At 34.1% G+C, this 576716-nt stretch overlaps 1 long non-coding RNA gene and 2 pseudogenes across 1 annotated transcript; 1 reads left to right on the top strand and 2 right to left on the bottom strand.

The window, feature by feature from the left end:
* Window positions 1-41994: 41994 nt before the first annotated feature.
* On the bottom strand, window positions 41995-42710 carry LOC149537661 (uncharacterized). Its single transcript, XR_016356391.1, has 2 exons — window positions 42574-42710; window positions 41995-42437 (listed from the first exon to the last, which is right to left on the bottom strand). It is a non-coding gene; the product is annotated as an uncharacterized LOC149537661 (long non-coding RNA).
* Window positions 42711-153757: 111047 nt separating this feature from the next.
* Window positions 153758-174228, bottom strand: LOC149537660 (serine carboxypeptidase-like 42; annotated as a pseudogene).
* A 37111-nt stretch (window positions 174229-211339) lies between these two features.
* LOC149537659 (protein PLASTID TRANSCRIPTIONALLY ACTIVE 16, chloroplastic-like) lies at window positions 211340-212383 on the top strand (annotated as a pseudogene).
* Window positions 212384-576716: the final 364333 nt, after the last annotated feature.

Raw genomic sequence — 576716 nt, 5'->3', positions numbered from 1 at the left:
CTAACTAGAACTCAGTTAACACTATTTTTTGGCACTTCATTACTATTAACACAACTTAGTGTCTTTGGAATTATATCAAAAAAACTTGATTCCTTTTCATTTCCTTTTCAAATTGTTTCCAATTAACCATGCAATTTTTTTATTGCAATACAACTAAGCTCATCTAGACTTTCAATCAAAGGTAATACCCAAAGAGTATATTGATTCAATCTTCCATCATGTATAGCATATCTATCATATTTCCAAGGTCTACCCAATAGAATATGACAAAAATCAATAGGCATAATATCACACAAAACTTCATCAAAGTAATGTCCAATCTTGAACTTCACAAGGCATTGCTCACTTACCAATATCTTATTCTCATCTTTGATCCATGAAACATGATAGGGTTTATGATGTTTTCATCTCTACAATTGCAACTTTGTAAACAAATCTTCTAATGCCAAATTTTTAGAACTTCCACTATCAATTATCACTTTGTAGCATTTTCTAGTCATCTTACATCTTGTCTTGAAAAGACTTATCCTTAAAATTTGGTTCTGCATCACTTGTCTTATTGCATAAGGTTCTTCTCACCATTAGATTTTCCCTAACCTCAAGTCCACTTGGTGAACCCTTATCGTCTCCTTGAATCACAACATTTTCGTTACCTTTCCCACTATTAGAGGATCTACATTCAAAAGATCCATGTCCCTCTTTACCACATCTGAAACAATTACCATGAAATCTACCTCTAGAATAAGAATTACCTCTTCCTTGGTAAGAATTAGAAACTCCTTGCTAATAATTACCACTTTTCCATTCAGTCTTGCCTTTGTTATCATTTTTCAGCTTAGATTTTCCTTTATCCTATACAAAATTGTCAGATCTTTGACCTTCACCATAAGATCTACCTCTACCTCTCTGGAATCTACCACCTCTACCTCTTTGTTTGGGGTGAATAACTAAGGCCAAAGGAACACCCAACTATCCAACCTACCTTGTACTAGTTAACACAATGGAAACACCACACATAAAACAATAGCCAAAGGATGAAGAAGATAAAACACTTATTGATTCATCAAATAATAAGCATACCTGCCTAGCTATAAGTCCTTTTGGGTTATGGCCAGATACAAAATATATTCAAGATTAAGGATCCAACATAAAATTCATAGCTCTAGATACCTATGCAATAAAATTTCCAAACTTTTTCATTCTACTCTAGAATCCTTCCAAAAATTGCCCTAACTCTAAGCTTAAACACTCTATATATACTTGCCAAAATGGCTTACAGATCATTCTAGAACATTACATAAGGGGAAGGCCAACCCAAAAATGGTCTAGATACATCCAAAGAAAAGACCTTAACATAAATGTTGCAATCAAAATAAATCTTGCAAGTCAGCTCATAGAAATAATGTCCCAATGTTGACACTCTATATAAATAGGAAATCTTAGCACATGAAGGGTCACGCAGCATACACTAGGTAACTCGACATATGCAGAGTCTATCAACATACACTAGGTAACTTAGTACATGAAGGAACACTCAATCAAGAATAGATTGCTATAGTAACTCAACATCCACTAGATCTACAGTAACTCGACATCCATTAGAGCTATAGTAACTTGGCATCCACATGTATAATGAACAAAAATGAACAAGATAACAAGATAACCTAGGATGCTCCTACATCATACATCATCCTATCTATGATTCCCAAGAAAGTCATGTTATTTGTACCCTTTCTTATCATGAATTTCCCCATTACGGTGCCATTTATTCATATGTTCATGATGGAATTATACCTAAAAACTTTTTGAATGTAGAAACCTTATTCAAAATGCATCTCACCATTCTCTTATCTCTAGAGATTTGTATAGGAGGGGTCTAGAGGAACACTTCTTAGATGCTTAGAAAAGGAAGAATCTGATCAAGCATTAGTTGACATCCATGAGGCCATTTGTGTGGGACATTCCAATGGTCATTCCATGGCTCGAAGGTTTCTTATGGTAGGTTACTATTGGCCGATGATGTAGATTGATGTAGTAGCTTTTGTAAACTCATGTGAAAAGTGTCAAAAGCATGGTAACTCAATACATGCTCTTAGTAGGTACTCATTCCTCATATCTCTCATTGGCCATTTTAGTGTTGGACATTTGATCTTGTTGAGCAGATCCATTCCAACTCATCATGTGGACACAAGTTTATTATCACTGTTATTAATTACTTCACTAAATGGGTAGAAGTTGTCCTAGTTTCTATTGCCTTTGGCAAGACAGTTTCTCTATTTATTCTGAATCATATTATCTATAGATATGAACTTCCTCCCAAGATTATCACTGACAAAAGATGCTAGTTTAAAAATAAGGACCTTAAACAACTTTGTAAGAAATTCAATATAAAACAACATTGGTCCTCTATTTACTTCTGACAAGGAAATGGTCAAGTAGAAGCATCAAATAAAACCATTGTCAAAATATTACATAGAAAACTTCATTAGAATGGTAGAGATTGGCACTTATAGATAAATCTAGCTTTGTGGTCCTATAGAATGAATATTCCTACTCCTACTAGGGCTACTCCTTTTGCCCTTACATATGGTGTTGAAGTAGTGTTACCTTTAGAGGTTAAGATTCCTTCACTCAGAGTTTCCCTCAAAGTTCTAGTTATAAATAAAGACTATTACACCATGAGACTTCAAGAGTTAGAACTTCTAGATGAGAAACACCAAGCATCATTTGACCATATGAGGACCTTTCAAAAGTGCATGCCAAATACATTAAAAAAAAAAGTTTTCCTTAGAGAATTCCATGTTGATATATCATTGAAAAGATCACTTGAGTAAGAAAATGTTGAAAGAAGACTTGGTGTTTTCAATCATTTTTTTGTCATTGATGTCAAACTAGCCCCATGCTAGTAAGACAATTGCTTGTATATTTTAAGTACTATCACTTAGTTGATTGATGAGGAGGATTTGATCACCAAGATGTAACAAAAGTACCTATAGGAAAGGTTGAGTTATGATTATGTATTGAAGTGCAATAATCAGTTAAGATAGTGATAACATAATTTATTGCTAATCTACTTGTGGTGATAGAATGATTGGCTACACTTAGAAATTTTAGAAGATAAAGGTTGGACAAAGTTCATTTTCTAAGCAAAGTTAGTGCAAGCCAAGAAAAAAGTCAATTGAAGTTGAGTGAAAGAAATTTCTAGTGGATGCGGAGCAAGGTAGTAGGTGTTAAGAAAAGTAGTAGATGCCAAGTGATTTTTAGTTGATGCCAAACACCAGTAAAATCCAATTGATGTTGAGTGATTTTACAATAGATGCCAAGTAGCACAATATGTGCCAAGCATCAGTAAATTCATAATGTCAAGATTCTATATTATGAAAAAGATCGAAGATTTTCCAAATAAAAGTCAACAAATTTGTTTTCTTGGAACTTGTAAATTAGGAGGAAGATAAGATTAATGAGCTAGAGGCACAAAATCTTATGTAAACTATTTGAGATTAATTCAAATGGATTTTAGGAGAATTTTCTAGAGAAGACAATATATGGGGTAGATACATTGTATCCTACCTAATCCATCAAAATCCCTAATTTTTGAGATGGATGAGGAGTGGGAAAAAGATTTCTAATTCCCTATATGAAGGGATGTCTAGTCATGAAGCAAGGTTGGAGATTAGAGAGTTTTTGGATGAGAAAATATGACAAGGTGAAAAAATAGGGTTTGCTTCATCAAGTGACCCAAGAGGAGAAGTCTACAATGGTGAACTAAGCAAGAATGCTTAATGAGGATGAATGCTTGAAGGGTTGACAAGCTATCATAAATACAAAGATAGGAAGCTAAGCATAGATGAGGACTAAATAGTGATCTATAATCTATAAGTAAGGTTGTAAGTTGTATTAGATCAAAAATCTACTATTACTTTCTAACAATTGTATTAGATTAGGGTAAATCCTTTGGAGAAAGGTTGACTTAATAGTCATTAGAAAATACTTTAACAGGGTGGCATTCCAAGTGAATGGCCTAAAGTCCTCTAACAAGGCTCACTTTTAATAGAGTGATTGAAATCCCTTAACTGGGTCACATTTAACAGTGTGTGTGGTAATATTTAACAGGGTTGGCCTTTAATAGGGCATCACTTCAGAAGAGTGAAAAAGGATTAGCATGTTACTAGTGGTATTTCCCAAACTGGGTTTCCAGATTAAATTATTGTGTCAAGTGTATTGATGGATATGTTGTGTCTTATGCTTTACATTTTTGCATGTTAGTTTAAATAGTAACATATTGATTTTGGTTAACACACAATGAATGCATGCATAGTTAAGAATGTTATATGGGTTCACTAAATTGTGAAAAGTTTTATTTTGTACATATGGACCTTGAATAACTGATTCACCCCCCCTCTCAGTTATTCGAAAAGAATTCCAACATTCCAAGTGGGAGATCTTGTCTTACATGAAAATCCTAAGAATCAATGGAATAGAGATGAAAAGGGTAAATTTGAACCTAATTGGCTTGGACCTACATTACTACATCAAATTTTGGTTCCAGTGCCTATTTACTATCTACAATAGAGGGACAACAACTCCCTAATCCTATAAATATCTTGTATCTAAAGAAGTTTTATCCATGATGCACATTCTGTCTGGAGGCATCTTTGTACATATTTAGTGATCATAAAAAAATGCAAAAAATGGCATCTTTAAAAAATTCAAAAAAATGATATACTATCAAAATTTTAAAAATTGGAAAATGTCCTAAAAAAATGATCATCTTAGTAATAAGTGCTTTGGGGTATCTCCAAAAAATTTATATATTACAAAAAATAAAAAATAAAATAATAATCCAAGAGATAAAAACTTGGAAGTGGGTGCTACTCGAGGCCTTTGTACCACTATTTCATAGCACATTTCCTTGACACTTGGGCTCTCTCTCTATCATTCTGTGTCCTTGTTGCCTTGGTTTTAAATTAGTCTTTATTTAGGGGGCATAACTATGTTAGCTTTGGTCTCTTGGCTATGTTAGTCTTTAGGACACCTAAAAAATGGTGTTTTTCAACACCACCCCTGCTGTATATTTCAATACAACCCCTGACATCAAATGTTTTTCAGCACTTATTAGTTTGGTCTTACCTAATTTCATCATGTGCTCTTACTTGCTTGAAAGCATTTGATCCTTATCCTCAAAACTTAATATTAGTTAACACACTTAAATTTTTTAACATGACACTTAATGCTTGACCAATGTCATGATCTTTTCTTTCTGTGCTAATTATTATTAATTTTTGTTGAGTGTCCTTATCTGATAAGTCTCTCCAAGATGCATAACCAAAGGACTTGGGGCATGGGGCATGTTTTTTTTTTTTTTTCTACTTGTGGATGTGGTCTTGAAACTCTAGAGTGTCTCTTGTTGTCCCCTTGAAACACTTAGGAGATTTGAGGCATCATCCTTGACTATTTTTGCACAGTTATTCATATGGTCGTCCTGGTATCTATGCCTTGATGTGAGCATGGTTTTGCTACATTAAAATGGGTAAGCTAAAATTGAAGTCATCTTGACCTTTATGTCTGTAGTTCTTATGTTAGAATCTTTCCACATTCCAATATGATATAAATCACATTCATATCTTCATAGTTGCACTAGTGAGTAGTGATGATTATGTGATTTTTTGATATCTATTAATAATGACCCAATGATGAAAATAAGTTCTTTAGCATTCTCTAATGAATGATGAACACAAAATCCTATGTTAAAGTTTCTCTATTGCAAGTACACCTTTTTATTTCCATGTAGATTTCATTATTAGATTTCATGTTAGTTTGCATTTTTAGGCTACATTATGAGTTTGAGAGGGTTTTCTCTTCATCTTTTTTGAAGACTTTTAACCAACTATGGTCATTTTTTGATCTTCATCTCCTTATCTTCTTTTGTGATCTTAATCAAAATTTCTATCTTTAAAAGTTGATTGATTTTGGGGTATTCTATTTTATACAGAAAAATTTTGTTTCTTCTTTTTATTTCTTTCCATATCTTCCAAATTTATATGTTCCATTCACTTTTACCCCAATTCTTTTTTTCTAATTCAACTTTGGAGAAAATTATTTCATGCTTAATGATCTACCTTGGTTCTATGATTCTTATATCTTTCATCTTACATCAAAAACTTTATCTTTTGTTCGATTCAATCAAATTTATCAATCTTTTGTTTCTCAGCAGTATTTATCAACTTCAATCCTCGATTCAATTTAATCAATTTATCCTCGACTTTTTAAAGTCAAAATTTATTTGTATTCTTCGTCCTAATGTGTTCTCAAATTTACCACACATCAATGTTTCTTTGTGATCTCAAATCAATCTCACACTTCATTTTCTTTCTTTGACTACATGTGTTTTCAAATTGATCACACATTAGTCAAAGACTGGTTGCCTAGACTATGGGCCCCCATTATTCAATTTATCAAAATTCCTAAATCAAGATTTACAATATTTCATTAAATAAATTCAAATCAAGTTCTTTCATCAAATTGTAAATAATTTACTTATTTTAGTATTTCCTAAGGTTTGATCATTTTATCCTAAGTCTTATTTAATTAAAAGAAATTTCTCCCTCTTAAATAAAATTCCACTTGGAAAAGGGAATAAAATGAATAAAAATTAAATAAATTCTTCTTTTCCTCTACAATTAAATGCAGATATTTTTAAGTGGGATTCCATTTAATTTTCCTCCTCTTTTCTCATTGGTGGAGTTTTGTCTCACACAGATTATTCTTTCTCCACCCTTGATTAAATCTTATTGACTTTTAATCTTAATCATCGATTCTTCTTTATAATAGAGAGCCCTCTCCTCATCTTTAACATCCACATTTATGCTATTGTTATGTTGTAGGTTTGGAGAGTAATTTTTGGAGGAGTTTAACTATTAAAGCTTTTTGTAGAGAACTTCTATCTTCTTGTCTTCTTCTCTCATGCATCCATGGCTTCCATCATTATGATTCATCCTTGCATTTTCATATTAGCTTAGATCCATATTTGTTTTCATAGATTAATATTGCATTGTTATTTCCTTTCATATATTAGATTTCATTTCTTGCATTGATCTACATTGTCATCATTTAGACTAGTTTTTATCTTTATTTGCATTCATATTTTGATCTTTAAATGTCTCATTTTATGGTGTCCTTGCATGGGCACAAACTAGGTCAAATAGAGGGCTTCTATTACAATTCCTTTCACTCCATGAATAGAGAGTTATGAGTCATCATTTGAGACCTCATTCTTGAGCAATCTTGGAGACAATGATTCATATAAGTGTGTTCACATTTTAGGCATACAAGTATCTTTATTTTTGAGGTTTCCTGCCAACATGTGTACATCATGCGTTTCTATTAATGAAAATGATTACATATCACTATTAGCCAATTGTTAATAGAAAATACAAATCTTCACTTGACACACTTGTATTCCAAAAAAGAATTTGATTTCACCAAACATAGACATTTCAAATTCTTTCTTTATTTCATCAGCAAATGATTTGCATAAAGCTTCTCTTCCTCAAAATATAATATCATTAACAAATATTTTAGATAACAATACTTCATTATTCTTACCTTTCTTCAAATATAGGTTACTATTATCATTTTTCCTTTCAAAACCAATCTTCACAAAATAGTTGTGTAATCTTTCATAACATGCTCTTGGGGCTTTCTTCAATCCATATACGGATTTGTTCAATTTACATACCATGTTCTTCTTGTTTGGATCTATAAATCCTTTAGGTTATTCAATGTATACTTCTTCCTCTAGTATACCATTTAAAAATACAAATTTGACATCCATTTGATATACGTTGACATTTTTGTAGGCTAATTACGGAAGTAGAGCTCCAACTCCTTCAAGTCTTGAAATTGGAGCAAATATTTCTCCATAATCAACTCCTTGAGCATAACTGTTGCATACTAGTCATACCTTGTTTCTTGTTATGTCTCCATTCTCATTGAGCTTGTTCCTAAATATGCACTTTATTCCAATGACATTTTTGTCTTTTTATTCTTGGCACTAAGATCCAAGAATTGTTCTTCTCAATATGGATCATTTCTTTGTTCATTGCCTAAATCTAATCTTCATTTTCTAAAGAATCCTTTTTTGACTTGTAATAAAACTCACAAAGTAAGAATATATCAGCTTTGAGTCTTCTTCTTGTCAAAACACTTGATTCAACATCACCAATGATTTATTTAGGTTTATGATGTCTTCTCACATATTTTTCTAACATGGGTAGTTTTATTCTCTGAACTCCTATAGGTTCATCTTGAAAATTAATCTTAAGTTTATTTCTTCTTTCTTGCTCTAGTTCTAGTTTAGGTTATTCATGCTCAACATTTTCTACCTAATGGATGACATTGATTTTTACAGACTCGCCATTTTCAGTCTATTCCTTGGCACCCACTCTCTATTTCTTGGCAATTTGCATTTGTATTCCATCATTTTCTATCTAATGGGAATTTGCAACTTGGCTCATTTGTTCACTTTGAGTGCTAGGAGCATCATCATCCACCTAAATGAATGTATAGTAGTCTTTAAGTTTTTCATTACATGAACTATCACTCTTTTCTACAAACTCATTAACTCTCACTTTTTCACTTTCCACAACTTTGTTAGTGTTAGAATTCAAATGCTTATAAGCTTTTTAAACTGCCTCACAATAGGTGTTCCATAGTCATGCGCTAGGCCTGGCTTAAGAATAATCTATTCAAGCTAAGGAATACTTTTCCCCTACCATGAGGTGCATTTAGATTGTCAACCCAAGGACGTATACTTGAAATGGTTGGCATAGTATGTGCACTAGGTACCTTGATGAGTCATTATGCTTGTGCTGTAGGAAAGTAAAAATGCAAAGGAAGGAAACTACACTACTGCTAGGGAAAGGAAACTACTGAATCTATAAATGTTGAAAACACAATGACAAGATAACAGAGATTCCATCTTGACTCATCCACTAGACTGTTCTCGCAGATGTTGCACGAACGTTCATGAAGTACGATGCTATAAGAAGGAATTAACTAGCTATGTCTTACTTAAAATACTGCTAATGCTAGTAAAATGAATCTATTCTATCCTAATCTAATCCACCTTCCAAGTGGGCCCCCTTGGTTGGCTTCTCTAATCTACCAATGCAAGATAGAAGCTAAAGAGAACTAATTCATTTCATTAATCAGTCATTACATTATTCAAAATTGTAAAACACAACTACAACAAACTATGAATTAGTGTTCTCTCTTACTTAATAAAACTTATTAAAAAGCAAAAACTAAAAACTTCACACATAGGAGTCAATCTCGACATATATAGGGAATCTACTTTTTATTACATAATACAACTAAGCAACTTAAAATGGTGTGCATGTAAGTGAGAAAATCTACCTTCACAAGTAAAATACCTGATGACATGTATTTCTAGCTTAGGATATGGAGGCAGCAAAGACAATCTCTTGCACCCCTGCTTTGTAACATCCAATGGAGGGTCATGTGGGGTAGTGAACTGGGCCCTTGCTGACCTAGCATCATGCGAGCTTGGATAATGCTTTCCAACAGAAGGTAACCCTATTACTTCTGCAATTCATTCTTCTATTGCAATTACTATCAAACCCCATACAAAAGATTCACCTTCATCAAATGTCTTGGTGAATTCTACAATTTCTTCTTCATCATATGCTATTAAATTCAAACAATAACCTAAGCACCCGCATGCATTGAATCTTCTTACTACTTCTATGTCAGAGAGCAACAAAATGTGCTCAACTAGCTCTTTGCTCTGTAAACCTCCTCCCATTTCTTGATACTTCTTTTGCTACTCCGTTTCTCTCTCCCTTTCTGAATGCAAACTTCAAAACTCTGCATTATTTCTTAGACGCTTCACCACTTCTTTTTGGGAACACTAATTGCCATAACCAATTGTTATGTGCCATAATTAAACTTTAGGTAAAAGTAAATCATGAATTTGCGTGGGAATCATCCATAAATATGGTTCAAATGCCAAAATTTTAAAAATAGGTCACATCATGGCTTAGCACAAAAAATTTGACACGAACAAGGAAAAAAAATTCATTCAGAAAGTGGGAATACAACACTTGACATGGCATACTTATGGCAAAAAGTTCTCATTAATGAAGAGTAATGCCAAGATTTTAGAAAATTATCATAGTTAATTAGGCATGTCATTGGATAGTATGACACTCCCCTGCCCCCTACTAATTTTACGACAAGTGTCCTCACTTGTCAGACTAGTATGGGTGAGGTACTGGAATATGCCGTAATTATAGAGACTATGTAGTATTATATATAATTAACAACATATGCAAACTTATAAATGAATGTTAGTTTGAAAATGTTTATACCTGCCAAGTGGATTATCACATGCTCTAAAAAAAAGGTGGCAGAAATAATGTAAATGGCAGCATCCATCAGCATGTGCAAATTTGATTGAAAACACAAAAACTTAATTATGTAGAAAGTAAATGGATGGAAGATTAAGAAATGGAGTGGGGTGGGTGGATGGAAGATTAAGATATGAATGGAAAGAAATATCATGAAAAGAAAATGGACTTTATGTGAACATAAAGTTATTATTATGGACATGTAAATTGGAATTAATTTGAAGAGGAGCAGGTGGAAGGTTTTCACCTTCTGCTGCAGGAAGAGATATTTGAGTTGTTATTGGATCCGGTTGTTCAAACTTTTGCATAATTCAACTTTTGTTTGAGGCTGTTTGTAAAGTTTAAGTCGATGACTATTGATCAGCATTTTGAAAGGCACATCATCAATTTTGGTTAGTTGAACTGTTCCATTGTCAAAGACATGGATGATTTGATATGGTCCTAACCATCGCGTCTGTAGCTTTCTCGGCATATCCTTAAAGCAAGAATCATACAATAATGCCCAGTCACTAGCTTTGAACTATTTTTTGAGGATATGAGAATCATGCCAGTGTTTTCTCTATTTTTGTACTAGTTTAGTGTGTTTTAAAGCGGTCTTGCACATTTCATCCAAAGAATTAAGATGCAGGAGGCATTCTCTTTGTGCTACAGAAAGATCAATATCTAAGGTCAAGTTTGTTCTTAAAGTCTTGTGTTCAAATTCAATTGGAAGCATTGCCACTTTTCCATACAAAAGCTCAAATGGTATGAATTTGGTAGTGGTTTTCCAAGTTGTTCTATAAGCCGAAACAACTTCTTGTAATCGGCTGGTCCAATCCCAACGATGCAAATGGACTGTTTTAGTTAGAATATTTTCCAGCTCACGATTGGTAACTTTTGCTTTTCCATTGGCTTGTGGATGATAAGGACTGGATCTGTGATGCCTAATGCTATATTATTTCATCAACTCTGAAATTAGGTTGGAAGTAAACTGTGTGCCTTGATCAGTAACCAATTCTTTAGGAACTCCATAGTGTGTAAAAATCTCTTCATACAGGAATTCGACAACTTTTTCATCACGGGCATGCTTCATAGCCTTAACCTCAACCCATTTGGTTAGGTAGTTAGTACAAACCAAAATATAAGACTTCCCATTGGATGGAGGATCAATAGGACTGATGAAGTCCATTCCCCATTTGTCAAATGGTGTTAACATTACTTGAGGATTCAGAGGCATTTCATCTGTTTTGGTTGGGTGACCCATTCTTTTGCATTTGTCACACTTCCTTGTATAATTGATTGCATCTTTATGAAGGGTAGGCCAATAGTAACCAGTGGCTAAGATTTTGAAAGCTGTTCTTTTGGCTGCAAAATGTCCTCCACAGGGCTCATTATGACATGCATGCAAAATCTCATATATCTCATCTTCTCGTACACATCTGGGCATAACTTGATCAGGTCCATTATAAAACAAAAAATTGTCTATCCATGAGAAATGGAAGCTTTTCTATATGAGTAGCTTTCTCTCTTTATAAGAAAAATGCACTGGTTTCTTATTAGCTGTAATGTAGTTAGCAATATCTACATACCATGGAACTTTAATAGCAATGTGAAACAAATGTTCATCTGGAAATGCATCATCTACCAGAATAGTGTCAGTATCATGATGATTGATTCTTGACAAATAATCAGCTATGACATTTTTTTTTCTAGGCTTATCCACTATGGTTATGTCAAATTCTTGTAGCAATAGTAACCATCTTGCTAACCTACCAGCTATACCAGGTTTGTTCATAAGATATTTGATTACTGCATGATCAGTATGAACATAGATAGGATAACCTGTGATGTAATGCCAAAATTTATTTAGAGCATAGACTACTACTAACAATTCTTTTTCAGTCACTATGTAATTTAGTTTTGGGCCATGAAGACTATTACTGATATAATAAGGGCATTCTCAAGATTTGAGTGTTTCTGTGCTAAAACTGCACATATGGCATAATCAAAAGCATCTATATATATGTGAAAATGTAGGTTCTAATTAGGGCCTTGTAAAATTGGGGCTGTGGTCAAAAGTTTCTTAAGCTACAAGAAAGCTTTATCATACTCAGGTGTCCAATCAAATTCAGCTTCTTTGGTGAGCAACTTGTACAAGGGACTGGCTATTTTACTAAAGTCTTTTATAAAATGCCTATAATATCCAACATGTCCGAGAAAAGATCTGATATCTTTTAATTTACTGGCTATGGGTAATGTTTGAATTACCTCAATTTTAGCTGGGTCTACTTGTATACCTACAGTAGATATGAAATGACCGAGTACCACACCCTCTTGCATGAGCATGAAACACTTTTCACTATTTAGTGCCAAATTATGTTCTTGACATCTTACCAAAACTTTTTCAAGATTTATCATTGCTTCTTCAAAAGTAACTCCAAATGTTGTAAAGTCATCCATATAGATTTCCATACAATCATGTGATATATCAGCAAAAATACTAATTACAGCCCATTGAAATGTTGCAGGAGCATTACAAAGGCCAAATGGTAATACAGAGTATGCAAAAGTACCCCATGGACAGGTAAATGTAGTTTTGTCTTGGTCTTCAGGAGCAATACTAATTTGATTATAGCCACTGTATCCCTCCAAAAAGGAGAAGTACTTCTTTCTAGCTAGTGTATCTAAAACTTGATCTATGAAGGGTAAAAGAAAATGATCCTTTTTAGTAGTCTTATTCAACTCCTATAATCTACAAAAATTCTCTATTTTCCTCCTTTCTTAGGTACTATAACTAGCAGTGATACCCATTTACTATCAGATATAGGATAGATAAAGCCAGTATCAAGCAATTTCTGCAATTCTATTTTGACTGTTTCTTTGAGGCTTGGATTTATCCTCCTCTGAGGTTGATGAAGTGGTAGACAACCTTTATTAATATATATCCTATGGGTATACAGTGTAGGGCTTAATCCTTTCATATCACCATAATCCCAAGCAAAAGTCTTCTCATTCTTCTGAAGCAATTCTTTTAATTGTTCCATCTATACAGATGTCAATTTGGGTTTAACATGCAGTTTATGGCCTTTACTCAGTTCAACAGGAATAGTGGATTCTACTATAGCAATTTCAGAGATTGGGCTTCCTTCTAATTCATAGGGAAGTAGTGAACAAAGATTTTTAGGTTCCTTAAGTAAAGTGCAACTTGTATCACACTCCTCATATGTAATCAATTCTAATACAGAGCTTTCAGACACATCTTTTCCTACCACACAAGTGTTGATAAGGATGTTCTGGATTACTGAATCTTCTTCTTGCAACTTTAGAAAAGATTTCCTATGTAACATCATAAGTTGTACTATGGAATTTATCTCTTCTTCATCTCCTAAATCTAACCAAAAATATGTACTCAAATCTGGTAATGGTTGTGCAGGAGGATATAGATCAAATTTCTTGGTTGCTTGGCCATTTGATATGGTCATATTCCCTGATCTGTAATTTATGTTTGCATCAGCTGTGGCCAACCATGGTCTACCTAGAATGACAAGATAGCCAGATAGGTTTACTTTAGGGGACAAAATCATGAAGTCTATAGGATATTCTAGGGAATCTAAGGTCACAAAAATATTTTCTATCATTTCATCAGGAATGATAGTGGAACTATCTGCAAGCTAGAGAATAGTTGATGTGGGCCTAAATCCTTCTATTTGTAACTTCTTCATGGTTTCTTTAGTCATCACATTTATAGTAGCTCCCAAATCTATTAAGGCATTTTTAACAAATTGACCATTTATGCTGACACTTACTACTAGACTCCCTGGGTAAAAATATTTTGGTGAAATCACTCTTCCTAACATGATATCAGCTAAGTGTCCAACAACATGAACTGCAGTAGGATCTTTCTTCTTCCTTCTAGGTTTATTTAAACAAGCTTCCCTTATAGCTTTTTCATAAGCAGGGATGTCCTTAATAGCTTGAAACAAAGGTATTTAGACATGGATATTCTTCAACTGATTAACAATGTCAAAGGGTTGTTCCTTGCTTTGTTCAGGTTCCTTTTGTATTAGTTGGTCTAAAAAAGGAGGATCTACTACTGGTTGAACTGGTATTGGTATGGTAACATTAGTTGGGTCAATAGGTTCATCAACCAAAGGTTTTGATGCTATAGGAGAGTCTGATACTTTAGTTATAAGAGGTGGCTTTGGTGCTGGTAAGGTTGTTCTAGATCTCAAATGTATATCTGTGACATCTAGGGCATAAGCAGGGTACTGCTGGGTATCAACACTATACATGGGCTCTTGTGGTTGGCTATTTGGATTTGGTTGAGTCTGTGTAGGTAGCTGTGTTTACTTTTGAGGTCCACTATTTGTAGGTAGTGGCATTAAAGAAGGTTGTTGAGCTGGAGGGGGTAATTGTGGAGCACCAGTATTTTGGTTAGGCCATTTTTGAGATCCCTTCCATTGGTTTGGAGATTGCCAATTCCATTGGTTTGGAGATTGTCAATTCCCTTGGGGTGTTTTCCATTTTTTATTCTGCTGGTTAGGCCAAGGTTGTTGGAAATTTTGAGATCATTGAGACTGTTGTGGGTTATTTTTCCCAACATTATTCCAATTGAGTTGGTTTTGTGGAGGACCTTGGGTATTGCAATTTTTCCATTGATTACCATATGAATTAGAATTTTTCAAGGGGTCTTGAGGCATACCTTCATGTTGAGCCCATGGTTGGCATTGAGAAACAAAGAATACTTGCTCATCATCCCCATCTATCTTTACATATTCAGTTGGAAGATGCTGGTTCTCCATGCTTGCAACCAATTTACAGTGGTAATCCTTTTGCTTTCGGCAATGAGGATAGTACTTAGCTAGTTGTAACTTAGCCTTTGCTTGCTTCTTCTTTGCAATCATTATATCCAACTATGTAGCAACATCATTAATGATGTCTTGTTTGAAATTTGACAACAAATTGGATATTTCAAGTTTTGAAATGCCTTGACTAATTCCTTTTGTAATTGTAGAACGGGGTCCTTGACCTTTCTTCATGGTTGACCTTGAGGAGTTCTAACATATCTTTTTGAGTTCATCCCATTGAGCTTAATATAGATCTCTACCGGCCATTAGGTTCAATGCTTCCAAACAGTCTTCATTCACTCCTCTTAGAAAGACTAGTTTTTGGGAATCTTCAGACAATGTGTGCTCAGGATTCTTTTGTAGTGTATATAAAAATTGAGAAACATAGTCTTCTAATGTCTCTTCCTCCTTCTATGATATCCTAAAGATATCATCTCCTCTTGTTCCAGATGCTTTTCAATATTCTTTATATTTTTCCAAAAACAAGGCTTGCATTTCATCCCAATTCATAGCTGCATTGGCTCCTAAGCCCATGAACCATCGTAAAGCTGATTCTTTCAATGTGGCTGGAAATAATTTAAGCTTATGGGAATCAGTGTTGTAGTCAAAACTATGACAAAAGATGTCAAACTCAAACAAGAAGGTATCAAGGTCTTCAATTGCAAGGCAATAGAACTTTGAAAGAGTAGTGGGAGGTATATTCTTGAGATTGGCATTGGTTATGAGACTTAGAAGTGGAAATGGAAAAGTGGGTTGTGCCATGACTGGTGGAGCTAGATTATGAGGTTGGTACTAAAAAGGAATGTTAAGCACTAGATGATTAACAACTAGTGGATTTGAGGTAGTGTTATCAAGAAGACTGGTCAATATTTCAGTGAAAGGTTGGAGACTAGATATATCTAGGGATTCAGCTCTTGATGATGATACTGTGGGAAAAATAGGACTTGCATCTTCAAAGGGCAACTCAACTTCTTCTTCAACTTCTTCATTCAAATTAATAGATCCTTGTGGAAGAAATCTGCCATATTCATCTCGTCGTCTTCCTCTTTGATGCATGCAACTAAAATTTTCACAGTGGTAAAAAGAACTTAATCTAAAAACTATGACTCAAAAATGCTCCTAGCTTGACACCATCCCTAGTAATGGCGCCAAAAATGAACCGCCTCATAATAGGTGTTCCATAGTCATGCGCTAGGCTTGGCTTAGGAATAATCTATTCAAGCTAAGGACTACTCTTCCCCTATCATGAGGTACATTTAGATTGTCAACCCAAGGACGTATACCTAAAATGGTCAACACAGTATGTACACTAGGTACCTTGATGAGTGATTATGCTTGTGCTACAGGAAAGTAAAAATGCAAAAGAAGGAAACTACACTACTATTGTGGAAAGGAAACCACTGAATCTATGAATGTTGAAAACACAATGACAAGATAACAGAGATTCCATCTTGACTCATCCATTAGACTATTCTTGCAGATGCTGCAAGAATGTTCATGAAGTGTGATGCTACAGGAAGGAATCAACTAGCTATGTCTTACTTAAAATACTGCTAATGCTAGTAAAATGAATCTATTCTATTCTAATCTAATCCACCTTCCAAGTGGGCCCCCTTGGTTGGCTTCTCTAATCCACCAATGCAGGATAGAGGCTAAAGAGAACTAATTCATTTCATTAATTAGTCATTACATGATTCAAAATTGTAAAACACAACTACAACAAACTGTGAATCAATGTTCTCTCTTACTCGATAAAACTTATTAAAAACTAAAAACTAAAAATTTCACACATAGGAGTCAATCCTGACATATATAGGGAATCTACTCTTTATTACATAACAGAAAAGTAACTATCCTAAGTTAAGTCCATAGGAGAGAATATAGGAGAACAACTGAAAGTGAAAAGGAAGGATAACGGAATTGAGGAGGGAGCAATAAAGTCTCAGCATCCACTTGTTACAATGTAAATGAAGAGAAGGTAATGGCTCGTAAAAGCTCCTCCTTATTCCTTGCCATGTTTCCTGGAGTGGTTATAACTTCCTTTTCATGGTTGTTCCTTGATGCTCGTTTCTCCTTGAATGCTATTGGCAAAAAACTTCTAGATTCTTCCACTCATCCTTTAATCCTTATCATCAGGTTAGTTATGATATAAGACATATTTTCAAATTAACATCCATCAAACTAAATTCAAGCATAAGAATGCACATTTGGATATTTATATGAAATACTACATATTAAATATAATTTAGGCAAAAGATGACATAGTTTTTCTACCCCATAAATCATCAAAGGTTTATCAAACATAGGCTTATAAGTGTTAAAACAAGGATAAACAAAGTATCACAAAGTATCTTAATAAAGGCATTTTTTAGACTCATCACTTTTATTTTAGTAGAATAACCTAGGAATATGCCTTCATCAATTTATGCATCAAGCTTTCCATTCCTATTGTCTTTTAGTATATAACATCTACTACCAAATATTTTGAAATATTTAACATGAGGAGCATAAGCATACCATTGTTCAAATGGTGTAGTATTTGTACCTTTCTTGACTTGTACTCAATTCAGGGTATAAACAATAGTACTAACTGCTTCTCTCCAATATTTTTGGGATATATTCTTCTCCATCATCAATGTTCTTGAAAAATCCATTAGTGATCTATTTCTCTTTTCATCTATTCCATTTTGAGGAGGGGTCCTTGGTGCTGATATTTGACTTTTGATTCATTTATCATTATAGAATGTATTGAACTCATGTCAGATGATTCACGACCTCTGTTAGATCTCAAACACTTTAGACTCTTCCCTATTTCTTTTTAAACTCTAGATAAATACCACTTAAATAACTAAGAAACATCAAATTTATCTTTATGAAACATCACAATCATCATTCTAGATTAACCATCCATAAATAGAATGAAAAAAATGATCTCCATTATAACTTTGAACATTAATGGGTCCACACATATTAGTATGAACCAATTCAAAAATATCATTACGAGTATTTGTTTTTCTCTTAAAACTAGACTTTGTCATCTTTCCCAATTGACATTGTTTACACATAGAATTTTTAAGATTCTTTAGTTTAGGAAAACCTCTTACTTTCTTCATCTTATTGATGCTCACCAAATTGTCAAAGTTCACATGACATAATATTTTGTGTTATAACCAAACATTTTCTTGTTGTACAAAAAAATATGTTTTGTTTGATAGGTCTATATAGAATAAGTTACATCTTGTCTTCTCATCAATTCCTATTAGCTTACCATCGCCACCATGTATCTTGGCTTTTCTATTGTGAAATTAAACTATGTAACTTAACTTTTTTAGCTATGAAACACTCAACATATTGTAATTAAATCTTTCAACCCAGTGAATATTGTCACATGTTATCTTGTTAGTCAGTTGAATAGTACCTTTACCTTTTATAAAAAATACGATATCATTACCAAATTTAACACATCCACCATTGTATGGGCCAATATCTTCAAATTTATCTTTATAACTATTCATATGATTGGAATATGCACTATCAATTATCCATCTATCACTTTTTTTCACATAAGAAATTAATGTAGTTTTCTCATCTTCATTAGAATATTCTTTCATAGAAACAAAGGCAACATTATCATCATTACTCTCATATTCATTATCAGCCATTTTTTTCACAAAATAACAATATATCTTATCATTTTCATCCTTTTTTCCTTTGTACTCTTTTTCATCTCTTCTTCATTTGTACTTTCTTTCCTTTATTTCATCCTTATCATCACTTTTAGGACATCTAGTAGCAATATGACCAACTTTGTTGCATTAAAAATAAAGTATATGTAATTTACCTTTGTATTTAAATCTTCCTCTTCCAAACCTTTTTGCAATGCAAGATTCAAGTTCATCAATCTCATCATAAGAAATATCACTTTCACTCTTCAAATATTTTCCTATCTTCTTGCTATTATTTAGTTTTGGCTTGAAAGCATATTTAATATTAGCAATTGTATAGTTATCAAAGTTAGACATCTAAAAATCAATAAGTCTACCAATTATAGCATCTAAGATAAAAAAAAACTTACCTGGTGTGTTGGATAGAATTCATTAATTGTGTGTTGTCTTTGATGTTACACAAATGTCATATCAGGTGCAGTTAGTATATGCTGAGCTCAGTCAGGCAATGAAGATAGTTCTCAGTGTCTACCAAGCATTCCTATGTTTGCCTAGTTTAGAAGGAAATGTCTATCAAGTCCACTCAGGCATCAAAGAAAAAGTTACAGAAAGTGAGCTTTAACCAATCTCACTCAGGTAACAAAGGAAAGCTAGTGGAACTCGTGCTAACTGAGCTCACTTAGTTGTGAAAGGGTTTTCATAAGTTTGCAATGTTAATGTAGCTTCTATTGGTTAAAAAAGGAAATTATTTTAGAGTTAGTTTCTATCGAGCATTATTGGCTAATAAAGGATTTTATTATTTTGTTGTATTAAGATTAATTAATTTATCTATTGATTCCAATTGACTAAGGTGATGAATATTGATTATTCTAAGTTGTATTTGAGCTGACATGACAAAGTGGAAGATATAAGTATAAGGTCAAGTTGTGATTTCAAAGTGGAAGTGAATGTGTGAATTGTGATGATGTGATTGAATATCTATTGATGAGAAGAGGAAGAGAATTTGAAGGATACAAAAAATATCCTTGCGGTGCAGCAAAGCCATATTCGATTGGAAAGGATCAAGTAAAAACTATAACATAGATCTAAAACCATCAATTTAGTTGCATTTGAATCAAGTCATCTCATTGTTAATCTCTAACCATTATAGTAGTGATCTTAATCTCTTGGAAGAGTTGGCAAGTTCATTGAATTATTCTCAAGACTAATCCTCTAACAAGGTAGCAAATCCATTGAATTGTTCTCAAGACCTCTAATCAGGCCACTCCTAATAGGGTGATTAAATCCTTTAATAGGGTCACACCTAACAATGTGTTTTGTAACCTTTTACTAGGTTGGCTCCTAACAGGGCTCAGTTCAGAAGAGTGAAAATTAGTAACAAGTTGATATTGGTATTTTTTCCCAAATTGAGTTTCCATGTTAAATCCTAGTGTCAAATGTGTTCATGTTATTTTCTTTTATTTATTTGCAACTAAGTTAAAGTAATGGTGATCACAAATAACATCTAATAATCTATATGTTAATCTTTTACTAAACTAATCCAGCTATTACCAAGTTACAACATTTTGTGTGCTTATTGAGCTTCAATAGTATTCAGTTATATGTTTGTATTTTGTACAGACATCTAAGGGAACTGGGTTTTATTTTTGTAGTAATTGATTCACCCCTCCCCTCTTGGTTACTCCTATTATATTTCAAATAATTAGTATTGAATCTTTTAGTGCTTGAAGAAAATGTTTCAAGGACCAAAGCTAAAGATCAGGATGTCTTACAAACAAGAGATTCCCAAGCTAAACAGAGATAATTTTGCAGCATAACAAGGACTTATGAGATTAAATATGGCTACCATCAGTGATTCAAGTTGCAAGTATCTTGATGCTGAATATAAGACTCCCACTGGAACATTATCAGTTGAAGACATTGTTGAAAAAAAGAAACATAATATCATGATGATTGACATTGCATTTTCTCTCAGTTATGCTAAATTTGATGAGGTAAAAGATTCAAAAACTACTTTTTCAATGTGGAACCAAATAAAAGATATCTATGGAGGAGATGAAAATGTGAGAAGAGCGAAAGTAGAAAGCCTTAGAGGATAATTTGATCAAATGAGAATGAGAGAAGATGAAAACATTGAAAAATATGTGGAAATGATCTAGGCCGGTGTAAGTGCAATCAAAGCATCTGGAGGAGACATCAAGGAGGAAACTATTGTAAGAAAAATTCTTAGAACTCTTCTTCCTATTTATGCAATTAGAGTATCTACTATTCAAGAAATGAGATGTGATCAAACAAATAAAATAGGGTTGGATGCTCTAGTTGGAAGATTGACAGCTTTTGAGTTAGACAATTATGATAACTATGTTCCTACTTTAGAGAATATTGAATCAAAATTTAAAGCTAAACTCTCACTCAATAAAAAGGGTAAAATGTCAAAATCCAGTCAATTAGGAAGTGAAGAAGATGGATCATCAAAAAAAAATTTAGACAGTGATCTTAAAGTTGTTGAAGCCCTACTTGCAAAGAAGTATTCCAAAGGAAAAGGAAAGTACAAATGTAAAATTCCTCTAATCTTCTTTTTCTTATGAGGAAATTGGTAACATTGCTACTAGGTGTCCAAAAAATGAAATCAAGGATGAAAAGAAAAGTAATAAGCATTAAAGCAAGAAGGACTCCAAGAACTACAAGAGCTTCAAGGATAAAGGTAGGAAATCTTATTCTATGGCTAAAGATTCCAATAACAGTGAAGATGAAATGGTTTATATTGCTATGAAAAATGAATTTAATGATGAAGGAGATAAGATGGAACTTATCTCTGATGTTAGCAAAAATGATATATGGATTATTGACAATGGCTACTCACATTATATGACTGGTGAAAAAACAAAATTTGAGCATATGAAATATTATGATGGAGGCAGTGTAAGATTTGGAAACAATGAACCTTGTAACATAAAAGGAAAAGGATGTATCTTGTTGACTAAAGAACTTGTATGTGACAATGCTTATTGGGTTGAAGGACTAAATCATAATCTACTAAGTGTGGCATAGTCGAATAACATTAGATTCAAGGTAGAATTCATGAATGGACAAGCCAAACTACTAGATGGGAAAGGCAATTTGGTTGGTTCTAGCAAACAAACAAAAGGTAATCTATTTTATCTTGATCTCAATGATTTTCCATGTTTTATTGCTCAAGTAGAGGAAATTTGATTATGGCACAAAAGATTATGTCATGTGAATTTTGATAATCTGGTTAAAATAAGAAAACATAAAAGAGTAAGAGGTATTCCTAGTTTGAAGAAGTTTGACATGGGTCTATGTAAGAATTGCTAAATTAGTAAGATGGGAAAGACAAGCTTTAAGAGCAAAGACTACCAGTCAGAAGAAGTCTTCGAAATTGTTCATATAGATTTATGTGGACCAATTGGAATAAAAAGTTATAGTGGAGAAAATTTTTTCATTCTCTTTGTTCATGACTACTCTAGAATGATGACAGAAAAATTAGAAGCCTTTTATAAATTCAAGTGGTATCTAGTAAGTGTAGAAAAAGAAACTGGGAAGAAATTGAAATGCCTAAGATCAAACAGAGGTGGTGAATTCATCTCCCATGAATTCAATAATTTTGGCATTCAAAGAGTAATAAAAAGACAAGTATCAACCCTTGGTACACCATAGCAGAAAAAAGAAATAGATCTATCATGAATTGTGCAAGAACCCTGATGATTAAAAGAATATTTATCTCAGATACTGGAAGGAAGCTATCAACATTGCATCATACCTTGAACAAAGTTCAATTGAAGAAATATTCAAACAAGACACCTTATCATCTATTGTATGCCTATAAACCTAATGTAAGTTACTTGAAAGTATTTGGCAACACATGTTATATATTGAAAGAATCTCAAAAAAGAAATTTTGATGTAAAAGGTGATGAAGGAATATTTCTAGTATACTCCTGTAGGAGTAAAGCATACAGATATTTGAATTTTTCTACTCACAAAATTATAAAAAGTGGACATGTCAGAATTGATGAATTTGCAGAAAAGAGTGAAGAAGAAAGCAGTGAGGAACCTAAATACTATAGAAGATTTGTTTACTATAAACATGATACTCTACCAAATCTATCTGAGAGGAAAGAAGCTTCATCTCTTGTGTCCCAAGAATTTCAAATAGTTATTGAGTTGTAGGTAGTACAACCTAAGCTACAAGGACTCGAGTCACAGTTAGAGGCTATCAAGCCTAATGGACCTGAGTCATACATGTAGACACCTAAATTTGATTACACTACTTTGGTAATCTAATTTAGCCATCTCTAAAGGCATCATTAATTAAATTCTTATTTAATTAATCCTTTGTCATCCCCTAGTTGATTAATTTAATTAATCATCTATAGTCCTAATTGATAAATCAAATAATCTATTATTTATCAATTAAATCCTTTTCTCCTATCTAATTCCAAAAATCCCCATTTATTAAATAAATCTATTTGATAAATGAAATCCTCAAATCTAAAAAAAACCTAACCTATCTCTAATCCTCCATTTAGCCTAATCCACCCCATCCACCCATACTAACCAAGCTTAGCCACTAACTCACCCACCCTCATTAATGCCATCCACTTGCACATCTCTAACATCCCTAATCTAATCCTAAACCCAAGCCTAATCCACCCCCTAATGTTGTCACATTCCTTAAACAAGTTTAAGACTTTCCTAATCCAAACTAAAGTCTCCCCTCAAAAAAATCCAACCACTAAGTCATGAGTGCTCTTACAAAACATAAAGACTCTTACAAGCCCACTCATGACTCTTACACCCATCTTCCACACTCTTCCCTCTTCCACACTCATTCCTCTTACATCCCTCTTACATACTCAACCCCACTCATTATGCCCTTAACCAACCCTTAACCCTACCCTCTCACACTCATCCTCCTTGTGACAAGTGTCACCTTCCCATTGGTGCTAAACAAGCACAATCCATGTGCTCCCCTTTGAGTGCATCTTAGCCCTCCTTAAGCCTTCATCCATCCTTGCATCTAAGCCCTCCATCCCTCTACCCCTTAGCCTATAAATTGAATCCCATCCCAAGCCATTTCATCAACAATCTTTGAGCTAAAGTTACCATGCTATTTTGAGAACCAAAGCCATCAACCATACCCTTATAATGCCAAATTGAGAGCTCACAAAGCTACCAATTTTCCATTACCCATCTCCATTGAAGCAACTTTTGAGCATCTTGAGCATACATCCACAGCAAAAGGACACATCTACAGAATCAAGAAAGCATGGAGGGTTTTCTCTCGTGAGGTTTGCACTTCTTATTTTCTTTCTTAGTCTAAGCATATATGTGAATTTAGTTTTTGGTTTGTGAATGTTTACTTTATTTGTTAATGTTCTTTGCATACTGATTCTGATTCTACAATACATAGGACCCAAGCTTGAAACTAAAATTCAAGAAGAAGATGGTGGAACTCATTCAATGACCAAGGAGCATATAATAGCAAGATATGTCAGAAGACATCATGCACCTAATCATATCATTGGAGACAAATTAGATGGAACAATGACAAGAAAAAAAATAAAAGGTACATGTTTGCTTGCTGAATTTGAACCTAGAAGTGTTAAGGATGCTCTAGAAAATGAAAGTTGGATTGAGGAAATGAATGAAGAAATAGAATAGATGGAAAAGAAAAAAATATGGACTCTTGTTCCTAGACCTAAGGATAAAAATGTAATTAGTAAAAAATGGGTATTTAGAAATAAGTTGAATGAAGATGGAAAAGTATCAATAAACAAAGCAAGATTAGTATGCAAAAGTTGTTCTCAAGAAAAAGGTATTGACTATGGTGAGAATTTTTCTCCTATAGCAAGATTAAAAGGTGTTATAAATTTACTAGCATATGCAACACATAGAGGATTTAAAGTATATCAAATGGATGTCAAGTCTACATTCTTGAATGGAATTCTTGATGATAAAGTCTATGTTAAACAATTAAAAGGTTTTGTAGATCCTAGCAAAGGACATGGTTTGCAAAATACACAAAGTATTATATGGTCTTAAGCAAGCTCCTAAAGGTTTGTATGAAAGACTACATAATTACTTGGTATAGATTGGTTTTCAAAGGACTAATGATAATAGTAGTTTGTATATCAATGAAGGATTTGACAAGAAGATTGTGTTGGCAGATATATTTGTTGATGATACTTTATTCATAGAAAATGATTACTTATGAAAAGCATTCTTAGAAGAAAAGAGTAAAGAATTTGAGATGTCCATGTTTGGTGAAATAAAATTCTTTGTTGGATTGCAAATACAACATAACAAGAATGGTATCTACATCACTCAATCTAAGTATATCAAGAAGATACTGAAGAAATTTGGAATGGAAGATTCAAGACTAGTTGGAACACCTATGTCTGTTAGACATAATCTTTCCAAGAATGATGATTCCAAAGAAGTAGATAAGACCAATTACAAATCAATGATTGGAAAATTTTAGTATGTAGTAAATACAAGGCCTAATATTGCTCTAGTATTTGGAATAGTGGCAAGATTCTTAGCAAATCCTAAGGAAAATGGCATGATGGCATTTAAGAGAATCATTAGATATCTAAAAGGTACTAAAGACTATGGTTTATGGTACAAACATGGAGTAAATTTGGACTTGAAAGTATTTACTGATATTGATTGGGCAGGAAGTCTTGATGATAGAAAAAAACACTGATGGTGGAGCATTCTTTCTTGGTAAAAGACTAGTATCTTGGACAATCAAGAAGAAAAAATGTACATCTCAGTCCATAGCAAAGGTAGAATATGTAGCTGCAACAGTCAATTATTCTAACATTGTTTGGTTCAAACAATTCTTATAAGGAATGAACGTAGAGATTAAAGATCTAGTTGTCATATATTGTGATAACACCAGCACAATCAATATATCAAAGAATCCATTAATGCACTCCAAAAAGAAGTATACTACTATAAATTATCACTTCTTAAGAGAATTAGTGCAAGATAAAGAAGTCAAACTATAATATGTGAAAACAAAGGACTAGATTGTAGATATATTCATCAAGCAATTACCTAAGGATTCATTTATGTGTCTAAGAGGTAAGATAGGGGTCATTCCCATATCTAAAATTCACTAAATGAATTTTAGTGAATGCATGAACCAGAACCTATTGAAGATCAATCAGTTGGTGGAAAATTGGCAAGGGCACATTATAGACAAATTATTACTTAAGGTACATTGGTACTTATTAGGGAATTTTTTTTGGCATGTGTTGTCAAATAGGGAGAAGTTTACTTTCATATCTCTGAGAAACTTTTGGAATTAGAATAAACTTCGAAATCAAAGAGGAAGAAGTCTTCCAATGAAGAAGTATGCTGAAATAGGGAGAATTTTCTAAATGAACTTGCTAGAAGTTATTGAAGATAGATTCAAGTGAAAGGAAGAGCTCATACTGATAGAGGGAGTTCTCAAGTCTAAAATCCAAAATTTTATTGTGCTATGACATGTTTTGTTGCCATTAATGCCAAAGAGGGAGATTGTTGGATATAATTGATTAATTGTTTGTTGTCTTTGATGTTACACAAATGTCATATGATTTGTAGTCAGTATATGTCAAGCTCACTTGGGTAGTGAAGATAGTTCTCAGTGTCTACTAAGCATCGTTGTGCTTTCCTAGTTTAGAAGGCAATGTCTACCAAGTTCACTTGGGTGTCAAAGGAAAAGTTGTAGAAAGTGAGTGTTAACCAAGCTCACTCAGGTAACAAAGGAAAGATGGATGGAATTAGTGCTAACTGAGCTTACTCAGTTGCCAAAGGATTTTTGTAAGTTTGCAATATTAACCAAGCATCTATTGCTTAATGAAGAAAACCATTTTAGAGTTAGTTTCTATCAAGTAGGATTAGCTAACGAAGGATTTTCTTTTTTTTTTTGTATTAAGCTTAATTGATTTATCTATTGATTCTAGCTAACTAAGGTGATGAATATTGATTATTCTACATTGTATTTGAGCTAACTTGACAAAGTAGAAGATATAAATATAAGGTCAAGCTGTGATTTCAAAGAGTGTGTGAAAAAGAGGAAGTGAATGTGTGAATTGTGATGATGTGATTAAAGATCTATGGATGAGTAGAGGAAGAAAATTTGAAGGATAAGAAGAATATCCTTGTGGTGTATAGAAAAGCCATATTCAATCAGAAATTATCAAGTACAAGCCAAAACAGAGATCTAAAATCAGCAATTTAGTTGCATTCAAATCATGTCATCTCATTGTTACTCTCTAACCATTGTAGCAATGATTTAAATCTCCTAATGGAATTGGCTTAATAGCTATTTGCAAATTCTCTAACAAGGTGGCAATTCCATTGAATTATTTTCAAGACCTCTAACTAGGCCACTCCTAATAGGGTGATTATATCCTTTAACATGGTCACACCTAATAGTGTGTTTTTTTACCTTTAATAGGGTTGGCTCCTAACAAGGCTCACTTTAGAAGAGTGAAAATCAATAACTAATTGCTATTTTTGGTTTTTCCCAAATTGCATTTCCATGTTAAATCCTAGTATGAAATGTGTTCATGATATTTTCTTTTATGTGTTTTTAACTAATTTAAAGTAATGGCAATCATAGATAACATCTAATGATCTATGTTTTAATCTTTTATTGAGCTAATCTAGCTATTACCGAGTTATATCATTCTATGTGCTTGCTGAGCTTCAGTAGTATTCAGTTATCTATTTGTATTTTGTACCAACATCTAAGGGATTTGGGATTTATTTTTGTAATAACTAATTCATGCCTCCCCTCTTAGTTACTCCTCTTATATTTCCAACATGGTGTGCATCTCAGTTCTTAAATTGCAGAGACTCTAATGACATAGAGAGTGAGTAGAGTCCTCAATACCTCACTTATCATTGTTTCATCTTTAATTTCTCCATTTGCACCTTGAATAGCATTAACAACCTCTTTAAATGTTGTACAATATTGTATTATGTACTAACATTCTATCATTCTCATGTCATCAAATTTACCTCTTAGGGTTTTTGATTTTGCTCTTAAAACATTGTCATCAACTCCATATATGGTCTTCAATCTATCCCACATCTTCTTTGCACTGTCATAGTCTTTTAGGTCATTAAACCTGACATAGCTTAGGGATGAGGCAATCTCCAACATTTTTTGGTTGTCTTCTATCTTCTATTTTAGTTGTCTAGTAGATATAGGAGTAGTTCTTACCTTCACATATTCATTATCCAAAAAATTGATAGAATCATCATTGATATTGAATATGTGCAAATTCATCAAGGTCAATGATAATGAATCTGACTAATGTTGATGAAATTTTCTTTGTTGATACAAAATGTTAGAAATGTTTAGGATAACTTAGAGGGGGGTGAATCAGTTACTCAAGGTCAATATGTACCACTTGAACAATCAACACTTCATTATTTTATTGATCATATTATTTCTTAGTCTATAATGTAAAACTATCATAAACATAACTTGCATTGCATAATGAAAATATTATCAAATGTAAAGACATAAACCATTCGTCACAATTTTGGAATTAGGATTTTACATGGAAACCCAATTTGGGAAAGCCACTAGCAACATATCACTCTTTTTCACTCTTTCAACGTGGGCTCTATAATGAATATAGTGTAACTCATGGGAAACAAAAATATAATGATCATGTAACTCAATATTGAGTATGGAGTATTGCTCCAGAATCAAATAAACCAACATTGAAGGAAGCCAAAGATTCTCCACAAGGAAATGTAATTTTCTGGAATGTCACTTCTACATCTTGAGATCAGATTTTCAATATAATGAATATAGTGTAACTCATGGGAAACAAAAATATATATTTTTTGGGGGAACAATTTTAATATTCTTATGGTAAATAGATTGAAACTAGGAAGAATTATGAGAATGAAATGAAGAAAAACTATGTATTGGAAAAAAAGAATTCTACTTTAGAAAATGAGGTCAAAACATTAAAAACTATTGCTAGAGCTATTACAAAGGTAAATGATAAAGAAACCCAAATAGAAACTAATGTGGAAGACATGGGTTTAGTGACAAATCAAAAAAAGGGATGTGGATGTGGATGTGGAAGAAGAGGAAAAATATAAGAAAATAGAAATAATGACAATGGAGAATATGCTTTCTTATAAGATAGATGTCTTGAAAAAAATATTTTAGAACATCCATAATAGTTGCATCTCACTACATGGTGTTGAATACCAATGTTTAGAAGCTTTGTCTCTACTCTCTCATTTACCAAGTGGGTTTCTTATATGTCATTCTTTCATAAGTTTATTTTGATGTTGACATAGAAAAAAGAGCTTCTAAATCAAGTTATCATCCCAACTAGGAAGTTGATAAATAGGATTAATGATTTAAATGGGTTCTTTTTGGGAAAAATGAAAATGATAAAAAAAAAGATGAATACCATTGCTAAAGGTACACAATTTTTTACCATGAATTGTTCATGATCAAGGTAACCTAAAAAAATGGTTGGAATGGTCTAGCTCTTTTGATGGTATTGTAAAGTGTAAAATTTTGTTTCCTACTATAACAATGAGACTAACATGAAAACAATCTATGATATGATTGATATCATCTAAAAAATTGAAACCAACATGAGAAAAATAGTTGTAGAGGTTAGAGCTATAGCAAAATCAAAATTGAATAAATGTTTGAGTGAGATTAATACTATTGGAGAAGCCACTTGGCTGGATGGAAACACTAATAATATTATTTAGGAAGTTGTGGCTAATATCAAGGCATTTTCATCCAGAGATAGTGTTTGAACAGGCTGGAAGAAGTTGCACTAACAAACAAGGGAAGGACAACCACTTTCATGAGATACCTTATCTATGTGGTTCACTTGTTGTGGGTAGTCTCACCTTGCAAATAGTGAAGTTGATCATAAACACAAACAATGATAGTTATTCATATTTTGGCTATCTCCATCTTCTTCTCCTGTTAGTATTTTGTCACTCACGAGACAATATTGTTACAAGTGGTATTTTGACATGTGTAAACACTTCTACCTTGAAGCTTTCTGCAATCCTTCTATTATAAAAGGATTTTCAAGGCTTGGAAAAAGGGTATGAATTCTAATCTTGTAATACATCTCATTTTGGAGTATAGTCCTAGGGTTTGGTGCTAACCAAGAATGTATTTATTTTTATTTTATTTTTCTTTTCTATAGAAGTTTGAGATAATCGAAGGTCTGGTTTAGTCTCATTCCTTGGTCTAAATATTCATATTATTAATATGTATTACTTTTGAAGAAGTTAACACAAGAGAGCATTTTAGACTATCTTTCTCTCATAATTTTTTCTCCTATTTCATGCTTTTGTGATTTTGAGCATAAATGAATAACTTTCATTTTATTCAAAACCAAATTTAATGAATTGTATATTATTTTAGAATTGCTTTTAATTCAAAGAATTAAGTAATTGCTTCTATGGAATGATATGATCATTTATGGTATGAAATAGGTTTGATAAGTATAGGATTTGAAGATACACAACTGATACATTTAATTGCAAGTCAATTAAAATGATCTAAAAGATAATTGATATGACTCTATTTTGACAATGGATTAAGGCACTTGTCTCTGCGTTGAAGAAATTGGGAAATATTAATCTTGTCTTAGAATGAACACATTTTATAAATCAAAATCATTAAATAATTTCTATCATGATCAAATGTAAAGTTGGTCATTACTTGTTGCAAGTATTTGTCAAGCTCATTATTATCTCTAATTGAATTGTCACTTATTTCACAATCTCAAGAAGTTTTCAAGACCAAATCTTTTGAAAAGGGTTTGTATTAAAGAGTGTCATCCTCAAAATGTTGTCAAATCCTTAGCTTAACATGCCTTGGTTTAGCAAAATGTTAAGTGTAGGAAAAATTATTGCTTTATTAAGTTATTCCAAGATTAAAAGGGTATTCCAATCATGGGAAGTAGCTAAATCCTAAGTAATATGATATTTGTTATTTCCCTAGTTTTAAATACAAGTTTGTTAAATCAAAAACCAACATGCTCCTCTCTTTTATACTATGATGTCCTTCTTACATGGAAGTGCATATCTTTTGTATGTGTGATGATCGCTAAGTAGATATAACATGACATCGTCCCTTACTCATTTTCATTTCTCTTTATATTCTTATTATTTTATGACACATTATTCATTTTTCAATTTGATGCTTTGTCTCATAGAACACATGGGTAACTTTCTTAACAAAATATTTTCATAATTTTAAAGAACATGTTTGTCATGCATGATCATCCATAGTATCATTCTTTCCTTTCTTTCCTTGATGACACTTTTCTTTTTTGATGTGATATCACTTCTAGCATATATGTTTATTTTAGGAGATCTATTTCTCATTACAACTTATGTTTCTTGGAGTTGTGTATATATTATAAGCTAGATATCATTCAAGGTATATTATGTTTTATCCTTCATTTACATGCTTTGTGGTGAAATATTTCATATACATTCTTTCTCTCTTTTTCCTAAGCATATATTTTCCTCAATATAATGACATTTATTTATGATGTGACATTTTTTATTTCTAAAAATAAACTCACAATAAAGGTATACTTGATCATCACCTCTTCTTTATTTGTAAAAATATGCTCATAATAAACATATTTCCTTACTTTGTGAATCAAAGCTTTTCATCCTTCATTAGGAATCCCTATTTTAACAAGGAACATGGGGCTAAATCAATGCATTCTTTTTCTACTTCCCCTCTTATATTGAATATGTTATATGTGTTCCTATAATCTTCTTTAAGGTATATGTACTATAAAAAGGATACATTTCTCTCAAGGGTCTCTTCTCATAATGTCATATTGAATTTCACAATTACTTAATTTATTACCTTATAAGAGAACTATTTTAGCTAAGGTTGTGTCATATGGTGGTGTCTTAAGGAAATCTCATTGTTGATAGAAGTAGGTATCCTTGATTCTCTTCTTTATAATATCTACTATGTAGACATCATAATGAGGACATATATACAACCTCTTTTTTACAACAATTATGCATTTTTATTTTTATTTTTATTGTACCCAACTCTTCACGGGTATAAGTGATCCTTATCCATCCCTAGGATGTATATTTACATGTACTTATCTCTAAATATAACATAATCTTATCCACCCATAAATATCATAAATGTTAGAAAACCCTATGGTGATTGATTGATTGATCCATGTAATGTGCACACAAAATTTATCATGGATAAAGAACTCTAGTCCATTCAAGACAAACACACATACCTATGCATAGAAATTTTCTAGGAGTCACAAGGTCTCTTATGAAATTGAATAGCATGGCTCAAAAACCTACTAGACCATTCAATTATATCTTTCATGTGGTATCTTACTTTATGAGGTAATCACATCTCTCTCTACTCTCCTTTTCTTTCATGGTAGTAGATTAGATCATGGAACTTGTATCATCATTGGCGGTGCTCTTATTTTTCCTATGTGAGAGATTTCTAGATGGTGTCTATTTTAATAGTTTATTTGGATTTTCTTTTAGTACTGATCCTGATGTAGGTAGCTCCCCTTAGTACTATAAACTCATAATAGAAACATAAAAATAATAAAAATGAAAGAATAAAATATGGACTTCTTATTTTCACTGCAAATGTGGAATTACAGAATTCATAATTACAATATCCCAACCCACATGGGGGCCTTACGTATAATAATTTGTAAGACAAGTAGTGAATTATCACCTAGAGCTATTCTAGACAATGTTTGGGCCTTTCTTAAATAGGTAGTTGTATGCCACTCAGGAAGGTTCTAGATGCTTCAACTTAATACTTAGGGTCAAAAGACCCTAAAAATACACATAGATTTGGTGAAATACATCTTTGATTAATTATTTTAGAAATTTTGGTAGACCAACTTTCGAAGGCCATTACTCACAAACCATTGCTCTGATTAGCTATTATAACCACATTTCAAAAATGGAAGCTCCTAACCTACAAGATTGAAACCATGCTAGCACCCTTTCATTTAGTTTTTGGACCTCATCTGGGCACTCTAAGGCCTCCAATGGTGAGTTTGAATATTTTTGTGCAAATTTTTCAACAAAAAATTCACAATAACTTTTCTGATATTAATGCTTGAGCAATGAGATTTTTATGGTAGGCTTACAACTCTAAAATGAACCTTCCTATAGAAAATGAGAACATTCCAAGTTTGTATGACAAACTTACCAAAAATAGTAAGTTCCCATGAATAGTAACCACCCTGTCTACTAGTCCTTATTAAGATAGAAAATACTGAAAATGAAATATTTTTGGGTGATGCAAGATTTCCCTTACACCCTGGATGCTCCTGCATTAGATCCATTTTGTGCCTTTCTCTTGGATTTTTAAAATTTTCTTTTTTGTGGCCTTATGTAGGGATGTCTAGTTAGGATCCTAGTTTTGGGGCTTATTTCCTTAGACTTGGTGATTTTATATCTATTTCAATCTCTCTCTCTCTCTCTCTGTTTATTGTAAGTGTGACTTGCCTCATACTCTCACTAAAGTGGATGCTAAACATAACATGTTAAAAATCATAAATTATTTTATAAGACAATTTTATCCCTCCGCAGTGCAATTTGATATATTAGAACCACATATTGAATTTGATTAATAAAATCAAGCTATTTTTCCCACTACTACTCTTTCTCAAAAGTCTAAGTTGGAATTTATTTATCTGCATGGCTTCCTATTTATTCCTCTAATCATAAAAATCATAATTTAAATGCATTTACAACTATTTTTTTTTGCATAACACATCACATATCCATTGACCCCATAATATTTCTTGGATCAAAGGCTTCTACCTAGAAGTTTTTACCTCCAAGTAGGGGATAAGTTTGACCCTTACCTCCAGAGTAAATGACAAGGTCACTTCATACCTAGGAGATTATTTTTTCCTATTGCTTGGGCCCATTACAAAATATTATCCTCTTTCTACCTTGTGCAGTAAGCCCTTTCCACTTTGATGCCCAAAATTGATATATAAAAGAAGCCATTCTCACTAAATTTGAATATATAATATTTTGATAAGATCCCTCTCTTAAGAGATCAAGAAAGTGCATTCAAGGAGTCTTTAAGAAAAACAAGTAATAAAGGTATATATTTCCATCTTTCACATGTCATTCATTGTTCATTTCCTCTCCTAGATCATTGTTTTTCTTCTTTGGTCATTATGGAATAGGAAAGTAAGGAGGACATATAATTTCATGCATTCAAGTTCTTAAAATCTATCATTCAAGTTAATTATAAGTGTCTAATCACACGAGGAGAATATCTATAGTATTTTGAGATTAGAGTTATAGATCAAGGGTTACAGTTTCTGTCAAACTTTTGAATCTATACAATTTTGAGTAGAATAGGTTGAGTTTGACCTTGATATTAAACAAGGTCAAACTATACCCATCATCTCAACCTAGACCCTCCAAATTAACCTTGACCTAATCCTCCATATTTTAGGATTTTCTAGATTCTAACCTCTTGATTTCAAATCTTGCCTGGTATAATTTTCTTCTATACTTTTACAATATAGTTATAGATCTCAAATGGCATCCTCGATCATCCCTCAAGGTAAGTATATTGGATACCTTTTCCTTTCATAACACTTACTTTCATTACATTACAATTCCTTCTCTCATGGAAAGTTGGAGTGAAACCCAAGATACTTTCATATTGAGAAGATCATGCATTAAAATACCTTCTTTGTGCTAAATGGATCTTCTTTGTGATGGAATTTTGATATTCCTCATATATTTTTGTAATGTCACTTTTTACACATAATAATTGATAAATGACTAATGAACAAAGATGGAAAGGCACATTCTTCTATCTAGTTTTAAAAGTAGCTTAATCTTTTGATAACTCAATCTTTAATAAGAATGCATAGATCATTGTCATTACCTTTAACCATTTGATATGCTCTAAAATCTATCATTTTCATGTTGAATTTCTCTCATTTCCTCTATAGTAGACCTTTCTTTCCAATGGTTAGCATGAGTTAAAATTCCACTATTACGTTAGGAATAAGTATTATCTTTAGTATTTTATTAGAAACAAGACCTGTTGGACCTATGACATCATCAGTCTTGACAAATTTAGTCTTCAATACTTCATTAATGTTACATATTCTAGTAACCCTTTTATAACCTCCTTTTTTATCAAAAGACAATATTCAAGCCATAGAAAAATATCATAAAAGTGAATAATTATCATTCTTACCTAGTTTTCATCTCCATGTATAAATTTAGAAATTTATTGAGAACATGTAAACTTTTATATAGCAAAACATAAAATTTTGGCTTTAGATTACCATTTCCTATTGATAATTCTTTTCCCAAATATAACTAAGCATGTAATGATTAGATTCATTTATATTTTAGTTGGGATGTATCCATACATCCTTATCTTGGAGAACTCCATGAGAAATTCAAGATAGACAACTAAATATCTCATTTTCAACTAAAATGTTGTGGAACAATCTAAATACTAGTCTTGGCCCATTAGATTCATCTACAAAATTAGGAATAAATTTTCTAGCTTTTATAAAAAAAATTTGAGATATAACTTGCAAAATACCTTTGAAATGTGTAGAAAAGTTTGAAACATTTTTGAAAAACACTAGATGTTCTTTCCTAGACCTTATCTCTTCAAATTTATTTTTACAATGTGAGTGAAATGACTTGTAAAGTGTCGTATTTAAAGCATAGCCTCATAATTGGGGCCATTAATTGCATTAATTGTGCAATATGTCCATTGTTCCCTCATTTACTAAAAGGAATATTCTATCTTTTTGGAGATGGATAAAAAATAGTTTCTCTACAAATAAAGAAAAATCATATAAATTCTAATATATTAAAATTATTTATTTATTAATCATGTGCTAGTCATTTATTAGAATTTGATAAATATATAACATATTATTTTGTTTTATTTTTAATTGATAAAAAGATGAGGCCTAGATAAACTATTATAATTTTTAAAATTAATTATTATTGTGTTAAGCTTGAGTAAACTTGAACCCAAGACCTCCCACATGTGAGGCTCACAAGTCACCATTTGTTCTAGACTCCTTCCTAAATATATGACATATACAATTAATAAATAAATAAACATTGTTAATAATTTAGTATTTTTATATTTACTATTATACTACTAAATATATTAAATTTAAATATTAGGTATGTCAAATTATTTACTACTCAAGTTATTAAATATAAGAGAAATCATGCAAAGAGGAGATGAGTTTGATTTCACTTTTAGATTTTAACCTTAAGGTTCTAGAATATCCATAAATATTTTGCTAAACTCATATTTAAATGGTCATGCAATAGTTTGAATTTTAAGATAAAAATGAAAATCTAACAGTCACCAAAAAAGAAATATTCTTTAAAAACTCAAAATAAAAATAAAATGACATTTCAACATTATAAATATTTTTTAATATTCTTAAATGTACACTATTTTCAAGGGAATGAATGATTTAAAATGGAGTGAAAACATAACTCTCCACTTATAAAGGCTAGACTAATAGGTTAATAAGCTATCATAGAAATGATCAAAATTAAGCCATAAAGAACTTTAGATATGAAAATTGCCAAGAATGTAAATGTGAATGATAGCCAAGAACATTAGTGCAAGTATCCAAATTAAGTGCATAATACTAATACATCAATAAGCTACCCTACAAAGGGTCAACAATGATTTTATTTTCAATAATTGGTTTCTTTCTGAAAGAGGAGAAGTATATCTTAAATTTTAGCCAATTTTACTTGTGTCTCAAAATTCCCATCAATAGATTAAGTGATTTTATTTCCAATAATTGGTTTCTTTCTAAAAGAGGAGAAGTATATCTTAAATTTTAGCCAAGTTTACTAGTGTCTCAAATCACCAGTGGAGAGCCCAAAACAAAAATAAGTAGCATAATAGGAATTATTTGAATTCCCCTTTGCATCTTTAAAAAAGGAAAGAAATTACATTGTTTTAACAAAACCAAATATGCTATGAATTCCTTCAATCCCCCATACCCCACTTCAAGGGTAGCTAGTGAAAAATCTCCACAAAAAAATATAGAACATTAATCATCTTTTCAATATAATGGCTATACTTGAGATGATGGGCTATAAGAAGTAGCTTGCAATCATAATAGAATTCCCTTCTAGACTAATCTTTAGAGGGATTCAATGTCCCATAATTTTGCATTGCTCATAATTGGAGCCAACAAAATTCTCCTAGAGAAATCTTTAGTCTAGCCACAAAAATCATCCCAAAGGGTTTCACATATGATGGTAGGGAAATTCATCCCTAAATTTCTCTAATAAAAATTGATTATATAATATTCAACAATTAGATCTCAAATGATAAATGAAAATGTTTTAATGACTGGAGATTAGTTTCTTTCTTAGTAAGAAACTTTGTCTCTAGCTTCAATAACAAATTTTGATATCTGTAGGATTGTTTCCTCATCCCTATATGGATAGAGATTCCAAACTTTTAGTGGAATTAATCCATGATAGTATTTTGTGTCAAATCAATAATTTGTTGGCAGGCTTTAGGGGTATCGAGGAAAAATATGCAACCTCTAGCAATATGAATATCCAAGTGGAGCTTTCAAAATATAGAATTCTCAAACCCATTAATATCATAATTGGTAACTAAATTTATGCTCTTTATCCTTCTCTCCACAATAGAGGAATTCAGTCAAAAATTATATTTTTCAAACCTAATACATGATAAAAATCCTTCTATGAGGAGCTTGATGATATTCATGCACTTGTTCAAAATGATATCTGAATTTAGTTTTTAAAAGATAGCAATTTTTGCCTAACTAGAAATGGTTCAGATTTGTAACTAGAGGAAAGGGAAATTCCCAACTCAAACACTTCTACTTGCCCTATGTTTAATGGTAATTCAGTTAATCCTTGCATTAATTTTGATGGGCACACACCTCCCACTGCTTTGAACTTGCTTCAATCTAATATAAATATAGAAAAGACTATGCATGAATGGGAAAAGGAATAAATAAAACATCAAATAAGGATTGATGATATTAAGGAAGTGAATATAATAGAAGAAGAAGGAAATAAGGTATGTTAGATTCCTCATGATGTGAGGAAGATATTAATTGTTGAATAGAGGAGATGCTAGGTGGACAATCTCCACCAAAATTTTAGAACAATTTATCTATTTCTACCAAGGAACATAATTAAAACAAAAATAATTATTAAATTGTAGTTAATATTGTTAAAGAGATAGTAAATCCTCATTCAATCACAACCCTTAGAATAGGTCATAATTTGATCTCAGACACATTCAAGATGTATTTAAGATTATTTTCAATAATAACACTATAATCTCAAGTAACCATGTTAAGGTAGATAAGATAATCTCAACTCTAAACTCAACTTTGGACTAGTCTCAAAATCCACTTTGGATAATGTAATATCAAATGAAGAATATTTATGGAGATGCTAAAGTAGTGATAAAGGAAAAAAGATGGTTAATGTGAAGAATTTGAGAAATTGATGATTCAAAATTAGAATAATATTAGGACTACCCTTGAAATATGCATATCAAATATTAATAAATTTTATATCCAAACTCTTGATTATAAAGTATCAACACTTCAAGAAAGATCCTACAACACAACAATAACTTGTGAGCCTCTAAGGTGTGAGGTCTTGGGTTTGAATATACTCTAGCATAATACATAAGAATAATTAATAGGTCTTGGGTTGAATCTACTCTAACATAATACATAATAATAATTAATTACAAGAAATAATAATAATTAATCCAGGCTTCGGCCCATTACTGCTAAAAAAAAAGTCTCAACACTTCTACATTATTATATTCTTTGAACATATAAATACACTCACATAGAAGTTATTTACATCAGTTCTTGATAGTATATAATGTACTTATAATTGAGATAGAAAAGCATGATTTAGAATTCAGATTTATAATCATAAATATATGCATTTATAGTATTAACTAGTCTATTTTATATAATATTTTGACAAACTCTTATTCAACCACAATAATTAAATCTCATTTTAATCAACAAATATACACACATTTATATATTTATATCCATTTGTACTTTTTAATTATTTTGACACATACAAGAATATAAATTGTGATGTTTATATATTTTAAAATTAAGAAAATTATATATTGATTAATATACATTATTATTATTATAATATATGAAATTATAAGAACTTGATCTCCTATAAGAGTATTTATATTATAGTTAATGAAGTATTTTTATAAAATTATAAATATAAATGAAAACTGCTTTCCTACATACAAATATGACTAGGAACAAGTAACTTTTATTGAATGATTATTATTGAGATGAATGAAGGAAGTTATTTTAATAATTTTGATTAAATTTAATAATATATTGAAAATAAATTCAAAGTAGTTTGTGTAGTCAAAATTTAAATATATAAATTAAAATTAACTAGTAAGCTATGATATGCATGCATGAACCCATTCAAAAAGTAATTAAATTTAAAATTTTGCAAAATTATTTAGCTATCAATCTTATTTCTTAAAAATAGAGGCCATCGTTTCAATTACAACTTATAAGTGGAAGTCTTGGGAGACTCTTAAAGTCAATGGCTTAAACATCACACACTAAGCTTCATTCCAACACTAAAGAGTTAAATAGTCAAAGTTGACTTATTTTTTCGAAGTTGAATTTTCTCCTTAGTGTGTGATGTTTAAGGGTGGCCCTCATAAAGATCCCAAAAAATGTTTTGTATCATAGATTATAAAATCAAAAACTAAGACTATAATATGTTCATCTATTTTCTCTATATATGTGAAGTAATATATAATATATAGAAAAAAAAAAATTTTGAATATAAAATTAATTTTGTGAAATAAAGACTATAATGATATGATCATGTTATTGTACTTATCCTAGGCAATGTACTATTGCATTCAGTTTGTTTGATTTCTAATTAGTTTTTGCCAATCACAAGTAACTATTTTCATATAATTGAAACATTTCAAAAGTTTAATAATTTTTACTAATTTTATATATTTTAGAAAATATATGATTGGGTGATATGATTTTGTGTTGTAGGAACCCTTTTTTTGGAGGGTTCTCATATTGCTTTTTTGTCGGCCAATTTTTCATTACAAACAAATATGATTAAATAGCATAACCTTACTACAATATTAATGCTTGTTATAATACTTTGACAAAAAGTAATAATATATATGACTAAATAATCAATTTAAAACAAAGTTTAGATAGTTCATTCAAAAACTAATATGAAAATATAATTTTCATAGCTTCACAAGAACTATGTTTGTTGATTTCATTACTATAATTTGAATAAAAATCACACTTACGATAAAATATATATTTTAAAATTATAATAAATAATTAATTAATCTTTTTCATAATAATTTAATTAAAAATAATCATTTATCAAACTAAATAATCAACTTTAAATAATTTTTAACTATTCCCTTATAAAACTAATATAAAAACATATGTTTCATTGCTATAAAATGTAACAATGTTAATCTACTTAAATAATTAGAAAATCTAACAATGTTAGTTACTAATATTTTGTACCATTATGCTATTGCATTTAGTTGTTTCAATCAGTGTAGTAATTATATTATTTGACACGTTTTCATAGTTATTTATAAAAACATTATATTAGAAAATGTATATAAATCAAATACTATTCGTTGAATAAGTTGTGTTATAGGAGCCCTTTCTTGGAGGCTCTCCATATTACAAAATTTTTGGTCAAATTTTAGCTAGCCATTATACATGAATTGTTAATAGTAATATAATACTTTAATCAATTCTAAATTCTTTCAAAAACTAATTTTAATTAGTTTTTACAATTTTGTATGTTAATTGAAAAGTTATTCTATTCACTATATATTTACTAAATGATGTGAATTGGATATAAATGATTATTAAGTTAATATTTCATTAATTTTAATTATATTTTTACTATACAAAACTTACACTAAATTAATTAAGCTACCCACCTTTATAATAGTATTTTATAAATAATATAAAATAAATAGCTATTATATGGTGATAAATAAATTGATCCTTAATTAAATATAAACATTTTTTTAAATGTAAAATATTAAAATGTTATTGAGAAAATTTTAAAATTTGTATTAAAGTTGAGATGTAGTCTAGTGAACAATGTTAATATTTTCCCTTGTTTATTTGTAAAGATGAACAATATAATACACTATTAAAAATCAAAATACAATTATAATTACTTCTACTAACTATTTGTCTATTTTTTCATTTTTAATTGTAACATAACAATTATTTGATATATTTTTATTCAACATATTAATAATTATTAAATTTTTATAAATTCTATATTGACCTATCATATTAATAAGACTATATTAGTTGAAACAATTGTATTTCTACTAAGAACACGTACTGACTACTAAGTGACACTTGTTTCTTTATCTATCCAAATTAATAGACAATTTACCAAGGACTAAGTAATAACTTGATAAGGAACACCATCACTAAATGTCTATGCCATTTTGAATGAGAAACTCTTTCTCTCCCAAAACTCTCGATTGAAGTACTATATAAAACAATAATACTCGTGATTCCCAGTCCAAAATGATTAAATATGTGGAAACAAGCATGAAACTTCTACGCGATACTGAGCCAACATAATCTCTTCCACTTTATAAAAAAATTCTACAAGAGTACTACAGAAGACGGTGAAACTTATGATTTCCTCACGGTACCAGATTAGATGCTCTCAATCTAATAAATCATATAAAAAATAAGAAAGAAGAAAAGTCTAAAAGAAAGTATTAAACAAAACAAAATGTTTGGGCAGTTTTCTTCTCTTCAATCATATCAATGATCTTATTGTTTTATCTTTCCTTTTTTCTTATTTTATCTTAATGTTTATATTATAATAGATCATGAAGTTTGATCCGAACAAAAGAAAATAAACAAAAGAAAAGTGATTGTACGAGTTAAATAGAAATTATACTAACATGAATTTCTAATAACAAGACTTCACAATACTCACCCATCCAACAATGATAAACCAAAAATTTATGCAGACTGTTCCCGTGTTGATCTTGAGCCTGAAGAGAATGGCTTAAACATCGCATGCTAAGGCTAAGACTACATTCTTAGACTAATAAAAGTTTAAAAATAGTCAAAATTAAGGCTAAGACTACATTCTTAGACTAATAAAAGTATTTTAAAATAGTCAAAATTAACTTATTTTTCCAAGCTCCCATCTTGATCTTGAGCAGTGAGGGGCATTTCTTGAGCCAAAAAAGTGGGTTTGTCACCCCCTGCAATAATCACCATAACTTTTCCTGCTTCTTCAACATCGCACAACACAATCTCCTTTCCCCTACTGCTACAATCTCCATTCTCATTGGGAGGGGTGTTTAGCCTTTGTTTCCAAAAAGAGCAAGCAAGTATAAGCAGACCCAAAACTACAAGAAAAATCATGATAACCATTCCCCCACCAACAAAGCGACCAAAGTTGGGCCTTTCTTTCCATCCCAAAACAAGAGTTGAATTCAAACCTGCTGACCCATTCGAGCTCATCAAATTCCTTCCATACCAGTTTTGGCCCTTACAGAATCCATTGCAAATCGGCATTCACCAAAGCAGTCCAAAAAAAAAGAGAGAGAGAGAGAAGGGAAAAAAGATGTTTTTTTTTTTTTGCTTGGAGGGCAAGGAAAACATGAGTGGAGTCTATTTAAGGGGGTGTTTCTTCATTGTAAAACAGAATTATGCGCTGGGATCGCGTGATCGATTCCCCGCGCCTCCGCTTTTGTATGCCCACAAGTAGTAGACTGGCGATGAACTAAATTTTTAGTAACAGCTGTTTCATTATAGTGAGATTTTTGGGAGGCTTTCTTAGACGTGCCACAACCTCAGCGTTGAAGTAACGACTTGTAGTGAGTTTTTGCGGCTGAAGACTGCTGCTGAGCCCCGGATTGAATGGACGAATTGTTTCAAAGACAATGATATGAGTTGTAAACGCTGTCTAACACTACGTAACTTAATCGTGGAAGGACCTAGAAGACCTAAATATTCGTGTTTAAAATAAGCATGTACATATGAGAGAGAATGAAGAGTAAAACTAGCTTATTTAATTGAAATAAATATTGTTGAAAAGTCAATTGGTCTTTTGTCTATTCTTGAAGTTAAATGGTTTCAAATGAATTTAGGAAGAATCAAATCTTACTAAATACAAGATTCTACACGCTAAGAAATAAAGTCCTAATAATTTTAGGTCTCAATTTTCAATTTAATAAAAGTCAAAGAATACATCTAACTTAAATTAGAAACATCAATTTTCAAATTAGAATAAATCTACAATAAATAATATTAAATTTTGAGATAATTTCTTTTTTAAAATTACAATAGCAACATATAACTTTAGATCTTAAATTTTTTATAATTAACATGTGTGTGTGTGTGTTTAAAGAAAAGAAGCTATTTGTTTCTATTGTAAATTTTTTTTAAAAAATTATTTCAAAATTTAGTATTATTTGTTGTGAATTTTTTGAATTTGAAAATTGTTATTTCTAATTTAAATTAGATATTTGTATTATTACTCTTTTAAAGGTGGACTTTTATTACTAGATGTTACATTAATTAAATATAAAAACAATAAATAAAAATACATAATTTCTATATCTTTTTTTAATCTATAATCACTAGCTAAACTTTGAATTAGTACGTTTACATTTGGGGGAACCCATCCCTATGATGCAATCGTCTCAAGGCATTAACACCTTCTACTTTTGACACTTGTAGAAATCTACTAACTACTTCAAGCCACTCAAAATTTATGTCATCCAACTTCTTGTCCATGAATTATCAACAAATGCCTTGGTCCTTTGAATCACCTTATCCCTCTATTGCAACTCTTTATTCCTCTAGTAGGCTTATCCCTCCTAATCATTATATCTCCGTGGGGTTTTACTTAGTGAACCTAAATCAAATCATATGTAGTCGTGACATACTAAACAATACCCTTATTTTCAAAAAATAATATTGCCCCAAACTCCTCTTATTTTAACCCTCCTCCAATACTCCCAACACCCATTTTATTATATGGGAGTATACACCAAGATGGTGTGCCAAAATGTGAACATGAAACAAAAGAGTCAAAACTACACATAAGTTGATCATGTTATCTGTACTTGTCATCAAATTTCAAAATGGGGATTGGCTTATTTTAAATTACACTAATTTTTTTGAACTTAAATATAATGTGATCATGTTTGAAACATGATCATGTTATGCTTAACAAAATGTGATCAGCTTAGGAAGAACTAGAAGTATTGCATCTAGTTCTCCATAACCCCATCGCATTATGCAAAAGTAGGGGGGGAGAGAGAGAGAGAGAGAACATTTCTCTATGGATAATTCCACATCACTTGTCACTTCTCTATCTGAAAAAGGAAATATGAGTACATGTGCACTGAATACCTTCTATCACTACTTGATCTACTACTACATGGGGAGTATTCATCATAATCTAACATAGGATCACATTTATATCTTACTTCTTTTCTTTTCTTCTTTCCCCTTCCTGTCTCTTTAGGTCCTTATTTGTAAATTTTATCATGGGTCCAAGAAGCTCTTAGCACTCTTTCCCATTACCCAAATGGACTTTGTCTCTTAATCCCTAGTAATTTGTTAATAGTTTCATTCTTAATAAAATTCACAACCACACTCTCCATAGCTAGTTTTCTTTTTTGATCGCTACAACATTTTCTCCTCAATTAAACATTTTGTAATTGATCAATATGAAATCATAATTTTATCTTGGCCAATCCTTTTAGCTCATGACTGAACATGTAGATCCACAAAAGGGTTAAAATCTAGATTTGATTGAAGAATATTATTCAATCTATCAAGTGTAATGCCCCACCCAGAGATCCATGGAACAAGGATAAATATAAGCCAAGATATTTTTTTACTAAACAAGTATGTAGGATGCACACAATATACAACATATGATGATCACAAAGATCACAACAGAAGACTAAACAACCATCCAAATGCTAATGGATCTCCAAACACCACTACTGACCAAAACTACTAACCATGGAAGGGTGCAATCTATTTCAAATCTGAATATATATTGAATCCAAAATACAATTTCAAGGTATTCAAGAACACCCTAAGGGGTATCCAAAAAACCTTAGAAAAACTTACGGTCAAACCAAAAAGTGCCCACTATCTGCCTAGACAGGTTTTTTTCAAAACCTAGGCAATACTTTAAATCAACACAGTGCGATACTTTCTAGTATCATACAACCTTACTAATGAAGGAGTGTGATACTTTCAGGGTTTGGGTGACACTTCTCAAGAGGGCATGTGATACTTCACAAGTATTGTATGACCTTTCTCCAAAGGGCGTGCAATACAATAGAGTGTTGCATGATAAAGTTTCCAAGGGTGTGTAATACATTTCCATCATTAGTTTGTGGTGATTGATTAGGAAAGTACTGTACATACTTCATAAATTCTTTGGGGCCTATTTTATTAAGATTTTGGGCTGACATGTAATGATCAATTATAACCCTAAAGTGGTAAAATACTTGTTTAAAAGGGCTTAGGGTTACGGATTGTTTTATAAGGTGATGCAAAAATTGGTTCTTGCAGTGGTATTGAGCTATAAGGGATTATAGATTATAATCAGATTGTTATCACTGGATTGTAATAATATTGGACTTACTATTTAGTGGATGTAGCCCAGCGATTGGGTGAACCATGTTAAATCTTGGTGTCACATGTGCTTTTCTGTGGGATCTATTATTTTCTGATATTGGTTATATTTGCATGTAATTGTTATTTCTATTGGTGGTTTATTCCTAACACCTGTATCATATGATTCTTCTTCTTTATGTGTGTGATACTTTAAAGTATCGCCCATTGTTGATGCATGGTCACCAAGGAAAAGCATGCAATAACTCTAATGATAAAACAAGGGATAAAATAGGGAAACAAAACCTCCACACGGTGAGTACTAGATCCATAGTCGAGGCATAGACACTTGAAACAATAACTACTAGATAGAACTAGATCTAATCATCTAACATAAAAGTGAAGGAAAACAACTAAAAGCAACATTGCAATGTACTGAAACAACATCATAGTGAACTAAAAAACCAAACTAAGTGCATGTAACGCCCCGCCAAGGGATCCAAAAGAATTAACCTAAAGTTTCACTAAGTTTGCTAAATTTTTTTTTTTTTTTTTAAGTAAGAATCTATAACATACACATCAAACACATAGTAGCGGAAGCAATAACATGTAATCATCGACAAACATACATTGCAAGTTACATTTCTTAAAGATCCCAAGACGTTGAGTCACGTTTAAATTTAATTAAGTTCTAAGTCTAACAACTAATACATACATAAGAAAGAATAATCAGAAACTCCAATGTCCATAATATACATTTGTTTCGAATGCTCCTTGGCAAATTAATTCGGAATGCTCCATCATCCACTGTACATGTCACAGGGTATGAAAGGTTTAAAAGAATATAAATATATGTAAAGATCAAGATACAACATCCTCAAATCCATGATACAAGGTACAATAAAAATATATGAAACTATTCACCATGCATGATACATCCATACATCCATAATGATAAAACATCTATCATAAAATCTAACCATCTATCATAATAATCCAAGAACATAGTGAAGGTAAATGCCCATCACGAAATCTCTAGCCACGGTGACCACGGAATGGATCTCAATGGTAAGAGTAAAAGAACTACCACCCGACCGCGTGGAACCTAAATGGTCCACTCCCACCGCACTGAGGAGATAGTCTCAAGTCCCAAACAAGGTATCAAAACACAAAACACAAGTACTCTCTAAGTCTGGGAAATCCTAAAAGTATGCTAACTCAAGGTTTCCTAAAAAGATCGACATCTAAATCTCAGAGGTACCACAAGACACGTATGAAACCTAATATGCAAGTGGGAAAGTGTCATCGCAAAAGTCACGTAGAAGTTACCTGAGCAATCCCTTAAGAATCTCGGGTCCCTACTGATCCCTGCGGCCACTAGTATCCTCTCGTACTGACGAGGCATACTATGGAGTGCAAGGTTGTAACCAAGAATTCTCTCTACCCCATCCTAGTCTGTACTAGCACTCAAGGCATGGGAGAGAACATACAATTATCTTATTAGGTTCATTTTCCCTTCTTTAGTGTAAATGTTTTCACTTATTAAAACAACTTACAATGGGTTACTCCAGGCAGCCTCTTAGGGCCCCGATCCCCATTGCAAGCCACTTCCCGACTCTACACATAGATAACCTACCCTAGGCTCATGAAATCACAAATCAAAGAATCAAAATAAAATCACCTCAGTCCTATACAAGCGACTAAAAACATCATAAAAGATAAGTCACAATAATCACATCAGTTCTCATGAGCAACTGACAAGCATCAAATAATAATCATATGATCACAACAGTTCTCTATCAGCAACTGAAGGCATCAATGATAAATCACAAAATCCAATGGTTCTCCAATGAGCAACCAGAAAGTATCCCAATAGTAAATTTCAATACTGATCGAAGACTCCAAAATGGTCAAGTCAAAACATGACATCATCAAGAACATAACCACCACTTCAGTCCTCTCAAGCGACCGAAAAGAAATCCAAGTATAACTGATCGAGACTCAAAAATGGTTATCAAATATAACTGATCGAGACTCAAAAATGGTTATCAAATATAACTGATCGAGACTCAAAAATGGTTAAGTTAGATATCTTAAATACATACCTCTTAGCTTCACACAAGGAAACTGGAAAGCAATAACAAACAGTAAATACAATCATGTCATAGAGCACTTCATCACATTACCATGGTCGGGTTAAGAAAGATCGAGACCAAATCATCATGACATCACATTCACCACCCCGAGCCTCTGGTAACAACCTAAACTGGTCAACGCTAAACCAACCCCATAACACTCAACCATAAACAATATATAGAAAACATCATAGTCTCACAATTGGTTTTGATTTGAAATATACAGTTGAGTTAAACAATAAGGTTTCAGTTTTCAGTGTTTATTTTCAAATAAAAAGTTTTATAGTTCAATTTGATTGATAATATACTATTGAGGTTTCCATTTCCAGTTGAACTTATGTTTTAAACAGATAGAACCCATAGTTCACCTTTACAAAGTAACCCGTTCCTAACTCCAAATGAAACACCTAATTACCCTTAATTGATCTTAAGTCAAAGTCCTAAAACGATCTAAGGTAATAATTAAATTATTAATAATCCTTGTTGATTATAATAATCTGAGCTTCCATTAAAATCGATGTTATAATATTAAACTTGCTTACACAAATATTCGATTTAATTAATCTTAATTAAGTCAAACTATAACTAAGATTAATTAATGATACATAAAGAATCATATTATATTTATTAATAATTTATTTATTTATAAAATTATTAATAAATAATAATAAAATTTCAATATAATTTAAAATTTAATAATTTTAAATTATCTAATAACAATATTAAATAAAGTAATTCTATTTAAAACATTTTTTTTTTTTTAAACGATTTATAAAAATTTAAATCGTAATATTTTTTTAAAAATAAAACAATGGCATTTTTAAAGGCCCGCCGGCCTGCCGTCCACCTGTGGTCGTAGGTGTTACTACTGCCGCAGGCAGCAGTACCACCTGCTGCGACAGCGTGGGAAAGAGTGTGGAGCGTGGGAAGTGGTGGCCCCGCCCCACCCCAAATATATTATTATTATTATTTATTTTTTATTTATTTTTATTTATTTTTTTTAATTTAAAACAAATCTCCATTTTTTATTTTAATAAAAGTATTAAATAATTAATTTTATTTTAAATAAGATTTATTTAATTTTATTAAAACAATAAATATATATATATAAAATAAATAATGTTTATTTTAAATTTAGTTTGATTTAATTTTCATTAAGACAATACCCTCCAAGGAAAATATATATATATATATATATATATATTAAAACTTAGAACTTTCAGTTTTACATTCAAAATCCTTACCTAAATAAATCTTAATTTCTAAATCAAGAAAACAAGGGTTCTAATAATTCATCCACTCTCCATGGATACAGAAATTATTGATGAACAATTAATAAATTCACAATATTGAAAGCTTAAAACTTTCATCACAGAGAATTCAGATTTACAAATCTCAGACACGAAGAAGACAGGAAAGGATAATTGCGTATTTAATCGATAATCAACAACACAAGACCCTACCTGATCCTGATGCTATTATGAAATCCCCAGGAACTGCAAGAGAATTCGCTCCTCTCAATAACCTTCTTCCCAAAATCTTTCTTTGGTATTTGCCTTCTGAAAATCGCTTCCAAAAGATGTCTCTCCAAAATTTCCCGTCCAACTTCGTATATCCCAAAAGTGAACCCCCAAAGTTGTGATAAGCAATTTCTCCTCAATTCGGGGCACTAATTGTGCATTTACCCAAGAAGACTCTTTGCACAACGCAGTTAACTCCAAATTAACCTTTATTATCTTTTCTTATTCTTTTGTATTCAACTTTCATGCACATTAAATTGAATTATTAAATAACTTTATTTAATATTCCACTTGACTTCTATTTTTAATCTTTATTACTTTTAATCTCATGCGTACTTTATGAAATTAAAGTAACATTATTATTTTCACTTATTATTATCTTTTAATAAATTTCTTTTATTTAAATCTTATGCATAAGTCATGCGAACTAGAATCTTTTATTAAATAATTATATTTTCACTTTTTAAATTATTTTAGAAACTAAATTGATAAAAATATTTATTAACTCAAATAATAATAATATTTAGCATTTATTTAAAAATGAACTCTAAATATATTATTATTAAATTAACTAAATATTATCACGTTCTAAATTTAGACTTAAAGCTTTTATCGCCAAATTTAATTCTTTTTATTTAATTAATTTCTCAATTAATTAAATATAATTAAATATTAAAATATCATAATAATTTTCTATTAAATTAAATCATTAATTAATCCTTTTAATTAATTTCTTTTATATTTAAACTCATGCTTAGATCATGGGATCTAGAAACCTTTAATAATTTAATATCTTTTCCACTTTTAATTTATTTAAGAAACTTTAATTGATAAAATATTTATTAATTCAATTAATAATAATATTTAGCATTTATTTAAAAATGAACTCTAAATATATATTATTATTATTAAATTAAATAAATATTATCACATTCTAAAATTATACTTAAAACTTTTATTTCCAAATTTAATTCTTTTTATTTAATTAATTTCTCAATTAATTAAATATAATTAAATATTAAAATATCATAATAATTTTCTATTAAATTAAATCATTAATTAATCCTTTTAATTAAACTTAATTAATAGAAAATACATGAAGGACTCATAAAGCAACATATGAAAACCCATCATAGAAGAACACATACTAAATCAAACAAAAAGGGTTATAATCACGAAATAAAATCATTTGATGCATTCGAAGGGTACTTAACTCAGATACTTGTCCTAATTATCAATTAGGACAATTGGCTAAAGGGTTTAGGATTTGGACTTAAGAGTTTATCTCCCCTCTCTTACCATTGAGATAATGCGATAGGGTATGCTCATCCTGGCAATTCAGGGAAGTCGATACCCAGTACCTGCAACCTGCATAAAATTCACGCATGTACAGACACAATATTCTAAGCTAAACAGACAATGGTAGGAAGTGGTGCATCGTGTAGATCCCGACTAGCAGGTGACTACGACTCCCTTCCTTAACCACATCAGAAACACCATACATAAAGAAAACAAACACGCACACCATACACATGCAGTATGGGGTAAGTATCCATAAGAAAGCACGTGTGATAATAAACCATATAACTAATCATCATTGATAATTGAAAATATTGAATAATCATCATACATGCATGAAATATAGAGTACCAAGTCATCTCATCATATAATAAATTGAGTGTAAAACAACATCTAATAATCTGAAAGTAATGCTACTAAACATCAAGTATAAAACTGGCCTAAAAGAGTTTGGCAATGAAGACTAAAATGCGACTTAGGGGCAGGCACTACAGTGCATGGTTCTATTAGCACTCAAAATTGTAGCCCTAATTTTGAGCACCGTTGAAAAAATCATGCCCTAAAGTGCCTTTTATGCATATGTGGTTAGTTGTCAGTTTGAGACCTAGATGGTGTTTAAGTGGCTTAACACCTTTCATTTGACATGTGCATGTGATCCACAATGTTATTCAGCCATCCTGAATCATTCCTTAAAGTTCTATTTTGAGCTAGTGTCAAAATTTGCAATTCTGCCTAAGTCTCAAATAGCGACTAGAGGCCCAGTTTGCATTTGAATATCTTTTACCCATGAATGTGTCATGACTAGCCACTTTGGGAGTGTTTAGTGTCCATAAAAAAGAATCTATTTTTTAGTTTTTAATTCATTTCAAATTCTTTTGACTAGGTTTTGAACCCCTCAAAGTTGGTCATTTACTGTTTTGTGCATTTGTTTAGTTGTTCACAATTCTAGGAAACCCTGTTCGACCAATCATATCTTTGACCCAGTTGACCCAAATGAAGAAATTCTTTTTGTATTGTGTTCCAGGGGTCAAACACTGCATATGTTCCAATTTTGAGATCATGATGAATCTATTTGATCAGTTTGTTAACATGATCAAAAACCTAGTTTATATTCTTTTATGGCTAAGGTATCCTGATTGATCCGTACCCCTGTTTGACACATTATAACTTTGATCTTGTGATTGGTAAGCCTAAATTAATTATACCATCGTGTTGTGTCCTAGAAATTCTTGAAGTATGCTAGTTCCCAAGTCATGACAAATCCATTTGCATACTTTCATAGGTTTGTACATTTGCCAAAAATTGCTTTTTGACACATTTCCCAGTTAAAATTTCCAAGTGCTTGTTTTCAGAAATTCGTCAAATGTGTCCTATGATTTTTCATGAGCCCAAACCATAGAATTATATTCTCTTCATGGCAAAGAACTTATATCCTAGTTTGCAAAACCCCAAGTGATCAATAACCCAATTTTAGAATGCTGAACCCTAGTCCAGTTTATGTTTTTTAACATTGTTTGTTTGCAAGGTAATTGAAGTATGGATGTTCGGCAATTAAAATCTTTTTACTAGAAAATCTTCATGGGCTAAGAATTTGTAGTATGATAGAATGTGTAGGATTGAACACTCATGCCGATTTTTATGGTCTGGTTATTTGACTAGATTAGGTTTTAAGGCCAGCTGTCAGAGATGTCCAGTGGGGTCAAGAGACAAATATGAGGATGCCAGTTGTTTGTAAGGAAATTCTTTTTTAGCCGGACCCGCTTTGGGGTTTGACTAATTTCTTCAAGCATGAGTGATTGGAAATATTAAATAACATTATCATAATTCAAATTATGATAATGCATGATCAAAGTTCTCAAATTTGATTGCATTTGCAAAGCACATCAAAGGGGATTAAATACATGGCTCTATAGCATAGTACAATTTTGAAGAAGTTAAAGGGGTAACTGCAATACTCAAATTAACCTCCTCATCATACCAACATAGTTCTACTCAAGTTGATTCAAATTTATATTAATTTGTGCTATGTAACGTGGGTAATACAAAGAGAAAGAAAGAAGGCAGCTCATGCCAAATAGAAAGCCACAGGGAAGATGGCCAGTCAAAGGTAGACCTGGCATAACATTATCAAAGCTGTAACTTATGAGAAGGCTACCACCAGCATTATCTAAAGAGGAGAAAGAGTAATCAATGTTGCAGACAAGTTATCTCTATTGCTTCCTGTTGGAAATTAGAACTGAGAAAATCAAAGATTACCATTCTCAATTTGCCTCTATCAAAGTAATTCTTTTTGGGCCATATCTACTTGCTGGAATGACTCATGGGGATTCAAACCTCAGTTTAAAGAACATAAATTTACTTTTTAGAATCAATTTCTGTAGTTACCAACTCATTTTCTTCTCAATTGTTTTCCTTTTGTATAAGGGGAAAGATCTCACATTCTTCTGTACTAGGCGACTCTGCACTGGTCTTTTTTGAAAGTAATAATGCAATTTTAATGTGGGAAAAAAAAAATGTAGCTAGTGCCACTTTTAGAATTATAGAGCTTCTTTCAAAGTCAAAAAAGACAAAGCACCAGCAACAAGGAAATCCCACGGGTTGGAAACAACATCAGAAGGAACAATTCACATTTTAGCAAAGACAGTTACAGACCATCAGAAGAAGGAGAGCTACACATTGAAAGGTAGAACCTATAGGGAGTAAAGAGCAATTTTTAAATATTAAAGAACATTTGCATTAATAGGTAGGTAATAGAGGAAATTTTCCATGCTAAATCAAGTGGAAGCTGTTGAAAACAAAGGCACTGTGCATGGGCAATCTGAATAACATGTCGGAGAAGAATGCAACATACAAGGAAACCATAGGTTTCATGATTTTATTAAAAAAGGGAAAACATAAACAAGAGCAGCCAACTGTAATTTAAAACTTAGACAGGAAACATTTTGAAAAGAAGCAACCTCACGTTTAAACCCCAGGAAACAAAGGCAACCCATGCGTTGAGTAAGAAGCCTCAATTATGGTAGCAGAGACTTAAGAAAGAGGGAAATCTAGAGCATAGGTAGGGAGCCGTAGCTTCTTAAGCAAGAAGCACCCATGCTAGACTTAAATCAAGTCGCATCATTACCAGAGGTGCCGCACTATGAATAGAGGGAAGCACCAAACTTAAGGTAAAGATAGTCAACACATACAAAAGAAAAAGCCTCAAGCTTGAGAAAAGCCACTAAATCCCACATTGCCCATGCAGAGATATTTTAAAGTGTTTAAATGAAACAATACACACATTAAAGGTGTCTAAAAGGAATGAGTGCTTTTGAAGGCGAGCCTTGCATAGTGGGGCCCCGTGCGTTAGTGAAAGCCAGCTGGTGGGTTGCATCATTAAAATTTTAAACAAAGATTCATTCTCGATGACATGGGGCCAAAAAATTAGAATGCTCTAGATTTCGCCACGTGGCGAGATTGACAATACCTGCATGCCTGCAAAGACAAAATGCTCAAAGGTTAAGGATTGCGGGGTTGCGAAAATGTAACACATGGCAAGGTGGGCTCAGGCATATTGATGTGGCAAGGATGTGCAAGTTTAGGCGGATGCACAGGATCGCGCCACGTGGTGAGATCCAATGGTTGGTGGTTCCCCGCAAAATGAAGTTGTGCGATCATTAAATAATGCGAGGAAGCAGATTTTTGACACATGGCATTGGGTCCCAAGAGTGATGAGGTGGATAGTGAGGCATCAGCCGGGCAATCATAGGCCACCACGTGGCAACAAGTTGGTCAAAATTTGTTGACTCAGATTGAAGAAGAGGGCTAATTTAAAAAGTTTGAAAAAATAAATCTTTTAATGTTATCTCTCAAAAATTCACGTCAATTTTTTAAAAAGTAAAATGGGGTTTTAATTCTAATGTTAAGACATTAGATTATTTTAATTTTTTTTTCGATTTTTAAAATTCAAAAATGAGTTGCAGACCTGAGCATTTCTAGCGAAGGAGTCTTTTTCAAACCAACTTTCGAGGGGTTTTCGAAAAGCAAAATAGGCAATGTTATATACCACCGAAATCGGGACAAGACGAGCTATCCATTTCTGGAATCAGATTTTGCACAGGTAGCAATGTGTTTGAGCTATACCAGGTTTTCTCCATGTTCCCAGATTGTAACCAATTTCAAATATCAAACTTCAAAATTGTTTTGTAGCATGGAAATGACCTGGATATGCATAAAAGATAGTAAAATGTAGTTAGGGTCGAATGGAACTAATTTCAAATCAGTTAAAGTTTGATTCCTTCAGCATTTCATGAAGATGTCAGATATTTTGGTGATTCAAAGAATTGCATCATTAAATAGAGATATTTTCCAATTAGTTACAATGTAATGATGAAACAGAAAATTAGATTAGATGGGTGAAAGAATGAAAGAGGTTTTCAGTTGCATAAGATGGGATTCCAAATGGACACTTATCGTCGTCAATTTCAATCCGAGAATTCATCTCCTTGCTATATTATTCTTTCTTTGTTCCAGTTTTAGGTTCCAGTTTTTTGTAACTGAGAGACCATTCATGGTTCCAATCTTGAGTTCTCTCAGATCTGTGATACCATTCTTCAGCATATTTCTTTCATGTGAATAGCAAGAAATAAGAATATAGATAGTCTCATCTGTTAGGTAGCTTTGCATTTAAATTCCATGCATCTTATTGTAATTTGTTTCAAGGAAATGAATGATAAGGCAGCAACAAGTCAATCTTCAATCTGACATCTTGGCTCCCATTCATGTTGTTTGTGATTTTTTGTGTTTTGTAAACAAAGAATATGAAACTCAGTTGCAACCTATTGGTTGTATATGCTGATTTATTTTTCTTATGACTCAAAGAGTTATGTAAATGCTTGATTCTTCATCATAGGATTGTAGATTTCATGAAGGGATAAGTCAAGTATGAGGTTCAGAAGGATGAAAATGTCTAATTCACAAAGTGGATAGATAGATCAGGAAGTCCTGATGTATGGCATATGTAAGTGATTTTCAGGGATGTGTGTTAGGTCTTTGTGTGAATTTCCCAATAGATAAGGCACTGATCATTTATAGGATCACCTATTATACTGCTGCATATTTGAGGTTTTGCTAAGATCAACATCAATAATCAATTGCTTTTCCCCTTTCATGTTGAAGAGCTATAATAGAATGCCCTCACTCAACTTATGAGATTCCTATATTTGCATTTAGCTACTATAGATTGATGATTATTTCATGAGTTATCAGGAGATTTAAGGGTTTTTATCTTCTTCATATTAGATTCAGTGTATGCTTTGATAACTGGTACCATATAAAGGATCTATAGGTCTACCTGCCTAGGTGTTGCAGAGCCTAAAGTAGAAGAAGGGTCATGCCTTATAGTTTGCCCTGTGTCTGAAATGATATGCTAATAATGGGAGTTAGCTACCCCTAGATGTGTCATGTTCTCATGGGGATAATTGAAAACTGGTAATGTTTTCAAACACCAACAGGTTCCTCCCATCCATAAGAGCATCATGAAACCTTAAGGGTCCTAGCCATCCCCTATGTGTAACATCCCAAACTACCTATTGGCTCCTGATTTAATAGATTTAAAAATAACCAAGAAACTAGACCAATACATTCAAGGCTAGCAAATTCCTATGATGGATGCCCTTGACTATAAATCTTGGGCCAACTATAAGGCATAACTCCTTCACTTCAGACTCTGCAACACCTGGGCAGGTTAACCTTCACATTCTAATATATGGTACTAGTGCAAATAAACATACAATCTAAACCTATTAATAGTAGATGAAACCCTTATATCTTCTAATACTTATGCAATAAAATAGGAATGAAATTGCTACAAATCATAACCTATGAACCCATAAGCTAAATGATGGTTAATTTCTTTCAACCCACTACAAAACATGAAAAATTGAAGTGATTTGATTAAAATTATTTGTGCAAATGACCTTCATCTCAACTTGCATTTGATTTAGTGATCAATGCCTTATCCATTGCAACACAGAGTCAATACTGACATGATAACCTAACTTGATTTCCTTACAATTAAGTTTTTTAACTGAAATCTCCAAACTCCATTCTTACTCGCATCCCCTCCATGCACCGAGAAACCCTATCAAATCATTGAAGCATTTACTTAATCCTTGAATTAAATGAAACAATAGATCTAACACACAACTCATCCAAGTTTTCTTAAATTAAATGAACCTTATTCATTCAATCACAAAGCTAACAACATATGAAGAATTAGGAGACAAAATAAGAGAACATAGATAATTCATTGTAAATCCCCTTTTGTATTTATCCTTGGAAAGACTGAATATATTATCTACTAACACTAAATGAATATCATGATATATTACATGATCTATCATCCATTTTGATTATCTCAAAGAAACATTACATGAAATGAACCTAGAAACTTATACAAGAATGGATGTGTGGCCTTCATAGCTAGAGCTCTACTGAATAGATAGGAAGTAAAACCAACCAACAACCTAGTCTCATAGTAAAAATTGGAACCCTTAGAATGGATGAGAAAAAGAAAGATATAGAAGAAGAATAGAAACCTAAATCTAATCTAGAAATGAAATGTGTCCACTTGAATCTCCATTCCTTGTTGTTGTAAAACATCTCTTATCTTTCTACCCATGAAATCTTATTTGATTGTCATCATTATTTTATAACAAACTTGAAATATCTCTCCCTCAATTATGAAAACCCTTCTATTACTAAAATATCTGAAAAGCATCATGAAATGCAGATAATGCTTTGATGCAACTAACTGGGAGGTGAAATAACTTTCCTACAACTACATTTTTATTACCTTTTACATTTGTACTTAGCTCATCATGTCACTGGAAATTAGATCTAAATTGCCCCAATTGAATTAAAATAACAATTTGGCACCTAAGACAAACCCTCGTATAACTCAAACCAATGACCTCCTATGCAAAAAATGATTATAGAAATACATAGTTCGTCCCTTGTTGATTCCAATGATATATTAGCTATATATTTCAGGTAAAAATAACGCCTCTAAGACTGATTTGAAATTTTAGGCCCTGGGCCATGAACTTAGTTCAAAATGAAAATTTTAAAATACTATATAGTATAAACTATATAATATTATTCAATTTATAATCCTTTCAACATCTGAATGTTAGATATCTCTGAAGTTTTAATTTTTATTCATTTTCCCCTTATCTCTCCAATCTACTAGCACCACTTATTGGATTCCCATTTGTCATCACCATCCAATGCAAGCCCCACATCTTCCTCTCAACATTTGAAATTTCATCACCTAATGCTACAACGAGGCATAACGTCTTACATTTCCAATTTTTGTTCAATGACCATATGCTAATCATAAAATCAGAGGACCTTAACTTAGCATAGTATTAGAGCTCCCAATTTTATCTCTTGCGATATCTTGACATCCTCCATCTTGGCGTAACATGGAAAATTCTTGAAATTCCTTTTTCGATCTTATGACCTCATCGTAATATTGAAGCTCTTTAAACTACAATTCTTGACCACATGAGAAGGGCCACATCATAATATCTTAAGTCCTTTTATACTCCTTGATCTCTCAATTGGCATAGAATCACAAGCCTTTCCTCTTTCTTCTTTGATCATACAATGGACTCCAAGTTGATGCCATGTGTCATGCCCTGATTGTTGACTTTTTCCTCATCATTGTGTGATGTCATTGCACCGCATCACTGCCACATCATTGGTTGCTATGTTTCCTGATGAGTTAGGATCATGCCACATCATCATGACATAACGACCATGTGACATGTGGCATCTTGATCCTCATCAATGTCCAATCATCATGACATGTCACTATCCTATCATTATGCCACCTTAGCATACCATATCATGCCACATCAACTAGTTGCCACCTCATCTTGCCACATCACCACCACATCAAATGGTTGCCATGTCACATGGTTATCATTTGAGAATCTTTGTTTTAGCAACATAGTGATCATCATCTAATGTGCCACATGTCATCATCCTATACCTCGTTGAAATCTTACTCAATCCATGTACTACCACTTGTCACTCAAAATATAGTTAAGGTCACTGGGACCCACTGAGAAAACCTTGCATTTCCTTTTAAAAGGTGCACATATTCAAGACACTTCAAAAGTGTGTCTCTTGTATTTAAAAATGTAGAATCCAACTAGCATCAGCAGCGTGGGATTACATTTTTTCATTATCTTCCCTTTTCTTGTGCTAGCTTGGTAGGCACAATCTCCTTCTCTTACTGGCCAAAATCCTTGATGTTTATATGTTTCTAGTCCTTCATATTACCTAGATCTAAATCAAGACTAACTTCATTGGGAGCTAGAGTAGGATTCAAGGGTTCATCTTCTTCATTATCTAGACCATCAGAAGCTTCCTCCTCACCAATTCCTTGGAAACCCTTCAATAGGAAACTTTTGATTTCACCCATTATAAACTCTATATTTTTTCATCACTATTGGTTTTCTTAGAAGCTTTGCCATTACCCATAACCTTATCAATTGCTACATATCAAGCAGGTCCATTACCACATTAAGTAAACTTTGTGCATCTTCACAAAGTAGTAATACGCCCACCATGGATCTTCCAAAGATCAATGGCTTAATGATATGATGCCCAGAAATATCCCTACTATCTAGCTCAACCAATGAGATTGTTAGAAATTCTAGTGTGCAGTAACAATTTTGCAAAACTTCTAAAATGGTTCTAACAAGCTCTGACAGATTCTAACATTCCCAAATCTTTGTGGTTCATTTAAAACTCAACATCACCAAGTACTATGTGGCACAAAGCTGGTTGCCCACATTTGCTAAAAGTCATGCAAATTCTAAATGCAGCCATGCAAACCATCGTAGTTAAGAGATTTTGCCAAATGCTTAGGAAAATAACCATTGTTAGGGAACTACCTTGAGTTAAGGGTTTTAATTCATGAAAAGTAATTCTTTTAAAAAGAATAAAAAATGAGAAAATGAAAAGTTTGGATAAAGGTTTTTCCACATAGTATTTAAAAAACTTTCCATGAATTTGAGAACTAGGGCATGAAAACAAGGGTTTATAAAATTTGAAAGATTTCATCTAAGGTTTTAACAAATTTCACAAATCTTAAACATTGAACTAGGGTTTTCCAATGTAAGGTGTAACAAAATATAAAGAGTGAAAAACTAGGCTAATAGTGGCTCTATCTATGGATGCATGCCCCTTGTAGACATGGCAAGGATTTAGATCTCTAGAAGAAGAAGAAGCAAACCACACACTTGACAACAAAAACTTCTATCAAACAACTTTATTTAAAGAAAGAAATCTACTCCTACTATATACAAATGATGGCCCTAAGCCACCAGAAAATTGTCAAGGCTCCTTACATCTATCATATACCTAATTCTCATTGAACATCTTCTCAAGGTAAACTAAAACTCCCATTCTCCTTTGTTTCACCCAACACATTAGCACTTTCAATCACTTTGTTAGGCAAAACAAAACTATCATCATCACTTTCATAGTGCATATAAAAACTAGATATACTTTCTTCATCTTGCTCACAATGAAAATATGAATAAGTGTGATCATAACTACTAATATCAAACTAAAACTAATTATCACTAACTAACTCATGGACACCTTCAATTGGAAATACAAAAATTTGGTATTCTACTTCATTCAATGAGTTACGTGAATCAATTTGTAACTCACCTTGTGCATCTAGATATGCAGAGAATGAAAAATCTAATTTCTCCTCATTTGTTATATCAGTACTCCATATATCAAACTAAACATACACTACAATTTTATCATAATCTAGAACAAATGATTCGATACCAAATCACAAGAATCATCATGAAATTGCATTTTCATAATATGCTGATCTGTATCAATGTTTTCCTCAAATAACTCATTAGAATGAACCACTTCATTACTATTACTTTCCTCATCATATGAACAATCAAAATTTATCTCAGCCTCATGAAAATAAGAAGAAAATGAATTAGAAACATACCTTATCTCTAAATCTTCCTTCTCAACCTAAAATTCATCATGTGTACTGATGTATGAACTACCATCACATACACCTACAAAACTTGACACAGTGTATTCTAAAACTATATCTTCTTCAACATCAAATTTATGGGAAATGACTTCACCACATGTAAAGGCAAAACATGGTAAAGCGCAAACATACTTGGATACACTTACATACCTTTCAAAATCATGAGCCAACAAGTCTAAAATCTCATCAACATTAACAAGATTTCATCACTAGCTTCTTCTCCTTGGTTGTGATTATTGTCTAGGTAGCTTGACACACTTACAATAGTAGACTCATTAGTAATACATTCTAAAAAACTAGAACTCTGATCATCACATACATATTGTATATATCATCACCAAACCATTACCTAAGGATACATTTCTGTATCTAAGAGGTAAGCTAGGGGTCACTGCCCTATCTAAAATTCACTAAATGAATTTTAGTGAATGCATCAACCAGAACCTATTGAAGATCAATTAATTAGTGCAAAATTGGTAAGGGCACATTACAAAAAAATTAGTACATAAGGTACATTGGTACTAACTGAGTTATTTTCTTTGGCATGTGTTGTCAAATAGGGAGAAGTTTACTGTCATGTATCTGAGAAATTTTTGGAATCAAAATAAAATTAGAAATCAAAGAGGAAGAAGTCTTCCAATGAAGAAGCATGTTGAAAGAGGGAGAATTTTCTGAATGAATTTGGTAGAAGTTATTGAAGACAAAATCAAGTGAAAGGAAGAGCTCATAATAACAAAGGGATTTCTCAAGTCTAAAATCCAAAATTTTATTGTGCTATGACATGTTGTGTTCCCATCAATGACAAAGAGGGAGATTTTTGGATACAATTGATTAATTATCTATTATCTTTGATGTTACACAAATGTCATATCATTTGTAGTCTATATATACCAAGCTCACTTGGGTAGTGAAGATAGTTCTCAATGTCTATTGAGCATTCCTGTGTTTTCCTAGTTTAGAAGGCATTGTCTACCAAGTTCACTGGTGTGTCAAAGGAAAAGTTGTAGAAAGTGAGTGTTAATCAAGCTCCCTTAGGTAAAAAAGAAAAGTTGGATGGAGCAAGTGCTAACCAAGCTCACTTAGTTGCCAAAGGATTTATGTAAGTTTGCAGTGTTAACCGAGCTTCTATTGGTTAATGAAGGAAATCATTTTAGAGTTAGTTTCTATCGAGTAGGGTTAGCTAACAAAGAATTATTATTATTTTTTTTTTTGTATTAAGCTTAATTGATTTATCCATTGATTCCAAATGACTAAGGTGATGAATATTGATTATTCTAAGTTGCATTTGAGCCAACTTGACAAAGTGGAAGATATAAGTATAAGGTCAAGTTGTGTTTTCAAAGTGTGTGTGAAAAAGTGGAAGTGAATGTGTGAATTGTGATGATGTGATTGAAGATCTATGGATGAGCAGAGGAAGCGAATTTGAAGGATAAGAAGAATATCCTTGTGATGCAACAAAGCCATACTTGATTAGAAAGGATCAAGTACAAGATAGAATAGAGATCTAAAATTAGTAATTTAGTTGCATTCAAATCATGTCATCTCATTGTTACTCTCTAACCATTGTAGTAGTGATCTAAATCTCATAACAGAGTTGGCTTAATAGCTATTTGCGAATCCTCTAACAAGGTGGCGATTCCATTGAATTGTTTTGAAGACCTCTAACCAGGCCACTTGTAACAGGGTGTTTAAATCCTTTAACATGGTCACACCTAATAGTGTGTTTTGTAACCTTTAATAGGGTTGGCTCCTAATAGGGTTCACTTAAGAAATGTGAAAATTAGTAGCTAGTTGCTATTGGTGGTTTTTTCAAATTAGGTTTCCACGTTAAATCTTAGTGTCAAATGTGTTCATGATATTTTCTTTTATGTGTTTTCAACTAAGTTAAAGTAATGGTAATCACAAATAACATCTAATGTTCTATGTGTTAATCTGTTTGTATTTTTTAGATTATGGTGACTGATCAAGAAAGTACTGTACATACTTCAAAATTTTTGGGCAGTAGCCGACATGGTAGCCGACATATTATGGCCGACATATGGCTGACATGTTATAACCCTAAAGTGGTTTAATACTTGTATAAAGGGCTTAGGGTTGGGTATTTTTCATAATGTTGTGATACGAAATTAGTTCTTGCAGCGGTATTGAGTTGTAAGGGATTATAGATTGTAATCAGGTTGTAATCACTAGATTGTAATAAGATCAGACTTTCTGTTTGGTGGACGTAGCCCAGGGATTGGGTGAACCACGTTAAATCTTTGTGCCTTGTGTTCATTTTTGTGTGTTCTATTATTTTTTGTTATTGGTTATATTTGCATATAGTTTTTATTTCTATCTGTGGTTTATCCTAACAAGTGGTATCAGAGCAAGGTTGTCTTTTAGTTATCCTCTGCAGGAAAGTCTCACGGTTAAGTGGGAGTCTCACAATTGAGTGGGAGCGATGGTAGATGAGGGTAAGTTGAGGGTTGACAGGTTTAATGGGTAGAACTTCAAGTTATGGAAGATGCAAATGGAAGACTATTTATATCAGAAGGATTTATGGAAGCCATTGTAAGGAAAATCCAAGAATCAGGGAACTATGTCAGAGGCTGAATGGGATCTTTTGGATAGAAAGGCACTCGAAAGAATTTTGTTATGCTTGGAACCATCAGTGGCATTTAATATTACAAAAGCAAAGACAACAAAAGATTTGATGAAAACCCTAGCTACACTGTATGAAAAACCCTCCACTTCAAATAAGGTATTTCTCATGAAGCGTTTATTTAATATGAAAATGGCAGAAGGTGGATCTGTTGCAGATCATTTAAATGATTTTAATACTATTACTAGTCAATTATCTTCTGTGGGTATCAATTTTCATGAAGAAATTAGGGCTCTCTTGATTTTGTGTTCTTTTCCTGAAAGCTGGAATGGCTTGGTAATGGAAGTGAATAATTCTATTCCTGGATCTAGTACCCTAAAATATGATGATGTGATCGATGTTATTTTAAGTGAGGAAACTCATAGAAAATCCTCAGGTGGATCTACATCAGGAAGTGCTTTAAATGCACAAAGCAAGGGTAGAACGAATGAAAGAGGAAGTAACTCTGGAAATAGTGGGAAATCAAGAGGAAAGTCAAAGGGGAGGAGGTCTCAATCAAGAGGACCAAATGATTGCTGGTACTGTGGGAAACTAGGGCACAAAAAGAAAGATTGCTGGAATCGAAAGAAAAATGAAGGAGATAAATCAGATGGAGACAAGGAGGCAAATGTGGTAAGTAACAAATCCGAAGAGGATGCTTTGCTTCTGTCTTTAGAGAGTGTTGATGATTCATGGGTTTTAGATTCTGGTGCTTCATTTCATGCTACACCTCATAGAGGTTATTTCATTGATTATGTCCAAGGGGATTTTGGGCTTGTTTATTTGGGGGATAATGAACCCTGTCAGATTGTTTGAAAGGGAAAAATTAACATTAAGTTGCAGAATGGGAATCATTGGCTACTACATGAGGTAAGACATGTTCCAAAACTAAGTAGAAATTTAATTTCAGCAGGGCAACTCAGTGATGAGGGTTGTGTAGTTACTTTTAATGATAAAAATTGGAAGGTTTCAAAAGGTTCCCTTGTAGTAGCAAAAGGTGTGAAAGTAGGCACCTTATATCTTTGTACAGGTCATATTGTTCCTTCTAGTTTGATTGTTTAAGAGAAAAATGAATATTCAGGAACAATTACTGCAGTTGAGCAGGGAGAACAAATAGTTGTTGTAGATTCTGATATAGCGTTGTGGCACAATAGACTTGGGCACATGAGTGAGAAAGGTATGAAAGTACTTCATTCAAGGAAAGTTTTACCAGGTCTAAAATGTGTGAATATGGATTTCTGTGAAAGTTGTGTGTATGGAAAACAAAAGAGAGTGAGTTTTGTAAAGACAGGGAAGGAAAACAAAAAGGAGAAATTAGAGCTTGTGCATATAGATGTATGGGGACCAGCCCAGGTATCTTCCCTTGGTGGCTCTTATTATTATGTTACATTTATTGATGATGCAACTAGAAAAGTATGGGTTTATTTCCTTAGACAAAAATCTGATGTATTTCAAACATTTAAGAAATGGAAATGCTTGGTTGAAAATGAGACTGGTAAGAAATTAAAATGTCTCAGATCTAATAATAGTGGTGAGTATTGCAATCATGAATTTGAAGATTATTGTTCCACTAATGGTATTCGTAGACAAAAAACTATTCCAAGGACTCCACAGGAAAATGGAGTGGCTGAATGCATGAACAGGACTATAATGGAGCGCGCAAGGAGCATGAGGTTGCATCCTAGGTTTCCCTTACACATGTGGGAAGAGGTTGTCAATACTGTAGTATATTTGATTAATAGAGGTCCCTCTACTCCTTTGGGCTATGGTATTCCAGAGGAAGCATGGACTGGTAAGAAGGTGAGTTATTCTTTTCTCAAGACCTTCGGTTGTGAAGCTTTTGCTCATATAGACTCTGAAAATAGAACCAAGATAGAAGCTAAATCAAAGAAATGTGTCTTTGTTGGATATGGCATTAATGAATTTGGTTATAGGATTTGGGATTTTGAAAATCTTAAAATTATTAGAAGTCAGGATGTCATATTCAATGAGAAAGTGTTGTACAAAGATCTGTTGCAACAACATGAGAAGAAAGAAGATGATTATGTAGTGTTGGATGACACTCCAAAAGCTGATGTTCCAGCCATTCCTCATGATGTGCAACAACTGCAAAAACAAATACCACACACACCACTGAATGTTAGATGGTCAACAAGGAAAATTAGACCTCCACAAAGGTTTTGTCCCTCTTTGTATTCTATTTTACTTACTGATGCTGGTGAACCTAAAAGTTATGATGAAGCTATGCAGGTGGATACTAAGATTCAGTGGGAGTCTGCAATGAAAGATGAAATGGACTCTTTGCTGAAAAATAAGACATGGGATTTGTGCAAGTTGCCTGCAGGTAAAAAGGCTTTACAGAATAAATGGATTTACAGGTTGAAAGAAGAGGAAGGAGGTAAGAAAAGATTTAAGGCCAGGTTAGTTGTAAAAGGATTTGCACAGAAAAAGGGAATTGATTTTGATGAGATATTTTCTCCTATTGTTAAAATGACTTCTATTCGTACTGTTTTAAGTCTTGTGGCTATTAAATATTTGCATTTAGAGTAGATGGATGTTAAAACATCATTTCTTCATGGTGATTTGGATGAAGAAATATATATGGCTCAGCCACAGGGTTTTGAGGTCAAAGGTAAGGAGAACTTAGTGTGAAAATTGAAGAAAAGTTTATATGGCTTGAAGCAAGCACCTCGGCAATGGTATCTGAAATTTGACAATTTTATGCATGAGCATGGATATAATAGGTGTCATTCAGATTACTTTGTTTATTTTAAGAGGTTGGATGATGATAGCTACATTATTTTATGTTTATATGTTGATGATATCCTTGTAGTTGTGTCTAACATGGATCATATTAAGGGGCTGAAATGCCAATTAGCACATGCATTTGCTATGAAGGATTTGGGGGTAGCAAATCAAATCCTTGGTATGAAGGTTTGCAGAGATAGGAAGAACAAAACATTGACGCTATCTCAAGTTGATTATGTTGAGAAGGTGTTGCAATGTTTCTCTATGGAGAATGCTAAAGCTGTCAGCACACCTTTACTTGGTCATTTGAAATTGACTAAGGAGATGTATCCCAAGACATAGGAAGAGGAGGATAAGATGTCTAAGGTACCCTATGCTTCAGCTTTAGGAAGTTTGATGTATGCTATGGTATGCACTAGGCCAGATATTGCACATGCAATGGGAGTCGTTAGCAGGTATATGAGTCATCCAGGATTTGAGCATTGGAATGTTGTCAAGTGGATTCTCAGATATTTGAGAGGAACATCCAATAAGTGTTTACACTTTGGGGGCTCTACTACTGATTTACAGGGCTATGTTGACTCAGATTTGGCTGGGGATATTGATACCAGGCAAAGTACTACAGGTTATGTCTTTACTGTTGGTGGGGCAACCATGAGCTGGGTTTCTAGGTTACAGAAGATTAATGCTCTCTCCACTACAGAGGCAGAGTATGTTTCTGCTACAGAGGCAGGCAAAGAGATGATATGGCTTCAGTTCTTCTTGGAAGAATTGGGACATCCTCAGAAGGATAATTATTTGTTCACAGATAGTCATAGTGCCATTCATCTTGCTAAGAATTCAGCTCTGCATTCTAAGACCAAACACATACAGTTGCGGTACCATTTCATTCGGTCAATTTTGGAGGATGGATAGTTAAAGCCGGAGAAGAAACATACCAATGACAATCCAGTAGATATGTTGATAAAGGTTGTAACAAGGGAGAAGCTGAACTCCTCTTCAGCTTCAGTTGGTCTTTTAGACTGAACATGAATAAAAGAACAGTAGAGTCCAAGATGGTTTGATCCAATGGGAGCCCCATGTGGTAGTGGTATTGCTACAGGATCAGTCTCCAAGTGGGAGATTGTTGTTTAGTGTGGAGCCTGATGAGTCACCAAGTGGGAGATTGTTAGATTGTGGTGACTAATCAGGAAAGTACTATACATACTTCAGAATTTTTGGGTAGTAGCTGACATATTATGGCCAACATATGGCTGACATGTTATAACCTTAAAGAGGTTTAATACTTGTATAAAAGGGCTTAGGGTTGGGTATTTTTCATAATGTTGTGATACGAAATTGGTTCTTGCGGCGGTATTGAGCTGTAAGGGATTACAGATTGTAATCAGGTTGTAATCAATGGATTGTAATAAGATCAAACTTCCTGTTTGGTGGACATACCCCAAGGATTGGGTGAACCACGTTAAATCTTGGTGCCTTGTGTTCATTTCTGTGTGTTCTATCATTTTCTGTTATTGGCTATATTTGCATATAGTTTTTATTTCTGTTCGTGGTTTATCCTAACAGTATTTTGTACTGATATCTAAGAAATCTGGGATTTATTTTTGTAGTAATTGATTCAACTCTCCCCTCTCAGTTACTCCTCTTATATTTCCAACATGGTGTGCATCTCAGTTCTTGGATTGCAAAGACTCTAATTACATAGATAGTGAGTAGAGTCCTCAATGCCACGCTTATCATTGTTCCATCTTTGATTTCTCCATTTGCACCTCAAATAGCATTAACAAAATCTTTAACTCTTGTGTAGTATTGTATTATGTGCTGATATTCTATCATTCTCATGTCATTAAATTTACTTCTCAAGATTTTTTATTTTTCTTTTAGAACATTCTCATCAACTCCATATACGATCTTCAATCTATCACACATCTTCTTTGCACTATCATAGTCTTTTAAGTCACCAAACTTGACATAGCTTAGGGATGAGGCAATCTCCAAAATCTCTATGTTATGTTCTAGCTTCTATTTTAGTTGTCTAGTAGCTACAGGAGTAGTTCTTACCTTCACATATTCATTATCTAGAAAATTGACAACATCAATATTGATACTGGATATATACAGCTTCATCAAGGTCAATGATAATGAATTTGAGAGTAATGTTGATGAAATTTTCTTTGTTGCTATGAAATGTTAGAAATGTTTGGGATAACTTAGAGGGGGGGTGAATCAATTACTCAAGATGAATATGTACCACTTGAACAATAAATGCTTCATTATTTTACTAATCCTATTGTTTCTTAGTCTATAATGTAAAACTATCATAAACTTAACTTGCATTGCATAATGAAAACATTATAAAATGTAAACACATAAAGCATTCATCACAATTTTGGCATTAGGATTTTATGTGGAAGCTCAATTTGGGAAAAGCCACTAGCAACATGTCACTCTTTTTCACTCTTTCAAAGTGATCTTTATTAGGATCCAACCTTGTTAATGTTTACAAACCACACTATTAAGTGTGACCTAGTTATAGTATTTAAACACCTTAATAGGAGTGGTATTGTAAGAGGACTTTGATCATTCCATTTAGAATATCACCTAGTTGAAGGATTTACATAGATTGAACTAAGTCTTCAAATAACCATTAGGTCAACCATTGCTAAAACGATTTCAATATAAACTATTTACAATGACTAGAAAGAAGATACTAGGTTTCAATCTATGTGATTACAACTCACTTTTGTAGGTTTAGATCTCTATTCAATCACTATGTTGGTTACTGATAAGCTTTCTACTAACATCCTTGATCTTGATCTTCTTGAACACCATTCAAGCAATCACTCCACTCTTCTCATCAACACTTAAGCCTTCTTCTATAATGTACTTATAAATAACAACATCATATCTGTAAGCTTTCTCTTTCAGCTTCGCATTCACTCACACTCATGTATTTTTGATGAACCCTACTCTGTATGCCTCTCTTGAAATACAAGCTTCACATTCATACATGTGCACACTCACTCTTGCATGATTTCTTGGCACCCATTTGCACTAATTTTTCAAATCTATAACTCTTTAAATAGGCAACTTGTGCTTTACCATTTTCCACATCTAGCATATATCTTAGGGTTTACGATAAGATTCAACTCGATTCACTATATTTGTCCATCTTCTTGATCTTCTTATAGAAACTTCTCTAGAATTTGATTGTTAGCTCTTTACCTAATTGTTAGCTTGATTTTAGTGATACAATGCATCAATCTTGTCTTTAGTGTAGTTTACATCTCTTAGGAAATAAACTGAGTCAACTTGATCTACTAATTTCCTTGAAGTCATTCTTATACTGTCACTCAATAATATCTAAATTTTGGTTCTCAATCATCACTAAAGTACTTGGTTATTGTAAATATTCATGGCCCAACATTAACTATCTAGCTTGGTCGATGCTAATTCTCAGTCAGCACCATATTTTCTCAACACTAAATGTAGAACACTTTTAAGAAAAGAAGCTATTTGTTTCTATTGTAAATTTTAAAAAGAAAATTATCTCAAAATTTAGTATTATTTGTTGTGGATTTTTTGAATTTGAAAATTGTTATTTCTAATTTAAAATAGATGTTTTTATTATTAATCTTTTAAAGGTGGGTTTCTATTATTAGATGCTACATTAATTAAATATAAATACAATAAATAAAAATAGATAATCTTTATACACTTTTATAATCTATAATCACTGGCTGAGCTTTGAACTTGTAGGTTTACATTTGGGGCAAGCCATCCCTGTGATGCGATCGTCTTAAGGCATTAACACCTTCTAATTTTGAAACTTGTAGAAATCTACTAATTGCTTCAAGCCACTCAAAATTTATGTCATTCAACTTCTTGTCCATGAATGATCAACAAACGCCTTGGTCCTTTGAATCACCTTATCCCTCTATTGCAACTCCTTATCTTTCTAATAGGCTTATCCCTCTTAATCATTATATCTCCATGGGGGTTTTACTTAGTGAATCTAAATCACATCATATGTAGTCGTGACACACTAAACAATACCCTTATTCTCAAAAAAAATATTGCCCCAAACTCATTTTTTTGTTACCCTCCTCCAATACCCCCAACACCCATTTTCTTATATGGGAATATGCACCAAGATGGTGTGCCAAAATGTGGAGAACATAAAAAAGGAGAGTCAAAACTACACATAACCTGATCATGTTATGTGTACTTGTCATCTAATTTCAAAATGAGTCTTGGCTCATTAACAAGCTAAGTAAATAACATTAATTTTTTTAACTTAAATGTAATGTAATAACATTTGAAACATGATCACATTATACCTAACAAAATGTGATTAGATTAGGAAGGTTGCATGTAGTTCTCCATAACACCATAAAATTATGTAGAGAGAGAGAGAGAGAGAGAGAGAGAGAGAGAGCATTTCTCTATGGATAATTCCACATCACTTGTCACTTCTCTATTTGAAAAAAGAGATGTGAGTACATGTGCATTGAATACCTTCTCTATAAGTACATGGGGAGTATTCATCATAATCTAACATAGGATCACATTCATATCTTACTTCTTTTATTTTCTTCTTTCCCCTTGCTATCTCTTTAGGTCCTTATTTGTAACTTTTTTCATGGATCCAAGAAGCTCTCAGCACTCTTTCCCATTACCCAAATGGGCTTTGTCTCTTAATCCTTAGTAATTTATTAATAGTTTTATTCTTAATAGAATTCACAACCACATTCTCCATAGCTAGTTTTCTTTCTTTATGGCTACAACATTTTCTCCTCAATTAAACATTTTGAAATCAATCAATATGAAATCATAGTTTTTTCTTGGCCAATCCCTTAAGCTCATAATTGACCATGTAGATCCACCAAAGGGTTAATATCTATATTTGATCGAAGAATATTATCAAATCTATCAAGCATAATGCCCTACTCAGAGATCCTTAAAAACAAGTATGGATGCACACGACATACGATGATCAAAAAGATTATAATTGATGACTAAACAACCATCTTAAAGCCAAAAAATCTCTAAATGCCACTATTGAACAAAACTATAACCACAGAAGGGCACAATCTATTTGGAATCCAAAAACATATCAAATTTGAAATACAATTTCAAGGTATTCAAGAATACTGTAAGGGGTATCAAAAATACCTCAAAATAACTTATGATCAAACCAAAAAGTACCCGCTATCCACCGATATAGGTTTTTTTGAAACCTAGGCAATACTTTAAATAAACACAGTTTTGATACTTTCCAATATCATATGAGCTCTCTAATGAAGGAGTGCGATTTTTTAAGGGTTTGGATGATACTTCTCAAGAGGTTGTGTGATACTTCACAAGTATCATACGACCTTTCTCTAAAGTGCATGTGATACAACAAAGTATCACACGATAAAGTTTCCAAGCATGTGCAATACTTTCCCATATCATATAATTCTTCTTCTTTGGGTGTGTGATACTTTAAAGTATCACCCAATTTTGATGTATGGTCACCCAAGAAAAGCATGAAATAACTCTTAGGACAAAACAAGGGATAAAATGGGGAAACAAAACCTCCACACTAGTGAGTAATATATCCACAATCAAGGCATAGACACTTGAAACAATAAATACTAGATGGAACTGCATCTAATCATCTAACATAAAAGTGAAGGAAAATAACTAAAAGCAACATTGCATGTATAGAAACAACATCATAGTGAATTGAACCACCAAACTAAGTGCATGGTTCCTCTTGTCCATACTAGAATCATGAAACTTCAAAGGTCCTAGCCATCCCCCACATGTAATATCCCAAACTACCAACCAAATTGTTGGAGCTATCTTATGAGGACATCACTGCTAGAACATGCTATAACATAAGAATGAGGAAATCTAAGATGATAGAAGTAAAGGATAAGATGATCCCATAAATGAACTCATCATCTAGAACAAGTATGATAATATCATTATATAGGAATGTTTCAATTAAATTAACATCATCTAACATGATATCCAAGCATTCCAATGAAAGCATAAAACAAAAGGTAACATACTTTGGAACCCAGAGTACCAAGTCTAACAACAAGAAATGGTCATACTAGAATAAAGAACCATCTCTATATACAGATCCCTAGTAGTGGTGAAGGTAGCTACAACTCCCAATAACATGGAACCCATAGGTCCACTCATGTTGTGCTATGGACTATGTATCATTGACCATTCCACTTATTACCATGCTCATAAGGCCAACTTTAATAGTCTTATCTTGTTTAATTCTCTACAATTTTTCTATAGTTATCACTTAATTAGAAACTTCCTAGTGTTAACCTAAGCTAGCACACCATGGATGGACCTCCACCGACCTTACCCTACATACCAATACTCATCACATGATGAGCTTCTATAGGAATGCATATTCCCAACCCAACCCCAAATAAACATAGGTCCAATGAAATACAAATAGAAGATTGGGCCTCACAAGTCACCTAAAAAATGCATGTGCACATGCTCTTGTGTGGTGCACCATCATCACAAAGATCAAATACAAGGGCTAGATAAGAACACAAGAAGAAAAAATACTCAATTGAATAAAAATTTAGGAGGAAAGATGTGGTAAATATCCCAATGTAACATACCAAGTGCAACCATGATTTGATTGACATCCTATGGATGATCCAAGTCCACTATCAAAAAATGCCAAGAAAACCTATGAAATCTATGTAGCACATAAATATAGGAGAAAACCCCAAAAACTAAAAACAACAAAAATGGAACCCATTTGGTCTTTTAGCACAAAAGCCACAAAAGTCTAATAAAATTTGGGTTCATACACTATATGTAAAAATGACCAGCATAACGGCTCAAAATCCCAAACCCCCATCTCAAAAATAGGGAAAATTTTCATAGTAGAATAACTGGGTGGAACCAACAAATAGAAATGGGGGGGAGCACTAGTACTCAACCTCTAGACAAATACCTACAAAAAATAAATACAAAATTTGAGTTGTAACAAGAAAATGGGAAATTTGTACCTCATAGCCAAAAGGGCTAAAATGAAAAATAACTAGGTAAAATAAATAACCTATAGATATAGCCAAAAATGATAGCAAAGCAATGTCTCCCTGAGCTAGATCCAACAAGTCCTTCCTCGCAAAGATCCCATAACCATAGTGCTCACAATGAGCAGAGAACCAATTCTTCAAAAAAGGATTTTAGAAAAGTTCTCAAATCCCCAAATTGCCAAAGTGAGAAGTGACGAATTAAATTCCTCTTTCAATACTTATTCACTTTTTGAGTGAATAATCAATTAAGGAAAATAGCCAGTTAGACTAGCTAGACTTCGAATTGATCCAAATGAAAACATGTTATTCCTAGAAATAGGAATTCATCTATGGAAAAGCTACCATAAATTAGATTCAATACAATTTAATTTGTGAAAACCCAAAATTATAGAAATTTCCTTAATGATTTTCACGATAATGGGAACCATTAAATGCATAGACACACTCACTAGTCTAGTCACATAATGCAAATGAGTTTAGATTTAATAATCATGGAAAGGTTTAAGTTAAACAATTAAAATAAGGATATTTCGACCATACAAGATGACATTGGTAAAATATGAATAGTTGAATCACTATATCCAAGTGCCACTTCCAGGGAAATAAATTCTACACACTAAAAAAATATGATCAAGTGAAATTGCATATAATATAATAGCCAAAGAAATAAATGCATTAGATACATAATTTAACCTTTTACTCAATTATACTAAAATAATCCATTTACATCACTCACATTCCCATAAAGCATAGTAGAACATGAATGAAGTAAATCACCATAGCATAAATCCAAATATAACCAAAATACTAGATAACTAGATATCATCATAGACTTACTATCATCTCAAAATAACATCAACATGCAAATATGATAGACTAAACAACATAGCAATATAACATCTATAGTACTAAAATCAAAGTATAACATCTGACCATTACATCATCTAAAAGTACAAATAATAATAGTACAAGTAACTCTCAAATCAAAATATGACAAGGTTTAGACTGCAGATGTGAGAGACACTACATCCTCCTTCACTAGCATAGGCTTACTTTTGGAAGCTAGTAGAAATATAGGGGCACAATCCCCTAAATCATGTAGCATCTTCCCAAGTTGTAGAAGTCTCATCGCTTGGATCCCATTGGACCCTTACTTGCTCAATGTCCCAACCTCTCAAAATAAATCTCGTATGTTGTAGGATATGTATGGGCTCCAAAATATGTTGCATGTCCACTACCTGCAAATTATCCCAATCAAGAACATGGGTCACATTATGAATATTCTATCTCAATACAGAAACATGAAAAACATCATAGATGCACAATAGGCTAGGTGGAAAAATTAGTCGATACGAAACAAGACCAATCCTCTCAAGGATCTCAAATGGTCCAACAAAACATGGCACCAACTTAGAGCATTTCCCATAATGGATGGGGCTCTTCATCAGTCGCACTCACAAAAACACCTATCACAAACAAAAAAGTGATGATCTAACCTATGGGCATTTGCACACTTCTTCTACCCATCCTAAGTAGTAACCAAATGCTCTCTAATATGAACAACCTACTACTCCATATCATAAAGCATCTCTAGACCTAAAATTACTCAATCCTCCAAATAATCCCAACTCAAAGGGGTACAACACATTCTATCATACAAGGCCTAAAAAGGTGACATGCCAAGAGAACTATGATACCCATTGTTTTATGCAAACTCAACAAGGTATAAATAATCCTCCCACTTCACCTACCAGTCCATCACATAAATGCAAAGCATATCCTCTAGGACCTAATTCACTCTCTTAGTCTAACCATCAATCTCTGGGTGATACACCAAACTAAAATTAAGTTGCATGCCCAAAGCATGCTGGACAGATGTCCACAGTGCAAAAGAAAACACTAGATATCTATCCAAAATAATCCAATGAAGGATCCCATGCAAAAAAAAAAATCCTCCAAGAAAACATGTGCTACAAAAGAAACTATATAGGATGCTCTCATGGGTGAAAATGTGCTACCTTGGACAACTTGTCCACCATCGCCATGATATAATCATGCCTCTATAATGACATAGGAAACCTTGTGATAAAATCAATAGATATTGTATCCCATTTCCACTCAAGAATGGTATGTAGCTGCAAAAGACCCATTAGATGTTGATGCTCTACCTTCACTCTCTAGCAGTCAAGACATCAATCAACAAAAATAGCAACATCGTGCCTCATCCCTACCCAAAAGTATAGTTTTTTAAAATCAACATGCATCTTCTTAACATTAGGATGTGTGGAGTACAGTGCATGATGCACTTATCACAAAACCAAGGTACAAAGATCACTGGACACAAGTACATAGATACACCCCAAGTGTCACAGTAGTCCATCAGACTCAACAAAGTATCTAGAAAATATCCCTTCAAGGGTACATCTAGACTCAATCTCCACCCTAATCTCATGATACTAAGTGTCACTAGGCAATGCCTCCAAGATATGGCCCCACAAATCCACTTCCAATGACAACACTGCTACCTCATGTCACATCCTACTCAACACATATGTGATGAAATTCTCCTTCCCTTTAATGTAATGAACATCAAAGTCATATTCATACAGGAACTCTACCTAGAAATATTGTTAGGCATTTAGGTTCAACTGAGTAACAAGATATTGCAAGCTCCTATGATTGCTATACAACTTAAACCTATGTCCAAAAAGGAAATGCCTCCAATAGACAAGGGCATGCACTATAGCTACAAGTTCCAAATCATTATTTGGGTGGTTCAACTCATGGTTTTTTAGTTTTCTAGACTCATATACAATCACTTGACCATCCTACATCAACTTCGCACCCATACCTTCCAACAAAGCATCTATGCAAACCATGAAATCACCTACAAGATTAGGCACTGCAAGGACTAGTGAACTAGTCAAACACTCCTTAAGAGCATTAAATGTTGCCTCACACTAATCTAACCAAATAAAATTCTTCCCTTTCCACTAAAGAGAAGTGATGGGTTGAGCCACTCATGAGAAATCCTTCATGAAGTGACACTAGTAAACTACTAATCCCATGAAACTACGAACCTCTTAGACATTAGTCAGTACTGGCCAATCCATGATAGCATGAATTTTCTCTGGATCCACTACAATACCATTTCTTATGATGATGTGTCCCAAATACATCACCTCTAGCTAAAAGAACCCACATTTACTCAAACTTTCATACAATTGATGGTCTCTCAAACAGTATAATACTTGACATAAATGGACCTCATGCTCATCAAAAGTCTTCAAAGATTAATATGTCATCCAAGAATACAATGACACACTAATCAAGGGAATTGAAAAATACTCCATTCATCAAACTCAAAAACATGATGGCACATTGGTAAACTCAAAGGGTACAACTGTGAACTCATAATGCCCATACCATGTATGAAAAGTTGTTCAATGAATGTTAACCTTTGAGATACAATGCTGATGGTATCCCAACCTTAGAGATAAATCTTTGAAAATAATCATTCTCCCTTCATTTGATTGAATAACTAATCAATCCTCAACAAAGGATATCAATTCTTCATCATCACCTTAATCAACTGTTGATAATCAATGCACAAACACAAAGATCCATCCTTATTCTTTACGAAGGTGACTGGTGCACCCACACGGGGATACACTAGAATGAATATGGCCCCTAGCTAATAATTCACCCAACTACAATCAAAGCTCACTCAACACATAAGTAGTCATGTGGTATGGAGCTCATGAAATTGAATCCATTCTTGGTACAAGATCAATCTGAAAATCAATGTCATACTATGGTGGCATACTAGGAATCTCATTAGGAAACACATCTGCATACTCACAAAGGAGTGGGTGATCATCAAGTATCACCATATGACTCTCAACTTCATCAAGATCACTAACAAAAATAAGAAACAACTAACAAACCTTCCACACACTTCGCTTTAGTTGTGTAAGAATTTGACTTATGCTAAAATTCACCCAAGACCAAGGAACTCAAACATAAGCACAATAGTAGACCAAAGAGAGAGTATGATCAGAATGATGATAGATTCATTCAATATGGCATATATGCCACATCAAGAGTACACTAGGAGTGCCTATATGTAAAGGCCTTAGGAGAGCTTCTAGAATGCATCGAAGTTAGCATCATAATAAGTCATACAACTAGGCACATGTCCACTAGATATGGGTTATCCTCCATTAAGTATGAATGTAAGTGTGATGATGTGAGGATAAGCCTACAATGGTGTATCATGAAAATTAGTGGTATACACAATATGTGCTAAATTAGGAGTGTAGATAACTGTGTTGTCTACATGACAACTCAGTGAATGATGCATAATCTAGTGTTGTAGACACCATGTGCATAATTATAGTTGCATACTTCTATGAGAGTATAAAAACTCCTAGGTGTCTCACCTAAATAAATAATAAACTAATGCAAAATAATTAAATAACAAATTAACCTAAGTAAACGTAAGTAAGTGTAAATAGTGAATACTTATTTACACCAACACCCCCCCTTAAGTGCAATTTTTGGGAATGCCCTTAAGCTTATGAAAACTAGGATATAATACATGATGGGTCCTAGCTACTAGGCCATGTTACGTACCCATGTACATAATGATATGCAATCTCTCATAAAGAAAAGAAAGAGGGAAAACCTCATGGGAAAAACTCTCCCCCAAAAAGAGAGATGAAATGATGTATGGATGGATGGAGTAATCAAGACCCACCCATTATGAAATACATCCATTATATACATAAGAGAATTATGAGAAGAGGAAGAGAGACAAGATAGGCTAACCCCCCCCCCCACAAAACAAGAATGTCTACCAGTGATTGCTCTAATGAAGAAGCTGATCTAAGACTACAAAATGGTGCTCCTCCCCTTAGGAATAAATAATGTGAAATGTACAAATGAGATGCTTCCATTGTGTGTGGAAAGAATCCCATGGATAACTAAGTGATGCCTCTGAAACCTACTCAACTAGCTAAAGAACCTATCTAAAAGAACTATTTGTCTCTACAACTGATGCAGAACCCTTCTTCAACTATTGATCATAAGTATCCAAAATCACTTGAACCTGTGATGATTGATCATGTAGAGAATGAACAAGAGGGTCAAATGGAGTCCTTGTGACAACTAAAGAAGGTGTTGTTGCATCCAGAAGAAGAGGTAGATCATCAATATTGTCCCCCAAATCTGTCACTAAAGCTAGACCTGGAAGACTAGATGTACCCTACTATGGTGGACCTATCACTATGGCTATGTATGCATGTGGACTGAACTGATGTAGTGCCCTCTCACTACAACTGTCAATAGAACCCAACGTGTTTGAATTATTTGAAGAACTATCACTAGTGTCACTATCAATTTCCACCTGATATGATGTGTAGAGAGGATTAGAGGACAAGCTAGGTGAAGTTTCCTCAAAGTGTACATCCTTCTACAGAAAAATTTGATGTGTCTCAAGATCTAATAGTCTATATGCCTTCAAACTATCTTCATAACCAATGAAAGTACAAGGCCAAGATTATGCCTTGCATCCCCTAGAATATGTGTTTGCCCATATAGGACAACCAAAGACTCCGATGTGTGTCACAATAGGTTTTCTGTCGCACCATGCCTTGAAAGGAGTCTTTCCATATGAAGTTGGATGAGGAGACCAATTAAGAATGTGAGTGGCACTACTAATTATTTAAACTTCTAATGATGGATCTAGAGACTTGGCTTGTATCATGCAACTTTCCATAGACTTAGGAGTTTGGATCCTTAATGCTGCAACATCTGTCTTATGCGGACTAAATTCTAGTGGAGTCTAAAGATCAATGCCCCCATGTCTACAAAAGTTTGTAAGTCTTTTGTTCACATACATGCTTCCATTGTCCATTCTCAAAACTTTGATGGCTTTCCTAGATTTCCATTCTACATGAGTCTTGAAGGCTAGAAAATATTCCATCACCTTATTCTTATTATTAAGAAAGTAGACCCAAGTGTATCGTAAAAACCCATCAAAAAAATTTAGTATGAAGTGACCCTGGCTAAATGCAAAAAGACTTTCTAATACCATGTGAACCTTCTGTAGAACACCTGTTGCTCTTGAAGACTTCCCTTTCTATAACTTTCCCTTTGGATACATATCCACTAAATCTATTGAACATTCATAATGGGAAAATTTGATTTGAGGTAGACCTTTGACCATTCTATTTGTGTAAAGTTTCTAAAGGTAGCAGAAGTCAAGATGACCATACTTCTCATGCCATAATTGTATTGTTGAATTTGATTGTGATAACAAGGCCTTTGAAGGAGACTTGGGAAAAAAATAGGAGAAAGAGTACAACCTCTTGTTATGATTCACTTTTCCCACTGCAACCAATGAGTCATCTTTAAGACTGTGCACCTGTATTGAGTCTAGAAGGAATTCAACTCTATGTCAATCTCTGAGGTGAGTGATTAGGTAGATTGATAAGAGATTAGAACTTAGGTTTGGAACATAGAGAACATCTTGAAATTCTTCATTTTCCATTTCCACATTCCCTTTTCCATCAACTTTGATTTTTGTATCATCTCCCATGAAGATGCTAGTACCTTTGACTCCTTCATTGAAGAAAAATCGTCATTTGAAGAACCCATATGATATGAGCCACCTGAGTCAAATATCCATTCCTTTCAAGAGTTTGAATTTTCCATGAGTTCTTACCCTTTTCCCTTTGAATCTGAAGAAGACCCTTTCTTGTTGTAAGCATTAGGCAATGGAACATTATGTTTCTTCATGATGTTGGTCAACTCATCAATCTTTTAAGATAACACTCATGTTCTTCATGACCCAATTTCTTACAATAGGCACATTTTTTCTTCTCTTTATTATTGTTTTCCCCCTTCTTGTTGGAATTTGAGGGCTTGCCTTGTTGATTGGATTGTGGTGTTGTCTTTTCTGCATCCTCTAAATTTTTCTTCCACTTCTTCTTCTTACCCTTTCCTTGATTTGAAGATTGTTCAACTGAATTTTGAGAACCCTCATTATTAGCCACCAATGTTTTAGACTTAGGTGATTTGAGAATCCCCATTGATTTCAACTTCTTTTCTTTAGTATCCAATAGATCAACATATTCATCAAAAGTGACTTTCTTATAGGCAAACCCTAATGTAGTCTTTGAGGTGTTAAAAGAAGAGACAGATGTGGAATACTTTGATGGTAGCTTGTTATGTATAAGATAGATCAATCTATCAACTTTGATAGAACTCCCACAATCAGTAAGCTTTGTCCTTAGTTCATTAACCTTGATGATGAAATCCTATATTGAATCAAATGACTTAGGATCTAAGGAGACAAGCTCATCTTCAATTTTGAAAACATCCTCTTTAGACACTTTACCATATAGGTTTTCAAGGGTATTTCAAGCTTCCTTGGATGTAGAACACTTCTTAATTTGATACATGATCTTGTCATCAACCCCCAAACATATATCACCTAGGGATTTCCTATCCATTGCTACCCAAGCTAATACTTTATCACCTGCTGATTTAGGAAGAGTACCACCTACATATTGTGAAACTCCATTATGCATTAAGTGATACCACATTTTGATAGATCATGTAGCATGTTTATGAGGAGTTAATTTTGGAAAATTAAAGTTTTCCATAATGTAGAAAAATGAAAGAAAACTACATAAAAGAGAGAACACAACACAAAGAACACCCCCCCTTTCACTAAATCAAGAAACCCCCCCAAAATAGATGCTTTGGGCACTTTATCAGTAGTGCGATTACAATGGCCACTTGCAATTTTTGACCTTTGTGGACTTCTAATTTTTCTTGTTACAACCTCTTAATGAAATACAAATCTAGAACTTTACAATGTGCTACAATTCTAAAGCAATACAAAGAAAAGAAAGACCCTATTTCTAAAAGTGACACTTTTGTACACACAACCCTACAATTTGATTATAGATCTAGAAAGTAGACAAAAAATAATGCACTTTCAACAAAAATAGAACTTATTTCCAGCTCCAAATGTGCCTTTACGGAGTGTTTGAAGTTACAAAATGTAGAACTATGCAGGTATAGTTGGCAAAAATTGCCAATTTTAACAAATTCGTGTACTAAAATTAGAAAAGAGTTGCACCAAATTTTTTTAAAGGAAATTCTACCCAATTTTATAAAAAAATTGCACCTAATTTGGAGTCCAAATGAGTGAGATATGGCCTCCCAAAGTTGGACTACAAAATCACAAACCAATTTGGAGAGGGGTTCCATCAGCAAAAGAAGAGGTTAAATTTGATAGTTATACAGCTACCACAATAGTTCTAATTTGGCCTAGTATGATAGTTAGATGATCATCAAATTTAGGCTCATAAAAAGATGATGTCAGTGTACTCCATGCCTACGATGATGTCAGTTGTACAGATTATGATGTAAGCAGTATGACTTGTATTTAAAAATCTAGCATGGCAGGGTATGATTGCTAACTTGGCATCTATGTGGAGTGCTGATGTAGATTTATGCTAAGGTGGTGATTACACAGGTGTTGACTAGGTTTTCTTATGTGGCTAGTTTGACAATGTGTCGTTGAGTCACTTGTTTGACTATGTATCCATATGGTGGGGTGCTATCCACTAGGTGGGATACGTCATGGCTACCATGAAACATAGACTATACCCTATGAATAAAACATGTGGTAGGGTCCTTTTGTCTACTTGGCAGGGTTTTTCTATTTGTAGGGTGTACCACTATCTGCAACATGGAATCAATAGCAATGCTGGATTAAACAAAGCTATGATACAATGTAGTCAGATGGTGGACAGAGTTTTATTACTAATCGTTGGGAGGGAAAAATGTTTGTTGTTTCCACCAAATGCTCACCGAACTATTGGTAATAGTCCCACATGCAATGTGGGTAGATCTTTGCTGGTTTATAAAAGAAACAAGCCACGAAGGTTAAAAAAATGTGAGCTCAACCAGAGGTTGAGTTTAGGTTTGATGCTTTCCATATTTTGAGGCAATTTTCAGAATATCTGTTACGATGCCACAATTCATAGAGGTGTACAACCCTGTACAAGTTTGCTATGGCCAAATTTAATAAGGCCAAAAATTGAATAAAGAGCCCATCAATTAAAATGAAATAATTCCCTACAAAATAATAAATAATCCTCCAAAATTGTAGAGCCAAGATCTGATAACCTAGTTCTATAAAAAGATTTCTCTACCTAAATGCTTGACTAGGCAAAAAATTTGAATTTTTTTTCCAAAAACATAGAGAATCTGCAGAGATGAAATGAAAAATCATATCTAAATAACCAATTAAATAGATCTGAAAATGATCATACTCAAACTGCAAATTGAAGCCTTCAGGTTTCGGTTTGCAAAAAAAATTTGCCTCACAAGAAACTTTCACCTAGCATAGGCAAATTTATGGTCGATCTTCACCAAATTGATGCTCTGGATGCAATGGCAAGGTCAGATCTAGCCCTAGATGCTCCCAATTTCTACAGATTCTTCAAATTCAGGTCAAGGTGTTGAAGCATGAACGGTCTCGAATGGCTATGTGTAGAGAATCTCCCTTAGCTCTGAAACAATGTAAGATTTTGGCTTAGGCCAAAATTCACCCAAGACCAAAGAGGGAGTATGATCAAAATGATGATAAATTCATTCAATATGCCATATATGTCACGTCAAAAGTACACTATGAGTGCTTGTATATAAAGGCCTCAAGAGAGCTTCTAGAATGCATAGAAGTCAGCATCATGATAAGTCATACAACTAGGCACATGTCCACTAGATATAGGTTATCCTTCTTTATGTACGGATGTAAGTGTGATACTGTAAGGATAAGCCTACAATGGTGTATCATGCAAATCAATGGTGTAGACAACATGTGCTAAATTAGAAGTGTAGATAATTGTGTTGTCTATATGACAACTCAGTGAATGATGCAAACTCTAGTGTTGTAGACACCATGTGGATAATAAGAGTTTCATACTTCTATGAGAGTACACAAAATGCTAAGTGTCTCACCTAAATAAATAATAAAATAATACATTGACCTAAGTAAACTTAAGTAATTGTAAATAATGAGTACTTATTTACACCAACAAGTTGATTAGTTGATATCATCTAAAGTGAGACTAGTCTTTGAAACTTACACATTCCATCTACTCACTTTTTTCATCAACACACTGTACCATCTTAGAGTGGCAATCAATATTTTCCTAATGGGTAGCTAACTAGTCCATCCCCAATACAATTTCATATGACCTTAGAGGTAGGATATGAAGATCCTTTATGGTGGTGAAGGTACTCAAATTTGAAACACAATCACAGACCAAGGAGTCTACAACTACTTTAGATCCTATACCTAAATCAACTTGCCTCCTATCGACCTGACGTATTACCACTAGCCCACATTGCTAAATAAGAGATAGTGAAATAAAAGAATCTAAAGCACCATAGTCAAACAAAACTAAAGCTAAAATGTCATGTAACATACCTATAGCCTTGACTATCATACCTTGATGCTTAGCTTGATGGTTGTCAACCATTACAAAAACTTGAGGACTCGTACCAACATATTCCAATATAGGCTTTCATCTAGCCTCACTCTTACCAGGTCCTATAGATTTTTTGATAGAGCAGTCAAAATATTTATGGCTAGGCTAACCGCAAGAATAGTTTCCTCTAAACCTGAAACCTATTCAAGACCACTTGAAGTAGCACTAGAATAAGGTGCACTACCCCCACTAGGGTTTTGTTGACTTCTCTAAAGAGCATAGTCCTTCTAAGATTTCTGCCCATGGCTCTGGTCTCATCCCTTCCCACCTATGGTAATTACACTCTTCTCCTCCTTCTAAAAGTAATGCTGGTGGTGTCACCTACTACATTTATTGCCACCTTGAGAAGGTGTTGAATAGGATTGGCCCTTTCCAAAAGATTGAGTGAACTAGGAATCCTACCCTAAAATTTATGTTCCTTGGTTTTGAGAACCTGATTGGCCACTAAACCCCCTACTCACATTTTTCTCTATGATCCTCACCTTCTCAATGTCAAGTGAAAGTGTACTCAGTTGGTGAGTAGCAACATCCCCAATGATAGAGTCTTTAAGGCCCCTAACAAAATTTTGAGATCATGCCTATAGCTCGAGTACTATCTCAACTCAAGAAAATTCTTTTCATATTAATCTACTATCATAAAGCCTTTCTTAAGCTAATGAAATTCATCATGCAAGCCTCATGGTACTATGGTGATAATAATTTTACCCTAAACCTTTCTTCGAAGATCTCCCAAGTGAGATCTACTACATTAATATGATGTCTATCACTCTCTAAATCCCATCAAATAGAACCATGTTCACTTAGCTACATGATATCACAATAGGCCTTCATGTTTTTTCCATAATGTAGTAAGAAGAAACAATGCCCCATATCAAGAAACTAGGTCTCAGCCTTGAGTCCTATCCCCTAGCCATCAAACATTAGTAGTTTGGACCTCTATATTTTTTGCATCATTTCAACCTAAGTGAAATCATCATTGTCATTATGAACATGACCTCTCCATTAGTGCCCTCTACTACTATGTGGTATTTAAGAATGTTCACATTCATGCTCCTCCTCTCTATGCTCTGATTGATGGGAATCTACATGATGTGATCCCTCTTCTTGATTATGATCCTATCCGTATACCTTTACACAAGGGCCCATCTGAGGAAAAATCTCTTATAGCACTAGCACTAATTCCTAAATTCCATTCTAATTATTGTTACCTTTTTCTCTCCCCCCTTCTTGTTTTCCCTCTTCCTGGTATTCTTCTCCGCAGTTATTGCTACAGGCAACACTCTAACTAACAAGTCTACATGCAAGAGGCATCACTATGGAAGAAACAAGACAAGGTTATATGTCATAATAATATAGTCAGAAGAATGAACCAAATGAGATATCAAAATAGAAAATATAAATACAAATACAAATAGAAAAAAAAAACATAGTGGAAGCATAACACAAACATCCCAATGTTGCAACATGGGCTCTAATACTAGATGTAATGGCCCACATGGAAATCCTTGGAATAATGACAAATATAAGCCAAGATAATTTTTTTAAAACAATTATGGATGCAAAGGACATACAACATACAATGATCACAAATATCACAATGGAAAACTAAACAACTAACCAAATGCCAATTGATCTACAAATGTCACTACTGACCAAAACTACTATCCATGGAAGGGTACAATCTATTTCAAATCCAAAAACATACCAAATTCAAAATAAAATTCCAATGTATTCAAGAAAACCATAAGAGGCATCCAAAACACCTAAGAAAAACTTTTGGTCAAACTGAAAAGTGCCCATTATCTTCCTAGATAGGGTTTTTTGAAACCCAGGTGATACTTTTAAATCATCATAGTGCAATACTTTCTAGTATCATATGACCTTTCTAATGAAAGAGTGTAATACTTTCAAGGTTCTAGAAACACTTCTCAAGAGGGCTTGTGATACTTCACAAGTATTGTACTACCTTTATCTAAAGGATGTGTGGTACAATAGAGTGTCGGACAATAGAATTTCCAAGGGCATGCAATACTTTTCCATATCATGCAATTCTTCTACTTTGGGAGTGCAATACTTTAAAGTATTACCCAATTTTGATATATAGTGTCCTAGGAAGATGGGGAAATAACTCTAAGGAAGAAACCAGGGATAAAATAGGGAAACAAAACCTCGACTATAGGGAGTATAGGATTCATAGTGGAGGTGTAGATACTCAAAACAATAACTACTAGATGAAACTGCATCTAACCATCTAACATAACAATGAACAAAAATAACTAAAAGAAACATTGCAATGTAATGAAACAACATCATAGTGACCTAAATAACCAAACTATGTATGTGGTTTCTCCCATCCATAATAGCATCATGAAACCCCAAAGGTCCTAGCCATCCACTGTGCATAACAGCCCAAACTACTAACCAGATCGTCTGAGCTATCTTATGAGGACATCACTACTCAAATATGCTACAACATAAAAATAATGAAATCTAACATGCTAGAAGTAAAGCATAAGATGATCCCACAAATCAACTCATCATCTAACATATGCTAACATCATAATATACGAACACATCAATTAAACTATCATTTAACATGATATCCATGCATCCCAATAAAAGCATAAAAAACAAGGTAACATACAATGGAACCTAAAGTGCCAAGTGTAACAACAAGAAATAGTCATATTGGAATAGAGAACCATCTCTGCACACTAGTCCCCAATAGCGATGAATGTAGCTATGCCTCCCAACCATGTGGTACCAGTAGGTCCACTCTTGTTGTGTTGATGGATATAATAATCCAACCACAAAAACACCCAAGAAAACATCCATGGCTTTCACTCATTCTAGAAAATAGTGATGACTAAAACCAAGAACATGCAATAATACAAATACAACAGGTCCTAATTAGTCACTCTATGGGTAACTATGTATGGACTCTTGGTGGAGAGTTGGTAATATGCTAACAAACTATTCCTCTCAATATTCCCTTGGGAGGCTAAAATGCTTTGTCCATGACTTAACTACATGGACTATGTATCGCTAACCATTCCCCTTAGCACCACCCTTGGGAGGCCGACTTTAGCAACCTTATCTTGTTTAATTCTTTAACAATTTTTCTTTAGTTATCACTTAATTGAAAACTTCCTAACATTGAACTTGGCTAGGATACCATAGATGCATTAGAAGACCCTCCACAGACCTCACCCTATATACCCATACTCATCACATGATGAGTTCCTATAGTCATGTGTATTCCCAACCCAACCCCAAATGAGCATAGCTCCACTAAAATAAAAATGCAAGATCAACCCTCGCAAGTCACCCAACAAATGCATGTGCATGTTCTTGTGTATGGCACACCATCATCATGAAGATCAAACAAAAGGGCTCAATGAGAACACAAATAGAAAACACACTGAACTAAATAACAACTTAGGAGGATAGATGTGGGAAGCATCCCAATGCAACATACAAAGTGCAACCATGATCTGACTGATATCCTAGGGATGATCCAAGTCCATGATAAAATACATGCCAAGAAATCCTAAGAAAACTAGGTGGCATGCAAATCAAGGTAGAAACCCCAAAACTCAAAAACAACAAAAATAAATTCCATTTGGTCTTTGTGTGCAAAAGGCACAAAAATCCAATCCAATTTGGGTTCAAACACCGTATATGAAAATGGCTAGCATAAGGGCTCAAAATCTCAAACCCCCATCTTAAAAATAGGGAAAACATTCATACTTGACCAACTAGGTAGAGTCAACAAAATTAAATAGAGGGGAACACTAGTTCTTAGCCTCAAGACAAACAAGTACAAAAAATAGATTCAAAATCTAAGCTGAAATAAGAAAACAAGAAAGCCCTACCTAGTAGCCAGAAGGGTTAAAATGAAAAACAACTAGGTGAAATAAATAACTCATAGATATAGCTGAAAATGATAGCAAAGAAGTTCTATGACCCTTATTGCCCCTTTCAACACATTACAACCATCAAGTGTGTCATAAGGGGTCTCACAACCCCTTATGCAATAGCTGATGGATCTAATATTGTATATACACTAGATCCAGATTTGAACCATTTTATGGATCTAAAGGATCAATGACATGTCTAAATGACTAGCCGAGAGAAATTTCTAACTATATATTAAATAATTACAAAATATTTTAGTGAGGAGAAAATTTTGTATTGATTAAGAAGAAAATTTGCTATGGAGAATTTAGTTATGAATTAAACTATTAAAGAACTACTTGGTATAAAGAGATAAAGCCCACCTGGTTAATGGGAAAGAGTGGGAAGAGCATATTGGACCCATTATAAAAGGTATAGATAAGGAGCTAAAGAGCTAGGAAGGGGAAAGGAGAAAAGGAAAAAAGTAAGATATGCATGTGATTCTATGTTAGATGATGATGATGAATACTCACCATTTACTAGTAGCTCAAGCAGTGACATAATGTCTTCAGTCCACATTTACTTAGAGAAAATTTTATGCAAGTACTTATATTTGTCAATAGAGGAGATACACTATTGGATCTAAAATAACATTATATCTAGAGAGAGATAAATGATAGGGGTAAGGAAGGAGAGAGAGAAAATGGGGGGGGGGGGTAAGAGTACAAGGGTAGTGAGAAAGAGAGCATTAAGACAAAAAAGTCTAATAACAACTAATGGTGTGGAAAACTTGTCATGGATGATGGAACCTTCATGATTTTCATGGAAAAATTGTGATGAAGATGATACCTCCAACTACTAAACTATCATATAAATCTTCTGATGAAGATGTCACCTACAACTACTAGACTATCATATAAAATTCGTGATGAAGATGGAATCTACAAATACTATAACTCCTTGGATAACTTGTGATGAAGATGGCACCTGTAACTACTAAAATACATGGAAAACTTTTGATGAAGATGACACTTGAAACTACTACACTAACATGAAAAACTTGTGATGGAGATGGAACCTAAAACTACTAGACTTTCATGGAAAACTTTTGATGAACATGACACCGAAAACTACTAAACTATTGTGGAAAATGTGTGATTAACATGGCACCTTCAACTACTAGAATTTCAAGTAAAATATTTGATGAAGATGGAACCTACAACTACTAGACCTTCATGGAAAAATATTAATAAATATGTCACCTACAAGTATGATATTTTCACAAAATACTTCTGATGAAAATGGCACCTTCAAATACTAGACGCTCATGGAAAACTTTTGATGAAGATGGCACCAATAACTAATGGAAAATTTTACAAAACTTGTGATGAAGATGGCATTTACAACTACTATAATGTGATGGAAAATTTGTGATGAAGATAACACCATCAACCTCTAGAATATCATGGAAGACTTATAGTGAAGATGACACCTACAACTAATAGACTATCATGGAAAACTTGCGATAAAGATGGCACCTACAATAACTAGACTGTAATGGAAACTTGGGATGAATATGGTACTTGTAACTATTAGAATTTTATGGAAAACTTGTGATGAAGATGACACTTGCAACTACTATATATATATATATATAGATATATATAGATACACACACACACACACACACACACACAGAGAGAGAGAGAGAGAGAGAGAGAGAGAGAGAGAGAGAGAGAGAGAGAGAGATTAGGGCACCTCTATAATTATATCCATACATTTGAAAAAGTACTTATCAACATATATCATTATTTCAAGATCTACACTAAATTGGCTATCAATGTTGACCATCAATTTTTCTTTGATCTTAGTAAGATTTCGAATAGTATGTCTTCTTGTTTGAGAAGAACATTTCTATAGTTTTTCTTATTTTTCATAGTAATGCACCCTTGACTTAATTTTAATCCCTTCTTGCTCCTATTTATGACATCCACACAAATATCCATCACCAAATTTTCCTAGATGATAAAAATCAAAGAGAAATTTGACTAAAATGAATTGATGTATCTTATAGATTTTACAAAAGGTCTCTATCATTTCTTTAGAATATGATTTATCTTCTAGCTCAACCACAAGAATCTCTTTCCTATATCCTGACCTTAAATTGTATTATTGCATTACAATTAGGTCCTCCTTGTAATGGTCATGATTTGGATGAACATCAATTTGAATGATTCCAAGATCCACAACCTAAGTTCCTGAACATAAACTTTCCTTGTTAGATTTGGCATTTGAATCTTTGTATAAAACCCACTATGCATCCTCCCTCCACCACACTTCTTTTTTGGTGGGATTTGGGTAGTCTTTAGTAATACAAATGTTTTCCTAATAGTATTTTTTTTTATTACTCTCACAATATTTTAAACCAAATGACAAAGTGATTGAAAAATGTGATGGTTCTAATGTGTCCCATGCATTTGTGATTCAAAGTTTGAAACTCTAGATTTAGACATTTTTTATAGTGATCTAGGTGATCCAATCATTTATTTGGTGAAAGTAATTTATTTTTGGGGAGTTTTTTTCTCTAACTAGCCTTAGTAGGCCTCTTAACAATTTACTTTATTTGTTTTCCTAATTGAATTAGCAAAATATCATTTCAAGAAACTGAAATCATGGCCAATATAATTTCAATTACAATGGAATCTAATATGATTGATGAAATTGCAGTATAAGAAGGAATTTTACCTATGAGAGGTGATATTCATTTGAAGGACCAAAGTTTTATGTCCTTTTATACTTGTACATATACACAACATACTAAGGAAAATTCATTCCAAATTAGCAAGAAAGTGAGAATGCTGACATTGTAACATTAGAAATGTTGGAGTCAAATGTGCAATTTTTTTATGAAATGAACTCCATAGATATAAATTATGATAATGATAAGAAACTAAATGATGAGGTCAATGTTGAGAAATGTGATGAAATGCTCTTTAAATAGTTGGGGAGGGAAGATAACAAATCCAATCCCTCAGTTGACTTGGAAGAGAACCTCTGGACCTAAACTTTTGATTTTTCTTAGCATATTTCTAAAGTTCAAACCCCATTGACTTCCTAGCTGAAAAAGAAAACTCAAAAAGCTAGAGGTAAGAAGTCAAAGTATTGTATAGCTAGAGAGGAGATTGAGGTTGGTTTGCAATCCACATTGGAGGAAAAAAATTATCCACTTAAAAGATTGACAAGGGGGACCAAGTGTCCTTCTTGTCTGAAATGAAGATCCTTACATGGATTTTTAGAGGCTTGAATGCCTCTAACAAGAAAATTGGAATCAAGTGCCAACTTGATTCTTCACACATAGACATTTTTCTTCTACATGAAACAAGGTTATCATCTTAGAACTACCAAACAACACTAGGCAAATGGCCACAATGGAAGTGAATTTACATTCAAGGGTTGCATGCATCTAGTGGCCTTGTAGTATTATGGAATGCAAAACTAATTAAGGTTAAGTTCATACACAAGGAGTCTAATTGGCGATTTTTTAATGTGTAACATTTTGGTCACTCCCTTAATCTTCTCAATGTATATGGCCCTTCTCAAACTCATGATAAATTGAGGCTTTGGACAACATGAATTATTGCTATTCAATAGTATGTAGATATAAATACAATTGTATCTAGTGATTTTAATTCAATATCTTCCCCTAGTGAGAAGATGGGAGGAATTTTCCCTCTAAAAATAATGTAGGACTTTAATGACATCATGAATGACAATAATCTATTTGACATCATTTCCCATAATGAGCTATTCACATGGACTAATAAAAGGGTTGGTTCCTTCAAATAAATGAGTGATTGGATGGGATTTTTCTCTCATAGTTTTGGAAGGTGCAAAAATATAATTTTCTATCTTAAATAATGCATTACATAGGCTTTGATCATTTTCCAATTTAATTGAATATAGCCAATATATCTTAGTTATTAGGTTTTATGCATAAGACATCTTTCAAGTTTGAATCCATGTGGTTCATGCATAATGATTTTAACTTTCTTCTCAAATTTTTCTAATATCACCACCTGCCTAACTAGGCACAAAAATATTTCAGCTTTACAAGAAGTTAATAGACACATCACTGAGAATGGTTTGGATTCAACTATTTATGATAGACAAAATAAATTACAAGATGAGTGGGAAGAATTATGTAGGCAAGAAGAAGAATAATGGATAGAAAATTCTCATGAGTTGTGGTTACAAAAAGGGGACAAAAATACTAAAATTTTCCATATGTAAACAAAGAAAAAGAGAGTGGTAAACACAATTTTCTCTATTAAGGATTCTACTTCAGGTAATTTGATTTCAGATGTAAAGGGCATCTATGTTGAGTGTGTTAGTTTTTTTTACTGACCTCCTGGCTCCCCCCTTCCCCTTCTAATCCTCCTCTTGTTGAATCATAATGTAGGATTTCTATTCAATACAATCCTAGCTCTCATATATCCAAAGGATAATTATTTTCTCATTGCCTCTATTAAAATTTGATTGAAAACATCATTGATAAAAAAGATTTTTATAAGGGAGATTGTTATGTGTTTTAATCATTTTTTTGTCACTGATGTCAAACTTTCTATTTTTTGGTAAGACAATTGCTTATATGTTTCAAGTACTATCACTTAGTTGATTGGTGAGGAGGATTTGATAAAGAAGATGTAACAAAAGCATCGAGAGGAAAGGTTGAGTTATGATTATGTAATGAAGTATGAGGATTAGTTAAGATAGTGATTTCATGATGTATTGATGATCTACTTAAGGTTACAAAATGGCTAGCTACACACAGAAATTTTTGAAGAACAAGTTAAACAAAGTTTATCTATGAAGCTTGACTGAGTGGATAGTAGGTGTTGAGCAAAGTTAGTGCAAGCCAAGAAAAAAATTAGTTGGAGTTGAGTGAAAGAAAATTTTGGTGGATGTCGAGTGAAGTTTAGTTGATGTCAAGCATTAGTAAACTTTAGTTGATACTGAGTGATTTCATAGTTGATGCCAAGCAACACAGTATGTGTTGATCATTAGAAGATTGATAATGTCAAGCCACTGTATTATGACAAAAATAGTAGATTCATCAAATATAAGCCAACCAGTTTGTTTTCTTGAAACTTGTGAACCAGGAGGAAGATAAGATTGATGAGCTCATGGCACAAAATTTTATGTAAACCATTTTGGAGGTGAATTCAAATGGATTCTAAGAGAAGTTTCCAGAGAAGATAGGATATGGGGTAGATTCATTTTATCCTACCTAATCCATCCAAAACCCTAATTTAGATGATGGATAATGAGTAGGAAAATATTCTAATTTCTTTTATATAGGAAAATCTAGTCATGAAAAAAAGAGAGGTAGAGAGATTAGTGTCATGTGCAAGAACATAAGGAGGAGAAGGAATTAAGGGTTTGTCTTCATCAAGTGACCCAAGAGAAGTGTTTGCAATGGAATACTAAGAAGGAAGGCTTAAGGAGATGGATTCTTGAAGGGTAAACAACCTATCAAAGCTGTAAAGTATGAAAACCAAGAAGAATTGAGGACTAAATACAGATCTGTAAGTTGCAAGTGAATTTGTAAGTTGTATCAGATCAAAGTACTATTGTTACTCTCTAACAATTGTACTAGTCTAGGGTAAATCCTTTAGATTAAGGTTGACTTAATAGTAATTCAAAAATCCTTTAACAGGGTAGCATTCCAAGTGAATGGCCTTATGTCCTCTAACAAGGCTCACTTTTAATAGGGTGATTGAAACCCCTTAACTAGGTCACATTTAATAGTGTGTAATATAACCTTTAATAGGGTTAGCTTTTCACAAGGCATCACTTCAGAAGAGTGAAAAGGAGTAGCGTGTTACTAGTGGTTTTTTCTAAATTGGGTTTCCACATTAAATAATTGTGTCAAATGTGTTGATGAATGTGTTGTGTTTCATGCTTTACATTTCTAGAATTTGATTAGATGGTAACCTATAAGTTTCAAGTATTCATATATTCATTTGGATGCATGTATGAATATGAATGTTATATGGGTTCACTAAGTTAAGAAAAGTTTTATTTGTACATCTAGGCCTTGAATAACTAATTCACCCCTGTCTCAGTTATTCAGAAAGATTTCCAAAAATTAGTATCAGAGTCATCTACTTAAGAGGACTAGTTTTAAGGTACTAGAAGCACAAAGATCAAGATGTTTAAAAGATAAGTACCCAAGCTCAACAGAGATAACTTTCCTATATGGAAAATTTTGATGAAGCTACATCTTGGAGGACATGGAGATCATGCACAATCTTCCATTATAGTGGAGGCCTAACTGCTAAAAACATGAAGAAAATGAAAGAACACAATCAAAAAATGTTGAAGATTGCCTTTAGCCTAAGCTGTGTTGAATTTGATGATATCAAAGAATGTGACACTGCAAAGAAGATGTGGGATGCCCTAACCACCATCTATGGAGGAAACAAAAATGTTCAAAGAGCCAAGTCTAAAAGTCTCAGAGGTAAGTTTGATGACATGATAATGGAAGAAGGTGAGAATATTGCTCAATATGTTGCTAGGATAAAAGAAGTTGTTAGTGCAATAAAAGGTGCTATTGATCAAATAGATGATGATATTGTGCCAAGTAAAGTCTTGAGGACACCACTACTTATTTATGCTATTATATTTTCTACAATCCAAGAGTTGAGATGTGTACCAATAAATAATCTAATCCTTGAAGGTCTTGTAGGTAGACTCATTGCTTTTGAGCTATCTAATTTTGATAATTACAAACAACAGAGTCTTGAATCAACTTTTAAAGCTAAATTGTTAGTGAAGGATTCTGAGGAGCTAAAGGAGAAGAAGAAGAAGAAAAGAAAGATAAAATTTGCATCTAGTGACATTAATAGAGATGAGGAAGACATTGAACAATTGGAAACACTACTAGAAAGAAGATTTCACAAAGGAAAAGGCACTTGTTACCCATCATTTGTTTCAACTGCAATGAAGTTGGTCATATTGCTAAAAGATGTACATAGAAGAAAAATATAGAGAAGGAAAAAAACACAAAAATAGAAGAGAAGATGATGGTAGAGATTACAATGAAAAACTCGAGAAGTCATGTTACATTTCTTATGAACATGATGATGAAGTGGTATATGTTGCAATGAAGGATGAATCTAATGAGGATGAGGCAACTGCACTTGTGACTTATGTGAACAAGAATGATAAATGGATCATGGATGGTGGATGCTCACATCACATGACTAGAGACAAAAGTAAGTTGATTACCTTAACTTTTTATGAAGGAAATAGTATAAGGTTTGGTAATGATGCACCATGCTTGATAAAAGGAAAAGGGCCTATCAAACTCATAGACAATATTTCATGTGACAATGCTTGCTATGTTGATGGACTAAATTATAACTTGTTAAGGGTGTCACAATTGAATAATTTGGGATGAAAAGTTGAATTTGAAAATAAAACTACCAAGATATATAACACATATTGGAAGCTGATTGAAAAAGGTGATCAAACTAGAAGTAATCTATTCTATCTAGATAGAGAGGATGCTAGTTATCTTGTTGCAAAATTTGATGATGTATGGCTTTGGTGGGTTTGTCTAAATTGAAGAAACCAGATAATATAGTATGCAAACAATGTTAGCTGGGAAAAATGTCAAAGTCAAGATTTAAAAGTAAAGCTTATACCTCTAAGGAATTACTAAAAATTGTTCATACTAACTTGTGTGGACCTATTGAAGTGCAAAGCTACATAGGAGATAAGTACATAATGCTATTAGTTGACGATTACTCAAGGATGATGAAAATCATGTTTTTTTAAAAAAAAATTGATACTTTTCAAATGTTTAAGTGGTACTTGGCAAGAGTTTAAAAATAAATAGGTAAAAGTCTAAAATGCTTGAGATTAAATAGAGGAGGAGAGTTCACTTCAAATGAGTTTTAGATGTTTTGTAATGATAGAGGAATCAAAAGACAAACATCTACACCTAGGACCCCTCTACAAAATGGAATTGTTGAAAGAAGAAATAGGTCTATAATGGACAATGCCAGAATACATATGATGGACAAGAATGTTGCTCTGAAATACTAGATAAAAGTTGTAAGTACTACTATATATACCTTGAACCATGTGAAACTCAAGAAAGGTACTCATTTAACACCTTTTGAACTATGGTATGGATATCCACCTAATGTGAAATACTTTAAGGTATTTGGAAGCAAATGTTATATTCATAAAGATGTTAGGAATGGAATGTTTGATGCAAAAAGTGAAGAAAGTATATTTCTTGGATACTCCATAAGAAGAAAAGCCTATAAGTGTTTAAATACTAACACTAACAAAATTATGGAAAGTGCAAATGTGAATATTGATGAATTTACAGAAGTACATGAGGCTAAACTTATATAAAAACCAAAAGAATACAAATTATTTGTATACTTCTATAAAGGAATGCCTATTGAAGAATATGCTCAAATCAAGTTACAAACCAATAGCAAGGCCCAGTAACAGTCAAGTCACAACCTATGAATGTCGATTTTCATTTAGTAATCGAGCTACATTCAAATGTTGAGTTTCAAAATGAAGAAAATGAACATTCTAATTTTGAGGTTAGTACACATGCAAGAGATCCTAAAATACTTGATAGAGATTTATTAAATGACACTAAAATTGAGAGACAAAGTGTAGTTATTAGAACTAAGCCAAGACTATCCAAATATGTCAAAAGACATCATCATGCAAATTAAATCATTGGAAACAAAGATGCAAGACCAATGAAAAGAAATAGATTGAGAAGTGAATCATGTTTGTTAAGCATGAATGAACCTAAGATAGTAAAAGATGCATTAGAAGATGATTATTGGTACAAGGATATCAAAGAAGAAATTTAGTAGGTAGAGAAGAACAAAACATGGAGTCTAGTTCCTAGACTAGAAGACAAGAATGTGATTGGCACCAAGTGGGTATTTAGAAACAAGCTAGATGAGAATGGTGAAGTAACAAGAAACAAAGCAAGATTAGTTTGCAAAGGATATGCACAAGAAGAAGGAATTGGCTATGGTGAGACATTTTCTCCTATTGCGAGAATGGAAGCACTAAAAATTAAACTTGCTTATGCTACATACAAAGGTTTCAATGTTTATCAAAGGGATGATAAATTTAAATTTCTGAGTGGCATACTAGAAGAGGAAGTCTACATATAACAACCAAAAAGATTTGTTGATGAATATAATAAGAACATGAAATGTAGACTACACAAAGTCCTATATGGATTGAAGCAAACACCAAGAGCATGGTATGAGAGACTTCATACTCATCTTGTGAAGATTAGATTTGGAAGGAATGATGATAACAACAATCTATACATGAAGAAAGAAAAAGACAAAGGTATACTGTTATCTGAAATATTTTTTAATGATATCATATTTGGAAGACAAGATGCTTTTTGTAAGGACTTTGCAAATTAGATGAAGCAAGAATTTGAAATGTCAATGTTTGGAGAGATCAAATTCTTTGTGGGATAATAAGTATATCAAATAAAGTATGGTATATATATCACTTAGTCAAAGTACATCAAAGAGATATTGAAAACATTTGAATTAGAGGATTCCAAACTAGTAAGCACACCTATGGCGATACAACTCAAGCTATCAAAGAATGATGATTCAGTTGAGGTTAATCAAATGTTATATAGATCCATGATTGGAAAATTACAATAGATAGTACATAACAAACCTGATATTGCATTATCTATAGGGATAGTTACAAGATTCTCTACAAATCCTAAAGAGAATCACTTGATGGCTATTAAGAGAATAATGAGACATTTAAATGGAGCCAAAGAGTATGGTTTATACTATAAGAAGAATGAAAAGTTTGAAATAAGAGCCTATAGTAATGTTCATCAGGATAGAAACATTGATGATAGAAAGAGAACTAGTGGAGGAGCATTCTTATTAGGAAAAAGACTAGTTACATGGACTAGTAAAAAGTAGAGTTGTACTTTCCAATCTAGTGCTAAAGCAGAATATGTTGTTGTTGCTATCAACTGCACAAACATTGTATGGATCAAATACTTACTTAAGGGAATGAAGGAAGAAATCAACAAATCAGTGATACTTTATTGTGATAATACAAGTGCTATCAATATATCAAATAATCCAGTAATGCATACAAAGACAAAGCACATTGCAATCAAGTATCATTATGTAAAAGAGTTTGGTCAAGATAAAGAGGTGAAGATGGAATATGTTAACAAAAAGGAGAAAATTGTTGATATCTTCACAAAATCATTACCTAAGGATGCTTATAAGTATCTAAGAGGTAAACTAGGGGTGATACCCCTATTAAAGGCTATGTAAGAGACAAAAGGAGTGCCCTACATCAAACAAGTTGATGTTCATATAATACAACTCGATGAACTGAATCTTACTTTAGGAATTTCCTAAAGTAATCATAGAGCTAAAAGCTTCAAATTAGTCACAAGCAGGGTGATAGATGAAGAAATTGAAGAACCTACAAAATCTTATATCTGCATTTATTAAAGATGTCAAGTGTTTGGTATATGTTATTGGCATTGTTGTCAAAGAGGAAGAAGTAGTAGAAACTAAACAAAAGATCACAGAGCGAGAAAGAAATCAAAGAAATGATCAAAACAAAGAGGGAGACATTGATCAAAGAGTTAGAAGGATCACTATCAAAGGGAGATATTCTAATGATCAATTCAATATGAAAGAGAGGCATTAGAAGGAGCTCAGAGGGAGTTATATTTTGTAACTTAATCAGAAGATAGAAGTTGTTGATACAAAGGGAAATTTAAAAACAAGTTTTCTTTTTGGTATTGTCTTACTATTTTAACCTAGTTAGTTTGCTTGAACAAGATGTTCAACATTTCATTGACTTGTTTGATCAGTTTGGTTTGATGCCAATGCTAAAGAGGGAGATTGTTGAAATCTGATTGAAAAGATACTTGATTAGAAAGATTTTTATAAGGGAGATTGTTATGTATTTCAATCATTTTTTTCCACTGATGTCAAACTTGCTATTTTCTAGTAAGATAATTTCTTATATGTTTCAAATAATATCACTTGGTTGATTGGTGAGGAGGATTTGATTAATAAGATGTAACAAAAGAACCTAGAGTTAAGGTTGAGTTATGATTATGTATTAAAGTACAAGGATAAGTTAAGATAGTGATGACATGATGTATTGATGATCTAATTAAGGTTAGAAAATGACTAGCAACACTTAGAAAGTTTAGAACAACAAGTTAAACAAAGTTTATCTTCCAAACTTGACTGAGTGGATAATAGGTGCCAAGAAAAGTTAGTGTAAGTTGAATGAAAATTTAGTTGGAGCCAAGTGAAAGAAAGCTAGAGTGGATGCCAAGAAAGATAGTAGATGTTGAGTGAAGCTTAGTTGATGCCAAGCAACATAGGCTGAGCTTCAAAAGATTGATAATGTTGAACTACTGCATTATGATAAAAATCGTAGATTCACCAAATATAAGCCGATAAGTTTATTTTTTTGAAACTTTTGAACTAGGAGGAAGATAAGATTGATGAGTTGGTGGCACAAAATCTTACATAAATTGTTTTGGATGTGAATTCAAATGGATTCTAAGAGAAGTTTCTACAAAAGAAAAGATATTGGGTAAATAAATTGTATCCTACCTAATGCATCCAAAATCCTAATTTACATGATGGATACTAAGTAGGAAAATATTCTAATTTCCTTTATATATAGGAATGTCTAGTCATGAAGAAAGAGAGTTAGAGAGATTGGTGTCATGTGCAAGAACCTAAGGAGGAGAAGGAATTAATGGTTTTGCTTCATCAAGTAACCCAAAAAAAGTGTTTGCAATGGTGTACTAAGAAAGAAGGCTTAAGGAGATGAATGTTTGAAGGGTGAACAAGCTGTCAGAGCTACAAAGTATGAAAGCCAAGAAAAATTAAGGAATGAACAAACATCTATAATCTACAATTGAAGTTGTAAGTTCTATCAGATCAAAGTTCTATTGTTACTCTCTAACAATTGTATCAATCTAGGGTAAATCCTTTGGATTAAGGTTGACTTAATAGTCATTAGAAAATGATTTAACAAGGTGGAATTCCAAGTGAATGGCCTAAAGTCCTCTAACTAGGCTTACTTTTAACAAGGTGGTGAAATTCCTTAACTGAGTCACATTTAACAATGTATATTGTAACCTTTAATATGATTTTCCTTTTGCAGGGCATCACTTTAGAAGAGTGAAAAGGAGTAGCATGTTACTAGTGGTTTTTCCAAAATTGGGATTCCACATTAAATAATTGTATCAAATGTGTTGATGAATGTGTTGTGTTTCATGTTTTACATTTCTAAAATTTGATTAGATACTAACCTACAAGTTTCAAGTATTCATATATTCATTTGGATGCATGTATCAATATGAAAATTATATGAGTTCAATAAGTTAAGAAAAGTTTTATTTGTACATCTGGACCTTGAATAACTGATTCACCCCCCTCTCAATTAATCTTAAAGATTTCCAACAGCCCCCTTCTCTCTCTTGGAAATTCATAATATTGTTTTTTCTATGGAAGTTGATAAGGCACTAGGCCTTGATGGATTTATGACCCTTTTCTTCCAAAATTGTTGATATTTTATTTGTTTTGAACTCTTAAATTCCATTGAATAATGTAGAAAAAATGCATCCACACTTAAAGAATTTAACACAAAAAACATTCCTCTCATCCCCAAGGTGAAGGATCCCTAGTCTTTTGGAGATTTATGTCCAATATCTTTATGTAATATAGTTTATAAGATCATCATTAAAACTATTTACCCAAGACTCCAACATTTAATCCCCAAACTTATCTCTCCAAATCAAGGAGGTTTTTTTCTAGGCTTAAAAACTATAGAAGGAGCTTTAATTGCACATGAAACTCTTCACTCTATTAACACTCACCATCTTTCAACCTTTGTTGTTAAACTAGATATGTTGAAAGTGTATAGTAAAATGAATTTTTCTTTTCTCCCTAAAATGTTTCATATATTTGGTTTTTCTTCAAAATGGTGTAAATGGATTAAAACTTGTATTTTTAGGGCTCATTTATCAATATATGATTTGATTAGGATCTAGGCAATTATATACTAGTGAAAATTACATCAAAGTGTATAGATACTCAATGTCTAATGTTTAACTAAAAATACATTAAATGTTAAGAATGACATGAACCAAATGAAAGGTAAATATAGATAAACAAAGTACTCTAAAAGCCAATGTGCTAGTATAGTGCGTTAAAACATCGAGCTCTATGCCAATTTACTTAGCCACTTCAATTTAGTTCAATGTAGAATAAAGAACTTAAATGATAGTTAAGTAAAACTAATAGCCCATATAAGCACACAAAGAAGAGAGAGAGAGAGAGAGAGAGAGAGAGAGAGAGAGAGAGAGAGAGAGAGAGAGAGAGAGAGAGAGAGAGAGAGAGAGAGAAGCAATTTGATTTCGAAGTTTATCTGGCTAAGTGGACTATGTCTCTAGGTCTAACTCAACTAAGTGAATGATGTATAATTTATGCTCTAAAAGTTGATTTAAAACATAGTATAGTCCATCCATAAACTCATTACACATATCCTAACTCAAACTATCTTGTAACAAGCTCCCAAAGTGCAAGACTAGTCACTAAAGAGCAAGGAAGACCTTGTCTAAAAAAAGGGTTAACTATAGACATAGAACATCAGAATTATGGAATGGCTTCTCAAAAAAATCTGCTCTTTGGAATGGCTCTTAGAAAATCTCCTCTTCTAGGATGTCCTCATAATAAAAACTTCCCCCTTTTTATACAAAAATTTAGCCAAAAATAGGCTATAACAAAAGAATATAAAAATACCACTTATAAATAATCATCTCTTGGAATAAACCCCCTTACCCTTTTAAGAGATTTGATTATCTCCAAATATGGTGTTTTAATTAATACCCATATAACAAAACTCTTTAAAATGGTGGTAGTATGTTTAAACAATAAATACAACTCATGCTATATATATGCTTAAGCACTAATATAGCACATAGGTAGTTAGGCCTTTTGGTAGGCCATCGCTCGGAGGTTCCAACCTCACTGGCATCTCCTTTTAACTCCAATTTTTGGCAGGTAATATTGAAATAGCAATAGTGTTGAGTGAGTATTGTAATCATCAGCAAAGTTTTATAGGCCAACAGTTGGCGGTTTGACCCTCGCTGACCCTGTCACCTATCAATGACAATTTTTCCCATGTGGACACTATGAATGCCATGTTACTTGCCACATGGGCTTCTGCCACATCATGCCATGTCTACCTTACAAACATGTTAGATGATGATGTAGGTGTCAGGTGTGTATATGTTGCACCAATTTTTTTCCACACAGAGCCACGTGTCAACTATTTTCTAGCTGGTCGATATCATGCTGACATCATCATATGCCACATCATTGGTCAACCTTTTCTTTGCAAACTTTGACTATCCATAACTCCTTCATATGAACTCCATTTTTGATGAAATGAATTATGTTGGAATCATGGTGACAATACCTTTGACTTGATGCCATTTTCAATCGATTTGGAGATGGTCAAAATTTCACACCTATTTTTTGTCAACCCCTGATATGCTTGTTTGACCATGGCTTTCACTAGGCATAACTTTTGAGGCTAGGCTCCAATTTTGACAAAATAAATATCATCAAAATGTGCTCAACAAAGCCTTCAGTTTGACACCAACTTTGAAATATTCTAGAGAGTTTCAAATTTCTACCTTTTTATGCCCTCTAGTCCAAGGTTTGACCCAACTTTTCTGGCCATAAATTGAGCATACAAACTCCTTTTTCACCTATTCAAGTTGTGTTGGGTCTAGAATTTTGAGGACTTTGATCTAATGTTGATTGTTGGAGCTTTAGGGATACTTCAAATTTTGATGAAAATATCCCCCAGATAAAGCCTCCCTAATGAAAAGGCTTTTGGTTTACCAAAAGCATATACAATAGAACTTTTATCTCCTTCATTATAGATCTTAGTTCTATTACCATTTTTGAAGCTTCACCACAATGCTTACATTTGACTTATACTTGAGTCACACTAGGACTTTTAAAGAAAGGGATGTAGTTCAAATGGAACTTGAAAAAATCATAAGGCAAGAAGAAAAATTGAGCTTGATAAACCTATCACTTAGTGCTTCTTATGATGGTAGTTCATGTCTGCATTCTAGCCTAGTCACTTTTGATGCTCCTTCTTTCTTGCAAACTACATGAGTGATGGTAACAAAGCCTTAGCTTGAAACATTCCTTCACCTTTGTACTTTGGAATGGCTAACTAAAAGGCATCACCCAAAAGGCTCCAAATATTTGCATACACATCAAGGTCATGATAAAGACTCATAGGAATATCAGTCATCAACTGACCATTTTTAACCAAGTCATAAAATGAAGAACTTTAAGGCATTAGTTGTTGTTCTCTGTAACTCTAAATCACATTAGATATAATAGGTGCTTCTTTTGGAGAGCCTTGCACCAAACAAAGTCTACAATAAGAAGCTCAAAGTATTATCCTTTCTAGATTATAAGAGACATGGCTTTAAATAAAAGTAAAAACATCTCATCCCTAGGATTATAAAACTTTATTACATAAAAATTATTTAGAGTAATATACTCATAAAGACACTAGCTTCCTATCAAAAATTACCCTACTAAAGAAGTAATACCCACAAAGCTGATATCACTAGTTAACTGAAAATTGTTCCCAAATCATACAGAGTTGTTCAAAGGAACTTTCTTCCTTGGGTTTCTCACTACTCTATTGCACTTCCACTGGGATTGCCTCAGGAGTGGTGGAAACTACTGGCATTTCTTGTGCCTTATTCTCTTGCATGGTGGTGTCAGGTACCATCTTGACTCTTGCCTTATCTACTTTGGCTTGACTAGCTTTTGCAATGAACTTAGGAGAGTGTCAAATTTTTGGGTGCAACTTCCAACACTAGTCTATCTAGTGACCACTTATTTGATAAAGGTTGTAGAAGTTTTGGATCCTTTCATGCATCTTGACCTTCTTCTTTAAAGAAGACTTAGGCTCAACATTATCCAAGGAATTTTCCTTCAACAATGCCTCAAATTTTTTATCTTCTCCATATCTGAATCCTTTCTTTCAAGGATTTTTCTTTGCTTCAAGAGGATGGATCATCCCTTGCTCATGGATGCCTAGGCCGTTGTCGCTATACCCCATTTTGGACATTAGTTTCTAACAAATGCCCTTAGTATGATTTTTAAAACTCCCAATAGAGTGGTGATCAGGTTCTTTCTTCTTTTCTAATGTAGAAGACTCCTCTATCCAATCGTTGTGGTTGATAGGTGCTCGAAACTATCTTACGTACTCCATTTGTTTGCAAAAAGCACAATGGCTTGAATTCTCCTTTGAGCCATAATTAGTCCATTTTCCATGGCCACAAGGAAATCCTTTCTTTGCTAAGGACTTAATGGCTAAATAAGCATCCATACTTCTTGGAGGGATGAGTAGAGAGTACAAAGAAGTTCCTTCTAATCATGGGCTCAATGCCCACATACCAACACTTTCTAAAAAAAGAGGACTTCTTTCAATATGTTCCATTTGAAACATCTCATGCAGGCTTTGCTTCTCCCTATTAGCCTCTTCTAGAAGCCTTCAAAAATTTGCATTCTCTAGTCAAAGATGGTGATTAGCTTCTTCCAATTTCTAGACTCTCTCATCTTCTTCTTGATGGTCTTGAATGAGTAGTTCTACTTTCTCTACAATAAAGTGAACAATTTCCATCATAGATGGAGTTAATTCCATCTTAGATTATTTTCCCTTTTTTTATGTCATTGTGAAAAGTACACATGCAATCACTTCATATACAACATGCAAAACTAGCTTTGATACCAAATTTTATCCAATTATGTTCTAGGAAATTATATACCAGTGAAAATTGCATCAAAGTGTACAGATACTCAATTTCTAATGTTTAACTAAAAATACATTAAAAATTAAGAATGACATGAACTAGATGAAAGGTAAATATAGACAAATGGAGTATTCTAAAAGCTAATGTGCTAGTGCAATGCGTTAAAACTTTGAGCTCTATGTGAATTTACTTAAGAACTTCGATTTAGTTCAATGTAGAATAAAGAACCTAAATAATAGTTAAGTAAGACTAATAGCCCATATAAGCACATGAAGGAGAGAGAGAGAGAGAGAGAGAGAGAGAGAGAGAGAGAGAGAGAGAGAGAGAGAGAGAGAACCAATTTGATTTCAGAGTTCATCCAACTAGGTGGACTACATCTCCAAGTCTAACTCAACTGAGTGAATGATGTATAATTGATGCTCTGAAAGTTTATTTACAACATGCTATAGTCCATCTAAAAATTCATTATACATACCCTGAATCAAACCATCTTGTAACAAGCTCCCAAGGTGCAAGACTAGTTACTAAAGAGCAATGAAGACTTTGCCTAAAAAGAGGGTTTACCACAAACATAGAACATCAGCATTATAGAATGGCTTCTCAAAAAATCCTCCTTTTTGGAATGGCTCTCAGAAAATCTCCTGTTCCAAGATGTCTTCATAAGAAAAAATTCCCCCTTTTTATAAAAAAATTTAGCCTAAAATAGGCTATAACAAAAGAATATAAAAATAAGGCTTATAATTAATCCCTTCTCAGAATAACCCCCCTTACCCTTTTAAGACATTTGATTATCTCCAAATATGGGGTTATAATTAACACCCACATAAAAAAACTCTTAAAAAAGGTGGCTATTTGTTTGAATAATAAATACAACCCATGCTATATATATATATATATATATATATATATATGCTTAACCACTAATATAGTGCATCGGTGGTTAGGCCTTTTGGTAGGCTACAGATCAGAGGTTCCAACCTCACTGGTGGCTCCTTTTAACTCCAATTTTTGGTAGGTAATATTGAAATACCAATGTTGTTGAGTGAGTATTGAAGTCAAGTGTAGGCTAAATGGTCACTGGCAGAGTTTTACAGGCTAGCGGTCAGGGGTTCGACCCTCACTAACTGCATTGCCTATCAAAGAATTTTTTTTCCATGTGGACACTATGGATACCATGTTACTGACCACGTGGGCTTTTGCCACATCAAGCCATGTTTGCCTTACAAACACGTTAGTTGATGATGTAGGTACCACGTGGGTACACATGGCACCAATATTTTTCCACATAGTGCCACATGTCAACTTTTGACTGGCTAGCCAATATCATACTAATGTCATCATATGCCTTGTCATTGGCCAACCTTTTCCCTGCAAACTTTGACCATCCATAACTCCTGCATATAAACTTCATTTTCAATGAAACAAATGGCATTGAAATTATGGTGACAAGACCTTTGACTTGATGCCATTTTCAACCAATTTGGAGATGGTCAAAATTTCACACCTATTTTTGGTCAACCCCTAATATGCCTATTTGACCATGGCTTTGATCGAGCATAACTTTTGTGTTTGGGCTCAAATTTTGACAAAACAAACATTGTCAAAAAGTTCTCGATGAAGCCTTTAGTTTGATGCCAACTTTGACCGATTTTAGAGAGTTTCAAATATTTGTCTTTTTATTGCCTCTGGTGTAAGGTTTAACCTAACTTTGACTAGCAATAACTTGAGCATACAGACTCCTTTTTCACCTATTCAAGTTGTGTTGGGTCTAGAATTTGAGGACTTTAATCTGATGCTAATTGCTAGAGTTTTTGGGATACTTCAAATTTTGATGAAAATATCCCCTGGATCAAGTAGTTAATGGCATATGTCAACAAGATTCTTTGCTTCCACCCAAGGGGTATGAAAAGGATATCCTCTCTCCCCTTTTCTTTTCATCATCATAGAAAAAGATTTGAGAAGAAGAAGAATTATTAATTTTAATCATGAGAATGACACCTGGCATGGTGTTCACATTGTAGGTACATATATATTGATCACTCATTCCCTATTTACTAATTACATGCTTCTATTTGGAAGAAAAAAAATTCAAGAAGCCAAACAAATAAAGAAATTGTAGGACCTTTATTATGATATTTTTGGGAAAATGATTAATGCCAGCAAATCAAGAACTTTTATCTTCAGACTAATAAGGTGATTTGAGCTAGAAAAATTGGCATTTTTGGGATTCTCTCATGAAGAATTACCTTCCAAATACCTTAGTGCACCTTTCTTCATGGGTGTTAATAAAGCTAGCTATTGGCAATTTGTTATTGACATAATTAAAAGTAGAATATCTTCTTGGAAAGTTTGATGACTCTCTTTTTCAGGCACAGTTCTCCTCATTAGAGAAGTTTTATTTGGAATTTCTAATTATTATATGTCAATTCTTCAATATCTTAAATCTAAAACTCTTAAAATAGAGAAATTGGTCAAAGATTTTCTATGGAAAGGCTATATGAATGGAGAAAAAAAAATATTGTTGGTTTCCCTTAAAGAAATGACATCTATACAAGAACTTGGTGGTGCAAGTCTTCATGTTTTATCTTCTAGGAACATACCTTTTATGGTCAAGTTGGTTAGGAGAATGTATAATCCTATCAAAATAAATGGTGTAGGCTTTTTCAAGAGAAATATTTGGTCTCTAATGATTCCTCTAAAATCTTGACAATCCTTGATCATCCAAAGGGATCAGCCATATGGGATTTTATGATGTTGTCTAGTGATGTCATAATGAGATATATATCTTGGGAAGTCAATAATGGAGGAAATATTAAATTCTAGTTTGATTCTTGGAATGGGTTTCCTCCTTTATGCCACAATGCAAATTTAGCTGATGTTCAAATTTTCATTGATTATTGTGGACATAATTTAATTGATTATATTAATGCTATTCAAATTCATTTGGGAAAAGCTATATGGATGGAAATTTCTAATTCCCTATCTCTCCCCATCAAATAAGTTGTTTAATCAAACTTATTGAAGAGAACTATATTTATTTCCAATAAAAAAAGATGAATTGTTTTGGGCTTCGGATAAAAATGGACAATATTTATGTAGAAGTAGATGCAAATATATTCAACATATAGATTCTCATAAACCACATCAAAGAGATTTCTCCTTTTTCTGGAATGATTTGGTTATACAGAAGGATGTATGTTTTACTTGGATTTCTCTAAGAAAAAGGATTTTGACTATGGATAGACTAGAAAAACTTAACATTGTTGATTCTTTTCAATGTGTCCTTTGTAATGAGGAGAAATAAATAACAGACCACTTGTTCCTTAGTTTTACTTTCACCCAATCATTTTGGCTTCATGTTATGTACAAACTAAATCTTTCAATGCCCTTGCCCAATACATTATGGTATACTTTCCAATCTTTTCCCACCTTTTACTCTAATTCAATGTTCGTGGGTATATGGAAATGTATTCCATCTTCTACTGTTTAGGATAATTGGTGGGAGAGAAAAAAGAGAATCTCTCATGACATTTTATCATCACAACAAAAAGTTCTAGAAGGATTAGAAAAATCCATAGTAAAGATTGTTAATGCAAAAGTTCAAAATTTTAAATGGAATCATGTTTTCTCTTCCTATGACAAAATAATTATTAATGAATAGAAAGAACTTGAATTTCCTACTTTGTCTACTCCTATATGTAATTCCAATCTCTCTTCTATTAGGGAAAATATTAAATTTATTCCTCCTCATTCTGATTAGGTCAAAGTAAACTTTGATGGTACCTCAAAGGGAAACCCAGAAAATTCTGGTATTGGTGTTTGCATTAGAGGTCATTATGCATCTTTTCTAGCTCTTAAATCCTCTTGAGTATTCCTCCAAGAACCAACAATATGGTAGAAGTGTTAGCATTACTTTATGGTTTGATTTTATCCCAATGATTGGGGCTTGATAAATTGCACATTATTTAGGTCATTCAATAGTTATCATTAATTCAAGCATAAATAAAAAATCTTATTCTTGGAAAATTGTCTATATTTAGAATTAGGTTTGGAAATTACTAGACTCATTTGAGGAATTTTATATCTCTCATATGTATAGGGAGGGTAACATGCTTGTAGATGCTCTAGCTAATATGGGGGTTGTTGACATCAATCTTGACTCTTCTATTAACCCCATCCCATGGTTTAATTACCCAGAGCTAAAGCAATTAATTGAGTCAGAGTGTGGAGTGTAGTTCATAGTGTTCAAGCTAAGCTTGGATTTACTAGATTCACTTGAGGTTTGTCACATATTTCATATATTTCTATATGAAATTAAATCCAATACTTCCTACCATGAATGATGCTTTAGATAATGCCCCAGCTAGTTGTGTTGATGCACCAACATTGGAAGATGTTGTCAAATTTAGGTGTTCTCTAAGGCAGTGACATTTTTCATATGGAGGATCCAATATTCTAGATATCTTCTAGATAACCTCTTGTGAAATAGATAGATAAATGAGTGCAACATGGTTATATTGGGTGGATTTTTTGGGCTCTTTTTTGGACAATAGTTATTTTTACAAAGGAAAATATTTTTTTGTAGGTCATAGATTGCTCCTTATGTCCTAAGCTTCCTCTTAGTGCTCATTTGATTAGCTATTTTCTCTTTTGTATATTGTATTTGGGAAAGAAAGGAGGGTATTGTTTTGTAGGTCAAAGATTTCTCCTTATGTCCTAAGCTTCCTCTTAGTGCTCATTTGATTAGCTATTTTCTCTTTCGTATATTGTATTTGGGAAAGAAGAGAGGGTTTTCTTACTAGTTCTTTCCCTCTTGAGATCTCAAACTTGTTAGTTAAATATTAATATATTAGTAGCTCACCACTTTCACCAAAAGAAAAAAATAATTAACTTTACTTTTACATAGACATAACATTATTGTAATATGTATAACATAGCTTTAATAAATAGAACGTGGCTTGTGTTATGTCTAGTATGACATTCTACTCATACAAAGAATAATATGGTCATAGTTTATTAATTAAAAATCACGATCATGTTTAGAGTTGGCAATACGCTTGTTAAACTACCCAAAGGTTTGGGTTGATGTTTTCCCTCTATTTTTATTGTTTTAGACATTTTTCATCTTCTAAGATCAACTCTCATCTTTGACTTATTTAGAAGTGCAAATGGTGAAGTGAATATCTCTGAAATTAGCCCCACAATATCATAATTTTTCTTACCTTTCTATCCATATAATATTTTTAATTTTTGGATGAAATTAGCATTGTGAAGTTAATTTTTCTATATTGATACCTTAAAAATCCTCTAAGTATATGTCTACCATTTCTTAATAACTTTTGATCTACTTAACCAAATGGAAAATTAATTATATATTATTTTTGAACACTTTCAAAAAATAAAATGTTGATTTTAGATTGATTTGATGCAAGCTATGCCCAGTGCATGAAGAGGTGCCAAAATTTCAAGATGGGGTTACTTTGAAAAATCATAGAAAAAACTACTCATCAAACAATTATGGAAAAACACACAACCTCTAGATCAAACTCTTACCTATTATCCTATGAAAGGGTTTTTAAAAATACTGAATATAACTATATAATTTGTTGAAAACATGAAATAGCTATGTTATGCTCTTAACAAAATATATGAATAGATTTATGTGCATGTAGAGTTTGACCATCTTAATCTTATCCATTTCTTAAAATCCCTAGTAGTTTAGAAACTATATTAAACGTACTACAATATTTGCATTTTAAACATTTTCTTTTTTTAAGTGCATGGCCCCCAAATGAGTCTTCCAAGATCATGGTTACTTGATTTCAAAAAAAGGTGTTCTCTTATATCCCCTTTTTACAAACCATCTTGGTGCACTCACCCATATATAACCCCCACCCCACATTTAGATAATATAATGCCCTCATTTTCATCCCATTTAAACTACCAACTATAAACATAGATAATGCTCTATTGGCCAATTAGTGAAGATCCTATGTGTATCTATTGTGCCTTTGTCTCTAGTCAACTCTTTAAGGGTCTAGATACACAATATCTTAGTTCATGTATATGGATCTAAATCTCAAGGTATAGTCATATATCATAGTGAAATCTAGTATTAGTCAACAAATCGTTTAGGGGACTCGATCTACATCTATAAGTGGCTCTCTTAGTTTGCACACCTACCTTTTACCACTATCAAAAGAGGTATAATATGAAATTGGACTAGTGATAGGTGTCTTGAACTCATGACCTTCTTTCTAAGAGGCTTGTGAAATTTCCATCACAGTATGAGGTCATCACCATACCTTAACATTTTAAAATTGCAAAAAAATGGTCCATAAACCATCACATTCTAGCTGCTGCATTTAAATAGTTACCTTCCCTCAAAATTAAATACAATATTAAAATTATCTAACATTTAATTTATGTGTATTATACTAAGAGAATGAATTGAAGTAAAATCCATATTAATTTTAAAGACATAATTGGGAATATGAAATAGGTGGTCTTCCTAGTAACATCTAACATCTACAAACATTTTGGTGATACTAATTCACCTATTGAAATCTAATGTTTACAATTCATTTGTTGAAATGTAACTTTATCCATTTGTTTTCACTATTAACATCAAATCATATGTATTTTATTATATGTGAGTGAATCTTCACACTTAATTACTTTGCCAACTCACTACTCTCAAAAGTCACTTAAATGAATGTCAAAAATTTTAAGCCAAATTCTTAAAATTAAATTTACTTCAAATGTAGGAAACCTCTCACCCAAAATAATCCTTAATTTTATACACATCATTCTTGCACTCATGTGTCATCTCAAAATTCATTGTTATTAGAAAAGTTCTATATTAAGTGCATACTTTAAATAATATTATATTTTCATTGCCTCAAAAGATTGTTGGATATAATAGTTGGTAGGTGACCCATTCCTTCTCAACTTTCATCTCTATAATAAATGAGATAAATGGAAACATGATGACCCCACACAACTTTGACCCCTCCTTCTCAAAAACCCATTTGAAGTATCTATGGGGTTAATAGTGGCTATCATAGGAATAAGGCTTAATATAGTGATAATTTATAATTAAAATTAGTATGAGTGTTATTGGGTTAAGGGGGCATGGTATTAAAAGGATAGAAAATAAATTTTATTTAGTAGGGAGAGATTGGGGATTATATAATTATTTTATAGTGCCCAGGCTGGTTTCAATTAGGAATTGTGTTAGGACGTGGAGAAATGTGCAATATTTTGATTAAATTGATTTTTTATCTAGGAAAAAGTATGTTGGATTTTAGGAGCAATGCTTGAAGGTCATCAAATATAATGGGATATTGTAAGGGGGAAATTGATAGATTGGAAAAAAATTCATCCTATGTCTTGGATAAATAGTATTAAAGAAAAAAACAAAGTCAAGACCTATTAACATTATTTAAATTTACCATGATTCATCAAGGCTTAATTTTCCACCTTTATCAATTTCACCCCACCTTGTGTTCCCCCAAAGAGGTGGTTGTGGAAAACCCACACCATTGTTAGAACTCCCTCTTGAGCTCAAGTACGGGGATGAAAATGCACACCCATAGGCCATCCCCTAGTAAGGAAACTAAGAAAAAAAAAAATTTTGACATAGCCTTAGGAAAAAAGGGAAACAAGAAGATTCAAATTAAAAAATTAGTGGAGGTTGTTGGAGAGGATTCCGGGGAGGATAATGGGGATAAACCTAGAAGGAGGTCTATTAGGCTTGCCCAATCCTAGGCTAGGTGCAAATAAAAGTCCCTTAGATACCCAATGGAGGAGGTTGAAGAAGATAGCTCTGGCAACAATAGTGATAGAAGGGAGGAGGAAGGTATTTCCAACTCCAAGAAGGATGATGGTAATGAGGAGGGGGAGAAAAGTTTTAACTCTGGGAACAATTCAGTGGATGATACTCAAACCCAGACGTCTGATGGAAAAGTTGGGAAAACTGAGACCACCCATGTGTCTACTAGCTTCTCCCTCAAACCTATTACCTTTTGTGAAGAGAACAATAAGAAGGATAATTCCCCCATAACCATTTCTTCCTTTTTTAAGGAGAGTTCAAAGGTTTCCTCTAACCCACAAGTTTTGTAGGATAAATCATAGGTGCAAAGGGAGACGTAGGGCCTGAAGATAGAACTAAGGGGATGGACGAGTGACACATGCATCTGGAAAGAAGGGTCAAAGATTTGGAGGATGGGTTCTTCACCTTCTCCAAATCTGGCCTTAAAGTTACCCATGTTGTGGAAACAACCCTTCAATTGTTGGCACAAGAAAAGGAGGATGCGAGCTTGTCCATGGAGGACCATAAGTTGCTCTTCAAGTTTCTTGCTGATGACTAGGCCCAGATCCTACTACATGCAAAGGGGAAGGGGAAAAAAGAAAACTAAATTTTTTTATGTTCTTATCAGTTACTAGGATCTTTGGATCCAAAGACTTTTAATACTTTTTTGGCAGCATTGGTTTTGCTCGTTATCAGCTATAATTAAGACTTGGGTTGGCTTGGGTACCTTTTGGACAGTGTGGAAATCTAATAGTTAGTTTGTCTCCTTTTTGGTTTTAGCTTAGTTTCTGGTCTTTGTTCATGGTTGTAGACTTTTTGACCTTTGTTTAGTTAATTTTTTAGCTGCTGGTGTTTCTGGCTAGTAATGTGCTGGTTACTAGCTTTGTGATTGTATTTGGGCTGACACCCTTGCTTTTGGTTACTTTTAATTTACAAAACATTATTAGAAAATATTTTCATATAACATAAAACAATTAAGTTGGGCACTACACATTTGTCACATAGTTTTCATTCCCCATCAAATTTCTATAATTTTATCTTACTATCTTATTCTTACTTTTTTTTTATTTCTTTTTTATTGTTCTATTATTAAATCTCTTTTCCTCCCCCTTATTGAGGTACCATTTTTCTGTTAGGATGAACCATAGACAGAAATTAAAAAACTACATGCAAATATAACCAATAACAAAAAATAATAGATTACACAGAAATGAACACAAGGCACCAAGATTTAATGTGGTTCACCCAATCCCTGGGCTACGTCCACCAAATAGCAAGTCAAATCTTATTACAATCCAGTGACTACAACCTGATTACAATCTGTAATCCCTTACAGCTCAATACCACTGCAAGAAGCAATTTTGCAGCACAACATAATGAAAATACCTAACCCTAAACCCTTTATACAAGTATTAAACTAGTTTAGGGTTATAACATGTTGGCCATAAATTAGCCATAACCCCACTAATTATGAAGTATGTATAGTACTTTCCTAATCAGTCACCACAATCTAAAAAATCTCCCACTGGGGGACTGATCAGATTCCACACTAAACAACAATCTCCCACTTGGAGACCGATCCTATAGCAATACTACTACCACACGGGGCTCCCACTAGATCAAACCAACTTGGACTCTGCTGTTCTTTTATTTATGGTCAGTCTAGAAGACCAACTGAAGCTGAAGAGGAGTTCAACTTCTCCCTTGTTACAACCTTTTTCAACATATCTGCTAGATTTTTATTTATATTTATCTTCTCTAGCTTTAACTGTCAATCCTCCAAAATTGATCGAATGAAATGGTACCACAACTAGATGTGTTTGGTCTTAGAATGCAGACCTGAATTTTTTGCAAGATGAATGGCACTCTGACTATATGTGAACAAATAATTATCCTTCTAAGGATGTCCCAATTCTTCCAAGAAGCACTGAAGCCATATCATCTCCTTGTCTGCCTCTATAGCAGCAACATACTCTACCTCTATAGTGGATAGAGCATTAATCTTCTGTAACCTAGAAACCCAACTTACAGCTGCCCCACCAATAGTAAAGACATAACCTATAGTACTCTATCTGGTATCAATATCCCCTATCAAATCTGAGTCAACATAGCCCTATAAATCAGTAGTAGAGCCCCCAAAGTGTAAACATTTATTGGATGTTCCTCTAAAATATTTGAGAATCCACTTGAACACATTCCAATGCTCAAATCCTAGATGACTCATATACCTGCTAACGACTCCCACTCCATGGGAAATATCTGGCCTAGTGCATACCATAGCATACATCAAGCTTCCTATAGCCAAAGCATAGGGTACCTTGGACATCTTATCCTCCTCTTCCTATGTCTTAGGACACATCTCCTTATTCAATTTCAAATGACTAAGTAAAGGTGTGCTAACAGCTTTAGCATTCTCCATAGAGAAATGTTGCAACACCTTATCAACATAATCAGCTTGAGATAGCATCAATATTTTTTTCTTCCTATCTTTGCAAATCTTCATACCAAGAATTTGTTTTGCTGCCCCCAAATCCTTCATAGAAAATGCATGTGCTAACTGGCATTTCAGCCCCTTAATATGATCCATGTTAGACCCAGCTACAAGCATATCATCAACATATAAACAAAAAATAATGTAGCTATCATCATCCAACCTCTTAAAATAAACACAATAATCTAAATGACACCTACTATAGCCATTCTCATGCATAAACCTATCAAATTTCAGATACCATTGTTGAGGTGCTTGCTTCAAGCCATATAAACTTTTCTTCAATTTTCACACTAAGTTCTCCTTACCTTTGACCTCAAATCCCTATGGTTGAGCCATAGATATTTCTTCATCCAAATCACCATGAAGAAAGGTTGTCTTAGCATCCAACTACTCTAAAATGCAAATCTTCAGTAGCCACAAGACTTAAGATAGTATGGATAGAAGTCATTTTAACAACACGAGAAAATATCTCATCAAAATCAATTCCCTTTTTCTATGCAAATCCTTTTACAACTAACCTGGCCTTAAATCTTTTCTTACCTCCTTCCTCTTCTTTCAACCTATAAACCCAGTTATTCTGTAAAGCCTTTTTACCTGTAGGTAACTTTCATAGATCCCATGTCTTATTCTTCAGAAAAGAGTCCATTTCATCTTTCATTGTAGACTCCCATTGAATCTCAGTATCCACCTGCACAGCTTCATCATAACTTTCAGGTTCACCAGCATTAGTAAGTAAAATAGAATACAAAGAGGGAGAAAATATTTGTGGAGGTCTAATTTGCCTCGTTGATCATCTAAAATTCACTGGTGTGTGTGGTATTTTTTGTTGTGGTTCTTGCACATCATCAGGGATGGCTGGAATATTAGCTTTTGGAGTATCATCCAGCACTACATAATCATCATCTTTCTTCTCATGTTGCTGCAACAGATCTTTGTATAACACTTTCTCATTGAAAATGACATCCCAACTTCTTACAATTTTATGATTTTCAAAAATCCCAAAGCCTATAACCAAATTCATTAATGCCATATCCAACAAAGACACATTTCTTTGATTTAGCTTATAGCTTGGTTCTATTTTTAGAGTCTATATGAGCAAAAGCTTCACAACCGAAGGTCTTGAGAAAAGAATAACTCACCTTCTTACCAGTCCATGCCTCCTCTGGAATACCATAGCCCAAATGAGTGGAGGGACCTCTATTAATCAAATATACTATAGTATTGACACCCTTTGCCCACATGTGTAAGGGCAACCCATCATGCAACCTCATGCTCCTTGTGCACTCCATGATAGTCATGTTCATGCGTTTAGCCACTCCATTTTCCTATGGAGTCCTTGGAAGATTTTTCTTTTTATGAATACCATTAGTGGAGCAATAATCTTCAAATTCATGACTACAATACTCAGCACCATTATTAGATCTGAGACATTTTAATTTCTTACCAGTCTCATTTTCAACCAAGCATTTCCATTTCTTAAAAGTTTGAAATAAATCAGATTTTTGATTAAGGAAATAAACCCATACTTTTCTAGTTGTGTCATCAATAAATGTAACATAATAATGAATGCCACCAAGGGAAGATACCTGAGCTGGTCCCCATACATCTTTATGCACAATCTCTAATTTCTCCTTTTTGTTTTCCTTCCTAGTCTTTACAAAAATCACTCTCGTTTGTTTTCCATACACACAACTTTCATAGAAATCCATATTAACACATTTCAAACCTAGTAAAACTTTCTTTGAATGAAGTACTTTCATACCTTTCTCACTCATGTGTCCAAGTCTACTGTGCCACAACACTGTATTAGAATCTACAACAACTATTTGTTCTCCCTACTCAATTGCAACAATTGTTCCTGAACATTCATTTTTCTCTTAAAAAATCAAAGTAGAAGGAACAATATGACATCTACAAACATATAAGGTGCCTACTTTGACACCTTTTTCTACTACAAGGGAACCTTTTGAAACCTTCCAATTTTTATCATTAAAAGTAACTACACAACCCTCATCACTGAGTTGCCCCACTGAAATTAAATTCCTACTCAGCCTTGGAACATGTCTTACCTCATGTAGTAGCCAATGTTTCCCATTCCGAAACTTAATCTTAATTTTTCCCTTTCCAACAATTTGACAAGGTTCATTATCCCTCAAATAAACAAGCCCAAAATCCCCTTGGACATAATCAATGAAATAAGTTCCTCTATGAGGTGTAGCATGAAACAAAGCACTAGAATCTAAAACCCATGAATCATCAACACTCTCTAAAGATAGAAGCAAAGCATCCTCTTCAGATTTCTTACTTAAAAAATTTGCCTCCTTGTCTCCATTTGATTTATCTCCTTCATTTTTCTTTCAATTCTAGCAATCTTTCTTTTTGTGCCCTAGATTCCCATAGTACCAGCAATCATTTGGTCCTCTCGATTGAGACTTCTTCCCCTTTGACTTTCCTCTTGATTTCCCACGATTTCTAGAGTTACTTCCTCTCTTAATTGTTTTGCCCCTACTTTATGCATTCAAAGCACTTCCTTATGTATATCCACCTGAGGATTTCCTACAAGTTTCCTCACTCAAAATAACACCGATCATCATATTTTAGGGTACTAGATCCAGGAACAGAATTGCCAACCACAATTACCCAGCCATTCTAACTTTCAGGCAAAGAACACAAAATCAAGAGAGCCCTAATTTCTTCATCAAAATTGATACCCATAGAAGATAACTAACTAGTAATTTTATTAAACTCTTTAAATGATCTACAATAGATCCACCTTCTCCCATTTTCATATTAAATAAACGCTTCATGAGAAATACCTTGTTTGAAGCGGAGGGCTTTTCATATAGTGTCGCTAGGGTTTTCATCAACTCTTCTATCATCTTTGCTTTTGTAATATTAAATGCCACTGATGGTGCCAATCATAACCAAATGCTTCCAAGTTCCTTTCTATCCAAAAGATCACATTCATCATCTAACATAGTTCCCTGATTCTTGGCTTTTCCTTCCAATAAATTCCATAAATCCTTCTTTTACATATAGTCTTCCATTTGCATCTTCCATAATTAGAAGTTCTGCCCATTAAACCTATCAACCCTTAGCTTACCCTCATCTTCCATTTCTCTCACTCAACCATGAGACTCCCACTCAACTATGAAACTTTCCTAAAGAGAATAACTGAAAATCAACTAGGCTCTGATACCACTTGTTAGGATAAACCACAGACAGAAATAAAAAACTACATGCAAATATAACCTATAACAGAAAATAATAGATCACACAGAAATGAACACAAGGCACGAATATTTAACGTGGTTCACCCAATCCCTAGGCTATGTCCACCAAACATCAAGTCCAATCTTATTACAATCTAGTGACTACAACCTGATTACAATTTTTAATCCCTTATAGCTCAATACCGCCACAAGAAGCAATTTTGTATCACAACATAATGAAAATACCCAACCCTAAACCCTTTTATACAAGTATTAAACCACTTTAGGGTTATAACATGTCGGCCATAAATTAGCCATAACTTTAGTGGCAAATCTATGAATGGAAAATCTATGAATAGTACCAAAAAATTTTTTTGGGGGTGATGCCCCGAGCTCCACTAATTATGAAGTATGTACAGTACTTTCTTGATCAGTCACCACAATCTAAGATTTTCTTCTCACCCACCTCTCCCACCTCTAATTATGCATATATCCCTTATCCATCTCCCCCCATCTAGGACATTCACATCTATCTCCCCTTTTTGGCTTCTTTCCTATTTGTATGCCCCCTCTTTAGTCCTCTCCCTTTGTCTAATTTTTTTGTCCTTTTTCCCCCTGTTACATCTCACAAAACCTCTCCATAGCTTGTTCTCCCTCCTTGTATAGGGTTTTTTTGGTACCCAATATAGACCCGATGATTAAAATTTTTAGTGAGGAATCTTGAACCTTTTTGAACTAAGGTTCAAAGTAGTTTGAAGTGGTTCAATTTGTTGAAACAGGTTCCTTGGTTTAATGTGGCACATCAGGTGTGTTTAGATCTTTATGTGCAATGTTTTAGAAGTTCATAAGTACATGAACTCAATTCAAATTCAAGGATCATAATTTATAAGTGTAGTTCATGATGCAGTAGTTCAAGTACAAATGTAGGTTTATCATAGTCCAATCATGTATTAAGGTTTTTTTGAAATGCACTGATTCAAAGGTACAATTCCAAGTCTATTTCTAGATTCAAAGGTTTCTATTAAGTAAAGAAAAGTACACATCTAGGCCATGTATATGTGGAAGATATTTGTAAATTGCTCAGCAACATACCTATCTCATAAGGGGGTTGTTCTGATGACTTTATGTTCATAACTAAAAGGAGGAAAGTTAATTTTTGAAGATGGGGACATACCTACTATTAGGTAGAAGATTGCTCATGCATAGGATCATTACCCAATACACCCTATAAAAGTATGAAATCTTAGATAGGAAAATAACTTGAATATCAATCACGATCCTCATCAAAAGAGTACTCAATATGATTTGAAATAATGTGCTAACACACCTCCAAAACACTATTTGGTTTTCCCTATGAATTTACACTCAATAAAATACACAAAAGAGACCACATAACCTATTAATTAACACCCAAGCTTCATTAGTTGTGAGATTAAATGCAAATGAAGTATGATCTAATCGGGTTATGTAAAGATCTTTGCAACCATTCTCTATCAAATGATCTCATCAATGGGTGAATCACTCCTTTGCTTATGTGGGTCACTAATAATTTTTACTTTGCCTCCTAATAAGTTGGTGTATGTTGGCGCTCAAAATTGCGTTCCCATTTTGAGCATCCATTTGTGATTTTGAGAAAGTCAAGCCCTATGAATGCCCATAATTGAATGTGCACTCGGCTGTCCATTTGAGATCCTTAAGATGTTCAATGTCTCTGACACTTTCCATTCAGTTTGCCTAAGCCTTCCATGATGATAATTTTTCATTCTAAGTTATATGACAAAGTCTTATTTTGACAAATCCTAAAATCTACTTTCTACCCCATTTAATATGCAGAGTTCAGTCAAGAACCTTTCCTTATAAAAATCCACCACGTCCTTTGAAATCCTTTAGCCCGTTATCATTATTTTTTTCTCAGGGCATGCCCTTTTAAACCTTAGGAAAACATGAAATAATGTTTTGATTAAATCTATTTTCAGTTTAAGGTAATCAGGGTTTACACATTTTTAAATCCAAAAAGTTTCTTTTCAAACTTACCATGCAAGTCTTGGCGATCATAGATCTTGTTCAGATCGACGGACCACGCATTCCCGCATTTTCAAAATGTGAGGCCATTACAAAATGTGGGGAAGCACAAAGAGGGCACGTAGCACAGTTTGAATATGTGGGTCCAAGATTTTTCAAAAATATTGACTCACCGTTGATCTTGGTTGAGATCACTAGATGCCGCTTGCCTATAGGATGAAGATGAGCATGATTTAAATAAAGTGGGCAAGCGCATAAGTGACATCTGTCCCTTATGAAGACACAAGGAGGTGTTTGTATGAGCATATAAGACAAGTTATGAACATTGTCAATCTACATGAGATTGACGAATGAGGCATACCCGCATTTGCAAGATGAGAGGCAAATAAATATTGCGGGCGTGCCACTTTGCGACGCGTGGCACAGTGGGACCAAAATGTGAGGAAGTAACAATGTCATGGGCACCGAAGTCTTGAATGCCACGGTTAGGCTTGTCAGAACACATGCAGAAAAAGGTATTTTCTCATTGGTCAGGATCATTGTGATGGGCCGCCTATTATTGAAACTCTGAATCACCATCGATCTAAGCCAACATCAAGGGCTAGTGTTTGCCTGCATTATTTTATCTCCGTATGATTTTATAATGCAGGTAAAAGGATTGTGGACCTGTGTCACAATTAACCAAATCATGCCATTTTGAAGTGTTACGTGTTTTGTGATAAAGGAATAGTGCAATAGTTATTCAAAAAAATTTCATCAACCATTGATCTTCTCTAAATCAACGGAAGGCACTGGCCCGCTATATCAACATGCTCACAAGACAAGAAATGCGGGAGTGCGCAAGCCTAACATGTAGGGTGGACTCAGGTTATTGATTCAATTTAGAGCTACGGTTCTTACGTGTTTGCATTTCTTAGAAGCAAGAAGCGCCCACTGAAAGATAAATTGCACACATGGCTAATTATGATTGGGTTATTCTGGTCCAGCTTGCCTAGTGGATTTTGAGGCCGACATGCTCACATTTTCAACTTATAAGATCTTCAAGATTGATGATGCATATTTTACTATTGAAGGTGGTATCATTATGCATATTAATGAGACATGAAAACCTTCGTGTGTGAAAGTAAAGAACAATGTGTAACAAGTGAGATTTTCCCAATATCAACTTGTGTGAGTAGAAATTCGTGAGTCATCTTTGAATGGAAAAATTACTATCGGGATTGAGATAAATTTGGCATGAGTGTCAAGTAGTTGGCTCAAGGATAAAATGCAGAAGTTACAAAGATAAAAGAAAAGGATTCAGGTAAGTTTGTATACCAAAGTCTCTGCATTTTTCAGTCCTGTTGATTTATTCAAAAGATGTTTTTAAAGATTTCACGGAGTCTGAGGGTATGGATAGTGGAAGGATTGTTTGTTAAGAGTAGTTGGTTCTAGGACATTGATACTTTGAAAAATGATTTATTTATTTTTAGAGGATGGTTCAGAAAAGGAAAATGGTTAGCTTCGTATGCCTGTGTATGGTTTTTTGATAGAGGAAAGCTAGTAATCAGGTGTCATAGTCAAGTCACCAAGGTGATAAGAAGAACAAGGAATAGACTTTGTAAGCTAACAACCTTTTCAATAGAAACATCATCTTTTAAAAAAAAAAATCAAAGCATCTTAGTTTGATGCCACGGTAGTAGAGATTTTTGAGACCCTATGCATAGTTTTGGAAGAGGGTGAAGAAGATTTTATCCCTGGGGTATAGTCTTTTTCAATTTTTGTGTGTGTCCCCCCTTTTTGTGTCAGTAGATGGAAAATTTTGGCAAGAATTTGGTTAAGGAAGCAAACATGGTTGGGGATCAGAGCATCCCTATTTTTTTATTTTTAATAACCACATTGTTTTTCGGCTTCTGTACTGCATGCTAAGTAATGATTCTGTTATTTTTGAAACCTGGCATGATCAGTAAAGAGTGGGAAGTAAAGATGATTCTCAGTCAGTAGTCATCTTGACAAAACCCACGGGCCTAGGTTGGTGTGTATTTTTCAGAGTTGATTTTGTCATTGATAAGGGGATCTTAGCAGTTGCGCATACAACAAATAAGTGGTAGAGCTGAATCAGCAAAAAGTGGTAATAGAAAAGAAGCTTATAGGAGAATATTTGATCTACATGATGTTCTATTAATCATTTTTCTTTTTTATTCCATTACAAACTTGTAATATCTTTTGTAAGGGACACTTGTCAGTTCTCTATGCCTGAAGCTTGTTGTATCTCACAGTATTTAAGTGAGATCCCAAGGCTAGAGTAAGGGGGGGTTGGTTGGTTGGTTTTCTATTCTTCCAGTTTTTAGAGCTCTGCTGAGGCTGTGAAAGCCACATACCCAACGTGTCTTGTATACAGCATATGAATTCCGCAGATAGTTCTGATACAATAGTGTGATCTTGTATCTTGTTTAATGCATCCCTAATGTACTTATTTCAAGGAGATAAATACAATGTGCAGAAGGTTTTGAATTTCAATATGACTCTGTCTCCTTTCTTGTTGAGTTTGTAATGGTATATGTTCAAGAAACAAAGATCTTGAACCTATTTGTAATTGTCTGGTTGTATGTTTGAGGTTTGCTTGCCTTTGACTCAAGGATTCATGTAATTGCCTATGGTTTCAGACAAGGTTGCAGATTCAATTAAGAAGGATATGAGAAAGTATGGGGTTATATTGGATATTGTTGTCTAATTCATAAGGTGAACAGACTGAACATGAATGTATTAACGTATGCCATATGTTGATTGATGTTCAAGGATGCATAATTCTGGAGTGTAGGATTGCCCTAATGGATAAGGCACTGGTCATTTGTAGGATCATTAAAGTTTTTGCTGTATATTTATCATGTTGTCTTTCCTCAATATAAATCAATTTTTTTTTTTCCTTCATGTTGAAGTGGACATAAAAGTTTTAACCCTCACTCAGATTATGAATAATATCTGTTTGCACCTAGCTATTGTAGAATATATGTTGTTTCATAAACCACTAGGAGATATTAGGGGTTTCATCTACTTTTCTAGATCATGAAAGTGGTTATTGCACTGGTCGCATAGTAAGATCTAAAGAGGTTCACCTTCCTAGGTTTTGCAGAGCCTAAAGAAGAAGAAGGGTCATGCCTTATAGTTGGCCCTGTGTCTCAAATGATATGTTGATAATGGGAGTTAGCTGCCCCTAGATGTGTCATTTTCTCATGGGGATAATTGGAAATGGGTAATGTTTTCAAACACCAATAGTGTAGATGATAGCAACCAAAGTTGTGCCCATATGAACATTGAGCTCATAGTTTGAAGGCTATGGAAAAGCTTCTGTGTGATAGTACACCCATGGCAAGAATAATTTCAATGTGGCACCATGATCAAGTCTAAAGAAATCAGTTCCCGTCATGGGGAAATGTGGAGAACACAAAAAATGTGTTTGAATTTATGCCTAAATCATTGCATCATACTAACACATAATCTGAATGGTTCCCCAAACAATTTGATAAATTATTAATTTGGTACTAGGGTTCGAGTGCACACTTTCCTTAAAGAAGGCAAAATACCCAAATCATGGAGAGGTAAAAAAAAATTCTTGTATCCCAATCTAGGTGCAATGAGTAGGAGAAGAGAAAAACCATGGTAGTCCATTTAAAGCTCATATCAATAGACTATGGTATGCTTCTTTCTTTCCCTTGAACCATGTTGGGACTTAAAATTGCCTTCTTGATTTGAGTACCATTCCAAGCTTTTGAACCCTTTAAAGAACTTTAAATGCATGTGTACTCAGTAGTCCTTTTGAGGCCTAAGAGGTGTTTAATGCTTCTAAAACCTCACATTTAGTATATCCACTCATCCCATGAAGATAAATTTCCATTTCCAATCATTTTGTGTCCAATTTTGATCAATGTCCAAATCTGCATCTAAATATCCTGCACCTAGTAATATTGCATGACTTTCCACTTTGGGATTGTTTATTACCCATATCAAAAAACATATGTTTCAGATTTAAATTCATTTTGACATGTTTTGACAAGGTTTTGAATCCCTCAAATTCAGTTGTTTATTGTTTTGTCATCTTGATGCTAATTGTTTAGAATCTTTAGAGGCCCTATTTGACTTGTTATAACTCTAACCTAGTTGAAAAAATGATATAATTCCTTTTTCATTGCATTATAGAGGTTAAAGACTTGTTATGTTTCAATTTTGAGCTTATGATGAATCTTTGATCAGTTTTCAAATGCAATTCCATATGTAATTTTTAAAGTTTTACTAATGTCAAAATGTGCAGATTGATTGGTACCCTTATTTGGGATGTCATAACTCTGAATCCCAAATAGGTGAGATCAAATGGATTGTACCATTTTATTCTACTCTAAATTATTTTTAAATATGATAGTTTGTAAGCCTTGAAAAATCTGTCTGAACACTTTCCCAAGTCCATTCCATTTGCAAAAATCATTTTCTACGAGTATTAGTTTTGCAAATTTAAGTAGCCCACTTTGACAATTCACCAAATGCACCTAGTTATTCATTATTAGCCCAAATCATATATGTATACTCTCTTCATTATACTAAACCAATTCTCTAGGTTTCATGATCCCAAGTGTCATTTTTCCCTATTTTCAAAGTTGAATCTGAATGCAATTTATTATTTTCTGATATGTTTTTCTTGTAGGCAGTTCTAAGTAGGAAACTTTGATAGTCAATATCTTTTGACTCAAAACTTCTCATGAGATGAGATTCAATATGGTAAGATAATGTGGAATAGAGACTCAATATATCAAATTTTAGAGCCTGGTCATCTATTTTGTTACATTTTTTAAAGCTGGTCAGAGGATCCCTTGGCAAGAGATTGACAAGTTGTAGAAAGAGATCATTTGAGTTTTAAAATATTATTCAGTGGTCAAATTTGATTCTAATCAAGACCAAATGATGAATGGATCAATTTGATATTTCAGTTATTTGAAAATGATTTTTTTTAATTAGGCCTACTTTAGAGCTCGACTAATTCCATCAAGTAAATGCAATATTAAGGAAAATAAGGGTATCCTAAAGAATCTAAAAGATTGTGATCATTAAAGATTGTAGTATAGTTATTTTTATATTTTGAAATCAAATGGACAACAAGGATTGTGCATGTTGTGAATCACAAAACATTGAGAGCAGTTTTGGGGTAAAGAACAAAGAGGAGGTCTGCTTGACTTGGAGGTCAGATTGTGTGATGATGTACACAAACAATCAAATGAGAAGGGGTACCATAGTTTCAAAATTTTGAGTTATACTTTGAATTAAGTGGGTATGGATGAGCATCACCTATAGCCACAAACACATGTGAGGAGTGACCAATTAGTAGTCAGAATTCTTGCTTGAGTCTATGGATTAAATATCTAGAAGACATTGCCATTGGGAATGCTAGAGTAGTTGACTTAACTCCCCATGAGATTAAACAATCTCTTAGTCATGTATTAAGAATTTTTCAAATTATGAATCACAAGAGGGAGTCACATGCATTAAAGTTACATTGAGAATTAATGTAGTATGATTAAACTACTAATGAGGGGCATTGCCAGAATTTATCCAGAACGACTTAAAGAAAAGTAGGATCAAACATGTTTGTCATGAAATATGCACCATAAATGCACTAAACAATGTGTTGATGGATGTGGGTTCTGAAATAGAATAGAAATCATTAGTTTCCCCAAATCTAAGGAGGGAAGACATAAGGGAAGAGCTCTTCAATTTGAATAATATGTAGTCCATAGTATTTGTTGATCACATTGATGTCATTATTAGGATGAATTTTTTGTGGAGGCACATGACATTGGAATGATGGGACCTAACCAATCTTTCAGATACTCTACTCAACACTTCTGCTATGGCATCCATGGAAGGTTTTATTTGGCTGAAGACTGATGTTCCCAATCTAAAAAAGCATTTGAATTTCTCTAAATGATGGAAATAAAGCTTTGAACCTAGAGATAATCATGCTTGGGTCTGTTTGAAAGACTTCTTTTGAGGTGAAAATTAGATTGAGGAAGAAATGATGATTTTTCCCATCCTTTCTAGCACATTCAAAGATGAATTTGCATTTTCCTTTTGTTGTTCCATTGCCAATATAGCATCACTTAGTGGTTTTTCTTATAAGAAAGCTTCTCAATTTGGAAACTAAATAGTATATGGTGGCGTCAAAAGAGTTGAATTAAAAGCATCCCAAATATCTTCTTCTACACAGATTGAAACTAGTGCTAGAGAAAATATCACATGGAGACCTTGATTTCCAAATTCTAAATGTGTCAAAAAATATGAAGCCTTTTCCTGTGAATTTTAGAGGTGTAATAGAAATCTTTTTAGGTACCTATGGGTGAAATTTAATCATTTCATAAGCCAATCCTTTATCGCACATTAGGTAGGTTGTTTCTCATTTTGATGTTTAAATATAACATCACATATAAGTTAACTTGTCTCAAAGACACTATGATTTTGTAAACCATAAACCAATGCATGGTAGAACCCAACTGGTTGTGTGCTTAGAATTATTTTGAACAAATATGAAGATGTTAGCTAATGACATGGACCCAGTAACCAACTAAAATGTGACACGTGGTGTTAATTGGACAGAATTGGATGAATCTAATAGTGACACATGGTAGAGGCTTCCAAACTTGACACACTTCTTGAGGTGATGACATGGTAGATAGTGACAAATGACATGACATCATTATGTCACGATGAGATGGAACTGTGCAAAGGTGTCATGCGACATAGTGACTAACAATGTGGTGTGATGTAAGGTAGTGACATGGTGATGCTAACCAAATGCTAATTTGGACCAAGGTGCCATGTGTTGTGATGTCACTATATTGCAATGACATGGCAACATGCTGACTAGGATAGTGACATAGCATCTGATGATGTGGCTGCCATGTGGTAGAATAGAGAACCAATGAGATAGTGACACATGGCACCCAAGTGGTAGGAGTCAAATGACTGTGTAGCAGATAGTCCAATCAAAGCATGACACATGTCATAACTTAGTCAAAAATGTTTGACCTAGATGAAAATTAGGAGGGAAAAAGCCAAAGTGCCTAAAATAATAATTTTTTCTTAGTTTCATTTTTTGAATGTATAGAGAAGTTTTAAATAAAATGGTTTTAATGTATAGTTTGAACTTAAGGTAAAAATTTAATATTTTCTCAAATGCATTCATAGAGACATGCCAAGGACTTGAAATTTAAACTGAGATTTTGGGTGATTCTATTAATAAAGTATGGCACTATTATATATTGATGGAATCAAGAGAGAGAAAATTTTCATTTTCGGAGTTTTTTTTCACACAAGAAGCCACTTGTTCATGGTATGCAAGGATTTGTCTCAAGTGTCCTTTTTCAATTTTAATTTAGGTGGAGGGTAGTTTAAATTTTATTTCTACAAAAATGGTGAACTAGATGAGCATAAAATAGTAGACGCTCAAAAATGGTTCGCATCTACAGTTTCATCACTTCCTCGTACTAATTTGTCCCATTTTCTCATTCTACTAACTTCAATCTTTTGGCAAAAATTGATCATACTTTATCATTTGTATCCTCTTTCACATCAATTTCATATCAACTCAAAACCATTTCATATCAACTCAGAATCACCCCATTTCAACTCGAAATCACTTAGAATCACCCCAAATCAACTTAGAATCATTCAAAATCTGTCCTAATCAACTTGGAACATATCAAATATCCCAAATCAATCATCATTTATCTAATCCTAGGTATTGTTGTGGCTTTCAGTGCCTTGGAAACCTACCAACTTATCAATCTTATCAATCTTACCTTAGTACTATTGCGGCTCTCAGTGCTAGGTCAAACTATCATTCATGTCATCCAATATTTGACATTTTTGAGGCTTTCAATGTCATATCATGGCATTATCAACCATTTTAATAATATTGACAGTGTCCTTCAATGTTATTATGATCAAACCTTTTCAATCAATTTCAATCTTGTAGCATTTACAATGTTGGTTAAATGTTACATATCAATCAATTCATGTCATATGTCCTTGGAATGTTATCAACTTCAATCAATCAATCTAACCATGGCTTTGGTCTACTTGTCATCATTGTATTTCACCTCCATCATCATCACATTTTCATCAAAGGATATGGTCGCATTCATTTAATCAATTTGGCCAATCATTTACTAATTTCCTCTATATGATTAAATAACCCATAGTTTAATTCTATTATGCTTACTAATTATTCGTCCTAATTATCATCCTCAATTAATTAATTTTATTAATTACTTGATTCATTATCCACAAAACCATGGAAATTCTTAATTTCCTAGGTTCCATTTTCCATCATTAATTCCATTTTCTACTAATTCTTATTTTGTGGAATAAAAGGATTTTAAATTCAAATATTCCATAAAATATTGCATCATAGTGAAACTTGGATATGACACCTCGTGGATTCCTCTTGGACACTTGGGTAAGATATGTCATAATCAAATATTCTTATTCCTTACTCATGTCCCTATTTGGCTTATTTGTCATAGATTCTTGGCTTTAAGTGGGTTGAGGTGTCTTATGACACATCATAGATTCTCTTCCACATTTAGCCAAGTTTGAATTTCATGCATCATAGAATCTTACAATTGACATATTTTTTCATATGCATCATGGATTCTCAAAGCAATCTCTTGCCACATTGCATATCTAAGGGTGGAAAATCCAATGCTCTCATCCTCCATGCCGATTATAAAATGAGCATTCTTCCTCTCATTTTTGGTCCTTGAAGCCCCTAATTCTTGAGTCCTTGAAGTCCCTAATTCTTGAGTCCTTGAAGTCCTAACTCTTGAGTCCTTAGCTCCTAATTTTTGAGCTCTTGAGTCCCTAGCTTCTTTGCATTTTCACACCATTTTCTCTGAAGCTTAAAATCACACTTCTAGTATTCTCATGACATTATCCATATCATAGGCTTTGCTTCAATATTGTGTGCACTATAGGCAAGTTGGAGCTACAATCATTTGGAGAAGAAAGAAGGACATGGGAGCTACAAATGAAAGAGGGGGTTTTTAACCTTGTGTTTGCTTCTTTTGATTAGTTTGGATTTCATGGTAGACTAGTGGGTGCTAACATATGTTGATTGAGTTTTGTGATTTCTCATAGTATGTTATGCATTTACCCCATTTTCTAGTTGCTACATATTGGTGAACCCGACGTGAACATGCTTATCTAACTCATGTTTTCTTGTTTTGTGCTTGTAGGTACAAGGAAGGAGCTCACTTGGAAGGGTATAATGACTATCTACTCTTCCTTTTCACACCTAGACTAATTAAGGAATCTAGTGACATGCTTGTATGCTCTGGTTTCATTCATTCTATTAGCTTGATGTCCTAGGGTGCACTCTGCTTTGTCGGGGAGCACTTGGGACGGCTAGGAGCAATTTTAGGAGTATAGGAGCCACCAAAACCTCTTTCTGTTGTTTCTAACTTACCAAATACATACAAAATATACCAAGTATGTCATTAACATAGTCTACACTATTTGGGTACACTTGGTAGTATAGGTGTCAAAAAAATTTAGTTTCTAGGTCTTGATTAGGCACCAATTCCCCATAGTTTGCACCTAGGCTCCCAACTATGCCCAAAAACTACCAACTACACCCAACTAGGACCCAACTATTTCATTGACATATTCTACACTATTTGGGTGCACTTGGGGGCATTCTTAGCCATTTTGGGCTTCTAGGGTGCAATCTACTCTGTCATAGAACACCTAGTTCATAGGGAACACACACACAACACAAAATTTGCATCTAAGGTTTCTATCACTATATAGGGCATAGGTTAGATGATTTTTTGTTACTAATGGTCTATTTTCAGCATGCGGTGATCATTGGATGAACACATGATCATGAAAAACTACTAATGCTTGCTTTGCAGTACGTTGTTGAAGACCATTGTGTGTTTGTCAAAACCATGTGTGTGGATTTTCTAGCTTAGATAACACTTCATTTGGTGCTTAAAATGAACTTTTTCTTTTCTACTTGGCATTTGTATAGTGTTTCAATCCCTAGGGGTTACATTGGACGCATCCTCTCCCCTCACCATTCGTGGATCTTGGGTGTAAGAGAAATCTCTGTAACTTCCATAGGAGGCCTTCCTTAGACCAAGATACTCGATATGCTAGGGGATGACCTTAGAGTGATAATGGGCCAAAGCTAGGTAAATGTTCCAACCGGTATATAAAATTTAATTATGATGAAAGCTGTGTCTAGGGTATTATTGCATGATAGCTCTCCTCCAGTACCTGTGTGGTGCATCAAACCCTGATTCTTGGGGCTGGGAGACCTTCTATGAAAGTTTATCATTCACTTGCCAAATAGATGCCCTTACTAAAAACCATGTTTTAGTGGCCAAAATCCTTTCTATCCATTGACTCAATGGATCACCCATGCCCGTGAAGATATCCTATATTCTCGCGATCCTTACTAGAGGCAACAGTCCCTTGGGAAGTCATGCCCCTTGGGAAGCGGATCTTGGTAGCCTTAAGAAGTGAGTGCACTTTAAGGGGGAGAATGTGGTGCCAAGATCCTAGGTTGTTTGCTCTAGATAATTTTGGCTAAACTTCAATTCAAATAAGAATTTTGTGGATGTTGTCCTAAAAAGCCTAGGTTGTGGTGTGTTTGTTCACTCTTAGCAATAGCTATTCTTTTCTTAATGTATCTTACATGTGTGTAAAATACAATCAAGATAATAGAAAAAATTCAAATTTACACCTTGAACCTTCTCCAAACATACACACTACTAAAACATTTCACCCTTTGTCCAAACTTTGCAAACTTTGGTTCAACACGTTCAAACTTTGGAAAACATGGCAACTTGTGCTCCTAAATGTGCTTGGCAAAACATAGATCTCATCCTAGTCTAGCCCTCATACTTTCATTATATAGACTTCATATTGCACCTTTTAGTCCTCGTTTATCATTCATTACACTTCATATTGCATCCATTTGGGTTTAGTTTACCTCCCTTAGTTTTTTGCATTTCCATCTCAAAATTAGCACTTTGCATTCACCACCTTGCATATTTTCATACCTATTCATCATCTTGACCACTTTAAGTGAAATTTTAAGCATTCATACTAGTCTTCACACTATCCCCTACTATTTACCTCTCTGTGATATCTATCGAAAAAACATAGCTCCCAAAATTGGCGTAGTTTCAGCCCAATTTACCAACTGCGCCCTAAAACTACCAACTGCATCCTAAAAATATACACTACATGATGTAAATAATCTATACTATCTCAGTGCACTTGGTGGTCCTCAAACCTAGTTTTGGATTCCAGATAACATTTTGGGGCTTCAATTGTGTCATTAGCTACCTAGTTAGCTCCCCTTGCATTAGCTTGCCCAGATCTGTATTCTGCATCATGTAGTTTTCATTACCTTAAATTAAGACATCATTCCTTAGGTCATAACCTTTTTTCTACATCTCCCAACCCATCTTAACATCAACCCTAGCATCTTAGCTTCCTAGCATATCAGTTTGGCAACCATACCACTCAAAATCAGCAAACCTTCATTCTGACTTACCAACTGTGCCCAGAAACTACCAACTACACCTAAACTAGCCCCAACGACATAAATGACACAATTGGTACTATTGGAGTGTACCTAGCACTATTAAGGCACACTTGGCCACCTACATAACCATTTTTGGGCCCTCAAACTGCACTTTAGAACCCTAAAACTGCATCTAGGACCCTTTATACCTCCCCATTTTTCACTTAACCCAAAACCACATCTTGCACCCAAAATCCCATTTTGTATCATAGGCATTCTCCATATTGCATATCTGCTCAGCATCACCACCATTTTGAGTCCTCAAAACATCATGTTGAACCCTCAAAACCTTTGAATTTAGTCAAAAATCTAGACAAAGTACGAGTCTTAGAGTATCTCCTAGTGTTGACGAATAATGGATCGTGACTAGTCTTTTCATCTTTCCTTATCATTTTCTATGGTGAAATTTTTTCTATTTCTTGATAGATTTTACCTTTTCATCTTTCATCAATTTGATCTTTTCATCTTTTATCACTTTTTGGTCAAGATCCAAAGTCCTTTATCACAAGGTTAAACTCCTAGACAAAATACTTTCTAAAGGTTTTACCTAAGTTCAAAGCCTTGCATATACCTCTATCATTAGCATAATCATATTCCTAAACATCATTTTGACTTACCCTAGTGGTATATCTCCTTCAACTTGCATTGATCAATATCTTAACATCATTTTCATTACCAAACCCTATCAAATTGTCCATCAACCTTATTGCTTTCTTGAGCATTTACCTTCATTTTGCATATCCCAAATGTCATTATCAACTGTAGGAAACCATCCCTTGGATAGTCCACCTTGCATGCATCAACCTTTGACATCCTTGGAAAGTCCAAAACATAACCCTAATTGTCATTTTGCATACCTTAGAGTCATTTTCATCCCCTCTAGTCAAACTTCAAAATGACACCTTGCATTTGCATTTGCATAATATCCCTAACACATTTTCACTTTGTATGTGAGAACCCTAGGTCATTTAGCATATCCTCACATTACATAACATCCCTAAACACTTAAAAATCACAAAAACACAAAATATCTTGCATACCCACATCGTAGTTATCAAGTTTTGACCTCTTTTACCAATTGCAACCCTATTTTACCAATTGCAACCCTGTTTTACCAACTGCACACTTCAAGTGCCCAGTTGGTATTTTTATGATGAACTTGGTAGTTTTAGAACACACTTGGTAATTAGGTGTTTCATTCTAGGTTCTAGAACCCTAATCTGCACTTCCACACCTTGCATTGCATCCCAAGACCTTAGGAAACACTCTAAATCACTCAAAACACTCAAAATTTGCATTGCATCTGCATTCTTAGGCATCATGCCAGCACTTACTAGGACACAATCAACCAAGAGACCTGAGGAACTTTATGAACCTTTGTTTTCTAAGGCCCAAAGAAAACCAAAACCTCATCCAAGATACAAGAAGAGCAAGAAAACCCAACAAACCATTGAAAAAGAACAAATCGAGGCATCCCAACCTTTACTTGCAGACCCCTTAAACATGTATCCACAAGAGCAACATAATAAAGCTATGACACAAAAAACCTTAAACAATGCACCTGCCATGATATTTCCTCCAAACACTTCCCCCACACATGGGATGGTTTAGTGGAGTCCTAACTTTGAACCTATATTCGTCTCGATACCACCTAGAGGTGGAAGTGTACCAACCACACACGAGGATGAAAAATCACATTCCTTCAAATTCAGCCAACCTAACACAAGTACCCTCAAATATAACACATTAAATAAAAAAAAAATTATTTTACACCTAAGTGATGACTCTGACACTGATTATGGCATCACTGATGAAGAAATGGCTAGTTCATGTCAAGACAAAAATTTCAGCAAAAACTTCAAACCTTTGGCAGCCCAAGGAATTGTCTAATTCAACCCAAACTTGAAAGGTCCTAAGTCAAAAAATCAAACCAACTCAACAGTTGAAAACATACAACCCATGATCAATTTGGACTTAGATAAGGGAAAACAACCTTCAAAATTTTCAAAAGCAGTAATGGCACCTATAAGTTCCCATCAAGAACCAACAATGGAAATCCTCCAAAGTACATTTCAACACATCAATTGTAATCCCTTGTTCGATGAGATACCATCAATTCCTAAACACCCCAAAAGGACATTAATACTTGATTTTAGTCACATGATGCAACAACAAGATGCACCTAAAGGGACTTGTACTCTAGGGATGCAAGACATACCTTCTTTGGAGGCAAATCAACAAAGTACACCTTTGCTCCTAACCCTACCAAGAGGTATGACATCAAGTGTTACGGAGCCTCCCATGAGTGCACTATGTGAAACATCATCTACAACAGCCCCTATTAACATACAAAGGAAAAGTCTTTTTGACATTACACCTATTCCCAAAAGGAATGAACCTCATTGTCAAGTCAATATGATGTCCCAAGTAGACACCTCTAACACACAAAGGTGTCAAAGCAACAATACCAACATGATGATCACTTCTCAAGGACATAACCAACTACCCCGACAACATCAACCTATGGTGGTACAAGGACTTAACACTTCCAACCCTCAACCAATTTTACATCCACTTAACGCACATCCCACATATCAACAACAACCTCAACCACAATGACAACAACCTCAAGTGGTGTAAACATCCAACATCCCTAATACGTGGTCCAACATAAACCCAGTTGACCTCCATGTAATGTATCAACAACAATTCCAACAACAATAAACAATGTTTTCTAAACAACAAGAGCAACTCAAGCAATAGATGGAATACCAAAGACACCTTAAGAAACAAATTGCATACCAAAAACACTTATTGCAACAACAACATGTGCCACAAAAAACTCAACAAATACCTCTACAACAACAAGCACATACATGGCCTCACATACAACCAATAGAGGTATCCCAACAACAACCACAACACATGGCACAACAGCTACACATGGTACAATAATCGCAGTCAATCCCACAACAAGTGCCACATCAAATACCAAAACAAGTCCCCCAACAATAGGGACCTTTCTTTCTTCGAGGTGCCAACATACATCCACCACCTAGCGACACTTCACTAGACTCATCAAATACAGAAATGTCAAAACCTAGTAGAAATAGCTCCCACCATAGAAAATGGTCTACACATAGACACAAAAGACTTGAAGGAAAGATTATCACAAAAATCCCAATGAATATTTATTACAACAATTCAAACAAATTTCCAAAAAAGTTGAGGCATTGGGAGTCCAAAAGAAATAGGCTCTATATATAGAAAGGGACTTACATCCTAATCCATTCGATAAATGTCTATAAATGCCTCCATTCCCAAAACACTTGGAGGCTCCAAGGTTCAAGAAATACTGAGGAAAAGTAAATCTCATTTATCACATTTGAGAACTTTTTGCCTCATGTACCAAGCTTAGTGATGAGCCCACTTACCTCATGAGATTGTTCCCTTATTCTCTAGGTGGGCCCGTACTTGAATGCTACTCCAAACTTCCTAGTAATATCAAATATTGGTCAGAACTTGCAAACAAGTTCATCTCCCACTTTTCCTTTAACATTACAAATGAAGTGAAACTTTCTAATTTGTTCTCAACTAAATAGAAGATAGGAGAACCATTCATCACATTCTTACTTCATTGGAGAAGCTTAGTTAGCCAATGCACACTAGACATTCCTGAAGAACAACAACTTAACTTTTGTATTGAAAACTTAGTCCTAGACTTAATGTTTGAACTCAAAATCAAGAATCCAAGCACCATTTCTAAACTAATGAAAAAAGGGCTAGTATTAAAGATGCTCTTATCTATAAGGGAATCCTCAAGATAAGCAAAGAAAACACAAGCACCAACTTGTCTAATGACAAGGCAAAATTTTTCTCCAAAAAAAATAATGTGACTAATGATGGCATCATTGATGCATGAAAAATTAACACATCACAACCTCAATTGACTTTGAAAGGTGCAAATCCTACAAATTCACAAACTCCTAATCAAACATCAGCCCCACAATAGAAAACTAAGACTTCCATGCAAGAAAAACCTTGGAGACATCCTAGAACCAAGGACAGGAAATTCACACCATTTGGGATACCCGCAAAGACTACACTACAATAGTTACTGAGTAACAACATCCTATAGCTACCCCCAATCAAAGATGAACCATTAACTAAAGCCAATTGGTGGGATGACAAAAAATTCTATGATTACCATCGCACCAAAGGACATAAAACCTCATCATGCTTCCAATCAAAACATGCCATACAAGACCTTATTGATGATGATGTAATCACAGTTGATCCATCATTATTAGCATCCAACTCTAACTACACTATCTTCAAAGATCCTTTGGGTAATCATGACAAAGAGAAGCCTTCCAGTTAAAACTCAAACTCACAAGCTAATGTTAATTACACTTGCATGGGATAAAAATACATTGTCAACTATTTCAATGAGTCAGATACCCTCATATCCACATTCACATTGAAGGTTGAAGACCCTTGTTGTGCTATCACTACACACTATATCAAGATCACCCTACCTAGAGCCCCATCTCAACCTACTACTTCTACTAGACCTGCACCCCCTACTAGACCTGCTACTCCTACTTCATCTGATTATAGTCTTGTTGAATATCTTGGAAAGTTCCCTATGAAAATATCCATCTTGGACCTACTACGTGCATCTCCCAACACCAGAAGATCTTGGAGCAAGCCCTTAAAGAGTCAATAGTCCCAGATAACATGGATGTTGACCAATTCCAAGCCATGGTTGGGAACCTATCCGCCTCACAGCATATCACCTTTTCCCCTTAGGATATTCCTAAGGACAAACCTAACCACAATGATCCCCTTCATCTTGAATTCTTGATCCATAATGCCAAAGTTAGACATGTCTTAATAGATGGAGGAGTAGGACTAAACATCTATACTCTTTAGGTTGTCAAATTTTTGGGTTATTCTAAAGATGACATGGATCTCTCTTGAAGAATCACAATAAACGCTTATGATGATGGTGAACACTTCTCCAAGGGCGTCGTCACATTACCTATTAAAGTTGGTCTAGCTACTGAAAATGCATTGTTCCATGTCCTAGATATTGAAATGAACTACAACATGATACCCTTGGCTTCATGCTATGAAAGAAGTCCATTCTACATATCATTAATGTCTGAAGTTTTCCTATGACAACATGGAGGTTACCATCCTTGATGATCCTGATCCTTTCCTATTTTGTGCTAATATAAGAGATTCTACTGCATACCAAATCCTAATAAACAATGAAGCATAGCCCACAGAATCCTCTAAGTATGTGGATGCTAATATACTACTCAGTAAGGCCAAGGAAAAGATGAAGATTGAAGACAATGGGTATGGAGAGTACTTTATGTCTAACGTATCCCACATAAGGGAGTCGCCACTTTCTTCCCTATCTTATGGTGCATCACAACTATTGCAAGACCAACACTCTGATATTAGTACACAAAATATGATTTCTATCAATGAGAATACATCTGTATGTATTGAGAAAGAAAAAGTAGAACCAGAACCCACTTTGACATCTCCTAGCAAGTATGGACTTAGGTTTACTATCATGCAGAAACAAGGCTATAATGGCTATAGTAGTCTTGGATCTCAGAAACAAGGAATCATTGAACCTATCACTACAAAAGGATGACCTCCTAGTTCGGGGCTTGGATTTAAACCACTACGAAAAGGTCCTCCTAGTACCATGGTACCTACATGTAAGATTATGGATCCTTTGAATGATGAAAAGGCATTTGAGGATATCCTAGTGGAAACCAACAATCCTTTAGCTTCTGAGCATAACACCAATGACCCAATTGAATCAGAGACCCATATATCTACCTTCAACCAAAGCCCATTCAATATTGATGATGACATCTCCTCAAGTTATCCTGAACTATTGGACTGGGACCAATGTGGACCACCAATTTTTGATCAATTTGAAAATGAGGACACTCTTACAATAGACTTTGAAATCTATGAAGGCATTATGATTGAAGATCATAAAGAAACACTTTCTCCTAAAGAAAACACATTGGCATATTTTGGGGAGCCAACTCCACCTTCTAGTTACAAAGAAAAAAGATAAAAAGATAGCAAAGCATAGGTCTCTTGGTGAAAACCAAAAGGCACCATTAGAATGTGAAAAATCAAAAGCTAAGCATCTCCTTAGGATACAAAATGAAAAAGATGATGCCATGAATATCAGTGTTCTAGTGATCAACATGCCAAGAAGTCTTTTTTAGCTCTCTTGATTAGCATTCATGTGGAAGGTCATTAGTCTCAACCCTCCCAACCCTCCCTTATATCTAGTTGTTTATTCCCACATCCAGCTACCTAATTTTCCCGACACCCAAGATCAAATGCTTCTCCAAAAAGCCTTTGTATATGTCAACATTAGTGACATCCCACATGACATTTTTGTTGACCCAATTATCCTTAGATGCCTTGATTTAGAAGAGACAGAAACTATATTACATATGGTACATGATGGTATATCTCGAGGCCTTTCTAGTGGTGTGATTTTAGCTATAGACTCAGAATGACTCCTATGTAGTTATGGTCAGTCATGGATCTAGAGCTCATCTGCTAGCAACACAAACATCAGATCTCTTCTCAACATTTAGCAACAACATTTGTAATTCCCATCTAAAAGTCCTAAAAAAAAAAAAAAAAAAATAGTAAAATATCCTGAAAAAGAAAAAAGACAAAAAAAAGTGACAAAAGTCATGAAAAATGGATGCCTTGATTAAAACTTGGCAAACAAGCATCTTGGCACAAAAATTTGAGTCAAGAGAAAATTTTTGGCCAAAAGTGAAAACCTAGCAAACAGGTGCTTTGGGAAAGTACCATGGTGAAAACCTAGCAAATAGACACCATGTGTAATTAGTTGTTGTTCCTCCATCCATCTGGATTCCATCTAGTCTTTTCCCCCTCTATTATTCCTTGATCATATCCTTCATATTGCAAGACATCCCTGGTCCCTTATCATGGGTCACAATCTAGTTAATGTCCTTTGTTATCTTACCAAGCATTACTAGTCTATACACACTCTATCATTGGCCTCTGTACATAGTTTGTGTCTTGTTTGGGGACATATTACCTACACAGTGCATGAGTTTGAATTTGAACTGGGGGCATATCCCTAAGAACTTTTATCCATTGGACCTATTGCATAACAGATTGGAGCTAACACTTGTATATGCTTATACGATCTTGAAAAAATCCTAAAATCCTAAAATGTCCTAAAAAAATCACTAAAAACCATAAAATATCCTAAATAAACCCTAAAAATCATAAAATATCGTAAAAAAATCAATCATACAAAAACATCAAATATCCTCAAAAAACCTAAAAATCACAAAACCCATCAAAATTTGCAATAAACCTTTTACATATTCACTTTGGATAACCATCCCTTTTGCATAAACACTTGTACTTTGCAGACTAAAACTCAAAGCACTACACTTTCAGGACAATCACACTATCTAAGTAATGTGAACTAATAGTCAAACCAAAATATCACTATGAACCTCTCAACTAAATCTAGAAATAAAAGATATCACATCATCAACATGTCAAACACTACCTACACACCTAAAACACTAAAAAGCAAGTAATAATAGACAAGAATACTTGTTGGCTCATGTTTTTTAGTGAGTGATTTTATTTTTATTTATTTTTCTTTGATCATGTTCCTATGCCACTCGATGATATAAATTGATCTATGAGAGGGGTCAGGATGGTTCATGGTTATATTTTTCTATTTTCTATCTGTTACAATGTACCTTTAAGAGTCTAGGGCATGTACATATTCTTTAGGAAGGAAAAGATCATTCTCTATCTACAACATGTTTGTTTACGCAAAAGGCTTGCATTTGCACTCTGGCCCTTTATGCCATGATGTGTTGCATTCCATTTGCCATATCAAAATAAACCTCCATTTGACATATAGTGCACTTTAAAAAAGAAAAATTCTTCTCATCATACTAACTATTATGCATCTCATATCCTTAGTCTTCTATCATTCATCTCATTCTCCATCACCATGATCATGTCTTCTGATTCACCAAATCATCTTCATCTTACATTCATGCATTCTTGCATCATCCTACACTGTCAATAAACTTTCTGTGGTTTTCCACCTTGTTAAACCTTATTGTAACATTTGTCTCATCATATTTGACCAAATCTAACCATTTTTGATGATTTCACTCATGTTAAGATATCTTTCCATCATTTTGGGCATGTACGCAATGTTTAAGGGCATTTCGAGTCCAATTGGGTTGTTTTTTGCCCCCATAGCCTTTTAGGGTTCAATCTGCACTTTTAGAGCATAGTTGAGCTTCCCAAGTGCAGCTAGGATTCACTTGGTACTATCATGATGCACTTTGTCTTACCAAGTGCATCCAGGACACACTTGGGGACCTAGTGTATCCAAAACTACTCTCGGAACCCCTATGTTGCACTCTAGAGGCCATAACTTTTGTGTTTCAACTCTGATTTATGAACTGTCAATTGTGTTGGACTCATATCTTTCTTGTGAACATAATGAGATATCATTTTAATTATTTGGTCACTATATGGAGTGGTAATCCTTGAAACTACTCTTCAGCTCCTGGTTGTCCCCCATCATATTGATTTTGGCCCTCGGAGCCTTCTCAGACACATTTTTCACTTTTTGAGTCCACTTGGGCTTCCTATGTGCATCATGGAAACACTTGGTACTTTCATGGTGCACTTGGTCTTACCAAGTGCGTCCAAGAGGCACTTGGTTGATTTTTGGGCACATTTGGGGACCTAGGATCCCCATAACTGCTCCTGGAGCCCCTATGTTGCACTCTAGAGCCCATAACTTTTGTATTTTAACTTGGATTTGGAATCTATCAATTGTGTTGGATTAATATCTTAATTTTTCACAAAATGAAATGTCATTTTCATCATTTTATGTCTTTATTGAGTGGTAACCCATGCAATTAATCTTGGGCTCTTGATTGACCCCATTTTGCACTCTAGACCTCATAACTTTCACATTTTAGCTCTGATTTACAATCTATCAATTGCTATGGTTTTCTCTTCTTGATGTCAAAAAATTGACTTATCATATCCTTATATTAGTCAATTTCTTGAGGGGGCACCCATATATATCATCCCTACTGGGGCATTTTGTAGCTTTATCATCAACATTCTTTGACACAATGCTCTAAATCACATTGTATCAAAGAGGGGCAAAATGTAGATACTCAAAAATGGTTCACATCTATAGTTTCATCACTTCTTCATACTAATTTGTCCCATTTTCTCATTCTACTAACTTCAATCTTTTGGCCAAAATTGATCATACTTTATCATTTGTATCCTCTTTCACATCAATTTCATATCAACTCAGAATCACCCCAAATCAACTTAGAATCACTCAAAATCAGTCCTAATCAACCTGGAACATATCAAACATCCCAAATCAATCATCATTTATCTAATCCTATGTATTTTTGTGGCTTTCAATGTCTTGGAAACCGATCAACTTATCAATCTTATCAATCTTACCTTAGTACTATCACATCTCTCAGTGCTAGGTCAAACTATCATTCATGTCATCCAATATTTGACATTGTTGAGGCTTGCAATGTCAGATCATGGCATTATCAACCATTTTAATAATATTGAAAGTGTTCGTTGATGTTATTATGATCAAACCTTTTCAATCTATTTCAATCTTGTAGCATTTACAATGTTAGTTAAATGTTACATATCAATCAATTCATGTCATGTGTCCTTGGCATGTTATCAACTTCAATCAATCAATCTTACCATGGCTTTGGTCTACTTGTCATCATCTTATTTGACCTCCATCATCATCACATTTTCATCAAAGGATATGGTTACATCCATTTAATCAATTTGGCCAATCATTTACTAGTTTCCTCTATAGGATTAAATAACCCATAATTTAATTCTATTATGCTTACTAATTATTCTTCCTAATTATCATCCTCAATTAATTAATTTTATTAATTACTTGATTCATTATCCACAAAACCATGGAAATTCTTAATTTCCTAGTTTCCATTTTCCATCAATAATTCCATTTTCTACTAATTCTTATTTTGTGGAATAAAAAGATTTTTAATTCGAATATTCCATAAAATATTGCGTCATAGTGACACTTGGATATGACACCTCGTGGATTCTCCTTTGACACTTGGATAAGATATGTCATAATCAAATATTATTATTCCTTACACATGTCCCTATTTGGCTTATTTGTCATAGATTCTTGGCTTTAAGTGGGTTGAGGTGTCTTGTGATGCATCATAGATTCTCTTCCACATTTAGCCAAGTTTGACTTTCATGTGTCATAGAATCTTACAATTGGCATATTTTTTCATATGTGTCATGGATTCTCAAACGAATCTCTTGCCACATCTCATATCTAAGGGTGAAAAATCCAATGCTCTCATCCTCCATGCCCATTGTAAAATGAGCATTCTTCCTCTCATTTTTGGTCCTTGAAGTCCCTAATTCTTGAGTCCTTGAAGTCCTAACACTTGAGTCCTTTGCTCCTAATTCTTGAGTTCTTGATTCTCTAGCTTCTTTTCATTTTCACACCATTTCCTCACAATCTTAAAATTACACTTCTAATATTCTCATGACATTATCCCTATCGTAGACTTTGCTTCAATATTGTGTGCACTATAGGCATGTTGGAGCTACAATCATTTAGAGAAGAAAGAAGGGCATGGGAGCTACAAATGAAATATGGGGTTTCTAACCTTGTGTTTTCTTCTTTTGTTTAGTTTGGCTTTCATGGTAGACTAGTGGGTGCTAACGTATATTGTTATAGTTTTGTGATTTCTCATAGTATGTTATGCATTTAGCCTATTTTCTAGTTGCTACAAAAATGTAGTAAAAATGCAGTTAGGGTCAAGTTTTTACATCTCCAAGTTAGTCAAATCAAGGTATTATCAACATTTTAGATATTTTGGGAACACAAGGGATTTTATCATTGAGGAAGAGATATTTCAAGTTTGTTATAGATAATGATAAAAATCATATCAAATTTTAGTTTTAGAAAGAGGAGAGATATTTTACAACAAAAAAGAATGAAGATTCAAGTGTACACATGTCACTTCTAGATCAGATCTAAGATTTTGTTCCTTTCCTACATCTTTCTCTTTGTCATTCATTGTAAGGGTTTTTTGGAGTTTTCATTTTGGGACTATTGGTTCTAGTTTTTGAAAAAGCTCTTACTATTGTTATACCATGGGAGTTCCAATCTTGAGTTTTCTTAGATTTATGAGATGAGGGGTTCTAGTTTTGATGTGTTTTCATCACTTTGATAACATTTTTTTAGCATATTTCTCTTGTATGAACAACACTATTTAAGACAATATGGCTAGTTCTAGTCTATTTAGTGATTTCATGAGTTGATTTCATGCATCTAGAATATATATTTTTAAAGAAATGAATACAAGTGAGCAAGAATCTCTTAGTTTCATTCTGATTATCCTCTCTTATCTTTGTAATCTATAATGTTTTGATGTTTAGGGATAAAGAACTTAGACCCATTTGTATCCCCTTAAGGTTATATGTTTGATATATTTTTTTGTTGGAACAAAGGGCTAAGTAAATGCTTGATGTAATTGATAGGGTTGCAGGTTGTATGAGAAGGATACTTCATGAGAATGATGTCATTATGGACACTAATGTTTGATTCACAATGTGATAGGGTAAATCTGATATCTTTATGTATGGATTATGTGACTAGTATCATAGATGTACGTGTATAATTCATGGAATTTCCCAATAGATAAGGAACTAATTAGCTACAAGATCAACTTGTTCTTACTGTTGCATATTTGTGGGTTTTTTGAAATCAATTTTAATCAATAATACATTTCCTTTTTTGTTTAAGAGTTAAAAGGATGCCCTCACTTAACTTATCAATTTCTTAAGCCATGTTATTAGCTCTTTTATGTCTAGGATCCTTGCATAACTAGTAGAAGATTAAGGTTTTTATCTGCTTTGTTAGATTTAAGTGTATGTTTGAGCATTGGTACCATATAAGTTAATATGAAGTCCACCCACCTAGGTTTTGCAAAGCCTAAAGTAGAAGAAGGCTCTAACCTTATAGGTGGCCTAGTGTCTAAAAGGATATGTTATAAATGGGAAGTAGCTACCCCTAGATGTATCTTGTTCTCATCAGGGTAATTTGAAACCATGATGCTACAAAACATCAAAAAAATGGTAACTCTACCAAGAACAATATTGAATCTGAAGGGTAAACAAACCTTCAGAATTTGAAAAATAGAGATTAATTATAGTAGAATAAGTCCATAAAAAAATGTTGTAGTAGTAAGTTTTATTATGTTCATTCCAATTTCTTACTCTGAATCATGTACCCCTATGAAGTTTTATCCATTTGCAATAGTAGCGTTGAGGTTGAGTTTAAATATTTTGTAAAGAGTGTTCATCTTCAATCAATTTAGCCAGATTTGATTTTCAAGGTGTTGTTGTGAAGTCAAAGTCAGAGTTGATCAAAAGTGTTTTCTCTATTCAAAGTGTGTGATGATTTACAAATCCCACAAGTTGGAAGTTCAATTCAAATTTTTCATGTTTTAAATCTTTTTAACGATTTTGAGTGGCAACTCTCTAAAAATATCTTTTTACTAGTGGAAATTGGTTCTATATAAATGTTTTCAAGGGTTTTCAACTTAGTTATGTATATCATAAAGTTATGATAAGATCTTGGGAAGAAAACAAAAGTATAATTTATTGATAAGTTTTTTGTGATTTTCAATGGCAATATGACCAAATAATCACACAAGGTAAGTTATATGGTTGTAATTAATGGCAACATAATTATTTTGCAGATTAGTTATGATTATTTGTGAACAAAAATTGTCTAGGATTTAGACAGTGCTACAACAACATGAAATTTTTTTATGAGAGTGGAATATTCCCTTTCAATTTTCTCTTATGTAGTTAACCAAAGATGCATGATGTCATACTAATGATGCATACTAGTGCACATCTCTATATGATCAACCGAGTTCAAGTTATGATGGAAATAGTGATGTAGTGTTGATATAGTGTAGAACAAAGCATGTCAGTAGAATGTGTTAAAAAAATTGAATAATTATTTTAATTATGAATTCTTTATGAGCAGACTCTAAGAATGATATGTGAGCTGAATAACGAATAATTCAACAATATGTTTGGTATAAGAAAATAGATTCATTTGTGAAGTTAGAGCATAATATGAAAGAATGAATTCCATGCCAAGTAATAATATGTGATGTGAGATATGATACAATTTGATATATGGGAAGTCACCCTTTGTTTGAAGAACTAACTATCAAAAGAAATATGAAGTATAGCAAGTAATGTAGTTATGCATAGTAACTGACATTTTGAAGATTTACAAAGTACAAAAAGTGATCAAATTTTGTATGTATATCTATTTTCTTGAATAATGTATTTGTATAGTTGCATGTTAGGGCAATGGGCTCTTATTGCAAATATTTTTATATGTTCTACCAACTCCTAATAGGATTGAAGGAACTCTTGCCAGGGTTGAAGAAACTCCTAACAAGGTTGAGGCTTCCAACAAGGCCTAGTCTCTGAATGGAGACTCAAGACACTATATATTCTTCATAGTCTCCTAACTGGGTCAATATCCTTAACCATATTCTTTATATAGTGAATCATCTTGTGGGCTTCATCCCCACCAGGGTTTTCCCTTGGGTAGGGTTTCCCTACTTAACAAAATATGGTGTTATGCATTCTCTTCTTGTATGGTTTTTTATTTTGATTACCACTGATTATTCTCTTTCTTATGCATGTGCAAAAGTAATTATTAAAATTTAGTTGTGGGTAAAAAGATTAAAAATATTGATTCACCCCCCCTCTTAGTATGATCTATTTCTAACAAATTGGTATCAGAGCCTACTTATTCAAAAGAGACTTAACCACTTGAATAAGATTCTTATGGATATGGAACACTTGAAGAAGAACCTTGAAGAGGCTCTTGAAAAGATTGATCTCCTTACAAATGAAAGGGATGGCCTTAAAGATAGATGCAAAGATGCAAAATCTTACATTGGTAAAGTAAAGGACAAGATAGATGACCTAAAGAAAAAAAGACCAAGTGAGAAAACCAGTGATGATAATATTGAAGATCTAAAGAAAGAAAATTAGATCTTGAAATATGAGTTAAAAATATTTGAACTCAAGCTAAGTCTTAAGAAAAATGGAGGAGAGAATAACTCTAAAATAAAAGCTAAAAATGTAGATCTAAGATACTAGTTAAGCAAAGTAACATATAAATTGGAATCTATCAAGCTAGAGCATGCAAAAATAGAGGGATACAACACTATTTTGAAAAGTGAGTTAGTACAAATCAAATAGAAACTTGACAAATTATATACCAATAGTGAAAATATTGAAGAACAAATATTTGTACAAAGACCTAGTTATGTGAAGACTGGACTTGGATTCTTCCTTGCACTATCCACCAAGAAATTTATTTAGAGAAAAAAACCTGATACCCTTGAAGTCAAAAAGGATCTAAGCATAAGCAAAATAGATGATACATGTAAAGACAATGAAAATGTTACTCACTTTGAGAAATCTAAAGAATCTAATAAGGATAAGGATAATAGAAGAAAGTAATCTTGTGCTTGGTGTGATTAACATGATCATACTAAAGACAATTGCAAAAGTAAGTCTTTTAAACCTATTTTAAAGTTTTATTTTCATAATTGTCATGGATATGGACATTATGCAGTAGATTGTAAGAAACCTAAAATTGATAGTGATAATGCAAATAGTACAATGTCTAGGAACACTAACCATGTAGGCAATAGAAGAATATTTCACAACAATGAGAGTGGAGAAAGAAGACAAATTATTTGTTACAAATGCAACAATCTTGGATGCATTGCAAGAAATTGCAAAGCACTTGACGACCAATAGAATGAACAAGGAAGAAATGTACCTATATGTTAGTTATTCAATAAATTTGGACACATAGAAAAGTTCTACAAAATGGATAGGAGAAACCTAAATATGAGTCAAAATTATAGAAGGAACAACAAAAGAAATGATGATAGTCTAAAGGAAGAAACAAAAGAGATGATAGCAGAATTTAAGGAAATATTTCTAATAGTAAGAGTAGTTGGAAACTCTCAAACAGTTTAGGAAGAAGCTCATCCTAATATATTTGACAAGATAGTAAAATCACTTATTTTTTGTGACTCCTCCTACTAGAATTAAGCATTCTTAGTGAAATAGAGCATCAATTATTGATAACTAATGTTAGAAAAAATATCATAGGTTGCGATATCAATAGAATGTACTAGACATTGAGAAAAGTCTATAGCTAAGTGCACATTGCTTAATATGATAAGCATAAGGATGTATAAGAAGAATAAACTCTATTATACAGAGACAATATATAGGAACAAGTGGCAAATATACATTTAATGCAAATTATAGATTGAAAAATATTTAAAGGATGTGATTTGATTTTCAAACATTATTTGTTTGTGTGAAATCTAAATCTAAGGTTGAAGCAAGATTTGAAGAGTTATAGAGGTCCATAGACACATGAACTTGCTAAAAACCCTAATACATGAAGTTAAGTTCTAGAATATGTTCTTCATATGGATATAAGAGGTTATATTCATTACAAAATTGAAAGAATAGGTGATACAAAAATTTTCAAGGAATTGGAGAAAATATCTAGAAATAATTTATCACTAAAACCACAAAATGGATACCTAGAATGACTTAACCTAATTAAGCATATGTTCTACACAGACTTCAACAATCATGAATGGAAAAGGATAATTTTGAGTAGAGTACATGATGATCTTCTATGGCTACAAGATTTTGTCATATGTATTGATAATGACCTAATTCATAAGGTCATACTTTTAAACAATGAAGGATGCAATCCAATGAACATTAAGAATGTGTGAAAGATATTTGAGACAAATCTCAAAACATATTTTTATGGTAGAAACATGAAGGTCAATAGCATTTAGGATGATGGAGTAAGACTAATTTTCAAAAATTTGGGATACAAATTCGATCATGGATCTAGGATAGTTTTAGTACCTACAGGATTTCTTCATGAAACTTACATGGTAGTAAAAGGTGAAGATTTTAATCTATGCAATATTATCTAAACATAGTTGTCAGATAATATATCAAGAATCAAGAAGTCTAGGAATGTAGTCTTTAGGTTTTAATCCCTACTGACTCACATACTGTTCTATGCAACTAAGAAGTTTCCTGGTATCATTAATTAGGATGGAAGTGAGTGCGCAATGCAAACAATCACTCATGTATATAGAACAAGACTTGAAATAGTCAGAGTCAATGATATTGATAGTTTAATGAAATCTTTCCAAGCTGAAATAAAGCAAAGGTATAGGATACCTCTAGTGCTAAAGGAAAAGTATAAGGATGAACTATGCTTCATGGTTGAAATAGATTTTACTTGTATGGAGGTTGTAGTTTCTCAAGTTATGTTTATTGAATGTATGGGTTATGAGATGAGTGAGGAATTAATTGAAGGATATGCATAGATAATCCTACACTCAGAAGTTAATTTTGAATGTCCTAGATGGGGAGCATATTAAAAAGATGATAAAAGTTAAGACAAGTCAGATAATAAAGGACTCCAAGAAGGAGATGGAATAGGTGATTGATTCTATTTTGATAGAATTGGGAATGACAAGAAAGGAATTTGATGCATTGAAAGGGAGAGCCATGGTAATGAAGGCCAGTGGTCAATCTGAGCTATTGACCCCTACACCCATTACAATGGCGAGACCTACTAAAGAGGTCATAATTTCCTAGACAAGTGCACAAGCAACTACTATGCCATATGCAGTAGTTGTACAACAACAACCTCCAAAGAATCTAGCAAAGGCTAAGGAAGCACCAAAACCTAGGAAGTCTACAAGGCTTGAAAATACCACAACCCCTCCTAAGAAGAGAGTCAAGAATACTACAAGTGGTCCAAGCAAGAAGAGAAGTACTTTGTAGATTAGATCTTCTGAATCTAGAGAAGAAACTAGTGATAGACCAGTAGAGCCAGTTGATTAGGAAGCAAAGACCTTAGCCAAATGAAAGGCATGGAAACCCAAGGTAGAGAATCTCAACATGTTAATTATTAATGACAATAATTTTTTGCAATTAAAAAAATTCTATGATTTGCACAATAATATGGATAGAAGACAACTAGAGAATGTTGTAGTTAGGAATATGATTCTTAAAGAGAAAAGGTTTGATAGTATAAGAGGTTAGATACCAGAAGATCTGTACAATAGACTTTTAAATAGAAAAAAGTGCAGTGATAGAGGAAGACAAGAAAATAAGAATTAATATGGTGAAAATGTAATTTATTATAAATAATGAGGAAAAGTTAGTAGAAATTATGAAAGGAATAGAACCACTATTAATGAATAAAAACAGATCAATTCTCCCCATGGAAGGAAATTATGAAGAATTAAAGAAACTCAAAAGTCTATAGTCACATACATGTCTACTATGCCGAAGAAGAGTGTGCGGCTAGAAATGACAAGCCCTATGTTAAAAAGAGTGCACAACAAAAGAAGGCAAGCCCTATAAAGTTTGAGGGGTGTGCACATATAGAGGGTGCAAATCCTACTACAGGAAGACCACCTCATAGTTTTGAGCAACCAATTGGAACACCAATTTCTAGTGATTCACCACATATCACCATTAGTAGTGAATCTATGCAATTGGATAACACCAATGTGATAGTTGATAGAACTAAGGACCCATTTAAGGATTTAGGTTCCAATGTTGTTTAAATTATTGTGGATTATAGAAACTCATTTGATGAAAAAGATTAAGATGAAGTAGTAGTGGTCACAACAGTAGTAGCTCAATTAGATGAAGATGATGAAGCACAAAACCTCAAATCTTCTTTGAGTAAATTTTTTGAGAAGAAGAAATAAGTCAAGTCCATTGAAATGACTTTGACTTCAATTTTGGACAAACTAAAAAAGATAGTAAGCAATGTTGATACACCTAGAGATATTCAACAACACACAACAATTTTGTGTAAAACTTTTGATGATCAGTTCACAACACTTACTAATTGTTGGATAATGTTGTCCTTGATGTCACACAAATGTCATATCAGACATTAGTCTCAAGTTCACTGAGCTCACTCGGTCATCGAAGGAAATGTGGAAGACAGTGTTAACCAAGCTAACTCAGTCAACAAAGGAAAGTTGAAAGACAGTGATCACCGAGCTCACTTGGTCAACAAAGGAAATGTGGAAGTCAGTGTTAACCGAGCTTCACTCGGTCTCCAAAGGGTAGTTTTCACTGATCTCACTCAGTCATCAAAGGAATCATGGAGAAGTCAGTGTTAATCAAGCTTCACTCAGTCTCCAAAGCGTAGCTTTCACCAAGCTCACTCGATTATCTTTGGAAACTCAGTACTTATCAAGTTCTCCCGGCAATTGAAGGATTGTCATGAAGTTCGTTGTATAAATTGAGCTCATTCGGTTAACACAGGAATTATTTTCTAAACAAATTTTACCATGCAGGGTCAACTAGTATAGGGATTTGCAAATTAATTACTTCTAGCCGACTATTGTAATTGTTTGTTTAGTTAGTGACTCGAGCCAACTAAGATAGTCTGAAAGGTATATATGGTCATTCATGTTATGAATTAAAGTGTGAGATTATGAAAAAGAAGTTATGAATGCAAATTATAGTATGAATTGAAAAGGTGAATGTTGAGCAAAGTCTAATGAAGGATCAGATATGTTGAAGGAGCTGTAAAGTTGCATTTGATCAGTAAGGATCTAGCCAAGCACAACAAAGATCTGTAATCATCAAAGATAAGTTATACATTATATCAAGTCACTTCATTGTTGCTTTCTAACCATTGTAATAGTGAATTCAAAATCTCTTAACAGAGTTGGTTTAATAGCCATTCAATAAATCGTCTAACAAGGTGACAGTTCAATTGAATTGTTCTAAAGACCTCTAGCAAGGCCACTCCTAACAGGGTGATTAAATCCTTTAATAGGGTCACACCTAATAGTGTGTTTTTGTAACCTTTAATAGGGTTGGCTCCTAACAGGGCTCACTTCATAAGAGTGAAAAATAGTATCTAGTTACATTGGTGGTTTCTCCCATATTGGGTTTCCACGTTAAATCTGGTGTCTCTTGTGTTCTTAATTGCTAAATTGCTTTGTGCATGATAACATATCAGTTCTTAATATTTGTCATTTTCTGCATTATCAAGTTTCAGCATTTTATATTAAACAGATCAAGGGTATATTCAGACATCTTAGGGACTGTGAAAGTTTTTGTAGTAACTAATTCACCCCCTCCCCCTCTCAGTTACTCTATTCTTATTTCCAACAATTGGTATCAGAGCTTTTGGTGCTTGCAAGAAGAGATTTCAAGGATCTAAGCCAAAGATCAAGATGTCTTACAAAAGTGAAATTCCAAAACTCAATAGAGATAACTTCTCTGCATGGCAAGGATTGATGAGACTTCATCTCGCTACTGTTGGTGATACTAGACTAAAATACCTTGAAGAAAAATATGAAGAACCTCTTGGCACATTGTTTTTCAATGACATTTCTGAAAAGAAGACTCACAACAATATGATGATAGACATAGCATCCGTTCTCAGTTATGAAGAATGTGATGACATTAAGGACTGCAAAACTGCCTTTGAGATGTGGAACAAGCTAAAAGAGATCTATGGAGGAGATGATAATGTGAGAAGAGCAAAAGCAGAAAGTCTAAGAGGAAAATTTGATCAAATGAGGATGAGAGAGGATGAAAAAATTTCAAAATATGTTGAAAGATTTAAAGCATGTGTGAGTGCAATCAGAGCATCTGGAGGTGATATCAAAGGAGAAATAGTTATAAGCAAAGTTCGCAGAACCTTGCTTCCCGTTTATGCAATCAGAGTTTTTGCAATTTAGGAAAGAAGATGTGAAGAAAATCATCAGATAAATCTTGAGGCCATAGTTGGAAGACTAACTGCATTTGAACTAGATAACTTTGAAAACTATGTTCCAGCCTCCAAGAACATTGAATTAGCATTTCAAGTCAAGCTCTCACTCAAAGAGAAAAAAGAAAAGAAGGAATCTCATTCAAAAAGTGAAAATGAATCAAGCCAAAGTTCAGATAGTGACCTCAAAGTAATTGAAGCTATATTAGCAAGGAAATATTCTAGAGGTAGAGGAAAATACAAAGGTAAAGTTCCTCTAACCTATTTTTCTTGTGAAGAAATTGGTCATATTGCAGCAAGGTTTCCAAACAAGCAAAACAATGATGAAAAGAAAGATTACAAATGGAATGGAAAGAAAGACTTCAAATCATCCAAGAAGAAAGGCAAGAAATCATGCTTCATGGCTGAAAATTCTAAATATTCTGATAATAGTGAGGATGAAATTATTTATATTTCCGTTAAAGATGATTATGATAGTGATGAGGAAGATAAAATGGCACTTGTTTCTCATATAAGTAAGAATGATACATGGATTATAGACAGTGGTTGCTCACATCATATGACTGGTGATAAAACTAAGTTTGATCAGTTTGAAGACTATGATGGTGGCAGTGTAAGGTTTGGTAATAATGAACCTCGTTTCATAAAAGGAAGAGGAAGAATTTGTCTAACCAAAGAACTTGTATGTAATAATGCCTATTGGGTTGAAGGTCTTAAAGATAATTTGCTAAGTGTGGCACATTTACTCAATACTGGATTCAAGGTGGAATTCATGCATGGAAAGGAAAGACTGTTGAATAAGCAAGGAAAGCTGATAGGATCTAGCATCCAAACTAATGGTAACTTGTTTTATCTAGAACTTGGTGAATGTTCATGTTTTATTGCTCAAATTGAAGAAAGTTGGTTATGGCATAAAAGGTTGTGTCATGTCAATTTTGATAGTCTGGTAAAAATAAGAAAATTCAAGAAAGTGAGAGCCATTCCTAACATTAAGAAACCTGAGGTTGGTCTATGCAAGAATTGTCAGATTGGTAAAATGGGAAAGACTAGTTTTAAAATTAAGAACTATCAGTCTGAAGATATATTAGAAATTGTGCATACTGATCTATGTGGACCCATTGGAATAGAAAGCTATACTAGCGAAAAAAATTTCATTTTTTTTGTTGATGACTACTCAAGAATGATGACTGTCATGTATCTAAGGAATAAATCAGAAGCATTTGAGAAATTCAAATGGTACTTGGCAAGAGTAGAAAAAGAAACAGGAAAAAGAATAAAATGCTTAAGGTCAGATAGAGCTGGTGAATTCATCTCACATGAATTCAACAACTTCTACATTGAAAAAGGTATTAAAAGACAGGTCTCAGCACTAAGAACTCCTGAACAAAATGGAATAGCTGAAAGAAGAAATAGATCCATCATGGATTGTGCAAGAACCCTAATGATAGGAAAGAATATTGCTATCAAATACTGGAAGGAAGCCATCAGCACTATAGTTCATACCTTAAACTGAGTACAGTTGAAGAAGGACTCATTCAAAACTCCCTATGAATTATGGTATGGCTACAAACCCAATGTAAGTTATCTAAAAGTATTTGGAAGAAAATGTTATATTTTGAAAGAATCTAGAAAAGGAAAATTTGATGAAGGAATATTTTTAGGATATTCTTGCAAAAGCAAAGCATATAGATGTTTAAATCTATCCACTCACAAAGTCATAGAAAGTGCACATATGAAAGTTGATGAGTTTGCAGACAAATCTAAAGAAGAAAGCAAAAAGGTACCTAAAGATTATAGAAGATTTGTTTACATTGAACCAGATACTATACCAAGCATACTATTAACTCAAGAATCCTCAACTCCCAAGTCATCAGTAACCGAGTTGCAAAGAGTTCAAACCGAGCCATAGCAACACTCAGACATTACCAAGCTAGTGTTTGTCTAGTCTGAAGCACCCGAGCCAATTCTTACCAAGCCAGAACAGCCTGAACATGAAATTGAAGCACAAGGAGAAAGCAATGAAACTCATTCAAGAGGAAAAGAACCTGTATTAGCTAAATATGTCAAAAGACATCATGCATCAGATCAAATCATTGGAGACAAATCTGAAGGAACCTTGACAAGAAGCAAGCTAAAAAATACTTGTTTACCTACTGATTCTTAACCTAGAACCGTTAAAGATGCATTGGCAAATGATAGTTGGATTGAGGAAATGAACGAGGAAATAGAACAGATAGAGAAGAACAAGACATGGACTCTTGTACCTAGGCCTAAAAATAAGAATGTAATTGGAACCAAGTGGGTATTTAGAAATAAGTTGACTGAAGATGGTAAGGTATCCAGAAACAAATCCAGATTGGTATGCAAAGGATACTCTCAAGAAGAAGGCATAGATTATGGAGAAACCTTTGCTCCTATTGCAAGATTGGAAGGAGTCAGAACCTTACTTGCATATGCTGCTCACAAAGGATTCAAAGTTTATCAAATGGATGTCAAGTCAACATTCCTCAATGGAATACTGGATGAAGAGGTTTACATTGAACAACTTGAAGGTTTTGTTGATCCAGATAAAAAGAACATGGTCTACAAATTACACAAGGCATTGGTCTGAAACAAGCCCCTAGAGCATTGTATGAAAGACTACATAACTATCTTATTCAGATTGGTTTTCAAAGAACTAATGATAATAGTAGCTTGTATATAAAGGAAGGACCAGATAATAAAATTGTCTTGGCAGAAATATTTGTAGATGATACTGTCTTCACAGGGCATGATGATCTTTGCAAAGAATTTTTGGAACAAATGAACAAGGAATTTGAAATGTCTATGTTTGGTGAAATAAAATTCTTTGTTGGTCTTCAAATTCAACAAAATAAGAATGGCATCTACATCACTCAATCAAAATACATCAAGGAGATATTGAAAAAGTTTGGTATGGAGGACTGTAAACCTATTGGAACTCCTATGTGTACTGGATTGAAACTTACCAAAGATGATGAATCCAAAGAGGTAGATCAAACATTGTATATATCTATGATTGGAAAGTTGCAATATGTAGTTCATACTAAGCCAGATATTGCCCTTGCAGTTGGTATTGTTGCAAGATTTTTAGCAAAGCCAAAAGAAACTCACCTGATGGCAATCAAAAGAATAATGAGATATTTAAAAGGAACTGAAGATTATGGCTTATGGTAAAAATTTGGAGGTAATTTGGATTTGAAAGTATTTACTGATGTTGATTGGGCAGGAAACCTTGATGACAGAAAAAGCACAAGTGGAGGAGCATTCTTTCTTGGAAAGAGATTGGTTTCTTGGATAAGAAAAAAGAAAAATTGTACATCCCAATCTACAGCAGAGGCAAAGTATGTTGCTGTAGTAGTAAACTATTCAAATATTGTTTGGTTTAAGTAGTTATTGCAAGGAATGAAGATGGAAATCAAAGAACTAGTTGTCATGTTCTATGACAATACTAGTGCAATCGACATATCTAAGAATCCAGTAATGCATTCCAAGACCAAGCATATTGCAATAAAATATCATTTTGTCAGAGAATTGGTGCAAGACAAGGAGATCAGATTGGAATGTCCATACAAAGGAAAAAATTGCTGACATATTCACAAAGCCTTTACCTAAGGATGCATTTTTGTATCTCAAAGGTAAGTTAGCGGTCATTCCCCTATCTAAAGTCCACTAAAAATGAGTTCTAGTGATGCATCAATGCATACAAGATTGAAGATCTATGTGTTGATGTAGTTTAATAAAAAATCATTGCATATGAATCAGTGCTAAAGGTACATTACAATTCACTTAACTTCTATTGTCTTTGGCATGTGTTGTCAAAGAGGGAGAAATTTACTGCCATATCCTTCTGAAATTGTGAGATTTGAAAAGTTTTCCATGAAGTCCCTTAATAGAGGGAGATTATTGAAAGAGGGAGAAGTTTGTTATCTTGTTGGACTTGTTTTCAAAATTTCATTCTATTATGACATGTTGTGTTGCCATCAATTCCAAAGAGGGAGATTTTTGGATAATGTTGTCCTTGATGTCACACAAATTTCATATCAGTCATTAGTCTCAAGTTCACCGAGCTCACTCAATCATCGAAGGAAATGTGGAAGATAGTGTTAACCAAGCTAACTCGGTCAACAAAGGAAAGGTGAAAGATAGTGATCACCGAGCTCACTTGGTCCATGAAGGAAATGTGGAAGTCAATGTTAACTGAGCTTCACTTGGTCTCCTAAGGGTAGTTTCCACCGAGCTCGCTCGGTCATCAAAGGAATCATGGAGAAGTTAGTGTTAACCAAGCTTCACTCAGTCTCCAAAGTGTAGTTTCCACCAAGGTCACTCAATTATCTCAGGAAAGTTAGTACTTATCGAGTTCTCCCAACGATTGAAGGATTGTCACAAAGTTTTTTGTATTAACCAAGCTCAGTTGGTTAACGCAAGAATTATTTTTTGACCAAAATTTACCGTGCAGGGTTGGCCAGTATAGGGATTTGCAAATTAATTACTTCTAGCCAACTGTTGTAATTGTTTGTTTAGTCAGTGACTCGAGCCAACTAAGATAGTCTGAAAGGTATATATGGTCATTCAAGTTATGAATTAAAGTGTGAGATTGTGAAAAAGAAGTTATGAATGCGAATTATAGTATGAATTGAAAATGCGAATGTTGAGCAAAGTCTGATGAAGGATCAGATGTGTTGAAGGAGTTGTAAAGTTGCATTTGATCAGTAAGGATCTAGCCAAGCACAATAGAGATTTGTAATCAGCAAAGATAAGTTGTACATTATATCAAGTCACTTCATTGTTGCTTTCTAACCATTGTAACAGTGAATTCAAAATCTCTTAATAGAGTTGGTTTAACAGCCATTCAATAAATCCTCTAACAAGGTGACAGTTCAATTGAATTGTTCTAAAGACCTCTAGCAAGGCCACTCCTAATAGGGTGATTAAATCCTCTAACAGGGTCACACCTAATAGTGTGTTTTTGTAACCTTTAATAGGATTGGCTCCTAATAGGGCTCACTTCAGAAGAGTGAAAAACAATATCTAGTTACATTGATGGTTTTTCCCATATTGGGTTTCCACGTTAAATCTGGTGTCTCTTGTGTTCTTAATTGCTAAATTGCTTTTTGCATGATAACATATCAGTTCTTAATATTTGTCATTTTCTGCATTATCAAGTTTCAGCATTTTATATTAATCAGATCAAGGGTATATTCAGACATCTTAGGGACTGTGAAAGTTTTTTTAGTAACTGATTCACCCCCTCCCCCTCTCAGTTACTCTATTCTCATTTCCAACAACTAATGTGGCTAAAATTTGAGCACAAATGGAGCATGATGGTAAACTCCTTAATACCATGTGTACAAATATAAGGAATGGTATAGAAACTTTGAATGTATGCAATAAGGCATTAAGACAAAGTATAGAAGAAGGAAAATAGGCTTATGCTAAGTGCAACTTGGCATACATCCATCTTCAATGTTTTGATGATCAAATTAAAGAAAAGGTAATTGAGCTTCAAACACTCACTGTCAAATTTCTAAAACAAAATCAAAAGTTAGATACTATTGAGTATACAATGGAAACACTTCATAAAAACATTAGGGATTTACAAGTAGAAAAGGAGAAAGTTCTTAACAGATTCACTCTTTTGAGAGATCACTTATCACCACAGGTTACATTGCTAGAAAATTAGTTGGAGGAATGCATGGTAGCAAAGTCCTCATATGACAAATTCATGGCTACAAATGTCAACACAACAAAGTTAGGCGCAGATGCCTTATGTGTGCTAATTAATGTATCTGTTGCACTAAAAGATAGTTGGAAGAAACACCCTATGCAGTTGAGGAATGATTTTAGTGATTGTTTCTCCAAGTTTTGATTTAGCTACTAGTTTTTAAGATTTATTTCTCTTTTCCTTTTACTGGCACCTTTTTTGTTGATGTCAAAGGGGGGGAAAATATGGAAAATTGTAATTGTAAGGGGGAGAAATAGGAAAAAATATAATTTATAGCTATATTTTGAAGTATAGTAGTAAGTTTTGCTTCAAGAAAACTTTGTAATCAAAGTAATATAGGATGTAATCCTCTCAAAAAATGAATAAAATATTTTTTTGTGTTATGGTTACTTATTTTGATTGGTATGACAACATTTTTGGGACTTAGCCAATTTTCCCAAAATGTTGCCATCAAAGGCAAAGGGGGAGATTGTTGGCAATATGACCAATCAATCAGATAAGGTAAGTTATATGCTTGTCATTTATGGCAACATATTTGTTTTGTAGATTAGTTATGATTATTCATGAAGGAAAATTGTCTAAGTATTAGATAGTGTTACAACAACATGACAAGATTTGATGATAGTGGAATATTCTCTTGCATAATTAACCAGAGATACATGATGTCATATTGATAATGCATACTAGTGTGCATGTCTGAATGATGAATTGAGTTCAAGTTATGAAGGAAATAGTGATGCAATGATGATAAAGTGTAGAATAGAGTATGTTAGAAGAATGTGTTAAATGACTTGAATAGTTGTTTTAATTATTAATTCTTGATGAGCCGACTCCAAGAATGATATGTGAGCCAACTACGAAGGAGTTTACCAATATGTTTGGTATAAGTAAAGAGCTTCATTCGCAAAGTTAGAGTATGATATGAATGAATGAATGCCATGCAAAGTAATGATATGTGATGTGAGATATAGTGCAATTTGGTATATGTGAAATTACCCTTTGTGTGAAGAATTGACAATCAAAAGAATTGTGAAGTATAGCAAGTAATCTAATTATGCACAATTTTTTGTCTGTTGGTGAAAAAATTTATCTTTTCACAAAATGATTACAAAAATGACTCAAGAATGCCCAAAATGAAGACAGAATAATCTACCAATATTTGGGTTGCTTTGCCATTGGATTGTGCAAGCGCCCTCTAAATTTTATAGGGGACAACTCCCCAATTAGATATGCAAAGAATGAGATTTACAATGCTTTTAACCTAAAAGTGAAGGATGCAATCGCTATTCTTGGATAGCAAGAAAATAACTAAATAATAGCTAAAAGAAATAGAAAAGATAAAATGAACAACTTGTCTAACATTTGCACAATATAATTATCAAACATCAGAAAGAGACTTTAATAGTTCAATATCAACTCAATACTAAATTGATAGTGAATAACCCAAAGCAAACTCTCTCATTCCAAAAAAAATCTTGTTCAAGTAGAATGCTAGAAAACTAAAACATGACATAGCTATTAAAATGTTAAAGAGAATTTTGAAGTCTGATATCCATCAAGAACTACTAAGCCTATACATTCTAAACCCACCTTACTTGTAGCACGTAGTTTGCCTGCTTAGAAAAAGAAGAACCCCAATAGTCCCTGTAGCATAAATTTTGTAGAAAGGGAAAAGCCTATCCCCGCTAAGAATGAAGAACCACTTCTCTGTTGAATTCTATCCATATATAATCTTCCTCCCATGCTTTATTTAGTTTTAAATTTAGTTCTCATAACCTTTTGGATAATTGATTCTCTAAGAATGTGTGGTTTTCCATCTTCTTTACATCCTCATCCCCTGATGACATAATATCTATATCCTTTATAATAATCAAACATCACAACTTATAACATCATAAATGTTTCCAATTAATCATTGGTGATGGACTCTATATAATTCATTTAACCTCATGTGATGTATGAGGAAATTAATTGATTAATGACTTGACCCCATACTTTTTTGATATTTCATGGTCAACTTTGGGTATTAATGTCAATGTGACGATTAGATTGATCATACTGGAATGATTTTCTTAGCTTTATTTTGAGATCTAACTACATTAACACTGAGTTTTTATTGCTCCTACACTCAAAGTGATTGCACCACTTAAGTCTTTTATAACTCAATGCTCTACATTGATTGGGAAATCTTTCTTAGTCGATGACTCAAATTTCTTAATAAAGCTACCATTTAGGCTATCTTCGTGGAAGTGCTCACACTCTGTCAAACATTTCACATGAGTTGTCCATGCTTCCATTGATTTTTACTACACCCAAGTGCTCAAAATCACAGACCATGCACCATATGGAATAAACACTCTCAAATTTAGTTCATCTACCATTTGGTGAACTAGTGATCAAGAACCCTCTAAACGTACTCTAGAGTCTTGATCACCACTAAAAATCCAAACACAGACACCTTGTTTAGTTATTTTCTTTAGTACTAGAAGAATTTTGATGTTCCCATTAAGCAAGTTTCAATTCAATACACTACTACACATACTCTAGAGATATGGTAATTTAGTTATGTTTGCATGCAATGCAAATAGAACCTCTAGCAAGTTGAAATAAAAGTGTATTTCATAAGTCATACAAACATCAACCCCAAAGTTTATTTTGGTCACCTTTCTTTTCGATTGAAGTACTTGTTCAACAAGGGATGGATAATGTCATGCCCAAACTACATGGGCAAAAACACACAATTTGTTTTTTTTTAAATTATAATTATTAGAATGCTCAAAGTTCGATAAGGTTAAATCACATTTCAAGAAAAGATTCTCTTCATTACATCTTAAGTTACATATCATGTGAAGGCATACATTGTTAAAATTGGATGCTCTCGCTATTAGGTTGATATCGACAAAAGTTATGTTCTTACATTTCTTATAGAACATTATAGTTAAAATTATTTAAATTAAAAAGTGTAGATGACTTTGAGTTAGTTGGGTCGAAATATCTAAGTAAATAGAATCTACTTTTAAACTTTTTTTAATTAGCCAATAACCTTTAAATTAAACTAATTAATACTCAAAAATTAAACTAACTAACCATCTTTAAAATTTAAACTAAAAAAAATATTCAAAAACTAAATTAACATTAATATTAAAAATAACTAAACTTTAACTAATCAAATTAAAAACTTAACCAATTAACATTTAACTATATAACCATTTAATTACTAATACATAAATCAAAATTTCTAAAAAATTTAAACTAATTAAAAGAAAACTTTACATATATAAAAGGGAACACTACCAAACTAACATTATACCTAAAACTTTTACTTTACTAATTTAAAATATTTAAATTATAACTAGACTAACAAAACATAATTATTACTTAGCAATAAAGTTAACTAAAACATAATTAAACTAAAACTAACTAAATTAAGTAACTTATGTTCAACAAGACATGCTACAACTAATTAAAAATAATAATAATATTAACAACATACATAACACTATAACTAACATAATTAATATTAATCTAAATTTAACAACATAATATTTAAACTAACCTCAACTAATACTTATCTAAATAACATCAAACTAACTCTTATTGAACTAAAACTAATTAAAAACTTCTAACATTTGATATAAACTAACTAAAAGCTAACATCAAAGAAAATAACCATAACATCATACCATTCATTACTAATTCTAAAATTAAAATTAACTAATAATTTCAAACTTAATTTTTAAAATATATATATATACTAAAACCAAACTAATTTAACTAAACATGAACTAAAAGTAATACTAACAATAAAAAAAACATAAACTAAACCTATACTAACCACCTACTAACTACCCTTAACCCTACACCTAGCCACTAAGACACATTTCCCACTTGGCCACTTGCCAAGCTGACCTCACATCCCCTTTGGGCACTCCCCAAGGCTAGGCGAGCAGTTCAAGAGGTCTAAGTGCTATCCCCAAGCAAGTAGTTGACAAGGCATTTGTTAGAGAAGGGTGATGTTCAAAGAAATTACATTGTCATCCACTCCCAATCTGCCCACCCTTCTGCCCATGCTAGGGTGAATTACAAGGAATGTTGCGCCAGATCCAAGGTCCCATCAAACAGGTGTTGTCTCCTCCCCTCAAGTGCATGACCCAGTCTTCAAGGCTAGGTGCTAGTTGTTTGTGTGATTTTTCACAATACAGAAAAATTCTGTTATTTGGATGAAAAATCAGTTAAGTCTTTGTTTCTTGCAAACTAGGGTTTTATTTTGTGAAATCTTGAAAATTGTTAGATTGCCCTAGTTATGCCATGTTCTGTAAGTTGTATCTTCCCCTTTAAATTCTCAGGGTTTGGCTTTCAAATTATCCATAAAAAGGCCCTAAGTGCATAAAAAAACCCTTATACCTTGGTTTTATGTTGCCCTAATTTTCAAATTTTAAAAAAAGGGGGGGTTTTTCTTCAAGTATCTTGGTGGGATATTTTATCCTAATGTTTTGTTCACATCAGAATATTTTTCAATCCTTGTGATAAACCTTTCATGTTCCTTTAATTGCGATATTCTTTTTGAAAGGACGCCAAGTTGAAGAGTTTTTTCAAACACCGTTGATCTATCAAAGATCAAGGGCCAGGGCATCCCTGCATTATGAAGATGAATGTTTTCAAGCAAAGTGAGGAACCACATTTGCAATGTCTAGCAAAGTGGGGTCAGGTATTTCTGATTCAGTGTGCTACACTGTAAATGATGGATGACGTGTACTTCCAGATGTGCACTGAAGGATTTTAGTTGCTGAATGAAGTTAAATCTTATCAACGGTAGATCTTTTGAAGATCTACAGTTAGCGCATCCTTACATTATTAAATTTAGGAATTTAAGTAAAGCAAGGAAGCACATTTGTGGTGCGTGTCACAGTCAGACCAGACTATGAAGAATGTAGAAATCACGCCATAGGATTTGACAATTGTGCTTAGTTGGAACTACTCATCCATGTGGGCCAGAAAGGTGTCAAAAATAAATGCAATTGTCAGAACACACGGGTTAACAATAGTCATATCATTGGCCCAAGTGGATAATGCGAGCATGAAATAAAGGGTTGTTTTTTATCGTTGATCTTGTCTTGATCAACGAACGGTGTGTCCTCGTATTTTGCATTTGAGTGAAGTTTAAACAAAGCAGGGATGCACCCTGCAAACACGTGTCTGTGGTGACATCAAAATTTTGCTTAGATGCCCAGCAGGGTGGAGTCAGCATCACCGTTGATCTTTTGAAGATCTATGGTTAGTGCATCCCCACATTATGAAGTTGTAGGTTTTTAAGTAATGCGGGGAAGCACATTTACGACACATGAACTAGATCATGTAAATTACTTGCTTTCTTAGAAGAAGATACAGGATCTGCTGGCGTGGAATGTTGTCAGATAGTATGAGCTCATATGGCAGTTTCTTATTGGTCATCTCAACTAGCTGGTTGTTAATAAAAAGTGGATTATTCTGATTGTTGATCTTGTCTTGATCAACGAATGACACATCCTAGCATTATGAAGTTGTAGGTTTTTAAGTAATGCGGGGAAGCACAATTGTGACACGTAGTATTTTTCTAAAAGTCATAAAGCTTGTTATATTTAAATCAGAACCATCTGATCTAATAAAATCTATGGATGGGATTCAAACTTGAGTGCAAATTGCGGGCAACGGTTACTGAGAGTAAATGTGATTCAGACCTTGTGCATGTGGTTTTAATTTATGAAAAGAGCCCACGATTTCACCATTAATGAACCACTAAAGTGAAGAAAGAACATTAGGACATTCAAGATTTTAGATCTAGGGCACAAAAATTCTTGGTTAATACTCCAGTAAAATTATAGAAGACATCATATAGTGTAGAAGTGTGAATTCTGGTGGGTAAGTGCTCTATGACTTTCTAAGTAAATTTGAAGCATCTTCTATTGTGAATTTCTTAGGGTTCATTCAAAATGCCTCCCCGAAAAGAGTTTACTGGTCAAAAGGATTATTTAAAACATTTTGTGCATGATGATTTTCTTGAACAATTCCCCTTATCAGTGCATGAATTAACTAAGGGAAGGGAACTCATTCTAAAAAATCCTAGAATAGTTGTAGCAGAAGGCTTTTATGACAAAGCTAATTGGATAAGGGATGCCTAGGTTGCCATGGGAGGTCTAGAGTTGATTAAGAAATGGTTTTCAGAGTGAAAATTGGACACTCCTATGAGTAATGTTTGGGAATTTGATATTGGAAAATTAATAGTCCCCACTATTTTCTTTGATAGTGATTTATTGATGGACCTAGAAAAGAAGTATGATCCTATCATGGGATGGGTAAAAAACTAATTCTAGAGTCAATCTTTTTAGGGTTTACCCTGAGGTTTTCAACCTTAACCCTAACCGCGTTGTGCATGAAATCATTGATATGGATGATTTGCAAGCCAGATATGATGCACAACGAATGTACTTGAGAACAGGGCCACTATAGGAGCATGCCGCCAAGGTCAATAATTTGCATATGATTACAACCAGTACCCTAGAGCCATTGTTGAGAAGAAATTTCAACTTGAGAGCTCAAGCACTGTATTTTTCTCTTTGCAAGATCTTTGGGATAGATAAAGGTGATCAAATTCCAGGTTCTATTGTCCTTATAATTGCTCAAACCCTTCAATTTGGAATGAGTACCATTCTAGATTTTGCCACTTTTCTAGCAAAAGAGATTCACAATGGTTTGGTTGGAATAGCAAAGGGAAAAGTAAACAAACCATTATGTTGGTATTCATTGATGATGCATGTATGCTTATATAAAGGATATACTTTCTTCTCTAGGGGTATGGAGTTGGAAACAACAAAGGATGGAGAGAGGAATCTAGTGCAGTTTTGGAGTGTGGATATGACTTCAGAAGCCACAGATGCTAGCTATGTAAGATTTGATAGGTATTTTGCATCAAAGCTTAGACTGCTTTTAAGAGGAGATAGCCCTAGAATCCCACAAGCATTATTAGAATTGGTTAGACCTAAGGACCATGCTAAAGGGCTACTTGTCAGTCATAACTGGGGGGATATAATTACCTACAATGTTTCAAGAGTGATAAGAGTTTATGGTTTTTTGGGAAAACCTCATGTGCTACCGTTTCATGTGCCTTTGAAGATAGGGATTGCTGAGCTCTTATGGCAGATAGGTACTATAGATGAGAGGGAATTGGTTAAGAAGGACACTTTCTTTCCAATGGTTACTATAGTGCATGACTTTGTCTTTGTCAAAAAGGGGTGGAAGCACTTAAATTTTTTTTTGAATAGGTATAACATGGCAGAGTCTCACGCTCGATTCATTGACCCTGAAGGATTCTATGACCTATTAAAAGAAAGGGTGAGAGCTTCCTATATGGTACATCAGGTTTACTATCCAGAAGATATAATCAAAAATATCTTCACATTGTAGGAGCAAGAATTGAGGAAAGAGAAATGGATAGTTTTTAGTAAAACCCTAAAATTCATTAATGCTTTTGACCCCCAATATGACCCATTGAAAGATAAAAAATATTGGGGAGCCAAAATACAGGCATTAATGAATAATTTTGCGATAATAATTCAAACCATGAATGAAAAGAAAGCTATGTTTGTTAAGGCACATCCAGACAAGGCAGTAGAAGTACAAAGAAGAATAAGCAGTAGAAATATGGTAGCTCCTGGCCAATATACATTGCAAAAAAGGGTAGGTTATGTCATGATTCAAAATGTGCAACAAACACCCCCTCATAAGAAATCAAGGTCAAGAAGTCCATCTACAGCTAGCTCTCCAAAAAGACAAAAATTAGAGCAGGGGTTTTCTTCTTCTCAAAAGGAACAATACTCCCCAAGCTAGTCCCTAATCCAAATAGATGATGAGAAATCTCTAAGGGAACATCTTAGACAAATGGGTGGAGAAGGGGATGTGATTGTCACTTCTACAGACCTGGATATTGGAGAGCCACAAGAACCTCCTATAGCTTCCTTGGACCTAACCATTGCTGATTACCAAGGTAAGGAAATTGACCCAATCGTTGCCCAAGCTTCTGAAAGATTTATTAATGTTAAGGTCTAGAGTTTTTGCACAGTTTTTGTGGAGATTATATATGAAATTTTTTGAGAAAGACTGTGAGAAGATCAAGGCTGAGCAACTGGATAAATTCGACTTGGTTATTAAAGAAGAGGTAAAGTCAAAATTTTTGAATGATTTTGCCCAGTTTACTTCTAAAGATGAGAGGCAAATAGTTAGACAATTAGGAGTCCGCCTTCTACCAGAATGGGATATAGCAAATGCTATTATTTTTTATTCAATAAGGAAGCAAAAGGATGTTCAACTAACAACTACTAAAGAAGTACTACAAGATCATAGAGGGGTCAAATTTAGTGATGACCACCAAGCCCTTGTTATATGGTCCATAGATAAGAGGGAAAATACCAGGATGCTTGAGTTTCCCATAGTAGAGCATGCTGGTACATTGACAGTATATAGGGCCAGTGAGGTAAGTAGTAAACAAGTAATGGTAATGGCCTTAGAAGTGCTAAAATTGGGTGGTGTTGTATCTAGCCAAGAAGAAGATAAGTTTACCCAACTTAATGCTAGGTTTGAAGAAGTCTTAAAAGCATATGAGGAAAGAGGTATACAGATATAGTCACTTGAAAACAAGGTGTTTCAAATGGAGAAGATACTTGGGAAAAGAAAGGTGGGAGAATCCAATGCACCTAGAATTGCATACCCTTCATAGTCATTTGTTGGAGCAACCCCTATTATTGAAATACCAAACAACCCTGAAAGTCCCCAATTCTATACTGCAAAAGACTTTGAAGAAGAAAAAACCAATTTACATGAGTTGCAAGTAAACTTAAAAAATCAATATGAAGGAAAATTAAAGTCGGGTGTGATGTATTTAAGGTATAAAATACAATGGTCAACCTTATTTGATCAGTTGACAAGAATTGCAACCCTCATGGATGAGTTGAACAAAGATAAGGATAAATTGATTCCCCCTGCACAGAAGTGGAGGGAGAGGAATAATGATATTACAATTATATGTATATCTGCCGTCCAAATGCCTTATCATCAAGTAGAGAAAATTTTTGATTTGTTAAATAAACAAGAAGATTTTGATGATAAAAGGGATTCTTTACAAAAAATATTAACACTCTGTTTTTCCAAGTATATTGCTAAAAAATTCACTTTATTTCCTTGTGCTTTAGAATCTATTGATACAATAAAGGAAAAAGAAAAGTGGAAAAAGGAGTTGGATGAAATATTTTATGAAAGGATCAGGAACATCATGAGTGAAACCGGCCATTGGTTTTGGGCAAGGACAAACGAAGAGTTGGTAAAGATACAGTTATTTTATAATGACATCAGAAAAGAGCTTGATGATTTAGAAGAAATTTCAAATTCTTTACTGGTTATACAAAGAGAGGCTCTAAATTTTGATTGGCCAGATGATGCTGCTTATAATGAATGGAAAAATTAGTTTATAGAACAAATGTCAGAAGATGATGAGGAGGAAGATGAAAAAGTAAAAGTTACCCTTGTAGTTAGTAATGAGGACATGGAAAATCCCCAGGTTAAAGTAAGTTTGTAGGTAACTGAAGATGATACATCACTTTCAAACCTCATGGCTATTTACTCTGAGGATGAAGAATAATTGAAGAATCAGATCATATTTTCTTGTCTCAACAATTGAGAAGCATAACAGAAAGGGACCCACCAAGGAATGCTTGATGTAATAGCCTTTCTGTTAGTTTCTTTTGTCTTTTATGATAGATGTATGTCAGTATCTTTTAAAAGACACCTGAAACTTTCTTTTAGCCTGAAGCTTGTTGCATCTCACACTATTTAGGTGAGATTCCAAGGCTAAAGAATAGTCCAAATTCTATTTTCTAAGCAATATGCTTTGTCTATTTTTGGTCCAAATTTTGAAATCAAGTTTATGATGTATTTTCCCTATCAATTCTCTAAGAATACATGAATATAGAATGAGCTGTGTTTCTTTCTGAAGGTCATTTTGAATCTATTGTAAAGGATATACCATTTTCAAAGAAAATGAATACAAATTGTGAACTGTCCCCATATCAGTTCTTTCTAAATCTTGTCTCCTTCCAATTACTTGGTTGTCTTGATATTGTATAAGTAAAGGCTTATGAAATTGAATGCATTCTAGTTAGGTTGTATATCTATTTATCAATGTTGTTAATTCAATGGATTAAATAAAATCTTTGATGAATGTGATAAGGTTTCTTTCGTAGTGGAAAGGATTTTGAATGATGGATTCTAATAAGAATAGCTGATAGAATTTTTTGTAAGGCAACAAACTAGATCTAAGAACTTGCTATAGACTCTAAACCCCAACGGATTAGGCACTGATCAAATTGATTCAACTGAAGGAGAAGAACATCATAAATGATTATCAAAATGCAGCATCAAATCAATTTTTATTTTTATTTCTTGTAGATCTTCAAAGCTAGCCAGCATTTGTCTACATGGAATGTTTTAGCTTCAATTAGCCACTATTGTTAAGAACATATACAGATCTATAAAAGAATTCTTGGCCATATCTATTTTATGGGATGTGTTTATCAAGTTAGTAATGAATTACGTATATGTTTGAGGATTTTTGAAATGAGAATCAGAATGAAACTAAGAATAATCCTCACATAGTTGTTCCAGTTTTGAATCATCCCTGGGTATACCCACCCTGGTTTTGCAGAGCCAAAAGAGTAGAAAGCCATCTATGGTTTTGTTGAAGTTGGGTCCAAATACTTTGCATATGCAATTGTTAATAAGAATTGGGTAGTCTTTAGATTGTGTATGTACTGTCATTCTGGTATTAAGCATTTTGTCGCTTAGTAGTTTTAGTGCATTTTAAAACACCAACACTAGCGAAGGAAAAAAGAGAAGGGTGGAAGATTTGTTTAAAGAAGAAGCATCTATCATACATTCATGTGGTTGACTATGATGCCAAATATGACACCTTGCCCCATTCCCATTTGCTAGCACTAAGGTCATGTTAGGTCCCTCCAAAAAAAAACAAGTAGATATAATATAAAATAGGTCAAAAAGGTATTTGCCTATTTTTGGGGAAGAGTTAAGTTTGAAAAAGTTAATTAGGTGATTTGATCATGCAAAGATAATTATGATATTTTGATTTTTTTAAGTTTAATGAAATTTATATATTTATCCATTCAAAAGTTAATTTCTTTATCTTATTCAAAAGGAAATATCTAGGAGAATCCGTAAAGATTCTCTGTTACAAGAGGAAAATATAATTTCTCATACAAAAACTAGAGAGTTTTTGCTCTCTTGGGAATTTTTTTTTTTTTAAAGTCTTGATTTTGAAGTTGATTGATTTACCAAGAGGGGTTGTATTTTTTTTTAATAAATCTAATAGGACTTATTACAAGTTAAATATACCAAGGATTTGAATGATCCATTTTAACTATAGCACAAGAATTGTTTTGCTTCCAAAAATCCTAAAAATTGAACCTACATTCATAACATAATTTTCATTTTCAACTTAAAGAAAACTTGAAATTTTACTTAATTAAACCATCATCATTTCATCCTATTTTTGAAATGCATCCATATAATTGGAAATTATGATTAAATCTCATGATAAACAATATTACTCAATCACCATTTTTATTGGCAAACCTAATTCAAATGCTCAGTCGGGAAAGAACCAGGAAGAAAACCCGATGTCATTGCCATTACAGAAAGGTTTTGAAATAAAAATTACATAGGATTTCAATACCAAATTTTCAACAATCAAATAAATTTCCTTCAAATCCCTTATCAAGGGATCAATATCATTTTTTGCAACACATTGCTAAGATCATGGAGGGAATAGAATCTGATCAGGTGTCAACAAGCAGGACCAAGAGACAATTCAAACATGCATATTCATACAAGGCTTTCACAATAGGATTTACAATGAATCAAAACTAGGGAAAGGTGGATTTTTCCAACAGGAGACGTCAGACACAACACCAAACTAGGTGCCCAATTGGGGCTATAAATCAAGAACTTTTGTTGTTCCATTCTTACATGCCAAAACTCATACGTGGTTTGTGCTGACAGGTAGGGGCTCATAACACCCTACCCTCTCTCCCTCTTCTCGTCCTGAGAAGAGACTCTACACTATTCGAGTCCAACTAAAAGGACCTTTCCCCAAATTGGCCACTTTTTCCCTCTCCAAGGGTGAGTAATGCCAAAACACCCATGCAAGAAAATCTCAAAATTGCAAACATAAACATGAAAGGAAATCATCCAAAATAACATGGTTTTCAAATCTTCCCAACATACCCACAATCATACAAGCATTCAAACATCAACAAGGTAGCATAAGCATGAAACAAACATGAAAATCTAAACAAGGGAGATGAGAATTTCTACCTACACAAAGAAGTAATGGCAAAAGAACAAGTTTGAGTAGAGCTTTTCCTTTCCTTGCTTCAATCTTTCAAGACTCCTTTCTAAATGTAGAGATTGGATAACAACCTAAACTACTCCAAGAAAGTCCTCTAAATAAGCCTCAAACTCAACCACCAAAAAAAAAAAATAACTTCTCCCACTCACCTACAAATCTAGAAGTTCCTAACTCAACCCATACTATGGTTAACCACTAAGTGGAGGTGAGGTGAGACAACTCATGGTAGCCATAGTCAATTTTCGCACAAAAGAAAAAAGAGACTTTTTGAGTGACCTAAAAAGTTAATAAAAGGGGCTTAGGGGTTGGAAAAGACCCCTAATCCATACCCATACCCCTTAGGTATAAAAATTTCATGTTTTAAAGCCTTAGGAATAGGTTTAGAGCCAAACAAAAGCTACGAAATAAATAGGACCATCTAACAACTCTAACAAAGTAGATTAAGCACTAATTCAGAAAGGAATGACTAAACTTGATTAAGAACCAAATTAGCAACTGACATTAACTTAAACCAACTTAGGTCCAAAGGTTACACAAATAATCCTAATCAGCATGCTGGAGGGCATACACAATTCATGAGTGTCAAGTGATACTATAAGAACACCATTTACAAACATTAACATTTACTGATCACAAAAAGATACATACATACATCTCACAATACAATACTTGAATTACAAACAACAAGGTTTCCAAAATTAGCACATAGAGATCAGTTCTATTCCTTCATTAGTTTTCTAGGCTAAAATATCTGCACACTCATTGCACACATCAGTAGTCCCAAAAATCACATGTACATATGTATATATACGTATCAGGAATCACATAAATTAAAACATCCATCTATAACAAAATTAGGGTTCCTCTCATCCTATTCAATTCTTAACCATTTAAAATATCTTAAATCAAAATTTTAATCCTACCTTTTACTTAATTCATCAACATACATATACATAAAACATTAAATGACAGACATCAAATATCTGAAAATACATCACACAACATGAAATAATATGATATATTCGAGTATCTGATAATGTCTCGACATCTCAAGTCGTGAGTATCAAAATAATTAAGTAAAAAATAAGGCTACGAAGGGTCGGGGTGAGGCCTCACAGATAAAAAAAATCAAGTATGACATCATACTGATTGACATAGTCATGAAGTTCCTAATTTCCTATTTACATTATGTCCATCATCACTAATAACGTAATCATCAAAGTTGTAGTGATCCATTATAGTAGTATTGGTCTCCTTAGAAATTAGTCCATGTGACCATAAATATTCCTAACTTGTTGTTGCATCTACATCAAGCTTAAGAAGTGGATTTCCAACAGCAATGCCCTTGATGTTGGATTTAAAACCTTTGGTCATTTTATTATACACTAAAAGATGGTCTACTAATTGTGTTATATAATGACCTACATAGCTTTCTCCTATGAGGGAAAAATTCTCTAGATCTATATTCAAGGAATTTGTTGAACCATTTTAGAAGAAAGATTTTTAAATCCATAGTTATTGAAGCATCTCCAAATGTATGGTCTAAACTTAAGTTTGAATATGACCAACCAAGATCAATAGGAGACTCAACAAAAAGAAGATTTGATACTTTATTCTAGAATAACTTTGGAGTTTTTATCAACCCTTTGCCATCCCCTCTTGGGTAAAAGGGAACAAGCTCTATAAATGCACCACCTCCAATTGAAGAACATCTTGGGCCTCATACACATTTCCTAGGTTTGCACCTCTTGATTTGGTATTTGATGCTTGAAAAGATCTCTATCTCAAAAGTCAAAATAGTCCTTCAAAGTGTGAGGATGGAAATATCATCATTTGAATACCCATAAATTCCACCAACCATTGTTCAAATGATGGTGACATCTCCATAATAGTGTTCACATTTTTATGAAAGCTTCCTTTTATCATCCATGCCTATATCCAATACTTTATGATCTATGACTTAGGTCTCTTGATTTTTCCACTACAACTTGAGCTAGTTAATCAGGGTTTGTGGAGCTCTTGTAAGGTGCCTCTTTATATTTGTGTAAGGACCATATCTAGATGTAAACCTTGACTTGTTTAGCACCCACTCCAATTTAGACATGAATAGCTTCACCTTCCTCAATGTGTATCAAGTGTTGGCAGCATATGCCTTGGCTCTCTTCTCAATTGTTTGCCATGTCATGGGAACATGAGACAAGTGTCACTTAGAAGGGAGTGTGAGAATCCTTCCTCTTGAGGAAGTCTTGGTCGCAGTCCCCTATTCGAGTGTATTTTCTATTATAGTTATTTCCTCTTGGCATCATCAACTTCTGCATTCAAAAATTGGTGAAGAAAGGGACAATTAATGGTTTTTGATATTACCTATCACCAAGAGTTGTACAACACCATGATTTGTGAATATATGACTAGAAGTTGTTTCCTTCTATATCTCAGAGCATTAGCTTGTTGACATATTGTAACTTTTCTTCACTCTCAAACTTGAGCATCTATAATACCATTGTGGCACAACTCCATTTTCATTTTGGAAGAAAGCTTCCATACACAAGCATGAGCATTCATTCACCAAATCCAACTTATTTCACATCTTAGACATTGAAAACCTCATTAGTAATTCTATTAATGGATTCATACTAAGAAAAATTTTCCACACTATCACACTTGGTGGATTGACTCTCATTTCCTACAGAGTTCTAATCCTTATTGTCACTGAAGTTGATGATCTTCACAACAACTATTTTCTCACACTTTCATCTATGGATGTTTGATCGATATATTATATCTTTCTCCCTACTACAATTGTAAATAAATCACTCATAATGTTCTTTAAATTTACTTTAGGAAGGGAGAATTTTGGTGTTGTGGGTTTAGAGCCTCTATTACTATCAAAATTATATCACATGAGGCATGCTTCACAGAAAATGAATGTCCCTTCTATGAAGCTAGTATATGTATATAGGGATCTACTCCTTTCAGCAATGGAGGTTCTCTCTTTGACTTGTTGAATGCATTTACTTGCTAGGGTCCATGTCTCTCTAAACGTATCATTTTTCTCATTCTTTCCAATGCATCATTTGAATCAATGTTAAATGTAAGATTCAAATTAGGCTCATATGGTGTATGACAAAGGGAGCACAAGAGCACATCCATCATCTAAACACATCGATCACATCATCTTGAAATGCTAACTAAACCTTTCAAAACTGTTGAACCATCTAAACTTGTTCAACAAGTACAAAGTTATTCAGAACTATTTCAACCATGTGTAATATGGTCCCAAAGTTATAAAGGAAGCTTTTCAACTTGAGTGTTTGAGCACTTTGGTTCACTATCATGAAATTTTATCTAAAACCTACCTTAGACAACATTTTCAACATGGACTAGAGGTGATTTCAAGAGAGCCAAGGAAAAAATCATTAGGAGGATGAGATTTTCAAGTTTAAAATTGGGGCTAAAACACTTACTAACACTCTCACAAGAAATTTTAATTTTAAGAATGAATCATAGTGGTGATTTCATTTTTTTCTCCTCAATGAGATGGTGGCTATACTTTCTTTTGATCAATGGTGTGAAGAAATGAAGTTTGCACCTATGCTAAATCAACAGATTATTTTTGTAGGCATCAACATTAAAATGTATTTTCCACTTTTATGAGATTTCCTTTTTGTGAATGTAAGTTCTAGAAAAGCAGTGGTATTTTTAGCACTAAATAGTGTTGTGGTCTCCACAATACATGCCCCATTCCTTACTAGGAATGGAGACCCCCTAATTTTTTCAACTCCCATACTCATAGTTCAAGAGTCGGGAGAAGAAAACTCGATTAAATAAGTTAGAATTTTAAAGTCAAAAAACCCAACAAAAAAAAAAAAAAAAATTCTTGCACTTGCGCACATCGAGGCATGCATGCTTTGCAAAGGCAAAGAAGGAAAGGAGGTTATAAAACCCCTATTCCCCTTCTTACTACTTCATTTTTTGGAAGAACTAAGAGCAAAAGGTATGGAAACCCTTCCCCCCTACCTCCACGCAACCCTTGCACGCACTCACGCACATGACCACAAGAGGAAGTGCAAAGCGCATGACCTAAAAGGGCGCGATAGTGGCCGTGCGCACATGTCCAAAATGGCATGTAGTGGTGGCCACGTGTGGCCAAGAGGGTGCATGCAGTGCCACGTCGCACACCCAAAAGGGCATGGCTATGGTGGCCGTGCATGGCCCAAAGGGAATGGGCTAGGCGCTTCCTCTTATGGTTGCACACACGCTCGTGAGGGTTGCATGGAGGTAGGGGGGAAGGGTTTCCATACCTTTCCCTCTTAGCTCTTCCAAAAAATGAAGTAGTAAGAAAGGGAAGGTGGGTTTTATAACCTCCCTTCCTTCTTTACCTTTGCAAAGCGTGCGCGCACAAGATTTCTTTTTTTTGGGCTTTTGACTTTAAAATTCTAACTTATTTAACCAAGTTTTCTTCTTTTGACTATTGAACTATGAGTCTGAGAGTCGAAAAAAGAAAAAAGAAAATCTTATGCGCACATGCATCGAGGCATGTGCACTTTGCAAAGGCAAAGAAGGAAGGGAGGTTATAAAACCCCCCTTCCCCTTCTTACTATATTTTTTGGAAGAGTTAAGAGGGAAAGGTATGGAAACCCTTCCCTCCCTACCTCCACGCAACCCTCACACACTACGAATGCCCTTTTGGGCATGCTATGCACACCTTCTGGGCCACATGCGGCCACCGACGTGCACCCTTCAATGCACGCACAGCCACCACCTCACCCTCTTAAATGCACGCGTGCAACTGCCATCATGCCTTCTTGAGCACGTGCATGTAGTCGTCGTGGTGCACACCCTTTGGGCCACTGTCGTGCCTCAAATCCCCCCCTTCAAAAAAAAAAAAATTAATTTAATTTAATTTTTTTTAGTAAAGTCAAAAAAGAGAAAAAAAGAAAAGAAAAAGAGAAAGAAAAAATAATAATAATAATAATTAAATATGATTTCTAGGAGGACAGTTTTTTTTTAACATTTTATATATTCAATAATTAATCATTCCCTTCCTCTTTTGTGACGCACAAGTAATATAATCAAATGGCGTCAACATCCAAATCAGTAGCAAAACCAATTGTGTACAAGTTCCAAAGCATTATCCTAAAATCACGATTGGATGATGAATACTCTTAGATCAAAGACACAAAACTTGGACACATGGACTTGGGAGTGTTCTTGAGAGTGTGTAACAACCCAAGCAAAAGATCATCTTTGAGATCCGCTTTAATTTGTTCTAGGTTGGTAAATGCAGCATCACATCCTAGGACCGTGTAGTTAGCTGAATTGATTATGACCCTATCTTGGTATTTTGTTCTCGATGAAAGGGTTGTAAAGAGCATCATTGAGGAAGTGGTCTTAGAACTATGACCTAATAATATTGAGAGAGTTTTTCACCTACCTAGAGCCGATCAGTTTATCATGCTTTCATATGAAGCAGCTGAGAGGTGGCATAAGGATCAATGCCAGGAGGCCATCGACATCATATATTCCTAATACTTCATTGAGAAGCCATCTCGGGGGAAGAAACTTAGTAAAGTAGATATGACTTGAGGATAAATGAAGGATGAAATTGGATATTAAATTATTCTCCTTAGCAGAGTTATGGGATTGCCTGCAGTGGGTCATCTTGCTCCTTTCATGGTTAACTTCATTAAGACCATTAGACACACAAAGATGCCAGTAGATTGGGCCACCACACTTAGTGAGAACTTGTGTGACTAGTTGCGGATAGTAAAGGACAAGAAGAAGTTCTATATGACTTCTTATGTGGTATATCTACTTGCAACAAGAGCCACTGACTATCCCAGATTGTACAAGAAGGGCAATATGCAAGATCCTAATGCATGGCCGTATATAGTATATCCTTAGCTAGTTAAGAAGAAGCTCTCACCATAGAGCAAGGAGTATAGAATTGTGAATGATGGCTTCATCTTTTTCATCATTCAATTCATCGAAGGGGATTATGGGAAGAGATTTTCTGATGAGGCCAAGGCACATATCATAGCTCTTGATGCATATTTCATCTAGTTTCGAACATTCACATACATTTGGGTTGGTGGTGCATCTATCCATCCAAAGAAGCTCCCAAGATACCCAAGTAACAAGTTGGTTGTAATGGAAATTTCTTGATAGATTGAGTCAACTTATGAGAGGATCAAGAAACAATGAAGGCCTTGTTGTGATTGGCCTTTTGTAATAGGAGCATACTAGGTGAAGAGAAAGTAGGATATCTTGACTTTCGAGTGGGAATGGGAGAATTATCCTCTTAAGGAATATAACTCTCCCTGGCCATTCTTTGACAATGTTGGTAAAGTGGAAAACTTGGTAGGAAAAGAGTTCTACCATGAGGATGCCATTGAAGATCATTGGATGAATGCCACAAATGACTATGATGTTCGTATCAGGCAGTATTGTAGAATTACTTTCTTTTTAGCGGAGAAGGCTCTCCATTTGACCATCCTAGATGAGATAAGGCTATAAGATTCGTAGGAGCTACTAGATCCCTTATTCAATATAGATATAGTTGGCAAGAGGGCCATCCTAAATGCAAAAATTGGTAGAGAGGAAGGAGATGATATTAATCATTGAGCAAGACATGTCATCAGAATGACAAAGAGTTGGATCAAGAAACCCTTTCCACTTGATCCAATTTTGGATATAGTGATATTCCATGCACATGCTCACCTAGAAAGGGTAAAAGGGAAGAAAGTCACAGTTCCTATCTTTGCACTCTAGTCTCCTATCAGGCTAGAAATAGTCTACCAGCTTGATCATCCAGTGGCATACTACCATCCTTCAGAGAAGAAGAAGGAAAAGAGGAAGAGAACCTCTCCTTAGAGGATTCAGACAGAGCATGTTGAAGAACATGCCTCTTTACAACAATAGGAATCTACTCCCTAGGAGCCCCAAGACTCTGGAATTTCTCATATCCAGGTTGATTTTCCATTGCCTCCTATTTTGTCAAGCCAACAAGATGAAGGAGAGATTCCAAAGACATCCATTCATCTGATGCATGAAGAGCCCACTTCTCCTATGGTTCCAAGGAAGAAAAAGAGGGCCAAGGTTAAAATGAACAAGAGGCAAAGAGTTCATAAAATATTAGTGCCTAATCCCTCTGTTCTTGAAACCATTCCCAAAGAAGAATTAGATGAGGGGGAAACAGAGTCAGATGAAGAGGAGGAGCAATTGCCTCTACAAAGGAGAACTCAACTAGCCAAAGCCATAGAATTGGAAAGAAAGAAGAGTGTCACAAATACCCCACCACCCACCCAAGCTTAAATGATAGAACTCTCTTCTTTGGAAGATGAAGTACAATGATGGGTGAATGAGCAAAGGGAGCTAGGTGATGATGTTCTCTCCATCCCAGATTTGGATTTCATGCCAGTGGCTATAGAATTGGTTGGAGATAAGATTAGAGATACTCCTATAGGTGAACTTCAATTGCAAGGTTGGACACAAATGCCACTCAAGATGTAAGGTCCTCATCCAACTTCCCCATCTTCACCTCAAGTTATGATGGTGGATAAGGTTTCAATGAAACTTCCACCTCTAAGTTTAGAAGGAATTGTCATTACAAGGAGAACTAGAACCAAGGGTTACTGATGAGCCCTCAAAAGAGGCATATCTAGTAGAATGTATAAAACAATCTTGTCAGGAAGTTGAAGATCAACCTACAAGATCTACAGAAATTGAGACTACAGAAGAAGAACCCTCACAATAGGAGACTCTAAGCAAGAGTAATAAAGGGAAGGAGGTAGATAAACACATCCCCTCATCATCTAGAGCCAAGGTTATAGAAAGACATATCCTAAGATGGTTCTAGAAAGAAATAATGAGAAATGCTAAACATTAATTCCTTGCTTCAGAGGATGATATTTGTGACATTGTAGAGATTTTGAATAAGCCTGACTCTCCATTACATGATGGAACACCCTTTGCATTCATTACTACTACTCAAAACTAGGAATTATTTGCACAGGTGGCTCACCCTCTGAAAGGTATAGATGAAGAAGCTATTAGCCTTCAAGACTATGAAGTGAAGGATATCATGTTAGGAAAGCCTACATGAGATACTTCCCGACAGATGATGACTATGGGAGTCAAGGAGGTTCTAAACCATATGGAATAGGATGAGATTGAAATCAGAACACTTCAAAGGAAAGTTGAGATTTTAAAAGGATATTTAGCTGAAGTTATTGCTCCTCTTGATTTTGAATTCCCTAAGGAGACTTTGACTACCATTCTTAAAGAAGGGGAAGGTGTATAGCTCAATCCATTTTTGAGAGCTTGTTAGGATTGGTGAGACAGCCTTGAGGATAGGGGTATCACTATAATCATAGGAAGTCTAAAGTTATTTCATTCTACACAAGAGAATGTTGATAAGATCATGGCAATTTTGAGGTAGGAATTCAGTATTATGGATGAGGTATGGGTATGGAGCAAGGATTTACAAACTCTACAGGACATAAAAGGGAAAAGGTACCACATTCTAATTGATGTATATATTGGAGAAGAGTTAGACATGATAGATGATTGGATAGAAAAGATTGCAAATGGAAATAAAGTAATGGAAACATTACATGATGAGATACATAGGCTCAAGAACCAAGCCCAAGAGTGAATTTTGGAACCAAAATTTTTTTACAGTGATGCACGCTTGGACATTTTTGAAGATGAAGAATGAGAGAATCTTTTACTAGTTGAGATAGTTGTGGAGAATTTCAAAAAGACTTTAGAGGAAGCATCCAGTGATGAATACATCAAACAAGCCTTTAGGACAGAAGAAGCATTGTTAGAGTTAGATACCAAACTTGGAGATTTTGTAGAAACTCAAATTGAGGTGGAAAACTACCGATAGAAGGTCAAAGACAAGTATGAGGCCTTGGATCTTCCCGATGCTACTAAGATTACTGAGATTATAGAGAAATTTAAGGGCAAACATCCAAACATATCTTTAGGATATAGATGAGCAAAACCTAGATGCTAGAATTTCAATTTTAATACTTAGTAAAATTTTGAGATTTTGACTCAGTCAAGGTCTGCAGGTCCTCAATTCAGAGGTGCACCGATAGTTGACTGCTAGTTCCAAAAATAGCACTTTCCATGCATTGGGAGCACATTTTGATGGCAAGTTAACTCTGATACACATCAAGTGAAAGGCCAACTTCTATTTTTGGTGTCTCCATGCACTTCTACTTTGACTGATGTCTTCCTCCTACTTTCTCTCTCATGCTTTCATTATTTTTTGACATTTAAAGGGCTCATGCATCCAATTAATGAATAAAATATGGGTGGAGTCCTTCTAAGCACAAATTAGATTACTAGTTTGTATATATTTAGTTTGTTTTAATATTTTAAAAGAATTTTATTGCATTAAGATATCTCTCACTCTCAACAAAAATTGAGGAGGCAATTTCTTATAAATACCCCATTGTAAAATGTAACAAGGGCCACCGTTATTATGCAATAAAGTTACGCTTTTGGTGCTAGCATTTGGAGTGTAGTTATTCTTGCCTAAATGTATCTTTTTTTTGTGGATTTTATTCATGAGATTGTGATTGAGCCAAAGGTTTATTGCACTAATTTTGGTTGTGCAATCTTTTAGTTCTGGTGTTTGCTACAGATATATGAATTCTGTTGATGTAACGAGCTTGACAAGAGATCACCCGATTGTGCCTACATAGCTTTTTTTCTTGCATGAGTGCATTTTTTGTGGCCTTAAAATTTGATGAAGAGTGAAACATCATTTGATTTGTTAAAGATTCTCACCGACGATTGCATCAGTGGATTCTAGGAAGTGTTGCTCCTGTTTTCATTGGTTTCCTACTGATTTCTTCGAAGGTTTAACTCACAGCGTGTTGTGTTCTATAGCTTATGTTTGTTTAGGAATTTAAATTTCAAGTTATTTGATTTCATGTTATTTTCTTTCAGTTTTTTTATTTTCTTTTCTAACCCCCTGTTAGAGTAGGACCTCATACTAGATGCATTGTTAGAGTTGCATTCTTTGAAAAATAGAAAATACAAAAATATTGTTCTTTTGGTGTGATATTTTGAGACAATGAATAGATTTTACTTCAATTTCAAGATAAAAGGATTTTTAGAACCAACAAAGGCCTCCTTGTGAACACTCACATTTATCTTCTACTGAGCAGATTTCGGTACGTTGCAAGATAAACACTAAAACTTGAAGTGGATCCTTAAAAAGATTTTCTTTTCAAGAGAGGAATTACACTATAGATTCCTTTCGTTGACCTCATGTAAAAGAATGCCCAACAAATAGGAGAGTTGTATGATGAATCTTGACATACTTTATGAAAGATAAATTCAGTACATGTGTTTGCATGTTAGAGTGTGTTAGAGATTTGATTGGTAGAAGAATATTTAGATCTACTACAAGTAATAAATTCTGAATGTAATCCTAGCAAATGAGTTGTAAGTTTGTTAGAAATGGAAAATTTCTTTTCACCTAGTATGCAGTCCATGAATAAAGATTGTAGATCTATTTCTACCAAGAGATACATGCCATTAATTTTTGATGGCATTCATGGTTTCCCAAACACTATGTTGTATGATCTTAGAAAGCATTTATCTATGTTTGATGGGAACCATGAAACTTTAGCTAGTCATCATGTGCAAATGTTTAGTAGTTTGATTTGTGATTTTGAAACTGCTCATAATGATGTGCATATGGTGTTGTTTGTTCAAACTTTAGAATGCAATGCTAGAGATTGGTTTTCCTTTCTATCAGCATGTTCTATTTCATCTTGGAATGAATTACACTCAACCTTCATGAAGCAATTCAGGGAAAGAGTAAGCATCTCTGATTCTTCTAAAAAGTTCTTAAAGATCCAAATTAGGAATGATGAATTAGTTCTCGAATTTAATATCAATTTTTCAAAAGTTTTAAATGAGATTGCTAAAAATTGTAAGCTAGATGATCAAGTGTATTTAGTGGTTTATCTTGATGCATTTGATAAAAAGATGAGTTATCTATTGAGAGATAAAGAGCTCGAGACTTTGTATCAAGCATTTATGATAGAAATAGAGATTTAAAATATTATAAGATATGTATTAGCTAAGAGTTAATTCTCTAGAAAAAAAATTCAGCAAGATGAGGTTCAAAGGAGAAACCAATGCCATGTAGAGTGTTCAAATTCAAATCAACATGTAGCTACTATTACTATTGTAAACAATCTTGCTGAAAATTTAGAACTAAAAACATTTGATGATGCAATCTCTTTGTTGCAAAGAAGAGTTGATTCTTTTCTTGCTAAAAATAGTGCACATTCTTATAGTACTATAGCCATAGATGAAAAAGTTATTTCACTTGATCAATTAGATATGCAATGAGTTTTAGTCATTCCTTCTTATATTAATGGATTGCATTGTGTTCAGAACATAACTAATCATGAGTTTGCAAGGAATTCATCTCAATTTTGTAAGGACGAAAAAGCTTAAAATTATGACTCCAGTGATGAAGGAAAAGTTTATGATCTAATATGTTATGAGGAGGCATCATGTGAAGACAATGATGAGAGTGGTTACTCAAGTCAAGAGGAGGATGGTGCTGGCATATGTTCATCTTCATGTGAGTCTAATCTAAATTGGGAAGAAGAAAGCAATGATGAAAGTGAGTACTCTTATGCAAGTAAAGGTATGAGTTCTTTTTCTAAACTTGAAAGAGAAGTTTGGTTTGAGAATTATACAAATTAGCTTGAAATTGAAAATTTTGAAGAAGATTTGTCTATAAAATATGAGGATAGAGAGATTATCTACAAGGAAAAACTACCTAGTTGTGTAGAAGGATGTCATGAGGATGCATATAGTAGTAATTAGAAATAGGTAAGTGATTCATTATCACTTATTGATTAGTTAAAGGATGATTGGTTTTCTAGATATTTGAATCATCTTAGAGAAGACAATGAAAGTAGCATTGATTTATATTCTACATGCTTCATTGATGGAGTGGATGGTGTGTCTTTGTGTAATGATTATAATTTTCCTTCTTCATATGTTAAAAGTGTTCATGATAGTGATGTTAGAGATGGTTTCAAGGTCTTCACTAATTTTTTATATGGTGAGGAGTTGGATGTTAATCAACACATCACTTGTTATAATGTCTACAAGGGATATTTTCATGTAGTTATTAACCCAATTTTTTAAGAGCACATGGAAGGTTTAGATTTAGTTAATGTTGATCTCAATGATGATACACTATCCTACTACTATAACAGGTCAGATTGTTCTTCTTCAAGGTGTAGCAGCAATTATGATAATGAGGTTGCATCTCATGATGTTGATAACAAGGTTTTTGATGAAGTTGTTATTGAAGATCAACATGCACCTTGCACTAATTTTTATGGTGAATACTCTAACCTAATGGCTAATCCATTTGTTGACTACAAAGAATCATTTAAAGGATTTTAGATTAGTTTCAAACTAACTACACATTCAAATACCATTCGGTGACACATAAGGATACACATTTTTGAGGTATATGTGATCTTTTTCCCAAAGTTGAATATGAAGCTTTTATATTCAAGATTGATAGCATGCATGATTCATTCATTGAAGAGGAGTTTTAGTTTTAGTCTGATATGTTTGAGCATGTTATTTAGTACTTTCATAATGAGCAAGTTGTAGAGAGTGATCATATTTTTTATATGCATAATGGAAGTGCAAATATATATTTTTCTTTTCCAAGTGACTTGATTTAGAGTGCTAATCTGATTAGTGAAACTAATAGAAGAGATATTTCCAACTTACCTCATGAAAATTTAGATGAAAATCAGATTTATGATAGAGTTAAAAGATGTTTTGAAGTTCGGTGGCTTGGGCCATTGTTTGTATAGTTTAGGAGTAGTTATTTTTTCTTCAAATAAAGTTATTCAAGATAATTTTTTTCTATCAAGTGTGTGGTCTAACTATTCTGGAGATCTAAATCCTTTCCATTTTTGCAAGGGACATGAATCCCTAGATAGAACCACTATTGGGACTCAAAATCACCTTCCTGATTTGAGTACCATTACAAGTTTTTGAACATTTCAAAGCACTTTTAATGCATGTTTAATTGATATTCCTTTTGAGGCCTAAGAGGTATTTAATATTTTTAACACCTTTTATTTGGTATATCCACTCATCCCATGAAGATAAAATTCCATTTTGTGTCATTCTATGAAGTCCCATTTTGAGCAATGTCCAAATCTGCATTTTTACTTAAGTGTCAAACATTGACATGAGGCCTAGTTTGCATCTTAATATCTCACACCCAGTAATGTTTCATGGATTTACACTTTTGGATTGTTTATTATCGATATCATAGAACCTATGTTTCATATTTCAAGTCATTTCAACATGTTTTGACTAAGTTTTAAATCCCTCAAAGTTAGTGTTTATTGTTGTCATGCTGATGCTAATTGTTCAAAATTCTAGGAGGTCCTATTTGACTCATTATAACTCTAACCCAGTTAAACAAAATGAGATTATTCCTTTTGCATTATATTCTAGAGCTTAGTGACTTGTTATTTTTTAATTTTGGGCTTATGAAAAATCCATTTGATTAGTTTTTGAATGTGATTCCATATGTGATTTGTAAAGTTTTACTAGTGTCAAAATGTGCAAATTGATTGGTACCCCTATTTGAGATGGCATAACTCTAAATCCTTGATAGTTTGTGTTAAATAGATTGTACCATTTTATTGTACTCTAAAACTTATTTATGTTGTGAATTTTTAAGCCTTGATGAATTCATCTGCACACTTTCTTAGTTTCATTCCATTTGCAAAAATCATTTTTCTACTAGTATACCCAATCCTACAAATTAAGTAGTCCACTTTGACCATTTGCAGAATAATCCCAATTATTTTTCATGATTCTAAATCATATATTTATACTCTCCTTGTAAAAATGAACCAATTCTTCATTTTTCATGCCCCTAAGCATTAGTTTTCCCTATTTTCAAAGCAAAATTCGAATGCAATTTATTGTTTTATGAAATGTTTTTCTTGCAGGAAATTTTGAGTAGGCAACTTTGATAGCCAATATCTTTTGAGTGAGAATACATCATGGGATGAGCTTTGAAAAGTTAAGAGAATTTGGAATAGAGACTTAGCATATTTAGTTTCAAAGCCCAATCATGTGTTTTGGTAGATTTTTAAGCCTGTCAAAGGACCCCTTGGCAATAAATTGACAAGTTGTAGAAAGAGGTGAATTGAGTTTCAAAATCTTATTTAGTGGTTGAATTTACTTATAATTAGGGCCAGATGTTCAATGGATCAATTTGATATGTCAATTGTTTGAAAATGATTTTTTTTAGTTGGACCCACTTTAGGGCTCGACTGATTCCATCAGGTCAATGTAAATTATTGAAAATAAGGGCATCGTAAAGAATCTAAATGATTGTGATCATTAAAGATTTTAGTCTACCTATTTTTATATTTTGATATCAAATGGACAAGAAGGATTACACACATTTTAAATTACAAAAGAGTGAGATCAGTTTTGAGGTAAAGAACAGAGAGGAGGTCTACCTGACTTAGAGGTCAAATTGTGTAATGATGTACACAAGCAATCATATGAGAAGGGGTACCATAGCTTGAAGACATGGAGTTATACTTTGAATTAATTTGGTATGGATGAGCATCACCTAAAGCCACAAATACATGTAAGGAGTGACCAAGCAGTAGTCTAAAGTCTCACTTGAGTCTGTGGATTAAATATGTGGAAGGTGTTGCCATTGAGAATGCCAGATTATATGACTTAACTCCCCATGAGATTGGACAATTCATAAGTCATGAATTAAGTATAGTTCAAATTGTGAATCACAAGAGGGAGTCACATGCATTAGAGTTGCATTGAGAAGTGAGACAATATGATTGAAGTGCTAATGAGAGGTGTTGCCAAATTTTATTTAGAATGACTAAAAGAAAAGTGGGAACAAACATGTTTGTCATGAAATATGCATCATAAACATGTTTAAAAATGTGCTTATAGACATGGTTTTCAAAATAGAATACAAATCATTAGTTTTCCCAAATGCAAGTAGGGAGGGCATAAGGGAAGAGCTATTCAATTTGAATAATATGCAGAACAAATTGTTCATTGATCACATGGACATTGATATCGAGATAAATTTTCTATAGAGGCACATGATATTGAAATGGTGGGGCTCGACAAATATTTCAAATAATTTTCTCAACGCTTCCGCTATGGCATCCATGGAAGGTTTTTTTTGGGTGAAGATTCATGTTCCCAATCCAAAAAAGTGAAGGAATTTGTCTAAATGATGGAAGCAAAGCTTTGAACTCAAAGATAATCACCCTTGGCTCTCTTTAGAAGACTTCTTTTGAGGCATAGATTGGATTGAGGATGCAATGGTAGATTTTTCCCATCCTTCCTGGTCCATTCAAAGATGACTTTGATTTTTCCTTTTGTCACTTCATTGCTAATATAGCATCACTTAGAAATTTTTCTTCTAAGCAAGCTTCCCAATTTGGAAAATAAACAATAAATGGTAGCATCAAAAGAGTTGATAAACAAGTTTACCAAATCTCTTCTTCTATGCAGACTGAAGCTAGCACCAGAGAAGATATTGCACAAAGACATAGATTTCCACATTCTAAATCTATTAAAAAAATGAAGTCTTTTCTTATGAATTTAAAAGGTGTCATAAAATTTTTTTAGCCACCTAGGAGAGAAAGTTTATCGTTTCATAAGCCAATCATTTATCCCACATTAGCTATTGTTTCCTATTATGATGTTTAAATATAACATCACATATAAGTTAACATGTCTCAAAGACATTAGGCTTTTGTAATCCATAAAGCAATGTATGGTGGACGTAGCCATTTGGGTGCTTAGAATTATTTTGAATAAATATGATGATGTTAGCTGATGACATAGACCTAGTAACTAATAGAAATGTGACACATGGAACCAATTGGAGTGAGTTGGATGAATTTTATAGTGACATGTGGCAAAGGCTTCCAGATCTAGCACACTTCCCAAGGTGATCATGAGTCACATAGTGCCACGTGTCACAACATCATTACATCACAATGATGTGGCACTATGCTAAGGTTTGATGCACCATAGTGATTGATGACATGGCATGATGATAAGGAAATTATGTGGCAATGCTGACTGGATGCTAATGTGGACCAAGGTGCCACATGTTGCACTGATGTGGTAACATGATGATAGGATAGTGACATAGTGACCCATGGCATGGAAACCATGTGACATAACATAGGACCAATGAGATAGAGAGATGTGGGACCCAGCTAGTGGATATTAGATGTCTATGTAGAAGACATTTCAATTAGAGCATAACACATGTCACAGCTTGGTCAAACATGTTTGACCTAGATGAAAATTAGGAGGGAAAAAATGAATGTTCTTAAAACAATAATTTTTTATTATTTTCCCTTTTTGAATGTGTAGAGAAGTTTTAAATAAAATGATTTTCACCGATAGATTGAAATTTAGTTTAAAAATATATATATATTCTCAAATTCAATCATAGGGCCATGCCAAGGACTTGAAATTCAAACTAAGATTCTGGGTGTTTCTGGTAAGAAAGTATAGCACTAATACATATCATCAAAATTGGGAGAGAATGAACTTTCCATTTTTGTAGTTTTTTTTTGCATAGGAAGTAACCGGTTCAAATTATTCAAGGATTTGTCTTAGGTGTCCTTTTGCTAGTTTAATTTAGGTGGGGTAGTTCAAATTTGATTTCCATAGAAATGGTGAACTAGATGAACATAAAATGTTGTAAAAATGCAATTAGGGTCGAGCTTTGTCATCTCTAACCTAGTTAAATCAAGGTATTATTTGCATTTTAGATGCATTTTAGATATTTTGGCAACACAAGGGTTTTCATAGTTGAAGAAGAGATGTTTTACAACAACAGAGAATAAAGATTCAAGTGGACACATGTCACTTCTAGATCACATTCAAGATTTCATTCCTTTTGTTGGAAATATGACCAATCAATCAAATAAGGTGAGATATGTGGTTGTCATTTATGGAAACATATGTTTTGTAGTTTAGGCATGATTATTTGTGAAGGAAAATTGTCTAAGTATTCAACAATGTTACAACAGCATGACAAGATTTATTGATAGTAGAATATTCTCTTGGAATATTCTCTTATGCAGTTAACCCTAGATGGATGAAATCATCCTAATCATGCATACCAGTGTGCATGTCTATATGAGCAACCTAGTTCAAGTTATGGAGGAAATATTGATGTAGTTATCTCAGTGCAAAATAGAGCATCTCAAAAAATTGACTTGTATGAGTTACAAAATTGTTTTGATTACATTAAGGATGATATGTGAGTTGACTAAGGAAAAACTTATTGATATGTTTGATATAAGTAAAGAAATTCAATCATAAAGTTAATAAGGAATGTGATATTATGATATGTGATGTGAAGCAATGTTGTGCATGATATGATGCAAATTGATATGTGTGCAATCATTATTTTTATGAAGAACTAACAATACAAAGAATTGTGAAGTACAAAAAGTGATCTAGTATTTAATTTATATCTATTCTCTTGATGAAAATATTGTATAGTTACATATTAGGGTAGTGGGCTCTTCTTGCACACATTTGTATGTGATCCACCAACTCCTAATAGGGTTGAGGATTCTAACAAGGCCTAGTCTCCTAACAAGGACTCGAGACACTATACATTCTTCATAGACTCCTAAAAAGGTCAATATCCTTAACTGGATTCTTTTATATAGTGAATCATCTACTGGGTTTCATCCCCACCAGATTTTTTCCTTGGCTAGGGTTTCCCTAGTTAACAAAATATGATGTAATGAGTTGTTTTTGTGCATGGTTGTTTATACTATTTAGTATCATTGATTTACTTTCTTATGGATGTATTAAAGTAGTTAATAATATCTAGTTGTGGGCAAAAAGATTGAAAATACTAATTCATCTCCACCTCTTGGTATTATTTATTTATAACAATTGGTATCAGAGCTTACTTATTTAGAAGAGGCTTAACAACTTGAATAAGATACCTATGGATATGGAATAATTGAAGAAGAATCTTGAAGAAGCTCTTCAACAAATTGATCTCCTTATTGATGGAAGAGATGGCCTAAAAGATAGATATAAAGATGTAAAAGCTTACATTGGTAAACTAAAGGACAAGATAGATGATTTGAATTTAAAAAGACCTAGTGAGAAAACCAGTGATGATGATATGGAGGATCTAAAAAAAGAAAATGAGATCTTTAAACATGAGTTAAAAATAGTTGAACTCAAGCTAAGTCTTAAGAAAAATGGAGGAAAGAATGACTCTAAAATAAAAGCTGAAAATGCAGATCTAAAATCCTAGTTAAGCAAAGTAACATTTGAATTGGAATCTATCAAGTTAGAGCATGTAGAATTAGAGAGATACAACACTATTATGAAAGGTGAGTTAGTGCAAACCAAACAGTAACTTAAGAAATTATATACCAGTAGTGAAAAGATTGAAGAATAAATATTTGTATAGGGACCTAGTTATGACAAGAATAGAATTGGATTCTTCCTTAGACAACCCACAAAGAAATCTATTGAGAAAAAAGAACCTAATACTCTTTAAGTTAAAAAGGATCTAAACATAAGAAAAATAGATTATACATCTAAAGACAAAGAGAATGTTATTCACTCTGAGAAATCTAAAGAATCTTATCAAGATGAGGAATCTCAGGCTAGGTGTAATGAACTTGAAAATACTGGAGATGATTGCAAAAGTAAGTCTTTGAAACCTATTTCAAATTTTTATTTTCATAATTGTCATGGATATGGACATTATGTAGTAGGTTGTAAGAAACCTAAATTTGATAATGATAATGCAAATAGAAGAATTTTTAGGAACACTAACCATGCAGGCAATAGAAGAAGATCTCACACCAATGAAAGTGGAGAAAGAAGACAAATCATTTGTTACAAATGTAGAATAGATAGAAAAAACCTTACTAGGAATTAGAACTAAAAAAGGAACAAAAAAAGAAATGATGATAGGCTAAAGGAGGAAATGAAGGAGCTAATAGAAGAATTTAAGGAAATATTTGTAATGGCAAGAGAAACTGGAAGTTCTCATATAGTTTAGGAAGAAGCTCATCCTAATGTACATGTTAAGACAATGAAGTCTCTTATTGCATGTGACCCATCTTACCTACATTAAGCATTCTCAATAAAATAGTGCATTAGCTAATAATAACTAATGTTAGAAAGAATATCACAAGTTGTACAATTAACAGTATATACTAGACATTGAGAGGAGTCTTCAGTAAAGTGTACATTGCTTAATATGATAAGGATATATAAGAAGAATAACCTCTCTATTATATAGAGACATTATTTTGGACTAGTAGTAGATACACATTTGATGTGAAGTATAGTTTGCAAAATATTTAAAGGATAAAAATTGATTTTAGAACATCATTTGCTTGTGCAAAACCATAAGTGCAAGATTGAAGGGTGATTTGAAGTGTTGAAAAAGTTTGGAGATATGCAAGATTTTTGAAAACCCTACAACATGAAATTAAGGTATTTTTTGAACTTTGTTGAGCATATTTTCAGAAATGTTAAGACAAGGAGTGTTTAATGTTAGTAATAGACCTAGATATAACTTTAAGAAATACCCATTTGTTTCTCTACTTGATGACCCCATTGGAGCATTTTTGCAAGTACCACAAAATGATCTTCATGTCATAGAGAAAAGAGGTTATAATCACTATAAAATAGAAAGCATATGAGATATTGAGATTCATAAGGAATTGGAGAAAATGGGCAACAATGATTTGTCATTAAAATCAAAATCCGCATACATAGAACAACTTAACCTAGTTAAGCATATCTTCTACATGAACTTCAATAACCATGAATGGACAAGAGTCATTCTGAGTAGAATTCATGATGACCTTCTATGTTTGTGAGATTCAATAATATGCATTGAAAATGACCTAATTCACAAGGTCATAGGTTCAAGTAATGAAGGATGCAATCTTGTGAACATAAATAATGTACACAAGTTAGTTGAAACAAACCTCAACACAAGTTTAGATGGTAGAAATATGAAGATAAACTCTATTCAAGATGATAGAGTGAGACTTGTCAATAAAATTTTGGGATATAAGTTCAACCATGGATCTAGGATAGATTTAGTCCCTCCTAGATCTCTTCACGCAACTTATGTGATGTAAGTAAGGGGTGAAAAGGTTAATCTATGTGATATAATCTAAACTTAGTTTTTGGATAACATATCAAAAATCAACAAATCTAGGAGTACAATCTTTAGGTTTGAATCCCTATTTACTCATATATTCTTTTACCTAGGAAAGAAGTTTCCTAGTATCTCAAATTGAGATGGAAGTGAGTGCGCAATGTAGAATATCACTCATGCATACAAAACTAAACTATAAATGGTCAAAGATAATGATATTCATAGAATAATGAAATCATTCGAACCTAAAATGAAGAAAAGGTATAGGATACCTCCTACACTAGTAGAAAAATATAAGGATGAACTATGTTTTGTGGTAGAAATAAATTACACATGCATGGAGGTAGTAGTTCCTCAAGTAAAGTTCATTGGACCTATGGGTTATGAAATGAGTGATAGATTAATTGAAGGATATGTGCAGATAATTCTGCACTTTGAAGTTTATTTTGAATGCCCTAGATGGGGGACATATATTGGGAAGATGAGAGAAGTGAAAAAAAATCAAATAGTCATGGACTCCAAAAAAAAGGTAGAAAAAGTAATTGATTCTATCTTGAAGGAATTAGAGATGTCAAGAAAGGAATTTGAAGAGGTGAAAGGGGTAGCCTTGAAAATGAAGGCCAGTGGTAAATTTGAACTATTGACCCCTACACCTATTTTAGTGGTTTGACCTACTAAAGGGGTCACAGTTTCATGTAGACAAGTGTGCAAGCACCTACAGTGCCATATGCAATAGTGGTGCAACAAAAACCTTTAAGGAATCCAAAGAAAAGAGAGGAAGCATTAGCACCATGGAAGTGAACAAGGTTTGAGAAAGCCAAATCTAAGAAGAGAGTCAAGAAAACTACAAGTGGACCAAAGTAAGAAGAGAAGAACCTTGCGAATCAGCTCCTCTAAATCTAAAGAAGAAATTGGTGATAGACTAGTAGAACTAGTACATCAAGAAGCAAAGACTTCAACAAGAAGAAAAGCATGGAAACTAAAGGTAGAAAATATTAACATGAAAATTATTAATGACAATAATTTTGTGCAATTAAAAAATGCATTATGACTTGTATTATAATATGGATAGAAGACAGCTAGAGAATTTTGTAGTTAGAAATATGATCATAAAAGATAAAAGGTTTGATAGCATAAGAGGTCAAATACCTAAAGATTTGTACAATAGACTAAGAAATAGGAAAAGTAGAGTAATTGAGGAAGATAAGCACATAAGGATAAATATGGTGAAAAAGTTATATATAATAAATAATGAGGAAGAAATAATAGAAATTTTGAAAGGAATAACACCATTGTTGAGAAATAAGAAGAGATATATTCTTCTTATGGGAGAAAATTATGAAGAAGTGAGTGTGGAAACTCAAAAGGCAATAGTCACATAAATGTCTACTATGCCTAAAGAGTCTAAGGAGAGTGTGCAGCCATAGAACGAAAGCCCTATGCTTAGGGAGACTAAGAAGAGTGCATAGATAGATGAGACAAGTTCTACTATGGTAACAATTAGTCCACCTCATAGTTCTAAGCAACCATGTGATTCATCACACATTACCATTGTGATGTAGGGCAGTCCCCTTAATACTATAAACTCATAACAAAAACAAAGAAACAACAAAAAATGCTAGAAACAAAATATGAACTTCTTATTATCACTGCAAATGCAAAATTATAGAATTCTCAATTGCAATATGATAAACCAAATGGGTACCTTCATTATAGTAATCTACAAGATAGTGCTATGAACTATCACGCAAAGCTATCCTATACAATATTTAGGCCTTTCTTAAATAGACAATTTTATTCTACCTAGGAAGGTTCTAGATGCTCAAACTTAATATCTAGGGTCGACAGACCCTAAAAATACACATAGAGTTGGCAAAATACATCTTTGACAAATTATTTTAGAAATTTTGCCAGCCCAACTTCTAAAATCCATAACTCACAAACCGTTTCTCTGATTGGCTATTATAACTAGTTTTTGGAAACGCTAGCTCCTAATCTACAGACTCCACTACTGGTGTAGTAACTACTATTTCTTGTGTAGTTGGTATAGATAGTTTTACTATGGCTATTGCTAAAGGTGCACTTGTAGTAGTTGATTTAGTGCTAGATTCAAATTTCTTTGTAGAAGTTGCATCTTCTCCTTTTGTTCTCTTTTAATAAGGACTAGTAGACAGGGTGGTTACTATTAATGGGAACTTGCTATTTTAAGTAAGTTTTTCATATGAGCTCAGAATGTTCTCATTTTCTATAGGAAGGTTCATTTTAGAGATATAAGCCTACCATAAAAATATCATTACTCTAGCTTAAGTATTAGAGAAGTTATTACAGATTTTTGGTGGAAAAATTTGCAAAAAAATATTTAGGCTCACTATTGGAAGCCTTACAGAGCCCAGATGAGGTCTAAAAACTCATGCCCTTCTATTGAGTTTTTAGACCTCATTTGGGCACCCTAAGGCCTCTAATGGAGTGTAAAAAAAAAATCTGCAAAATTTTCCACTGAAAGTCTACAATAACTTCTCTGATACTTAAGTTGGAGCAATGAGGCTTTTATCATAGCCTTATATCTCCAAAATGAACCTTGTAGAAAATGAGGACATTCTAACCTGTATGAAAAGGTTGCTAAAAATAGCAAGTTCCCATAAATAGTAACCACCCTATCTATTAGTCCTTATTAAAATAGAAAAGGTTGAAAATAAAATATTTTTTGGGTGATGCAAGATTTTTCTTACACCCAAGATGCTCTTGTATCACATTGGTAGTGAATCTATGCAAGTAGATAACACCAATGTGATAGTGGATAGAAATGAAGAACCATTTAAAGATTTTGGCTATAGAATTGTTGGCAATATTGTTGATTACATTAGCTCATCTAATGAGGAAAAGGATCAGGAGAAAAAGGAAAAGATGCACCTTCTACAAAGAACTTTGAATCTAGCACTAATGTAGCTACTACAAGTGTGCCTTTAACAATAGCCATAGTAAAACCATCTACAACACCTACACAAGTAGCAGTAGTTACTATATCATTAGTACAAACACATGAAGAAGACGAGGCACAAAACCTTATATATTCTTTAAGTGAACTCCTCGAAAAGAAGAAATTAGTCAAGTCTATTGAGAAGACATTAACCTCAATTTTGGAGAGATTGGATAAGATAGTAAGTTCTATTGGTACACCTACAAACATTCAACGAGAGCAGCAATTTTGTGCAAAACCTTTGATAATGAGTTTACAATGCTTACCAATGTTGCTAGAATTCAAGCATAGAATGAGCGTGATGGTAGACTTCTTAATACCATGTGTACACATATAAGAAATGATATAAAAACACTAAATGAATGCATTAAGGCATTAAGGAAAAGTATGGAGGAAGGGAAGTAAATATATGCTAAGTGCAACATGGCATACCTTCACCTTCATAGTTTTGATGAACAAATCAAAGAAAAGGTAACTGAGCTTGAGACGCTCACTAATAACTTTCTGAAATAGAATTAAAAATTAGAAACCTTTGAGCATATAATGCAAGAAATTCATGATAGAATCTGGGATATACAAGGAAAAAAAGGAGAAATCTCTAAAAAGATTTTCTTTTTTGAGGGACCATTTATCCTCATAGATTACATTGTTACAAAATCAGTTTCAGGAATGTTTGGTAGCCAAGACCTCATATGACAAGTTTGTGCCTACAAATTTGAATGTAGGAGGGTTAGCCACATAAGCTCTAAGTGTGCTAATAAGTGTTTTTGATGCACTAAAGGATAGTTGGAAGAAACACCTTGTGTAGTTGAAGACTAACTTTAGTTATTGTTTTTCCAACTTTTGATGCATCTTTCAGATTTTGATAGGATTTTCCTTTTTTTTGACACCTTTGTCATTGATGTCAAAGGGGGAGGTATGAGGAAAATTGTAATTGTATGTTATATAGTTGTACTTTGACATATAGTAGTAAGCTTTGTCTTAAGAAAGCTTTGTAATCAAAGTCATAAGGGATGTAACCTTTTCAAAATATGAATACAATGTTTTTATTGTGATATGGTTATTTACATTGACTGGTATGATAGCATGTTTCAGACTTAGCCAATTTTTCCAAAATGTTGCCATCAATGCCAAAGGGGGAGATTGTTGGAAATATGACCAATCAATCAAATAAGTCAAGATATGTGGTTGTCATTTATGGAAACATAAATTATGTAGTTTAGTCATGATTATTTGTGAAGAAAAATTGTCTAAGTATTGGAAAATGTTACAACAACATGACAAGATTTGTTGATAGTAGAATATTCTCTTATGAATTCAACCCTAGATGCATGACATCATCTTGATGATGCATACCAGTGTGCATGTCCATGTGAGCAACCTAGTTCATGTTATGGAGGAAACACTGATGCAATCTTATAGTGTAGAATAGAGCATGTCAATAAATTGACTTGTATGACTTGCATAATTGTTTTGATTACTAAATCTTGATGAGTCGACTCTAAGGTTGATATGTGAGATAACTAAGGAAGAATTTATTGATATGTTTGATATACATAAAGAACTTCACTTTTGAAGTTAATAAGGAATGTGATATATTTATATATGATGTGAAGCAATGTTGTGTGAGATATGATGCAAATTGGTATGTGCATAGTCACTCTTTGTATGAAGAACTAACAATCAAAAGAATTGTGATGTACAACAATTGATCCAATATTGTATGTATACCTATTTTCTTGAAGAACTTATTTTATAGTTGCATGCTGGGGTAGTGGGCTCTTCTTGAACACATTTTTATGTGATCCACCAACTCCTAATAGGGTTGAACCAACTCCTAATAGGGTTGAACCAACTCCTAATAGGGTCAAGGCTTCTAACAAAGACTAGTCTCCTAACAGGGACTCAAGATACTATACATTATTCATAGAATCCTAATAGGGTCAATATCCTTAAACATATTCTTTTATATAGTGAATCACCTAGTGGGTTTCATCCCCACCAAGATTTTTCCTTGGCCAAGGTTTCCCTAGTTAAAAAAAATGGTGTTATGAGCTCTCTTTGTAGATGGTTGTTTACACTATTCAGCATTATTGGTTTACTTTCTTATGCATGTATTAAAGTAGTTAATAATATCCTATTGTGGGCAAAAAGATTGAAAATGTTGATTCACACCCCAACCCTCTTAGTATTATCTATTTCTTACACCTTTCATATATATTTCTCTTTCTCATTCATTGTAAAGGTTATTGGAAATTTTCATTGTGAGACCATAGGTTCTAGTTTTGGAAAAAATTCTCACTATTGTGATATAATGTGGGTTCCAATCTTGAGTTTTCTCATATTTGTGAGACCAGGGGTTCCAATTTTGATGTGTTTTCATCACTATGATACCATTTTCTTCACCATATTTCTCTTTTATGAAAAATAGTAGTTAAGCTAATATAGCTAGTTCTAATCTATTTAGTGATTTCATGAGTTGATTGCATGCATCTAGAATGTATATTTTCAAAGAAATGAATACAAATGAGCAGGGATCTCTTAGTGTCATTTTGTTTCTCATCTCTAATCTCTATAATCTACAATATTTTGAGGTTTAGGGACAAATAACTTAGACCCATTTGCATCCCCATAAGATTCTATGTCTAATATATTTTGTTGCTCGAACAAAGGGCCAAGTAAATGCTTGATGTATTTGATAGGGTTGTAGGTTGTTTAAGAAGGATACTTCATGAGAATGAGGTCATTATGAACACTAATGTCTATTTCAAAAAGTGATAGGATAGATCTGATATCTTGATGTATGGATTATGTCAGTGGTATCATAGATGTATGTGTATGATTTGTGGAATGGCCCAATAGATAAGACATTGATCAGCTATAGGATCAACTTGTTCTTACCATTGCATAATTGGGGTTTTGCTAAAATCAAATTTAATCAATCATCCATTTCCTTTTTTGTTTAAGAGCTAAAAGGATGCCCTCACTTGCTTATGAATTTATTAGGCCATGTTATTAGCTAATACCATGTTAGAAATCTTTGCACAAGTGTTAGAAGATTAAGGGTTTTATTTACTTTTTTAGATTCAACTATATGTTTTAGCACTGGTACCATATAAGTGAATCTAAGGTCCACCTGCCTAGGTTTTGCAAAACCTGAAGTAGAAGTGGGTCTAGCCTTATAGTTTGCCTAGTGTCTAAAAGGATATGTTGCAAATGGAAAGTAGTTACCTCTACATGTATCTTGTCCTCATCGAGATAATTTAAAACTATGATGTTTCAAAACATCAACAAATCATTTGACTAAATGTTTACATCAAAATGGTCACTCATGGTTGTAACATGTTCGATCTAGGACCATGGTAGTAGGGATATGATCAACTTGACATGGATATGCACATCAAGTGTCCAACAAAATTCTATAGGAGGGGACCTAATAATAGTTAAGAGATATAAATGTGTGAAATTTGTAGACCAACACAAGAGGGATCAACATACACCACATGTCAATAGTTTGATAGAATGTCTAATTTAGAAGGATGCTAATCTTCTAGTCAATGAAAGGTAAGGTTCACCAGATCTCAGAGCTTGCTAAAGATTCAATAAAGGGTATTGTGAGCACAAAGAAGTCATTTCATAATCATTAACATATTTTTTGTTTCATATGATGATCAAATCATAGGGAATGTGAAAGAATTCACATAAAAGATGGTTAAGTTCCATGTTCTAATGCAATGAAGCTTGGATAAATGCAATCCAAGCATGAGCTTAGCCATTATGGAGAAAGACACATTTTGAATTTTTTGAAATCCAATATGGTCATCAACTTGATAAATTATTATAGAAAACACCAGGGATTCTCACAAATAAAATGGAATTGGTTTTAGTCTCCAAGTTAGAGGAGGAAGAACATGAGAAGCATGGGCTGAAGTGATATGGAAGATAATAATCATATGAAAAGTGTAGTGCTAGGTGGAAATGATCTCATAAAAATTACTTGACATTTCTTTATCGTGTCATTAATCCAAAGTATCCAAATGTTGTGGATATGGACAATTTGTTCACTAAAAGGTTTACAAAATAATATTGGTGGTACTTGACATTTAGGGTACATAAGTTTGTGTGTGTGTGTGTGTGTGTGTGTGTGTGTGTGTGTGTGTGTGTGTGTGTCTATGTTTGCATGTGTGTGTGTGTGTGTGTCCGCGTGTGCATGTGCATGTGCGTGTGTGTGTGCGTGTGTGTGCGTGTGTGCGTGCGTGTGTGCGTGCGTGCGTGTGTGTGTGTGTGTGTGTGTGTGTGTGTGTGTGTGTGCATGTGCATGTGCATGTGTGTGTGCATGTGTGTGTGTGTGTGTGTGTGTGTGTGTGTGTGTGTGTGTGTGTGTGTGTGTGTGTGTGTGTGTGTGTGAGTGTGTGTGTGTGTGTGTGTGTGTGTGTGTGTGTGAGAGAGAGAGAGAGAGAGAGAGAGTGTGTGTGTGTGTGTGTGTGTGTGAGAGAGAGTCATATTAAAATGGACATACCCATCATTAGAGGAGAGCGAGAGAGTCAGAGAGTCATATTAAAATGGACATACCCATCATTTAATATGTTATAGATCTCATCCTTTATTGACCTTATATGCCATGGATGGACTTGTCCTTAGTGATCTCTTTCTCATTTTCTACCCCATATCTTTCTCTTTCACCAATGTAGTTTCAAAGACCTTAGGGATGGATCCTTGGGGCCAATCCAAGAGTAGGCTAACCTAGATTGACCTAGATTGATCAGATAGTCTTTTCAGATTTCTTTATTTTGGTGCCTAAAAAGTAGTATAGAAGGAAGCTTAGGTGCCTATTTATCATCTGTAAATCACACTCAAAATATCCACCATCATTATATAATTTAATCATTCAAGAAAGATAATTTACATCAAGAATTTAAACATTCAAGGACCCTTTATTAGCATTTCATCTTCAAGATCTAGCATTTTGTTGGCCATCAAGGGAAGAGATCTAGAGTTAGGTGTTCATCATATTCTTCATTGATGGATATTTACATCCATGGATCCATGATTTGGTTTTGGTAGATCCACTACATTTGTGGATATTTCCTATATCCTTCATTACAAGTTCAACATCTACAACACACATGCATTCCAAATACTTATTGACAGTAGTTTTCTACAAGCAAGGTTAAGAGTTACATTTGTTTATCTATCCTTACATATTTACATTTAAATTTTAATATTTATTTCTCTATTTATGGATTGACCAAGGAAATTGTAATGCCTACCCCTAGTTTAATTTTTTGATTGTATTGTTAGATTCTTTTAGGCATTTTTTATGATTATGTTTTGTGATTAGTAGTACATGGTTACCAAATTTGAATAAAAGTTTTTCATACCTAGTTTATATCTTTGATGAATTACTAAGTTATTTCATGTGTTTAGGATTATTTCTATGATGATATATGTATGTTTATACATCAATTTTAGTTATTGCATGATGTTAGTTAGATGAATGATTTATATGTTGTTTTATGGATACTTACCCCATTATTGCATATGTATGGTGTATGCATATGTTTTACTTTATGATTGGCATTCCTTATGTGGTTGAGGGAGGAAATCATAATCACTTGCTTGTCAAGATCTACATGACGTACCACTCTCTACCATTGCCTATTTAGTTTAGAATTTATGAGTATGTACATGTGTGGATTTTCTGTAGACTGCAGTTACTGAGTATCGACTTCCCTAAATGCCCAGATGAACATATCCTATCATAATATCTCAATGGTATAAGTGGGGAGATAATTCTTGAGTCCAAATCCTAACCTTAAGCCAATTATCGTAGAAAGTAGGAAAAGTATCTGATTTTTTTACCTTTCTAAATTTATCAAGTGATGTGAATTTGTGATTTTGACCTTGAAGTTTGTATCTGTATTCTCTTCTTTATGATGGGCTTCTAGATTTAGTTTTGTGGGTGTGGTGTGATTTTCAGTTGTAATTAAATCAAATTAAAATATAAGATAATGATTTAATTTAACAGATTTTTTTAAAGGAAATTTAATATTTAATTATATTTAATTAATTAAGAAATAAATAAAATAAAGTAATTAAATTTATGAGATTTAATTAAAGTTCTAATTTGGCATATTTATAATAATTTAATTTAATAATAATTTATTTAGGAGTTTTATTTTAAATAATAAATTCTAAATAATATTATTAGTTAAATTAATAAATATTTAATTAAAAGTGTCTTCTGATTTAATAAGAGAGTGAAAACATTAATTTAATAAAATTTATTTTAATTAAATTACATAAAGTTTGTGCATGAAATTAAAATATAATTAAATAATAACGAAAAAGGGTTTCACTTGATTGTACAATCAAAGCCCTAATTTGAGAGAAAGCTCTTTATTATGAAATTAAAGTTCATTTTTGCATAGATAGGTTTGAAGGAGTAGATTTTTGAGAAGAGGGTTTTCAAAACCAAAGGAAAATTCTTGCATGTTTTGTGCATTTTTCATTTAGCATTAGATCCAGGTAGGGTCTCGTGAGTTTTATGTAGTAGTTCTTGCTTTGAAAATATCCATCTTCTCTATGTGTAATCAAAATTGTTTCAGATTATATTTGGGTTTAAAGCCTTGTGTATGAATCTGAATGTTCATTTTCAAAAGCATCTATAAATGAATTTAAAAATTGAAACCCTCACTTGATTAATTGGATAATTCATAGTTTGAATCAATTAAGAAATTAGTGTTTTTGGATAGGGTTTGGAAAGTTTTCATTTTCAGCAAGTTTCCATTTTTTTAAAGTCTCCATTTTTGGAAAGTTTATATTTCTAGCAAGTTTTTTTATTTTTGGAAAGTTTCCATTTTTGAAAAGTTTCCATTTTTAGTAAGTTTCCCTCTTTTAAAAGTTTTCATTCTTAGAAAGTTTCCACTTTTGGAAAGTTTCCATTTTTAGTAGGTTTTCATTTTTGGAAAATTTTCATTTTTAACAAGTTTCAATTTTTTGAAAATTTTCATTTTTATCAATTTCCATTTCTGGAAAGTTTTTCCAAAGTTTAATAAATATAAATTTTTTTGGTAATAATTGATAATTATTATTAATAATAATTTTATTAAGTATTGTTTACATTTTAGATTTAATTACTTGAAATTTTTATTTATTCCTAGATTGTTTAAACAAAATTTTAAAGTAAATTAAAAATTAAAAAAATTAATTGGGAGAATTAATGTTTTATATTTTAAGCTTGGATGTGTTTATATGGTTTAGATAAATGAAAAGGATTTTTAATACTAGGAGTTTTTTTTATTACATCTTTTGATAATTCAAAAGCCATAGTAAATTTGATACTTTGGAGATGAAAATGTGAACCTTGATTGTAATAAAAAAATTCTATAAACTATAATACTTGGAAATGAGAACTACAACCCTATTTGTATACTAAACTCTTATGTTTGAAGAAAACCTAATGAATTATGAAAAAAAATGTTTAAAAGACTCTGATGAAATGTGTCTAGTTTTACATTTGGGGTTTTATGCTTAAATTATTTTTTTAATGATTTGTTAACTATTGACACTCATATGGACTCAAGAACTTTAGTGAATTTTTAATACTTGAAAATGAAAAATGAAAACTTGAAAAATTTTAGTAAAAAGAAACTAAAATTTAGTGGTTTCAAAACCTTAGGAGTTATGGAAGTTACATTGTATGTACTTTATATGATGTATGGTTTATTATTGTGGGTTTCGAGTTGACTTGGTGCTTCAACAAGTCAAGATGTTTACCAGGGGCTTGGGGAGTTTGTTCTATGATGATTTTATGTATCTAATCTTTTATACCTAACCATTCTAATTTAGTCACATGTCCTCTTTGCTGAGTTTGATCTATTCATTGTTATTGCTTTCAAGTTTTTCTTGTGTAGAACTGAAGTGAACGATGACTTTTCTAGTATAACCTTTGAGTCTTTGATCAGTTATCTTTGGATTACTTTCTAGTTTCTTGTTTAGGACTAAGTTTATTGTTGTCTTTTTAATTTGGTGATGTAATGTGATGTCATGGTTTGGTATATGCGTACTTGATTTTGGATCAGTCCTATTAGGAGGATTATAATGGTGAAATCTATGTTTTATGATCAATGATATTTCAGTGCTTTCTAGTTGCTTGTTTAAGAACTAATGTATGGTTTATGGTTGTATGAGACCTTCTACTTTTACTGAGCTTAGGGTAGGTTATCTATATGTCATGTTGGGAAGTGGCTTGCAATGGGTGCTAGAGCCCTAAGTGGCTACCTAGGTAACTCATTGTAGGATGTTATTACTGATAACATTTCATTAAATAGATTTAAAATGAATTAATAAGATATTGGTGCCACACAAAGTCACTAGGGGGCTAGAGTCTAGCACGACTACCAAGTTAACCTTAGATTTGACTCATTGTATTCCTTTTCTATATGAAAGGATATCGATGCAACATAGAGACACAAGATGGTTGAAGTCCAATGAAGCTATCAGGGTAACCTTAGAGTTGGCTCATGTGATGACACTTTTCCACTTACATAGTAAATTTCCTAGATGTTTGTGTTGCCTCTGGGATTAATTAGTACTTGTGTCTTGGTACCTTTTGAGATAGTCTGCTTTCATATGTTTCCTTGACCTGATGTTGGTTACGACTTATGGTTTGATTCAGGTGTGGGACTTGAGTTTATCTCCTTAGTACAACTGGAGTGGGTCATTTAGGTTCCACAAGGTTAGGTGGTAGTACATTTTTGTTATACCATTGAGATCCAACCATTGGATGTTGTTGTTGGATGTGCTTGTGCAGATGTTCCTTTCTTTCTAATCTCATATTTCTATTGGATGGTTCTATCCTATTATATTGTACTTGATTTTTCATATATATAACATATAAATGATGTAGTTTATATGTGTTGTATATTCTTCAATCTTATCATACCCTATGACTTGTACAATGGATGTTTAAACATTTTTTATTATTGCTAGGTGGCATATTATATAATTACATATTGTTTAAATGGATTTGTACTTGTGATTATCCTTTGATGTGGTTATATGTTGTGTATTGGATTTAGTATTAATTAAAATTAAATGTGATTCAACATAATGGGACCCTTAGGAGATGTAATATGTTTGTGTTGCTTATGTATATTTGTATGTTATTACTTTTACTATATTATATCTATTGTTGTTTATTATCTTTCAAATAAAAAAATTGTTTCGCAAGGTTAATGAAAACTTTAGGTTAATTTATTTTTGGTTCTCTAGTGGGGCATTACATTTGGTATTAGAGCCTAAATTTCCACATTGGGAGCTCTAGATGTATTGGAATGCCACTAGTTGTTAAGTTGTTGAACTAAAATGGAACTTAAACAATGTCATGTATCTTTTGCAACTTCAACACTTTGAACTTTAGACTTGATACTTGAAACATAGAAAAAGGAAAAACTTGTGAGTTGGATTTTAGAAATGTGTTCTTATGATTTTTCTTTAAGGTGGTCTACCTTTGATTAATTTTTTGAACATTTTTTCTTTCTTTCTTGGGTGTTTTTAGTGGAGTCTTATCCTCCAATAGGTGGAAAGGGTTCAATGGGACCTACATAGTGAGTGCTTTAGTTTTACCTTTCTTGATGGTCTCCATGAGTATGCCTAAGTCTAGGGGGAGGGATGTAATACCTACCCCTAGTTTAATTTTAAGATTGTAATATCAGATTCTTGTAGGCTTGCAAGAGTAAGCCTAAGTATAGGGGGATTGGATGTAATGCATACCACTACCTGAATTTTTAGATTGTATTGTCAGTTTCTTTTAGGTATGTTTTATGATCATATTTTGTGATTAGTGGTACATGGTTACCAAATTTGATTAGATGTATTTCATACTTAGTTTATATATGTGATGAGTTATTATGCTATTTCAGTGTTTAGGCTTATTTTTATGATGATATATGTTGTTCATACATTGATTTCAATTATTACATGTTGTTAGTTAGATGAATAATATATATGCATTTTTATGGATACTTAACCCATACTTGTATGTGTATGGTGTATGTGTATGTTTTACTTTATGATTGACATTCTTGATGTGGCTGAGGGAAGGACTCATAGCCACCTGCTAGTCAAGATCTATAGGATGTACCTCTCCCTTCCATCACTTTTTTAGTTTAGAATATATGAGTATGCACATGAATATATTTTATATAGATTGTAGGTACCAAGTATCAACTTGCTTGAATTTTTAGGATGACTATACCTTATCATAGTATCTCAATGTTGTAAGTGGGGAGATAATTATTGAGTCCAAATCCTAACATTAAGCCAATTTTCCTAGAAAGTAGGACAAGTACCTAAGTTGTTTACCTTTCGTAATTGGTCAAGTGATGTGAATTCATGATTTTTACCCTAGAGTTTGTATCTATGTTATGTTCTTTATGATGAGCTTTTAGAATTAGTCTTGTGGGTTTAGAGTGATTTTCAATTATAATTAAATCAAATTGAAACATATGTTAATGATTTAATTTAATATAAATTTTATAAAGTAAATTCAATATTTAATTATATTTAATTAATTAAAAAATTAATTGAATAAAATAATTAAATTTATAAGATTTAATTAAAGTTCTAATTCTTTGCATATTTATATTTATTTAGTTTATGATGGGGACACAACCCAAGAACAGAATGGAACCAACAAAAAGGAAAATATATTAACTAAGAAAATAAGCTAGTACAAATAGTACAGAGAAAATAAACTTCCTAACATGCCCTAAGGGCTTACAATAGCATAAATCTGGAGAATATTTCTCCTTTTAGCACCTCCTCTCAAACTCCACTCCAAACTGCCTTTTACAATGCCAGAAATCTCCTTAAATAGACCCCGGAGGGTTGAGGACTAGGAGTACATTCTAGAAAGTGCTAGTAGGCATCCACCGACAAAATAGAAGGTTCCAGAAGCTGCGTTAGAAGTCGGTGCAAATCTAGAAGAATCCAGAAATGGTAGCTGAACTTCCGGGAGGCATAACTTTTGAACCGTAGCTCCGATTGACGAACCGTTTACATTTTCGGAAAGCTCTCAAAGCGCTCTATAGCCCTATGGACCAGCTTTGCTCTTCCCCCATTTTTTGCCCCTTTTCGAGGTCATTTAATGCCCCAAACCTGACTTTGAAGCATTCTTAGGAGGTCTCCAAAACCTGAAAAATTGCCATAACTTTCAAACCGTGGGGCCTATTGACCTGATTCTTTTTCTGGAATGCTCTAAATCATGATTACATTCATCTGTCCAATTCACACCTTCTAGTTTACTAAAATGATGGCCCAAATACATGCTCCTATTTTTTTAGGATTTTCAAATGCACTAATAGTTGAACTATGAGAGTTGGAACCTTTATTTGAGCCAAATGGGTATCCAAAAATGTAAAGACATGAAATAGAAACTAAGTCTAAGTACATTTTTTTTGGGTGACACAGGATTGCCCTTATACCTCTGGATGCTCCTATATCAAACACCAAGGGTAGATTGAAAAGTGACCCTGTCACTTTATTGATGGTAGAGGAAATCCCAAATGGGAAACCTCAGCTGCTGAAATCCAAGTTGAGTCCTCGATCGGTCATCCTTTCCATTTAACCAAATACTCTTCATACTGCCTGTTTCTAGTACTCCTACCCACACGATGATCTAGAATGTCTTCTATCTCCTCCTTCTTAGAAGCAGGAATTAGACATGGCTCTAACACCAGCTCATCATCTGCACCATCATCATGATACTCTATTAAATCTCGAATGTTAAAAATGGGAGAAATCTGAATACCATCTGGCAGCTCCACTTCATATGCATTTCCTGAGTCATGTTTCTTCAAAAAAATTTAAGGGTCAAATTTCTTCATTTTCACCTTGTTGTAAGTACCAGCTAGAAATATTTCTTTTCGTAAGTGCACCATGACGAAATCTCCTACTTGGAATTCCTTATGTCTTCTCCTTTGATCAGCCCTAGCTTTATACTCTTGATTCATCTTGGTTATGTATGCTTGAACCTCCTCATGTAGACGCTTGATATGTTTAGCAAATTCCTTAGCTTCAGCACTTGTCCTCTCCCTTTGTTCTATCTTCCTCAGCTCTGGTGCAGTCCTTGGGCTATTCCCATATACAATTTGGAATGGTGATTTTCCAGTACTCCTATTTATAGAGTTATTATAAGCAAACTCTGCCTGTGCTAGAATTAAATCCCATCCCTTGGGCTTATTCCGAACTAAACATCTCAACAAATTGCCTAGACTTCTATTTACCACTTTTGTTTGATTGTCAGTTTGTGGGTGATGTGTGGAACTAAATTTCAAGTCTGTTCTCAACTTTTTCCACAATGTCCTCCAGAAATACGCCACAAATTTAGTGTCTCTGTCAGAAACTATACTCCTTGGAAGACCATGTAGTCTTACCACCTCTTTGAAAAACAAGTCTGCAATATGGACAACATCATGAGTTTTGTGGCATGGAATGAAATGTGCCATTTTGGAGAACCTATCAACCACCATGAATACTGAGTCATTACCCCTTTGTGTCCTTGGCAATCCAAGAACAAAATCCATACTTATGTCCTCCCATGGCTTTGATGGAACAGGCAATGGCTGATATAGGCCAGTATTTTGACTAAACCCCTTGGCAACTTGACAAACCTGGCAACTTTGTACAAAATTCTTCACATCCTATGAAATTTGAGGCCAAAAATAATGTTCTCTAAGAATGGAAATGGTCTTATCTCGACCAAAATTTCCTTCCATCCCTCCACTGTGTTTCTCCTTAATCAAATTTTCCCTCATGGAACTCCTTGGAATGCACAATTGACTACCTTTGAACAACATGCCATCCTGAATCAAATAATCTGACCACTTGGTTCTATCTATAGCAACAGGTTCTTTACAAGCTTTCCATGCTTCAGCAAAATCAGGATCCTCGGGGTACAAATTCTTGAGTTCATCAAACCCAACTACTTCAACCTGCATTACTATAAGCAGTGATTGTCTCCTACTTAGTGCATCTGCAACCCTGTTAGATTTTCCACTTCCATCCTTCAACACAAATGTATAATTCTGCAAGAATTCTACCCACTTCATATGCCTTTGATTCAATTTACCTTGGCTATTTAGGTACTCTAATGCCCGATGATCAGTATACAAAACAAATTCCTTTGGCAATAAATAATGCCTCCATTTATTTAAGGCCTAAACTATTGCATAGAACTCTTGATCATAAACAGAATACTTCTTCTTTGCATCATTCAATTTTTCACTAAAATATGCAATAGGCTTACCTTCTTGGCTTAATACAACCCCAATAGCACTACCACTAGCATCACAATCCACCTGGAATACTTTTCTAAAATATAGAAGTGCCAAGACAGGTTGTTCTGTCACCTTCTTCTTCAGCAATTCAAAACTTTTTGCAGCTACTGCAGTCCATTTGAACTCTTTTCTATCCCCTCTTATTGTATCAGTTAGGGGTGCACATATGCCACTAAAAATCTTAATAAACTTCCTATAAAAACTAACCAGACCATGAAATGATCTTACCTCAGTAGCAGACCTTGGAGTAGGCCATTCCAAGATGGCTTTTACCTTCTCTGGATCCATTTTGAGACCTTCAAGTGATATAACAAATCCCAAATAGACTAACTCCCTCTTTGCAAAGACACACTTCTTTAGATTAATTAACAGTTTCTCTTCCCTTAGCCTTTCAAGGACACTGCGAATATGCAGTAAATGTTCTTCCAAAGTCTTGCTGAAAATTAAAATATCATCCAAATAGACAATAACAAATTTTCCCAAGAACTTCTTAAGTACCTCATTCATGAGCCGCATGAAGGTGCTTGGGGCGTTCGTCAATCCAAAGGGCATGATTAACCACTCATAAAGACCCTCCTTGGTCTTGAAGGCTATTTTCCACTCATCTCCTTCTCAAATCTGTATCTGATGATAGCCACTCTTCAGATCTATCTTTGTGAAGTACTGAGCTCCACTCAAGCAGCCCATAAGATCATCCATCCTTGGTAAAGGAAATCAGTACTTGATGGTTATCCTATTTATAGCTCGAGAATCTGTACACATCCTCCACTCTCCATCCTTCTTTGGTGCAAGTACTGTAGGTACTGCACATGGACTCAGGCTCTCTCGAATCAAACCCTTCCTCAACAGCTCCTGAACCTATCTATTTAGCTCCTCTGTTTCAGTAGGAGTCATCCTGTGAGTAGCCTTGTTAGGCAAACTAGCTCTTGGAATCAGATCTATCTGATGACTGATTTGCCTTACTGGTGGAAATCCATCTGGAACATTATCAGAGATAATATCTCCAAATTCCCCTAGTAAATCTGAAACTTCAAATGGTATTTCACTACTACCTTCTTTATCTTTCCTAGGAATCAAAGCATAGCACATAAGCTAATGTTTCATGCCATCTAAAAACTTCCTTCCATCAACAAGAAAAATCCTAGCACTGCTACATACCTTTTCACCTTCCTTTTTCATGGGCTTCAATTTGTGGCGAACTCTATCCTTTGTCAGAGAGTATGTGTTTGCATGTCCATCATGTATTGCATGTCTATCAAACTGTCATGGTCTACCCAACAATAAATGGCAAACATCCATCGAAATAACATCATAGAGAACTTCATCATGGTAACTCCCAATTTTGAATTTTACTAAACATTGTTCACTTACCAGGACCTTATGATCATCTTTTACCCAAGAAATCCAATAGGGTTGGGGATGTTTCTCCCTCTTGAGATTCAGCTTAGAGACCATCTCTTCTGATACCAGTTTATTAGTGCTACCACCATCAATGATCACATCATAACATTTATCCTCACACTTGCATCTAGTACGAAACAAACTCCTTCGTTGTCCTAGTTCATTCTCACCACTTAGTAGGACTCTTTCATTTACCAAGGTCTCTCCTCTTTCTGCATCCTCTGAATGTGATGATTGTGCATCCTCATCTACATGAGCAACCCTAGCTTGGCCCTTAGCTCTCCTATCTGTCCTTCCTTGCCGTTGAGGGCATTCAAAGGCACGATGACCTTCTTCATTGCAATGGAAATAGGTACCATGGAAGCCCCCTCTTCCTTGTCCATATCCTCTACCTCTTCCTCTTTGATTTCCAAAGTCTTGATCATGGGAGCGGTTGAAACCCTCATTCCTCTAGTTTTTGCTAGTACCCACATCTTCATTTTTCTTTTGGGTTTCATTGTAGCCTCCAGATGATCTACCGCTTCCCCTTCCTCCTTGACCGTGCCCTCTTTGTCTTCCTTCAAATCTTTTATTTAGCTTCTCTTTAACTCGTAGGGCAAACTGGTATGCCTCTTCAACGCTGGTCATTCTTACCAGACTTAATTCCTCCTGGATGCTAGGTCGCAACCCACTGATATAACGAGCAACCTTCTCCTTATTTGCTTCTGCATGCCCCGCTCTAATCAAGAGTCAGTAAAAATCCTCTGTATATTCTTGGACTGATCTTCCTACTTGCTTTAACCCATGTATCTTCTTAAACAGATCAAGCTCGTAGTCCACAGGAATGAACTGCTTCTTCAATTTGTCCACCATGCACTCCCATCTTGTGATCTTCTCCTTTCCTCTTCTACGTCTTTCCAATTGAACCTCTTGCCACCAAATTTTGGCATGGCCTTTCTATTTGGCCTTTGCAAAATTAACCCTATCTGGGTCCCTTATATCCTCATACTCAAAGTATTCTTCCAGTTCATTGATCCAATCGATCAACTCATCTGGTTTCAGATTTCTTGAAAATATACCCACTTCAATTGTAGGTCTTTTCCCAAACTTAGTAATGGCCCTAAAAAGCCTTTCCTCTACAAGATTTAGAACTTCCCTGTCTTCTTCCTCTTCTAGTCCCATTACTTCCTCTTCATTGTCATCCTCACTGTTGTCACCTGCGGCAACATTTGCTCCTCTATGAAGCTCCTCTTGCAATGCTTGTACCTACCTCTTGAGGGCTCTAACCTCCTCAGGATCAATAGCTCTGGCCCTTTCACCACACTCTCTTCATGGAGGCATCTTCTAACTCGATCCCACAACCACAGAGTCCTAGTGCAAACTGCCTCACAATTGGCGCTCTGTCTACACACTCAGGAAAACTCGCTCTGATACCACTTGATGGGGACACAACCCAAGAACAAAATGGAACCAATAGAGAGGGAAAATATATTAACTGAGAAAATAATCTAGTACAACTAGTACAAAGAAAATAAACTTCAGAACATGCCCTAAGGGCTTACAATAGCATAAATCTGGAGAATATTTCTCCTTTTAGCACCTCCTCTCAAACTCCACTCCGAACTGCCTTTTACAATGCTATAAATCTCCTTAAATAGACCCCGGAGGGTTAAGGACTAGGAGTACATTCTATAAAGTGCTAGTAGGCATCCACCAACAAAATAGAAGGTTCCAGAAGCTGCGTTAGAAGTTGGTGCAAATCTAGAAGAATCTAGAAACGGTAGCCGAACTTTCGGGAGGCATAACTTTTGAACCGTAGCTCCGATTGACGAACCGTTTACATTTTTGAAAAGCTCTCAAAGCGCTCTATAGCCCTATGGACCAGATTTTCTCATCCCCCATTTTTTGCCCCTTTTTGAGGTCATTTAGTGCCCCAAACCTGACTTTGAAGCATTCTTAGGAGGTCTCCAAAACTCGAAAAACTGCCATAACTTTCAAACTGTGGGGCCTATTGACCTGATTCTTTTTTTGGAATGCTCTAAATCATGATTACATTCATCTGTCCAATTCACACCTTCTAGTTTACCAAAATGATGGTCAAAATACATGCTCCTATTTTTTTGAGATTTTCAAATGCATTGATAGTTGAACTATGAGAGCTGGAACCTTTATTTGAGCCAAATGGGTATCCAAAAATGTAAAGACATGAAATAGAAACTAAGTCTAAGTACATTTTTTTTGGGTGACACAGGATTGCCCTTATACCTCTGGATGCTGCTGCATCAGTTTAATAATAATTTATTTAATTGTCTATTTTGCAATGAATGTGAAGATACTATGGATCATCTACTCCTTCCATGTTCTTTTGCTAATACATGCTAGACTTTCATACTGAACAAGTTGAATTACAGTACTCCAATTCAAAATAATCTTTGGGATTTTATTCAAGCTTAGCCTATCCTATATCTAGATCCTATATCTGCAAACATTTGGAAATGTATCCAGGCATTAGTTATGTGGGCTATTTGGTGGGAAAGGAACAAATGTATTTTTAGGAAAGAGGCTTTTACAGTTGACAAAATCTTGGAGGGGCTTGAGAGATCAATATTAGAAGTAACAAATTTGAGTTTGCATCATTCAAAATTTTATCCTACTATTACAACAAGGGACTCTAAAATCATTCAACAATGGAAGTAGTTGTTCATTCCTGATAGTTAGAAAATTAAACAATCTGAAAATGACTCTTTGGTTCCTTGGTCTACAATTCAATGGACATATCCTTTGGGAGGCTTTTGGAAACTAAATTTTGATGGGGCTTCTCGAGGAAATCTAGGTCCTTCTAGATTGGGTGCATGCATTCAGGATTCACAAGGTGTAGTAGTGGCTATTACTAATTCTCCTCTACCATCTATAACTATTAACATGGTAGAATTGCAAGCCCTCTTAGTTGGTCTTATTCTTGCAAAGCAAGGGAAATATCAAAGATTACACATTGAAGGAGATTCGACAATTATAATTAATGCTTGCATACATAGAAAAACATATTTTTGGCTAGGTATGGAAGCAATTAGATGAGTTTCAAGATATATGTATCTCACATATCTTCTAGGAAGACAATCATGTGGCAGATCATCTCTCCAATATGGGGTGTGACGGGGTACACTTCTCATCTCTCAATCCATGATCAATCATTGAAAATTATGAGGACTTAAAAAAGATTATTGCTATGGATAAACAATAATATAAGCCATGTCCAATGCCCAGTGAATATATATATCAATGCCTAGTGAACATGCATATGTAGCATCGATCAATGATTCCTATCATTGGCATTTTCATGCCCACACACATGGCAACTCTTTCATTGCCATTTTTAGGCTAACTAGGCAACTCACACAAAATGTCCCATAACCAAAACATATTTGTAACTCCAGATCATAAAGCTCATAGAAGGTATAAATCAAAAAGCTTGTTACTAGTTGTAGCATAGCAATCCTCATTTTTAAATAATTTCAGCTGGGGTTTCAAATAGAAGAGTGAGGACGAGGATCTAGTACACCTTGTAAAGGATTCATCATCTTTAATGTTAAGTTACAAATCAAATCCTTTTGGGCTGGGTAAATCAAAGTAGAAAGAAGCCAAAACAGTGTTTAGAGCAGGTGTGACAGGTTAGTTTGGTGCCAAGATCTCACAAATGCTGCTCCTGTAAGGTTTTATTGTGTGATCTGGTGTTATAGACCTCTCATTTGTTCAAGACTTGGAGCAATTTTCCATTCAGTATAAGATAATCGGTGCAAAGGATGTCAGATGTCTAAATGCAGTGGAGTTTGATATCAAGGATGTAGAATCCATTGCTAAAGCTATAGGAAATGCCAGCAAAGCAGTGGTATCCATAGGACCCTCAGAGGATGGTCCTAGTTCTCAAGTTACCACAAATGATGCTTTGTACATTATTGAAAAAGATAAGTTAGCAAATGTGAAGCATGTGGTGGTTGTTTATGAGTCTCAAGGCATATCTCCAAGTGTTCTCAATGGAATCTCTTCATTTTCCACTAATATTTTTGGGAAGTCAGAAATTTCATTACCAAAGCTCATAGAAAAAAATTGTGGAAATGAACTTGAGGTACATGATTCTAAAGGTCAGTTCTATAGATGAATTTGCTTCAAACAATGATATCAACCTTGTTCTGAAGACGAAAGGAAAGAAAGACATAAAAGATAGAGTAATTAGTGCAAATTCAGCATTGAATTCCATGGTTAAAAGGTTTCAAGGACTCAAGTGGCATGCATTATTGCTGAAGTTCTTTCAAACACTTCCACCTCAGAGCATAAGACTTCAAATTTGTTTTTGGGATATTTTCTCAAGGGAGACAGTATAGTCTCCACGTTTTAAAAACTTTTGCTCCTATTTTGGATTCAAAAATATAAATTTGAAAACTATGATCAATGTAAATATAAGGGACAATGCTAGGTTTTCTTACTGGTTCTTTCCTAGTTGACCTTTTTTAAACCAGATTTTTTAATATAATATAGTGGCTTGTCACTCTTGCCTAAAAAATATATATATTTATTTAGGAGTTTTATTTTAAATAATAAACTCTAAATAATATTATTAGTTAAATTAAAAACTATTTAATTAAAAGTGTCTCGTGCTTTAACAAGAGAGTGAAAGCATTAACTTAATAAAGTTTATTTTAACTAAATTGCATAAATTTTGTGCATGAAATTAAATTATAATAAAAGAAAAGGGTTTCACGTGATTACACAATCGAAGTCCTAATTTGGGGGAAAGCTCTTTATTAGGAAATCAAAGCTTATTTCTAAATAGATAGGTTTGGAGAAGCCGATTTCTAAGAAGGTTTTCAAAAGACAAGGAAAATTCTTTTGTATTTTGTGTGTTTGTTATTTAGCATCAACTCTAGGTATAGTCTCATGAGTTTTACAAAGTAGTTCTTAAATTGAAAAATATCTGCATTCTCAATGTTTGATTGAAATTGTTTTAGATTATATTAGGGTTGAAACCCTTGTTTATGAATTTGATTGTTCTTCACTTTGAAAAGCACCTATGAATGTTTTTAATATCTAAAACCCTTGTTTGATTAATTGGATAAATTCATTGTATGAATCAATTAAGAAATCTATATTTTTAGGAAGGGTTTGGAAAATTTTGATTTTTAGTAGGTTTCCATTTTTGGAAAGATTCCATTTTTAGCATATTTCTATTTTTTCAAAGTTTTAGTATTTAGAAAGTTTGCATTCTAGGAAAGTTTTCATTTTCAGAAGGTTTCCATATTTGGAAAGTTTCCTTTTTTTGTAGGCTTCCATTTTTTGAAAATTTCCATTTTTAGTAGGCTTCATTTTTTGGAAAGTTTCCATTTGTTGAATGTTTCCATTTTTAGCATAATCCATTTCAGGAAAGTTTTAACAAAGTTTAATAAATATAAAACTATTTTGGTAATAATTGATAATTATTATTATTATTAATTTTAATAAGTATTGTTTAAAATTTTGATTTAATTATTTGAAAATATAATTATTACTCTATAATTTAAATATAATTTTAAAGTAAATTTTAAATTTTAATAAAATTAATTGGGAGAATTAATGTTTTTTTTTTTATAAGCATTGATGTGTTTATATGTTTCAAATATATGAAAAGGATTTTAGTACTAGAGGATTTTTTTTATTACATATTTTGATAATTTGAAAACATTATTAAATTTGATTCTTTGGAGATGAAAATTTGAACCCTGATTGTAATATAAAATTTTACAAACTATAATACTTGGAAGTGAGACCTGAAACCCTATTTGTATACTAAACTCTTATGATTAAAGAAAACCTAACGAACTATGAAAACAAAGGCTTAAAATACTCTAATGAGATATGTGTGGTTTTACATTCAGGATTTTATGTTTAAACAAATTTTTATGATTTGCTGAGTGTTGAGACTCATGTGGACTCAAGAACTTTAGTGAATCTGTAATACTTGAAATTGAAAAAGAAAACTTGAAAACCTTTAGTAAAAAATAAAATTGAACTTTAGTATTTTCAAAATGTAAGGAGCTATGAAAGTTATAGTGTATGTGCATCACCTAATCTAGTAGTGTCATATTGAATACTAATACTAACAAAAACACTCATAATACTAAAAATATTAACACTTATGATAGTACAATGTTAGCACCAAAAGGAACATAAGCCAAGATAGGTTAGCTCCTTGGGCATAACCTATGATGACGAAGCTATGTCTCTGATGGATAAGGGATGTATGCTCATGGTGTGCTCAAGCCTCTAATAGGTGGGGGATTTTCACCAATTGTGTATATGGGTGAGGGTTTCCACAATGGAGGTATGGATGGATTTAAATATTATGATAGTATTTTGGTAGATTTTAGGCTCTCAACATAAAATTATAAGTTTGCATAAAAGTGGATTGATGGATTGTGAGAGGGAAGGGCTTTATTTATAGGCCAAAGGGTAGAGAGATGGAGGGTTAGGATGCAAGGATGGAAGAATGATAAGAGAGGGCTAGGATGCTTTGAAAGGGGAGCACATGGATTGTGCTTTTTTAGAGTTGATAGGGGAGTGACACATGTCATAAGCAGGATGAGTGTGAGGGGGTGGGATAAAGGTTACCCAAAGGGAGTAATGAGGGAGGATGAGTGTGTAAGAGGGATGTGAGAGACATAAAGAGGGATGTAAGAGACATTAATGGCATGTAAGAACCACTATTGTTCTTAGATAAGGATAAAAGAGGATAAGGAAGACTTGTTGACTTTGGCTTGCATTAGCAAGTCTTAACCCTTGCTTAAAATTGTGCACATGTTTAGGAGTGGGATTAGACTTATCTTAGGAAGCGGGCTAGGGTGCAAGTGGCTTAGCTTTGATGGGATGGGTTAGTTAGGTGGCTAAGTGAGGTTAGTATAGGTGAATGGGTTGGATTAGGGGTAAACGTTGGGTTTAGGGATGTTTTTAGGGCTTTGGATAATTTATTAAATAATTTATTTAATAAAATTGGAGATGTGGGATTCAATTAAATAAGTTTGACGATTTATTTAATTTAATAGAGGAATAGGGATTTAATTGATAATTCAATTTTTGGTTATCATTTGATTTTATCAATTGGACTATAGTTAAATAAATTAATTGAAGATTAATTAATTAAATAATAAATATTTAATCAATAATATCCTAGGAGATGACTAAATATGATTACCTAATGATATATTCATATTTAGGTGTCTACATTTTACCCCTCTTTGGCATAGTGTTGGAACAACATTATTTCAAAGAAGTTCAAATTTAAATGATGCAAAGAAGAATTTTAGAAGGACCATGGTTGTCTCGATTTTGAGTAAAAGAGGAGAGGGTGGACCATGTGATGCCCCCTCAAGAAGGCATTGGGGAAATAAAATGAGGCTTAACAACTTCTTGAAAAGTTGTAAAGCTAGGGGGAGTAGAGGACACAAAAGGGATGAACAGACTATGAAAAGGATAGTGAAATGGCAAGAGGAAACAAGATTGGAGGAAAAGGTTGCTAGAAGAGTCATAGGGGGAGATAAGGCACCATGGGGGGCCTATAAGGGGCTAGAAGGGGGTTGGAAAGGGCTATTTTCTTTCACACAGATGATGAGCTATTATTAGTGGGAGCTCTGATTTGGACGATATGATGGTTGTGCTTGGACAACCAGAGCATCAGGTGAATGTTGTATGGTGAGTACAAGTGCACAGACACCAAATTAGTCGGTAGGGTCAAAAACCAATATTCAATTTTTATTTTATAGCATGTTTTTGCATTCCTCTGAGGGAGAAAACATGATCCTGTAGACACAGGTTTGGCAGGATTGCTAACGGGATCAACAGGATCATGATCCATTGAAAATGGCTAGGGGAAGTTAATAAAAAGCTTAGCCAATAGATTTTGCAATATCATGAATTTGGGTAGGAATTTTCTAGTTGAATAAGGATACAGTAGCAGCAAAGTGATCCCACAAGAAAAAATACACTTATCAATAGGGGGATGCAATTTCACTATAGGGAATGGGTGAGGGGTTGATTAGTAGCAAAAGGCCAAATGTGATCCTACGGTAAGCTATATTGGTAGGATCGATAAGGTCAAGTCATGTAGGAATGTACTTGTAGGAACGTGGTTAGGGTCTAAGGGTCAAAAAGTGATCTCGCAAGAACATCGGCTAATGAGATCATGGGTTGTGAGAGTTCATAGAAACATAGTGGTGGGAGCGCAGGAAAAAGGGGAAAAGGAAAGAAAGAGGGAAAGGTGCATAGGGACATGAGGGATTGGGTAGAGGGATGGGGATAGTTGATTAGAAGTGTAGGCAAGATAAATATAAAATAGGAAAACTAACATGTGACTTGTTTGCATGTAGTGGTCTCTAGATGCATTGGTGTCATGCGAGTGACAGGTGGCCATATTATGTGCCAAAGAGTAGCTTACACTAGTAGAATGGGTGAGGATTGATGCCATTAGCCTATAGTACCTACCCAGATTCCCCCAGACATGTACCTAGATGGAAATGTTGACTTCCTTATGCCAGTGATGGCACAATGAGACTAGGACATTTCACCGATTGATAAGGGAGATGACAGTTACATTGGAGGATGTGTATAGGATTTTTAGATTACCCGTGCAAGGGACACCAGTGATGGTGACAAGGAAAATGACTAGGGAGGTGGTAGTGTAGAGGCTAGTGGGGCTAGGAGTAGCATACCAGATCTGTCAGGTCTAGTTCACATTAGACAAGCACCTGAACCTAGTAGCCATAGAGAGGTAGATTTATTTTTATTATATAGGCTAATATTGGGGTATATTGCTTTGGATATAGGCAGGACAAAAGTCACCTTGGCATTGATACCAATGATTATGCAAATAGTGGATGTAGGAGTCCTTGTGGCCAAGGGATCATTGATGTTTGCAAAGCTATATTGGGATCGATAATAAATGGTATATCAAGGGGTAGGACAGCTAAGAAGGAGCATAGGGTTCCTAACATTATTACATGTGTGGGCATAGGAGCATATCATAGCATTCAATTTGATTGGATGGAGAGATATGTAGGTGGAGGAGCTAGTTGTTTATAGCTCGGGAGAGCCTTTAACATACCCCCATATGGAGGACATGGACTACTAGCAAGTCCATATAGATAAGATCAAGGTAGTGGTATTGGGACCATATATGGGTATGGGGCCGTGGGTGGAGGAGGGACAATATCTACCATACACTATATTACTATGTTTCATTTTTGGGTAGTGGGAGTATATAGTAGAGTAGTGCTAGCCAGATAGGGCCTTGCAATAGTATGGATGGGTTCAAGTGGCCCCAAGGGAGCTGAACTAGTATCAATAGGTTACTCACAAACTAGTATCAATTTATGGGCCAGCATTGCAAAGAGATGGTTTACTTTAAGCCTGGCAAGAGTTAGTGCCATAGTAGTGTGATTGGTTCAGCAGAGCAGTAGATGCAGGTTCAACCTAGTTTTAGTGGTCGAGGCCAATAGGCCAAGCACAAGTAACTAGGTTTGTAGTGGTGGCATGAGAGATAGTCTAGACTGCCAAACATGATAGATATGTGGCAAGAAGGTTGTGAAGGTGGGTTGAGGTGGTGGCACAAGAGGAGGGGCCAATTAGACAGATGCAAAGGAGAGAGGGGAGGCAAGAGGAGAGGTTAGTGGCTAATAGGGGATAGGGGATGGAGGAGTAGTAGAGGTCACAGGGGCCAAGAGTAAATGGGAGTGGTAGAGGGTGTTCATCCTCAAGGGTAGGAGATGATGGACTAGCAAGTAGATATGTGTCACTCTAGTAGACACATGAGGTAGTTAGCTAACTACTATGGAATACATAGTAGGAGAGGGATCATATTTGGAGAGAGTGTGATCAGTTGAGATAGGAGCAAGATGCAGTAAAGGGATAGGTAGAGAGGGAAAGGACAAAGGTGGGGACACTATGGGTGGAGAGTGGGTGGTTTCAAGGGAGGTTAGAGGTGTTGACGGTTGAGAGACCAACATTGTAGGCATAGATGGACATCATCCAAGAGTAGAGGGATAGAGTAGTGGTGGAGGTGGTGATCTTGAGGGCATAGATAGTAGTAGGTGGAGGGATGGATGAGTTGAGGAGGTTGTGGGAAGATGTGGAGGATTTAAGGGAGAGTGTAGGGTTTTATTAGGGGAGGTACTGTGTAGTAGTTTCCTTAGATCAGATTGATCATTACAGACAACCAATATGGTTAGGGATGATGGGGAATCATATTAGCATGTAGGGAGGAGGGGGGAGAGTGGTTGTAAAACTAGGGGCTTGTAGAGGATAGATGGGTCTTAGCACATAGGGAAAAGCCACAGAATAGGGTAGAGCCAAAGATGAGACATGAGGATGAGTGGGAGGAGGGATGAGATAGAAAGCTCAAGTATGGGAGGAGGATGGATGAGGCCACCACCTCCACCACTGGTAGTGCCATTAGTAGAGAGAGACATCTATGAGTTCCATAATGACAAGGTGATAGATGAAAACATACCCTGCATCACAAACTAGTATTGATAATGAAGAATGTGATGTTTATGATGGGTATGTTGTCATCCTAGGACTCATAGTTTATGATGGAGGATGTGATGTTTATGATGTTATTTTATTGCATAGTATTTATTTGTTTGTGATGTAGGATGTGATGTTTATGATGTGATTTGATAGGATAGTACTGATTTGTTTGTGATGTAGGATGTGATGTGATTGATGATGAGGCATTGAAAATTTTGTACGTCTGATGATGTGTATGATAACTAAGAAAATAATTTAAAAGATGAAACAAAGAGAGGGATGTAATGCACTTTTATTTGAAAATGAACATTTATAATATAAATATTAATACAAACATGACCCAAAAGATAAAAATATGAATAAACGATAATAAGAAAATGGAATAAAAATGGATCAACTTAATAATGATGATTAGGCTAAAAAGAAACTTTAAACTATGATAATGACTTATGATTAAATGAATGCAAACTATGAGAAAAATAAATGTAAGCTATGAAAAAAATGAACATGGCGATTATAATGATGGAGCTTAAAATGAATGCCAACTATAATAAGAAAATATGATAAATGAACTAAAAAGCTATGGTAATAATATATGATAAGTGAACTAAAGATTATGATGATGAAACATGATGAACATATATAACATGTGATGAATGAATTTAATCTATGATTGGGAAATATGATAAGGTAAATCCAAACTATGATAGGGGTAAATGAACACAATCAATGATAATACAATATTAGGGTAAATAAATTGAACACTAGGATGTTGGGAGATAATACATAGACACAATCTATAATGGTAAAAATAAGATGTAGGAAAATTTATGATGTTGGGATAAGATAAACAAAACTCAATCTAGGATAATGATGTATGATAAAGAATGAATTTTTAAAATTAGGAGATACTAAATTTTAAGAGTATGATGTTGGAAAAATGATTCACCAATGAACTCTTAGGTGAAATGATAGGAAATAGGATAACTCAAGGCTAGGATAGTGAACTATGATAGAGAATGTAGTTGATGATGGTGAATCCTTAGCCTAGGAGGTTATAAATTGTAGGAGGAGGATAAAGAAGATAATCCAACATTTGAGGAGAAGGAATTTGAATCAAAAGATTCTAATGATGGAAGGAGCTAAAGGGTGAGAAGGTAGGTGATTTAAAGAAAGAGTGCAAGCAAGGCAAATAATAAAGAAAGAAAGAAAAATTTAGAAGGGATTCAAGGGGGTGTGGGGATGATGAGAAATTAGGATATGAAAATTAAAGTGACAGGGAAACAAACATGGGGTGTAGGAGAATGGTGCAACATATCACTGATCATTCATGACCTTGGTCAAGGGGGGAATACTATACACAACTTTAAGTAGAACATGTCTAGAAGGCTTAAGGGTTAGAGAGGATAGGTGTGAGGGATAATATTTGTGAGCGAACAAGGGTAGAGAGAATAGGTGTGATGTGTAGGAAGAGGTGAGTATAGAGGTGTGTAAGGGTGATAGGAATAAGTAATTGGTTTTATATGAGACAAAATGTCAAGAGTGAGGGGATACTTTAAAAGCTTGAGAGTAGTGTACTTCATAAAGAAGTACCACCATGTAGTGTGAGCACTTTATTTGATATAGGAATATTAGGATATGCCAGGGTTACTAGGAATGTCAACACCTTTTCCCCAATATTACTTAGGACTGACTAAAATAAGCATGCAAGGATTTCCCTAGCATCACACATGAGAGAAATAAATATGGAAATGATGCTGGGTGATCCACAAGAAAATGATATTTCCCAAGTGCACCATGTAACCACAAGGGATCACATGTTTGTAATAACCAAGGGTCATACCCGACTGACTCACACATAGGAAAAGACCTTGGTCAAAACCATGCTTTCAAGTTGTCCCAATGACAACACACCATGATATGGAAGACCATGGAAACTATGGGGAGGGAACAACTAAATTGAATGGAAAAAACCCATTCAAACTAAATTGGACAACAAAAACAAAAATTAGACGAAATAAAAAATGTATGATAAAGTGACCTTTTGCCAAAGAAATCAGGATAACTAGGTACTAACGGGCTAATGTTAGGTACAAGGAAGGAAGTCACCTATAAGGATCTAGCAATAGGATGCTTATTATGGTAACAGAATTGACAAGAATACTTTCCTATAGATGAATGACTAGTGATGTAGGGTTATCCTACAAGACTCAACAATATACAAGCATGACTATACAATAGGTGGAGGACTCAAGGATATATGATAGAATACAATAGTAGGTGTGTGTACGATGGGGAGAAGCTCAAGATGGGGAGATAGCAGTGATGTAATATAGTTAGTATTGTATGTGTATGTGACATAAGTACCATTGTTGTTACAAGGATATGATAGTGTTGTTATGATATGTAGAAATGGTACAAAGGATAAGATACATCTAATATGATACATGTAGTAGAGTACAAGATTAAAATACACCTAATATGATACATGTGGTAGAGTATAAGGATAAAATATACCTAATATGATACATGTGATAGTGTACAAGGATAAAATACACATGAAATGATACATGCGATAGAGGAAAAGGATAGGATAGATACATGAAATGTAATACAATATTTATATAGTGTACTCAAACTAATGGATAGTGAAAGGAGATACCGAGAGTATTTTAGAAGTGTGAAGTTGAAAATATAGGGAACACCTTGGAAAATGGGAATATGAGCAATGGAGTATGAAGGGGTGATGGGGGAGACTTATGTCATCAATAGATAATAAAAAGGCTAAGTACAATTGGCACCTAATTGCTAAGTTTTCACCAAGGTACCTATCCAAGGTTCTTGAATTGCCAAGTTTTCACCATTGAACACTTATTTTTCTTTATTATTATTGTGATTACTTTTCTCTTCCATTTTCTCATTTTGATGGAGTAGGATACATTGAGGATTTTTAGGCATAGAATTTATTGAGGTGAATGATGTTGGTAGGATCATTTAGGACCTCACACTCAAGTGTGGATAGTTGATAAGCCCTAGAGCTAAAAGAGGTTGTAACAACATAAGGGCCTAGCCATGTGGGCTTGAACTTGCCTTTCTTTTCATGGTTTTCTTGTAACTTCATGTTTTCTTTGAGGAACATGTATCCTTCTTGAAACTAGTGTGGATGTACCTTCATATTGAAGTTGCACTTGAGGCAATTTTTGTAGACCATGAGGTGGTCATAGGCCTATTTCATTTTCTCATCATGTAAATATAACTAGGTAAGTCTAGCTACTCTATAATCCTCATATGATATCTTGCCCTACAAAGAAATACATAGGGATGGGAGTTCAACTTTAATAAGTAATACTGCTTCAACACCATAAACCAAGGAGTATGGAGTTGTGCCTATGGATGTACAGAACATGGTGCAGTAGGCCCATAGGGTGGGGTTGATTTGCAAATGTCAATCATGACCAAAATCATTGACAACTTTCCTGAGGATTTTGAGTAGGGTTTTTTTAGTTTCCTTTACATGACCATTACCTTGTGAGAAGTATCAGCTAGAAAATGGTGATGGATATGAAGGGAAGTGCACAATTCCTCCATATTGATATTTTCACAATTACCTCCATGGTCAGTAAAAATGGTAGTTGGGATGCCAAAGTGACATATGATATGATAGAGAATAAACTTAGATAGTCAAAATTTTGTGGCAGTGATAAGGGGGACTACTTCTACCCATTTAATGAAATAATCGATAGTGGTGATTATCCACTTATGTCCCTCTAAAGAGAGAGGTGTGATAACACCAACAAGGTCAAACCCCCAACATGCAAATGGCCATGGTAGCATAATAGGTTGTAGATCCTAAGCTAGGGCTTGGATTAGATTAGCATGTTTTTGACAAGGGAGACACCATTTCACAAAGTCACATGCATCATGCTCTAGAGTAGGCCAATAATACCCAGCCCAAAGGATTTTCTTAGCTAGAACTATTCCACTCATGTGAGCACCACAAAGTCTAGTATGTACCTTCTTGAGAGCCATTGCAACCTCATTTTGATCTAAACATTGAGAGAGAGTATCATGATAACCATGATGATATAGGGTTTGGGAAATGATAGTATAATAGGAGGCTATACAAATAAGGTTTTGATGTTGGGTTTGTGTGAGATGGGGAGATACAATACTATTTTGTAGGTAAGACATGGTGATTGGGGACCAACCAAGATGCGTACCTGTGTTGACTCATCATTCTCATTTGTAGGATTGTGTAGCTACTTGACTAAGAACTCATACTATGTAGCCTCTCGTGGTATCTCAAAAGTGAACCAATAGTGGCCATGGCATCTGCTACCTTGTTTTCTAGTCTAGGTATCTATATCAATTAAATTTGAGCAAAATGTTCCTTCAAGTAGTCGACCAACTCTTTGTAAGGTGGTGCCTTGTCATCCTTGGTCTAATATTCATCCACAATCTGCTTGATGATAATATGTAAATCTCCATAGACTTGTGGCTCTATGATATTCCATTCAAGTACTATTCTAAGCCCTATAATAAGGGCCTCATACTATGAGATTTTGTTGGAAAACTGGAACTATAGTTTGAAGGATTTAGGAATGTAATCTCCAAGAGGTGTGACAAAGAGTATGCCAGCTCTAGAGCCATGGGTTGTATAGGATCCATCAAAGTATAACTTCTAGGGTGGTTGTTCTTCTATTAAGTAGAGGTGTTCATTTGGGAATTCCATTATGAGAGGGTGATTTGTAACCAAAGGTGCATGTGCTAAGTGATTTTTGCTATAGCCTAGCCTTTGATAGCCTTTCAGTCAATATATTGGATGTTGAATTTGCTAAGAAGCATGACCCATTTAGCCAAGCACCTTGTGAGGACAGTATGTCACAAGATATATTTTAAAGGATCAGTTTTGGATACTAGTTGCATAGTGTGGCTTAATATATAATGACACAACTTCTAAATGGAAAATACCATAGCTAATCAAGCCTTTTTCATTGGTGAATAATTGAGCTCATATCCAACTAGAGTACTGCTGATGTAGTAAATAGCCCTTTCCTTGAGTACATCATCAAGTTGTGCTAGAAGAGCACCTAGTTCTATTGGGGTAGCTATAATGTATAGTATGAGTGGATGGCCTATAACTGAAGGAACCAAAATAGGTGAATTAGCAAAGTGCTACTTGATTAGTTCAAAGTTGCATTGGCAAATGGGATTGCATCTAAAATTTTGATCCTTCTTTGGTAAATGTGTAAATGGTTGGCACTTGTTAGTGATGTTGGTGTTTGAAAAAACCGAAAGTTTCCAATTACCCTTATGCAAATATGGTACATCTAAGGGCAGCTAACTCCCATCTTGAACATACTATTGTAGACACCAGGCAAACTATAAGGCTAGACCCTTCTTCTACTTTAGGCTCTGCAAAACCTAGGCAGGTGAACCTTAGATCCAATTAATATGGTAAAAATGCAAAACATATCCCTGAATCTAACAGTGCAAATAAAAACCCTTATTTCTCCTAATGACCTATGTAGTAACAAAGAAGTGCAGTAGAAAATTACAACTCTATGAAATGAACAAGCCAAGTGAGGGTTAGACTATTCTAGTTCTTCAACATAAAATGTAAAGATGATTTGAATTTAATTTGATTTTATGTGGGTGGGGAAAGTGGATGAAAACTAGGTATGAACAACAAACTTATGATCCGGTAATAGATCAGTACCTCATCCATTGGGCAATACACAAATCTCCCTCATGCATTTTGGATATCTAGAACAAATATTTTATGCCAAGACTCTAGATCTATCCATTTACCTTGTAAATTGGATATCAATGTTCGATCTAAATCTCATTCTTACCTAATATCCTCCTCAATATACCTACAACCCTATTGATTTCCCTGAAGCATTTACATAATTCCTTGAATTACAAGCAACAATGAAGCAACATACAGCCTTAAGGGGATACAACTATGATCTAAGCTCTTTGTTCAAAGATCATAAAACATCATAGCTCACTGAGAAAAGAGACAAGATTTAAACCGAAACTCAACATTTGTTGTTCCTTATATTGATTTCCTTGAAATAATACATAAAAATGCATGAAATTAACACATAAAGAACCTAATAAACCACACTATACAATGAACAAATGGTGCCATACAAGAGAGAAAGTGGTAGGAATGAGAAATTGATGGGATGGGAAGGGGGTGTCACAATCAAAGCAAAAGCTTCATGGTCTGGAACAAGCACATCCCAATTCTTCAATTTAGACTTGATCAATTCTAGAGCCAATTCTACTAACTGTGTTCATTCTAGAAAACTTTCCAATATTTTCCAACCCTTACAAAGGAGAAAAAGAATGAATGAATAGAAAGGAAGAAATTCCCAGATTGGTTATGCAACTAACATGTGTCCCTTCAGAATTCTCCCTCAAGAAGCTGAAAAGAATCTCTCTACCTTCTTTCCTCAACTGCTAATCATATCCTTTCTATTTTGCTTTTCCAAATGCAAAGTATCTTAGAAAAAGACAAAGATCTGCTAAATGAACTTGGATATGTGCTAATTGATCAAATTGAAGCCAAAACACCACAAAAACTCAAAATGATCAGATATAAGGGTCACTAGATGTGTATAAGGTATTTTTCAACTGAATTTTGCAACTGATGACTCAAAACACCTGATAAAAAACACAAATCAATCAAAGAGACAAAACCTCATGTAGCATGAACCAATGGTGTTATGTGCAAAAACTAACTCCATAATCAAAAAATTTAGTTTCTCCCAATTTTGGCAACATATAACATCGCATATTTTGCTTACTAGGAACCTCCAGAGAGCCATTTTGAAAATGATCCCTCTGCCAGGGCTTTGTAACTTACAATTAAATTTTAAATTTTAAATTTTTCAAAAATTTAAAATAGTCTAAATTTAAGAATTTGGAAAATGGCCCTTTGGATTTAAAAAGAAATCTGAATGTGCATTGATAAAATGATAAAAAAATCATTTTATTTAAAAATATTTATTTATTCATCACCCTTGAATTTTGGGGTCAGAATAGTTTTGACTAGGTACCACGTGTCACCTCTTGATTGGTTGACCAAGTGCTACCATTGAGTGTCATGTGTCATGATCTGATTAGCCCACTCGTTGCATCTACCATGTCACCATTTGAGTGGGGCTTGCTGACATGTGTTAGTCACCTACTTTCCTACATTACTTATCCACCTTGCATCTTCGAGAAGCAAAAATCCATCGACCATTGATCTGGACTACGTGGTATGATCGGGTGCCTCTATCTGAAACTACTCTTGATTACCACCTCACTCCAACTGAGACCCACTACCACATAGTAGTAGCCTGCTTACCCACATTTTTCATCCAATGCATATTTCTAATTTGTGGGCTTGTGCCAACTGTTGGATGTAGAAACATGTCAAAATCTCATGCATTGTTGCCTCACCTCTAGCCAAGACCCACTGCCATGTGGTAGTAGCCCACTTACCCATATTGTTCAACCAATGCACATTTCTATTTTGTAGGCTTGCACCCACTGTTGGATGTAGATAGATGTCAAAATCTCATGCATTGCTACCACATCATTGCACCTACATGTTTGTTTAAAATTTTCCTCAATCTACATGCTAGCTAGCCATCCAAGTGATGTTAGCAGTAGGGTCCTGACATTAGAATGCAACTTTTCAAAAAGCCATGTCTTATTGACACTTGCTAATAGAGTTGAATTGTATATAAAGAGGTTATATTTTTACTACCCACCCAACGTGGGATAAAAAATCTCCACATTTTCCCTTATAGTGTCTTCATTGCGAACTCTTTCTTTAAAGTTGCATGGGGTTCCCCTTTCCTTTTACTCCTCTACAAACTCTAAGATTTTTAATTCTCTTTGATAGATGATTTTTTACCAACACCTCTCAAGTGCCCTCATTTAAGTTGAGATGAATCTGATCTTTTTTTGCATGTTTAGCTTTAATATGGGTGTTAACTACTATTTTAATAACACCCTAGCCACTAGAGAAGAAAATTTGTAATTGGCTCCTGAGGAAGAATTCGAAGCCTCTGAGGAAACTGGGTTGGGTCTTTGATTTTCTTGCCCTTACAAGCTTGAAGCGAAAATAAAATTGCAGCTTCTCCTTTTAAAATTGTGGCTTGTTGCCTTTTAAATTTTCCCTCAGATTGAAATGCCTCTTCTATCTTATAAATCTCCCCTTTTCTTCAATGCTGCATTTTCTTATCATAATGGGGCCTTGGCTTCATCTTAGTGATAGTGGTCTTTCCCTATGACTTGCGTAGGTTACTTGTAGTCAAAAGATGCCTCTTTCTTGAAATGTCTCCTTGTTCTTCCTTGTTTGATATGGATTTGGATCAGCTTTTTTTTTGCCTTCATGGATGCTTTGCACATCTTTTTATAGGGTTCACCTCTTCTCTTTTTTTATGTCTTGGGCTACTTTCATTATATGGAGCTCTGACTGCTCTTAAGAGCTCATGGCACTCCTACTTGTTGCATGCTTTCTCGACTAATTTCCATGTGGATAACTCTCCTTGATTGTTATGGCTCTATTCTTGGCATGAATATCTCCTCCATATGGATGGCTTCCTCTTAGCAAAATGTAGATTGCAACTTTGTGAATTCTTCCAACTTTGACTTTGGGTTGTGGTCTTTGTGTGATGCGAGTCATCTTGCATTTAACATGGGCTTCTATTCTACAAGATTGTATTGAACTTGTTCATGGATGTTTCTTGAACTCATGCTGCCCCTACTCATAGATGGCTTGTCATCATTGAATTCAAATTTAACCATTCGTGATACAAATGATAGTGGCACGTTTGGCCTTCCAGTGTTCTCTCCAAACTTCTTAGAGAGTGTAGAACCAGAATCAGTATGCAAAGAACATTAACAAATAAAGTAAACATTCACAAACCAAAAACTAAATTCACATATATGCTTAGACTAAGAAAGAAAATAAGAAGTGCAAACCTCACGAGAGAAAACACTCCATGCTTTCTTGATTTTGTAGATGTGTCCTTTTGCTGTGGATGTATGCTCAAGATGCTCAAAAGATGCTTCAATGGAGATGGGTAATGGCAAATTGGTAACTTTGTGAGCTCTCAATTTGGCATTATAAGGGTATGGTTGATGGCTTTGGTTCTCAAAATAGCATGGTAACTTTAGCTCAAAGATTGTTGATGAAATGGCTTGCGATGGGATTCAATTTATAGGCTAAGGGGTAGAGGGATGGAGGGCTTAGATGCAAGGATGGATGAAGGCTTAAGGAGGGCTAAGATGCACTCAAAGGGGAGTACATGGATTGTGCTTGTTTATCACCAATGGGAAGGTGACACTTGTCACAAGGAGGATGAGTGTGAGAGGGTAGGGTTAAGGGTTGGTTAAGGGCATGATGAGTGGGGATGAGTATGTAAGAGGGATGTAAGAGGAATGAGTGTGGAAGAGGGAAGAGTGTGGAAGATGGGTGTAAGAGTCATGAGTGGGCTTGTAAGAGTCTTTATGGTTTGTAAGAGCACTCATGACTTAGTGGTTGGGTTTTTTTGAGGGGAGACTTTGGTTTGGATTAGGAAAGTCTTAAACTTGTTTAAGGAATGTGACAACATTAGGGGGTGGATTAGGCTTGGGTTTAGGATTAGATTAGGGATGTTAGAGATGTGCAAGTGGATGGCATTAATGAGGGTGGGTGAGTTAGTGGCTAAGCTTGGTTAGTATGGGTGGATGGGGTGGATTAGGCTAAATGGAGGATTAGAGATAGGTTAGGATTTTTTTGAATTTGAGGATTTCATTTATCAAATAGATTTATTTAATAAATGGGGATTTTTGGAATTAGATAGGAGAAAAGGATTTAATTGATAAATAATAGATTATTTGATTTATCAATTAGGACTATAGATGATTAATTAAATTAATCAACTAGGGGATGACAAAGGATTAATTAAATAAGAATTTAATTAATGATGCCTTTAGAGATGGCTAAATTAGATTACCAAAGTAGTGTAATCAAATTTAGGTGTCTACAGAGAGAACATCCATTTTTACTAAGTCTTTGAGTTGGCACATACCATCACTCCTTGGCTTCTGTTAATTCATGGCATGATTCAGTTTGGCTTCTAGCGCCTTCGTAGTGCTTTTCACAACTTGAATGGACCCATACTTCTACCGCTAGTTCTACCTTGTTTCAATGCGGGCTCCTTTCCTTAGGCTGCTTTTTTTTTCAAATGGATTTGCAACAAATGTATCAAAGTTTTTCTCCCCTAACCTAGGCACGAGAATGGAGGATATCCCTATAGCATGTCCAATGGTAAGCACATCTTCATATGGATAGAATCTAATGTCTTCCACCTGTGATCCTTTTGCCAACTAGTGTCTCAAATATGGCTTGCTCTATCTAGTCACTAATGCATCCTTCCAAATTTCAATTGGTGATTCACTTCCCATAGCCAATAAGCCTTTTTGGCTGATGTCCGCACTTTTTTCATGACAACTTATAGATGTAAAAAGGAAGTGTTTGGGTAGAAATTTGAGTCCTAAAGGGTCTGTATGTTCCTTTAGACAATGAATTTTTGTACCATTTTTTTCATAGATGTAAGTACACTTCCCTTTTTTAGCAATGGCAAAAAATAGCTCATTGTGTAGGAACTTCACATCATACACTGTCATTCTGACTTGAAGTTCCATTGTGATTTGAAAATTCTTCCACTCCTTCATTGAAATATGACCCTTACAACCAGCAATTACCAAGTGATGACCACTCAAGGTGTAGTCCACAACATATGGCCCAAATCTTGGTAGCTTAAGATCAAATGTCTTTCTTGAACTTAGAAGATCCACCTCACAAATGATATTTCCCTATCTGAAGTTGCTTGTCCTCTTTATGCCTTCTACCTCTACATAACCTCCCTCACTTGGAAGAAGTCACTTTAGAATAAGGAACCTTTAATTCATCTAAAAGTGCATGCATAGACAAATTAGATTCTATAGACTCCTTTCTTCTGTAATCTGGACTATAATCATTCATCCCACATTCAATAATACTTGAGCTTGAGGCACAACAATCAACTTCTTCCTTTAACCCTACATTTGAATTTCCCATGAAAGAAGTGAAGATGACATTTGGGGATATCAGAGACTCCAAAATACTTTTTCATGTTCCTTAGCATCCCATGCATCTAATTTGATCATTAAATTGAGTATCACTATATGATCCATAATAATGTGATGAATTTAGCCAAGCCCAAAATGGATCTAGCTAAAAAAAAATTCACTTTTGGACAACTAATATTTTGAACTAATCTATTGAACACATCATACTGATTGAAATCAAATTTGATCACTAAATTCCAATTAAAACCCATTTTATCACTTTCTTGCATATTGTCAACTTTTTTCTAGGAGGTCCTTTGAATGGCCTTAAAAACTAACTAGAACTCTTGACCAGGCTCTGAAAAATGATCAACTAATTCTCTATTCTATACACTTGCACCCTGTTCAATCTCATATCATGAAAAATTTGGGGTCAAAAGATATTGACCATCAAAGTTGACCTCACAGAACTGCTTGCAAGAAAACATGTCAGAAAACCATAAATTGCATTCAGATTTGGCTTTGAAAACTAGGTAAATTGACACTTGAGGGGACAAAAACTAGGACATTGGTTCACTATCATGAGGAGAACATAAATCTATGATTTGGGCTCATGAAGAATAACAAGATGAAAATGGGAAACAGTCAAAGTAGGCTACTTAGAATTTTGTAGGTTGAAACAATTACAAAACATTTTTTGCAAATGGAATGGACCTAGGAAAGTGTGTAGATAGTTTCGTCAAGATTTGAAAATTAGCACACCTAAAGTATTTTTAGAGAAAAAAATAATGGTACAATCCATTTTATCTCACCTATCATTGATTTTTATATATAATATCACAAATAGGGGTTTCGACAAATCTGTAAATGTTGACACCAGTGAAAAGTTACAAGTTACATTTGGAATCACATTCGAAAACTGATCAAATGGATTCATCATAAGCTCAAACTTGAAAAATTTCAAATATCTAACCTCTAAAATTTAATGCAAAATTAATTTCATCATTTGGGTCAACTGGTCAACATTTATAACTCGTCAAATAGGGCTTCCTAGAATTCAAAATTAATTGCATCAGCATGACATCAATAAATGACCAACTTTGAGGGATTCAAAACTAAGTCAAATGGACTCAAAATGACTTGAAATGTATAATATAGGTTCTATGGTATGGACACTAAATAGTATCAAAAAGATGAGTCATGAAACATCACTAAGTGTGAGATATTCAATTGCAAACACAAGCTCCTGTCATTGTTTGACACTTGAGAAAAAATGCAGATATGATAAATGCTCGAAATGGGACTTCATGAAATGGCTCAAAATGTCAATTTAACTTCATGGAAGACATAGACACACTAAATGAAAGGTTCTAGAATCATTAAACACCTCTTAGGCCTCAAAGGTAGAGTTGTGTACATGCACACAAAAAAGCATTTATAGGGCTTAATTTCTTCAATAGTGCTCAAAATTTGGGCTACACTTTTGAGCACCAATAGTGGCTCTATCTGGGGATGCATGTCTCTTGTGGGCATGGAAAGGATTCAAATCTCTAGAGGAATTATACCATTCCCAAAAAATTCTCTCGAACAACTTTATTTAAAGAAAAGACAACTACCTCTACTATGTACAAACGATGGCCCCAAGCCACCGAAAAGATTTCAAAACTCCTTAGCTCTGAAATCTTATTTTGTTGGTGTTTAAAAACATTGTAGATTTCCAATTAACCCAATGAGAATATGACACATCTAGGGGCAACTAACTCCCATTTTTAACACATCATTTTAGACACTGGGCCAACTATAAGGCTTGACCCTTCTTCACTTCAAGTTCTATAAGACATAGGTGGGTCAACCTTGACGTTCTGATGAATGGTACCAGTGTAATTTAAACATAGATTTCAACCTATTTACTATAGATTAAAACCCATTATATCTCCTAATAACTCATATAATAACATAAATCTACAGTAGCTAAATATGAATCTATGAAATTCATAAGCTAAGTGAGGGTTAATTCCTTTCAGCCCACTATAAAACATGAAGAACTAAATTTATTTGATTAAAATGATTTGCAAAAATGACATTCATATCATCTTGCCTTATCCATTGAAACATAAAGTCATTACAAGAAGAATGACCTAACTTGTTCGCATTACAATCAAGTTTATCAACTGAAATCCCCAAATCCCATTCTTATGCAATATCCCCTTCATACACCGAGAAACCCTATCAGAATGGTGAAGCATTCACTTAACTCCTCGAGTCAAAAGAAACAATAGATCTAACATACAACTCATCCAAGCTAACTTAAATCAAATGAACCTTATCCATTTAATCACAATGTTAATGACAAATGAAGAATCACGAGACAGAATAACAAAACTTAGATAATTTGTGTAAATCCCTTTTTATATTCATCCATGGAAAGACTGAATACATGAACTAGTAATACTGAATGTAACTCAAGATACTTCACATAATCTAGCATCAATTTCCAATATCTCAAAATAACGACACGTGAAATGAACTAAAAATATACACATAAATAAATGTTTGGCCTTCACTCCTAGAGCTCAGCTCAATAGATAGGAAGAAAAACCAACTACAACCTTTGTTTCATAGTAGAACACTAGAACCCTACTAGTATCACTAGAGAAAACTGCCAACCCTTCCAATGAAAGAAAGAAAGAATGATATAGGATGAAGGAATTGCTAGATTTGATCTATGCTTAACATGTGTCCACTTGAAATTCCATCTTCTGCAACTAAATAACCTCTCTCTTCTTTCTACCCATCTGTTATGATGTGGTTTTCATCATCATCTTGTAACTGATGTGAAAATATCTCTACTAAAATGATGAAAAAAATTTTGTCACAAAAATCTAAATTGCATCATGAAATGCTAGTAAAACTTTGGGTTTAACTTATTTGAATGTGACCAAATTTGACCCCAACTACATTTTCACTATCTTTTACCCACAATCAGGTCATTACCTTACTAGAAATCACAACTAAACTTTGATACCTAAATTTAGTTGCAAGTTAGGAATCTTGGAGAAAACCTTGAATAACCCAAATATACTACTTCCTATGCAAGAACCAACTCTAGAATTAGAAAGTTCATCTTCTCCCGATTTTGGCAATATATAATATCACTATATTAGCCTTCTGAAAACCCTCTAAAAGTTAGTTTTAAAATCACTCCCCTATTACATGACTCATGTCTACAACTAAATATTTTGTAAAGATTTAAAATTTCTAAAGTCTATAAATTAGAAAAATGCTCCTTTAGATTTAAAATCTAAACATAGACACTTTTTGAGAAAACATTTTTAAAAGAAATTTCAAAAATTATTTTATTTTTCTATCATCCCTCCATTTCGGGGTCAACCATTCTTTAATTGGGTGCCACGTGGTGATCTTTCATTGATCAACCTCAACCTAGCACCCCATCGCTACGTGGCATTTTCCTGCATGCTCGCATTTCTTAATATCCTTGCATCTTCATTTTGTAGGATTGCGTTGACCATCCATCTCGCCATGTGGCATGATCTGATCATTCCATCATTTGAGTTCTACCAATTGCTACATGTCATTTCTAGATTCGTTGATTGATCCACCTCATTTGTCTTTGTCGAAGACATGCCACATCACTTTTTAGTGAGACCCACTAACACATGTCAGTAAGGCACATTCCAACATTTTTTAAACCTTGCACAACTCACAATTGCGAGAATGCACCAACCACACAATTAGGACATGTGGTAACATTCTAGTGCATCTCAACACATCAGCATATGAGATCTTTTGTTCAAAATTTTCCTCTTTCCTCGTGTTAGCTGGGTGACCAGGCAATCTCCACCTTTCAACATGTGGCTTAGAAAAGCCATGTGTCCTTAAACACTAAGCCTTTTGAGATGAGTAGTATTTAAAGATGAAAAGTACCCCCCATGGCATGAATGTGGGATAAATTGTTTTAATGCTCTTAATGAAAACTACTCACACAGGTCCTTGAGTTTACTAAAAATCCCTTTTTTCATTGAACTCCTCTAAAATATCACACCTAAATCATACAATCAATCTTATTTTGATGTTGAAAAACCTAAAATATCTGTTGAAATATCATCAGTATTTTTGGATGAAGATTCCATGTCATCTATAGTGTCATCTATTGAATCCTTAGGGCCTAATACTTCTTCATTAATTCAAACTTCTCCCAAGTCTTCTATAGTCCATTGCTCTTGATCCTTAGGGAAGTTATATTCCTCAAAGCCTAGAGTCAAATTAACTATTTTGTCTAATGAGTTATAGTCACTGTCCTATCCTTCTTGTCTTCTCATTCTATTCATGCGGCTTTGGAGTTTCCTTAACTGCGCACTTTTTTAACATGTTCACCTCTTTTAATGTGTGAATCTTCCTCTATTTGCAATGTGGTGACTATTTTTAATTTCTTGTAGGTTCTCTTTGCTCTTCTATCATTGGCGTGGATGCTTCTTTTATTTTCTATCCCTACGCTAAACTACTCTTTCTCATGCTTGTGGGTGCTTTTGATGTCTTGTGTGGGTGGCTTCCTTGATATTAAATGCCTTCGCCTTTTTGCTTGCATTTTACTCTTTCATTAAAATGATTTGATGCACGGGATGGGTTCTTTTGACTAGCTATGTGTTATATTCCTTTATATGCCTGTGGCTTCCACTTTGACCTTTGGCCTAGGTAGCTCCTTCATTCCTGTGCATGGGTCTGCTATGAGATGCCTCCCATTTTTCACATGGGGATGGGGCTCCTTTCTATGTGCTAGATATAAATGTAGATGCCTCCCCTATATCAAACCATGGATTGCCTTGGCTGGATGTGCATCTTTATATACTTCTTCTAATTCAAGAAGAAATTCGCGGGCAAATATATTGAGCCTGATTGTTGAATCCCCTATTTCTCAAACTTTTGAGGATTAGTTTGTTCCATTAGAACACATAATAACTGCTCCTACCATAATGATCTACTTGCCATGGCTATCTCATAGAATGTAAGCCACTTATTTAGTATCATATTGCTTATGCACTTCTTGCAGATGTATGGATCTACCCTTCATTTTGTGCAATTGATTCTCTTTTTCCTTTGTTGAAACAACTTCTTTTGCCATTATATGAGTTGATTCTCACAGCTCTCTAATTTCATGTGGCTTTCTTCCCATGGATTCAAAATTTACTCAAAGTATAAGTTACTTTGACAACAAGATCATTTTGGATTCATATCACTTATTAATCTTAGCGTGCCAGTTCTACTCCTTCATTGATGAGGTTCCCCTCTTCATCTTGTGGACACCTTCATTTCAAGTCTTTTGTCTCCAGCAAAGCTCCTTGCAAAGCTACTACTTTAAAATGTATCACCCCAGTCCGATGTCTTAATGGAAAAATTTGAAGATAATATAAAATTATGTAGTTATCAGATCTCCCAACAAAATTTGGCAAGTTCATAACCTTTTTGTATCAAACTTTGCAAAAGGCATATATGTTAATTCATGATTTGCAACAAATTAAATGTTTTCTCTCAAAATGCATTCATCCCTATGCTCAAAAGGTTCCCAAATTTAACTTCAAATTTAGTTGACTAGCATTAAACTCCACACCTTAAGTGTATGTGCACCACTAAAATGAAACAACTTGAAACTTAATTTTTTGCCAACTTGATGGAATTAGTCAGGTCCCAAAGTGGACTTGGCTAAAAAAAAATTGTTTTCAAATAACTAAATCCTCAAACTAGCTCATTGATTGTTTGGTACTGATTTAAATCAAAATCCATCACTTGAAACATCATTAAGACTCATTTTATCATTTATCTGCAACTTTCAACTTTTTGCTAACAGGACCTATCGGCTAGCATTAAAAACTGACTCGAATAGATAACTATGCTCTGAAATCAACAATACTGAATCTCTATTCTACATATTCTTACCCTGTTGAATTTCATCTCATGACAAATTCTCAGTCAAAAGATACTGACCATCAAAGTTGACCTCTCATAACTACCTGCAAGAAAACATGTCATAAACCAATAAATTGCATATGGATTTGGCTTCAAAAATTGGGTAAACTGACACTTGGAAAAATAAAAACTGGGTTGTTAGTTCACTATCATAAGGAGAGTACAAATATGCAATTTGGGGTCATGATGAATAACTGGGCACAAATGGTGAGTGGTCAAAGTGAGCTACTCAGAATTTGTAGATTGGAACAATGGCAAAAAAGTGATTTTTGCAAATGGAATTGATCTAGAAAAGTGTGCAAACGGATTTGTCAAGACTTGAAAATTGGCATGCTTAAAGTATTTTTGAAGTACAACATAGTGATGCAATCCATTTGATCTCACCTATCATAGATTTCAAGTTATAATGTCCTGAACATGAGTATTACCAATCTACACTTGATGACACCAGTAAAAAGTTAGAAATTGTGTTTGGAATCACGTTCAAAAACTGATCAAATGGATTTGTCATTAGCTGAAACTTGAAACATAACAAGTATCTAACCTCTACAAGGAAAAAAGGAAGGAATTTTAGCATTTAGGTCAACTAGGTCAGAGTTATAATTTTTCAAACAGGGCTTCCAAGAATTCTAAACATTTCATATCAGCATGACATTGATAACTAGCAAACTTTGAGGGATTCAAAACCTAGGCAAACAAACTTGAAACAACTCAAAATCTAAAACATAGGCTCTTAGGTATGGACACTAGATAATCCCAAAGTGGTGAGTCATGAAACATTACTAGGTGTGAGATATTCAGTTGCAAACATAGGTTCCTATCATTGTTTGACACTTATGTAAAATACATATTTGGCAATTTGCTCAAAATAGGACTTCACAAAATGACTTAGAACAACAATTGGAACACATATATGGACTAAATGAAAGGTTCTAGAAACATTAAACACCTCTTAGGCCTCGTAGGTACAACTGAGTACATGTGCACGAAGAGAATTCATAGGGGGTTCAAAATGATTCAAAATTTGAAATAGACGCTCAAAATGGGAATGCAATTTTGAGGGCCAACAAGCAAATTGGGAGATGAATCATCTAACTAATTATAGCTGCCCCTAAAGAGAGTGAAGCTATTTGAGTGTTTTAGGAGGAGCCATATCCATGATAGTCTTGACCTTCTTAGGATCAATCTCAATACTAGACCATGATACAATGAATCCCAAGAGCTTTCCTAAGGTAATGCCAAAGACACACTTCTTAGGGTTAAGCATGAGATGATATTTATCTAGTCGATCAAACACTTCCTCAAGATGAGATAAGTGATCAAGGACATTAAGAGATTTGACTAAGATATCATCCATGTAATCCTCAAGATTTTTATGAATGAGGTCATGGAAGATGACTGTCATGCTTCGCTGATATGTTTCCTTGGCATTCTTTAACCCAAATGGCATCATGTTACAACAAGATTTCCCCAAAGGGGTGGAAAATGTTGTCTTATGTTGGTCTACCTCTACTATCTAAATCTAATTGTATTCGAGGAAACCATCCATGAGCAATAAGAGCTCATGGCCTGTGGTAAGATCAACAATCATGTCTATGTCTAGTAACAAGAAATCATCCTTTGGGCAAGCCTTGTTAAGATCTTAGAAGTCTATGAAAATTATAATATTACCAAAAGGCTTTGTGATAGATACTGTGTTGGAAATCCATTCTGAGTAGTCAATCAAGTGAATGATCTTTTCCTCTAGCAATTTTTCTAACTCTGCTTTAACCAACAAAGGGACTTTGGGGTGCATCTTACAGAGCTTTTTCTTGACAAGATTAGCTTTTAGATCTACAACCAAATGGTGTACCACTAACTTGGCATCCAACCCTAGCATGTCTTGATAGGACCGTGGAACATGACTAAAATTTTCATGGAGGACTTCGATGAGAAGTTTTACTTGCTTAGGTGGTAGAGATGTCATGATATATTTGATCTGTGGTACACCGATTAGATTGATATTGATTGGTCTAGTTTCCTCTGTCAAGATGAATGAAATGGAAAGCATTTGATCCTATGGGGGAAGGATGAAATCTCCTTCCTCGAGTGCCTCTATGAGCTTTTCACTATTGGATACGTCCTTTATTTTATTTTTATTTTTTGATATTTTCAATGGTGCTCTATGTAATGTCCCCCTTTTAGCATTCATAGCATGATGTTGTCATTAGCCTATTTCCCCATGGTCTTGTAGGCTAACCAGGACATCAAAGGGACTTAGAGGCCATTTGGCCTAGATAGTTTCAGTTGCAAGTCTTTCTGATGGGTTCTGAGGCAACTTTGGGCATACTTACTATTTATAGTAAGTCATCTTGGACATGGTCAGACATCCAGTGGCAACGGTATGTCGATGGTAATTGTTTAAAATTGACAAGAAGACTTGTTTATCACTAGTAAGATTTGTTATGCATTCATAAAGCTATTTTATAGAGTTAAATTTAAATATTTAACTTTATTAATGCATAGACTATAGTTTGTGGGAAATATTTAAATTAAAAGAGTCCCCTTTATTTTATAACACATTGGAGACATAAGTTACATAAAGGGAGTTATGTTTTATCGCACATTGAGAAAATGAAGGATGGCGCTCTTGTGAGAACACTATAAAAGAAATGGAAGAGCTTCTTTTATGCATGGTTGGAAATATCAAAGAAATTGGAGAATTTTCTAGAGGTTATGCCTCAATAGTTTGAAGGACAAAATCCCTTCAAGCTGAAAATCTTGACGCCATTGAAAGATATGGTCTTGAGATTCAACAAGGTAGCAATCTGAAAAAGTAGAAACGAAAAAGCAGTCCGAAAAAGCAAAACCGAAAAAGCAGGCAAAAAAAGTGAAAAAAGTGGAACCGAAAAAGTAGGCCGAAAAATTAGTTTGAAAAAGTAAAGCAGAAGGGGCAGCATTGAAGGAAAATTATTACAGCCATCTACAACCAGGTTCCCTTGTTAGTATTGTTTTTTTTAGGGTATTATAAGTTTCAGCTATAAGTGTGCATTATACTAGCATTGTCATTTTGGTAATCCATGTAAATGCCAAAGTCTTGGTCATATTTCATGAGCATTGTATTAGAAAATTTGATTGCAATAAAAAGATAATAGTTGTTGGTGTCATTTAAGAAATTCAATCTCATTATTTATTAGCTAGTTAGTTTGCATACCAACTATTTGTAAAAATGCCATTTGGCTGTAGGTGTTCATTTCTCATGCTTAGATCATATATATGCACTGAATATTGTCAAAATTAGTATCACACTCATGTTAGGTCATTGTGTAGTCCATTGTAGTCTTCCAGCACAAGATTCTCATTGATGCAAATTGTAAAAAAAGTCATTTGAAGCTAGCTGAAATACTATATCAGTCATATGTCCCTTGCATGTGAATTGTTTGATGAAATTCCTTGAGCTTTCATCAGCATTTTTGAGGGTAGATTTGAGGAGGGTTATTACAGTGGTATCAGAGCTTGCCTGCAAAGTGTTTGACAAAATGTCAAACAACTAAAGTATAAAGAATTTTGGTGTTTGAAAGAATTATAACCTGTTGGGGTTATTATAGTGGTATCAGAGCTATAAGTCCTACCATCCTGTGGAGCTCTTATAGGGAATTTGGAATAGCTAGATAGAGAGAAAAATGTTTGACAAAATGAATGCCGATCCAGATTAGGGAAAGGAAATATTTTTACAATTATTAGACACCTTAGCACAGGGATAGTGATCAGCAGAGTAAAGAGCATAGGAACAGAGTCAGAGATTTGAGCTTATGATGTAGATGATGGCTTGTCAAATGGGGTTGAATGCTAATGTGGGTGGAGGAAATATTCAGAATGGTAATAATCAAGATGGGGCACATAATGGAGGTGAACAAGTTGGGAACAATTTCAGTCATGCACCCCAGCAAACTAGGATAGTGAATTCGCGGCCCATGATTCCCATATTTCCTCCTAGAGCTCCAGAGCAGCCTGTACTAGAGCCCCAGATCATTGATATACAGGACCAGTTGAGGAGAGATTGGGAAGCCAGAGGTCCATATTTTATTGCTGCAATTACCTTTAGGGAGTATATAGATGTGTGGATGAAGCATATGCCTCATGGACATGATAAGAACTAGAGCTATGAGCTATAGAAGAAATTTGTGAAACTTCAGTTACCATATTATGATGGCTCAGGGAAGTCTTCAGCAAGATCTTGGGTTCAAAAGCTTGACACATATTTTCAAATGAACCCTATGCCTAAGGAAGAAGCTATTAATTATGAAGCAATTCACTTGGATGGGTTAGCACACAAGTGGTGGCATCATGGTATGGTCATTATGGGTCATGTACACATTACCTCATATGTGGAGTTTACGGAGAGACTGATTGAACGTTTTGATAGGCCTAAGGATCGTACCTTCCCTATGACAGGCAAAAACTTGTATGAGGAGTTTAACAGACATGTTGATTCAATACAAGGATACATTAGCACATCTTCAGGTAATGGTTTATCTGCATCATCTTCACAAGTAGAAGGGGTTTCAGATGTTGTGCAGGTTGAGCCAATTGCATCAGAAGGTGATATCATAGGCACACCGAATTATGTGATTGACACAAATAGTGATTCCAGTATAGCTGGGTTGGATGAAGTTATAGTAGTTGAGGATACTGTCATGTTTGAGGATAATACAGTTGATAAGAAAGTGAGCATTTAGGACTTTGCAGAAAATGAGTATCAAGCGCAGTTGGATGCTTCTTCACATGAGATAGAGGCTATTAGCTCTTCACTTGGTTTGGCAAGCCAGCTAAAGAAAAGGGACAATAATATTGTCACGAATTTATCCCATCATGATAGGATACATGGATTGATTGAGAATCACATTTGGATGATTCAACTGCAAGAGAGACAGAAAGGAGTCACAACAGGTTCTTCTTGTGATGACTTACAACAGATCAAGGAAGGCATGGAGGCAATGAAGTTGGATCTCTAGGATTTTGAGAGACATGTGGACAAGCATTGTCTTGAGGTGAGTTTAGTTCGGGAGTTAGCACATATAGCAGGGGCTCAGTTTCCTTTTACAGTCGAGTCACATGTTGATGATGATATGAGTATGTCTAGCATTCACACTTCAGATTCAGAGACTGTAGATAGGTTCATGAAGTTAGTTGGTATTTTTCACATTACTCAGGTGAGAAGTTTATTTGAATTACCAGTTGGTTTTCGTTCATGGATTAGATGTTGGGATCCTTATCTTAGTACTTGGGATCATTTTGATCGGAGATATTTATCATTCTTTGGTAGTAGTATCTGTTGCACCATCATGGACTTGATTAGTAGTTTTCTAGGTGTAGTTCTCATCCATGCCAGCAGCTTGTTTGATGTTGGAATTAGTTTTTACACACCTTTGTTGGGCATTGTTCATGTATCCAGTCGACCATTCTTGTTGGAATGGGTTGATGATCTCTCAGATATAAAAAAGTTTACAGAAGAGTCCCAGGATCTAATTACTACAGATGACAGCTAGGGAAATGTTGTGGATAATTTTGAGGACTTAGTCTCCTCAACAATTTACTTTGATACAGAGGTTTATGTTGATGCTTCAGTCACTCTGTTTGATGATACAAGTTCAAAAGTTGGACTGCAGAATTTGGATGGCAATATTATAGATGATAGCTATTATGAGGATACTCCTTTAGAAAGTGCATCAAAGGAGGTTTATAGGAGACAATCTAGCAAATGCCATCATGTGTCTAATAAGTTGAGAGTTAGTGAGCGAGACATTTCTATCACTTGCCAACATTTTGATGCTGCTCGTCAATTGTTAGCAGTTTATGGATGGGGTTCTCCTACTAGTGATGAGTAGGGAGGTAGTTATCTTTCCTTGACAGAGATCTACTCTTTATGGGAGGCTATTTAGATTCTAAGACAGGATTATATGCAGTTGGTAGCCGACAAAGATTATCTTATGAAGTGGGGGAGTATAACATATGATGCATTATTGGCCAAGGAAGATGAGGTGAGTGAGCTTACTCAGCAGCTCGAGGTGACTTCTGAGATTCTTGAGAGTACACAGTTGGCTTTCGAGGAGTCACAGTTTCATTTGGCTAAGGTGACCATGGAGTTAGAGTGACTGCAGTCTTTACCAAATTCTATACAGTCACAAGCTATGGTGTCTAGTGATCCAAGGATGTCCATGGTCGAGATTGTCAGAGATAGTGGAGATGGGGATGCAACCATCCTTGATACTAACATTGGCATATCAATTCCATTCCCACTAGAGTCAGGATCAATTGAGTTGGGTGCTATAGTAGATTTTTGTGGTATGCCTGACATGGTGGTGGCCTCTAGTACTGATGGCATTGAGACTAGAGATGTTGTATCAAAGATCATGTGTAATGTTGGTGATCTGGCAGTTGGCATGGTTCTTGCTAGTGATACTACTCCCTTGGTGATGTCTTCGTAGGTAGTAGTCAGTTCCAGCTTGGTTAGTGATCGATTGCAGTTAGTTTCATCTAGGTTGTAGTTTGAGCCACTGACTGAGATTGGCACATTCTATCGGCATTACACTATGATGTATGCTCATCAATTTACCTTTGATGACCATGTTGATGAGATGATGATATGGAGATATACATTGATTCCTAGTGCTTGTCATCAGTTATGGGACGATTTGACACCACAAGATGAGAGTTGTGATGGGCATGACATGGCAATAAGTTCTATGGTTGATAGCTTGATAATACATGACTTAGAACAGGAGTTTGGGAGTGATGCTTCAGCGGTTGTTGTTATTGATTCTACTCCTTTGGCTATGGCATCTCTTGACTTAGCTGGTGATCAGTCACAGTGGTTTATATTACTTGTTCATGGTGATTTGTTGACTAAGATTGGTTCTTTTTATCTTCAATATACTAAAGGATATGTTCATTGGTTTGCTTTTGATCCATGTGTTGAGGAGCTCATGGTAGATAGGTTTGGACTGGGCTCTCATTTTTGCTATCTACCGTGTAATGACTATTCACCATTAGTAGTGCATGGGTGTTATGGTTATGAGACAGTGGCCAATAATTTATAGAGTTGTGTTAACTACAGTAGATGTATAGTGTATGGATTCTCTATATTTGGTGCAGTTTCATGTGGGAGTAGTCACCATTGTAGCAGAGTTGGAGTGTGCATTTCGCATAACACGATGGGTTGTGTGGATGGTGTTTATTATGTTGATAGTTTGGGTGATCTACTCTACTTGGGGTCTAATATTTTGAGGGTTTGTGCCTCGTGGGTTCTTGACTGTGGTAGTAGTGGATTTGGAGTTCAGTTGCACCGTGATTCACAATTCATTTATGGATTCCTCTTGGTTAATTTTCAGAGGTTGTTGCAAGAGCCTATGTTGACTGACAGCACTATAGTTCATGACTACATTTGGGATCCAGGTGGATTGATTGGGTTTTTGTTCAGCCATTGCTTAGGGACAAGCAATTTTGGGAAGGGAAGATTATAATGTCCCCTTTTTAGCATTCATAGCATGATGTTGTCATTAGCCTATTTCCCCACGGTCCCATAGGCTAACTAGGACATTAACGGAACTTAGAGGCCATTTGGCCTAGATAGTTTTAGTTGCAAGTCTTTCTGATGGGTTCTGAGGCAACTTTGGACATAATTACTATTTATAGTAAGTCATCTTGGACATGGTCAGACATCCAGTGGCAGCAGTATGTCGATGGTAATTGTTTAAAATTGACAAGAAGACTTTTTTATCATTAATAAGATTTGTTATGCATTGATAAAGCTATTTTATAAAGTTAAATTTAAATATATAACTTTATTAATGCATAGACTATAGTTTGTGGGAAATATTTAAATTAAAAGAGTCCCCTTTATTTTATAACACATTGGAGACATAAGTTACACAAAGGGAGTTATCTTTTGTCCCACATTGAGAAAACGAAGGACGAAGCTCTTGTGAGAACACTATAAAAGAAATGGAAGAGCTTCTTTTATGCATGGTTGGAAATATCAAAAAAATTGGAGAATTTTTTGGAGGTTATGTCTCAATAGTTTGAAGGAAGAAATCCTTTCAAGCTGAAAATCTTGACGCCATTGAAAGATATGGTCTTGAGATTCAACAGGGTAGCAATCTGAAAAAGCAGAAACAAAAAAGCAGTCCGAAAAAGAAGAACCAAAAAAGCAGGCGAAAAAAGTGAAATTGAAAAAGTAAGCAGAAAAAACAAAATTGAAAAAGCAAGTGGAAAAAGAGAAATGAAAAAAGCAAGTGAAAAAAGTGAAACCAAAAAAGCAGTTTGAAAAAGTAGAGCAAAAGGGGCAGCATTGAAGGAAAATTATTGCAACCATCTACAACCAATTTCCCTTGTTAGTATTGTTTTTTTAGGGTATTATAAGTTTCAGCTGTAAGTGTGCATTATACCAGCATTGTCATTTTGGTAATCCATGTAAATGCCAAAGTCTTGGCCATATTTCATGAGCATTGTATTAGAAAATTTGATTGCAATCAAAAGATAATAGTTGCTGGTGTCATTTAAGCAATTCAATCTCATTATTTATTAGCTAGTTAGTTTGCATACCAACTATTTGTAAAAATGCCAGTTGGCTGTAGGTGTTCATTTCTCATGCTTAGATCATATATATGCACTGAATATTGTCAAAATTAGTAGCACACTCATATTAGGTCATTGTGTAGTCCATTGTAGTCTTCTAGCACAAGATTCTCATTGATGCAAATTGTAAAAAAAGTCATTTGAAGCTAGCTGAAATACTATATCAATCATACATCCCTTGCATGGAAATTGTTTGATGAAATTCCTTGAGCTTTCATCAGCATTTTTGAGGGCAGATTTGAGGAGGGTTATTACAGTGGTATCAGAGCTTGCCTGCAAAGTGTTTGATGAAATGTCAAACAACTAAAGTATAAAGAATTTTGGTGTTTGAAGGAGTTATAACCTGTTGGGGTTATTACACTCTAGAGGAGTTTTAACCAGAGGATGGTTTTACTTTTATTTTTTGCTTTTAATTTCATTTTTTGGTTCAATTTTGCAACTAGACATTTCCTCCACCCTAAAGTAACCTGTCAAATATAGTTTGTAGAGATATGTTGATGGTGGTGATAGATATTTATGTGATGTTTCTACCCCCATGAATCTAAGAAGCATGTGCTCTATAGAGAATTCATATACATGGATAGTACTTGGTTGGTCCCAATTAATGAGTTTAGGGTGAGTGAGTGGTAGGTCTATGAGATTTAGAGATAATTGGCAAAGCACAAAGGATCCTAGGATGATTTGATCAAGGAAGATATCATCATAGGATTTCTTTTCTACCTCCTCAAGAATTTCTTGGACCTCAACGAGACTATTTTGGATGTTTGTGAAGGCATGGCCTTCTTTCCTTGTGCCCCTAGTTATGGGGAGTCCATAGCCTAAGCCTTTCTTTTTATTTTCTTGGTATGCTTCTCCAGGCTACCTAATGCCTAATTCTAGATGGCATAGACTACCTCCTTGATAATCTCATTGCTCAGTAGTAAGGTGATGTAACCATGGGTATTTTTGTTTAAAGTGATCAAGAAGTTCTTCACTTTTTTGAGGTGGCTCTTTGTATAGCCATGTAGTAATGTCTGGAGTGGTTTCCTCTCCATTGAGGATACCATTGGTAATAAATGTGGTAGTATCTAGCTATCTAAGTTGAGATATGGTATCTAGCCTTTGTCCTTGATGTGTCAGGCACCCTTGAGTATGTTGATCAGGTGGTAGAGCACTAACAACAAAATCATCTATGAGACTGTATTTGCCACAACCTTGTTAGTTGAAACCATGGAGAGGGTGGAGGCTAAAATAGTATTTGGATCATGGTAGGTACTAGAGGAATTGGCCATGGTATGGCTAATTTTGATGCCAAGATAATGGTTGGTGTATGAAGCTTTGATTGTATTGAGATAAGCAAAGGGTTTAGGATCTACATGGATGGTTACCTCAGTGCCATTATGAAAAATTTGATGCACTGATGGTATGTGGATGGAATGGCCTTCATGGCATGAATTCATGGTTGGCCAAGGAGGATGTTGTATGGAAGGTTAAGATCAACTACATGACAAACTATCTCTTGAGTGGTTGGGCCGACTTGGAGAGGTAGCAAGATGGTCTCCTTAGTATTGTGCTCCAAGTTGTCATATGCCTTGATGGTAATTACCTCATTAATGATATCTACCTTGGTGTATCCTACTTGTTTGATAAATTTTAAAGTACATATATTTAAAGCTGATCTATTGTTTGTCATGACCCATTTGACCACAAAGTCAAAAACCATGACAGCTATGTAGAGTTGAAGTATATGATCAAGTTCAATAGCTAGGATGTTGGAAGTTTTGAAGGATAGAGAAAATAATCTAAAAGGGTGGCCAACCAATTTTTCAAACTTGGTGGCATTTATGTTAGTGGAGATGCGTGGCTCATGGAGAGTGCTGTCAGGGATCTCTTGATAAAGTGGACTTTTTTGTAAGAGATATAGAATGGAAATCTGAGTGGGCATGTTTCCAAGGTGTTCTAAGATATTATTCTATGGTCCTAATGGGGTTGACCCTAATGAAGGTTCTCTTGATGGAGGTGGCCTTGATTGTGCAAATATAGATGGGCCAACTATATTAAGTCAAGTTCATCGAGTAGTAACTACACACTGGGTTCTTGGGCCTTTGATGTTTATAACATTGATAGAAGGCTCAACTTATGATATGCATCTGATAAGGTTTCCATAGTCTAAGTATAGCAAGGTGTAGTTCTAAGACTTATCTTAGTTATCTCCTTGCTTGTTTTGAGCATTGTTGGGTTTGTTGATAGGAGTGTTTGTAGGTGTTTTACCTATGTTTGTGTTATGGGGAGGAAAAGCATTTTGGTATATCAATAATCCTACATTTGGTTAGGTTGGTGCCCCCGCTATGGTCTCCTTTTGATGGATAAGGTCTTGGACACAGTCCTTGAGTTGGATGCATTTGAGGGTGGTATGCCCTTTGACACAATGGAATTTGCAATATTCATTATCCTTATACTAGGATGACCTAGACTAATTTGGTTCCAAGGGTTGTGTTTGTGGATGTTGAATATGATTATCCTTGGCTAGTTTTTCAAATATTGCATTGAAGATCTCCCCCAATGGGGTGCATACATGAGGTTTTGTTTTAACATGTGGTTTAGCTCCAGCCAAAATTGTGATAATATTAGTCTAATTGTGATGGCTAGGTATTTAGACATTGTGTTGATTGTTCTGCATAGGTAGTTGCTGATAGATTGGTGGTTGTTACTAGTAAGGTTATTGTTGACAAAACATGGTCAGAATGTTAGATATTTTCCTGATGACATGAACATGTTGAGTTTCAATGATGCCAATAGTAAATATGTTGTTATTTTTATTTCAATAATGGGGTTTGTCATTTCTTGGACCTCAGTCATAGGTGTCTTCTTTGTAAATTTTGATGACACCATCTTTGATGAGCCCTTGCTTGAGTCTCATACCTTTTTCTTTAATGTCTTTATATGTTTGTAAACATTTCATAACCATGTGATGGACAAGACTAGGATGTGAATTGTTAATGAACATTTTGACAAGATGACATTTGGGGATAGTGCATGAGATCCCAATTGTGAGGGTTTGTCAATGTTGTAAGTATTTAGCAAGGCTTTCTCCTCCCTTTTTCTTGGTATGCACTAGGTCCACTACAGATAACTTGGTCTCAACGAGATGAGCATATTGAGCCATAAAGGCTTCAGAAAGATTAGCAAAGGTCTTAATGGTACCCTAGGGTATATGATAGAATCATTTGAGGGTAGGGCCCCCTAAGCTTTTCAAAAAAATTTGCATTAGGAACACATCATTATAGGCCACTTCTTGGTAGTGCATATACAATTCCTTGATGTGGGTGATTGGGTCATGTTTCCCTCTAAATTTATCAAACTTGGGATCTCAAAATGTTTAGGAAAAGGTGTCATCATGATGGTTTTGTCAAAAGGGAAATCATTTTCAAATTCAATATTTTTCAAGTCTATCCCATCCTTAATGGATTTAAGAGAATTTTTCATCTCTTCCCAATCAATGTTTATAGGCTGAGTAATGGGTGCCCTTGGTCCAAGTGCCCCCAATGTAGGATATGTAGTAGATGTTGAAGGTTGATATGGGAAACCTTGACTGCCATATGGTGGTGGCTGAAAAATAGGTTGTACTACAATAGGGATGGATGTTATGGGTTGCCAGAATGTAGTTTGGGCATATTGTTGCATCTACTAAGTTGATTTTTGTTGTGGAATATAGGTGTGATGTTGTTGCCCTACTAGATAATTTTGCAGTGATCCCTGGGAATACTACTAGTGTGATGACTATGGCTAAAAATATGGTAGTGTAGGTAATACTTGGGCCATGCTTTGGGAGTGTATACCTTCCCCAATATATGTTGGTTGTGCTCCTACTTGAGAAAGTAACAATATTAATAGGTATGAGGTAGTTGATGTGAGGAAGAAAGTTTATAGATGGGTATTGTTATGGAGGGGGGATTTGGCTATTGCCTAAGGGTGGCATGGAAAGGTAGTTGGTAATGGGTTGTAATGAATAGACTAGAGGAGGAAGGGATGAATGTGACTGAGGTATGGGAATAGATGGAGTGTTGAAGGGGATGCTAGTGGTATGACTTCGTGCCATACCAAAACTCCAAGATCCTAAAGGAAATGAGGCTAATGTACTTTGGCTAGAAACAAATGGATTGATGGTGATGTTGGGGGGAATGGAAGATGAAGTATTCAAACCTAATGGAGGCATTCCTATAGTGTACTTGGATGTAGGTTGGATGTGTTTTGAGATGGAAGGGAAAATCCAGTATTGCTAAGTGTAAAAGGGGTATATTGTGAAGATGGGATATGGGTGGTGGAAGAAGATGCAGATGATACAGTTTTGGTTTGTTGGGATGTAGTATAAACTAGGGTTACGTGAGGATGGGCTAAGTGTTTTGTGGAATGGGGGTAGCGACTTGGGTTGAGGGGATATTTGGGTCTACTAGTTCTTCTTGTGTTGGTTGGTAGCCATTGTTTGGTGAAAATAAAGGATCACGAGGGACAAATGATCTTGCAGATGGTGGTTTCCATCTTGATAGAGGATGTGTAGGATCTATAATGTTGAGTGGCAGTAGTCATCCAAAATCAAAGGTGCAAATGTTGTCTCTTAAGAGGTTTTCCATGATGGTCTCCCTATTTCTATGTATAATGGCATTAAAAATGGTTGTGTCTCCAGGTTGGCTCATGAAAGCATCAATATATATTAAAGAACCCATTTCCTAGGGAGTTTGTGGTGGTGGATTTGGTGGTGTCATGGAAACTATGAGGTACGGGTGAGCCTAAGTTGTGCTACTACAATGACTAAGATCCACGTCCTTCTTTTTTTGTGTGTTCTTACCAAAATGTGCGGTGGGTGGCATGAAATGATAAGTTCCTTAAGGATGAAATACAAGAAGGATGATGATAAGTGTGTTTAATGATACCTTTAAGAACTTAAATGATATGGTAGTAAGTGAAGGATATTGTGTTTCCCTTAAGTGTGATCTTGAAAATGTGATGGGGATATCAAACCCTAAGGTAGCCTTATATCCATTTTTGAAAGGCAAAGAAGGATCAAGTGTGTAACCCAATATTTTTTTCAAGGTGATGTGGGACACAAGTAACAACCTATCTTAGACAATGCTTAGTTTGAAGGATAACTATGATGGTGAGATGGCTGGATTTTTTTTTAGGGAAACAAAGCTTTAATGAAGTGACACTAAATGCTTCTAAGTAGATGAGTAAATAGTGGAGGGTACTAGAGTTGAATGATATTTTTGGAGGATTTTTGAAAACTTAAGGTTGATGTCAAAATGTGAGGAAATTAGTCTATTTTAAATGCTTGAATGTAGTGTTGGTTTTATGTGAAAAACTAAACCTATGAGGAGATAAGTGCATAAGTTTGTATGGAAAAATAAGAACCTAATTAGAGTGAGTAACATTAGAGTTGTTGATAAGGCTATGGATGACACCTCGTCTGAGAGTTATATTCTAAATTTTGTAATCCCACTCAGTTTGTAATGCAATGTCTACATCATCTTTCTCAATTTGGTCTAGTTTGGAAATCCTTGGGTTGGGGGTATATTTCTTGTATTCTGCTTCTATTTCCTTGCAAACTAGTATTTGTAAAAGTTTAGCCTCTTTGAACTTGGTCTTAGTTTGGCTTGACATGAGATAACACTAAGAGATTTGATCACAACTATGATTTTTTATAGGTAGTGACTATGTTAACTATACCTTTTAACCTTGGTTTGGGAACATAAATTAGTTCACAAATAGCTGAGTTTCCAGAAATGGTAAAATAGTAAAGTGCAAAAAACTAGGCTTAGGAGTTATTGTGAATACACTCACTAAAAATCCTTTTGAACTAAGGTGGAGAGGACCTATTTTGAAGAAAAATGTGTTGTTTTAAGTCAAGTAGGATAGGTGAAAAGGATATTTTGAAAGAGGAAAATTTGGACCAAGGAGAAAAAGGTTGGTGTGTAATGGGATTTTGCTAGTAGTTGTTTTTTAGAGAACAAGAATAGTTTTGGAAAAGGTAAACTTGGACCAATGAGACAAAAGTTGTTGCGAATGGACTTTCTAACTATTTTTGACATAACAAGGATTGGATCTTCTTGAACACAAATGTGTTATTTTTGGTCAAGTAGGATAGGTAACAAGGATATTTTAAAAGAGGCAAATTTGGATCAAGGAGAAAAATATTGTTGTCTAATGAGATTTTTCTAGTAGATGTTTTTGAGAGAACAAGGATAGTTTTGGAAAAGGTAAAGCTGGACCAATGAGACAAAAGTTGTTGTGAATGGAATTGCTAACAATTTTTTTTGAAATAACAAGGATGGGATATTTTGACATGATGGATTACGAGTAAACAATTTCTCAAGAGACAAAGCAACTTTGAGAAAGACAAACAAGTGATCTCTTTAGCAAAAGGATTTGATAGTAACCATAGAAACTATGTATGTTTAAATTATGTAAAAGCACAAACCTATGTCACCTTTTATAAAGAAATACAATACTAGAATATAATAGTTCAACATTAATGACAAAAAAAGTGGTATTTGTGTTTAGAATTTGAAGATGATGTAAACTATTCAAGTGTGTAGAATTTGATGAATTTTATTCCTATAATTTTTATAAATTTTTTGAGTAAGAATTTATTCATTTCTTTTATTTTAAAGTCCCTTATTTAACAGTAAAAAATAAAGGGTCTAGTTCCTATCATAAAAGTATATGCAAATCAACTTTTATTGTTTTGATTTGAAAATATCTTATAGATGACATGTATTGCTAGGGAATAAAAAAAGAAATAATTATTTTTGATGTATATTTTCTTTTTTATAAGTACTCAAGCTTGACCTTATTAGAATCCAATAGCTTATTCCTCTGATCAAAACTTCCCTATCAAATCTATACCTACTTGAAAAAATTGCATATCCATGAAGAGGACTCTCTCCTCTAGAGATAAATTTAATTTTTAATTTTTTCTGATATCACTTACTATTTTTTTTTCCTTTTTTGAGGGAGCATATTAAGAAATGCTGAAATATCAACTTATAATATTTTGAAATTATAACAAATTATAACTAATCAAAGCACTCAAAAAAGGGGTATTTTAAGTTTTTGAAAAAAATTGAGTTTTGATAGAGAAATATTTTTTGACAAAAATAGGTTTCGGTATCCTAAAAGGTGACATAGATCTATCCTTTTACCCTTTTACAAATGTTTTTCATGGGTCTTTTTCACAAATAAGAGAATTCAAGCACACATTTTATCCCTAAGGTAAAATTTTGGTTGCAATATGCTATTCAATGGCCCACAACTTGACGTCTCCTAATTCTAGTGCAATATGTCCCTCTAATCAAAGAGGTGAGTTGATACAAGAGTTGATCAAGAAATGATATGCATCAAAGAATCTTCAAGGCATAAAAAATAGAAGTTCTCCTTTTGCAGGAACAATGACCCCTGGAGATGAAACCCAAGTAGTGTTATGCCTCTACCAGGGGAGTATGATGATGAGTACTCTTGCGGGATGTTCTTTCCCTTGCAAAGAAAATAACATACCAAGGATAAAAGGGTAGCTACTAAGTTGGTTCATAGTTAGGTCTGTGGAGTCTTTTCCAATAGTTGTTACGCATGTGATCCACTTAAGAATCTATTTTGGACATGTTGAAATCATGGAAAAGTTTTCCCACCTTAGGCTACCCCAAGAAACACACCGCCTAAACTTGGGTAATAGAGAAAGAAAGTTTACCTTTCCCCTCATTTATATACTAGCTAGATTATTTACGAGTTTTAGCTTCTCACCAAAGGGGAAGTGCATCTCAGAGGTGGATGAACTCACTAAAAGCACTCCTAGGTTGTTTTGGATGATCTTGCTAACAAATTTTAGTACATGCGTCATGTACATTAAGGTCTTGTTGTCACCTTGAAAATATATGATTTGGTCCAATGGAGTACGTGGCAAATCGATGTCTCCAACAATTGGATAGGCCCTTGGTATGCGGCCTTCCTCTGCATTTAGAGGGGCAGCTCCCTCGTATGATATGATTTTGAAGTTTTTCAAATAAAATATTGAATCAAACTTTTAAAGATGAGAAAGGTCATGATGACGAATGCACCACACGACTTCAAAGCTTTCTCAAACTACTAACTTAAAACTGCTAATAACAATGATCAAGATCTATGCTTGAAAACTATTACTAGCACAATGTTGATCCATAGATTCATAAACATCTACACCATACCATGAGAATGCTCACTAAAAAGAGAATCAAGATTTGTAACCATTTAGATTCAAAAAGAGGGAACTCAAACTACACATTCCATTATTTTCTTGCACCAAGAACTTAAGAGGAATTTATGATTATAAAGACAAAATCTATACATACTTTCCAAATATCATCTTTTAATCAAAATTTCAGCATAGAGTTCCCCTATTCTCAAGCCCCAAAAAAAAAAAGTCCTTTACAAAGACAATAGGTGTCCTTATATAGACATAGAGGTTAATAACTACTTCTTCATGGTTAATAACCACCGCAAAAATATTTGATTTGGGTGAGGTTAATTAACCTCTGTAAAATTAACCTTTATGAATTGGAACTTAACTTTACATACTTTGATAAGAAGATTGAATAATCAATCCTTATCGATCCCCTCATCACTTCATCTCCTAATATTTTATCTACACATATATTTAAACCAAGAATCTTTAGAGCATAATCTATTTGAAGGCTACTCTTGACATCTTCCATAGATGTTGCTTTCATGAAAAGATTTACATGAACATCTAGTACAATTCCAGCTTCTTTCTCTCTTTTATCCAGCTCGTATTTGCTACCAACACCCTGATAGTTTGCAAAGAAACTTAATGTCTCTCTAACAGTCATCACCCCTTCATGTAGATCATTTTGACTTGTGTAAGAATATTTCTTCTATGGGACAAACTCGTCCAGTGAATGACCACTGTAAGTGATGGAACCACTTGCCTTTAGCTCCTTGTTTTGGTACTGTAAGTATAATCATTGGGTATGTGCCCATTGCTAGTTAAATGATGGCAGTTGCTCAATGGCTTCCATTTTCAATGCAACTCCATCATGCTCTACATGTCACATCTCCATTAGACTTGATTCTTGCATAAATACTTGAACTTGACATTCCCCACTTTCTATTATTTGGCTTCTCCTTTCTAAAACTACCATCTTTATGAATTCAAACACTCTGTATACAATCTAATCAATCATCTTTCTTGTCATATTACTATATCGGTCTTAGAGTCACTTCTCAATGAGACATTATGACAAACATTTCACATGCAATCAATATAAAGGGACACCGGGTAGCTAGCTACAAACAAAACCCATCAATTTTCTTAAATAGTCTACTATCATAGCTCTAATAAGAGAAGTTTTCCCTATCCTAGGAGGGCCTTCAAAAATCATATGTGGATAGTCCCTCTATTTGACCAATTTCACAAGCTCTCAAGCTTGAGGTTTATTGAAAATGAAGTCTAACAATTTCTCAAGTCTCCATCATTCAACCCATTGGAAATGGGCATCACTTTCCACCACCTTTCTACACAAGTGTGTACTAGATCAACTTTTTCTTTGAGCTTTTCGCTTTGTCCAATTCTTCTTTTTGTGGGCCACTAAAGAAAATGACCAACTCTTACATGTACCTCTATTAAGTTTTTACTCTCACATGTGTATTCACCACCAACTGTTGCAGGCTAGGAGGAGAAGGCATAATTGCGGCTACAAATATGAGTAAAAACTTAAAAATTTGTCACATATTGCAATCCTTGTAGTGAGGTAATAGAAATGGTTTTCAAAGCATTTGGTCAAACACTTGTCATGTTTTGATTCATAAAGCTTCGCATCTGCATAAAACTTGAGCTATCTTGCACCTTATCAGGTTCCTTCATTATATTTATACCCACATTCTAATTGACTTTCTTCTCTTCAAAACCTAAGCAAGATAGTCTCCATTTATATTGCAGATTGCCCTTATCTATAGCTTGTATTTTAATTGACTAGGGGCATTCGTGAAAGCATTACAAGCATGTGTCAATGCTTTATATTTTGGCATGAGGCTGGCACTATATCTATGCATTCTCAAACTTAGTGATGGCGGCATTATTCCCACTATTCTTGTGGAGAGACTGTGCATTTAGGTTCGTAATTAAGCAAGAAATATGGCATGAGACTGCTTGCTAAATCGCAAGCATATTTGCTTATTTAACACATCTTTACTCTGCTCTTATGAAGAGGATGGCCTGCACTTTTGGCTTTATTCCAATTTACATAAGCACATGCCACAGTAGCTTCTTGTGATCCATACTTGCCTATTAATAGAAATCTAAAAGAAATATCTCCCTAAAACATGTATATTTCTTATGGAGTTGGTACATTGGAGTATGTATATCACTATTTACTCATAATATATGCTAGCAGCTTTATGTCATCCAAGTTACCAGACTTTGAAGCACCCCTCTGTCGTAAAGGAAATAATAACTGCAGGTTGAGACTAATTCCAATAAAGCTGAATCATCAGTTGACAATGTATTGAATGAGGTGGCACACTGTTATTACTTCTTTAACAATGTTCTTAGCCTAGACTTTGTAGATAGAAATCTGCAGTTTTGTGACATGATATAGAAGCTATTATTGAGCCAAGAAACCTCCTGGCACATTGTTTTCCTCCATTTCCTAATAGCAATGGGTTTGAATGATTGTCTTTGTCAATTAAATTTTGCAGGGTGTGCATGAAAATAGCATAGGAAGACAAGTATTTATCTCCAGTTATCATGCGGATGCAACATTATTAACCCTCAATACCATGTTTTATAGACAAGTTGGTATTTATCATACAACAATAGGAGGAACTTAATTTGAGCCCTTTAAGGAATTTCCACACTGTTTAATCAAATTAAAACATCTCTTACTGCACATGATGAAGTATCAGGGATTCCATTTGATTTAATTCCATTGTTATTGCCGAATCCTCCCATTTACATGTCTGACTTCTTATGGAAGAATTTTAAACAAGTTAATAACTGCCTTATGGGGGTTAAGAAAAATGTGTTTTTGGAGAGGTTAATTAACCTACTCCAAAGCACACATTTTGAAAATTATCATTAACTTATTTGAGAGGTTAAGAAATACACATTTTTGGAGAGGTTAATTAACCTACTCCAAAATGCATGATTTGAAAGTTATCATTAACCTTTTGAGAGGTTAATGGTTAATGATAAACTTGAAAACATGTATTTTGGGTCTCTCCATTAACCTGCTATAACTAGGGGCTCAGAAGTCAAATTTTGAAAATTTCAAGTGCTAGGTGGAGCTAGGAGCAAGCTGGAGACATGAAGATTCAAAAACTCACAAAAACTTAGGGATAAAATGATCATTCCAATGATTAAAATGGGACATATTTCACACATAACCAAGGGATTAATAGGTTCAAAAATTGAAACACTTTATGACCAGGGAACAGGTTTTAAGTTGCAAAAAATAGAAAAGACCAAGGTGTGCTAGAAGACATAATCTCAAAACATGCAAGACACTTGATTCATTTCTATCTGGATACTTTAGTGTATCCTAACAAGCTAGTTTGCAAAGACACACATGAGCTTAGCATTCAATTGTTTATTTCCAACTTTACAATGATGGTCAACAAAAGCAAAATCATGTGTGAAAAGGTTTGAAGAGGGAATATGAATGAGTTTATCTTTAAGGAATTCAAGATTTATGAGTTCATTTTAAGCACTAAAATTGAGATGTTCGCACATAATGTTCATCTGTGCCTTTAAATGAAGTGTTCATTGCATTGGTTCAATTTTAAATACTTGACATTTAAGAATGGATTTTTTAATTAAACTATCCAATCATTCCAATGAAAAGCACTCTAAGATTTAGGCATACATTCCCTGAAAAACAAAAAGAAAATTTATTTAGAGTGTTTAAAGATGGATTTTTGAGCAAGTATCTAAGAAAACCTACAAAAAAATTGTTAGCATTCCACTCCAATAGATACCTACGAACAAAAAATTTAAAATATTTTGCTAGTTGATAAATTTAGTGAACCCACAGGTTTAAATAGTGATCTCACAATGTGGGAATGTAGCTAAAAGGCAGTGGGATTTTAGTGTAGAGAACTAGTAAAACAATAGAAAAATGGACTACAGGAAAAAAATCATAGGGAAATCCCACAACATTGTGATCTCGTGGGTCTATGAGGGTATGTTCCCACTAGAGGATTTCTCTATGGGTTTGATAGAGGAGGGAAAAAGGAGGGGAATTCGTGTTGACTAAATAGCTCAAGCATTTCCTCAGGTTTTTAACAGTGATCTCGCTGGTAGAAACTAGTGTTCCCGTGGAAAGAGGGTCATCAAGAATGAAACAAGTGTTTTAATGGCATGTGGCAATTTGTCTTGAAATTAGAAAATGATCTTTCCTTCATGGGGACATGTTCCTGTAGGTTTAGCTTGTGATCTCACAGTAGCATGTTCAGAATTTCATGGTTGTGGGATCCTGAACAAGAGGTGAGAAAAAGTTGTCTAACTTGAAATTTTATTTTATGGTTGGGAGAAAGATTACTAATGAGAGAGTTTGGTGCCTACAAAAAAATTAGAAAACCACCTGTGTCCTCAAATAAACACAAACCATCAGTTTGGTTAGTTCAAGCATTAACAAGCAAAGTGACAATACAGTGACCCGAATGTGGGGTCCCATTGGGCATGCCCAAATGTATCTTTTAACCTAGTAGTGTCATATAGAATACTAATACTAACAAAATAATTCTCAATACTAAAAAGATTAACACTTGTGATACGATGAGGTTATCACCAAAAGGAAGGTAAACAAAGAATGGTAAGCTCCTTGGGCATAACCTATGATGACAAAGCTATGTCCCTAATGGATAAAGGATGTATGCTCATAGTGTGCTCAAGCTTCCAATGGGTGGGATTTTTTTACCAAGTGTGTATATGGGTGAGGGTTTCACAATGGAGGTATGGATGGATTTCAACATTATACTAGTATTTTGGTAGTTTTTAGACTCTAAAAATAGCATTATAAGATTACATAAAAGTGGATTGATGGATTGTGAGAGGGAAGGGCTTTATTTATAGGAAAAAAGGTAGAGAGATGGAGGGTCAAGATGCAAGGATGGAATAATGATGCGGGAGGGTTAGGATACCTTGAAAGGGGAGCACATGGATTGTGCTTGTTTAGAGCCACTAGGGGAGTGACAAGTGTCATAAGGAGGATGAGTGTGAGGGGATGGGATAAGGGTTGGTCAAAGGGAGTCATGAGGGAGGATGAGTGTGTAAGAGAGATGTAAAAGACATAAAGAGGGATGTAAGAGACACTAATGGCATGTAAGAGCCATTACTATTCTTGGATAGGGATAGAAGAGGATAAAGGAGACTTGTTGACATTGGCTTGGGTTAGCAATTTTATAACACCTCACCAAGGGATCCAAAAGAATTAACTTAGAGTTTTGCTAAGTTTTCCAAACATTTATTTTAAAGGAAGAGTAACATAGACATCAATCATAAAGTAGCGAAAGAAATAACATACAATCTTACATAAGAAAAAATAACAAATTACATTCCTTAAGTATCCCAAGATGTTCAATCACAATTAAATTTAATTAATATTATGTCTAAAAAATAGCACATCCACATGAAAGAATAGTTAAAAGTCCAAATTCTATTTAAATAATATACATTTGTTTCGAATGCCACTTGGCAGTAAAATTTGGAATGCACAATCATCCATTATAAATGCCATAGGGTATGAAACGAGAAAAGAATATACATTTATAAAAATAGATTACATCATCCTTTTTGGATCCATGAAACAACGTATAATACAATAAGTAAAACCATCCATCATAAAGATATAAGTATCCATCATAAAGATGTAACCATCCATCATAATATGCAAGAATAGAATGAAAGGAAATGCAGACAAGGAAACTCCAACCATGGTATCAATAGTCAGATCTCAATGGTAAGAGTAAAAAGCACTACCACCCAACTACATGGTAACCCAAAATGGCCCACTCTCATTGCACTAAGGAGATAGTCTCAAGTCCCAAATAGGAAACCAAGATAAAAATCAAAAGTAATATCCAAATCCATGAAACCCTAAAAGTAATATAACTCAAAGGTTCCAAGATAAATTGATATCTAGATCCAGAAGCAAACACAGGCACATAGGAAATCTGTACTCCTAGTGGGCAAGTGTCATCGCATAAACCAACTCTAGGATTACCTAGCTAGTCTTTTAATCCTCTGGCTACTTAGTGGCTTTCTATGGTAACAATATCTTATGAATTCATTTTAAACCCATTAATGAAATGTTATCACTTATTAAATCACTTAAAATGGGTTACCCTAGTAGCCACTTCCCAACTTAACATACAGATTACCTACCCTAGGATCATAAAAGTACATATCAAAGAATCATAATTTTCACTTTGGTCCTATACAAGTGACTGGAAAGCATCAAAAGATAATTGACAATAACCCATTGATTCTTTACAAGAAACTAGAAAACATTCCAAAAATATTGATAGAAGACACAAAAAGGTTAAGTCAAATATGTCATAACATTCATCTCAGCTTCACACAAGAATAGTAAAACTCTATAATGAACATTAAAGTCAAACTTAACATAGAGCATACCAGACACATTACCATGATTGAATTTGAAAGATCAAGATCAAATCAACATAATACCATAATCACAGAACTCCCAAGCCTCTGGTAGACATCTTAGAATTGGTCAACATTCTACTCAACCCAAACCCAAAGCATAGACAACATACATAATAGTGTAGTTTGTAGTTTGGTTTGATTTCAAAAACACATTTTTGAGTTAATAGTAAGGTAAAAAAAAAAAATCTTTTTAAGGTAAGTTTTTGAGTACATAATATTTGCATTTTAACCCTTACTATTTAACCCATTTCTTGTATTTGAATAATTTGCACAATTACCCCTATCTTATGAGATAACCAATAATTCATTATTTTAATAAATAGTTTATTTTAAATAATGAGTAAATTTTAAACTTTATTCCATAATATTTATCATTCATAAAAAAATTAATTTAAACTTGATTTAATTAAATTCAACCAATAGTTGTAAAGTAACAATATTAATATATTATTAATTATTAATCTATTAATAACTCACAAAATTATTAACAAAACATATTGATAACTAACTTAAATCAAACTATATTAAAAATTCATTAATTAAATATTAAATTATTAAATACTAATAAAATGTATTACTACATTTATTAATAAATAATAATTTAAATTAAATATAATTTAAATTTAATGAAATTAAATAATTATAATAAAAAAATTAAAAAATAAAGTTGCATTGTTAAAAAAGGCATTTTACGCTAGCTGGCCAGCCTTAAAGGTTGCTGTTGTAGTGGCCTTGCTTACATAGACAACTGTGCAAAGTACAGTTGCTGCAAATAGCAATGTTGCTATGCACAGCAGGTTGTTTGCCACCATAAAGGGAAGGATGGTGGGGGGGGGTTGGTGGCCCAACCCACCCAAACTTGTATATATATATATATATATATATATATATATATATAATTTATTTATTTATTTATTTTTATTTTTTTAACTTTGTTTTAATTCATTTAAATTTTATCTCGTATTAATAAAGATTGTCTTTAAAACATTTCTCCACCCAATATTTTATTTAAATATATATATTTTTATAAGCATTGCAAATTTAATCTGATACAGAAAATATGGCCAACAATAAAAATTTTCTATTTAATTTAATTTTTTTAAATCAAAACCCTTCTCAGATTAAAACTAATCCTTTCAATTACAGAATGAGGTTTTCTAATTGGTATTTCAATCTGGATATACAGATGGAATCTGATACAAATATTAGTAAAATTTAGAATAAAAGATTGAAAGATTCGTACAACAAACTTTGGAAAATAAGTTCAAACAATCACGAAGAAGATAGAAAATAAAATGGCATAATTATCTATGACAATTAATCACAAGAATCTACCTAGATTCTGATGTTGAATTGCTATGCCCAAAAAGATTTGTGAGAGAAATTTATCCTCTCAAAACCTTCTCTCTTCCAAAAGTTCATTCTCCAAAATTTGTAGTACCTCGAGAAAGAACCCTTCAATGCTAATAAGGAGTTCTCTCCTAAATTTGGGGCACTAATTGTGCAATCACCCAAGCGGACTCCTTGCTTACTAGTCTTTTAACTCTCTATTATCTTTCTTTTAATGTTTTCATCCAAACTTTATGCAATTAAAATAACTTTATAAAATTTACTTGCCTTATCCTTTTAATTAATTTATTATATTTTAATCTCATGCATATTTTATGCAATTAAAATATTTTTAATAAATTAATATCTTTTTCATTTTTTAATCTATTTTTGAAATATTAATAGATAAAATATTTATTAACTTAAGTAATAATGATATTTAGCATTTATTTAGAAATGGACTCCTAAATATATTTTTATTAAATTAAATTAATATTATTACGTTCTAAAATTAAACTTATAATTTTATCTTTAAATTTAATTCTATGCATTTAATTAATTTCCTAACTAATTAAATATAATTAAATATTAAAAATATCATTTAATCTTTCAATTAGAATTAATTAATAGAAAAGTCACCAAAGATTTATAGGACAAAATATGAAAACCCATCATAGAAAACCACATACAACATCAAACAAAAAGGTTATAATCACGAATTTACATCGTATGACACATTCGAAAGGTAATCAACTCAGATGGGTTTTGTTAGTCTCAGATTGGTTTTGACATTTGAGTGTCAACACATTTAACCAAATTCTCAAGACAATGTCAAGTATAATACAGAAGCTGAGCTACAGTGTATTCCGAGCTAGAGAATTCAATAGGTGTCAAGTGAACTTTATAAGCCAAGCAAAGTTCAAGTGCTAAGAAAAGTATAGGAGCAAAGTGACTATAGATGCTGAGTGAAATAGAATTACTATAGGAAACAAGTGAGCTAGTTTTCCTATATGTGCCAAGCATCAGAAACTAGTATGTGTCAAGTAACATAGAATCAACATATGAGTGTGTGCCTTCACAAATTTAGATGTAAAACATTTTTGGAGCTGACATGGGATGAATCTCGAATGATGTTGAAGATAAGATTGAATCTTTCACATTACCTACACAATCAACATGCAACCAATAAGAAAACTGGAGATGGCATACAACCAATAAGAAAAGTGCAAGAAATGAGTGGGAAATGAAGATCTAATATTGATTGTAGACTCATACCTAACCCTAAGTCTTCAAAATCATTAAAAGAAGAACAAAGCCCTATTATGAGAGAGAGAGGATGTGCATCAGAGGATATGTATGGCTGAAATATAGAAAAGTGGAAAAGGGTAAAAGACTTAGTGAAAAATAAAGCAGCATTGTAGAATCCAATTATTGAAGAAAAAAGTATCATAACCATGCAAAGTGACATATCAGATCAAGCAAGGATTAGATCAGCAAGAGTAGAACAAGGATCTAGAATCAACAATTGAAGATTGCAAAGCTATCAGGTCAAAGACTCTCTAATACTCTCTAGCAACTGTATTAGATATGGAAATCCTATGGACTTAGATTGGCCTAGCAGCCATTTGTAAATCCTTTAAGAGAGTGGCATTCCAAGTGAATGTACAAAAGTCCTTTAACTAGGCCTACTTTTAGTAGGGCAGTGAAATCCTTTAACCAAGTCATTTTTAACAGAGTGTAAAGTCTTTAACATGATAGGCCTTTCACAGGGTAGACCATTGGAAGTGGTCAAACATTGTAACCTTGAATAGTTACAAATTTCTATAGTGATATTTTGTGGGTGTCATCCCCACCCAATTTTTACCTTCTCATTTTGGAGGGTTTTTGGGTTACCAAATTTGTGTGTTGTCTATTTTTGTGCATGTCTTTACTTTCATGTTTATTAGATAAATTAGATGCATGTGAATGGTTTCAATTAAAATAATTTGAAAAGGTTAAAGTTAGTTACTTCTGATTCACCCCTCCCTCTCAAAATCAAATTTTCCCACTTGTTAATTCCAACAATTGGTATTAGAGCCAAGTTCTCACAAGAAGGAGCCTTATGACTTGGAGAAAAGATCATAGAGAATTAGACAATTAACATACAACTTGATTTACATGCTTTAGAAGAAGCTAGATGAGAACTAAAAAAATCCTTAAAAATAAGAAAAGAGATTGCCATAGCTGACAATGACACACAGTACAAGGAGATTTACACCTCAAATTTGTTTTCAAATGGAGATTCAAAAGAATTTGATGTAGCAATAGCAAACTTGATGGAGAAGAATAGAGCACAAGTAGAAGAAATCAAAATACTCAAGCTTGAACAAGACTCACAAGCCATGATGCTTTGTGAAGTGACTGAACAAAAGAAAAGAGCCATTAAATACAAGTTTATGCTAGAAGAAGACAAGAGAAACTTTGCCAACAGACTAGAAGAAAATTCTATTGAGCTTGCAAGAATCTCAAACATGCAGCTAGACACCCTAAGTTATATGATGAATGCACATCATGAACTAAATGTAAAGGACATTGAGATCTCTATAGTGAAGATGCAAAATGAACAACTAGAAAATGATCTAAAAAGAGATTGCAAAGCTATTAGTTCAAAGACTCTCTAATACTCTCTAGCAATTGTATTAGATATGGAAATCCTATGGACTTAGGTTGGCCTAAGAAGCCATTTGTAAATCCTTTAATAGGGTGGAATTCCAAGTGAATATACAAAAGTCCTTTAACCAAGCCTACTTTTAGCAAGGTAGTGAAATTCTTTAACCAAATCACTTTTAAAAAATTGTAAAGTCTTTAACTAGATAGGTTGTTCATAGGGTAGACCATTGGAAGTGGTCAAACATTGTAACCTTGAGTAGTTACACGTTGTTGTAGTGATATTTTGTGGGTTTCATCCCCACCCCAATTTTACCTTCTCATTTTTGAGTGTTTTTGGGTTACCAAATTTGCATGTTGTCTATTTTCATGCATGTCTTTACTTTCATGTTTATTAGATAAATTAGATGGATGTGAATAGTTTTAATTAAAGGAATTTGAAAAGATTAAAGTTAGTTACTTTTGATTCACTCCCCCCTCTTAGAAGTAAATCTTCCCACTTGTTAATTCTAATAGGTTTAAAAGTTAGGATTTGGACTTAAGAATTTATCTCCCCTCTCTTACCATTGAGATATTTCGATAGGGTATGCTCACCCTGGCAATTCAGAGAAGTTGATACCTAGTACCTATAATCTGCATAAAATCCATGTATGTACAAACACATATATACTAAGATAAATATGCAATGGTAGGAGGTGGTGCATCGTGTAGATCCTAACTACCAGGTGACTACAACTCCCTTCCTTAACCACATTATAAATTTCATACATAAAGAAAATACACATACACAACATACACATGTAGTATGGGGTAAGTATCCATAAGAAAACACATATTATAATCCATCTAACTAATCATCATCAATAATTGAAATCACTTTAATAATCATCATGCATACATGAAGTATAGAGTACCAAGTAATCTCATCATAAAATCAACTAAATATGAAACAATATCTAATAATCTCAAAACTAATGATACTAGTAATCAAGTATAAAATTGGTCTAAAAGAGTTTGGCAATAATAAAAATGTAAACTAGGGGTAGACACTAAATCCACCCCCCCAAACTTAGGCTTACTCCTAGAAGCCTACAAGAATGAGAAAACTAAAGAACTCACTATGCGGGTCCCATTGGACCCTTTCCCCCTATAGAAAGATATGACTCCACTGAGAACACTCTTTGGATCCTTACCATGTCTCCAACTATAGGTTCTGAAGTTGTGAGTCTCTAGCCTAAGAAGTGTGATTTCTCTTAAGGGCAATGGTATGACTTGTGTCCACATTGTCCACATGAGAAACACTCTCTATCGAAGCTCCTCTACACTTTAGGTACACTAGACTACTAAATTCTACCCTCACTATCATAAGATTGGTTGCTCTATGCAGCCTAAGTGTACTAATTATGCTTGTTTTGTTGAGCATTATGATAGCTCCTAGCATTGGAACCACTGCCACCACTTTGTTGGAGGATAAGTTTATCCCTACTACTAATTACCTCTAGAAGGAGGTTTCATACTACCACTTTCTCCCTAATTACTCTTGGATCTTCATACTGCAGGTGCTCCCACAAAACCTCTATGTCCTATGTTAACACTCTATTCTATAAGGATGGCTCAATCTACCACATCTTTAAGGATTTTAGGTTCAAACACCTTAACACCCCCAACTAGATGATTATTCAAGCCTTTGATGAAATTTTGTGCCAACTATGCTTGGTTATTAATAATCCTCGAATAGAGCATGAGCTCATAGAATTTACGCTATGTTGGTGCCATTCTTCGGGTAGGAATCGCTCATGGATAATTTTCAAGAATAACTCCCATGTGACATTGTTCATGTTTATACCCAATTTCTTCTCTTTGATAGTCCACCAAGTGGCTCTAAAATGTTCCATGTTGGTAATAGAAAACCTTGCTTTGACATTAGTGTCAAAGTCCTAAATAGAAAAAACCTTGTCAAGAGTAATAAGCCATTGCTCAACTACATAACCTGAACCCAACCCATTAAAGGGCTTGACCTTGGACTTCTGAAGCTCCTTCATCTAAGAAGATACAATTGATCTCTATTGATCCCTCTGAGGGCTCCTAGACCTAGGTCTATGCTCATGTCCTCCCTAATGTGCTCCATCTTCACCACCACCCTAAAGAGGAGGTAGGCGATCAATGATAGTCTTCATCATTTGCCTCAGGTCAACTTCCTCTAAGTCAGCCTACCACTCTCTATGGTTCTCTTCCTAATGCTCACCAACATGCTCTTCCCTACCCTCTTCCTAATTAAGGCCTTCATGGAAAAACTCATTATGCTAATGTTTCTTCCTCGTCCATGGCTCTACCACAATGTGGGCTATGACCTCTAACAAAAGATCTCATCCCAGATACCATCCTACAATAATATCAAAGATACAAGATGCTATAATAACCATAAAACATACTACTATAAAGCATGTATAAAAAGACATATGTTTTAAAAATAGAATAAGTTCAATTTTTAGTTTTCCCTAATTCAGGCTTAAGTATATTTCAGTTTTGAAGTCTAATTGTTCAAGTTTGAAAGTATACAACTAAAAGTTTAAGTTCTATTTTATTTCAACTAGTTCATGTTTCAGTTTGAAATAGATATACATAATAGTTTAATTATTTTTTTAGTTCAACAAGTTAACAACTAGTGGCATTCCAATATGCCTAGAGCTCCCAATGTAGAAACCTGGCTATGTACCAAATAGATGTAATGCCCCACCAATGGATCTAAAAGAATTAACCTAAAGTTTTACTAAGTTTTCCAAACATTCTTTTTTAAAGCAAGAATAACATACACATCAATCATAAAGTAGTAGAAGCAATAACATATAATGTTACATAAGCAAACATAATAGATTACATTCCTTAAAGATCCCAAGACATTCAATCATATTTAAATTTAATTAATACTAAGTCTAACAAATACCATATTCACATGAAGGAATAATTAAAATTCCAAAGTCCATTTAAATAATATATATTTATTTCGAGTGCCACTTGGCAATAAAATTTGGAATGCTTAATCATCCACTATACATGTCATATGGTATGAAAGGCTAAAATAATATGCATTTATAAAAATAGATTACATCATCCTTTTTGGATCCATGAAACAAAGTACAATATAATAAGTGAAACCATCCATCATAAAGATATAACTATCCATCCATCATAATACACAAGAATAGAATGAAAAGAAATGCAGAGAAGGAAACTCCAACCATGGTATCAACGGATGAATCTTAATGGTAAGAGTAAAAAGCACTACCACCCCATTGCATGGTAAACCAGAAAATCCCACTCCCACCATGGTAAGGAGATAGTCTCAAGTCCTAAATAGGATATCAATCTAAAAATCAAATTAATATCCAAGTCCAGGAAACTCTAAAAGTAAACCAACTTAAAAGTTCCATGATAAATTAAAATCTAGACCTAGAGGCGAACACAGATACAAAGGAAATCTATACTGCTAGAAGGCAAGTGTCATCATATGAATGAACTCTAGGGTTACCCAGCTAGTTTTTTTAATCCTTTGGCCCCCTAGCGACTCTATGCACCACTAGTATCCTTTCATACTAACAAGGCATACTAATGACTTAACTCTAAGGTTACCTGACTAGTCTTTTAATCCTCTGATACCAATATCTTATTAATGCATTTTTAAACCATTTAATGAAATGTTATCAATTATTAAATTACTTACAATGGGTTACCCTAGCAACCACTTTAGGCCCCAACCTCCATTGCAAGCCACTTCCCAACTTAACAAATAGATTACCTACCCTAGGCTTATAGAAGTAAAAATCAATGAATCACAATTTTTACCTCAGTCCTATACAAGTGACTAGAAAGAATCAAAAGATAATTCACAATAACACATTAGTTCTTTACATGCAACTGGAAAACATCCCAAAAATACTGATCAAAGACTCAAAAAGGTTAAGTCAAATATGTTATAACATTCACCTCAGCTTCACACAAGAACACTAGAAAGGAATAATGAACATTAAAGTCAAACTTAACATAGAGCATACTAGACACATTACCATGGTTGAATCTAAAAGATCAAGATCAAATCAGCATAATACCACAATCACAAAACTTCCAAGCCTCTGGTAGACATCCTAGAATTGGTCAACACTCTAGTCAACATAAACCCAAAGCATAGACAACATACAAAATAGTGTAGTTTGTAGTTTGGTTTTATTTCAAAAATACATTGTTGAGTTAATAGTAAGGCAAAGTTTTTTTCTTCTTTTTAAGGTAAGTTTCCAAGTACATAACATTTGCATTTTAACCCTTACTATTTAACCCATTCATTAAAACAATTAATTTAAACTTGATTTAATTAAATTCAACCAATAGTCATAAAATAATTATATTAATATATTATTGATTAATTAATTATTAGTTACTTAATAATTAATAGAATTATTAACAAAAATTATCAATAACTAACTAAAATTAAACTATAGTAAAAATTCATTCATTAATTATTAAATTATTAAATACTAATAAAATTTATTAATAATTAATAATTTAAATTAAATATAATCTAAATTTAATGAAGTTAAATATTTATAATAATAAAATTAAAAAACAAAATTGCAATGTTAAAAAGGTGTTTTAGGCCCACCGGCCAGCCTCAAAGGCTACTGCTATGGACAACAAATCTGCTACGCACAATAGGTTGTCTACCACCATAAAAGGAAGGATGGTGGGTGGGGGGTTGGTGGTCCCACCTGACCATACATACATACATACATACATATAAAATTTCAATTCATTTAAATTTCTATCTCATTTTAATAAAAATTATCTTTAAAACATTTCCCTACCCAACATTTTATTTAAATAAATATTTTTTATAAGCATTGCAAATTTAACTTGATAGGGAAAATATTGCCAACCATAAAAATTTTCTATTTATTCATTATTTTGAAATCAAAACCCTTCCTCGTTTAAAACTAATTTCTTTCACTTACAGAATGAGGTTTTCTAATTGGTCTTTTAATCTAGATATATAGATGGAATCTAATATGAATATCAATAAAATTCAAAATAAAAGATTGAAAGATTCATACAACAAACTCTGGAAAACAGGTTCCAACAATCATGAAGAAGACATGAAAAGAAATAGTGTAATTATCTGTGCAAATTAATCGCAAGAATCTACCTAGACTCTAATGCTAAATTGCTACACCCAAAAAGATTTGTGAAAGAAATTTCTTCTCTCAAAACCTTCTCTCTTCGAAAATTTTCTTCTCCAAAATTTGTGGCCCCTCGAAAAAAAACCCTCAAATGTTGATAAGGAGTTCTCTCCTAAATTCAGGGCACTAATTGTGCAATCACCCAAGAGGACTCCTTGCTTACCAGTCTTTAACTCTCTATTATCTTTCTTTTAATGTTTTCATGCATGCTTTATGCAATTAAAATATCTTGATTAAATTTACTTGCTTTACCTTTTTAATTAATTTATTATATTTTAATCTCATGCATACTTTATGTAGTTAAAATATCTTTAATAAACTAATATCTTTTTCATTCTTTGATTTATTTTTGAAATGTTAATAGATAAAATATTTATTAACTTAAGTAATAATGAAATTTAGCATTTATTTAAAAATGGAATCCCTAATATATTATTATTAAATTAAATAAATATTATTACATTCTAAAATTAAACTTATAATTTTATCTTTAAATTTAATTCTTTTTATTTAATTAATTTTCCAATTAATTAAATATAATTAAATATTAAAAATTTCATTATAATATTTCATTAAATTAAATCATTAATTTAATCTTTTAATTAGACATAATTAATAGAAAAATCACCAAAGACTTATAGGACTAAACACGAAAACCCATCATAGAAAACCACATACAGGATTGAACTAAAAGGTTATAATCACTAATTTATGTCATATGATGCATTTGAAAGGTAATCAACTTAAATGGTTTTAAAGATTAGGATTTGGACTTAAGAATTTATCTCCTCTCTCTTACCATTGAGATAATGCAATAGGGTACACTCATCCTAAACATTCAAAGAAGTCAATACCTGGTATCTACAATTTGCATAAAATCCACACATGTACAAACACATATATACTAAGCTATACAGGCAATGGCAGGAAATGGTGCATCATGTAGATCTTGACTAGTAGGTGACTATGACTACCTTCCTTAACCAAATCAAAAATGTCATACATAAAAAAAAATATATGCACACACCATACACATGCAGTATGGGGTAAGTATCCATAAGAAAACATATATGATAATCCATCCAACTAATCATCATTTATAACTGAAATTAGTATAATAATCATCATGCATATATAAAGTATAGAGTACCAAGTAATTTCATCATAAAATCAACTAAATATGAAACAATATCTGATAATCTCTGAACTAATGCTACTAGTCATCAAGCATACAATTAACCTAAAAGAGTTCAACAATAAACAAAATGTAAAAAAGGGGCAGACACTACAAAGTATTAACCCTTTCTTAAATTTGTGCACATGTTGAGGAGGGGGATTAGACTTATCTTAGGAAGGGGGTTAGGGGTAAGTGGCTTAGCTTTGTTGGGATGGGTTAGTTAGGTGGCTAAGTGAGATTAGTATGGGTGAATGGGCTTGATTAGGGGTAAAGGTTGGGTTTAGGGATTTTTTTAGGGGTTTGGACAATTTATTTAATAAAATGGGAGATGTCAAATTAAATTAAATAGTTTTGAGGACTTATTTAATTTAATAGAGGAATAGAGATTTAATTGATAATTTAATTTTCGGTTATCATTTGATTTTATCAATTGGACTATTAGTTAATTTAATAAATTAATTAACTAGGAGATGATGATTAATTAATTAAATAAAAAATATTTAATCAATAATATCCTAGGAGATGACTAAATATGATTACCTAGTGATGTAACCTGATTTAGGTATCTACAGTATGTACTTTATATTATGTGTGGTTTATTGTTGTGGGTTTCAGGTTGACTTATTTCTTGAACCAGTTAGGATGTTTAGTAGAGGCTTGGGGAGTTTGTTCTATGATTATGTTATGTATCCTATCATTTATACATGACCATTGTGATGTAGTCACTATGAGGCCTCACCCAGACCGTCATGGCATAGATGACACATTTGTATTGTGATACTTCTAGTTCAACATCTTGGCACACTTTTGAGACTATAAGGCTTATCATTCTAACATATGCTTTTCAATGACCCACACATTAGGACCTAATTGATTAGATTAATGATTTCTATTTCCTGTTCTAAATCATTTCAATTAAAAAATTTAAAGAAATGGTAAGGCTACTTGCTTTGTAGATATTTGGGATTTGGATATTCAAGACTTAGAAGGAAAATGTCTTATTCTACTAGTCTTTGTAATTATAAAATGCTCTAAGGACCTAATTTTATGTGTATGTAATAATCAAACATATTTTTTTAAAAAAATATATTCTCCACTTAGGTTTATGTGCATTATGAACATTATCCTAATCAATTTATCTCCGAATAAATGTTTTGGGGAATGGCAATTGAACCCATACTATGATAATGAGATGCCATTAGATTTTAGGTACTCTATAGTAATTTCTGGATACATATGAGTTCATGAGGGAGTTTCCTTAGAAAGATGTTGATTTATACCATTATGGAAGCTATGAATTAATAATATAAAGATGGTAACCAAATGCTAAAATTTTCCTAGATAATGTTTACTTGTATGAATATGCATATGGTTACTTGGGCAAGAAAGATCATTACAAATTGCATATAGAAATTCCATTAGATGAAGAAGTGTTTGCAAAGTAAGAATATTGGATGGTAATAAAATGCTAGTGTTTATTATTCAAAGTATATTGGAAACATAGGATGTATTTCTTGATGATTGAATTCGAACATATGTTGACGTCATTATGTCACATCCTAGCTAGTTAAGTGTTTCTATGAGTTATACTCCTAACCCTTTTATGCTTACCTCTCTATGATGATTGACTATTTTAAGTAATTTCGTGAGGGATAATTGATCTAAAAGGATAAAATGTGGTGCAAGGCCCCACCTTGATCCCATAATAGCACTTGACACACTTTTATATCAAGCTTGATTTTTTGACAAATCATATTGATGACTAATGAATTTGACTACTATGATAGGAATGGATATTGTAGGATGTAATATTTTTTCATGTTAATTTATGATTTAAATGTAGATAAATGATAATTTGTTATGAAGATAAAGGTTAATCTGATCATGATGATTTAATGTGATACACATATAGATGTTGATTTGATTTTGATAATTTGTAATATGTAGATCTTGCTATTCTTACATTTTGAATAATTTATTTGAATTTAATATTATGTAACATTAGAAATTATATGCAATTACGGTATTTATTTATGTAACCTCCTTGGACTACTGATGCTGGAGTTGAATGTGCAGGAAGTGGAACCATGGAAATTCTTGGGGGAAACTAGTTCCAAACTTTTGAGAACATAATTTAACCAAGGCGAATCTTTGGAAGATTCAAAAGCCTCATTGTGAAAGTAATTTTCTTTGTAATTGCATGATTTCTTGCTTGCTTGTGAATATGTTTAATCTTAACCTAGGTGCATGAAGGGCATGTCAAGGAAAATGTAATGTATTTTTATTTATGTGTGTCACTTGACACTTGTATAGTCTATGTGTTGATGATATATCACCTATAGTGTTGGTCTCAAGGTTACTCATCTTGGTCCTCTTCTTTCTTTTCATATTAATTCTTAAGTACTCCCATTTGGGAGAGAGTGTTGGATGGGTCACATCATGTAGGAATTTGAATTCAAACTTGACAAGGAGTTTAGGGGGTCTAAATGAGATCCTAAGGTGTTATTTTATTGTTTAAAAGCCACCCTAATGGTAGTATAGTAGGTTAGGAGACTAAATTTAATTATTTTAATATTTTTCGAGTATTGGGAACTCCTTAAACAAAGCTAACTTAGACCAATTCGAAATTGGGAGTTTTTCCATGATAGAACCCTCACAACCCCACTTGGTCAACCTTCTTATTTTGGAGGTGCAACAATGTAAGAAAGGGAGGCTTGATGTTCTTACTAAAAATGGTTAGTGGAGAGTCTTTTATGGGGGGGGGGAGTGACAAGTTAGTGGGTTGTTCACCCACTCTCTAATTTTAGAGACAACTAATTTTTGGAGGGAGATTAAAGGGAGCTCTTCTACAACTATCCTTACCCTAGCTTGGACCAAGGTTGGTGACTTAAACATGTTCTTTTATTCCTTTTCTTTAGTATGGATGAAAAAATCTGCAAGTGTGAAAAGTTATTAATGGAGTATGCATTGCATTGTCAATCTTGTGTTATGAGCATGTCATTGTGTTGGGAAGAAGTGAATGTCTTTTGTGCTTTTGGAGATCCTTTCTTGGTTTTGTTTTGTTTTTCTTCATTTGTTTTGATGTTGTTTCTTGTTTGAATGTGAGATTTGATTGTGATTATGGGTGTGAAGGCTTCACTCACCCTTGGGAGGGCAAAGAAGCCTTGGGTGAAGGGCACAAGTTGGGCCTAACATTGCAGGTGAGAAAAGAAATCTTTTTTTTACCTCATGATGAGGTTTGTTATTATCATGGAGCATGGGCTCCATCATGGCCATGAAATCTTGTTGTTTGGGAGGTATAAGTAGGTTTGGTGGATGAGGAGAAGATGGTTGTTTTTAAATGCCTTGAGAGGCAATGTAGTGGTAATATGTTGTTTATGTTGTGGTGGCATTGAGAGGAAAAATGCATTGGCAATATGATATTTATGTTGTTAGAATTTTTCCTCCTTGAAGAGCCCACTTGATGCAGGAGCATCCAGAGGTATAAGGGCAATCCTGTGTCACCCAAAAAAAATATACTTAGACTTAGTTTCTATTTCATGTGTTTTCATTTTTGGATACCCCTTTGGGTCAAATAAAGGTTCCAACTCTCACAGTTCAACTATCAGTTTGCTAGAAAATCTCAAAAAAATAGGAGCATGCAATTTGGCCATCATTTTGGTGACCTAGAAGGTGTGAATTGGCCAGATGAATGTAATTGTGATTTAGAGCATTCCAAAAAAAGAATCAGGTCAAAAGGCCCCACCATTTGAAAGTTATTGCAGTTTTTCGGGTTTTGGAGACCTCCTAAGAATGCTTCAAAGTCAGGTTAGGGTCATTAAATGACCTTGAAAAGGGCTGAAAAATGGGGGAGGAGGAAAGCTCGTCCATAGGGCTCTAGAGTGATCCAAGAGCCTTCCAAAAATGTAAACAGTTCATCAATCGGAGCTACGGTTCAAAAGTTATGCCTCCTGAAAGTTTGGTTACCATTTTTGGATTCTTCTAGATTTGCACCGACTTCTACTGCAGCTTTTGGAACCTTCTATTTGGTTGGTGGATGCCTACTAGCACGTTCTAGAACGTACTCCTAGTCCTTAAACCTCCAGGGTCTATTTTAGGAGGTTTATGGCATTGTAAAAGGCAGTTCGGAGTGGAGTTTGAGAGGAGGTACTGAAAGGAGAAATTATCTCTAGATTTATGCTATTGTAAGCCCTTAGGGGATGTTTTGAAGTTTATTTTCTCTGTACTATTTGTACTAGCTTATTTTCTCAGTTAATACAATTTCCCTTTTCTATTGTGTCCATTCTATTCTTGGGTTGTGTCCCCATCAAGTGGTATTAGAGAAGGTTTTCCTGAGTGTGTAGACAGAGTGCCGACTTTGAGGCAGTTTGCACCAGGACTGTGTGGTTGTGGGATCGAGTTAGAAGATGCCTCCATGAAGAGAGTGTGGTGGAAGGGCTAGAGCTATTAATCCTAAGGAGGTTAGAGCCCTCCAAAGGCAGGTGCAGGCATTGCAAGAGGAGCTCCATAGGGGAGCAAATGTTGCCGCAGGTGATGACAATGAGGATGACAATGAAGAAGAAGTAATGGAACCAGAAGGAGAATTTGACGGGGAAGTTTTGAATCATGCAGAGGAAAGGCTTTTTAGGGCCATTACTAATTTTGGGAAAAGACCTACAATTGAAGTGGGTGTATTTTCAGGAAATCTAAAACCAGATGAGTTGATCGATTGGATCAATGAACTGGAAGAATACTTTGAGTATGAGGATATCAGGGACCTAGATAGGGTTAAGTTTGCAAAGGCCAAACTGAAAGGCCATGCCAAAATCTAGTGGCAAGAGGTTCAATTGGAAAGAAATAGAAGAGGAAAGGAGAAGATCACAAGATGGGATCACATGGTGGACAATTGAAGTAGTAGTTCATTCCTGTGGACTATGAGCTTGATTTTTTTAAGAAGATGCATGGGTTAAAGCAAGCAAGAAGATTAGTCCAAGAATATATAGAGGAATTTTACCGACTCTTGATTAGAGTGGGGCATGCAGAAGTAAATAAGGAGAAGGTTGCTCATTATATCAGTGGGTTGCAACCTAGCATCCAGGAGGAATTAAGTCTGGTAAGAATGACCAGCGTTGAAGAGGCATACCAGTTTTCCCTGCGAGTTGAAGAGAAACTGAATAAAAGGTTTGAAGGAAGACAAAGAGGGCACGGTCAAGGAGGAAGGGGAAGTAGTAGATCATTTGGAGGCCGCAATGAAACCCAAAAGAAAAATGAAGATGTGGGTACTAGCAGGAACTAGAGGAATGAGGGTTTCAACCGTTCCCATGATCAAGACTTTGGAAATCAGAGAGGAAGAGGTAGAGGACATGGAAAAGGAAGAGGAGGCTTTCGTGGTACCCAGTTCCATTGCAATGAAGAAGGTCATTGTGCCTTTGAATGCCCTCAACGAGAGGGAAGGACAGGTAGGAGAGCTGAGGGCCAAGCTAGGGTTGCTCATGTGGATGAGGATGCACAATCATCACATTCAGAGGATGCAGAAAGAGGAGAGACCTTGGTAAATGAAAGAGTCTTACTAAGTGGTGAGATTGAACCAGGACAATGGAGGAGTTTGTTCCGTACCAGATGCAAGTGTGAGGATAAATGTTGTGACATGATCATTGATGGTGGTAGCACTAATAACTTGGTATTAGAAGAGATGGTCTCTAAGCTAAAGCTCAAGAGGGAGAAACATCCCCAGCCCTATCCGATTGCTTGGGTAAAAGATGATCATAAGGTCCTAGTAAGTGAACAATGTTTAGTAAAATTCAAAATTGGGAGTTACCATGATGAAGTTCTCTGTGATGTTATTTCGATGGATGTTTGCCATCTATTGTTGGGTAGACCATGGCAGTTTGATAGACATGTAGTACATGATGGACATAAAAACACATACTCACTGACAAAGGATGAAGTTTTCCACAAATTGAAGCCCATGAAAAAGGAAGGGGAAAAGGTATGTAGCAGTGCTAGGATTTGTCTTGTTGATGAAAGGAAGTTTTTAGATGGCATGAAACATTAGCATATGTTCTACGCTTTGATTCCTAGGAAATATAAAGAAGGTAGTAGTGAAATACCACTTGATGTTTCTAATTTACTAGGGAAGTTTGGAGATATTATCTCTGATAATGTTCCAGATGGATTACCACCAATAAGGAAAATTAGTCATCAGATAGATCTGATTCCAGGAGCTAGTTTGCCTAACAAGGCTGCACACAAGATGACTCCTACTGAAATAGAGGAGATAAATAGATAGGTTCAGGAGTTGTTGAGGAAGGGCTTGATTTGAGAAAGCTTGAGTCCATGTGTACTACCTATAGTAGTCGCACCAAAGGATGGAGAGTGGAGGATGTGTACATATTCTCGAGCTATAAATAGGATCACCATCAAGTATCGATTTCCTTTGCCAAGGATGGATGATATTATGGACTGCTTGAGTGGAGCTCAGTACTTCACAAAGATAGATCTAAAGAGTGGTTATCACCAGATACGGATTCAAGAAGTAGATGAGTGTAAAACAGCCTTCAAGACCAAGGAGGGTCTTTATGAGTGATTAGTCATGCCCTTTGGATTGACGAACGCCCCAAGCACCTTCATGCAGCTCATGAATGAGGTACTTAAGAAGTTCTTGGGAAAATTTGTTATTGTCTATTTGGATGATATTTTAATTTTTAGCAAGACTTTGGAAGAACATTTACTGCATATTCGTAGTGTCCTTGAAAGGCTAAGGGAAGAGAAACTATTAATTAATTTGAAGAAGTGTATCTTTGTAAAAAGGGAGTTAGTCTATTTGGGGTTTTTTATATCACCTGAAGGTCTCAAAATGGGTCCGGAGAAGGTAAAAGCCATCTTGGAATGGCCTACTCCAAGGTCTGTTGATAAGGTAGGATCATTTCATGGTCTGGTTAGTTTCTACAGAAAGTTTATTAAGAATTTCAGTGGCATATGTGCACCCCTAACTGATACAATAAGAGGGGATAGAAAAGAATTCAAATGGACTGCATCAGCTGTAAGAAGTTTTGAATCGCTGAAGAAGAAGGTGACAGAACAGCTTGTGTTGGCACTTCCAGATTTTAGAAAAGTGTTCCAAGTGGATTGTGATGCTAGTGCCAACATTATTGGGGTTGTACTAAGCCAAGAAGGTAAGCCTATTGCATATTTTAGTGAAAAATTGAATGATGCAAAGAAGAAGTATTTTGTTTATGATCAAGAGTTCTATGCAATAGTTCAGGCCTTAAAGAAATGGAGGCATTATTTATTGCCAAAAGAATTTGTTTTGTATACTAATCATCAGGCATTATAGTACCTAAATAGCCAAGGTAAATTGAATCAGAAGCATATGAAGTGGGTAGAGTTCTTGCAGAGTTATACATTTTTGTTGAAGCATAGAAGTGAAAAATCTAACAGGGTTGCAGATGCACTAAGTAGGAGACAGTTGTTGCTTACAGTAATGCAGGTTGAAGTAGTTGGGTTTGATGAACTCAAGAATTTGTACCCTAAGGATCCTAATTTTGCTGAAGCCTGGAAAGCTTTTAAAGAACATGTTGCTGCAGATAGAACCAAGTGGTTAGACTATTTGATTTAGGATGGTATGTTGTTCAAAGGTGGTCAATTGTGCATTCCAAGGAGTTCCATGGGGGAAAATCTAATTAAGGAGAAACACAGTGGAGGGATGGCAGGACATTTTGGTCGAGATAAGACCATTGCCATTCTTAGAGAATATTATTTTTGGCCTCAAATTTCACAAGATGTGAAGAAGTTTGTACAGATTTGCCAAGTTTGTTAAGTTGCCAAGGGGTTTAGTCACAATACTGGCCTATATCAGCCATTGCCTATTCCATCAAGGCCATGGGAGGACATAAGTATGGATTTTTTTTTTGGATTTCCGAGGACACAAAGGGGTAATGAGTCATTATTTGTGGTGGTTGATAGGTTCTCCAAAATGGCACATTTCATTCCATGCCACAAAACTCATGATGCTTGTCATATTGCAGACTTGTTTTTCAAAGAGGTGGTAAGACTACATGGTCTTCCAAGGAGTATAGTTTTTGACAGAGATACTAAATTTGTGGGGTATTTCTGGAGGACATTGTGGAAAAAGTTGAGAATAGACTTGAAATTCAGTTCCATGCATCACCCACAAACTGACGGCCAAACAGAAGTGGTAAACAAAAGTCTGGGCAATTTGTTGAGATGTTTAGTTGGGGATAAGCCCAAGGGATGGGATTTGATTCTACCACAAGCAGAGTTTGCTTACAATAACTCTATAAATAGGAGTACTGAGAAATCACCATTCCAAATTGTATATGGAAATAGCCCAAGGACTGCACCAGAATTGAGGAAGATAGAGCAAGGGGAGAGGACAAGTACTGAAGCTAAGGAATTTGCTGAACATATCAAGCGTCTACATGAGGAGGTTCAAGCACACATTACCAAGATGAATCAAGAGTATAAAGCTAGGGCTGATCAAAGGAGAAGACATAAGGAATTCCAAGTAGGAGATCTAGTCATGGTGCACTTATGAACAGAAAGATTTCCAGCCAGTACTTACAACAAGCTGAAAATGAAGAAATTTGGCCCCTGCAAAATTTTGAAGAAACATGACTCAGGAAATGCATATGAAGTGGAGCTGCCAGACGGTATTCACATTTCTCCCATTTTCAACATTGCAGATTTAACAGAGTATCAGGATGATGGTGCAGATGAGGAGCTGGTGTTAGAGCCATGTCCAATTCCTGTTTCTGAGAAGGAGGAGATAGAAGACATTCTAGATCATCATGTGTATAGGAGTACTAGAAACAGGCAGTATGAAGAGTATTTGGTCAAATGGAAAGGATGACCGATCGAGGACTCAACTTGGATTTCAGCAGCTGAGGTTTCCCATTTGGGATTTCCTCTACCATTCATAAAGTGACAGGGTCACTTTTCAATCTACCCTAGGTGTTTGATGTAGGAGCATCCAGAGGTATAAGGGCAATCCTGTGTCACCCAAAAAAAATATAACTAGACTTAGTTTCTGTTTCATGTTTTTTCATTTTTTGATACCACTTTGGGTCAAATAAAGGTTCCAACTCTCATAGTTCAACTATCAGTGTGCTAGAAAATCCTGAAAAAATAGGAGCATGCAATTTGGCCATCATTTTGGTGACCTAGAAGTTGTGAATTGGCTAGATGAAGGTAATTGTGATTTAGAGCATTCCAGAAAAAGAATCACGTCAAAAGGCCCCACGGTTTGAAAGTTATTGTAGTTTTTTGAGTTTTGGAGACCTCCTAAGAATGCTTCAAAGTCAGGTTAGGGGCATTAAATGACCTTGAAAAGGGCCAAAAAATGGGGGATGAGTTAAGCTCCTCAATAGGGCTATAGAGTGCTTTGAGAGCCTTCCGAAAATGTAAATGGTTCGTCAATCAGAGCTAGAGTTCAAAATTTATGCCTCCTGGAAGTTCGGTTACTATTTCTAGATTCTTCTAGATTTGCACCAACTTTTAACACAACTTCTGGAACCTTCTATTTTGTCGGTGGATGCCTACTAGCACTTTCTAGAATGTACTCCTAGTCCTTAACCCTCCAGGGTCTATTTAAGGAGATTTATGGCATTGTAAAAGGCAGTTCGGAGTGGAGTTTGAGAGGAGGTATTGAAAGGAGAAATTATCTCCAGATTTATGCTATTGTAAGCCCTTAGGGCATGTTTTGAAGTTTATTTTCTCTGTACTATTTGTACTAGCTTATTTTCTCAATTAATGCAATTTCCCTTTTCTGTTGTGTCCATTCTGTTCTTGGGTTGTGTCCCCATCACCACCTTCACCCAACGTTTTATGATTCCAATGGTGAATCATTGTGCAAGCCATGGAAGGGTGTTGATTTGTGTTTGTGTTGTGTATTCATGCAAAATTTTGTGATGTATGTGTGTAACCTATTTGGTTCTTGTTTCCCCTGCTCAATGGGTGGCTTCAAAGAAGCCTAGGTTGGGAGGTGAGCCTCCATGGTTCCTATTTTGTGTGTTTTGTGCAGGTTGTGAAGATTCATGCTATGAAGTTTTAGGGTTTCGACCTTGTCAAGTGAGAAGTTCCAAATGTGTAAAGATAGCTCAATGTTTATGTTATCTCAATGTAAATAATTTGAGAGTCTCTTGTGTTGCTCCAATGTGATGTAAAAGGGTATAATTTGTTACTATATGAGCAGGAGAAAAGGTGTATTGTGAATCTTGTACACATGTTTCATTGTAAAGTAATGATCATTTGGAGTTTTGTGTGTAATGAAACCATTGGTATAATTTGAAGATTTACATTGGTATCATTGCTATCATTTGGTAAATGTGAAGAAAATTTAGGGAATGTATAAACCTTGCTAATTAAACAATCTTTGTTGTAAATTTTATTGATGAAATCTGCATTGATATCCATTCTCTTGTCCTGCTTGCACATTCTTTTTTAAGTGGAATGTTAATTTTATAAGAAAATCTTTTATGTTCAATTGATATGTTATGAGGAAATTTTTTATGTAGATGGCTAATAGATAGTAATATTTCATAGATAAAGGATTACCACTGGTTGTAATTGTACAAATTAAAAACTTAGTTGATTTCATACAATTCCTGTGTGCACCCAATAATGTTGAAAAGAAAGTGGTTTTGTTGATTGCATGAAGATCATTTCCTTTAGTTTCCAAAGTTTAATACACTTACTAAGTAGATGAGCCATCAACTAAACCCCATTATAGTTTGGAATGAGGATTGGTTGTGAAAGAAAATATATAATGCAAATCTACAAGACATATTGTTGTAGGTCTACATTTGTTCCCTCTGGAAAATGCATGGGGAAAGAAAATAAATCCTTCCCAAATTGAGAGCAATAAAATATTAGTAGAATATTCTTTAGAATTCTAGGTTGTCCTACAACAATGAAGTAGCTTATATATATATATATATATATATATATATCATAGACAAACTTTCTTAGCAATATCTGTCCTGAGTGACAATATGGTACTAATTGAATCATGTGACCCCTAAGTCACATCTACATCTAAAAAAAAAAAAAAAAAAAAAAGATTACGTATTAATAAAATTAAAAAGAAAAAAAATAATATAAAAATAATAATAATATAAAGTCACATTATAACCGTGACCCTTTCTAAACATAGGATAAACTTGAAAACTTTCCCATGACAAGACATTGGACAAGTGCCAAGAACCAAGTGGTCCTTCATGCAATGAGAAATAGTAAACTAAAAAATGCTCAATAAAATAAACATAAATAGGTTTGAAAGTTCACAAAAGAGGCACCACATGCTGATAAGGGTTAGGCATATTAATGCTAGCTAAAACCCATGGAAAGTTAAAGTCAATAAGCAACCATCTTTCCATGAAAAGTGCTAACGACTTGGGCATAGGAACTCGATGGGACAAGTGGTCCCCCCTTTTAACACCATCCTTTAGGAAGAGTATGATGTTGTATAAAGGGAACTCCCTTATGGATGACATTTGTCAGGCATCCTTTTTACCTTGAAAACTTCCCCATTTCCTTAGAGTTGGGCGTTTGGGAAGAGCATGCTGCCATGTTATTGATGGGACCCTCTCCATAGCTACCCACTTAAGTTGAGGTCATTTGGGGAAGGGTGTAGTGTGTAGAAGTAAAGTAATTAGGATTTTAGAATTAGTAATATACATGTGTTAAGTTTTAAATTAGTTAGGAGTTAAATGAGTTTAGTAGGGTTAGCATATTTATATGTAAAATTTTATTTGTAAGTGGTTAGGTATAGTAAATTAAAAAGTGTGGCTTAGATGCTATTAATTTTATTGTGGTTAGTGGATAGTGGTTAAGTAAGATGTAAGGGGTAGTTTATAGTATGGATTAGGAATAGTTAGTAGAGAATGTTAGGAGTACGGTGATTAAAATTTTCATATGAATTCGTGTGTTACGGAGAGTTGGATCTAGATTGCCAAGAAATCACCTGGTTAAGTTATGATAATTAAATATATTGGAAATTCTTTAGGTATGATAAAATATTAAATTTTGAAAATTATAATAATGTAATCTTGGGCTAAGATATGAACATTTTAAGTCCTAGGATTCACCTTGATAAATGAGTAAAGATCGATACTGGATAGTTGTAGGAAAATATGGTACATCATGATTTCAATAGAAATTATGTTATAGCAAATTGATCCATATAATTGGTATAAGATGACTTTATAACATTTTGTAGGATGGTTAGATTATTGCGTTTGATTGGGAAGAATGGTTAGGGTTATAGTATTAAGACTTAGAATTTCGCTTTCAATCACACTTAAGTTAAGGAATTGATTCTTATTTAAGAACCTATTACAATGTTAACTCCTAAAATTAAGGATTCTCGAGTGATAAAAAAATATTTAATTAAGTAACTCAAGGTAATCATTTATTTCATTCATAACCATTGCATTTAAATAATAGAATGGAAGAGGCATAAGTAACTTTGAGCAATTTGAAAGGGCTAGTCGAACAGACGTTGAATCAGATATAACTAATAAGGTTTAACACTAATAATAATAATAATAATAAAAGTAATATATTTAATTTATATTTCAAAAAAAATTGTAGTGTGTTTTGCCTTGAATATTTTTGGGCATGACAGTCACATGTCTTTTTTAATGAGTTTGATATATTAGTTGTTGGGTGTTTTTTTGTAATGACCCTTTTTTAGGTCATTCACTTTTTTTGCAATTTTCTTTCTTTTTCTCTCTATGAACAAATAATACATGGCATAATTTGTTCAATGCACAGACTCATGTCCCTGAATGCCCGATACAATTTTCTTTCCATGTAATTTGATGTACCTCTACATGATTCACTGTGACTTCCTACACACAATTCCTTTTGTCTGCTTTTCTCTAACTATGACTATTGTGTTGTTATTCCATGGTATATATCTTTTCAATGTCCTTCCTTGTCTTCACTTTAATGTTTCGCTTATCTTTCCCAAATGGACGCATCCCTTTATATGATATATTTATGCAAATGACATTGATTTAATTAATACGACATAGATTGTGTTTATTTGGTCTTTATTATCATATATATTTTATTACATTAATTATATATATATTGGTTAGTTCAATTTGTATTTTGTTTATTAAATTCACATTTAAATGTCTATAATATAAATGCCATCAATTGCTAATTTATGTTTTGCATGATATATGTTGATTATATAGTTGCTGGTTAGGTTTAGACTTATGTTCATTTGAATTGATAATAACATATGTTATATAATTAATATTCATAATATCTTTATTTATTAATAATATTTACTTCTCATTTGTTGTAAGATATTATTTATTTTTACATCTATAATTATTCTTCAATATATTCATACATTATAAAATTATTATTGTTATTTGATATTATTTATAATTAATATCTTTATTAGCTATGACTATTATATATCTCATAGATTATATATATTATATTGATTAATTTATTAATTAATTTATTATCATTAGTTAGTAATATTATATGTAATAATATTTAAATATATTATAATTTATTTTATTATTCATTTAATTACTAAACCTTATAAATATGGGGGCATGATATTATCTTATCTATATATTAATTGATTATATTAACTATATTATTAGATCATAATATAGGACGTTGCTATATTAGATTAATTAATCAATTCATTACCTTTAATTATCAATGTGATAATAGTTAGATATATTATGAGCTATAGATTTATAATGTAATTATAACATCTAACATATTATATATTATAATATTAACCAATGTAGATATGTTATAAAATTATTATCATTTATAACTAAATTATTTATTTGTTATTTAATTTAATATTTTATATTACAATTATGCTATATTCTTATATATTATTCTATATTGTCAAATATATTATTATTATAATTGATGATAATATTATTTTTCTTAATTATTATCATTGTATAATATGTTATTCGAATATCCATACATCCTTAAATTTGGGCTCATGACAAGTTCACCCTTCCACAAATTGCTTGCCCTCAAGCAATTCCTAATTTCCACTCAACTTAAAGATCAATGGCCTATTCCTTGATCATTTTTCTTTGGATTATTAAAATAATAATTATGCTAACAAGATTATGAAATATAGATATATACAATGTATAAACCATTAATGCATAAATTCACAAAGTATACATTAATGCATGAAGATGCGAAGCAAGCACGAAGTAGACACAAAAGTGCATGAAAACACAAAGCATACATGATACCGACACATCATACATTCTTTGTTGATTCTTTATAATTTAATTTGCATAATGAAGTAAAGGAAATGATTTATAAAATATACTTCCCTAATATGCCTTTTGATCATGGACCTGTAGCACAAATAATTAATAGCATATAATAGCTCTAAAAGAAAGATGAGTCCCTTTTCTCATTTACATAATCCTTTGGAAGGAATCTCTCTCTCTCTCTCTCTCTCTCTCTCTCTCTCTCCTTATTATGATCATCATAAGATGGTAGACTTACGATGTAGAGGGTGTGTGAAACAAGCTCCAAGCATATCCGACAAGTTCTCAAAATTACTCTACCTCTCCCTCCACCAACTCCCTACCTTAGGACATCATAATTTGGATGAGAAGATGAGTATTAAATTTAATTTACTTAGTTCATTTGAAAGATTTCTTCTTATAGTACACAAACAAATTTCTTTCTCCTTGTTACGATCATCTTGATGGTAGAATGACGGTGTAGAGGGAACGTGAAACAAGCTCCAAGCATATCCGACAAGTGCTGGAAATTACTCCACCTTTCCCCCCACCAACTCCTTATCTAAGATTACATAATTTGGATGAGAGATAGACTCTCTGTACTATAATTGAAATGTATTCTAATTACTATGTTTTTCTTAAATCAATATATTTATATTTCATTTTTTCTTTTTCTTTTGTTTCTTTTTTATTATTTTATTTTTAATATATATATTTTCCATTTATATTTTATTTTTCATATATTCTGATTGATAGACTATTCAATATTCTTCACAATAACAAATGTGTCAGTAATAAGAAAGACACTATCAATTATTTCATAGCAGTATATGCACAAAAATATATATCTTACCTCATTACCCTTATGTGTTGAAGTGGTGATTATAGGACATTTATCCATTGTTTACTCTTAACTACCTTAAGGATCCTTATAGATTCAACCACCTTTGATGAATAGTTCCCCACTTCTATGTGAATTAAGTGCTTTGGGAGAATAGGTCAATCATGGAGATGTACCAAAATACCTTTGCACTAATGATTTTTCTTTGTGTATTTCCCTTTCTTTACGAGCTTGCCTCTAATGAAATTTTAGGCTACTTTACCTTGGAAGTATCAAACTCCCTCTATATCTAATATTAATATCCCCTTTCCTACAAGACATACTTGAAAGAAGAGGTCAAAGCAAGTGCTCATAGAGAAAAACAAGAAATAAGAGAAAGATTTATATCACACTCAAGAATGAATAATCTTGCACAATAAATAATTTCAATATATATAATAATCTAATTGAAATATATACTTTAATACATATCTTTTCAACATTTTATTTCCTTATCAAATAACTAACTATGATTATGAAATTCTGATTCAAAATAAATAAGGAAACATTACACACATCATTAATTATCTATATAATTGAATAATTTATTATTCATCATTTAATGATAATATAATAGTTCTATCAATAATATTAGACATGACTTTCTTATTTATCATTAACTCTATTATATTTAAGTTCATATACTGATAGAAATAATAGTAATGATAAATTTCAATAACCCTTATAAAAATATGCATACCTCATGTACTTTGCACTTATCTATCTACTAATTTTAGTGATTGCCAACACAACACGAGTGGTCATTGAGAGTTTGATGCGCATTGTGCACTTTGGGAAAATCTCAATATTGTCAAATGCTTCTTACTAACGGGCAACATAATTGCAGCGTCATGACACCTCTCCACTTTGTAGTTGAAGGAGTGCATGATAGATTTGTTGTAGAACAAGCCCCGAGCATGATAGAGTTCTTTGTGAAACAAATAATTGTGGAGTATCTATCTGATTATTGCACTGTAATTTCCTACAGCTCACTATCTGTTATAACCTTTTTTGTGAGGGAATATTATCATTGTTTCAATATTATATTTGAGTGACATTGCCATTATTTTGAGCATATGCAGAATGAGAAATTATTTTTTTGTTCCTAGGAATGAAACTTTTTCGTTGCAAAGAATCCTCCAATTATTTTATGCCTTTCTTTCAAAACAGTGATCTCCATGGTTGAAAGCCGTACTGTACTCGTGGAAAATCACCCTTAAATCTTTGATTGGTTATCTAATTTTCCAATTTATTGTCTGAAATCTGTATGAAACATGCTGATATTATTTTGTTATATTGCTGACTATATCAAATGTTCATCATGATAAATTCTTCAATTTCCTGTCATCAAAATTTTCTCCATAGGATGGCAAGATCCTACTCTGATACCAATTGTAATGACCCTTTTTTAGGTTGTTCATTTTTTTGCAATTTTCTTTCTTTTTCTCTCTATGAACAAATAATACATGCCATAGTTTGTTCAATGCACAGACTCATGTCCCTAAATGCTCGATACAATTTGCTTTCCATGTAATTTGATGTACCTCTACATGATTCACTGTGACTTCCTACACACAATTATTTTCATCTCCTTTTCTCTACCTATGACTACTGTGTTGTTATTCCATGGTATATATCTTCTCAATGTCCTTCCTTGTCTTCACTTTAATATTTCGCTTATCTTGCCCAAATGGAGGCATCCCTTTATATGATATATTTATGCAAATGAAATTGATTTAATTAATACAACATAGATTGTGTTTATTTGGTCTTTATTATCATATATAGTTTATTACATTAATTATATATATATTGGTTAGTTTAATTTGTATTTTGTTTATTAAATTCACATTTAAATGTCTATAATATAAATGCCATCAATTGCTAATTTATGTTTTGCATGATATATGTTTATTATATAATTGTTGGTTAGGTTTAGACTTATGTTCATTTGTATTGATAATAACATATGTTATATAATTAATATTCATAATATCTTTATTTATTAATAATATTTACTTCTCATTTGTTGTAAGATATTATTTATTTTTACATCTATAATTATTCTTTAATGTATTCATAGATTATAAAATTATTATTGTTATTTGATATTATTTATAATTAATATCTTTATTAGCTATAACTATTATATACCTCATAGATTATATATATTATATTGATTAATTAATTAATCAATTTATTATCATTAGTTATTAATAGTATATTTAATAATATTTAAATATATTATAATTTATTTTATTATTCATTTAATTACTAAACCTTATAAATATGGGGACATGATATTATCTTATCTATATATTAATTGATTATATTAACTATATTATTATATCATAATATAGGACGTTGCTATATTAGATTAATTAATCAATTCATTACCTTTAATTATCAATGTGATAATAGTTAGATATATTATCAGCTATAGATTTATAATTTAATTATAGCATGTAACATATTATATATTATAATATTAACCAATGTAGATATGTTATAAAACTATTATCATTTATAACCAAATTATTTATTTGTTATTTAATATATTATTTTATATTGTCAAATATATTATTATTATAATATATTATAATATTATTTTTCTTAATTATTATCATTTTATAATATGTTATTCAAATATCCATATATCCTTAAATTTGGGCTCATGACAAGTCTGCCCTTCCACAAATTGCTTGCTCTCAAGCAATTCCTAATTTCCACTCAACTTAAAGATCAATGGCCTATTCCTTGATCATTTTTCTTTGGATTATTAAAATAATCATTATGCTAACAAGATTATGAAATATAGATATATACAATGTATAAACCACTAATGCATAAATTCACAAAGTAGACACAAAGTATACATTAATGCAAGAAGACGTGAAACAAGCACGAAGTAGACACATAAGTGCATGAAAACACAAAGCATACACGATGAAGAAAGATGATGCAATGAAGGTACAAAGCATACACGATACCGACACATCATACATTCTTTGTTGATTCTTTATAATTTAATTTGCATAATGAAGTAAAGGAAATGATTTATAAAATATACTTCCCTAATATGCCTTTTGATCATGGACCTGCAACACAAATAATTGTTAGCATATAATAGCTCTAAAAGAAAGATTAGTCCCTTTTCTCATTTACATAATCCTTTGGAAGGAATCTCTCTCTCTCTCTCTCTCTCTCTCTCTCTCTCTCTCGCCCCCCACCCCCTTATTATGATCATCATAAGATGGTAGATTTACGATGCAGAGGGTGAAGTAAGCTCCAAGCATATCCGACAAGTGCTCAAAATTACTCTGCCTCTCCCTCCACCAACTCCCTACCTTAGGATATCATAATGTGGATGAGAAGATGAGTATTAAATTTAATTTACTGCGTTCATTTGAAAGATTTCTTCTTATAGTACACAAACAACTTTTTCTCTCCTTGTTACAATCATCTTGATGGTAGAATGACGATGCAGAGGGTGCGTGAAACAAGCTCCGAGCGTATCCAACAAATGCTCGAAATTACTCCACCTTTCCGCCCACCAAATCCCTATCTAAGTTTATCTAATTGGGATGAGAGATAGACTTTCTATACTATAATTCAAATGTATTCTAATTACTATGTTTTCCTTAAATCAATATATTTATATTTCATTTTTTCATTTTTATTTTTTTATTTTTAATATATATATTTTCCATTTATATTTTATTTTTCATATATTTTGATTGATATACTATTCAATATTCTTCACAATAACAAATGTGTCAGTAATAAGAAAGACAATATCAATTATTTCATAGCAGTATATGCACAAAAATATATATCTTACCTCACTACCCTTATGTGTTGAAGTGGTGATTATAGGATATTTATCCATTATTTACTCTTAACTACCTTAAGGATCCTTATAGATTCAACCACCTTTGCTAAATAGTTCCCCACTTCTATGTGAATTAAGTGCTTTGGGAGAATAGGTCAATCATGGAGATGTACCAAAATACCTTTGCACTAATGATTTTTCTTTGTGTATTTCCCTTTCTTTACAAGCTTTCCTCTAATGAAATTTTAGGCTCCATTACCTTGGAAGTGTCAAACTCCTTCTAGATCTAATATTAATATCCCCTTTCCTACAAGACATACTCGAAAGAAGAGGTCAAAGCAACTGCTCATAGAGAAAAACAAGAAATAAGAGAAAAATTTATATCACACTCAAGAATGAATAATTTATGTTCAATGGTTATATCTTATTATATTGTACTTGATTTTTCATAGATCATATGAGATGATGTATTTTATGTATGTTGCATATTCTTTGAGCTTGTCATACCCTATGACTTGTACAATGGATGATTAAACATTTCTAATTATTGCCAAGTGGCATCTTATATATGTTAGAGTAAATAATTAATAATTAATTATTTATTCTATTACTTAAGCTTACTTAGGTTAATGCATATTTAGTATTTAATGCATGTAGTGGTTGTTGTTGACAACTCGGGAGTTTTCTCCTTTTTTAGCATATTCCACTTTTTGAGGATATGTGTTGAGTTGTCATTTTTGTCCTCTACCTCCTTCCAGCTTGTTCTACAAGCTTCCATGAGGCCTTTTTAAATGGTCTCTCTCTCATTGTAAATCAATCCATTCACATAGCAATCTCATTTTCCTATTGTGAAATATTTCCTCTTGCATTGTTTGCTTCATGCTCTTGCTCTTTCGATTTCTCTTCAGCAAGCTATTTGCATGTAGGTGATCTTGGCGACTGCAGAGTTGGATTTCATCAACTCCTACATGGTATCAGAGCCTCCCTGCTGCTTCTTGTTTGAAGGATTTTTGAAGCCGTGATTTGAAGTCACAAACCCTAGTTTGTTTGTGCAATTTTTTCTTCAAATCAGGGCTAGAGAAAATTTTTGGAGCACTTTCAGCCCAAACGGACATCACCATTGGATCTGGAAGGCCATTTACAGTCAAAATTCATATAAAACTTTCCGTTTTTGGAGACAGAGCTCTGGAAGGCAAATTTTTTTTGTTTTAGGGTCTGGTCGTACCATCGTACGGACGCGCGACAGTGCAAAAAATAAAAAATAAAATTTTAAACCGGGCACCGCCGCAGTAGCGCCAATGCGCCATTGTGGGGCCACCCGATCTCCGCCCGTGCGCCTCCGAATCTCCGCTCCGCCAGCGGCTCCCGCCGCGGCGCCACCCTAAACATCCGCCGCCCGAGCGCAGCTGCCTCCGCCACCGTAGACAGCGGTGCCGTCGGGTTTTCCTCCCGGGTGCCACCGCCGCCGGCGGTTTTCGCTGCTCCGCCGCCCTGTGGCCTCTCCAACCACCGGACGACACGTGGCGCTGTCTACTACCAATCATTGACCGCCACGTGGCTGCTGACAGATTTGCTAACGTCATATTTCGGTCCACTGATGTCACTTTCCCGGCATGTGACATCACCTTGCCGTGACCAATTTTTTTTGCCGGCGACAGGTTTGTGACGGGCATACGGCCGTCAAATTTATGCCAGTGTCTGTAATTTTCCAGCAAGTGCATTTTTGAGCAGCAGTCGGTTTTTTGGCTATAACTTGAGCATACGGAGGTCTTTTTCCAATTCGAAAGAAGCATCGGAAAGCTGACTCAGAGATGGACACATTGGTGCTAGTTTTGCAGAATTTTGAGTTCGTTTGAGCTTCCAATTTTTGTGTCAAAGTAGAGCTTTTGTTTCCTATTCTGCATCACCAAATCTAGGTTCCTTTCCAGTTTTTTTGCTTTCCTTAGTTGTTTTTTTGTGGTATTTGGGAGATATTTTTGTATGTTTGTGGGGGGGTGTCTTTCTTTTCTATAATTTAATTTAGTTAAGACCCTTCTACTTCCGTCTTCTTCTTTCTCTCAATGGCAGATCCATCTATATCCCGTCTCACACCACACAACTACCACACATGGAAGGCACAAATGACTAGACTTCTAATGTCAAGAGGTCTATGGTCTTGTTTGGATGAGCATCAGCCTAATCTCCAACGACCTTATGAGATTCTACAACACAGGAACAAGATGGATGAAGCCATGGGGCTTATTGCACTCAACATTTCAGACAGCTTGTTGTTTCACCTGGATGGTTTGACTACTCCACGGGATTATTGGCTAAGATTTTAGACTTTGTTTGGACAAGTGAATGAGTTTTGGGCACTTCAGCTAGATGCAAAATTGACTTCTTTGACACCTGATCACTTTCCCACCATTGAGGACTTCTTGATGAAGTTCAAATCTCTACGTACACTTTTGCAGGGATGTGGGAAGAACAAAACAGATGATGAGTGTATCTTTTTGGTACTCTCAAAGTTAAAGGGACAGTATCAGATCTTCTCTTCCACTTTCTACTCCACTATGGATGCCTTGGGTGATAGACATAGGATGCCTTCATTTGAGATATTTTGTAATCGGTTAACCCGTGAACAGTCGAAGATTACTCAAATGGATTCACTTTCAAGTTCTCAGTCACAGGCATTGCTTTCCAAGGATACACAGGAACAGAAGTTGAAGCAGCTATCAGATCCCTCTTCTAACAAGAAGGAGAAAAAGAAGACCGCAACTCCTACCTGTTCCTATTGTGGGAAAGGATCTCATGATGAGGCACGTTGTTTTCAGAAGAGATGTGATGGCTATGAGAAACAGATTGCTGATTTGCACGCTCTCCTTCAGAAGAGCACTATTTCCTTTCCATCCTCTTCTACCTCACAAGGGTCTTCTTTTCAGGCTTCCTCCACCTCTTCAACATCTACATCAGATCTTGGAAAGGGTCATGCATTTCAAGCTTCCATTACATCTCCTTCACAAATTCCTTGGATACTAGATTCAGGTGCTTCTCACCATATGACATCTTCTCAAGGTGTCTTCTCCACTCTTGAAGCTTCTCCTATTCCTCACATTCTCATGGGGAATAACACTACCTTACCAGTCCGTGGGAAAGGTTCAGTTCACATCCAAGATGGTATATTCAATGATGTATTGTATGTTCCATCTTTGTCTCCTAACCTTCTCTCGATTTCTCAGATTACACGCAGTGGATCAGGGAAGACAGTTGAGTTCACTATTGATTCAGTCTTCATTCGAGATCGTGCTACAGGAGAACTTATTGCTATAGGGGTAGTTGATCCTTCCACTCGTCTCTACTCTTTCTCACACTTTGGTCCACAATCTCCATTGTTGGAGCACACTACTTCACTTTCGCAGGAGCATCATGTGGTGCAGTCAGGACACTTGAACCTTTGTATTGTTCCTGAGATCCCTATTTTGACTGCCACACCACAACCAGTTGAGGGCTTTTCCTCTCTACAAGATTCTCCTTCCACTCCATCTGATCTTCTAGCTTCTTTTATTGAGACTCCAGGTACACTTGTTGCAGCTACTTCAATGGACATTCATGACAATGTCATCACACCTGCCTTGGGGATTCTCGTTTCGGTTCCTCATACATTCTCTTCTGGACATCAGCTAGGCTTTCCAGTTGCTCCTCTCATGCAGGGATTTCCTTGTTACGTGCCTTTGTTCCTTCTGAATTGGAGTTTCATTGGTTTGATCATTTCTACAGGAGCTCCATCATTATGGGGGGGGCTTGGTGTTTATTCTCATGGGGGGGCTGGTTGTACTTATGGTTTTGAGAGAGTCTCTTGAAACATTTCTGGTGGAAGTTGTCCTTGGGGGGATTGGTTGAGGCCTTCCTTCCTTCACTTCATGTTTTTTTTAGCATGTTGTTTTCTACCTCTTCCTTCCTTCCTTCACTTCATGTTTTTTTTAGCATGTTGTTTTTTACCTCTTTTTGGAGGAGGGTTTTTCCCATAGGGTTTTCCCTCTTTCTCCGTTTTACAGAGGTTGCATTGTACATGGGTACCTAACATGGCCTCGTTTCCGGGACCCATTATGCATTTCATCTTAGTTTTAGGAGCTTAAGGCATTCCCCTAAGTTGCACTTAAGGGGGGGTGTTAGAGTAAATAATTAATAATTATTTATTTATTCTATTACTTAAGCTTACTTAGGTTAATGCATATTTAGTATTTAATGCATGTAGTGGTTGTTGTTGACAACTCGGGAGTTTTCTCCTTTTTTAGCATATTCCACTTTTTGAGGATATGTGCTGAGTTGTCATTTTTGTCCTCTACCTCCTTCCAGCTTGTTCTACAAGCTTCCATGAGGCCTTTTTAAATGATCTCTCTCTCATTGTAAATCAATCCATTCACATAGTAATCTCATTTTCCTATTGTGAAATATTTCCTCTTGCATTGTTTGCTTCATGCTCTTGCTCTTTCGGTTTCTCTTCAGCAAGCTATTTGCATGTAGGTGATCTTGGTGACTGCGGAGTTGGATTTCATCAACTCCTACAATATAATTGTATATTGTTTAAATAGATTTCTAATTGTGATTATTCTTTGATGTGGTTATGTTGTGTATTGGATTTAGTATTAAATAAACTTAAATATGAGTCAACATCATTAGACCCTTAGGAGATGTAATATGTTTGTGTTTCTTATGTATATTTATATGTTTTTTCTTCCACTATATTATATCTATTGTTGTTTATTATCTTTCAAAATAAAATTGTTTGGAAAACTTAGTGAAAACTTTACATTAATTTATTTCAAGTTCCATGGTGGGGCATTACAAAAATCCCCCATCTTCCCAAAATAAAATAAAATAAAACAAGTTTTACTATGTGAAACAGCATGATAGCCAAATTGTGATCACTAATTTGAAAATCATTAGTCAAACCATTTCTAAAGAAGATGGATCAAATTTACTACCATGTCCTAGGAATATGGTGACTTCATTATAAAACATCTAGAACATGTTGCATTAGGTCAACTTCTTCCCAAGGACCTAATAGAAACAACATTTTATAGGTTTTCTATTGTGCTCAAGAATCCATTGTCATATGTTCTCTTGTTATCTTAGATCCACACTTTTTGGAGAAAAAAGATATATTCCACTACACATTTCAAGGTGAGTACTTTATCATTCACTTAAACTTTTATTCTATACCTTCTTTATCTCTTAATTGGGCTTATTACTTACAAACATATACCATTTAGATCTATCTTACACCTTTCATTAAATCAATTAGCTCTATCACAAATTTACATTTTTAAATCTGTAATCAAATCCTACATTGCAAGAAAGAGGGCTTTCTTCCACACTTCCTTGATATAATTAGACTTTAGCATTAGCATTTCTTTTTACTTTGCTAGTCTCTCTTAGGTTATATTGAGAGGTATCATTGAAAGTCTCTCTTTCTTTTGTATTGAATGTTAGTGTAGATATAGTTAATGAATTCACCTCACATCGTTTACATTACAAAATCATTAACCCCATCCATTTTCACCACTAAAATTTTTGGTCAACCTAACAAATCTCATCCTTTTGACTTTGGAGTTAGATCCCTTGATACCTCTTATTTTCTTCTTTCCATTGGGTGTTTATCTTATTTTTTTGAACCCAGCCTTCATTTTGTGAACCCAAAACATCTTATTTTTACTTTTTAGAGTTATATAAAGATATACTTGTTTGGTTAGATCTCATTAGAGTTTTAATTTTTGATCTCCTCTTTTACAATTCTCATTAGAAGAATAGGTATAGCCATGGGATCTTTTGATCATGTTTCCTCTTTTATTCCTAGAACACATTATGATACTAATATTTTTCCTAATGATTTAAATCCTATCATGGCACATAACTCTTCTCACTCTTCCTATGATTAAGAGGAAGCCTTAAGAGTTCCTCTTTCCTATGTTGATCTCTCTCATGAATCAGATAGCTTGTCAAATTGGCTTGTACAAGAGAACCAAAATCTTGATAGTATTGTTTCTATTGAGATTATTGAGAAGATTATTACTCATGATGATAATAGCATATCTATCTTGCATAGTATATCTCACCTTATTAGAACTCATGCTAATCCCTTTAAAAAAATTCTCAAGAGTTAGGATACACTCCTCATTCCCTAACCATTGCATATTTAATTCCTATTTCCAATACTATTCCTAGATTTCATACCTATGAATAATATCTCATGAAAACTTCTACACAAGTCTCTAATCCTATAACTGATGGTCTTCCTAAACCTTCACTTCCCTAAAGTGTTCCTCCTACTTCCATTTACATATTGTAATCATCTTCCTATTCCTTCCAATCCTCCACCAACTTCCTTACATTTTCCTTTTGCTTCTTAACATTTTTCTAGTACATCAAATATTTATTTTCTACTATTACATCCTATAATCCTACCATTAGTAGCTTGCTTCAAACTGTCATCACGTTGCAACAATGCCTATGGCTCAATTCACTCAATCTAAGTACAAAATCCCTACATGTGGCAATTTTAGTCCCCTTTTCTTAGATGTCCTTCATGCTATTATCCCACAACATATTGAGATATCTTTCCTTGATAATTATAATGGTAAGGGTGATCATGTGATTCATGTTAGGAATTTCTAAACTATGTGTAGTGATTTTTCTTGTGACTATATTCTTTTGAATAAGTTTCTCACACATAATTTTAAGGATAAATATTTGCAATGGTTTTTATCTCTACCCCCTTATTCTATTGATTCCTTTCAAATTATTGCTAAGGATTTCATTCCAAATTTTCAAAATAATATTTGTCCTTAAATTTCTTTGACTTATTTAATGCATTGTACACAAAATGCTAAAGAAAATTTTAATGACATTATTGGTAGATTCAAACACTTGTACACTCAATATATTATCTTATGTTTAATGATGATACTTAATGTATTTTTATTTCTAATTCACAAAAGGAAATTAGAGATAAGACTATCCAAGTACTAAATATACTTTCTTTTAACATCTTTGTGCAGTGCTTCATCATTATCTAATACAAGTGAGACAACTTGAGAGGTCTACTGCAATGGACACTATTTTAGCTGATACAAGTGACATCATCATTCATCAAGAAAAGTTATCTAAGCCTAAGAAATGCATTGAAATTCACAAATTAACTAAGCTTGTTTATGATCATGTGGCTAATACATCTTAAGATAGGACTACTTTTTCCATTGGATATCACCCAATTATAAGTACACTCATTTATTCGAACCTTTTCCTATAGTGATGAATAATTCTTTTAATAAGAACATTTTCAAACTTTCCACCATCCATCCTATTAAGACTAGGAAAGAAATCCCTCAGTCATTTGATCACAATTTTTTTGTTAATACCATCTTCAACTTGATCATTATATTCAAGAGTGTTATACTTTGAAATTTTTTATTCAAGATCTCATTAATAACAATGTTATATTTGGTAATTTTGAGGTTAATAGTATGAATAAATATGTAGTACTTCCTAATCAAAATTCACAAATCTACACAAATCCTTCCCCTTCACATTCAACAAATTTCACTAACTAGTTCTCCTACTAGTAAAATTAGTTGTGATGATAATATAGGAAAAGTTAATTGTTTGATTAATCATGTTAAGACTCAACCTTAACCTTCAGTGTTACCTTCACACAAACCTAAATCTTCAACTCATATCACCTTTGATCATTCCAATGTATTTAATGTACCTAATGGTCCTCTTTGCATTATAACTAGGGTTTCTTATATTACTTCTCATGTTGTCTTGATTGATCCTTCTTCCCCTATTAATATTATTAGTGAAGACCATCTAAATTAAATAAAGAATTGCATAAGTATACATATGACACATATGGTGTTATAATCTAGTATAGAATAATTGAGAGGGTGATGAATTAGTTATCCTTAGGTCTACATGTACCAGTTTAACTTTTAATCATTTCAAACATATTAACCAATCAAAAATACCCACTTGGTCTCTATAGCACATCATCAACAATTTAAAATTTCATGCAATATATTAACTCTATGTCTCTATATGTTCTCAGTGATCATAAATAAACTATTGTAATTTATAGTATGCAAAAATGAAAAAAACATCAACACATGAAAATAACACTTTGACACCACAATTTGATGGGGAAACCCAATTTGAGAAAAACCACCTAGTAGCATGCTACCAAATTTTCACTCTTCTAAAGTGAGCTTCTTTAAGAGCTAACCATGTTAAAGGTTGTACAAAACACTAATAAATGAAACCTTGTTAAAGGGTTCAATAACCCTATTAGGAGTGGCCTTGTTAGAGGACTTTAGATCATTCCATTAGAATGTCATCTTGATTAAAGGATTTACAAAATGACTATTTGGTTAACCTTGATGAAAGGATTTTAGATTGATACAATAGTTAGAGTGTAGTAGTACGTTTGATCTATAAAGTACAACTCACTTTGAAAATTTAGATCTCCATTCAATCTGTTGTTTCATTGACTAGTCTTCATTAAAATCTCCATTATTGATCTTCTTGGCATCTTCTTAACCAATCACACTTGAAAAACTCTTCATGCTTTACCCTATTATGCTCCTCTTCACAACATCTCCTTAATATTTCAAATCAATAGTGATCTAACCTCTAAAATTCATTCTTTATATCTCCTTAAATAGATAATTTTAATATTTTTCTTCCTAAACATCATCGTTGATCTTACGGTTAGGTTAGATTCATAGAATCCTTCCATCCTTTTTTTCTCCTTCTAGAAAATTTTGATCAAATCCTTCCCTCTAATCATGTAACAAAATATCCTTGTACCTTAAATATGATAACTCATGAATCCTATTCTTCCATGTGCTTTGACTAATTAAAAATTCTAACTATGTTGGCCTTAAAAGAAAACCTTTCTCAAATTGTAACTTTTTGGTTACTTCGATATGATGGTGTTCTTCATCTTGGTCATCACTGTATGGCTCAACAATTTCTATACTTTCTCACTTCGCATCAACATGCTCATTCAGTCATTACTACTCTCATTCATTACTATATTTTTTCATACATATTCTTTGAAATAACTAACATTTGGCTTGAACTATTTTGTTTGATTTCTACTTAAGTTCCTTAATCTTCTAATTCAACTACTTCATTATGTTGGATACAATTGTTTACTTGTGTGTTATCTTTGATGTTACACAAATGTCATATTAGTTGTCAGTCTGTACTTATCAAGATCACTTGGTTAGCAAGACAGTTTTTCTTGTCTATTGAGCATTCCTAGAGATTACTCTATGAAGACAGTGTCTACCAAGCTCACTCAGGCATCAAAGGAAACTATGGCAGAAAGTAGTGTTGATTGAGTTCTCATGGTTAATGAAGGAAATTTGTTCAGAGTTAGTGTTCACCGAGTTCACTTAGTTGCCAAAGGATTTTGCAAGTTTGCAGTGTTAACCAAACTTCTGTTGGTTAACACAAGAAATCATGTCAAGACTAGTGTTTACCGAGTAGGGTCAACCAATGAAGGATTTTTTTGGTTTGGGATATGAAGTTTAATTATTTCAAGTATTGGTTGCAGCTCACTATGGTGATGTTTATTGGTGATTGTAATTTGTAATTGAGCCAACTTGACAATCTGGATGGTATAAATGAAAGGTCAAGTTGAGATTCTAATTTGAAAAAGAGTATGCAAGTGTATTGATTGATTAAGAAGGAAAGTGTGTGAGAAAACTTGAAGGATGGTTAGATATCCTTGTGGAGTAGCAAAGTAATATTCAATTAGGAAGGATCTAGTATGAACTGGAACAAAGATCTATAATCGGCAATTTAGTTGCATTTCATTCAGGTCATTTCATTGTTACTTCCCTACCATTGTAGCAATTATTCCAAAATCTCTTAATAGAGTTGGTTTAATAGCCAATTGTAAATTCTCTAACAAGGTGATAGTTACATTGAATTTTTTTAAGACCTCCTATAAGGTCACTCCTAATAGAGTGATTAAATCTTCTAACAAGGTCACACCTAATAGTGTGTTTTGTAACCTTTAACCAAGTTGGCTCCTAATAGGGCTCACTTCAAAAGAGTTAAAATAAGTAACTAGTTACATTGGTGGTTTCTCCCATATTGGGTTTCCATGTTAAATCCTGGTGTCTCATGTATTCATGTTATTTCTTTTATTGCTACAAGTTAATCACCATGAATGTTTAAGTTTAGTTAAAAGTGAGTCACACTCTGCTTCTACTAAGTTACAACATTTTCTATGTGTTTATCAAATAATAGCAGCAATTATTTTTATTGTTAACATCCAAGGGATTTGAAATATTTTGTGGCACCCACCCCACCCCCCCCCGCCCCCCCCTCTCAGTTACTGCATCTATATTTCCAACAATTGGTATCAGAGCTTTTGGTGCTTGCAAGAAAGGTTTCAAGGACCTAAGCTAAAGATCAGGATGTCTTACAAGAGAGAAATTCCAAAACTTAACAAAGACAACTTTTCAGCATGGCAAGGACTCCTGAGACTTCATCTGGCTTCCATTGGTGATTCAAGATTGAAATACCTTGATGAATAATACACAACTCCTACTAGTACATTACCTATTGGAGATATTGTTGAGAAAAAGAACCATAACACCATGATGATAGATATTGCATTTTCTCTTAGCTATAAGGAATTTGATGATATCAAAGACTTCAAAAATACTTTTTAAATGTGGAATAAGCTAAAGGACACCTATGGTGGTTATGGCAATGTGAGAGGAGCCAAAGCTGAAAACCTTAGAGGAAAATTTGATCAAATGAGAATGAGAGAAGATGAAAATATTGCCAAATATGTTGAAAGAATCAAAGCAAGTGTCAGTGCAATTAAAGCTTCTGGAGGAGATATCAAGGAAGAAACTATTGTAAGTAAAGTCCTCAGAACATTGCTTCCTATCTATGCAATTAGAGTATGTACTATTCAAGAAAGAAGGTGTGAAACAAATCATAAGATAACTTTGGATACCTTAGTAGGAATATTGATAGCCTTTGAGCTAGCTAACTTTGACAATTATATTCTAGCTTCCAAGAATATTGAATCCATATTTGAGGCCAAGCTTTCACTTAAGGAGAAAGGCAAAAAAATAAAGGACATTCAGTTAGGAAGTGAAGAAGAATCAAAGGAAAGTTCTGATAGTGACCTTGAAGTTATTGAAGCTCTACTTGCAAGAAAATATTTTAGAGGTAGAGGAAAATACAAAGGTAAAGTTCCTCTATTCTATTTTTCATGTGAAGCAATTGGTCATATTGCTGCCAGGTGCCCAAACAAAGAAAGCAAGGATGAGAAGAAAAATCACAAGTGCAATGGCAAGAAGGATTTCAAAAATCATAAATTATTCAAGGAAAAAGGTAAGAAGACTTGTTTTATGGCTAAGGATTTAGATAATAATGAAGATGAAATAGTTTACATTGCTATAAAAGATGAATCTAATGATGAAGAAGATAAGATGGCACTTATCTCTCATGTGAGCAAAAATGATACATGGATCATAGATAGTGGATGTTCACATCATATGACTACTGATAAAATAAAGTTTGAACACTTTGAAGAGTATGATGGTGGTAGTATAAAGTTTGGAAACAATGAACCTTATTGCATAAAAGGGAAAGGCTGAATTTTATTAACCAAAGAACTTGTATGTGACAATGCCTATTGGGTTGAAGGACTAAAACATAATCTACTGAGTGTGGCACAACTAATCAACATTGGATTCAAGGTGGAATTCATGCATGGAAAGGAAAGACTACTGCATGACAAAGGAAAACTGATTGGATCAGGCAAACAATAATAGGTAACCTATTTTATCTTGATCTTAGTGATTGCTCATGTTTTATTGCTCAAGTTGAAGAAAGTTGGTTATGGCATAGAAGGTTATGTCATGTAAATTTTGATAACATGGTGAAAATAAGAAAATTCAGGAAAGTAAGAAGCATTCCTAGTTTCAAGAAACCAAATGTTGATTTATGCAAGAATTATCAGATTGGCAAAATGGGAAAGACTAGTTTTAAAAGAAAAAATTATCAATCTAAAGATATCTTGGAAATTGTGCATATTGATTTATGTGGACCTATTGGAATAGAAAGTTATAGTGGAGAATTTTTTTTTATTCTTTTTGTTTATGACTATTCAAGAATAATGACTATTATGTATCTAAGAGAGAAGTCAGAAGCATTTAAGAAATTCAAATGGTATTTGGCAAGAGTGGAGAAAGAAATACGAAAAAGACTAAAATGCTTAAGATCAAATAGAGGTGGTGAATTCATCTCCAATGAATTCTATAACTTTTGCATTGAAATAGGAATCAAAAGACAAGTATGAGCCCTTGGAACCCCTTAGCAGAATGGAATAGCTGAAAGAAGAAACAAATCTATCATGCATTGTGCAAGGACTCTAATGATTGAAAAGAACATTGCTAGATCAAATACTAAAAGGAAGCTATCAGCATTGTTGTTCATACCTTAAATTGAGTATAGTTCAAGAAAGACTCATATAAAACTCCCTATGAGTTATGGTATGGCTATAAACTCAATGCAAGTTACCTAAAAGTATTTGGAAGTAAATGTTATATCTTGAAGAAATCTAGAAAAGGTAATTTTGATGTGAAATGTTATGAAGGTATATTATTAGGTTATTCTTATAAAAGTAAGGCATATAGATGTTTGAATTTGTCTACTCATAAAATCATAGAAAGAGCACATGTGAGAATTGATGAGTTTGCAGAAAGGACTGAAGAAGAAAGAAAAAAGGAACCAAAAGATTACATGAGATTTTTTTACATCGAGCCTAATACATTGCAAGAAACATCTATCAATAAGGAGACTACTAATCCCAAGTCTTCCTCAATCACCAAGTTGCAAGAAGTTGAAACCAAGTCACAAGGACCCGAGTCACATTCTGAAGCTACCAAGCCAATACCAACTAAGTCTGAGCAACCAGAGCTAGAAATTGAAATTCAAAATGGAGATAGTAAAAATCATTCAAAAGGAAAAGAACCTATATTAAGAAAGTATGTTAGAAGGCATCATGCACCAGATTAGATTATTAGAGATAAATTAGAAGGTACTATGACAAGAAGTAATCTAAAAGGTACATGTTTACTTGTTGATTTTGAACCTTGAAATGTTAAAGATGCATTGGAAAATGAAAGTTGGATTGATGCTATGAATGAAGAAATAGAAAAAATAGATAAGAACAAAACCTAAACTCTTGTACCTAGGCCTAAAGATAAAAATTTGATTCAAACAAAATGGGTATTTAGGAATAACTTGAATGAAGATGGTAAGATATCAAGAAAAAAAGCTGGATTGGTATGTAAAGGCTACTCTCAAGAAGAAGGCATGGATTATAGTGAAACTTTTGCTCCTATTGCAAGACTGGAAGGTGTCAGGACCTTACTTGCATATCCAGTAGATAAAGGATTTAAGGTATATCAAATGGACGATAAATTTGCATTTCTCAATGGTATTCTTGATGAAGCAATCTACATTGAACAACTAGAAGGTTTTGTTGACCTAGACAAAAGGGACATGGTCTAAAAATTACGCAAAGCATTGTATGGCTTGAAACAAGCCCCTAGAGCATGGTATGAAAGATTACATAACTACCTTATACAGATTGGTTTCTAGAAAACTAATGATAACAGTAGTTTTTACATCAAGCAAGGACTAGATAACAAGATTGTATTGGCAAAAATATTTGTAGATGATACTTTATTCATAGGGAATGATGATCTATGCAAAGAATTTGAAATGTCTATGTTTGGTGAGATTAAGTTCTCTGTTGGTCTTCAAATATAGTAGAGTAGGAATGGTATCCAAATCACTCAGTCTAAGTATATCAAGGAGATACTCAAGAAGTTTGGTATGGAAGATTCAAAACTAGTTGGAACTCCCATGTGTACTAGATTAAAGCTTACCAAAGATGATGACTCAGAAGAGGTAGATAAGACCTTCTATGGATCAATGATTGGAAAATTACAATATGTAGTTCATACAAGACCTAATATTGCTTTAGCAGTTCATATAGTGAAAAGATTCTCGGCAAAACCCAAAGCAAATCATATGATGGCAATCAAAAGAATCTTGAGATATTTGAAAGTTACTGAAGACTATGGCCTATGGTATAAACTTGGACAAAATTTGAACCTAAAAGTTTTTACTGATGCTGATTGGGTAGGAAATATTGATGATAGAAAAAGTACAAGTGGTGGAACATTATTTCTTGGTAAAAGGTTGGTATCTTGGACAAGTAAAAAGAAAAACTGCACTCCCCAATCCATAGTAGAAGCAGAATATGTTGTAGCAGTAGTGAATTATTCTAATATTGTTTTGTTTAAATAGTTATTGGAAGGCATGAGGTTGAGATCAAAGAACTAGTTGTCATGTTTTGTGATAATACAAGTGGAATTAACATATCAAAGAATCTAGTGATGCATTCCAAAACCAAGCACATTGATATAAAATATCATTTTTTCAAAGAATTGGTTCAAGACAAAAAAAATCATATTGGAATATGTCCATACCAAAGAACAGATTGTAGACATATTTACCAAGCCATTACCTAAGGATGCATTATTGTATCTAAGAGGTAAGCTAGGGGTCATTCCCCTATTTGAAGCCGACTTAAAAAAGTTTTAGTGATGCATCAACAAGAACCTAGTTGAAGATCTATTAGTTGATGCAACATAGTCAAGAGAACATTGCATATGAATCAGTACTCAAGGTACATTCATACTCATTTGGTATGTGTTGTCTTTTGCATGTGTTTTCAAAGAGGGAGAGTTTATTGTAACATCTTTCTAAAAATAATTTTGAGGAAGAAGCTATGTAATTCCTTTACAGAGGGAGATTATTGCATAGTAGGAGCTTTTGGTAAAAAAATCTAAGAGGGAGAAACTTTCTATCATAGAAAGTCTTGCTCTCAAATTTCATTATGCTATGACATGTTGTGTTGCCATCAATACCAAAGAGGAAGATTGTTGGATACAATTGTCTAATTGTATGTTGTCTTTGATGTTATATAAATGTCATATAAGTTGTTATTCTATGCTTACCAAGCTCACTTGGTCAGCAAGACAATTTTTCTTGTCTACCGAGTATTCCTGGAGATTACTCTGCAAATATAATGTCTACTAAGCTCTCTCAGGCATCGAAGAAAATTATGGCAGAAAGCAGTGTTAACTGAGTTCTCATGGTTAATGAAGGAAGGTTGGTTAGAGTCTGTGTTCACTGAGTTCACTTGGTTGCCAAAGGATTTTGCAAGTTCATAGTGTTAACCAAGCTAATGTTGGTTAACATAGGAAATCATGTTAGGACCAATGTTTACCAAGCAAAGTCGCCCAATGAAATTTTTTGTTGATTTGGGATATGAAGTTTAATTATTTAAATTATTGATTCCAATTGACTATGGTGATTTTTTTTGGGCATTTTAATTTGTAATTGAGCTAACTTGACAATGTAGATGGTATAAATGAAAGGTCAAGTTGAGATTCCAATGTGAAAAAGAGTATGCAAGTATTAATTGATTAAGAAGGAAAGTGTCTGAGTGAACTTGAACGATGGTTAGATATCTTTGTGGAGCAACAAAGTTATATTTGATCAAGAAGGATCTAGTATGAAGTAGAACAGAGATCTATAATCATTAATTTAGTTGTATCTCATTCAAGTCATTTCATTGTTACTTTCCTACCATTGTAGCAGTGATTCCAAAATCTCTTAATAGAGTTGGTTTAACAACCAATTATAAATCCTCTAACAAGGTGACAGTTCCATTGAATTTTTTTAAGACCTCTTGCAATGCCACTCCTAATAGGGTGATTAAATACAAATTCTACTTTTACTGAGTTACATCATTTTCTGTGTTTACCAAATAATAGTAGCAATCGGTTTTATTGTTAACATCCAAGGGATCTAAAATATTTTTTTGCTAACTGATTCACCCCTCCCCACCCCTCTTAGTTACTCCATCTATATTTCCAACACATTCACCATGCAATATTGATACTCAGTTGATCTTATCCTAATGACTTATTTCAACTCTTAACTTTATTCATCTATCTTCTTTACCTCATGTATTTATTGAACAACACATTATCTTTTCATAGAATAACTTATCAAGTGCCCATTGTATTTCCATGATACTTAATGTATCTCAACTCAACCTTTCACTAGGTCATTCCATGATCTCTTCTTTTCTCATCCTCTTTATCAATGAAATGATATGGTAGTATACATATTAGTAAATGTCTCCCTAGTAGGTTTTACACTCTATCTTACAAATAGGTTTGACATCAATGACAAGATAACAATTTTTCTAGTTACAATTTCCAACAATCTCCCTATTTGACATTGATAGAAACACTAGTCATACTTCACTAATTACAATAAAATCTAAGAAATTTAATATTGTACTATCACATCTCTTTTTGTTCTCTCTTTCTTAGTTTCATTCTAATTCTCATCCATGCAAGCTCAAGATGCTCCATCTATCAATTCATTACATACTATTTCTCTATAGAAACCTCATAGTTTCAAAAACAAATGTTAACCTCTTGAAAATAATCATTCTCTCTAATATTAATAGAAACAATCTCCCTCTTTGTATTTATCAATAGTATATGGTAGCTCATGCTCTCTCCTCATTATGTGTATAAGACTCATCTCACTTATTAATTGATAAATATTGCATGGTAACTTAATAATACTCATCTCCCTCTTTGACAAAGATGCCAAAGAAATTTCCCCATACACTCAACTTCATCCCACTAATATGACTTATACATAAATATCATCTCAATATTAACTCTTGATATCTTCTTCTACTCATATGTCAGTCTCTTACTCTTCACATTATTTAGGAAGCTCCTAAAATGGGAACTCATGCATCAATATTCATGATATTTTGATTCAATTATTTGATGCAATGAAAAATCTCTTCTCATTTTTCTTTAGATAGGGGAATAACCTCTAACTCACCTCTTATATACCCAAATGCATACTTAGGTAGTGTCTTAGTGAATATGTCAACTGACTATTCCTTTGTGTTCACATATTTAACTCTCACTTCTTTGTCTTGTACCATTTCTCTCAAGTAATGATACTTGATCTCAATTTGTGTATTCTTTGTATGCATCACAAGGTTATTTAATATTTTTATAGTATGTGTGTTATCACAATATATTACAACAAGTTCAATAATCTCTTCCTTCATGCCTTTCAAAAATTGCTTGATCTATACAATGTTTGAACAATTCACTACTATAGAAACATATTCAGCCTATGATGTAGATTGTGAAATATAGATCTACTTCTTCCTTTTCCATGAAGTCAATCTTCTACAATGATGAAAGATACTCCACTTGTTCTCTTTCTATCATCAAAATTTCCTACCCAATCAATATCTATGTAAAATTTTAGTTCACAAGATTCTCTCTAGGATTAGCAAAGAATCTAGAAAGAATTCCAATAGCTAATACAATATCAGGTCTTCTATATACAACATATTGTATTTTCCTAATCACTGATGTGTACGATATTTGATTCACCTTAATAGAATCATCATTCTTTGACAATTCTTGTCTCGTCACCATGGGTGGTCCAATTGGTCTTGAGTCTTCCATACCAAAAGTCTTCAAAATTTCTTTCATATATTTCAATTAAGTAATAAAAATCACTTTGTTCATCTAATACAATTGTAAGCCAAAAAAGAATTTAATCTCTCCAAAAATTGACATTTCAAACTCATTTTTCATTTGATCAACAAACAACTTTCTTAATAAATCATCTCCTCCAAATATGATGTCATCAACAAAACTTTCAGCTTACAATATATTTTTTTCATCTCCACTTTTCAAATAGAGATTTTTTTTGTCATTAGTTCTTACAAAACCATTTTTTACCAAATAATTGTGTAACCTTTCCTATCAAGCTCTAGGGGATTTCTTCAAACCATATAAAGCTTTGTGTAACTTACATAACATATTACATTTGTTTGATCAAAAAAACCTTAAAATTATTCAACATAGACTTCTTCCTCAAGAATTCCATTCAAAAATGCAAATTTTACATTTATTTGATACACTTTGAATCATTTGTAAGCAACATATGCAAGCAAAGTTATCACTTCTTCTAACCTTGCAACTAGGGAAAAAGTTTCAGCATAGTCAACCCCTTCCTCTTGTGCATATCCCTTAAAAATTAGCCTTACCTTGTTCCCTATGACTTCACCTTTCTTATTCAACTTTTTTATGAACACCCACTTAGTTCTAATCACATTCTTATCTTTTGGTCTGAGTACAAATGTCCATGTTTTGTTCTTCTCAATTTTCTCAATTTCGTCATTCATTTCTTTGATCTAATCTTAACTCTCCAAAACATCTTTAATATCTCTAGGTTCAAACTCAAATGATAAGCATGTTTCATTCTTCAATCTTCTTGTTGTAATGACTCTTTAATCTTTATCTCCAATAATTGTATCTAGTGCATGATGTCTTCTCTTTGCCAATATAGGTTCAAGTCTAGGTTTTTGTTGTCATTGTCCACTAGATTCTTTATGATAAAAATATTCTTTTATTTATATCTAAAAATCAGTTTCCTTTGTGTGTTGGTTAGTAGTCACATTCTATGACTCAAATCCTATAACCTCATGCTTGGAATCTTTCTTGTGCTCAACAACAAATCTTTACAAAACCTCAATAGTGCCTTCTTGCTAACATTGGCCAGAATGCTTATGCCCAATAGAACTTTTCCATGAAATCTTGACAATTTCTTGTCGCTGACATGTGAAAACCACCTTTTATGGTTTAGGTAAGGTGCTAGTTTCACCTTCATAGATATAGATAAACTTTCTATAATCTCCAAGTTCTTTCTTGCATTCTTCTTCATTTTTTCTCCAAACTTATCAATCTAACCTTTGCACTTTCCACATTTTTTTTAGTGTTATAATTTAAACACCTATAAGAATTATTCTTAGTGGGATAATCTAGGAATATGCCTTAATCACTTTTTGCATCAAATATACCATTTCTTCCATTTTTCAATATGTAAAAATTATTTCCAAAGACTTTAAAATAACTCACATTTGGTGCATATCCATACCAAAGTTCAAAAGGTGTTCTATGTGTTCTTGTCTTTACTTGAACTTATGTCAGAGTGTAGACTGCAATTCTAACTACCTCTCTCCATTATTTTTGTGAAGTATCCTTCTACATCATTAGTGTTCTTACACAATCCATAATTGATCTATTCCTTCTCTCAGCTATACCATTCAGTGGTGGTGTCCTTGGTGGACTCATTTTCCTATTAATTCCTTTGTCATTAAAAAACATGTTGAGCACATCTAAAATAAATTCACCACCTCTATCCGATCTCAAACATTCCAAACTTTTAGTTTTTTCTTTCTCCACTCTAGCTAGATACCAATTAAACATTTGAAATGCATCAAATGTTTCCTAAAGAAACATCATAGTCATCATTTTAGAAAAGTTATCAACAAAAATAATAAAGTACTTATCACCATAATAGCTTTGTATCCCAATAGTACCACACAAGTCAATCTCAACCAACTCCAAAATTTCATCAAAAGAATAGCTCTTGCTCTTGAAACTGGACTTTATCATTTTACCAATTTGACCTTTCTTTCATATCACTTTATTAGGTTTGCCTAGTTTTGGTAACCCTCTAAATCTTTTCATTTTACTAATGCTTACCAAATTACCAAAGTTCACATGCTATGGCCTCTTATGACATAACCAAACATCTTCACATTGTACAAATAGACAAGTATCTTCAAATAGGTCTAGATTGAACAAGTTACCTCTTGTTTGATCTCCACTTCCAACTAGTTCACTAGTAGCATCATAGATTATTTCCTTATTATTATAGAAATAAAATTTGTAGCCTAAACTTATCAATTGTGCTACACTCAAAAAGTTCCACTTAAAACAATAAACACAATATTCATTATCACATTTGATATTTTTACTCAATTTAATTAAACCTTTACCCTTCACATAACATGGTCCATCATTATCAAACTTAACACTACTTTCATTATAATGTTCTATCTTATCAAACGTGCTTGTATCACTAGTCATATGATGTGATACACCACTATCAATTCTATATCTATCATTCTTACTCACATTTGAGATCAATGAAATTTTCTCATCTTCATCAGAATCATCTTTTGTTGTGACATAAGCAACTTCATCATGATCATCATAATTACTATGAGAATCTTCCTCTTCAACAATATAGCAAGATTTCTTAACTTTTTCTTTGTAGTCTCTTTTGTCTATGTCTCTTTTATCATCTCTTCTTCTTTTATACTTGAAATCCTTCCTTTCCTCTTTTTCATCTATGTTAGGGCATCTAGCAACAATATGAAAAATCTTTTTACACGTAAAATAGACAATAGGAAGTTTACCTTTGAATTTTCCTTTTCCATTAAGAAGTCTTCTTGCGAACAATGTTTCAAGTTAATCAAGGTCATTATTAGATCCACTATCCCTTTCTACATACTTACTTTTCTTCTTTTTCTTAGATCCATCAATGGTTAGTTTCACTTTGAATACAAATTCAGCACTAGGAGGGGAGTATCAATAAAAAATTCATAGTTCAAATGCAGTAAGTCTAACAATTAGACTATCCAAGGCCAATTCATTACTTGGTGTACATCACAATTCTTAACTTGCAGATACTGTGATTGTATAGATAGGAATTAATATCCTCAATACCTTACTTATCACAATCTCATCAGATATGATGCCTTCAGCTCCTTTAATAGAATTTACTACTTCTTTGATTTATCTACAATAATATGCAATATTCTCAACTTCTTTCATTCTCATGTCATCAAATTTTTGTTTAAGTTGATGAAATATCAACCCCATAGCTCCCAAGAATCACCTACATGGAAAAACCTACTATAGAAAGAGAGAAGTAAAACCTATGGAGCCTAGAACTCATAGATCCATATATGAGATATTCTTGATGAGAAAAAAGATAAATTTCTATTATCAAAAGTCAATTGTCTAATAATTGCAAAGAGAGATCATCCTTGTAAATGAGATTTTATCCCTAAAAAGGTCTAACCTAGGTTGCATTATAATAAGAAATAAAATAATTAATTATTAGATGCCTAAAGTTTAGCTCAAGTGGACTAGAGCTAACTAGAAAATATCTAATTACTCTAACACCCCCCCTTAGGATAAACTTAGGAAGTAGCCAAAAACCTAAAAACTACCACTGAAAGTAGATTTGGGTCATGACAACAATGCCTAATGAGGTACCCAAGCACACCCAAATCTCTAAAAAGAGGAAAAATAGAGAAAACCATAGGGAAAAACCCTACTCTAAAAAGAGATAGAAATAATGCTAAAAGAAACTAGAGAAAGATTAAAGAAGCCTCCACACTAAGGAATGTCCTAGAATATAGGAACAAAAGATGATCATGAAGAACATCACTAAAGAATGTAGAAGCTACAAAGTCCTATCAAAAGTAACTATTGATCTGAAGAACCTCCACTAAAATAGAACCTAACCAAGTAGAGAAGACTATAATCCACATTGAATCGAGAGGCACACAAAGGAAAACAACTGAACTTGAATATATAGAGGGTATGAAATACTAGAGACTAAAGATCTAATGAATCAAACCAAGGAAGCATAAGAAACAACAAAGCAACCCACCTAATATAGATAATGGTGAGGTGACATGCAACTGGAAAAGTGGGCCAAAATAATTTCAAGTCAAGGAACCATGATCAAGATGCGCAATAGAGTACATATGTGTCTACTAAGGTGATCAATCATAGACACATCATGAGACTAGTGTTACAAAAGGGATACTTACTAGACAAAGGAAGATGGAAAATAAAGGAAAAACATCAAACCCCTATGGCACTATAATCATGAGTAGTGCATGTACAATAAGACACAAGATATTGTGAATCCCAAGAATATAATAATCTACACGAGTTTCCTCAAATGACACTGCTCAAATCAGAAAGAAAAATAAGGAAAAACAACTTAAACAAAAATACAGATGTAATATGGGACTTTACCTTAGTGTATTTACAAGAATGAATACAAATGATGTCTAAATACACCAAAAGAGACATAAGAGTAATACAATAAATAGTACAAGTCATGATGAATCCTCTAAAGAAACAAAATCAATCCTGAACCTGAAACAACCAAGATATCCACCAAAATGAAAAATAGAAAAGATTGAATGGAATCTACCTAGAGTAGAATCCAGAAAAATAACTAGCATCACTGGAAAGATTTATAAAAGATCTTTCCAACAATATAAAGAATTCCCAAATTAGAGATTAGATGCTCAAGATATGTCTCGTAGAGTGCAAAATTGTACCCCTGACTTTGATAGTAAAAAAAGCCATAAAAAATGCATCAAAACTAATAACTAATTATACCACTATGAGAAGCTCAGAACCAAATTTTTGATGATGTCTTCTTTTTGAAAAATGGAGTTTGTATGCCCAACATATGAGAAAAGCCATGAATGTAAGTCCAAAAAAAGATCGAGGAGGTGACAATATATGTTGTTGTAGTGATGGCATTGCACTGATGTTAGCAAGTGATGAGACCAAATTTTATAGTCAAATAACTATTAAGGAAAAATAAAAGCCTAAAATTAGACCCTTGCCACAAAAAATATCCAGCCGCAGGAAACAAGAAAATGTATGAAAAACAATGTTGTTGGTAAAAGAGTCAGTGCTAGATGAAAAATCTAGTGGCTAGAATTAAAGCATGTGCAAAAAAGTTAAATATGCTAAAATATTATCATCTATTGAGAATAAACTTTCCATTGTTAGAAACAAAGCTAGTGGGAAATAAAATTTCCATGCACTTCAAAAATGTACATTCACACCATGAGCTCTGATATTGGATGCAATAAAAATTGCCAAATGCCATTGTTAGAAACCACTCTCTCAAATGGAAAACCTATCCATGTATTGAAGTCAACAAAGGAAAAAATTGGTCAAAAGACTCTTGGCAGATTTTGTGTACAGGAAGGACCCATTGAAGGAGGCCATGTGGCTACAAAGATGCTATGCCATTCACTCACAAATAGAGGTAACAAGACTTACATGGAGCCAAATATCCCAAACTATTTGAGGTCTCCCAATAAAAATAACAAGAAAATGTGTCATGATTCCTCTTATTTTTAAAAATCCTTGAGTGGCATATGGAGCCACATGGATCTATCTACACCTACAATAAAGATGGATCCTAAAATCCAACCACCAAGATCCAAATCTCTCAAACTATAGCATCCAATCCATAAATGAATAAGATGTTTCATAAAATAAAGGCATAAATCATGGTTTTGTATAAAAAGATGATTCTTTCAAAAAACATTATAGAGGAGGCCATGGCAGTGCTAAAAAGGTTTGCACAGGGGTAGCTAGAAGAGCAGCATAGTGTGGAGGAAGATTGGCTAGAGTAGAGCCATAGGGAAGGTCAGTCAAGTAGAGGGAAAAGCAGTGGAGAGGAGGTTCTTGTGAAGGAGGTAGGGCTGCCAGAGGATAGTAGCATGGAGATGTTGTGTGGGGTCTTAAAAAATCCAATGCAAATTTCCAAAAGAAATGCCACTGACTAAGCAGGGATCTGAAGGTGCTAGTCAAACAATATAAATAGGGGAAAAGGCACCATTAATTCCATTTTTAAAGGTATAGGGGGAGGATGGGTGATCATAAAAACTACCTCATTTTCCATGAATCGTGCCACTATCAAGGTTAAGGCCCAAAAAATAATGGGGTCCTATTGGCTAACTTGGAGTTTGATAATGTTGATTCACACAAATAAACCACCAAAAAATATGAAGCCTTCCATTCAACTAGAAAATGCTAAACAAATGTCTATCATCCTTCTTTGTGGGCTGAAAACCAAAAGACAACAAAGGAAATGCCAAAGTAGGCAAGGAGCTAGCAAATAAAGCATATCCTCCAAAAATGAAATGTGAGGCTGAAACTTATCTTCACAAGAAAAGTGCTCAAAATGACACTACAACCAAGAAACCACCCATGAAGTGCAAAAAACATTATTAGAAAAAAAAATCACCCAACTAAAGGGCCTTAAACAATTAAAATATTTATCATCCTTAGAAAATCTTATCCATTCAACCAAATTAAATAGCAACCACAACAAGATGCACATAGACAATTATGCCAAATATGTTAATTAGAGAAACCCTTGATTAGAAGGAAAACTTCAGTGGGAATGATGCCCACAGCATGATATACTAATATAAATATTCCTTTTTAGAGGATGGACCCTATTAGGAGTCTATTAAAAAATTTAGTACATATAACTCCCTATTAGGAGACTTTGAATCCTTGTTAGAAGATTCCAACCTTGTTAGGAGTTGTGACAAACCTATTAGGAGTTGTAGTACAATGTATGCACGGAAAACCCACTGCCCAAACATGCAATTTTAATTACAAGAAGAGCTCAATACCCAAATAAGTAATTTATTTTTAATTTCCTCTTTTCTTTGTTTTATCAATTGAACCAATCACTATTAGACCTTGTACACCATGTCATGAACCTTTGATCCAAATATCAAACCTTAGATCACATAATAAAAACTTGGCAATGAAGTTTCCTTCACTTTTGCTCTACTCTACTCTACTTCTCATTCCTCTCTCTCTACTTCTTACAATCACTTCTCTTTGATACATATCCACACACCATGATATAAAGGAATATGTCCTTCCTTTATATCAAATTGATAAAACAATTCCCTGACTCAGATGTTAGACCTTCTCAATTATTTATTATAGGACCACATTAAGAATGCATTACACCTATTGATAACATTAATCTTCTACCTTGCAACTTTAATATCTTTCTATACACATAATATTATGATGAGAGATCTTAGCTACACCATCATCAACATGTCTTCTTCACATCCTCAACTTCAATTCTTAGAATAATAATTTTGCTAAGAGATATAACAAGTTTACCAAAACATTCCTCTGTAAACTCTATCTCAAAATAGACATCACCAAAACTTACATAACTTCTTCCAAACTTAAAATTTCTTCACCTAACATCAACTGTATAGACTAGATACTTAGTAGTATCTCCCATAAATTTGGATATTGAGAATGCTGAACTAGCCATTTTTACTAACTTGATCTTTTTGTTGCTCTTCTATTAGCTACAACAAAATACTGCTATGTTGACATTAATGACAAACTCAATCATGAATGTAACATATCATCATGACAACATATCTACAACACTCCCCCATAGGAATATCATCAATATTCATGCTTCCAACAATCTCTCCCTTTGGTCTTGATGGCAACATAAATGAAAAACATCTAGGTCCAAGAATACCAATAGTTAAAGATTATTAATTTTTCTTTTCAAATCCTCTTCATCAATCATTCTCCCCCATTGATATATCTCAATGTGTTTCCATCAAGCTATTATTTCATGTTTTACTTCTTCCAAAATTATTTTTATGCCAAACTATTCCTGAACATGTTGTACTTGTTCTTCATGCTAGCATCTTGCCCACTAACATTAGTGTTAAAGGTTTAAGAAAATATCAAAAAACTACAAAAACTAATTCTTTCTTAGCTGAATTGTCCAAAGACATTGTTCAAAAATGACATCTAACAAGAGTCCTTGATAACTATGTCCATCACAAATACTCCCCCATACAAGAAGCATCAACATTTAGTCTAGAAAAAAAATGGTGCTCTGTTACACTAAACTAATGTGCTCTTGCATCTTATAGTCTAATATAGTAAGGGGCATAATGCCTAGCATGCCTGAAAAATAAGAAGAAGTTTCTTTGGGAAGAGTCTTAGTGAATATATCTACAATCTACTCTTTAGTTCTCACATACTCCAATCTAAATTTATTTTCTACAAATTTATCTCTCAACATGTGATACTTGATAGAAATGTGCTTGGTCTTCTAATGCAAAACTAGACTCTTAGACATATTTATTGTGCTTGTGTTGTCATAATGTATGACAATAGGTTCACTGAATTCTATCCTTATATCCTTTAGCATCTACTTCATCCAAACAATTTGATTAAAATTGTTTGCTACTACAACATATTTTTCTTTTGATGTACTATGTGAGGTACAATCTTGCTTCTTGCTTAGCTAAGAAACCAATCTCCCTCCAAGAAAGAAGGCTCAACCACTGGTGCTCTTTTAGTCATCCATACTGCCTACCTAATAAACATCAATATAAGAACACAAAGTAAAATCATTTGACTTATCATGCCATAATCCAAAACTCTGGTGTTCCTCTTAGGTATCTAAATATCAATTTGACTATTGTACAATGTACTTCTGTAGGATTAGCTTGGAATCTTGCAACAATTCAAACTACATTTTCTATTACTGGCCTTGTGTGAGCTAGATATTGCAATCCTTCAATTATAGATCTATGCTTCTTATGCTCACTAGTAGGTGTCTTATCCTTTTAGATAACTTGTATCTAGTTACCATAGGTGTTCCAATAGGTTTACATGTTTCTAAACCAAACTTTTTTATGAAATCATTCAAATACTTAGTCTAAGAAATAAAGATTCCTTCTTTATCCTATACAATCTATAATCCTAGAAAATATTTCATTTCTCCTATCATACTCATCACTTTCATCATCATTTCCTCCAAATATGATATCATCAACAAATATTACCAAAATCACCAAATCCATCATCAATTTCTTTCCAATAGAGATTTCTATCTACCATGCCTTTTCTATATCCAAGCTTTGTCGAATGCTTGTCTAACCTTGCATACCAGATTCTGGGTGCTTACTTCAAGCCATACAATGCTTTCTTTAGTTTGCATACTATGTCCTTTTCATCTATCAAGGGGCACCCTTTAGGCTACTCTATGTACACTTCTTCTTCAAATTCTCCATTCTGAATTGTTGACTTGACATCCATCTAATACACTTTAAATTTCTTATATGTTGCATATGCTAAGAATAACCTTATTGATTCAATTCTAGCCACAAGAGCATAGGTCTCGTCATTGTCTATTCCTTCATGTTGTGAGTAACCTTTACATACCAATCTTGCTTTGTTCCTTACAACATTTTCTTCTTTATTCATCTTGTTTCTGAATATCCATTTATTTCCTATCACATTCTTGTCTATTTGTCTAGTGACCAATTCCCATATCTCATTCTTTACTATCTATTATTCCAATTCCTCTTTCATATGTTTCTTCCAATAGTCATCTTTAGATGCTTCATCTACATTCTTAGGTTCAACTTGAGATATCAACCATAGTTATCCATTGATTTTTCTTCCTATCATCACACTTTTATCTTTGCTTCTAATAATCTTCTTGAGTGGATGATTCTTTGACATATTCTTAACTAAAGTAGGAGTTGTTATCTCCACTCTTATCTCTATTAAAGGTTTTGAGCTTTGTTCCTACCTTAGCTCTCCTTCATTCTACAAATCATTTTCAGTCTCAAGGAATACTCCATCCTTCCTTAGTTTAGTAACAACATCATCATCTAAATTGTAATCCACTATTCCTTCTTGTATCCTAAATTTCTCATCAAATCACACATTTACACTTTCCATAATAGTTTTAGTTCTTAGATTATAACATCTATAAGCCTTTCTTTTCAATGAATAACCAAGAAACATACCTTCACTTCTAGTATCAAACTTACCAATATCATCATCTCTTTTGATATAACACTTATTGACAAAAACTTTAAAATACTTAACTGTAGGTAAGTGAGCAAACCATATTTCATAAGGAGTCTTGTTTGTGTCTTTCTTGACCTATACTTTTTTCATAGTGTAGACTGATGTTTTCATTCTCTACTTTTGATTATCTACTTGAGTGGATGATTCTTTGTCATATTCTAATGCAAAGTAGGAGTTTCTATCTAAACTTTTGTCTCTATTGAAGTTTCCAAGCTTTGTTCCTATCTTGGCTTTCCTTCTCCATCTAATCTTAAACATTTAACCTTCATGCCAAATTCATTCTCAAGTCTATTCTTGAATATCTTAAACTTATCAAATGCCTCAGATTTCTCTTTATGAAATGCAACCCGCATCATTCTAGAAAAGTTATCAACTAAAATCATGAAATACCTTTCACAATAGAATACACTAGTCTTCGTAGGACTGTTAATATCTATGTGTACAATCTCCAAATTTTTTTTAGTAGTAAGCATCTTGTAGGGAAAACAAGTTTTTTTATTCTTTTTCAAAACACACTCCTTGCAAATCATGTTATTAGGTTTTAATCATAGGCAAATCTCTCATTGCAAACATACTATTAGTCTTCACAATACTGTCAAAGTTTATATGACAAAATCTCTTATTCCATAACCAACTATCATCTACCTTTGCAACCAAATATGTCATTTCAGTAGGATTCAACTAAAATACATTACCTCTAGATTAGGTTCCTATTCCAATTACCTTTCCATTTTTGTCTCCAATCATGCATGTCTTTTTCTATGAACTACAACTGATAACCTTTACCCACTAGTTATCCAACACTCAAAAGATTGTGCTTCAAACCATCAAAAAAGTATACATCCTCAATGTTAGTTTTACCATCAATAGTTATAGATTCAATACCTTTAACTTGGTATGCTACATTGCTTCCAACTCTAGCAATGTCTCCATCCTAAATTTTGAAGTCAAAAAACTTGTTCATATCACTAGCCATATGATGTGAATGACCACTATCAATTATCAACATAGATTTATTTTCAACCTGTGATACCAAAGCTACTTTCTCTGGACTTTCTTCTTTAATAGCTACAATTCCAAATTCATCATCGCTAGCACTTATTGCTTGTTCATTAGAATTATCTTCTTCATTTGCATACAAATATTCTCTATCTCTTCTAGGTTTGGAATTTTCTCTATATTTTTTCTCTCTTTTAGGATACTTAGATGCATAATAACAAAATTCATTACAAGTCCAACATTTGAATATTTTCTTACCATCTTTTTCTCTTCTTGCCAGAAGGGCTACTTCTTCTTCAATATTTCTATCCTCATCAGATATATTGTTGCTAGAAAATTCCCCTCTTGAACTTGTGCTCCTTGATAAACTAGGTCAAATATTGAAGAAATTGAAAGTTGTTTCTATTCTAGTCAATTCTCTAGATTGTTTGAGCTCATTCTCAACTGCTTCAAGCCTTCCAACCAATGTCTCCTTTGTGAAATCTTTGGTACAAGATATCAACAACTGTATCATTTGAATTGCTGACTTAAATGGTGGTGTTAAGCTCTTCGATATCTTCCATATCACCTAATCATCTTCTTTGGTTCCTCCTTTAGATCTAATACCTACAATAATTTATGATATCTTGCCTACATATGTTCTTATAGATTCATCTTCCATCATTTTAGGATCTTGAAATGCACAAATTCAACTTTGCAGCCTCAATGTCTTAGAATGTTCATCACCTTCAAAACTAGTTTCCAAAGCTTTCTAAATAAAATGTAAAGTAACAAGTGACTTTACCTAATTTTATTCAATTTCAGTAAGTGTAGTCAATAGTGCTTCTTTAGCCCTCATGTTGCACATAAAAAGATCTCTTTCTTTCTTAGAACAAGTTTCCAAATCTTTTTTAGCAATGATTTTCTTTGTTGATTTTGTTAAGATCCAATATCCTAGACCCATACACAATAGGTATGTCTTCATCTTTTCCTTCTAGCTATCATAATTTGTTCCATCAAACTTAAGACTATCTTTCCTGCACATGCTCACTAAGGATCTCCCAAAGTTCTTAAACTTTATCTTCAATGATCTAATTCTTTGATACCAATTATTAGAAATAGTAGTCCACCAAGATAACTAAGAGGGGAGGGGGGATGAATTAGTTATCCAACAATTGAAAAATTTATCATTCTTACACAATCTTATCCATTCAACCAAAGTAAATTAAAACCATAACAAGATGTACATAGACAATTACACCAGATATGTTAACTAGGGAAACTTTTTATTAGAGGGAAAACCCCTATGGGAGTGATTTCCTCAAGATCATGTATTAATATAAATATTCCTTGTTAGAGCATGGACCTTTTTTGGAGTCTATTACAATATTTGGTACATATGAGTTCCTCTTTGTAGACTTTGAATCTTTGTTAGAAGATTCCAACCATATTAGGAGTTATGATAACCTTGTTAGGAGTTCTAGTACAATGTATGCAAGAAGAGCCCACTACCCAAACATGCAATTTCAATTACAAGGAGATCTCACTATCCAAATAATTAATTTACTATTAAGTTCCTCTTTCCTCTATTTTATCAACTAAACCAATCATTATCAAACCTTGTAGAGTAGGTCACAAACCTTGGATCACACAATAGAATCTCAAAAATGAAGTTTCCTTCACTTCTACTCTACTCTGCTTAGCTTCACATTATACTCTCTCTACATTTTATAATCACTTCTCTTCAATACATATCCACACACCATGATAAAGAAAAATGTCCTTCCTCTATATCAAATCCATAAAATAATTCCCTAAGTCAACTATTAGATCTTCTCAATTAATTATTAAAGGACCAAATTAAGAACACATTACACTTAGCGATAAAATAAATCTTCTTCCTTGCAACATGAATATATTTCTATACATGTAATATTATGATGAGTGAGCTTAGCTTTTTCATCATCAACATGTCTTCTTCACATCTTCAATCTTGATTATTTTAATAACAATTTTGCTAAGAGATATAATAAGTTTACCTATGTAAACTCTATCTTAGAATAGACATCACCAAAACTTACAGAACTTCTTCCAAACTCAACATTTCTTCATTCAACATGAACTACATATACTAGATACTTGTTGTCACAAAAGTTTGCACCCTTTTCCAAATGTTTTACCTAAGAACAACCTTGTGAAACATGGAAATGACCTCCAAGCCATGGGACTTGAACTATGAGGTTGAGTCTCTAGAGAAGGCCAACTTCCTTTGCTATTAGCATACATGTAACTACATTTGTAAAGGAAAAGGGAGAAGAAATTCATGAAAGAAAATCTACCTACTCTAACCTAAGGGGTGATGCACCCAAATAGGGTGTTCAAACCAATCTGTACCCATACATGCACACTTGAACTATGATAACATCAAAGATACATAGATTCATACTTAGATCCAACAATCACATGTAGAGAAGAAAACCCAAATAAATGACACAAGGAAGATGAGAATCACTTATATATCATTCATAGCACTCGTAGGTCAAAGAGATGTAATCATGCAAAATTACTAATATCCATAATACACTAACTAAAGGAAAATAGGTCTTGTGCAATACATCAATGGCTAAAGGAGATAAGGTAGAATGCCATATACTTCAAAGGTAAAGGGGATTTACAGTAGCATGCCATAGGAATGCTAGAGAAACAAAGAGGGTCTAATCTCAACAAATTTTTTTTTTTAAAATGCCTTTATATCTTAGAGATAACTAAGATATTTTATATCCTAAACCAAACTCAACCACTACCATTAAGGATTGCAGAGAACAATCATATAGATCTTAAGAAAATGTGATCTTGGCAAAGATTCAGATTAATTGAAACTCAATATTTTTCCAAAAATAGAGCCTTGAGAAGACAAAAATGATGTCATTTATTCATTTTGACCAATTAGATGGATAAAACCAAGGGTTTTTGAGCATGGAATTTATTCAAGAGGGGTTGGAATCGATTAGAAAGACTAGATCACATGACAAAAACCAATTTTCCTTCATTCTAGCTTTCAAATCAGCATGGTTGGTGGTCAAACAAAGTCTTGAAACTAGATGAGCCACATGGACCAATAGCATCATTTATTTTTACCACCTTGAAATTTCTCCATAAGTTTGGCCACCCATTGGCCAACTAACCATGCCACCTTCTTAACTTAACTGCAAAGGCTGATGAAATCACCAACTTAATTGTCATTGCAAATTGTTACTCTCCACTTGGTCCTACAAGGACATGTGTCCTCATGTCACTTCCTCACATTGTCTAAAATCCTTGACAATTCATAAAGTAGGAAAGTGCCAACCATAAATCTTCTTGCATCTGATGACAAAGAACAAAATTGGCCCACTGACTACATAGTTAGCATCTTGACTAATAAAATACAACCAAACTCCCAATGCATGCTGACGTGCTCTAAAAACTACCTAGTTGTTCTAACAAGTTTACCTTTATGGATCTGATAGGAAAAGGTCCACAAAATCCATGTGGCTAAAAGTCACTTGCCATATTCACAAAAAACCTTGGACCTTGACAAAGTGGGAAAGTGCCCACCATTGACCATCTTCAATATAATAGTGGATGGAAACAAGTGGTCCAATAACAACCTATGTCAGTACCTTAGCCAACTAAGAGCCTTTCATATGCCAAATTTATTGATAGATTTAATTTTCCTATGGCCCACAAGGAAATAGGATCTGCATGCCACATGGTAGTAAGGTGCTTTGTTGCATTACTTTGAGGTTGTTCATCTTGAGTAAGCAAGAAAGCACTCACCATGGATCTATGTAAGATCTGATGGTTTGGAAAGTTATGGGAGCCCAAAAGTAAACTTAGAAGTATACAAAAATATATAAGGTTTTAATTCCATTTATTTGTATTCCCATGGTTATTTAAATATTTTTTTAAATGGAAAGTGACCATTTAACATTTGAATTTAAAAATGGCAATTAGGAGATGCAAGCGGACTATGCATAAGAATAGTGGCCTACACATCCATTTGGAAATAAAGTCATAGAAAACATGAATCTTATGTATTGTGAAACCCTAACCCTACCTTTATAACAACAAAACTCTAAAAATCCTACCTCTGGTTGCAAAACAAGAATTCTACAACTGCAACCTTAAACCAAGATCCTCTACACCCTTTGCAAAAAGCATGTGCTCATGCACTTCTTGGAAAGTAAGAAACAAGAAAGGAAACTAACCTAATTATATACATGAAAAACTCATCTTTTATTAGAAGCAATACTTAGGATACATTACATTAACTAGAACAAGTAGAATTTCACCATTAGGCCTGCTTAATTGGAAACCACTGGCTTGTTTACAACTAATAACCACATATGGATCACTCCATAGTGCATCAAATTTTGAGTGTCTCCCTAGTTTTACCCTATATGCATCCCACTTTAATACTAGATCACCCTCTCTAAAAATTCTAACCTTGGCCTTCTTATCAAAGCTATTTTTCATTTGTTGTTGATGTGTTTCTAGGGTTTTCATGGCATATTTCCTTTTCTCTTCTAGCTCTATTATCTTTTCCATTCTTATTGTCATGGAATCACTTTCCATTAGCTCCAACTGATGAGCTAGTTCTAGAGATGGAAATTCTAATGAAATTGGAAGCCTTGCTTCCTTTCCATATACCAACATTAAGGGTGAATTTCCTATGGCTTTTTTGGATGTTATTATATTAGCCCATAGTGTTGTCTTCAATTTTTTATGCCAACACCTCTAATTATCCTCTATAGTCATTTTCACAATCCTGATTCGGTTCCTATTAGATAACTCAGTGAATCCATTGCCTTGAGGACAATAGTTTGAGGATGTGTTTAAATAGATAATATGATCAACTACCCATGCACAAATATGAGCTCCTAAAATAGTTTTTGTATTATCTTAAATAATTGTTGAAGGGGAACTAGACCTAGTAATAATTCCATCAAAGAATTCAACAACTAAAGATTTTATGGCATCCTTCAATGCAACTACCTCTGTCCATCTAGTGAATTAATCCATAGTAGATAGAATCCATTTGTGACCAAAGCTATCAAGAGGATTGATAGGGCCTATGAAATCCAATTGTCATTGAGAAAAATGCTGGTCCACCTGAATAGGATGAAGAGGAAGAGCTACAAGTCTTTTCTTACCAGAGAAGAAGACACATTTTTCACACTTCCTCACATACTTATTATAATCATAGAACAAGGATGGCTAGTATTAATCAATGCTCATTATCTTCATTTTATTTGTCCTCATTGAAAAGTGGCCACCATCAAGACCATCATGAAGCTCTTTGATAATTCTTTCATCTTGGTCCATATCAATGCATCTCAATAGGTCTCCATTGAAATCCCTCCTAAAAAGGATACCATCAACTATGTCATAAAGAATTGACTGCAACCTATACTATCTCCTTTTAGTCCTATCTTGTCCTTGAGGATATCCATTTATCAACAAGAAGTTCATCATTTCATCCATCCAATTCTTTGGATTATCATTTCTTGATTCTTGTTGTTCCGTCAATACCAATACAACTTCCTCATCTAACTCCTAAAATGAGATCATCTATTTGCACAATCCCTTTCCTCTTACCAACTTGGTAATCTAGATGTTAACATCATACTCCATTACCTTAGTGATCCATCTAGCTCTCTTCTCACTAATATCTTTGTTCAAAACAAAGTCTTTCATACTAGCATGGGGTACTAACAAAGGGATCTTGTTATGAGATAGAAGTGTCCAAATTTCTTCAAAGATCTTATGACTGCATGGGCTTTCTTTTCTACATAATTGTATTTGTCTTCATATTCCTTAAGCCCTTCAATAAAGAAGGTGATGTGTTGCTCCTCATCTTTATCATATGCTTGATTCAAGATAGCATAAATTCTTGACTCACCACCTAAGGTATAAATAATGAAATCCTTCTCAAAATTTGGATTGATGAGAGTAGAGGTTGAGGCTATGGCTACTTTGACCTCTTCAATTACCTTCCCTTCCTTGGTCCATGAAAAGACCATGGTTTTCTTAAGCATGGTTGTAGGAGGTTTCACCATGGTAGCTAAATTAGGGATAAATATCCTCAAAAATTTTATTTTGTGAAGAAGACTTTGCAGACCTTTCTTATGACTAGGAAGCGAGAGAGTAAGTATTTCTTTTGTTCTCTCTAGAGCAATGATCAAACCATCCTTTGATACAATGTATCCAAATTATTCCCCTCGATTAGTATAAAAGACACATTTTATTGGGTTAAGGGATATCTCAAACTCTCTACATATTATTAACACTTGTCTAAGATGACCAAAATGATCTGCTACATTTTTTTAATGTATTATGATCTCATTAAGGTAAACCAATACAAACCTTTCAATCATGTTTTTAAAGTCCATCTCCATTGTCTTTTGAAATATGGAACCTCCATTTGTTAGCCCAAAAGGCATCTTAACTATAAGCATAGGTACCCCACTTAGTGGTAAATATAATCTTGTATCTATCAGACTCTTTGACCAACACTTGATTGTAACCTAAGAAACTATCAAGAAATGAGAACCTCTCTAAACCACTAACCTTGGACAATATCTGCTCCATGGAAGGAAGGGGATGATGATCTCTAAGGGAAGTTTGGTTAAGATCCCTAAAATCCTCACATAATATAATTTATCCATTCTTCTTCCTATTAGGGACAAGGTTTTCTACCCATGATGAGTGCTTGATAGGGAAAATTATAGTAGATTTCAATTATCTTGGATAGCTCTTTTCTCATTAAGGGTTCAATTTTAGAATTCATTGACCTCTATTTTTGCCTTACTAGTTTGACATTTTCTACTAAGTCTATGGTATGCTGAAACAAACTTGGGTTAAAACCCTTTAGATCATCATATGTCCAAGAAAATATATCATTAAATTCTTGACATAGATGAATAAAACTTTCTTGCTCAATTTCAAAACATATATTTCCATGTTGAAGGTCTTCCCATCAACAACCACAACTTGTGTATAATCATCTTTGTCACCAGCTAGGTTCATGCCTCTATCTCTTGCTTGGTCATCAAGGTTTAAGACACTCTCTAAGGTAATGAGACTCTTAGGAAACTTCTTGGAACTGAGAATGATTATTTGATCTCTATACTGGTCATGCAACCTAGTTTGGTTTCTCTCTAAGAATTCTACCTCATTCTACAAGAAACTTAAAATTTTTACATCATATTCAAAAACTGTCCAAATGGTGTTGTTAGGAATAACAAGCCTAACTATGACTATGATTTGTTGCTTCTTCTTTTCCTCAAGATTCCCTGGCAAATCATAAGATGCACCTACTATTACAAGTCTATTAGCATGTCTATTTTCTTTTCTAGGGATGCTATGAATATTAAATGTATTGAGACTTTCAAGAAAACTCCATACTCTATGTTTATAAAACTTTAGCAAGCCATTTTTAGCGATATCCTGGTTTCTTACTTGATTGACCACTAACTCACTATCTCCACATATGGTTAATGTTTGAATTCCTTTTTTTTGGGCAAGTAAAAGACCCTGAATCAAGGACTCATACTTGGACACATTATTGGTACAACTAAATTGGAGCCTAAAGGAGAAGTAGGACCTTACTTGTGCAAGAGAAATAAACATCACACCCACCCCTAATCCTTTCTTATTTCTTGATCCATCAAAATACATATTGCATATCCCATTGATACCTTCTTTGGTTCTCACAAGGCTAGGGACAAGAGCATCCTTTTCTAATATACAATAGGTGCAAATACCTATCTAAAGGGTTTCTAGTATGGGATCAAATTGATATGCATTAGCCCACTCATCTAAGAGAAAGTTGGGTATCTCTATTAGAGATGTGGCAGGCTCATTTACTATGTCATTCTCATCCATTTCTAGGATATAGTGTAATTCATATTGATGAGATTAGGGATGCAGGGTTCATTATGATGGAGGGCTAGAGGCTCTGCTCTAATTGAAGTCTTGGTCCCATATCTTGTTCTAAAAAACATATATGACCAATTAGAAGATATGTAGCCACCTATTTGGGAAGTGAAGTCTCTTGACAAACAAATGGAATAGTGTGGCTTGACCTCAAAAATTGATATATATTGAGTTACAGTATAACCAAGGCATGCATATAGCACCATTTTGGCATTACTAAGGATCCCTATAGTCTTAACAATACTACCATCCAACTATAATACATCTCTAATAATGGGCTTATACTTTATTCCTAAAGCATCAACAATACACATAGGCATTACTAAACTACTAGCCCCTAAATAGATCATGCAATTGTGGACTAGTTTATCCCATATAATTAGAGAAACATTAATGAAGGGTGCTCCTCTTATTTCCATAAACCATAATAGAAAACAAAGAAACAACAACAAATGCAAGAACAAAATATGGACTTCCAAGGGAAGAGGAGGATTGTAGAGGATTCATCGTGGCTAGCAAGGGAGGAGGTTAACTATCTTAGTTTTCTTCTGAATACCTAAGATGTGATAGAGTCACTTCTCAAATTATCCTAGGTGTCTAATGTAAGAGCATCCTAGGTGTAAGAGAAATATTACATCACCCAAACATATTTTATTTTCAGTCCTTTCTATTTTAATAAGGACTAGTAGATAGGGTGGTTACTATTTATGGGAACTTGATATTTTTAGTAAGTTTTTCATACAAGCTTGAAATTTTGTCCTTTTACACATGAAGGTTCATTTTAGAGTTGTAAGTCTACCATAAAATATTTGTTTCTCTAGTTTAAGTATTAGAGAAGTTATTGTGGATTTTTGGTGGAAACATTGGTAGAAAAATATTCATGCTCACTATTGGAGGCCTTAGAGTGCCTAGATGAAGTCCAAAATCTCAATGGAAGGGTTCTTGCACCATTCTAAGTCTTTAGATTAGGAGCTAGCATTTTTGTAAAGTGGTTATAATAGCCAATTAGAGAAATGGTTTGAGATTTATGGCCTTTAAAAGTTGGGCTACCCAAAATGTCTAAAATAATTATCAAATATGTATTTGACTAACTCTATATGTATTGTTGGGGTCTTTTGGTCCTAGGTACTAAGTTTCATTGTCTAGAACTTTCTCAGGAGGTAAAAAATTGCCTATTTAACAAAGGCCTAAATATCATCTACGAAAACTCTAGGTGATAGGTCATAGCTTGTCCTACAGATTACTATAATGAAGGCACCCATGTGGGTTAGCATACTATACTTGTGAATTCTATAATTTCATGTTTGTGGCACAAATAAGAAGCCCATATTTTGTTCTTGCATTTTCTATTACTTCTTTATTTCCTATTATGGTTTATGGTATTAAGGGGAGAACCCTTCATCAAGTGGTACCAAAGCTAGAGTTCTTGAGTGTGTGGACACATTGCCAACTGTAAGGCAGATTGCACCAGGACTATGGTTTGGGATAAGCATGTAGACAAATCATTGATTGTGAGGCAGTTTGTACTAGGGTTTCAATGGAAGTGCTAAAATGCCTCCACAAAGAGAGCATGGTGGAAGAGCTATAGGTCTTACACCTAATGGTTTTTGAGCCCTCCAATGAAAAATTGAAGCATTGGAAGAACAAGTGGATAGAGGAATAATTTTTCCTGTAAGAGATGAAAGTGAGGATGAGGATGAAGTAGAAGAAAATGTCAGAGTAGAGGTAGTTCTAAACCCAAAGGAAGAGAAGATTTTTAGGGCCATCTCCATGATTGGAAGAAGACCTAAGTTTGAAGTTACCACATTTTGGGAAAATCTTAACTGAGAGGAGGGCAAGTTTGAAGACATGAAGACATTTTAGAGAAATCTTAACCCAGGGGAAGTATGAAGATATTGAAAATCTAGATGAGGTCAAGTTTGTGAAGGCAAAACTGAAGGGACATGTGAAGATCTAGTGGTAGGAGGTTTAGTTGGAGTGAAATAGAAAGGGAAAGGACAAAATCAATAGATGGGAACAAATAGTAGCTAAACTAAAGCACATGTGTCAATAGCTTAGACAACCAAGAGCCTTTCATATGCCAACTTAACTAAAAAATTTACTTTCCTTGTGACCCACAAGGAAATAGGACCCACATTCCACATGGAAGTCAAGCGGTTGCTTGCATTGCTTGGATGTCATTCATTTTGAGAAAGCAAGAAAGTGTCTACCATGCATTTATGCAAGATCTGAGGGTCCAAAAAGTTGTGTGAGTCCAAAAGTAAACTTAGGAGAATATGGAAATACATAAGGTTTTAATTCCATTTATTTTGCATTCCCATTAGCATTTAAATATCTAAATAATTAAAAGTGACTATTTAACATTTGAATTTAAAAATGGCAATTTGGCAAGAAGGCAAATTTGGCCAATAATCTTGGTGACTTGGGGCAATGCAAGTTTGCTATGCATAAGACTAGTGGCATGTACATCCATTGGGAAATAGAGTCATAGAAAATGTGGATCTTATGTGTTGTGAAACCCTAACCCTACCTCTGTAACAATAAAACTCTAAAAATCTTGCCTTTGGCTGCAAAACAAGAATTCTACAACTAAAACCAAGAACCAAAATTCTCTGTAGCCTCTGCAAAACACATCTGCTTGTGCACTTCTTGGAAAATAGGAAAAAAAAGGAAACTAACATAATTATATACATGAAAAACTCATCTTTTATTAGAATTAGGACAAGATATATTCCATTAACTGGAATAAGCAAAATTTCACCATTAGGCTTACTTAATTGGAAAGCATTGGCCTATTTACAACTGATAACCACATATAGACCACTCCATAGTGCATCAAATTTTGAGTGTCTCCCTGGTATTTTCCTATCTACATCTCACTTTAATACTAGATCACCCTTTTTGAAGATTTTGACCCTAGCCTTCTTATCAGGGCCCTCTCCAAAGATTGCTTACTTTAATATATTAACCTTGAATAGTGAGAATACTCAACCAGTTGTTCATACCAACTTGATCTTTTTGATGTTCTTCTGTCAAATACCACAAAAGACTGCTATCTTGACACCAATGACAAACTCAATCATGAATATAACATATCATCATGATAACATATCTACAACACTCATCCATAGGAATATCATTAGAATTCATGCTTCCAACAGTCATCTCATGTAAATTTTGATAATTTGGTCAATATCAGTAAGATGAAAAGAGTCAGAGATTTTCCAAAACTAAAGAAACTTGATAATGTAATTTGGAAACAATGTTAGTGAGGCAAGATGAAAAACTCTAGTTTTAAATGAAAGACTCATACTTTAAAATAAATTATTGAATTAGTTCATATTGATTTATGTCAACCAATTGTTTTGCAAAGCTAAAAAGGTGGCAGGTGCATTATTCTATTTGTCAATGATTACTCAAGAATGACAAAAAAGTGTTCTTAAAAGAAAAATGTGATGCTTTTCAAATGTTTAAGTGGTATTTGGAAAGAGTTGAAAAGGACATTGGTAGGAGCTTGAAATGTCTAAGATGTAACAGAGGTGGAGAGTTTACATCAAATAAGTTTGAACACTTCTATAATGATAGAGGAATTAAGAGAAAAACTTCTGCAACTAGGACCCCTCCACAAAATGGGATTTCTAAAAGGAAAAATGTATCTATAATGGATTGTGGTAGAACATTGATGATCAAAAAGGATCTTGCTTTGAAATAATTGAGAGAAGTTGTTAGTACAAACGTTTATACCTTGAACATAGTACAAGTCAAGAAAGGTACAATCTCCACATCTTGTGCATTATGGTATGGATACTCACACAATATCAAATATTTTAAAGCATTTGGAAGAAAGTGTTACATTCTTAAGGACAACAAAAATGGTAAACTTGATGCTTAAAGTGAAGAATGTATATTCCTAAGATATTCCACAAGAAGATAAGCTTATAAGTGTTTAAATACTAACACTAACAAAGTTGTGGAAAATGCAAATGTGAATTTTGATGAATATATAGAAGTGCATGAAGATTGACCAAAGAAGGAACTTGAAAACTACACAACCTTCATGTAATACTATGAAGACATGTTTTTTGATGATGATAATTCTACAAACCAAGTTGCTAATCAATAAGAATTAGTAACTATTGAGTCACATACAATGAATGTTGAGTTGCAAGTAGGAGTCAAGTTGCATTTAGGAGCTGAGTTGTTGACAAAATGTGAGGTATATTTTGATACTAACATTAGTGTTACATGAAAGGAAGGTTTCTTTAACTAATAGAGAAGTGCACGGTGACTCTGAGGGTGATAGGCCCATTGTAGATAGAAGAGCATAACTAATATTTTCAAAGTATGTTAGAAGACATCACCCTGCTAGAAAAATTATTGGAGATAAAGAAGCCTACCTAATGACAAGGAATAGGTTGAGAAATGATACATTTTTGTTAAGCATGCATGAGCCCAAGTTAGTGAATGATGTATTAAAGGAATGAATATTGGAGCAAATCCATGAAATAAGATATTGATTAGATTGAGAAGAATAAAGCATGGAATCTAGTATTGAGATTAGAGAATAAGAATGTGATTGAAATAAAGTGGGTGTACAGAAATAAAATAGATAAGAATGGTGAAGTCACAAGAAATAAGGCAAGATTAGTTTGTAAGGGATATGCACAAGAATATGGAATTGACTATGTAGAGACATTTGTCCCATTTGCAAGATTGGAGGGAGTAAAAAATTTGCTTTCTTACTCTACATACAAAGGTTTCAAAATTTATCAAATGGATGTGAAGCCAACATTTCTAAATGGCTTACTAGAAGAGGAGGTTTACATAGAAGAACTAGAAGGATTTGTTGATCCAAAAATAAGAACATGGTATGTAGATTGCACAAATATTTGTATGGTTTGAAGCATGGTATGAGAGGCTTCACAACTATTTTGTGAAGATTGGTTTTGAGAATATTGATGATATCAACAATATATACTCAAAGATACAATGAGGTGAAGGGATTTTACTAGCTGAAATATTTGCTCGTGATATCATATTTGGAGGAAAAAATGCATTGTGTAAGACATTTGAAAATGAAATTAAGAAAGATTTTGAGATTTCTATGTTTGGAGAGATAAAGTTGTTTATTGGTTTGCAAGTATATTAGATGAATTATGATATTTACATCATTCATTCCAAGTATGTGAAGGAAATATTGAAAAATTTTGGTATGAAGGATTCAAAATCTATTAGTACTCCGATGGTGACAAGACACAAACTATCCAAAATTGATTATTGTGTTAAAGAAAATCAAACATTATATTAGTCTATGATTGAAAAATTACAATATGTTGTTCATGGCAGACTTGAAATTGCATTAGTCATTGGGATTGTTGCAAGGTTTTCTACAAATCCTAAAGAGAATAATTTAATGGTTGTTAAAAGGATCATGTGATACTTGAAACGAACAAAAGACTATGGTATATACTACAAGAAAAATGAAAAATTTGAATTGAGATCCTATACTAATGTTGATCAGGCTAGAATTATTGATGATAGAAAGAGTACAAGTGGAGTAGAATTTTCTTAGGAAAAAGATTGGTCACCTGGACTAGTATGAAACAAAATTGTAAAGCACAATCTACTCCTAAAGATGAATATGTGGCTACTCTAGTGAATTACACAAATGTGGTATGGATTAAACAGTTACTCAAAGGAATGAAAAGAAATTACTAAACTTGTGGTACTTTATTGTGATAATACAAGTTCTATAAACATATCTAAGAGCCCTATGATGCACACAAAGGAAAAACACATTGCAATCAAACATCATGAATTGATAGATTTTGTTCAAGACAAAGAAGTGTGAATGGAATATGTGAATACAAAAGAAGGGACAACTGATATATTCACAAAATATTTACCTAATGATGAACATAAATATCTTAGAGGTAAAATAGGGGTGATACCCCTATCTAAAGATACTTAATAAGTAAGAGTAGTTCTTTGCATTAACTAAGTTGAATGTTATATTTTATAACTAGATATAGTGGACCTTACTTTAGGACCAGCCTAAAGTAAGGAAGGAGCTAAAATAGAATATTTATAGTAGCATGGAAGGTGACATAGGGAGAACCTAAATTTATTATATCTACATGTATAGATGGAAAGTCTCTAGAATTATTGTCAAAGAAGGAGATATAAGAGAGAGGGAGATATGAGATAAAAATCTAAGGGAGATATAATACAAAGAGGGAGAGATTACTAAGAATATGTTGACAAAGAAATAAGAGGAATAGATTAGAGATCATATGAAGGCACACATATTGATAAAGGAAGAGATTTCAATACAAAGTCTAATCAATGACAAGAAGGGAGATTGTTGAAGTGAAGAAGATTGATGCAACTATCATGGAACAAAAATTATTTTGTCATTGATGTCAAACCTATACTTATTGGTGAGAAAATTTCTTACTTTGGTCAAAATGATATCATTTTTTTGATTGATGAAGAGGATTTGAAAATAAAGGATAACAAGAGAATCTATTGAAAGGTTGAGTTATTTGGTATATAAAAGGTGCACTAAGACTAGGAAAGACAATGCTGATATTATGTATTATTGATCTACTTAAGGCTAAACTAAATGGTTACTTTATCTAATCCTAGAAGAAGCATTTTCATAAAAAAAATATGCCAAGCCTAGTCAAGAAAATAGTACAAACCAAGAAAACTTAGTTTAGGCCAAGAAAAATTCAACATGTGTCAAGTGTCAACAAAATAGTATGAGTCGAGCAACAAAAAATAGTATGTAACAATCATCAATGAAATGATAGTAGTGACTAAGCAAGGAAGACTTAGTTGATGTAGGGCAACTCAGTGTTGGCCAAGCATCAAAAGACTATTATTGTTGAGTGAATAGTGTAGATGTCAAGTTACAGTAAAATGTGATAGATAAAAGATTTAACACATCTAAGATGAAAAATTTCATTTCTTTAATTGTGTGAAGTGTGTGGAAGAATTCTATGATGAGCTAGTGGCAAAGTGTTGGGTGATGCGACGCGCTCCCCTACCCACAAGTGGTTAATGTGGTGTTCCATGTTCACTAATAGTCATGGCTTTTGGTGCAACGGAAAATGGGCCCTACAATTGGTATCAGAGCTTGGTTTTGGCCTAGTCATGGGTTCAAATCTCCCCGGTGCCTTCCCGACCCACATAAGCACCTGGTATGCACATCGAGGGGGAGATTGATACCAATTGTAAGGCCCATTTTCCATTACACCAAAAGCCATGACTATTAGTGAACATGGAACACCACATAATTAACCACCTATGGGCAGGGGAGTGTGTCGCATCACCCAACACAAAGAATTTAAGATAAACCATTTGAGGAAAATTCAAAGAGTATTATAGAAGAAGCTTATAGAAGGGACTAAAATGGGAAAGTGGATAGATTCATTGAATCCTACCTAACCCTAGAATGGACAATTTTGGTTAAGAAAAAGAAGACCGAAATTGTCTATTTATAGAGATGGAAAGCCAAAAGAAATAGTTGTCATGTGTGAGAACCAGAGGAGGACAAGAAGTTTAGGGTGTGGCTTCATATGGTGGATGAATAGAAGAATATGCAATTGGCATACAAATCAAGAAGGCATTAGAGGCTAAATGATTGAAAGGTGAACAAGAAATCAAAGAAGAAGGGTATGGATTCCAAGCAAAATGGAGGACTAAACCAAAGATTTGTAATCTACAAGTAAGCTGTGTTTTATTCTCAAATCAAATTCTACTACAAATTTCTTATCATTGTATCAATCTGAATAAATCCTTTAGCAGTCATTTGTAGAGGCTTTAACAAGGTGACATTCTAATGCAATGTTCTATAGTCCTCTAACAAAGCTCACTCTTAATAGGGTGATTGAAATCCTTTAACCATGTCATATTTAACAATTTTTTTTGTAACCTTCACAAGGTTGGCTCCTCATAGAGCTCACTTTAGAAGAGTAAAAATAGGTAGCATCTTATTGGTGATTTTTCCAAAATTTGGTTTCCACATAAAATCCTTGTATCAAAATGTGTGATTGATTTTGTAGTTTTGTGTGTTTACATTTCTACAAAGTTATTTTGACATAGGATAAACATATGCATATGTTTAATGTATTGAATGGTCAATGCATGCATAAGGATAAGTTGCAATACTGAAAAGTTTTATTTGTACATTTGGACCTTGGATAACTAATTCATGCCCCTCTTAGTTGTTCTAAGGTATTTCGACAATGCCTCATAGAAAGGCTCCTCCTCAAGAGATGCAAGCTAAGTATGTCAAGCCTGCAAAAAATTATGAATTGACAAATGTGGTGCATATGTTAGAGTGGGGTTTCCATCGCACCAAAAGACTAGTATATCAATACCCAATAAAAGTAATCAATTTATAGTACATAGGAGGAAATTAATTCCCTCTCACAAATCTTGAGAGGAATGTTGAAATCTTTTCCAATAGTCTCCCCCTTAGAGTTACCCAAGTGTCTAAGGATTTGAGCTTGTGACCAAGATTTGATACATCTTGTAAGAGTGGGGTTGTCATTTCACAAAAATATCAATCTATTAATTCTCAATATAACCACTCAAATTATAATACAAAGGAGGTAGTTACGCCCTTGCCATGAATCACAAAGGGAGTGTTGAACAAATTTCCAACAATGTATGGGTAAAAATACCTCACTGCCTATGAAAATAGAGATTTTCTTAGCATAGTATTCAATGGATCTTGTCCCTATGGCTCTTTTTACTCCACTAGTCACACTGGTGGTACCTCTTTCATTGACACCTATTTCAAACCTTATTGAATAGGGGACAATGATGTCTACGAGTGTATCTTGGCCTACTTGAGTCCCCACTCTACAAGAAATAGCCATGAATATATCTCATCCTTTGCAAAGTTCCTACAACCTAGATGGTCATGGAGAAGACCTAGATGACAAATCTAAGAAGAGAAGAATCAACTCTGGGAAAGATTCTTCTACTAGCTTCTAAGCTAGTTCTTTAGTGCACAATAGTTTCTCCTTTCTTGGGGACCAAGATGACATTTAAGAGTTTTTATCATGAATTTCATCTCATCGAATGAGCAAGGTCTTATAGAGCTCCGTTACAAGTACTATATTTGTGATACCAAACATAGGCTTGCTTTCTATGATATATTGCATATCTAGGATGTCGATTTTTTTTATTTTTACTCAATTTTTCTTAACATGTTATTTTTCCAAATAGTATAATTTGTTTTCACAATGTGAAGTTACTTGAGGTGTTATTATTTCTCTTTCCCCTTGTTTGACTTCTTCAGTTATTTCTCATAGTTCTAGCCCCATTTAGAGAATTGTATGAATTTTGTTGTCATTCAATAATCATTCCTTTGGTATAGTTAGTTTTTATGCTCCCAATCATGTTGTTGGAAGATCACAACTATGTCATTGGATGCCAGATCATATGTTGCTAACCACTTGGGTCATATGTGAGGATTTTAATGTGGTAATGTTAGCTTCTGACAAATAGGATATTTTTCCCTATAGATGGATAATTGGGTAACATAAGGCTTGGTACTACATACACGATAAATTGGGCCTTTTTTTATCCCAATGGTCATTGCAACTAGCATGGTGGGGTTTAGCATACTTGATCCAATTTTAGAGTTAGCTTTGAAAAGATATTCAAGCTACTTGATTGTGCTATAATAACTTCTCAATCTTTTTTTTCTATTTCTAAGGAAAGAGAATTACCTATCATTCCTCTACTTGATGTGACTTTTTCAAACCACTATCACTATTTTTTAGAAAATAGCTCAAAAATATCCATCCAAAAATAATTTTTACCTAAACGCATCACTTCTTAGTCATGAACCCACTATGGTTGATATAATACATGTGTGGAATTTGGATCCATGGCCCTACAATCATTGTGGGTAGATTTGATGGTGGAATGATGCAATCTCCTATACAAAAATATTTATTTGTGGCTATAGTAGACAAATTTCCATGTACTATAAGCATTCCTATGACACAACTACTACAGATCTATGTCCAACTTCTTAGGCCTTAGCCATTAATTTTTATGATTCCAAACTGAAACTTTGGCTTGCTAATCTCTACCATTAGAAGTAAATTACTAAAAACTATGATGCTAGGGGAGCCTAGATCAAGGCTCGTCTTGACTAGCTTGAATTTGGAGACCAAGCCTCCAATGAGTTTTTTTAGGCTCTTATAGCTTTCCATACCTTTCTGGGGATCAAAATAATTAAGAAAGGCTAGTAGATATTCTCTAAACTTCTTAACATTCTACAATATTTTTTTTTTGAAACTTCAAGAAGGTGTTCACAATTCAAGGAAATTCAATAGACATGCACCAAGCATTGAAGAAATGCATCATTTTTACTCCAAACTAGCTTGTAGTTGAGTATCATGCTTTCTATAAGAAAATGCTCACCATCAGTGACCTCAAAGAAGTTTTCTTTCCTCTAGTGGATGCCAAGGAACCTAGGTGTGATGGTTCCCCATGTGAATTTTACAAATATTTATGGGATTTCATTAAGCTTAACCTGCACAAAGTCTACCTTGAAGCTTTTTAGACTAGAAATATTTGGGCAACATTATTAATAAGGAAAATATTAAATTCATACCTCAAGTTAGAGACCCAAAGGATATTTTCAATTAGAGGCCAATCACTTTTCTAAATGACTCATATAAAATCATAGCTAAGGCTTTGGCTCTCAAGATTTTCTATTGATTGTGTGCCCTGGATAGATTGGTTTCATCAAGTCCAGATATATCATTGGCAATATTATTACAATTTAGGAAGATGTCGAATGGTCTCACAAGTCTAAGAAACAAGATCTTTCTCTCAAAAATGACTTTTCCAATTCTTATGAATGTATTGAATGGCCTTTCATTATTTCCATGCTTCATGTTCAAGGATTTGGTACTATTTTAATCTGGTCAGTCCAAATACTCTTTGGGGATGCTTCTACTTGCATCACTACCAATGGTAGACAATATAAGGCCTTTGGTCTCTTCAGGTCCTATCATATCCCCATTTTAACATAGAATTATAATAATAATTAGATAATACAATGTTCTTAAATAAATAATGATAATAAAGTCGTATTAAAACTAATAATAAAATAGAAAAATAGAAAATAATTATCATTTAATCGATGCTATCAATGAAATAATATTTAATATGATATTTTTTGGATAGGTAATTGGCCAAACTCTAGATTATTTATTGTTAATTTTTTATTATTATTAAGATTAATTCTTATTATATGCTAATCTTGAGTAGATTTGAACCCAAGACCTCTCCGATGAGAGGCTCACAATAGAACGTTGTGTTGTAGGCTCTTGCATATTTAGTATGATATTTTAAATAATTAGAAAATAATAAAATTACAATGAATAAATAAGAAAATTAAATTAAATGCTAGAGACAATAATATAGAAAGTATGTTAACTTGCTAAATTAAAAAAAAAAATGAATGTAAATAAGTAAGTAAATAGATAATATAAGATAGAATAATATAAATTAACTAAATCTAATGAAAATTCAAGAGATATTTTTATAAATAGACATGACCCCTTAAAATTAAGATATAAAAGGGAGGTGAGTTTATTTTAGAGAGAGGAAAAAGTAGGAGGATAATATAGGAGTTCAATAAAGAAAAATGGAAGAGCAAAGTAATATGAAGAAAATAAGGAAGTGACTTTCTAAAAAGGCATCAATGGTAATGAATGGATGTGAACCTTCAAAAGGGCCATAATTATAAATTGCCAAAACTCTTCAAAAATGTTGTAATTATAAATTATTGAAACTTTTCTGAAAGGATTTTAATTATGAAGTGTTGTGACTTTTCGAAATAACTATAGCTATGAAGTTTTGTGACTTTTCAAAGGATCTCTATTATGGAAAGTTGTCACTCTTGGAAAAGAAGAAACAAAAAAAGGGTCAACTAAGGATAGAGCCAAATGGAACAAGCAAAGAGGGAGGTAAGAAATGTATATTTATGAATTATATTTATGAATTTATTTATGTTAATGAATCATACTTGTGGATAGTTTATGCATATACATATGTATATGTAAAGGTGAAATTCATAATGGATAATGCATGTGACTTAATATTTAATTATTTAAGATCAAGCGAATCCCATTAGCAAGAGAGTGATCTTAATTCAATTATAATTTTTGAATATTACATAGATGTTAACATATGTACATGTGTCAAGGGGCCTAGATAGAGAATGTATCTTCTAGGAAGGACCTTAAAGGGATCACTTCATAGAAGATAGAGAAGTAACCAGGAATCTAAGGACCCTCAAAAGGGTTATTGATCTTGATGTCGAGATGTTTGGGTTAGGATAGAGGGTAGAATAGTGAAATATAATATATTATTGTATAAATTTTAACATTAGTGTTGTAGGTATTCTTTTCCTCACTAGTGGGGACATTATAGTGGTATCAAAGCATGATCTTACCATCCTATAAGGTTAAACAAGATCTAGAAAAATAATTCATATAAAAGACTAGTGTATAAAGTTAATGACTATTAGTAAGGATTCAAACATATCCATGATAACAACCTGAGAATTTGGACTTAAAAATTTATATATTTCAACTCAACAAAAGAAATTATTAATTTCTTAAGGACAAGTAATTTTAGGAAGGGTGGACTATCATATCCCCATTTTAAGATAGAATTTTAATAAAAATTAGATAATGCATTGTTATTAAATAAATAATGGTAATAAGGTTGTATTAAAACTAATACTAAAATATAAAAAATAGGAATTATTATTATTTAATTGATGTTATCAATGAAATAATATTTAGTATGATATTTTAAATAATTAAAATAATAATAAAATTACAATGACTAAATAAACAAATAAAATTTAATACAAGAGACAATATTATAGAAAGTATGTTGACTTTCTAAATAGAATTTAATAATAAAGAATAACAAAGAGAAATAAGTAAGTAAATAGATAATATAACATAGAATAATATAAATAAACTATATCTAATGAAAAGTCAAGAGATATTTATTAGAAACAATAGTCCGCCAAGATAAGTAGGAGTGGGGGGGTGAGAATCAGTTATCCAACAACTAAACAAATTATCTTCTTTAAACAAAAATTGTTCAACCAAAGTAAACGATAACCATAATAAGATGCACATAGACAATTACACCCAATATGTTAACTAGAGAAACCCTTGATTAGAGGGAAAAATCTAGTGGGAATGATGCCTACAAGATGATATACTAATATAAATATTCCTTGTTAGAGGATGGACCCTATTAGGAGTCTATTACAACATTTAGCACATTTGAGTCCTTGTTAGGAGACTTTGACTCCCTATTAGGAGGTTCAAACCCTATTAGGAGTTGTAGTACAATGTATGCAAGATGAACCCACTACCCAAACATGCAATTTCAACTACAAGAAGAGCTTACTACTAAAACATACAATTTACTATTATGTTCTTCTTCTCTTTGTTCTGTCAATCAAACCAATCACTGTTAGACCTTGTAGACTACATCACAAACCTCAGATCCAAATATCAAACCTTAGATCACACAATAAAACCTCAGTAATTAAGTTTCCTTCACTCTTGCTGTTCTCTACTCAACTTCACATTATGCTCTCTTTGTTCCTTAGGATCACTTTTTATTGATGTAATTCCATATATTATGATAAAGGAAAATGTCCTTACTTTATATCGAGTCCATAAAACAATTTCTTGAGTTGCTTGTTAGACCTTCTCAATTAATCATTTTAGGACCACATTAGAAACATGTTACATTTAGTGATAACATTAATCTTCTATTTTGAAACTTAAATATTTTTTTATACATGTACTATTATGATGATCAAACTTAGCCATGTCATCATCAACATGTCTTCTTCATATCCTCAACCTCAATTCTTAGAATAACAATTCTTCTAAGATGTGTAACATGTTTACCAAAACATACCTCTATAAACTCTATCTCATAATAGACATCACCAAAACTTACATAACTTCTTCTAGACATAGAATTTCTTGATTTGATGTTAACTGCATATACTAGATACTTATAAGTATCTCTCATAACCTTAGATAGTGAGAATAATCAACTAACCTTCTGTACCAACTTGATCTTTCTGTTGTTCTTCTATTAGACACCATAGAAGACTGCTATGTTGACATCAATGACAAACTTAGTCATGAATGTAACATATCATCATAGTAACATATCTACAATACTCCCCCATAGTAATATCATCAACATGCATGCTTCCAATAATCTCCCCCTTTGGTATCAATGGAAACATAGATGAAAAATATGTAGTTCCAAGAATACCAACAAAAGACTAGTAATCATTCTCCCCCATTGATATACCTCAATGTGCTTTCCATCAAACTATCATTCCATGTTGTACTTCTTTGGAACATGTTGCACTCATTCTTACTTGTCTTTGGTTTTCCCATGGTGTTCTTCCTCATTATCTTCTCATGATGTTTTTCATGTCATACTTCTCCCCCATTGACATCAATGTCAAAGGTTTTAGCAACCATCAAACTTTGGAACAACTGATTCTTACTAGCCCAAGTGTCCAAAGACATTGTTCAAAACAACATCCAACAAGAGCCCTACATGACTCTATCCATCTAGATACTCCCCATTACAGAAAGCATTGATATTCAGTCTAGACAAACAATGGTGCTCTATTACACTAGACTAATGAACTCTTGCATCTTCTATTCTGATGTAGGAAGGTACATAACCCTTAGCATACATCGCAAATACTCAAAAGTGTCTTTGAAAAGAGGCTTAGTGAATATATCTACAATTTTCTCTTTAGGGCTCACATACTCCAATTTAATTTCCTTTTCTACAACTTTCTCTCTCAATATGTGATACTTAATAGAAATGTGTATAGTCCTCAAATGCAACACTAGATTCTTAGACATATTTACTATGTATGTGTTGTCACAATGTATGAGAATAGGTTCATTAATTTCTATCCTTATATTCTTTAGCATCTGCTTCATCGAAATAACTTAACTGCAATTGCTTATTGCTACAATATATTCTACTTTTGTTGTACTTTGTGATGTACAATCCTACTTCTTGCTTAGCCAAGAAACCAATCTTTCTCTAAGAAAGAAGTCTCCACCACTAGTGCTCTTGTTGTCGTCTGTACTGCCTACCTAATTAGCATTAGTATAAGAACTTAGAGTAAAATCATTAGATCTATCATACCACAATCCAAACTCTAATGTTCCTTTTAGATATCTAAATATCCTTTTGACTACTGCATAATGTGCTTCTCTGGGATTAGCTTGGAATCTTGCAATAATTCCAACTACATTTGCTATATCTGACCTTGTATGAGTCAAATATTGCAATCCTCAAATCATAGATCTATACTTCTTATCAATAGTAGGTGTCTCATCCTTTGTAGATAACTTATGTCCAGTTACCATAAGTGTTCCAATGGGTTTGCATGCTTCCAAACCAAACCTTTTTCACTAAATATTTTAAATATTTAGTTTGAGAAAAAAAGATTCCTTCTTTATTTTGTACAATATGTAATCCTACAAAATATTTCATTTCTCTTATCATACTCATCTCAAATTCTTTCTTCATCTCTTCATCAAATTTGTCACTTTTATCATCATTTCCTCAAATATGATATCATTAAAAAATATTACCAAAATCATCAAACCCTCATTAATTTTTGTCCAATATAGATTACAATCTACCATACCTTTGCTATATCCAAGCTTTGTCGAATGCTTGTCTAACCTTCCATACCAGGTTTTGGGTGCTTGCTTCAATGCTCTCTTTAGTTTGCATACTATATCCTTATCATTTGTCAAAGGAAAACCTTTAGGCTACTATAGGTACACTTCTTCTTCATGTTCTCCATTCTAAAATGCTGATTTGACATCCATCTAATACACTTTCAATTTCTTTTGTACTGCATAGGCTAAGAATAATATTACTACTTTTGTTCTAGCCACAAGAACATAGATCTCATCATAGTCTATTCCTTCTTGTTGTGAGTAACCTTTACATACCAATCTTGCCTTGTTCCTTACAATTTCTCCTTGTTTATTCATATACCCATTTAGTTTCTATCACATTCTTGTCTACTAGTCTTGGGACTAATTCCCATGTCTCATTCTTTACTATCTGATCCAATTCCTCTTTCATGGCTTGTTTCTAATAATCATCTTTCCATGCTTCATCTGCATTCGTAAGTTGAACTTGAGATATCAAACATAGTTCTTCATTAACTCTAATTCTTGTCATTACACCTTTATCTCTACTTCCGATGACCTGCTTGGATGGATGATTCTTTGTCATATTCTTTCCCAAGTATGATTTTCTATCTCAACTCTTGGCTCTACTAAAGGTTGTGAGCTTTGTTACTGCCTCGGTTCTCCTTCATTTTGAAAAGCATTGTTAGTCTCAAGTAATACTTCATGATTCCTTGGCTTAGTAAAAACATCATCATCGAAATTATAATCAACCATTCTCTCTTGTATCCTAAATTTCTCATCAATTCTGACATTTGCACTTTCCATAATAGTCTCCAAAATTGTTTCCTCTATTACTTGCTCTCCATTAACCAATATAGACTATTAACATAGTCTTTTAATGATCCTTCCATACTTTCTCTAAATTCTTCAAATTTATTAGAAAGTAGATTCTTTTTAGCTTTTCTCAATCTCTTAGGACATCTACTCAAAAAATGACCAAAATTCTTTACATGTCCAACAAATTTTGATACTTTTTGATTCTCTCTTTGTAAGTAGACCAATAATTTCCTTTATCTTTATGTCTTCTTCTAATCTAGATCTATCTTTGTTTTTTATATTGTTATTTTGTATACAACATAAGGATTCTAGATTTGAAAATTCAAAACTCTACTCTCTACACAAATCTGATAACTTACCAAGAATTTCCATCATTTTGAAGTCAAAATTTCTTCTATCAAATGTAGGACTATCTTTCTTAAACATGCTTGCAATGGATCTCCCAAAGTTGTTAAACTTTATCTTCAAGGACCTAATGCTCTGAAGACTATTGTTAGAAACAATAGTCTACCAAGATAACTAAGAGGGATGGATGGTGAATTAGTTATCCAAAAATTAAAACATTTATCTTCTTTAAAAATCCCAACCATTAAAAAAATGTAAACAACAACCATAATAAGATACACATAGGTAATTACACCAGATATGGTAACTAGGGAAACCCTTAATCAAAGGGAAAACCCCAATGGAAATGATGCCCACAAGATGATGTACTAATATAGATATTCCTTGTTAGAGGATGGACCATATTAGGAGTCCATTGCAATATTTAGTATATATGAGTCCCTCTTAGGAGACTTTGAATCATTGCTAGGAGATTACAACCCTATTAGGAGTTGTGTCAATCCTATTAGGAATTTTATTGCAATGTATGTGAGATGAGCCCACTGGCCAAGCATGCAATTTCAACTACAAGAAGAGCTCACTGCTCAAAAATGCAATTTACTATTATGTTCTTCCCTTTTTTCTTTCAACTGAACCAATTAATCATTGTTAGACCTTGTAGACCAAATAATGAAGCTTGGATCTAAATATCATACCTCAGATTAAACAATAAGACCCTTGCAATGAAGTTTCCTTCACTTCCATTCTACTTTGTTCAACTTCGCATTTTGATGTCTTTGCTACATGCAATCACTTCTAATTAATGCAATTCCATCTCTTATCATAGAGAAAAAATTCCTTTCTTTATACCAAGTCCATAAAACAATTCCCTGAGTCAGCTGTTAGACCTTCTCAATAAATCATTATAGGACCACATTAAGAACAAGTTACATGTAGTGATAACATTAGTCTTTCATCTTGCAACTTAAATAACTCTTCATACATGTAATATTATGATGAGAAAATTTAGCCACATCATCACCAACATGTCTTCTTCATATCCTCAACCTTGATTCTTAGAATAACAATTCAACTAAGAGATATAAGAAGTTTACCATTACATTCCTTTGTAAAATCTATCTCAAAATAGACATCACCAAAACTTGCACAACTTCTTCTAGACTTGTCATTTCTTCATTTGACATTAACTGCATATATTAGATATGAAGAAGTATCTCTTATAACCTCAAATGGTGAGAATAATCAACTAGCTATCCATACCAACTTGATCTTTCCACTATTCTTTTGTTAGATAGGCCATAGAAGACTATTATGTTGACATCAATCACAAACTCAGTCATGAATGTAACATATCATCATAGTAACATATCTATGATACTCCCCCATAGGAATATCATTAGCATTCATGATTTTTCCACTATTTAATAAATAGACACAAGTCCTTGGAATTAAGATATTTAAAAGGGTGGAGAATTTATTTTAGATAGAGGAATAAAAGGAGGACAAGGAGATAGGAGTTGAAAATGAAAAATGGAAGAGGAAAGAAATATGAGAAGAATAAGGAAGTGACTTTCTAAAAAGACATCAATGATAATGAAAGGGCATGGACCTTCAAAAGGGTCATAATTATGAATAGTTGTGACTCTTCAAAAATATTGTAATTATAAAGTATTGGGACTTCCAAAGGATTTAAATTATGAAGTGTTGTAACTTTTCAAAAGGATTATAACTATGAAGTGTTGTGACTTCTCAAAGGATGTCTATTATGAAAATTTGTTACTCTTAGAAAAGAAGAAAACAAAAAAAAAAAAAGGGGTCGACTAAGGATAGAGCCAAATGGACCAAGAAAATAGGAAGATAAGAAAGGTACGTTTATGAATTATATATTTTTAATTATATTTATAAATTTATTTATATTAATGAATCATACTTGTGGATAATTTATGCATATACATATGTATATGTAAAGGTGCAATTCAAAATAAATAACACAAGTGACTTAATTGTTAATGATTTAAGATCAAGATAGTCCCATTAGGAAGACAATGATCTTTATTCAATTATAAGGCTGAAATATTATGTAGATGTTAACTTATAAATATGTGTCAAGGGCCCTAGATAGAGAATGTCTCTTCTAGAAAGGATCTTAAAGGAACCATTTCATAGAAGATAGAGAAGTAACTAGGGATCTAAGGATCCTAAAGAGAATTATTGATCCTAATGTGGAAACCTCTTTAAGGTTGGTTTAGAATAGAGGGTAGAGTATTGAAATATAATTTATTATTATATAAATTCTAACATTGGTATTATAGGTATTCTTGTCTTAGCTAGTGGGGACATTATATGTCCATCCACTAAGGATGTCCTCTTGGTTTATCTTTATACATTCTTATTGCTAAAGGGTTTGGATATCTTCTTGCTAATTCTATCTCTCTCAACTATGTTAGAGGAATTTCCCTTCCCTAGTCATCTACCCAACTTTTCAATGAGAACTTCACTACTAAATTCTTCCTCATTCTCATTGAGGAAGAGGAAAATGTTTCCAATTCTTTGCAATATCTTTACACTTTTTACCTAGCCTCTAGTTTAGTTATTCAATGGAACAAAGCATTGTGTTACATATAGTCCTTCCTTCAAGTGTCACCATGCCTCCTACAATATAGCTAGAAATGGATTCATTGTGGAGAGATCTTCCTTTCTTTGGGTATCCCTTTTCCTTCCAAGCTTTAGTACTAGAACTTTGGAATTTAATTCTTACCAAGATTGAAAAGAAGCTTGATAACTGGATCACCAAACCACTTTCTTTGGCTAGAAAGTTCTAGATATTCACTAAGGTTCTGGCTCTTACACATGTTTACTATTCCTCCTACTGAGATCCTTTCAAGGCCTCATATTTTAAGCTAGATAAACACCTTAGGGATTTTATTTGGGCTTCTAGAGTTAATCATTATTGACTTCATAGAGTTACTTAGGAGTACTATTGTCTGTCCAACATTCTAGTAGGCTTGGCCTTGTTTCCACTCAGAAGTACAATATTGCCTTATGTTCCAAATGGGTCATTCATGTTTTCACTAGAGATGAAACCTAGAAAATTCTTCTCAAAAATTGTATTTCCTCTAGTTTCCTAGTTAATATACTTTTGGAGAAGGATATTGGTTACCAAACCCTTCTAATCATGCCTAAAAAAATGCTAATCTAAGGTACTGTACTTGTCAAAAGCATCTAGAGATCATAGGAATCTGTCAAGTTATGGCTTCACTAGGTCAGTGATGGTTTAGGGATGGGCTCTATATGAACCAACATAATATTAGGTGGTCTTCTCTTTTATGGTGCAAAGGGGGTCCACTTGCTAAAGCATATGGTGTCATTAATGCACTATGTTTTTTCAAATGTCACATCAAGAAATCTAAAGATCTATTTCCATAGTTACTATTAACCCAAAATTTCCTACTGCCAAAAAAAAAATCAAATTCAAATAATGATCTATTCTAATGGTCACCTAGGATGCTCATGAAATTATTTAATGTTAACTCATTTTCTCTATTTCATGTTATGCCCTTATTATTTTAAGTCATGACCATGCAATTTGCATGGTCACATGGTCAAACACTAACTAAAGTTCAAGGTGGCAAAGCAAGATCTCCAGTGTCCAAGACATATTCTACACTGTTAGATCATTCAAAACTACGACCAATGCATGATCACTATAGATTAAGAGATGGTTAAGCCTTGAGTTTCAATTGAGTGATTCCCTTTTTTTTGCTTGGTTGTAATGGTCAGATAGTGATACTAGTTCAAGGTGGTGAGGTAGTGATGACCAACAATCATAATTTTGTAAGTAGTAATAGTTATTAATGAAAGGTGGTGGCAAGGATGTGACTGTGTATAATTGAATGCAAGGCACAAGGCTTGGACCATTGACAAGATGACATAATGGTGAGAAATGCTTGGTCCACATGGTGGAGCTTGATGAGAAACCTCAATTGACTTGAAGATCATGATCAAGTTCGATGTCACTAGCAGTGGGAGAAATTCCTTGAATGATCTTTCTGATCTGCTGCAACCACTTTCATTAATCCCTAGGCTTGATAAGTGCAAAGAAATTATCCAACACTATTTTTTGATCCATTCATTTAGTCAGAGATTGAATGACTGTCATTCCTAACCTCTCAAAGATCTATTTAGTGAAGGAGTGATCCTTTCATGTATAGATTTATGCAAAAGTTAAATCTTTCTAGTTTTTGCAGTGATTATTATTTGGAGATTTGATTGTAGTGGTGTATTCTTCCCTTGTAATATAAGTTATCTAAGTTATGCTTATGCTATAAAGGCCAATTATGTACTCTTTATTAGGGTTGAATCTTCTTTGTTTCTTTAGTACTACCTTGGCATGGTACTATAAATTCCTTATTGCCTCTGAGTTATATGACTTCCTACCTTATCTTTTTCAACTACCATCATACTATGTAATTTTTTTTCCTCTCTTCAATGTACTGCAAATATCTATAATTTTCGCTCTATATCTTCTATACCCATGAATGATAAGAAGTGAAGTATCTTCATTATGTCACTCATATGGTTGTCTAATCTATGTGTAGTTTATAGACTAAATTAGGGTTTGAATATATATATCTTTGGACTATCATAATAATAACACTATGCATGTATGGGCAAAGATTGATCTAGACACCCTATTTTGGTGCATCACCTCTTTAGATTAGACTAGGTAGTTGCTTTCATGTATTCCTTCTCCCTTTTCTTTTCAAGAATAGTTTAAGTGCATCCTAATAGTAGAGGAATTTGGCCTTCTTTGGAGACTCGACCTCATAGTTCAAGTCCCATAGCTTGGAGGTTGTTCCTATGTTTCATGAGGCTATCCTTAGGTTAGGCTTTGAGCAAGGATGCAAGCTTTTGTGACAACAGTTACTATGAGCCTTAGTTAATGGGATAAAATACAAGTCCAATTTTGTCTAAATTGTCCAAATCATCAAACATTTGAAATATTGGTCTATTTCTTGCTTCCTCACATGCTTCAAAACATGGGCATTCAACCAATCAAGTTATGGAGGAAGAACTAGAAGTAGTATCCATGTTGTCCTCTTATCCACTGTAAGCCCAAGATAGGATAGGTTTGGCTGGTGTCACACACACCTATGTTTGATACTCTTAACCAATGGTGGCACCTCTAGTCTTCTCAAAATAACTATAAATATAGGTTTAGCACTATTTGAAATGTCATCATTGAGACAAATATTGTACACTTCTTGAAGTTTTTTATTCTAGGGTTTTCCTTTGGGTCACCAATTCAAGCATCTAAGAGTCCATGACCCTCAATATCCCTTTTGCAGGAAACTTGAGTCTTTTTTTCTCTAGATATTATTAGTTCTAGATACATGACATTATCAAGCATAAAGTGTAGCCTTTTTCTTAGTGTATGATCTTATTAGGAGATTCACAAAGGATTCCCTTCAAGTATAGCTAGATATGGCATGCTTTGAGGATGGGGATTCTATTTAAATTTGTGAAGAAAAAAATGGTTTTCTTTTCACTCATAAATTTCTTGATATAAATGTTTCTATGTATACTAGAGCTTTCATATGTAATAATGTAATGATGCATATACAAGTACAAGAAAACAAGGTGTCCCTTGAGGTCACTCACCTATAGGAGCTTCTAAATTATTGGGCTAATGGTCCTTGTATGGTGGTTAGTGCCACCAAATTCTAGCTCTATTGATAGAAATTCACCTACCATTAGGGCCACAGTTCTTCAGCCCAATACTCCCAAACTCCTTGGTTGTAGGCTCACTACTACTCTCCTATGGGAATGATGGTTAGCATCATCACCCAACCTCTCTATCAATGTGTTGCCCTAGTTGGTCCCTAGGTCTTGAGCTCCTATTTTTTCTCCCACTCTTATTGCTATTAGTTAGTCCACCCATGGTGGTTTCTTTTCCTAGTTGAATGCTACTTCTTCCAAATGGTCTTTCCTTCACGTGGCCCTAGAAATTTTTCCCCCAAATAATGAGGATGAAAATGAAACAAAAAAGTATTCTACATGATGGGTGTCTCTCCTCGACCCACCTATTAAGCTTGCTAATGTATGGGGTTCATATGGTCATCAAGATCCTCCCCCTTGGTTGGCACTACTCTTGCAACCAAATGTTTCTTATAGTATTATTTTTTATTAATTTCATGTAGGTTATCTAACCTTTCTATGTTGGAAATTTGGCTAAGAAGAACAAGTTGCAATAAAGTAAGAGTTTTCATTTATGGCAACATATACTTTGTATAAAGAAGACATAATGTATGGATGAAGATTTCATAGTTAAACATGGAAAATTGTCTAAGTACAAGTTAGTTATGCAACAAAAAAAAGACAATTTTTATATATGTAGTTAATAGAAGAATTATTCGCATGTGCATAGTTGGGTATGCATAGTATAGAATGTCAGGATGTTGTATATGTAAGGAAACTTAGGTGCATAAATAGCTTCCTACATTAATCCCATAAGGAAAGTATTGTGCAAATTTCTATTAAATCCTTAAAATTTCATATTCCATATTATGCAAACAATAATATTGCAGTCAACCATGAATACAAAAATCAAATATAGAAAGAAAACACATAAACACAAAGATATGCCAATGGAGAAGAACCTTTTGGTAAAACAACCCCACCCCTCCAAAACCTACACAATTTATTATCTTCAACATAGAAGGTTACAACACACTTGCAATGCAAGTTCTTTCAGGACACAAAAGACCAATCTAGTAGCAACATAACATACCAACAATACACTTTCTCTCTATTCTATCTGTAGCCCTAAAAATGTTTATATCATGCACTTTCCCTTTTAGGGTAACTTCCAAAGAACAACTATATTAGGTTTTTACCATACTCTAGAAAAATAGGAACCCAAAATTTTTTTGGGGTGATGCCCTAAACCCCATGCGTGAGTTGGAGAATCAAGTGTATAGTACTCAATGATCAATTACCACATGTCTTCACATCTTCACCCATCATCAAATCTTCTAGAGATATCTCTTACACGTCATAGGAATCTGTGATAACCATTTCAGCCATGATCTCCTTACACACAATTCAAGATGTTAACACATACAAGTGGAGTGACACAACAACATGCCAACTAGACATGTAGACTCACACTTAATTACATTATTTATAAAAATAATAATAAGAATAGTCCAATTATCCAAAGTTGAGACAACTTATTCCTAATAGTATGCTAGAGCATGAGTCAGTACAAACATAACAAAAGGAGTTATGTTAGTTTTACATGTTATGATAGCGTTCATACAATTTAAAGTATAATAGAGATGTGTGAATTATGGGTCAAGGAATTATTTCATTTACGAAATAATTACTTGACTAATTAGGTACAACATCCTAGATGTTAAAACTAAAAGTGAAAAGTTCAATATTTCATTTTTCAAAGCATGTGAAAGCTTGAAGTCCAATTGAATAGTTTTTATAAATTATAAAGGTATAAAGGAAATACTGTGATATGTGAAATTGTGTGTAAGTGGTAAGTGATATGAGGACATATGTGAACTATTTGTGATGCAAATTTTGATGTATGATTAGAGGTATGCAAAGACCAGCAAAGGAAAGATTAGATATTAAAGGTATCATCATTTTAAAAGATCTTTTTGTATCAATGAACTGTATTGTATATTACATGTTTGGGAAGTTGGCTCATCTTACATATATCTTGAAACTATACATACCAACTCCTAATAGGGTTGAAGAAACTCTAAACAGGGTTGAGGGTTTTAATAAGGCATAGTCCTTTAACAAGGACCAATACACTATATGTATGTAATAGACTCTTAACAGGGTCAACATCCTTAACAAGATACTTTTGTTTAGTGGATCATTTTGTGGGTACCATCCCCACTGAGGTTTTCTATTGGCCAAGGTTTCTATAGTCAATAATATATGGTGTTATGATTTCTCTTATTACATGGTTATGTTTACTATTCAACATTATTAGTTTAGTTTCATATGCAAGTGATAAGGAAATTAATAATATCTAGTTTTGGGCGAAAGTTTGTAGATTACTGATTTGAAACCCACAAACCCCCCCCCCCCCCCCCCCCCCCACACTTAGTATTCCCTATTTCCAACAATTAGTATCAAAGTGAAGTTACTCAGAAGAGGCTTAGTAGCTTGAGTAAGATCCCTATAGATATGGAAAAGTTGTAGAAGAATATTGAAGAAGCTCTTAAGAAAATTATTCTTCTTACCAAAGAAAGAGAAACTAAGAAATTAAAAAATGACAAGATTGATCATCTAAAATCTATAAAGGAACCTAAATATCTAACACAAGATAGTGACAAAGTATGTAACTTGAAGAAATAAAATGAGATTCTAAGACATGAGTTGATGATTATTGAACTAAAGCTAACTTTGAAGAAAGATAATAGAAACTATGAAAATGTAGATTTAAGATGGCATCTTACAAAGTGACATATGAAGTTGAATTGATCAAATTAGAGCATGTAGAGCTTGACAAGTACAATATTATTATGAAAGGAGAGTTAACCTAGATCATGCAACAATTAGAAAGCTTATATCCTAATAGTTATAAAATTGATGACAAACTATATTTTCATAGACCTTCCTATGATAAGACTAGTCTTGGATATTTCATTGGAGAAAAGTCAGCAAACAAATCTGAATCAAGAAATCGTGAACTAGATCCATTTGTTGAAAATTGTGAACATAAGAAGGGTGACCAAGATATGATTGAATCAAGCCAATCTAGAGATTCACCTAAAGAAGTTGAGCAAGAAAGTTAGTTTGAGAAAGTTTATGAATCAAATGCAAAAAAGAAAGTTGAATCACCTAAAGAGGTAGATATGAATTTAAAGTTATATGCTTTATATGTAATGAAGTTGGTGACATGAAGAGATACTATATAGGTAATTCATTCAAACCTATTACTAATTTTTGTTGTTATAATTGTCATGGCTTTGGTCATAAAGAAATTGATTGTAAGAAACCTAAATTTGATAGTAATAATAGCAATAGTAGAATGTTTGGAGATACTAACCTTGTAGATAATGAAAGAAGAGGATCAATCTACTAGAACAAATAAAGGAGAAAGATTTAATGGAAAAAGGAATCATATTAAATGTTATAAGTGTAATAACTTTAGACATGTAGCCAAAAATTGTCGACCACAATTAACCATTCTAGACCTAATTAGAGAAGAAGGACACAAGTATGTCAGGTATGCAATAACTTTGGTCATATAGCAAGATTTTATAGAATGGACATGATGAACATCAACAAGAATGCAAATTTCAAAAGGAACAATAATAGAAATGCCAGAATGAATGTTAGCAGCAACAATAGCTAGGAAGATGAGTTGAGAGAACATGAGGAATAATTCAAAGAGGTATTTTTTAAAGAAAAAGATCACAAGTAGTATTGCAAGAATAAGTTATTTTGATACACCTGACGAAAGATTCAAGTTAGCTATTGTATGTGATTCATCCTACCTGAATTAAGCACTTTTTTATTGAAGATCAAGTACTAGAAAGATGAAATTGAGGTTATAGATTGAGTTAAGAATTGTGAATTTAATATGAGGTAGAACAAGACAAGAGGAAGCTATGGTTAAAAGAGAATTTCATTTGAAGGTCACACATGTGTGTGCTATTGAAAACAAGTTTATTGGTAATCAAAGACAACTTTTTGTGAATTACATACATGCACAATTAATGTGGAGATTGTTTTTGTGAGATTTAAAGGATGTGAATGTGATCCTATGTACCATTTCATCATGCAAAGAAGTAAGAAGTAGTTAAGAGAGATTTGACAAATAATTGAAGTGTTTTAAAGTGAAAATTGAAAGAATCCCTTGTTGCCTGAAATAGAGGTATTTTCCAAAATTACAATTGTGTTTTGAAGCTTCGAATTAGTAGAAATAGAGAATGTTATAATTTTTGATTTGATTGAGATACCTAGGTATAAATTCAAGAAGCACCCTTATGTATCATTGGAGGATGATCCTCTAGGAGTGATCTCACAAGTTTTGCACAATGTGTTACACACAGAAGACATTAGAGCATATATACATTGCAAGTTTGAGATAATTAAAGATAGAAACATACACAAAGACCTAGACCTAGTATGTGATTGTAACCTATCATTGAAGCAAGAATTTTCACATTTGAATGATTTGAAGATAATTAAGCATATTTCTTATATGGAATTTGATAACCATAAATGGAGTAGAATTCATGAAGGAATGTTTTGGGTGGGAGATATCCCTATGATGATAGACAATGACATGATACATAAACTCATTGGCTTGAGTAGCTAAGGTAGAAATATGGTAAATGGGAAGAATCTAAATAAGTAAGTTGAATCTAACATAAAAACTAAGTCTAAAGGAAGAAATATGAGGATTGACCTAATAATAGAAATTGATTTAGGGTTATTAGAAAAATCATTAGCTACAAAATGAATTACAATTCTAAAGTGAACTCAATACTTATTGGAATTATCCATGCAGCATACTTGATGAAAATGAAGAAGGAAAAAGTGAAGATGTGTGAAATTGTAATGAAGAAATTGCTTGATAACATTGAAAGTTTGAAGACAAAGAATGTTGTGATTAGACTTGAATCCTTACTATCACATTTATTCTTCCAAATGATTAGATAATTCCATGGTATGCCAGACCAAGAATGGGATACTAATCAACGCATAATGAGATTGATAACCCATCATTACAGGAAGCAATAAGAGGAAAATATAAGAAAAATATTTCAAGAATGATGAAAAGTTTCCAATCTAAAATGAAACACAAATTCAGAATTCCACCTACTTTAGTGGAGTACTATATAAATCACATATGTTTCATGGTTGAAACAAATGTCACTTGTATGGAAGTAGTAGAACCTAGAGTGAAGTTCATAGACCCCATCGGCTATGAGATGAGTGAAAAAATAATTAAGCATTCTGTGAAGATTATCATTGAATTAGAAAGAGATAAGGAATATCCCAGATAGATGACATATAAAGAGAAATTCAAGGAAGTTCATAGTGAACTTCACAACAAAGATATCAAGAAAAAATTTGAGAAGAAAATTGATGCAATCCTTAAGGAGATGGGCATGAAAAGAATGGAATAGAGAGAGGCAATGGGCATAGCTATGGAAATGAGAACAAGTGGGAAAACTAAGCCTCTTTTAGCTACACTTTTGGTAGTTGCAAGAGCAATAGAAGGATTCGTAGTAGCTAGACCTTCCACTCATATACTAAGTGCACCTTATGTCATAGTAGCATAGGTACAAAATACTATTGTACAAATTTTTTAGAAGGAGAAAGATGAAGAGGAGATGAGGATAATTAGAGAGAAGAAAATCACTCCTCTAAGCACAAGGAAATTAGAAGGACTAACCAAGGTGAAACAAGAGGTAGCAAAGTCACCTTCCAAGAAGAGAACAAAGAAATTATCCAGTGGTCTAGGCAAAAGGAGGAAAAAATTTCATATGATTGAGTCAAATTAATCTTAGAAGAATAAAAGAAATATGAGGATAAACTAGTTGAGAAGGTTTTTACTAAAACAAAGACAACTTTTGCAAGAAGCCAAAAATTGAAAACTTGAATGTTTAAATTATTGATAGTAAAAGTTTTGTACAATTAAATAAGTTTTACCATTTGTATAGCAACATGAATAGAATGAAATAAGAGAATGCAATAGTTAGACATATGATTTTGTCAAAGAAGAGATTTGAAGATATTCAGAAAGACATACCACAAGACTTGTATAATAGGTTAATTAATAGAAAAATAAGATTGATAGATGAGGATAAAGTAATAAGAGAAAATAAAATAAGAAAACTCTGTGAAGTTAACAATGATGAAGCCATGAAAATAATAATGAAGGGTATTGAACCCTTATTGAGAAATAAAAGAAGAAAAATTTTGTTGATGGGTGTTAATTATGAGGAAGCAGATGAGGAGACAAAGCAAGAAATAATCAAATTCGTGATCTCTAAACCCACTATTGCAAAATAGAGCAAGGAGTTAGGGGGGTAAATCCTTATGATAGAGGATAAGAGTATACCAACTTAGTCCACATTAACTAAATAAAATGCTTCTAAGAATTTACTGGTAGGTACATCATTGATAGAGTCAGCAAAAGACACTAAGATGATAGAATCATTACTAAGGATAACAATTGGTATTGATACCATGCAAGTAGACAATAAACATATAATGATTAATGATAAGGAAGATCCTTTTAATGATTTTGGCACAAATATTATTGATAATTTAGTTGACTACACCAACTCTAATAATGGAGAAGAAGAGGATGACATAAAGAAAAAGAAAGACAAGTATGTAGAAGAGAAAAGGAGAAAAGAAGAAGAAGATAGAAAGGAAAAAGAAGCAAAGAAAAAGGAAGAGGAAAGGAAGTAGAATGAAGATGAGGAGAATAAGAAGAAATAAGAGAGGAAGAAGAAGGAAGAAGAAGAGAAGAAGAAATGTTGGAAATATTCAAGGTATGACAAGTTACAGAGAGGAGAGGGGTGAATCAGTAACTTTTAAATAATTGAGCACTTTAACCATATATACTATTAACCATCCATTCATCTAATCTACTACATATATGAGAGATTAGACATTTAAAAAACATGTACACAGTGATTTGGTAACCCAGAAACCTTCCAAATAGAAAGTAAAATTGGGGTGGGGATGATACACACAAAAAGTCATTACTGCAGTATGAAGTTAGCCTATTAAGGCTTACATTGACCACTTTTGGTGATCTACCCTATTAGGAGCACAAAGTACTACTAGGTCCACCTTGTTAGAGGATTTACAAACATACAATGAAGTATGCACTCTTTTAGGAGATTTATACAAAGACTGTTAAGTCTACCCTGTTAAAGGATTTACAAAACTGATTCACTTGTTAGGATGAAATAGTTGATCTACTTCTAACTTGATTGCTAATTAGATCCTTGAAGTATAGATCACTTCTTGTGACTGATGAATCTTTACTGCTCCTTGTAGACCTTGTTGAATACTCTGCTCTGCTGTTGATTCACTTTCATTCTTCTCAAAGCATTACATGTCTATCTTGATACTCTCATGCATACATTGTAAATGATATAATACATTACATATATACCATTCCAATAATTACAATTGCAAGGCCAACCAAAACACAAGTGAACAAAATATTACTGAGTCAGCCAAACAATAGAAAACTCGGGTTCTTCAAGCTAACTTGGTAACCTTCTAATCCTCGGCATCCACTACATTACTTGGCATCTTCATGCACTCATTAGAAGTAGAAGCTTGGTCCATACTAATCACACAACATAACTTGGAACTCGATAGATATGGTATCACTCAGTTAAAACTGAATCCTTTGTTTACCTTTCTTTCACTCGGCAAGCACTACACTTTCATTACTCGATAGAAACTGGACTTCCATCACTGAGTAAACACTATGAAGCTTGGTGAACACTATATTCTTGGTAGATATTGCTAGGCTATACACCCACTCAGTAGCTTCATGAATGCTTGGTATGAACTACTTAAGCGATGAACCTACAACGTAACCACTGAATGCTCAGTATACGCTATAGATTGGGTGATGAACTCAGTAATCATTCAAAATTGAGTAAGTGTTGTCACTAATGAAAAATACAATATAATGCCAACAACCTCCCCCTTTGGCATTAGTGAAAAAACACTTATAAGCCAAAACATATGTACATAACCCGACTCAATGAATTTTGGTTTTTCAAAATTGATCTTTGTAGAACTGCTGCATATACATTTCTATATATCTTCTTGATGACTTATATTGTATATATAAAGATACTTATGTACACATGCTAACTCCCCCTTTCACTTATAGTGATAAATCTCCTCACTTATTATGTTGAATCTCTCCCCCTTTTTGACAATAATGCCAAAGGACTACATATATAGTTTATATGACTACACCAAAGTGAGATAGAAAATCTTGATGTACCTTAAGGATGGTTGCAAAAGTATTGTCCCAAGTCTGTTGCAAAATTTGACAGGTGGAGAGAGCAATTTGAACTTTTGCTAATAATTGGATCATGTGATCAACCACTGAGAAGTTCTAATCTTGGACCAATGTTTGCAATGAGCAATATGTTTCTACATTGTATCCATGATAGGAAGGATCATGTTTTGGATGTCTATGAGTGTAGACCGGATCCTTGCTTCCTCTCTCAATAGTTCTACATGTACATCTACCAAATATCTAATTTTGGTGTGATGGGAAGTTGTGGAGGAGGAGTCCACCTTTAACTTGGATGCACTTGATTGCATATCAATTTCAATCTTATTTAGCTTATCCTTTATTTCTTTATTAAAACCAAAAACATCACAAAGTTTGGTAAAAAGTGATGCTAGATTATTAAAAGAATTTTCAAAATTACCCAAAAATGTTGACAATTCAACTTGCTTGATTGCTATCTTTTGAGAAATATGCTCTAGCATCTTATTATCAAATTTCCTTTCAGCTTTTTCAATTATTTTCTCTTGTTCGGAAGAATCTTCATTAAATTTATGTACTGCCTCTTCTAACTGAATCAGAATGTGTTGAGTAGAATAATCTACTTCAACACCTATGGCATCTGTAATTATATCCTTGGCATTCTCAATTATTCTGTATTCCTTATCCCTTTCTGATCTTAACTATTTCTGCATAGCTTTCATCTCTACGAGTTGACTGGCTAACCTCATCTCGTCAATGGTAGCATTGTCATAGTCAGTCTTTAGAATCACTATTTTTGTGTCTAAGTCAATGTCTTCTCCAATTTCCTTTCTAGTGATCAAAATTTTTAATGGATTCTTTTGTTTGACTTCTGTGATGACTCGTTTGACCTTAAGAATAGACACAATAGTGGAGATAGAAGGGCTAGTAGTGAAAAATGGGATAGGATTCAAGGATTGAATACCAATAGAAGTACTAATCAGATCAAAAATTGAAACACTTCCCAAAAATGCTATCACACTCAGTAGAGTACCCATAGTAGTATCTGAACTGATTGGAGTTGAAGTGGATACAAATAATGCCAATGAGAACAAAACTTAGAACTTACTAGAATTGATGGAGACAAAATTGTAGAACTTAGTGTTACACTCAATGATGGTGAAGGAGCTAAGGAGGCTGACTCGGTAGCTAAAGAAGTGACAGACATCTTAGTAGATGAAGTGCTTGGCACATCTATTTTAGATACTTGGAGCTGGGAGGTAGTTGGTGAAGATTGAGCTATGGTAGTGACTGTTGTGCTCAAAATTTCACTTATAGAAGTTGTCTCCATAGTATATTTAACTGTCTTTGGTGGAGAGTGAGGAAGGGATGCAATAACTTCTGCTGCAATTTTTACTCGATCTTCTTCATATTTTTCTTCCTCAAGTGCTTCTTCCTCCTTGTCTTCTTCCTCTTTTTCTTCCATTAGTGCATGCAACTCTCCTAGAGTAACTATGATGGATGGATTGCTATCAAAATCATTGTTGTCACTACTATCAGCATCCTTGATTTGAATAGGATCATCACTAGGCTTTTGCAGATGATAGATGTTCTTCCACATGTTTGTTGCATCTCTTACAACATGTTCAATGTCCTTAATTAAAATCAAACATGTGTGAAATCTAATAATCATTTTACCTTCAGTGTTCTTCATTTCTGCCTTTATTTCTATTTCAATAAGACTCAGTAGAAGATTCTTGAGGGATTTCTCATATATGTCCTTGGCTGTTTGGGTGGCTGACTCCCATCTTGGTTGCAATCTCTCCAACAACTCTTTGTTGATTTGAGGGGCAAGCTGGTCTAGGGAGTATTTCCATTTTCCCATCTTATTGAGTGCTAGTTCCCCAATCTACATTTTCTTTGCATCGGTCCTTGTTTCAAATTTCAATGCCTTGAAATTTTGTGATGCCAGCTCCCTCTTTCAATTGTTTTAGGCTTTCCTCAAATCTAAGTGGAGGCCTGACAAGTACAATTTCCTGCTTGCCTTGTCTAGTTCTTCTAGAGAATAATGTTGTAGGCTGCTTCTTAAGTTTGGTGATAATCACCTTCCCTTTCTTCCTTGTCTATTCCTCTTCTTTTTTAGATTCAAGTTCTTCACCTCCTCCTCCTCCTTCTTTTTCTTCTTCCTCACCACCTTTTCCTTCAGTAAACATAAGAGGGCCGATTGTAGTTTTCAACTTTGCTAACTTTCTCTTGCCTTTGCTTATAGCCTGGGGTAGCTTGATTTCAAGCTCAATTATAGTCTTGGCTTCATCATAAGTGTCAAAGGCAGGAAGCTTAGGATCTACATGCTCGTTTACTAGTGCTTCAATAATGTCCCTGGCTTCATCAATATTCACCTCATAAGAAAGAGGTTTCACCCATGCAACTTGAGGTCTGACTACCTCAATGTATACTCTATCATAGTCAACCATGAAGCATAGATCATCTTTGTAATCTTCAACCAGTTTTGGTGGAATTCAGAACCTATTATTCATTCTTTCCTTGAAATCTTAAAAATAATTATCCATAACCTTCACAAAGTTTTCACCCATGTCAGCAATAAACTCATTAATCTAATATAAAATTGGAATATCTTTTCTCCATACAATTGAGCCGTTTGATAAAAAGAATTTTTTAATATAAAAAAATAAACAAATTAATAGGGAACCAAATTTGCAAGGATTATTCTTTGAAGTCCTTGCGTTGTCCATATTCTTGTTCAATTGTTTCAATAACAATTCTAACAGGTCAAATTCAAGATTTTTCTTCACAATTTTGAATGCCAAATCAATAGCCTCACAGGACACACTATTCAAACAACTGGAGCTATAAATTTTGTGGGCAATGACGTCAATGCCAAACCTTAATTCAACATTAGATACAATGCTAACCTTCAAACCTCTACCATCCCATTCAACTAGGGTTTTCTTCTGTAACTCCTCCCGACCTAGGTTTTTGGTAGTTTTTGCTTTACTTAGCATGGGGAGAGTGGTAATCTTATGAATCATCTTCTTGGTGATTAACGTTGGCTTCTCTAATCATAGTTGCCCATTGTGAACATGACTAAGTATGTACCTAATCCACTTAATTTGGAAACTTCTTGGTATATACGAGATATGGGTTAACCCGTTGGTCTCTAGATGCTTATGATTGGGTGTCAAAGAGCCATCAACACTCATTTCTCCTAGGGCATTGTCCATCTCTAGGTTTCCAATCTCTTGAACAGAACATTTGAAATGTGTATGAATTTCATTTATGAGAAGTACCTTTGGTGGAGTTTTTGATTGAGCTCCATTAGGGCCGAGTGATTCTACAATTGTTGGAACTAGCTTGAAATTCGGTGCCTTCCACTCCACACCTTTAACTAGCATTTATGAACCTCTTTTTTCCTTGGTGCTACTACTACTCCTGGATGCCATCACTGCTCAGTAGGTGTAAGAAAATTTTGAACAAATTCTTCACTTGAAAATTGCTTGAAATCGCTTGAAATTTGCTTTGGAATTGTTAGAAATTTCTTAGCTCTATAATTGCCGTGAAGAATGAAATCAAATTCTGCCCTCTTGATGATAATTTTGCCATAAATGCTTGGTACAAAGGTAACTAAGATGACATAGTGCTTCACAGGCTAGCATTCACTTTCTCAGTAGGTGCTTACAACTTGATGATCAAACAGAACTTTAGTTACTCCCGACCTAGTTCAGTTGAGTTTGTGACTGACCTTGCTCGGCATGACTTGATTTCTTGTGACCCTTTGTATCTGAAATACTGATTGGATCATTTACTTTCTTTCATTTTGGAACTGCTTGAGATATCACTAGAAGATGTAGTTCCATATCTTTGTTTATGGATCTTAACTCAAGATGGTGGAGTCACTCACTTCTTGAGTGACATTGTCATCATTTGAACTATCTTGCTTGGTAGATTTAGGAATCCACTGTTGCCTCATCTTCTTTCGAATGTTATTAGCTTTAGCTTTCTTTTCATCTTCAACTATTCCTATGTTCATGCAGTTTTTAGCTATATGACCGAGTTTTATGCATGTATAGCATCTTATAGTAGTGTCCTTTTTCCTTAGGTGATGTCTTGCACAGTTTATACCAATATGTCCATATTCTCCACAATAATGACATATGCACCAAGTATTGTAGTCCCATCCAAATATTGCGTTAACAAGTTGTTCAGCTGGATTGAATGATTTGGATATGCATTGGAATGCCTTGTGACCATGCTTTTTGCATTTGTGACAATTTCCTTCAAATTTTGGTTTCTCCTTGCATTCGTTAGCTTTATGACCATGTTGATTGCAATTTTAGTTATTATCATTGAATTTACCTTTTCCATTGCTCCAACACTTGTTTGATGTGTGACCTAACTTACCACAGTGATTGCAAGTAGGTCTTTGATTCCTTTGGGCACCTTGTTTGGAGGTTTCACCTTCTTCCTTATAATCAAGACCTGTATTAGCTTTTTATCTATGAAGATTTTGCTCACTTTGTTGATTTAATTGAGTCATGTCTGCTTGAGATTTCATTATCCTTTCATTGACTTGCTTTTTAGTGATTAAGTCATTTTCCAAACTTTCATTGATTTGTCTTTCAGATCTTAAGTCACTTTATAAGCTTTCATTAATTTGTCTTTCAGTGATTAAATCATTCCTTAGGCTTTCATTTTCAAATCTCAGATTCATAATTTCTTCATTTGCATTAGATAGTTGATCTATAAGATCTTCATGCTAAAGGGATTGATTATTTCTTATCTCTAAGTCTTCATTTGCCTTCTTTCTCTATTCCAAAACTTCACATAGTCGTATTGATTGGATTTCTTGTTCTCTTTTAAGCTTTCTTACTTCTTCCTACAGAGAGCCATTCTTTGCTAGGAGTTCCTTGATTGCCTCATTAGCTTCATCTGAACTGCTTGATGGTAAAAGGTCTTCAATCTTTTCTTCAACATACTGATGGTCATTCACTTGTCTTGCAAGTTCCTTCCTTCTCTTCAAGGATTGAGAAAGATGCTCATTTGCTTCTTTGAGTTTAGCCATAGCCATTTCTAGATCTAGCTTTTCATTTTCAATAGCTTTGTCAAGTCTAAATATCTCCATTGTCCTTGATGTTTGCTCTAGCTATCAAACTTTTATCCTAAGAACCACAAAAGTTTTGGTACCAATTGTTGGAAATATTCAAGGTATGACAGGTTACTAAGAGGGGAGGGGTGAATTAGTAACCTCAAAACTTTTAAATAATTCAGCACTTTAACCATATATACTATTCGCCATTCATTCATCTAATCTACTACATATATGAGAGATCAGACATTTAAAACACATGTACACAATGATTTGGTAACCCAGAAACCTTCCAAATAGAAAGTAAAACTTGGGTGGGGATGATACCCACAAAACTTCGTTACTACAGTATGAAGTTAGCCTATTAAGGCTTACATTGACCACTTCTGGTGATCTACCCTGTTAGGAGCACAAAGGACTACTAGGTCCACCTTGTTAGAGGATTTACAAACATACAATGAAGTATGCACTCTATTAGGAGATTTATACAAAGACTGTTAAGTCTACCTTGTTAAAGGATTTACAAAATTGATTTACCTATTAGGATGAAATAGTTGATCTACTCACAACTTGATTGCTAATTAGATCCTTGAAGTATAGATCACCTCTTGTGATTGATGAATCTTAATTGCTCCTTGTAGACCTTGTTGAATACTCTGCTCTGCTACTGATTTTCTTTCATTCTTCTCAAAGCATTACATGTCTATCTTGATACTCTCATGCATACATTGTAAATGATATAATATGTTACATATATACCATTCCAATAATTATAATTGCAAGGTCGGCCAAAACACAAGTGAACAAAATATTACTGGGTTGGCCAAACAATAGAAAACTTGGGTTCTTCAGGCTGACTTGGTAACCTTCTGATACTGGACATCCACTACATTACCTGGCATCGTCATGCACTTGGTAGAAGTAGAAGCTTGGTCCATACTAATCACACAACATAGCTTGGAACTTGGTAACCATTGGTGACTCGGTAGATATAGTATCACTCGGTAAAAACTGAATCCTTCGTTTACCTTGCTTTGACTTGGTAAGCACTACACTTTCATTACTCGGTAAACACTGGACTTCCATTACTCAGTAAACACTATGAAGCTCAGTGAACACTGTATGTTTGGTAGATACTACTAGGCTGCACACCCACTTGGTAGCTTCATGAATTCTCGGTATGAACTACTTAAGTGATGAACCTACAAGGTAACCACTGAATGCTCGGTATACACTGTAGACTAAGTGATGAACTCAAAATCATTCAGAATTGAGTAAGTGTTGTCACTACTAACAAATACAATATAATGTCAATAGAAGAAAGAAAAAGAAGAAAAGGAAAGGAAAGAAGAGGAAGAGAAGAAGAATAGAACAAGAAGAGAGGAAGAAGAAAGAAGAAGAAGAGAAGATAAGAAGAAAGAAGAAGAGTGAGAAAACAAATGAATAGAAAAAGAAGATAAGAAGAAGAAGGAGGATGAAGAACAAAGAAAGAAATTAGGAAAGAGGAGGAAAGATGAGAAAGAGAAGGATGCAAGATTAAAGAACAACTAGAAATTTGTGATGTAGGAATCAACATTTAAACCTTAGCTCAAACATGTTCCAACAAAATATGATAAAGTTAAGTTCTAACATGAGTTTGATCTTCTATTAGCTACACATGAGAGAGGAAAATCTCCTATGGTAGCAGCATTATCTATTGCATTAGACGATGATGATGATTAGAAAGGAATTATATCAGCACAAAAGAAACTATTGGAGAAGAAAAAGAAAGTCCTAAATCTAGAGAAGACTTTGGAAGAAGTTCTTGAGAAATTGCAAAAAATAGTCATGACAAATGTGATAGAGAAAGACTTATGGTTGAAGGAAAAGGTGTTAGTGAAACCTTTTTAATACTGAATTCACTAATCTATCATATATTGCATCAGTCCAAACTTAGATCAGACATGATGCACAATTGTTTGCTACAATGTGTAGTAATGTGAGAAATAATTTGCAAACTCTTGATATTAGCATCAAGGAGTTAAGATGTCTAGAGGAAGGAAGGAAGTTTTGTGGACAATGCACCATGTCATATAATTATCTGAAAGATATAAATGATGAAATTAGTTCAAAGATAAATGAACTTCAATCACTAGCATCCGTATTGCAGCAACCAGACACCATTATTGAAGAACTTGATGCAGTAACATCAATAGTTCATGCTGACATTAGAATCATTGAGCTTAGAAATGAAAGGGTAATAGAATAGTTCTCATGACTCAGAGAATACCTAACCCTAAAGATTAGTAATGTGCAAAAGAAGTTGGAGGAATTTCTTGCAGCCAAGGTATCTTATGAGAAATTCACATATACATACATGAATGAAATTTAAGTAGCCTGTTATGGACTATGTGCACTACTTAGCATAACAAAGGTAGTAAGAGATACTTGGTAGAAGGAATTTGAGTAGTTAAAGATAAATTTCATAGATTATCTATCTAGAATCTCTAACTCAGTTTGAGAAAAGCTAACAAATTTTGAGTTGTATATAAATTTTGACACCTTTGTCATTGATGTCAAAGGGGGGGTAGTATAGGAAAATTGTATGAAGTAATAAAGTATAATGTAAGGGGAAGTACTTGAATAGTTCAATAAGACTAAGATGTATATACAAAGAGGGTGCAATATTTATGTGAGGTATTATAATAGGAGATATAAGGAAAGATGGTTATAAATATAATGATCCACAAATTTTGAATTTTTTTAATTTTGCAAAGGCCACAGTTTTGTAAAAGTTTTTGAACAACACTTTGAGACTTAGCCAATTTTCCCAAATATTGTCATCAATGCCAAAAAGGGAAATTGTTGGCAATTTGGATAAATACTACAAGTTGGAATAATTAAAGTGTTGTCATTTATCGAAATATATACTATGTGTAAAGAAGACATCATGTACAGATGAAAATTTCATAGTTAGACATGATAAATTATCTAAGTACAAGTTAGTTATCTAATAGAACAAAGAATGTTTTGGTATGTGCAGTTAATAGAGGCATTATGCGCATAAGCGTAGTTGGGTAAAGATAGTACAAAGTGTTAGGATGGCATATGACAAAGCATGAGTCAGTAAAGATAGTACAACAATAGTTATGGCAGTTTTACTTGTTACAACAGTGTATGGGAAGAATGAAGTATAATACAAAAGTGTGAATTATGGGTTAATGAATTATGTCTTTTAAAAAATAATTACTTGAGTAATTAGGGAGGACATCCTATATGTCGACCCTAAGAGAGAAAAAGTCAATATTGCATTTTGCCAAGCATGTAAAAGCTTGAAGGTAGAGTGGATAGTTTTTGTAAATTGTAAAGGTATGAAGGAAAGGTTGTGATATGAGAAAGTTTGTGTAAGTTGTAAGTGACATGAGAAATTATGTGAAATTTGTATGAATGATATGCAATCTATTTGTGATGCAAGTTTTGATGTATCATTAGAGGTACACAAAGAGCAGCAAAGGAAAGATCACATATTGAAGATATTAGCACTATAAAAGAGGTTTTTGTATCTATGCCTTTTGTATCAAAGATTTGTAGTGTATATTGCATGTTTAGGCTATGAGTTTATCTTACATACATTTTGAAATTGTACATACCAAGTCCTAATAGGGTTGAGGCTTTTAACAAGGCCTAGTCCTCTAACAAGGACCAAGACACTATATGTATGTAATAGACTCCTAATAGGATCAACATCCTTAATTGGATACTTTTTTTTGGTGGATCATTTTGTGGGCACCGTCCCCACCAAGTTTTTCCCTTGGCTAGGGTTCCTTAGTTAAAAAATATGGTGTTATGAGTTCTCTTATTGCATGGTTATGTTTATTGATTATCATTGTTAGTTTACTTTCATATGCATGTTATAGGGCACTTAATGATATCCAATTTTTGGTGAAATTTTGTAGGTTATTGATTCACCCCCTCTCTCCTCAAATCACCTATTAACCTCATTGATGTATGTGGATCATATGATCACTAGGATCCTCCCCCCTTGGTTGCCACTACTCTTTTGGCCTAAGGTTTCTTATACTATTTTTTATTATTAATTTTTTGTAAGTTGTCTGACCTTATTGTGTCTACTTATGTGATGTGATGTTGTATCCTCTGACCCCTTTTTGTGAATATGCAACTGTAATATTTATTTAATAGAGAAGGGATTATTCAACGAAAAGAACAAAGAAGATAATATATAGATTATGGCTTTATAGCCTCTACTAAATATCTAATTATCTCAATTATATGATATTGTGAAACCATACATAATAAAAGCTCTGCCCATACAAATGAAGAGAAAAGTGCCATCTATCACTTGTCTACAAATTGAAGTGTTGATCCATGTGAGTGGGGATAATTGGTTGGACTTTGAAAGAAGATAATAATGAATTAGCAGATAAACAAATAATAATATCTATTTAACTAGTAAATCAAGAGACTAATGAATGGGTGAAAATATGAATGAATATCCATTGAAACATTAGAAGACATTAAGGTAAAATAATTTAATTAATTAATTTTAATTAAATTAAGTGAGGGTAACTTTAGGTTATGGTTTTGAAGCATATTAGTAAAATGATTCTTTATGAGAGCCTTTTTATCCAAAATAGTTTTTCTTGTGTATCTCATAATGTGTAAAATATTGCTTGCATGATTCTTATTTTATTTATGTTATATTTTCTTTATAATGATTAGTAGACTAAGATCTCAAATGTTGATAATAAATATTTATGTGTGGTGATCAATAGTCTTTTAATGGTTGATTCTAATTTTTTTGCAGAGTTCAAGTTATGTTAGACCTATGTTCACAATTTCTATAGGTAGCTTGAGTTATGTGGACCTTTATAAACACACTCAAACGAGGAAAAGGTATATATGAGTAGACAAAATATTTTCTTTATTTTCAATAGATTTACTTTATTCTAGTTTATAGCTATAGACAAAGGGAATGATTTGTTCCGACATTATTATCTATATTCAAGTCCAAGCTAATAAGGTTGCATTAGAAGTGACCTTCACCTTTAAGAATCTTATTTTTGTTGAGGCAATACTTGTGCACTATTGCTAGAGTGTCTTTAACTTTACTTTCATCTATATATCTCTAATGCGAGTATGTGAATTCATGTACCAGCTAACAAAGTTGCATTAAAAATAATTATCTTAGATTTTTGAAATAATGCTCATGCAATATTGCTAGAAGTCTTCTAGCTTGTACTTTCAATTAAGACTATAACTAGATATATAACACATCAATAGAAAGAATAATATTGTCATTCCTAGGAGACCTCAAAACTAATCTCAAAAAAGTTGGTCTTAACACACCCATATCCCCAGTGATCGACCTAACAATGTCAGTCCACAATATTTCTTCCGGGCATAGTTGGCCTATCCCTAATGATAGACCTAACAATGTTGTTCCGCGCTATTTCTTCAAGTTTATGTATTAGATTGAATTTAGGCAAGGTTAGCCTTAGAAATGTCAACTCTTCATAATTTAGGTTTATACCAAAAGTTAGGAGAGAACTCACTTAGAGATATATAGAGAAACTTAATATATGATGTTTCTAAATGGCAAGTGCTTTGGTGATTAATCAAAGAAATACGCGTTGCATGACTTGTTCCACTGGTACGCCACCCAATACAGACCATTCCTTAAAAACAAATATCGCGAATCGAAGCAGGTGGCGTGTAAGCACATGATCATACATCATACGGTGGGTACAGAAAACATTAGAGACGTGGAGAATAGTCGACGAGAGGTCATTAAACTTCACTACTTTTTCCCAGTCTTAGCCATTTATATCTTCGATGCTTTCCCTGCCATATCAGTTAAGTCTTTTATCTCAATCTTAGTCATTTATATCTCTCTTATCATCTTTGCAAATGTTCCTTCACCAAGAAATCCTTGAGGATCCTCCTCCACCTATACCAAATCCATATACAGACTATTTGGGTGATCAGCCTATTCATGCCAATTCTAGTGGCTCTTTCTTTTCAGCCTTTCAAGCCCCTATTCCATATGTTTTTATTGGAGTGGCCTTCATTCTTGCACTCCTCCTTGTTGGCCTCATTGTTCTTGCATGTTCATATTGGAAAAGAATGGCTACTTTTCCCTTTGTAAGATACACAAGTGGAACTTATAGATCAGGATCTCATGGTTGCAGTACAAAGGATGATAATGTATGGTGTCAAAAGGAGGAAGAGGGTAATGTCATGGTGATAATGGCAGGTCATGAAAAGCCCACTTTTATGGCCCAAGCCACTCCTCTTCATTCCCAAGACCCTAAAATTTTGGTGTTATGTGGAAAATAACCCTTTTTCTAGTTGTTCATCAGAAATCTGAAGATGGGCAATATAGAAACAATATTTTTCTGCTTCTGCTTAATGTATGTAAATGATTTCCTCACACCAATGTTTTTGAAGAGATTCATAGGTTTTGTCTTAGTATATTTTTAAACCTTCAATTGAATTGGATGTATTATCAATTTTTCATGTTTTGTTTGGAATGGGAAAATCAATGCTAATGTGTAAGTATCTTAGTTAATGCCATCGAAGGCTATAAAGTGCATAAGTTAAAACTATTCTAATCCAAAAAAAACTATCAATGATAAAGAGGGAAATGAAGGGAAAGAGATAATATCATTGAAAGATAAACATGCAATGTCATTACCATGTTATCCAGTTATCTTGGTTATTGATAACTACTTTTAGAGAACATATAAAGAAGAAACTCGCATTTTACTTTCTGGCTTTTCTGAATGAATCTTGCATCTTGGTAAACTCGCAATGTCATTAATTACCATGTTATCCAGTGATCTTGGATATTGATAACTACTTAAAGGGAACATATAAAAAAGAAACTCACATTTTACTTTCTGACTTTTCTGTTTTGCTCATCCAAACATTGATCAATATTTCAAGTTTGCCAAAGATTAATGGCGTCCAAAGTAATGAACAAATATTATGTTTCGTAGTTTACCCTTCGTTCTTTTTGCAAGTTTTTATGTTTTCTATAGTCCTAGCTATGCTAGCTTTACTGGTTAAGAACTTGTGTCTCACTCTCTTGAAACCACATCATCATTGTAATTAGATAGAGTGCGAGTACATATTAATTGACATAGATAGTGATTTCGAACTGCCTCTTTTAGCAACCAATGGCTTTGACCTATTATCCATATCCAATGTATTGGAATGCTGAGGATTTCTTCTCCCACCCTCTCTTACACTATCATCCCGCCTTGCCTTCACCTCTCGTTACTTTAGAAGTTCCTAATCATATCAATGTTTAAGTGATGAGTAATTTGAAGAAAGATAACACATGACATTTCTGATAAAGGATCTTCTCCAATAATATCTTCTTCCATATTCATTTAATTTCTTACAACCTTTTAATATAGTCTAGTTTCTCCTATATGAGGGGCCCCATCCTTCATTTCCTTCAATTACTACTTCCTCTTGTATAAGAGACCCCGTCCTTCAATCACTATTCAATTCCTTTAGTTAATACTTCTATGTAAGGCAAACCCATCCTTCAATTTCCATTTATCAAGTGAAAAACTTCTCCAAGTTCCATTTACCTAGTGAAAAAATTTACTAAGCCCTTCACTTGCAATTAAACATTTTCATTTTTTAAATTATCATATATCTTAATTTCTATCCTCAATATATGTTGCTATTTTATAGTTATCATATAGGTTAAACATTTTTCTCAATATATATTTTTATGACCGCCCTTGAACACTACACACTAAGGAGATAATTAAACTTTCGAAAAATAAGTAAACTTTGACTATTAAATACTTTTAGCTTAGGAATCAAGTCTTAGTGTGCGATGTTTAAGTCATTTTTCTTCCTAGTAGCCTTTCCTTTATACTTGTTTCATCATATTTCAATAAAGAAAAATGAAACAACTTAAACATTACACAGTAAAGCTTGATTCAAGATTAATTTTCTCTTAGTGTGTGATCTTTAAACGTGCACATGAAAAACTCATCGCAAGATGGTAGAATGTCTCTCCAACATACTTCATAAGTTTATCATCTCTATATCATCCTTTATAGGATGCTAAGTCTGTAAGAAATTTCTTTAGGGAAAAATCACCCAAGATCAAGGAACTCAAGCACAAGCATAGAATGAAACAACAAAGTATGATCAGAATAACAATATGATATACAATTGATGTAATATCTTGTACATACACACTAGGAGTGCTAGTATATAAAGGCCTCTAGACTAACTAGGAGTCAGCACACTGATAATTCTTACAACCAAACACATGTCTACCAAGAGTGGATTATCCTCCATTAAGAACAAGAGTAAATGTGATGAAGAGAGGATAAGTCTACAAAGGTGTAGCATGTAAAATTATGTTGTAGACACTATGTGCTAAATTAGAGTTGCTTACTTTTGTATTGTCAACATGACAACTCATAAGAGTATGCAAACTCCCAAGTGTCAAACTAATACATAATAAAATAATGCATTGACCTAAGTAAACTTAGGTAAACTGTAATAAGTAAATACTTATTTACACCAACACTCCTCCTTAAGTGCAACTTAGTAGAATGCACTTAAGCTTATGAAAGCTAGGATGAAAATGCAAGATGGGTCTTGGCTACTAGGCCATGTCGGGTACCCATGTACAAAAGAAATGCAATCTCTCATCAAGTAGATAAAGAGGGAAAACCTCATGGGAAAAACCCTCCCCCAAAATGAGAGATGAAAAACAAGATGCATGGATGGATGGAGTAATCAAGACCCCCCCCCCCCAATTATGACATATATCATGTATATACAATAGAGAAGTATGAGAAGAACACTATCTGTAAAGAGGAAAATGCAACCCCCCCACCCCCCCAATAAAAGAGAAGAGGAAGAAGAAAGGAGACAAGGTAGTGTCATGCCCAAACTACGTGGGCAAAAAACACAAAAATATTTTTTTGTAAATTCATGATTAAAATTCTCTAAGTTCGATAAGGTTGTGATCAAAGTTTAAATAAAGGTGCTCTACATTTCATCTTAAGTTTATAAACTTGAAAATTTGCCAAATTAAATCAACATCAATTCCATCCTATTTTGATGTGCATCCATCCAATTTAAAATTATGATTAAATCACATGACAAGCAATTATACTCAAACACCAATTTTATTGGCAAACCTGATTCAAGGGCTCAGTCGGAAAAGAACCAGGAAGAAAACTTGGCTTCGTCGCCATTACAACAAAGTTTTCAATACAAATTACATAGGATATCAATCCCAAATTTCAACAATTTAATATAATTTTCTTCATGACCCTCATCAAGGGATTCATAACAATTTTTGCAACACATCTCAAGAACCATGGGTGACCACAAGCATGACCAAGAACAATTCAACCATGCATATTCACACAAGGTTATCACTATATGATTCACAATGAATCAACACTAGGGAAAGGTGGATTCTTCCAACCAGGAGAAGTCAAGCACAACACCAAATAGATGGCCAATCGGGGCTATAAACCAAGAACTTCCGTTCTTTCATTTCAACATACCATAATCATACAAGGTTGTGCTAACACGTAGGGGCCCATAACAGCCTACCCTTTCTCCCTCTTCTCATCCTGAAAAGAGACTCTACACTAGTTGGAGTCCGACTAAACAGACCTTTTCCAAAATTGGTCACTTTTGCCCTATCCAAGGGTGAGTAATACCAAAACACCCATGCAAGAAAATCTCAAAATTTCAAACATAAAGATGAAAACAAATCATCCAAAATAACATGGTTTTCAAATCTTTCCAACATACCCACAATCATAGAAACATTCAAACAACAACAAGGTAGCATAAGCATGAAACAAGAATGAAATATGAACAAGGGAGATGACAATTCCTACCTTCACAAAGAGGTAATGGGAATGAACAAGTTTGAGTAGAGCTTTCTCCTTCCTTGCTCCAATCTTCCAAGACTCCTCTCTAAATGTAGAGATTGGGTAACAACCTCAACTAGTCCAAGGAAGGCCTCTAAATAAGCCTCAAACTCAACCACCCAAAAGGATCAATAACTTCTCCCACCCACTTACAATTCTAGAAGCTCTTAACTCAACCCACACTATGGTTAAACACTAAGTGGAGGTGGGGTAATGAAACTTATGGTAGCCATAGTCAATTTTCGCACAAAAGCAAAAATAGACTTTTTGAGTGACCTCAAAAGTCAATAAAAGGGACTTAGGGGTTGGAAAAGACCCCTAACCCATAACCATACCCCTTGGGTATAAAAATTTCATGCTTTAAATCCTTAGGAATAAGTTTAGAGCCAAACAAAGGCTAGGAAATAATTAGGACCAACTAACAACTCTAAAATGCAGATTAAGCACTAATCTAGATTAAGGGTGACTAAACTCGATTAAGAACCCAATAAGAAAATTGACACTAACATAATTTGACTTAGGTCCAAAGGGTACACAACTAACCCTAATCAGCACGCTGAAAGGCATACACAATTCACGAGTGTCAAGCGACACTAAAAGAACACAGTTACGAACATTAATATTTACTGATCATAGAAAGATACATACATACATCTCACAATACAATACTTGAATTACGAACAAAAAGGTTTCCACAATGAGCACATAGGGATCAATTCTATTCCTTCGTAGGGTTTCTCAACTAAAATACCTGCACACTCATTGCACACATCAGTAGTCCTAAAAATCACATGTACATATGTATATACATATCAAAAATTCACATAAATTGAAACATACATCAATCAAGATTTCTTTCATCCTACTTATATCCTTAATCGTAAAAATTTCAAAAATTAAGATGTTAATCCTGCATTTACTTATTTCATCAACATACATATACATAAAAACCTTAAATGACGAACATTAAATATCTGAAAATAACATCACACAACATGAAATAATATGATATGTTCTAAGCATCAGATAATGTATCGACATCTCGAGTCGTGAGTATCAAAATGATAAAGTAACAACTAAGCCTACGAAGGGTCTAGGCGAGGCCTCACATCCTCCCCCACTAGGCATGAACTTCCTCTTGGAGTTCATCAAAAGATAAGGGTAATGAGATCGCATCTGTGCTGCATCCTCCCAAGAAATTGTGACTTCATCGTAACATTCCCACTAGACCCTTAACTTGGTCTAGCTCTCGACCTCGAGGAGCTAGGGTTTGTCGGGCAATAATATGGATAGTCTCTAGCACTAACTGGCCGACCAACTCCACCTATAGCCTCAATAACTATACCCTGATGCTCAATCTGGCAGTTGTCAACCACTACAAAAACTCTGTGGGACCTGCCCATGTCTCTAACTGTCGGCTCTGAAAAAGCCCCTCTCCGACCACTAGATGACTGTCCCTGTGGACACTCTCTAGCTATATGACCCATGCCACCAAAAACGTAGCATGGCCCTCGGGTATAAGATCATGTATCCTGTGATCTTGACTACTGTGGGCCCCCTAACCTGCTAAGCCCACTGTATCCACCCCTGGAAGATTGTTGAGTCTGCACTGACTATGACTGTGGGGTATGTACTTTCTGATCCTGCTGTAACTGCCATTGCTTGGGCTCAGAGCCTTGGTAACCTTGTGAGAATTCTTGCTACTGCTGCTAAGACTATTGGCCCTTAGAGGACCCTGGTGTATAGTTCTAATTCCCTTTCCAAGGGGGTTTCTGCCGAGTAGAGTTTCAGTTCTGAGACTGATCCAGTGATTCCTGTCTACCCCAAGTATCTTTTGCCACTAGTGCTATCTCCACTACTTTTCTGAAGGTGGTAGGGAAGGCCATCTAAACTAGACCTTGAAGTGAGAAATTGAAACCCATGATAAAATGATGTACCCATAGTTTCTCGTCCTTCATGTATTTCACATAAGGAAGGAGCTTGAGAAACCTGCTCTCATACTGAGCTACTGTAAGACCTCTTTGATAAAAAGAATGGAACTCTTTTATCTGTTTCTGTCAGAAATGCTCTGACAAGTACCTCTCTCAAAATATTTCTAGGAATGATTCCCATGTGAGGGTGTCCATCCTCACTCCTCCTATGATCTCCTCCTGATGCCTCCAATTGGAGGCATCCCCTCTCAACTGATGAACTGCTAGGTGTGCCTTTAGATTACTCTCATAGGGTTGTAATCCAAAGCACCACTGTAGGCTCTACAACCATGCCTCTGCTATTGTCCCCTTAGTGGAACTCGTAAATAATGGTGGCCCAAGTCGAATCAATTCCCTGATATCATCTCCTACATGTCTAGGAGGTCTGTCAAGTGGGGGTCTTCTCTGGTGTATTGACTCACCTTCATGCTCACCCTGACCCTCTATCTGTCTCGGTGGGGGACTCCTAGTCCTCTCTCTAACCCTGGGTCTACCTCTTCCAGGTCCCTCTGCTTCCACTACTGGAGTCTGCAGAATTGGCTGAACTACAGGTACTACCCTCTACTGAACTACATCGATCAATGTCTAAAGTGCATCTATAATGTCCTGGTTTGGGCTCGATGGTGGTGGAGGTGGAGGTGGAGGTGGTGGTGGAGGTGGTCCATCCCCCTGTCCTGCTCTACCACCTCTCACCCTATGACCTCTACCTCGTGGGTTACTTCAAGTAATAGGAGGCATCCTACACAATTTAATATTTCATTTTAAGTTTTCAAAAGCGTAAGGGTTTAAGGTTCCTAGTGTTGAAACACGGGCTCTGATACCAAAATGTCATGCTCAAACTACGTGGGAAAAAAACACAAATATTTTTTTATAAGTTCATAATTAAAATGCTCTAAGTTTGATAAGGTTGTGATCACAGTTTAAATAAAGGTGCTCTACATTTCATCTTAAGTTTATAAACTTGAAAATTTGCCAAATTAAATCAACATCAATTCCATCCTATTTTGATGTGCATCCATCCAATTTAAAATTATGATTAAATCACATGATAAGAAGTTATACTCAAACACCAATTTTATTGGCAAACCTGATTCAACGGCTCAGCCGGGAAAGAACCAGGAAGAAAACTCCATTTCGTTGCTATTACAACAAAGTTTGCAATACAAATTACATAGGATATCAATCCCAAATTTCAACAATTTAATATAATTTTTTTCATGACCCTCATCAAGGGATTCATAACAATTTTTGCAACACATCTCAAGAACCATGGAGGGAACAGAATCAGATTAGGTGACCACAAGCATGACCAAGAACAATTCAACCATGCATATTCACACAAGGTTATCACTATATGATTCTCAATGAACCAACACTAGGGAAAGGTGGATTCTTCCAATCAGGAGAAGTCAAGCACAACACCAAACAGATGGCCAATCTGGGCTATAAACCAAGAACTTCTGTTCTTCCATTTCAACATACCATAATCATACAAGGTTATGCTGACAGGTAGGGGCCCATAACACCCTACCCTTTCTCCCTCTTCTCATCCTGAGAAGAGACTCTACATTGGTTGGAGTCTGACTAAATAGACCTTTCCCAAAATTGGTCACTTTTGCCCTATCCAAGGGTGAGTAATACCAAAACACCCATGCAAGAAAATCTCAAAATTTCAAACATAAAGATGAAAAGAAATCATCCAAAATAACATGGTTTTTAAATCTTCCCAACATACCCACAATCATTCAAACATTCAAACAACAACAAGGTAGCATAAGTATGAAACAAGAATGAAATCTGAACAAGGGAGATGACAATTCCTACCTTCACAAAGAGGTAATGACAATGAAAAAGTTTGAGTAGAGCTTTCTCCTTCCTTGCTCCAATCTTCCAAGACTCCTTTCTAAATGTAGAGATTGGGTAACAACCTCAACTAGTCCAAGAAAGGCCTCTAAATAAGCCTCAAACTCAACCACCCAAAAGGATCAATAACTTCTCTCACCCACTTACAATTCTAGAAACTCCTAACTCAACCCACACTATGGTTAAACACTAAGTGGAGGTGGGTTAATGAAACTTATGGTAGCCATAGTCAATTTTCGCACAAAAGCAAAAAGAGACTTTTTGAGTGACCTCAAAATTCAATAAAAGGGGCTTAGGGGTTGGAAAAGACCCCTAACCCATAACCATACCCCTTGGGTATAAAAATTTCATGTTTTAAAGCCTTAGGAATAGGTTTAGAGCCAAACAAAGGCTAGGAAATAATTAGGACTAACTAACAACTCTAAAATGCAGATTAAGCACTAATCAGGATTAAGAGTGGCTAAACTTGATTAAGAACCCAATAAGAAAACTGACACTAACTTAATCTGACTTAGGTCCAAAGGGTACACAACTAACCCTAATCTGCACGCTGAAGGGCATACACAATTCACGAGTGTCAAGTGACACTAAAAGAACACAGTTACAAACATTAATGTTTATTGATCATAGAAAGATACATACATACATCTCACAATACAATACTTGAATTATGAACAACAAGTTTTCCACAATGAACACATAGGGATCAATTATGTTCCTCCATAGGGTTTCTTGACTAAAATATCTGCACACTCATTGCACACATCAGTAGTCCCAAAAATCACATGTACATATGTATATACATATCAGAAATTCACATAAATTGAAACATACATCAATCAGGGTTTCTTTCATCCTACTTATATCCTTAATCATAAAAATTTCAAATATCAAGATGTTAAGCCTGCATTTACTTATTTCATCAACATACATATACATTAAAACCTTAAATGACGAACATTAAATATCTATAAATAACATCACACAACATGAAATAATATGATATGTTCTAAGAATTAGATAATGTCTTGACATCTCGAGTCATGAGTATCAAAATGATAAAGTAACAACTAAGGCTATGAAGGTTCAGGGCGAGGGCTCATAGGTAGTCCCTCCCCCAAATAAAGAATGTTGATTAGTGATAGCTGCTCCAACGTAGAAGTTGATACATGACCGCTGAACAATGTTCCTCCCTTTTGGAAGAAACAATGACATAGGTACATATGAGATGCTTCCCTAATGTTTAGAACAAATCTCGATGATGAATGGTGTCTCTAAAACCTACTCAATTACCCTTGTATCGATACTTACGGTTGCCCCTTCCAATGCTGCTAAAAAGAACAATGTCAGATCTAGCAAGGATGGATGTAGGACATATTACAAAGAACCAATTGTCTCCTCAAATGATAAAGAGACCTCGTACAACTGTTTTACATAGAGATCCATAATCGTATCAACCTAGAAAGACTGGTCATCTAGAGAATGGATAGGAGGGTCAAAGTGAGCCCCCGCAAGAACTTAAAAAGGATCTTCTTTATCAAAGAGAAGATTTATATCATCAATGATTTATTTTGAATCTGCTATGTATGACTCGACAAAAAACCCTAAAATATTTGTTATGTAGTCATCCCCTAATGCTGGAGCTGGAAGACAAGGTGTACCCAATTGTACTAATTTTTATGGACCTATCACTGTAGCAATGTATGCATGTGGAATGTGCTAATGGTGTGACCTCTTCCTATAGCTATCAATAGGATCCCACATATCTGAATCCGTTGAATTGCTATCACTATTGTCACTATCAATTTCCACTATGCATGAAGTATAGAGAGGATTAGAAGATAAGCTTGGGGAACTTTCCTCAAAGTGAACATTCATTTCTATGAAGATCTCATGAGTCTCAGGATCCATAAGTCTAGATGCCTTAACATTTTCTTCATATTTGATGAAAGTACAAAGCCTTGGTGGTGGCGCCTTGCATTCTTTTGAAGATATGTTTGCCCATGTTGGACAAACAAAAACTCTAAACTGCTTTACAATTGGTTTTCTATTGCACTATGCCTCAAAAGGAGTTTTTCCATCTAAGACATAATTAGGAGACCTATTAAGTATATGAGTGGCACTACTTATTGTAGACACCTAAATCTAATTACATCACTAGGTAGTCATATTTAGTCATCTTTTAGGACATTACTGATTGAATATTTATTATTTAATTAGTTAATTTCCATCCGCTAGTTAATTAATTAAATTAATTAACTATAGTACAATTGATAAAATCAAATGATAACCCAAAATCAACTTATCAATTAAAATCCTATTCCTCTATTAAATTTAATAAATTCTCAAATCTATTTAACTTAATTCCATACCCTCATTTTATTAAATAAATCATTTTAAAAATATCTAAATCCCTAAAACATCTTTAAAACCTACCTTTATCCCTAATCCAACCCATTCACCCATGCTAACCTCATTTATCCTCCTAACTAACCCATCCCATCAAAGCTAAACCACTTAAACCCTAACCCCCTTTCTAAGCTAATCTTAATCTCCCTCCTAAATAAGTGCACAACTTTAAGAAAAGGTTAAGACTTGCTAACCCAAGCTAAAGTCAACAAACTCATCCTTTCCCCTCACCCTTGAACATTTATGACTCTTACAACCCCCTTTATGACTCTTACATGCCTCTTATATATTCAACCTCTCTCATTACTCCCTTGACCAACCCTTATCCTATCCTCTCACACTCATCCTCCTTGTGACAAGTGTCACTTCCCTATTGGCTCTAAACAAGCACAATCCTTATGTTTCCCTTTGAGTGCATCTTGACCCTCCCTCACCATTTTGTAATCCTTGCATCTTGACCATCCATCTCTCTACCACTTGGCCTAATAAATGAAACCCTCTCCCTTCACAAAAAAGAGTCCAACTTTCATGCAAAGTTATTATGCTATTTTGAGAGCCTAAAAACTACCAAAATAACATCATAATGCCGAAATCCCTCCATATCCCCATTGTTGAAATCCTCATTCATACACACACTTGGTAAAAACCCCCCATCCTTTGGAAGCTTGAGCACGTGAGCATACATCCCCTTTCATCAGGAACATATCCATTTCATCATGGGTTATACAATAGGGAGCCTACCATTCTTGGTTTTCTTCCTTTTGTAGTGATAACCTTGGTCCTATCTTAAGTCTTAACTTGTATAGTGGTGTGAATGCTCTTGTTAGTATTAGTATTCCTTTTACACTCACTAGATTAGGTGATACACTTATGTTAGGATAAACCACGAACAGAAATAAAAACTACATGCAAATATAACCAATAACAGAAAATAATAGATCACACAAAAATGAACACAAGGCACCAAGATTTAACGTGGTTCACCCAATCCATGGGCTACATCCACCAAAGAAAAAGTATGATCTTATTACAATCCAGTGATTACAATCTAATTACAATCTGTAATCCCTTACAGCTCAATACCACTGTAAGAACCAATTTCGCATCACAACATAATAAAAAAAATACCCAACCCTAAACCCTTTTATACAAGTATTAATACACTTTAGGGTTATAATATGTTGGCGATAATTAGCCATAACTTTAGTGGTGAATCTATGAATGGTGAATAGTGCCAAAACGATTGGCAAATAGTACCAAAATTTTTTTTTGGGGGGAATGCCCCAAACCCCACTAATTATGAAGTATATATAGTACTTTCTTGATTAGTCACCACAATCTAACAATCTCCCACTTGGGGACTGATCAGGCTCCACACTAAACAACAATCTCCCACTTGGAGACTAATCCTGTAGCAATACCACTACAACATGGGGCTCCTATTGGATCAAACCACCTTGGACTCTATTGTTCTTTTATGCATGTTTAGTCTAAAAGACCAATCGAAGCTGAAGAGGATTTCAGCTTCTCCCTTCTTACAACCTTTGTCAACATATCTACTGGATTGTCATTGGTATGTATCTTCTTCAGCTTTAACTATCCATCTTCCAAAACTGATCGAATGAAATGGTATCGCAAATGTATGTGTTTGGTCTTAGAATGCAGAGCTGAATTCTTAGCAAGATGAATGGCACTCTGATTATCTGTGAACAAATAATTATCCTTTTGAGTGGATAGATCATTAATCTTTTGTAACCTAGAAACCCAGCTCCCAGCTACCCCACCAACAGTAAAGACATAACCAGTAGCACTCTGCCTGGTATCAATATCCCTTGCCAAATCTGAGTCAACATAGCCCTGTAAATAAGTAGTAGAGCCCCTAAAGTGTAAATACTTATTGGATGTTCCTCTCAAATATCGAAGAATCCACTTGACAACATTCCAATGCTCAAATCTTGGATGACTCATATACCTGCTAACGACTCCCACTGCATGTGCAATATTTGGCCTAGTGCATACCATAGCATACATCAAGCTTCCTACAGCTAAAGCATAGGGTACCTTAGACATCTTATCCTCCTCTTCCTGTGTCTTGGGACACATCTCGTTAGTCAATTTCAAATGACCAAGTAAAGGTGTGCTGACAACTTTAGCATTCTCCATAGAGAAACGTTGCAACACCTTCTCAACATAATCAGCTTGAGATAGCATCAATCTTTTGTTCTTCCTATCTCTACAAATCTTCATACCAAGGATTTTTTTTGCTGTCCCCAAATCCTTCATAGAAAATGCATGTGCTAGCTGGCGTTTCAGCCCCTTAATATGATCCATGTTAGACACAGCTACAAGCATATCATCAACATATAGACATAAAATAATGTAGCTATCATCATCCAACCTCTTAAAATAAACACAATAATCTGAATGACACCTATTATAGCCATGCTCATGCATAAACCTGTCAAATTTTAGATACCATTGCCGAGGTGCTTGCTTCAAGCCATATAAACTTTTCTTCAATTTGCACACTAAGTTCTCCTTAGCTTTGACCTCAAATCCCCGTGGTTAGGTCATATATATTTTTTCATCCAAATCACCATGAAAAAAGGCTATTTTAACATCCAACTGCTCTAAATGAAAACCTTCAGTAGCCACAAGACTTAAAACAATATGGATAGAAGTCATTTTAACAACAAGAGAAAATATCTCATCAAAATCAATTCCTTTTTTCTGTGCAAATCCTTTTACAACAAACCGGGCCTTAAATCTTTTCTTACCTCCTTCCTCTTCTTTCAACCTGTAAACACACTTATTCTGTAAAGCCTTTTTACCTAGAGGCAACTTGCATAGATCCCATGTCTTATTCTGTAGCAAAGAGTCCATTTTATCTTTCATTGTAGACTCCCACTAAATCTTAGTATCCACCTGCACAGCTTCATCATAACTTTTAGGTTCACTAGCATCAGTAAGTAAAATAGAATACAAAGAGGGAGAAAATCTTTGTGGAGGTCTAATTTGCCTTGTTGACCATCTAACATTCACTAGTGTGTGTGGTATTTTTTGTTGTAGTTGTTGCACATCATGAGGAATGTCTAGAACATCAGCTTTTGGAGTATCATCCAGCACTACATAATCATCTTCTTTCTTCTCATGTTGTTGCAACAGATCTTTGTACAACACTTTCTCATTGAATATGACATTCGAACTTCTAACAATTTTAAGATTTTCAAAATCCCAAAGCCTATGACCAAATTCATTAATGCCATATCCAAAAAAGACACATTTCTTTGATTTAGCTTCTAGCTTGGTTCTATTTTCAGAGTCTATATGAGAAAAAGCTTCATAACCGAAGGTCTTGAGAAAAGAATAACTCACCTTCTTACCAGTCCATGCTTCCTCTGGAATACTGTAGCCCAAAGGAGTAGAGGGACCTCTATTAATCAAATATACTGTAGTATTGACAGCCTCCGCCCACATGTGTAAGGGCAACCCAACATGCAAGCTCATGCTTCTTGCATGCTCCATTATAGTCCTGTTCATGCGTTCAGCCACTCCATTTTTTTGTGGAGTCCTTGGAATAGTTTTATGTCTACGAATACCATTAGTGGAGCAATAATCTTCAAATTCATGACTGCAATACTCACCACCATTATCAGATCTAAGACATTTTAATTTCTTATCAGTCTCATTTTCAACCAAGCATTTCCATTTCTTAAAAGTTTGAAATACATCAAATTTTTGTCTAAGGAAATAAACCCATACTTTTCTAGTTGCGTCATCAATAAATGTAACATAATAATGAGAGCCACCAAGGGAAGATACCTGAGCTGGTCCTCATACATCTATATGTACAAGCCCTAATTTCTCATTTTTGTTTTCCATACACAACTTTCACAAAAATCCATATTAAAAAATTTTAGACCTGGTAAAACTTTCTTTGAATGAAGTACTTTCATACCTTTCTCACTCATGTGCCCAAGTCTATTGTGCCACATCGTTGTATTAGAATCTACAAGAGCTATTTGGTCTCCCTGCTCAACTGCAACAATTGTTCCTGAACATTCATTTTTCTCTGAAACAATCAAAGTAGTAGGAACAATATGACTTGTACAAAGATATAAGGTGCCTACTTTCACAACTTTTGCTACTACAAGGGAAACTTTTGAAACCTTCCAATTTTTATCATTAAAAGTAACTACACAACCCTCATCAACAAGTTGCCTAGCTGAAATTAAATTTCTACTCAGCCTTGGAACATGTCTTACCTCATGTAGTAGCCAATGATTCCCATTCTACAACTTAATCTTAATTTTTCCCTTTTCAACAATCTAACAGGGTTCATTATACCCCAAATAAACAAGCCCAAAATCCCCTTGGACATAATCCATGAAATAACCTCTATGGGGTGTAGCATGAAATGAAGCACCAGAATCTAAAACCCATGAATCATCAACACTCTCTAAAGATAGAAGCAAATCATCCTCTTCAGATTTGTTACTTACCACATTTGCCTCCTTGTCTCCATCTGATTTATCTCCTTCATTTTTCTTTCGATTCCAACAATCTTTATTTTTGTGCCCTAGTTTCCCACAATACTAGCAATCATTTGGTTCTCTTGATTGAGACCTCCTCCCCTTTGACTTTCCTCTTGATTTCCCATGATTTCTAGAGTTACTTCCTCTTTCAATCGTTCTACCCCTACTTTGTGCATTCAAAGCACTTCCTGATGTAGATCCACCTGAGGATTTCCTACGAGTTTCCTCGCTCAAAACAACACTGATCACATCATCATATTTTAGGGTACTAGATCCAGGAATAGAATTACTCACCACTATTACCAATCCATTCTAGCTTTCAGGCAAAGAACACAAAATCAAGAGAGCCCTAATTTCTTCATCAAAATTGATACCCACAGAAGATAACTGACTAGCAATAGTACTAAACTCATTTAAATGATCTGCAACAGATCCACCTTCTGCCATTTTCATATTAAATAAACGCTCCATGAGAAATAACTTGCTTGAAGTAGAGGGCTTTTCATACAGTGTCACTAGGGTTTTCTTCAAATCTTCTGTTGTCTTTTCTTTTGTAATATTAAATGCCACCAATGGTGCCAAGCATAACCGAATGCTTCTGAGTGCCTTTTTGTCCAAAAGATCCCATTCAGCCTCTGACATAGTTCCCTAATTCTTGGCTTTGCCTTCCAACGGCTTTCATAAATCCTTCTAATATAGATAGTCTTCCATTTGCATCTTCCATAACTGGAAGTTCTACCCATTAAACCTATCAACCCTCAGCTTACCCTCATCTTCCATCGCTCCCACTCAACCGTGAGACTCCCACTTAACTGTGAGACTTTCCTATAGAGGATAACTGAAAGAAAACCTCACTCTGATACCACTTGTTAGGATAAACCATGGACAGAAATAAAAACTACATGCAAATATAACCAATAACAAAAAATAATAGATCACACAAAAATGAACACAAGGCACCAATATTTAACGTGGTTCACCCAATCCCTAGGCTACGTCCACCAAATAGCAAGTTTGATCTTATTACAATCCAGTGATTACAACCTGATTACAATCTGTAATCCCTTATAGCTCAATACCATCGCAAGAATCAATTGTGCATCACAACATAATAAAAAAATACCCAACCCTAAACCCTTTTATACAAGTACTAAACCACTTTAGGGTTATAACATGTCAGCCATAATTAGCCATAAATTTTAGGGGCAAATCTACGAATGGCAAATAGTGCCAAAACGATTGGTGAATAGTACCAATTTTTTTTTTTTTGGGGCGATGCCCCAAACCCCAATAATTATGAAGTATGTACAGTACTTTCCTGATCAGTCACCACAATCTAACAACTTATAGCTTTGACTTCAAGCGATGGATCAAGATAGTTGGCTTGAATCATGCAACTTGTCATAAACTTATGAGTTCTAATTCTCATTTTTTTAACACTTATCTTTTGCAGACTAAATGCTATTGGATTCTGGAGATCAATACCCTCAAGTTCACAAAAGTCTCTAAGACTTGAGTTCACATATCTACTTTTATTTTCCATATGAAGAACCTTGATGGCTTTGCTTGATTACTTTTCAACATGACTCTTGAAGGCTAGAAACTTGTCAAACACTTCATTCTTGTGATTAAGAATGTAACCCCATGTGTAGTTTGAAAAGTCATCAATGAAAGTGAGAATGTAGTGACCCTTGCTAACTGATATTACTACAAAAAGACCTACTAGAACTATGTGAACCAACTCAAGAACAACTGATGCTCTCAAAGACTTCCCTTTGTCATACTTTTCTTCTAGATGCATATCCATTGAACAAGTTAAACAATCACCTTTAGAAAAGTTGATTTTAGGTAAACCTTTAACCATATTGTTTGAGAAAAGTTGATGAAGATAGCGGAAGGCAAGATGTCCATACTGCTCATGCCATAATTTTCTTTGTGAATGAGATTGAGTCAACAAGGTATGTGAAGAAGACTTAGGCACAAAGTGGGAAAGGGAATAAAGCCTTGTGTTATGATTGACTTTACCCACTACAACCAATGAATCATCCTTAAGATTGTGCACCATTACTAAATTAGGAAGGAACTCAAATTTATTGCCATCTCCATAGTAACTGATTTGGTAAATTGAAAGGAGATTAGAGCTAAGGTTAGGAATGTAGAGAACATCTTTGCACTCTCCATTTTCCATCTCCACTTTTCCTTTTCCTTCAACTTTCATTTTTGTATCATCTCCTACAAAGATGTGTGGTACCTTAGACTACTTCAATGAAGAGAAGTCTCATTTTGAAGAACCAATATGATACGAGGCACTTGAGTCAAGAATCCATTCCCTTGAAGAACTTAAACTAGCCATAAGTGCTTAATCTTTTTCCTTGGAAGTGGATGAATTTGAATTATTGGAAGCATTTGGCACATGATTTTGTTCTTCCTAAGTAAGTTTTCCAACTCATTGATTCTCTTAGTCTTGCAATGATGTTCATCATGATTCAATTTCTTGCAATATGCACAAAATAGTTTATCCTTCTTATCATTGTTTCCCTTCTTATTGGAAGAAGAATTGCCTTGCTATGAGAAGGAAGTTTGTTGTGTCTCTGATTGTGATTTTTTCTTCCACTACTTTTTTTTTGTTGTTGGTAGAACTTTTTCCTTGATTTGATTGGTTCTCAATAATAGCCACCAATGCTTTGGTATTTGATGATTTGATAATTCCCATATATATCAACTTGGATTGTTCCAACATCAACATTTGTGCAAATGCATCAAATCTAGGCTTAGTGAAGGCACTTCCAATGGTCAACCTATGAGTATTGTAACCTGACACAAAAGATGCATACTTTGAAGGTAGCCTCTTCAAGATGTGATGCATCAATCTATCATCCTTCATGGGATTACCACAATCGTTAAATAGTGCTCTCAATTCATTTTCTTTGTTGTTATAATCTTGAATTGTGTCAAAATTCTTAGGATCCAAGAGCAGTAGATCATCCTCAATTCGGTACCCCTTTTCCTGATCCACCTTACCATACAACCCTTCAAGTTTGTCCCAAGCACCCTTGGCTTCCTTAAAGCTAGAAATGTGGAAGAAGAGAACTCTATGAACACAACTCCTGATAATTCCTAAAGCCTAATTGTCTTTAATTTACTAATCAACTAGTGTTGTAACATTAGTGGGTTTGGTAAATTGTACCATCAACATATAGATTTAAACCTTTTTTCATTAATCTACTCCATACAATGTCTTTCCATGTAGCATAATTTTGTGAAGTTAGAAGTGGAGTTTTAGGTGAACCCAAGATGGAGAAAATTAAAAGAGCACAAGAAAGAAAGAGATACACAAGAACAAAAGACACACCCACATATTCACTCAATCAAAGAATCCCTCCCCCAACCCCAAAAAAAAAAAAAAAATGATGCTTTTGGCACTTTATATGTAGTGTGTTTACAATATGCCACTTGCCAAAATGGACAAAAGTGGGATTTTGATTTTTCTATATACAACTATATTTAGAGGTTCAAATATGGTAAATTTCAATGTAGATTACATGTACAATAATTTTGAAGAGTAATCAAAGAAATACAATGCATAAAATCACCTAATTCTAAAAGTGATATTTTTGTCCACACAACCCTATAATTTGATTGGAGATCTAGAAAGTAGATGAAAAAATTAAGCACTTTCAACAAAAAAGAAACTTGAAAATGTGTCCATATGAGCCTATATGGAGCATTTGAAGTTGCAAAATGTAGGATTGGATAGATACAATCGCCAAAAAATACAATTTCTGACAAACCCATGCACCAGAACTAGAAAACAATAGCACCACTGAAAAGTTCAAGAAATTCTACCAAAAATCAAAAAAATTGCACCTATTTTGGAGTTCGAATGACTGAGTTTTGGCCACCCAAAGTCAGACTGTCAAATCAAAACTAAATCTGAATGGGGGCCTAGACAAAAAATTGCAAAGTTAAATTTGATGTCCAAATTGTTGTCACAATAGTGCAAAAGGTATTGCAAATGATGGTCAAACGACCACCAAATTTAAAATAGTGAGTAGCTAATGCCAATGAAAAAAGGCTGCTCTAATGATGTGGTAGGTATGGTCGCTGACGTGTATGTATGAATCGTATGGATATGGATGGCGTGACAAGGTCTGCATGTCCCACTGAGTTGACAACATAAGGCTAGATGATTTGGTGACACGTGTTACTAAGCTGTCAAAAAGTTGATGTGGATAGATTGCAGGTGTCACTATTGAATTGTCCATTGATGTGTCATCGGGTGAGGGTTGCTTTCCATGTGGTGGGCGATGATAAGGTCATGTGGCCTATGATGAAGCTTCTTTGAATGTCGCATGGAGCTTGCAAAATTTGTCGGGGCTAAGAAATAGTCGTCGATCGGAGGTTCGCTATCGCAAATTGGAGTCAACTAGCGAGTGGTCGGGAGTAGGCGATGGTCAACAGGATTAAAGCCATTACAGGGATACAATCATTGAAGGATCACTAGAATCTCATGCCAAGAGGTTGGTGAGAATGCAATGACGGCTTGTCAAAGTTTGTGGTGGTCGAAGCTCAAAATTTTGGCGAGACATTAGTCCCACATTCTTGAGGTTAAAAATGTAATAACATTTAAAAGCACAATGTCATAGTAGTTAGGATAACTCAAGTGGCCAGATTATATATGAAGGTCATTGGTGATCTTTGCTTGCCAAAACTTGCAAGCTAGTTTTGTTGTATGGATGTTGGATTTTATTGTTGGTTGGTTAAGCTCATGTCACTGTAAATTGAAATATTCCCTGCAAGGGCCAGGGTTTCACCACCCAGTTCCTACAAAAAAAATTTCTCTGTAGGCCTAGTAGGTTAACAAAAATTCTAAAAATTTACTGAAAAAATGCAGACAGAAATTGCAGAGAAATTAACATCAACCTAAAAATAAATTAAACAGATCTAATAAATGAGTATACCAAATCTACAAATCAGGCCTTTGGGTGCTGGTTTGCAAAAAAAATTGTCTCAAATTTGACTATGGCCTAGGGTAGGTGAATTTATAGTCAAATTTCACCAAATTGACATTTCAAATGCAATGACGAGGTCCACTTTGGCTCTAAATCCTGTCAATGACTATGATACTCTAGATTTGGGTTGAGGTCCTCTATGAGGTGAAGCAAACAAATGGTCTCCAATGGCTATGTGAAGAGAAATTCCTTCAGCTCTGATACCATGTAAGAATTTTCCTTAGGGAAAAATCACCCAAGATCAAGGAACTCAAGCACAAGCACAAAATGGACCAACAAAGTATGATTAGAATAACAATATGATATTCAATTGATGTAATATCTTGTACATACATACTAGGAGTGCCAGTATATAAGGCCTCTAGACTGACTAGGAGTCGGTACACTGATAAGTCATACAACCAAGCACATGTCCACCAGTAGTAGATTATCCTCTATTAAGCATAAGAGTAAGTGTGATGATGTGAGGATAAGCCTACAAAGGTGTAGCATGTAAAATTTTGTTGTAGTCACCATGTGCTTAATTAAGAGTGTGAATAGCTATGTTGTCTAAATGACAACTCAATTAATTATGCAAACTCTAGTGTTGTAGACACCATGTGCTAAATTAGAGTTTCTTACTTCTATGTTGTCAACATGACAACTCATAAGAGCATGCAAAATCTTAGGTGTCAAACTAATAAATAATAAAATAATGCATTGACCTAAGTAAACTTAAGTAAAGTGTAATAAGTAAATACATATTTACACCAACAAAATCATATTTACTTTTCAATAGTTTATGCTCTCTAAACAATACTTTACTTATAAGAAAGAAATGTAAATGTAAATGTTAAATCTACCTTAAATTATGAAACATTTTAGGAATAAAAGTTAGAGTAGGAAAACAAATAAATCTAACAAATTACTTTTATGGAAAAGATCTCTCTCTCTCTCTCTCTCTCTCTCTCTCTCTCTCTCTCTCTCTCTCTCTCTCTCTCTCTCTCTCACACACACACACACACACACACACACACACACAAAAAGAAGGTCCTTGAGCTTGTACCTGCTTTGTAGTTAATCAAATTCGTTATTGTGCACATGGTTTTTCCTTTATCCAACCTTTCTTTATACAAATTATCGTTAGGATTTATAGATACTGGAGGAGGGTGAATTAGTACTTGATCAAATAATTCCAAACTTTAACCATTTATCTATAGAATTGAATAGCCAACTTTCAAATGACTAAATATATAACTGATAAAAAAAGTATAGTAAGATTAAACCATCACAAGCATATGATACAAGACACAATGATTTTGGTCATGGAAAATCCCTTGTTAGAAGTTGCAAATCATGGCATAAATGATATGCACAAATATTCACTACTACGGTAAATAAGAACTACCTTGTTTGGAGCATAGAACTACCCTTTCTGAGGGTTCACCCTATTAGGAGTTAGTTTGTACCTTGTCACAATTAAAATTGATTTGTTAAGATTTACATTATAAAGGGTTTAGAAAACTCTTTTGAGAGTCTATCTTGTTTGGGGATTAACAACTTGGAACTTGTTAGATCCACCTGATCTACACATTTACCAATTTTAACTGTTACAAAATGTCCAAATCTCTATTCTAGATATGGGACTCATTTCCTATTAGATCCTTAATGCTCTTTGATCAAGTTCTTCTACAATATGTAGTTCTCTTCTCTATAACTTAATTGCAACTACTAGATCAATCTCTTCTACTAGCTTGCACTAGTCATTCTCTTTTGTCGATTCCTCTCTCTCTCTCTCTCTCTCTCTCTCTCTCTCTCTCTCTCTCTCTCTCTCTCCATTATAGATCATATATGTTTACCTATAATTTTTTTTCCTCTAAACTTTGACTCTTCATTTAAACTTCTAGTTTCACTCTTTGTCTTCACATGGATTTCACATATCTCAATGATTTTAACATTTCACATATCTTAATGATTTAACTCTATTGGGTCGTCCTTCATCTCTATTTTATTTGTTGTCAACTTAAACTGGTCAAAACGTATTACCTTGGGAAAGGTAACTTTACATCTATCCTTAGCCTTCACTTTGTGGATTCACTTTATCCAATGTATTTTCCTTTTTGGATTTAACCTCTTGCTTGATCAATTTCCAAATCATCCACACTCTATCAGATAATCACCTCTTGTCACTTAGTGATCACCAATCATGCCAAGTATCCTTCCTTTACCTATTAACATGTGCTTTTATTAATGATCCTATTGGCATGGCCAATTGAGTTCTTACAGATAAATGATAAGTACACTGTGATTAGGATCGACATCATATTGTCATCAATGAAAACCATGTGATAATCATATACCTTTCCAATTGTGAAATGGTTAGGTATTGTATATTATCTCTTACATATCATCCAATGCCAATAGTTTAGATAATATCTCTTACATATTATCTCTTAGATAATATTTGTATATTATCTCTTACATATATTATGTTCATTAATATCATCAATCTTCCATATTTTTTGTTAAATTATCTTGATTAAAATAGTTTAGATAATGCTTTCTCTTAGAGATCAACTCCATAAGTAATAGAAGATGTACCTTACAAAGGAGTCAAAGTATATTAGACAAAAAATAACATAAAATAGTCCATTGTCAAAATCAAGATTAGATTTTAAATTCTGAAGGTTGACACTTGGAATGGTTATATTTCAATATTTTTGTGGGACGCATGTTGGCTACTTGGGTATCATAAAAATAAGGCCACTAAAAGATAAACATGAGTGGCATGGCATATGATGTTAGAATTGGTCTTGATTTTGGTAGTTTACAACAAGTAGAACAAAAGACTAATGATGAAGATCTAATGTAGAATCTGATCAAAATATGTTTAAAATGGTCTAGAAGAAAGCACTAAAATAGGTTACAAATAGAATGTGAAATTGTAAGTAGAAATAGTTTACTACACCACTATTTGAAATGCATATATTTTATTGATAATTGTTTCTGGATTTGATTGTGTTGAATTTTTTACCATCAATGTTTTGAATCACACTTTGATTTTCAGCTCTTGCTCTCTCATTGTGATGATGAATCACATAGTGTGATTTGAAATATTGATGGTAAAAATTTCACCACAGTCAAATCCAAAAACAATTATCTATAATTTTAATGGATTGTGAAAATCTGATCTCTTTGATGCATATATTTTGTTAAACAAAGTTCAACGACTATAAGAAATTTATTTGTATAAGCTACCGTATGAAATTCTTTAGTAAAAACTTGGTTGGTTGATTCTAATGTAATATTCTAATATAGATATCAAAACTAATTAATTTTTACACTATAATATTTGTTCTCACATGCAACTTTTATTATATAATATTAATGTACTATCATACCATTGTAGAATCAAGAAACAAAGACCATATTTCAAAAGAATTCAAAATAAGAACACAGATTTATATACCATACATAAATGACTAGATTTTGAAATTATCTTAATCGTCATTTTAATGGCTATCCTTATATTTAGTTTGCTACTTAAAATTTTTATATGACTTTGACAACACCCAACTGTCATTAATTTATTCTAAATTTTAAAAACATATTACTATGCATAATAATGTCACTCTTATATTTAATTTAGAATAATCCTCATAAACAAGTGACAGGTTTTACGTGGAAAAAAAATAAAGCAATGTCTCCTTGCTTAAGAAAAAAGTAGCTTAGAAATGTTGTCGAAAAGCTCCACAACAAACAGTTTTTTCAACTACGTCTTACTTTACCTTATTGGAATACACTATATCTCCACATTGTTTTAGCTAACATGTAGTTGATTAAGACCAAACAATAGAATCTATGAATTATGGCTTTTTATTCTACACTAAATATCCAATTCTCTTGATTATATGAGATTGTGAAACCCCACTTAATGAAATCGCTGTCCATACAAACTTTTGCTTTTCAAATATATTAATGTTTAAATATAATTAAATTTCCATTTTTTTAAAGTTTGTTTGATTTGAAGTATCACTCTAGAAATGTTTCTAAGTTTTGGGTTCTCCTCTTTGATCTAAGTGATAAAAGATTTCCTTCTATTATATTAAAATTATGTGTTATTATTTTGATTGAAGGTTAGGTTCATTGATATTAAAATTGTTGTTGTGGGACTCCCAACTTATATTACTTCAGCTCTCATTGCAAATTTGGTTGTCAGTTGGGAACTCCAAGACATCCTCTTCGAGGTTAGGAAACTCTTCCCTCATTTTTCAAGGTTTCAAAATATCTCATTGCTACCCAGAGGCCAATAAAGTTGTTGATTGGCTTGCCAATTTAGGGGTGAATTTCATTATGGGCTCTTGCATCTAGGATTGTTCTAAAATCAGATTGGCTGGTCAAGGTCAGTTGCTTTCTAATTCTCTTCTTGCGGAAATCAATTGTTAGTGATTCGTTTGTATTTGAGCAAGGATGGGAGGTTTTCTTTCTGGCTCTTTCATCCGGAGCAAGTCTAATCTCTAAATAATTTACAGTGGCTTGCCAATTTAGCTTTAAAAAAAAAAAAGCATTGTTGTAATAAGCATAAAATCTTGAGTTGTAATAGCTCATATCCACATAATACAAAAAAAACATATACCTTAACATCATCATATATTACAAAATTTGCCAAAACATACCCAATTTTTACAATTACAGAACTTTCAATGACGTGATGAACATACCATTTGCATGCCCACATCCCAGTAAGCTATCTTAGATGTGATGTTTGCAATTTAATTAGTCGAGTGATCATTACCGTTACTCCCACTACTTCTCTCTCAAATTAAAATTAAACTAGGCTGATAACAGAGAGGTTGCATAAGCTCCTTGACAGGAATAATTTATTTACATTTATATATCGTGTTGGGTGTCTCTGAAAACTGTTTTTCTATAGTACTTTATTCATCATTTCTAGATGCTATGACGACCAATGGCTCACAGTTGTGAGCTTGAATCACATCTCTCTGAAATCCTCATCACAACAAAAGGGTACATCATCCCATCAGAATTGTCACTACCGAGTGATGAAAAAACAACTGAGATGGCTGAAAATTTGTCAACAATATATCGAACCTTAAAAAAGTCTTGTAACATATAATATATTTATCAAAAACTACCATCAATATCATGAATTTGATCATTGTCTTTGATCTGAAATATTGATGATAAAAAAGATTTAAACAATCTTATTGAGAAGTAAGTATATTGATCATTCTAGATTCCGAAAACATATTGATCACTGTAGACTCTGAAACCTTGATGAATGATATATAACAAATTTGTCAAACAATATCATGAATCAGATCGGAAGTGTATTTGACCTAATCGAGAAGAAAACACATTGATCATCATGAATTTCACAAAATATTTGTTAAACAACATCATGCATTGAAGGCTTGGCGAGGAAAGTAGGCTGAGCATCTCCGGCCATAATCACCATGACTTTCTTCTCCGCATCTTCTTCACTTTCTTTCCAAACTTCATCACTCTTCTTCTCAAGAGACTCATCACCATTTCCTTCCCCTGAAGAATGGCCAGAGAGTTTCCAAAAGGAGCAAGCCAAGATCAACAAAGCCACTGCAATGAGAGCCAACATGGCCGCCACTCCACCAAAAAGATAAGGAATTGGGGACTGCCCACTAACTCCACTATTACTTCTATTGTACTCTGAATTCTCACTATCATTTCCATATGTATTCCTCCCCATCCCAAACCCCAACATTGAGTTCACAAATCTATAAAACCCCCACAAAAAAAAACTTATACAACCACCCTATGCTCCAACCTTATAACCTATAAATCCAAGGCAAAAACTTCAATTATTATCATGAATGTGGGTCCTAATGAAAATGAACCCACAAATAATTTGGTGCGCTCTCTTCTTTTTTCCACTTTCCTTTGACGTAACGTTGAAGAAATAAGAGACCCAATACAATACAATACAAAACAATAGAGTCATGGTGGGCTTGTGATCAGGAAATAACTCAAGGCAAATCCCATAATGAGAAACCATGAATAAAACGCAACTTCCATGATAGGATTCTGCTTTTCTTGAATATAAAAAGCTGTTGAAACTTGCATCAAATCAAAGCTCTTTGTAATGCTTCTCTATGTCATCTGATGAGACATGGTGGTGTTTCAGAGATCACTTATTTTGGGGGCCCATGATGTAAACAAGACATGAAATTGTTAATCATACATGGAAAGCATTAACGCCTGCAGTTGCAGATGCAGTGGCATGTAACGGCTGGTTTAACCGTCGTTTTCCTTGAAAAGAAGAAACCTTGTCAGAATTGTCCGTTTCTTTGCTCGTTTCCCACACGAGTGAAGAGATGTAATGATGCGAGACTACACTCTACAAGTTTCCTTTTTATCTTTTAGGGTTCTTCTATTTGTTTTTGGAGTACGTTTGCGTTTGCAGTCAAAAAGTGGCTTTGATTGCATTGGGGATTCCAAAAGTGATCATGGTAGTTTCGTCTAATCTATCAAAGATGGATTGTGTTGATCGAGGTGAGAATCATTTACATTATTACGTACGAAAAGAACTGCTTGGGTAACTTTATATTGATAGATAGATTGATAATAATTACATTTATTTAATAATATATACTATAATAAAATAGACCGTCTTTTTGTTGGGATATGAAGTTCAATAGTGGCACTTTCATTTCATGGCTCTTCATGGCTCTTAGGTTGAAGACTTATATCAATGTATAAATACACATATACTGTCATGTATTCTATCATCAAATATTTCAATAGCATAATTTTCCCCTACGGAGACTCTGGACGTAGTCACAATTGTGGTGAACAACGATAAAATATGTTTTGTATTCCCTCTTCTTTGTTTATGTTTCTTTGCTCATTTTAATATTTATAATTTTCTCGGTCATGATAGATTGCAAGAATAACTATGATCTTAAGTCACATTAGGGAAAAGATCTAGTAACTTTTTAGGTTAATTTTGCATACTTAGAATTTCTATTTGCAGGTTTGATTTTCTCAAATTTTTTTTGGTCATTCTTCAACATCACATACTAAGGAAGAAATCAAGGTTGGCAAAATAAGTCAATTTTGACTATTTAACAGTTTTAGTCTAGGAATCAAGCCTTAGTGTGTGATGTTTAAGTCGTCCAAATGTTTTTGGTGTATCTAAGTAGGCGAGTGAAGAGCTTAAAGCCAAGGTTTAGACTTTTGAGTTTTCACAAATCTATCCGTAGGGACCATGAAGTGTAAAGTGATCAAGAAGTGTCATTTCAAGACACTCACCCTACACTTCCTACATTCACGCACTAATAGTAGCTCACTTGAGAAAAAATAATACTTGTGGCTAAATACCCCAATAGTCTTTCTAAAATGTCACAATAACGGTGCACAAATTGGTCAATCCCTAACAAAAAGTTCAAAAAGAAATACAAAATGATCACCTATTAGTACATATGTGATCGACTATTGTAATGTATTTTCAATTTTTAAAAATCTTTAAAAATCCACAATAAAGAATATGTAAGACAAAACTATAACGATTATTAGATTCATGTCGGTTAATGATTCTCTTCCCCATATTAAAAAACACCTTAAATAAAGTTATATTGATGGATAGATTGATAATAGGCACGACTGATAAGTAGGAGATAATTTCAACATTGGTCAATGAATTTGAGTCAAAATCACACAGTTAAATCTTGATAACAATATCACAATAAGTACAATTATACTAAATTAAAAGAAACCATATTTCCTCAGTCATAATAGTTTTTTTTGGGAAGAAAAATTGAGACCTCAAGTGACGATAAACGCATCTTGCACACAATAAGCCACTTCATTCCGTTTTAAAAGCAGACCACACAATAAGCATGAGTGAAATATCCTTTTCTCGGTCTTTTTCCTAGCATTTAAACTTGTTCAATTATGGATAAATTCAACTGAATTATGATGAGTATTTTTTATTTGATATTATAGATTTGATTGCCCTAATTTTTCTTTGAGGTTGTGATCATATTTTTTATATATTACTACGAAGTTTACACCGTGAGATTTGACATTCTTAGGATGATAGAAGATTGGAAAAAGAATTCACACTGCCAAATTTAGAATCATCCAAAAAAGAAATGCAACATTATGAAGTGTAAAAGTCTAGGGGTTCCATATTATTTGATGGGCTATAACGTCTAGTACAGTATTTATACAGTTTTTACTAAATAGTTTACATATATCACAGTTTCGATGGTCACAAGTTTGGTGCGCTTAAACTTTCTCAGAAGGAATCTGAAAAAGGGCAGACCAATAAAGCGTGTGCAACAGTAATTTGTTTGCATGTCGTCACATCACGACAGTCCATGATGTCTTGAATTCAAAATTAGGAACCCAAAGAGGAGTCCGTCACAATTATTCATTTATTTATGTGCGTTATTGTAGATTCAAAAATAGATATTCTCATGTATGGGCTATAAAATACAGTTACTTTATTAGCATTATTGTAGATTAAAAAATAGATATTCTCATGTATGGGCTATAAAATACAATTACTTTATTAACATTAGTTGAAGAAGTGTTTCAATCTATTTCTTAAAAGTTATTAAAGTGTCAATTCATAAAAGAAACAATCTAATTAGATTTTTTTCAATCAAGGTCATTGATCTTATTCTTTCATTAAAATGAGAGATTCACTTGATACACATTGTCTTTAGATGATACTTACAAAAGTGAAGAATTGGACCTTCCTATGAGGTCACTGGTTTTAGTTCTACTCTGAATCAAACATATTTAAATTGAAAGAACAATTGATTAAGTGGACTTGAGTTAGCAATTTGAGTTCGATGATCAGTTTGGAAGACCAGATACTTCATCTTTGTGAACAACACCTAAATAATAAATAAACAATATTGAGAATCGAGGTTTCTCACTCTGCTAGGGTTTCATGCAATCTTTGAGTTTCCTTGCATACGACTCTCTATCTAAGCTTTCCTTCTATGTTTTCCACCTATCAAACCGCATTTACTGCAGAAGTTTTAGGCTACTTTATAATGGCCTAGGCCAATGATGATCCAATTGTTAATATTGGTGTTCGCATTGCTACTTCGGCAAGCCATGGTGCCTCCATTGAACAAACATCCTTGGAAGTTTGTCCCAAAGGTTTTTCACTAGGTAATCTTGATATTATCCTTCCCTTGCAAGAATTTGATGTTGCTTTTGATTGGTTAGAACATACCTTAATAGGGTATTTTGTGGGTGGTGGGACTCCTTCTAAAGCTATGCTTTGAGAATGGGTTAACAAGAGTTGTACTCCTCACAGAGTCCTCCCTGACGCTATGCAAAACCTTACCAAAGCCTTTTTTATTTCTCTTTGCCAACCCGACACAAGTAGACATGGTTTTTAGCAATGGTCTTTGGTCTATTTGTTCTTCCTTGCTTGTTTTTCGAAGATGGTTAAGAGACTTCACTATCCCTGATGACAAAAAACTTAGGGTTCCTGTGTGGCTAGAGTTCCTGAGTTTAGCCTTTCCATGTTGGCCTTTCATTGAGTCCATTGGTAATACTCTTGGCAAAGTTATTACAAAGGAATGTGAATTTTTTTTCAATGCTCATCCTCAGTAACGCATTTGTATTGAGGTTGATCTTTCCAAGGATCTTGGATTTTGTTGAAATATAGAATGATTCCCAAACCTTCTCTCAGAAAGTGCTTTATTTGAACTTGCCTAACACCTATTATAGGTGGTAGTTAGCAAAAGACAAGATTAGGGATTGCCCTTTGGTTGTGCCTAGGGATAAATCCCTACCTAAAGAGGTTCCTGCCAAACTAGCAAAAGGGAGAAAAGAAGAATGGACTACTGATGGGCACAAGGGCAAGCCTCCCTTGGCTCCTAAATAGTCATATGTAGTTGTCGTTTTGGTTCCTCCTATCTCAACAAGAGCGCAAACCTCAGATAGTGTAGGGACACAAGTGATTTTTTTGGAACCAAACCCTAGTGTTTCATAGGTTTCAAACCCTAGTTCACAAGGGATTAAGGTGGCCACTAGGGCTAACACCTCGGTTGTGATTCACACCCCTCTTGATGCTTCTTCCATAGCAACTCAAAATGTGTGGCGTTCTCGTAGTCCTCCCAGATGTGCTGAGAAACTAGGAGAGAAATGTCAGACCATCAGTATAGAGGATTTTCTTTCTAGCTTTAACCTAGTTTCATCTAGAGGATTTTATTTCTAGTTTTAACCTAGTTTCAACTTTCTTGTAGAATAGCTACTTCTCTCTTAAGGATGAGGAAGATATGGAAGAGTTTTCATGATTTTTTTATCATGGAATGTGTGAGGTCTTACAAACCTCTCTAGAAAGTACTATGTTAGGGATACCTATCATAGATTTGGAAATTTAGATTTATATGTAAGAAGTTAAGAGCTTTGGTTTCATGCTTTCATCTACATGTCACATCATATGTCTGGATGGCATTATGTTTTCCTCTCAACATGATTCTATCAAAGGTGGTGTAGTTACTTGCTTGTCACCTCATCTTCATTCTGCTATTATTTCACATAGTTTTGCTCCCATGCATAGAATCATTTGGTTTTTTCTTTCCATTAACAATCATTCTTTTGGAGTCATTAATGTTTATGCTCCCAATGATACTATGAGAAGATCTCAATTGTCGGGCTAGCTTGCTGACAACTTGCCTCCAGCTACTTGGGTTATGTGTGGTGACTTCAATATGGTTGAGCTAGCCTCTAACAAAGATGGCATTTTGCCTTTTCACTGGGAGCTAGGGAAAGGGAAGCCTGCTACTACTTACATAATAAATTGGGCCTTTTTTATCACAATACTAACTGCCACCAACATAGTGGAGTTTGGCACACTTGGTCCAAATTTCAAGCTGGCTCTGACCACATTTTAAAATGTCTTGATTGTGTCATGATTACTGCTCAATCTCTTTTTTCCTTTTCTGAGGATTGAGATTTACCTATCATTCCCTTGCTGAATGTGATGTTATCAAACCACTATCCCATTTATTTTTCTATTTAATGGCACATAGCTGTCTAGAGAGTTGTTAGGTCTCAATTTTTCCTCAACATATCAGTGCTGATGCATGCTTCTACTATTGCTCATATCCTACATGTTTGAAATTTGGAACCACATCCACATTCCCAGATAGTGTGGATTTAGTGGTGGAATGATGACATTACTAGAACTACTTGCTTTCTGTGCATCTATGGGTAATAGCTGGCAGTTTTCAAAAGGTGGTCTTATGAATCTAGTACCATTGCTCTCAAATAAGCTTCTAAGGCTTTGACCCTTAACCCTTTTGATGTTGATTTGCAAATTCAACCTACCAAACTACATAATGACAAATAGGTTGCAAATAATTATGTTGCTCGAGGGGCCCAAATCAAAGATCACCTTCATTGGTTGGAGGTTGGCAATAAAGCTTCTAAGGAGTTATTTTAGCCTCTTCAAGCCCGTCATACCAATTTTGGCATTAAAAAAATCAAACAAGGCACTTTTTTTCTCTCGAGTCTCCCTGACATCCTGCAAGCATTTGTTCATCACTATGAAAATGTGTTTTCTTCATAGAGAAATTCGGTTGGTCAGGAGGAAGCTCTCAGAAAGTGTATTTCTATTACTCCAAACTACCAAGCAGTTAAGCAATGTGCTTTCTATGAGCAACTTCTTACCTTCCAAGACCTTAAAGAGGTAGTTTTCTCCATGGAAAATGATAAGTAACCTAGGTATGATGGTTTTACTTGTGAATTTTATAGACACCTCTAGGAGTATATTGGTCCCGATCTGCACAAAGTTTATCTTGAAGCCTATCATTCTAAAAGCCTAGGACCTATTATCAACAAAAGAAACATTAAATTCATACCTAAAACTAGAGATCATGAGGATAATTGTAATTGGTGGCCCATTACCCTTCTTAATGTGTCATATAAGATTATTGCTAAGCCAATTTCTCTTAAAATTTGCCATCTCCTTCCTTTAATTGTGCAGCCCCAACAAATTGGTTTTATCAAATCTGGATATATTCCCTGACAACATCATTGCTATTTGGGAAGGTATGGAGTCAACTTGTAGAGTCCAAGCAGCTGACTATTTTTTTTGAAAATAGATTTTTCTAAAGCCTATGACCGAATTGAATGGCCTTTCATTTTGGCTATGCTCTAGGCTCTTTGTTTTGGTCCTAATTTTCCGCAGTCCTTGGAGATGCTCTTTGGAGATACTAATGCTTGTATTACCATCAATAACTCCCAATCTAACACCTTTGGGCTTTTTCGTTCCATCAAGCAGGTTTTCCCTCTTGCTCTAGCACTTTATGTTCTTGTTGTTGAAGGGTTTGGCTACTTGCTAGCCCACTCTATGTCTTTAGGTCTGGTTCATGGCATCTCTTTACCAGAATCCTCTTCCCAAGTGGTCAATGGTCTTTTTCTTGATGATTCCTTTCTCACTCTTTTGGAGGATGAAGAAAACATCAACAATCCCTTGAATTGCCTAGCCTCTGGCTCAGCTATTCACTAGCATAAAATGCTCTATTATTGCGAGTTTTTTTTGCCAGCTTCACCTTGGCTTAACTAGCTTGAATGGAAATGGGTCACTCACAGGGATTTCTTGCCTTTTTGAGCATTCCTTTTACCTTTCAAGCATCACCAATGGATCTGTGGAGTGCTGTGCTTGCCAAGATTACAAAGAAGCTAGATTATTGGCTTACGAAATTTCTTTCTCTTGTGAGAAAATTCTAGGTTTTCTCTAATGTTCTTGCAGCTATGCATGTATATTATTCTTCTTGATGGGATCCTCCAAAAGCCTCCTATCAAAAATTAGAGCGATTGCTTTATGATTTTCTTTGGGCTTCTGGTTTCTATCATCATGGCTTTCATAGTGTTGCTTGGGACATTGGTTGTCTCCCCAAAGAGTCTGGAGGCCTTGGCCTTCTCTCCACATAGAAGCAAGGCCTTGCTCTATGTGCCAAATGGATTATTCATGCCATCATTAGAAATGAAGCCTGGAAGATTCTAGTTTGACATCGCATTTCATCTGGGTTTCCTGTTAACATACCTACCTAGAAGGGGATTGGATTTCAAACCCTTCTCATCATGCAAGAACCCATGCACATACATGTCTCTTTTATTATCAAGAACATATGGAAAGCTTGGGAAGTTGTTAAGTCTTGGCTTCATTGGTCTAGTGATGAGTTCCGTCATGGACTCTCTTTGAAGTAGCAGAACATTTGGTGGTCTCCCCTATTTGCTATCCAAGGTATTCCCCTAGCCAAGACTCAAGGTGCTAGTGCTCTGCACTTTTTCAAACGAGGCATCAAGACTCCTAAAGATCCTTTCTCTAGGGTCTCCATGAATCTTAGATCTTGGGAAGATATGCAACTCTAGTATTGTCTTGCTCATTCAGATTAGTAGACTTTTGACTTATTGCTTTTTGCAATTCCAGGTCACTTAATTCATAAAGTGGGTATCTAGTCTATTATACCTTGGTGGACTGATTGGAAGTGGTGTATTGCCACTCCTTTCACTAGCCACAAGCCAAGTATAGGTTATAGATGGATCTCTCCCCATCTACTGATGGTGGATATGCTCAATCAGAGAGGGCATTTACAATCTTCCCTCTCTCAATGGAGAAAACACTTTGATACTATTTGGAGTGCCATTACAAAACCCAAGATTGCCCATTTTTCTTGGTGCCTAGCTGTCCAAGGTCTTCCACTTGGGCCTCGACTCAAGCATATTAGGGTTCCAAATCCTTGGTGTCCATTTTATGGCCAACCAGATTCTTTCCAACACATTTTCTAGTTTTGTAGATGTGTTCAAAATTATTTGCACTGGATTCATGATTTTTTTAAGCCATTTTGACTTGAACCCTTTTCTTGACACATGGTTATTTTGGGTGATTCCCCTAAGACCCCTAAAAAATTTACCTAGATTTGGCATTCCTTTAGGATGGAGTTTTTTTCTTTCAATGGAAAGATAAAAATGTTGTTCTTTTCACTTATAGTATTCTTGATATAAATAATTCTATGTACACTAAGCCATGCATTTGTAATAATGTAATGATGCAGATTCAAGTGCAAGAAAACAAGGTGGTCCACCTTCAAAAGCTTCTCAATCATTGGGGTAATGCCCCTCGTACTATTGCTAGGGTACCTCTAGATCCCTTAGTTGATACCACACTGCTGCCTAGGGCACAGTTCTTTAGGGTGCTAATTGTACATGCCACATTCACATGTTTCCCACTAGCACTCTTGCAGTGGTGGCAATGGTGGTTGGAGACACCACTCAGTTTTCCTACCCCATGGTGGCACTAGCTAGTCCCTAGCTCCTCCTCCTAGTCCTAAGTGAGTGGTTTCTAGAATGTGGCCTTTTGCATAAAATTGCCCATCTCACCTCTGCAACCTGATATGAAGGATGCTGACTAGGCCACTGATGATGTTGTTAACGGTTGGCCTATTCCTATCCCACTTGCCAATCCTAGGGATGACTGGGGATTTCATGATTAGGATGAACCATGCCCCTTAGCTGACACTGCTTTAACTTCCTGAGGGTTGCTTCTTATCTTTTTTTATTTTTATGAATAGTTGTTGATTATGGCTTTGGATATGTGAACTCTCATGGGGTGATCTTGCATCCCCCAACTCTTTTTTGTGAATTGTAATCTTAGTATATTATTTATTAATAGGAAAATACTATTCATAAAAATTAAAAAACAATATTAAGGATCAATTTCCATCACAAAATGACTTTATATATGAATCACTATTCATGAAACTTAGGTCAATGAATTCAATTCATTTACAATAAACAAACTACGAAAAATGCTTCTTAAAATAATAGTTTTGATGATGTTATTTTAATTTTGAGGATAGTGTTTAAATTTAAATCAATTTTACTTTTAAAATATAATGTCCATCAAAATGTTATAAATTATATATTTTTAGGTGACTAAAAATGATTAAAAGTTTAGATTTGAATGGTGGATAATACATTTAAGTACTATGGCTTCTAAGACTATGTAGGACTGAATTTTCCTCCCACTAATAGTTTTTGATTAAATCTGTATCATTGTTTCTTAACTTAATAATATTATATAAACATTTATGCTTTAAGATTTACATGATAACCAAAATATAAAACAAAACAAAAAAGCTATTACATCATCCAAAATAATCCTGAAGGCTGAAAGCAATGTATGGAAACCAACAAAACAAAAGACTTGCACAAGGTTCAAAAATGAGAAAAGCATTACAAAAAGTGTATATTATCAGAAGGAATTGTTGTCGATAACTACTAGGGGAGAGGACCTAGTACTTGAACACCCCAACTATGCGCTTATCAAAATCCTACATGAAAGTTTTAAATCACTGTCATTTTTTCATAATGGCTTACCTACCATGTCATCTACTTATAACTAAGGTTTCAAGTCCACATCATCAATTATGATGCCACATTAGCATTCTTTTTGCAAAGTTGTCTAAAACAACCCAAATAAAAAGTGAGGTCAATAGTAGTGCATAATGGGTATCCATACTTGCACAATTGACGTGGCATCATATCATTGGTTACTTTACACAGTTAAGGGTACATTTCATTCAATTTTGGGTAGTCATCATTGTGCTAACAAATTTAAAGTCACAAGTATTGGCCCAATGTTGTTAAAAAAATTGGGCATAAGTCAATAAGTATAGGTACCAAGATAACAACATCTATCATAACCATTGGAATCCATTCAAGTACTAGGTCCTCTCCCCTAGTCAAATTCATATCACAAGTAATCCTACCAAAACACAAAGGAAAGTCAGAGACATGATGTCACTTATATGCCTATTCGAATGTGATCATCAATCTTTTATCACATCCTTTGAACTACTTTTCCATTGAGAACCTTGAAGCAAATCTTGTACATTGTGCTCTTAAAATAACTTGTAAGTTATTGTTTAGAATATGCACTTTTTATATTGTTAATGAAAATATAAATCATTCCATAATTATATGGATAAAGTAATAAAAAAATTTATTTTTTAATACAAGTTTTAGATTAAGGTAAAAGCAGGTTTTGAAGGGGTCTTGAAACCCTTTACAACAAAAAGAAAGATAAACCATTAAGCACACCTAGGTTTTAAGAGGACCTGAAACTAGGAAAACAACTAAACCAGGTTTTATAGGGACCTGAGGCCAACATATGTGACAAAAAAAATCAACCATAAGAACATTGGAACCTGTAAAGTCGACAGACTAGAACAAAGCAACCTAACAAACCTCCCAAACCAGTTTCCAACAAACCAGAAACTTGGCCAGTTCACCATCACCAAAAAATGAGTTAGCATAAGGGAGCGTAAGATTTTCCTTTTGATCTGAAGTTTTCCTTATGCAACCAAAGGATCATATCTAAAAGGGGAGCAAAAGACTTAGTCTTCTTCCTTTTAACCGCAATCCAACCATCCTCAAACTTTGCTGCCTCAGCAACCCAATCCTTAGAAGATGACTTGAGGAATCCAGGGGACACAAAAGTCGCATCAAACTCCCTGTGAGAATTAGATGACAAATGGTCCCTAGGAGGATCATCCAAAGTAGGGGAAGAGACCAAAGCATCCTCTTCAACCACCGGTGTGGAAAGAATGCAATCCACAGCCATAGCATCCACAAGAGCATCTAGAGAATTCACCAAAGCATCCACCTCAACCACCGGCTCAAGTTATAATGAGAAAAAATAATTATTAAATGAATTTGAAAGCTAAGAGTAGTTCTAGAGACTAGATTATTTTGTAGATAAGAAAATATATGCAAGACTTGTATACGTGATGATTTGTAAATGAGGATATATATATGTAAGAAAATTGTAAATTAATTGAGAATAAAATATTTCTTGATTAATAAAAATTATAGAATAAAACTTAATAATTATAGATTAGAATTTTAATATTAGTTTTTTGGATAAAATTTAAATAATATTATATTCTTATATGGATTGATTAAGGGATAAAGTCTAGAGAAACATATGAATGTAGTATAACAAAATACTTAAAATCATATATAAATCATAAAACCATTTATAACTACCTTTTATTCTCAACATCTCAAGGTATTTTAAAAAATTGGCTTATGTAGTTGTTGCTACTACTCTTCTATTGACTTCTAGAGCTTAATTACTTTCTATAGTTCAATTTTGAAAATTTCAAAGATCAACTATTGATTTTTGAAGATTTTAGAGCTTGACTATTGAAGCTTATTTTTTGGAGCTTTAAGACCTTCACCATTCAGGCTTGCTTTTTGAAGATCAATTCTGAAATCTTCTTGAGTTGAAATATACATGACTTATGGAGTTACCTAAATGAGGGTTTGATCCTACCACTATATCCATGACACCCAAAGTATCCAAAATTATGTCTTATGTGTGGCTTGCTAAAAACATTATGACAATTCTTAAATATTCAATACAAAAGATTGATAATTTCATATTCTACTAGCTCCCTTTGAAATAATGTTTGATATCTATATTCTTTCTTATCCATGGAAGATTAGAATATTTTTCAAGTCTATTGATGATGCATTATCATAGGATATAGTTGTGGGTACATATGCTTATTCTTCATTTAAATTTGTTGGAATCTTCAATAGAGAAGTAGTTCAACATTTTTCTCCATTTGTCATTGGGTACTAAGATTCACCAATATAAAGAAAACCAATAATATATTTATTATAAGCTCATTAAGTGGCTCTTATATCCAAATGGAACACACAGAGATAGAAAAAAATCTCCCTATCTTTCATACTTCCTTCCCAATCATTCTTAACTTCTATTCTAGATATTTCAAAATCATTAATTATATTATGAAAAACATCATGTCTCTCCATGACATTAGTATGTTTTAATATTACTAAGCCCACTTATCAACATGTGTCCTTTTGTGTTTACATAAATTTAGAAATTGAGTTTTCTATGTGCATTGTACTAAACATAATTGTTCTCAAATACATTAAACTTCTAACTACAATTTTTTTTGAAGTTGATCAAATGTTTTTTTGCAACCTTCACCACCTAATTTTATCCCTATGACTATTGATGGTCTATTGTGCTTCTTGTTCTATATTCTAAATATTTTTAAAATATCTCTTCTTCACTTTTATTTAGAGATAAATATATAAATATACCATGATCCCTTTGATTTACCACTAAATAATAGAGTAATAATTTAATGAAGTGAATTTTGTCATCTAAAACTTACTTTTCATGACTTCTTTGAAAGTAGTAATGAGGATATTTTTTTTACAAAGATTAAATCATTTAAATACAATATAATTGCTAATTTAGTGACATCACATTCCCCAATATATAGCAAGTGCACTCATTGTCACTTTTGTTAAAATCATTACTCAAAAAATACGACTTGATCTTATTGTATTATACCTAAGTTTCTTGCTTCAACTCAAAAAGAGATTTCTCCAACCAAAACGTGTTGTTATGTTTAAGATGATTTGTACTTGGGGATAGAAGTCGAGAGGCTTCTATAATGGGAGCAGATTTGGTTGTAAACAATCTAGCAGTTTAATAAAAATTGACAGATAGCTGCCAGTATGACAATGAACAGTTATACCATCATAGCATATTAATAATGGTAAGAGATGAGTGGAAATCAACAGACACAATGTATATTGAAAGCTGCTAAGTTTTGTGAAGAATTTGTTAATAAAAGTCTTTTTCTTGTTAATTCATTCAGGGGTTATGTTACGTAACAGACATTCAAGATCCGTCGATTTCACTGAGTGATACATTCAAAGCATGGAGTAATGGGAGGATTCACAATATAACTTTGCATGCATTTTGAATGCAACAATTCTCGAGTGGCAATTCATGAGAATGATTCGATGGGATTGGCTACGGACTTATAAAGCAGGTAATGGATGCTCATCTCTTGAATCGGTGAGATTGAGCACTCCTAACTATCTTTGAGCCTCTGTAATTTCTCCTTCCTTTCCTCCATGATGGCTTATCCATTGCAAGTTTGACTTGGGAAAATTAGCTAGCTTATTTACTATTCCCATCCCCAATTGTATTTTCTACTCGGACGTTATCTTTTCTCAATTTTTATTTTTACTTTTAAGGTCAAACTTACTAAAATTTATTATATTTTATGTTTTAAACAAAATAATTAATTTTTTTCTTATTACATCTCTAATTTTCTTTATTTTTTGAATTTGTTCTATAATATAGTTTAGTTTCTATTTAATAAATATACTATTATAAGTCATCTTAGATCTCTTTCTATTCTATTATAATTCATTTTTAGTCTAATTTCAAAAATATAGATATGCAATTCAATTTTTTGAAAGAAAAAATAACATATAATTTCATTTCCTTAATCATTTTTTTTCAATTAAATATAAGTAAGTTCCATTAGATGTGGTTGATTTCATAGTTGAGCATTTGTCATGCTTATTATTGAAAAGTTAAAATGAATTTATATTTTATAAAAACTATGGAAAAAATTATACTATGACATTTGATAGGAAAAAATGTTAAACTTTTTAAATATATATTGTTTTAAATTATAAGAGAAATGAGTTTCAATATGTCTAGGCTAAAATAATAATAATATTCATTCATTCTTGTCTTTGCAAAAGCTATATATTATACTAATATATTGGATTGATGTATTAAAACTACTTATATAATTTAGTTAGAAGGACAGAATATGAAAATAGGTGCCACGAGAAGGATAACTCTCGGCTTATATATATATATATATAAGCTAGTAATAGTCTTCTGAAAATAGCTCATGTTAATGTCGTATGTATAGATTTTATGAATGTTGCATTAGAAGATAGGATTGATTGGAGAGATTAATAAATGTCATGAGTGGTCAAAAAGTAGCACCTAGAAACTACTATAGAAAATAAATTTTATAAATTATGTAATTTATATTATAGAGATCTTCTTGGAAAAGGATTATGGTGAGGAAAATGAGGATAATTTTGAATGATTCAATTGAATGTATCATTAAGTTGATTATTATGGAGATTTGTAAAGATTAAACAAGTTCTAGAAAATTCATTTATATTGAAACAAATGCATAATTTGGAAACTTGGGAAAGCTTTATATGATTAATCTTGCTTTGACATGTGCAAATGATTGGATATATAAAATGATTAATTTTAATCTTTTTAATATGTAGTAAATGGGGAAGTATATAATTTATTTAATTTTGAAATGAAGATGAACTTAAATAAATAAATGATGAATTTTTTTATAGTTGAACATTAAAATATTATTAGTTAATGGAATAAATAGTACTAAGTTATTTTTATTTTTTTGATTTGAATTCAAGACTTCTCAAATAAGACATTCACAAATTACCATTGTGTTGTAGGCTCTTCCTTATACTAAGTTGTTTAATTGCTATTATAGATATTTTGAAATAATTGATTTAAAAAATATAATTTATTTATTTAATTTAAAATATAATTATGAGAATGAGTTTGGTGATAGTAGAATATGACAACCTACAAAATCTAATAAAAACTCAAAGAAAATTATTCATGGTTATAAGTCTATACGGAAATCCCTAAAATAGGTCAACTAAGGTAGGCTTCGACATGTATACTACTCAATCATTAGGTAGATTTCATTTAACAAGGTGGAATGTGGCACCTTATAAGTTGTCACATATATAATTATTTTTAAATTCCCTTGGGGTCAACAAATAAAATATACACATCGAGTAGAAGATAGAAAATTTTATAGAAATTAAGTCAATCTAATTGAAGGTAATAAATGAACAAATGTGAAATCAAATGAAAATAATTGTAAATTTATTAAAGCTAAACAAATACTATCTAATATTTCTTCAACATAGGGTTATAAGGATATAGGAGCATATGTCTCTAATGAATTTTTGTTGGTTGTGAGATAAAAGAGTTATAGATGATAAAATCAAGAGAAAATAATAATTGTTACACTACCAATCATTGTGTTGTATAAGTGGATCTCAAACATTATGTGAAAAAATATTAGTTTCCATATATATTCTTAGTTGTTGAGGAAGAATATTTATAGATGATTCTATTTTCTATGCAAATAGGTCTCAATTACTATTCAAGAAAATATTAATTATTATTCTTACTACCCTCTTATTGCATATGATATTCTTTTAATGTACAAACAATATTTTGTGATAATATCAATATGTTGAAAGTCCATGTGTGAATAAATATTTCTATATATTTTTTTATGACATTGTGTAATATTTGTTAGTGTAAATAAACATTTCACTAGTAGTCATAATCTAGAACTAGTGTTGCTAATATGTTAAAGGTCATTTCAGGGTAGTCGAGTAAGATGATTATAATTTGGAATATTATGATAGTTGCTTGAAAGTAAAAAGAGGCCCATTACTTTTTAATTGTATGAATCTTTTGGTGTAAGGTTAGAAAACATCTTCCGGTAGATATTTTTTATTCTAGCTCATCCATCTTCACCTCACCATAGAGCCATGATGGTGTATGTATACCTAGGAGACATGAATCATAGTTTTTTTAATTAAAAACTATTAAGATAGAATGGAAATTGATTAAGAATCTAGTAATAAACTTTGGATGATTAGATGATGTTGCAATGTTAACCACTGTCTTTTAAAGGGAACTAGGTCAACTTCCTTCACTAGATAAAAGAAGAATAAACTATGATCAAAGATTTAATGTGTAGATTTGCTTGGTAAAATAATTACACTCATTGTTGTGTGAAGGAGAAAGATAACATTGCATGCTTCATGGTCTACTGATGTAGTAGTGAAATAATATTCAACTTGTATATTTCTCATGTAAATAATTTGAATAATTTGTACTATAGTATCTTTGTACTCTTCTATATTTTTCTCTAAATAATTTGTTGTGTTATAATGAATGTGTGTATAAACATGCTTGTTTATTTTTAATGTTATTTATTAATTAATTATTTCACACAAATTAAATATTTCACATAAATTAAATATTTCATAAAGATTTTATTAAAAAGTGTAAAATTATTACTACCATAAAATCAATATGGTAATGCATTATAATGTATTATTAGAATTATATTGCACGGTTTTCTGAATTAGCTACTTTTAAAATGAGATATCAAAGATTCCATACCAAACTGGATGAACTTTATATCATTCTAAGATAACTGAAATAAATCCCTACTGAGCATCGCCACTACAATAGAGAGATTCATTCTTTTAACTTGTTTTAAGAGAATGCTCATTGTAAGATAGCTGAAATAAATCCCCACTGATCATCACTACTAGAATAGAGATACTCATTCCTTTTAACTTGTTTTAAGAGGGTCATTTTCAATGCCAATAATATTGTTCCGCTTAAATAGTTTAAAACAATAACATGCCTCTCTTTTGATAACGTGGCATATCTTACAAACACTTTTAAAAAGCACAAAGAATTCACTACCATGTCTATAGAACTATCTTCATAAACAAAGTATGTGTGTTTCTAAGAACAATTGCAGTCCCTGTTCTTTTGATAGGTTGTTTGTCACTTGATATCATTCTAAGAGAAATGGAAATCCGTGATAGTAGATGATATTCCGATGAGTATTGGCGTAGCTATAGAATTCATAAAGGATTGCATATTATGTGCCCTAATTAACTTAGATGGCACCGGGATTCCATTACCATATCGCTCTGAAAAAATATCAAAATGGTTTCTCTTCATCAATGTGAAATGATATATTTTCTAGCGAAAATGATAATAACAAAATAAACAGCCTCCAACCATCATATTAAGGGATGATATGAAGAGTTATAACATATGCAGTTGCACCATGGTAAAGTAACTAAGCAGAAGTGTGGTGCAGGTACAAGATTAGATGTCAAATCTGTTATATTGCAGTCAATATATATACTGATTGTTTTTCAGTAGAAATGGGTTTCACATGAACCATATTGATTATTTACATGAAACATCTTGAGCACTTGAAAATATATACGAAACCAGATTCACCATTTTCTTGTAGAGCCAGATAGATGTTCATAAGAACATTAAAATTTCTCAAATAAAAACCAGATAGATTTACAAAAGACCCTTAAAAAGAATATTAGAGATTTATAGAAACTGGATATAAAGAGAGAAAAGGGCTGTTTACACATAAGAATATTCTCCTCATAAAATTATCTCAGCTGTGACACTCCATCATAGCACAAGATTGAGATCTACAAACAACAAATGCCTTGATCTGATGGAGCCCTTTTTCTACAACCCAAACCTCATTAGAGCTTGAAATGTTACCTCTGGTTCTCACACATCTATTTCTCCAGAGGCAGAGATTGGTTTGCCTATGTATGTGGGTTTCTCATCTCCAGCCATAATCACCATCACCTTATTGTCTGCTTTTACAATCTCTTTCTCATCGTTTGCACCATCTGTAGACCCATTTCTTTCGTGGGTGGGATTCAAGTAAGAACATGCAAGAATAAGAAAAGCAACAGCAATAAGAGCCAACATGGCAGCTACACCTCCAAACAAGAATGGCACAGGAGACTGCCATGGATTTGATTGTGTGACATTGTGATGGAAACTACTGTTATTTGTCATGAATATCGAATGCTTATAACAAATTTCAATATTGGCCAAAACCCAACAACTCAAAATAATGAAAACTACTCTATTTTCTGCAACTTTAATGGCGAGTCCAGCACATTGTATTGTTAGAAAAAGTGTATGATTATTCTGCCTCCACTAAATCAAAAATAAATAATCAGTGGGAAAAGTTACCAATGAATAAAAAAGACTTGGTCTTCACAGGTGGTTTTCCACTTTATTCTGATAGAGTCCATAGACCCAATCCCATTTCATTTTGGTGGAGGTTAGATGAGTAAAATAATTCAAAGTCTATCAAGAATAGTAAATGGCAATAACTCTGATATCATCACGGTTTGGCTGCTTGTACTTTTTAAATAATAGAGGCCAAAAACTGCCGTTCTCTTTTTATTTTCATGATTTTTGTGGGCTGTCTCCACACAAACAAGCAAAGTAGTTATTGTATATAGATAATGGAGATTATGATGGAAGACGTTGATAGTGGGGGATATAGAATATAATAACACACAATACGTGGCGGTAAAGATGACAGAATTGATTACTTTAACAGCTCGTCTGTAGTTTGATAATTGTAAGCAAAAGCACAGAAAAGCAAGAATATAGTTGTTATAAACAAATTAAAGTAGGAATTGTCATCGATTGTTACGTATGAATTATTGCATCGTCACTTCATGTAGAAAAGAATAATAATTGATAATAATAATAATAATGATATATGTTGATTAGTTATTGTGTTGATGGATCGATCGTTGTCTTAGAATGTTCATGGCCATAATTTGATCGCCAACAATTAATATATATTTTTTCCATGGTGGATGTGTAAACGACAAGGATGAGAGATAAGAGTAGGTGAGATTATGCTTCTCAGCTGGCCCAACTGTTTATATACTCAATCATCGTCACCATCTGGCCTTAGCTTAGCATAGTTTCTAAAATGTTTGTTTGTGGGGATATATGAAAATAGTGCGTAATTGGAATGGTAGGAAACAAGGTACATCCTATGAAATTATTAGAATGTTTTTTTTTTGTTTTTTTTGTTTTACTTGATACGAGTGTGTAATATTTTTTTTTTCAGAAATTAATATTTGCAAAAAAAGTGTAAATGTTCTTGATTAAAGTTTTTGGTGAGGTTATAAAGTTCGGTCTTTATTTTTCACCATTCAACAATATTATTTTAGTGGGGTTTAAATTTTAATGACAAAACCGTGTCATTAGTAGTATAAGTTTGGGAAATAGAAAACCATTTACAAAGGATGATTATTTTAACAAATCATAATGAAAAAAATACTTTATAAAAGATAAACCATTTGAATGAGAAGATCATCTTTATGCATAAAGTTGTCTACATCTAACCTACAACTCAAGGACAACAGAAAGTGTTTAATATTTTTATAAGAAAAAGGGCATTGAGGCAAATATAATACAAATTTAACATTTATCTTGTAATTCTTGAGTGCTTGTGAGCTTCTAATATGCCAACACTACTAGCATTGACACATCACTTAATCTCATTAAACTATTTGTGGAATTTATAATAATAGTTGAGACATCATTTACTAATTGATATATCATGTAATTGCATTGTTATTAGAGAACTTATAATAGAGAGTGTCATTGAAAAAAGATCATAACTTCAATTTGGAGGTCTTAGGAGGTAAGAGTTTTAAATACGCAAATTCTTCTTCAAATAAGTAATTATAGTTAAAAATATCTATTTGAAAAGAATTTAAGTTAATCTATCTAAAGTTATTGTGTTTGATGTCAAGGTGTTCAAGGAGGTATAAATGCTACAACAGCTATGTTGTATTTGTCTATTGATTGATAGATGAAATGATATATTTTCATATGATAATTCATAAATAAATTTATCTTCTTAGTCCTAATCAATCTCTACATAATATAAAAATCTAGACTCACACACCAAATCAAACGATTTCCATCTTAATTTCCACAATTAAAGAAAACAATCTAAATCATTTTATTTGCATGGCTTATAACTTTAAATTATCATATTCAAATTTTCTATGTTGACCATAGGTTTCTCTTTCTTACTAAACATTATCAGCCAACTAATGTATAAGTTCTTTCAAGTTCCATTAAAAAGTGTTGTATATAATAGCCAACCTAAAAGTTGAATCATTTAAAACGAAGTAAATCTAAGTACATATACACCAAAAATATAAGTCTTGAAGCATTATTATCTCTATCAACACTATAGTATTCATCATTGTTGAACCAAGCTACTAGAGACTTTATTGAAGATAACATGTCTTACATGATAAATGCTTAAATAGTATGTCTACACACTAATTTCTAAGACAAATATGTAGTAGATGAAAATAAACTATTTTCATTAATTATTTTGAATTCATTTCTTAAATTTATTTATAACATCATATATTATTCAAAAACATTTTATCAAAGAAAATAGAAAATATGTCCTATACGATAAAATCTTAAATAATCTTCTTATACACCAGTTTCTAAGATGAACATATAGTAGAAGAAGATAAACTATTTTCATTAGTCGCAGATTATTTTTGCTAGGTTGTTTGTATATAGTGAGTTCGAATCATTTCTCAAGTTAATTTGTTCCCTAACATGTTTTTTTTTTTAAAAATGGCATTCGGTTATCCATCAAATGATGGTTATCTCAGATTTATTGATGCTGAAGAAATTAGAAGGATGGTGACGTTTATTCCACCAGATAATTCTCCTTCAACGGAATTATACGGTAACTTCGTTCACAAGATCATTTTTAGTCATCTCCCAACACAAAAATTTATAAGAATTCCGAGTAATAATGGAAGTACCAGCCATCACGGTCTTGAAGGAATTGACTGCCATTTACGAAAGAAAGGTGATATTTTTAAAGTTGCCATGCGAAAAAGACAATTCAATCAAAAGAGAAGACCATCTCAACGTAAAGGCATCTATAGAACCTATACCTTGAGTAGAATATACACTTTGTAGTGTTATTGAATGGAAAAGGTATGGAGGTGAATGGACTTTAGATTTACCATGCACCATGCAATTTTTGGGTACTTGTGGGTCACCATTACTATTTGATACTTTTTTTTCATTGCTATTGATGAAACTTTAATTAATCTCTAGTAGTTCAAAAAAACATTTGATGTTATTCTAATTGTACAAGACAATGTTACATAAAAGGATCATAAATTTGATTGGGAGGTGTTTGTAAAGACAAAAATTGTAATCATATAGAATCTACATCTTGAGTACAATAGACAATTGGTAATGTTATTGAATAGGAAAAGACGTGGAGGTGAATGGGCCCTACACTTACCATACATAGTACAATTTTGGGTGTTGATGGGCCTCTAAAGGCCACAACTACTACTCAATACATCATTTAGTCTCATTGTTATTGATGGAACTTCAACTATTAATAGTTGAGAAATCATTTGACATCATTGTTAATCCAAAAATTGTAGGGAAAGTATAACTTAATCTCAATGTTATTGATGGTACTTTAACCACTAATAGTTGATAGATATTTGATGCACTACTCCTCTTCTATAATTTATAAGAGAGAATGTCACTTACAAAAATTATTAATTTAATTGGGAAGTGTTTCCAAAGGCAATAATAGTAATTATATTTAAAATATTTATTTTAAATGTTACAAGTACAAATTTAAATGTCAATATAAATCATACAATAGAATAAAATATTATAGACACCTAAATCTGATTACATCAATAGGTAATCGTATTTTGTCATCTCCTAAGAAATTATTGATTGAATATTTACTATTTAATTAATTAATCATAATTCACTAGTTAATTAATTAATTTAATTAACTATAGTCCAATTGATAAAATCAAATGATCACCCAAAATCAATTTATCAATTAAATCCCTATTCCTCTATTAAATTGGATAAATCTTCAAATCTATTCAATTTAATTCCATATCTCCATTTTATTAAATAAATCATTTAATAAAATATCTAAAATCCTAAAAGCCTCCCTAAACCTTATCCTAACCCCTAATCCAACCCATTCACCCATACTAACCTTACTTAGCCACCTAACTAACCCATCCCATCAAAGCTAAATCACTTACCCCCTAACCTTCTTTCTAAGCTAATCCTAATCCCCCTCCTAAACATGTGCACAACTTTAAACAAGGGTTAAGACTTACTAACCCAAGCCAAAGTCCACAAACTCAACCACACCTCTTACATCCTCATTAATGACTCTTACACCTCTTACACCTCCCTTAATGACTCTTACATCCCTCTTACATACTCAACGTCCCTCATTACTCCTTTGACCAACCCATATCCTATCCTCTAACACTCATCCTCCTTGTGACAAGTGTCACCTCCCTATTGATGTTAAATAAGCACAATCCATGTGCTCCCTTTTGAGTGCATCTTGACCCTCCCTCACCATCTTATCATCCTTGCATCCTGACCATCCATCTCTCTACCCCTTGGCCTATAAATGGAACCCTCTCCTTTCACAAAAGTTATCCACCTTTTATGCAATGTTATAATGCTATTTTGAGAGCTTGAAAACTCCTAAAATACCATTATAATGTTGAAATACATCCATGACTCCATTGTTGAAACTGTCTTTTATGCACACCATCCATCCACTTGAAGCTTGAGTACAATCGTGAGCACACATATCCACTTATCAAGAAAAAATCTAATTCATCATGGGTTATACCATAAGGAGCCTATCATTCTTGGTTTGCTTCCTTTGGTGGTGATAACCATATAGTCCTATCTTAAGTGTTAGCTTGTTTAGTATTGTTAATTTTCTTATTTAATAGTTAGTACATTCATATTACACTACTAGATAATAGGTGATACATTTTGGCACACTCGGTGGGACCCTGCATTTGGGTCAATCTAATTAAATTTTGGATTTTTTGTGATGAACTAACCAAAATAACCTTTTATGCTTGTGGGTTTTTGTAGGAGGTTTGCAGATATTTTTTGCAGGTACATAGGTCATTCTTTGGAAATCGTGCTCCCAACCATCTAATCATTTTTCATTTTCGAAAACTTTTGAAAACCTTTTTTTCACGATCCTGCAACCACGAGAACATGATCCTATGACCGTGGGATTGTAGCTATACACTAGTGGGAACACGAGCCCACGATTGCAAGTTTGCAGTTTATCACCATCCACCCTTTGCACGTGTCCCAAACTAGCTCTGCATTCCCTCCATACTTCTCCCTATGGGAATGCCAGACTCTACTTGAGGGATCATTGTTTATTACTTGCAGGAATGCGACTGTCAGTCAGTCAAATCTTTTAAACCATCTTTCAATGTTGACCAATCAAACCCGTCGAAGCGTTTGTTTACGAGAATGTTGTTAAAACCTCCTGTGGGATCACTTGCTCATGAGATTGCTCTATGATTTTTCATCCCACAGCCTATTTTCCTACAGTTTTTCACCAGTCCTATGTAGCATTCTTGTGACTTTTGACCATGTTCCCACACTTGCAGAATTGCTACCTAAACTTACGGGTTTGTGGTGTTGACTACTCTATTGAATTTTTTGATATTTTCTTATGCAAATTTTTATACTAACTAGTTGTTTGTAGGATTCATCATCATAATCTTCTTTCAAATAGCTTAAAATTGAACAAATTTTTATTTTTATTTTTCAAGGAATGAATGATTAAGGATTAAAATTAACCAATGCGATGAACATTTCATTTTAAGTGCTAATGAACATTATGTGTGAACACTTCAAATTTTGTGCTTAAACTAAACTTCATCAAATCTTGAATGCCCTAAAGTCAAAACATTCTTGTTCCCTCCTCTATAAAGCTTTTACACTCGGTTTCCCTTTTGTTGACTCGATTCATTTTTGTTGATGACATTGTGAAGTTGGAACAAACCTTTTTATGTTAATCACATGTGTCTTCAAATCATAAAATAGAACACTAAAGTGTCCAAATAGTAATGAATCTAATGTCTTGCATGTTTTGATATTGTGCCTTTTAGCACATCTTTGACTTCTTTCTTTCATGCAAAGTAAGACCATTTAAAATACGTGACACATGTACCAAAGTTGTTAGCAAGACCATCTGCAACAACCTAGGAGTGCTTGTAGTGAGTTCATCCACCTTTGGGAAGCACTTCCCCTTTGGTAAAAACCTCAAACTGGTAAAAAGTCTGGCTGGTATTTAAATGAGGGGAAAGGTAAACTTTCTCTCTTTGACCCAAGTTCGGGTGGTGTGTTTCTGGGGATAGCCTGAGGTGGGAAAACTTTCTCACGATTTCAGTATGTTTGAAATAGATTCTAAAGTGGATCACATATGTAACAACCATTTGGTGAGATGCCACAGACCCATTTACAACCATTTTAGTCAAAAGTATCTCTCTTTTTTCCATAGTATATTCATTCATGGTGCAAGGGAAACAACATTCCTCAAGATTACTCACCATTGTCCTCCCCTAGTAGAGGCATAAGGCCACTTGGGTTTCATCTCCAAGGGTCATTATTCTCACAGAAGGGGAACTTCTATTTGCCATGCTTTGAAGATTCTTTGATTTGTATCATTTTTTGATCGACTCTTGTATCAACTCACCTCTTTGATGAGAGGGACATATTACACTAAAATTAGGAGACACCAAGTTGTGAGCCATTTAATAGCATATTGCAATAAAAAACTTGACCTTAGGGATAAAGTGTGTGTTTGAACTATCTTATTTGTGCTCAAGACCTGTGAAAAACATTTGTAAAACATACACAATTCTATGGTTATTATCAAATCCTTTTTCTAAAGAGATCATTTGTTTGTCTTTCTCAAAGTTTCTTTGTCCTTTGAGAAATTATTTGCTCATAAATCCCTCATATTAGAAGAATCCCATCTTTGTTATTATAGAAAGCAATTGTTAGCAAGTCCATTCACAACAACTTTTCTTGTTGGATCAACTTCCCCTTTTTTGTCCAAAGTTATACTTATTCTCTCAAAAACAACAAAATCACTAAAGCAAATCCTAGTTACCAATCTTTTTTCCCTTGGTCCAAAGTTTGTCCTTTTTCAAAATATCGTTATTACCCATCGTACGTGACTAAAAATAACACATATTGCCTTTGAAAAACCCCATCTTTACATATACAAAGAAGTTGTTAGCAAGTCCATTTGCAACAACGTTTTGTCTCTTTGGATTATCCTTACCTTGTTCCAAACTGTATTTATTACCTCAAAACCACACTATCTAGCAAAATCCAGTTACAAACAAACCCTTTTGCCATTTATCCAAAATTTGTCCTTTTATCAAAAAATCTCCTTGTTACCTATCCTACTTGACTAAAAATATTACATTTTTCCCTTGACCAAAAGTTTGTTAGCAAGTTCATTCGCAACAAAACCTAAAGTGTAGTTTGTCCTATCACACTCAAATTTTTTTTCTTGTTGTAGACACCTTAGCTATTTTACAATTCATTTGTGTTTTGAACCCAAGGTCCAAAAGGTATACTTAGCATAGTCACTACCTTTAAAAACCCCATAGTTGTGATCAAAATCCCTTGAAAATATCTCATGTCAAGACATCCCAAAACTAAGTTCAAAAAGGCTAAACTTCTACAAATACCAGTTTACAAGGAAATAGAAGCAGAACAAAAGAAATACACCCCCAACCCGAGGATTGCCAAACTAGAACAAATTGAGAAAGATGGCGTAGAGGTAGCATTACAAACTGAGTGGGACTACAAAATCTAGAACCTGACTCTCCAACACGGTGTTAATCAGAGTCGTATCAACAATTCTAGTGTTACTTATTTTGATTAGGTCCTTCTTCTTTCCACACACACTTGTGCACTTATAGGTTTAGTCTCTCATTTAGAAACCTCACTACCACACACAAACATTTAAAAATAGGAAAACCCCCTCCCATCTTAGGTTTTCAAAGAAGAATCCTCCACATGCATTATTAAAACTTAGCATCTCCCACCATTTCCTCACTTATTTAGAAGCATTTAGCATTATCTATCCCACCATCATAGTTATCCTTGAAACTCAATATTTTTTAGAAATAGGTTGTCATTTGTGTCCCAAATCACCTTGAGCCAAAGGTTAGGCCACACATTTCATATCACCATCACATTTCCACACTCATATCATCTGGGAAACACAACCTCCTTCACTTAGCACCATAACATCTAGACTCCTAAAGTATCATATATACCTACATCATCCTTCTTTGCATTTTCATCCATAGGAAAATCATCCTTTCATGCCACCCATCACACCTTTTGGCAGGAACACATGAAAAAAGAAGGACATGGATCTCAATCATAGTAGTAACACATCTTGAGCTCAATCGTACCCCATAGTTTCCATGATGCCATCAGATCCACCACCACAAATCCTAGAAGATCCAAGTTCCTCCATAGATATTGAGGCTTTCATGAACCAACTTGGTCATGCCACCATTGTAAATGCCATTATAGATCGAAAGAAGGAAACCATCATGGAAAATTTCTTAAGGGATAATGTTGGTATCTTTGAATTTGGGCATCCACCACCTATCAACATATCAAATCCTATGAACCCTTTGTTTGGATGGCAACCACCTCAGATGGAACCAATAGACCACAATATACCCTCAACACAAGTGCCTGCTCCCATTCTAGAAAACACCCATCCCATTCTCACTCAACCCTTAGTGCATACTACATCCCAACTAGCCCCACGTGTACCATCTACATCTACTTTCACTACTCATTTTCCTACTCCACCAAATCCTCCATTTGCATCTAGCAACACTACCTTTTCACTTCCACCTCACATCACATCTAGTCCGTCTACTATGCAAATGCCACCACCAGGGTCAAATACCTCATCCTCCATCCCACCCAACATTACTATCAATCCCTTTGTAGCTAGCCAAAGCTCTTCAAGCTCATTTCCTTTGTGACCTTGGAATGTTGCTATGACACAGGGCCCTACAACTAGCCTTCCTCCTAGCACTGCAACCATGTCCAAACCTCAGGCACTTTTGTCCATCACTTCACACAGCTATTCACTACCACCCCTTACCAACTAATTTTGTATGCCACCTTTAGGAAATAGCCAAAACATCCCACCACTACAATTTCTTGTTGTGAATGCCCTACCGTAGATTAATTACCTTGCACCTATTCATAATCAGTCATTTTCTTAAGCATGATCACAACCCACATAAATTGGGTAGGATATATATTCCCAAAGCATGGCTCAGGAATTACCAACATTACCACCCTTTTAGTTGTAGTTTTCATGCCAATAGTATGCTCAAGTATCCATGCAAAACTATCTCATAGGGCAACAACCTAATACTTATCCTCCCCATCAACAAACTTCTTAGCAGATCCAACAGTATGCATAAACCACATTCCAACAACCCATAGCATCCATCCCACTAGCTGTGCTACCTATTTTTCCACATACACCATATAGAAATTAGGGTTTTCTCTATCAATATTTAGCACCTGTCATGTACCCTACATTGGGGGCACCTGGACTGAGGGCATTAGCTTCCATGCCTATAAACTCTGAATGGGAAGAGATGAAAAATGCTCTGAAAGCCCTCAAAGATGGGACATACTCCAAAACTTTTAAATTTGAGAATGATTGCCCATATCCATTTGACAAAACCATAATAATGACACCATTTCCTAAACATTTTGAGATCCCCAAGTTTGACAAATTTAGAGGAAAAAGTGATCCAATCACACATGTTAAGGATTTCTATATGCATTGTCAAGAGGTGGCCTATAATGATGTGTTCCTCATGTGGCTCTTTCCAAAAAGGTTTGGAGGACCAGCCCTAGAATGGTTCTATCATATCCCTTAGGGCACTATTAAAACTTTTGCTGATCTTTTTGAAGCCTTTGTGGCTCAATACACCCATCTTGTTAAAACTGAATTATCTATAATAGACCTAGTTCATACTAAGTATAAAGGAGGAGAAAGCCTTGTAGAATACCTACAACGTTGGCAAATTCTCACAACTAGGATCTCATGTACCATCCTCAAATGTCACCTTGTCAAAATGTTCATAAACAATGTGCATCCTAGCCTTGCTCATCACATGGTAATGAACTATTTGCAAACATACAAAGACGTTAAAGAAAAGGAGATGGGACTTGAACAAGGCCTCATTAAGGATGGTTTCATCCGATTTTACAAGGAAAACATCCCAGAACAAGGTCCTAGGAATGAAAAAACCTAATATTGAAATAAAAACAAAAATACAATGATAGATGGCGCCATCGACACCTGACAAGTTCATATCATTGGGGAAGCTACCAATATTCCCACAACATTTTGTCAACAACAACCTTATCAACAACAACGCCATGTATATCAATAACCATCTATGTAGACGAGTCAACAAGTACCTACTCATCATGATCAAAGCAATTCCATCACACTTTCAATAGGTGCTAAACCCTGTGTTCAGAGAAAACCATGTGCATACACCCCATTGGGAGAACCCCTTGATGTAATATTTGACAAACTGGCCAAGGATAACCTTGTTCAGTATCCACAAAAAAAACCTTTGGAGGCCAATTAGTCTAGAGCATCTTGTTCAAGGATAATGAGTTCTATAAATTCTATCATGTCAAAGGACACACTACCCTTAAATGTATGCAACTCAGGGATTATGTCCAGGACCTCATTGACTAGAAAGAAATCACAGTGGGGGCATAAGCTTTACCTAATGTAGGATTAATGATGTATCAAAATGCTCCAAGTAAATAAGGTGACAACCAAGATAGGTCTCAGAACTATACTTTGGCATATTTAGACTATGGGAGTCTTATCGGCTACATATCACAAGTTGAGCCATCTATCAATGTTATAAACATCAAAGGCCCAGATACCTAGTGTGCAGTTAGTACTCACCAAAGTCAACTCAATATAGCTAACCCACCTATGTTTGCACCATTAAGACCACCTCCATCTAGAGCATCTCCATCAGGATCATCCTCATTAGGACCACAGTATAACATCTTGAAACACCTTGGAAACACACCAACTCAGATTTCCATTATGGATCTCTTATGAACAAGCCCACTTTATCAAGAGATCCTCGACAGTACTCTACATGAGTCACATGTCCCCTCTAACATAAATGCCACCAAGTTCTACAACTTGGTTGGCCATCTTTTTGTATCATGTGCTTTATCCTTCAAAACCACTGATATCCCAATAGTTGAAACCGATCATATCCTTCAACTTCACATAGCTATCATGGTTTCTGGCTTTGCAATCAAATGGGTCATGATAGATAATGGATTGGCTTTGAATCTATGTACTTTAAAGTTCTTCAAATAGGTAGGATACACTAAGGTAGATATCATCAATGAGGTGATCACCATCAAGGCATATGACAATTTGGGGAGCACCACTAAAGGAACCATCTTGCTCCCTCTCAAAGTCGGCCCAGCCACTCAAGAAACACTTTGTCACGTAGTTGATCTTAACCTTTCATACAACATCCTCCTTGGTTACCCATGGATTCATGCCATGAAGGTTGTTCCATCCACATATCATTAGTGCATCAAATTTTTACATAATGGCACTAAGATAACCATCCATGCAGATCCTGAACCCTTTTCTTACTGCAATGCAATCAAAGCTTCATACACCAACCATTGTCCTAGGATCAAGATTGGCCACACCACAACTAGTTCCTCTAGCACTTGCCATGATCTAGATAGCATTTTAGCCTCCACTCTTTCCATGGTTAAGATCAACTACCAAGGTTGTGGTGAATACAGTCTCACAGATGCTTTTGTTGTTGGAACTCTTCCGATTGATCCACATACTCGAGGGCACCAAACTTATCAGATACCAAGACTAGATACTACTCCTCAAATCAAATAGCTAGGATCTACCACATTTCTTACCAATGGTATCCTTGACGGAGAGGAAAATGTGTAGGAGTTGATGAAATCCAACTCTATAGTCGCCAAGATCACCTGCAGTGCAAATAGCTCGTCGAAGAGAAACCTAAGGAGTAAGAGCTTGAAGGAAACAAAGCAAGAGAAAATATTTCATAATAGGAAAAATGAAATTGTATGTGAATGGATGAATTTACAATGAGAGAGAGACCACTTATAAAGGCCTCAAGGAAGCTTGTAGAACAAGCTGGAAAGTGGTAGAAGATAAGGTTGACAACTAAGCACTCTTCCACAAAAAGGTGGAACATGATAGAAGGAAACAAACTCCCATGTTGTCAACAACTCATCACTACAACTACTAAATACTAAATATTAAATAAATGCATTAGCCTAAGTAAGCTTAAGTAAATAGAATAAATAATAAATAATAAATAATTTACTCTAACACCCCCCCTTAAGTGAAACTTAGGGGAATGCCTTAAGCTCACAAAAACTAAAATGGAATGCATAACGGGTCTCGACAACAAGGCCATGTTAGGTACCCATGTATAATGCAAAGAAATGCAACCTCTAAAAATGGGGAAAGAGGGAAAACCTCATGGGAAAAACCCTCCCCCAAAAAGAGGTAAGTACAAACATGCAAAAAAAAATGAAGGAATGCCTTAACAAGACCCCCCAAGGACAACTTCCACCAAAAATATTTCAAGAGACTCTCTCAAAACCATAAGTACAACTAGCCCCCCCATGAGAGATACAAAAGGCACCAAAGCCCACCCAAAATAATGAAGCCCCAAAACCAACGAAACTCCAATGTGGAAGAAACAAGGGAACCCCTAAATGAGAGGGAAAACTAGAAGGCCTATCTGATGCACAAAGGAGAAAATATGAGGATCCTGAAAGGGAGTCCCCAAGGTAGGTGTGATAATACTGTCATGAATGTCCACTATAGTATCTACAACAAGTGCTCCTGGAGTCTCAATGAATGAAGCTGGAGGATCATGTAGAGAAAAAGAACAATCTTGTAGAGGAGAAAAGCCCTCAACTAGATGTGGTGTGGTAGTCAAAACAGGGATCTTAGGAACAATACAAAGGTTCAAGTATCTAGACTGCACCACACAATGCTCCTGCAAAAGAGAAGAGCTATGTTCCAACAATGGAGATGGTGGACCAAAGTGTGAGAAGGTGTAGAGATGAGTGGAAGGATCAAATACCCCTATAGCAATAAGAACTCCTGTTACACAATCTTGAATGAAGACTAAATCAGCAGTGAACTCAACTATCTTCCTTGATCCACTACGTGTAACCTAAGAAATCAAGAGAAGGTTGACAGACAAAGATGGAACATACAATACATCATTAAATATACTATCCTAGATGTGAACTGAACCTTTCCCATAGACTGGTAGGGTAGTGCTATTACCCATGTGAATAATAGGAATAGGAGAAGCCTCAAGAGTAGAGAATACAACTTGAGAAGATGTCATATGGTGAGAAGCACCTGAATCCAATATCCAAGGAACATGTGAAGGAGATGCAATGGTATCCTGTAATGCATGACCCTTTCCAAGATCCTATGTAGATGGTGAAGATGTGGAAGAATACTTAAAGGTAGACCCTTGTGAGGTAGAAGAGGATGGAGAAGAAATGGTGTTCTTTTGAAGAAGAGCTTGAAAATCTACAATTTGTTTCTCATAGCCATCAAATTTCTTTTGAAAACAATGTGCCTCATCATGAGATCTTTTCCCACAATAGGAATAGGTAGGAGTCTTAGTCTTCTTTCTCTCCTTCTTCTGAGAAGATGATGAACCAATAGAAGAGGGATCTTATATCTGCTTCAACTTTTTCTCCTATGTATACTTGGCAAGCAATGTCTATGACTGTGAATCTGAGAGTGAATCCATTTGATTGATCTTGGATTGTTCATGAGTTAATCGATCACAAAATATCTCAAATGAAGACATCTTGTGTCTGTCACCCAATGCATACATAGTGGAGTAGAAAGTAGAAGAGAATATCTGATACTATCCCCTCAACTTTGAGAGTATCAAAAAGATACACTCATCATCTGTCTTGGTTTTCCCACATCCCTGCAAAAGTGTATGCAAAGATTTGAATTTCATCAAGAAGTCCTCAATGGTGGGAAAGTTGTCAAGTTTCAAAGAAGTCAACTCTACATCAAGCTGCAATGCCCATAATTCATTCACTGTGCCAAACAAAGTCTGAAATTTGAGCCAATAAGCTTGAGGAGTGGTCAAACCATCCAAGTGAAATAGCAGATTGTTTGAAATTTTTAGTGCAATCAATCCCATGGCCTCATCCATTTTTTTCCTGTACTGAAGAACCTCAAAAGGGTGTTTGAGAATAGGTTGATTCTCATCCAAACATGACCATAAGCCTCTTGACATGAGAAGCCTTATCATTTGTGCCTTCCAAGTGTGATAGTTATGTGGCATGAGATGGGTCACAAATGGATCCGTCATTGAGAGAGAAGAAGACAAAAGTAGAAGGGTCTTATTCTAAAGTAAATTATAGACAAGAAAATGCTTTCCCCCCACAATGTATAAATTGGACACTCTTTACTTAGTACGATTACAATAGCCAATTTAGGGCCTATTTTTGAAAGTAGTATTTTTGTTGACAAAAATTCTAATCTAATTGCAAATCTAGAAAGTAGACAAAAACATATACACTTTCAAAAAAAATAGAACTTGATTATGTGTCCAGATGAGCCCGTACTAAGCATTTAAAGTGGCAAAAATTGAGAATTGCGAGTTCTAGAAAAATTTAGGAACAAAGATCTCAAACCACCTACACCAAGGTGTAGATCATGAAATCCTACCCCGAAATAGAAAAAATTGCTTGAAAAAATGAGTCGATGTGAGGGAGATATCATTGTTTGAAAATCACCTCTTTAGTTATTTTTTCTGAATCACCACCATTGCACCTCCAAAATATAAGAAAAAAGCCCAAAGAATATTAGATCTGTTATGCCAAACCCTCTTTCTCCTTTTCCTCCAAATACTGAAAAGATGCTCTTGCTCCTGATTGAAGAAAAAATCACAAACAAACTAGGGGTTGTGTCTCTAAATCGTGGCTTCAAAAAAAAATCCTTCAAACAAAAAGTAGTAGGGAGGCTCTAATACCATGTAGGAGTTGATGAAATCCAACTCCACAGTCGCCAAGATCACCTACAGTGCAAATAGCTTGCTGAAGAGAAACCTAAGGAGTAAGAGCTTGAAGGAAACAAAGAAAGAGAAAATATTTCACAATAGGAAAAATGAAATTGCCATGTGAATGGATGAATTTACAATGTGAGAGAGACCACTTATAAAGGCCTCAAGGAAGCTTGTAGAAAAAGCTAAAAAGTGGTAGAAGATAAGGTTGACAACTAAGCACTCTTCCACAAAAAGGTGGAACAAACTCCCGTGTTGTCAACAACTCATCACTACAACTACTAAATACAAAATATTAAATAAATGCATTAGCCTAAGTAAACTTAAGTAAATAGAATAAATTATTAATTATTAATTATTAATTATTTACTCTAAAAAAATGCTCCAGACATTAGTACATGGTTGTACAAAGAGCCACCTCCAAAAAGTAAAGAACTTCTTGATCATTTCAAACAAAAATACCCATGGTCTCATCACCTTGCTACTAAATAATGGGATTATCAAGGAGGTGGTCTAGGAAGTCTGGAATCAGGTATTAGATAGCCTATAGAAGCATATTTGGAAAAAAAAAAGTAGGGCTTAGGCTATGGACTCTCCGTAACTTGGGGCACTACGAAGGAAGGCCATGCCTTCACAAACATCCAAAATAGTCTTGTCGAGGTCAAAGACATTCTTGAGGAAGTAGAAAATAAATCCTACGACGATAATTTCCTTGAAAAAATTATCTTAGGAGGATTTGTGCTTTACAAACTATCCTTGAATCTCATAGACCTACCCCTCGCTCACCCCAAACTAATTGATTGGGACCAACCAAGTGTCATTCATGTTGACGAATTCTCTATCGAGCATGCTCTCCTTAAATTCATGGGGGTAGAAACACCACATAAATGGCTGCCCCCACCATAAGTGTATGTCTAAAAACTAAATCTAGTAGGTTACTTTAGGGAGGAAGAAATCTCTAGTTACAAAATTGAAATAAAAAAAGAAACAAAAAAGAAAAAAAGAAAATGCAAAACATCCTCTAGTGAAAACTCCTCCAAAGTACCATTGGCTGACTCACAAAATGAAATAAAAATAAAGGACATATCAAATGGTGAAATCCTCTCAGAGTTGCGCAAAGATGGCAATTTCATCCTCCCCCCTCAGGAGCATAGGCTGCCCATGTCTTTAGTCTTGACAGAAGAAACTCGACTAGTCAATATCAGTTTGATATAGATACCACACATCACATACATTGCAACATCTCTACCATCTGAGAAGGCATATATTCTCATTGAATTCCTTGATGTAAATTTTGGGCACTTTGCATGGTCCTATCAAGATGTGCTAGGGTTGGACCCCAAGTTAGTTGTGCACCATTTGGCTGTGGATCTGAAGGCCAAACCTATTAAGAAAAAGCTCTGTAAGATGCACCCCAAAGTTTCTTTATTGGTTAAAGTGGAGCTAGAAAAGTTGCTGGAGGAAAAAATCATTCATCCAATAGATTTCCAACATTGTACCAGTTACCAAGCCTTCTGGTGATATTAGAATTTGCACAAAATTTAGAGATCTCAACAAAGCTTGTCTAAAGGATGACTTCCCATTACCAAATATTGACATGATTATTGATCTCACCATAGTTCATGAGCTCTTGTCACTAATGGATGGTTTCTCTAGATATAATTGGATTCATATAGTAGAGGAAGACCAACATAAGATAACATTCACTACACCTCAGGGAACATTCTGCTATAACATGATGCCATTTGGGCTAAAGAACATTGGGGCAACATATCAACACACCATGATGGTCATCTTCCATGACCTCATCCATAAGAATCTTGAAGATTATGTAGATGATATTTTAGTCAAGTCCCTTAATGCTCTTGATCACTTATCTCATCTCGAGAAAGTGTTTGATCGATTGGCTCAATATCATCTCATGCTCAATCCTAAGAAATGTGTCTTCAACATCACCTCAGGAAAGCTCTTGGGATTCATTGCATCACGAGAAATTGATCCTAAAAAGGTCAAAGCCATCATGGATATGGCTCCTCCTAAGACACTCAAGCACCTTCATTCTCTTCAGGGAAAACTTCGATCAGTCAGATGGTTCATCTCCCAGCTCACTGATAAATGCCAACCGTTTACACATTTTCTCAAGAATGATCAAAACTTCAGATGGGACCCTACTTGCCAACACAATTTTGAGCTCATTAAGCAATACTTGGCTAATCTGCCTCTTTTGGTTCCTTCGGTTGCAAGGTGTCCACTCATCTTATACATCATAGCTACTCCCATAGCATTAGGTGCTCTTCTAGCACAACTTGATGATACATGAAAGGAAAGAGCTATTTATTACATCAGTTGTACCTTTGTGGGATATGAGCTCAATTACATGTCGATGGAGATGTCTTGCTTAGCTATGGTATTTTCCACCTAGAAGTTGCATCACTACATTTTGAGTCACACTATGCAGCTAATCTCAAAGATTGATCCATTGAAATATATGTTATGTCACATAGTACTCACAGGATGCCTAGAAAAATGGGTTATGCTTATCAATGAGTTTGACATCCAATATATTGACAGAAAAGTCATCAAAGGTCAAGCTATTACAGATCACTTGGCAAATGCACCCTTGGTTGCAAACCACCCCCTCATTATGAAGTTCCCAGATGAACACCTCTGTTTGATAGAAGAAGAACCATCTTGGAAGCTATACTTTGATGGCTCCTACACATCTCATGGCTCTAGCATGGGCATACTCTTGGTCACACCTTAAGGAGATTACATTTCTAAATCGTTCAAACTATAGTTTTGATGTACCAATAACATCTTAGAGTATGAAGCCCTTGTTGCAGGGCTCAAGATCATCATTGAATGGAATATCATGGAGCTACAGGTCTATGGTGATTCTTAGCTTATCATCAAACAAGCCTTGAATGAATATCAGACCAAGGATAACAAGCTACTACCTTACAAGGAGTTGGTTGACCAATTAAAGGAACATTTTACTCAACTCCAGTCCATACAAATACCTAGACTACAAAATAAAGTAGCAGATGCCATGACTACTATTGGTTCTCTTTTGGAAATAACACATGAGGCTATGCAATATGAATTATTGGTCGAGCAGCTGCATGAACTCACATATGAGAATGATGAGTCAACACGGGTATGCATCTTGATTGGTCCCTAATCCCCATAGTACTAAAAAATTCATGCTTACCTACTAAATGGTATCATATCTCCCCATCTCACATGAACCCAATGCTAGAACCTTATTCTCAGAGCTTCTTGTTATACTATCATTGCCCAAACCCTATATCATCATTGTTATCATGATACTCTCTCTCGATGTTTAGACCAAAATAAGGCTGCAATGGCTCTCAAAGAGGTACACACTAGACTTTGTGGTGCTCACACAAGCGGGATAGTGCTAGCTAAGAAAATACTTTAGGTTGGGTATTATTGGCCTACTCTAGAGCATGATGCATGTGAGTTTCTAAATTGACATTTACCTTGTCAACAACATACTAATCTAATCTGGGTCCTAGCTCAGGATCTACAACCTATAGTGCTACCATGGCCTTTTCCCTACTAGGGGTGTGATCTTGTTTGTCTTATCGCACCACCTTCTTCAAAAGGATACAAGTCAATAATCACCGCCACTGATTATTTCCCTAAGTGGGTTGAAATAGTTCCCCTTGTCACTACCATGGGACTTTAGGTGTCCACATTTATCCTATATCATATCATTTTTCACTTTGGCATCCTAGCTACCATTTTTACTTACCATGGAGGTAATTTTGAAAACCTAAATATGGAGGAATTGTGCACTTCCCTTCACATCCATCATTATTTTTCTATCCTGTATTTCCCAGAAAATAATGGTTAGGTGGAGGAAACTAATAAAACCCTACATAAAATCCTTAAGAAAGTTGTCAATGATTCCTATCATGATTGGCATTTGAAAATCAATCCCACTCCATGGGCATACCACACCTCATTCCATACATCCACTAGCACAACCCCATACTCCTTGGTCTATGGTGTTGAAGTCGTATTACCTATTGAGGTTGAACTCTCATCTCTTTGCATTTCTCTACGGGGCTAGATATCTGATGAAGAGTATAGAGTGGCTCGACTTACTCATCTTGATTTACTTGATGAGAGAAGACAACAGGCCTACAACCACCTCATGGTCTACCCAAATTGCCTCAACCAAAATTTCAATAGGAAAGTCCATCCATGCAATTTTCAAGAAGGAAACATAGTCCTCAAAGAGAACATAAAGGTTCATACTGATTGAGAAAAGAAATGCAAGTTTGAGCCCACATGGCTCAGTCCTTATGTGGTCATGATATCTTTTGGCATAGGAGCCTATCAGCTATCTATAATTAAAGGTGAAGTCTTGAATGATCCTACCAACATCATTCACCTTAAGAAATTCTATGCCTGAAAACAAAATTCTCAAATCAAAAAAAGGTAAAGAAAAAAAAGCATCTAATGGTGAAAACTTGGCAATTCAAGCTCCTTGGATAGGTTCCTAGTGAAAACCTAGCAAAGAAGTGCCAAGTGTACTTAGCCTTTTTATTATCTACATTGATGCTCATCTCCCACATCACCTCTCCATATCACATCACCCATCCTTCTATTTTTCCAAGGTGTTCCTCATAGCTTTACTATTCGCACTCCCATCAAACCTTGCAACATCATCTTCTAGCATTCTACCCTTTCCAGCATCCACCTTACTTCTATATTATAGCTCTTGTTCATATACACTCCATGTATCATATTAGATGTACCCTACCATTATAATCTACCACATGTGTCTTATCAGGTGTTTTTATCCTTGTACTTTACCATATGCATCCTACTCGGCGAGTAGTATTCTGTGTATCATATCCTTGCACCAACACTTGTATCCTATATATCATAATCTTGTAAATACAATAGTATCATAATCCTTGTAAAAAATTGTGCTTTAAATATCACACCCCTGTAATAATACTCATATTATAACAATTCTATCTCCTCATCTTGAGCTTTCCCCCATCATATACATACCTACTACCATTTTTTATCATATCTTCCCAAGTTCCTAGTCATTGTATAGTCATACTTGTATATCTTAATCAAGTATTATTGTGACACCTTGTGTCCCTAGCCCATTATCTATAGAAAGACATCATTGTCCCCTTTTTTTGGTATCCTACACATCCTCATCTTAAAGTCCTTTCCAAGTATCTCTTCCTTGTTTTCCAACCTATCAGTAGCCCATTAGTTTGATCTCTTTAGCAAAAGGTTATTTTTTTGCACTTTTGTTCTTTCCTTGCAAATATTTGGTTTTTGTATATTTTGATTGATCACTTTCATGTAATTTTAGTTGTTCCCTCCTCAAGGTCACCATGATCATTCTATATCATGGTGTGTTTTGATTGGGGCAACTTAAAAGCATGGTTTCAATCACAGTCTTTTTCTACTTGTGAGTTAGTCAGATATTGCTCTTGTATATTTCAACCATGTTTTCATTTCTGATAACATGATGCACTTGGGTGATATCATTTTCTTATAGATCACCCAGCATCATTCCCGCACTAATCTCTCTGAGACTCATGTGTGATGCTGGGGCAATCCTTGCATGCTTGTTTGAGTTAGTCCTATGTAATATTGGGGAAAAGGCCTTGATGTTCTTAGTAACTTTTGTAGATCCCTAATATTCCTATATCAAATAATGTTCTCACACTACATAGTGGTACTTCCTCATGAAGTACCCTACGCTCAAGATTCCCATGCACCTCACATTTATTTTCTTGTTATTTTCCTTCCATTTCCTATCATAACCCATGATATCCTTTACATCACCTATCTCTCTCAAACTTCAGATTTTTCCACTATTAGAATCTTTTGATTCAAATCATCAAACATTGATGCTTGTTTTCATTATCCTACTCTCACAACTTCTCATCCCTTAGGCTACAATTTCACCACCATCATGATGTGATCCCTATCATAAGTCACTATTCTAGCTCTAAACTCTACTGACATCCTAACTACGAGTTTGTTGGTCACTCATGTTCCAACATCATTCTCCTTAGAGTCAGTATCTCCTATGTTTTATGATCGCTTTTTATATCATAGATCACTATCCTAATTCAAGTATTGGTTATCCTATTCCACCATCATAATTTGTCCTATATCTCATATAATCTAGCATGTTGTATTATCATAGTTTGTATCCTTCTATCATAGCTCAAATCTCTCTTATATCATAGCATTCGATCTTTCACTTCACATATGTTAGTCTCACATGCTTAGAATATGTCTCAGATGTATCTTTTAGTTTGTGTCCATTTTAGCATATCATAAATTTCCCATTCTCTTTTTTTAGTTTCCTTGTGTTCTTCATTAGTTTGTGATTCATTTTAGTGTGATTGTTCATCATTAAATTGTGATTCATTTTAGTGTGATAGTTCATCATTAGTTTGTGATTCATTTTAGTGTGATAGTTCATCATTAAATTGTGACTCATTTTAGTGTGATAGTTCATCATTAGTTTGTGATTCATTTTAGTCTGATGGTTCATCATTAAATTGTGATTCATTTTAGTGTGATAGTTCATCATTAGTTTGTGATTAATTTTAGTGTGGTAGTTCATCATTAGTTTTTGATTCATGTTAGTGTGGTCGTTCATCCTTAGTTTGTTATTCATTTTAGACTTTTAATTCATCATTCATTTGTGATTCATTTCAAAACATTATAATTCATCTTTCATTTTGTTTTAATCTATGTTCACATATCATAAATCTCATGTTTATCCTTTACATTGTGTTAATTTGAAATATCATAAATTTCCTGTTTATCCTTTAGTTGGCGATTAATTTTATATTTTTCACTTATTTTTTAGTTTGTGTTCATTTGAGTACTATATAAACATTCTCATCATCATACAATAGCATATCAAATACTATCAAAGGCAATCACAACATCAAGGATCACATCAAAACATATCACATCACATCTGAAATATCATAAGGCAAATCACATCATATCCACACTATCATAGAAAATCACATCATAAATATATTGCATCATATTTACACTATCATAGAAAATCACATCCTACATCATAAACTGTCAGTAAAATCATATCTCTCATCACATATCATATCCTACATCACAAACTGTCAACAATATCATCAAAAATCACATCCCGCATATCAAACATATCAGTCTCTTAGCTACCATCTAAACATACATCATTACCATACTCATGCCCTAATAAATCTATAAAAACATATCTCTCCCCAAAAAATGATCTTCACTCTCTCTCTCTCTCTCTCTCTATATATATATATATATATACATATACATATACATATACATATACATATACATATACATATACATATACATACATATATATATATATATCCTCTGCAATGAATCAATGAAAGAATAAAAGAATACAATCCATGACAGTCAAATTATACAATGTCCATATCATACAAATAAATCATATCAATACATCGGGTCTGCACCCACAAAAATCCATTATATATATATATATATATATATATATATATATATATATATATACATATACATATACATATACATATACATATACATATACATATACATATACATATACATATACATATACATATACATATACATACATACATACATACATACATACACACACACACACACACACACAGATATATATATATATATATATATATATATATATATCCTTTGCAATGAATCAATGAAAGAATAAAAGAATACTATCCATGACAGTCAAATTATACAATGTCCATATCATACAAATAAATCATATCAATACATCGGGTCTGCACCCACAAAAATCCATCACCCGGTAGATCAAAATCATAATATATCAAAAACTTGCATATCACTGATCCTCCTCCTCTGCCACCTCCTCATCATGAGACTCATAAGTAGCCCTCTCTACCATTGGTGCTGCTAGTGATGGAGGTGGTGACCTCATCCATCCTCCTCCTGTGCCTGAGCTCTCTGCCTCATCTCTCCTCCCACTAACCCCCATATCTCACCTCTGGCTCTGCCCTATCTTGTGATAATGCCCTATGCACTAAGACCTACCCATCCTCAAAGAGCCCCCAGTGCTCTATCCACTCTCCCCTCCCTACATACCTGTATGGGTCCCAGCAATCCATAACAATGTTGGTCACTTATAGTACTCTATCTAGTCTACTAGGACTACTACATGATATCTCCCCTGATAGAATCCAACCCTCTCCCTCAGATACTCCACCTCAACCTGGAGTCTCCTCAACTCCTCCATCCTCCCACTGCCACCTATGCTCGTAAGGTCACCACATCCACCACTAGTCTACCCCACTCATACTGCATAGCATCTATCCTAGCTTGTGTGGCCTGCCTCTCTAGGCTCATCTCATCCAGCCTCCTCTCCATCTGCCCCAACTCCATCTATAGCCTTCCCACCTCAGTCACTGCCCTGTCTGCCTGACCCTATGCTAAATCTCACTCCTACCATAACTGATCTCACTCTATCCTGAGCTAATCTCACTCCTATTATGTGTCACGAAGTAGCTGACTAGTAGCATCATGTGTTTGCTATAGTGATGCATATCAAGATGCTAGTCAATCATCCCCTCCCCTTGTAGATGATCCTCCTCCATCACCCCCTACCTGCCTCTATGGCCCTTGATCCCCCTCCCCCTATGGCCTCCTCTCCTTCGCTCTCTCCTTGCCACCTCTTACTGGCTCCGCCTTCCTCTCCTCTGCTCTCTCCTCTCCTCCTCTCTTCAGTTAAGCTCCTCTCTCCTACCTCCATAACCTCAGCCTCTACCAAGCTAGCCCCTCCTCTTGTGCAATAACCTTGACCCACTATCATAACCCTCTAGCTACATACCTCCCCTACCTTTCTACCTAGGCTAACTCTCTCGCCACCATTGCTGCACTCATAACTTGTGCTTGGCCTATTAGTCTTGGCTACTAAAATGCATCTAGGTACTCCTGAGTGGAGCTCACATTTGCCACCCTGCTAAACTAGTCCCACTATTGTGGCTCTAAATATAGCCACACCTACAAAAAAACCCTCCCTCTATAATGCTGGTCCGTACATTTATACTGGCTCGTGAGTCACTCATTGATACAAGTTTGGCTCCCTTGGAGCCATCTGCTACAATCCAAACTACCACAGAACCCTGTCTAGCTGGTGCTACTCAACAATGTACTCCCACCATCCAAACACAAAGCACGAGGATATGCTATAGGGAAGTTACTACCCCTCATCTACCCATGGCCCTAGGCCCATCTATAGTCTCCATACCGGCATCAAAATCTCATCAATCTAGACTCTCCAGTAGTCCACCTCCTCTATATGGTGGTATGTAAGTGGCTTTTCCCAGCTATAGGCCACTAGCTCCACTATCTACATGTCTCACTGACCAATGGGCCTAAATACAACAATATGCTCCCATGCCCATACTTGTAATAAAGTAGGGAACCCTATGCTCCTCCCTTGTCAGTCAGGGCCCTGGTAGACTATCTAGTGCAAATCTCTGTACAACTCAGCCAACATCAATGATCCCCATGCAGCTAGAACTCCTGCATCTACTATGTGCATAATCACTAGGATCAATGCCAATGTCACTCTTGTCCCTCATGTATTTGGGGCAATATAGCTAGAAACAAGCTCACACATGTAGAAGTAACTACGTCTCTTAGGGGCCACTCGATCTAGATGCTCATCCAATGCAAACTATCCCCTCTGGATCTGATATGCCACCTTGGGCCCAACCAATCTTTGCATTGCAGCCTCTACCATCATCTCTTTGGTTACCATCACTAATGTCCCCCATACTGGAAGACTAAAAATCTTGTACACATCCTCTAGAGTTATGGTCATCTCTCCAATCAAAAAATGAAAGGTCATGGTCTTGCTATGCCACTGCTCACATAAGGCTATCACCATAGCCATGTAGGTCCATGTATGTGGCAACCTCACTAAGTAGCTGAGTTCAATGCCCTCAATCCTCACCCAGTATGCAATAGTCAACAAGTCTCCTGTGCATAGCATCATCGCTCGTTACTCACACAATACCAAGGCATCCAACAACCACTACACACCAAAATCCCACTCACATATTAGTATTCTTTTCCATACTTTACTTTCCCTAGCTTCCCACCCCTTATCTTACCAAACCCCTATGTTTTACCATGTTTTCTCCCCAAACCTAGCAATCCTACGAATATATGTTCCCATGGGATTGCACCTTTAACTTTCCCTTCATTAGCCAATTTGACTTGTGTTCCTACAAATGCATTCTCAAGAACCCTGAACCTAGTGAACCCATGGATATATGCTCCCGTGGGATTGCCCCTTTGACCCTTGGCCATCCTTGGCCCCCCTTTGACTAGCATTCCCCCAAGCGAGTTCCTACACAATCTTCCCCTAGCGATCTCGTAGACCTTGTTCACACAAGATCACATTTTACCCTTTCTCTCCCCTAGTCGACCCTATCTCATTCCTACGTTAACCTCATGTCTGTTGTAGGATTACATCCTTGCATGGTTATTCACATTTTCCTTGATGGGATCGCGATCGTGCTTGTCTACCCTCATCCTAGTGTAAATTTCATGCCCCAAATTTGTGATCTTGCAAAATCTTCTTCCCTAACTAATTTTATCTCTCACCCAAGTTATTTTCATAGGATCACAATCTTGCTGATCCGACAAGCATTCTCGCTGGACCCATGTTTGCGGGATTGCATTTTCACTTTCACTGGAATGCTATAACTAATGCAAAAATAAAAATGACAAGGAGGTTTTTGACCCTACCGATAAATTAGGTGTCCTCCATACTTGCACTCATCATACCACATCAGATCGATGCTCCAGTCATCCAACAATCGCCATCGTAGAATCCAACTTAGAGTTCCTGGCAGCTATATCTCCTCATCTGTCTGAAAGAAAATGACCCCTTCTAGCACTTTTCTAGCCACTTATAGTCCCCCTAGTGCCCAAGCTACCTCTATAGGTCCTCCAAAAACCCCTTATTTCCTACCACTCTTCTTTTTCCTCCATTTTTTCTCTTTTAAACCTATTTTTCCCTCTTCTATGTCCTCCTGTCCCCCATAGGCTTATTGCAAAAATTTTCAAGAAGCTCTCTTGCCTTGTATTCTTTCCCTACCACCTTCTTGATGGGGCATCACCTAGTCCATTCTCTCCTCTTCTACCCAAGATTGGGGCAACCATGTTGCTTCAAAAAGTATTCTTCATGTCATTTATATTTGAACTTCTTAGAAATAGTGTTGTTCCAACACTATGTCAAATAGGGGCAAAATGTAGATACCTAAATCTGATTAGATCAATAAGTAATCATATTTAGTCATCTCCTAGGACATTATTGATTGAATATTTATTATTTAATTACTTAATCCTCATCCACGAGTTAATTAAATTATTTAATTAACTATAGTCTAATTTTTAAAATTAAATGATCACTCAAAATCAATTTATCAATTAAATCCCTATTCCTCTATTAAATTGAATAAATCCTCAAATCTATTCAATTTAATTCCATACCCCCATTTTATTAAATAAATCATTTAATAAAATATCTAAAATCCTAAAAGCCTCCCTAAACCTTATCCTAACCCCTAATCCAACCCATTCACCCACACTATCCTCACTTAGCCACCTAACTAACCCATCCCATCAAAGTTAAATCATTTACCCCTTAACGCCCCTTCTAAGCTAATCCTAATCCCCCTCCTAAACATGTGCACAAATTTAAGCAAGGGTTAAGACTTGTTAACCCAAGCCAAAGTCAACAAACTCAACCACACCTTTTACATCCTCATTAATGACTCTTACACCTCTTACACCTCCATTAATGACTCTTACATCCCGCTTACATACTCAACCTCCCTCATTACTCCCTTGACCAATCCATATCCTATCCTCTCACATGCATCCTCCTTGTGACAAGTGTCACCTCCCTATTGGTGCTAAACAAACACAATCCATGTGCTCCCTTTTGAGTGCATCTTGACCCTCCCTCACCATCTTATCATACTTGCATCTTGACCATCCATCTCTCTACCCCTTGGCCTATAAATGGAACCCTTTCCCTTTACAAAAATCATCCACCTTTCATGCAATGTTATAATGCTATTTTGAGAGCTTGAAAAGTACCAAAATACCATTATAATGCTTAAATACCTCCACGACTCTATTGTTGAAACTATCATTTATGCACACCATCCATCCACTTGAAGCTTGAGCACAATCATGATCACACATATCTACTTATCAGGGACAAATCCAATTCATCACGGGTTATACCATAAGGAGCCTACCATATAGTCCTATCTTAAGTGTTAGCTTGTTTAGTATTGTTAATGCTCTCATTTAATAGTTAGTATTCATGTTACACTACTATATGTTAGGTGATACAAATGTTAATTTCTTTTAATATATATGGACTCTAGTATTTAATTTGGACATGTTTGAGGAAAATGGATATAACAATCAATGATGATATCTCAAGTATATATAAATGTAGTGCTGAAGATTATATAATTATGTTTTCTTTATATGTTTTATATTTTAGATGATCATGATATTAATCATAATATAAGATGATATGATTTTTCACAATATTTATCAAATAAATGTGTATTTAATATACTAAATTTCTACACATCCAAGATTCTAAAACAATCTACCGACCAAATAATTTACTACCCTAATTTCTACAAATAGAAAATGATGTCAATCATTTAATATACATGGCTCATAACTTGAAAGATTCAATTTTTTATTTTATATACCAAGTTCATGCTTTTCCTTCTTATTAAACATTATGGGTAAAAAAAATTGGATTAAGGCATCTCAACCTTAGAGTCCCATAATTTTGAACTATTTAAACAATTGAATTATCTTAAAATGTCTTGCTAAGTGACCATTCACTTTATGGGACCTCTAGGTGAAGTGGCATCCTAGATTGAAGGTTATGAGATGAAATATTCCTTATTTTCTAAGAGGTTGGAACCAACTTGCAAGATTCTAAGTTTTTGAAACATATTGTCATATATTTCCATTTGGTGTGGAAATTGATTTGACAATTTCCAATCTTGACTAAGTAGTCTTGGTTGGCGATTTCTATTGCATAATGGAGTTGTATTTTGTCAACTCATTTTTATGGCGGAGTTCACTTTTGAGAAGCATTGTGAGGTAAGGAAGGTCCCTACAATTGGTCATGGTAATTTCTATGTTTTACTTGTGTTATAATATGAAAGGTGGCCATAACGGACGAGACAGGTCTTGTTTAATAGCCCCAATTGATAATATTATTTATAATGCTATAAACATATGTAAAAGAGCCATATCAGTTTTTATGTTGTCATTTATGTCAAGTATTAGTTGGTTAGAAATTATGTTCTTGATAAAGGAGGCAGGGAGAGTGATGACATGAAGATATAGAAGTCTTATTAGCCCTTTTTGTGAACATTTGTCTATAACATACTGAACTTTATCATCTTTTAGTATAATTGTTTTTGAACTTTTGATGTATAAAGTATGGACATAGGGCATAAAATGATAATAGGAATAATATCTAAAAATGGGTTCATTTTGTGGTAAAAATCTTTCTTCATGAATGTTTGGTATGGGTAGATCTTCTTGTAGCTGAAGAGATTGCAAAAACTGTTAGTTGAATAATTAATACCTTTTCTTTATAAACTAATAAATGAAAATAAATGTTTACAGGAAGTCTTGTGCATATTAAATGTTGATCGTAGGGATACAAGCTGAGCGAGAGTTAATCAAAAACAAATTGTGAGGGAATAGCGCTAATGCATTGATGGTATTAAAGAGAAGCATTATGACACCATTGTAGCTGGAAGACTTGGTGGCAAAGTCAGAAGGGACCTATTTTAATGCATAACAAAGTAGGACCTGATAAAGTAGCTGAGCAAGGAAGAAAGCATCAAAGCAATTAGTTAAACATGCAATGTTTAATACTTAGATTCCTAGAAGCTGTTTAAAGACAGATATAAGAGCAGATCTAGCATTTGCTATGATCTATATTTGTGGGGAATTTAAGGGATAATTAATGTCTTTACAAATTGCATGTTTGCAGTCTTAAGTTGTAACTAACTTTCCTTCATGAGGAAGTCATAGTTTTAGGAGTTTTTTTATTCTTCCTTCCTTTTAAATAAGACCTCGTCTATATCTATGAGGTGAAGTAGTGGGTAGATAGATAGAGTTGAGAGACGTCTTGTTGTTCTCCCTAAGTTATTGTAAAAATGCATATTTGAATGAATACATGCCTTTGTTGAGTTTCTACACTTTTATCTAAGCTTTTCTTCCCTTCATTCTTCCGTGGGGGCCTATGCAGAAGGTGGAGTTTACTTTAGTAAGAAGGAGTTAGACTTAGTTTTCTAAGTTAAGATTAGAACTGTTGTTCCTACAGCCACTGGAAATAGAATCAATCACTATTCCTGTAGCAGTAGGTGCATAGATGTATGGTTAAATAATTAGAATTTCTTTCCAAGTATTTGATAGTAGTCTTTCCTTTGGATAAACTAGATCTCCTTAATGGTTATTGCATTCAAGGTAGTAGTGACTTTTAGCAAAAACTAGAGCATATACTTTGTAGACATCATCTCAAGTTCATGCTTCTAGATGAAAATTTAATGAAAATCAACATAGTACTTTGGTAGTAAGGGATGTCCAATCCTGCAACTAAAAAGGTGTTATATTGATTAGACATATTTTTGGCACCGTTACCGGGGATGGTGCCAGTCTAGTATTCACTATTGAGTCATTTAGTTTCATTTTTAGCATTCTTGCATGCATAGAAAAAGAGACCATCTTGGAAGATTTATTCCCAACTTTAATCGGGAAGATCCTTTTTATCCTGACCCTGAAGAAAGAGAAGAGAGAGAAGAAATAGAAGAAGAACTGTTTGAGAACATATTTGCAAAAGTACCAAAACAAGTACAATCATCGACCACATCTGAAGAATCTTTCCATTTGAATAATCTTTTTGTTGAGCCAGAATATCAAGATAATCCATTAGCTCTAGTCATTTATTAGCCACCATTAGGACATCCACAAATGGCAACAACTCAGCCTACTTTTCCCTTTCCAATTCCTCCTCAGTAGGGTAATCATAATCTAAAAAATATACCTTCAGCTGCCCTGCCTAAATTCTATGGCCTTATTATTAAAGATCCACAAGCTTTTCTCTTTGAAATCAACATCCTTTTTCAAAGTTAGGACTACACAACTGATGCCCATAAGCTGAAATTGTTTCCATCAACTCTCAAAGAAGCTGCTTTAAGATGGTTCATGAGTCTAGGTGCCAATGTTCTGACAAATTGACCAACTATGAGTAACCTATTCCTTAATAAATATAAGGAATATTCCAGAGGCCATGATTTGAAAGGAGATGAAATTTTTAAAATGTCACAAAAGGAGGATGAGACTTTGGAGGACTATGTTGCCTAGTTCATGCTTCATCTACAATGCAACACACAACATCAGTTGAATGAGGAGTTCCAAAAGCATCTCTTTCTGAAAGGAGTGCATGATAGGAGTATGGAAGCTTTAGAATTAATGACTAGAGGTGACATTACATAGAAGACATGGGCTGAAATCTGAAATATTTGTTTGAACTATTCCAGAGAAACAACAAAAAAAGGATGAGGTTTGAGGGACTTACTCCAAAAAACTTCTTGGGCAGGAGTATCTAAGATAGAACTGTCAAATCTCTTGTCAGATTTCAATAAAGATGTCATTAATGATGTTGCTACATAATTGGATACCATGCAAGCATGAAAGAAGAAGGAGGATGCTAATAGTATGTTGGTAGAATATTGCCCCCATTGCAGAGAAAAGAAACGCAATGGCCAATGTAAACCTATTGCTAGCTTGGAATCATAGCATGTGCCTACTGAGTTCAAGGAAATTGATGAAGACGGGGAAGTCCTCTATGTTGCTCAAAGAAGGCCATGGGTTCCAAGATTAGGTATTCCTCAAGACCCACTCCATAATTATGGTGGTAATAGTCAATGGAAATAGCAGCATGGTAATTATAATAATTAGCAGCAACCCAACCAAGGTTGGCAGCAGCCCAACCAAGGGTGGCAGTAGCCTAACCAAGTGTGGCAGTAGCCTAACCAAGGTTGGCACCAACCTCAGCAGGGTTGGCAACAACCTCAGTAGGGTTGGCAGCAAACCCAAAACTAGTAGCAGCACCAGCATCAACTAGCCTTGACTCAACCTCCTTAATAGCAAGCCTTAATGCCTCTTGCAGCTAATACAACCCCTAAAAAATAGCCATAGTTACCTGCACAACCTGCACCTAATCCTAATAGTGCAAAACCTTCAGCCCAACAACAAAGTTATTCCATCACCCTAAATGATATCCATCTATGATTTGGAACAATGCTTGCCTCACCTCAACAACCCATTATAACAAAAATAGATGATACAAATGCTGAGTCAGTTCACGAACCTAGCACCATTGCTTCTCCTACAGCCAAGACACCACCATTTCCTAGTAGGTTAATAGAGCAAATCTTGCCAAGCAAAAATCAAGCTACACTAGACTTACTTGAGTGACTCAAGCAAATGACGGTAAAAATTCCCTTGCTTGATGCAATAAAGGAAGTACCTATATATTCAAAAGCCATCAGAGAAGCCTGTGTTAAAAAGCCAGGAAGAAAAAAAAAAGACCCAAAGACTATCCATGTCCTTGGACAACTTTCTGATCTTATTCTTGATAACTACAAAATGCCTAAGTATACAAACCCTGGAAGCCCAGTAGTGACCCTCAACATTCAAGGAGTGCAAGTACAAAACATCTTAATAGACCTAGGAGCATCCATAAATGTAATGACCAAGGAAGTAGTGTCTATATTAAGCATCATTGGTCTCAGGAAAACACCAACAATCTTGCAACTAGCAAGTAGTTCTACCATAATTCTTGATGGTATGCTAGAAGATGTCACTATCACATTACATTCATGGGAGTATCCAGTTGATTTTGTTGTACTCTCTCCAAAAAAAAGTACTGGGGGATACCCTATCATTTTAGGATGACCATGGTTAGCCACAATAGATGCTTATATTGCATGTCAATAATTGAAAATGACTATTTTAGATGGAACAAACACTAAAAATTTAACCTTGTATTTGCTTGCTCAGCCTTTGCTACAGGATGATCAAATTGTTTGGCCAAATATGGATGACTCTGATATGGACATAGATTCTATTAAAAAATTGATGATGATCTCACGAGACTCATTTATAAAAATTAAAAAAGAAGATGATATTATTTCTTCTATCATACTGAATGAGTATGGAACACAACCTGAGACATCTTCTAAACAAAAGTGTGTCTTAGAAAGCATTCTACCTTTATCTGCTAAACTTCATTATTCTGAGTCTACATAGCCTATGCATTCACTCCTGCCACATGAGATAGATTCACAACCAATTGTGCAAATTTCAATGGCTGAAAAAGTAGTCAAAACAGTAATCATTCCAGGAAGAGAATTAAATATAAGTAAGTCCTTATCCTGGGCACACCATTATAATACCCTATAGCTATTACAAAAGCACCAGGATGCTTTTTCTTGGGAGTATACAGGTATGAAAGGTTTGGATCCCGCATTAAGGGATATTGTCAAAAATGTGTAGGATAAACCCAGCATTAAGGGATATTGTCAAAAATGAATTGCAAAAGCTACTCAATGTCGGCTTCATATATCCTATTTCAGATAGCCAATGGGTGTCTCCACTGGTTATTGTTCCCAAAAAGGGGGGAAAATGGCGAGTCTGCATAGATTATAGAGAACTTAACTCATCTACTAAAAAGGATCATTTTCCATTGCCTTTTGTTGATCAAGTTCTTGACAATCTTGCAGGGAAAAATTACTTTTCATTCTTTGATGGGTTTAGTGGTTACAATCAAATCTAGATAGCACCAGAGGATCAAGAAAAGACCACACATTCACGTGTCCATGGGAAACATTTTCTTATGTTGTCCTACCATTTGGTTTATGCAATGCACCTGCAACTTTCCAAAGAGTTGTTATTAGCATTTTTTCTGACATATCTATAGATTGTTATGGACAAACATTTGAAGAAGCCAAGGAAAACTTGGACAAGGTTTTATAAAGATGCAAAGACTAAAATTTGTCTTTAAACAGTGAAAAGTTCTTTATGATGATGCAAGGAGTGGTATTGGGACACTTTATTTCTCCTAAAAGAATTGAAGTAGATCCAGCAAAAACAGAATTCATACATACATTGGTTGTACCAGCTAAATTGAAAGAATTCAGGAGTTTTCTAGGACATGTGGGATATTATTGGCATTTTATCAAAGATTTCAGTCAAATTGCAGCACCTTTATATAAATTGCTTTGAAAAGATGCAGAATTTGTATGGGATTTAGAGTGTACAAAAGCTTTCTTGTAGCTTAAGGAAGTCCTCTCAAAAACACCAGTGCTCCGAGGAACAATTAGGAGTTACCTTTTCACATACACACAGATGCTTTAGATCATGCCATTGGAGCAGTACTTGGCCAAAAGATAGATTCAGTAGAACATGCAATTTACTATATTAGCAAAAATCTTCAAGGAGCCAAGTATAACTACACCGTGACAGAGAAAGAACTGCTTGCTGTAATTTATGCTTTGAATAAATTTAGACATTGCATTACAAGATACCAAATATTTGTACATACAGATCACTCTGCTATCAAATATCTGATGAACAACCTAGAAATCTCTAGACAATTGGCTTGGTGGTTGTTACTAATGCAAGAATTTGACATCACCATTATTGACAAGCCAGGTAAAGAAAATATTGTAGCTGATTTCTTGTCTCATCTTCAAACACCTGATGATCATGTAGCCATAGAAGATAGCTTTCCCGATGAACATCTCTTCCTTTTGTCTGCACAAAACCCTTGGTATGCTGACATTGCCAACTATCTAACTACTGGCAAAACTCCTCCACATTTTTTTGCAAAAGAAAAATGATTATTGGTAGAAAAGAGTTTTAATTTCTCATGGATTCTAGGATTCATGTTTTATACTAGACCAAACCAGGTAACATAAAGATGTCTTAGAGAGGATGAAACATATGATGTTCTTTGTGGTTGTCATGATGAGCCCTATGGTGGTCACTTTGCTAATAAACAAACTGCATTAAAGATTATGAATATAGGTTATTATTGGCCTACACTTCACAAGGATGCAACTTAGTATACAAAAAAATGTGATAAATGTCAAAGAATGGGTCGATCGACAAAAATAGGTGAAATGCCCTTGCAGCCACAGATAGTAGTAGAACCATTTGATAAATAGGGAATTGATTTTGTTGGCCCTATTGAACCACCATCAGAAGGGAAAAGTTACATACTATTTTGCACTGATTATATTACTAAGTGGGCTAAACCAAAACCCATGAAGCATCCTCGTGACAATAATGTTGCAAAGTTTTTTTACGAATGTATCTTTACCAGATTTGGTGTTCCAAAAGAATTACAATTAGATCAAGGGACTTAGTTCACATCTAATCTGATAGTAGCACTCATGGAGGAGTATAAAATTTGACATGGAAAATCATCTCCATATCATCCATAGGCCAATGGATAGGTAGAAGTGACAAATAGAGAGCTGGAACATATTCTCACTAAAACAGTGTCTTTGCATTGCAAATATTGGGTAGCTAAACTTCTTGAATCCTTATGGGAATACAAAACAACATGGAAATCCACTACTAGGTTTACACCTTTTCAACTCGTATATGGAAAAACAACTATTATGCCTATTGAATTTGAACATAAAACTCTACGAACAGCTTTGGAACTTGATATTACCCTTCCTGCAGTGCAATAGGATCGTATTTTGCATCTCAATGAGTTGGATGAATGGAAAAAATGAGCTCTTCATAACACAAAATTAATTTAGAGTCAAAGAAAGAAATGGCATGACAAATTCATTAAAGACAGAGAATTCTCTGTTGGTGATTGGGTGCTCCTGTATGATTCACGATATCAGCATCACCAAGGCAAATTTTAGACTCGATGGCTTGGTCCCTATGAAATCATTGCAATTTTTAACAATGGAGTAGTTCAACTATCAATAAGTGATCTTATCAAATTCAAACTCCTGGTTAATGGGCATTGCTTGAAGTTATATCATAAACTAGCAACCTGAGAAGAATTTCTTCATTAGTTCACCATGAACGAAACATCTCTTCCTACAGCCACTTCGTTTGAGTCTCCCACTCAAATTCCTATAGCCCCTTGAATTTATTTTCAAGGTCTTCATAATAAAAATTTTGTATTCATGCAAAAATTCATTCCTTGTCCACCTCATTCCATCCCATCTTCTTGTCTTTTCCATCATCACACCATCTCACTTTCTTTCTCTTGTATGGCAATATTTGGACCATCCTTCCTATCATACCTTAGGTCAGTCACACTTGACCCCTTTGCATTTATTTAATTTATTATTTATTTAGAAAAGCATATTATTTCAATTTTCAGAATTTGCAATCTTTACGGTCTAGTGGGACCCAGTCTCTGCTAGGTTAGGGGGTGGGAAAATCGAAATCATGAAATCATGAATGTAAATCAAGGAAATCTTAAGTTGGCATGTAGGATGTATGGGGAAGGGTCATTTCAGTAATAAGTTGGCACTCCTTTGTACTTTCAAAATGTGTGAAATAATGTAAAGAAGGCTAACCATTAAATCATGATTTCACATAACCCCTCATTAATATGGTGTATGTTTTTGAGCATGATCTTTATCCTCATTATGGTTTGGTGATTAAAATGCCATCATGAAGTACTAAAGGATGTGATGTTTGAAAAGTATTGAAGTATTTCAATTTCCCCTTGAAACCCCTGTAGCTATCAGTGCCCATACTCTCAAAATTACTTGTAGTGAATTTTCATGTAATAGCATTATTTTCAAAAATATATGGGTGGAGAACCTTAGCAGCATGGACCAGCAGACCATAGAGTCTTACTGGCAGACCCAATAACATGTAATTTATTTCAATAACAAGGTTGGCTGGCTTATTCTCTCAGTTTGAAGTAGTTTGATCAGGAAATTGTGCTCCAATTTTATAATACATTGAGGGATGGATATGCAACTGTTAAGGGCATTTAGATAGAATTCACCAAAGAAGTGGTGGCAAAATTTTTTGGGTTGCCCACAAATGGAGAATGTTGGATAGAGGACATGGATGCATGACAAGAAAAAGAGCAATTCTTAGTACTTGGAGATCCTCAATTGGTGGAAAATAAAAAGCAAGGTACATTACGATTATCTCTCCCTCTGCAATTCATCCACCCTACTGAATTTATCATAAAATATTTTACCTATGAAGGAAGGTATTCCTATTTGCATGCTATTCATTTAAAAATTTTGAGTGGTTTACGACATGGTGATCCTCCTATAAATCTCTCGAGTTTCCTTTATAATATTATCAAAAGGAAAGCTACCTATGTACAACAAGGCAAAACCCAGTTGGTATCACACCATTGCTAGTTTAGGGCTATAATTGTAAAAGAGTTGACTAGGCAGCACTTGGGAACATGGGATGATTTTGTAAAACTAAGGACAAAGGGACCTAAAAGGGGTGGACCTAAAGGGCAAGGAGTGGGGACAAGAGAAAAAATTGTTGTAGGAGTTAGGAAAGTAGTATATAGAATGGCGCAAGAAGCTTTGGCTTCTGCTTCTATACCTAAAATTGCAAAAAGGAAAATTTTGGCTGCAGAAGCCTCAACTTCTAGGAAGAGAAAATCACACACAGTTGCCATAGAGGAAGGTTTAGAAGAAGTATCTCCAGTATCATAAGAATCTACACTTAACCCGAATCAAGGGAAATCTGTTGATAAGGGCAAGAAACCAATTTCTACCCCAAGTTCTACTCCATGATGAGTTACCAGATTGTTTAGGGTAAATTTAAGAACTGAACCTTCTACACCACCTACTGAGCCTCCTATACCACCTATTGATGTTGAAACTCCAATACCTACACCTGCACAATCACTAGAGCACACAGTACCTACTCTTGAAAAATGAAAATGATCTTGAGGAAATTCTTGCAAAGCCAAATAGCCCTATTAATGTTGATACTAACACGGAATCCTCAGAGGAAATAGTGTCTGAGTTTGAACAACCAGCGGAGGAATATCCATCTATTGCATAAGAAATGGTTCAAGAAATTGTTGAAACATTTCAAGTTAAAATGACTATTCCACCCTATCCTATAACCATTACCGCTTCAGAAAAAGTTGATAACACTGTTGCCTGTCAAAATAAAAGCTTTATTGAACATCAGCATTCTCAGGATGACAACACTATTGACCACCATCATCATGAGCACCACCTTGAAGATTATAAACCTATTGTCCGTCGTCATACACTACCAAACATTTCTAGTCTATTAACAACCAGCTTTAGTTTGTACCAACAATTTCAATGGGAAAAAGAAAATTGGGACCTAGAAAGGAAGAAATTGCTCAAAACTATCACGGAACAAGAAACACAAATTAAAGAGAAGGATAGTGAAATTATGGTCTTGCAGCAATGTGTCACAAAGATTACAAAGCTCATTCTAGAGGTTGTAAATTGTAGGTCCCCATCTCTAGTTTACACACTGTTTCTAGAGGAGCAAATGATCAATTTTCAATTGTCTTGAATTACTCGAGGGTTGAACCCTTCCTTAAATACTCCCCAAGAATTATATGTAGCATTCAAATTAGTTTTGATGACTCTACAAAATCTCCTCTTTAAGTTATATGTTCATAATGTTGTTATTCTAGATGATAAAGATTGGAATTCATTGTTATATGTGGGAGATGTATAGTTTAGGGCCATTATGTCATGGATGTAGAATGAGATTATTCGAGAGAACTAGGCTACTCCTTATAGGGAAAAAGAAATGTTTGAACCATTGTACATTCAGACAGAGGTACAAAACACTCACAGAGTATTCTTCAATTGACTTTCTGTTAACAATAATCAAAGTGCTGCTGCCAAAATTCACCCTATCAGTGAACAATTTTTTTTGGATTGGGAGCAACATTGTTTTGCAAATGCCCCTGATGCTATACAAGCCTCCCTTCAAAGATGGATCTGATTGCCAAAAGATCTGAAAACAAGGGAGTTGCACTCTCCCCTAAATTTGGAGTTGGCCATCAGCAGGATGCCCAGGTATATGATGTTAGGTAGAAGTCAAAAAAATTATTGGGTACCTCTTCATTTCCAACAGCCAATACTCTTGCATCTTTTTCTTGGAAAGTATGATTCATTTTCTGAATATAACATGATTTTCAAAGAACAAAAATGGGAAAGGTTGAAACAAAATCATGGATGTTTTAATTATAGAGCTCATGAATTAGGGGAGAAAATCACCAATGATCTCAGATTGTAGATGAGGATCAGAAACCTATAGATGCTAAAGGGACCAGCCTCAAGAAGGTGGGGCAAAAAATGATGACATGAAAAAATAGAAGTCTTATTAGCCCTTTTTGTGAACATTTGTCTATAACATACTAAACTTTATCATCTTTTACTATAAATGTTTTTGAACTTTTGATGTATAAAGTATGAAAATAGGGCATAAAATGATAATAGGAATTATATCTAAAAAAGGGCTCATTTTGTGGTAAAAATATTTCTTCATGAATGTTTGGTATGGGTAGATCTTCCTGGAGCTAAAGAGATTGCAAAAACTATTAGTTGAATAATTAATGCCTTTTCTTTATAAACTGATAAATGAAAATAAATGTTTGTTGGAAGTCTTGTGCATATTAAATGTTGATCACAGGGATACAAGCTGAGTGGGAGTTAATGAAAAAAAAATTGTGAGGGAATAGCGCTAAGGAATTGATGGTATTAAAGAGAAGCATTATGAAACCATTGCAGCTGGAAGACTTGGTGAAAAAGTTAGAAGGGACCTATTTTAATGCATAACAAAGTGAGACCTAATAAAGTGGCTGAGAAAGGAATCAAGCATCAAAGTAATCAGTTAAACATGCAACTTACGATACCTGGATTCCTAGAGCTATTTAAAGATAGATAAAAGATCAGATCTATCATTTGCTATGATCTATATTTCTGGGGAATTTAAGGGATAATTAATGTCTTTACAAATTGCATGTTTGCAGTCTTAAGTTGTAACTGACTTTCCTTCATGAGGAAGTCATATTTTTAGGATTTTGTTGTTCTTCCTTCCTTTTAAATAAGACCTCATCTATATCTATGAGGTTAAGTAGTGAGTAGAAAGATAGAGTCGAGAGACATCTTGTTGTTCTCCCTGAGTTATTGTAAAACTACATATTTGAATGAATGCATGCCTTTGTTGGGTTTCTACACTTTTATCTAAGCTTGTCTTCCCTTCATTCTTCTATGGGGGCCCATGTGGAAGGTGGAGTTTACTTTAGTAAGTAGGAGTTAGACTCAATTTTCTAAGTTAAGATTAGAACTGTTGTTCCTGCAACCATTGGAAATAGAACTAGTCACTGTTCCTACAGTAGTAGGTGCATAGATGTATGGTTAAATAATTATAATTTCCTTACAAGTATTTGATAGTAGTCTTTCCTTTGGATAAACTAGATTTCCTTAATGGTTATTTCATTCAAGGGAGTAGTGACTTTTAGCAAAAACTAGAGCATATACTTTGCAGACATCATCTCAAGTTCACGCTCTCCAATTGACATTTAATGAAAATCAACATAGTACTTTGGTTGTAAGGGATGTCCAATCTTGCAACTAAAAAGGTGTTATGTTGATTAGATAGAGAGGGCCCTAAACTTGATGTAACAAGTACTTAAAAGAAAAGTTGAGGGCTATTACAATTGAGAAACTTGCCAAGAAACCAGAACTAGAAAAGAAATCACTCCCACAAAATAATGAAAAATAGAAACCAAGAACTACTAAAGAAAGTGATTGATCATAGGCATCAAACAAAACTAACTAAATAGAAAGAAACAACCAAAATCAACCCAATATAGGATTTGATATAAACTATTTGTTGATAACATCATTGTAATAATAATACATTTTAAAATTAGGCATAAGTACTTAACCTCAAAAAACATGAAGTCCTTAAATTCATATAAGTCCAAAATAATAAAAAACATATTTAACTTAGGTCTCTCAAAGTTTCACTCCTCTAAAAGAGGTGATAAATAAACTAGGACATGGAAGACAACTAAGTTTTATTAATATCATTCCATTCTTTGGTTAGCTAGGATAGCTCCCCATACTAGTCTATGACATCTCTTGCTTCCTATTCTTGAACCTTCTCCTTCCTTGTTGAGTCTACATCCTTGGTCCTCTGTAACCTTCTCTCACAAGTGACCACCCTCATAGCCATTCTTTCCATTATCTCCCTCTATATAGTACAAATAGTTTTAATGAAAATGCCCAATTCTCGGTTAGTGATGGTATTTTTGTACATTTTGTCTAGGGATTCAATTTTGATTTGAAGAGAATCCAATCTACTTGAAATATTTCTTTCAAGACTTATAAACTCATTGAAAAGGGAATCCATATCCATGTTTCTATCCCGCTCTTCCACAATATGGCCTTTGTCATCATGGGTTATCTTGTTGACCTCAATTGGATCATTTTGGTTCTTAGTATCTCCTTTGAGGTCAAGCTAAATAATTCCCTAATGTTTAACCATATTTAGTTTTCATCCTCCCTATCATAGCTAACATCCTCTTCCTCTATATAGTATGCATCCTTTGTGTCCTCATTATCTATTTTATCTTCCACTTTAGTCTCCACCTAAAGGAATTTTATTCCTTCAAACCCATGGAGGTGTCCTTATTTTCATCATTTTATTACTCTTTTAGATTCTTTTTTATCTTCTTTCCACCAAGGTTTCCTCTTCTTGTCTATCTTTCCCCATAGTAATCTTGTCTTTAGTCTCCTTGTCCCCAGTATCTTGTTTGTTAACATCAATGGTTTTTTTATTAGTCCTTCTCCTTTTAGGGATGTGGTCATGACTGCTTAGGGAATAATTCTAATAATTATTCCTTTTTGAAGGAATTTGAAGCAAGAGAGTTTTCTCAAGGGGTTTTCTAGGGCTACAAGTTGGCATAGATGACTTAGAACAAGATTTTTCTTTGATCCTAGGGTTATGATTTTCTTCTAGGGATAGCAATAGGAGTCAAATTTATTTCCTTAATTCTGATAGACATATAGGTCCCAAACAACTCTTTTCCATGGGTCAAGCTCCTGCTGAAATTTAGGTGATGGGAAAACACATGATGGTATGAAACAAAAGTTAACCCTTGACAAAGTGGTGGGTTATCTCCATTTTCCATGCTACCCTTTAAGGAGGAAACTAGAAAGAAAAAATCATTAATTTTCTCCCTATGTCAATGGAAGTTCAATAGGGGAAAGTGATAGGTATGGTAAGGGTTAAATCTTCCTTCACAAGTGAAACATTTCATTACCTAGATGTCGATAATAGAAAAAGGAGGAGGGAGAGAAAGTCTATCATTCCCATTTTTAGCATTCACATTTTCCACCATCTCATTGTTGCTGAAGAAATTTTTCATGTAGTTACCATTGGGAATGTAAGAGCATAACTAAGAGGGGAATGGTGAATTAGTTACCAAAAAAATAATTCCCTATCCCTAGATGTCAATTCAAACTTTCCACTGATCATGTAATATTGTCCAACTCTATTAACACTAAAATATTACTAGCACTTGGTTAACAAAGAAATCTTATGATTATTAATCTATTATAATACTTAGTAACTTAGTTGTGGAAACTGAAAGTATAAAGTAAATAAAATGAACACAAATGACACCAAGATTTAATGTGGAAACCCAATTTGGGAAAACCATCATACTTCTAGTTACAAATTTTTTCACTCTTTTTTGGTGAGCCCTATTAGGAGCAAACCCTCTTAAAGGTTACAAAAACATACTATTAAGTATGACCCTATTAGAGGATTTAGATCACCCTATAAGAAGTAACCTGGTTAGAGGTCTTCAAACATCTCAATCTTGAAATATCACCTTGTTAAAGGATTTACAAAATTACTGTTACGTCAACTCTATTAAGAGATTTCTTTATTTCTACAATGGTTAGAAGGTAACATCTATTTGGCCTAATCTATAAAGCAACTATCTTTATATATTCAAATCTTTTTTTTGGCTTCTTACTGATAAGATGTTCTTTGTAGCTTATCTTCACACTTTCTTGCTCTATCGTTTCCTTTTCTCACATATCCATCTTATTTTATATATCACTTCCTACAATTTATCCTCACAACTTGAACTTTCTTATATGTCATAAGAAAGGAAAAGTTGATTTAAATACCCTTCCAAAACTATCAACTTACATTCAAATAGTCAGCCTCAATCAAAACAATATTATATAAATACATTCTATTGTCACTCAATCAATAATAGGATTGAATTCTTGGTCAAAGCTATGACTCCTTTGATGCTCGATCCTTGGTCAATACTCTAGGTAGAATTCCCTTCATTACCCAAGTACTCGGTTATAACTAGAAAAGTCTTCTTTTCTTGTTTTCTTGGTTAAGACTGAGATACATAAGGTTACTACTGCAAACTCTACATTTCTTGGTTAATAGTGACATTGTGTAACATCAATGACAGGATACAATTGAAAAATTATTTCTAGTAAACTTCCTCGTTGGCATTGATGACAACATAACATGTCAACATAAACTGAAGAAAATTATGAAAATTTAGATAATATCCTCATTTTTATTTTGATTTTCATCAATACCAATTACCTCTAAGATTTTTCTTGGATTTGTCTCTAATGCATTTCGATCAACACTCTACTACTTTTCTATCAATATTCTTCTGTGAATTACTTTCATTTCCTCCCTCTTCTTTGTACACTCCATTATTTGAAAAATTTCCTTATGTTAGGATACATTACTCTCCCTCTTTTTCAATGACACTGAACTCACCCTCACTCGTCCATTTTGACACTAAAATCTCTCTCTTTTCCATCAAATGCCAAAGTATATAAAATTTGAAGTCACAATGTACCTTTGTAATGATTCATATGCAATATTCTTTGCATCAACTTGACAGATCTTTAATGGAGCTTCGTTGATGCCTCACTATCTTTTCCTTTAGTGAGTATTAGATAGGGGAATAACCCCTAGTTTGCTTCTTAGATACATAAATTTATCCTTAGGTAAACCTTTAGTAAACATATCTTATATATACTCCTTAACGTTCTCATATTCTAATCTTACTTCTTTATCTTTAACCAATTCCCTTAAGAAATGATATTTGATTGCAATGTGTTCTATCTTTGTGTGCATCACTAGATTTTTTGATATATTTAATGTACTTGTTTTATCACAATAATAACCACTAGTTCCTTGATTTCCTCCATTCCCGACATTAATTGCTTGATCCATATTATGTTAGAACAATTGGTTGTTGTAGCAACATACTCTGCCTCTATCGTGGATTGAGAAATACCATTCTACTTGTTGATTGTCCAAGACACTAAGCTCTTTCCAAGAAAGAATGCTCCTCCACTAGTACTTTTTCTATCATCTATGCTTCCTTCCCAATTTACATTAGTGAATCCTCTAAAATCAAGATTTACTCCTTTCTTATACCATTATCCATATTCTTTAGTCCCTTTTAGGTACCTCAGAATTATTTTAACTATGATCATATGATTTTCTTTAGCATTAGTAGAAAATCTTGCAACTACGCCCACTTCCAACACAATATCATGTCTGATGTGTACCACATACTAAAGTTTCCCAATCATTGATATATAAGTAGTTTGATTTACCTCTTTTGAATCATTGAATTCTTTGAAAGTTATGTCCATTAGACATAGGTGTTCCAACTGGCTTGAAATCTTCCATTCCAAATACTTTCAATGTTTCCCTAATGTATTTTGATTGAGTGATGTACATGTCATCCTTCATCTGATGAAATTCTAGACCCACAAAGGATTTAATCTTTCCAAACATAGACATTTCAAATGCTTTCCTCACTTATTCAGAAAATGATTTGCATAAAATATCTTGTGCTCCAAATATGATATCATCTACAAATATTTGTACTAGGAATATCTTGTTAAGTGGTCCTTCCTTAATAGAAAAATTACTATTATCATTTGTCTTTTCAAAACCAATTCTTACCATATGTCCATGTAGTCTTTCATACTATGCCCTAGGAGCTTGCTTTAGTCCATATGATGCTTTTTGGAGTTTACATACCATGTCTCTTTTTCTTGGATGAATGAAACCTTCAGGTTGTTCGATGTAGACTTCTTCTTCCAAGACTTCATTCAAGAAAGTTTATTTGACATTCATCTAATATACTTTGAATCACTTTTTTGTTGCACATGCTAGAATTATTTTGACTCCTTCAAGTCTTTCAATAGGGGAAAATAATTCCCCATAATCAATAGCTTCTTCTTGAGCATAACCATTTCATACTAGCCTTATCATTTCTTTGTTACTTCTCCTTTCTCATTCAACTTATTTCTAAAAATCCATTTTGTACCAATCACATTCTTATCCTTAGGTCTAGGTACAAGAGATCAGGTTTCGATCTTTTCTATTTACTCAATTTCTTCATTCATTGCCTCTTTCGAACCTTCATTTTATAATGCATCTTTTATAGATCTAGTCTCAAATTCACTACAAAAACATGTACCTTTTAACTTGTTCCTTGTTAGTATGCCTCATGTCTCTCTTCTAGTTATTTTTCTAGGTGTATGATGTCTTATGACATATTTTGCAAGTCTTGGATCTTTCTTGAACTTAACTCTAAACTTGGTTTGCTGGGTTCTCCGTGATCTTCTTTCTTCTACTCAGGCTCATCTAGTTGATCTGGCTATAAGTTGGGTTCCTCTAACTATGGCTCAGGTTGTACTTCTTGCGGCTGCAAATCAAGTTGAACTATTTGTGACTCAAGTGCCTTTTCCTATAAGTTAGGTTGTACTTCAAATGAATTGTTCGATGCACTTAGTTTTTAATTGGTTTCAACCTTTTGAGGTAAAGTCCTAGGTTCCTCCTCATAGTATAAAAACTTTCTAGTCTTCAGGGTCATTGATGCTATGTTCTTGACTTCTTTCTGAAAAATCATCAATATACACATGTACACTTTCAATGACTTTTTGATTAGCAAGATTCAAGCATTTGTATGCCTTGCTTTTGTTGGAGTAGCCTACGAATATACCTTCATTACTTTTTTCATCTAGATTCCCTTTCCTTACATCTTTCAAGATATAGTATTTTCTTCCAAATACTTTTTGATAAAAAAAATAGGCTTGTTTCCATACCATAATTCATAATATGTTTTGATTGTACCTTTCTTCAATTGAGCTCAGTTAAGTATATGAACTACTATGCTGAATTATTCTCTCTAGTATTTCGTTGCATCATTATTCTTAGTAATTAGTGTCCTTGCACATTCCATGATGGATTTGTTTCTTCTTTTTGCTATACCGTTATTCTATGGAGTTCTAGGTGCTCATACTTTTCTTTTGATTCATCTTTCATTACATAATTCATTGAATTCATTTGAGAAGAATCACCTCCTCTATATGATCCTAGGCATTTTAGATTCTTCTCAATTTTTTTCTCAACTCTATCCAAATACCATTTGAACTTCCTTAAAACATTAGATTTATCTTCTAAAAATATTATAGTCATCATCCTAGAGTAGTCATGAACAACTAGAATGAAATATATGTCTCCACAATATATTTCCACACCAATTGGCCCACAAAGATCTATATGAACTAGTTCTAGAACTTCTTCAAAATTGTAGGACTTAGCTCTAAAACTTCTTTTATTCATCTTTCCAATTTGACATTATTTACACATGCCCATCTCAAGTTTCTTTAGATAAGGTATTCCTCTAACTCTTTTGTTCTTTCTTATGGTAGTTGTGTTATCAAAGTTAACATAACACATCATTTTATGCCATAGCACACTTACCTCTATCTGAGCTAGAAAACATGTACTTTCAGTGAGATGTAGATAAAATAAATTTCCTTTTGTCTAATTTCAATTTCAAGCTAGGTTTCCTTTTTCATTCATGAATTCAACCTTGTATCCTATATTATTCAACCGAGCTACACTGAGTATATTATGTCTTAATCAGTCAAGCCAGTAGACATTTTCACATTTCAGTCCTTGTTTTAATGCTATTTTTATTTTTCCTTTAACATAACATGGTTTGAACATTATTTCCAAATCTCACACTTGCACAATCATAGTGTTCTAAATATTCAAACTTACCTTTTCACCAGTCATGTAATGGGAAAAACTATTATTTATGATCCATGTATCATTTTTTCTAACATGAGAGATAAGTGCCATCTTTTCATTTTCCTCATTATTAGATTCATCTTTAACAACAATGTAAAATACTTATTCTTCATCATCATCACTATTAGAATCTTTAGCAATGTAACATGTTTTCTTACCTTTGTCTTTGTCGTCCATATATCTTTTGAAGTATTTCTCATCTTTATCTTCTTTGTTTGAACATCTTGTAGCAATATAACCAACCTCTTCACATGAGAAAAAAATCAATGAGATTTTTGTTGGAAATCTGATTGAAAATGTTTACTATCAAAGAGGGAGATTGTTGTTAAAAGAATGTTTTCAATCATTATTTTTTTATTGATGTCAAATCTACTATTTGTAGGAATGACAATTGCTTACAAGATCCAAGTACTATCACTTAGTTGATTGATGAAGAGGATTTAATCAACAAGATGTAACAAAATCACCTAAGGGGAAGGTTGAGTTATGATATTCTAATGAAGTACAATGATCAACAAAGACAATGGTTAAATGACGTATTGGTAAAATACTCAAAGACATAGAGGTTGGCCACACTTAGAAACATTGGAGGAATAAGTTGTAACAAGGTTGACTGTAAAGCTTAAACTAAGTTCATTAGTGGGTTCCAAGCAAGCTAGTTGAGGCCAAGAAAATTTTCAATTGGAGCCAAGAAAATGAAAAATCTAGTGTGTGCTTGGTGAGGATTAGGTACTGAGTGAAGTTCAAGTGCCAAGTGAAGTAATGGGTGTCGAGCATCAAAAAATTGTAGTTGGTGCTTGTAGACACCTAAAAAACTTTTAGAAAATAAAGTATTTTTATTTTCTAAAAAATTCCTGATGACATCATCATTTATTGATTAATTAATTATTTAATTAATTAATTTATTTTTATGCCATTAAATCCCTTTATCTTAATTAAAAATATTTAATTAAGAAATCCCTCCCAAAAATGTTTAAATCTTATTTAAACATTATTTCCTTATTTATTAATTATTTAATTAATAAATTGACCAAAAAACCCAAAATAAATAAAATATTTATTTTTTTCCCAAAACTTGGCCAATTTCCTTAAAACCACTAACCTCTTCCAAAATCTTCTAATCCTTCTTTAATTTTGATTAAAGGCTAATCCCATCATTTGCTACCCCTAATCCCAACTCAAAATATTTAATTAAGATTAAATATTAATCCTCATGTTTATTAAAAAAGTTTTAATAAATATCTCCTCAACCCAAACCCTTGAAATAAATAAAACTTTATTTATTTACTAAAAATCTAATTTATCCTCATCCGAAGAAGTTCTAGACTCTTCTAGAAGTCTTCATCCTCATCCTAGGAAATTCTAGACTCTTCTAGAAAGTCTTCATCCTCATCCAAAGCCTAGACTCTTCTAGAAGATGTCTTTAACCCTAATCCTAATCCCCTCCTAACCTTGTCACATTCCCTAAACATGGGTTAAAACTTACTAACCCAAGCCAAAGTTAACAAATATCTCCTCCTTCACCCACCCTCATTAAAAGCCATCCACTTGCCTATCCCTAAGCTAATCTTAAACCATCCTAATCCATCCTCTAATCATTTGCACAGTCCTAAGCAAGCTTAAAACCTTCCTAATCAATCCCAAGTCAAAATTGCTCTCATCTCCCTCAAAATATCTCAACCATAAAACTTTATGAAGTCCACTAGGCCATAAATGACTCTTCCAAGCCCTTTTATTGCACTTACAAGCCATTATGAGGGTCTTTATGAAGATTTTATCCCTTAAGCCTCCTTTGTTGACTCATCCTTCCCCTTTCCTCCATCCTCTCACCATGTGACATGTGTCACTCCTTGATTGGTTGTAAGGAAGCACAATCCATGTGCTCTCCTCTCATGCAATCTAAGCCCTCCATGAGCTTTTTCCCATCCTTGCATCTTAGCCCTCAATCCCTCAAGCCTCTTGCCTATAAATTGGATCCTTCCCCTTTGCAAAATAACACAATCCATGAAGTAAAGTTATAATGCTATTTTGAGATCCAAATCCATACTAAAGCCATCTATCCACACCAAAAATCCACAATCATCCATTGAAGCCTTTGGAAGCATATTGAGCATACATCCTATCCATTTAGATAAATCCACTCAACAAGAGAGCTTCTCATTGAGAGAGCCCATTAATGACTCATATTTTCAATTGAGAGCTCATCTTAGTCTATCTTGAAGTTTATGAATTTTGTTTAGTTTGTAGAAGCTTTATTTAAATTTGGTTTCTATTAGCATACTAACATTGCTCATGTACATTTTGGCACACCCAGTGGGACCCCGCATGGGTCTTCTCCATTAGCTTTTTTAGTCAAGTTTTGTATGTCATTTGCTGATTTTGGCTAATTTTTCTTGTTTTTGTGATTGGTAGGATTGTATAAATTGGTTTTGTAGGTCCACATGAGCATGAAGAAGACAAAGGAACTCATAGTCTATCTCATAGTATTTGCAGATTTTTCAAGTTTATAGGTGGACAAAGGACTTGTAATTCTTCTTCCTCTTCTTGTCTATATTCTTCTTATTCCATCTACTTCTTCTTCTTCTTCTTGTGGGAGATCTTGGCCATTTTTATTTTTAAGGAAGAAAAATCATACACACTTCTTTCTAGTGCTTAAAATGAACCCCCAAATCATACTTAAATCCATTAAAAAATTAAAAATTTGCAAAAAAGAAAAAATATTTTAACAAGTGAAACTAAATCAATCTAATCATTTGCATCCTTGCAACATCAAGGTTTTAGATGCATTTATGCAAAGTTAGGAACACTTCATTTTTGGGAATTTAAAAAGAACTTCAAGTTTCCATTTCAAAAGGTTCAAAATCAACACTAAGTGCACACTAAAATCAAAATCAAACTCAAAGCATCAATCAAGGATAAAATGAACCTCATTTGAAAATATTTTAAAGTTCTTTTAAAAATCTAATGAAAACTAAGATTCCTAAAACTTTTGTTATTTGTTCCAAAAAAATGTCTTGTTGCAAAATCTTGAATGTTTCTTAGGTTTTTCATGCATCAAAACAATCTAGGAATATCATTTTTGGGCTTAAAACATGCAAACTAGAACACAAAATCTTGAATGAAAAGCAAAGTCCAAAGAGTCATTTTCATTTTTGAGTCCAAAAACAATCTTGAATGATCTAAGGTTAAAACAAAGAACTTCAAAGTTCTTAAAACAACATACAAAATCTCAATCTTGAATGCTCAAAGAAAAAAAAAACTTGAATGTTTAATCACTTGTCTTTGAATGCATGTTGCTAAACACACTCTTGAATGCCATGGATTAAAATCAAATTTTCCTTGAATGCATGATTAAAATAACAAATCCAATCTTGAATTCCAAGGATCAATTAACCATTGCAATATCAAACACTTCATTTGGAGCTTTTAAAATTGAACAAAACAAATCTCTTTTCCACATGCAATTTAGGCAAAGTTTGATTATTGGACATTTAAGAAACTTCGTTAAGTTAAACAAAAATTTGAAAAAATAAATTTGAGTAGTTCCTTGGACTCACCTCTTTTCTAATCACCCATCAAATATTAACCATTGGTTGCAATCCCAGCACCATTCATGGGGATGGGTCTACTTGAAAAAGGTGTTAAATGTTCCACAATCTAACTCACTCACTTGGTCTTTGAACATTTGCTTTAACTTTATTAAAATTCTTCAATGACCAAAAATCTAGATTAAATCGATCACACTTCATTTGGGTACTCAAATTGAACAACTATTGACATGGAGGGCCTCCGGGCGCGCGCTTGACAAATTGAGTCTCACACATCTTTGCTTTGGGCTTAAAACAAACTCACACTCAATCTTGAATGCCTAACAATCAATGAACATTGCATGGTTTGGATGCATTTTCAATGGCGCTCACATTTCTTATGTTGACGATCTCTCAACTTTCATTATGCTAATGACGCTATCAAATTGGAATGAACATTGTATGCCATAATCACAAGTGTCTTCAATCATAGCTTACAAAATTTAAATCATCAATTGGAATGAACGTGTGTCTTTTAAAGCCCAAGATCATGTATGTGGTCTTGTTTTACACTTTTTAGGAGGCCTACTTGGGGATTTCATCACCCCTTGGGACGACCTCAACTCCAGCGTTCCGGCGGAGTATAAAGATTGGGAGGTGAATCCAAAGACACCTCTCTTGGAATCAAGATTTTGTCACTCAGGCTAAGTCTCAAGGAACTTTATACCCTTGAGAAGTGAAAGAGGAGAAGTGGGTTACCGCTCCTCTCGGCTATGTGACATCTTTTTGGTTTCATCTATGGATTTGGGCCTCATGTACCTTGCATATATCGAGGACTCCCTAGCTTTAACAAATTTCATCCTTGTAGAAAGCTTCCTAGGATGTTGGGTGTGTTTGACGTGCTTGCTCCAAACTTTTGTCTACTTTTTTGTTCATAGGTTTTGAATGAATGTTTGCCAACTTTGGTCAAAATCGCAAAAAAGAAAAAATCTCCCAGCTCAAGGCATACTTAGCGTAGTCACTGCCTCATCAGAAAATCATCCAAGCTCCCCCGTTGCAACCAAATCTATCTAGTTCCTTGCTTTAGAACAATCCCAAATCCAAATTCTCTCCAAATCATCCCCCCCCAGCCAGCTAGAAACCCAATCCAAAATCACACCCAAGCCTTTAGAGAGTTGTTGTCATTCTGCTAGAGTTTGTTATCCAATCAATCCGACCAATCCACCAGCCTCACCACGGTTATCCTTTTGATAGAGCTTTGTCTAGGGTAATCTAGTTTTGTCACCTGTTATCCCTCATCACCTTGAGATAAAGGTTGGGATCCACAAGTAATCAATCTTGTGTCATGCCCATAGGATCATTAGTCTATTCTTAGGTTGACACAATCTCCACCAATCCAGCGCATAGGAAAGCAAAACTCTCACTTTTTGACAGCATGCCCTTGAAGTCTTCCATCCACAGGAAAGCCAAAAATCTCCAGCCAATCCTCCTTAGGTTTGTCATGCAACTTTGACTCTCCCTAGGAAATCTTTCATCAACCAATCCAAAATCTGTGCTTAACCCAAATCCAACCATGAGCTTCTATGTTCATCCATACGCAAGACCCCATCCCCATCAAACTCATCATCAAAGCATGAAGTACCAATCCTATCATGGTGTGTTTGGTCACATTTTCCTTGCTCCTGCCACCTCCTATTCCAATGATGATGAAAATCTTGTTGACTATGACGGGTCTATTGAAAGCCTTAGAAACATTCCCCCAAGCATCCCCCAAAATCCAAGAGTTATTCCAAACTATCTAGTCATGCCATCTGATATTCCAACTTCCCCTCCATCACCCCATCAACCAAGCTTCCAATCTTCCACCCCCATCACACTAGCTATTCCTGTCAATACACCTCCACCTTTGACACACGAGTCTCCAAGGAATCTCCTAGAGGAAATACAAGAAAAGTTGCCTCCAACAGTCGATAAGAAATGTCATCTAATCCAACCATGTGAAGTAGTCAGTGATGAAGCTTCCCCATCTATAATATCACCTCCATCTCCCATAGCTATCATCCCCATACCATCCATCAAATTGCTTAAAATCCTTCCACTTCCTGCAAGCATCAAAATCCCACCACCTATCAAATCCCTCCAAATCATATCCACATCACCTCCAAGCATTTCCCAAATCTCTCGTAATGACCCTTATGCATCCATCTTCTACTCACCCATCTCCACTACTAAATCTCCCATCTATCCATCTACTGCCTTCGAAGAATCTATCCCTTCACCTCCTATCACACCATCCACTCCAAACCAATCCTATCAAGATCCTGCCCAAAAGCATGTTGACATCCCCCAAAGCATAAATGAAGATATCATCATACCATGTCTTCCATCCATAGTGCAGTCACCATCTCCTCCATCTCCAAAAGCTCAAGCCATATCTCCTCCACTACAAGATATCTTGTCATCCCACCAGCTACATCAAGATCCTATCCCTCCATCTCCCCCGCTCCATGCTTCCATCTTACCACCTATCCAAGCTATTCCACCATCTATAATCTACCCTCTTGGTTCACTTACATTCATCCATGGTGGCCCTCTCTCAGCAGAAGAATTAAGAACAGTATCTCCCCATTGTAATACACCTAATAAATCACTTCTACCATTTTCTGCAAGCAAAAATTTTCCTTAGCTTGTTCAAATGCTCAATCGATGGCATTATCAAGATCAAGGTTTAGGACCACAAGAGCAAGGAATCAGAGAGCCTATTATTGCACAAAAAAATCTAGGATTTCATGGTCTTGGATATGTATCCAAAGGCTCACCATCTAAAGGTGTTGGTACACCACACCCCCAAACCAAGCCTATCTCCAAGCCCACCATGCCAGCCTCCCATCACTCCTTCAAGAAATCTTATGTCATCCCCCCTTCAGCATCTTTGCAACCCAAAATAACCTACCATATCCCCCCTTCATCTGCTAAATCCATTTTGGGTCCCTATGTCCCAAAATCTACCATCCTCCATCCTCCTATCAGCCATCATAAAAATCCTATTCCATCCATTTCTATGCAAGATCAACAAAGGCACATATCAGGGCACATCATCCATCATCATCCCCCTACATGCTCTTTCATATCCTCTCCATATCACAAAGCTTCTCCTAACCATCTTCCCAAAGCTTACCACAACAATGTGAATGCCAACTTCAAAATGCATAAAGCTAAAAATCCACATCCTAGGCAATCATATGTCTATTCTAAAAGACATACTCCAAAAAGGCAAAATCCAATCAAAGAATGCAAAACAATGCAAAAGCCTATGAAAAGAAAATCCAAAACCATGTGGATCCCCAAGAAAAAAGTTGAAACCCAATGCATAACGGCATCCACCATTGCTAATCCCCCATCTACTGACTCATGTCCCCCATCTCCTAACTCCATCTTGGGTGCCTATATCCCCAAGCACACTTCTACAAATCCTCCATCACGCCTGCATCTACCATCTATCCCCCATATGCTCTTTTCACACCCATCCCAACATGTGCCAATGTTGCTCTTGCAAGCATCCCCATCTCATGCTCCTTTCCAGCATTTTCATCCCTCCATCTCCTACCATCAATCCCATCTAATCCGATCTATTGCATAAATCACACATCTGGTGTACCAACAGCTAGCAACAAAATTGAACATTCCAACAACCAGTGAAAAATCCCAAAAAAGCCAAAATAGCTAAAGAAAGCCAAAATCATTCAAGCTAAGTCCAAAGTCAAAAAGTCAAAAAAGAAAAGAAAAATAAAGCATCCACTGGTGAAAACTTGGCAATTCAAGCACCTTGGACAAATACAATGATGAAAACTTGGCAAACAAGCATCATGCATAATCCTGCCATCCCCAGCTTAGCCTATCACCCTCATGCTTTTGGTCATCTCTTGACATCCACCTCCATCTTCCAATCTATCCACCTATCCTCCATCTATCCAGCTTCCATCTCACACCATCCACTAATCTTATGCAGCTTCAGCCAATCATCTCAGGTATCATCCATCTCCCTAGCCCCTTCAGCTTTTTCCATCCTAGCTTCAATCCTATCACATCCATCATAAGACCTCCTTCCGCATGTTATCTTCTGATTGGGGGCACTATATTCCTTGGAGATCTTGTCTTGTCCATCCTCCCTTGTCATTGGTATCTAGCTCTAGGCTATCCTCATGCAAACCCAATGTCATCTCTTTATATCCATCATAATCCTAGCTATCTACCATCCTATCCAGCCATCTCATCCTGCTCCTCTAGCTATCCTTGGTCACAAAATATCTCATCATCATTGGATGCATCCTGCCAAATCCTTATCTTTCGCTATCACCCCACCCTTAGCTTTCGCATCTTGCACAACATCGAACCATCTCGCTATCCTATCATCCTCAGCTTTTTCCTGCTTGTAACTATCTTGGTCCGTTAGCTTGTACCATATCTTGATTAGCTCACTTGTAAATATCTTGGTCTTTCAGCTTGTACATCCTCTTTAGCTTAGTACCATTGCATCTATCCAACGTTCGTGTCAGTTCGTCCTTGATCAGCATCTTGCACCCATCACACATCTTGGTTAGCTATTCCAATGCATCCTTTAGCTAGATTTCCTATCACCAAAGTGTTATCTTTCTTAGTTCAGCTTGCCAGATGCATCACTCATCCAAATCCACCAGCTTAGGTGCTCTTCGATAGGTCCTTGCAGGATATAGCTTTCCTCATGTCTGATCTTGGTCCGTTAGTACCTCGTCCTACCCATCTCGTTGGAAAACGGTTCTCTTTTGGATTTTCGCTTTCTTTTGATTTGGACTCTTCCCTATTGGGTCTTGAAATATCTTTTCCAAGCAATCTCCTTGTTCCCTCCTCGAGGTTTCCATGATCTTTCACATCATGGTATACTATGAATGGGGCAATAAGAGCGTAAGGTCTTGATCATGTCTTTTGCTTGTTTTCTTTTTTGCTTGTGGGTTACCCAGTGTCGTTTCCACATTGCTTCCTCTGGGATTCATGTGTGAGACTGGGGCAATCCTTGCATGTTTGTTTTGAGTCAGTTTGTCAGTCCTTTGGACAGTTGGTGAAAAGGCCTTGATGTTCTTGGTAACCTTGGCAATTAACCAACAATCCTATAGCAAATCTAGTGCTCAACTACATGGTGGTACTTCTCTTTGAAGTATCCCCCCTGCTCAAAAAGCTTCAATGGTTTTCCTTCATCTCCATTATCCCCCATCCATATCTAGCATCTGTCTCTCCTACCCCAGCTTATGCATCGGTATCTCTTTGAATCACTCCTTACCTTTAGCTTTAGGGATCCACAATCCTAGTCTTAGGGATCCACCAATCCAAATCAATCCACCAAGCCTCATCTTTCGAGATCCACAATCCTAGTCCTAGGGATCTTTGAAACCCATCTTCCGCCAATCTGACTCTTTGAAATCCTGTTACATCAGCTTTTTTAATCCCCTCAACCATCTCCCCATCCTAGATTCCTTTTATAGTGCTCCGCTCCTTCATCCTCTGCAATCCCTGAGATCTTAAGCTTGCTTCCTCTTGTGCCTCTGATTCTCCCTTTATCATTCTCTCGTAGTGAGAGTTTGAGCTAACCAAACCTCTTTCCTTAAGCAAATTTGAGTCTTCTTGCTCATCTTGAATTCTTGTACTTTTCAAGAAGTCGTCGAGCCTCGCTTTCTCTCCCCACCGCCTTCTTGAGGGGGCATCTCACAGTCCATTCTCTCCTCTTCTACTCTAGCCTTCGGCATCTTATTTTCTTATCTTTGATGTCATGCAACTTGCGGCATCAAATCAAAGAGGGGCAAAATGTAGACACCTAAAAAACCTTTAGAAAATAAAGTATTTTTATTTTCTAAAAAATTCTTGATGACATCATCATTTATTAATTAATTAATTATTTAATTAATTAATTTATTTTTATGCCATTAAATCCCTTTATCTTAATTAAAAATATTTAATTAAGAAATCCCTCCCAAAAATGTTTAAATCTTATTTAAACATTATTTCCTTATTTATTAATTATTTAATTAATAAATTGACCAAAAAACCCAAAATAAATAAAATATTATTTTTTTGCCCAAAACTTGGCCAATTTCCTTAAAACCACTAACCTCTTCCAAAATCTTCTAATCCTTCATTAATTTTGATTAAAGGCTAATCCCATCATTTGCTACCCCTAATCCCAACTCAAAATATTTAATTAAGATTAAATATTAATCCTCATGTTTATCAAAAAAGTTTTAATAAATATCTCCTCAACCCAAACCCTTGAAATAAATAAAACTTTATTTATTTCCTAAAAATCTAATTTATCCTCATCCTAAGAAGTTCTAGACTCTTCTAGAAAGTCTTCATCCTCATCCTAGGAAATTCTAGACTCTTCTAGAAAGTCTTCATCCTCATCCAAAGCCTAGACTCTTCTAGAAGATGTCTTTAACCCTAATCCTAATCCCCTCCTAACCTTGTCACATTCCCTAAACATGGGTTAAAACTTACTAACCCAAGCCAAAGTTAACAAATATCTCCTCCTTCACCCACCCTCATTAAATGCCATCCACTTGCCTATCCCTAAGCTAATCGTAAACCATCCTAATCCATCCTCTAATCATTTGCACAATCCTAAGCAAGCTTAAAACCTTCCTAATCAATCCCGAGTCGAAATTGCTCTCATCTCCCTCAAAATATCTCAACTATAAAACTTTATGAAGTCCACTAGGCCATAAATGACTCTTCCAAGCCCTTTTATTGCTCCTACAAGCCATTATGAGGGTCTTTATGAAGATTTTATCCCTTAAGCCTCCTTTGTTGACTCATCCTTCCCCTTTCTTCCATCCTCTCACCATGTGACATGTGTCACTCCTTGATTGGGTGTAAGGAAGCACAATCCATGTGCTCTCCTCTCATGCAATCTAAGCCCTCCATGAGCTTTTTCCCATCCTTGCATCTTAGCCCTCAATCCCTCAAGCCTCTTGCCTATAAATTGGATCCTTCCCCTTTGCAAAATAATACAATCCATGAAGTAAAGTTATAATGCTATTTTGAGAGCCAAGTCCATACTAAAGCCATCTATCCACACCAAAAATCCACAATCATCCATTGAAGCCTTTGGAAGGATATTGAGCATACATCCTATCCATTTAGATAAAGCCACTCAACAAGAGAGCCCATTAATGGCTCATATTTTCAATTGAGAGCTCATCTTAGTCTATCTTGAAGTTTATGAATTTTTTTTAGTTTGTAGAAGCTTTATTTAAATTTGGTTTCTATTAGCATACTAACATTGCTCATATACAGTGCTAAGTGAACTTCAGGTGTCGAGCATCAGTAAAATGTAGAGTTGATGTCGACTAACACAGTATGTGCCAAGCATCAGTATTTCAATAGTGCCAAGCTGCTACATTATTGGAAATGACAAAGATTCACCAAATTTGAGCTGATAAAGTGGTTGCCTTGAATTTTGTGAACCAGTTGGAGGATAAGGATGATGAGTTGGTGGCACATAATTCTATATAAACCATTTTTGGGTGAATTCAAAAGGATTATTCAAGAAGTTTCCAAAGGAAACATAATATGAGTTAGATTCAAAGAATCCTACCTAATCCAAATGAACTAAAATTAAAGTATGGAAAAATCGAGTACGAAAAGAATTTTTAGAATTCTATTTAAGGAGTCATAGACCAAGAAGCAAGAGTTGTTGAAGTGCCAAATTGTGAAGTGGTTAGAAGGGTGTTAAGGAGAATACATCTAGGTCAAGGAAGAATAGAGCATAGAGGCTCTACTTTGATAAGTGGTCAAGAAGAGATGATTGTGTTGGTATATTGAGCATAAAGCAGGGCAAGCTGTTAGAGCTGCAGACACTAAAAATAAGGCTATGTGAAGAGCTAAAGAGTGATCTAAAATATGCAAGTTAAGTTGTATGTTGTAATCACTCTAGAAATTGCATTAGATATGGAAATTCTCTGGAATTAGGTTGGTTTAATACCCATTTGTAAATCCTTTAATAGTGTGACATTCCAAGCGAATATTTGAAAGTCCTCTAACTAGGCCCACTTCTAGCAAGGTGGATAAATCCTCTAACAAGGTCACATTTAATAGTGTTTCATAAGCCTTTAACAGGGTAGGCCTTTCATACGAAATCACTTCAGAAAAGTGAGAATTGAGTATCATGTTACTGGTGGGTTTTTCCCAAATTGGGTTTCCACGTAAATCATTGTGTTATGTGTTGATATTTTTATGTGTTATGCTTGCATGCTGATTTATAGTAACTTGTTGAATAGGAAAGTTAAAGCTTGGATGAATGAATGGTTATATGGGTACACTTTATTTGATGAAAAAGTTTGAATAGGACATTTGGACCTTGAATAACTGATACATCCCCTCTCTCAGTTATTCTAAAGAATTTCTAACAATTGGTATTAGAGCCATCTACTGATTTAGTTTCAAGGTACTAGAAGGATGAAGATCAAGATGCCTGAGAGAGAAGTTCCCAGGCTCAATGAAGACAATTTTTTTGCATGGCAGTGTCTAATGAAATTGCACCTTGGATCAATAGGTGATTATACAAAAACCTTAATTGGAACAGAACATATAAACCCAGCTGGACCCCTTACTACAGATGATTTGAGCAAAAGGAAGGAGCACAATTAGGCAATGTTGGAAATTGCCTCTGCACTTAGTTATGGTAAATTTGATAACATCAAAGGATGTGACACTACATTCAAGATGTGGAAATCCCTAATAGATATCTATGGAGGATATCAAAATTTCAAAGAGCAAAGAGAGAGAGCCTTAGAGGAAAGTTTGATGACATGAAAATGGAGGAAGGAGAGAATGCTACTCAATATGGATCCAGAATGTAGGAAGTGGTAAGTGCAATAAGAAGTCTAGGTGGTAAATTGGAAGAAGAGACAATCCATAGCAAATACTTGAGAACCCTACTCCCTATCTATACTATTAGAGTTTCAGTCATCCAAGAGTTAAGGTGTATACTAGGAAATGTATTTACTTTTGAAGGAATAGTGGGAAGACTCACTACATTTGAACTATCAAATTTTGATAACTATAGACCTGAGAACCTTGAGTCTACCTTTAAGGCCAAGTTGACATTGAAAGATAATAAGGAGGTGACATCAAAGAAGAAGAGTAGAAAAGGAAAACATGCATCTAGTGATAGCATCATAGATGAGGAAGATGTGGAATAGTTGGAAGCACTACTGGCTAGAAGATTTCATAGAGGCAAAGGTAAATTCAAAGGTAAGCTCCCTACCATTTGTTTCAATTCCAATGAAGTAGGTCATATTTCTACAATGTGTACACAAAAGAACTACAAAGAAGGAAACAATTACAAGAACAAGAGAGAAGATGATAATAGAGATTATAAGGACAAAGGCAACAACATTGTTAACATGTATGAAAAAGGACAAGTGGATCATAGATAGTGGATGCTCACATCACATGACAGGAGATAGAAGTAAGTTTATTACCTTTACTCGGTATGATGGAAATAGTGTTAGATTTGGAAATGATGCTCCATGTCAAATCAAAGGGAAAGGCTCAATTAAACTTATAGAGAAAATTTCATGTGATAATGCATACTATGTTGAAGGATTGAACTAAAACTTGTTGAGCGCATCACAATTAAGCAATATAGGTTGTAAAGTAGAATTTGGAAACAAAACTACCAAGATCTATGACACTGATGGAAATCTGATAGGAAAAGGTGAAAAAAATAGGAGTAACTTGTTTTACCTAGATATGGAAGATGTAACTTGTCTTGTTGTTAGACTTGATGATGTGTGGTAATGGCATAGAAGATTGTGTCATGTTAACTTTGATAATCTAATAAGCATTAGCAAAAAGAAGAAATTCAGAGGTTTGCCAAAATTGAAGAAGCCTGAAAACACAATGAACAATATCAACTATGAAAGATGACCAAGTCTAGTTTCAAAAGAAAAACATACACTTCCAAAGAAGTACTAGAGTTAGTCCATACATATTTATGTTGTTCAATAGAAGTGAAAAATTACCTAGGAGAAAAATACATAATGCTATTTGTGGATGACTATTCAAGGGTGATGAGTGCTATGTTTTTAAAGAAAAAATCTATGTATTTCAAATTTTCAAGTGGTATTTGGCTAGAGTTGAGAAGGAAACAAGAAAGAGTCTAAAATTCCTAAGGTCAGACAGAGGAGGAGAGTTTACATCAAAAGAATTTGAAATATTTTGCAATGACAAAGATATCAAAAGACAAACATCAACATGAAGAACTCCACCTCAGAATGGCATTGCTGAAAGAAGGAATAGATCAATGATAGACTATGCTAGAACCCTAATGATCAAGAAAAATGTTTCTCTAGAGTACTGGAGAGAAGCTATAAGTAATACTATTTACACCCTAAATAAAGTCCAAGTCAAAAAAGGTACAAATGCAACACCTTTTGAACTATTATATGATCACTCACCTAATGTTAAACATTTCAAAGTCTTTGGTTGTAAATGTTACATTCTTAAAGATACTATAAATGACAAGTTTGATGTAAAAAGTGATGAAAGCATATTCCTTGGCTAATCCACTAGAATTAAGGCATATAAGTGTTTGAATACTAACACTAACAAGATTGTGGAGAGTGCAAATGTAAATTTTGATGAGCATGCAGAAGTACAAGTTTATGAATCCAAGTAATTAGAAGATTACAAATCCTTTTTATACTTCTATGAAGGAATGACTATTGAAGATGATGCTACCAATCAAGTTGGGAATCAGCAATAAATCTTAGTATCAGCTGAGTCAAACCTAGTGAATGCCAAGCTACATTTAGAAGTTGAGTTGCAGAATGAAGAAAATTCATATTCTAATTTTGAAATTAGTATACATGGTAGAGATGATGAAATATCAGATGAAGAAGGACAAAATAACTCTAAAGCTAAATGACCAAACATGGAAACAAGGACAAAACCAAGATTAGCCAAATATGTAAGAAGACATCACCTTGTAGATCAAATAATTGGTGACAAGGATGGAAGACCAATGAAAAGGAACCGACTCAGGAATGAATCATGTCTGTTAAGCAAGGTTGAACCCAAATTAGTAAAAGATGCACTACAAGATGATGACTAGTATAAAGCCATGGAAAAAGAGATAGATTAGACTGAGAAGAACAAAACCTGGACCTTAGTTCCTAGACTAGCTATCAAGAATGTAATTGGAACCAAATGGGTGTTTAGGAACAAACTTGATGAGAATGGTGAGATAACAAGAAATAAAGCTAGATTAGTTTGCAAAGGTTATGCACAAGAATAAGGAGTGGATTATGGGGAAACATTTGCTCTTGTTGTAAGAATGGAAGGAGTAAGAACATTACTTCCATATGCTACATACAAAGGTTTCAAGGTTTACCAAATGGATGTCGAGTTTTCTTTTATAAATGTTATATTGGAAGAGGAACTCTGCATAGAAAAACCATAGGGATTTTTTGATGACAACAAAAAAGATATAGTCTACAAACTACATAAGGCACTTTATGGTTTGAAGCAAGCACCTAGAGCATGGTATGAGAGACTAAAAAAATATCTTGTGAAGATAGGATTTGAGAAAATAGATGACAACAACAACTTGTATATTGAGGCTGAAAAAGGTGAAGACATTTTGATATCTAAAATCTTTGCTGATGATATAATATTTGGAGGAAAAGATATTCTATGCAAAGATTTTGCTGATCAAATGAAAGATGAATTTGAGATGTCAATGTTTGGAGAAATCAAGTTCTTTTTTGGTTTGCAACTACATCAATTGAAGCATGGAATATTTGTTACCCAATCAAAATATATCAAGGAGATATTCAAGACATTTGGATTAGAAGAGTCAAAATTAGTTAGCACACGAATGGCAAGAAAACATAAATTATCCAAGAATGATGAGTCGGCTAAAGTGAATTAGACAATGTATAGATCAATGATTGGAAAGTTGCAGTATGTTGTACATAGTAGGCTAGAAATTTCATTAGCTATTGGAATAGTGGCAGGATTTCGTGTAGATCCAAGAGAAAATCACCCGATGGTAGTAAAGAGAATATTGAGATATCTAAAAGGAACTAATTATTTTGGTTTTTATTACAAGAGGAGTGAAAATTTTGAGCTAAGAGCCTACATTTAAGTAGATTGGGGAGGTAATATTGATGATAGAAAAAGCACTAGTGGAGGAGCACTTTTCTTCGAAAAAATATTGATTACATGGATCGATAAAAAGGAAGCTGAATATGTTGCAACTGCTATCAATTGCACCAATATTGTATGGATAAAATATTTGTTGCAAGATATGAAGGAAGAGGTAAATGAGCCTATGATACACTATTGTGATAATACAAGTGCTATCGACATATCAAAGAACCCTATAATGCATGCTAAAACCAAGCATATTGCAATTAAGTATCACTTTGTAAGATAATTGGTGGAAGACAAACAAGTGAAGATGGAATATGTTTTCTCAAATGAATAGATTGTTGACATCTTCACAAAAGCACTACCTAAAGATGCTTTTAAGGATCTTATAGGTAAGTTAGGGATGATACCCCTAGCCAAGGCTACTTGAAGTAAAAGCAAGAATTCCCTACATCAAATGAGTTGATTGTTGAAATATTACACATTGATGTAGAGGATACCTACTTTAGGATTCATGCCTAAAGTAATTGAAGTGCTGAAGTTCCAAATCAGTCACAAGAAAGGTGATCGAGGGAGAAACTAAAAGAACCTATAGAAGCTACACTTGCATATTAAGATGCTGAAATATTATGTCTTTGGCATTGTCGTCAAAGAGGGAGAAGTAAAGAAGAAATTGATCAACAACATTTGATCAATAGTATGAGGGAGAAAGTGCAAAAACTTGTCAAATCTAGAGGAAGAAAATGAGGAGATGAAGAAAAAGAGGAAATGAAGAAATTGATCAGAATAGAGAATACCAGAAGATGAGAAATACATACAGAGGGAGAAATTGTAAGAAGGAACAAAGGAAAGAAAAAGGTTACAATGGCTAAGAGGGAGAAGTAAGTTAGCACAAAGAGGGAGATGTGAAAACTAATGGTAACACAATTAATTTTTGGTATTTGACTTACTATTCTAACCTAGTTAACTTGGTTAAATAGTTTAGTCTGATGGTTGATCAGTTTGGTTTTCCATCAATACCAAAGTAGGAGATTGTTGCAAATCTGATTGAAAAGGTTACTGTCAAAGAGGGAGATTGTTGTTAAAAGAATGTTTTCAATGGTTGTTTTGTCATTGATTTCAAACCTACTATTTTTAGTAATGAAAATTTCTTATAAGATCCAAGTACTATCACTTAGTTGATTGATGAAGAGGATTTAATCAACAAGATGTAATAAAAGCACCTAAGGGGAAGGCTGAGTTATAATGTTGTAATGAAGTACAAGGATCAGCTAAGACAATGGTTAAATGATGTATTGGTAACATAATCAAAGACACAAAGGTTGGCCATACTTAGAAACATTGGAGGAATAAGTTGTAACAAGGTTGATTGCAAAGCTTAAACTAAATTCAATAGTGGGTGTTGAGCAAACTAGTTGAGTCTAAGTGAATTTTCAGTTGGACCCGACCAAATGAAAAATCTAGTGTGTGTCGAGTGAAGATTAGGTGCCGAGTGAAGTTCAAGTGCTAAGTAAAGTAATAGGTGCCAAGCATCATAAAATATTAGTTTTTGTCAAGTGAACTTCATGTGTCAAGCATCCATAAAATATAGTTGATGCAGAGTAACACAGTATGTGCTGAGCACTAGTATTTCAATAGTGCCAAGCTATTGCATTATTGGAAATGACAAAGAATCACCAAATATAAGATGAAAAAGTGGTTACCTTGAATTTTTTGAACTAGTTGGAGGATAAGGATGATGAGTTGGTGGCACAAAATTCTATATAAACCATTTTTGAGAGAATTCAAAAGGACTATTGAAGAAGTTTCTAGAGGAAACATAATATGGGTTAGATTCAATAAATCCTACCTAATCCATATGAATTGAAATTAAATGATGGAATAATTGAGCGAGAAAAGAAGTTCTAGACTTTTATTTAAGGAGTCATAGACCAAGAAGCAAGAGCTGCTGAAGTGCGAAATTGTGAAGTTGTTTGAAGGGTGCCAAGGAGAAGACATCTAGGTCAAGAAAGAATAGAGCACAGAGGCTCTCCTTTCATAAGTGGTCAAGAAGAGATGATTACACTGGTAGATTGAGCATGGAGACTCAAGGATAAAAATCTTGAAAGGAGGGCAAGCTGTCAGAGTTGTAGAGACTAAAAGCAGGCAATGTGAAGAGCTGAAGAGTGATCTGAAATTTGCAAGTTAAGTTGTATGTTGTAATTAGGTCAAAGAATTTCTAATGCTCTCTATAAATTGTATTAGATATGGAAATCCTATGGACTTAGGTTGGTTTGATAGCCATTTGTAAATCCTTTAATAGGGTGACATCGAAGTGAATGTTCTAAAGTGCTCTAACTAGGCCCACTTCTAATAAGGTTGATAAATCCTCTAACAAGGTCACATTTAACAGTTTTTTGTAAACCTTTAATAGGGTAGGCCTTTTATAGGTCATTAATTCAAAAGAGTGAGAATTAGGTAGCAAGTTACTGGTGGTTTTTCCCAAATTGGGTTTCCATGTAAATCACTATGTTATGTATTGATGTTTTTATGTGTTATGCTTGCATTTTGATTTACAATAACTTGTTAAATAGGGAAGTTAAAGCTTGGATGAATGAATGGTTATATTGGTACACTTTACTTGATGAAAAAGTTTGAATAGGAAATTTGGACCTTGAATAATTGATTCACCGCCCCTCTCAGTTATTCTAAAGCATTTCTAACAATTTCACCTCTAAATTTTCCTTTCCCTTTTGATACTCATTTTGCAAGTAGGGCTTCAATGACTTCAAGATCTCCATCTAAATAATCTTCTTCATCACTGTCAACTTGTTTTCCTTTTGAGTTTCCTCATTTTCTACCAAGTGTTAGTTTGGCTTTGAATGCAGATTCAAGATTTCTAGAAGTAGGAGCATAGTTATGAAAGTTATCCAACTCAAAAGAAGTTAATCTTCCCATAAGTGCATCCAAGGTTGTATCTTTTTTTGGACTGCATTTCATTCTTGAATTTATGGAAATCTAATTGCATAAGTAGGAAGAAGTGTTCTTAGTACCTTGGTGACTATTGTTTCATCATCAATTTTCCCTTCTACAACTCTGATTGTACTCACACTTTCTTTGATTCTTTCACTATATTGGACAATTCTCTCACCTCCATTCATTTTCATTTGATAAAATTTACCTCTCAAAATTTCTACCTTGGCTCTTTGCACATTTTTACCACCTCGATAGGAACTGTGCAATTTTTCCCACATATCAAATGTAGTAGGACAGTCTTTGACCTCATCAAATTCAAAATAGTTTAGAGAGAAAGCTATATCAGTCATCATTATATTATGATCCTTTTCTTCTTTCATCTTCTCTAGATTCATAAGTTTAGGTGGTGAGACATATCTATTTTCCAAGTAGAACAAACTAATATCACCAATGCTTGATAGATGTAGCTTCATTAACTCTTGTCATGCTCAAAATTTGTCTTTGTTAGGCTTAGGAATCTTCTTTTTCTAAGACCTCATGATCTTTATCTCAGGTCCTTAAAACCTTTCCTACAAGCACCAAATTCTTTGATACAAATTGATAGAAATGTAAGAGCATAAAAAAGAGGGGTAAAGTGAATCAGTTACCACAAAAATAGTTCCCTCTCCCTAGATGACAATCCAAACTTTCCACTGATCAGGCAATACTATCTAGTACTCAGTTAACAAAGAAATCTTATGATTATTAATTTCTTATAACCTTTAGTAACATAGTTGCAAAATCTTAAAGCATAAATTCAATAACATGAACATAGGTGACACCAAGATTTAAGATGGAAACCCAATTTGGGAAAATCACCATACAACTAGTTACAATATTTTTCACTCTTATAAAGTAAGCCCTATTAAGAGCCAACCCTTTTAAAGGTTAAAAAATATATTGTTAAGTATAACCTTGTTAGAGGATTTAGATCACCCTATTAGGAGTGGCCTAGTTAGAGGTCTTCAAACATTTCAATCTTGAAGTGTCACCTTGTTAGAGGATTTACAAAATGATAGTAAATTCAACTCTATTAAGAGATTTCATGACTGTTAGAATGGTCAGAAGGTAATAGCAATTTGACCTGATTTATGAAGCAACTATATTTGTAGATTTAGATATCTATTGTGGCTCAATCTTTGGATCCTTACTAATTAGATGCTCTTTGCAACTTACCTTCCACACTTTCTTGCTCTTCCTTTTCCTCGACTCACATATCCATCTTATTTCATATATCACTTCCTACACCTTATCCTCACAACTTGACCTTTCTTATATATCATAAGGAAGGAAAAGTAAGATAGAATACCCTTCCAAAATAATACAAACACATTAAAATAGTTGGCCTTAATCAAAAGAAATTTACAAATACATTCTTTTGTGATTAGGTCAATACTAGGATTGAACACTGAGTTAACATTGTGACTCCTTTGATGCCCAACCACTCGGTCAATACTCTAGGCAAGATTCCCTTCATTAATCAACTTCTCAGTTAATACTAGAAAAGTCTTCTTTACTCAACTACTTGGTTAATATTGAGATATACAAGATTACTACTACAAACTCTACATTGCTTGGTTAATAGTGGCACTTTTTAACATCAATGACAACATACAATTGAAGAATTATTTCCAATAATTACTATACTTGCCTTGGCTTTTCCTTTCAATGGGGCAACCCTTATACCTCAAACCAGTGACCTCCAAAGTTATCTTTGACATAACTATAAACTCAATGTTGCCAATATTCCCCATGTTCTTATGCCAAGAGTTGGAAAACTTAGAAGGAAGTTCTTAATTGAAGCTCATTATAGCTCTACTAAAACTAGTAAGTCTTGCATTTTGAAAGTATTCCTTGATTCTATTCAATTCACTATTGTCCCTTGGTTCAAATTTTTCAACAACCCACCCATAATTTTAACTTTACCCAACTCTTGAAGCACTTCCTGAGTAACCTAGAAACTATGAGAACAATTAAGTCTATTAATTTTTTTGACCTTAATAAATCATGATTGTAATAATTCCATAGTAAAGCATTTCTTGGTAATTAAAAATACTTGGTTTTAGAAGATCTTTTATAATGTGCACTAATAGCTTTAGCACATTTGGCTAGTAATGAAGAACTGATAGGGTTCCTTAATTTTTTTTACCTGTGTCCTTCCTTATGCTTAGAAAATCCTCCCCATATCTTGTATTTAAGAGAAAAGTGAGAGAATGATTTAATGATTTCACTAAATTTTAGGTTTGACAAGTTGATATTAGCCTCCAAAATAACTTCAGATATTTTACTATAATTAGCATTCATACTTATCTTGCTAATGATAACTTTATCAAGCTTAGAACAATTCCCTTCCTTATCAATAGTCAAAACATTCCTCTTAGTGATATCCTACTAGAAATTAGAGTTTCCTTGAGCAAAAATTAATAACATGTTAGTGATAACTAGCAAGGAATAAGAACCCACTTCTTCGATTGAAACCCTAAACATTTCCATTTGTATCATTAATTAAAATAATTATGAGTTATTCTAGGAAATCAACTTCAGTAATCACTTTTCCTTTTGGAATGCCCAAACCCCAATGAGAAAGGAAGTTTGTAACCCAATTCCCTTCTCTTAGAGTGTGTGTGATCTTGAATTCATTAAATATATCTTATCTATGCTTAGAGTTGTCCATCAACCTAAGAATTTTCTAGTGACACTTAGCTTTATTTGAGAGGATATCAAGTATAAGTTTTGAGTCAGTTTCCAAATTGAATTTTTTGGCCCTTAGCTCCTAAAGGGACTTGATACCATACCACATATCCAACCTTGGCATAGTTATTAGAGTTGGTTCCAATATCTTTCACAAAACCTTAAAGTATTTCTCCTCTATTTTTTCTTTGTAGCCATCCTATACCTGAAATTCTTAGGTTACCATTTCAACACCTATCCACATAGCATTTCCAGAAATTTAGGTTTGGAGGGATCCATTTATTTTCCTTCATTCTTCATATGTTCAACCAAATAAAATTACTGAGCTTCATATTAATATACCAAGTTTGTTTGATTCTAGTTTCACGAAGGGAAGGGAAATCAGAGCAATTAGGGAAAGAAGCAACATTGACATTATCTATAACCAATATCAAAACCATGTGAAAAAATTCAATTGAATATTTTCTCTCCCCTCTAATTTTTTTTTTTATTACTTTCTTTCCATAGGTTCCAAGAAACTATAGGGTGGATTTGTTGCCAAAAATTGATCAGAATGGGATGGGAATGAGAAGAGAAGAACCAAGTGAAAAATATATCCTTAACAGATTTATGCATAACCTATTTGTGTTGGATAGATTGAAACACAATACTCTATATATTTAAAATTCAAAGGAAAAACTCAAATAAAGGTGGTCTATAAATTTGTCTTCCTTTTCAGATAATATGAATCTATCAGATAGGTAGAACCCACATTTAGAGAGGTTATCAAAGGTCAAAATTTTGTTATGAATCACTTCCTACTAGAAGTATTTGATTTTAGGAAGAATATTAGGTATCTAGATAAAATTCCACTTTGGGTCCCTTTCTTCATGTAAAATTTGGGAATGATAGGAAATTTTAACAAAGAAGAAAACATTGCTAGCATACATCAATATCCATCTATCTTCAAAGGTGGAATTGAATAGTTGGGGACTCAGAAGAAAATTAGTTACTTCCTCAACTTTAAATTTAATTACATTAGGTATTCTCATCATTTCACTATGTCTCTCCCAAATATTTATTAGGTCCACCCAACTAGCTCTTCTCTCTTCCCAGACCAAATAGTCTGTAATGTTCTCTCCTAGAGTTCTTTTAACTAGTCTTACATCGAGTTATTAAGGAAGACATTATTTAATCTTCTATATTCTTTCCACATCTCACACTAGAAGAAGGAATTGGTTCCTTTACCACTTATATTTTTGCTCCCTTTTCTTGGGAAGTTTTTAGTTTTGTTTATAGATTTCTAGAGGAAATAACTACTTGTAACATTTCTTTTCTCTAGCATAGAACCAGTAGAGGACCATGACATATAATTTTACTCCAAGATGTTAGTCTAATATTTTTCCCCTTCAATAAACTACCAAATTTTATTAGATATGAGGGATATATTCATTTACTTGGATTTCCTTTTTCCAAGACAACCTTGAGCTAGGAATTTACAAACTATTTCCAATATAACTAAGGAAATTTTCCTTTTGTCCTCAGTACTGGCCCACAAAATTTTTTTCACTATTTTTCCAAGACTTCACCAAATTTTTTTGGCATAACTATCATAGACATGCAATACATGGGGATGCTCTAGAGGTAGGCTTTATGGAGTTGATGTTTTCCCCATTGTTTGAGTAGTTTTCCTTTATAACTTGCAAGATTTTTTATGGAATCTCTCAACAATCTTGTTCCAAGAGAATAAGGGGAAATTTTTAGGAGAAAAAGGGAGACCAAGGTAGATGTCTACAATAGATGATATGCCATAGTTTAGGGTATTGGGTATCTCTTTTTGCATAGAAATATTGATATTAAAAATGAACAACTTAATCTTTTGAATATTATGTTTTTTTCCTAAAAGAATAGCATAATAATTTAGAAGAGTATTCCACCTTTATGCTTCCCTCTTTGAGTAACCACAAACATGACAGTGTTATCCATAAAATGTTGGTGAGTAGAGGATGTTAAGATAGGAGCAGTTTTAATTCCTTTTAGAGCTTGCCCATCATTGAGTTTCAAAAGATTCCTACCAAGAAGCTCAACCAAAAATATAGAAAGATAGGGGGATAAAGGGTCTCCTTGTGTTACGACTATTTCCAAATAATATAAACTAATAGGAGCCCCATTGACTAGAAAAACATACTTCATGATTTTCATACAACACATGATTATAATAAGGAACTTTCACTTAAATCTGAATCCCTTTAGCACTTCTTCTAGAAAGGTCAAACTAATCCTTTCACAAGCCTTACAAATGTCCATTCATGAGTAAACCTTTAGAATCCATAGTATGAACTAGTTCATGTGTTGTGATAACTATATCCATAATGTTACTTCCTCCAACAAAGCCTTTTGGTTCTTTGGAAACTAGTTTGTTAAGGATAGGTTTAAGTCTATTAACCATCACTTTAGATATGATATTCTAGGTTGTATTGAAGAGACTTATTGGCCTATAATCCAAGAGATAAGAGGGGTTTATTTTTTGTGAATTAAGGAAATGTAATTATTGTCAAAATTCTTTAGTAAGGTGACATGTTTTGGAAAAATGACACACAATCTTGAAGACCACATCTTCCATAATATCCTAGTATTATTTGAAGAAAGGAGGGAATCAATCTAAGCATAGGGACTTAAAGCCTTGATATGAGAAATTTTTCAATTTAACCTCTTCTTAATTAGTAACTCTTCTCATAAGGTTTTGATTTTCCTCATCTGACACAAAGCCAAGAATACAACTAACGAGGTTTCGAGGGTCTTGGAGAGAGTTAGAAGATCCTTTGTTCATAAAATATTTTTCTTCGTCCACATTTAGGTCTTCTTCCTCTATCACTATCATGTCATATTCTCTCTTTAGAGATCTCATTCAATTCCCATATATATTTTTAGAGTAGATCTATGAAAGAATCTAGTATTCCTATCTCCCTTAGTGAGCCACTGGATCCTAGATTTATGCTTCCAAAACACCTCTTCTTGTTTAGAAAGCTTTAACCAATGTTATCTTAACATTATTTTAGTTCTTCCCTTCTCTTCATATTCATAGTTTATTTCTATATGATTTTGAACATGTTCCATTTTTTCTATTAGGTATTTTCTCCTCTCAAATAGATTGCCAAAAGAGTTTTTATTCCATCTCTTAACTTTGTCTTTTGTCTCACTGAGTTTGGTGAAAAGGTTGATCATAGGGGAGATAACCACTTTAATATGCCACAATCCTATATGAGGTATTTAAGTATAGGGTGGCAGAACCACATGTTTTCAAATTTGAAAAGGGAAGCCACTCTTTTACCTCTTTTCCATTCTAGTAGTAATGAATTGTGATCAGAACTAGATCTAGTTTTTGAAGAAAGGAGAAAGTCATCTAGGCTGGTCTAATTAGAAGAAAAGAAAAATATATCCAATATAACCTATATAAGTATAATTACTTATCACATATTCATCCAAGTAAACTTAGAACCAACTAGATCCCAATCAATGAGATCTTGATCAAGAAAAAATTGTTGAGGTTAGTCATACTATTAGAGTAGTACATCATTTCCCCTATCTTATCTCAAGAGTGGAGGGGAGAGTTAAAATCCCCAAAAACCATCCATTATTTTGATATTTACCCATCTCATTAGATAGGGAAGACTAGAACTATTTCCTTTGGTCTTTGTTATTAGGAGCATAAATGTTAACCAAATTCCAAGAACACCTAGATAAAATATCATGATATTTAAAGAGAATAGAGTTAGAAAAGGAATACATCAAAGTAATTATGAATTCATTTTTGTTCCACATTACAAATAATCCTCCTAGTGCCCCTTGAGAATCTATAGATATCCAATCCACTATAAGGTAAACCTTGTCACTCAGTCAAATCCCTCATGTTGCATCTTAGTTTTTTGGAAAGTATCATATCAACTTTAGTTTCTTGAAGAGAACACATTAAGATATGTTGCTTCATAGTGTTTTCCAATAATCTCATATTCCAATAAAAGACTCTTATTAAAAAATAAATAGTTGGAAACAACTTCTATAACACAATTTACTAATGGGAACTTTTAGAATCTATCATGTCATCTTTAGAATTGTGGTTCCCTTTTTTGTGCCCCTTATCTTTTCTTTCAAATTTTTTATTATGAAGATTAGATGTAGCATTTTTGGGGCCTTTGAATATTTATAATTTCTGTTGTTAGTTCAACTTGTTCTTTTTTAATTCTTTCTATCAACTATATTCTAGTTGCACTCTTCAAACAATTCTTCATTGTCTTTGAGCTCTTTTGCAAAGGAAGGGGGTGAAAAAAATTTCAATGCATGGATATTTTCTCTAGATTTGAAAGTACTAGCCTCTTTTAGGTCAGATAGCGAAGATGGGGGTGTTAGGACCACATAGAGATTCAAAGTAGGAAAAAAATTGAGGCTATCAAAAAAGGAGGGGGAATCAAGGATAGAGGAAGATAGGTTTATCAAGGCATTCCTGACTACCTCATCTAGGATCCTCTATTACAAAGGATTAAGAAGACAACAAGGTTACACTAGCATAGGGTTCCCCTTGGGGAAAACTAAAGAGCTAGAAGGATTAACTTAGGGGGGATCCACTAGGGGAGAAGAGATAGAAGAGGGGACTTTACCAATAGGAATATGAGGGGACTGGTAGGAAATGCTCAGGTGTCCAAACCTTTTACACTAGGTGTAGTACATTTATACATTCTCATACTCCAAGGTTTGGACAAAGGTCCCCTCTTGGATTCTAGAGAGACAAAAAAAGAGAGAAATTTTTTGACATTAACACTCACACAAAACCCTAGCAAACAAAATCCTTGATTTTTACTAGGTGATTCTATCAAAATTCCAAATCTCCAGATGGAGTCTAGGAAAACAAACTTAGGTAGGAGATTTGACTCCTAGGTTAGTTGTTGGATCTAGTTTAGGCTTCCATTTGCAAATTTCTAGTATATTTTTTCATTAGTACCAAGGGACTAGGGCCCATTACTCAAAATTGATGTAACATGTTTAGAATTACAAAAGGAGAACATAAACATAGCACTGACTAGTATGGTAATCTTGACACTTCCTTTTAAATACAAAGTAGAAGAAGATTGTTTCTTGAGCATTTCAATGGAGGGCCTAAATAGGATGAAATGTCCAACCAAAGTAAGCTCTATCTCTTTAGCCATTCCATCAAGGACCACATCAGGAATTTTAACCACATTTCCTTTCACCAAGAAGGATTTATTGGGAGCTAGAGGGATAGTAGAGCCAATTTTAGCATTAGATACCTTAGAAGAAAATGACAACCCCCATTTGAAGGGGTGCAAAAGAAGGGCCAATATTAGCAAGTATAGTCTTACTAATACAAGAAACTAAGTGGGGATAAGCACCGAGACAAATCATTGAGCTAGAAGAAGGAGCTTCCAATGAAGGAGGAAGTTGGGGATGAGGATGGGGTGAACTAGAAAGAGCAAGGGAAGAGAAAAGGGGAGAAGGAAGGCAAGAAATTCCTACCTTAGGATCAACACTAGGCTTAAATCCAAGAATGAAATGAAGGGGAGTAGGGACAAAGGCAGGGAGAGAAAGAATTTTAGAGTGAGAATTACAGAGCACTTCTTATGTGGATTGCTACTAGACATTATCTTAATTGAATAGAGTTCCATATCAATATGATTGATGAAGAGAACTTGAATAAAGTATCATAAAGATAGTGTTAGAATATATAGTCCAACAATATAAGTAAGAGGAGCCAAGGGTGGGGGTGAATTAGTTATCTAACTATTATCAAAATTATTAGCTTTAATAAAACTTAACCATATGAGAAATATAACTAAAAACTACAACAAGATACTCATGCACAATAACACTAGATAAATTAACTAGGGAAACCCTTGATCAAAGGGAAAACCTTGGTGGCGATGATAACCAAAAGGTAATGCACTAATATAAATATTCCTTGTTATAGGATGGACCCTATTAAGTGTCTATAACAACATTCAACACATATTAGTGTCTATGAGGAGAACTTGAATCCTTATTAGGAGATTCCAACCCTAGAAGGAGTTGTAGAAGGTAGATGGATCCATTTTCCAAATAGCTTTAGGGGCAAGACCAATGAACCCACTATCCAAATGATCTCTATATTATTCCTTGTAGAATAATAGAATTGAACTATATTTCTCCTTCCTCTTTCTCTGTCCTATCAACTAGACCTCTTCTCCTTTCAATCTTAATATTAGATCACAAAATTTGCATCTAGTAATCCCTTAGATTTCTTACTTTCATTCATGAAACACTCTACTTCTTTTCAAACTTCCCTGATTAATTCACATTCAATACATTGATCATATACTTACAAACAAGGAGAACAACTATTCTTTATACCATATCTTCAAAATAATTCCTTGAGTCATCCCTGAGGCTTTACTAATTAATTATAATAAGATAAATAATTATTTCATAATAATACTAGTAGTTTCATCTAATAATCTATACAACTTATCACACATGTGACAGTAGGGCTTGCTCATTCACTAACATCACCATCAAACTATCTTCTGTTAGTGAATAATTGCACATCTCTAGATTATATCTTAGTTAGAAGATATAATGCAATCACCAGAAACCACTTCTTAGGTACTTTTTCTATGTACTACTCACTATAAATTAGGCATATCATCCATATTTATTCAACTTACTTTACACAAATTTAACCTCATCATCATAAATTAGGCATATCTTCCGTATGTATTCAACTTACTTTACACAAATTTAATCTCATCATCAAGACATGGTATGGAAAATTTCCTTACCCACATGTCATCTAACAATCAAAATTCTCTCTATATGACCTTTATCTCTAACTGCTACTTTTCTAGACTTCACAAAATTATTGCTATGTTGACATCAATGAAAAAAAAGGTCATGAATAGAACATGTTAATACTACCACATGCTCACCAATGTTTAGGATACTCCCACAAAGGAATACAATCAACATTCATTTCAACAGATAGAGTTCCTAAATACAGTATTCAATGGGCCCTTGAATATGTTGGAAAGTGATAATGTAATTTTAGATTAATTATTTTACAATCATTTCATAAGGTAATTTGTTTAGTTTTTCAAGCTATACTAAGTAAAAATATTAAAGAAGAGAGACAATATTTATCAAGTGACTAAAATGTTCACTGAGAAGTTGGCAAAGTTTAGTTGGACACTATTCAATATTGCCCAAGAAAATTTAGTATTCACTGAGTGTTATATTACCCAAGTGAAATCTTATGTTCATTGAGTAAAATTAATAAGAAGAAATTTGAAAAGGTAGAATCTAAGGCTAAATTTTGGTGGAATTCAAGAATGTTTGAGATGTTCAAAGACACGAGTAAAAGTTTATTACAAGATCAATGATAGGGAAAATTCAAGGAAGATCTGATGATGGAGATTTAAGAAGGATAAGGGTGGATACAAAGTTCTATGAAAATTCTATTTTATGATTGTCTAGATTCATTGCATTTGGTATAAACCTAAGATTGATGATCATGATTACTCAATAATAATTGGAAAAATCTAGAAGCAAAGAGCCAATTATTTAAGGAGTAGTTGAGAAAGTTTTGTTGTTGCTGATTGTATTGTTGATCAAATTCTAAGGAAGGAGAAGATCAAAGTGAAAAATTGTTAAAAGTAGAGGCAAGTGAACCGAGAAGAGTTTAAAGAAGAAGAAAGAGAGAAGGAGTGAATCAATCAATCAAGATGATATAATAAAGTGATTAGAGAATAGAGATTAGAAGGAGACAGAGCAGAAAGGAGAGCTAAACAAGTGAGGCAATTCTATACCTAATAGATCATTTGTACAATTTTTGTATTCATTTTAGAAAACAAATTATATTAATAAAGTGTACCTAAAAAGTATATTAAAGCCTTTCTGATAACATCGATTAGTGGTGTTTATAAGTCCTTAAAAATAAACCACTCTTTAGACAAGATCAAGGAGTGATAAGATCAAGATGATTTTTTGGTGTAAAACCTCTAACAAGGTCACATTTCCAATTTATATGTAAACATTTAACAAGGTTGGCTCCTATTAAAGCTCACTTTAGAAGAGTGAAAATTTTGGGGTGCTAGTCCTAGGTGTTTTTTCATTTTACATGATTCCCATGTTAAAAATCCTAGTGTCAAATGTGTGAATTTTGTTATGTAGAATTTTTTTTTGAATGTTATTTTAATTTTATTGCAAATTAGTAACAACTAAGTTAATGATAAATAATAAAAAAGTTTTAGTAATCTCAATTAATTATAACAAAACCATGAATGAACAATTTGAAGTAAAGTGATTAAGTGAATTCTTTTGATGTTTATGAAGTTATTTTGGTACTAAAATTGTTAGAAGGCACTTTAGAATAACTAAACATAACTAATTCATCCCCCTCTTAGTTGTATAACATTTGATATCAAAGCACAATGCTTGGAGAAAGAAGTTGAAAGGAAATTGAGCTAAAGATCAGAAGATGTATAAGAAAGAGGTACCAAAGTTGAACAAGGAAAATTTCTCATCATAGAAAGATAGAATGAGCTTACATTTATCTAGAATTGGAGATAATATTACTCATAGGGTAGACCATGAATCTGTTGCACCTCCTTGTCCTATGATAGTGGAACAAATGATTGAGAAAAAGAACAACAATAGCTTGACAATTGAGATTGTATCTACTCTAAATGATGTCAAGTTATATGATATCAAGAATTGCATAAATACTAAACATCTGAGGAAAAAATTGGCACTTGTACATGATGGAGATCCAAATATAAGAAGCACTAAATTTTGAAGTCTTAGAGGCATGTATGATGACATCAGAATGATAGAAGGTGAGAATGTTGCACAGTGTACACGTGTAAACTGAATTTAAAAAGTTCTGAAAAGCTACTAGAGAAGTCATCAGTGACTCTGAAATTATAAGTAAAGTTCTTAGGAATCTTTTGCCTACCTATGTTGTCAATTTTTTTGTAATTCAAGAAGTGAGAGCCATGGTAATTAATTTTTTGACACTTGGCACTTTGGTTGGTTAGTTAACTAAACTTGAATTGAGAAATTTTGACAATAATATGGTTACAATTGGAAATACTTTTAAATCTTTACTAGTCATTAGAAGTTCCAATAAAGAAAAGTAAAGAAGAAAGTTCAAAATTTATCTAATGGATGTGAAATCTACATTTCTAAAATGAATACATGAAGATCAAATCTATAATTAACAACCAAAAGGTTTCAATGAACTTGACAAGAGGAGCATGATTTGTAAACTAATAAATGTATTGTATGGACTGAAACAAGGACTAAGAGCATGGGGTGAAAGGTTATATTCACATTTCATTAAGATTGGATTTATTAGAACAACTGAGAATAGTAATCTCTATTTGAAATGTGAATATGATGATATGGTGTTGATTGCTAAAATATTTGTTGGTGACCTTATATTTGGAGAAAATGACATGTTGTGTAAAATATTTGTTGATTAAATATTTGAAATGTCAATGTTTGGTAGATCAATTTTTTATAGGATTATGAGTTCATAAAAAAAGGAGAAGTATATATGTGACTCTATCTAAGTATGTGAAAGAAATATTAAATAATTTTGAAATGGGCGAGTCTAAACTAGTTGGTGCACCTATGATGAATGTAATAAAACTATCATAAGAAGATACTAATGGAGTGGTAAATGAAACACAATATAGATTTATAATTGGAAAACTAAAATATGTTATACATAGTAGGCTAGGTATTACACATGTTGTTGGTATAGTTACACCAAGTTTTCATCAAATTCAAAGGAGGCACACATGGCTTCTATGAAGAGGATATTTAGATATCTAAAAGGAACTGAAGATTATGAGCTATGGTAAAAACAAGATGATGACTTTAATCTCAAAGTCTATATAGAAGTTGATTGGATTGCTAATGTGGATGATAGAAAAAGCATAAGTGGCAGAGATTTATTTTTAGGAGAAAGATTGATAACATGGATAAGAAAGAAATAGAGTCATATTTCCCAAATTTCTGTTAAAGCTAAGTATGTTGTTGCTACAATCAATTGTTCAAATATTGTATGGATTAAGAAACTAATGGAAGGTATGAAAGAAAAGATAAATGAGATTTTTAATAGTTAGTATGATAACACTAGTGAAACAAACATAATGAATAATCCCTTCATGGATACAAAAAATAAGAGAACATATCAATCAAGCATTCTTATTTGAGAGATAAAGTACAAGAGAAATAAATGAGGCTTGACTATATGAAATCTAAAAATTAAATTGTAGACATATTTACTAAGCCATTATCTAAGGATGATTTTGAGTATTCAAGAGGTAAATAGAGGTTCATGCCCCTATCCTAACTTTACTAGGTGAGGATGCATATTGCATCAATTCATTGACGAACAAAAATATATTTGTAGAGTTGATAGAAGAATTCACACTTTACAAACATTCTTGAATTTGTGAAGAAGATTGTGATAAAATTGATGTATACTATACATAGAGGGTATAAGAATAACTACAAGGTTTTATAATTTTTATATTGGAACTTATATTGACCTTTGGCATTGAGGTCAAATGGGGAGAAGATTACCAAAGGGAGAATATGAAGATTATGAAGGGGAGAATATCATAATATAAAAGAGGATATAATTAAAAAATGCTATCTAAAGGGCTAAAGTGAGATAGAGATCATATCTTGAAGTGGACAAATGTTGAAGATGATTGTTGTTGCCAAAGATATAGACCAAGTTACAAAAAACCTAATAATAAATTCACAGAGATGAAAAGTTCTCTTGTTGTCAATGCATACATTTTATTATTTTATCTAATTTAAAATTGTATGATATGTTTTTCTATAATTCCTAAGGGAGAGATTGTGTTAGAGTAAATAATCATTTATTCTATTACTTAAGTTTTCTTAGGTTAATGCATGTAGTTAAAATTTGTAGTGCTTAGTTGTCAACCCTATCTTCTACCACCTTCTAGCTTGTTCTACAAGATTCCTTGAGGCCTTTATATTTGGTCTCTCTCTCATTGTAAATTCATTCATTCACATAGCAATCTCATTTTCATTATAAATACATTTTCTTTGTTTTGCAATATTTTCTCCCAAGTTTGTTTAGGGTTTTTTCTAGGCTCCACCTCTTCCTTCTTGGTTTCCCTTTGACAGGTTATTTGCATGTAGGTGATCTTGGTGAGCTATGGAGTTGGATTTCATCAACTCCTACATGGTATTAGAGTTGTTATGTCAAACCTTCTTTCTCCTTTTTCTTCAAATACTAAAAAAATATTCTTATTTTCTTCCTTCATTTTTTTAGCATGTTTGTACTTACCTCTTTTTGGGGGAGGGTTTTTCCCATGAGGTTTTCCCTCTTTCTCTATTTTTTAGAGGTTGCATTTCTTTGCATCGTACATGGATACCTAACATTCACTTTCAAGTTAATAGCCATAGACATTTCTTTCCAAGGATAGATAGGAGTAGAAGCCAAAGTAGATATCAGATTCCCCTTCTACGGGTTCATCATCTTCTTCTAAGAAGAAGGAGAAAAAGAAGATTCAAACTCCTATGCATTCCTATTGCCAAAAAGGATCTCATGATGAGGCACATTGTTTTTAGAAGAGATTTGATGGTTATGAGAAAGAAATTGCAGATTTACAAGCTCTTCTTCAGAAGAATACTATTTCCTCTCCATCCTCTTCTACCTCATAGGGGTCTTCCTTTCAATCTTCTTCCACATATTTGACATCTACACCAGATCTTGGAAAGGGTCATGCATTATAGGCTTCCATAACATCTCCTTCATAGATCCCTTGGATATTGGATTTAGGTGCTTCTCACCATATGACATCTTCTCAAGGTGTCTTCTCTACTCTTAAGGCTTCTCCCACTCCTTATATTCTCATAAGGACTAACATTTCCCTACCAATCTACAAGAAAGGTTCAGTTCACATCCATGATGGTATATTCAATGATGTATTGCATGTTCCATCTCTATCTACAAACCTTCTCTCAATTTCTCAGATTGCACGCAGTGGATCAGGGAAGATAGTTGAGTTCACTAAAAATTTAGTCTGCATTTGATATCATGCTATAGGATCCTTATTGCTTTAGGGATAGTTTATTCTTCCACCCATCTCTACACCTTCTCACACTTTTTCCTACCATCTCCATTTTCAGAGAATGACTCTTCTCTTTCACAGGAGCATCATGTGGTGCAGTCTAGATACTTGAACCTTTGTATTATTCTTGAGATCCCTATTTTGACTACCACACCACATCCAGTTGAGGGATTTTCTCCTCCACAAGATTCCTCTTTTGCTCTATCTGATCCTTCAGCTTCATTCATTGAGCCTCTAGGTACACCTGTTATAGGTTCTATAATGGACATTCATGATAGTGTCATCAAACCTACCTTGGGGATTCCATTTCAAGATCCTCATACTTTCTCCTTTGAGCATCAGCTAGGCCTTCTAGTTTCCCCTCTCATTCAGGGATTCCCTTGTTCCATTCCCCTATTTCTTTCACATTGGAATTTTTGTTTTTTTAGGGGCTCCATTATTTGGGGGGGGGGGCTTTGGCATCTTTTCTATCTTATGGTTTTGAGAGAGTCTCTTGAAACATATCTGGTGGAAGTTGTCATTGGGGGTTCTTGTTGAGGCCTTCCTTCCTTCCTTCATTTTTTTAGCATATTTGTACTTACCTCTTTTTGGGGGAGGGTTTTTCCCATGAGTTTTTACCTCTTTTTTTTTTTTTCACAAGTTGCATTTCTTTGCATTGTACATGGGTACCTAACATTGCCTTGTTTTTGGGACCCATTCTACTTTTTCTCTTAGTTTTGTTAACTTAAGGTTTTCCCCTTAGTTGCACTTAAGGGGGGGTGTTAAAGTAAACATTTATTTATTAATTCTTTATTCTATTACTTAAGTTTACTTAGGTTAATGCATGTAGTTAATAGTTGTAGTGCTTAGTTGTCAACCTTATCTTCTACCACCTTCCATCTTGTTCTACAAGTTTCCTTGAGGCCTTTATATTCAATCTCTGTCTCGTTGTAAATTCATTCATTCACATGAAAATCACATTTTCATTTTAAAAACATTTTCTTTGTTTTGCAATATTTTCTCTCAAGTCCATTTAGTATTTTTTCCAAGCTCTACATCTTCCCTCTTGATTTCCCTTTGACAGGTTATTTGCATGTAGGTGATCATTGTGAGCTATGGAGTTGGATTTCATCAACTCTTATAGATTGTTAGCCTAGAATGATAATGTAATTGATAATGCTATGAATAGATGTAATAGAGTCATATCAATTTCTTTTGAAATAAAAAGTGATAAAAAACAAGGGGGTCGGTCCTTACAAACCAAAAGCTGGTAACCAACACATTACCAGTAGTGACCAATAGCCAACAAAAAAACTAACTAAAACATCACAAAACCATAGAAAAACTAACTTAAAAACAACTAAACTAAAACCCAGAAGATCTAACAACTATGGAAGTTCAACAAAATAACTGTTGGCATAACAAGCCAACCCAAGTCTTAGTTATAGCTAGAAACCAACAAAACTAGAAACATTAGAAAAAATTAAAAATCTTGGATCCAAGGATCCCATTAAACTAAACCACTTGATTTTATTTTTTCTCCTTGTCCTTCGTAGCCAGTAGAATTTGGGACTAGTCTTTATCAAGGAATTTGAAGAGGAGCTTATGGCCCTCCATATCCATCCCAATATCTTCCTTTTCCTATGCCAGCAGCTAGAGGGTGGCAGCCATAGCATGGGTGACTTTGAGGGAAAATTTAGAGAAGGTAAAGAACCCTTCCTCTAAGGTTTTAACTTTGATATCCAAATTGGCATACACCTTCACTTGCTCCTTGATCTCTTCCTCGATATCTGTTTCCACCCTTTTTGCTTCTTCCTTTGTTTTTTGTACCTAGATATCATCCTACAAAACACCAGGATTAGTAGAAAACTTAGATTTTTCCTTAGTCAGGGATGAGATAGTTATGGAGGAGGTTTCCACTTTTCTTCTCTCTTCATAGAAGGTTATGGATTGGAGGGTGAAGCTAGTAGAAACATGGATGATCTCTATGGTAGTAGCATTGTCAACTGATAGCTAAGTCTAAGCATTTTCAATAGAATTATCCCCCAACTTAACACTCTTTTCCACCTCCACCTTTTCATCTTCTCTTTTAGAATTAGAGTTTTCTTCCTCCTCCCTTTCTTCACTATTATTTTTTGATATTTCCTCCTCAACCTCGTCAACTCTAAAGCTGTTGGATTTCTATTTGCACCTTACCTAGGATTGGGCAAGTCTTCCAAATCTCCTCCTCTAAATCTTCCTCTTCCACCTCAACAAGTTTTTAAACTTTTCTTTTTTTGTTTCCCTTTTGTTCCATAGCCATATAAGGTTTTTTCTTTTTCTTCATTTCTCAACTAGGGGAGGGATGAAGGGTATGAATTTTAGTGCTAGTACTAGTGCTCGAGGAAGAATTCTAGTAGTGGCACTAGTTATCAACCACCACCACCTAAGGGGGCATAGGGAAAGATGGAATTGGTAGAGGTAAAAAATTAGTCCTTGATGGATTATGGTAAATTTACTCCCTTTATTCCTCTTTTCCCTAACATCATCTACCATATCCTCAAGAGAATGTAGAAGGAAAAATAGGACAGAAATGAAATCCTTATTCCTAAAATGATTTAACAAAGGGAAATGGTACTAGTAGTAAACATTGAACCTACCCTCCAGCATTAGATATCTCATGAGAACTAGGTATATGTCATCCCATGGGGCTGGCAGCTTGTCCCTTTTAAAACCTCCTCTATATCAAACCAGTTCCTCATCTTCTATAAAGAAATTGTTCATACTGGCTTCATCAACAATTTTAGTGATGTTTCTCCATTTTTTTTCTTTCATTAAAAGGCCAATCACCATAGCAATCACTTCCTCATTCACTTGGAATGTGATTCTATTAATGGTGACCTTGTGGTCATTCCACTTGTTAAGAAATTAGAGGGCACAATTTTCGTCGTACCCCTCCATTGCCTGCATGTAGGGTAGAAAACCCCCTTCCTTCAGTAGAAACTAGGTGGCCATCCTATCCTTGAAGTTCTCCATTTTTGTGGGCTCCAACCTATTTAAGGCCCCCCTCTCCCCCCAATATCTATTCTAACAATATGTCATTCCTCTTATGTTGTCATTTATGTCAAGCTTTAGTTGGCTAGACATTATGCTAATTTACTATAGTTCCATATCAATATGATTGATGAAGAGGTTTTGGAGAAGGTATGATGAAGATAGAGTCATTGAATATGGTATTCAATGGGATGTTGAATGAGTTGGATAGTGATAATATAATGTTGGTTTTATTTATATACAATCATGTAATATTGTAATGTTTTGAGATATACAAGCTATACTAAGAGACAAAGTTAAACAAGCCAGATGATATTTTCTGAGTGAACAAAGTATTCACCGAGCAGTTGGAAAAGTTCAATATTGTGTCCAATAAATTTAGTATTGAAAAAGTGTATATTATCAAAGTGAAATGTGATGTTAAGAGATCATAGCAGTAAGAAAAACAAATTTGAAAGGATGGAATACGAGGCCAAATTTTGGTGGAATTCAATAATGTTTAAGATGTTCAAAGTTATGTTTCATAGTTTGTTACAAGATCAACGATTGGGAAAATGAAAGGCAGATATGATGATGAAGATTTAACAAGAATAACAATTGACAGACAGTTCTATGAAAGTTCTATTTTCCAAGTGTCTAGATTCATTATCTTTGGTATAAATCTGAGATCAATCATCATGATTAAGTGGAAATAATTGGAATACTATGGAAGCATAATGATGACTATTTAAGGAGTAGTTGAGAAAATGTTTTGGTTGCTAATTGTATGTTTGATTGAATTCTAAGGAAAGAGAAGATCAAAGTTATAAGATGTTGAAAGTAGAGCCACATGAACCAAGAAGAGTTGAAACAAGAAGAAAGAGAGGAGTGAATCAACTAGTGAATAGAAGAAAGTAAAGTGATTAGAGGATAGAGATTAGAATGAGACTAAATAGAAAGTAGATTTGAACAAGAAAAGTAGTGATATACCTAAAAAATCATTTTTAATCTTACTTTCTAATTATTGTAGCATAAAAATTTCTTGACTAAGTTAACCCAACAAGCCTATGAAATCCTTTATGCTAACTCTGATTATTAGTTTGTATAATACTTTAGTGCCGGTTACTCTTTAGACAAGATCAATGAATGATAAGGTCTAGATGAACTTTTGGTGTAAATACTCTGACAATGTTACATTAAAAATGTGTATTTATACCTTTAACAAGGTTGGATCCTAGCAAAGTTCACTTCAGAAGAGTGAGAATTTTGGGTTGCTAGTCCTAGATTCATTATCTCTTTATAGGGTTTCCACATTAAAATTCTTGTTGTCCAATTTGTCAATATTTTTATGTTAAATGTTATTTTCATTTCACTAGAACTCGGTAACAACTAAGTTAAAGATTGGCAATAACTAGGTTTTATTACTATCAATCATTCATAATAGAAAAATGAATGAATAGTTTGAAGTAAAGTGATTGAATGAGTTAATTGTGGAGTTGAATGAGTATAGTAAGTGAACTCTTTTGATGTTTATGAATTGTGTTTGGTACTAAAAATATTTCAAGGGATAGGAGGATAAATGAACATAACTAATTCACCCTTTCCCTCAGTCATCTAACATTATTTACTTGGAAGTTTCTATGATTGTCATGTCATGGGATAGGGAATTTTCTAAGAATATGACATAGCTTACCTCTACATGTTGAACATGGTTATATATATACTAATTTGGTGTTTTGGTCTCAGATTGTTTGTTTAGTTATTATTTTTGGCTTCTTTTTTCTTGTTATTTAGTTGTCTATTTTAATTCATTGTTGAAGAGTTATTTCTATTATATTTGGTTTAAAAAATTGATTTATCTTTAATTGTTGGGTTCAAACCTTCTCCTCCTTAATTTAATCTAAAACAAAGTATTAATTATTTCAAAGATCATATTATAATTTTATATATAAAGACCTTTCAAATTTTTTTGTAGAAATCATTATCAACAAAATTATGTAATCACTATATAATTACTATTAGATAATTATGTTTAAATGCAACATAAACATTTAAAAAAACCAATCTTACTAAAAAATAAATCTAGATTCTTACTTTTCATAAAACCAAATTATATCCTTTGAAATCAAAGTATTTTTTCCTAGATAGGAAAACCCAATATCATATTCCAACCAAAGTGAGCCACAAAAAAGGTTTTTCATTTAAGGGAACAAGATAAGGTTTTTTATTAAATTTCCAAAGCTTGGTGCAACTAGGTTAAAATTTTAAAAAAGCTACACCTAGACTTGACCAAAACCTAGTCTGAATTACTTATGGCATGCAATAAATACAACACTACATTTAAACCAAAAAATCAGTGAAAATTTTAATGTACACCTATTCTCATGGCAAAGTATGACTTATCCAAACATTATTTCATCAACATGTTAAACAAGCAAGATCACTTCAATTTCAACAGAGTGGTAACCTCCAAGGCATATGATTTCATCTATCAAAAATATAAAGAAAAGATCAAGCACAAGGTGAGAAAATGAGATCAACATTTGAAATAGTCACAGAGCATACAAAATAAAAGTTTGAGATTTAGGACTAACAATACCTAATGATTCTTAGTGGGGCTCATGCAAAAAGGAAAGCAGTGACATCTAGGACTAGAAAATATAAATATGTACTTACTAAAAGTAATGTTGAAAACTCACAAATAATAACCTTTTGGACTAGAAAGATCGTCAAATATTTTCCATAAATCATGTCTCTAAGGAGTCATAAAGTAAAAGACTTGTATCATGTGATATGCTAGATGACTCATGAATAGATAAAGGTAGCACACACTAGTAAAAAATATTCAAATATAAAGGTGACATTTGATAGAGAGAAAAATGAGGGACACAAACTAGAGTTTTCTGCCGAAATGATTTTTGCATTTTCATTCTTCTACCCAAGACTTAGTCCCATTGAGATGACAAGGAAAAATTCTCTTCATACAATGATGTGTATAAATTAGAGTAAAATATTATATACACAATAGATTCTAGTTTTTTACATCAATTTTTTTCATTCATCAATATAAATTTATTAGATTCCTTATATGACATTATGTGAAAGATTAACTATATTATCCCTTCTCTATTTTTGTACATGTGAATAAATATAGCTATCTACTTATAGTTAAAATAGGGAACATGGAACTTAGCTAATATCCTAGAATATATTGTATCCTTCTAATCTCCTTTTCCAAACCTTTATTTTGGGTTACACACTATGTATCTCCAAACTAATGCATGTACACTACTATTTTATCAACATTATTGCATCTTCAAAGCCTTGAATTATCATCAATTTATAGTACTTATGGAAGTAAATCCATATAAATATTTTCAAGGATTTAAAATATGATAGGTCACTATTTTTTATTTTAACAACTAATTGTTGTTGATTTTTTGTAAGGAAGATAAGGTCTAGAAAACTCTTCTTGAAACTATTTAATGAGATAAATAGTTCAAAGATTTATACTATTAAAGAAATGGAAACACCTTCAGAAGGAGGTTATAAACATTCATATAAAGATATAGAATAATTAACATGTGATATATGATGGGGAAAATTCTTTTAAAAGAAAAAAGCCTCATTACATAAGCACGATGCTTTGTTTACAAAACAATTGTGGTTAGAATATGATATTAGTACTTAGCTTCTTCAATAAGAGTAAACAAATTAAAAACCATACTCTAGATTGATTTTAGAGTTCTTCAAGATTACCTTATATAGGGAAATGCAAAAAATGACTCTTCTATATAAAGTGATGTAGCAAGCCAATCTCAACTCACAGAGAAAATAATAAATTCATAACAAAACACAATACAGATTTAAAATCTCAATTTTTCATTCCTAAAAATTGCTTCTACATGGATCTCTAACTCCATTAACAACTACCACCAAAGATAGGAAACTTCCAAATTTAGCAGCTTTTGACAATAGGAAAAACATGCCATTTTTTGGTAACTTCTAAAAAACATCTGAAATCAATTTTCAAGTTTCCTAAATCTACCCTTTAAACCAAAAAGGTGAATTTCCAACTAATCTCTAAAATTTAGAAAGAAATTTCAAAGTTATTACAAAGCAAAAAAATTAAAACACACCTTAGATATTTTAAAATTGAAATTGGGAGGTCAAGATGAAATTTCTGGCTCTTGAAAAAATTATTGAAATGGCCCCAATAGAGCTTCTTTAGTTGAAATCCACCTCAACTATAGATTTTGAAAAAAACCCAAAAAAATCTAAGAAAATCTAGATTCGAGTTGTTGGTCTGTTTTTTCACAATATAGAAAATGTCTAAAATTTTGGTGAAAAAATAGTTAGGTCATTGTATTTTGTAGATTAGGGTTTCATTCCTCATAATTTTCTTAATTTTAGGTTACCCTAGTCATGTCCTAATTTGTGTGCTATTGAAATCTATTAAATTCTCAAGGTTTGTCTCCCATCATAGCCATTATAATACCCTAAGTGTGAAAAACCCTAGGTCTCCTTTAAATTTTTTGAAAAGATTTGAAAAGTGCTTAAAATATTTCCCTTTACGGTCTTATGGTGTAGGGTTTCACATAAGAGAAAAATACATTTTTCCTCTTATTTTTGTGGTCACATTTATAGTGTAGCATAAGACCATAAAGAAGTTTTGTTTTATAGGCATATGCTTTTGTCTTTCGTAATAGTAGAACAGTTCTTTTAGAGTCTTCCCAATCATACATTTGGTCTTTAAGCCAAGAAACATAAAGGCTTTTTGTGCTTTGAAAGTGGTTTTATAGCTTTACAGTGAACAATTAAGTAGGTGAGCGAAAGAAGCTTGGAAGAGTATCCCCAGTCATATGATATTGTGTTGAGTGTGTGATCATAAAAGGTTTTGGAGGATATGTGTTGTGCTACTTTATAGGAGTATGAGTAAACAATTGAGCAAGAGGGCGGAAAGGTGTTGAGTTGAGATCTATGCATCTACATTCTAATGATTGGCATAAGAGCATGATGCTCGAGCATGGTGTAAAGGAATGGTTTGAAGAATGCATAAAGTATTTTATGGTTTTATGGGTAAAAGGAATGCATAGGAGCAAAAGTGAGATTCAGTTGTATTTATGTGCATACTTTCCTTGGGCTCACAAACAACTGTAAAGCCAAATTATAACAATGATCATTTGAAGTGGGCCCTATTGAGTTGTCAGATGGGCCCTAGTGCAAGTGAATCAAATGGTGACATGTCACAAACATCAGATGTGCCCAACCCACATGACAAACAACTTAAGTTCTTAATTTTTCATGTGCTAAAAATCAACAGTGATGTTATTTTCTATTTGTTTATACTGCAATCTAAGTTGTTGATCAATGAAAAGTGAAATTTTATTGTTATGTCTTTACACTTGCAAGGTAAGCATATGAATGAAGAACTATTTTATCCTTTCTCTGTGGTTACAAGTTAGATCTAAGCATATGAGCATAAAAGGAAATGTGAAGAAATAAATACAAGGCTTTACGCTTATACGAGAAAGGAAAACATAGGAGTGAAATGCCATCTGTAGAAGCTTTCAAGTGTTACAAGGATAGGGTAACTTAGTGTGAACATAAAGGAGGAATAAAGAAAATATAAGAGGTGTTATGGTTCCATGGGTAAAGCCTAGATCGTATGACTAGAGGATGAATCTTTAAAGAGTTACGATGTCCCAGGTAATGAAGTGAGGAGAGCAACGTGAAGGAATTTTTAAAAGTTTCCACTGATACATGTGTGGTGAGCATAAAAGGTAAAGAGAAGATAGTAACAAGGGTTTTATGCTCATACAAGGAATGTTTGACACGTAAGAACAAAGATGTCAACTATGAAGGTTTGAGACTCTACGGTCTAAAGGATCGCATATAGCCGTAAAGGAAATATCAATGCAATTTTTAAAAAGCCTTAATAATTCTACACTTGGGATGTCTTAAAGCCACACTGAAGGAGCATAAAGGCTAGCCAGGGGTGCCTCTGGGGTTATGAAGATTGGAGATATTGACTTAGCATTAGAATGGAAGACCAAAATTTGAAAAGAAAGCTGTTGAATTCTCATACTAGTTTAGAAAAGGAAAAAATCACCATAGAAAAGTAAAATAAAACATTGAAAAGGACATCAGGATCAAATTTCATGGTTGATATCCCTTACTGTCATCCTACAAAGGTGGTATTAAACACTCGTGCATGTAGAATTAATTAAAAAGCTAGTGGATTGAATCATTAAAACATAAATATTTGATTGAACGTCCATAATATTGCCACTCTGAAGAAATTGTGTTCTTGGTCTAAAATTTTTATTCAAACATCCATAGCTTCATGATTTTTGTATTGCTATGCAAGGTTGAAAGTATAATTTGTAGAAAATATGGCTAACAAAGAAGTCGAAGAGGTTCCTAAAGAAGAGGTTGAGGTTGAAGACAAAGGGGATGATGAAGTAGAAATCATAGTAGAAGGTAAAAGAAAGAAGAGTACTACTAAGACTAAGAAGAAATCAAGGGTTAGGAAGCCCAACAAGCATGCTAAAGATTGGCTAAAACTTCTTCTAGGGTCATCAAATGCTATCTCAACTAATGACCACATCTTTAGAGACCCTTATTTCATGGTTAGGGATGCACAGTGCCCTAGAATTGATGGTTTCAACTTGTTTTTATATTTTTACCAGAACAAAATAGAAAAGGTGCCAGTCTATAACCCATGGAATAGAAACATGGAAAATTTGATATTTCCATAAGTATTTTTTGACGTAGACCTATTGAAAGCATTGATAAATTCTTGTAATCTAGTTACTAGGACATTTCAAAGACACAGCGGGAGTTTTTTGTGCACACTGGATAGAACTTCTTTTATAGAAGCTTTTGGATTGGAAGGGAAGATGGATGTGCCTATTGATCTTGAAGAGCTAAAGAAGAAATTTGGGAGTAATAAGACCTACTTTTTACACAAAGTCATGCTACCCCACATCCCTTATAGTGTGAAAAAGGCAGGAATGGCTCCAAGGAAAGTGGGGGATTTTTTTCCCTTACGTAGATTCAAGAATTATTTCAAGAACATAGTATATGGGCTACACAAAGTTCTAGGGAGTGATGGTGTAGAGGATTGTGTTTATGGTTCCCTGTTCTTGATGGCATGTTATATACATGACCCTTTCCACCATAAGGGGTATGAATATGTAGCCTTTATCTTGGACAAGATGCATAATCAACTTGTTAGTGCAAATAAGGGAGAGATGAAGAATTTCATGTTCCACCATTACTCATTACTGATGCACCTTATTTTGTATCACAACATTGGTTACATCAGCCCAGACTTCATTGATCAAACCTTTTATGAATTTGGTGAGTTACCTATGAAACTATGGACTCGAATTTGTGATAAAAACTTTTATTATTCAAATGCCCTTGTGTTTTTTAATTTATTCAGTTATGTTATCATGAGGCAATTAGACCATACTTTATTTAAGGTGCCAAATATTTTGAAAACTTTTCTTCGGCCCTCGTTCTTAGATGAGAAAACCAAATTAGATCATAATTGGGGAAGCATCTTTTTATTCAAAGAGTGCACACTGATGAGAGTCTATGCATGTCCACAGCCTTCTCACCTTCTACCTAAATATTTACCCCCTAGGTTGACTATTATTGAATTCTTTTGGCAGTTTTTATTGATGAATAAAGAAATGATCCCTCCTTCTTTGCACAAGCCTACTTTTGTCTATAGAAATTTTAAAGTGGGAGATTTTGGGATAGGAAAGAATGCATATGAGGAGTTGAGTGAGTACCTAGGCCAATACAAATTTTCTATTGGGCCCTATAGGATGTATGACCCTGAAAACTACATTACCAATGAGGTCAAGGCTATTAGGGGATACATCCTACCTCCAAGCAAGCCAATCCTTGTAGAGGACTTAATTTCCAACATAGTAGCAATAGGGGAGGCTGATGAGATATTAAGGAAATATGAAGAGATAAGGAAAGTAGAAGAGGCCTTGAAAAGGACCAACCTTGACTTTAAGGGTTTTTATACAAAGTTTCCATACCCTGGTAACCTAAGAAAAATGGTGGATAATTTTGATTATATCATGTCACAAATGACAAATGAGCCAAAGGGAGAGGAAGCCATTGTTACTAGAGAATCCCCCGAGCCAGATGTGTAGTTGGAGATTGAGCTGGAACAGGAGCAACCATCAACTTCACCTTGGGTGCCCAAAGGGAATAAAAGGCAGAAGACAATGTACATCTCGGAGAGGGTAGTAAGTAGAGCCTTACAAGTGATGCTAGGAAATAGTGAATATTTTGTTGATACTAGACAAAATTATTTACATCAAAGAGCTACAAAAGTAGGGAAAGCTTCTACTGATCTCTAGTTTGTAGCATCAAGATTGAATGACAGGCTCATTCAGTCTAAAAAGTTTATGGAAGATGATGATTTTATTAAATCATCAGAGTTTAAAAGTTTTCTCTACAAAATAAAAAAAAATGAGCTCAAATTGAGTCTTATTCTGAGAGAGGGTCTAGAGAAGAACAAGGAGTTAGTTGAAAAAATATTAGCCTATGATCCTGAGAGTGAAACAATGACCTCTGTAGAAGCTAGGGAGTTGGTACATAGGAGTTGTATGATTCAAATACCACATTGGATATTGAGAGGGATTTTTTTCTTGATTAAATGAGAAGACAAGACAAGACCATAAATTATGAAGCCACTAGCAGTGAAAGATTAAAGAGAGGGTTGGGATTTAATATAGATACAAAAACCCTAGCAGTATGGAGTGTGGCCCCTGACACTAAAAAATCCAAAATGATGGATATATAGGAAACTACACTAGGCAATATGATTGTGTGGACATTAGAGAAAACTACTAGGAAAGAGATCTCTAGCTTGGTTAAACACTTTTCTCTCATGAATGAGGTAAAGGTGAATGAAATTGAGGATAAGCTAGCTATAGTATACAATAAGTGTCTTGAAATTAGAAATTTGTATGAAGAAGAGCTCTATAATGAACCTGATTTGGGGGTCCATCATTTATTTCTTACTTAATCTCTTATTTGTATCCTTTTCATTATATTTTCTTCGATATGGTAAAAATGTCTTTTAGGGTTATGGCTTCTGTCATATCCATATCGAATATGAAGTCACTCAATGTCATATTCTCCTAAATGATAGTCACGTTGATAGCATTAGAGATCATGATATGATTAGTGAAAAGCCACAAATCCTCCTCTAAAGTCACTTTTAAGAAACACTTGTAGATTATATTCTTTGATTTAGCGACTCTCAGAAGAAACTAATGTCTATGTGCATCTCTCTTTCACAAGGATATCTTGATGAAGGTGCAACTTTAACTCAGTCAAGAAAAACATATATCTCTTCACTTCCTCATCATCTAATGCTTTCATAAATTGTTGAGGCCATTCTATACATTAGTCTAATGTCATGCATTTTTCACTCAGGTAATATATAAAGGGATAACTTCGGTAGCCTATTTTGATTTTGAGTCTAATTTGGATGTATTTTGACACCTATGATACAAGGTTGATAGATTGATCAATGTGTCAATATTGTCCACACATGTAGTATGCATTTGAATGTAAAGTATACATATGAATGTATGAAGACACAAAGAAAACATGAGGCATGCACATTTATGCATGAAGACACGGAGAAGACATGATGTAGACACATCATAGATAGCCTTGATTAGATCCTAAAATTAACAATGCATAATGACTATACTTTTTCATTAGGATTATGAACCCTGCAACCAAAAATAAGCATTAGTACATGCATGTAAATATATATAAAATTCAAAGAAATTCAAATGATAATAAGTTAATCCAAGCCAGTTCCATACTAAGCCCAAGAGTAGAACTTTGGCCACCTTGGCCCTAGTGGCAGGTGTTAGGCATCCACACGAGGTGGTCTACTTAGTGGATAACTTGTTTGGCTAGAAAGGTTCTTGTCAAAACTCAATTTTTTTCAAAAACTAAAAATACCCTTTTATAGATCTCAGATTCAATATCATCATTATATAAATTTTTGAGTGTTTTGTTAGTTATAATATGTTATAATCTCAAAGTATTATAAGTCGATATTTCAACATTTTAGAAGATGGTCCCTCAAAAAAGGAAAAAAAATGGTAAATCATATCAAAAAATTTTTAAAAATATATTTATCTCTAGAGGAGAGAATCCTCTTCACGAATATGTAATTTTTTTTCAAGAAGGTATAGATTTGATAGGAAAGTTTTAATAGGAGGAAAAAACTAGGATTCTAATAAGGTTGAACTTGAGTACTTATAACAAAGAAAATATACATCAAAAATAATTATTTCTTTTTTTGTGCACTAGCTATACATGTCATCTATAAGATATTTTCAAATTAGAACAAAAAAGGATGATTTGCATATACTTGTTTGACGGGAACTACACCCTATATTTTTTATAGTTAAAAAAGGGCCTTCAAAATAAAATAAAATGAATAAATTCTTACTCAAAAAAATTATAAAAATTATAGGCATAAAATTCATCCAATTCTACACATTTCATCCGTTTACATCATCTTCATATTTTAAACACAAATACCATTTTTTTTGTCACTAATGTTGAACTGTCACATTCTGATATCATGTTTCTTTATAAAAGGTAACATAGGTTTGTGCTTTCACTCTTTCCTAATTTCATTAGATAGTTGTTCACTCATTTTTGCTCCTTTTTTCATTTACTATCTTTCAGGATGGTAGGATCAATCTCTAATGCCAATTGTAATGAACCCTTTCTTCACATATATATAGATTGGGAAAACCTTCCAACTTGAAGGTGAAAAACCTAGTAACAATACTACTTATGTCATTATCTTCCCTCGATTTTGGTGTATATTCTCCTTAATATAAAAATTTCTTGCAAATGATAGATTCACTACCTTGCAATATACTTAGCAAGGAGATGGCAAAATAATACTTTTGTGTTCTATGTCTTTGGTGCCAAATGTCTTATTCCTTTATAAATATATATAGTAGACCCCGACTATACGTTTGATGCAAGAGTAGATTGTATGTTCTATGAAGGAGATTATATTTCTGCAGACTAAATTGGATATACGTGTTCGACTATTGTGAGTATGTTTAGTCTTTTCCTTTGTATGGGTTTTGTTTACCGAACCCAATACATACCGTTCCTTTTGGGTCATCTCTTAAAGTTTATAATTGCTGATGTCTATTGTTCCTTGATACACTATGGTCAGTACTCAACGTAAAGCCTACTGGTGATTTCAAAATTAATGCTTGATGCAGGGCCCTATGAAATTGGATGCAGGTCTTGACAAATATCGTGATGTGGATCAATATATGTACTCGATGCTGATGCTTTTTTAATATCCAATCTCTTGACTCACTTGATGTCTTCCATGTTAGCATCCATGTAAAAAATCATTCCTTGGTCTTCTATCCCCACTCTATATTCAATGCCTCTTAATTGTTTGGAGTCTTTGATGGATCCCTTAAAATATGTTCTGTATCCTATCGACAGTTTGTACCTTGCAATACTGGTGCAAAACCTGAACAAAGATCCTCCTCCACATAGTTGTGTTGGTCTCTCACTCCACCCTTTAATGCAATCTGATAGTGTACATATCCCTCCATGTCCATCGATAACTCCATATATATGTTGATTGGAGGGTGGCCAATAGTTGCATCCTATAGAAACTCATTAAATAGTTAGTTATGGTTATGTTAATATATATATTATTTCTTATATATTTGTTGCTATTATTATTGTATGATATATAAAATATATTAGACTTTTTACTCTTATACCTATATACTCATATATCATTATTGTACCATATTTATTAATAGAGATAATATTATATCGACTAATTTATTTAAATTTAGTAATTAATTCATTATCATTAGTTATTAATAGTATTTATATTCAAATGTGATAATAGTTAGATGTATTTTCATCTTATTGATTTATAATGTAGTTATAACATTTATTTATTCTTATATCTTGATATAATAATAATAATTTATATTATTGTGAATAATATAAATAATTAAGTAAAATAAATAGGTCATAAATATTTATCTATATAGTTTATCAATAATCAATAATAGTATATGAATTATTATTATATTTTATCCAATTATAATTATAGGATTCTCTTTAGGAGGGGTCATGACAAGCTCAAAATGACCCATGTACAAAAATAGAGAATAGAAGAGTTGGAGGGGAAAATTCAAAATCTGGAAGCATAAATAGTATCCCTCAAGAGCAACTCAAGGCAGCAGCTCAAGTAGTACATGCACCCAAGAAGATAGAAGAAGAAAGGGACACTATAGAAGCATAGGCCCAAATAGAGGAGATGCCTATAGGGGTAACAGTGCCAATACCTATAGTAAATATGGAAACAGCGGCTCCTAAACCTGACAATATAACTAAGAAAAGTGTTATGATGAATGTGTTAAGCCATAGAATAAGCACTTTGAAAAGAATATCTCAAGATGTTTATAATGCATTCATAAGTCTACAAATTGCAGAGATGGTATGCAAGGATGCAATTGGATGGCTTGAACCAAATTTTCAACAATGGGGACCATATATGCAATTCTTTGACAGATTGATACCCTTGTTAGCCAAGAAGCCAAATCTCCCAGATAAAGTTATTGTTGTAAAGGAGGGTATGGACAAGGTAAAAGACCTATTGCAAATTTTCATAGGGAAGCTAACAGCCATGCAAAATAAAATGAAAGTATTTACAAGCGGTTTTTATTCTTTGATTGATTCTATTCTTGATTCTGATAGCAAAGTAAATGATTTTAATGAATGTTCTAGTTCTTTTGACCATATTTTAGACTTGCCATAGGTGGCATCCATTTTCCAAGATGATATTGATGAGTGTGTTTTTAATGAACTTATTGACACCCTATTCAAGATTGAAATTGAAATGAATAGGTTTACTACAGAAGGAAAGGTTATTGCTAATACTAGATGGCAAAAATCTGCTGGTGAGTTAGCAACAATCAAGACTTACAAGTGGCCCACCAAAAGAGAAGTTATTGTTTGGGAAGCAATCATAGAAATCAAGGCCCTATCAATAGGAAGTAGTTAAAGAAAAAGAAAAAGTTGAAGATTTTATGCTTCACCTGTCATTTGTAACTATCTTTCTTTGTTTCTTTTGAAAAAATGTATCTAGATATTTTGGAAAAGGTTGTTATATTCATTATTGCAAAAAGACACCTGTCAATCATAATTGCCCTTTGCTTGTTGCAACTCATGTTATATAAATGAGTTTTCAAAGCATTGTGATTGTCCAAAATTTTTGTATGTTTTCCAGTTTTCAAGGAAGTACATTCATTCTATTCATATGTAGTTGTTTGGAGTTTATTTTCAGTCATGTGTTTTTCTGATAACAAATAGAAATGCAAAATCGGTATGATTTTCTGGGTTCTTTACTAAGTTTCTATTGGTTATTGTATTAGTCGGAAAAAAGAATAATACAAAGGGGTATTTACACCAAATCTGTGTCACCATTTTCTGTCTCCTTTTCATGAGTTTATTAGTTTTGACATCATTTGAGTAATGTTCATTTGGTTGAATGCATTCTGGATGGGGTGTATATTGGTTATATTGTTGCTTATAATTCAATGGATTATGTAAATGCTTCAATAAATCAATAGAATTCATGAGTTTATGAAGAGGATATCATGTAAGAGTGGAAATGGTTGATTATAGATGATAGATTCAATTACAAGTTAATTGAACAAAGTCTTTTGCCCATAAGTGACTCTTTAAGCTCAATGGATAAGGTACTAGTCTTATAAATTAGAGATGATTGGGAATAAATTCTACCTCTACATGTTAAAACTATTATAAATTCAAAATCATTCTTATTCTATTTTTGTTCAAGGTTGTAATGTTGGTCACCACTCATTTACATTTAGTTTTCTAAGTCTTAGATAGCTGCTAATTCAAGGAATACTTGTAAACTATAGGAGATTTATGACCAGATCTTCTTATTGGGGATGCATATAGATTTGACAACTTCAAAGAAATTAATAAACTGTGTATGTGCCTAAGGGTAGAAGATGAAAATCAGAATGAAACTAAGATAGTTTCATACAATAGTTTGCTTTAGAATCATCCCTAGGTATACCCACCTTGGTTTAGCAGAGCCTAAAGAGTAGGAAACCATCATTGGTTTCGTTGAAGTTGGGTCAAGATGATCTATTTTTGTAATTGATTATGAGAATTGGCTAATCTTTAGATTATTTGAGCACTTTCATTTTGGTATTGAGCATTATGTTGCTGAATAGTTTCAAACACCAACACGAGTCAAAAGTTATGACTCCCCAAACTCCCTACATCATTAAGACAAAAGATAAGCTAATGTAAGAACAAGTCTTGCTCCTTGAACCTAACTTCTCCTAGGGTTATCTCTAGGCCTCTTCTCTAGCCTAATAAGGTTCTTACACTAACCCTAACTTGGAAGGATCAAAACTCCAATACTCTCCCCTTTCAACTTGGCCTCAAGAATGTTGACCCTAGCTTCATTCTAGAAATGCTTCTTAGATGCTCTAATGGCTCACCTATGCCTAATACCCACATATGGCCACAATCTACTAAAAATGAATGAGGAGGATTGTCCCTATTGGTCTAATTTTTCATAGTATAAAGAAATCAGAATTGAGTCAAAATTGTAGCCTTGATTTTGCAAATTTTGAGAAAATCAAGCCCTTAAATGCTTTTTAAATAAGATTGTACCTGGCTATTAGTCTGAGACCTAAGAGGTGTTCAATGCTTCTAACACCTTTCATCCAAAATTTCCAAGTGTTCCATGATGATAAACTATCATTTTGAGTCATTTCGTGAAGTCTTGTTTTGAGTAGTTGTCAAATTTGCATTTTCACCTAAGTGTCAAACAGTGATAGGAGGCTATGTTTGCAACTGAATATCTTGCTCCCAGAAATGTTTCATGACTCACTGATTTGGGAGTGTCTAGTGTCCATACTCAAGAACCTATCCATACTCAAGAACCTATGTTTTAGATTTTGAGTCATTTCAAATCCGTTTGACTAGGTTTTGAATCCCTCAAAATTGGTAGTTTATTGTTTTCATGTTGATACACATTGTACATAATTTTGGGAAGCCCTATTTGACATTCTATAACTTTTTACCAGTTTACTAAAATGCTAAATTTTCTTTTGCATTGTATTTTAGATCTCAGAAACTTATTATGTTTCAAGTTTCAACTTATGACGAATCAGTTTGATCAGTTTTCAAATGTGATTCCAAATGCAATTTCTAGCTCTTTACTGGTGTTAGCATTTGCAAAATTTTTCGAAACCCCTATTCGGGATGTCATATATTGAAATCCATGATAGGTGAGATCAAATGGATTGTACCCCTATCTTATCCTCTGAAAATACTCCAAGTGTGTCAGTTTTTAAGTTGTGACAAATCCATTTGCACACATTTCTAGGTCAATTCCATTTGCAAAAATTCATTTCTTGTCATTTCTTTCCAGTTGGCAAATCCAAGTAGCTCACTTTAACCATCCACCATTTGTGCCCAGTTATTCATCATGAGCCCAAATTGCAGATTCGTACTCTCCTCATGACAGAGAACCAATGCCCCGAGTTTCATTCTTCCAAGTGTCCATTTGCCAATTTTTTGAAGCTAATTCTAAACCTAGTTTATTGCTTTCTAACATGTTTTATTGTAGGTAGTTCTGAGAAGGCAAATTTGATGGTCAATATCTTTTGATTGTATTGGTCTGATTTTTCACAGTATAGAAAAATTCTAAAAATTTGGGTGAAAATCATTTAGGTCTTTGAATTAAGTAGATTAGGATCTTCATTCCTCTTTTGTTTTTAAATTTTTAGGTTTCCCTAGTCATGCCCTATTTCATGTGCTATCAAACTCTATTAAATTCTTAAGGTTTGTCCCTTAACGTAGTCATGAAAATGCCCTAAGTATGAAAAAGCCTAGGTTTCCTTTCAATTTTTTGAAAAGGGTTTGTAAAGTGCTTAAATTTCATTATTTATGGTCTTACAGTGTAGGGTTTCACGTAAGAGCGGAGTACCATTTTCCTTTTGTTTGCATGGTCACATTTCATAATGAAGCATAACAGTGTAAAGGATTTCATGTTCTACGGGGATACACTTTTGTTTTTCATAATAGCAGATTGGTGTGTCAAAAGGCTTCCTGATCATACAAATGGACTTAAAGTGAAGAAGTGTAAAGGTTTGTTTCACTTTGAAAGATCTTATTATGGGGCTATGAGTAAGTAATTTGAGCGAAAGGGTGGAGAGGTTTTGAGTTATGATTTATGCATATACGTTTCAATGGATAGCGTAAGGGTGTGATACCCTGACATGGTGTAAATCTTGATCTGAAAGGGTGCATGGAACTTTTTACGATTTTACGGTAAAAGGATTCCATAAGAATGAAAGTAAGGTTCAAATGTGTTTACATGCATACATTTTTGAGCTTGTGGAGAACCATAAAGCCTTGTTCTAGCAGTAAAAGTGCCGAGTGGGACTTGTTGAAGTGTCAGATGGGCCCTGGTGGAAGAAAATTAGATGAAGACATGACATCTATGTTAGATGGGCCTAGTCCGTGTGGCATACAACTTAAGTTTTGAATTTTGCATGGGCAAAAAATTAACGGTGATGTTATTTTTTCATTTTATTGGATCAGATCTGAGTTGTTGATAAGTGGAAAAAGAAGTTTTGTCGTTATGCCCTTATGCTTGCAAGGTAAGTGTATGAGAAAAAGGTTGTTTTATCCTTCCTCCATGGTTATGAGTTCAATCTCAACGTATAAGCATAAAATGGTAAATAAAGGAAATAAATAAAAGGGTTCTTTACACTTTTATGAGAAAGGGTAAACAAAGGAGCGGGCTATCATTTTAGAAGGCTCTCTGATCATACGAGGTGAAGGTAACTCATAAAGGCGTAAATGATTATTAAAAGAAAGCTACAAGATATTTTGATGCTAGGGGTAAAGCTAAGAGCATATGATCGAAAGATATAATTTAAAGTCATATGGTGTCCCAAGTAATGAAGTAAGCAGAGCAAAGTAGAAGAATTTTTTAGGGTTTTTTCTGGTACATGTACTTGTGAGAATAAAGGGTATAGGGAAAGTCTTAACAAGGGTTTTTTATGCTCATACGAGGAGTGGTTAAATCGTAACAGCGAAGATTTTAGTTGAGAAAGTTTGAGATCTTATGGTGTATAGGGTTGCGTATAGGCATAAAAGGTGAAGAAGTCTAAGATAAGGGTTTTACGCTTATACGGAGAAAGCCTAAATTATAAAAATTGAAGTATCAAAAGAAAGGGTTTAAGGTCATATGGGATAAAGGGCATTATAAGAACATAAAATAGATTTTCAACATAGTGCCAAGACATCATTACATTATTACGATTAGGGTATGCTGAAGCATCTCTAAGTGATCATAGAGATTCATCAAGGGCACTTCCAGTGTTACGAAGATTGGAAGATTGGCTCAGGATAAGAACAGGGGACCATATTTTGAAAGGAAAGCTACTGATGTATCATACCAAGTAAGAAAAAAGGACAAAATCGCCATAGCCAAGTAAAATAAAGCATTGAAAAGTACACCTAGATCAGAATTTGCAGTTGATATACCTTGTTGACAACTTGCCTTAATAGTCTTAAAGCTCATGCATGCTGAATTTATTAAAAAATCTGGTAGTTATTAAAATATCAAAGATTTGATTGAATATCATCATGTTTGCCACTGTGAAGAAGCTTTTTTTCTGGTCCATTTTGAAATTTGAAAATTGTAGAGCTTTGTGTGTTCTATGTTACTATGGAGGAAGTCAAAATATAATTTGAAGAGAACATTGCTGACAAAGAAGTTGAAGGGATGCATGAAGAAGAAGTTGAAGTTGAAGATGAGGGTGACAATGTTGTAGAGGTCACACTTGAAGGAAAAAGGAAGAAATCTACTACTAAGACCGAGAAGAAGACAAGAATTGGGAAACCAAATAAGCATGTTGAGGATTGGTTGAAAATTCTCCTAGGATCATCGAACACAATTTCTGCAAATGACCATATTTTTCAAGACCCATACGTTTTTGTTTGAGATGTTGAATTCCCTAGAGTGATTGGTTATGATCTTTTTATGTACTTTTATCAGAATAGAATAGAAAATGTGCCAATGTGTAACCCATGGAACAGAAACATGGAAAAATTCATATTTCCAGAAGTATTCATTGATGTTGATTTGTTGAAGGCCCTAATAAATTGCTACAATCCAATAACCAAAACCTTCCATAGGAAATATGGGAGTGTATTATGCACATTGGATAGAACTTCTTTTGTTGAAGCCTTTGGATTAATAGGACAAATGGATGTACCTATTGACATTGCAGATTTGTAGGGAAAGTTTGATAGGAATAAAACCTATTTTGTGAACAATGTTATGTTGCCACATATTCCTGATAGGGTAAAAAAGGTAGGGTTACTTCCAAAAAAGGTGGGAGATTTTCTGCCTCTGAGTAGGTTTAAGAATTATTTCAAAAACATAGTGTATGGGTTGCATAAGGTGTTGGGAAGTGATGGTGTAGAAGAGCGTGTGTATGGTACTCTTTTTCTAATGGCATGTTATATACAGGACCCTTTCCACCATAAGGAGTATGATTATGTGGCCTTCATGATTGACAGTACACACATGCAGATTTGTGATGCAAAGAAGGGAGAGTTGAAAGACTTCAAGTTCTACCATTATTCACTACTAATGCACCTTATCCTATATAAAAACATTCGATACATCAATGGCAACTTCATTGATCAAACTTCTAATGAATTTGGTTAGTTACCTATGCAACTCAAGACTTGTATTTGGCATAAGGATTTCTATTATTCAAATGCCCTTGTGTTCTTTAATTTGTTTAGTTTAACTATTATGAGGCAATTAGATCATACTTTCTTTAGGGCACCAAATTTTTTGAAGCCTTTGCTTAGCCCCTCATTAATAGATGAAAAAACTAAATTAGATCATAACTAGGGGAGTATCTTTTTGTTTAAGGAGTGCACTTTAATCAGAGTGTCGCATGGCCACAACCTCCTCATCTTCTGCCTAAATATTTACCCCCTAGATTAGCTATTATTGAATTCTTTTGGCAATTTTTATTGATGAATAAAGAAATGATCCCTCCCTCTTTGCATAAGCCTACTTTTGTCTATAGAACCTTTAAAGTAGGAGATTTTGAAATAGGCAAGAATGCATTTGAGGAATTAAGTGAGTATTTAGGCTAGTACAAATTTTCTTCTAGGCCCTATAGGATGTATGAGCCTAACAATTACATTACCAATGAGGTCAAGGCCATCAGGGGATACATTATGCCTCGAAGCAAGCCAATCCCTGTAGAGGACCTAATTTCCAACATAGTAGCAACAGGGGAGGTAGATGAGTTATTAAGGAAATATGAGGACACAAGGAGAGTAGAGGAGGCTTTGAAGAGAACCAACCCTGATTTTAAGGGTTTTTATACAGAGATTCCATATCCTAATAACATGAGAAGAATGGTGGATAATTTTGACCACATTATGTCACAAATAACACAAGAGCCAGAGGGAGAGGAAGCCATTGTAAATAGAGAATCCCCTAAGCCAAATGCACAATTGGAAATTGAGTTAGAAGAGGAGCAACCATCATCTTTAGCTTGGGTGCTAAAAGGAAATAAGAGACAAAAGACAATGCACATCCTAGAAAAGGTGGTTAGTAGAGCCCTAAAAATAATGTCAGGGAGTAGTGAGTATTTTTCTGATATTAGGAAAAATTATTTACACCAAAGGGCTATAGAAGCAGGGAAGGCCTCTATTTATTTTTAGGTTGCAGCATCAAGATTGGATGACAGGCTCATTCAATCTAAAAAGTTCATTGAAGATGATGATTTCATTAAACCATCAGAGTTTAAAAGTTTTCTTTATAAAATTAAATAAAATGAGCACACATTGAGTCTCATGCCAGGAGAGGATCTAGAGAAGAATAAGGAATTAGTTGAAAAACTATTGGCTTATGATCCTAAGAGTGAAACAATGACTGCTGCAGAAGCCAGGGAGTTGGTATATAGGAGTGGTATGATTCTAATACCACATTGGGATATTGAGAAGGCCTTTTTTCTAGATCAAATGAGAAGACAAGATAAGGCCATCAGTTATGAAGCCACTAGCAGTGAAGGTTTTAAAATATGGTTAGGTTTTAATGTAGACACAAAAACCCTAGCAGTATGGAGTGTAGCCCCTGACACTAAGAAGCCCAAAATGATGGATATAGAGGAGACTACACATGGAAATATGATTGTGTGGACATTGGAGAGCACTAATGGGAAAGAGATTTCTAGTTTGGTTAAACACTTTGCTCTCATGAATGAGGAAAAAGTTGATGAAATTGAGGATAAGCTAGCTACAATGTGCAATGAGTGCCTTGACATTAGAAAGATGTATGAAGAAGAGCTCAAAATGAGCCATGTACAAAAACAAAGAATAGAAGAGTTGGAGAAGAAAATTAAAATTTTGGAAACAGAAATAATATCCCTCAAAGAACAACTCAAGACAACAGTAGAGGCAGAGCATGCACCAAGGCAAGAGGAAGAAAGAAGGCACAATGTAGAAGCAAATGCCCAAATAGAAGAAGTACCTATGGGGGTAACAGTGCCAGTGCTTGTGATTAGTGTGGAAACAAAAGTTTCCCAATCTGATAGTGCTGCCAAGAAAAATGCTTTGATAAATGTATTAAATCATAGAATAAGAATTCTAAAAAGAATATCTCAAGATGCTTATAATGCATTCATCAATCTACAATCTGCAGAACGGGTATGCAAGGATGCAATTAGATGGCTTGAGCCTATTTTTCAACAATGGGGGCCATATATGCAATTCTTTGATAGGTTGATACCCTTGTTAGCCAAGAAGCCAAATCTCCTAGATAAAGTTATTACTATGAAGGAAGGTATGGATAAAGTGCAAGACTTATTGCAAATATTCAAAGGGAAGCTAGCAATAATTCAAAGAAAATTGAAAGTGTTGAAAAATGGTTTCTATTCTTTAATTCTTTCTGTTATTAATTTTGATGACAAAATAAAGGATTCTAGTGAGTGGTCTAGTTCTTTTGATCACATTATAGACTTGCCACAAGTGGTATCCATTTTCCAAGATGGTATTGATGAGTGTCTTTTCAATGAACTAATTGATACCCTATTCAAGGTTGAAACTGAAATGAATAGGTTTACCATAGAAGGAAGGGTGATTACTAATGCCAGGTGGCAAAAAATTGTTGATGAACTAACAACAGTCAAGGAATGTGAATGGCCCACCAAAAAAGAAGTATTTGTTTGGGAAGCGATCGCAGAAATCAAAGCTTTACCAATAGGGAGCAGTTAGAGAAAAAGACAAAGTTAAAGATTTTATGCTCTAACTATCATCTGTGATTGTTTCTATTATTTCTTTTTGAGTTAAGGTGTCCCAATATTTTTGTAAGGAGGTAGTATATTCATTTTTGTAAAAGGACACCTGTCAGTCACATGTTCCCTTTGCTTGTTGCAACTCATGCCTATATAAGTGAGTTTTCAAGGCAATGTGATGGTCTGAATTTTGTATAATTTTGAGTCTTTTGAGGAAATACAGTCAGTCCAAGAGTGTGTAGTTTTTTTTAGTTTATTTTCCAGTTGTACTTTCTGATGATATATTGAAATGACAGAATCAGTAAGCTATTCTGGGCTTTCATTTCTATTGGTTATTGTATTAGTCATCTAAAAGGATAATACAAAAGGATACTTGCATTATATTTGTGTCATCAATTTCTGTCTCCATTTTATGTGTTTATCTACTATGACATCATTTAAATAAGGTTTAAATTGACTAAATGAAATCTAGATGGGTTGTATACTAATTTCATTGTTGCTCTTAATTCAAGGAATTATAGAAATGCTTCAGTAAATCAATAGGGTTTATGAATTTATGAAAAGGATATTTCATAAGAATGGGAATGGGTGATTACAATTGATTAATTCATTTACAAGTTATTTGAATTAGATCTCCCACCAATAGTCAACTTTATGCCCAATGGATAAGGCATTGGTCTCACAAGTCAGAGGTGAACAAGGATAAATTTTGCTATTGCATATTAAAACAATTATAAAATCAAAATCATTTTTCATTCAATTTTGTTCAAAGTTATAAATGCTGGTCAATACTCATTTATATCTATTCTCTGAGTCTTAGATAGTTGCTATTATTATAAATATTTGTAAATTCAAGGAGAATGTCAACCAGATCTACTGATAAGGGATGCATACAAGTCTGAGAACATTAAAAGAAGTGAAGTAAACTTCTCATTTGTTAGTAGGTGATAGATGAGAATTAGAATGAAACTAAAAGAATCTCTACATAGTAGTTTGCATTAGAATCATCCTTAGGTATACCCGCCTTGGTTTAGCAGAGCCAAAAGAGTAGGAAACCATTCTTTGGTTTTGTTGAAGTTGGGTCCAAATAGTTTACTTATATAATTGATAATAGAAATTGGTTGATCCTTAGGTTATATGAGTGTTATCATTCTAGTATTGAACATTTTTTTGTTCAGTAGTTTTCAAACATCAATAAATTGGGAATTTGTCATAAGACGAGATCTGATAGGGTGAAAGTATGTAGAATGGAGATTTAGTGTGCCAATTTTTAGAGCCTGGTTAGAGGTTTGAGTCAGTTTTTAAGGCCATTCAATGGACCTTCTGGCACCAAATTCACAGTTTGTAAAAAGTGGGTAAATGAGTTTTTAATGATCAAATTAATGCTTGAAATCAATTCCAGTGGATATTAAAAGGTTGATGGGTCAGTTTGAGGTTTCAGTTGTCTGAGAATGAATTTGTTTTTTAGCTGAACCCACTTCAAGGCTCAACTAATTTTTTCAAATTAATAAGGCATTGAGATATAAATTTCTGGAAATCTCACTCACAAATGACACACAAACTGTCACAGACAGGAGCAACTTTCTTATTACACTCTGGATCCCTATTGTTAAATTACCAATCAATTCATTCAAAAAAAGCTATTAAGAGAAATGAATCCTCCAAAATTATATCTAAAAGTGAACAAAACTATCTTCTATGTCAAAATTCTCTTCAAGGTCTAGGTCAAGATGTTTTGACTTTGTAGCAGAACCACTGCTGGCAAATAACAACTATGCTTCTTGAATATCTTTTTTCTTTGCAAAATTCTTTTTCTTTGGATGGTGTATTAGGTAATATATGTTGTGAACTTTCATTTGTATGCTATCATGCACCCAAAGTCACATGGAGCTTTGTAGATAGGAAGGTGGTTGTCAAAATGGTTTCAAAGAGATTGTCTAGATTTTGCAAGTTCTATATCGTCTTTAGCTGATTTATTTTGCACAATGCTTGAGATTTTTGAACCAAAGCAAATATATATAGCTCTTTAGCATCTTAGTAGAATTGTTGAACTTGAATAACTTGGGAGGCTTACATGTTCATCTATATCAGGAAGCTCAAGTTCACATATGAATATGGTTATAACTGTGAAGAGAGTGAGCCAACGAGGAATTGTTCCAGCATTAATTGCGAATACCTGGGATAGAATAAAATCTCTTGTAGCTTCCAAGGCATCTATAACCTTAAGAAAGGAAGCCATGGAATTGTTAGGATGATTCATTCCATTTTGTGAACACTATCAATTGCATTCATTTTATAGTTCTCGGGGTATCAGTTCTTGCCCGTGCCTATCTATACTCTGAAGTTGATGATATTGATGTTATATCTGCAATTGTATGGGACAACCTCAAGCTTTTGGCAAAGCCTAAGAATGAAAAAATACCAAGTATGAATGTGAAGAGAAGACCAAGTATAGACCCTTGGCATTAAAAGATGCAACCTGCACATACAATAGAGTAGCCAACGCATTGAGAAAAATGAATAAAAAAGGAATGCTCACATTTTGGGTAGGGCAGTCCATGTTAGAGAAAGTCATTCCATAGAAGCTCCTCACGCATATAAAGAAAAGAGGACACCATGAAAAGGGAGCTTAAAGCCCCATGTAAAGGCTGGAGTCCATGCAGCAAAAGGCCCAAAATCACAACAGAGGCTCAGTGTTAAAACAAGAAGAGGGGCAGCTAAGAAAAATGACTAAGGAGTTAATAGTTGCATGGTAGTAGATGCAAAGTGAACAACTCATGCACAACGAGGTGAATAACAATCACAATTCCCAAGAAGAAATAGAGAAGTTCACTACAATGACCAAAGATGTTGTTAGTTTTAAGAGTTTGACAATGTCAAACACATAACCTACTTCAGGTTTCTCTAAATCCATTTGAGCAAGGAGCAACAATCAATAAAAAGTCATAGCACATCCAAAGGAGCCGATGAATAAAGAGAAAATAAATCCATGCTAGTAAAGAAGCCCATAATGAGCAATCGACAGGGGAATTTTCTATAAGGCAGTGATAAAGAGGAAGCCTATGGCAAGAAAAAATGAAGCCTCATGTGAGTTTAAAAAAGATAGCATGTGATTTTAAAAGAGCTGCAGTTAAAGTTTTAAATAAAAAAGAGGCACCACAGCATGAACGGAAGCATAGGCAACCACATTTTCTAGCCAGGCCAGTCACAGCGCCAAAGGAAGAAGGCACAGTTATGGAGTGCATTATCCCACATGTTTCCTATGGAGATTTTATAGTTGTGTAAAAGAAATGGGCACTCAAATAGAAAATAACTTAAGCATTCCACGATTCTGGACATGGAGATGTATGTTGGCAGACTCGTGTACTTGGAGATAGCTCACAGAGGATGGTCAACCAAATTTTAACTTTCAAAATGTAGTAAGAAAGTGACACTTGCCAGATTATGAGCCCACACGTAAGAGCAAAGGATTGAAGATAAAAGCTTCACATTGTTACGGGCCCAACGTAAGCCCATAAAGGAGTGTATCTGTGTATGATCAGAAGGAGAATTTTCAAAGCCTTCGATGCTACGACGAGAAAGCCTCCATATGAGCGGGAGATGCAAATAATAGACTTATGCTCTTATTTCAAACGTAAAAGTGTAAAGAGAAATATATAAATGCTAATGGGTGAGAACACAAAATGGAAATTGGAGGGGTCTTGGAGTTACGAGATGAATGAAATATTAATTAAATATTAATATATTCAACGTGAGAACTTAAGACAATTTTCAAAAGCCTTTGTTCTTATGAAAAAGCATGAGCATAAAGGTGTTAATGGAGATGAGAAAGGGTCTTAGGGCTACAGGATAAGGAAAATTGAATATATTGGGTTAAAATGATTTAAAGGATTAAATTGATCAATTAATTAATATTTCAAAAAAAAACCAAAAAAACTAATAGAAAGTAGACAAGTGGCATCTTGAGATTGGAGGGATAAGGAGAGTTTGAAAATAAAATAAAAATTCAAAGAGGAACAATGCATAAAATGAAAAATTTGAATCATTTTGAAAAATTATATAGTTTTGACTATATAATTTTTAAAGTTTTCATTTTTAAAGCTCTAGTTTAGTGCAGGACCTGATTTTTTGAACTGCTACCAGGGGGGCATTTTTTTGTCTAGAGTAGGCACTATAATATACTGTCAGAATCGAGAGAAGCTGACTTTTCTAGATTTGAGGTCAGAATTTGTAAAATAATTCATGAGTTCAGTATGTAAGCATTTTTGTAATTTCTTGGGCATTCTCAGTAAAAGGGGCAGAATTCATTATGGAAAATCAAAATTAGTTGGGGAACATATATTGGAGTCTTTTGAGGCTAAAATGAATTCTAGAAAAGTTTTTATGCTTCTAGAATTCATATTTTAACTTATTTTAGTTGTTGTTGTGAGTTAAAATCAGGGATAAAATCAGTTATTCATTTCATGAAATATCTGAGATATTTTGTGCTATTGAGAGCCAAATGATGAAGATTTGATTTTGCAGTTGAGGGGAGACATTAGAAAGACATTTTCAGCTTCTTGGAAAGAATTCAAAGGGGACACTTGTCATTGTTTGATCAAATTTGGAAATTCTTTCTCTTATATCACTTTCTCTCTTTCTCATTGTGGGTTGGCAATTTTCTCTGGGTAATACCAATAGGGTTCCAATGTTTTACTGTGATACCATTTTCTTCTGCATTTTCTCTCTTGTATGAATAGCAATAGGAAGGATAATATAGAAAGTTCATATCTATTAGGTGATTTCATGTTTTCATTCATGCATTTGGTTGTATTGTTTCAAGGAAATTAATACAAAGAGAAAAATAATTTCATTAGTTTCATTTTGATTCTTGTCCCTAGTCTCAGTGAATTGTCAATGTTTATGATCTTTGAACAAAGAGCTTAGGTCATAGTTGTAGTCCCTTAAGGCTGTATGTTGTTTTATTGTTTCTTATAACTTAAGGAGTTATGTAAATGCTTTATTGAATCAACATGGTTGCAGGTTTATTGAGAAGGATATCATGTAAGAATGAGGTTTGGATTGAGCACTAATGTTTATTTACAAGGTAAATAGATAGATTGTATATCTGAATATATGCATAAGTATCAAATATCCATATGTATGCATTTGATTCATGGATTTTCCCAATGGTTAAGGCACTAATAAGCTACAAGATCATTAGTTCTTATTGCTGCATATCTTAGAGTTTTTTGAATCCAACATTATTAATCAAATGTGTTTTACCCTTTCATGTTGAAGGACCTAAATGTTTAACCCTTACTCAACTTATGAATTTCCTAGATTTGCAATTTTCTATTGTATATTTTTGTCATTTCATGAGTCATTAGGAGACATAAGGGTAAAATCTTCAGTAAATAGATTTAGGGATATGTTTTGCACTGGTACGATATCGATTGAATCTGAGGTCTACTTGCATAGGTTTAGTAGAGCCTAAAGTAGAAGAAGGGTCATGCCTTATAGTTGGCCCAAGACTATAGTCAATTGTACACATCATAGGAATTTGCTAGCCTTAGATGCATCTGTTTGGTTTCTTAGTCATTTTTAAAACTATTAAATCAGGAGCGAACAAAATGGTGACTCTACTGGGGAGTTGTATTGAATTTGAATGGTAGACAAACCTTGAGAATTTGAAGAAGATTCAATACAATAGGAAGGATATGCTATAGTAGAAGGGTTGTGTGAGGTGTTTACAATTTTCTCTATTGATGTTTTATGTTCCCTAGTTAAGCTTTATTCATGGACAATAGTATGTTGTAAAATTAAATTTCCTAGATTTGCAATTTTGTACTGTCGATTTGGTCATTTCATGAGTCATTAGGAGAAATAAGGGTAAAATCTATAGTAAATAGATTCAAGGATATGTTTTGCACTGGTATGATATTGATTGAATTTGAGGTCTACCCACCTAGGTTTAGCAGAACTTGAAGTAGAAGAAGGCTCATGCCTAATAGTTGGCCCAAGACTGTAGTCAGGTGTACGCATCATAGGAATTTGCTAGCCTTAGATGCATCTATTTGGTTTCATGGTCATTTTCAAAACTGTTAAATTAGGAGCCAACAATCCCTATGATTTTGAAGTTATTACAACACTCACCCATCAAAATTCCATGGAAATCTATATATTGATTCCAAGGAACTTCTCCAATTTAGGCCTAAAAGGGCTATACAAAATTAGGCCTCCAAACTCACTTTTTCCCACTTAACTCAAGATCATTCTTAAAGAGGTGCAAAAATAACTTCATATATAGATACCCTTTTGGGAGACACTTAAGATTTACTAGGTCTCAATTCCCCATCATGTCCATTCATCATGATGCTAATTTTAAACCTAAAATTAAGGGTTTGCTAATTTGTTTATGAGAATCCCTAGGGTTTATTCAAATCCACATTATAACATGTCACCAAAAGGTGTCATTTGGCACAAGAATTCTCCACTCTCTTTTCCTCTCTCAATCCACTTCAATTGAAGCCTTCATTACATTAAATCCCTCCTCATCTATTGTTGCAAACTCTGTGATCCCTAGCCATGCTCACTTGGCTTGCCTAGGGCATCACTAAAAGTTGGCCAAACTTTCTTTCTAGGGCCCAAGAACTTTCATGCATATAGTAAAAGGAGTCTTCACACACATTCCAAGAGACCATACCATTTCTACAGTGGAAAGGTGGGTTAAGAATCCATTTTCCCAAGCTGCCTGGTTCATATCAGTAACTAAACAAAAACCAAAATATTTACATAATGGAAATGAAATAGATTCAACAACGTACCTAATCACTCACTGAACTAGCTAATAAAATCTACCAACACATGATAATTTTATAGTATGGAAATAAATCCATCAAACACCATCAAGAAGCAAAAATGTTGTACTATGCTCAAAATAATGCTAAGATGTGCTTGTTCATTACCCACAAATATTTCACAATTGCATCCAACACTTGTTATAGGTCAAGTGAGGCCTTAAGTAGAACCCATTCCACTTTTTCTAGCCTATTGAGGTGGTTATATATCCATTTAATAAAAATTTCTCTTTTTGCAACAAAGTTGTGATGACATCTTTTACAATTTTTACAAATTTGTCATGTAACTTGACAATTTTTGTCCATATGGGCTAGGCTTGGTTAAAGCCTCTTGAAACCTTGAGAATTGGTTGAATATTTCATCTAGGAAATAAAACCACCATTATACCTCTTCCTTTCCCAATCTATCCCTCCAAATGCACAAAAGTCACTTTTAGAAAAAATGACAATATTTGCATTTCACCTAGCAACATTGGGAAATTATGTAATATTGCATAGTCCTAAGGACCTAGTTAGAACTCCTAATGGAAAAGAAACAAATTAGAACCTATTAGTCCCTTTATTATACTAGTGACTTCGCTAAGGTGACTACAAGCCAAAACTCAAATTTGGAAACCTGGGTAGTTAGATAGCCTTACCTAGGTGCTCCGGCACCATGCTCCCCACAAGAGAAAATCATGTCACTCCTATAGACAATATGTCATTAAATATTCTCATCTTCTTGAAATCTATAGCTACAACCCATGTTGGCTCTAATTCTAGCTTATCTTTTCACTTGATGAGGTGTTCCATGTACACCTTGTGTTTGGTAGTCTTCTTGACTTGTGAGTTCAATACCTTCTCTTCCTCTAGATGCACCTTGGGAGGTAGGACATCAGATGCCAAATCCTTTCTAACCTCCAATATGTTTACATCTACTTTATTTAAAGGTCCCTTGAATTTGGTTAGGTCTATAACATTGATGATGGTGAGATGTTTAAGTCACTAGACAAATCCACATATGCTTTGGGTCCATATTTAGCCATGATCTTGAAAGGTCCCACTCTCTTCATCTATAGCTTGGTAGGTACTACCTCTACAAAATAGACTTATTCAAATGTATAATTACATAGTCACCTACTACAAATTGGACATCCCTTCTCTTCTCATCCGCTTTAACCTTCAACTTTTGTGTAATCTCTTGTATAGTTTTCTTGACCTATTCTTTAATCTATTTCATGGTTTGAGTGAAGTCTTCAGCCTATGCACTCTTGTATTACATATCCCCAAGGTCCCTAAGTTCACACACACCCCTTGGATGCATCACATAAATAATCTCAAATGGGATCCTACCTATTGTCCTATTCATCATGCCATTATATGCATATTCTTATTGAGGAATAATCACATCCCATATCTAACCATATTCCTTAGTTTGACACCTTAATAAGTTACCTAATATCTTATTAACCAGCTTAATTTTAACATTATTCTAAGTATGGTAAGTTGATCTAAAAGATAGGTTAGTTCCCAACCTACTCCACAAGGTTTCCCAAAAATGACTCATAAATTTTACATCCCTATCTGACATAGTGCCTAGGGGTATCCCATGCATCCTAACAATTTCCTTAAAATAGAAAGTGCTATATGACTAGCATCATGGGTAGTCTTACAAGTTATGGAGTTACCCATCTTACTAAATCTATCCACCAAAATATAGATGCTATCACAACCCTATTTTTTCTTGGGTAGTCCCACAATGAAGTCCATAATTACACCCTCTAATGGTCTATTAGGAATTGCTAAAGGTTGGTATAAATCTACATTACTAACTCCTGCTTTTTAGTTCATGCATAATACACACTATTGAATATATCTTGTCACATCCCTTAACAATTTTTGCCAATAGTATAATCTTTGGACCAACTCTAGGGTCTTGTTGATGCAAAAAAGTCCACTAAGGTTTCCATTATGTATTTATTGGATATGGCCCTCCCTTATAGAGCCCTTAGGAACACACAATTGATTCGCTTTGGATAACAATCCACTTTGTAATGTATAATCAACAAAAGAGCTATGAGAGAAATTTTGAAACTCAGAACGTACCTTGCAAACTTCAAAAAAGGCTTCACCATCCTTGTAGAGATCCTTGAAACTCTCTATACCAATTTTATGCAATTGAACTTCTTGGATGGTCAAAACCCTCCTTCTTAGCTCATCTACAACCTTGTTTATATGCCCTTTCTTATGCTTGATGGTGAATGTGAATTCTTGAAGATATTCCATCCACTTTAAATGTCTATTTCTTAAATTTTCTTGGGTATTAATGTATCCAAGGGTGTGATTGTCAGTAAACATGAAAAACTCATTGGGTAGAAGGTAATACCTCCATTTCATAAGAGAATGAACCAAAGCATACATCTCCAAGTCATAAGAATAAAACTTCCTCTTATATTCATTTATCTTATCACTAAAGAAAGCTACTGGCCTACTCTCTTGACTCATCATAGCCTCTACTACCATCCACTTGTATCACACTCTAAGGTAAAGAACTTATCAAAACTAGGTAGTTTAAGCAGGTTGTATGGCTACCTTTTCTTTTAACTTTTCAAATGCATTTCCTACTTTAGGAATCCACCTAAACTTGTTCTTCACTCCATGCTTAATGGTGTGTAACAGTGGTGCATAGATACCACTAAAATTCCTAATGAATTTCCTATAAAATTGGGCCAAACCACAGAAACTTCTTACCTCTATTTTTGTAGTAGGTGGTGGCTAGTTAAGGATAGCTATAACTTTGTCTTGATCCATCTTCAAAAACCCTTTGATTACCACAAATCCTAGGTATACAAGCTCTAGCTTCATAAAATCACATTTTTTCAAATTGATTGCCAACTTCTCCTTGTGCAACTTCCTTTTGCACCATCTCCATATTCTCTAGTTCTTATCTTGTATTGTTCAAGATGAGTATATCATCAAGATACACTACCACAAACCTTCCAGCGTAATCCTTCAACACTTTATGCATTTGAGAGTCCAAATGGAATCATAAGCCACTCATACAATCCATCTGTGGTCTTAAAAGCTGACTTCCACTCATCACCTTCCTTTATCCTTATCTAATCATAACGAATTTTGAAGTCCAACTTGGTGAAATATTGACCTCCTCCAAGACAATACATCAAGTCTTGAATTCTAGGTATGAAAAACATATACCTTATATTGATATAGTTGATGGCCATTGAATCTTTATAGAGCCTCCATTCTCCTCCTTTCTCTGATGCCAAAACTATATGCATGGCATAAGGTTTGATGCTCTTCTTTATCAAACCTTGATCTAGGAGTTCCTATATTTGCCTAAATTCCTCTCTATTTAGATCTAGGGTAAGCTTATAGTCTTCCCTAATAGGAAATAAAGCACTGGGAACAATGTTAATCTGATGAATTATCACTCTACTTAGAGGTAAACTTGTAGGTATCCCATTACTCACTATATCCTTATATTTCTCGAGAATCTCTTGGCTATTAGTGGGTAAGGGATCTTTCTTAGTTTTCTCATCATCCTTAGGCTTAACATGAATTCCATATCCCTCAGTATCTTCATGCTTAAGGGCCTTAATGAACTACTTCCAACTACTCAACAACACACCAGGAGTCTTGAACTATGATTCATCCTCCTCCAATAAGGGTTGAATCTTGATAGTCCTTCCATCCTTCTTGAAATAAATAGAATTCTCCTTCACATAATATACAACACATTTATCATATTTCCAAGGTCTTCCCAATAGTAGATTTCATGCATCCATAAGAAATATGTTACAAAGTAATTTGTCCTTGTAGCCTAAAATTGAAAACTCAACTAGAGTTTTCTCATTCACCAACACACTCTATCATTTTAACAACCATGTAACCTTGTATGGGTTAACATGTGGTACCTTATTTAACTTGATATTCTCCTTTACTTCTTTTGATATGATGTTGTTTGTGGAGTCTAAGTCCACAATCACCCTACACACCTTGTCAAAAATCTTACACCTAATTTTGAACAAGGCCCTCCAATGCTTGAGTTCATCCTTAGATGGTTGTCTAATCAACACTCTCTTGAACATTAAGTTGTGTCTTCTCTTTGAATCAATGTGATATACTTTAGATACCTTAGAACTCATGGAGTCTTCTTGAGCATAGACAACTCTCCTATCACCACTTGAAGAAGTAGGCTTATCATGACATCTATAGGTAGGGTGGCCCAATTGACCACAAGTATAACACTTCATGCTTTCTAAATATGAGTTTCTTATACTTGTACCTCTTCCTCCATTTAAGCCTACTTCACTACCTCTTCCTCTTGAATAACCTCCCCTTGGAGTAGTTTCAGTGCCTTGCTCTACTAGTTTCAACTTACCTTGATTTCTCTGATCATTACCTCTGCCTTGGTATCCATCTCTATACCCTCTTTGGTCTCTTTATGTACCTCTAACTTTGAATTTTGAATCACCCTTCTACCTATTCTTCTCTTCCACCTTAAGTGAAAATTGATGGTCCACTTTTGAATAGTAGTAGGGGTCCATAGGCTTAGGTCCTCTTGGATGCTCTATTTAAGTCCACCCAAGTATCTTGATACCTTATTAGGTTCCTCTTCCTAAATTTTGGACCTTAACCATAGTTTTTGAAATTTCTTTGTATAAGAGGCCATATCCAAGTCCTTATATTTCAAACCTTGCCTCTTTCTATGTAACTCTATGTCATAATCTTCTGGTAGATAGTTCTCCTTCACTTTGGTCACCATATAATTCTAGTTAGCTACAAGATTTTTTCCCATGCTATCCCTTTCATACAACAAGTATCATGACCATGTTAGTGTTGATTTGAAAACTTTCACATTCAAAATGGTTCTCCGTCCACTCAATCCATTCCATCACTATATCAATGTCCATCGTTCCATTAAATAATGAGATTTCTTCTAGGGCCTTTCCTCCTAGTGCTTTGATGGCCTTAAAGAATGGTTCTTATTTTAATGGATAGTGTAATTCAGGTATGATGTCCTTCTAATCAACCTTTTCCTTTCCTTTTTCACTACTTCCACCTTCTTCATCTTTACTCTTAGTTGCTTCCACAAATTCTTCAAGCTTAATCTTCATCTCTTCCATGGATTCTTCAAGGATCCTATTTTTCTCCATTTTCCACCCATCTCCTTTGCTAACTCTACATTAGTCACCAATTTTGTTTCACCTACTGACTCTTTTATAGTCTAAAACATCTATCCACAATCCCAAAACTTTTGGGTCTCTAATACCACTCTATTGTAACAACAAGTCTTTCTCCTTAACCCTAACTTCTCCTAGGGTTCTCTCTATTAGTAACAATAGTCCACCAAGATAATTGAGAGGGTTTGGGGGTGGGGGGGTGGGGTGTTGAAACCTTTTAGAATAGGTCATGAACTTGAGATCCAAATATTATACCTCAAATCACTCAACAAAATCTCGGCAATGAACTTTCATCCACTTTCGCACTACTCTTCTCAACTCCACATTCTACACTCTCTGTTGCTTATCATCAATCATAAAATAAAATCATACCATTTTCATGATAAAGGAAAATGTCCTTACCTTATACCAAGTCCTCAAAACAATTCCCTAAGCTAGGTGCTAGACCTTCTCATTTAATTATTATAGGACCACATTAAGAACAAGTTAAACTTAGCAATAACATTAATCTTCTACCTTGCAACTTGAATAACTTTTTGTACATGAAATATTAAGATGAGAAATTTCAGCAACATCATCACCAACATGTCTTCTTCATTTCCTCAACCTTAATCCTCAATATATTAACTCTACTAAGAGATATAACAAATTTACCAAAATATGCCTCTATAAACTCTATCTTAGAATATATATCACCAAAAGTTACATAACTTTTTCTAGACTTATCCTTTCTTATTTTGATGTTAACTACATATGTCAAATACTTATAAGTATCTCCCATAAACTTGGATAGTGTAAACACTCAACTAGTCATCTTTACCAACTTGATCTTTCTATTGTTCTTTTGTCAACTACCACAGAAAATTGCTATGTTGACATCAATGAAAAACTCAACCATGAATGTAACATATCTACAATACTCCTTCATAGGAATATCATAAACATTCATGCTTGCAACCAATATTATAACAATCTCCCCCTTTGGCATTGATGGAAGCATAGATGTAAAACATCTAGTTTGAAGAATACCCACAAAAGACAATTAATCTTGTTTTCCAAATCTTCTTCATTAATCATTCTCCCCCATTGATATACCTCAATGATCTTTCTATCAAAGTATCATTCCATGTTGTGCTTATATAAAACATCATCCTTAGTATAATAGTCTTCAAAACAATATCAACAAGAGTCTTGGATGACTCTATCCATCATAGATACTCCCTCATATAGGAAGCATCGACATTCAATCCAGAAAAATGCTCCATTACCATAGACTGATGCACTCTTGAATCTTCTATTCTAATGTAGGAAGTGGAATAACACCGAGCATTCCTCACAAATACTCAAAAGTCTCTTTGGGAAGAGGGGTAGTGAATATGTCTACAATATTCTCTTTAGTGCTTACATACTCCAATCTAATTTCTTTTTCTACAACTTTCTCTCTCAACATATGACACTTAATAGAAATGTGCTTAGTCATTGAATGCAACATTGGATTCTTGGACCTATTTACTATGCTTGTGTTGTCACAATGTATGATAATAGGTTCACTAATTTTTATCCTTACATCCTTTAGCATCTACTTTTTCCAAATGAATTGATTGCAATTATTTGCTACTACAACATACTCTACTTCTACTATACTTTGAGATGTAAAATCTTGCTTCTTAATTAACCAAGAAAAAAATCTTCCGCCGAGAAAGAAGGCTCTGCCACTACTGCTCTTTCTATCATCCATACTACTTTCCCAATCTATATCAATATAAGCACTTAGAGTGAAATCATTACATCTATCACACCACAATTTGAACTTAGATGTTCCCTTTGGATATCTAAATATCCTTTTGACTATTGTATAATTTTCTTCTCTTTGATTAGTTTTGAATCTTGCAACAATTCCAACTACATTTTCTATATCTAGCCTTGTGTGAGTTAGATATTACAACCCTCCCATCATAGATCTGTACTTTTTTTGCTCAGCAGTAGATGTTTCATCCTTTGTAGATAACTTGTATCTAGTTTCTATAGGTGTTCCAATGGGTTTACATGCTTCCAAACCAAACTTTTTAAGTAAATCTTTCAAGTAATTAGTCTGTGAAATAGAGATTCCTTCTTTATTTTACATGATCTGCAATCTTAGGAAATATTTCATCTCTCCTATCATACTCATCTTGAATTCCTTCTTCATCTCTTTAACAAACTATTTGATTTCTTCATCATTTCCTCTAAATATGATATCATCCACAAATATTATCAAAATAATTAAACTATCACCAATTTATTTCCAATACATATTACTATTTTCCATACCTTTACTATATCCAAGCTTTGTCAAATGTTTATCCAACCTTGCATACTAGGTTCTAAGTGCTTTCTTCAATCCATACAATTCTTTCCTTAGTCTTCATACTCTTTCCTTGACATCTGTCAAAGGACATCCTTTAGGCTACTCAATGTATACCTCTTCTTGAAGTTCTCCATTTAGAAATGTTGAATTGACATCCATCTGATATAGTTTGATTTTCTTCTATGTTTCATAGGCTAACAAGAATCTTACTATTTCTATTCTAGCCATTGGAGCATAGGTCTCATCATAATCTATTCCTTCTTTTTGTGAATAACCTTTACATACCAATCTTTCTTTGTCTCTTACAACTCCTCCTTCCTCATTCATCTTGTTCCTACATACCCATTTAGTTCCTATCACATTCTTGTCTATTGGTCTAGGGATTAATTCCTATGTCTCATTCTTTACTATCTGATCTAGTACCTCTTTCATACCTTGTTTCTAGTAATCATCTTTGCATGCTTCATTTGCATTCTTAGGCTCAAATTGAGATATCAAGCATAGTTCTTCATTGACTCTACTTCTCATCATCACACCTTTACCTTTTCTTTTGATGATCTTCTTAGATGGGTTATTATTTATCATATTCTTTCTTGAAGTAGGAGTTGCTATCTCAACTCTTGGCTCTACTAAAGTTTTTCAGATTTGTTCCTACCTTAACTATCCGTCCTTCTACAAATCATTGTTACTCTCGAGAAATAATTCATCATTCCTTCACTTAGTAACAACATCATCCTTTGAATTGTAATCAACTATTCTCTCTTGTATTCTAAATTTCTCATCAATTCTCACATTTGCACTTTCCATAATAGTCTTAGTTCTTTGATTATAACATCTATAAGCCTTGCTTTTTAGTGAATAACCAAGAAACATACCTTCATCACTTCTAGCATCAAACTTACCAATATCATCATCTCTTTTGATATAACACTTACTTCCAAAATTTTTGAAATACTTAACTATAGGTGAGTCACCAAACCACAGTTCATAAGGGGTCTTGTTTGTGTCCTTTCTGACTTTCACTTTATTCATAGTGTAGACTATTCCATTCATAGCTTCTCCCCAAAATGTCTTGGATACATCATTTTCTATTAACATAGCTCTTGCCGCTTCTGTTAATGACTTGTTCCTTCTCTTTGCAACACCATTCTATTTAGGGGTTCTTGGAGCTGATAATTGTCTTTTAATTCCATTTTCTTCAAAAAACATGTTTAACTCATTCGAAGTAAATTCTTATCCTCTATCTGATCTGACACATTTAATCTTCATACAAGATTCAATCTCAACTCTATTGTTGAATATCTTAAACTTTTCAAATGCCTTAGATTTATCTTTAAGGAATGCAACCCACATCATTGTAGAAAAATCATCAAATAGAATCATAAAATACCTTTCATCATAGAATCCTTTAGTCTTTGTAGGACTATTGAGATCTATGTGTACAATCTCCAACTTTGTTGTAGTGGTAAACTTATTGCTAGGAAAAGAAGTTCTATTATGTTTAGCCAAAACACACTCCTTGCAAATGGTGTTTGTAGGCTTTACAATCTTTGGAAAATCTCTAACTACAAATATTCTACTAGTCTTCATAATACTATCAAAGTTTATATAAAAAATCTCTTATGCCATAACCAATTGTCATCTACCTTTGCAACCAAACATGTCATTTCAGTAGGATTCAACTAAAATACATTACCTCTAGATCTAGTTCCTATTCCAATTACCTATCCATCTTTATCTTTGATCATGCATGTCTTATCTGTGAACTACAACTGATAACCTTTGTCTACTAATTGTCCAACACTGAAAATATTTTTCTTTAAACCATCAACAAAGTATATATCCTCAGTATTAGTTTTACCATCAAGAATTATAGGTCCAATACCTTTAAATTGGCATACTGCATTGTTCCCAACTCTAAAAATTTATCCATCTCAACATTTGAAGTCAACAATCTTGTTCATGTCACTAGTCATATGATGTGAACAACCACTATCACTTATCCAATTAGATTTTTTCTCAACCTGTAACACCAAAGCTACCTTTTCTAGACTTTCTTCTTTAATTTGCAAAAATCCAATTTCATCATCACTAGCACTCAATGCTTGTTCATCAAAATCATTATCTTCATTTTCATACAAACATTCTCTATCCTTTCTAGGTTTTTGATTTCCCTTATACTTTTTATATCTTTTAGGAAACTTAGATGCATAATGACCATGTTCATCACAAGTCCAACATTTAAAGATTTCCTTGCCCCCTTTTTATCTTCTTACCATAAGGGCTACTCCTTCTTCAATCTTTTTGTCCTCCTTAGATTTTCTATTGCTAGCAAAATCTCCTTTAGAGCTTGTGCTCCTTGATCAATTACGTCAAATATTCAAGGCACTAAAACTTGTCTTTGTTCTAGTTAATCATCTAGACTGTCTAAGTTCATTCTCAACTACTTCAAGTCTTCCAAGTAATGTCTCATTTGTGAAATATTTGGTACAAGATATCAACAACTGTATCACCTAAACTACTGACTTAAGTGGTGGTGTTAGAATCTTCCATATCTTCAATATAACCTCATCATCTTCTTTGGTTCCTCATTGAGCTTTGATACCTATAGTAATTTCTGATATCCTGCCTATATATGTTCTTATGGATTCATCATCTATCATTTTGGCATCTTGAAATGCACAAATCCAACTTTGTAGCCCCAACTTCTTAGAATGTGCATCACCTTCAAAGCTATATTCCAAAACTATCCAAATCAAATGTGAAGTAGCAAGTGATTTTACCTGATTGTACTCAATTTTAGGAAGTACAGTCAATAGTGCTTCTCTAGCTCTCATGTCACACATGAAAAGATCTCTTTTTCCCTCGGTGAAAATTTCCAAATCCTTTTCAACAATGATTGTCTTCTCTAATTTTGTCAAGATCCAATATCCCAGACCCATACACAAAAAATGGGTCTTTATCTTTTTCTTCCAACTATCATAATTTGTTCCATCAAACTTCAGACTATCATTTCTAAACAAGTTCACCATGGATCTCCCAAATTTTTTAAATTATTCTTTCAATGACTTGATGCTCTGATACCAATTGTTAGAAACAGTAGTCCACCAGGATAAAATAGAATTGGGGGGTGGGGGCATGGTGGTTGGGGGTGGGGGGTGGCATGAATCAATTATCCAAAATTAAAACATTTATCTTCCTTAAAAAAACATAACCATTCAACCAAGGTAAACAAGAACCATAAAAAAATGCACATAGACAATTACACCAGATATGTTGACTAGGGAAAACTGTAGTGTGAATGATGCCCACAAGATGATGTACTAATATAAATATTCATTATTAGAGGATCGACCCTATTAGGAGTCTATTACAACATTTAGTACAAGGAGTCCCTATTAGGAGATTCCAACTCTATTAGAAGTTGTGGTACAATATATGCAAGATGAGGCCACTGCCCAAACATGCAATTTCAACTACAAGAAGAGCTCACTACCCAAAAAAATAATTTACTATTATCTTCCTCTTTCCTTTTCCTTTCAATTAGAACAATCACTATCAGCCCTTTTAGACTGAATAATGAACTTTGGATCCAAATATCAAACCTTGGCAATGAAGTTTCCTTCACTTCTAGACTACTCTACTCAACTTTGCATTCCAAACTCTCTGCTCCTTATCATCAATCATAAAATCATATCACACCATTCTTTTGATAAAGGAAAATTCTCTTCCTTCATATCACTCCTCAAAAAAATTCCCTAATTTAGTTGTTAGACCTTCTCAATTAGTTATTATAGGACTACATTAAGAACATGTTACACTTAGCGATAACATTAATCTTCTACTTGCCAACTTGAATAACTTTTCATACACACAATATTATGAGAAGAAAGCTTAGCGAGATCATCACCAAAATATCTTCTTCATGTTCTAAACCTCAATCCTCAAGATATTAACTCTGCTAAGAGATATAACAAGTATACCAAAGCATCACTAAAACTTAGACAAAATTTCTTTCTAGGGACCAAGAACTTGCATTCATATAGAAAAAGGATTCCTCTCACACATTCCAAGAGATTTTACCATTTCCATAGTGGGAAGGTGAGTTAAGACTCCATTTTCCTAAGCTTCTTGGTTCAGGTCAACAACTAAGAAAACACAACAATATTTACAAAATGGAAATGAAATGGATTCAAAAACCTACCTAATCACATAGAACTAGATAATTACATCTACCAACACACGAGGATGGTATATTATGGAAATAAATCCATCAAAAACCTTCAAGAAGAAAATTTTTTGTACTATGTTATCCCTAGGGCTTGTTAAAATCCTTTTTATAAAATGTCACCAAAAGGTATCCTTTTTCATAGGACTTCTTCTCTGTCATATGCTTCTCTCTATCCACTTTTATTAACTCCTTTACTGCATTCAATACCCTCATCTATTGTTGCAAACTTTGTGATCCCTAACCATGGTCACTTGGATTGCTTAGGGCATCACTAAAAATTATAAAAAAATTCTTTCTAGGGACCAATAACTTGCATTCATATAGAAAAAGGATTCCTCTCACACATTCCAAGAGATTTTACCATTTCCACAATGGGAAGGTGAGTTAAGACTCCATTTTCCCAAGCTGCTTGGTTAAGGTCAACAACTAAGAAAACACAAAAATATTTACAAAATGGAAATGAAATGGATTCAAAAACCTACCTAATCACATAAAACTAGATAATTACATCTACCAACACATAAGGATGGTATATTATGGAAATACATCCATCAAACACCTTCAAGAAGAAAAAATGTTATACTATGTTCAAAATAACACTAAGATGTGCTTTCTCATTACCCATAAATCTTTCACAATGTCATTCAACACTAGTTACAGGTAAAAAAGGCCTCAAGTAGACCTATTACACATTTTCTGACCACTTTGAGGTGGTTATACAACCATTTGATTGAAGTTTCTCTTTTTGGACCAAAGTTGTCATGGCAACTTTTGTAATTTTTGCAAAGTTGTCATACAACTTGACAACATTTTGTTCATATGGGCTAGGTTTTGTGGAAGCCTCCCAAAAACTTAAAAATTAGTTTAATATGTCATAGAGGACATAAAACCACCATTCTACCTCTTCCTTCCAAAATCTAGCCCTCCAAATGCACAAAAACCACTTTTAGCATAAAGTGACAATATTTACAGTTCACCTAAATTTTTTTGGAAATTTATGTAATATTTCATAGTCCTAAGGACCTAGTTAAACATCCTAATGTTAAATAAATACATTATAACTCATTAGTCCCTTTATTATACTAGTGACCTAGTTAAGACTACTACAAGCCAAAACTCAAATTAGGAAACATAGGTTGTTAGATAGCCTTATGTAGGTGCTCCTACACCATAAGGTCATGAAGAAAACATGGTACAATATTCTAGTGACATATCAACTTGAAAATAATTCATGTAAATCACTTTGAATGACTCCCCATTCCAAAAGCCTATGTTTAGTACTCTAAATATACTATCTTGAAGTAAGAAATAGGCTCTTAAACCTCTTACAATTTATAGATAAATAATAATTATTAATAGTACACATAAAAAAGAGAATAAAACATGAAAATCTAAAAATATAAACAAAATTTATAACCTATCATTTCTTAATATTGACATCCATATTAGTAATGTATATGTTCCTCTACCACTTATGCATTTCATCTTAGGATCTATCATTAAGTATTATTGGACTATCATAAATGTGAGATAAGTTATCATAGGTATGAATGCTACAAGTTTGTAATTATAAGACACTTTGTACTAACCACAAGAAAATCCCAATGTTATCCAAGTGGGACATAAAATTCTATACAAGGAGAAATAATCCATGCAACATCCCCAATATGATTAAAACTCAAAATTTCTAGCTCTTGTACTACATGTAGAAATAACATGTAAAAAAAAAATTGTCTGTGTAATCTAATAAATAGAAAAAATATTAAATAAATAAAAACCAAAACAAAAATTAACATTTGAAAATTTTGATACCCCTTAATCCCAAAATGGTTGAATTTTCAGAGACCTTTCGTGAACCAGATTATCAACTATAGGGAGTTCATAAGCTCATATTATTGGAACATCATATAACTTTTTTGTTCTTTTAGCAACTTGAAAATGGGTTAAATGCATAACATACTATGAGAAACCACAAAACTCAATCAACATATGTTAGCACCCACTAGTTGCCTATAGTGCACACAAAATTGAAGCAAAATCCTATGATATGGATAACGACATGAGAATACTTGAAGTTGTGATTTAAGCTTTGAGAGAAAATGGTGTGAAAATGCCAAGAAGCTAAGGATCTAAGGACTTCCAAGACAAAAACTTCCAAGGACCAGAAATGAGAGAAAGAGTGTCCATTTTATAATCAACACTCAAGGTGAGAGCATTGGATTTGTCACCCATAGATATGCGATGTGGCAAGAGATTCCTTTGAGAATCCATGATGCATATGACAAAATATGCCAATTGTAAGATTCTAGGATGCATGGAAGTCAAACTTGGCTAAATGTTGAAGAGGATCTATGAGGCGTCATAAGACACCTCAAGCCCACTTAAAGCCAAGAATCTATGACAAATAAGCCAAATAGAGACATGCATAAGAGAATACGAATATTTGGTTATGACATATCTTATCCAAGTGTCAAAAGAGAATCCACGATGTGTCACATCCAAGTGTCATGATGATGGAATATTTTATGGAATATTTGAATTAAAAATCCTTTTATTCCACAAAATAAGAATTAGTAGAAAATGGAATTAATGATGGAAAATGGAACTTAGGAAATTAAGAATTTCCATGGTTTTCAAATGATCAATCAATTAATTAATAAAATTAATTAATTGATGATGATAATTAGGAAGAATAATTAGAAAGAAAAATAGGATTAAATTATGGGTTATTTAATCCTATAGAGAAAATTAGTAGATGATTGGCCAAAAATGATTAAATAAATGTGACAATATCCTTTGTTGAAAATGTAATGATAATGGATATCAAATAAGTTGATGATAGACAAACCAAAGCCATGGTCAAATTGATTGATAAATTGAAATTGATAACATGCCAAGGATACATGACATGAATTGGTTGATATGTAACATTTAACCGATATTATAAATGCTATAGGATTAAAATTTATTGAAAAGGTTTGATCATAATAACATCGACAGATACTATGAATATTATTAAAATGGTTGATGATGCCATGATCTAACATTGAAAGCCTCAACAATCTCAAAGATTGGATGACATGAATGATAGTTTTACCTAACACTAAGAGCCAGGACAATACTAAGGTCAGATTGATAGGTTGACAGGTTTCCAAGGCACTGAAAGCCACAACAATACCTAGGAGTTAGATAAATGATGATTGATTTGAGATGTTTGATATTTTTTGGGTTGATTAGGACTAATTTTGAGTGATTCTAAGTTGATTTGGGGTGATTTTGAGTTGATATGAAATGGTTTCAAGTTGATATGAAATGATTTATAAATGACATGAAATTGATGCGAAGAAGGATACAAATGATAAAGTATAATCAATTTTGGCAAAAAGATCAAAGTTAGTAGAATGAGAAACTAGGAAAAATTAGTATGAAGAAGTGATGAAATCATAGATGTGAACCATTTTTGAACATCTACATTTTTCCTCTCTTTGATACGAGTTGATTTAGAGTGTTGTATCAAAGAATAACTGATGAGAAAGCCACAACATGCCCCAGTAGGGATGATATATATTGGTGCCCCCTTTAGAAATAGACTAAGATAAGCATATGATAAGTTAATTTGTCTAAAACAAGAAGAAAAAACCATAGCAACTAATAGAATGAAAATCAAAGCTATAATGTGAAAGTTATGAGGCCTAGAGTGCAGATCAAGGTCAATCAGAAGCCCGAGAGAAATTGCATGGGTTACCACAAAATTTAAAAAAATGATGAAAATGATAGTTAATTTTTTCCACAATGAAGATATGAATCCAACACAACTAACAGATTGCAAATCCAATTAAAACACAAAAGTTATGGGCTCCAGAGTGTAACATAGGGGCTCTAGGAGCAGTTCTGGGGATCCTAGGTCCCCAAGTGCGCCCAAAATTCAACCAAGTGCATAAATGATGTAGTTGGTAAGCCCAAGTGCATCATGACAGTACCAACTATGTCAATGATGCACTTGGGAAGCCCAAGTGGACTTGGAAAGTGCAAAATGTGCCCAAGAAGGCTCTCGGGGGCCAAAATCAACATGACACAAGGCAACCAAGAGCCCAAGTGTAGTTTCAAGGATTACCACTCCATACAGTGACCAAATAATGAAAATGATAGCTCATTTTTTTCACAACAAATATATGGTCCAATGCAATTGACAGTTCATAAATCAGAGTTGAAACACAAAAGTTATGGCGTTTAGAGTGCAACATTGGGGCTTTGGTTGCAGTTCTGGATACCCTAGGTCCCCAAGTGTGCCCAAACTCTACCAAGTGTGTCAGTGACATAGTTGGTATCACCAAGTGTGCAATGACATAGTTGGGAACCCCAACTACACCCTAAAAGTGTAGATTGCACCCTAAAAGGGTCTAGGGGCCAAAAATAGCTCGATTGGACTCAGAATGCCCCAAAAATTTGCTTGCATGCCAAAAATGATGGAAAGATGTCAGAGCATGAGTGAACTCATAAAAAATGGTCATATTTGGTCAAATATGGTGAGACAAATGTTAGAATGAGGTTAAAGTAGGTGGAAAGCCACATAAAGTTGATTGACAGTGTAGGATGATGCAAGAATGCATGAATGCAAGATGAAGATGATTTGGTGAATCAAAAGACATGATCATGGTGATGGAGAATGAGATGAAAAGAAAGATGAGATGAAGATATGTTAGTATGATGGAAAGACTTTTTCTTTCAGAAAGTGCACTATATTTCAAATGGAGCTTTATTTTGATATGGAAAATGGAATACAACGCATCATGGCATAAAGGGCCAGAGCACAAATGCAAGCCTTTTGTGTAAACAAGCATGACGCAAACAGAGAATGACCTTGTCCTTCCTAAGGCATATGTACTTTCCCCAGACTCTCAAAGGTACATTGTAACAGATAGAAATAGAAAAAGATGACCATGAACCATCCCGGCCACTCTCATAGATCAATTTTATATCATCGAATGGCATAGGAACATGATAAAAAGAAAACAAAGAAAAAATAAACCACTCACTAAACAACCTGAGCCAAAATCCATTCTTGTCCATTATTGCTTATCTTTTAGTGTTTTAGGTGTTGAGATGGTTTTTGACATGTTGATGATGTGATAGCTTTGTTCGTGGATTCAGTTGATAGGTTCATAGTGATATGTTGGATTAATTGTTGGTTCACATTGCCCAGATAGTGTAATTGTCTTGAAAGTGTAGTGCTTTAAGTTTTAGTCTGCAACATGCAAGTGTTTATGCAAAAGGGGCGGTTATCCATAGTGAATATGTACAAGGTTTATTGCAAATTTTTAATGGGTTTTATGATTTTTAGGGTTTTTGAGGATATTTGATTTTTTTGTGTGATTGATTTCTTCAAGACATTATGTGATTTTTATAGATTTTCTCAGGATAGTTTATGATTTTTAGGGATTTTTTCAGGATCATTTTATGATTTTTAGTGCTTTTTTCAAGACATTATATGATTTTTAGTGCTCTTTTTAGGACATTTTGTGATTTTTTTTAAGACATTATGTGATTTTTATAGATTTTTTTCAGGACATGATGTGATTTTTTCAGGATCTTAAAAGAATATACAGGTGTTAGCTCTAATCCATTATGCGATAGGTCTAATGGATAAAAACCACTTAGGGATATGCCCCTAGTTCAAATTCAAACTCATGCACCATGTAGGTAATATGGCCCCAGACAAGATGCAAACTATGTACAAAGGCTAATGACAGAGTGTGTACAGACTATTAATACTTTGTAAAATAACAAAGGACATTAACCAGTTCATGACCCATGGTCAAGGAGCCAAGGATGTCTTATAATAGGAAGAATATGATCAAGGAATGATAGAGGGGAAAAAGACCAGATGAAATCTTGTTAGATGGAGGAGCAACAACTAATTACACATGGTGCCTATTTGCTAGGTTTTCACCATGTACTTGCCCAAAGCACCCGTTTGCTAGGTTTTCACTTTTGGATGGAATTTTTCTCTTGGCTCAAATTTTCATGCCAAGATGCCTATTTGCCAAGTTTTCATCAAGGCATCCATTTTTTCATGACTTTTTTCACTTTTGTCTTTTCTTTTTTCATGACTTTTTGCTATTTTTTTGATATTTTTTCATGACTTTTTTCAAATTTTTTTTTGGTATTTTTTCAAGACTTTTATATAGAATCAAGTGTAGTACTTGTGAAGATGCATGTTGCTGATGGACATGGGCAATGGTTCACCCTCTAGAGTTGCAAGATGATATACTCCAAACCCAAAAGATGTAGTAACTACATAAGTTCCTTCTCAATTTGGCTCAAATTTGCTTTGTTTTCTCTATGCTGTTGTGTCTTGTAGTTCATCTTTAGGACCAGATCAGTGACCTCAAAATGACAACCTCAAATTTTCTTGTTATAGCTCCATTTGAGTAAGTTTTGGTAAGCTTGCAAGTGTGTCAAGGTAACTCATCTCCATTCATCAAGCATTTCTAGCTCATGGAGTCTAGATATTCGGTAGTTTTCATCATCAACAACATCTTGTAGGGATACTATTAATGATGGAATTTCAAGTTCAATGGGAATTATGGCCTCAATTCCATAGAGAAGAGAGTAAGGTGTTGTGCTAGTAGGAGTAGAAAAACTTGTTCGATATGCCCAAAGAGCTGGATTTAGTTAGAGGTGCCAGTCTCAGCTCGAATCATTGACAGTCTTTTGGAGAATCTTAACAATGGTCTTGTTAGATGCTTCTGCTTGGCCATTGCCCTATGAATGCTAAATACTAGAATATCCATGGTATATGTTGTACTTCTCACAAAGCTTGTCTACATTTTTTTTTTGAAATGGAGTACCATGGTAAAAAATAATAGCCAAGGGGACTCTATATTGACATATGATGTAGTTTAGAATAAACCTTGAAATCTGCTTGCCAGTGGTGAAGGTCAAAGGGACAGTTTCAACCCACTTGGTAAAATATTCTATTGCTGTGATAATGAACTTATGAACATTAGAGGATGGAGGAGAAATAGCTTTGATAAGATCAAATGCTCATTGTGAAAAGGCCATGGTGATATGACTAGCTACAATTCTTGTGTTGGTGCATGGATTAAATTGCTATGTATCTAACACTTATGACATGTTTTGGCAAAGTCATGGGCATCCTATTCCATGGTGGGCCAATAATACCCAGCTTTGAAAAGTTTCTTGGCTAGACTCAGACCATTGAAATGGCCTCCACATATATCTTTGTGAACCTCATGCAAGGCAATTTTAGCTTCTTGCAAGTCAAGAAATCTGAGAAGGGTTTGGTCAAAAGATCTCTTATAAAGGGTGTCACCGATGATGACATATCTAGCAGCTTGATGGATAAAGGCTCGATGATCATTTTTGGATAAGTTGGGTGGTAGGATTTGGGCATGTAGGTAATCATAAATGTCTTGATAGTAAGGAGAATTAGGACCAACAAGTTCACACACAAACTTAGTTTGGGGGAGCTCGAATGCTGGAATCAAAAGTTGCTCAACAAGGACTTCACAATGTTCCACATTTTGAGGCATATCAATCATAGAAGTGATGGTAGCCATAGCATCAGCTTGCTTGTTGTGTATTCTTGGTAGCTGATGAAAAGATATAGTAACAAATTTAGACTTAAGGAAGTCTTCCATCTGCTTGTAGGGAATTAGTTTATCATCTTTGGTATCATAGTCATCATTGACTTGGTGGATAACCAACTGGGAATCCCCAAAGACTTGTAAATGTTGAATGTTCCATTAGATGGCTATCTTGAGCCCTGTAATTAGTGCCTCATATTTTGCTATGTTGTTTGTACAATAGAATGCAATCCTATATGACTTGGGCATTATGTCTCCTTAAGGAGTGATAAACATAATGCTAGCTCCTGAACCATTTTGTGTATGTGATCCATCAAAATAAAGCTTCCATTCATTAGCTACATCCATGTGAAATATGAATTCATCTGTAAAGTCTATCAACATGGGATGATCATTTGACATAGGGGCTTTTGTTAATTGATTTGCTATCACTTGCCCTTTGATTGCCTTTCAGTCTACATATTCTATGTCAAATTCACTAAGGACCATGACCCATTTGGCTATTCATCTTGTGAGAGTAGCCCTGCTTAGGAGATGCTTCAGAGGGTCAATCTTAGAGATAATCATTGTTTTCTGGTGGAGCATGTAATGTCTGAGCTTTTGGGCTACAAAGACACTAGCAAGGCATGCTTGCTCAATTAGTGAATAATTTAGCTCATATCCCACAAGTTTTCTACTAATGTAATATATGGCTCACTCCCTTCCTTGGTCATCATTTTGTGCCAAGAGAGCTCCTAATGTTGAATCTGGAGTAGATATGTATAGGATGAATGGCTTGCCTAGACTAGAAGCCATTAAAATTGGTGGATGTAGAAGATAATCCTTGAGCTATTGGAAAGATTGTTGGCATTGCTTACTCCATTGAGAGGATACTCCTTTACATAAGAGGTGTTGAAAGGAGTGATACTGGTGTTAGGATAAACTACGAACAAAAATAAAAACTACATGCAAATATAACCAATAACAGAAAAATAATAGATCACACAAAAATGAACACAAGGCACCAAGATTTAATGTGGTTCACCCAATCCCTAGGCTACATCCACCAAACAGAAATTCCAATCTTATTACAATCCAGTGATTACAACCTAATTACAATCTGTAATCCCTTACAGCTCAATACCGCCACAAGAAGCAATTTTGCATCACAACATAATGAAAATACCTAACCCTAAACCCTTTTATACAAGTATTTTATTCATTTTAGGGTTACAACATGTCGGCCATATGTCATCCATAATATGTCGGCTACCATGTCAGCTACCGAACCCCACTATTTATGAAGTATGTATAGTACTTTCCTGATCAGTCACCATAATCTAACAATCTCCCACTTGGGGACTGATTAGGCTCCACACTAAACAACAATCTCCCACTTGGAGACTGATCCTGTACCAATACGACAACCACATGGGGCTCCCACTAGATCAAACCACCCTAGCCTCTGCTATTCTTTTATTCATGTTCAGTCTAAAAGACCAACTGAAGCTGAAGAGGAGTTCAAATTCTCCCTTGTTACAACCTTTGTCAACATATCTACTAGATTTTCATTGGTATGTATCTTCTCTAGCTTTAACTATCCATCCTCCAAAATTGATTGAATGAAATGGTACCACAACTGTATGGGTTTGGTCTTAGAATGTAGAGCTGAATTCTTAACAAGATGAATGGAACTTTGACTATCGGTGAAAAAATAATTATCCTTCTGAGGATGTCCCAATTCTTTCAAGAAGAACTGAAGCCATATCATCTCCTTGGATGCCTCTGTAGCAGCAACATACTCTGCCTCTGTAGTGGATAGAGCATTAATCTTTTATAACCTAGAAACCTAGCTCACAGTTGCCCCACCAACAATAAAGACATAACCTGTAGTACTCTGCCTGGTATCAATATCCCCTACCAAATCTAAGTCAACATAGCCCTATAAATTAGTAGTAGAGCCCCCAAAGTGTAAACACTTATTGGATGTTCCTCTCAAATATCTGAGAATCCACTTGACATCATTCCAATGCTCAAATCCTAGCTGACTCATACACCTGCTAACGACTCCCACTGCATGTGCAATATCTAGCCTAGTTCATATCATAGCATACATCAAGCTTCCTACAGCTAAAGCATAGGGTACCTTGGACATCTTATCCTCCTCTTCTTGTGTCTTGGGACACATCTCCTTAGATAATTTAAAATGACAAGGTAAAGGTATGCTGACAGCTTTAGCATTCTCCATAGAGAAACGTTGCAACACCTTCTCAACATAATCAGCCTGAGATAGCCTCAAGGTTCTATTCTTCCTATCTTTGCAAATCTTCATACCAAGGATTTGTTTTGCTGCCCCCAAATCCTTCATAGCAAATGCATGTGCTAATTGGCATTTCAGCCCCTTAATATGATCCATGTTAGACCTAGCTACAAGCATATCATCAACATATAGACATAAAATAATGTAGGTATCATCATCCAACCTCTTAAAATAAACATAATAATCTGAATGACACCTGTTATAGCCATGCTCATGCATAAACCTGTCAAATTTTAGATACCATTGCCAAGGTGCTTGCTTCAAGCCATATAAACTTTTCTTCAATTTGCACACCAAGTTCTCCTTACCTTTGACCTCAAATCCCCATGGATGGGCCATATATATTTCTTCATCCAAATCACCATGAAGAAAGGCTATTTTAACATCCATCTGCTCTAAATGCAAATCTTCAGTAGCCACAAGACTTAAAACATTATGGATAGAAGTCATTTTAACCACAGGAAAAAATATCTCATCAAAATTAATTCCCTTTTTCTGTGCAAATCCTTTTACAACTAACCTAGCCTTAAATCTTTTCTTACCTCCTTCCTCTTCTTTCAACCTGTAAATCCACTTATTCTGTAAAGCCTTTTTACCTGTAGGCAATTTTCACATATCCCATGTCTTATTTTTTAGCAAAGAGTCCATTTAATCTTTCATTGTAGACTACCACTGAATCTTAGTATCCACCTGCACAGCTTCATCATAACTTTTAGCTTCACCAGCATCAGTAAGTAAAATAGAATACAAAGATGGAGAAAACCTTTGTGAAGCTCTAATTTGTCTCGTTGACTATCTAACATTTACTGGTGTGTGTGGTATTAGTTTTTGCAGTTGTTGCACATCATGAAGAATGGCTGGAACATTAGCTTTTGGAGAATCATCCAACACTACATAATCATCTTTGTTCTTCTCATGTTGCTGCAACAGATCTTTGTACAACACTTTCTCATTTAATATGACATCCCTACTTTTAACAATTTTAAGATTTTCAAAATCCCAAAGCCTATAACCAAATTCATTAATTCCATATCCAACAAAGACACATCTCTTTGATCTAGCTTCTAACTTGGTTCTATTTTCAGAGTCTATATGAGCAAAAGCTTCACAACTGAAGGTCTTGAGAAACGAATAACTCACCTTCTTACCAGTCCATGCTTCCTCTAGAATACCACAACCCAAAGGAGTAGAGGGACCTCTATTAATAAAATATACTACAGTATTGACAACCTCCATCCACATGTGTAAGGGCAACCCAACATGCAACCTCATGCTCCTTGCGCGCTCCATTATAGTCCTATTCATGCATTAAGCCACTCCATTTTCTTGTGGAGTCCTTGGAATAGTTTTTTGTCTACGAATACCATTAGTGGAGAAATAATATTCAAATTCATGACTGCAATACTCACCACCATTATCAAATCTGAGACATTTTAATTTCTTACTAGTCTCATTTTGAACCAAGCATTTAAATTTCTTAAAAGTTTGAAATACATCAGATTTCTGTCTAAGGAAATAAACCCATACTTTTCTAGTTGCGTCATCAATAAATGTAACATAATAATGAGAGCCACCAAGGGAAGATACCTGAGCTGGTCCCCATACATCTGTATGCACAAGCTCTAATTTCTTCTTTTTGTTTTCCTTCCCAGTCTTTACAAAACTCACTCTCTTTTGTTTTCCATACACACAACTTTTATAGAAATCCATATTCACACATTTCAGACCTGGTAAAAATTTCTTTGAATGAAGTAATTTCATAACTTTCTCACTCATGTGCCCAAGTCTATTGTGCCACAATGCTGTATCAGAATCTACAACAGCTATTTGTTCTCCCTGCAAAACTACAGAAATTGTTCCTGAACATTCATTTTTCTCTGAAATAATCAAAGTAGAAGGAACAATATGACCTATACATAGATATAAGGTGCCTACTTTCGCACCTTTTTATACTACAAGGGAACCTTTTGAAACCTTCCAATTTTTATCATTAATATTAACTACACAACCCTCATCACCGAGTTGCCCTGCTGAAATTAAATTTCTACTTAGTTTTGGAACATGTCTTACCTCATGTAGTAGCCAATGATTCCCATTCTACAACTTAATCTTATTTTTCCCTTTCCAACAATCTGACAAGGTTTATTATCCCCCAAATAAACAAGCCCAAAATCCCCTTGGACATAATCAATGAAATAACCTCTATGAGGTGTAGCATGAAATGAAGCACCAGAATCTAAAACCCATGAATCATCAACACTCTCTAAAGATAGAAGAAAAGCATCCTCTTAGGATTCATTACTTACCATATTCACCTCCTTGTCTCCATCTAATTTATCTCCTTCATTTTTCTTTTGATTCTAGCAATCTTTCTTTTTGTGCCCTAGTTTCCCATAGTACCAGCAATCATTTGGTCCTCTCGATTGAGACCTCCTCCCCTTTGAATTTCCTCTTGATTTTCCATGATTTCCAGAGTTACTTCCTCTCTTAGTTGTTCTGCCCCTACTTTGTGCATTCAAAGCACTTCCTAATGTAGATCCACCCGAGGATTTTCTATGAGTTTCCTCACTTAAAATAACACCAATCACATCATCATATTTTAGGGTACTAGATCCAGGAAAAAAATTACTCACCGCCATTATCAAGCCATTCCAGCTTTGAGGTAAAGAACACAAAATATAGAGAGCCCTAATTTCTTCATCAAAATTGATACCCATACAAGATAACTGACTAGTAATAGTATTAAACTCATTTAAATGATCTACAACAGATCCACCTTCTGCCATTTTCATATTAAATAAATGCTTCATTAGAAATACCTTGTTTGAAGTAGAGGACTTTTCATACAGTGTCGCTAGGGTTTTCATCAAATCTCCTGTCATCTTTGCTTTTGTAATATTAAATGCCACTGATGGTGCCAAGCATAACTGAATGCTTCTGAGTGCCTTTCTATCTAAAAGATCCCATTCAGCCTCTGACATAGTTCCCGGATTCTTGGCTTTGCCTTCCAACGGCTTCCATAAGTCCTTCTAATATAGATAGTCTTCCATTTGCATCTTCCATAACTGGAAGTTCTACCCATTAAACCTGTCAACCCTCAGCTTACCCTCATCTGCAATCGCTCCCACTCAACCATGAGACTCCCACTTAACTATGAGACTTTCTTGCAGAGGATAATTGAAAGACAACCTCAGTCTGATACCACTTGTTAGGATAAACTACGGACAGAAATAAAAACTACATGCAAATATAACCAATAACAGAAAAATAATAGATCACACAAAAATGAACACAAGGCACCAAGATTTAATGTGGTTCACCCAATCCTTGGGCTACATCCATCAAATAGCGAGTCCGATCTTATTACAATCCAGTGATTACAACCTAATTACAATCTGTAATCCCTTACAGCTCAATACTGCCACAAGAAGCAATTTCGCATCACAACATAATGAAAATACCTAACCCTAAACCCTTTTATAGAAGTATTTTATTCATTTTAGGGTTACAACATGTCAGCCACTATTAATGAAGTATGTACAGTACTTTCTTGATCAGTCACCATAATCTAACAACTAGTCTGCTAGTTACACAATGAATCTAAGGATAGACTGCAATCTTCCTTGTAGTCCTCTTAGGGTTTTTAGATTTGTTGGAGGAGGCATGTCAAGTATTGCTTTCACTTTCTTAGGATCCACTTCAATACCTCATTGAGAAATAATGTAGCCTAGGAGCTTGCTAGAGATAACTCCAAATAAACATTTTTTTTAGATTCAAACAAAGCTAATAGCTTTCCATTCTAGTGACTATTTGATCTAGGATGCCCAAATGATCCTTCCTTTTATAGGATTTGAAAAGTAAATTGTCAACATAGTCTCCCATGAGGATGTGCATCAAATCATGGAAGATGGTGGTCATTACTCTTTGATATGTTGCCCCATCATTTTTAAGACCAAATGGCATGAGATTCTAGTAGTATGTTCCCCAAGGACACATGAAAGTTACCTTGTGTTGATCTTTAGGGGCTATTCTTATTTGATTATAGCTAGAAAAGCCAACCATTAGTGATAGCATCTCATACCTAGTTGTCATGTCTACAATGATATCTATGTTTGGTAAAGGAAAATCATCCTTGTGACATACCTTGTTAAGATCATGAAAATCAATGCATATCCAGATGCCCCTAGAGTGTTTTCTTACTAGTACTAGATTAGATATCCACTCTACATAATCAATGGCTCTTATGAAGCTAACATCCAATAGTTTCTTCAATTTAGGTTTGATAATGAGGGCAACTTGCGGATGCATTTTCCTCAACTTTTTCTTTATTGGTTTCATTCCTAGTTTTAGTGGTAAGTAATGAAGGACTATTTTAGTATCTCATCTAGGCATATCTACATAAGACCAGGAAAAGTTGATCTGCCTCTCTAGAAAAAATCTAATAAATTCATCCTTCTCTTCTAGTGATAAGGAGCCTGCAAAGTGTATGACTTTCGGATTGTTAGGAGTTCCCAGATTAATCTCTTATGTCATCTCCACAAGTAATGTTGATCTTTCCTTTAATGGGGGTGTGTCCAATCTTCCATCCTTGGGCACCTTAGAGAGGTTTTCAGCCTCAGATACATCCTTTATTTTTTATTTTTTCATAGTCTAATGGTGCCTTTCGATTTTCATGAACAGACCTACTTGTGTGTTTTTTTTTTTTTTTTCTCAATTTTGCAACTGGAAGATAGAGTTGACTCCCCAAAATGTGCCATGATGTTTAGATTAATGGAAAATATAGACTTGTGATCACCTTGTGGTACATCTTCAAGGAGCTCAAAGAATTCTGTGATGGCATCATCATTTCCAAACTAATCAAACATTGGTGGTCGTTATTGGTCCCAATCAATAAGTTTAGGGAAAACTAGGGAAATGCCATCATCTGTTTTGAATAAGCTTTGGTCCAAGGCATATATATGGATATCTACTTTAGTGATGTCATTAAGATCATGTTTACAAGTAGGAGGGCTTGGATCCTAGAATGTTTTGATCCAAGGTGAAGAATTGGTTTGAGTGATAGGTGGATTGACATATTTATCTTTGATAGGTAAGTTATTCAAGTCTACAAACATATGAAAGTTATTTGAGTCTACAAACATATGATCAAGACCGAGGGAGGTATCAAGATCGTCAATGTTAGATACAGATTGGGTGGGTTTGGGTTGGTTATTCTTAGATGCCTTGTAATCGTTTGAAGTATTCACCTCCTCAGATGAGGATGACTCGGTATTAGGAAGACCCAAAACAAATGGTTTGAATCCAAGTCCCAAGCTATGAGGTCAAAAATGCCTTGCTTTTGGAGTCCCAGGCCACTACATCCATCATATCCCTTTTTTTGCATGATGGTGAATCTAGGTCCATACCTATTGGGGGATATGGGAGTAATTTCTTGTTCTGCTTTAGCTTTTTCAATCCATGTAGAGGCATTTTCATAGATGTGTTCTTCATGTAGCCCACCTCCACTGGTGAATGCCATAGAAGGTCTCTTTTGAAGTGCAAACTTAGGTTTGCTTTGTATAAGCTAAGGTTTACCATATGACTTGGTGGATAAAGGAAGTTTCCCAATGTGAAAGGCATGAGACATGGAGTACTCATCGCAACCTTGGTCTTGTATTTTAAGCTTTCCTTTGGATGCGGGTGTGAGTGTGGAAGGATCAACATACTTGGAAGACTCTAGGGGATTTGTTGCATGGTTTGTTGGGACCTGGTATGCAGTGGTTCCTCTAAGATTGGCATAGAATTGGAAGGGATCTGGATCACTTGGGATGGTTACCTCTACATTATTATAGGAGAACTTTAGGCACTGGTGATATGTAGAAGGAACTGCTTTCATAGCATGGATCCATCGGTAGCCTAGTATCATATTGTAGTTCATTTCTATATCTAGGACATGGAATAAAGTGTTTTCAGTAGTTGGACCAACTCTGATAGGTAAGATGATAACCCCTATAGAGAAATGTTCACCATCATCATAGGCTTTGATTTTGATCCTTCGAGAGGGATCCACATCAGTTTTAGAATAAGCCAAACCTTTGTCTACTTTAAGTGTAAAGATATTCAGCCCTACTTCTCCATCTATCAAGAAACATTTGACTTTAACATTGTGGACAAAGACTTTGAGGTAGAGGGGATCATTGTGGTTGGGTTTGTCTTTAGGAACATCTCGAGGGGAAAAAAATGATATGTTGTAATGTGGATAGGTTCCCAACCATGGCTTGGAACTGGGCAACATCAATTTTATCTGGGATGACTAACTCTTTAAGGGCTTGATCCAAGACCTTCTAATGTTGGGGAGTTGCATGTAGTAGGTCCAAAATGGATATTTGTGCAAGGGTTTTGCCGAGTTGTTCAACAAGGCTATAATCAGATGTAGGAGCAATAGGTCTACTTGGGGGTGCAGGTCTAGTAGAAGTAGTAGGTCTAGATGGGGCTCCAGGTAGGGTGATCTTGCTATGGCATGTAGTGATAGCACAATGAGGGTCTTCAACCTTCAATGTGAATGTGGATATGTGGAAATTAGACTCATTAAAGCAATTGATAGTGTAGTCATATCCAGTGCATGTGTAATTCACATTACCTTTTGAGTTTGAGTTTGAACTTGAGGGTTTCTCTTTGTCATGATTAGCCAAAGGATCTTTAAATATAGTGTGGTCAAAGTTGGATGCTAATAGTGATGGATCAACTATGATTACACCATCATCAATAAGGTCTTGTACTGCATGTTTCAATTGGAAGCATGATAAAGTCTTATGTCCTTTGGTGGGATGGTAATCACAATACATTTTGTCATCCCACCAATCTGCTTTAGTTAATAGTTCATCTTTTATTGGGGGCAGTTGTAGGAAGTTTTTACTCCATAATTATTGTAATGCAGTCTCAAGAGGTATCCCCAATGGTGTGGATTTTCTATCCTTGGTTCTAGGATGTCTCTAAGGTTTTTCTTATGTAGAAGTCTTAGTTTTCTGTTATTGACCTGATGTTTTCTTAGAGGTTTGTGCATTTGTAGGGTTTGCACCTTTCAAATTCAGTTGAGGTTGTGCTATGCTAATTGTGTGGGCATCCACGATGCCATCATTAGTCACATTCTTGTTTTTGAAAAAAAAATTTGCCTTTTCATTAGACGAGTATTTTTTGTGTTTTCTTTGTTTATCTTGAGGATTCCCTTACGGATAAGAGCATCTTCAATACTAGCCCCTTTTTTCATTAGTTGAGAAATGGTGCTTGGACTCTTGATTTTGAGTTCATACATTAAGTTTGGGACTAAGTTTTCAATGCACAAATTTACTTCTTGTTCTTTAGGAATGTCTAGTGAGAATTGACTAATGAAGCTTCTCCAACGTAGTAAGAATGTGATGAATGATTTTCCCATCTTCTGTTTAGTTGAGCACAAATCAAAAAGTGTCACCTCATTTGTAATGTTGAAGGAAAAGTGGGAGAGGAACTTTTCTGCTAGCTCTGACCAATATTTGATATTACCAATAAGTTTGGAGTACCATTCAAGTGCGGGCCCCACCTAGAGAATGAGGGAACAATCTCATGAGGTAAGTGGGCTCATCACTGAGTTTGGTACATGAAGCACAAAATTGTCGGATGTGATCAACAAGGTTGCCTTTTCCACGATATTTTTCAAACCTTGGAGCTTCAAAGTGTTTTGGGAATGGTGATTGTATATGTGAAAATGTGGCCTCTGCTAACACACACACTTCAACATGGTCTTTATTTACGAATTCATCCTAGAATGAACATTGGATTGTTCATTTGAAAATCAGCTCGCAAGGCAACCTATTGCCTTCTATCTAAAGGGAATTGATTTTTAGATATCCTTAGATTTGAGGTGTTAAGCAACCAGACCCTTTACAAACAAAGGATTTGAAAGAAAATGTGACTAATCTATATGAGAATGAAAATTAATCTAGAATGGAGTATGCACGTTTAATCTAAGAACATGTAAAAGAAATTATATTAAATGTATGCATATTACATCTATATGAGAATTAAACTAGAAAATGAATATGAAAGTAGGGAGCTCAAATGAATGTACAATCCAGTAGAAATTCAATGGAAATTCTCATTCAACCTCCTCCAAAATGAAGATATGAGGGTCTCTTAAATAGACTTTCCTAGAATCCATCTACGGTTGAGATCGATTTCAATCAACGATTAGGATTAAAGGTGAAGTTCATTCATAAAGGGAGATTCCCAAATTAAAGGGAGTTAACAGATTTGATTTGAGTAAAATAAGGAGTTAACTGATTCAATTTGAGTAAAAGGAGTTAACTGATTTAACTTATTTTTTATCAATAGTGAACTAGAAATTTCCCTTTTTGAACTGAAGAGAGATTTTGGTGAAATATTTAATTTAATAAAATGAGATATGCTCTCATAATTACCTTTTCTATTTAGTTAAATAATCTTTTATTTAATTTAGAGGCACTTTTCTTATTTAATTAAATAACTTCATTTAATTAATTAGGAATGGCTTCCCATTTAATTAAATAATTTTGTTTGATTGATTAAAATAGGTACATTTATTAAATTAAATAAATTTAATTCTATAGTACATTAGCCTTTAGGATATAATTTAATTTAATTAAAGTATAAATGCTTAGTAATTAAATTAAATATTAATCAATAGGTTTAATGTGACTAATATGAGTACGTACTATAGAAATTAAATAAGAAATATGATGAATGCAGATTAGGGTCTTCTGCATCTGACAATTAAGTCAAGTAGCGAATAGCAGAATGAGAATTTCCTATTAGAATAGGTCTTTAGAATTGGCTAAAAATAAACCAAAATTGGTATCATGGCAATGAGCCAATTTTGGGGTATTACATTTTGCCCCTCTTTGAATGAATGTGCAAGCAGCATGTTCAATTCAAAGATAATCAGAAAGCATGATGCAAGCATGAGATTGGTTCCGAAGTTGATTACACGGAGACCAATTAATAAGCTTTTAAGGACCATCTCTAGAGTAGAGCTTAATCCCAAGGAATCCAAGCAGAATACCTAGATACCTAAGATTGGTAGCATTTAGAAGATTATCTCCAGAATGGAGCTTAACCTTCAAGGATCTAGATAGAACACCTAGATACCTGAGATTGATAGCATTTAGAAGATTATCTCTAGAATGAAGCTTAACCTTCAAGGATCCAGATAGAACACCTAGATACTTGAGATTGATAGCATTTAGAAGATTATCTCCAGAATGGAGCTTGACCTTCAAGGATCCAGATAGAACACCTAGATACCTAAGATTAATAAAAGATAACAAGGTCCAATCATGAGTCGTAGAATCATCCCCAGAACGGAGCTTGATCCTCAGGAGTTAGGGTTTAGACTGTCCTAATACCTATCCATCAAACTTTGAGAAGAGTTTGTATAAGGTTGATCAATCGATGAAAAGATAAGATAGGTAGCAAAGATGCCAGATAGAAGGGAACAAGATGCCTCGAGCAATGAGATGCCCCAAATGATAAGGACATAAGATGGGAACTAGATGCCCTAAGCAATAAGTATTTAATGATGTAATCATCTTGCCCCCTTGAAATACATGAAAATAATAGTACATATTATTTTGGGGTATTACGAAAGTATATACAAACTTTTGTCAAATAGATTAGGATGTAGGTCCCTTTCTATATATAGAGCCTATTTCTTTTGGACTCCAAATGCCTTGAATTTTTCAGAAAGTTGTTTGAATTCTTGTAATAGCTCTTCATTGGGATTTTGTATGATAGTATTTCCTTCAAGGCCTTTATGTCTATGAGTAGATCATTTGCTATGGCGAGAACTATGTCTACTCAGTTTTGACATTTCTATGTCTAATGACTCTGATGAAGTGTCGCTAGGTGGCAGAGGTATGTTGGTACATCAAAGATAGAAGGGTCTTTGTTGTTGGGGAACTTGCTGTGGTATTTGATGTGGCACTTGTTGTGGGATTGACTGTGATTGTTGTACCATGTGTGGTTGTTGTGCCATGTGTTGTGGTTGTTGTTGGGATACCTCTGTTGGTTGTATGTGAGACCATATACGTGCTTGTTGTTGTAGAGGTATTTGTTGAGGTTGTTGTGGTACATGTTGTTGTTGTAAAAAATGTTGCTGGTATGCGATTTGTTACTCAAGGCATCTTTGGTATTCAAACTATTGCTTGAGTTGCTTGTGTTGTTTAGCAAACATCATTTTTTGTTGTTGGAATTGCTACTGATATTGTTGTTGATAAATTGTGTATAAGTCAAGTCAGTTCACATGGAACTATGTATTAGGAATGTTGGATGTTTGCCTCACTTGATATTGTTTTCATTGTGGTTTATGTTGTTGTTGATATGTGGGATGTGTGTTAAGTGGATGTAGACTTGGTTGTGCCTTGGAAGTGTTGAGTCCTGGTACCACTATAGTTTTTTGTTGTTGTGGGGTTGACTAAGTCCTTGAGAATTGAACGTCATGTTTGGATTCTTTTTTTGGTACCTTTGTGTGTTAGATGTTCCTACTTGTGACATCATATTGACTTGACTTTGAGATGTGTTCCTGTTGGGAATGGGCGTAATATCAATTAGAATTTTCCTTTATGTGTCCATAGGGATGGTTACACTTTATGTTTCACTTGTATTACTTATGAGAGGCCTCATAGCATTTGATGTCATAGCACTTGGTAAAGTTAGGAGCAAAGGTGTACTTTGTTGATTTTCCTCTAAAGAAGGTATGTCTCACATCCCTAGAGCACAAGTCCCTTTAGGTGCTTCTTGTTGTTGCATCATGTAACTAAAATCAAGTCTTAATGTCCTTTTGGGGTGTTTAGGGATTGGTGGTATTTCGTCGAACAAGGGTTTAACATTGATGTGTTCAAATGTACTTTGAAGGATTTCAATGGTTGATTCTTGATTGGACCTTATAGGTATCATTATCGTGTTTGAAAACTCCAAAGGGTGTTTTCCTTATCTAAGTCCAAATTGATAATGGGTTGTATGTTTTCAATAGTTTTTTTGGTTTGATGTTTCGACTTGGGTCCGTCCACGTTTGGGATGAATTTTACAATTTCTTGGGCTACCAAAAGTTTGAAGATTTTCCAAAAAATTTTGTCTTGACATGCCCTGGTGGTATTGGCATGAATATAGGTTCAAAGTCAGGGCTCCATTGAACTATCCCATGTGTAGGGGAAGTATTTGGAGGAAATCTCATGGTAGGTGCATTGTTCAAGGTTTGTTGTGCCATAGCTTGATTATGAGGATCCTGTGGATACATATTCAAGGGGTCTACTAGTAATGGTTGTGATGCCTCAATTTGGTCTTCATCAAAGGTTTTTTGGGTTCTCTTTCTTTTCATCTTTTTGTGCTTGTGCCTTAGAAAATAAAAGTTGATAGAGTTCCTCAAGTCTCTAAGCTGATTGTGTCCTAGTAAGTGCTAGCATGATACCTAAGAATGCATATACAATGAAAATTTTGAGTGTTTTGGGTGATTTAGAGTGGTGGATATGCAAGATATAAGTGTTTTTTGGATTTTTAAGTGCTATAAAATGTCATGAAATACTAAATGAATTAGGGTTTTGATGTGCAAAGTGCAAATGTCCTAGGGATGTTATGCAAGTGCAAACACAAGGTGATGTTTTGAGGGTATGCAAAATGAAGGTTAGGGTTATGTTTTGGACATGGTAATGACACTAAAGGTAGGTGTATGCAATGTAGACTATGAAAAGGATGGTTTCCAAGTGTTGATAATGACATTTAGGATATGCAAAATGAGGGTAAATGATCAAGAAGGCAATTTGGTTGATGGATAATCTGATAGGGTTTGGTAGTGAGAATGATGCAAAGGTTTGGACCATGCAAGATGAAGGGGATATACTACTAGGGTAAGTCAAAATGATGTTTTTGGATGCTAGGGATATCATTATGCTATGACAAGGGTATATGGAAAGTTTTAAACTTAAGTAAAACCTTTTAGAAAGTATTTTGTCTAGGAGTTTAACCTTGTGATAAAGGACTTTGGATCTTGACCAAAAAGTGACAAAAGATGAAAAGATCAATTTGATAAAAGATGACAAGGTCAAATCTATCAAGACATAGATAGATTTTGATCCAAGAAAATGGTAATAAAAGATAAAAAGACTAGTCAATATCCATTATCCGTCAACACTAGGAGATACTCTAAGACTCATACTTTGTCTAGATTTTTGACTAAACTCAAAGGTTTTAGGGGTTCAAAATGATGTTTTGAGGACTCAAAATGGTTGTGATTCTGAGAGGATATGAGATATGGACAATTCCTATGATTAAAAATTGGGATTTGGGTGCAAGATATGGTTTTGGGTCAAGTGCAGAATGAGGAGATGTAGAGGCTCCTAGATGCAATTTTGGGGTCCTAAAGTGCAGTTTGGAGGACCAAAATGGTCATGCAGGTACCCAAGTGTGCCCTAATAGTGCCGAGTGTTTTCAAATAGTACCAAATATGTCATTGATGCACTTGGAGCTAGTTTGGGCGTAGTTGGTAGTTTTTGGGCATAGTTGGTAAGCTAGGAAGAATGTTTGCTGATTCTGAAGGCTACGGTTACAAAAGTAATATGCCAAGAAACTAGGATGCTAGGGTTAGTATTAGGATGGGTTTGGAGATGAAAAAAATAGGTTATGACCTATGGAATGATGTCTTAAGTGAAGGTGATGCAGAATGTAGATCTGGGAAAGCTAGTGCAAGGGAGCTAACTAGGTACCTAAGGACACTGTTGAAGCCACAAAATATTATTTGGAATCCAAAACTGGGTCTCAAGACCACCAAGTGCACCCAAATAGTGTAGACTACATCAATTATGTAGTTGATGGTTTCTGGGCACAATTGGTAGCTTTTGGGTGCATTTGGTAAACTGGGCTGAAACCAAGGCAATTCTGGGACCTATGATTTCCAGATTGATATCATAGAGAGGTTAATAGTAGGGGAAAATGTTAAGACTAGTATGAATACTCAAAATTATGGTTAGGACACTTAGAACAATGGATAAAGTGGTCAAGATGATGAATAGGTATGCAAAGATGCAAGGTGGTGAATGCAAAGTGCAAATTTTAGGATGGGAATGCAAAAGACTAAGGGAGGTAAACTGAACCTAAATGGATGCAATGTGAAAGGTAATAGGTACTAAATGAGGAATAAAAGGTGCAATATGAATTATATATAATGCATGAATGATGCCTATACTAGGGTGAATGCAAGTGAAGTCTATGCAAGTGTGAGATCTACATTTTTCCAAGCACATTTAGGAGCACAAGTCACCATGTTTTTCAAGGTTTGAGTGTGTTGAACCAAAGTTTGAAAAGTTTGGAAAAGGGCTGAAATGTTTTGAAAATGTGTAATGTTTTGACAAGTTCAAATGATGTTCAAGGTGTAAATTTAAAAGTTTGGCTTTTATCTTGATTATGTTTTACACACACACAAGACACATTAAGACAAGAATAGATGTTGTTAAAAGTGAACAAAAACACCACAACCTAGGCTTTTAGGACTATATCCACTTAATTCCTACTTGAACCAAAGTTTAGCCGTGCGTATCCAGAGTAGACAACCTAGGATCTTGGCACCACAGGTTCCCCCTTACAGTGCACTCACTTCTTGGAGCTACCAAGATCTGCTTCCCAAGGGGCATGGCTTCCCAATTGACTGTTGCCTCTACTAAGGACCACGAGAATGTAGGATGTCTTCATGAGCATGGGTGACCCCTTGAGCTAATGGATAGAAAGTATTTTGGCAACTAAAACATGGTTTTTAGTAAGGGCATTCCATTTGGCAAGTGAATGATAAACTTTCATAGAAGGTCTCCTAGCCACGAGAATTGGGGCTTGACGCACCACAAGGGTATTAGAGGAGAGCTATCATGTAGCAATACCATCGACATGACTTTCACAGCAATCAAATTTTATATAGTGGTTGGAACATTGACCTAGCTTTTGGCCCATTAGTGCTCTGAGGTCATCCCCTAGCATACCCAATATCGAGTATCTTGGTCCAAGGTAGGCCTCCTATAGAAGTTACATAGATTTCTCTTACACCAAAGATCCACGAATGGTGAGGGGAGACGATATGTACAATGTAACTCCTAGGGATTTAACATTGTATACATGCCAAGGAAAAAAGAAAAGGGTTCATTTTAAGCACCAAACAAAATGTTATCTAATCTAAGAAATCCACACACATGGTTTTGACAAGCACACAATGGTCTTCAACAACATCCTGCAAACAAAGCATTAGTATTTTATGATCATGTCTTCATCCCATGATCACCACATACTGCAAATAGACCATCAGTAACAAAAAATCATCTATTCTAAGTTCTAGAAGGAAATGGAAACCTTATGTGAAAATTTTGATTAATGTATTTGTTTACTGTGAACTAGATGTGCTTTGAACGAGAAAATTGCACCCGAGAAGGCCAAAATGGCTCAAAAAACTCCCAAGTGTTCCAGATAGTGCAAACTATGTCAATGACATAGTTGGGGCCCAGTTGGGTGCAATTGGGAGCCTAGGTGCAAACTATGGGGAATTGGTGCCTAGATAAGACCCAAAAACTGGAATTTTCAAAGCTATACTCCCAAGTGCACCCAAATAGTGTAGAATACATAAAGGATGTAGTTAGGGCCCAGTTGGACATAGTTGGTAAGTTAAAAAACAATAGAAAGATGTTTTGGTGGCTTCTGGACTCTTAAAACTGCTCCTAGGGGTCCCAAGTGCGCCTTGACAGAGCAAAGTACACCCTAGGACAACAAGCTAATAGAATGCATGAAACAAGAGAATATAAGCATTTTACTGGACCCCCTAATTAATCTAGGTTTGAAAAAGAAGAGTAGATAGTCGTTATACCCTTCCAAGTGAGCTCCTTCCTTGCACCTACAGGCACAAAACAAGAAAACCCAAGTTAGATGTGCATGTTCAAGTCGAGTTCACCAAATGTAGCAACTAGAAAATGGGTTAAATGCATAAAATACTATGAGAAATCACAAAACTCAATCAACATATGTTAGCACCCACTAGTCTACCATGAAAGCCAAACTAATAAAGAAAGCAATAAAAACCCCCTCTTTCATTTGTAGCTCCCATGTCCTTCTTTCTTCTCCAAATGATGTAGCTTTAAAGTTGCCTATAGTGCACACAAAATTGAAGCAAAAGCCTATGATATGGATAATGCCATTAGAATACTTGAAGTTGTGATTTAAGCTTTGAGAGAAAATGGTCTGATATCTTGATATCCTACCTATATATGTTCTTATAGATTCATCTTCTATCATTTTGGCATCTTGAAATGCACAAATCCAACATTGTAGCCCCAATTTCTTAGAATGTACATCACCTTCAAAACTATATTCTAAAACTATCCAAATCAAATGTGAAGTAGCAAGTGATTTTACCTAATTGTAATCAATTTTAGGAAGTCCAGTCAATAGTGCTTCTCTAGCTCTCATGTCACACATGAAAAGATCCCTTTTTCCCTCAGTGAAAATTTCCAAATCCTTTTCAACAATGATTGTCTTCTCTAATTTTGTCAAGATCCAATATCCCAAACCCATACACAACAAATGGGTCTGTATATTTTTCTTCCAACTATCATAATTTGTTCCATTGAACTTCAGACTATCTTTTTTAAACAAGTTCACCATGGATCCCCCAAAGTTTTTAAACTATTCTTTCGAGGACCTGATGCTCTAATACCAATTGTTAGAAATAGTAGTCCACTAGGATAACTTAGAATTTGGGGGTGGGGTGAATCAATTATCCAAAAACTAAAATATTTATCTTCCTTAAACAAACATAACCATTCAACCAAAGTAAACAACAACCATAAAAAATGCACATAGACAATTACACCAAATATGTTGACTAGGGAAAACCACAGTGGGAATGATGCCCACAAGATGATGTACTAATACAAATATTTTTTATTAGAGGATGGACCCTATTACAACATTTAGTACAAGGAGTCCCTATTAGGAGACTTTGAATCCCTATTAGGAGATTCCAACTCTATTAGAAGTTGTGGTACAATGTATGCGAGATGAGGCCACTGCCCAAACATTCAATTTCAACTACAAGAAGAGCTCACTAGCCAAAAAAATAATTTACTATTATCTTCCTCTTTCCTTTTTTGTTTCAATTAGAACAATCACTATCAGCCCTTTTAGACCAAGTGATGAACTTTGGATCCAAATATCAAACCTCGGGTCACTCAGCAAAACCTCGACAATGAAGTTTCCTTCACTTCTAGACTACTCTACTCAACTTTGCATTCCACACTCTCTACTCCTTATCATCAATCATAAAATCATATCACACCATTATTTTGATAAAGGACAATTCTCTTCCTTCATATCACTCCTCAAAACAATTACCTAAGTTAGTTGTTAGACCTTCTCAATTAGTTATTATAGAACTACATTAAGAACATGTTACACTTAGTGATAACATTAATCTTCTACCAACTTGAATAACTTTGCATACACACAATATTATGAGAAGAAAGCTTAGCCAAATCATCATCAAAATATATTCTTCATGTTCTCAACCACAATCCTCAAGATATTAACTCTACTAAGAGATATAACAAGTTTACCAAAGCATGCCTCTATAAATTCTATCTCAAAATAAACATCGTCAAAACCTATATAACTTCTTCTAGACTTATCTTTTCTTATTTTGACATTAACAACATATGCCAGATACTGAGAAGTATCTACCATAACCTTAGATAATGTAAACACTCAACTAGTCATCCATACCAACCTATTATTTTTGTTGTTCTTCTGTTAGATACGACAAAAAATTGCTATGTTGACATCAATAACAAACTCAGTCATGAATATAACATATCTGCAGTACTCTCCATAGAGATATCATTAGCATTTATGCTTGAAACCAATCTTCTAACACTCTCTAGGACTCTTCTCTAGCCTAACAGGGTTCTTGCACTAACCCTAACTTGGAAGGATTACAACTCCAATGCTTTCCCCTTTCAACTTATCAACACCAATGTAGAACCTAGCTTCATTATAGCAATGCTTCTTAGATGCTCTAATGGCTCGCCTATGCCAAATACCCACATGTGTAAACAATTTATTTAACATAAATGGGGAGGATTAACCATAGGGTTTTAATGCCATTACCATACTCACCCATCAAAAATCAATGGATATTTGTATTGATTCCCAAGAATTACTCCAATTTAGGCCTAAAAGGGCTACAAGGAATTGGGCCTCCAAACTCACTTGTTCCAACTTAACACAAATAAAGTCTTAAAGAGGTGGAAAATTAACTTCATATCTAGATATCCTTTTGAATATTCACTAGGTCTTAATTCCCCATTATGTCAGTACAATGGAATGTTTAATTTAAGCATAAAATCAAGGGTTTGCTAATTTGCTGACATAAATCCCGAGGGCTTGTTAAAATCCTTTTTTATAACATGTCACCAAAAGGTATCCTTTTTCATAGGACTTATTCCCTCTCATATGCTTCTCTCTATCCACTTTTATTAACTCCTTCACTGCATTCAATACCCTCATTTATTGTTCCAAACTTTGTGATCCCTAACCATGGTCACATGGCTTGCTTAGGGCATCACTAGAACTTAGACAAAATTTCTTTCTAGGGACCAAGAACTTTCATTCATATAGAAAAAGGATTCCTCTCACACATTCCGAGAGATTTTACAATTTCCACAGTGGGAAGGTGAGTTAAGACTCCATTTTCCCAAGCTGCTTGGTTCAGGTCAACAACTAAGAAAACACAAAAAATATTTACAAAATGGAAATGAAATGGATTCAAAAACCTACCTAATCACATAGAACTAGATAATTACATCTACCAACACATGAGGATGGAATATTATGGAAATAAATCCATCAAAAACCTTCAAGAAGAAAAAATGTTGTACTATGTTCAAAATAACACTAAGATGTGCTTTCTCATTACCCATAAATCTTTCACAATGTCATTCAACACTAGCTATAGGTCAAAAATGGCCTTAAGTAGACCTAGTACACATTTTATTGAAGTAGGCCTTAAGTAGACCTAGGTCAAAAAATGCCTTAAGTAGACCTATTACCCATTTGATTGAAGTTTCTCTTTTTGCAACAAAGGTGTCATGGCAACTTTTCTAATTTTTGCAAAGTTGTCGTACAACTTGACAACTTAATGTTCATATGGGCCAAGTTTGGGGTAAGCCTCCTAAAAACTTAAGAGTTGGTTTAATATGTCATAGAGGACATAAAACCACCATCCTACCTCTTCCTTTCAAAATCTAGCCCTCCAAATGCACAAAAGCCACTTTTAGCATAAAATGACAATATTTACATTTCACCTAGAAACTTTGGGAAATTTATTTAATATTGCATAGTCCTAAGGACCTAGTTAAACATCCTAATGTTAAAGAAACACATTCTAACTCATTAGTCCCTTTATTATACTAGTGACCTAGTTAAGACTACTACAAGCCAAAACTCAAATTAGGAAACCTAGGTTGTTAGATAGCCTTACGTAGGTGCTCCTACACCATAAGGTCATGAAGAAAACATGGCACAATATTCTAGTGACATATCAACTTGCAAATAATTCATGTAAATAACTTTGGATGACTCCCCATTCCAAAAACCTATGTTTAGTACTCTAAATATACTATCTTGAGGTAAGCAATATGCTCTTAAATATCTTACAATTTCTAGATAAATAATTATTATTAATAGTACACACACAAAAGAGAATAAAACATGAGAATCTTAAAATATAATTTTTGTTTATAACCTATCATTACTCAATATTGACATCCATATTATTCATGTATATGTTCCTCTAGCACTTATGCACTTCATCATAGGATCTATCATTAAGTATTATTGGACTATCATAAATGTGAGATAAGTTATCATAGGTATGAATACTGTAATTTTGTAATTACAAGACACTTTTTACTGACCACAAAAAAATCCCAATGTTATCCAAGTGGGACATAAAAATATATACAAGAAGAAATAATCCATGCAACATCCCTAATATGATTAAAACTCAAAATTAGTAGCTCTTCTACTACATGTAGAAATAACATGTAAAAATAAAATTGTTTGTGTAATCTAATAAATAGAAAAAATATTAAATAAATAAAAACCAAAAAAAAAGTTTAACACTTGAAAATTTTGATACTCCTTAATCCCAAAATTGTTGATTTTTTAGAGACCTTTTGTGAACCAAATTATCAACTATAGGGAGTTAATAAGCTCATATTATTTGAACATCATATAACTTTTTTGTTCTTGTAGAAACTAGAAAATGGGTTAAATGAATAACATACTATGAGAAATCACAAAACTCAATCAGCATACGTTAGCACCCACTAGTCTACCATGAAACCCAAACTAATAAAGAAAGCAATAAAAACCCTCTCTTTCATTTTTAACTCCCATGTCCTTCTTTCTTCTCCAAATGATGTAGATCCAAAGTTTCCTATAGTGCACACAAAATTTAAGCAAAAGCCTATGATATGGATAATGCCATGAGAATACTTGAAGTTGTGATTTAAGCTTTGAGATAAAATGGTGTGAAAATGCCAAGAAGCTAAGGATCTAAGGACTTCCAAGACAAAAACTTCCAAGGACCAGAAATGAGAGAAAGAGTGCCCATTTTATAATCAACACTCAAGGTGAGAGCATTGGATTTGTCACCCATAGATATGCGATGTGGCAAGAGATTCCTTTGAGAATCCATGATGCATAAAAATATGCCGATTGTAAGATTCTATGATGCATGGAAGTCAAACTTGGCTAAATGTGGAAGAGGATCTATGATGCATCATAAGACACCTCAAGCCCACTTAAAGCCAAGAATCTATGACAAATAAGCCAAATAGAGACATGCATAAGAGAATACGAATATTTGGTTATGACATATCTTATCCAAGTGTCAAAGGAGAATCCATGAGGTGTCACATCCAAGTGTCATGATGATGGAATATTTTATGAAATATTTGAATTAAAAATCCTTTTATTCCACTGTTGGTGTGATTTTTCACATTATAGAAAAATTTTGATATTTGGATGAAAAATCAGTTAAGTCTTTGTTTCTTGTAGACTAGGGTTTTACTTTTTGAAATACTTAAAATTGTTAGATTACCCTAATTATGCCCTATTCTATAGGTTGTATCTTCCTTTTAATTTCTCAGGGTTTGGCCCTAAAATTATCCATAGAAAGGTCCTAAGTGCATGGAAAACCCTTATACCTTTGTTTTGTGTTGCCCTAGTTTTCAAAATTTTCAAAGGGTATTGTTTCAAAATATTTTTGGCGTGGCATTTTGTCTTAAAGTTTTGTTTCCATCAGAATACCTTTTATCCTTATTAATAAACCTTTTTGGTGCTCTAATTGGATATTTTATTTCAAAAAGGTTGCCAAGCTGAAATGTTTTTCAACACCATTGATTTTCTCAAGATCAATGGATTCCCGGATTCCCAAATTTTAAAGTTGTGAGGCATTTAAATAATGCGGGGAAATGGATTTGTGACATGTAACCCCTGATGGTTTCCTAGATTCAGTGTGCTGCAAATAGTTTGGTATGTCATCATTTGTTAGGACACTTTTGCAAATTTGTTAGATCTGTCAGGACATGTTTTATTTTCCTCCGCTGCCATTGGTTGTCTAAATTAATGAAACTTCACCTTACAAGCAATATTCATCAACCATGGATCTTGTTTAGATCTATGGTTCCCGTATTCTTGGATTTTCAAAGTTTGCAGCCTTTAAATAATGAGGGGAAGCAGGCTCACGACGCGTGGCAATGGTGACATCATGGGCCCACCTTTTGCAAAAAGATAATTATATTATGTCCATCGTGGCAGTTCTCAGATGACATGGAATGAAGAGAAAGCATTTCATTGGTTTGTTCAGATTGAATGAGTGCACAGTCATCACAAGTTTTTGATCACCGTTGATTGAAGCAAGATCAACAGATTCTGCATTCTCGCATTATCAAAGTGCACAGTCTTTAAATAATGCAGGCAAGTGGGCTTGGTGGGACCTGGACCAAGCTTTAAGAAATACACCGAATCATGCCACACTAGAAAAGGACTAAACAAAATGGAACACGGTCATTGGTGGTGGGTGATAGGTATGCCAAGTTGGAAGTAGCAATATCATGGGCGCAAAAACTTTAATTGCTGTCAGAAACACATGGACAAAAGGGTAAGTTGTCATTGGTCAAGTTGATCTAGTGGAATGCCAAATAAAGAAATTTTGGTTCACCGTTGATCAGGGTAAAATTTATGCTATCCGCATTCCTGCATTATAAAGATGCGAGGGTTTTAAATAATGCAGGCAAGTGGGCTTCTAATGCATGTCTGGGGATCCTAAAGTTTTAAAAGGCTTTTTTCTTTTGAAATAAAGTCATCTGATGCATGGGAGATCAACAGGTAGAATTCAAATTCAGGATACAACATGAAAATAACACTTGTAGAAATAAATAGGATACAGAGTTTCCTTCATGCGACCTAAATACTCTGATATAGCATGCAAATTTACCATTCTTAAAGCACAGTTACAAATATTTGCACTACGAGAGGATTTCCAGAGCTAGGGCATGGAACTTTTCAAGGTTTTTAGCATTATTCCAATAAGAAACTACAAAGAAAGGAGGGCAAATCTAGTGGGTAAGTGATCTGTAACCAGTAGAAATAAGAATTTGTTGTTATAAAGTTTCTAAACTCTTAAAGATGCCTCCAAGAAAGGATTTCTTCTTGAAAACTGAATATTCAAAAAGGGGTGTGCATCATGATTTTCTAGAACAATTTCCTTGGTCAGTACATGAGATAACTAAGGGGAGGGAGTTAATTCCTAAAAACCCTAGAGTAGCTGTAGCAGAGGGTTTTTATGACAAGGCCAATTGGATAAGAGATGCTCAGGTATCCATGGGAGGTTTGGAATTATTCAAAAAATGGTTTTTAGAGTAAAAACTGGATACTCCTATGAGAAATTTTTGGGAATTTGATATTAGAAAATTGATAGTCCTCAATGTTTTCTTTGATAGTGATTTATTGATGGACCTGGAAAAGAAGTATGATCCTATCACGGGATGGGTAAAAAATTATTCTGGAGTCAATCTTTTTAGGGTTTGTCCTGACCTATTCAGTGAGGTTTTCAACCTCAACCCTAACCGCATTGTGCATGAAATCATTGATATGGATGATTTGCAAGACAGATATGATGCATAATGAACCTACTTGAAAAGAGGGCCACTACAAGAGCATGCTGCCAAGGTTAGTAATTTGTTTGTAATTACTATCAGCACCCCAAAGCCATTATTAAAAAGACATTTTAACATTAGGGCTAAGGAATTATATGTTTCCCTTTGCAAGATTTTTGGAATAGATGAGGTACAACAAATTCCAGGCTCAATTTTCCTCATCATGACACAAACCGCTCAATTTGGAATGAGCTCTATCCTAGATTTTGCAACATTTCTAGCAAAAGAGATTCACAATGGTTTGGTTGGAATAGCAAGGGGAAAAGTAAACAAACCATTCTGTTGGTATTCATTGATGATGCATGTATGCTTATACAAAGGATATACTTTCTTCTCCAAGGGTAACGTGTTGGAAACAACCAAGGATGGAGAGAGGAATCCAATATAGTTGTGGAGTGTGGATATGACTTCAGAAGCCACAAATGCTAGTTATGTAAGATTTGATAGGTATTCTGCATCAAAGCTTACACTTCTTTTAAGAGGAGATAGCCCTAGAATCCCACAAGCGTTGTTAGAATTGGTCGGACCCAAGGACCATGCTAAATGGCTACTTGTCAGTCATAACTGGGAGGATACAATTCGCTACAATGTTTCCATAGTACTAAGAGTGTATGGTTTTTTGGGAAAACCTCATGTGCTACCATTCAATGTGCCCTTGAAGATAGGAGTTTCTGAGCTGCTATGGCAGATAGGTACCATAGATGAGAGGGAGTTGGCTAGGAAGGGCACATTTTTTCCAATAGTCACTATGGCCCATGATTTTTTTTTTGTAAGGAAAGGTTGGAAACATCTGAACTTGTTTTTAGACAAATATAACATGACAGAATCTCATGCTAGATTTATTGATCCTCAAGATTTCTATGATATCTTCAGGGAGAGAATAAAAGCTTCTTGCATGATCCAACAAGTCTATTATCTTGAAGATGTGATTAGAAACATTTTTACCTTACAAGAACAAGAATTGAGAAAAGAAAAGTGGATGGTGTTTAGCAAAACTTTTGAATTCATTAATGCTTTTGATCCCCACTATGACCCATTGAAAGAAAAGAAATACTAGGGAGCCAAGATGCAGGCCTTGATGAATAATTTTGCTAAGATAACATGGGCTATGAAATAAAAAAGGGCTACCTATGTTAAGGCATACCCAGACAAGGCTGTAGAAGTGTAGAAAAGAATTAATAGTAAAAACATAGTAGCTCCTGGCCAATATGCCTTGCAGAAAAGGCCAGGTTATGTAATGATTCAAAGTGTGCAACAGGGACCTCTTCATCAAGGAAAAAGACCAAGAAGTCCATCTACAACTAGTACTCCAAAAATGCAGAAGTTAGAATAGGGATCTTCTTCTTCTCTGCCAAAATGATACTCCCCGAGCCAATCCCCAATCAGGATAGATGATGAAGCATCTTTAGGGGAACAATTAAGACAAATTGGAGGAGAAGGGGATATAATTGTTACTTCCATAGATTTGGAGATTGGGGAACCACAAGAACCCCTTGCACCTTCTTTGGAGCTTATTGTTGCTGACTATAAATGTAAGGAAATTGATCCTATAATTGCCCAAGCCTTTGAGAGGTTTGTAAATTGTGAATTTTTTTTGAAATCTAGAGCATTTGCACAATTTATGTGGAGGCTGAATATAGGAAATTTTGAAAATACTCGTAAAAAAAAAAAGTAGAGCAACCAGATAAACCAGACTCAGTTATTAAAGAAGAGGTAAAATCTAAATTTTTGAATGATTTTGCCCAGTTTATACCTAAGGCCGAGAGGCAATTAGTTAAACAATTAGGAGTCCTTATCTTACCTGAATGGGACATAGTGAATGCTATGGTTTTTGATTCTATAAGAAAAGAAAAGGATGTTCAGTTACAAACTAAGGAAGAGATATTATAGGCTCATAGAGGAGTCAAATTTAGTGATGATAAACAAGCCCTTGTGATTTGGTTAATTGAGAAAAGGGATAAAACTAGGATCCAGGAAATTTCTACTACAGAACATACTGGTACATTGATAGTATACAAGAATAGTGAAGTAAGTAGCAAGAAAATAATGGGAATGGCCTTAGAAGTGCTGAAATTTGGTGGTGTTTTATCTAGCAAGGAAGAAGATAGATTTACCCAACTCAATACTAGCTTTGAAGAAGTTTTAAAAGCATATGAGGAAAGGGGTATACAGATACAGTCACTAGAAAAAAAATTGTCTCAAATGGAGAAGATAATTGGGAAGAAAAAAGTGGGAGAATAAAGTGCACCTAGAATTTCCTACCCTTCATGGTCATTTCGTGGAGCCACCCCCATTGTTGAAATACCAGACACCCCTGAAAGGCCCCAATTCTATACTTTAGAGGACTTTGAAGAAGAAAAAACCAAATTACATGAGCTGCAGGCAGAATTAAAAAATCAATATGAAGGAAAATTGAAGCAGGGTGTGATGTATTTAAGGGATAAAATACAATGGTCAACCTTCTTTGATCAGTTGACAAGAATTACAACTCTCATGGACGAGTTGAATAGAGATGAGGCTAAATTAACTCCTATGGCACAGAAGTGGAGGGAGAGAAATAATGATATCACATTCATGTGTATATCTCCAATTCAAATGCCCTGTCATCAAGTAGAGAAATTTTTTAATTTATTAAATAAGCTAGTAGATTTTGATGATAAAAGGGATTCTTTGTGAAAAAGATTAGCACTTTGTTTTTCTAATTATATTGCTGAAAAATTCATTTTATTTCCTTGTGCTTTAGAATCTGTTGATACAATAAAGGAAAAAGAAAAGTGGAAAAAGGAGTTAGATGAAATATTTTATGAAAGGATCAAAAACATCCTAAGTGAAACTGGTTACTAGTTTTGGGCAAGGACAAATGAAGAGTTGGTAAAGATAGAGTTATTTTATAATGCCATCAGAAAAGAGCTTGATGATTTAGAGGAATTGTCAAATTCTTTAGTGATTATACAAAGAGAGGCTCTAAATTTTGATTGGCTAGATGATGCTGCTTATAATGAATGGAAAAATTAGTTCTTACTACAAATTTCAGAAGATGATGAGGACGAAGATGCAAAGGTAAAAGTTACCCTCATAGTTAGTAATGAAGATATGGAAAATCCCTAGATCAAAGTAAGTTTGCAGGTAGTTGAAGATGATACATCACTTTTTAACCTTATGTCCACTTACTCCGAGGATGAAGAATAAATGAAGAATCAAATCATATTTTCTTGTCTCAACAATTGAGAAGCATAACAGAAAGGGACCCACCAAAGAATGTTCGATGCAATAACCTTTCTATTATTTTCTTTTGTCTTTTACGACAGATGTATGTCAGTATCTTTTAGAAGACACCTGTCACTTTCTTTTAGCCTGAAGCTTGTTGCATCTCACACTATTTAAGTGGAATTCCAAGGCTAAAGAATGGTCCAAATTCTATTTTTCTAAGTAATACGCTTAGTCTATTTTTGGGTCCAAATTTTGAAAGCAAGTTTATGATGTATTTTCTCTGTCAATTCTCTGAGAACACATGAATATAGAATGAGGTATGTTTCTTTTTGAAGGTCATTCTGAGTCTATTGTAAATGATATACCATTTTCAAAGAAAATAAATACAAATTGTGAACTGTCCCCATATCAGTTCTTTCTGAATCTTGTCTCCTTCCAATTACTTGGTTGTCTTGATATTGTATAAGTAAAGGCTTGTGCAATTGAATGCAATCTAGTTAGGTTGTATATCTATGTATCACTGTTGTTAATTCATTTGATTAAATAAAAGCTTTGATGAATGTGATAAGGTTTCTTTGGTAATAGAAAGGATTTTGAATGATGAATTCTGATAAGAATTCCTGATAGAATTTGTTTTAAGGAAACAAACTAGATCTGAGAACTTGCTATAGACTCTAAACCCCAATGGATTAGGCACTGATCAAATTGATTCAGCTGAAGGAGAAATATATCATAAATGATTATCAAAATGTAGCATCAAATCAAATTTTACTTTTATTTCCTGTTGACCTTCAAAGCTGGCCAACACTTGTCTGCATGGAATGTTTTAGCTTCAGTTAGCCGCTATTGTTAAGAACATCTACAGATCTATAGAAGAATTCTTGGCCATATCTGTTTTATGGGATGTGTTTATCAAGTTAGTAAGAATTATGTATATGTTTGAGGATTTTGAAATGAGAATCAGAATGAAACTAAGAATAATCCACATACAGTTGTTCCAATTTTCAATCATCCCTTGGTATACCCACCTTGGTTTTGCAGAGCCAAAAGAGTAGAAAACCACCTTTGGTTTTGTAGAAGTTGGATCCAAATGTTTTACACATGCAATTGTTAACAAGAATTGGCTGACCTTTAGATTGTATGAGTATTCATTTTTTTGCTTAGTAGTTTTAGTGCATTTTAAAACACCAACAAAATGATGACTCTATTGGGGAGTTGTCCAACACATTTGTGAAAAGTACTACAGTTTCTTTGGTCCTGTTGTGTACGTGTGTGTCATGTTATCTAATTTTTTCCTGTGGTTATAAGGGAATCATTTTGTGACAAACCTTGAGAATTTAAAGAAGATAAAGCCTAAGTGTCATAGCTACACACTAATGTATCCAGCTTATCCAAGTGTCTTATCTAACAAGAAAGAGTTGCAGTCTTACGACATTAGTGATTGGTCTGTTTGTGCCAGATACTTTTGTTTCTACTTGTGTATTGTTTTCCTTGAGTCAGAAATAAGTGTCATTACATATTTTCCTGAAATAGGGTGGCGACTCAGTCAAGGTTTCGAAGCTAGTGCTTATTGTAAAAAAAGGTGAATATGGCTGACAAGAGAAAGAACACAAGAGCTTACATAAGAGCCAATCCCAATGTATCAATGTATACTAATCTACCCCAAGGTGGTAGGAAGAACCAAAATAAGAAGAAGATAGATCCAAATCCCACTTGAAAACCTAGAGGTAATGCATCCGTCAATTCCCATTATCAACCAGAAGTAGGAAGAGAGTCTTCTTCACTTAGTTCTGAATCCGAAACTACAAGACTCTTAGGAGGCATTTTTAGTACCCCATTACCAAATGAGAGAGTCTTTCAAGACAAAGATATGTCTACAATAGGAGTTGCTTCATCAAGGCTAGATCCTGTAGCAGATATGAACTATAGGCTAGGATTTAGGAATTCATTTGATAATCCTTTTAATCATAGAGTAGCCCCTTATGTAGAGCCAAATATTATAGATTTGGATGATCCTGCTGATTCAAAAGCTACTTCTACTGATCCTAAAGAGGTGCACTCTAAGATAGGATTTTTGAAGAAATGGATTGCTGAGGAAGAAGCTAAACGCATTCGTCTTGACAAAGAAAAGGAGCAAGCCACCTTGGATGCCATAATAGAAAGGGATGCTTTGCTAAGAAGGATGGCTGCTTTGAAGGAGAAAAATAAAAAGTTAGAAGAAAATACCACAACTCTCCATAAGGAGTTTTTGGAGATGTTGATAATCTAAGAGCTAAAGTTTAGGAACAAGAAAAGTGCCTAAGTCAAAGGCAAGAACTAGTTATTTCTCAAGTCCAAGCCTATAAACCTGTTCAAGTGGATCCTATAGAGCCCACTGTAAAAGCTCCAGATAAAGGGAAAGGCAAGGCTATAGGAATCCAAATAAATGAGCCTCAAGCTATACCAAGCAAACCCATACAACCCTCCATGTCAAAATTAGATCTAGATCTGGAGAGGGCTCAAAAAGAGAGGGAAGATCTTGCAAAAGAACTTGAGAAGGTTGAGAATGAAGATCAAGCTGCAGAAACTAGGAGAAAGATCCATTTCATAAAATCTAATTTTGCATTGGCTTCATGGCCTAATTTATCTACCCCCTTTGCAACTCCTACACCAGTCAGTGGTCCAATAATCTCAACTTAGGGGACATCCCAATCTGCTCCTACCTCATCATCCACTATTGGCACCCAAGTCCCATTTGTCCCACCTCAACAATCCCAAGCTGCTCCTCTGAGTCAAGCTAATATAGCTAGTACCTCAAATGTTCCTGGTTTCCAGAAGAAACCTGTATACCTGGAAAAGTATAGACAAATATCATTTGTTGGTGTTCTTGGTGCTCCACATCCTATATCGTTTGATTTAAGAGATAAAGTGGTTAAGTTCTCTGGGAATAATGTTGTTATTGGTGAAGAACATTTGAGAATTTTCATTGATATGTTGAATGATTATGAAGTTGAACATGAAGATATGGTAATGAAATTGTTTGTTCATTCACTAACTGAGGATGCAAGGGATTGGTTTAGGAGGTTGCCTGATGAAAGTATTACCTCATGGAATGATTTGGAGAAATTGTTCAAAGAGCAATATGGAGACAACACTAATGCAGGATTCATGTTAAATGAGTTCAACAACATCAAGAAGAATCCAAATGAGTCCACATTTGATTTCAATGTAAGATTCCAAAATGGTATGTACAGACTATTTCAAGTTATGAGGTTGAATGAAGATGTCTGTCTCACAATATATTTCAATGCTTTTGATAGCAAAATGGCTTATCAATTGAGGGATAAGGATCCTAAGACTTTAAGGGATACCTATAAAATTGCAATAAATATAGAGAATAATAGGAAGGCATCTGGTAAATTGGGTAGGAGGGATGATCCAAAGCTTTTTAATCCTAAGAACAATAATAAAAGGGAGGGTGACAAAACTCCTATAGGAAAGAAGCCCGAAGAATCTACTATAGGCTAGGTTTTGGAATTGCTCAAGAAGATGAATCCCACTAATTTCAATAAGCCAAATGTTGTTGAAAGACTCCCCGTGAATAACAACAATGTCAATAGGCAGCCTAGAATGCAAAATTACCCTTACACCACTCAGTGGAAAGATGGTAAGCCAGTTCCTAACTAGGCACAAAATGGTAAAGATAAGGGTACCCCGGATCCCCTACAAAGGAACACTGTGAATATGAATGATGATGTACCATGGTGCAACATATGTCAATCACCTCATTCTATTGATTATTGTGTTGTTCCTTAGTCATTTTCCCAAGGTCAAGGAGTGCAACCTGAAGAAGAAACTAAAGAGAAAAGCCATGATGATATAAGTTGCAATATGGTAAGCATGTGTGATGAATTGATAGATTCTGATTCAGAAGAGCCTAAAAATGATATTACTAGTCAAAGAATTACTTACCATCTACATCATCAGCAAGTGCTTTTAGATGATGAAGGGTATGATACATATAAGGTATGCAATACATTTTTTGATGTAGGTCTCACAAGCTTAAGAATGCCCTCCAAAGAGGAGATTGACAGAATTACAGCAGAAATGATTTCACAAGTCCATAGTAATTACAATTTGAGAAATAGAGTAGTAAATAATGATGCAAGAAAGACATCTAGTGTATTCATCAAAGATATCACTCATAAGATGAATGATCAAAACAAGAAAGTCGATGTAGATGTTCCTAAGATCAAGGACAATAAGGGTAAGAAATGGGAACCAAAGAAGAAGGTTCAATTTTAGATAAGTGAAGCAACAAAGCTAGTTGTGCAATCAAAGGAATTAGAACCTGATACTATCAAGAAAATAGTGGTGCCTGCTGCTCAAAAGATTCCAACCCTAGGTACTCTTGTAAAAGCCACTATTGTTGAACCTGTTGATATGATATCTATGTTATCTCAAATTATTGTAAAAGTGCCCTTGTTTGAACTTCTTAGAATTGAAGAGCATAAGAATAAGGCTTTGTCATGGTTGGGTGGAATAGGAAACAATAATATCATTGTAGATCAAACTGTAGCCCAAAAAACCCCATTAGTAATAGAGGATAGTGGTATCATATCCCAGATTCCTCAAATGTTTTTTGATGATTCCTTAGTGGAATTTATAGAAGATATTGATCCTTTTTTTCTCAGTCTAATCATAAAAGGGAAGACCTTAAAAAATTGCATGATAGACTCAGGATCTTCCAACACTATAATGCCTTTCAAAGTAATGGAAGCCTTAGGTTTGAAGATGGATACCAAGCAGAGCAAATGCAGAGGAATGGATGCTAGGGAAGTCCCAGTCATAGGTACCATAAATTCCTTACCATTCAAATTGGTTGCATATCCTAAAGTAGAATTAACCATGTCTGTTCTTGTGATAGATATACCTCCACATTATGGAATGTTACTCTCTAGGAAATGGAGTGCTGCCATGGGGGGAAGCCTGCAATGTGATCTAACTTATGCCACTTTCCACATAGGGGACAAAGTTGTTAGGGTAAATAGGGAGCCAAGGGTTAACCACATTTTAGGAGAAAAAATTGACAAAGATACCACTTGTTTCCTAGATACTGGGATCAATGCTTTCAGAGCTGAATTAATTTTTCAGGAAGTTGAAAATTTACCTGCTATCATTGAACATGAGGTTGAATGTTGCATGAACTCACCACAATTATGGACAATGTTCTTTGATGAGGCTAGTTCTAAAGAGGGTGCAGGGGCAGGTGTAGTTTTTGTGTCCCCTAAAAATAACACTTTTAGGTATTCGTTCACTTTGAAGTTTTCCTGCACAAATAGTATTGCAGAATATGAAGCATAGTTGCTAGGACTGAAAGTTGCCACACATCATAGAATTAAGAAACTATGTGTTATAGGAGATTCTGAACTAATTATCTCTTAGATCAAAGGAACCTAATCATCCAAAAATAAGAGATTGAAGCAATATAGAAATGCATTTTGGGATCAAATAGAATTCTTTGATGCATTTGGGATCTCACGGAGAGATAGGACTCAAAATAAGATGGCTGATTTGTTAGCGAATGTAGCAATCAAGCCAAAAGAGATATCATTTGCAAGAATCTCTTAGATTGAGGTACAAAATAGACCTTCCATACTTGATAACATTGAAAATTGGTAGGTCTTTGAGGATGACAAGGATATTACAAATTTTTTGTTAAATGAAGACAAGTACAATGGTCAGGAAATGGATTGCAGTGAACTGATTGAAACCATAAATGGAAAGGAAACCATTTTTGGTCAAGAGATTATGCAATTGAAAATAAATAAGGTGCCGAAGGGGTTAGTAGTCTTGGAAAATATCTTTGATAAATAGGACAGAGTAAAATCAAGAGTTAATGACCCCAAACCTTAGGAGTTAGAAGAGATAAACTTGGGTACTGATGAAGTTCCCAAAAGGGTTTATATTGGCCAAAATCTGCCTGTTAAAGTCAAGAAAATATTGATTGACCTACTTAGAAAATATAGACATGCTTTTTCTTGGTCATATGATGACCTTAAGGCTTAGAGGGAGGATCTGTTCTAGCATGTCATACAATTAAAAGACAATGTAAAACCTTTCAGGCAAAAATAGAGACCAGTGAATCCTACCCTGGCCCCAAAAATGCAAGAAGAGCTGATTAAACTAAGGGATGGAAAGATAATTAAATGAATTAGGCATTCCACCTGGGTTTCAAACTTGGTTCCTATCAGGAAGAAGAATGGAGATATTAAGCTATGTGTGGATTTTAGAAATTTAAACATTGCATCTCTGAAAGACAATTATAGGCTACCAAATATGGAAGCCATGTTGCAGCAAGTGACTGGCTCTGAGTTAATGTCAATGATGGATGGTTTCTCTGGATATAATCAAGTTCTAGTAAAAGAAAGTGAACAATTCAAGACAACCTTCACAACCCCATGGGGAACATATGTATCTGTGAGGATGCCTTTTGGCCTGATTAATGCAGGAGCTACCTTCCAAAGAGCCATGGATGTAACATTTGATGATTATATTGATAAATTAATGGTTTTGTACTAGGATGGTCTTACAGCATATTCTAATAAGGCTGAAGATCACTACCAACATTTGGAAAAAATCTTTATCAAAACTCTGGAATATGGAGTTTCTTTAAACCCAAAGAAATGCACATTTGGGGTCACAGAAGGAAAACTACTAGGACATATAGTGTCTAAGGATGGGGTGAAAATAGACCTTGAGAGAGTAGCAGCTATTGACAAAGTCCCCAAGCCAAAATATGTAAATGGAATTCAATCTTTCTTTGGCCAAGTTAATTTCCTTAGATAATTTGTAACAAATTTTGCTGAGATTAGTAGACCTATCTCAAAGATGCTCAAGAAGGGAGCCACTATAGATTGGAATGGTGAGCCTTCACAAGCATTCCAAGATATTAAAATTGCAATAAAAAATGCTCCAGTATTGAGAACCCCAAATTATTCAAAACCCATGCATATTTTTTCTTTTGCATCCTTCTACACTATGGCTGCAATCTTATTGCAGAAAAATCAAGAAGGATATGAGCAGCCTATTGCCTTTTTTAGTAAGTCACTGCAGCCTGCTGAACTAAATTATGAAATAAATGAAAAGCAAGCATATGCTTTAGTAAAGGTTGTAAAAGCTTTTAGATGTTACCTGGTAGGTGCTACTGTTATCACTTTTGCACCTAGTGTTGCAGTCAAGGATATATTTTCTCAACAGGAAGTATCAGGCAGGAGGTGTAGATGGATCAATAGAATCCAGGAATTAACATTGATATACAGATAAAAAAGTTAGTAAGGGGTCAAGGTTTGGACAAACTCATGGCTAAAGCTAATCTAGAGGCTAATCAGAAAAATCTGGTAAATGATGATCTTAGAGCTGACTTATGTGACATGGACCAGTGTGATTGGTACACCAATGTCATATATTACTTGCAACACATGGAAGCTCCTCCACATTTTCCTAAAAATGAAAAGATGAATACTAAATTGAAAGCCACCAGGTATGTAATTGTCCAAAGCAACCTATGGTGGAGAAATTTTGAGGGAGTATTATTGAAATGTGTTGATAATGAAAAGGAAAAAGAGGTCTTGAAAGAAATGCATGCTGGAGTGTGTGGGGGACACTATATGGCCAAAACTATTGCACATAAGATAATGAGGGCTAGATTTTGGTGGCCTTCCCTTTTCAAGGATGCCCAAGTTATGGTTAGGAAGTGTGACCCTTGTAAGAGGTTTTCTGGAAAGCTAAAGTTCTTAGGAAATACACCATTGAAGCAAGTGGAGATTCAAACTCCTTTTCAACAATGGGGTCTAGATTTCATAGGAGAGATTTTCCCCAAGTCTAGCACT

Source organism: Cupressus sempervirens, chromosome 9 (genome assembly GCF_028749045.1).
Source record: "Cupressus sempervirens isolate cs-2001-9-10 chromosome 9, ASM2874904v1, whole genome shotgun sequence".
In the NCBI taxonomy this organism is placed as follows: Eukaryota; Viridiplantae; Streptophyta; class Pinopsida; order Cupressales; family Cupressaceae; genus Cupressus; species Cupressus sempervirens.
The sequence above is the reverse complement of the archived record's forward strand: the minus strand, read 5'-3'. Positions and strand labels throughout refer to the sequence as shown.